Source organism: Dryobates pubescens, chromosome 11, assembly GCF_014839835.1.
Source record: "Dryobates pubescens isolate bDryPub1 chromosome 11, bDryPub1.pri, whole genome shotgun sequence".
NCBI classification, from domain to species: Eukaryota; Metazoa; Chordata; class Aves; order Piciformes; family Picidae; genus Dryobates; species Dryobates pubescens.
In genome coordinates this window covers 30386114-30962829 of record NC_071622.1, presented here as the reverse complement: position 1 = coordinate 30962829, position 576716 = coordinate 30386114, and the positions used below count along the sequence as shown (strand labels likewise).

Below are 576716 nucleotides of genomic sequence, written 5' to 3'. Positions count from 1 at the left end.
TGACACAAAGGTGGAAGCACTGGGCCTGTTGATTTCTAGCATTTTTATACCAGTGTTTGTCACCAATAGTTAAATAAAATGGTCCACACATGACGATACTGCTGCTACCATAGCTCCAGGTGAGACACTGGAACAGGCTGCCCAGGGAGGTGGTGGAGTTGCCATCCCTGGAGGTGTTCAAGAAGCTGTTGGTGTGGTACTTCAGGACATGGTTTACTGGTCATGGTAGTTTGGTTATGGTAGGACTTAATGATCTTATAGGTCTTTTCCAGCCTTAGCGATTCTGTGACTCTATCCTGTGATTCTGCATGTGAGTATGATAGGTGTAGGAAAGGAGCAAGTGCATAGACAGTAATACCAGGAACAAAACCCAGGTTTCTAATACTTAAGGCAGTGCCCTACTAAGATGCTGTGACCTGAAAGGGCCCATTGCAAAGGATTAGAAAGTATGTCGCTTCACCAGGCCACTTCTGTTTTTAGCCCTCTTCTGAGACTGCTGATAAGCACAGCAATTAATGACATCTTTTCTAGAAGATTTGAGGAAAGGGACACCTTTGTGCACTGCCTCTTCCCTGGGGGTGTTTAAGGCCAGGCTGGATGAGGTCCTGAGTAGCTGAGTCTAATTGAGAGGCATCACTGTCCATGGCGGGGAGGTTGGACTAGATGATCTCTGAGGTCCCTTCCATTCTAAGCCATTCTATCATTCTATGATCTGGAGTGAGGCCACCATGCCTGCTGCCATCAGACTCTCAGCAGTCTACAGGCTACTGTTATCCAGAGCCTGAATGTGAACTGGATAAACAGGACCTGATTGTTCCTCTCCCATGTGAATGCCTTCACCTGCATCTTGCTCCTACCTTTTCTTCTTTCCAAAGATCTGATCCAGTGGGCCATGCATTGATCCAGGTAAGAAGTGTGGTTATTTCCACCTGCACCATTTTTGATCAGCAATTACAGACAGCTTGAAGAAGTGAACAGATATCTCACATAAACACTTCAAGTGCCCACCTCAGCTTTTAGCAGGATTTATAGTCAACTCATTTGATACTGTAAAAAAAAAAGTGTACCATAAACAGCTGGTGTTGTTTCAAATCTGGCCCTGAGTAACTATATTAGCTGATAATTCTCAAAGATAAAGGATTTTACTGCCTTGCACACCAGAGGTTTCTCCCTGGAGCATTTTGCCTTTTGGAACTGACCAAACACACCAGCAGGAATACAGCATGGTGGCTTTCATTCAGCTCTGTGGCTGAGTCTGCAGCAAGGTCACCACACAAATTAGCATATTCCAGCAGGAAATAGTAAAACCAGGCATCACAACCTTACCTTACCGACTTCTGAGTTTATTGGGGTCACTCTCTTCAATAAGCTTTATTTCACATAAAGCTGCATTTTAGAGATGAGACTCCTCAGAAGTAAAATAAATAAATGATTCTGCTCTTCCTGAGAGATCCAGGACTGTAAACATCAGGCTGTCATGACTGATTTCCACCATCAAAGTTATCAGGCCAGGTAGCTTATAATATATGTGTTTTCATGACACCTGATTAAAACTGGTGTCATCACAGTTTTATGGACTACTTAAATGTGGCAATTTCCATTAAGTGTTTTTAAAAAAGCAATTAACAGTTTTAACAAGGGTTCACTAGTTCAAATCATTTCAGCATTGACTGGTAGATTGTCCTCCTGGGTACCATGCTTGACATTTGAAATCTCTTAGCCTCTCACAAGTAGCATTTTGGCAAAGCAGGAGGAAAATTAGGAACATTAGTCAGTGCTGCAAATACACCTCTTTTTTAGAGGAAACAACAGACTAACAGCAAATCAAGGCACCAGTAGCGAGCAATTAACAAAACCTGCAAACAATGCTACTAGGGGCAGCATTTCCACTAAAGAATTTGATCTCCCATCTAGCATGAAAGCAAATCCGTCTGCAAAAACACAAGAAGACAAGACAGGGAGGCAGCTATGTGTGAAGAAGAGCTGGAGAAAGACAGATCACACCTAAATTGTTTGGTGTGATTGACAGATTTGCAAGGAAAAACAAAAATCAGTGAAAATTAGAGTCTGTAGTAGTGGTGGAACTGAAAGAAGATCAGGTTTTAGCAGGGTCCTAAACTGAGTGGAGAGCAAAGGGTCAGCAATGCAGGTGTCAGCCTGATAATTTGGAAGACATCCCAGAAATCAATATGATAATAAAGCCTTCTTAGTCCCTAATTTTTTTTTAACTATCCTTTTGCTAACAATATCTACTGGGGTGTCATGTGCAAGAGGTCAGGGGTTTGTGATGTGGACCAAGCCACAACTTAACTCTGAGATGTGAATCTGCCATGCCTTCGTGTGATGAGCCACATGATCTCCCCTGGCACGCAGATAGACCATGTCTGTACTAAGCACAGGGAGTCTGACAATGTGAAAACAATCAATGTAATAAATCAGAGTACATTGTCCAAAGTACAGCATGCCTTCTGCTGGGAAATCAAAATGCTGTGCCTAAAAGAAATAAAAGGGAAAGAGGACCAGGATTAACACCATTGTTGCAGGACTACATCTACACAGGACATTACAGGTTGTTCTTCAGTAGTTTGATCCATAATCCTGCTGTCACTCAGAGAGATCATGACATTCTCCTGATATCTTCCCCAACTGGCTGCTTGGCACAACTACTGGGCACTGCCTGTGACCCTCCAGAAGAAAGTCAGAGCCCAAGGCCAGGCCAGAGACACAGGGTATTTCCCAAAGAGCAATAAGCTCCTTGATGTTGGACTTGATGATCTTAGGGATCTTTTCCAACCTTAATCACTGTACAATTACATGATTCTACACCCAAGACAGAAATCTTCCCTCAATACTCGACCCTTCTTTTTCATAAAGATCCTTTTTGAAGGGTAGTTAGCAGAAGGACAAGGGGGAATGATTTTAAACTGAGGAAGAGTAGGTTTAGACTGGATCTGAGGAAGAAGGGGGTAAGACTCTGGAACAAGCTGTACAAGGGTGGTGAAATTATGGAAAAGGCTGCCCAGGGAGGTTGTGGATGCCTCCTCTGTGGGAGCTTTCAAGGCCAGGTTGGATGAGGCCTTGAGCAGCTGAGTCTAGTTGCGAGGTGTCCCTGCCCGTGGTGGGGAGGTTGGAGTAGACGATTTCTGAGGTCCCTTCCCACCTAAGCCATTCTAGGATTCTATTAATTTATTCACCAATTTTTCCGTCTGTCAGAAGAGAGCCCTACAAAGGATACAGTATGGAAACCATCTGCTTTCCAGAGCCCTCCTCCTCAAGTAATACAGGCAGGGAAGCTCCTGCACAAGGGACTCATATCCTTATGCTTCTCCCAAGGGGAAAGCAATTTCAGACAAACATAAGCAAACAGTTTTTCTCTTACAATGCTCATTTTGGCAATTTTCTCTCAAATCAACATTTCTTTCTTTAATTAGCATCTTTCCCAGCATCTTTCATAGAAACTACAGAGAACAACGTTACACTGTGACAAATGAGAACAAGAATAAAGAGAAGGCACAGGAGTTGCCAGTGGTGTGGAGCAGCAAGAGATATTCTCTTACACATGGATTTTATTTGCATTGGGGCAGCAGTGCCAACCCACCAAAGTAGCCCAGCTACAGGTCCAAAACACCTGCTCCATCCATACCAGCTGGTGGTGATACAGCTTCTTGTTTTCACAAAGTTTCACTGACACAAACCCATGTTGTAGCACATTTCATAGGTGGTGCGTTGTGGGCTAATTGTCCTTTTGCTCGTTACAAAGCCACTTTGACTAGTGCTGTACGTTCCTAGCAAATCTGGGCTCCAACAGTTCACAGGGCACAGTCATCTGTAAATTCATACTACAACAATTTCAGGAACAAATCCTCCCTGAGTCAGTTGCTCTAGTCTCAACTATTTTTTTCCATCACAGTAAGACAGAACTAAAAGCATACAAGAAAGTGGCTGTCATGCTGATCTCTTGGGGAAAGCAGTTAAACTGCTAAGGCACATGTTGTATTTGACTGGAAGATAACAGTAGTTTGGGAATAAGAATAGGTTTTACTGTATAATATTGGAGTAATACATTATCTATTTTGCTCCTTAATTGAGACTGGTTTATATAAATTAAAACAGAGGCTTTCCTAAGTTATCATGCATGCTCATGGAAGTATTAGGAGCACTTTTAATTAAGCCATGAAAAGGAATTTATTTTCAAGGATGAGGTGGTTTCATCATACTCATTATGGCCTATTCTTAACGGGGGATCTTACAAGAAGCTCTCATTAAACAGCTGTTTGAAATGAGAGCAGGTTGATGCATGCCAGCTACTCCCACCATCGCAACATCATACTTACAGCTCAAAACAATTAGAGCTCTACAGTGACCATGGAATTTCTTTATATTCCTCTCTATGATAAAATTTACCCACACAATCTGTGACTGCTACTGAAAGAAACATTCCAATTAACTTCACAGCCCAAAGACAGCTTCCTTTTTTTTTCCCCATCTAAACTCTTAAAGCCAGTGGGGTCTGCAGATAAAGAATAATGAAGCCAGTTGTGGAGAGAGCTTTGCAAGTGTCACTCCAATACCTTACCCCTTCACATTTTCTGTCAGGCAGTCCCTGCCTAAGAGCTGCACACTGCCACAGCCATTAGTGACCGGGTGCAAGCCTGCTCCATGCCCTCCCTTGTAACTAGAAAACAGCAGAGAAGCAGAATCTTGGAGGGCTCCACAACCAGGAGCATCCAGAGTTTGTCCTATGCATAAGTCTTATCATTTAGGTCAGTGTGGCTTGCTCTGACAGCTTGCCAGTCATGTTAAGGTCACATCCACTCTGCCAAAACACAGAGAATATCAAAGTCTGTGGAGATATGAATGACTTCAGCAGAAAACCCTGCTCTTGGGAAAGTCTGAGCTCCATTGGTGTGCATACTTCTCCCCCAGCATACACGGGTGAAGATTTGAAGCAATTCTGTCAATGGGACATAAGCACCACCTGCCCTACAGCTGATAGAAGGATCACAGAGTGCTCCTCCGGATTATCATGCCACAACTTTTCCTGTTCTTTGCACAAAAACTCAGTCGGGATTCCTTTTCCTTAAAATATCTGTCACTGAATGACACACTTCCAGGACAAGCCCAGAGGCTGCAGAGATTGTGCCAGGAAGAAAGGGAGAGGCTCAACTGTTACAGTGAGAGTACCTAGCTCTAGGGTAGCTCACATAGGGCACTAGACACTTTATAGACAGTAACTAAGCTTATCCTGTTACAGATAAGGTGAAGGTAAGACACAGAAAAGGAAAAAAGGGGTTGTTTGAAGTCAGAAACTCAAGGACTCTGCTGAAAAATAAAGGCTAAGCCTGCACAGAAAACAGAGAATGAAATAGTATTCAAAATTCCCTGAAAAAGTCTTTGACCTCATTAAAAAATTCAGTTAGTGAAAACTCTTAAAATCCTGGACTCCATCCTAAAAGGCAGTTAAAAGGAAAAAACACCATGGGCACAAGAAGTTTAATTGCAGAGATGAATGAGGGATGTTCTCACCTCTCAGCAGTAAACCTTTTAGTATTTATGACATTGAAATTACACTGCATAAACAAAGGAAAAGTTAGAAAATACTTGGCTTCATAAATAATGGCTCATTGTTGTGCCAGCCTGATTGCCTCAGTTCTGTTTTCATGCAGGCACCAATGTTTTGCAGAGCAGCCTGCAGTTCCTTCCAGCTCCCCAAACAAGGGAGAAGCTGCCTTTGACAAAAGGAAACAGACCAGACAAAAAGACCAAAACAGTTTCAAATTATACAATATCCTGCTGTGAAATTTTCAGAGATGATGCAACAGCTGAAATAGCACCCATTTGGTTGCCTAAGCCAAATACATCTGCAGTGGCAAAGCACAGGTGGCTGTTGGTGCTGTCTAAAGGTCAAAGTGCAACCTGGCCTCTCCTTGCTCTGAGCCATATAGGACACTTCCCACTAGACTAGGTGCTCAAAGCCCCATCCAACCTGACCTTGAACACTTCCAGGGATGGGGCATCCACAATTTCTCTGGGCAACCTGTTCCAATGCCTCACCACTCTCACAGTCCACACACTACATATGGTTAGGGCTGGCACTTCCCCATCCTTAGTCATTGGTGCTGATTCCTAACTCTAAGCACGAGCATTCGAGTGTCTTGCCAGGAGGCAGGGGTGCTGGTGCACACACTGTGCAGAAAACCCCTGTACATGTGCAATCCCTTCTCTCCATTTACCAAAATCCCAAAGCTCAGAGCCAACCAGCCATGGAAAAGAACAGCGAAGCATCACTTGGACAGGAAGATTCAGTACCAAGTCTGCTTCTCTACAAATTGCTCTCAAGCCAATGATTTTTAGCTACAAGTGTGCATACATTACAGAAATAATTACATAATTTTTAAAGGTAATAAATAAGCAGGCCATAAACAGGGCTGTGAGGAGGTAGGGAAGAGAGAACAGGTCAGTGAGCAGCAGGATATGAAGCAGAAGAAAGTTAAAGTACACAAAATTTCTCTGATTTATCTTACTGAATAGTCTTATTGAATTAAGGCCAATAAATAAATTAAATTATATGGGGCACCAGTTAATTAGCAAAGTATGAGAAATAAAATAAAGTGAATGAATAAAGTATGTGGAAGTATCTCCAGACTCATCTATATTGCTTAACATATTGGGGGTAAAGATACTGAAGCTAGCTGAAGGCATGGACACAAAGTGAGCTGCTCTGCTGAACCTCAGGATGCTCTGGGCATTGCTCCCAGCAGACACCTAGAGCCAGCTGGGGCACAGGTACACAGTGGAGCACAGATCTGTTTGTTTGTCAAGGGTCCTTAGTGGTCACACCGCCAAAAGGAAAACAGCAGAGAAACAGCAACTAAGCCAGAGTGGTTTTGCTGGCAGTGAGGCAACACCTCATCACAGGGCCTGCCAGTGCACCAATGTGTCTGTGCACTGGTTGAAATCAGAAGCTGGGCATTTCCACCACTCCACTGTCACAGAATCAGAACCATGAAATTTCTGTCATGGAAAAGACCTTTAAGATCATTGAGTCCAATAATTAACCTATCACTGACAAGTCCTTGATTAGACCATATCCCTAAGCACTACATCTGCATGTCTCAAGTACCTTGCCCTGGGCAAACCACTGCAATGCCTGATTACCCTCCCAATAACAAAATAAGTCTTAATATTCCATCTGAGTTTCTCTTGGTGCAATCTGAAACCATTTCCTCTTGTCCTATCACTTGTTACTTGGTTGAACAGACAGACACCCACCTCTCTACAACCTCCTTTCAGGCAGTTGTAGAGAGTGATAAGGTTTACCCTGAAATTCCTTTCCTCTAGACCAGACAACCTCTGTTTTCTCAGATACTCCTCATAAGACATCCTTTAGGCCCTTCAGCAGCTTTGCTACCCTTCTTTGCTATTTTTCTTTTTTTACTTCTTTTTTTTGTTGTTGATGCTCTTCTTCCAACCAGCCAGGAGTCAGGCACTTTGTCCCCCCTGCAATCACCTCCTGTCTTCTCCCGGAAGGTCAGGCTCTCAGCAGCCTCTGTGCTCCAGTGACAACAGCAGTGGAGCTCCATAGGACTGCAGAGCTTTTAAAAGGATCAATGTAACATCTTCTGTCCACACAAAGTCTACTGCAATTGTTCCAAAAGAGCCTCTAGGCATCGCTAAGGTAAAGTGCTTATGAAGCTGTTATTCAAAGATAGGGCTGAGAGCGAAGAGAGCACAGCATCCAGCAAGCCATGCAGTAGCTACATGAGGGATTAGAGGTGCTCACAGAAATCACACTATGGTTATTCAACAGAAAAGGAGGAAGTTTTGTTCCAAATAAATTAGTGGAACTAATTAGGCAGCAAGTAGGAATCACACTAAACTACCGTGTTACACAGTAAATAAACTCAGCCTTAAGTGCCCCCAGAGAAATTCAAAGTAGGTGACATGTCTGTTACAAGGGGAGAGGAAGGTACCAGCAGCTTCCACTTACCCAGCTGATTTTTAAGGTCTGATGGTTTTTATAATCTAGAGAAGGAGATTGGAGGCTGGTTCATGGTGTGACCCAGGGCTCAGTTCTACATCCCCATCCTTGGGGAGAAAAATTACAGCTCCAACAGTCTGACCAAGCACACTCATCTCAGACAAAACCATCTGAGACTGTTTTCTCAGAGGGCTGAGGTAGGTGTCCCTGAAAGGGACTAACCAAACTGCTATGGCATTTCAGGATTATGACAGACTGGTCATCCAGAGGCAGGAGGGAAGCTGAATTTTGCAGTCCCAGCTCAACTGTGGATCTGCTGGCAAATGCCCTAAGCCATCTGTTCCTTTCACTGTCTAGAAAATGGGCACAGCCCTAGACCCATCAGAAGCATTTTGACTAAGTTAAAATGTTTCCAGGTTTTTATCTGACCTGTCATTGTATCAGAAGTTTTATTTGACTTTTGAATCTTCTGCATATATTGGGTTACACTGCACAGCTACCAAAGTGAAACCAAGTCAGACACTATTATCATGCCCTTGCTGTAAGGCAAGGAAATTCAGAACTATATTTAATTGCATGGCCCTTTATGTTTGGACTTGCCAACAGCCAAGAAAAGTGTCATATAATGAGCAGCATGAACCACCAAGACAGGAGAGGTGGATTTCTTTAAGCAGAGTGCAGAAATCATGTGAGAAAATATTTCTCTAGTTGTGGAGCTAATGACCATATTGATGCCCATGGGGGAAAAAAAAAAAGGAACAAAACCCTAAACTACATTGTCACTTTTAAATTCTCCCATTTTCCTTCATATTATAAAGTGTTTATTATCAAAATGCTGACATACAAGTAGAAAACATTCTGTCTGATGAGTATGTGTGCATTTGTTGGAGTCCTCAGGAGGTTTGTCTAAATGAGGTGCTCACTTCAATGAGCTTAACATGGCAATTAATAAACCCTCTAAAGAGCTTCAGTGACTGAAGAGAAGATGAAGAGAGTTGAAAGAAAGCCTGCCGTGATGGAAGGGTTCTCAAAACTACTGTGAAGAGTAGACAGAAGAAAAGACAGCTTAAAAAGAAAAACGAGATGAAGAGTGAACACGGGAACGGGTTGTCCAGGGAAGTTGTAGATTAAACCCCCACTGGAGGTGTTCAAGACCAGGTTGGATGAGGCCTTGATGAACCTAGTCTAGTGGAAGGTGTCCTTGCCTACAGCAGGGAGGTTGGAATTAAATGATCTTTAAGGTCCCTTCCAATCCAAACCATTCTATGAATCTATGAAAAAGTGGTCAACAAAAGAGAACTTTTCAGGTGGACAGATTGCAGGGTATGAACCAAGGTAGGAAAGCTTCCACACCATCTTATGCTCCACTCTAGATAGGCTGGGAGGCTTTGTGTTTAATCCTTATATTACAAGGTTCCATTAGCACTTATTGTATTTTGCCTGCTGTGAAGTTATGATTCCTTCCCAGGAATTTCATTAAACTGATTTTTGTGTTTATTTAATATGGTGGTTTCTTTCTGGAGTTGTCAATAAATTGGACTCCTAAATTATCCACAGCATAATGAAGCATCCCAGTCAATTATGAAAAAAAATACATCAATGATAGCTATCAAAAATTTATTTGGTGCTAAAAAGACATGAAGACATTCTTGCTGGAGGAGTAATTTTTATTTGCTGCTTTTCCATTACAATGTACTGACCACTATACTACTCACAGTGTGACTTCAGTCATGGCCACTTTAAGAAGGGGAAACAATACTGCAAAATTACTGCAGATCCTAATGCCACAGGCTCTGCTTTTGTACACAGACCTGTAAAGATGGGAATAAGGGTCTGCTCTGCTGACTTAGCACTACAATATTTTCAGGGTTTTTCACAGAATGTTAGGGGTTGTAAGGGACTTTCAGAGATCATTCAGTCCAACTCCCCTGCCAGAGCAGGAGCACCTAGGGCAGGTCACACAGGAATGCATCCAGGTGGGTTTTGAACATCTCCAGAGAAGGAAATTCCACAATTTCACAGAGCAACCTGGTCCAGTGTTTTGTCACCCTCACAACGAGAAGTTTTCCCTTATGCTCGCCTGCTCCAGCTTGCTCCCACTGCCCTTTGTACTATCACTGAGAAGAGCCTGGCTCCTCCCTCAGAGTTTAACATACCTATAACTGCTGTAGGCCACCATTCCACACCTGCTCCTCTTCATCTTTAATCTGCACATGGTAGTGCTTGCCGCAAGAGTTTGTGGTCAGCGTAGGCTGCAAGAGGCCTTGCTGGTGAGGGTCTTGCAGTCTGAAGTCTCCTGAGAAATGTGGGAATGGCCTCCGGTTATCCCCAAGAGTACCTCTGGGCTAGGGACACTCTCTACCAGCCAGTGAGAGACACGAAGGCTGCTAGAAAGACCCTTCAGGTTTAAGTTCACTGAAAACAAATCTCCTCAGGCAAGGCAACAGGAGTTTGCCTGTGGTACTCACTTAGGATTTGCCAAGCAAAGGTCTGAGCCCTGCCTCCCCACGGCAGGTATTAATACATCTACCATTGAGCCTGCTCTCCATCCTGAAAGGCTGCTCAGACTTCTCCACTCTCAGAAGCTGCAGCCAACCCCGATTCCAAAATCAGGAACTTTTCTGCAGTTGTAGGTTTTACAGGCTTCATAAATATTTCTCGCCCAGCTACAAAGATCAGTTGCTGATGATGCATTTTCACCTTTTTCTCTTTCACTAAGCCATGTGTGAAAGAAAACAGAATGTGCAAGGGGATGGCAGCTCTTCTGTGCGTGTGTGTTGTGTGAGACACACATGGCACGTCTCAGCCGTGAGAAAGCCTAACACCATGTCACACCCTGACTTCTCTAAACCACCACTGTTAGTTTAGAAAAAGCCTTCAATTCACTGAGCTGCTGGCCATGTAGGATGGCTTCAAACTGTTGAAAGTCTCCTAAGTGCTGCATGATACTGCAACATGTACTAGGAAAGGATGTAGTAATTAGAAACCATCTACAATCTTGACTACAGCAGAGGGGAAGGCAGACACCATGACACATGCTGTAAAGTTGTCCATGAGGCTGTTGGTGAGAGGAAGATGCCACGCTGCCCCAACAGTAGTGCTGGGAAGGGATGCCAAAGCTGTCAATTTCAAAACATTGCCCGCCCCAAAATAACAAATACAGCCAAATGTTGCTGCTGTTATCAAATGCAGAGAGATACAGCTGAATTTCAAGACAATAAAGCCCCAAAATGGAGAAAATTAATTCTTATACAAAGCCAACCTTAACAAGGTTGACTTAAGAAACAGGCAGCTTCTTTCCCCTGCCATTTGCACCTCAGAGCCCACATGGCCACAGCCAGCACAAGATAATACTCTGCCTGCTCCTATGTGTTAGCTGCCTAATTGCCAGCTAAGTTTCCATCCTGAATCCTTCCCGTCAGTGCTGGCTGGTAATGATTGATGAAGCAGACAGCACACAGCTTGATTTCTTGGATAGCAGGTTGCTGTTGCAAAGCTGGCAGCTAAGAAATAAATCTCATTCTGAATCTTTAAATGGACCACATTTGATGAGGAAGTCATTGAGAGAGTGAAAATAAATGTGAGGCACTGAGATGAGTCTCACATTTCAGAGCATAATGCTTTGTAAAGAGCCCTCTTCAAGATGTCCTTGGGAATACTCTCAAAGCAATAGGGCACTTGTGCTGTGGTGTCAGCATCAGGCTGCTGCATCCTTGCTGGTTAGGGAATCCATAACCAGTCCAGTCTCAAACCTCAGGAAGGAGCACTACTTCTTTGACTCCATGTAGAAATTGAAGACCAAATACTCCCCGCTAAATACATGCCTTCACTTTGGCAGGGTGAATCACTTCCATCCTCCTCCTTAAAGCCTACTTTTGAACAAGCTGCAGGTCATTTCCGTTCTGTGCAAGTCAGGATAGAGGATAAGGAAAGGCCAGAAATGACACATTTTTAATCCTAAATCTAACACAAGGCAGCAGCACTTAAGAAGTTGCCAAACAGAAGGCAGGCAGCTGAGGAGAGGTGGCCAGGAGGAGCTGCAGAAGCACAATCTAGTCAGAAGCTTGTTTTAATCCTAAGAACTAGCCCAGGGTTTACAGGTCAATCTTGTGCAGCAGGAGGTCTGCCTTTCATGACTGCATCCCCTCCATCCTCTTCAGGAAGGTTGATCAAGGGGATGCTTTAAAGCAATACATGGGCATGTTGGAAGTCATTAGTGAAAAGAAACATGACAGGGGGAAAGGGCAGAATGGACTTCAACAACAATAAAAGGGCAAAACTGAATCACAAAGTCTGCTGAGAACAGTGTACCTGAAAGCAGTTATCTGCAGCACCACTGAGGCACTCAACAGTCTGCATATCCAGTTGGAAACAGCTCCCAAGCTCCCCAAACACGCAAACTGCAGAGGCAGCTGCTGAGCCCAACAATAGAAAATGGCCCACTTGAAATTTTGGAATAAGCATCATTCTTTTCACTGGTGGAGTCTACAGCTTAGAGAGATGCTGAGGAACATCTTTGCTTTTCTGACACACTTCTCAATTACAAAAAACATTTATCTTCACTGCAATATGCTGAAAATCCTTACTGTGCTTGAGCCTCTGTCTTCACAATCAGATCTCACCCCTAAAATTCACAGTTATCTCCTCAAGGAGGGAAGGAGGAGCTGCACGGACATCAAGCTACAGTTTCCTTCTGGTTTTGAAGGAATGTGCTAAGAAACAGCCTCCTGCAAGGCAGATAGTTTTGGATCCACCTCTATGACACACTGAAGCAAAATTCCTGCTGCTGAAGTGACTCTCCTAACTTTCTACAATTACTGAGGGAGTTGGCCAACGTGAATTTGGGGAAATGCAGAAGCATCCCAAGGAGCCTCATTACATGTTACTGGTGCTCACTCCTCTGGCTTCATCCCAGCCCTCTTCATCTCAAATTCTTCTGAAAATCTTGACCCTTAATGTCTATCCTCTATACAAATTTTCCTTAACCACACACACACTCCCCATGACATATATAATAAAAATCCAGCTCATAAAAACAGGGAAATAAAATTGCCTGTTGAACTCTTGACATTTGCTGTCCATTACTGTATTTGTACGCACTTGTCTTTTCCCCGCTGCTCATTATCATTTGTCTCCATATCAGCCCTCCTGGTTTTTTAAATCCAGTTCTCAGAGTGTTTGATACTTTATCTGATCACATACTTGGAAAAGCTGGAGAAGCTGAGCTTTTAATGTTGAGAATCTCAGCTGTAGACAAAGTTGTTTTCTACCTGCTGGGTTTTGAAAGAGGGGTGCACAGAAGGAAGAGAGAATCCTGAATACAGAAACTCTCAGGAGCTCAAATGACACAATGAGAAACCAACCCATTGTGTTTTAATGAAGTCAACTTTCTAAGCAGGCAGTAAGAGTGTGACCCACATGGCCTCGGTAGCTATAATAGGGCCAGTTCTAGATGAACACTAATGTCAGGACTAGCCAATATCCCATTTCAGGAGGGTGAAACACAGCATGAAAACCTTCTGAAAATCTTGGTTCTCTCTAGACAGATGTGGGCAGAACTGTCTTTAAGCAAAACATTTTTCAAAGCTTTCCATGAGGCACTGAGGTGAATCTTTGTTTAACTGTAATTGGATTTCCAATGGCAAGAGGTTTTGCTGTTCAGAAAGGATGAGTTGGGGACACGGGGGAGAAAGTCCCAGATCAATTGCTGCTTACTGGGCAGTCGATTGTTTGTGAACGGGTCAGAGGCCTGAGAGCTGGTGAGACCTCATCTGAAGAGCTTCACAAGCTGAGTTATTTGTAAATAGACATTTTTCTTGTATTTGGAAAGTTTTAAAATTCTCCATCAAACCTCTGTTGGTGCCACAAAATGAGGTTTGCTGTAAAAATCTTGTTACAAGGTTTCCAAGGGTTCACCTTTGCCCCCCTGGAGTTTACACATGCCCTGAGCCATCCTCAAACATCACTTTTAAAGCCTACATGCTAATAAGGTGTGATGTAGGAAATTTCACAGAAGGGTTGGAAGGGACCTCAAAGATCATCCAGTTCCAACCCCCCACCATGGGCAGGGACATCTCACACTAGATCAGGCTGCTCACAGCCATATCCTGCCTGGCCTTAACCTCCAGGGATGAGGCTACCACTTCCCTGGGCGACCTGTTCCAGTGTCTCACTACCCTCATGGGGAAGAGCTTCTTCCTAACATCCAATCTCAATCTACCCATTTCTAGTTTTACTCCATTCCCCCCAGTCCTATCACTACCTGACACCCTAAAAAGTCCCTCCCCAGCTTTCTTGTAGGCTCCCTTAACATACTGGAAGGCCACAATAAGGTCTCCTCAAAGTCTTCTCTTCTCCAGACTGAGTAATCCCAACTCTCTCAGTTGTCTCCATAGGACAGGTGTTCCAACCCTCTGATCATCTTCATGGCCTATCTCTGGACACACTCCAGCACATTATAAATTTGCTTTATAACTTTTACTTTGAGATAATTTCATTTCTCCTTTCTGTTCAAGAAGCCACTAAGGGACTCATTTCAGCTACAAAGCTCTCTCCTTCAATTGTGCTCAGAGAAATATTGGAATGGTTTTGATACGATAAACATTTCCTTTTTTCCTACTTTTGCACAAAAATAGCATTTCCATTCATTTGAAGCAGGATCTGCAAATCTGAAAGCAAATGGACAGCTTCTAATTACCCAGTTTTTTCATGTTGCTCTGTTTCTCACTTCAGGCCTAAATAACAGCCTATGAGGATACCTGCATCACCTTCTGAGACATGCAACTCAGATAGAGTTAATTGGAAAAAAAATAATAAAATATGTATTTTTACATATCTGGCAGTCTAAGTGCATAAAGAGATCAATAAAATATTTATTTGCCCATTGATAACTTGAGAACCTGCCAAGTGAAATGTCTTGAAACCTACCATGCCATGCCTGGTTTATAATAATAAAAAGACTTCTTTTTCTTCTCCCTTAAACCCTAAAAAGTAATTATTGACAGTTCCCCTGATCTTTTCATCTGTGCTTTTCCTAATCACAGCTTAAAATAGAGAGTTGTATCTGGATCCCAAACTATAGCAATGTATATGTTAACACTGCCAAAATATATTCAGAGAAGTGCATCTGCATCCACAGAGCCTCTCACCAAAATCAAATGCTGTAGATACGTATTGCATAAAATCAGCTCGGGGATGCTGTTATCCTAGGACTGTAAAATAAGTTCAACGCATCGTGTTTTGGTGCTTCCCACTGACTATATCATAGCTGACACAGGTCATTTCAGATTGGACTTGAATTTTGAATATATGCATTAAAATGTAACCAGTCCTAGGGGATTAAAAAAAATATACCTGTGCTTAGAATGTGACAGCAAATGGAACAAACTCAATTTGTCATTAATAGAGAATCATTACTCAGTGCGACGTGGAAACTTGGGGCAAACCTATCGAAGGGCTAATTTGTTACAAGGACTTACAATTTGACAAGTAGTGTAGAAAAACCACCCTTAAAAAATATACTAGAGCAATAAATCTACTAACTCAGTAAAGCAGAAAAAGGTCAGAAGCATTTAGCTACCCTGTGATGTCAGCTGCTTCACTGACATGATTCTAGATTTCAGGTTAAATTTAAACATTGATCTCCAGTCAAGCACTGCATTTGTTCACCCAAGACACTGCAGCTAGGCCACAAATGTTCATGGTTAGCCTCTTCCTTTCCTCAATTTAATTATACAATAAACAAAAAGCAGTGGACTTCCCCTCCTGAAAATAGTTTTTTTGGGAAGAGTATGACACAGGGACATTCACGGGTACTTGAAACCCACCTATAGTAATCACGATTAGCTCCTGATTAGCACACACAAGAACTGGTAGGAAAGCCAATACCAACTAGAATAACTATTTAAAGATCCCTATTGTAGAGCTAGATAATCACAGAATGGTTTGGGTCAGGAAAGGAACTCCAAAGGTCATCTAAGCCAACCCTCCTGCAGTGAACAGGGACATCATCCACTAGATCAGGTTGCTCAGAGCCTTGTCGAGCCTGACCTGGTTGGACTTGATGATCTTAAAGGTCTTTTCCAACCAAAACAATTCCATGATTTTCTCTCTTCTTAATGATACCTACAGAGAGAAACTTCACACGATGTGGTGTTGGTGGCAGGCTCACAGAAAAGGTTATGAGTAAAAAAAAACCACCCAAAACCAAAAAAACCTCCCACACCCAGAAAAAAGACATGGGTTTTCCTCCAGTCTAGAATCATCATCAGGCATTAAGTAGTGACCACTAAATGTTTTGTCACCATTTCATCAGTCAAGTCTTCCCCCTCACCACCCCTTGACCCCAGCATCGAGAGACCCCAAATAAGATTTGCCAGTGCAGGATGCACAATGTGCATAAGCATTAAGCAGACAAAGGGAAAATCAAGTAACAAGAGAAACAGCAGAGCCATGATTTTTCTTGAGGCATTCATTAATGTCTATTGAAATCCAAACACTGAACACCAATCTGCATTTCATGCTGTGGGAAAGCACACTTGTGCCAAATCCTTTGGAGAGCTGGTTCAAGAACAGTTCACCCCTATCTGAACATTTGACTGAAATACTGCCAAACACCACGTTAGCTGCAGTAAAAACTACTGCTGCAGAAGAGGGAAATGCAAAGGAGCTTCACAGGACCATGCTCCCACTCCTAGCTGTATATTCATGTGCCTGATCAAATTCTCTTTCCTCTTTGCCTTTCCACTACAACTTCACCCATGCACATGTTGAAAAGCAGCACAATACACCAATGGCAAATTACTTCCAAACTTTCTACATCATAATCATCAGATGAGGTATCTCTGAATCTTCCATTTCTTTTCTAGGCTGTAGGAGTATCATTCATGTTATCCACAGAAGTCAAACTACAAACTGCTCAGGAAATTTTTCTCAGGCTCTTCTCTCCCTTTTCTCTCCTACTTATCAGCTCAGATTTGCACATACACAAGACAAACATCAACACAGACAATTTCAGGTTTGGACTCAATAAGGAATCTGTCACAGAGAATTTGTGGGATTGGGGCAGAGAAGAGGTCTCTAAGCTAAAGTAGTCCAGAGTCCCACAGACCTCCAAAGTCTCTGCTCTTCATCATGGTGCAGCACAGATGATGTGCAACACTGACCCTGTTGTGCCCACATTCCCCCAAGCAGTGCAGTGAAGTGACAGTTTTGACTGCCATGGTATGATGGTACCTGGAGAAAGGGTGGCAGCCCCTGAGTGCGCAGGGAGTAAAGGCCACCCCTCCTCCCTGCATCAAGTACAGCCCCCTAATGCTGGGCTGCCTGATGTCAGTGGCAGCATGCCCTAGATCACTGGCTGCCGATTGACCAGCAAGCTTCTCAAGGAGCTTCCTTCAACTCAGTCAAGTCACTTTACTACTTCTAAACACACATCTACAATCTACTCACTCTGTTCTCACACATGCTACTCTATCAACACAAATACTCAAGCTCTTTAATGCAGGTTGTCAAAAGCACTAGCAGGAAGATGATCATATTGCAGACAACTCTCAACAAGAAGAGAGCTCTCTTCAAGAGAAAGAAGAGTGACAAAACTGTCCTGATTAACCCAGATGTCTGCAAACAGAATACTCACAGACAGAATTGTCAGCAGTCACTTTCCCATAGCTTGTTCTGGTTTCTTGTAAGCAGGAACACCTGGGTAAACAGGACATCTAGATATTAATTTCCTAACACACTGACCTATCAACACCATACTGCACCAATTAACCAAAGGAGATGGACAGACCTGCAGGACTGAAAGGCTGTCACCTGTACTGGTTAAATTAGAGATCTATGCTCTCCAACACACTCTTGGAAAGCATAGTGAGAAAGTTCACTGATATCAATTTATTCAGGGTAATGAGGACAAAGGCTGACTGTGAGGAGCTGCAGAAGGACCTTATGGAATGGTATGACACATGAGATGGCAGATAAAATTCAACAGAGATGTCAAATATGCATGTGAGAAAACCAATCCTAACTTCACACATGAAATGATGGACTATGAGCAAACTGCGGCTACACAGGAGTGAAATCCTGAATTTACAATGGACAGCCCCATGGCAATGTCAGCCCAGTGCTACCAAGAGTCAAAAGGAGAAAGACAGCAGACCAAACACTAAGAATCATTAGGAGAAAAGGGAAGTGATGGCAGAATTCTCCAGGATCTTGTACAGCATGGAAAGGGATTGCTTGTTTTCCAATGCTGATAAAAGGATCCCTTAAACCAAACATGTCTAAAACAAGCAAATGTGGTTTCTGTATCTAACGAGAGGAGCTGCAGTTGTCAAAAGCTTACACTGGCTTAGGGGAAGAGAAGGAAAAAAAACCAAAACTATTAATGCTTACTATCTACACAGAAATCTCCTCTGGCACAACATCCCTGAGCTGAAAACAGCTGGAGCCTGGGAAGTGATAGAGGAGAAGCATCAGTGTGCCTGCCCTATGGCCACTGCTGGAGATGGGATGCTGGGCTGGGCCTGTACATGGAAATTAACAGAATTAGCTAAAGATCAGCTTTGTATCCCTAAGGAGGAATTTGGGGGTGGTTCTGTTTTTAATCCAACACATTGTACTGGTCAGTTTACAGTGCTGTAGAATCTGGCAAAATGAGCAAAAAGAAAGAATGGGAGTGAGATAGCATCAAAGCAAAGATATTGCTCATATGAAGAAACACCCTGGCCTGACTTCTCACTATTCCTGAGGCAAAGCTTGCCAGTGCTTTGGCTACCTACTTAAACTTCTGCCAAAACGTCAGCTAAGGCTATTTTCAGAAACTAAGCATGTGCTACTTACAGAACCACTTCAGTTCTTCCTGTCACAATAACCCATGAGACAGCCACATGGCAAAACACCCTGCATCTGTGGGTGCTCAAGAGTGTCCATCCTAAAGGGATCTTCTGGATGAAGCCAAGGAGGTGGTTTTGGACAAGCAGTAATCCAAAACAACACAGCAGCAAGTGGCAAGGTTGGATTCCTCAGGGAGTTTGTGTTTCTGCTATCAGTGCTCTTTGCAAGAAATTCTGCTCCCCAACTACTCCGCTTCTGATATTAATTTGTAATGCAGGACAGCTTTGTAGTACCTAATCCTATTAGCATGCTCCTGAAATCAGTAAGAGCAGAAATGTAGGACTGGCCCAGAGACTTGGCTCTCAGGCTCTGCTCCCCCATGAAACAAAGTTATGTTCAATTCATCAGCCCTTGGTCCCCTCAAAGGACTCATCAGGTAACATTTACCAACACTAAGCAACACTTACACACAACACTGAAGCAAAGAAATATTTAAATGACAATACTTTGGTCAAAATATGCTTCCTTAATGGGAAAGGCTCTTGGATTTTTTCCTTCTTTACTTGCCCAACCAAACTGGCAAAAAAAAGCAGGTGATTACATTTTTTTTTGTCCTCCCACTTTCAACTTTTACTGAGCTCTCTCCCTGCAGTCCCTCTAGCACCTCTCCTTTTTCTTCCAGCCTTTTTCAGAGGGAGGAATTGAAAAAATATAAAGACAAGACAAAACGGATGGGGAAAAAAAAAAGGACAGAATGAAACAAACAAAACCCAACCTTTATAGTGGCTTAGAAAAGACATAAAGGTGCAAGATTGAAGAATAAAAATGGTTCCCACCCACATTTTCTTTTAAAGAAAGTTTCATGTTGACTATATAATAGCAATGCTGGTAAAGACGAGGAGGTGGAACACATCTGCTTTGGACAGAAGTGTCATCCCAGATCTGGGCTTATTCTCTAGGCAGCCAGGTTGGGTGTCTGACCTAGGTGATCCCAAACAACTCTGGCAACAGCTGATCACAGAGAACACTATAAATTGCCTCCAGCATCTGAGAGGATGTTCAATTAAATGGATTTCTGTCCAAATTCCTGCTGCATGACAGTCAACATGTTTTAACATTTTTGTAGACGTGTTTCTGTGCAGGAGGATGATGCAGCTGGTTTTGAACACAAACTGAGGCTGGTGGCTAGGGCTTAGGTCTGGGAGCTGGCTGAGCATCAGGCAACATGAAGCAGGATGAAGAATTCCAGTGGGAATGAGGCAGTTACACCCATTGCACATGATTCAGCAACAAACATAGCAACAATTCAATTCAAGCTAAAACGATTTTGGTTTGATTGAATTTTGGAATGAAAACAGATTTTATATTTTTGAGAAAGACCATGAAACAGAATAAGCAGCTTGTACTCCATGTCCCCTCAGACACCCTCTATCTCAGCGCGGAGACAACAGGTTGGCAGCAGGGAATCATTCAGGCTCCAGAAGCCTGCAAAACCTCTTCATGGACATTTATGTTTTGAGGACAACTAATTCAAAACAACAACAAAAACCCACCAACTCCACACCAAACACAAGCAAAAAAATAAAACCCTTACCACTAAGTAACAATTCTATGTTGGAGCTTAAATTCCAATGCTTTTAGTTCTCTTTTACTAATAGCAGCATTTAATTTCTCAAGTAGGAAATGCAGCCCAAATGATGAGAACCAGGTGACTTAAACTTCATGACTTCTCAAGAATTTTTTTTTACACAGTAATAAATCTCTATGAGATACAACACTGGCTGTGATATAGTAACTGTTACAAAGTTAAAAATACAGCCTGGAAACGTGACATGCTGATCTCTAGCCAGCTCCCGTCTCAGAAAGGAAGCACTTCTGGCACTTGTCCAGCAAAGCTGCCCCAGTTTTGCTAATTCCCTAACGACAGAATTACCTGGGATTGACTTCTCTGGCAGCGTTGCTGTTCTGTAGGCTCCTACCATGGCCTTTGGTCCATGCCCAATTCTTCACAGCATCCCCATAAATGCTTAGGTAATGCCACATCCCTTCCAACTCAAGCTATTCTATGATTCCTCTATGCAGGAACAACAGACCCTGTGTGGGGCTGATCCATTTAGATCAGGGTTCTAGCTTCATGTCAACAGGCTTCTGGCCAATTAGCAATGCCTAATTATCCCTACTGTTGGCTGTACCAAATGGATAGCTAAGGACACAGCTGTCACCAAAGCTATGCAAAAAGAGGCATGTCATACAGGGCAGGATGTGGCCATTGATGCTGTCTGTGGTCCCCAACAAGGAATTTGGGACTTAAGTCCTGTAATACTGCTCAAGAATAACAGGCAGTAGAGGTCTGTGAAACTTCATGCTGTCCACACAGGGACTACAGACATGTTCCACAGCATGGAACATGCTCATCTTCAGAATACCCTGACACAATGGGAAGCATCCTTCTTAGTGACAGGGTCAGGGCTGGGACAGCTTTCACACAGAAAGAGCAGATTGTGTGTTCTGAGGAGAGCTGAGCTAACACACACACTTTGGGGTGAACCTCCTCTCATCAGCTTCTGTTCACTTTGTACCTGCACAGCCTTTATTCATAGGCCCTGAAGACATTGAGACTCTATGTGGCTACATCTCTAAGCCATACCTGTTTCTGACATGGAAAAAAAAAGGCAGACAGAAACATAAACAAGCCCAGAAGAAATCTCTTTTCTTATTTCCAAGAACAGTTTTTGTCTAGGGAAGCATGAAAAATCCACCTCACATGCCATGTTCTCTTGCTTATTCAAGAAATAGGATGCTGGAAGTAGAAGTATCTGTTGGGATTTCTGTTCAGTTTTGTCTCTTTCTCCACCCCCTCACAAAGCTCCATGAAATGTTGTTCATTTAAAAACATAAATCCAAGATGGGAATTATTTTAATCACCTGTTCCTCACCTGTTGATGGCCTCTTATTTCAGGGCATAAACAATAAGAATCACCACAACCCATAACATCAGCAGTATTTGAGTCTGACTTACCTGACACCTGTATTTCAGGAGAGATACAGAATCCAGAAGTGATTTATTCGAGCTTTGCAAAGCTAAAAGGGGTTAAACCTACCACAGAACCTCATCCTGACATAAAATGTTTTGAAATGATGATTCAGAGAAGCAAGGATGCCTTGTAAATCAGTCAAGAGTTGCTTCGTGTTGAAACTTTAATGCTGCTTTTGTCTCCACAAAGTTGTCTCTGAGGTCACAACTCCACCTCGCTCAGGTTTGGGAAGCCAGGGAGCGCATTCAGAAGAGCTGAGCAGCACACAGGGGAAATGAGGCTTTTGAACAGCATCTGCTCTCCTAAACTAACACCCAGCAGCCTGGCAAATCCAGCCACTTCTGACAGGCAACATTATATCTCTGATAGCATTTCCCTCCCATTACAGCCTTGGGATGCACATTCCCATGGCACTCCATTATGGATCATTTCAAGAATATTTTGCAAGACTTCTTGTTATGTTTACACATCTGTACCCATTTTTGGGAAGAGTAACTATTGAAACAGTTGCAGAAATACACTCAGAATGAAGCTAATTCCCAATGTAATGAGATACCAGGACTGTGGCATGACCACACTCTACCCCAAACAGCAGCTTTGGGTCAGCAGCTCATTATCCGTCAACCTGATGCAGATAATACAAAGAGTGCAGATGTAACCTGCCCTGGGATACTGATACAATGGGCCTTGAACAGGCCAGTTTGAACAACCTGAAAATCACTGGGAAATGGCAGCTATGCTGTTCTGAGCAAATGCACCAAACTCCACACTTGAACAGAATCACAGAATCATAGGGGTTTGGAAGGGACCTCTGGAGATCACCTAGTCCAACCCCCCTGGCCAGAGCAGGTTCACCTACAACCTGCTATGAAAGATCTTTTTAAACTTTAAGACAGAGACAGACATCCTCAGTTAAAGCTCAGTGACAGGACGTGCTGTTTTCTTCGGGATTCAGACCAAGCAATCAGTGAAAAGTAGTGCAGAGTGAGCTGAGCGGTTCAGCTGCTCCTCGGTCTTCAGGTTTCCCAGGAGTGTTTCATTTTATAATCATATTTGTCTAACTTTCAAATTTGTTTTTTCCAACTGACTACCTAAGAAACAGCAAAACAGGTTGTACCAAAACAGCTGTGAAATGAACATAATAAATCAAAAAGCAAAGGTTTATTTACTTTCTTTTTCTCCCCAGTTCTTTAACCCACAGCAGTCCTAGGCTTTGCCTGCAAAAAGTAGATAAAACAACACAGAGAGAAAAACAAACAAACAAAAAAAACCAAAACACACAACCAAACAAAACCCACCAACAAAAACACACCCCACACTCAACAAAGCCAAACTTGAGGCAGTTTTTAATGGATAGCACTCCTTTCACTGCACAAATCCTGCTGTTTTGTTACAGAGATTCCAGAGTGACAAATCTCCAGAAGACATGAACCATTTCTAATAGAAACATTAAAATATTAAGCTCTCATGTTTGTGATTTTTTTTTAAAGGAATTGTATACAGCTTCATTCATTTAATATGTTTTTGAAGCATTCAAATTCTTGCAATGCAAGATAATGGCTTATATCCAGAAGGGAAAACAAACAAACAAAAAACACTCAACCCACAATAAAGAGCAATCCATCACTCAGCTAACATTTCTTTTCCGTTTTGTGATATAATTCACTACAACCAGTTAGCTCCCTTTTGAAGCCAGGAAGGGAACAGTGCAAAGAATCAGGAAAACAATGAAAATGAAATGAAAACAAAGGGGGAAATTCACTTCTGTGAAAATATGAAGACAACAGAAAAGAACTGAAGTTTAACATACTAAATGAATGATATTTGTAAGGAAAGGAAGAAAATGCTCTGTCAGAGATAAGCAGCTTGACATTCCCTGTTGCCACATGAAACAGAATTCAAGGATATAAATGCAGGGAGCATCTGATAAAATGATGTCAACCTTATTTTGCTTTTGCTGCAGTTAAGAGAAGCAGCTGCCTCCATGCTGGACCCCTGGCACCTGTGAAATATCTAGTGCCAGCTGGTCTTATTAACAATCTGAATTCAAAGAATCCTACAATCCTAGACTCATATTGGTTGGACAAGACCTCAGGATCGAGTGCAACCATCCTCTAATTCTACGAAGTCTGGGGTTAAACCATGTCCCTCAGCACCACATCTCTATTTTTTAAACACCTCCAGGGATGGAGATTCAACCACCTCCCTGGGAAGCCCGTTCCAGTCTTAGAGAACCTTTTCAGTGAAGAAGTGTTTTCTAATAGCCAGCCTAAACCTCTGCTAGTGCAATTGAGGCCATTTCACCTAAAAATCCAAAGGTAAAGGATGTGCTCTTTGGCACTCAGACCATCACCATCATCAGACCAAGCTACTGCTGAGAGAATTTCAGCTTTATACAACAGCCACAGTTTCTGACAGTCAAAGCTTCTGTCGTCTCTGTTGCTAAAATGGATTTTGTTGCTATTACAAATTGAATTTCTGGTTGGTGGTATTTATTTGATTATAAGTTGCAGAGGCTATTTGCCTTCACGCTTTGAGTCTATCCCTGCTCAACCTAATACATTTCCATGCTACAGAGCTGACTGGAGCAGCTTTCAACCACCACATGAAGCAGCCCAGTTTGGTGAGTTCACAGGAGATGTGGAAAAGTAAGAAATACAGAAAAGTTTGACATGTGCTGGAGGAGCAGGCAGTGTTGGTCGAAATCACCGTTTAGCACAGATCTGTCCTTTTTTTGGCAGGCTTTTGCTGATAAATATCAGCTTAATCCTAAAACTGGATGCTTCAATTATGGGATTAACGTCAATCGACAGACAGAATAACAGAAAGCAGAACTAAATCAGTGTCTCATCACTGGCCCACAGAGGCAGGCTAGCTACCCTGCAGGGAGATGACAGCTTTCCTGTGCTGCAAGCAAATAGTGTCTTTTTAAACAAGAAAATCGTGGGGTTCATTGCAGAGTCTTTTAGTATGACCTAGGTGGTTTGGGAGTGAAATGCAAACGGGATGAAGAGTCCATCCATACCCAACACACCTTCAAAAAGACAACTGAGAGGAGATAACACAAAAGGGGGTTGGCAGTGCTAGAGCTCAGCACCCTGCTGAGGCCAGGTTTTTGAAATCCCCTTTTTTTATTCTTAAAACAAAGATCCTCCTCACAGCTGAGTATTCTAAAGATAAAGCTTAGTGAAATGTTAAATCAGTCAAGAAATGCAGAGACACTGCAGTAAGGCCACAGAGAAACCCTCTCTAGAAAAAAGGCCACAGACTCACCCACCAACAGCAAACAGAACAATGAGCTAAAAAAGCTGAAAAAACAGCTTAAGTAAAGGGGACCTTTTAACAGTGCTCCCCAAAGCAGCCATGTATGGGTTTTGTTACTTTTTACTTTTTATTAATCCATCCATTGGAAGTGGGACCTATTTCTAACCAATGCATTGGACCGGTTTTTTGGTTGCACCCTCTGATCCTTATTCAAAACAACATGCCAATGCTGCACACTGTCCTAATGTTTTGCTTTAGGAACACAGCACTCCGCTACAGACATTCAATAGATCACAGTAATAAAAGGCAAAGTGCAGTTTAGATTCTATCCTGAGGAAATTTAATAACCCAGAATTAGAGAAGTCTAACTCATTTGACATTGCTTCTTTAAAAAGATATATTAGGAGCTCCAAAAGTTGACAAATGCTGCAAGGTTTTTAAGACTCTTATAAATCCAAATCCAGATACTGAGAATTTTGAATCTGACTGTGAGTACACAAGTCCCACCAAAACCATGGTAAGTGGCAGGCAGGTTCTCCTGGCTACCTGCCCAAGCCAAATACAACTCTACTGCACTGCCCAATTCTAGCAGCTGTGGTTCAGTTTCATACTTCAAAGCACAGTCAAGGGCACCTTTCAGAAAGAAAAAACAACCCACAAACCAAAACAAAAAATCACAAAAATACAGGAGACAAAACACATACTTCAAGTCCTACTGCTTTACTTGCAGGACATTAGCATCACAAAGATGCCCGGTGTTCTTTGCCAGTACCAAGCTGCAGTGGGGAGGGTCATGTTGGCCTCCAAATCTCTGGGTAACTCCCTATGCTAGAGAGTGAATGGACACACAAAGCCAGGCTGGATCCTTCCCTGTGCTGAATATGCATGTGAGGTCTCCTAAAGTGCAGGACAACCACGGGCTTTCACAATCTATGGTGAATTAATTCAATAGCTAAATGAATTTTCTGTCCTACAGAGATACTGGAGTGGTGGAAATGGATAAGCAATGTTGCTTATAATATTTTTACACCCCCTCCCAAAAAAACCCCAACAGTCTGAGAGGAAAGGAACATGTTGGAGAAGACAGATTTTCACAAATATTTGTATTTGAATTGCTGATGAACTCTTCCTGCTGTTATTTTTATTAATGTTTTAATTATATATGCAATGCACTTCATGAATAACTGCAAACATATAGCTAAGATACTTCATGAGCTAGAGAGACAGTTACAGAGCCAACTTCAAATCTACTTCCCCTCTGTTAAGGAAACAAAAATGCATTGGGACCATGACTTTTGATGTAACATATTTCAAAGGAAGTCTGTGATAGAGCAGCTCTCCTGAACTCATGCTAACACTGATGTTGCCATCTGTAGAGCAGTATTTCATTCCATGTCACCAGGTGGTTTTTAAGACGTGCCAGTCAACTAAAACAATGAATATGGAATGGGGCAGCAAGGTTTTATGGAGACATTTCAAGTTTGGGGCTATACTCAGAATCCTTGAATGACTGAGATGGCAAGCGACCTTAGAAATCATCTACTCCCCTGCCATGGGCAGGGGCACCTCTCAACTAGACTCTGATGCTCAAGGCCTCATCCAACCTGGCCTTCAATACCCCCAGGGAAGAAGCAGCTACAACTTCCCTGGGCAGCCTATTCCAGAGAGTCACCACCCTCAGAATGAAGAACTTCTTCCTAAGATCCAGTCTAACCCTACCCTCCCTCAGTTTAAAACCATTCCCTTTTATCCAATCACTAGACACCCTTATGAAAAGTCCCTCTGCAGCCTTCCTGTAGGATCCCTCAGGTATTGGAAGGCAGCTCTAAGGTCCTACCCAGAGTCTTCTCTTCTCCAGGCTGAATGACCCCAGGTCCTTCCACCTATACTTATAGCATAGGTATTCTAGCCTTTGGATCATCATTGTGGTCCAGCTCTGGACTCGCTCCAAGATCTAAGGTCTGAGATCAAGATCTCCAGATCTAAAGATCTCTCAGATCTCAACATCTCAGGTCCTAGGATAACAACTCATCATTTCAAAAACACCTCCAAATTGACCACTATATAGGGACGTGGCAGGGAAAGTTTTTCTACAGTGAGCAAAAAGCAGGAGCTCTAATCACAATGCTACAGAAGCATATTAAAGCAGTATTTTGAAAACTAGTTCAATATGGGGTGAGTTAAGGACACACCTTAATTAGCAAAGCAGTCAGGCATTGAAACAGGCTGCCAAGGGACGTGGTGGAGTCACCATCCCTGGAGGTGTTCAAGAAACGTGTGGACATCAGCTTAACATGACCATGGCCTTTAAACTATGTCCCAGAGTGCCATGTGTGGTGGGACATGGTTTAAAGGCCATGGTCATGTTAGGCTGATGGTTGGACTCCATGATCTTAAGAGGTCATTTCCAACCATGATCCTATGATTCTTGACTCTTTAGTCAGCCCAGAGCAGTCTAAGCAAAGTGACTCCACCCCATCAACTGCATGGTACAATAACCCAAATGAACTTAACGCCCAAGAAGAATTAGACCTGCAGCAATCTCATCCAGCCTTCCCAAACTCATCTTAACACATGAGGCATTGCTATGTTAAGGACATTGACTCCATCTCAGTTGCAGGCCTTGAGCTGACCCTTCTGAACACAGTAATAAAACCTTCATTATCATTTTCTTTCAACCCACACTGCTATAAAAAAAAAAAAAAAAAAAATTGTCAGCTGCTTTAGAATGGTCTCTGTTTGTCTGGCCCTGCTTCTGGCAATCTAAGTAGCTGTCATCACTGTAGGAGCAGCCTGCTTGCTAAGATTGTAATTTTGTTTACATTGTGCTATAGGAAGCCAAGCTGAGCACAGCACAAGGGAAATGGCAATCGACAGCCCGTGATGTGCATTTTCAGCACCACACCGAGTATCTTCCTCTACCCCTTCCTAAGAACTAACAACATTACTTTGGGTGATATTCTTCAAGGTAAAGAAAAAAAATGGGTTTAATGTATTTCTTTGCTGGAATGTGTTTGCAGTAAAACTTGTAATGGCCTTTTTTGGCACCAAACCTAAAATATACAGCATTCAAAACCCTTCTATTTATTGGAGCAGGAAATGCAATATCATGACTACAAATCACTCCTTATATAGAGAGAACTGGGAGTAAATCTGGCAAATGCCTACCTCTCTACCAAAGGTAGAGCTCCCACTCTCAAACTAGGAGCAGCCAATTCTCATTCGCTGCATGGTTGCAAGTTAAAGGCCTTACTGCATCTTATTTCCATCCTCTGTAAAATGCAGATAGAGCCAGATATTTCAAGAGGGGGGTCACAAAACCCTCTTAAGTACACGAGACTGTAAATCTACCAGGGAAGAGTATCAATACTTTTATAGCAGTCAGTTGGGCTAGCTTTAATTTGTGTTTGATTAGCAAAGCGCTCTGGTCCAGGCTCACCAGATTCACAGAATTCCCAGTGCAGCCAGGCAAAATTTAACAATTATAATAGCAGTAATATGCATTCCGTCCTAGCCACCAGCTGTTGGGAAAATGGGTCAACAACAACATAGCTACATAGCTACAGGATCTCTCCAGAACACATTTCAGCGACACAACAAAGGGCAGCAAGGAACATGAACCAGATTCTTTTTACCTTTAGCTCAATTGCTGCTATTTTGCCCTCCTCGGGAAGCAAAGTTTTTTCTAACTCTCTCCAGAAATTTATTTCTTGGCTGTGTTCTGTTCTTCTCTCCTTTCTGCAAAAGGTTGGCCAGAGCTGGAGTAAGCAGTCCCAGGAGTGAAGTTGAATCTAGGGCTTTGCACTGGAGAAGGAGATGCACTGAACAGCTTTGTCAGGTCAACCAAAAGGCAACATGATGAATCCTTAAGCAGCTCGAGTGCACAGAGCAGGTTTTTCACCTAAATAATTGATGGCTTACCAAGAAGGGTTACTGAGTGGTTTTCCAACCCAAGTCACAGCTGTTAAGCCCCACTGGTAGGCAGGAAGAGAGCAAGCCAAGAGGCACAAGGTCCTGCAGCAGGTTGCAGTGTGGGAGGTAAGTACACGGATGCCATTAAGAGAGCCAGAGGTCTCTGCATGCCGCCACCCACACAGGCTGTGAGGAGCACTCTGCTCCTCTGCCCGGCCAGCAGAACGGAGAACTCCATCTCACGGTTTGACAAGACAAAGTGTGAAATTTATCTTTCTCAGACTGGATTGTCCTCCGTGTAATGGGAACAAAAGGCAATACCAACAAAAGAAAAAGCAGCATTAAAGCCCTCTTTTTGTGGATAGAAGGGAAGCAGCCATACATCAATACACTAAGGCGGTGCGCAACACATCGCTTAGGTCTGGAGGCTCAGCGCAAGCCTTATTGACCATGAGACAGTCACTGCACAAGATCTTGAAGCATGGCTCAGGGCTTAAACAGCAAGTCCTGAAACCACCAAAGGGGGGGAGGAGGAGCACAAGCAAGAAATGCTTGTCCTTTCCCAGCATAAAACACCCAGCTTTACATAACTCAAGCAAAATTTTTGAAGAGCACATTATCGCAGATGACAACAGTGGTTTTTCACTCGAGGACAATTGGAAGTGTCAGAATTGATGAAGGTATGAATGCCAAAACATTATTTCTTCATTAATGGTATCAAAGCTTGTGCTTGACTTAATGGTCACAGTTTTAAGGATTCATCAGTGTCATTCATCTGAAGTCTGCCAAATTACACACGTAATTTAGTCTGGCTGTTTAGAAATATATTTCATTTAACTTCTGTTGTTTGAGAATACAGTCAGGTGGGATTGGCTCAGTCTGCTTTTCCTAACAACTGGAAACAATAGTAACAGGAATTATACATCGATGCAAAGGCAGAATCAGAATGGCTGGAGTTGGAAGGAACCTTAGAAATCATCTACTCCAACCCCCCTGCCATGGGCAGGGACACCTCTCAACTAGACTCAACTGCTCAAGGCCTCATCCAACCTGGCCATCAACACCCTCATGGAGGAGGCATACACAACCTCCCTGGGCAGCCTGTTCCTGAGTATCACCACCCTTGTACTGAAGAACTTCCTAAGATCCAGTCTGAACCTGCTCTCCCTCAGCTTCAAACCGGTTCCCCTTGTCCTGTTGCTAGACACCCTTATGAAAAGTCCCTCTCCAGCCTTCCTGTAGGATCCCTTCAGGTATCGGAAGGAAGTTCTAAGGTCCTCCCAAAGTCTTCTCTTCTCTAGGCTGAGCAACCCCAGCTCCTTCAGCCTATCTTCATAGCAGAGGTGTTCCAGAATGATTTAAACTCATTGATGAGTAAGAAACTGCTGAGACAGGAGCACCAAATTTCATATTTGAGAAGTGTGAACTTCCCATTTGGAAGCACCAGTACATTTCTGTGCAGCAGCAAATGCAAAGCACCGAGTTATTTCCATTAACTCCATTTTGTAAAGTGAGGTAAGGAGAAACTAAAATCAGCATTTACCATGTGTCAGCAAATAGCCTTGCAAACATCACAACTAGGAATTCAGTCATTCTTTATACCCTCTTGTTCCAAGAGGAAAATATGCAATAGCCTCTCACATTCCTGTTTTCCAGGCTCCCACTTGGCACACACCAACACCTGCACAGACCAGACACTATTGGTATTTTTGGGCCAGGCCACATGTCATTGGTTTAACGTTTTCAAGCTGATGGCTGCATATTGCAAAATTAGGGTTACATTCTGGCTTGGTTCCAAATGAAGTAACACAGCCTCAGCCAAGAAGCAAGGGAGAGATGTGTAGGAATGTATTTTCAAACACAGCATCGCCCTTCCTCCCCCCACCACTGATAACACCATATGCAGGAAAGGCACCAATAACAGCATGTTCCACCACCAGCCCCGTTTTACAAGGTATGTGAGAAGGTTCACACTGAAGGATCCACAGCTGCATACATGCCAAACACCCTAGTGACATTTACATCTTACCAACTGTATATGATGGTAAACCACAGCAGAAAAACCCATGCTGAGCTGCAAGGTACCACAGCAGCAGAGTGGTGTGAAGCCAGGAGAGGACAAGGAAAGCTCCTGGCTGTGATCTCAAAGGATACTGGAAAAACAAAGGTGAGTGTGTATAAGTGAAAGTGCAAGTGGATGCTCTTCTGGAAGCACACACTCAGAGTATTTTACTGACACTCACAGCCAGAAACTGAATGCAAAGATAAAGCAGACAGAAGTTCCCAACCGTGATGCGGTAGAAGAGGGTCAGGTGCAACTATTCCTCTCCCCACACCGCTGACTGCACACAAAACAGATGGCTTGCCACAGATGCACAGATAATTTTTCTGACCAAAATCAACATGCCAAATCATCCTCCAAACCAATGGCAACTGGAGGACACGCAAAATGATAGCTTCAAAGCCAGCTGGCACGCACTGTCCAGGGCCTGGACGTGATCAGTGGCACAACGGGCACACAACTTTGCTTCCATCTGGTGTGGCTGGCATCGGTGGAGACCAACACACAAACTGAAGGAAAAGAGCAGTGCTGAGATGAAGTTTGTGACCGGTGACAAGAGAAAATTTAATGCAGGGGGGTTAAAATGACTCGCAACAGATCGAGTGTTGCTGTATAAATGTGCGTCTCTTCAGCACACTCAATCAACAGCAAGAGGGTGACAGAGACACTGAAATGGTTAACCAAATAGCTTCACCTCAGCATGCCCAGAGTTAGATGAGATGGATAGACACAACTAAGAACCACTGACCTTAACACCACAAAAAGGAGTGAGTGTTCTGGAAAAAACGTAGATAAGCCAAATCCACAACAGAAAGATAAACAACAGTATGTGCTGTGATTCATATGCTAATCCATAAAGCCCAAGGTAAATGAGCAGACAAATCAGTAATCTAAAGGAGAGAAACATCAGTACTGCAAATCACATCAGCTCTTGGTAAGTGGGGAACAGAGGGACCCACAAAGCCCCACAAGAGTCCTCAGTCTGACTTGTCAATGTGATGTGGCTTCAAGCAGAAAACCTTTCACTATATCTTTTTTCCCACCCTGCCTCTCATTTCTCAGTCATTACCCTGAGAACTTATCCTCTCTCTGGTCAATGAATTCACCTTACACATCACATTTTCAAACAGCAGCCTTCAGTTTTTATCCACACCTGACCTGGGCCCTTAGCAGGAGTTTCCACAAACTTCTACAAAATCACCTCCTTTTATCTTTTGTAAGTCTTTCATTGCAAAGGCTTACAAAAGCCTTTGTAGAAGGGGCACACAGGGATGGTGGGCATGCCAAAATCACCCCTCCTCAGAGCGATTCATTTGGACCATTTGTTTACACATACAAGCGCATCAAACATCTCTTTTTCCTAGACTCTCAGTGAGGGGAGACTTTCTTTTCTTTCAGTATTTATACACAACAAATTCCAGTTCCACAATGAAGGCTCCTACGCAAGACAAATAATAAGCCAGAGGACTTAAGGGTACAACACTCAGCATGCCAACAAGTCCTCCAATGGGGCAGCGACTTGCTTTGCTCACACAGGGAGCTTAGCTGAAAGCCTAAAATGGCGCCATGCCAAATGGAGCTGCCCAGCACGAAGGCATGTTTCCTGCACATCGTGATCAGCAGCAGTAGCTGCGGAAAATCAGAAGGCAAGAGGCATAGACCAGCTGTAAAATGCTTAATGAAGAAAAAGGGGGAGAGCAGGACTCACCAGTCAAGGTTATCATCCAACATTAACAGAAACAGGATCACATCTCATCTCCTGCACTGCCATAATCCTCACAGTTCTCTTTGCTGTTCCAAGCACCATCCACTTCTCAGCTCATCTCAGACAGAAAAACCTGCCTTAATGCAATAATGTTTTTAAAAGCTGTTAATCACGGTAATGTCTAATAACAGATCGTTATTGTCCACAGTCCTAACACCACTTAGTGCTACCTTCTGGGCTGGTTAGACACCAAGATCCACAAACCCAGACAGCTCATCTGAGAGGTGTTGAGGTGATAAAGCAAACAGCAAAAAGGCATTTGTTCTCCCAGGGCACTTCTTTTGCCCACTGACATTTAAAAACGTGCAAAAGTTTTCTTTTCTTTTTAGGCATAAGCTGCTTACTGAAGGCAAACGTGCTTGTTCTCTGCCAACCATTCAACCCTCTCTTTTCTTTGTTTGGAGGAAAGGAAGGAGAGAGGATTATCCAGCTGAGGTTGGATAATCACAAATCTTAGGAAGGGTGAGTTTTTGTGAAAAGAATGTGGGAATGAAAATTGGTCTGATATATATAAACATATTTACCTTTTCAAATTATTTCCCCATGAAGCTTCAGATACAATAGGATTAAAGTGTCAACACATGAAACCCATGCTCAAGTGTCTTTCTCAAGGTCTCACAAATAAACAAATCTTGAGATGCCAACTCAGTGTCTCCCAAGTGTGTTTAGGTCTTGAAACCAGCCAAGAACATGATGTGACAGGAATCATCCTGTTAAGAAACATGCAGAGTGTTTAGAAGGTACACTACACTAGCGTAAAAGAACCTTTAACAGATGTACCCAAAACCTTCCACACAATCTCACTCCAATTTAACTTTTGGGGTTTTTTTCCAAGATGAATTTTAGATTGAGCAGTGTTTAATTTTCAGGTCAGAAGTAGCTGGCTTTTCATTTCTATATCAATTTCTAATTTTTTTTTTTCCCCATTAGATTTTCATCAAAATGTTCCCATGAGCATGGAGCAAACCAAAAGCAAAACATGCAGTACAAAACCAAACCTTCTTATTCCTTCTTAAAGAGTTTTCCTCCTGATTTTTCCACTCATCAAGGGTTAACTGTTCTGAGAAACTCCTCGTTCAGCTGATGAAGAGAGCAAGAAGGAGCTGGTTGTAAAATATTAAGTTTTTCAATTTTTTTTATCTCTAGGAATCAAACACAGATAAGTTGTCATAATTCTCTGCCTTCCCCTCCACCATGTTATTAGCACAATCCAGAGGGAAGAAAACACTGCACAACCCATTACTAGTTATGATCATGTGTGTATTTATCAACAACCCACTCTATTTCCACTTACTAGTCAAATACACAAAAAGCTGACCCTTAGAGAATGGTTATCTGTGGGCACTGTAGCTCCACCTGCATCTCATATGGGGCATCTTCCTTCAAGGGAATGGGACTGTGCAGGCTGTGGCTCTTGAATATCACTTGACAGAATATACCAACCTGAAGGACAGCATGGTAAGGCAGGACTGAATTCCCTTCTGAGCTGGGTTTGTTTGCTATATTTATTGCAGCAATGTCTTTTTCGTCGTACATGTAACTGCCCTTGCCAAGCGTGCTGCTTTCCCTTAGGCTACTTTAAATCTCTCTAAAAACCAAACAGTGATCCTTATCTTAATATGAACTATCTCTGAACAGTTGAGAGCAATACAGAAGAGCTTTAAATTGAGAGAGAAGGGTCAACGATGCAATAAGAGCACTTCAACCCTAAATAGAAAGAAGACAAAAATTCAGTTTTGATCCAATTCATTCCTGGTCAGGGAAGGTTCTCCTAGCCCCCATCCATAGCTCTTAGCCTACAAGTCCTGCATGCACTGGGGCTGCCAAAAGCACAAGTTGAGGGTCAAGCCCTCTGTGCCTAGCACTCATCTGTCGCTTCCTTACCAGCCAATTTGGCACAGCAGGTCATAAATGCCAGCCCTTGCTCAGAAAGCATCCAGCAGTAGCACAGTAGGGCTCTCCTGCAAGCCATGATGCCCAACATGTCTTCTGGCCAGAAGGCAGCCAACCTGACCAGACCATCCCTGCCTCCACCTTATGTCTGCTAAGAGTTTAGCCAGAAACAAACAAACCCCAGAATCCCTCTTGCCGCTGAGCTGTTCACCTTTCCTAATCTTTTTCCCAGTGTCCAGAACAAACACACTGCACTCTGACCCCCCACAAGGCTGGTCTTGCTTGTCAGTGCTGGATTGATTTGTAGCACAGAGCTTGCTCCCTGTCTCGCTCGTCCTATTGTCTTGGTCACAGTTGGTCACACATCCCTACTGGCTCCCTATGGCCATTTTTCTTCTAATAACCCCCAAGAAGCTCTTCAAAAACATCTGAATAAGATCTGTTGGGTCCTTATTGGAAAACAGGGTATTAAGTAAGTAACCACTAAGCAGCAGGTGCATAGGGAAGGTGCTAATGCGTACCCACAACTATTGCCTCATTATCAATGTTCAGAGGCCAGTCTTGTATCCAGAGAGAAGACAAAATGCAACCACTTGCAAATGCCTCAACAGCAAAGACACTCAAGATGTGACAACAAAAGAGACTCCAGTCAGTGGCATTAGCTCACTTACAGCCACCATTTTTATCTCCAGTCTTTTAGACCATGCAACTGTTGATCAGGATGGATTCTAACAAGAGAGCAAGTGCTGCTAGGAAAGGAAGCAAACCACACAGGGATTTAGTGTCTATTGGACACCTCGGGTTAAACTTTTTCCAGCTAAAGTGCATATTTTGGTGTTCAAATTCCATTTGGTGACACTTCTTTAAGAGTAGAAGAAAGAAAAATATTCTACTGACATTTAGGTCGCAGCCTGGAGCCAGCTCATCAGACAGAGCAGGCAAGCAGAGCAGCATTAGGAACATGGGGGAAGGGGAAAAGAGCAACATCACCTGGAAGTACTGCAGCTGGAAACCCATGTGGAAATGGGCTGATGTGGAGGGCAGGGAGGCCCAGGGACAACTGTAATGTGCAGAGAAAGGATACGGTAAGGGGGTGAGCAATGAAGGTATATAAGCAGAGTACAGACCAACACATGGAGAAGAAAACTGAAGTACAAAAGGAAAACAGTTTTGCTTCTTGAGGTAGGAAAAACTGATGCACAAGAGCAGAGGGAAAGCAAATGGCAGAGTAGGAACACGGGGCAGCGCACAAAGAGAATAGAGGGGGAAAGAAAAGAACAAGGAGGGGAAAAGAAAAGGGGAAAATAAAAAAAAAAGCAAGGGGAACAACAGAATAGGATAAAGAGAGGATTAAAAAAATAAGGGGGGCGGGGAGAAGGAGGAAAAGAAAAATAAAAGACAGGAGGAAAAAAACAAACAAAAAAACAACAACTAGAGAAAGCCCTAAGTCAGTGAGGGTCCCAGGGACATGACTTACATGGAGGAGCACTGGACCATCAGGCAAGAAACCTGGAGGAGAATTGCAAAATGCCAGTGAACCTTAATTATGTCAACGACAGAGGTAGCCAACAGCAATATGCATTGGATGGTACCCCCTACACATTTTCAAAGTGGCATGTGTATACAAGCCATGCAAAAGCAACGATGACTGGCCCTAAGTCTAGAAACCATTTCTAATCTTTAATACATGAGGGCTGGACATTCCCAGAGACTGCTCAGAAAGCAACTCAAGGCCTGAAGTTGCCAACTCTCTCCTGATAAATGATGTCTGAACTAGCCACCATCAGCAGTAACACCAGAGATGTCATTGCTCTCACAGGACTAAAAGGCAAGAACATTTGACCAACTGTAGGTGACACAGAGCTAAGAAATGTGAGCAGAATCAGCAGAGAAAGAATAGATCATCAAGGTGGAGGCTAGAAATCAACATCCACTTCTGAAACATGACACAGTGCAGCACTTTCTATTAGTTCATGTTATTCTTCCTTCTGAAATGCACATGGTGGAAGAGTGAGTTAATAAAAGACCAAGTACCTGTACTGCAGCATGTTACAATGAATACAAGTAATAAATACAGTATGATTGGAAAACCAGAAATAGATCACAGAGGCATGAGATGCTGAGACCAAGGAGCTATTGCACTAGAAACACATTGGCTATCTCAACAGATACCCCTCTCAAAAGATACCTAATTCAATAGATATCCTATTTTGAGTGCCACTCCTTAAAATATAAGAAGAAAAAATAAAATCAAATCAAACCCCATAAAAATTCCAGAACCAACTAAGTGGTTTCAGAAGCAGTCAACATGAAAAAGAATCAAGATTTTTTTCCCCCCCCTTCTTTTCCTGCAAAGCTAATTCAAGCCAAGATTAAGTTAAGGAGGTGTTAAGCATCACCCAAAAGTATCCAGCAAGGCAGTAACTGAAGAGAACATTCATCAGTTCTTCTCTTAAACAACTGACAGGAGGACAAGTGGTACAAAGAATTAGGTATTAGAAAAATGAAAGTCTTGTTAACAGTAAGAGTGGTGAAGACCCAGAACAGGCTGTCTAGGGAAGATGAGAAATCAATAGCCAAGGTTTAAAAAGAAGTTAGACAGACTGTCAGCTTCTGGAGGTGAGACAGGTACGCTTGATCTCACCTAAGAGCCCGGCAACACACTAAGTTACCTCCCAAGGCTTTTTTCCTACACCAGCATTTCTGGGATTTTTTTCTTTTATGCTTTCAAGTAATTTATCTCAATTATGAGACAATTTCATAGATAAAAAAGCATATCCAATATTAGTGTTGGCATACATTAAGCAATTCTCCCTCTTTTTTTTTTTTTTTTTAATTAATGGAAGACACTAAATTCAGTGAAAAATGAAATGTTTGTTATTCCTACTCACTTTGTTTTGCTTTCTTGTCTAAGGGCTCAGTGCTCTGGGTGTTTGTATCCTTTGGTTTATGTTTTCTCAAAGAATTTTTCGGAATAACACCATGTTTTGTGATTGTGCTCCAAGGTCACTACAAAACTCATCTTTCTTGTTAATAAGGTGATGTTTTGTTCTTGTCCCTCCTCTATTTAAGTACATCAGGTGCCCTAAGGTATGTGCTAATTGATACTGTGCATGTTTGCTCCAGTGAGCAGCAGAGAAGTACCTACATGCACTATAAGTCCCCTGTTCTCCACTCACTGGCTTTCAGAAATCATTTCACTAAGGCAGCCCCAAACCACACAACTGCTTCTGAAGTATCTCCTACTGCAGGAGACGTATCCAACTACTAAAAAAAAAGAGACACTTGATGAGGGTGTTCTCCCACAAGACTAAATCCTGTCCTTTATAGCCTGGGGAGCAATTTTTAGATTACTGCAGGATTCTGTCTTACAAAACAAGTTAGAACATCAGCATTGCTAAACAAACACTGACTTTGGGACCTGCAAGAAGAAAATCCTTCTGTTGCAAATAATCAGCAGATCTTAGCTTATTAGAGCTGAGCAGAAAATTTCTGATTAAGAGAGGTTTCAGACAGAGATCACCAGTTTGGTGAGCCTGCAACGGTTCACAATGAGCCAAGGCTTCCAGGTATTTGGCCCACAGGGAAACTCTGCAGCGCAGGCTGGCATGAGGTAACGTCCACCCTTGCAGCCTATTAGGCCCACAGCAACCAATTTAGGGTCCCTAGTTTCCAGTAAGGAAGAATATAGAACTGCAAACTGTCATTTTCAAAAGCAAATATATTACTCCCAACTAGGTGCACAGCCATCTCTCCAGACTCATCTCAAACCAGAAAATTTGACTTCAGAGCTGGTGCTGGTTGGGAAAAAGGAAAAAAAAAAAAAAAAAAGGAAAAAAACCAAAGAATGCAAATTCCCATTTATTCCCCCAACCAGCTAAATACACACCTTTTATATTCCCCCAACCAGCTAAATACACATCCTTCAGGCAAGGAAAATTACCAGGACCATTTCTGCTGTTGTGGAGGTATACTGAGAGATAAGTACATCTATTTTTGTCTAGAACTGTTCATGCCACACAGATGAAAAACAGTAGGTAGCATTTTTAATCAATATTTCTGTATGGCATTGCTCAGATGAGAACATTAGTAACTCCATTAACATTTGCAAAATAAACCCATATGAACAGTACTTGAGCACTAGCAAGTGGCAGGGAAGCATAAGGATGCTTGATGCGTGTGAGGAACACAGGGCTCTTGGGGACTGCACTACCCTCTTTGTGCTCACCGTTCTCCACCTTATGTTAGAGAGAACCAAGGCACATTTCTTTCTTTCCTTCACACTCCTATTAAAACTCAGATTAAAATCTCTTTGTGCAGAGCAAATACTCTTGATGCATAATGAAAGAGAAGTTTGCATTTGAGTTGGCAAGTCTCCTGTTGTGGAGGATGCTCCTTTGTGATGCTGCCCACAGGGATGTGGTAGAGCATAGCCTTCTCCCAGACCACCAAGGTGAATCCAGCTATCTTTGGCAAGGAGTGAAGAAAGATCAAGGCAACTGTTGCCATTTCCTGGTTTCCAAAGTTGAGAAAAAGAAACACAATAGGACAAGCTGCAGGAAATCTCCTACACAAGGTTTAATTGCAGCTATTTGTAACCTGCATTTCACCCAGATACAGATCTTCTTTTCAAGCAGGTCTTGCTAATTAAGCAGAGGAAGTGATTATTACCAAATGAAGGACTAGCAGACTGGGGTTATCAACACTATCTCATATAACAAAAGTAACCCAAGATATTGATCCAGAATTAGGTGGCCATCACAAACTGCAAGATCCCAGGACCAATTAGGGGACAAGAAGGAAAGATGAAAGACATGAGGAGCACAGCTCTTGCATTTGAATGAGGGCTCAGCATGACCCTAATTGACTTTTGCCTGGGAAGGTGACAGGGTCTGAAACAGGCTTTCTACATCTTATACATCCTCCCTTATCATAATGTCTAAGACCCACTGTGGTGTGTATGTGTGTTCCTTGAGGTAGGGAATCCCACTGCCTCCATGAGATAAACAATTTACCTGGAGTCACTCAAGGAAGGAGAATTAAGCTACAGTCTCTGGCATTGCAGGTTAGCTTGTTATGCTACCAGGCCATCATTAGATTGGATAGTAGGAAAAAATTCTTGACTGAAAGAGTGGTCAGGCATTAGAACACACTGCACAAGAGACGGTGGAGTCACCATCCCTGAAGGTGTTCAAAAAACATCTAGACATGGCAGTTTGGTACATAGTTTAATGGCCATGCTGGTGTTAGGTCGATGGTTGGACTCCATCTTAGAGGTCTTTTCCAACTGAAACAATTCTTTGATTGCACTCTGGTGATCTCATTCCAGACTATTAAAGTACTGCATGACTGTAGCAGACCTGGCAATGTTTTAAGGAAGCCTAAGAATATCCCGAAGCTCATAGGGACTGGGCAGGCAGTCACCCTCCAGAAAAAGCTTTAAGACAAGATGATCTCAAACCAGCTGTGTGCAGTGGGTTGAAATTTCCTATTCACATTAGCTAAGCTTGACTAACTCAGTTGGAAGTAAATGGAAGATGTATTTACAAGCAAAAACTACACTCTACAGTGGAATGCAATGAATATGTACAAAATATACAGGATTTAGAATATTATACAGATATTTACCATTAGAAAATAGCAGGAAAGCTGTTCCACTGCTCTCCCCACCACCAAGCCTCCTCCTCTTTCTTTTTAGTAAAAGGAAGGAATGTTAGAAAGAGAAGCAGTGTTAGTATTCTTACCTTTTCTCAGATAATTGCCAGAAGCAATTATCATCTTCCCAGCAGAACAGCTAAACTAGAGAAAAAGAAAAGGAATGGGAATGGAAGTGAAATGTGAAAGATTGTTAGGGTACATCTGCATCCATCCAACACATTTTGCCTAATGAATTTGTTCAGAATAATCTTTTGTTTTGCTTTTTATACCCAATAGTGAATTATTTATATTTTTCTACTTTTCTGCTCAAAATCTGCAGCTAATTTTTAAAGGCATAGCCTAAAACTGCCACACTGTGGTTTTGCATTCAGTGGATCAGGTTATGAGGCACAGTGCAGCAAGCTTTTCACAATCTGAGTACCCGTGTGTAATGGGTTGGGGCAGATCCCCTCCCCACCACAGGCAGAAATAACGACTCAGACAAACTGATTGCAAAAGTAGTGGAGAGTTTACATAGAGAACAGTGAGTGTGCACAAAAGGAAACATAGTGACAAGAAAGGAACCAAAGTAAACCCAGAAAGACTCCAAACCCCACCTGAGGGTGCATCCAAAACCCCCAGGGCTCCTTCTTCCCCCTCCCTCTGCTGGGCTAGTCTCAGCTGGCCAGGCCTGAGACTGCCCATCCCCCTGTGGCCTTGGGCCCAATCAGGCCCATGGCCGGGAGATCTCTCCCCCAGTTACCAAGTCTCGGAGAGGGAAGGAAAGAGGAAGTGCCAGACCCCACCGCAAAATTTATAGTGGTGCAAGGGATTATGGTAGAAATACCTAATTTCCTGAGTCCACCCACTGGGATGGACTTCTGGACACAGGAAACACCCCTGTAGCAGAGGGCACCCAGCCCAAACTACGACACCGTGGTAATTTTAAAACAAATAAGTCAATAACAAAATAAACACAAACCCATAGCAAAGATAATAGCTCAAAGTGACATTGATACATCATCGCAGTACTGCTAGGGATAAGGTCCCCAGGCACAGCACCATGGTGCTGTAGAATTGTTCTCTTTCAGAAGATCAGGGATCCTGCACTGTGCCCTGTTTTACAGCACAGCCATACCCATAACTCAACCTGCAGTTTCAGTCCACCCATCAAATAAAATAATATTTTCCTTATCTGAATCCACTTTCTCTCCACAATCTGAGGGTGACATGTGGACATTGAAGAGCACTTGGCAGTAAATCTAAAAGGCAGGTAAATGTTAGTACATTATTTGCAAGTGTTAAGATTGAAGTATGTAGGAGTCTCTGCTCAGGATAAGAATCAAACCCTTCCGTTCTTCAGCCTCTCACTTTTACCTCTCAGAGTTACAATTCAAATAGGGCAAGGCCTGAAGCTCTGCTAAGCCCTCCTTGAAAATTTGAAATGAAAAAGCTCACCAGTCTTAGGTTGTTTCTGTTAAGCAATGCATGCTGAGGAGTTGGCTCCCAGGTGAAACAAATTGCTACTGTAAGTCTGTTAAAAAGAGGAAAAAAAGGCTACCATATGGTGCTGACTGCAGTAGCTCTTAGCAGGTGAAATGCATCCAAATAGGAGCTACCACACTTAATTATTGCGACAAATTCAGTGATTCAAGGTAGGAATTCTTTTGTTTGAGTGGCTTTCTTATTATTTCTCAATAGGCTGATGAGCTATCCTCACCCAAAAAATGTAGCACTGGGGATAATAGACAAGAGGAGGACAGAAGAAATCACCAACTCACATGCAGATGTTTGTGGCACCCAGAAACAGGAAGGAGTTCAATCACTGTGAAACTTAAGACTATGCAGGTCTTAGCATCCTGAAGGAGAACACACTAAGAAGCAGTGTTTCTCACCCAACTCCCTTGACTTCCCACACTGTCTAACCTGAGCATCTGCTGAAGTAAGCCCCAGCACTGAAACCACATCAAATCCATCTACACTGATGAAGGCGATGAAGCCAGACAGTACCTGCCCAGACCACCTGATAGCCTGCATACACATAGTGCAGACATTATAAGAAAGCTTTACTGAATCTCATTTCCTCCCCCTCATGTGCACTGTCATGTCCCAATGCACTGGAATGGCTGAAGAGATCTCAGATGTTAAGATAAAAGTCACAGTGGGGTTGCTGCTCTCCCCACACCAGGGTCTGGCTTTCCATGTGTCAGGCTGCACAGGATTTACAGAGTGCTGCTGGGCACAGAGACCAGCATCTACCTGCAAACATCATCTTGAAAATGTCACTGGAAACAAAAAAGGTTTCCCAGCCCTGGCAGTTCCCAGGACTCACATGTGCTTTTGTCGTCCCCTCAGCTTACCTCGCTGAGTTGTCATAGAGTCACAGAATTGTTTCCGTTGGAAAAGAACTCCAAGATCATTGAGTCTAACTTCTGACCTAACACCACCATGGCCACTAAACTATGTCCTGAAGAGCCATTTCTGCACGCTTCTTGAACAGTTCCAGAGCTGGTGACTCCATCACCCCCGTGGGCAGCCTGTTCCAATGCCTGACCATTCTTCCAGTGAAGGAATTTTTCATAATGTCCAATCAGTCAGTGCAGTTTAATGAAGTTAATCAGCAATTAGGTATTTCAGAAGTCTCTGTTTCATTATATCCCAGATCATGCAAGATTCACATTCACTGGATCCATCTTTTGATGTGAAAGTGTGCTGAAGCCTCAAAAAATTACTGGAATAGTTTTAGTGTGGCTGATGTCTGATCTCAAGGTCTGTGATGTCTGGTATCCTCAAAGGAACCACTTGGACAGCAGCTTTAGCCAGATGTGTTTTCAACCACATGCAAACAAATTTGTTGCTTTCACATTCAGCATCTTGCCTTAAGACCAAACTAACCAAATCTGAGACTTTCTGAACTGAAAAACAGGACTGAGGGTCAAAGCTTTTCTGTGAGCTTCCATAGGGACACTGTTGCTAGGGAAACAGAGTCCCCATAACTAGCAAGCTACCACATCTATCTCTTTCTGTTTTGAAGACTCACCTGCTCTGGACATTCTGAATTAGACAGGAGATAGAGGAAATCCAAAGAGTATCTTAAATACAAACAAGCACATAGACCAAGTGGCATATAAATCAATTAGTCCCATGCACGGATGAGGCACAGTGCCAAGTTATTTGCTATTTAGCGTGACGTTTCATGGGATACTGCTGGGATCCTCCTGCTCCCCTCACTGCAATTCAGCATCATTCTGTTCACGTGTCATACACTCACAAGCATTAGACTACGTTATTCCAGCAATCTGACTTTTTCCCTTCATAACTTACATTATTAAGAGTCAAAGACCAAATTTTGATCAACAGGAGAGGTCCATGAAAGGCTTCCCCAGTTCCTCATGCCCAGAATCATGGCGTTCTTAGAAGCATACCCACAAAATATTAACCTAATTCAAGCAGCAAGAAACATCCCTCTCCAACTCAAATAATTAGAAAGTCCCTATGAAAGACCCAGAGATTTAATTCACTGAGGGTTGGGGTTTTTTTGTCCCTAGGATAAACACTTCAGGTGAGCTTCACTAATTATATTCATCACGAGCTGAGCTCCTGAGGTTCCCACAACCCAACAGATTATTTGCCTTAATTCATTTCACACCTACTAGTTACACTTTCCTTTTTTTTTCCCTAACACCCTAAATCCAAGCTCTTTAACATCTTGCAGTGGGGATACACACAAGCCCCCACATATATGCACACATTTGAAGCAGTCATTAAGTGATTTCCTTTCCCTCCTAAAAGCCTCAATTTAAAAGCAAACTTTCAGTAGCAGAAACAGCTAAGAACCTGCCCAAGTTCAAAACCAGAGCTTGCATAATTTCAGCTCATTATTTAAAATAAAAAAATCTTTAATTACCAAGGGTTCGGGTTTTTTCTTCCCTTCATAAGATCCTACAAATCTTAAGGGAAAAAGCCTTTTTGTGGTCTTTCCACACTCTCACCAATTTGCTCCAAAAGCCTACAGTGATTTCCCTGAATTGCTTCCAAAATGAATCCCATAAAACAGCCTCTCCACTACAACCGCCTTATTTGCAGGCAAGTCAAAGGATCAGCTGGTTACAGGGCTTCTTTAGGAAAAACAAACAAACAAACCCAGGAATCAGGCCCAAACAAAGTGTTTGTAGTTTTAAATCCACAAACGCGCATGTTAAAGAGTGCCTACCCTGAGCCACAGGAGTCTCTTTGTGTGTAAGAAATACACCAAAAGCAACAATTCAGGAATTCACAGCAGCTATTCCTCACTCCAGAAAGGAGAGTCTGACCAGAGGTAGATTTGAAATGCAGTAAAATCCAGGGTTGCCAAAAACACCAGCCACGATCTATCTACAAGCAACACACACCACTGATGTTTGGTGGCAGGGAGGCAACTCCAGGGCAGATCAGGGCTTCCTGAAAAGGTCACTGCATCCTGTACCAGCCTCAGCATGGGGACCAACACCCAGTGTAGCTCAGTGGTGTTTACAGCAGTAAATAGTAGGAGCTTGAAGCACACAAAACAGAAGTCAGGAGTCTCAGTAGCCAGAAGTGCGGTCATAAGCCCTAGTCAAAAGAAGCCTTCCCATGCAACAGCTACTCACTGGCTGCCACCCCTGGTGGCAAATCCCTGATAACAAACTCCCCAAGACAGCAGCCCAAGGACCGCAGCGAAACGGGCCGTGGAAGGAGGTGACACAGGCCAAGCCCTGCAAGCTGTAGCAACGCTGGTCTCAGCTGCAAGGAGAGGTAACACAGGTTTACAAAATGCACCCACCAGCCGTAGCAAGCATCACAGGCAAAGATAGGAAAAAAAGAAACAGACAATCAGATGAAAATGCCTCATCTTCCAGTCTAAACATTGCCCCAAGGTTGGGGCTAGTGAACAGGGGGTATGTTGACCAAAACTGTTTTCTCTAACTAGGAGTGAAAATTGGGGACTGAAGAAAAATCATGGGAAAACAAGCATCAGAAGAAGGTTTCCTACATACCACCTACCTAGAGTTGGAAGTCACTGCCCAGACTTTGTCCAGAGAATTCCTGCATTAGTTTAACACAGCACTGCTACCACATCAGTCTCCCATCACAGGAAGGGAACCTTTTTCTACTTTATGTGGGATCCTTCCCTCATGTTTTATATTTCCTTTTTCACTTATTACCAGAGTTTTAATCCAACATACAGTCTCACTCCCGGAAAACGGAACAAGACCCAGAAAATGGCGGCTGTAGCAAATACACCAGCTGCAAGCTGTGTCAGGAAATGGGCAGGCTCTTCAGCTGAGATCACTCCTCCCCACGGCACCTTGCCCTCAAATATTGTTGTGAGGTGTCCCTGCCCACAGCAGGGGGTTTGGAACTAGATGATCCTTGTGTTCCCTTCCAACCCTGACTGATTCTATGATTATTTGCTTCCACTGGGTTGGCCCAAAGAAGACACCTATTGCCCTGAACAGAACTAAGCAGCGTTATTATTCAACACAATATGACCCTCCTGTAACCAGAGCCTGAAAGCAGGAGACACTGGTAAATTTTCATTAAGGTTCCTCTGCTAGCTACATGATTTCTGTTGCAAAACAACCCAGGTTCTGTGCTTTTTTCTTTTTATTTTTTTTTTCTTTTTGATGCATCTCAACAAACATAGTGCCAGTACTTAGCAGTCATTTCCTGCTATGGTAACCAAAGTGGTCTGATGCCTCTGAATTCCTGGACCACTTTAGCTATTTAAACACCTTTTAAACCATCCATTTCACTTAACACAAACTGAGGTTCAGAAAGAACCTCTCACTCCAGGTGCATAGGCAGATAAATTAATGTCAACTGAAAGGCAACTGAATCTCTGTGAAAAACCAGCCTCATCACTTGGTCACAGGCACCCAGAGGGGAGTGTGTAACAGCATCAAGGTGCCATCTCCACACTTCTGCAATGTGATGATGTGTGACATGCTTTGCTCCTCAGAGCTTTCTCACCATAACCTGTTCTGCAGCCTCCCCCAGAAAGAGAGATTAGCACCCAGTGCTGCCCAAGCTGCACTCTTATTTTACAGAGAACACCAAGGCCAAGCCACAAAATGATGAACTACATCACATGGGCAAACCAAGTTACTAGCTAAAGAAGCTTCAGGGACAGTCTGAATCCCACACAACTCTTTTATAGCTAGGTGGTCTCCCTCCACCTCCAAAGTCACTAAACTATCCCTTTTAAAGGAAAGATCACATGAAAGCAAATCACTTAACCAAGGCAACAAAACAAGGATAATTTCTTCTCATTGCAAGTGGACAAACAATTGCTCAATTTAGAACACATAATTTGTCAGATTTGGATTCAGGATTATGCCACCAACACCCCACACATGCAATTTGAAGTGACTTATAAGACTTTTAAAAGCCTTGCTAGTTATGGTAGATCAAAATAGGCAACCAAAGTCTAGAACAGTCTGGCATAGAATATCATTCCTAAAGGCTAAGTTCCAGTAAAGCCCCAGTTCTGGTTCAGAAGAAGGTGAGATAACCACAGTAGAATTCTCTTGACAGGAAAATCAAGGTTGACCTCATATTGGGCATTATGGCCTGTCTCAGATAGTGGTCTCTCCTCCAAGTACTTACTCACTGGGCCAACCTTAAAGGCTGTTATCCAGAATGATAACACTTGACCAATTATGAAAGTCAAGCCATTCACTGCAGTAAACTCTTGATCCAGTTCCAGCAATTCCACACGAACTCTGATGCATCACTAGTCCTCTGAGATGCTTAGTGGCCATCTCCATTCTGGAAACACGAGATGACATTTCAGTTTTGACACAAGACACATACCAGGATATTGTTGCCACTCCATGCTTCATTGGAACTTGGGTGAATAGATGGTGTATGAATTGACCACAAACTTGCTTGAACAGCAGCCAGCAGATTTCAGTAGAACCCCTGGACAGGTTTCATTCCAGTACCCCAGAACCTCAGGATTCAACAGCATACTCTTCCACAAGCTAATGATCTACAGGACAACTCAGTCTGCTGTGATACAGCCCAACAGACAAAACAGTTTGATGAATTCGTTAGAGAGATTTCCCTACTAATCCGAGTTTCACCCAAGAGTTCAACACCCAGAGTAGACTACCTTTGATAAACTCCCAGTCCATGCAGAGAGGAAAGTGGGATGCTTGACCACTAAGGAAATGAGAAGCTAAAGACTACCACGAGGCATCTGTGGGTTGAACAGAAGGACAAAAAAACAGATGGACACACACATTTGGCTTGCAAATACAAGACCAGGAATTCCATCTTCAATTTAAATATTAGTTGAAAAACTTACTAACCATCAACCTTGTTGCTAATAAAATGGACATAATCTTAGAGTCTTCAACCACAAACTCTACTACAGGAAAATGCATTATTAAATCAAATCTGAGCATGCCTCAGAATCTCAGCTCCCTTTGTTCCCCGAAGTTGCAGGGATGTATCTGGGCAGGGGGTGGAAAGAAAAGGAGGGGGATTATGAGCAAGATGGTTCAACTGGTTTCTTGTAAATACCATAAAAATGAACACTTGACCATAAACTGTGAATTGGATATAAAGAGAGAAAATAATTCTTAAAGAAATGAGCACTTTAAAGTGTCTCCTGAGCATCAGACTGAAGAAAACATTTATGAATTTTCCATCATGTTGTGAAGCACCATGTCAGGCAGGATCAACCACATAAAATTGTTTTGTGACAATACATGTAAATGGTTTTAACATTCTCTGTCCCTCTAAAGCAATAGCAGAGACCAGCCAAGCCATCTGAGAGTTCAGGACAGTAATAGGGCCTTTGAAGAGATTATTTGCAGGCTAATCCCATATTTTCTCATGGAAGCATTCCACCATTTGAAGTTCCACATTCTCATGGCACATTTCGCCTTCCAAAATTACCTCTGAGAGAGCCAATGAAAAATTATACACCGCACAGACAAGCATATAGCTAAATGATATGCATGTCTAACAGAAATAAATTATTTTCAAGGGGTCCTAAACTCAGCTTTTCCATTTGTGAGTACAACTGCACACAATAATACTTTATGTATAGGATAATTTATGTGTAAGAATCCATGCATTTCAATCAGACATACACAACTGCCAGGGCTTTCTGTTTGCTCCTTTTTGCATCTTCAGATGGAAAGTAATGGAAACAAACTCCTCTTTAAAGGTTTTTAAAATCTGAAAAAGGATGTATTTACAATCCTCATAATGCTGAAACACCTTCAAAGAAGAATTATCTATCAGAACATGGAATTTTAATGATAGTTGCTTGAAAGCAATCACTGAGAGATGTCCTCAACATGTCTCCATCCTATGCTGTGCCTTCCCCATAGAACTCTGTTTTCTTTATTCCCCATCTATGATTCTCAGGAGTTCAGGCTTCTAACCTTGGTCTTCTAGATGTCATCCAAGTCTATGAGTCAAACAAGAACTGGTCACAAGCGTGTGTGCCCCAGCGGTAAGTCCAAGCACTTCAATGTACTCCATATTCCCACTGAAGAAGGAAACAGTGAGGTTAGAGTAATCCCCAAAGTATTTGTTTTGATTTAAGGGGAAAAAAACCAAAAGCCGAACAGGCACACACAACCACCTTGCTTAGGATGCCAAGAATTGGTCATTTAAACCTTGCTTTAAAATAAGAAGAAACTGAAACACCAAGAAACTAAGATACAAGGAGACTGATTTGATACGCAGATCAACCCCCCGAAATAAGGCAAACACAGGTCACCACAGGAAATTTTTCCTACTGCCTGTTTAAAAAAAAAAACTGTTTCTTATCCAAGTGTATCAGTAGATAATGAATGAAAGTGGGTAGAAGTTTAGGAAGTCTTCAGGTGAGCTGCATATGGAACTGTTGGGATCTTGCTTATATTCTAAAACTCAGCCATTCCACCAGCCAGCAGTGAGTGAGCTGTGCTGTGCAGCCCTGCATTGCAAGCAGCGTGTTTCTCACTGGTTTTGTTTGTCTCCAATAAACTCTGAAGCAAAAGCATCACACAAAACACATTGGGATAGCAAGAAAAATCTGTACTTGCATTCTTATATCTTTGTCAGGCTTGGAAATATCCAAACAGGACAGCAGTAACTTGCTAGAACTTCAGCTGAAACAAAAGGGTTTCAATTCACTGCAGCTACACCTGGTACAAGGAGTTTGAGGGAGGGATCATCACACAAAAGGGGTGAAGGAGAGTTAAGACTGACTTGGATTTCATGGATTTGTCCAGTCTGAGATGTAATGTTTATATATATATGTGTGTGTGTGACTGTGAAGCAGTTGTTAGCAAGTCAGGTGTATTTATACATAGCACGTCACTGCTAAAACTAAGTCCTGTGGGATGGATATGAGGAGGCCACCTGCATCCCCACCACTGGAGACCCAAGGTTATGAGATCTGAAGAATACAAAGAACATCTGAAACCAACCTGAAAACCATACAGGAATCCTCCTCCAAAGCTGCACCACATGACCTTGCAGCAGAAAGTTAAACATCATTATTTCTGTCTCACCAGAAGACAGGTTATGGAACAGCAGACTGTGAGCATCATCACAGTGGGCTGAGGAGATGAATCACATCCATGTGCTCACACCATCACATTAAACTTCAAAAGCAAGTAAGCAATAACTACAAATTTCTCTACCACCCTTCATTTTTCATCTTGGCACCTCTGTTGTTCACAGTTGCCTCCCTTCCCCACAGAGGTATTGTCAGTCTTATTCTCCTGTTCTGCTGACATCCCTGACCTGGTGCTTGGACACAAAGAGAGCTCGGAGGAGAACGCAGGATGACCTGACTCATGGAATACAGATGCCTCTAATAACTTCTGTAACACAAAGAAATTAGATTAATCTCATAATCAAAGGTAAATGTCATGTTCCCATCCCTGGAGATACTCAAGGTGAGACTCAACAGGGCTCCGGGCAACCTGATCTAGTTGAGGATGCCCCTGATGACTGCAGAGGCGGCTGGACTGGATGACCTGTGGAGGTCCCTTCTGACCCAGACCACTCTATGATTCTATATTCAAGGCTTCTCTTCACTAAGCTTTTATCTATAAAACTCCACGTTTTATCACTGAAGAATTTAATTTCACTGCTTCATTCATGGTGCATCCCTGATCCTTGGGACTTTAATAAAGTAACTGGCTTTTGAATGGGTTCTTCTTGAAGTAACTGAATTTGGGGTTCAACAGCAGGAAGAGTCTCCAAAGTTGCTTTCAATAACTTAACCAAAACCAAACCAAAACAAGCTCCCTCAAAAAAACAAAATACACACACCAAAATAATACCAAACAACCAAAAAACCCAAACAAACCAGGTTGGGTGAGGCTTTGAGCAACCTGTTCTAGTGGAAGATGTCCCTGCCCATGACAGGTGGAACTAGATGACATCTTTAAGATCCCTTTCAACCCAAGCCATTCTCTGATATGGTCCTATGAAAACAAAACAACAAAATCCTACCAAACTTACACTACTTCCTATATTCTCTTTGTCTCTATGAGGAGGAGTGCATTAGATCAGATAAGGGATATTAAATGGCCTCTCAGGCTGACAGCAAAGAACAGCTCTAATGGGAGTCCCAAATTGTGCTGCCAGCAATATACTGTACTTACAAAACAGTAACATCAAGATGCCAGAACAGTGCCATGACCTATATTTCCTGCAAACCAATTTTCTTCTTTGTAGGGTGGATAGAAAGAATCCAACTGCTTAAGTTCCTTTTCTTTCTGCTGACTCTGCCTTACCATACACATTCTCCCTATACCAAACTTTTCTGTACCCCCAAGCACTTAGAGCATGAATTACCTACGGTCTGGTTATGCAGTTATAAACAATAAATACTGCAAAATCATGATTAGGTTGCAATAACTGGGTGGGAACAGAATTGCTTATATCTTGTTTCCCTACTTTTAAGAGACACTAATTCCCTTAGCGGGGAATCTTAAAGAGAAGAGGAATGCTACAGAGGAATAGAGGTCACAATCTGAGGAACTTCTGTGGATTTATTATTAATGGGGTATAGCTTATCTGCTGTTGTCAGAGCATGAATAAAAGTTCAGACCTTAGCATTTGCACTCTCAAAATGACAAGTTTGCCCACCCTCTTACTTTTTACACTGTGGTGTAAGCAGAGGCAATGCTAAGCTTAGGTCACAGTGACAGGCCTACCTGAGCTTCTAGTAAGGCAGCACCCAAAAACCCCCACATAAATCCACTGCTAGCACAAGGCAAAACCATCACTAAGGAGTGAGGTGACTGGGAGACAGACATGTTTTTTTCCCTATTTCTGAGGGAAATGGGTTGCTTGGGTTTTGCACACATGAAGACACCCAAATTTCCAACATTTTAATTTATCTTTTTGGGTACTCCCAACCTACAGCAAATTTGCATTCTTTAAGGAGAACATTAAAATTGAGACAAACATTTTAGAAGACAGTATCTCTGCCTGACCTCTTTGACTCCCACTGCCTTGACCTCCAAAAAGAACATTTTTTGCCTCAGAAGAGCAGCTTCACTCCTGTCTTATACAGACACACAGTGCTCAGTGGTCAACAAACCACCTGAAAACTTGTGTTCACCATCCCATCCCCCTCACAGAGATGCCAAATGCAAACACTCTCCCTCAGGCAGGAAAATGTGGAAAGAGAACACCTGATGCAGCTTTGAGTCCAGAATTGTCACACAGAGCCCTGTTGTGCCACAGCACCACTCGTCTCAGCAAAATTGAAATCGTTCTGTGTCTAACATTTTGAATGATTTCCCAACTTCTCACTTGCCCCATCTGCTCCTCTCAGTTCATTTGGATTTGTTTTAGCCTTTGTGTCTATGGTGGCACCAACAAAACTGCAGCATCACTTCAAGTTCCACAGTGATGGAGCAGTGCCAAGTGAGTCTCAAATTCAGCTTCCTTCAGAAGAAAAATCACTGAAACCCAGGATAACTGTCCCCAGTTTGCTGTCTCTGCCTTCCTCCAAAATGTGCACAAGCAGCTGTCTGCCTTCAATGTGGAGCTCTAAAATAATATGCCATTTATAAGATAACCAACATTAAAATGAGAAACCAAATCATAAACAGAATCATAGAACCTCCTGGTGGAAAACGAACTTAAGATCATCAAGTCCAAACGTAACTCAATCCCTCCCTGCATACTACTGTTAGACCAATACAGCAAAGAGCATAGATGCCACATCTCAGCCCCAATTTTACTTTACTACTGGGGCAAATTAGCTAAGGAATTAAGTGACAATTACTTGTGTTCATGCAGTATTTGGTTTCTTTGCTGTTAGAATCATAAAATCATTTTTCTTGGAAAAGACCTTTAAGATCATCAAGTCCAACTGTTCTTTAACTCTATGAAGTCTGGTGCTAAACCATGTCCCTCAGCACCACATCTCCGTGTTAGGATGGTATTTGTAGGCCATTTCCAGTAAAAATAACAGCTACTTTCCAACATTTAAGAAACCAGGATTCTGAAACCAGACACAGAACTTTTAGTTAGGTGAGAAAATTGGTAAACATAATAGGCGAGATATGCACACAAAAGGGTTGGGGTTTGGAGTTTCTTGTTAAAGCATTACACCAGGTAGGCAATCACAGTCCTCCACCTGAACTTCACCCATCCATGGCTTCAAAAGGGCATTAAATAGGGTGGAAGAAAGGTGTCACAAATAAGCACATGGAAAAACCCACCACAATCTGCCCATACAAGTTTCCTCTGGAAAAAACTCAACTCTGATGGAGTAAACAAAAGAAACTAAAAGCCTTGCACACACACACTTGTTCATCTTCCCACAGGCTTCAAGTCACAGATCATCAGATTAATGAAGGCCCACAAAGATGCAGTTATTTTAAGGAATCAGGTCAAGACATTCACTTCTGAGCAACCAAGGATGGAATACACAATATTGCACAGTGAAAACCGATGGGGAACAGCACCCACAATAATGTGCAATGACGCTTTGAGCATCATGATGCTCAAAGCCTCAGCAAACAGTGGTCTCAAGTTGCTTTAGATTTACTCCAAAGAAGGGCTCAAGCTCAGTGAATTTTAAACCTCTCCAAAACATTGAAGTACCAAGTAGCAAACACCACAAGTGACTCTACATGGGGCTTGGTTTGGATTTGTAATAAATTTCAGGACATGCCAGGTACAGGCTGCCCAGAGAGGTTGTGGATGCCCCCTTCCTGGAGGTGTTTAAGGTGAGTCTGAATGATGCCTTGAGCAACTAAGTCTGTTTGAGAGGTGTTCCTGCCTATGGCAGGGAAGTCAGAGTAGATGATCTCTGAGGTTCCTTCCAACCTGGGCCATTCTATGATTCACGTAACCATGAACTTCTGCTTTAGCATCAGTAAAGCACACAGTGAGGGTATCAATGCCTGCCCATGTTTGGCACTAGCTCCACTAACCTGAATCACTTGGCCAGAACTTCTTACAGCAGCCTCAGTGGTATATTTTTTCCCCAGCGCCCATTTCTCCTTTTCAGTGAAGCTAGTGAAATTTAGCTTTACAGTTCTGAAGATGTGTGTCTACATATCTTTACAAAGAAGTCACTAACCACACTGCTACTGCTGCAGCATCCTGAGAGCCAGTCACAAAGCTGAGCTGGTCCTGAATTCAGGGAACGTCATTCAGTGGTCATTGGAGAGTCAATGAGGCAGAAAGCAAGTTAGCCAGGCAACTGCAGAGCCCAGGGTCCAATCAGATGTGGGAACTGCAGAGGAAGCAAAGGTGAAGAGAACTAGAGAGCCAGCACCTGATATTTTCAAGGTAAAATACAATGTTTGCAACTAAGGTAAAAGCAGGAAGAGATCTCTCACTGGCAAAAAAAAAAAAAAGGCTGGCTGGCTCCTGTGAAATGCTTTGAAAGGCTGAGGTGTAACTCAGTGAGCACATTCATAAGGGTGTCTAGAAACAGGAGAAGAGGGAATGGTTTGAAGCTGAAGGAGAGTAGGGTTAGACTGGATCTTAGGAAGATGTTCTTCAGTACAAGGGTGGTGAGACTCTGGAATAGGTTGCTCAGGGAGGTTGTGGATACCTCCTCTTTGGGGGTGTTGAAGGCCAGGTTGGATGAGTCCTTGAGCAGCCAAGTCTAGTTGAGAGGGGTCCCTGCCCATAGCGAGGAGGTTGGAGTAGATGATTTCTGAGGTCCCTTCCAACCTAAGTCATTCTGTGCTTCTGACTCTGTGATAGTGTTTCTTCAAGAGAGGGAAAACCAAATCAGAATACATATCAAAAGAATGAATTAACTAGCTGTGATGCACATACCACTCTCCCTCAAAAAGCACAACTGCTTCAGTTTCTGTTGCTATCTGTTGATGTCTGCTGACAGGTAAAAAGTGCTATTCCATTCTCTAATTTGCACTTTTGAAACACAGGCTCTATCATCTCCTTGTCACCATGAAAGCTTTAGCAGCCATGATGTACAGCATCATTCCAACGATGAAATCTTTAGTCAGATACTGTTTTGTTCCACGACACACTGAAAGAAAAGTTCCTTCAACTAAATGTCTCCAGTCAATTGCAAAATACATTATTAATGAAATTAGAGTGAGAAGAACCTTTTTGTATGTGTAAGAACCTTTTACTAAATAATTCCAAATGGCTCTACTGCACAATTATAGCAAAGTTCAGATACATTTTAAATGTTGCCATGTGTAAACTCCAGCAGGTATTTGCCCTTGGAGTGATAATCTGAAAGCAACAGAGTTGGTAAGAAGTTAAATTATTAATAAACTCCACTCTAGGTCTTCCCACTAACAAATGTCATTGTACTCCAGAACCCTGCACATGGTAACACACTTGCTACTAGAGCAGTACTTCATTTCTTCAAAATGTGAATGAAGTTACAGAAACAGACAAGCATTTCCTCAGAAAAACAACTTCTTTCAATGTAAGACAGACAGTAAGAAAGAAAAGTCCTTCCTAGGTCTCCACAGGCAAAATGACCTGGGTAAATTAGAGCCTCCAGGACTAGCGGTGATATTCAGCCTAGATCATTCCTCCCCAGGGAAAACCACCTGATCTCCTGTGATTAGGCACTAGATAACTGTAAAGGAAAGATTAAAAATTCAAAGGAAAAGGAAAAAATGCCTGATCACACCATATCACCATCATCAAGGATCTGTTCGAGGACTGAGTTGCTCAAGGACTTGGCAGTGGTTTCTTTTCACATCTAGGTACCCCATGCAAATCTGACTCAAGCTGATAATGATGAAACCTAATTGCAATCTGACAGCTGTTCAGTGGCTTACACAGTGTTGCCCACTCTTAAGATATTATCACAAGTTTCATGATATTTAGCATTCTTCTTAAGCTCCAGTTCCTCAACTCAAGCTATTACCTAGGATTCTCCACTTACAATAAAAATTAATTGGAGTTTGCATCCCATTGGAACAAAGCTTAAAACATGATCTAAATTAAATAGAATGGTTCCTAAACTAATTTTTCAAAAAATAAATAAAGCAGAGATTGTTTAAGTCTGCAAGATTTTTAAACTGAAAAAGTGATGTTTTAAAAACTGAGCCAGGAGCTTTGCAGCACTGAGTGTCTTACCACAGCTCAACATCCTTCCTCCAACACCAATGCCTGTCTCTTAGAAACAACTTCAACCATCTCCATATGTAGTCCAGCTCAAACACCTTTAACTCAAGAGAAACTCATGTGACAGCAGGGTAGAGGAGATGGTGTACTGTCCTATTTTGGCTTTTGGCTAAGTTCTTCACCTATGTGGAAGAAAGCCCTTCTAGCTTGGAGCAATGGGCCAGCTGGCCCTGTATTCTGTAACCTTGACTCTTTGGCAGTCACCAAGAGCAGACACATATTGTGATAATATACTAGAACACATTTCCAGCCTCCAGACACTTGTGAACCTGGCATTTCTAATTCAGAAGCCGCATCACCTCATGCAGTAAGCCCTCAGTTCTACCACAAACTTGCCCAGAAGTTTGTGTGGTTTGTGTAACTGTTTAGCACTCTCACCGTCTTGAGGCAGCAGACAGCTTTCTCTCATACCACCACCTCACATGAAGTATCTTCCTTGTTCTGCATCTGCTGCTTGCTCTTTTTGTTTGACACCCTTTGCTTAATTTACTGGAAAAGACAATTCCTTATTCAGTTCTCTATATGGTTTTCACAGGCCTCTATCTTGAGTGCTCTCCTTTCTGGGATAACCTTCTCCTCTTCCACTGTCTTCCTCTGATACTGGGGGGGACACAAAAGCTTTGTGTAGGGTAGCTCAGCCATGCTCAGAAAATAAACAGGTAAAAATCTCTCCATTCTGTTTCTGTAAAACAGTTCTTAATTGTCCAACTCAAACCTAGCACACACCCTTTCAAAGCAGGATACTTACCTAATTACTCCACTTTTCTTCCATTTATACTTAGATTTCTGTATACAGAATTCAAATTACATAGCTCAGAAGGAAAATTAGACACTGATGACTAACTGAGACCTAAGTTTGAATCAGGAAAACCTTTAGGTCCACCACCACAAACCAGCAGTCTAGAATTTTGGTCATGAAATGAAAAAGCAGTAACATTTTGATCCCAGATGTACTGCAACAGCCAAATATGGCAAATATTCATGCAATCCTTCTGTTCTCTTTCTAGACCTTCTAGGTTCCTAAGAGGAACCTCAAAACACATGCAAGAAGAACTGGAATATTTTAAACATTGAGCAGAGCTGACCTTTACATACAACTATTCTATTATTTCAATTACGTGTAACAAATCTGTTGCAGTTTTAGGCTGTGCCTTTAAAAATTAAGCTGCAGATTTCAAGCAGAAAAGTGGAGAAATATAAATAATTCACTATTGCGTGTAAAAACGAAAACAAAAGATTATTCTAAACAGATTCATTGGGCAGTTGTTTCATAAACATCTTTCACATTTCACTTCCATTCTCATTCCTTGTCTTTTCTCCTGTGGTTTTGGCTGTTCTGCTTTGCTGGGGAGAACATAATCACTTCTGGCTGACCTTGAGAAAAGATAAGAACGCTAACATTGCTTCTTTGAACTAACATTCCTTCAATCTCCTCTTTTTTTCTATTACAGGAAGGGGGGATGAGGTTTGGGGGGCAGTGGAGCAGCTCCCCTGCTTTCTCCAGGGAACCCAGAGAGGGATACAGGGGGGTTTCTGTGCTATTTTCTGATTGTAAATACCTGTATAATATTGTAAATACTGTATATTTTGTACATATTCATTGTATTCCATTGTAGAGTGAAGTTTTTGCTTTGTAAATATAGCTTCCATCTGCTTCCGAGTCAGTCATGCTTAGTTAATGAAATGGGAAATTTCAACCCACTACAAAATCTCAGAATGGTAGGGGTTGGAAAGGACCTCCAGAGACCATTGAGTCCAGTCTCCCTGCCAGAGCAGGATGACCTAGGACAGGTCACACAGGAACACATCCAGGTGGATTTTGAAAGTCTCCAGAGAAGGAGACTCCACAACCCCTCTGGGCAAGTTGGGTTAGTGCCCAGTATGTCTGTAAGGCTTTATGAATAGAGTGGAGGTGCTGAAGTTTTCTCTTTCTTCAGCTTTGTCTTCTCATAGTTCTAAGCCAAGCAAGACCTATGCTGCATCAAAATGGAATTTGAGAAGCTGGTGATCCTGATGTCCTTATGCTAGGACAGATTTCTGCAACCTCTGGCATGCAGTTTTCAATTACATGTCCAGTAACCATGGGGCTGCTGCTGCTGGACAACTTCCATAGAGAACTTGTGATTTCACCATAGTGACACCAGCATCAGCAAAGAGCGCACTCACAACCTGAACCGAGGCTTGACTCCAACTTAGAGTCCTCCTGTGGACCAAATCACAAAGCCTTTTCCACATGAAAAATAACTATTATAATTTGAAGCATGAATTTAAGTTCATTTGAAGGCCTGCAAAACCATGTACAGGTACGGTTATTTCAGTAGTAAAGTTGCAATTTTCAGTTGAGCTTCAGCCAACTGAAGGTGTTTAAACATTAAATCTATATAAGCCAGTCCTAATCTGAAGGATGTTTCTGATAAGGCCCTGTACCAGCTTAACAGCATAGGGAAAAATAAATCAATTTGAAGTGAGACTTGTTCAGTGATCATGTACATCTCAAACCTATGACTGGAGGGACTTTGCTCTATTGACAGTAATCACACACTAAAACACAAGCCTGACATCATCTCTTCACTCACCAGACAAATAAAATTTCACATTGGAAAACAATAATGACAACAAGTTAATGTTTTCAGTAATAAGTTCTCCTCACAAAGAGCACTTGACCTTCATTGTAATTTCCACAAAGCTTGCAGTAAACCACCTGAGTGTGTATAAAATGTAATGAATAAAGAAATACTAAAAATGATAGAATGTTATTAAAGTAGGTCACAATTCAAACAGCACAATTACTGGAAAAATGATGTTTGAAAATGCATCACTCCCAAGCCTTCTCACACTGATGAGCTACTCTATAATTTATTTTGCCTAACAACAGCTTCTGTCCATATTCTCTCTCTCTTCATCCCCAAAGACTCTATTAATGCAGCCTCATGTGCCGCATGACAGCATAATGCCCATATGAGGCATGAAATGTCACAGATCACAGCTTTACACCTGGCCAACATAATGTATTCATCAAACTCTTTCAAGCAGTGGAAGCATTTGTTGTTATTTTGTGGGTCAAGCCATGCAGAGGCAGATGGAATGGGCACTTTATTTACATGTGATGTCCCTAAGCCCATTCACTTTATTCACGATGGACAAAATCTATCCTTACAGAGTCATCCAAGAAGCCTTGGACCAAAGACATTGTTATTTTACAAAGATAAGGAAGAGTGGTTTCCTCTGAGTGACAATGAACATTCATTTTGTTCTTTAACACCACATTCCACATATTCTGAACATCCTGAGAAATAGGAAGGTGGGATTTTGATTCACATCCTACTAGGATATCAGGGTAATTAAGACCCATCTGTATGTTAAGGCAACTCTGACAGACAGTAACAGAATGATGAGACTCTCCCCAACACTCACAACTGCCCCAGTGAACACCCACCAGACATTGCCCCAAGTTGAAGTGGTCAGCTTTTCACTTTCAACTAGAAATTCAAGGCACATGGCTGTCAATACTGGCTTTAACCATCCTTTCATAGACTACAAAACAACCCAAACTGTTCACAAATACATGAAAATGTAGAACAGAAATCCTTGGATTCAAAGTGTAGCATCACTTTACATATTATGTGTATTTTGAGTGATTTGGAAACAGACACTGGGGTTATCATGAGAGTTTTGGGGAAAATTTCTATATAAACAGCAAAAATCTTTGCTTCACTACAAGGAGAGTGTTAACCCTGTTAGCTTTCAATTATCTGTGTTGATGCACATCAGTATTAGTGACACCAGTTGCTTAGAAGTGCAATCATCTTGTTTCAGCTTACCAGAAAACAATCTCAGGACAGGTCTTCTGAGAGAAAAGGAAAAGAGAAAAGGCTCTACTATTACACAGCTCTTCATATTTTGTTAATAAAATTACATATGAAAGGCTGGATGCATATCTAATTTTATCTCTCAGCATCTGCCACTGCTTCATGACCTCCAAGACAGACTGCAAGTACTTGGATAAACAGATTAGCTCAGGAGACAGAGATATCCTCCAGGTTCCCAGAACCATATTTTGGCTAAATCACAACAAAGGCAACATCTCTAAACCTCTAAAATAACATGAAGCTTCTTCTCCCCAAGAAGCACACTGCCACCCTACTAGTTTTCCAGCAGTATACCAGAAAGTACTGATATTAAAATGCATTTGGCTTCAAGTTCAGATAGCTAAAAGGAAAATCTTGACTACAGAAAAAGTAATATTTTAGATATCAGCTCCCTTCTCCAGAAACACCAGTTTCAGTGTCATTTATCATCAGTTCACTATTGACACATAAGTCTTCCATCCATAGGGGAGAAAACCAGCACACTAGAGCTTAAGGGGAAAAGGCAATACACCATGGCCAACTCCATCTCTGAAGGGACTTCTCTATAGGAAGACAAGAGTTATTTAAACTGGAACTGGACTTTGTTATGTTACAGCCAAGAATACAAAGTTCCAGGGAACAGAGGGACAATAGTGTCACTGCACCTCTACATACCACTCACGAAAGCAGAAAGAAAAAAACAAGTCATGCTGGGTGTCTGGAATTCCTTCTGGCTTAGCTCAAGGTGAAGAAAATCCCTGGACCTGTGGAGTCACAAGGCAGGTGTGCCCACAAAGAGCATTGACCGAAACAACAGAGCCTAAAGGAAGGCAAAGCATTCACTTCATCCTCAGGACAAAGTGAAAGCTCAGGCTTTCAAATGAGGTGCAAAATAGAGCCCTGACCATTCATCGCCATTAGAGATCCCATGGCAATCCCTGCAAGAGTGAAAATGTTAACTAACATGTCCTGGCCAATATCCAACTTGGATAATTGCATTCTGCTTCCTAAATTCCCCTTACAGTTTCAATTGGATTAGTTTTTCTTCATCTCTCTTCCCTAAGCCCCTCCTGCATAACACTTCCAGCCCAGAATGGCTGCTGCATTCCACTCCTGAGATGCCTAAGTTAGCAGCGTTGGGCAATCCCAACATACATTTTGTATACATGAGTCAGAGAAAATGCTCTGTGAGCCACTGTAATACCCTCACCGAGGTGCATTTAACTTTTCAAATGAGAAATCCCACTGATGCTAGTAAGATTTTTTTTTTTTTCTCCCCTAATGCTTTGCCCTGCAAGGAAGAATGAATGAACCAAACCCAGCCTCCTGCCAGTTTGAGAAGTCCTTCGCTGAACCACATCCTCAGCAAATGCAGTTGCTCTGACTTCACCAGAACTCTGCTATGTTAAAACAGGAGTAAATATTCATAGAGTGTTTTTCCACTAAGTCACTCATATTTAAAGGTTGCAAGAATCAAAGAAGCTGGCTGCTAAATGCATCAATCTGTGGATACAAAAGAGGAATATTGGAAGGTATTCTCCTTGCTTTTAACTGGCTTGCACAATCTTCCTGCAATTTTAAAAGGGAAGTTGAAGGTCCTTTAACTGGGCAGACTAGTGAAAAATGAAAGTGCTGTGAAATGTGAATCTCCTGTTGTTGGTTATGTCTACGCTACTCCAAGTACTCACAATACTATGGAGGCAAACTGCAAAGTCCAGACACAAAGCATTCTACCAAACAGGAGGAGTAAAGGTGATTTATGTGCATAAAAGCAAAAACTGACAAGCCTTTGATTTTCTTGCAGAACAATCCCAAAATGAGTGTCAAGACTGCTTAGGGTTTTCACCACCTGCATATCCTGTAATACGACCATTTTATCCAATATGCTCTTTTGTAGACACCTTGTAAGGGGTCATTTCCATTTGCTATCCAGGTTACTTAAAAGACTACAACCCCTCTTCCAAGAGCACTTGGCAACAGTTGAGAATGGCTTGTTTTCATTTCCAGCCAGCTTCTGCACCCTGGTAAAGCATAAAACCATAAACATGCCACCTACTTCATTTGTTTAGATCTTCAGTAGTAGAAGAATATCCTTAAAAGTCTGAGAGCACAATTGTAGCAGCCTGTAGCCAGATGAAGAGGGAACAAATACACTCATTGTGGTATTTCTTCATGAGTATCGTAACCCTCCTCTCTTCTTCCATGTCGACACTGACCTCAGTAGGTGTCATTGTGAAAGCACCCCTATTTGCCAGCTCCAGGCTGTGTTAGCAGCAACATCACACCCACTGCCCTACACCAAGTGTGGGAGGGAGTGATATGGGACCTCTCTGTGCATCCTACTTCAGTGGCAAACACACCTAGTACTAAGATATGGAACTACAGTGAAAGTTGAGGTTGGTGCTAGAGGATGAATAGTAGGCATAAACATGACCAGGCTCATCTGATTATCACATACAGATCTGCAAAGGAATTTTATGTCAGAATTAGATGGTTAGAGAAACACAGAGTACGTTCCTGATCTGCGGGGCACATATGAAATCAGTAAGAAGAAAGCTGACTGTTAGAAGTGTCTGACTCAACTTTTCTGTTGCTCATGTACTACCATTCTGGGTACCAGTCCTGACTCTAGCCCAGCTGACATCAACTCAGGAAACAATACCCATCCTCAACCATACATTCATCTGTTTCCATAGTTTCCTCTCAAGTGGAGAGATGGGCTTGAGCTAGAGGATGCTGAAGTTTAAATCCTTAGCGTGTGCAGCGCTCCAGATTGCCTGGCATTTCTGCAGCAAGGCCAGGACTGAAAGCTTAGTCCTTTCACTGCAACTGAGTTTCAAAAGTGTACAACTATTCATCAATGGCCTCAGTCTCACAAACAACCTTAAAAAAAAAAAAAAGGACTGGAGTAAGATGTCTCTTTCAGCCACTCCTCTCTTCCCACTTCCATATTTTTTGCACAGTCCTGTCTGGAGTGGAAACATTAGCATTACTGTGCCCTGAAACATCACAATCAATAAAAAATTAGCATGACTACAGGAACAGAAGCTTTGGATTAGAGAGATCTAAAACTGGAAGGATTTCCATCCCCGCCCCTCCGCATCCTGACCAATCCTTCCAAAACCTGACTGTAAACATTTTAATTCTCTGTCAGCTTGCTGGAGGAAATCATTAGAGAGGCAGAATTAGAGAGCAGCGTGTGCAGCTCTGCAATAAGCATCTGTCAGTCAAGCAGGCATCACCCCGGTCACCCCAAGCACTTCCAGCCTCCAATCCAGGAGAAGAATGCTGGACACAGAGGGCATGCTTGAGCATTGATTGAGTGATGAGGCCAAAGCTGTACTTCAGCCAGATATGTAATTTTGTATTTATTATTTAAAACAAACAGAGCCACTCTCTCTCCCCATCTCTGGTTCAAGCAGTTTATACATTTAATTCAATTTTAAGAGACACGTGTTTGTTTACTAGAGCAAACAAAAAGAGTAATGAAGAGCTGCAGTTAGAGAGAAGCAGCTTGCTTGTCTCCTAGTCAAAATTAAAATTTAGCACCAAACATTGACTTTGGAAGGTAAGCAGCTTAGTTCCACTGCTGCTTTTCACACCTTCCAAGTACACGCCAGAGAATTTGGCGCGAGATCGCTGGATGCACACTGACCTAACCTGAAGCTCCAGCAGTGCATCCCTCAGAAAACAACACCTCAGCTCCTGTAGGGTTCCTCAGGATAAACCTTCATCACTCAATTTGCCAACACCAACCACCACAGGAATCTTTTTCCCTTTTATCTCTAGTTTCCCTTGCCTTCACTCCTTGCAGCATCATAAATAGAGAAAGCCATACAGGGAAGAGAATGATGGTTTGGTGTCCTACTGCAATCCAGTTGGCTAATAGATTCAAGCAGGAGAACTCAGCAGCAATTAAAGCAAGAAAGAAAGGGCAGAGAGTAAAGAAAAATGAGGTGAACCTGTTGATAAATAAATAAATAGAATTAAACCATTGGGTTTGGAACTTTCCATTTTTGAGATGTTTGGTTTAGATCCACCACTCTCATGAATACCTACCAGCAGTTTAACACAATTAAAAAAGAACAGTCAATTCAGCCCAGATTCCTTAAATTCAACATTGTTATCTCCTGTAGAACTATTGAAGTCTACTGGAAACATAGCTGCAGCATTTGAGGGTTATTTGCTCCAAGGACCTTTTTAATATGGCTGTATTGTTAACACTGCAGTGCAAAAACCTCTCCAATCATATTAAAAGAAATTTAGCTCAGAAACAGAACTTGTGGACAATGAAAAATACATTTGCTTCAATTTGCACTCATTTAATAACAGCATTATTTAACAGTATCAGCTAAAATGACTCCTCAGAAGACAGAGCAGTGCACCTCTTCTCATGAAGACTCCCAGGGCACCAAAATGAAATTCCTTTCTGCAAACATTTAAAGCAGCAAGCAGCACCAGAAAGGCCACATTTAACAGAGAGAAAAACAGTTTGTGACCGATCAGAAAGAACAGTCTCACTCTGTATCCCCCCCTGCCTCCATTTTCACTTTAAAGATGCCACATATTTCAGTGGCCAAAAAAAATATTTTCTTCCACTGGAGGTATTTGTCATGCCACTTGGATTCTCATTTAAAAAATTAAAATGAAGCTCCCATTCAATTTGCACACATAGGAAACAGCTACTAAAATCTGGGACCACACTGTCTCCCATCACTAATCAAACCCCATAGATCGTGCATAATTATTTTCTTACAAGGTTATGCCTAATTGGCCACTAACCTGACTGATTAATCACCTACATTAAAAGAAGGCGCTGACAAAAAGGCTGAAGGACAACAAAATATTTATTCGGCTTGCAAATATTAACCCAAGAGGGGCCAAGCTGGTTCCAGTCGCTGCTGACAGGCTGCGCAAGCAGAGACTGGAAGGAGAACCCTGCTCAAGAGCCACACACACAGAGATAAGAAAGAAACCGGTGTCTCACGTTCATCGCCACTACGGCCGATGAGTGGATGCTCACTACAGCTCTAAGTTGGCTTTGCCCGGCTCTGGAAGCGTTAAATTATTCCACAGGCCCCCGAGACGGCGGGTTCTCCGCGCAGAGCCGCGGCTCGCATCTCCGCTCTCGCACGTCCCACCCGCGCAGTTCTCGCCGACTTCTCCGCTGGCTGCCAGACGCTGAGGCACCGGGCTGCCCGGGCATCCCTCCCCCGCCTCCTCGGCGGCTCCTCCGCTGCCGCCCGCCAGCGCCTCCCTCCCGACGTACAAAACTTTGCGCTCAAGTCCCGCCGCTCCTCCGCGCTTTGCCCCTCCGCGAGGGTGCGGGCCAGCCCCTGCAAAGCAGGGGAGCCAGGACACACCGCCCCGGGATGGAGAGGATGCGAGGAGCCCAGGGGCAACTCCTGCCGCGCAGCCCCGCGTCCGCTCCCGCGCAGCCCCGCGGTTCGTTCCACGGCTCTCCGCTGCTGCCACCTCCTACCTGCAGCCGGCGCCGCTCCCAGCAGCACCCCGCTCACCATCCTCCTCCTCCTACTCCTCCAGCGGCGGGGAAGGGCTGCGAGTCCCCGACCCTTCCCTTCCTTCCCCTGCGCCGGCGGAGGTGGCTCCCCGGCGAGCAGATCCGCGGCGCTCCCCGCGCAGCGGCAGCCCCTCGGCGGCGGCAGCAGCACCGGTCCCCCTGCAGCCACCGCGCTACCGCATTCCCCCTAATAGCGGGGCGCGCCGCCACCGCGCCCGGGAGCCCCCCAGCCCCGCCCGGCTCGGCCCTGGGGCAAGAAAGCGGTGCCCGGAGTGGTGTCATCCCCCCCAAACACCAGCACCGGGTACCTCCGGTGGCAGCGGCTCCCGTTCTCCGGCCTTCTCGCATGGGCTCTGCAGGGAGCAGAGGGAGGGAGAGTGAGGGGCCAGCGGCTTCCAGCCCTCTGTTCGCCCGGCTTTAGCCCCCCAACCCCACCGACCTCCGGCAACACCTTTCTCATGCTCCCTCTTACCGTTGACCGCTCCCCAAGCTGCGGGAGGTGATTGGAGAGCAAACTGGAGAGAGTCAACACGGCACTGAGGTGGTGCTGAAGAGGCCAGCTTGGTCAGCTCCCCTGCTTATGGGCAGGGGGAACAGGACATTTGGCCTGTCACCCAGATGCAGAATCCCAGCATGGTGGGGGTTGGAAGGGACATCCAGAGATCATCTAGTCCAATCCCCCTTCTAAAGCACAGTCACACGAAGTAGGTTGCACAGGCTCACATCCAGGTGGCTTTTTAATCCCTCCAGAGGAGACTCCACAACCTCTCTGGGCAGCCTGGTCCAGGGCTCTGGCACCCTCACAGTAAAGGTTTTCCTTATGTTTAAGTGAAAACTTAGACGGGGCAACATCATCCCTTTTCAGCGGTGGCCAGACAGCAGGCAGCTACTGGGCAGACTGAAATGCCTTTGGCCAGCAGACATGGGTCTCACACCAAGTACAGGCACCCAAAGGCATTCTGGTCCCAGCGGGATGTGGTGTTACCTTGCCTCCCATGCTGACTTCCTGGCCAATTCTGCCTGGCTGTCCCACAAGAGGCTTCCTTCCTGGCCGCTGTCTCCCCTGTGCAGGGAGGAAAAGTAGATGTCTGCTCTTGCTGCTTGAGAATGGACTTTGAAGACAGAGATACTTTTGCGTGACAGCTTATAGCCACAGAGAATCAAAGTTGCCTCTTTTTTTTTTCCCAGGGTCTGGGAAGCTCTCACCTAACCCAGCTCAGTCAATAGGTGTCCTGGTACTGCTGGGGCAGTGGTCAGGAAGGAGAATTTCCATCTATGTACAGACTTGCTCCTCTTGTCCACTCTGTCAATGTGATGTCACCAAATCACAAAATTAACCCCTGGCCAGGAAGAGATGCATTTGTGAGCTTGCAAATCACAAACAGCGAGACAGCAATTAAAGTTTTTGTCTAATTCTAGGAGGTCAAGCTTGCAATAGGAGGAGAAAGAGACTTAAGCTGCTTTACATATTCCTCCATATGTAAGATCATTAAAGCATCTGTGGTTACTGTACCTCACAGGAGAGGGAGCCTTGCTGGAAGTGTTAATAGTTGCTGAACTCAGAGGCTACATGACAGGGTGCTAGCCTTTTGTCAGTGTGACCCAACACATTTGACTAAACCATTTTTCCTGGCCCCAATCTCTTACCAGCTCTCCCAAGTCACATATTTATTACAAGAGTAATAGCTCTTCCTGCTTAATAGGCTGCTTGGATGCAAACCTTGAGCTATTTGACAATGGCTGCCTCAGACATTTTGTTATCCTTAACTTGTGGGTGATAAAAGATGAATAAAACTGTCAGATAGCCTATTGATTATGTGATAGAGATGTACCCCCATTGTCCTTCTTACAGTGAGTTTCTCCCATTCTATTTCTTCCCTGGAGTTTGGGTGAGAATGGAAAGAGGAACCATACCTATAAACCAGCACTGAACTTGCAGCCTGCCATCAGTGTCTGCTGAACCACACCACACCTGTGTGGCAATACAACTCTTGGCAACAATATTCATCAAATCTCAAGCCCTGTATCTTCCTAGTATTAAATTAGGATGTCTCTGACTTTGAGGCCCGAAATAGTTTCCTTCCTGTTGTCCTCTTGCCTGGTTTTGGAGAGAGAAATGTGGTAGAAAAATCCCTCAGGTTCACATAGCAAGTGGATTAAGCCACAGTTGTGTGTGTGTTATTCAGGTACAAAGTGGGATCTGAGAGACTGAGGTTTAGCTTCCAGCTTAGATTTCCCCCCTGCTTTTAGCAAAAATACTTGCCAGAGACAGACAGCATGATCAGTCAAGTTCAGAAGCTTGCTGTTGGTGTGATTAACTCCCTGAGCTTTGGGAAGGCTTTCAACTTGCATAGAAAGAGCATAATGATGCATGGCTGTACCAGGAACGGGGATTGTACAAATGCTTATCTGCAATCCCATCCAAACAAAGAGATACAGAATCAGGGAGCGCTTGCAAAAGATCTCTGAAAGAGATCTATATGCCAGTGACATCAATTTCCATTCCGTAAACGCAGATGTCTGAGCAAAAAAGCCACATAAGTGCCTGTGAATAAGGGAGTGCTGGAGTGCTCACACAGAGCTGTCTGAGCTCCAGTGCCTCTGAGTCAGCTGGGAAGCAGAGAGCCACAAACAGCTGGGCAAGCAAAGGAGCAAGCCCCGAGAGAGGGAACAGGAGCAAAGATGCTGCAGTGCACAACTGCAGTGAGGGACTGATTATACTCATCTCAGAGCAGGCAGAGTTTGAAATGGAAATGAGGAGAAGATTTCCTTGCCACACTACCCAGCAGCTACCACAAACATTGCTCTAAGACAACGGGGAAGCAGGCAGCACGCAGTGTGCACTTTGTTTCATTTCACTGTTGTTCAGCTTGTCTTAGACGTTCATGTAATTGACGCTCAAAAAGTCCTATACAGTAGTGAAACACTAAGAAAAAATATTTCTGCCTTTACATGGTGACATTGATATTGAGGTCTCCCTGCATGTAGAGGCTTCAGCTTGTGCACTCAAAGCAGAGCAAATTATCAGGTCTTTATAAAAGTTCCATCCTTATGGGCTTAGAAACTAATAGAATTGTAGAATCATAGAATAGTTTTGGTTAGAAGGGACTTTCAAGATCATACAGTTCCAACCCCTCTGCCATGGGCAGGGACAACTTCCACTGGGGTGTCCAAATTTCTCAAGGTCCCGTTCAACCTAGCCTTGAACACGTCCAGGGAGGGGGCATCCACAACTTCCTGGGCAGTCTCACCACTCTCACTGTAAGGAATTTCCTCCTAATATCCAATCTAAATATCCCTCTTCCAGCTTCAATCCATTCCCTCTCATCCTATCACTACTTGCCCTTGTCAAAACTCCCCTCCCAGCTTTCTTGTAGGCCCCCTTTAGCTACTGGAAGGCTCCTGTAAGCTCTCCACAGGCTGAACAGCCCTACCTCTCTTAGCCTGTCCCCATAGGGGAGGCGCTACAGTCCTCTGATCATCTTTGTGGCCCTCCTCTGGACCAGCTCCAACAGTCCTTGGGGGCCCCAGAATTGGATGCAGTACTGCAGGTGGGGTCTACAATGTGATACAAAGTCCTCCAAAGCCAGGAATTCAAAAGGCTTTCCATCTGAGCTGCAGAGTAAGCACCCTGCTTCCTTTTGCTGTCAGGCATGTCTGAGAATGCCTGCAGAGCCTATTCAACCCTAAATTCACCTTCACTTGACTGATACAGGATTTTCCCTAATCCTTCAAAACTTCCAAACATAAGTTCCAGGCAAGGATGAACACAAATATCTAGCAAACTTTTGCCTCTGCCAGAAAGAAAAGTTTGACTTACCGTGTCATTCTTCATCACAGCTCAGGAATTTTCTCTTCCTTTTCTTATGACTTTAGGAAACTCCTGGCTTTCTCAGGCAGGACATGCATCTTCTGATGGCACCTGAGGAAGAAAAAAACAAAAAGAACCCTCAGATCTCTGATTTAATCAAGACAGAGGTACTTCATCAAACAGATGGCCAGGAATACCACAAGTCTCATAAGCACAGAGACATGTTCTGAATTTTATGCTGCAATGCTTTTATTTTAGCATTTTCCATCCCTGGATCTCATAGAATCAACCAGGTTGGAAATGACCTGAGATCATCAAGTCCAACCTATCACCCAACAACTCATGACTGACTTAAACCATGACTTCAAGTGCTACATCCAATCTCTTTTTGAACACCAACAGGGACAGCAACTTCACCACCTCCCTGGGCAGCACATTGTTGTGGAGCTTAATACAGGTGTCATTCCACCCCCACCCTCACCCCTCTTTGTCAGACTACTGAAGTGAGGTAGCTGCTGCTTGGCTAGTGGCACTGTCTGGAAGGAGACCAGGGGGCATGGCTTGGCTTTAAAGCTTTCAAATAGTTGGATCCTTAGGTGAACTATAAAGAAAATATTTCTTTCTGGAGGATTCCTTTCGACCTCTGTCACAAAAAAACATCCTGTATCCAACAGTAAAAGCAGAAAACTCTTTCATCATAAGTGACATTAAGCAGATCATGGTGTCTTACATCCCTGCTGTTCCCTGTACCCCAGGTTCCCTCTATCCTAAATAGCTCCTTTCTAGGTGTTTCTCCTATACTCCTGGTGTGGAACAGGTAGGGAGACACAAGCTGAGATTATTGGCGCAACATAAGCTTCCACTTCTATCAGAAACAAATGATCAACACTTTCTTTATGATTTCCAGACAAATACAGTAAGTGAAAAGGGATTTCTGAGATACCTCCCAGTAAAATGCATTGCATCACTGTAGTATTCACCCCATACTCTTACACTAAATGGCAATCTTCAGATCAATATTCAGGTGTAAACAGTAGTGTGGAGTCACACCCACAACATACATGCCCACCACCTTCATCCAGAGAAAGAATAAATGGGGGTGGGGGTGGAGGAGGTGGGGTTATGCAGTAGTTTCCCTTCAAAAAATACTGCTTCCCAAAGTAAACGTGAAATAACACCCAATAATAACTGCACTATTTCTTCCTTATGGGGAAAAGACAGAACTCTTTACTGCCTTGTGTTCTCTTTCTAAAGCTTTTAAGAGATCAAACTTTAATAGCTTGAAGTTTAGTTGAGTAAAATAAACTTAAAAATTGAGATTCCCATTGCCTAATAGTGCATTTGGATCTATTTATACCAGCAGCAATACTATAGTCATCCAAGCAGGAAACAAAAGCAATACCTATTTCTCCAGTCACAAGTAAACTCACTTTTTAAATCAGCTATTTCCAGAGTAGAGTTTATATTCTATTCCTAAAACTAGAGGGATGGTGTCCTGAGGGGAATTCATACTTAAAACTAATTTGAAAAAAAACATTAGTGCAGAATATACACAGTGTGTGTAGGGCTGCTTTACAGAAAATATAAATAAAGAAAGATGACAAATCTAAGTTATTTGTTGTGAATTATACTCTTCTTTCTATTGGTTCCTGAACCCTGATAAAGGTTCTGCAGAAAGCAAAAGAAAAAAACCCAAGTATATGCAAAGCAAAACAGCATCAGAAGTCAAACAAGTCTCCAAGGGAGACAGACTTCAATGCCAGAGCAGGGTAAACAAATGGAATTATTTACAATATAGCATTATCATTTGCAATGGTATTTTATTCATTATTGAAGCACACACTGAGTCTCCCTACCAGCCTGCGGTAGACCACAGGGCCATTCTGTTCCATCTCTCACCTGCCATGTATGTATGTGCTATAGGTTATTAACATTTGTATACAACACACAAGCTACTGTCTCCTGTGCTTAAAGCACAATCCTTTCCTCCACCTGCTCATAGAGACACACAGATCTCAAGGCTGCAAGGTGTCAGTAGATGAAGTGACCACGACTCCATGTCTTTGATTCCTTCAACAGCTGGCTGGCACATCTCCAGAGCTCTTCACAGAATCACAGAATGTTAGGGGTTGCAAGGCACCTGAAAAGATCATCCAGTCCAACATGCCTGCCAGAGCAGGATCACCCAGGGCAGGTCACACAGGAACACAGCCAGGTAGGCTTTGAAAGTCTCCAGAGAAGGAGACTCCACAACCCCTCTGGGCAGCCTGTTCCAGGGCTCTGGCAGCCTCACACTGAAAAAGTTTTTCCTTATGTTCCTATGGAACCTCCTCTGCTCCAACTTGCACCCATTGCCCTTTGTCCTATCACTGGACACCACTGAGGAGAGCCTGGCTCTGTCCTCCCAACACTGCCCTTCACATCTTGATAAACATGAATGAGGTCACCCCCCCTTCCAGGCTCCTCTGCTCCAAGCTAAAGAGCCTCAGCTCCCTCAGCCTTTCCTCAGCAGGGAGATGTCCACTCCCTTCAGCACCTTTGTGGCTCTGCACTGGACTCTTTCAAGCAGCTTCCCGAGGTCCTTCTTGAGCTGAGGGGCGCAGAACTGGACACAATATTTCAGGTGCAGCCTCACCAGGGCAGGGTAGTTGGGGCAGAGACCCTCTCTGGACCTACTAACTACAGCCCTTCTAACACACCCCCAAGATGCCATGGGTTGAGCAGGGAAAACACTTCAAAGGGAAGTCAAGTCAAGATCTGGTGAGCTAGGTGGCTCATTGTACTGTGATGCAGTTAATTGCCACATGTCCCCTTCCACAGCAAACTGAACAGTTCACAACAGCAGCGAGTGCAGGAAAATAGATGGAGGTTCTGATTGGAGGAGATACTAGCACAAACAGCAGCAGCACTACTGTGAAAGTCAGTACAAAAAACCCCAACGGTACTTCTCAGCAGTTGCCTTTTGTTTCAGTCAGTGCAGGATTTTCTCCTTGCCAGAAGGAAAAGGACAGTTGGTGCTTCAGAAGTGTCTTGCACAACATCTTAGAAAGGATGAGCTTTTAGTCCCAGCTCAGAGTTGAGCAAAATGGGCTCAAGACCATGATTTTTTTTATTTTTTTTTTGGGGGGTGGGGCTGCAACTGGACTTTAGTTTCACTATCTATTGCTATTCTCTGTATGAAGAAGTCTAATAGTGAAGCTAAATTTCCAGGATCTCATGATTTCCTTCACAATTCACATAACCATGTGCATCAATCGAGCACTAAGCTTAAGCACCTCTTTGCTTAATCCTCTAATTTGCAGGGGCAGCAGAGGGGGGACAAGACGAGGGCGGTTCTGTTCAGCAATGCAAATCAGCCAGAGGAGGATACTGCCAGGATTAACATAATCCAACTGCTACAACTATTCAATTTGGGGACTAAGGATGATAAAAACCTATTTCCCTAGTCAATCAATCATTGTGATCGACTTGCAAAGAAAAGAAAAAAGTGGGGTGCAAATCGGTGTAATTAATGAAATCAGCAGAATTGTGTCAAATCACATGGCTGAGAATAAGGCCTTGTGTTAGCAGCACCTTACTGTTGCTGGGAAGTCAACAGATTATAAGATTTATAATTAAGAGCTTATCAAAGCACTTTATGCCATCAAGCACCACCTTACACATACTAGGTATTGCTTTTATTAACACTTAAGGAAATGAAGAGCAGTGAGGATGCTTGAAACATCACAAGGCACTCAGAGCAAACCAGGAATGGAAGGTGACATAACTCTGTAGATCCTAACTGATTAAGGAGGTTACCCAGGGAAACAGAAGAGTCATCATGGACTGAAGCCGATCCAGGGTCTGCTGTCACTGCCAGTTCCATCTGCAAGCAAATCCTAACTATACGACTTCAGAGCTTCCTCCCTAACTACTACAGCTGTTAGCATGATCCCATCACCTGTCCCTACAAGGACAATTACAGGTGCTCTCTCCATTCTTTCCTGTTGGATTGTCTCAGACAATAAAAGCATGTGTAAATATTGTCTCACAACAAGCTTGAACCTTCAGATGGGGATTTAGTGATCGTGACTTAGCAGTAGTGGTGTGATCACGAGCCCTAGGCGAGCAGTGGACTTGGTCTGAAAGGTCTCTTCCGACCTCAGCAGTTCTATGACTGCTGAAAACGAGGATTTCTTCCTGGAAGAGTGAACAAACGTCACTAACAACTGCACACCTAGAGGCTGAAGATAACCCTCTGCCACATCACAGAGGGTGTCATACCCAGTTTTACTTTACTTTCCAAACTCATGTGATTCTGGTACCACAGCAGTAGGTGATTCACTTTCCTCTAATAAACCATCCCCACCTTCCTCATCTAGGGTGTACATGCAGCCAGGGGAGACCTTAACACAGACTGACACTGACAAATGCCTCCTTTTGATCACTTGAGGTTGTAGGAATCTATCACATACACATCAAAATCAAACACAAAGTAAGAGAAGGATTAATTAAACCACAGCAAACACAGACTTGACAAGAGTATGATTTAAGCATAAAATTGCCTGAAGAATTGTGATTCAATATTTTAGTTTGTAACCCACTTTTTATACCATTGAACAGAAAAAAGAGGGAAAAAAACAAGGAACACTTGCCCCCCCCAACCTTTTATCTTTCAACTCGAGCTGGCAAATCTGTCTCAGCATCACCTATGAAAAAAGGTGACAGAAATTGCTCAGAAAGTTGAAAGGGAAGAAAAACTTGTAAACAAGTTACCTATTCACATAGTCTATCCTCTAATTCCAAAGACAGAAACAGCAGAACATCTTTGGAGGATGCAGTTTCTTCTGCTCTAGCTTAAAGTCTGAGAATTGCCCCATGCAACACATACAGGTTCCCCTGTGTTCTTTAGCTCTATAAAGACCATCGTACATCACCAAAATGTTAAACAAGAGCACAGCCATTCTCACAGGCAAAGATGGTTTGAGCACCAAGGAACAGTGTGAATTGACTTACAAAGGTTTGCTTTGGATGGTTAATCTGGTACGTGCACAAAGGCTTTGGGCTAGTCTTAAGACTAAAAACTTCTGTAAGGTTTCTGCTACTCCCTACTACAAGTTCAGTGAAAACCTGAAAGTCTAGGAGGTCATGAAATCTGCAAAGAATAAAAATTAAATAAACCTTTAGATGTAAATTTAAACCTTTAAATTTGGGTGTTAGGAAGAAGTTCTTTACTATGAGAGTAAAGACACAGGTTATCCAGTGAGGTGGTGGAGGTTCCATCCCTGGAGACATTCAACTTGATGAGTCTCTGGGCAACCTGATCTAGTTGGGGATGCCTCTGCTTACCACAGAAGGCTTGAACTAGATGTTCTGTAAAGGTCCCTTCCAATCCAAGCTATTCTATGACTGTATGCAGTACATCATCCATCTAACATAAATCCTATAACCCTTCCTACTAAATGTCAGGGAGGAGCCAGTTGCAGGCAGGAGCACAAAGATGTAGTACAACAAAGCCAATTGCTGTAAGAGTAACCCGGAAGTGATCCCAAGAGCCAGCACTCTGTGTGAGCATACAGCACCTCCCATATTGCTTGGTTAAGTGCTCTCCAGCCTATCTTCCATCCTTTAATGTCAGAAAAGCACATCAGGATATTGACAAGGCCAGTCAGGCCCAACATCTGACACCAAGCGGAGGTCAGGGACACAACCTCCCAGTCAGAGCCTGTCAGGAAGGTGATGTTAACTTTCCTCTAACATTCTGCAATTTTCTTATCTCTTTGACTCTAGGTATGTTCTCTTTCTTCTTCATGATTTCAGGCTTTTTTTTCCTTTTTATACTTCTGTACATTACCCTCTTCTATTTGCTTCCCTGATTTCACACATAAGAGCAATAATGCCTTTTTTATCAGTAGGAATTCATCACTTCTACTTCTTGATCAAAACAGCTACTCTCACTACCTTATATTTCCACTCCTGTATCACAGGCATACAAACCCACTTATCATCACTGGCACTGTCAAAAGATCATCTTAAACAAGAATAAAATGCAAAACATTCCCCTGGAGTGGTAAAAACCTTTCCATTGTTTGCTGCAAACACAGAGCTGTCCTGTTGCTCACTTTGCAATCTTCTGCAGTAGCCACAGCCTGAAGCCTTCGCATCTCTTCAGCTTTATGATCAGATGACTACAGAGCTATCTTCAGTGTGCTGCCCCTCACTTGGATGTGACAGAGACTGAAATCTCATTCACAGCAGGATTATTATTATTACTATTGAGCTGGATCAGAAGCACTAATGTCATCCCACTACTTCCATACATCACTTCTCCCCTTCTTTGCCTTCTGCTCCTAGAGATGCCAGTGAAAACAGTTTCAGCATTCTCCATTATTTGTCTTCAAGTTTCCCTCTGCTGATCCAGTTTAATTTCATACTTGCACCTTCATGTTACCAGGCAGGCAAGTTAGTGAAGTTTGTGTGTCATTTATCTTACTCCTCCTCCCTGAAAATGTGTACATTTGGAGTTCTGATATTCATTACTCTTTTTGACAGATCCCAGTAAGCCTGAAAAAGCTCTACAAGACTTATCTGCATTGGCCACATTGATTTATCAGATTAATTTAACTTCTTTGAAGAGGCTTTCAGAAATAATCAGCTCCATTGTGTTCACAAAAGTAATTCTGAATGCAAAAATGTTAATTAAGATCCAGGATTCTGATTTGCCTTATTAAGACAAGGATGGCTCTGAAATTCAGTTCTGCTTGGCTTCCAAAACCTCAAAGAGGTTCAGGGGTCCCAGTAGCAGAAGGCTATCTCAAACTCTTCTCTTTCCAAAAGACTTGCAGCTTGTTCAGAGTTTTGTCCTCACTCTTCCTTTGCATTATCAGAAGGACAAAGCAACATGGCAGTGACAGCATTGATAAGACTCCTTATTTTTTTAGCACAGGTAACAAGAAATGAAGGCTTCCAAACAACAGGAAAATATACAGATGTAGAAGATTAAACACAGAGATAAAGAGACTAAACTGGAAGACAGTGGAACACACTTCAGGAACTACACAAACTATTAAAACGTGTGCAACACTTTTTCAAAGCTTCCCCCCACTCTCAGTACCACCATCACTTGACAAATGTTGTCTCCAAGTACAGATTGGTTTCAAATTGAGTGTTCTCCTAAAGACTTGTCCTAATGCAGGTGATGTTAGCAAAACTGTACCTGAATGTCTACAGTGTCTTTTCAGGGGTTTTCTAGCCCCCAGTGGGGAGGAAGGGCTTGGATATCCTACTTGTTGCTATGGTAGCTACTGAAAACTGCTGCTCACAAGAATTTTGAATTGCTCTCTGTGTTCAGACATGCCTCAAAATAAGGCTGAAAAATCAACACTTGCAGCACTGTTGAAGAGCCAGTTCCTGACCTCCTTATGCTTTCCAAAATAACAAAAAACTAAAAGAAGAAATAGCACTTAATGTCCCCTCTGCCTCTCAGCTACGTTAATACTAGATCACAGACAGGCCATAAAAATCTTTCAGGACACAGATTTGATGCAGCCCTTAGGAATCATTTAAATTATTTATATAATTAGAATCCACTACACTTCTTTTTCCGAATCATTTCAGATGAGTGTCTGCTGTAGAGGGGCTCTCTAGTTGGAGACAAGTTGTGTAATCAAACAATACTTGCCAAAAAAAAAATTGTATGAAAACAGGTTTCTAGGCTTTGTGTATATTTGAGGGTTTAAAGAGGTACTTTTCCCAGCTTGTCTCACTCCACACATTGCATGCTGGCTACTGGACTAGAACATTGCACTGGGGCTCCAGATATGCCGCTGCCATCCCACACCAGCAGAGACTTTCCCACACCATCTCTGCTTGTTGTTTCAGAGTCATCATCATAAGTGCATTTCCAGAGACGGCCTCCCTAGCCCCTCTCAAGAGACTGAGTTGGATCACACAAGTTCAGTTGTCCCAGTCAAGGGTGACAATGAGTCTGAACAAGTTGTTGGATAGGCAGCCACAACTCCCTGGGTTTGCTAAAGCATCTCTGAAGCATTTTGTGCCCTTTTTACGGTGCTTATTTCATTATTATAGTTGATATTTAGAAAAGAAACTTTGATATTGTCTGGGCAAGGACATCCAGGATCCTGCCCACATTAGCCAAGACCAACACACACAGTTTTGAGATCCAGATGGAAAGGGAATGGTTGATGCTCAGACAAGACCTAAAGAGATTGATAAGAACATGCATTAGGAAGTCTTTCTCTATAATTAGCCCTGCAGAAGAGATAAAAAGCAGAGGGCACAGAGCAAAGTCTGTGTGGTTCCAGAAGCAGCTTTGTTTTGCATGCCTCTCAGAGGTTCTCATCTGAATTAATAAATGATGCCCTAAGGGGAGAGGTTGGAAAGGACTTTGGCAAGATAGTAGCCCTTCCTTAGCTGGGGAGACAAGCCAGAAGCCATACAGCCGTTATGGAATAATCTGCCCACAGGGAAGCTGCTTCTTAGCTCTCATTAGTTAGAGGTGGGGTTATACCCTCAAGCACAGAACACAAATCTAGGAATTCTAAAAGCATTAGCAACAAGAAATCCACTATTAGCATTGTTTCAGCTCCTTTTAATTGACCATAATGCAAATACATTACAAATGTTTAAAAGAGACTTGAGAGGGATTCCAGGAAGCAGGCCCCTCTGCTGGTATCATATTTACATCTGTTCCAATGCCCAAAGAAAATTAAGTCACATCTTCAATAATTCATGCATTTACTGGGTCAGGAGCCCCGTCAGATCTGATGCTCTGCCAGTGGAAGTGGCAGAGGTACAAATGAGAAATCAGGCAAGAGCATTATCTGTGAAGTTTGAAACTGGATCTAATCCCAGCCTACTTGAAGATGTGTTTCTGAGAAAAAGCTGGGTTTCAGCTGGCTCCTAAAAGCAGTGAAGGTTTTCCCAGCAGGTGTCTTCAGGCCATATTAGTTATAAGGAGAGACACATGGTTTAGAATAGCGGTAACACAGATTCTGTAGAAGTTATCTGGATGCAGACAAGAGTTTAACCCAACCACAGCATTCTGAGTTTTTCTGCAACATCAGGGGACAGCCAGCAGGGACTTCTACAGCTAGAGAGGACAAAATGAGCAGTTTGAAGGTGGGATTACTGCACAGCAACTGTGGTGTGCTCAGTACCATAGGTGTACTAACATCCCCCAAACTTCAGCAGCATACACCAATGGCATTTCTTCTTGTTCCAGCTGCCTTTAGTCACCTGGCAACTGCTTCATATTCATTATAACAGATTGTGACTCTGAACTGAACTGAGAGGTGCCCAGAAATCAGGCTTTTGACATAACTCTGCTACTTCACCTCAGCTGTGGCCTTTAGCACCTGCAGGTAGCCTTTCCCTGGATCTCATATCAGAGGACTGCCAATCATCATGAACCATGCTAGTCCATGTCGTTGGTTTATATTGCAGACAAACATCCATTAGAGATGAGGTCAGGGCCACCAAACTCACTTTACTCATGATGGTAAATCTGTTGAGACCTTTGCTTTTGGAGATGAAAAACGACAGCATTCAGCCACATACTGCACGGGGAGAGACAGCTAAGTCAGCACGACACACCCCAGGATGAGCAAAATACACAAAGACTGAGTTAAAATCCTGGATGTGAAACTTTCAGATCAGTTGTTCACAGTGAATTGTTTCTGCTGGAAGCACTCCAGGGATAGTTGAATTAATTTAGCCAGGGTGTTGCAAAAGGCATGGCTAAGCAATCCAACATCCATTTGGGAGAGGTGGTAACGCGGCATGACGCTGTTCAGAGATAATCAAATGTCAGCCTGGCAGCTCTGCTGATACCATCATTAAAAGATGGGCTCAATTCCATGAACACTCTCAGGTTTTTCATCCCTTGAGGTGGAAACAGCTTTACCCCACTTAGAAGAAAAAGGAATATTTTGCATATATAAAGCTCTTTTATCCCCAAGGGCTTCACTCAGTATGGACCAGATTTATAAATAGACTACCAGCAGGGGTCTTTGGAGTTGGGATGACTTACGGCTAGTCCAGCCCAGCATATGCAGTGGAACCTGCTCAGAGATGACCTCAGTATAATTGTGAACACTCACAGGGCAAAAGGATTAGGGTTGCATTGCTTGTCATGCCCAAGTGTTAGGTAGGCAAAAGAGAATGCTTCTAAAAAAGCTGAACAGAAAGAAGTAAGGAAATTTCACAAAGGCCTCAATTCTGCATATCATTTACTTCCCTGTCACTGAACAGGAGACATCTTCAAGTAATATTAGAGGTCTAAGTATAAGGTCACACAATTCTGATACTCCTAATAAGATTTCTGAAGGTATCTCAGACAGAGTTACTGTGGAATGCACAGCGTTTTCCCAGTATCAGCACAGCCTTGGAGACGAAGGGATTGAGAGCAGCCCTGAGGAGGAGTGCTGGTGAAGGAAAAGCTGGACATGAGCTGGCAAAGTGTGCTTGCAGCACAGAAGACACTTGTGTCCTGGGCTGATCCCTAGCAGCAAGGACAGCAGGTGAAGGGAGTGTATTCTGTCCCTCTGCTCTGCTGAGACCCCACCTACAGTGCTGGAGCCAGCTCTGGAGTCCTCAGCATAGCAGGGGCATGGACCTGGTGGAATGGGGCAGAGGCAGCCACAACAATGATGTGAGGGCTGGAACCCCTCTGTTGTGAGGCCAGGCTGAGAGCCAAGAAGCAGAAGCTGATATCAGTATCACAGTATAACTAAGGTTGGAAGAGACCCCAAGGATCATCAAGTCCAACCTGTCTAATAATCACAGAATTGTTTTGGTTGGAAAAGATCTCTAAGATCACCTAGTCCAACTGTCAACCTAACCCCACCGTGGCCATTAAACCATGTCCCCAAGTACCATGTCTACACATTTATTTGAAGACCTCCAGGGACAGTGACTCCACCACCTCCCTGGGCAGCCTGCTCCAAAGCCAACTCTTGCAATAAAAACACTTTTTTTCCTAATATCCAACCTAAACCTCCTCTGCCACAATTTCTGTCCATTTCCTCTCATTCTATCACCTGATCTAGCAAGAAGAGACCAACCTCTACCTCACTACCACCTCCTTTCAGAAAGCTGTAGAGACCAATAAGGTCTCCCTTCAGGCTCCTCTTCTCCAGACTAAATAACCCTAATTCTCTCAGCTGCTCCTCATAAGACTCGTTCTCTAGACCCTCTCCCCAGCCTCCTCAGCTTTGTTTCCCTTAATACATTTCCTTTAAAAAGGCTCAAAACACTAAACCCTGGGATTAGACTCATTAAAAACTAAAGTAAAAGCTAATTATGTACCTCATATGGTTAATTCTTCTCACAAAATTGTTTCTTCAACCCAACCACTTGAACTAATCCACCTGCATATTAAATCACAGAATGGCAGGGGTTGGAAGGGACCTCCAAAGATTGAGTCCAGCCCCTCTGCCAAAGCAGGATCACCTAGGACAGGCCATACAGGAAAGTATGCAGGTGAGTTTGGAAAGACTCCAGAGGACTCCACAACCTCTCTGGGCAGCTTGTTCCAGCGGTCTGTCACCCTCACCATAAAGAAGTGTCTCCACATGTTGAGGTGAAACCTCCTGTGTTCTAGCTTGTATCCATCATTCCTTGTCCTATCACTGCCACCACCAAAAAAATAGCCTGGCACCATTACCGTACATCCACGCCTCATATCTATAGACACTGATAAGGTCCCCTCTTAGCCTTCTCCTCTCCAGACTACACAGCCCCAGGTCTCTCAGTCTTTCTTCATAGGAGAGATGTTCAAGTCTCACAATTATGCTTGCAGCTCTCCTTTGGACTTTCTCCAGCAGATCCCTGTCTCTCTTGACCTGGGGCTGGTACAACCTGTTTCTCAGTGCTGTACTAGGAGATAACTGGTAAGTTACTTTGCAGTGAGGCAGGACAGGTCTGTCTCTTTGGCCTGCAGGACATAGGCTAATGGAGAGCACATCAGGCAGCAGCTGCATTACCATTAACCAGCATTTACAAGTGAAGGTTCACCAGAAGAGTAATGAATGCCATAGCATTTCTTGTAACATGTTCTCCCATTACACAGCTGTGCCCATAACTGCCAGGAAATGAGGAGGTCAAGGGAGCAGTCAAAGTTGACCATGCTGAATCTCAAAACTACAATTATTAACCATGGTGATTTGGAAAGTGCAGATTGCTGTCTTGATGTGCCAGTTACACCAAAGGTGACAGTAAGGCCACGAACTGCTTGAGCAGGACCATCAGCCAGGCACAAAAGAGCAAGGGTAAAAATTGGTCTGAGGCAATCTACACCAACAGTGCATTTGCAGGAAGGAAAGAATGAGTAATGCAGCAAGTGAAATCGAGTATATAAAATAAAAAGCAAGGGGAAAATGAAATGTTGCATCACACACGTCCTCCAGCTCATAAATACAGATGCTGGAATCACAGAAGGCTGCTGGGCTGAGTCATTTCAGTCTCTTGGGAAAGCAAACTGATGCACAAAACACTGAAGCGTCGTACGGAAACTTAGGCATCCTTATTTATAAGAAAGGGGTGAACACTTCACAAACCCCACAGATGAATGGGGAAGTGGAAAGCGGCGATTCTTACAAGAAATAACTCTGCTGCAAGAATTTTCCAGAAGCATCTGGCTAGAGCATACAAGTGGGTCTCCTGGGAGCTTCTCTCCAGTGCAGCTTCTGATGACTGCACCTCCAGAAGGTGACATTTCTGGTAGGCACAGCTTTGTGATTTCCAGGATGGTTCCTGACAATGTTTTGATCCAACCAAGAGCATACACACATTCACAAAGGTCAGCAAAGCAGAAAGGGGGTTGGCAGCTCCCTGTTCACATTGTATCAACTTGTCAAATAAAAATTTCTTAGCCACCAATTTCTTCCTTGGCTGTCACTCGTGGCAACACACCACAACCATTTCACCTAAGCACAAACAAGTAAAAGATGTCTAATGCTCCTTCCAGAGATCGCAGCCTGCTGCATAACCCATCCAGTTTCCTCTCCTTTTGCAAATCCTCAGAGCAACAGGAGAGAAGTGGATTTATTGAAGCAGGTCCAGAAGCCCCCAGATGGCAGGCGATTGCAACAGTCATAAGAAAGAAATAACACAGCTAAGTAAAAATAAAGCTTACACAGCTATTGCTGAACTTCCCAAATAACCCCCTCTCCCAGGCCAAACTGTTCAGCAGCAAGCCAAGTGAAATGAAAAGTCTTCAGACAAACTCAGTGCAAGGTCCTTCCTTGCACACAATACAGTCCTAATGTATATTCATAAGGGAGCAGGGCAACGCGAACTCAGCATAGTCTGAATTTCAGGATCTTTTCAGAAATCCAAGAGACCCACTAAGATAGAGCAGAGGTACTGTTGTGCTCTACATCTCACCTAGAACAATGATAAAGAAAGAAATGCTGAATACCTCAAGCAAGGTCAGAACTTCAGGTTAACACCAGAAACTTTGCTCCTACAGAGCCAGTAGCTCCTAACCATAGAATGGTTTGGGCTGAAAGGGACTGCCAAAGGTCATCTAGTCCAATCCCCCTGCAGTCAGCAGGGGCATTCTTCACTAAATCAGGTTTCTCAGAACCCTGTCAAGCTTGACCTTGAATATCTCCAGGGATGGTGCCTCAACTACCTCCGCAGGCAACCTGTTCTGGTGTTCCAGCACCCTCATGGTGCAGAACTTGTTCCTAACACCCAGTCTAAATCTCTTCAACCATTGCCCCACATTCTATCACTGGAGGCCTTTGTAAACAGTCCCTCTGCAGCCTTCTGGCAGGCCCCCTTCAGGTACTGGAAGACACACCTGCAGAAGGAAAAACATCACAGAAAAAGAGGCTCCCAGGCAGGGCCACCAAGTGGCACAAAAAACCTATCAGTTGGAACCTACCATCCTAGCCTGCAGCAGGAAGAGAGGCTACTGAAGTAACCCCTAATCAGGGTCCTATAAGGTAGCCTCTAGCTCAAGGACCAAGCCCTGAACAAAAAGCACTGAAGTTTTATAGCATGGTAACAGTTTCAATATTTCAGACTTTCCAGGTATGTCCTAGATAATTCTCTTCTTATCTGCCTTTAAAACAAAGGGCAGGATTCACCACTGGAGACAGAGCCATGTCTGTACTTGTGTAACAGCAGGTAGACACTGGAATGGTAGATCCTAAAATGCAAACCTTTTTATCCCCCCATTCCTGTCAATTGAGAGACACAGGGCTTTTGCAGCATGGCAGGACAGATTGCTTAAGCAAATGCTGACTTCTCTAATCTTCAGAGCAAAAGCAATTTCCCTTCCTCACTATTTGCTAAACCCCTTTGTTCAAGCAAACATAAACCCCAGACTTCTCAAAGGAAATTTCACTCCCATCTCCCTCCAACTTCTGTCTTCCAGCCTATGTTTACAGCACAGGCACATATCATGCAACATATATGAAAGTAGTTACAGCTATGAGGCAGAGATCTGTACTTGGAGGCACAGCTGTGGCAGCACAACCCGTGATTGCTGAGGTAGTTCAAAGCATGAGGCCATGCTGCACACAGTAACTGCTAGGGGAACGATAACACTGAAGCAGACATGGCATTAACACTACAGATCTCTGCTGCCAGATTCCCCAGATCAGTGCTGTTACCCTTTCAAATCAGCCACCAGTGTGATTCATGCAGTAGCAGAATGCTGTGAAGCTGGAATCACAGAATCATGAAATGTTAGGGTGGCTACCAGGAGAACAGAGACTCCCCTTTTGCATGCAGTCATATGGAAAAGACAAGGGCTGATGGGTGCAAAATAATGCTGGGGAGATTCCCATTGGACAGGTAGATATTGGAATCACTCCCATAGGGAATAGAGGATTCCCCTACACTGGACAGACTCAGCTTGCCAGGCTGCTGGGCCAGCTCACAGAACCACAGAATTATGGAGACTGGAAAAGACCTCTGAGATCATCAAGTCCAACCTATGACCTAACACCATGACATCAGCTAAACCATGCCACCTAGTGCCACATCCAAGCTTTTCTTAAAGAACTCCCGTGATGGCAACTCCACCACCTCCCTAGGCAGTCCATCCCAGTGCCCAATCAGTCTTTCTGTGAGGTAGTGCTTCCTAATATCCAACCTAAACCTCTCCTGGCACAGCTTCATACCATGACCTCTTTTCCTGTCACTAGTTGTGCCAGGTTCTACACACTGGCCACAACAACCCCATGCAGTGCTACAGCCTGGGGTCAGAGTGGCTGGAGAGTGGCCAGGCAGAAAGGGACCTGGGGGTACTGGTCAATAGTAAATAGTATGCTGAACATGAGCCAGCAGTGTGCCCAGGAGGCCAAGAAGGCCAATGGCATCCTGGCCTGGATCAGGAACAGTATGGCCAGCAGGAACAGAGAGGTCATGCCGCCCCTGTACTCAGCACTGGTTAGGCCACACCTTGAGCACTGTGTCCAGTTCTGGGCCTCTCAGTTTAGGAAAGATGTTGACTTGCTGGAATGTGTCCAGAGAAGGGCAACAAAGCTGGGGAGGGGTTTGGAACACAAGCCCTATGAGGAGAGGCTGAGGGAGCTGGGGTTGCTTAGCCTGGAGAAGAGGAGGCTCAGGGGAGACCTTATTGCTGTCTGCAACTACCTGAAGGGAGGTTGTAGCCAGGTGGGGGTTGGTCTCTTCTCCCAGGCCACCAGCACCAGAACAAGAGGACAAAGTCTCAAGCTGCACCAGGGGAGGTTTAGGCTGGATGTTAGGGAGAAGTTCTTCATAGAAAAAGTTATTGGCCATTGGAATGTGCTGCCCAGGGAGGTGGTGGAGTCACCATCACTGGAGGTGTTTAGGAAGAGACCTGATCGGGTGCTTGGTGCCATGGTTTAGTTGATTAGATGGTGTTGGATTATAAGTTCGGACTCGATCTCAGAGGTCTCTTCCAACCTGGTTAATTCTATTCTATTCTAGTTGCCTGGGAGAAGAGCCTGACCCCCACCTGACTATGACTTCCTTTTAGGTGGTTGTAGAGAGTGATAAGGTCCCTTCTAAGTCTCCCCTTCTCCAGGCTGAACACGCTCAGCTCCGTCAGCCTTTCCTCAGACAACTTTCCCTCCAGTCCCCTCACCAGTCCCATCACTCTCCTCTGGACCTGCTCCAGCACCTCAATATCCTTTTTGAAGTGAGCTCATTTAAAACTAAACTATCACCTAGAAAGGATGAGGCAGACAATCCTTGAACCTGGTGTTTTGTGATTCTGTGATATCAGAAGATGATAGCAGCTAACCTACATGGGTATTATTCAGGTGATCCTTCAGAGTTTTCACATATACAACTGGTGAGCACTGTAAGTACTAACAGCATATCTGAGCTTACATCTGCTCCTTATTCAGTCTGTTACTGGCTTTAGCTAAGTGAAAGACAGAAATGAGATGTCACTTAAGATGGGTTCACTTACACTTACTCATACTATTATCTATGATTCACACATATTCAAATGCAGAAGATACGTGCTTGCTTTAGTAGGTCTGACATCCTGATAAGAGATTTAACACTTAACATTATCAGGATGTTATACTGTCCAGAGTTAGTGATGATATCCAGGAGAAAATTCCTTCAGCAGATTTTGAAGTCTCAGTTCAGAACAACATATCCTAATACCTCTCAAAATTATCATTTGATAAGGGGAGGTTCAGGTTGGATATTAGTAAAAAATTCTTCACAGAAAGAGTTACCAAGTATTGGAACAGGCTGCCTAGGGAAGTGGTGGAGTCTATCCCTGGAAGTATTTAAAAGAGGTAGTGCTTAGGGACATGGTTTAGTGGTAGTGGCAGGATTGTGAGGTCAAGGTGAGCAGTTGGAGCTGCTCTCAAAAGACTTCTCCAACCTCAACAGTTCTATGATTCTATGACTTCAGAATGGTAAAAACAGTTAACAGTTGCTCAGCACAATGCTCACTTGCAAGCAAAGTATCAAAATAAACTAAACCTTGAAGGAGGTAATTTTGCTCATCTAGTAGCAACTTGTTACCAAAGATGTGCCACAGCACTTCGTTCACACTTCCTGCATTTATTTGGGTGTCCTGGTTTTGCTGGGACAGAACCCCAGCCATGATCTGCAGGACATCAGTAGTTAGGAATCAGCCAGTGCTGCTGACCTGAATCTACTACAGGTGTATCCCAGACCAGAAATGTCATGCTCAGTTTAAAAGGGGAAGATTGCTGAGGATGTGGGCTCTTCCTCACTGCTGGTGGGACTTGCTTACCATTCTGATCCCCAGGACTTCCTTCCTCTTTATTGTGACTGCTGTATGCTCAGTGGGCTTTGTCTACTTCATATTGGTGCTGGTAATAGTTTGGCTGTTTGCCTTTTGCCTGCAGAGGAGAGACAGAACTTACTGGTACAGGGCTTGGTTGTGGACTCCTGTCACTGAACAAGCAGCACTGATTCACAGCAATCTAGCTGAGGGAAATAGCAGAGAGCAGGCATGTGCCTATACAGAGACAATATCTGCACAAGAAATGAGGTTGCATAGTTATATCAAGTCAGATTAGAAGTCAGTTTAATTTCTCCATGCTTATAACCATGTTCTTGCCTATATCTGAATTATCCCTTTCTCTCAAGATGCTTCAGTGTGCTAATGAATGCAGGAAGGGTAACACTCATGTAGTTGATGACTGTTACCACACAAACAATGTGTACAATTCCCTGTGCAGCTGTAGGTGTTTGTATCTAACAGAAGCTGTTAAAACCAAAGCTGATCACTGGATTTGCTAAAATTCCACCAAAGTATCATTTATAGTGGATGCACTGTTCATTATGCAGGGCCTTGACAGAAAAATTTGCAAAAGAGCTTCAAAAGCAAGCATCCTTTTATAGGATCCCTTAAAGCACTCACTTCCAGCCCCCAGGTCTCTTTAGGAAGCAGTGGTGTCAGAATGATTTCTTCATGTCTATCTGTATGTCTATGTCTGCTTCCACCAGTCAGCTCTTAAATCATTTCTCTCAACTCTAAAGTGAAGAAATAAGTACAAGCACATATTCCTCAGTGTGGGACTTCCCTGAGTCCAGTTAGGATGCTTTGGACTTCTCTAGGTCCAACGGAGTGAGGAATACACACAGGTCTATTCCCCTCCTCTAACCACAAGCCTTTGTGTTCCCTTTTCACACGGGGCTGAAATGCCACAAAACCCTCATAGGTTCAGAGCTTGCCCTCAAAAATCTCACAACCTTAACATCCTTTTTATTAGGTGGAGAGCAAAGGCAGAGTCTGCAACAGGGGAACCAAGGCGACCTGAATGGGAGAGGAACAGGTCTGCAGAACACAGCAGCCATGCTGAGAGCCCTGCATTTTGGGGGAGTGATTTCAGCCTAGCATGCGCTTGATTTAAGTGGGCTAAGTGTCCATTAGTAGACAGATTAGGTGCACTCCTGGACCATCTCTTAAGACTTGGTTTCATACTAAAGAACTCCACTTTGTGTACTCTAAGAACCACAGTGCAGTGACTGAGAGATTACCTTAAAAGCTTACCACTGACCTGAATTAAAACACCAGGGTAAATACCCACCTGGCAAGCAGAATCTCTTTCCTGTATCCAAGCCCTGTTTTGACCTGATTTACAGCACTATGTAATACAACCCAAGCAGCTCCAGTTCCCTGGTGTTAGTCACTACTCACTAATTAAAGAAATATTACATCTACTTAGCTAACAAAATGAGGTCAACAGGTAAGCAAGAAGAAAAGGATGGAATCAACTTACAAATTCCAAATCTTAGAGGCCTTAAGTTATTTTTCTTAGTAAAATGTATTTTAATGAAAGTAAAGATTTGAAACTTGTTTTCAAAGTCATCAACCTCTTTTTTTTCCTCTCCTTTAAACTTTATGCTGGCTTTTAACTCACTTTTTAAGGAATTAGTGCTCCAGTGACAGGTGTGATCAAAGATTCTCTTCCTTCAGTTAAGAAATAAGGTTGCTACAGCTACCCTGTTGACAGATGTGTTTCCAGTGCTTCCACACTCTTCCAACCTACTGGGGGCACCTGATTTACAGCCATTCTAGAATACCTTTAATACCTGTCTTTGTCTTTTGTTTAGTTATTTAGCATTCAAAGTTTAGTTTTATTGTATGCATTAATAACCCCTACAGAGGTGCTTCTTTAGCACCTTACAGACGTGGCTTGGAAAGTAATTTACAGATGCTAATTGTAACTAACTCCTGAGGTTCCGCTCTGTCAGAACATGATACCTTCTCTGCTCACTGCTTGTTCAAAGCACTAACTTATTCCAGCTGATGCTGAGTGAACCTGGAGGACCTGACCCCAAAAGACTTGTTCATACAAAGATGCCAACAGATTATTGAAAACAGGGAAGAAAAAGGTCACTCTTGGTTAGAATAATTCTACAAAGGTCTTAAGAATATGCAGGTTAATTATGGTGAAAGTGCAGCTGGGAAAGAAAGAAAGCCTGAGAATGACTGACCAATGGCTCAGGACAGGCTAACAAGGTGGCCATCAGCTGTCCAAGGAATAACAAAGGTCTGCATAAGACACCGTGATGTCATGTGGATTAAGAAATACAGCCTGGGAAGTGCCCAATTGCTTCTCTAAAGATATACAGCATGCCACTGAACACAGTGCATGCAATATAAATGAAGCCTGCATGCACACTTTGCAAATAAATAAAATATTCAGCCACTTAGTGAGATAAGAAATAGGTGGATGCATAAGAGGATTATGCTGTATAAAGAATTCTAGCTGGAACTGTTTGGGGGTTAAACCCTTTTCCATCTGCTTGATCCCAAGTCCCTGGGGTTATGTTAGCTCTCTATCACACAGACTTGAAAAAAGGTTTCTTAAGCCAGTTTCAAGCTGAACTGAGTGTCTGGACAAATCTAAACAAGGCTGTTCCCCAGTGTTAGTTCTTGGGCAAACAGCAGCACCCAGGAGTGCCAACAGTGACCAGCAGGACCAAGCAGCCCATGAGGGAGGCACACTGGAAAAGCTGCTGATGCCAAGTACATGCATCACTGCTAGGGGTGACAGTACCAGCAAGCATCAGAGAGCAGTGTGGTTTTTTGTCCAACCTAAGTTTTAGAAGCAAAATTCAACCTGGAGTTAGAAGCAGCATAGTAAAAAACAACAAAACCAAAAGCAAAAACCTCCACAAAAATACCCCCACCCCCCACACACATTTCCATTAATCTGTGTATAAGTTTCCATTTAATCTATGCATTTCTAATGAAAGAAAATAGAACAACTATGGCACTGACCTAACTGAGTAGGCACATTTGTAGCTGCAGATACTAAAAAGAAGAATCTTCAAATCTTGTTTCCACTAACCACGAAGAGCATGAAAACATCTACAGACGTCTTAACTAGCAAAAGGCAGAGATAGTGAAGTGCCAGTTCTTGCTTGGGTATAGAAATGGGCACTTATAAATCTATTTTATATGTAATTTTAATAAGCAGGAAGTGATCTTGACAATAGCAGTGTTATTGGATTACATCCATTACACTCATTTACAACACAAATATCTGCATTTTATAAACAGCAAGCAATTTGTTTCTGCATGGAGAGCTAAATTTATCTGTTGAAATTTATACTGAGGAGGTCACAGATGAGAAAACCCTGAGATCCAGAGAAGTATTTATATAGCATCTAAGAAATCAGGAATTTTACCAGGTTTTGGTGGACTGCTTCCCCCTCCCCAAATAAAACATTCAAATATTTCAACAAACACATAGAAGACTCTGCCAAAACCACAGCAAAATATATTATGATTGGAGATTACAAATACTGTGCAGACTAATAAACAGGGGTTACTGAGATGCAGGATTTTAATATCAGTGTTTAGATCAAGAAAATGTCACCTGGAAATGGCAAGGTATAGGGGAAAACACTCAGGCTGCATGCATGGCTGTTCAGATAGCTGTAATTCTTCCCAAGGTACAGCCTTGGCTCCATTTATCACTCTCTTCCATTTCAAGGTGTGCTAAAGCAGGGATGCAGGAAGAAGAAAAGGTCTTGGTTTATAGAGCACAGACAGCTAGGCTAGGGATCACTGCAGCAGCAGGGCAACCTAACAGCCAGAGCTAGATACCAGGGGAATGGAGAGAGAACCAAGGTTAGACTGAAGAAACCGAGAGGGAAAGCAGTGAACTGTGTTGGTGGCCATCTGAGGAGCAGTTATAACACTCCCCAAAGGCCAGGTGCAGTGGGAAGCCTCAGGCCTGATGAAACCAGTTGAATTTCCAGTGATTATTAAGGAGCCACAGCTAGAGAGCAGTTCCACCCACACCTGCATATCCTGGACTTTCATTTCCATCCTGCTGCAAAAGGTAGAGTAGGGTTAATGGTTGGATTCTATAACCTTGAGGCTCTTTTCAAACTTAAATGATTATATGAAAAGGTTGTCCTGGAGATGCCGCATACCACAGGGCTCCAGCTTTTTCTTTCCTTTCATTATCAGCAGTTCCCCTTGCTTGTGAGGGTCAAGAGGATGTGGCCAGTCTCTTTTCAGCAGTACCCAGCAATGGGACAACGGGCAACGGGCACAAACTGGAACCCAGGAGACTTCACTTGAGCATAAAGAAAAAAACTCTTTGCTGTGAGAGTGATGGAGCACTGGAACAAGCTGCCCAGAGAGTTGTGGTGTCTCCTTATCTAGAGAGATTCTAAACCCACCTGGATACATTCCTGTGCAACCTCCTGTGGATGAACCTGCTCTAGGAGGGCAATTGGACTAGATGATCTCCAGAGGTCCCTTCCAACTCCTTAATATTCAGTAATTCTGTGGTTCCTGTTCATTATGTCCATACTTCTAGTGGCAGAGCCAATCCATCCTCTCCACCACTCAGATCATGGGGAAGGCATGCACATCAGTATCTGTTAATTAATTTCCACCTCATCCAAAAATCAACTAAATCAGACTCTCAGAATATACCATGAGAGTCAGCATAATGTGCATGCCAAATCACAGGGCTCTCTTCCTTGTCAGGAATTACCACCCAAATGTAAATGCAGAACACAGACAACTTTCTCATATGATTTCTGTTGCTTATCCAATTCCCTAACACTTCATGAAATGAAACCCAAAAATATTCAAATCAAGGCACACTTTAACAGTAGACACTTTGTGCTGATTTTCTTCCATGAAGAGTTTTAACTGGATTTTCCCCTTCACTTTAAAATGGTACCTTGCAATCAGTTTAAGATAAGCAGAGGAATGCTCAGTGCTCATATACTGCCTATAGTCAGTTTAGGCTCTATTATTGATACATGTTAAGTTATAGAATCATTAAAGTCAGAAAGGACCTCAAAGATCAGGTCAAGAGAGGCAATTCTTCCCCTTTATTTTGCTCTTGTGATACCCCCACCTCGAATACTGCATCCAGTTCTGGTGTCCCCATCATAGAGCTGTTGGATTGAGTCCAGAGGAGGGCCCCAAAAATGCTCCAAGGGCTGGAGCATCTCTGCTATGAGAATAGGCTGAGGGAGATGGGGTTGTTCAGTCTGGAAGAGAGAAGGTACTGGGGGCACCTTAGAACTGCCTTCCAACACCTGAAGGAATCGTACAGGAAAGTTAGAGGAGGACTTTTCACAAGGATGTCAAGAAACAGGAGAAGCAAATGGTTTGAAGCTGAGGGAGAGTAGGTTCAGACCAGGTCTTGGGAAGAAGTTCTTCAGTACAAGGGTGGTGAGACTCTGGAATAGGCTGCCCACAAAGGTTGTGGATGTTTCCTCTTGGGGGGGTGTTCAAGGCCAGGTTGGATGAGGCCTTGAGCAGCCAAGTCTAGTTGAGAGGGGTCCCTGCCCATGGGTGAGAAACTGGAGTAGATCTCTGAGGTCCCTTCTGTGATTCTGTGCTCATGAGGTCCAAACATCAATCTAACACTGCCATGACCACTAAACCATGTGACAGATGAAGCCACATTACCCTCTGGCAGAGCTCAACATGGACCAGGATGATCTAAACAGAGCCCTGGGCAGCAGATGCTGCAGGGAGGCCCCTGGTCAGGGCAGTTAAGATGTTCTGGTGCACCTGGGCTCTGACACACTAGTGATGTGTGAGCAAACTCTTCCCTTACTGCCTTTCTGTGAGGAAGAGCTAAACACCATCTCCCTGCAGCACTGTGAAAAGAGAAAGTTTTTAAGATTTCTAAAACTTTTCCAAGAACGAGGGTGACACACAAGTGCCAATTAGCATAAATTCCACTCAACTTAATGCATCTTTCAATTAAAATAATTTTTAAACCCCTTCAAAATAATTTTTTCCTGAGGTCAATCAGCATAACAGCTCTTCATCCTGACCCTACCAAGACTGGCATATTCTTGATGCTCTGTTTGCAGTCCCCTTGACTTTAACTCTACTACTGCTAGCAGGAATCACTATTAAGGCAATGAAGTGCCATGTCTTTGCAGTGCTATACAAGAGATCAGGTGCATCTTCCTCACTGCACACTGAATAATAAAGCAGGCTCTGTGCAGTTAAAGTAATCATCAGCACTACAGCAAAACTGATGGCCATCCCTCTGAGCTCACTCCAGCCTCTAAGGCAACCTCTCTGTTGTACCAGTTTCCCCTCTCATGTAATTTTTTTATCTGGACTGAGCCCCAGTGAGGATCCCTGCACATCTGTGCCACAGTCTACGCTGAAGTACCAAGAGGGACAAGGTCAAGTGGAAAGGTTAAGGGCTGCTTAACCCTCACTGGATGCTGAGGGCAAACTCCCTGTAGTTGTGGCTTTGGTTGTGTATGTGACATTTTGGCCTCACTCTCTCATGCCACTGAAGCCCAAAATGTGCTGGGTTTAGAGAGGATAAACAAAACAAAAGCCCACTTTTAGCCAGAGATGTCCATTACAAACTTGGCTTTGTAATGCTTTATCTGCTAAAGAAGCCAAGTGGGTAAATTGTCTTAATTAACAGATTCTGCAGCTTTTATTACATTACTATATACATTTATGTTATGTTAGAGTGGGGATTCTCTGGAGGTATTCCTCTGGCAGCAAATGCTAGCAGAGTTATTGGTCTTTACTTTCCAAATAAATAAATAAAAAAAAAAAGCCTAACAGAAAAATAATACTCTTTCCCTTCCAGAGTAATGAAATTAAGGCTTCTAACACAAAGCTATAAAGAGTGACAAATCTCTCTTGCAGTTCTTAATTTGTGTTAACCCCTTGACTCTAGCAGGTCTGGAGCTCCTGACATTAAGTGCTAATGCATTTAGCATTAAAGATACACACTAAATGCATTAGAATTATGCCATGCTAATGGAAGCATTCATGGCCTGTCAGATAGGTTGATTATTTGCTTCACTTGGGTGTTTACTACCAGTGAGGCAGTGCTTCAGCATCAAACCCTTGTCAGAAACTTTAATGATCTTTATTTGCAGAAACTGCATGGCACTATCCTGCATTTCATGTTTCCCCTCCTGCTCTTACCAGCTGAAGACTGGTATTTGAAAGGGTACACGATTTAGCATCTACCACTAGCTCATTGATATATAATTTATGAAGAACTAAACTTTTGCTTTGTTACGTCTCTACAGAGGCATCTTCTCAATTCACAATACAAGTAGCTTATTGAATATTGAATACAACCTATCTTAAGCACAGTAAGAGAAGAGAGCCCTGTGGCAAATCTGCTCCTTTTGGTATTGGATTGAGAGGTTTAAAAAGAGGAACAGATGCATAAGGGAAATAGAACTAGAACATAGGACGTTCACTTGGTAAGATATGAATCCTATAATATTATGAGGTGCACTATCAAGCCAAAATACAGCATCCTTTTTAATACTTTAGGATACAAGCATGCTGCAGCATTCAACACACTTCTATAAACCTCTAACTTGTGATGCACCCACCTGGAAAACTCAGAGAAAATTTCATGATGGGAGAAATAAGACAGGAACTGAATCTTTGCAAATGAACAAGCACATGGATTCGTCTGTGTTTGATCCCAACAGCTTCCCCATAAGCCATCCAATGGCAGTACCCTGGATCACCTAACTCCTCACTTTCTTCCCTAAAATGCTCTGTGTAAGGTGAGAATCATGTCCAGATTCAAATCCTCAGTAGTTCAGCATTATAAGACTGGCAAACGTGAAGAGAAAAACAGCAAGCCAGTTATGCATGGTACCACTGAGTGTCTTTATTTCCCCACCATCCCTCACTCTACAATGCTGTGACACCAGAGGGAAGTGCACAGAGTAAACAAAAGTGTAGCCAGTGAGAGCAGATAAAGGCAAGCATTAAGATACCTGGTGGGAGGACTCTACCTCACACCGCACAAACCCAGAACAGTATAGGGACAGCTGCTTTCGAGGGAAAAGAGATGTCAGTCTCCCTCATGTTCTTTGGCAGAAAGTATCTGCTGTGTGAATCATCCTGTGTGCGCGCTTTATCCCTGGCTCCACCCTAAATATATGGTTTTAGACAGGCACTCACTGGGGCAGAGACCATCTTGCACACAGTGCTTGGCACGACAGGGCTCCATTCTTGGTGAGCCCTTAAGAACAACTATAAACATGACCAGTAATAATAACAGCCATTTAAGTTACTGGAAGTATTTTTAGGCTAAGGCCCAGCTTAAAGGCATAATTCACTCACAACAATGAGCAGGGTCAGAAGAGTATCAGTAATAATCCTCTCACATTACAAAAAGCATACTGAGACCTCAGAATAGCACTGTGACAAGAACTCCTCCTCATTGCCAACTGCGAGCTGCAAACTGGGTGAGGAATCTTTTTCAACATTACAAAACACGTGGTTCACTGAAGACAGTGTAAGAGATGGAGATGGATGCCTTACACTACTGAATTTAAAGCTAGGATGTTTATTATAAGCAAAGAAAGCCAACCTTTAGAATAGGTTGGTTTTAGAAAAAGACAGAAGAAAAATAAAAATTCCCCTGCTAGTTTCACACCACGGAAGAGTAACTGTGCAAACTCCATGAGTCAGCATATCATGGAGTCATCTGAATATTAAAGCAGGAGCTCTGCAGAGAAGTGTGAATGCTTTAGTAATAATTCCACTTCACACTCCCTCCTCACTCCTTTTCCTTTCATTAACAGGCAGAGTGTTTCACATTAGCTTATGGTTGCTAGATCTGCTTTAGTTTCCTCCAGGAATTTCCACTGCCTGTCTATGAGGCATCTCCTCCATTACTCCATTTCATGGCCTCAGCTCCATTTCTGCAAGGCAGCTGCATTAGCAGATATTGGATGTGCAGGGAAAGGAGGCCCCCTGTTTAAAGAACACAATAAGACTCACATTCCCATGACATACAGCACTTCTGCTTCCCCTCCTAAGGCACCTCCCCAAGCACCACACAAGACCTCTGCTCTGGTCCTTACCTCAGGATGACTTTGTACTCTAAGTGCAACCAAATGACTTGCATGTGCTGCAGAAACAATGCTAATCCAAACACTGCAGCTGGAGAAGACTTGTTTTCTCTCCCTCACAGGTGCTTTCTACCAGCTCCCTTTTCAAAATTCTCTTTCTAAATAATTAATGTTATTCATGATAGACTCCTCATCCAGCCAGAAACCCCAGAAATTCATAGACTAATGACTAAATTCAGCCTCAAGTGAGTTTCAGTAATGGTGTGGCACTGAGATAAATTGCATTTGATGCTGAAGTCCAAGGACGTGCTAACAGGGCACTAGGTAACCATGGGGAAGCACCCTGCACCCAAAGCTGCCCGTGACTGTGCAGAAAGTAGAACAAGCTAAACCAAATTGCCCTCCCTGTTTGTAGTGCCTAGAAATTCACCCTGCATTATTCCACCACATACATTTAGCAGTTTCTCCTTTTTAAAATGAGCTTCCTCTCTACTAACTTGACTTACTCCTCACTTACCCTGGGACCCAAAAGGAGGATAGAAGTAGGAGGTCATCAGAAAATGCAGAGCTCTGAGGATGCTGTTAGAGAAGGGGCCAGAAAGGATAATGGGATGCAGGTCTGGTCACCAGCCTGGTAAATGAGGTGGCAACTCCAGCAGCACTCAGAGAAAGCTGAAAATGCCCTGCAGCACTGAGAAATGCTGCAGACACTGCAGAGAAAAGTCAGCAGGGATCTGCAGCTATAGCAGTGTGCTCTGCTTCTTTTCCAGGGGTAGGAAGGAGCCTATGCCCCACCTTGACAAACTCTTGTCCCACAAACAAGGCAAACCCCAGCAGTCAAGAATAGATGATTTATAACAATTCTGGGCAAGAAATACTTCTGCCAGGAAGAAATTGGTTAAAATAATACTCAAATGGAAAAGCTATTGTGTATAAGAAGGCTTTGTGGTAGTTCATGACAGGTGACCCATGCTACAGAATAATTGGAAAACTCTTGTTAACTGATTTGTATCAGTAACATAGGTCAGCATCAGTCATTTTCATATTGGCATCAAACTACTCAATCTAGGACTTCTGTTAATGGCATCTTCTCGAATGTGACACATCAATGAGTACCATCCTGCCTGCAAAAGCAGCAACAACAGACACCACAGTCAGTACTGTCACAGAATCAATCCTTTAAGAGTAATGAATAGCTTTTGAAAACTGTCATGTAAGTGAGTAACTGATTAAGCTTCATGACGAGAAGGAACATGGGCTGCTTTGGCTAATCACTGCTGGCTCCCTCTGCCCAAAGCCCAGTTCTTCTTTGGGCCAATGCAGATATATCTGAACACATAGCTGGAATTAAAGTGATCTAATGCATATTAGTAATTGCTTCCCCTCACTTTCAGCAAGAAGCTATGGATTAACTTGCTAATTCAAAGTGTAGCACATTGAACAGGCTTCTCTCTGCAGGGGTGGTTTCAGAAAGCTCAGAAATTAACCAGGACAACATTTGTTATTAAACCTTTAAGATTCTCTAAAGTAAACAAGTCTCTGTGCAGGTGCTCCACAACTCTGTTTTAACTTCCTAAAAGTTGTGGACTGAAACTGATGAGGTCAGTTCAACAATATGTACATTCTCAGCTGTTATTTTCCCTCCAGGAACAAAGAGATAGGCATCAGAAAGGAAAAATTTGCAAACCCATGTGAATTCACAGACACACAAAAAGCAAATGTAAAAAGATAACAGACCCAGATGCTATCAGGACTTAATCCTGGTTTCTGTGTGTCTGCATTCTTGCCTCAATACATTACAGACCATTATTACCACTTTATTTCTTCTAGACTTCAGAAATAAAATGGGAAGAAGGTCATTTAGACAAGGTTCCAGCAGAGGTGCCTCAGTGTAAGGAGCATCCCTATGCTAGAAAGCTATTTGGTAGCTGGAGAAGAAACCTAATTATAGACTATCACAGGGAGGTGATCATGCCCCTGTACTCAGAACTGGTAAAGCCACCCCTTGAGTACTGTGTGACTACTGGGCTTCTCACTACAGGAAGGACATTGAGGGGCTTGAGCGTGTCCAGAGAAGGGCAATGAGGCTGGAGGAGGGCCTGGAACACAGGACCCATGAGGAGTGTCTGAGGGAGCTGGGGTTGTTCAGTTTGGCAAAGAGGAGGCCAAGGGGAGACCTCATTGCTCTCTGCAGCTACCTGAGGGGAGGTTGAAACAAGGAGGGGGCAGCCTCTTCTTGGTGACAAGTGACAGGACAAGAGGAAATGGTTACAGGCTGCATCAGGGCAGGTTCAGGCTGGATGTTAGGAAACATTTCAATGAAAGTGTTCTTAAACATTGGAATGGTCTGCTCAGGCCAGTGCTGGAGTCACCATCCCTGGGGATGTTCAAGCAAAGTGTGGACCTGGTGCTTTGGGACATGGCTTAGTGCTAGGTCAGGGGCTAGACTGGATGATCTTGGAGACCTTTCAACCAGATCTATTCTGTGATTTCCATGGGCAACAACTTCAGTCCACAGCACTTAGAAATTCTCTGTGTTACTGTACTTGTTAAATTGTACATTGCAGCAAATTCTTCCTGCTAATAAAGCAAAGTGATCTGATGACTTCAGACAGATCAGTAACATACGAATTAACAAATCCCAACATCTCAGGCTAGCTAACAAGTGCTCCCCCCTGCACTGCTCAGGGAACTTCACCTATGCTGAGAATTGTCTAGGCAGAGGCAGAAGTTCACCTCATTTCTGTCCTTTGTGGTGGGAAAAGCAAGCAGGAAGAAACAGCCTGGGCTTTTGCTGTGCATAATCAAAAAACAATGAGGAACACTGGCATTGTCTGGGTTTGAGTCTGAACTTGTAACTGCTATACATACCAGATAAGACTGAAATCAGCATTTCAAACAAAGTTAAAAAGGTTAAATGAAGGACTATCACTGGATTATTACCTGTCTGCTGTTTGTGAAGGCAAGAGGGTTATCTGACTGATATACCACTGCAAAATTAATCTAGAAATAACATAGCCAGGCTTTGGTTGTTAAGAGCCTGTTTTCCATTTAAAGAGTACTCACTGTTTGCTCTACAAATTTGCCCTTTCCCATAGTATATAACATTTTAAAAGGCATAAAACAGGGTGCAGAGATTTGATCTTTTCTTATGACTGATTCAAATGAACAAAACCATCTTCTTTGTCTCCTCCCACCTTCATGTTTCAAGTCAAAACACAAAGAACATGACCCCAAGCCTTCTCTTCCTCCTTCTTTGGTCATCTCTTCTTCTGTTCCTGAATACAAGGTCCAGAAGACACTGCTAAAACTTGGTTTCTTGATCATCTTCTTGGTGTCATGCTTATAACTTATGATCATCATAGTGTAGTAGAGTAACAAGGGCAGCTTCATTAAATATCAAAGCTCCATCATGCTTGCATGGTGCAAGCTTGAGGTTTGGCTCTAATCTAAGTAACCAAGTGGACCATAAACAGCAGAAAATGTTTGTGGTAGAAATAAGACTCAGACTTGTGATTTTCCCCAGTGTTGCTGTGCTCTTCAGTGCCTAAGACAGCATCCCTCCTCCTCTCTAGGCTGAATAAGGGAAACAAACTACAATAATATAATCATCCAGCATACAACACCAATCCATCTGGGCTTGCCAGTGGCGTACTCTTTTGAAAGTAGCATCATAGGCTCCTTGGGTCTCCACAGCTTAAGGGTGCATTCAGTGGTCTCCACACCAGGGCACATCTGTGTGTAGGGCAGGTCACACAGGAACACATCCAGATGGGTCTGGAAAGCCTCTAGAGAAAGAGACTCCACAACCACTCTGGGAAGCCTGTTCCAGTGCTCTGTCAGCCTTACAGTAAAGAAGTTCTTCCTCATGTTGAGGTGGTTCTGTTCCAGTTTGTGTCCATTGCCCCTTGTCCTACCACAGGACACCACTGAAAAGTGACTGGTACCTTCTTCTTGACAGCCACACTTCAGGTAATTGTAAACATTAACAAGATGCCCTTTCAGTCTTCTCTTCTACAGGCTCAGGCCTCTCAGCCTTTTGTCATAAGAGAGATGTTCCAATTCCTTAATCACCCTCATAGTCCTATGAGGCAAGGTACCTAGAAGGTAATCAGCAAATTTTAGAATTTTTTTTTTCAGGATTTGGAAAGCAAAACCTGATCTAATCCAGGTCAGATGCTGCCAATGTAATTGTCTCAGTGGAGACATGAAGAATGTTGTCTTTGGTTCCTTCTGGTTAAGGAGAAGATTCAAGCAAAAGTGTCCATTCCATTTTGTGTTCATCGAGACAATGTGTTCATTTAGACAATTTTGGGCTGGTTTTATTTCAGTAACACAAAGATTAAAATGTTTATTCAGAGCAAAATTAAACCAAAGTTAATGGAAAGATGACGTTTAGTTTAAAACAGTGGTAATTACAGAGTGTTTCATTGACTTGCTGAACTGGAACCTGTGGGATGTTGAGAACAGAGCATGGTGCTTAGAAAAGCTCAGTGAGAAGTTTCATACCAGCTTCCTACACAAATGCATGAGCTAGAACAGCATTACAATAGCGACTGATTAGGATTTATATTTTAGGGGCAGAAGACAAACACTGGCTGGAAGCAATCTCATCTCTGTACTTCTAAACTGCTAAATGCACCATCAAGGATTTCTGCCTTTCTCCCCAGCATCAGCCAGTGATGGAGACTAAATGGATCATTGATCTGTACCAATATTGAACATTGGCCCAGTATACGAGGGAAACATGTCAACACCTTATCTGCACAAGAGCATAAGTGAATTTCAAGCCCTGTTTGGTAACCACACACACTGAGACAAAACTTAATTTCCCACCCTTCTTTTTCATATATCTTGATTTTCTCCCTTATTTGTCTCTGGAAATTTCTGAATTCATCTCTTCAACTTTATGAATCAGACCTCAGAGGGCAAGAGGATGAAACCTTGATCATCTAAATTAACCCCTTTGATATTGCAGCTGCTGCTAGAAAGCAGAGCAGACCTTATCTCTAGCATTGCCAGTCATTTTGTGATATTTGCCTACTGCTAACAAGAGTAGAATCCAATTAAAAATTCATTTATACATCCATTGCAAACAGGGAGCTGACAGGGAAACGGTTAAGCAGAACAGGGTTGGCCATACAAACTGGAACATTCTTGTAATTTCTCCATGAATATCTAAAAAGGAGCATTTTCTCTGCACCTTCTCCCTGAAATATGTCCTGAGGGTTTCTAATTGATTGATAAGCCAGTGCCAGCTTTCTTCACAAATAGGCAAGATCACCTACCTCCAAATTCAGGAAGCAGAAAATCATTATCTACACCATTTAAGAGTGTACTTTGCTGTCCTGGCTTGTACACTTTGCTCCTCCTCTCCTCATCTCATGCTCTTTAGCACAGTAATAGCAACCAGATAGCAAAAAAAAAAAAAATCTGTTCTAAACCCTTTCTTTTGTCTTGTGCATCCTTTCCTCCCCATCGTGGTTTAGCATTCTGCACTTGGAGCAGAATTATCCCCTAGCTACAAATTCTAATATGCCTTGATCTTTCCATTTCTGAGTCTGATCCCAACTGGAAACAAAAGCAATTTTACAAATAATAGGAAAGCCTGAGGTTTGGTATGGAAAAGATGAACTAGGCAAAGGGAAGATGTGATCTTTCTGTGATGCAAATAATGTTCTGCACTAAATGCGTAACCAAAAATAAAGCTCCCTGAGGTATATTTGCTAGTTCAGACAAGAAGAAACATCCTTAGCATATAAACACAGAGTAGGGATAGGAATATTCCTCTCTGTGAAAATAACCAAGGATATAATTAGTGTGGTTCTTGGCCTCAATTGTACTTTTCTAAACAGTTCAGCTTTCTGCTGTTTGCATTGAAAATATTGGCATATGAGGCTATTTGCACAAATGTAGGGCTGCATACAGCCAACCATAAAATGCAACTGGGAGAAATGTTACTCCTTTTAGATCCCTTAAACATACAAATGCAAGAAAGTTATGGTAAAACCTGAGAATCAAGGCCAATTCTCCTCTCCTGGAGTTTGCATCTAATGATGCAGATGTCCAGAATTAGCACGAAGAGTTCAGTAACAGGCTGAGATTCACAAAGGGCACAACTCATCTCAAACCAAAGCTCAAGAACTTAAGAGTCTCAGTCTTCAACTGCATTTCTCAGAGCTGGAAAACAATGCAGCCTATTACCTACTGATCACAGAATCATAGAAAGGTTTAGGTTGGAAAGGACTACTAAAAGTCATTCTAGCCCAACCTCCCTGCAGCAAGCAGGGACATCTTCAAACTAGACCAGGTTGCTCAAAACCTGATCTCAACATGACCTTGAATGTTTCCAGAGGCAAGGCATCTACCACCTCTGAGCAACCTGTGCCAGTGTTTCACCACCCTCAGTACACAAAATGTCTTCCTTCCATCTAGTCTAAATCTCTTGAACATCCACCAAAGCAATGAGCCCATACTGCTGCATTTCCCTCAGGGGCAATCTGTTTGTATGAGCTCTGAAATAACCTAATGGCCTGTCAGATTTGGCTGAAATTATGATGTATAAAACATTATTATGTTTAGAATAAACTGGGTTGGAAGAGGCCTTCAAGATCATCACGTCCAACCCATCAACCAATCCAACCCACCTAAACAACTAACCCACGGCACCAAGCACCCCATCAAGTCTCCTCCTGAAAACCACCAATGATGGCAACTCCACCACCTCCTCAGGCAGCCCATTCCAGTGGGCAGTCACTCTCTCTGTATAGAACTTCTTCCTCACATCCAACCTAAACCTCCCCTGGTGCAGCCTGAGACTGTGTCCTCTTGTTCTGGTACTGGCTGCCTGGGAGAAGAGACCATCATCCGTCTGTCTACAACCTTCCTCCTTGTAGAGAGTGATAAGGTCACCCCTGAGTCTCCTTCTCTCCAGGCTAAGCAACCCCAGCTCCCTCAGTCTTTCCTGACAGGGCTTGTGTTCCAAACCCCTCACCAACTTTGTTGCCCTTCTCTGGAGAAGTTTTCAGAGAAAGACATATAGGTAATACACACAGATAGACAAGTCAAACATCCCTCATTGTCCTAGAGTGCCAGACTAAAAATCTTCAGCCTTTGTGACTGCAATCAGCACCACATCTAGGAAGGAAGTAGAACCCAGAAAAACAGTCTCCAAAAAGAGCCAAAACAACAGCTCGGAAGCAAGACTTGTCACAGCCAGCTCATTCAAAGCCTAACCCAGACAGCTGGAGCAAATCATTTAAATTCCAGCACTTCTGAGTGTTTAATTGCTCAAATAATGAAGCAGGGTGTGAATCACAGTTCTGTGCCATCCAGCCTGAGTCAGTCTGGTGCAAGAATAGCCTGTCAGTCCAAAAGGACAAACATCCAGAAGAGTTTCTCATAATCCATCAGCAGGAGGAGATCAGTGAGTTTCCAGAACATTAAGTGACCATATTTGACTCCTTTGAGCAGATGAGCAGTAACTCACAGTAACACAAAGGTTATCTGGGGACATGAAATTTTGCTGATACGCTCAGGGATCTTACAGGGCACCTTACAGGGCACATGCTCACCTTCAGCTTTGCACTAATCTTTTACAATTTATATCCTCTTTTAACACAAGGTTACTGATGGTGGACGGAAGCGAGTGCTATCTTCTGTATTTACATCAGGTAGGTGCAATGTTCAATAACAGAATCATAGAATGGTTTGGATTGGAAGGGACCTCCAAAGGTCATCTAGTCCAATGCCTACTAGGGGACATCCTCCACTAGATCTGGTTGCCCAGAGCCTTGTCAAGCCCAATTTTGAATGTTTCCAGAGATGGGGCCTCGACTACCTCCCAGGGCAACCTGTTCCAGTGTTCCACCACCCTCATGCTACAGAACTTGTTCCTAATATCCAATCTAAGTCTGCTTTTCTCTCATTTCAAACCATTGCCCCTCATCCTATCACTGCAGACCTCTGCAAACAGTCCCACTGCAGCCTTCTTGTAACCCCTGTCAGGTACTGGAAGGCAACTCTTATGTCTCCCTGGAGCCTTCTCTTCTCCAGGCTCAACACTCAGCCTGCCCTCATGGCAGAAGTACTGCAGCCCCTGATCATCTTTGTGGCCCTCCTCTGGACTCAATCCAAGAGCTCCATGTCACTCCTGTGCCAAGTGCAGACTGTGCATTCTGCATTACAGTAGGAAAGAAGCTTTCATCTTAACCATGTAACTTACAAAACATTCAGGAAGGACATAAATATTACCAAAACTAGTTTGTAAAGAAAATTACTGTGGGTAGTGGCATCTAAATGAAAATGCATGTTGCTAGATAAACATATAAAAAAGTAGGGGAGACTTCTATCAGGTTTGCCCTAAGAGACAACTATTACAGAACTGATGAAACTTCTTACACCATCTCAAGCTACCTGGTGCTGGCTGCTGCCAGAGAAAAGATTCTGGGTGAGAATGAACACTGAGCTGAGCAAGTACTGACAGTTTCTGTATTCAGAGACTTCAGATTTGGAAAACAAACAAACAACTGTGGGGAATAAAAAAAATCTCCATAAACCACTTGGTTTTCTTTGATACATATTCCCCACATAAAATACCTGTCTTACCATCTGTCTCCCACCAAAGGATATCCTGCCATTTCCTCATTAAAATAAAGCAGAAATGTGAAGAAGTTAATGCAGCTAATGTATATTCAGCCCATTTGTTCAACAAGGTCCCTGGATTCTGACATGGCATCAAGTTAATTCAGCTGTGGGTCAGATGCCTGGGACTCAGATGTGTATCTTTATTTTTAATTCAGCTGTAGCGAGCATCCTTTGCTGGAAGAAGCTCCTTTTGCAACATGTCAGCAGGAGACAATGTATTCAGCTCCATAATTATGTACTTCGGTACAATCACATCACATTATATACAAAATCACCACACTGTGGAAAAAAAAAAAAAAAGACTGGAATGCTAATTAGTTCACAAATTAACATTGATTTGATTTAATGTTGAATAAGGGTTTGCAGCTTATACTTATCAGAGGACTTCACTTTCAGGCATGCTCACACACTTGTGTTTTAAATAACATTGTGCAGCCTGTACCAGGTGCAGTGGGTTCATTATCTACAATAGAGAGGTATGACTTACTCAAAATAAAAATCAAGCACAGAGACTCCAGCACAATGTCATCCAGCAAAACAATACCCTTTGGGACAGAGCTACCCAGTAAAAGCAGAGCTTAACAATCACCTGTCTTTGTGCTGCATCACATTGGGGAAAAGCGAGCGGATCGCATCGCCAGCGTAGTGCCCTTTCCTGTCACTGATGTCAGCACTGACAGGTGAAAATCAAAATAATAATGCATATTCTAATAACAGCTTGCACTCCTAAGACATCTTCATGGAAATAACTTAGCTTTCAAACAACACCCATGATTTGAGTCTCAGCCTACTTGCCACGTGGGCAGGAAAATGCCGCCTTCTCCACTCTGTCCTAATTCTGCTTGTTCAAGGGGTGTTCTGACATTGACTGCAACACAGTGTTGCTGTCACCCAGGGATAATGAAGCAGAGGGGACATCAAAAGAGATTTTTTTTGAGGTTGCTGTTTGAGCTGGGATGGAAAATATGAACATTAATACTGACTGCTCCAGCATCTAACAGAGGCAGTGTTGATGCCTCCCGCTGCTGGAGTGCTGACTCCAGCCATGCACATGGGTCACCTCGGTTCAGAATTGGGCTGAGAGAGGAGTTAATGGGACTGGCAGCTGCCAGACCTTCAGTCCTGCTAGTACCACATGCCCTTTGGATCCAGTGCATATGAGCACTGAAGAACAAGCCAAGCAGGCTGTGCACAGTTCATTAAGTGGGTGACTACTGTTTGACAGAAGAACATGTTCTGATCCAGGAAGGGGCAAGATATCAGAAGTGCCACTTTCTGTCAAGGGGGAAGCAAGGTCCCTCCATGTGCTAGTTACAGCAATTGCCCTGGCTACTTACAAGGGAAATATTGCAGATGAACAAGAACCAGTTCAGGAGAAACTCCCTTATGCTTTGGACAACGTTTCCAAAGGGAACAAGAAACTGCCTTCTTATTTTTTTCAGAAGGGGTGGCCTGGGGAGGGCAAGACAACAGGATGTGGAAATGAGAGTAAAACCAGACCATTCACCTGAATTGTTCACCCTGGTGAAGGGTGTAGCAGGAGTAAAAGATGCCATAGCTAAAGGGGAATCAGAAGACAGGGACTGATAGAGCTGGGCAAAGCAGCATCAACTTGTTTGAGAAGTTCTATCTTCCAATACAGCTGGAGTTAGAGAAGACACTCCTTTAGGACACCTTGGTAGAAACAAATGTATTTATCTGCTTGATCAAGGAATGGGCATAGTTGTACAGAAGCAAATTACTATATCCTGAATGATCAGTTTCTAAGACCCCAAGAGCTCCTTATCTTTTTCTCTGGAGGCTTGTGTTGGGATTTGTATCCTTTATTTTTTTTGTGTGCAGCTTATAAGCATGAACACTTGTAAGCCTATCCCATAACATTCAGGTCCATGTCCAAAGCCACAAAGCGACCAAAACAGCCTGCAGACAAGTTTTGACAAGCACCTGTGAAAGGGGAGCTAGGACAGGTGTGCATCCCAGAGGAACAAGCCAGAGGGTAAGCAACACAGGGACACTGCCTTCCCTTCTCAGCGCTCCAAAGACCCACAGTAGCAACTTTTTAATAATTGTCTTCACTGAAGCCTTAGGGGCCCTGCTCTCCTGAAGGACTGAAAGGAGGCTTAAGAAAACTCCTTCTGGGCACAGAGGACAAGTATCATCAACTGACCTCCAAGCCACATCCTTCCTCCTATGTTATCCATGTAGGTGGTCCCCCCACAACACAAGCAGCCCCAGGGAAAACACAAGATCATACTAACAATTAAAAGAAAGCAAGAGTCATAATGGTATGTAATGAAATTATTTGCCTTCCACATGAAAAATAAACCTAAACACAAATATTGTGGCTTTAAATCCTCTTTGAAAACATGTCTCCTCATTTCTTTATGCCAGCTTGACACTTATTAAGAAAACATAGCATGGGTATAGAACTATATTGAGTACAAGAGAGCAAACGTTCAAATCGGGACAAAAGAATCCAGGGATGAATTTATCTTTGCTGGGGTGAAAATCTAGATGCAAAAGAAGTCTGACATTTTTGCTATTCACAACTGAGGATTAATTTTATTAAATAATTTCGCAGTTTTCCAGTTCACTGAGTGCATATTTTTGAGTAACTCCCCGAGAAGGAAAGTATTTGGTATCTAGCAGCTTACACCAACACATTGCTTTATTCAAGCAGCACTTGACCTGCAATACACTTATTCTGTTAGAGTTCATTTTTTTTTCCACCCTGTTTGGTTCAATCTCTTCTGCATTTGCTTGACCTAGTAAACTATTCCGTTCACATCTACCACGCTGTACATAGGGTAATTGCTGAGTGTCACAAATTAATACCTACAAGACACCACCCCCCCAAAAAATACATAAAAGAGGGGAAGTCATTATTAAAAAGGTTAATCTTCTCAACTGCTGCTATCAGTTAGAACAGATAAACTCAGGACCTCTTTTTGTTTCTTTTATGCAAAATGTCAGCTTCTGCAGACTGTTGCCCTCTGTGCCCTGCACTAAACATGTTACAATTGCATTATCATAAAGCATTATGTAAAATACAGTGAGATGAACTTTCAATTATTTGGGTCAAAATTTATTCCAAATTGAAACTCATTCCCCTGCAGTGAATCAGGTCAAAGAATAAAAGCTCTCAAAAGCAGGATTTAAGACCTTCCGCTCACCCACTCTTCACAATTTGCGGCCAGCACCCATGGCTTACAGATGGCTCAGCATATGAGGCTGGCTGTCACTGTAATGCACACACCACCTCTTACCCCAAGATAATTTCACATATCCCTCCCATTTTCAACAAAAAGCAGCTCCCTACCAATGGCAGAAATTGGAAGGCACTGGATTTTTTTCATTCACTACACACCAAATATAATTGCTAAGGTAGTAGTCACTGTTGCAGTAATAAACCCAAGCCACTGACCAGAAAAGCCTCTTCACTCTCTTCTCTCCTCACCTCCCTGCAATGAGTCATTCCTCTGTGCGATCTACAGTCATATATTCTGCCAGCAGACTCAGGACTTCAAGAGCTGTTATTTACTGGACGGTCACTGGAGATTTAGAAGTGAAGTAACCTTGGCTCTGCTTCTCTCTGTGCAGCACATGGCTAAATTTACACCCAACAAAACAATCAACTTTCCAACCACTGAGAATGATTTTCAATGTGGAATAACAAATCTGACATCAAAATATACATGCATCTGGCACACAGCAAAAATACACCATCCCAGTCACTTCAGCTGGGGTGGAATAACAGCAGCCCTTGAGTCGCTACCCCAGCACCAAGCTCTCCTCCTTGTGATAAAGCAGAAATAATAAGTTGGCAGTAGCATGTGCCAGAGTTATCTGTTGAAGAGCCATTAGAAAGGGAATGTGCTGTATTCTCTGAACTGCTTTGTCAGTCCAGCCGAACACCAAATTCTGCTCAGCAACTCCCAGTAAAGGCAGCAGGAGATGTACAAAGGCAGCTCACAGAATCATTTTTCCACCTGAAACTACCTCCCTTTGCCTTCACTGGAGAGAAAAGAACTGCAGCTAAGCACGCAGCTAATAGTAAAGGTGGAGTGGGGGAAAGGTTGCAATTTTTTTTTTTCTGGAAGATGCTTAACTGAACCCAGATCTCCTCAGGTAAGTGCTACAACTTTTCTAGAGTGTCACTCAGCACAAACTGGGAAGTGAGAAGAGGAAACAGACATTTTCATGTGCTTGGCCAGTAGAGAGAAACCCTGACATATACTGTCCTCTGGTTTGAATTTAACTTGTGATTCTGGAGTAAGGGCAACACGATAGGAACGCTGTTGAATTACTGGTGGGCAGTAATCTGCATTAGTGCACTCTGGTTATGAGGAAGAGCAGCAGCACATCTCTGTGCTAGCAGCAGGCCAGAACAGCCATTAATTCCTACAGAAGTGGCTCTTCTCAAGGCAGAAAGAGGTCAATCATAGGACTGAGCACAGAAGAGCTCATATCCATGCAGCTGTAACTCTCAGGGACACTTTAGGTGCTTTAACCTTCCCAGGTGCATTTCCCAGTTAATCAGAAGTTACACTGTAAGCACAATTTTTAAGAAGACTTAAAGGAGTCCAGCCTGTGTAAAGAGCTCAGTTCCATCAACATGCCTGTATCACCTGTCTGTCCTCTGCCTGATATTCCACACACAAAGCCCCAAGAAACATTTCTTGAACTGAAGAATTAATAAGATTGCTGGCATTTTTAAATGTCAGTCAGTTTTCACACAAGCTTTTTGCCTGTGGAAAAATGGGAGAGTCACCATCTATAATTGTCCAGCAGGAGCAGCTTTTTTTAATGAAAACGTTGAGGATTCATTTAGAGGACACTCTGGAATGGACATCTCTTGCACTGCTGTCTGGGGGTTGCCCCCAGAGCTCCTCTCCAGCATCAGCAGGGATGTCAGCTGAGACAGATGATAAGATTAAATGCTATCCTCCTGCCAGGGTAGCCAGGAGCACCCCCTCCTCCCTAGGGAGACTCAGCAATGAGAGTGCAAGGATCTCCAGGGCTATGGAAACAAGGAGGTCAGTGACTTTTCCCTAACAAATATCTGCCTTGGAAGCAGCACTACATGTCTGCACTGCTGCCCCTTGTCCCAGTGTTGGGCAGGACAGGTGCTGAGAGCAGAGGGGGTCAAGAAGCAAATGTGCTTTTATTGTTTACCCAAATGTAGTGGAAATGGTAAGGAGTTAAGGAGAGAGTAAATTTTCTCTGGCCTTTAAGTCTTAACTTGAAATTCCCATGCCAAAATTCTAGGTACAATACCCAGGGTCTGATGTACAGCTCCTCTGAACCCCAACCAAATTGATGACTCTGAACCCCAAATATCTCATCAAATTTCAATCATGATTAAAAAAAAAATCATATATTATTTTATTTTTGTTTAAAGAATGCTTCTGATAGTCATCCCATCAGCAAAGCTCTCAAAGCAGCCTGTCAGATTATGCCCCACTCCTGCAGGGGCACACATTATCAAAATCATCTGACCTTTTAATTCCTCCTCTTTTAATGTCTCAAAAAAAGCAGCAAGGACAAAAATCAGACAAACAGAGAAAACAAAACAAAACCCCACCAAAAGCAGCCCCAACCAAACAACAAAAAACACCCAAGCCAACAGCAAGTGTTGTCCAAGTTTATGGCACATACGGTCAGAGATTAATAAACAAAAAGAAAACCTGTACCAAAGTCAGGGCACTTAAAAGTAAATACGTATTCAAAGGCAGCTCAGACTCTGCAGCTAATCCTACAGCCACGGGAGGTCCCTACCTGAGTAGGGGATCTGCTGATCTTGATTGCTCGTGTGACCTTTCCTGCCTGTGCTCCAGTGCCACATGGTGAGCAGAACAAGCTGCTTTTGCTCTGCATGAAAGCTGCAGGGTTAACCCCAGAGGCAATCAACACATTTCATCCTTGGCATGACTGCCATGGAGTACATCACATGCTGCCACTGGTTATCAGGGAGCCCTCTCCAGTTCCTAAATTACACATGCACAAATTAATGATCCTTATAATTTTTATTCTGATAAATGGGCAAGCTCTTGTAATACATGAGAATTTAAAATTTCACACTCATTTTATGCTGAAATCCTACCCAAACAGGCAAAGTCAAGCAGTTTGGCTACAGGCATAAAGGAAACCACAGCTTTCATCCCCAGGCACTCAGATAGGCCAGAATATGGGATGGAAATAGAATCATAGATTCACTAAGGCTGGAAAAGACCTTTAAAATCCTCAAGCCCAACCACAACCCAACTACCATAATCACAAAACCATATCCTGAAGCACCACATCTACACCTTCTTGGCAACTCCACCAAGTCCCTGAGCAGCCTGTTCCAATCCCTCACTATGCTCTCAGTAAAGAAGTTGTTCTCAATGTACAATCTAAATCTCCCCTGGCGCAACTTAAACCTATTTCTTCTCATCCTATTGCTGGTTACTTGTGAGAAGAGACCAACACCAGCCTCACACCAACCTCCTTTCAGGTAGCTGTAGAGAGCAATAAGATCATGGAAACACAGAAACATTCAGGTTGGAAAAGACCCTCAGGATCACCAAGTCCAACCCAGAACCCTACTCTACAAAGTTCACCCCCAAACCATATTCCCAAGCACCATATTCCAAACCACCTTTAAACACATCCAGGCTTGGTGACTCCACCACCTGCCCAGGCAGCACATTCCAATCCCTGAACGTTCTTTCTGTGAAAAAAATTTTCCTAATGTCCAGTCTAAGCCTACCCAGTCACAGCTTGAGGCCATTCCCTCTTGTTCTATCACTAATTACCTGTGAGAAAAGACCAGCACCAGCCTCTCCATAATATCCTCTCAGGTAGTTGTAGGCAGCAATGAGGTCTCCCCTCAGCCTCCTCTTTTCCAAACCGAACAGCCCCAGTTCTCTCAGTCTCTCTTCATCAGATTTATTCTCCAGACCCTTCCCCAGCTTCCTTGCCCTCTTCTGCACTGGCTCCAGCACCTCCACATCTCTCTTGGATTGAGGTGCCCAAAACAAGATGTCCCTTCAGCCTTCTCCTCTCCAGACTAAACAAGCCCAGCTTCCTCAGGTGCTCCTCATATGGTGCCCTCCAAACCCCTCACCTGCCTCGCTGTTCTTCTCTGGACACTCCTTGCAGCCAGAGGCCTGGACACCTGCTTGGGACTGCCGTCTGAGTCGCCACGTATTTTTTTCTGGTGACAGCTTTTGCCCAGGTTGCAGCCGTGGCTGTTCCTGCCCGTGTGCCCGACTCCGCAAGGCAGACCCCTCCTGTCCGACCAGGTGCGCAGAAGGGATCCCTGCCCTCTGGCGGCGTCGAAAGAGCCCGCGCAGCCCGCGCCCCTGCGCGCGCCTCGCCCGCCCTTCTCGCAGGTGCGGCCGGCTCGGGGCCGGCTCGGGGCGGCTGTGCCGCTCGCCGCTTGTATCCCGGCTTCTGGGGAGGAAAAAACACAACCCCTGCCCCGATTTCTGCCGCGGATATGGGTTGGCTCCGGAGGCCCTGCGAAGTGAGAGCAGCAGGACGAGGGAAGGCATTCTGCCTGTCTGATCTGCTCTCATGAGACCCCACCTGCAGCACCGCCTCCAGTTCTGGTGTCCCCAGCTTAAGAGGGACATAGAACTGCTGGAGTGGGTCCAGAGGAGGCCATGAAGATGCTCACAGGGCTGGAGAACCTCCACTACGGAGACAGCCAGAGTTGAGGCTGTTCAGCCTGGAGAAGAGAAAGCTCCTTAGAGCAGCCTTCCAGCACCTGAAGGGGCTACAGGAGAGGTGAGAAGGGACTTTTGACAAGGGCTTGTAGTGACAGGACAAGAAAGAACTGATAGGAGCTTGAGGAGGGCAGATTCAGAGTGGAGAGTTGGAGGTGAGACACTGGAACAGGCTGCCTTGGGAGGTCATGGATGTCTCCTCCCTGAAGGTGTTTGTGGCCAGGCTGGATGACACTCTGAGCAGTCTGGTCTAGTGGAAGGTGTCCCTGCCCATGGCACGGGGCTGGAACTAGACGATCTTTAAGGTCCCTTCCAATCCAAACCATTCTATGAACCTATGATCAGTTTAAAGGACTTCCATTCAAGACCAGAGAAGCTTTTAGCCAAACATGTATTTATCCATTAAGTCAACTGCTCTCAATATAAATACTCCATAGGAACAGAAAACCTGATCAGTGGTTCATGCAGTCACCTGGGAATGCAACATCACACAGCCTTATTCCACAGAATTCCTTCAGGGGATGTGGGAAACCACTTAGTTTGCATGCTTACACTATTATTATAGTTATAAATGAGTTACTTTCTAGTCTTTAACACAAACTAATTCTTTGGCTGTAAACTTTGGGCCAATAACATTTCCATAGAGTTAGATAATGGTTGGACTTGATGACCTTGAAGGTCATTTCCAACCATGGTGATTTTGTGATTCTAAGGATAGCTTTTCTTAGCTTAGGCTAGCCATGAGAAATCTGCAGGACTTTGTTGGGATTTTACACCATAAAAGTTGTGTCTGTCTTTGTATGGTGAAAACAATCAATATCTTCTCCATTTGCAGGCAGCACAAAAAAGAAGTGCCTGTGTCTCATTTAATAAAACTAATATTTGTACTCTGCTCCTGTGCATACAGAGGAAAGGCTTCTACAACAGCAGTGACATTAAAGTTAGCTTTTCCCTATTTGCTATCATTTGAGCTTTTTCAATATCCTTAGCAGCATCTCCCTATCTGGCAGCCAGGTACAACACCTAAGGAAAGACAGAAAACACAAAAAGCCCCACAAGAGGCTGACCAGAGAGAGGCCAAGGCAATAATCTTTTCTAGAAAACACAAACTGTTTCTGGGTCTGAATTTAGGAATACACTTGTCCCCGTTTACCACCCAAGACTTCAGCAATGATTGTTAATAGACCTCTGTGAAGAGTAAAAAATGATGTTGATTAGTTTCCAGCAGTGCCATTTGCCTTTGCAAAAGAGCCTCAAGTAAAATGAGCGTGAGAGCTTGGCCATGCTGTGTGAAGGGAAGAATTCAAATTCCACATCACGCTGGGGAACCAGATACAAAACCAGTACCTGTGACAAGGGCACCCAGCTGAGTACACGTGCACTGGGCAGCCTGTTTCCTCTGTGCAAACTCTTATCAGTATTTATTATCCATTTTAACCTAGGAGGTTTTTTTAATGCTGTTCACTTCTTTTTAAGTGATTGCAGCCAAATCTGCTGGTCAAATGCTTAATGCAAACCCACTTCTTACCAGCAGTGGAATGCTAAATGCAAATAAACCCACTGCTCATGAAAAACTGACTGAAAGAGAAAGATTGATTTTTATTTTTTTTTCCCTAATACACAGGGGAAATTGATAAAAGGGAACTCTTCTGTTTGTCCCAGACATATTCTCCCTTCAGTCACATATTTACTGACCTCTTACTGGTAGAACTGGAATAGAAAGTGCCAGTCACATGTCAGGGAAAAGGATGCTGAATGTTTCCAAAAGAGAAAGCTCTCCTGTAAAGCTTCATCAAGAAAAGAAGGTGACTACATGGTAAGCTGAAGGGTACTTGCCAAATTTCATGTGGTTCTGGATGTACAACTTAGGACTTGCCTTCAGAAGTCTTAAATTATCAGTTTCCCACCTTGGCACTTTTAAAGCAAAGCTCTTTGATCTGTCTGTGACGAACACCTCACCCTAACAGAAGAGCCACACACCAGCTCAGAATAAGAGACAAGGATACTCTTATTAATATCTGAGAAGCACTCAGGCACTGTGGTGATAAACAGCATTGACATGCTTAGAATTCAGAAGTCTCCCTAAATATGACCCTTTTTTTCAGTTCCTGTTTGTTTTCATTGCAACCTGCTGCCATGTGGAGATGGCCACAGTGACTTGTTCAGGGGGAAAAAAAAAGGAAAAAAGACAAAATCAAGATTTACTTCTCAAATGTCAAAAAGTGGAGAATAGAAATGTTTTTCAAATTTTGCAGTGATGCTTTCTTTATTCGCTGTGTGTAACTGATGTCAAAGGCTTTTCGTGCTTTACTCTTCCTCTTTAGAGTAAAAGCTTGTTGAAAAGATGTATTCACCATATTGAACCAAAAGCACAAAAGGTCCAAAGCTGCCATAAGTGTGAAATAGCTGAAGAATGAAAGCTGCTGTGCAAACATTGCCAGCAACTCAAGCAACTGATGTTCATCCTCAGTTGTGTTACAGACACTGGAAAGAACTTTTGCAACACTGAACAGCTGACGTGTGATCATCATTTCATGGCCTGATGTTGTGCCAGGGGAGGTTTAGGTTGGAGATGAAGAAAAATTTCTTTCCTGAAAGAGTGGTCAGGTATTGGAACAGGCTGTCCAGGGAGGTGGTGGAATCACCATCCCTGGAGGTGTTCAAGAAATGTGTGGACATGGCACTTCAGGACATGGTTTAATGGCCATGGTGGTGGTGGCTTGATGGTTGTACTAAATGATCTTAGAGGACTTTTCCAACTCAAATAATTCTGTGATTCATTCCCATCATACAGCTCTCATCCACTGGGATGCATTTATTCGGCTAATCTCTGTCATATAGAATTTACTGATAAAATGTTTTATTTCTCAGCCAGCCCACAGAGCACAGTGAGACTCTGACAACCCTGAATCAGCTAAGGGGCCATCACAGCACTGGTTCCCATCCAAGCATTTGTGTTTATCAGACAGTCTTCCTATGATGTGGGTGCTGTTGTCCTTGCCGCTCTGAGACAAAAGAGAACTGATATTCACAAGCACCAGGGAGAAGCAAGCTGGCACAGCTAGAGGATGCCCCTTTCCTATCCCTCTCTTGTGCTTCAGCAATGTGAAAGTAGATGGAAAACATATACAGCATCCTGCTCTAGTCCTCTTCTCCATTGCTTGTTTATCTTTCTTCTACTTTCAGCTGTCCTGCACCAGAGTTCAGCAAGGCATTGATTATGGAGGACATTCCCCTCCATGCATAAACAAAGCCTTCCCATGTAAATGAGAAGAATGAGAATGGAAAGAGCAAATCTCCCAGGACAAGCAGTCCTTGCCTCTTTCTATTACTGTGTGTCTGGTTCTCTATTTTAACCCTGTACTTTCAATTTCTGACACTACCAAGAACAGCTTTATAATAAACTTTTTCTAAGATTTCTTTCCTTTACAGATAAACACAAAAAGAAGCTAAATATTGGTCTGGTTTCCATCCCACTGGCCCTGCCTAACAAGGTAGTTTGACAGACAGACTGATAATAAAATTAATGCAGGGTTTTTCCTTCATGCCTGCCTACACACCAGTCACTTCCATGTGCTGGAAAAAGCCATTTGCTACCTGCTGTGCTGGTTTGCCTCCTTCCACAGGATAACTGCCTTGCAGACAGCTGATGCATCTGGTTTTGCTCTTATCTTGCCCTTCACATCAATGCTGTATGATTTTAGGTGTATTTCTGAGTTAGCTCTGGGCAGGACACACATACGCATGTGCAAATCTGCACAAACATACATCAGCACACAGATATTCACGTGCTGGTGTTGAGCTGAATTAAGTCTGATTTTCAAAGGCATCTTGTCTTTAAACCCATACTTGCACTCACAGCTAAACACAGCTTCAAAGTGTTTGTATTTATAGCCACATCACCAGACTTAGACACTAATGCTGTGGCAGGAGTTGGGTTCAGTCAGTAGTTCACTGTATGGAAAATCCAGCAAAGCAGCAGCACATGTGAAGGTAACTAAAAGAAAAGAGACTCTGAATAGGCATCACACAATCTAAACTGCACAGGGAGAGAAGGCCTTTTAGAAATCTTTAAGGAAAGATTACAACAGTTATTTTCAGGAGATTTAGGGCTTACAGTTCCCCATTTCTAGAGAGAGCAAAAGAAAACCCATTTATCTTGACTGGTCAGGACTACGTAGGGACACAGAGATCAAAATGACAGGGAAGCAGTGGCGATAGAAAGCTGGGAAGGAGAAAGTGGAGCAGGGGTTCTGTATGCTGCCTGGAGCTGGTATTCCTCTTATCTTTGTAGACATGTTTGTTCAGCAGCAAGCAGCTAACTGAATCTCCATTTAAGAATGAAACCAGTATCTTTCCACATCTGACTGCCTGAACCCAAGCAGCCAGGCTGTAATTCTGAATTTAGAGGTGACTGACCTCCTTTTAGGAAGCCAGAAGTAGGTAAGAAAAACAGCCAGTGTGTCAGGAGGTCAAACCCATAAGGTTCATAGAGTTAAGCAGTTACACAACACTGACACCCTGTGCTGGAGCCATGACACCAAACCATTTTTGGTTAGGTTATGAGTTACTAATTTCTAGAGGGATATGTGTTTATGGAGAAGAATTCTGCCACTATGGGGACTGCCACCAGCTGGATATCTGCAACAGACCTGCGTCTAATAAGCAGCAGCCTAAATAACCTCTTCTACAAGTTGCACACAGAAGTGACACCATGACATGCCTGCACTCTAACTCTTGCTCTACTGTTGACTCTCTTTGTGGCTTCATTCTACTAGTTTAAAATTTGGCTTTGAGATTATTAAGAATAATAAGAGGTGGTCTTTGCTCTTCTCCTACCTGTGACATGGGAATAATGCTTGTTTCACAGAGACATGATGCATCTGATGTGTGAAGGTAAACACTGCTGTTATCTCACCAAGGAGGCCACTCCCAGGGTAGAATATGCCTGAGTGTAAACCCTTCTATCTGAAAACTCATGAGCAATGTTTAGTTGAAGGGAATCTCTGTAACCGTAGGAGGTCCAATAGCCTTATTAATCTGATTCATTAGTGCCAATCAGAAAGTTGCATTTATCCAACCAGAATTCTTCTTTTAAACCAGCAGGGGCTTCCCCCTTCCAGTCTGTGCTTGTGTGTGCAGGTTTCTCTTCCTCACATCCCATGTACCTGCACCTCCAGCCATGCACCTTCCCAACAACACTGCTTGCAGACTCCACCTCATTTCATTCACCTCTCCCTTTCTAATGCATATTGTCAAACATGTTTTTCCCTGCAGCAAAGCTTAGTCATAAAATCATCTGGAACTTTTTACAGGGCTGTTGCATTTGCATGCTAATCAGCAAAGTCTTCATCTTCCAGCCCAGAAGAATGATCAAGCTGCAGGCTTAAAGAGATCCTTTGCTGGCAGAGTTAGGAATCCCTTATTAATCCCTGAGTCCCTCTCTGAGTTACATTTAATCTATCAGGATCCAAATATGGCCTTTAACCTTCTTCACCCCTCTCCCCTAGTCCTGGTCGGTATCACAGTTTGACCTCCCCAGGTCAATGCCATGGATTTTCTGCCTCCAGATGTTCCTTTTTATTCCCCTGTGCTATGTTAGTTACTACAAGGGTAAGATTGGATTTCTCAGCTCATGGCTGAAGCACTGAAAAGAAATGGCCATTTTAACAACTCCTGCTCACTGATGCTGAAGTGATGATATCATTTTGCCATCATTCAGGCCTCTTTTAGATCTTGGCACTTACCAAGCTAAACAAAACTCATTTTGATCAGTTCTAACAAGATGATAAATACATATACACACAGGTGATGCAAAATCTATTCTGTGCATCACATTAATAAGCATTTTGTTGAAATGTCAAATTTAGTCATGTTGCTGATAGAAATAATTCAAAATATTTAAAGGGAAAGGGGAAATTTTCATGTCCCTGATATAGTAAAGCTTACCTGATGTTGGTTCAATAGCCAATATTTGTGTTTGATTTTCTTTAAGCATTTTTGCTTGTTACATTCAACCACCATTTAACAGCACTTTAAAATACATTTGAAGCAGTTGTCTCTGGCCTTGGGTCTCTTAGGTACTGAGTTCAGATGACAAGATCTGAATCACACAGAATCACAGAATGTTAGGGGCTGGAAGGGACCTCAAAGGATCATCCAGTCCCAGCCCCCTGCCACAGAAGCTTCACCTAGAGCAGATCACACAGGAACACACAGGCAGGTTTTGAATATCTCCAGAGAAGGAGACTCCACAAGCCCCCAGGCAGCCTGCTCCAGTGTTCCATCACCCTCACAGGGAAAAAAATTTTCCTCATGTTTACAATGTAGACCTGAATTTTCAAAAGGCCTCCACCTTCAGAGTGATGGACTTAGGCTCACATCTTTTGTAAAGTAAAACAAACCCTGATCCCTACAGCACAGAAAAAAAATGGCAGGTTGCAAGCTTCTGCTGCTTTGGGCTTCTTTTGGTTTGCAGAACAAGGCGCTGAGCACTGCCCTGGTGGCTTTTCTGAATGTAACAGCTAAAGCCACCGTGGGTTATCCATTCTAACACCATCTTCATTCCCAGGTTCCCCAAACTAATAACCTGTATGAAGCTATTTGCACATCTTTGTTTCCCTAATAGATCAGGAACTTAAATAAGGGAAGGCAGTCCAGCAATCAAGCTGTGGGCTTGGGATTCTTCAATTCCTGCCTTCCCCCAATAAAAATTTCTACCAGGCAGGATGGCATTCACATAGTCTAACCTGGTGTCTAAAAGTTGGTTGCTGCAGCCTCTGAAAGAGGATTCATCTGCACCTTCTGAAGAAACCATTTCTTTCTCATTAACTAGAAAAGGTACCTAGAGCTAACTTCTAGATGCTTAAATTCAGAGGGATGAACCCCACCTTTGTAAGCCAGTCTCCTCCTATAAAACAATTAAGATTGTTCTACTGTTAGTATGCTGCATAGAATCTGAAGTTCAATCAAAAAGGTGGGTTTAGAAAGTTCTTCACTGTGGACTTCCACTTGATCCAGTCCCTCATCTACAAATGAAAGCAGGACCAAGCACTGTAAGCATAAATGTAAATTTCCTTATTTTCTGCTAGAGAAAAAATCTTTGCTGACAAAAAAAGCCTCTTGCTCCCCTGGGTGAATGTAGTTCTGGCTCTATCTGTTGAGACTGACATAAAGATTATTGCTTGAGATCCCTGCTCTTTGTGCTGTGGACATCTGGGACAGGGATTAAAGCCACTGAGCTCATCTGACATATAAGAGACCACTGCCACCTTGGAAAAGGGTAACAGACACCATCTGATTGCTTTCAAGCCAGCTGCCTTAACAACAAAAGCAAGTGTAACCAGTTTATGGTTATTTAACAAACAGATTTGTAATTTCAGTAGGACTGAACTGACATAGAGAATCAAATCTTTCAAAAGCTATGATTTTATCCCAGAAATAGTCAAATTAAACCAGATCCAGTTTAACACACTTTCTCCCTTGGTGGCTGTTGAAAATAGCTTTTGCTTTTAATATGTTTTGTAAGACTGTAAAGGTGACTTCCATAGTAGCTGTCCTAGATAGTTTCTTTCCCTTTTCTGATGTCTGGGAATTGAACCAGGAGCTATTTTAAGGACTGTTAAGCAATACTTGTAAACAACAACTGACCACACAAAGAGCCAAAACTGCAATGACTTAGACCAGACCAGACACAGGCTCTAAAACAGTGAATGGCCCAGAAACAGCCCGGGAAAATCAGTGACACCTGACTTTAAAAGCAGCTGCTCCCTTTCCTCTCTTCTGGGGTAAGAATTTGCCTTTTCAACAGGCATATTCATTTGAAAATGGCTGCTTGAGGTTTGACAGCTGGAAACCTGAGGGAAGAGCACTGTCCTTTTAAGTATTTTTTCACCTATTTTCAATCCCAGAAACTGACAACTTTAACTGTTGTGTAAAAGTTAATGGACCTCAGTAGGCATCCAGCTGAAATAATAACCATCCCCTGAATATCAAAGTGCAGGAACTCAAGAGCATCTATAACAAGTGATTTCCCTGGAAAATTGGGATTCATGTAATTAGCCTGCTCTTTTTCCCCACACAGCAGACCTCCATCTCTAAACACGCTGGGCCAAATTCTGCTTTCCCTCACTCACTCCCTCTCTTCAGTTCAGTGGATTTATGCAGGTGGAGGCATGGAGAGAATCACACTTGCTGCATTTAGCTTTAATTTTAAAATAAATGAATTTTCCAGAACAGTGACAGTATTGACCTTACATATTATCCAAATAGAAATTTTAATGAAACAAGTATAACATTGAGTATAGCCATAATAGATATGCAAATATTGGTCTTTTCTTAAAGGTCTCCCCATCTGGTCACATGGAAATTATTTTTTTTGCCTATGTGGGGGTGAACACAGAGAGCATTTATTAGAAACAGAGAAGAGGATGGCTGCACAGCCATGGAGAATCAGGCCATCAATTAGATTTTCATTCTCATTTCATGAGAATTCATTCTCCCTTGAACAATGAGAGAGCTGTAAAATTTGCTCCCTTCTTCGTTTTTCCTTGCTGTGTGGCAGCATCCACCTTTGGATTCCACTAGCACTCAAGAGCAAGCCCTTCTCCAAGCCAGGAAAAAAAGAAAAATTGTGTAATTGTGCTTGACTAAACAAAGTGTAGATGTAAGGAACCACTCACATGGATGGTGACTCATCCGGTCTACACAAGCCCAGTTAAAACCCCCAAAACCCCCAGAATGGTGTCTCCCAGTCCCAGCAGACCAAAACTGCATTTTGCTTACTTTAAAGCAAACAGAAGGCGGGAACTTGGCCTAGATTCATGCATAAGAGCACAAAGGTTATAAAATAGAAGGTTTGAAAAGCAATCAGAGTCACCAGCTGTGAGAGGTTTAAAATAACAGCTCAAAATCAGCAGCTTCACAATAAAAGCCAAACAGAAAAGACCTACTGAAAATAGTTACAAAATACATGAGCTGAAATCACCTTGTCTACTGGCCAAGATGAAATTACCTACCACTGCATCTGCCTGGCATTTTCTTAGAGCTTATTGTCCAAGGCCAGATGGTTGAAGGTATTTAGGCACCTAAAGATGTGGAGAGGTGCCTACTGGGATTTTTGACTCTTCCTAGACATCTAGTTCCCACTTATGTGATGTCTATGCACTGTTCTGACTGCATGCAGAGCAGCTGCATTACTCAGCACCTCTTAAAATCAGGACTTATGAGTGAGATTCCCAAAAAACTCCCTTCCTCAGCTTCCACTTGCCACAAAAAAATCTGAGTGTGCATTTCCTGGTGGAACCCCTGAATGTTAGAATGCTCCTGAAAACTTGCCTCTTAACTCCCTGAAGTGGTACCTGAGTTGTCTTGAAAACCATCTTCTCCCAGACATACAAGTGGGGCACTTCAAATCTTTCTCTTCCAAAGAGGGATGCTACTTTGGGATAGAAGATGGGATATGAAAAAAATCCGGTGGTTATTTATACACATTTGTATGTAGCAGGTGCAAGGAGTGAATCACCTTTGCTATGGAAAGATGAGTGGGTTAGAGAAGAGTTTACACAAGCTGAGCTCTTAAACCTTCTCAGAGCTTGTCTGAAACCCAGGAAAAAAGACAAATCAGGGTAAGATCTTGTCTGGGATCAAGATGAAGTGAGGAAACAACTGTCTCCTCCATTCCTCACCCACTCCACAGGACTGTTGCCAGTCCTGCTCACTTAGGAAGCATGAGCATCAAAAAGGTCATGGCCCCAACACTCCAATTCAAGCACCTGAGCTGAAAGCCCACTGTGAGCAGAGCCACATTCCACAGTGGAGCAGCAAGAAACCCTGGACAGAACTAACAGCAGAACACCCTCTGGCCACTGTGCATCTTTGAACCTCCCTAGGTCTGAAAAGAACACCAATACATACTCCATGTCTCCCACCATGCTGGGATTCTGTGGTTAGTAATAATTACAACACTGATTCATTTTCCAAAATCCACTTACAAAGGCCCATGTTCCCTCCATACACCACACTCTCCAGTCATTTCTTAACCAGGCTCTGAGTCCCTCCTGCTATTTGTCTCCTGGTGAACATCCTGCACTCTGGTGACTTTTCTGGTCTCGTTGCTCCTTCCTCCTCTTTGGAAATCTCCCAGAGCCTGGCCTGGGCTGGTTTCTCTTTCTTTGTCTCATGCTCTGTCTTGCTGTTCCACCATGATCTCTGTGCTGACAACTCACAAATCTGCCTTTCCAACCTTACCCCGTCTACATTAATCTCTTCAGCACATCATCCAGCATTACCCCCCACTGCCAGCTCAAGGGCAACTCAGACAAAATTGAGCACCTGATTTCTTATATCCTCCACCCTCCCCTTTCCTGCCTTTCTCCATTATTTTCTTAATTTCTCCTCCCTCTCTGCTTGCCTCCTCTTCTCCCAGGTTAGCAGTGTCAGCACTACCTTTTATACTGCCACCTCTTTCTCACATGTCAGTTGACAAGATTTAGTGAACTCTCTTCTCCATAATATCTGACCCTTTCTTTGAGTCCTATCAACTCAAACTTTGCCTATGCCCTTTTCATCTTCACAACTTTACTGTTGTACAACTGCAGCTTCCTCCCTCCAGGCTGTTTAGGATCCAGGATATTTCCCTTCCAGCATATCATCAGAACTTGTACAGAACTTGTATATTGTTTCATTGACTTCTCTTCCAACAGCTTTGTAGTTGTGTGTCTACAGCTCTGCCTGCACAGAAAAGCCTCCCTTCTCCTGTATTCCCTTTTGTTCCTTCAGTTTGCCAGCTGGGGCAATCCTGGCATCATTGCCTCATGCTATACAGAGCACATCCTCTGTGCCTCACAGATTCCAGATAACAATGTGCCTTTGTCTGTCCAAAATAGAAAAGCCACAACAAAAGACATTTTGTTTTGTTTTTGCAGTGTGGGTTGGATGGAGCCTTTTACTATCCAGAAATCCTTTCCTGAAGTATGGCAGCAGTATGAAAACTGAAGAGACTTGTTTGGAAGCAAATGTAGTAAGAGCAGGTGAGTTTTATTAAAAGAATTGTTCTTCATTCCTGCAATATGCAGGTAGCAATGCACCGAGACTTTCCTAGCTCTAGAGCTGCTCAGTGTAATTCCATGTATATTTGGAATTATATTTAAGCAGGATTGTTCAGTCACAGAATCATAGAATTGTTAGGGTTGGAAGGGACCTCAAGGATCATCTAGTTCCAACCCCGCTCCCATGGGCAGGGGACACCTCACACTACAGCAGGTTGCTCACAGCTACATCCAGCCTGGCCTCAAAAACCTCCAGGGATGGGGCTTATCCCATCTACCTGGGCAACCTGTTCCAGTGTCTCACCACCCACATGGGGAAGAACTTCTTCCTAACATCCAATCTCAATCTACACATTTCTATTTTTTTTTCAAATTCCCCCCAGTCCTATCACTCCCTGACACCCTAAAATGTCCCTCCCCAGCTTTCTTGTAGACCCCCTTAAGATACTGGAAGGCCACAATTAGGTCTCCTCAGAGCCTTCTCTTCTCCAGACTGAACAGCCCCAACTCTCTCAGTCTGTCTCCATAGGAGAGGTGCTCCAGCCCTCTGATCATCCTCATGGCCCTTCTCTGGACACGTCCCAGCACCTCCAGATCCTTCCTGTATTAGGGGCTACAGAACTCAATGCAGTACTCCAGGTGGGGTCTCACCAGTCATGGCATTATTGTATGGGAAAGGGAACAGGAAACATTTAGGGTGCATCTGAGTCACAAGAAGGACTCCAGCATCATCCCTGGGAATGTTAGCATCAACAAAAGCCACACTGGGCATCCCTTCCAAGAGCAGATTGCTAGCATGAGGTGAGCTATATCCCTTTATTTCTTGGAGCAGGCAGAGAGAGAGAGACTGGCTCTCAAAAACATAGGATTAAAGGGACATGCCACAGTTCCTTCTGTTTGGTCAATCAAACCTTTCATTTCTTTGGCTATTTTTACAAGATCCTGAAAAGAAAACATTTTGTATTGTACTGCTTAGCTCCCTGGGTTTCATTTCAGGATGACAAACATCATATCTACTTTGGTTTGATCCACACCAAATTTATTTCCTCCAGATTTACTCTTTGGTTGCTAAAGGGAAAAGCAAATCCTCATCCTATTAGATGAAAGCTGATGTGTTTTGCTCCCATTCTTCACCAGGAGTACTTTCAGTTGGGCCTTTTCATCTCAATGGCACAAAAAATACTTTTTTCTCAGTTCTGCCTGGATCCCTTCCAAGTGTCTCTCATTTTTCAGTCTTTCTCTGAAAACTGAAAAAAGGATGCTCTGCAGAAAACTGTTCTCTGACCTCTCCCTTGAGACTCTTCCCAACATAGTCAGTTCACTGGATTCTCTGTGCTCTTTGTATTTCCCAGTAGGAAGTGACTTGGTGTCTTATGTTCCCCTCAAGTGCCCTATGAATTCCTTCTCCTTATTCAGGACATTGAGCTGAGACCTGTGCAAGCTGCCCCCTCCTACACCCAAGAAAAGGGCCTGGTTTGCCCTTAACTGTTCCTTAAGACTTTTCCAAAACAAAGCAAAAGAAAAAAATATCTTAGCATTTGGTTAGAAAGGAAAACCAAAGTCACATAGCCCTATAAACCTGAAGCAGTTCAAGACTGATGAGGTTTCCCAGTGTACTTAATGGGTTTCCAAAGACCCATATCTAGGGGAAGTCCTGTGACTGAAGGGCAGACAGACTGAGAGCTGGCTGCAGTAGCAAGACTGCTTTCAGAGTATGGCTCACAGGCATGGCACTGAAATCTCCTTTATTCCTCATCATCACCCCTGACAGTGCATTTTAAAGCCAAGTTACAAGATTGAGCCCTTGAGTGCCACATCTATAGGCCAAATCAAAAATAGATTCAAAAAACATTTTGAGTTAACAAAGCCACAAACAAAATCTCAAATCACTGAATTGTTCAACCACTCATTGATAGTTCTCAAAAAACCCTACAGCATCTTATGCATAGAAATTCTTCTGAAACAGAAGCTCATATTGCAGCTCAGAAGCTCTTCCCAGGCTGTGGGAGCATGGCCAAAGGCTGAAGATGAAATCACCTCTAGATAGAACATGGGGCAAGCAAAAGACTGATGCTGTTCCTTTTTTAAGGGCAGAAGATTCTGTTTTCTGAGGTTTCTGCTCCAAGCTCTGTCTAGGGGAAGTCCTCTGGACCTTCCCACCAGTGTCACCAGGGTTGCTGGGAACCTATGGAAAGCATGGCATATAAAAACTAATTCATAATGCAATCAATTTTTAGCCCTTTCTAATGCTCAAGAATATCTCTCAAGTGTGTGCCAGCCTCTCCAGAAACATCAGCAAAGGAAGAAACCCCTTGTTCCCACAAACCAGAAATCATCCGTCTGGGTCAGAGCAGGAGCACAACTAACAGCGGGGAAGAAAACAAAGCCGGGCGCTTCCACAGGCGCAGTTCTGCGTGTTCCCAGCTCCTGCACGGGTCACAAAGCAAAAATGAAGATGTGTTGCACAGACAGGTGCAGGCACTGCTGTGATTAATCAAGCCATAATTAGGGACCTGTCGGCAGGCACTAAATATATGTTCTGGGGCTTCAACCCTCTTAGAAATCTGTGGATGGAAAAGTTGCCAGGCAGGAAATTTATAAAGCCAGGGAGTCTTTGCATGATAAACGCGTCCAAGAAAGGAAACTTTCACCAGGCTATGATAATGACAATTCTCCCTATTGCTTCACAGCTATAATTTCTTTTTCCTTCTATTTCTCTAAGTTTATCCAAGCAGTTTAGTACCATTTGACTGCACAGTTTAACAAATAAATCTTACTCTTTCTGGTAAAACAGGCACAATGTCTGCATCTACAGAGGATCAGTGTCTTTATTGTTTTGCATTGAGCCGTGTGCCTTCAACAGCCTGTGGAAGATCAGGGGTTAATGGTTTTATACTAAAAGAGAAAATTTAAACTAGATACAAGGAAGCAATTTTTGACTCTGGTGGTGGTGAAACATTGGTCTATGTTGCCCAGAGAGGTGGTAGGTGCCCCATCCCTGGAAACATACAAAGACAGATTGTTTAGGGCTCTGAGCAACCTGATCTAGTTGGAAGATGTCCCTGCTCACTGCCAGGGGGATTGGATTAATTGACTTTTAAAGGTCCCTTCCCACCCAAAACATTCTATGAATCTATGATCAGGGTGTTGAAATACACTCTGAGAACAAAATGGATCTCCTCTTGCACTGCCCTCACCTTACATATCTATTTGCACCTAGACAAGTTAAAACACCTCCAGTTGACAGTAAGCACAGGGTAGGGGTTCAGTGGCATTTCATAACCTACAAATGAATTAGTGAAAAGTCAAGGCTTGAGATATTACACTTATTTCTATGCAAATGTAAGAGAGGGCCCCCCTCACAGAGCACTATATCAGCCTGGGGCTGAGCAGTAGTGCCCTGCTGCAGAACCTTGTGTGCTTGGTGCCCAGAACAGGGGGAAAGGCAAGTAAATCTTGGTCAGACTGGAGAGGCAACAGAGGATAGGTCCAGGGGAGCCCACAAAATGAAACAAGGTTATCTGAGGAGTCTGTGCCAGCTTAATGCTGCTCTGTTCAGGGCAGAGGAGCTGTGGGGCTGCTCTGCAGCCACCCCTCTGACAGATTATAAGGCTGAACATGGAGCTTATCACAGAATCATAGACACAGAGAATCATGGAATCATAGAATGGTCTGAGTTGGAAGGCACCTCCAAAGGCCATCTAGTCCAACGCCCTCTGCAGTAAGAAGGGGTATCCTCAAGTAGATTTTGTCCCCTCTCTGCCCCAAGCAACACACTTCCATCTCTATCTGAACTAGTTCCTTTACGTGAGAAGCCATTTCTTTTGGACTGCTCTGAGATACATCCGCATCTCAGTTACAGCAGCTCACAGATGAACTCAGTAGCATGAAGGTGCACGATGAGGAAAGTAAATGCTTAACAAAATGTCCACCCATCCAGCTTCCCAACAGGGCTCTGCAGCAGTGCTGACTTAACAGCCTTTTATTTCTGCTGGATATTGGTTAAAGTTTTTTGAGGAAAGCGAAGTGTTAGGTGTGTGATTGAGCTCAGTGTTATTAAATGCGTGGGGAAGTCATCTAATGTCTGTTTAATTGTAGCTGCCTTTGGTGAGTAATATTGATGATTAATCTATTGACCAAAGGGGACAAGCTGAGAAGGGGAATAAGGCTGGATCGATGTGCAGGAGAGGACGTGAAGTAAGATGGACTCTGAATCGATGGTGTTGCTACTTGCTCAGTTAGGCTGGAGATTGGGATGTGCCCTCTGCATGAGCTCAGGAGCAATGCAAAGAGGTTGCCTCACAACAAAGACATTTCACTGCTTTTTATTTATATTGATTTCCCAGTGAAGTGTGTCTTGGCATTAGGGATTCCCGCAGAGTTAGGAAGAAAGATCAGTTTCTTTCCTCAGAGGGTCAAGAAATCCTGAGTGATGGATCTTCTTAGACAAAGAGACAGGAGCAGAGGTTTGGCTTTACAGTGCCTACTAGAGAGGAAGAACTGAAAGAGTGTCATTTAAAGGGAGGAAAATATAAAAGTGTCTGAAACTGAAAGACTCAGAGGGAGAAATATGTTTAAAAAAAAAAAAAAAGAAGAAGAAGAAGAGAGAGAGAAACAGATTGGTGAGTTCAGAGCTGTTAAAAGGAGCATTATCTGATAGAGAAAACCCGGGGGTTGTTTTTATTTAGGGCTTCTGTAGTTAAGAGAGGTGCTTTCTGTAGACACCAAAGCATCGCAGGCATACAGGCTTGCTTCAGACCCCACGCCCAGCTGAGTAGTGAACCGAGGAGCAGAGCTGGGAGACGTGCTGTCCTCTGCTGGAAGGAATTCCCAAGGCTCAGCTGTGTCCCAGCCCTGAGTTGACGTCTGAAAAGCAAAGTCCTGTAACTAGGGTCTTCCAACTCAGTGCCAAAGCAGGAGGGAAGGGTGCTCCTCTGGCAGCACTGCAGTTCTGTATGTGCTTACTTCAGAAAGATGTGAAGCAGTACGTGGGTATGAAGCTCTTTCAAGACTTTCCCCTGTTTCTTATTGATGAGGAAATTGGATTAAACACAGAATAAATGGCACACTGAGACTAGCCCAGGCATTCAAGCTCCTGGACAGTACCCAAACAGCCAGACACCACCAACCCCTGCAGCACCAGGTTGGAAAGAGCCTCAGTGCTACTGATAAATCACTTAGATATTATTAGAAACAAAGACACTCTTAACACTGAACTCTGCCTTGCTGCTTTCCTGTACTTACTGTGAGCCTTGGCTGGTTTAAAAGTGTGTTACACTGCAGGTACAACAGGCTTGTGAGGAAATGTGCTGTGAGGAAATATGCTTCCCAGAGAAACTCATAAGAATAAGCAAAAAGGGCTTGGGACTCTTCCCAGATTCTATCCCCAGGTGATATTCAAAGTCTGTCTAATCCTGAGGGCTCACATGTGACTTTAAATCTTGGAGTTTGTGTGTTCATGCCCCATCAGTACTACATGGACTACTTCCCCACATCAGTACATGGTAACAGACAATAAACTTCACCCCTCAAGCTGCTCCCAAATGTCATAATACAGCCACCTATGTTACAAAGTGGAACAAATGAATATGTATATTTTTCTCCTTTTATTTTTTTTGTTATCTCCCATCTGCATGAAACATATGCCATGTGCAGTGATTCCAAAAGATCAGAACAGGGTCTATAGTCCACATGCTAAACCTTGTAATAAAATATGCATGATAAAACCTTGCAGATGAAATCACACTTCAGACCAGGAGGGAAAAAAAAAGAAAAAGCCCTCTGTTTTAATGAGGGTTTAATTAATGTCAGATGGGTTCAGTTGGTAACATTCTTGCCTCTGGTGCAGAAGGTCATGGTTTTGAGCCCTACATTAGGCTCTGGGCTCATAACCAATGCTGACACTGCAGTGTACTTCTGGTACACTGTTAGAGGTTCTGACCTTCAAATGAGGTGTTTAAACTAAGATTCCTCCTGCTAGTCTCTGGTGGTGCTTCCAGCTGGAAGCTAAAGATGTCCTGGCACTCTCTAAGCAGCACAGGGAATACCCCTTGCATCCTAACTTACCCTTACTGAATAAAGTAGGTTCTAATACTGAAAGCCGCAGCTCTCAACCATTACTGACAGTTGACAATACACCTTTAATGAGACTGCTCTGTTTATTTATGTGCTGAGACCACTAACCACACAGGAAATGCTCACTGCTTTGTCATACGAAGGCAAAGGGCTTCTTCTGACTGCTTGAGGAGGAGAAATATCAGGGAGATATTAAAATACTATTAAAAAATGCTGATTTCCAAAATGAGAATGTCCTGTGTACTTTCCATGAAGAATGGTACCATGTAGAGTAGAATAATATTTTAGGGAAGGAGAGACAGAGAAGATAAGAAAAGTGTGATGTGTATGAAGCAGGTAGCAGCTGTTTTGTGACTTCTTGCAAACTGTAAGCTGCATTAAAATCAAGTTTCAAGACTTCTTGCCAACTACAAGCAGCAATAGGGTTAAAAAAAATCTCAGGAAAATTATTCATAGAATAGCTGTCAGAGTGGTATCCATCGATGTGATCCTGCTAATCAGCTGAGTCATCACAAAAGGCATCATATGAACCCATCTGGAAATTAAGGTCTTTATGATCTGTCCATTCAGACCATCACACATGATTTAGAACTAAATACCAGAACTGCTCCATTTCCAGCCTTGCCAACCCTCCTAGCCCCTGTTCCACCCTTCCTGCCACCACACACATTATTTTAGAACCAAAAGAGTTTCTGATTCCAGGTCCAAGGTAACTCTCTTAGTAGAATTAAATGTGTACCTTAAGAGAGAAGGCACAAACATAGTTCTTAAAAAGAAGTCACTATGCAAAGTATTAAACTTACATGAGAGAAAAAGCAACAGCAAAGGCCAGAACTTTATCTTGGTGCTACCCATCTGCCCCCCTGAGAATATCTGCTACACCCACTTAAAAATATTACATAGAGAATCGTAGAATAGTTTGGGTTGGAAGGGACCTCCAAAGGTTATCTAGTACAATCCCTCTGCAGTCAGTGGGGACATCCTCCATTAGAAAACGTTGCCCAGGGCCTTGGCAAGCCTGACATTGAATCAACCACACTCCTGGGCAACCTGTTGCAGTGTTCCACCACCTTCATGGGGCAGAACTTGTTCCTAACATCCAATCTAAATCTCCTCTTCTCTAATTTCAAACCATTGCCCCTCATCCTATCACTCCAGGCCTTTGCAAACAGTGCCTCTGCGGCCTTCTAGTAGGTCCCCTTCAGGTACTGGAAGGATGCTCTTAGGTCTCTCTGGAGCCTTCTCTTCTCCAGGCTGAACAACCCCAGCTCCCTCAACCAGTCCTTGTAGCAGAGGTGCTCCAGCCCCCTGATGATCTTCATGGCCTCCTCTGAACCCACTCCATCAGGTCCATGTCCTTCCTGTGTTGAGGGTTTCAGAGCTGGACACAGTACTCCAGGCGAGGTTTCACCAGAACAAAGGGACAGAATCATCTCTCTCGATCTGCTGGCCACAATTCTTTTGATGCAGCCCAGGCTGCCATTGGCCTTCTGAGCTGCAAGCAACACTGCTGGCTCATGTCCAGCATCCACCAGAACTCCCAAGTCCTTTCCCACAGGGCTGCTTTCTATAACCTCATCCCCCAGCCTGTACTGCTAATGAGGATTGTTCTGACCCAGGTGCAGGACCCTGCACCTTGTCGAACCTCTGAGAGGTCTTGTCGAACCTCTGAGAGTAGATATCTCTGCTACTGAACATTCAAAACTAACAGCAGCTGCCTAACATGAACCTTACTGTTAGTGCCTCTGAAGTACCCCAAAAGGTGGTGTGCTGTAGGACAAATAATCCTGGCAGAATACCTTTCACCAACATCAAACATCTTCAATTTACTTTGGTTGACCTGGGAGGAAAACAAAATGGATCACAAAATAAGCTCTTGTACTCTATGCCTCCCACAAAACACCTTGTTGAGAATACCCCATGTAGTGCAGCAAGCCAAAGCCTTGATTATCTAGAATCATGTTTATGGCTAGGTAAATAAAATACAATCAATTCACTTACAGAAATTTAATTGGATTTAGTTGTAAGACATCCTATCTGCTCTCTTTTGTTCTCTGCTGGGCCTTCTGCCACTTGAGCAGAGAAAAAATGAAACAATGCCATCTACCTTTATCAAATTACATCTAAGATATTTACAGAGATTCACTTCATGAAGATGGACTTTTTTACTCTTCAGTAAATCATTTCTGGTCTTCAGGTAACAATTTTAATGTTAGAAAGGCCTGAAAAGGAATTAATGGCTCTGAAAATCAAAGCAACTTGAAAAGAACATATGTTTTTAAAAGAAGAAGGTAAGCTACAGCCCTACGGAGCCCAACCGAGCTCCCTGCCAGCCTCCCACAGGAGTCACGATGCTGTTGTATAGCTGCAGTATTCAAGACCCTGAACAGTGATAGATTCCAACCCCTTCTCTGGCTGATAGCATCAGTATCATTCTAGGTATAGCTGGGCTTCCCTTGGTGCAGGAAAAAGCATTGCTTCCAATTATGTTTGCCGTGATCATACTTGTAGTGTGCTGCTGAAGCAGCTGCTGAAAAGGTAAAGGATCAAGCATGGAGCTGGACTGCATGAACAAGGAACTGTAATGTCCAATTACAGAAGAAAAATGAATCCTGAACTATTTAAGCTAAACTGGTTGAGTGCAGATGGCATTATTGCTGCCAGGGAGGAAATTAAAAAGCAGGTTGTTAAAGCCACACACTGGCCCTGTGAGCAAGGCAGGCAAGGATGGGCTGGATTTGGCCCCTGCTGATGAAAACGCTGACTGGCCAGGTAGCACAGACACCTGGTGTGGGATTCCCTGATTCTGATTCTGTGATAAGAAGTTCCAGCTAAACAAGGGGAGGAACTTCTTTAATTTAAGGGTGATGGAGCACTGGAATAGGCTGCCCAGAGAGGTGATGGATTCTCCATTTCTGGAGACATTCAAAACACTCCTGGATGTGTTCCTGTGTGACTTTCTGTAGGCAAACATGGCAGGAGGTTGGACTTGATGATGTCCAGTGGTCCCTTCCAATCCTTACCTTTCTGTGATCACAATGAACTGGGGCAATTTGTAGTTAATTTCTCTGACCTTCTATATGCAGTCTAACTTCAGCAGTGCACCAAGTTAAAACATACTGCCTAGGCTCCCACTATATTCAGCAAAGAGCAGATAGGCTCCCTCCAAAACAATTCAGTCTTAAAATGGATGGGATGAATCATTCTGCAGAGCTGTCTATCTCCACCACTGACTCTAGAGGGAATTCAAACAGGTGAATGAAGACCTTAATGAAGTCTGAACACAGCACATGTCCTTGGTCCCATGCTAAAGAGACGCTTTTGAAGATCAGGCAGGAAATCATCAGTAGAAAATGTTGCCCTCTCCTTGCACTCTTTGCTGCATAATGAATTCAATGTAAAAATTAAAATGAAATATGGGAAACTATAGAAGCCTCAGATTTGGACAAGTGCTGCTTTCAACAGTGACTCTTGGACTAAAGCTGATGGGATCACTGGGGGCTCACAGATCTACTTTAATCCTTACAATGAAGTCACTTTTAAGCAATGTCATATCCTGCTAAACTCCAGCCAGGGCTTCCAAAGGATTTTTAGACAATCGTAGCTATAGCAACAGGAACCCAAACAACTCTGTTCCCTACATGACATGACTTTGTTGGGTGTTTTTTCCAGTTGGAATTCAACTGTGATCAAATGTACAGGTGACAGCTCTGCTGAGGAGGTATAACACACACACCACAGGACCTAATCAAGCTGCAAAGTAACCTGAAGAGATTAGAGCAGTGGGAGCTGTAGGCAATACAGATGAATTCAGGAGCAGTGCCAGCCCCACATCACACAGCAAAGAAATCAATTGTACTGTCACAAAATGAAGATTAGAAATAGGAGTTTCTTCCTCCATCAAAGTGAGTAACATTAATCCTTTTGATTGTGTTCTTTTATTGAAATGTGCTCAGGCTTTTAATGCAGGTAGATGCTACACTTGGTACAAAGGACTTATGGAAGTATAAAGTACTAGTTCTTTGGTGAAAACGTATAAATGGTTCAAGAATCTTTGCTTTGGTGACTTTTTCTGAAGGCCACCATTCTTGCCCTGCTGTCATGGCTCACTGGCACTACTTCCAGCAATGAACAAGGCAGCCTCTAGTGTTCATCTCTTGGGAAAAGGTATTTATACCAGTATTGATTGAGCAGACTGAAGGGCAGGCAGACTGATAGCTGGCTGCAGTAGCAAGACTGCTTTCAGAGTATGGCTCACAGGCATGGCACTGAAATCTCTTTTATTCCTCATCATCACCCCTGACAGGACATTTTAAAGCAAAGTCACAAGATTGAGCCCTGGAGTGCCGCATCTATAGGCCAAAAAATAAAAAATAAAATCAAAACCAATTAGAATTAACAAAGCCACAAATAAAATCTCAAATCACTGAATTGTTCAACCATTCACTGGTAGTTCTCTAAAAACCCTACAGCACCTTATGCTTAGAAATTCTTCTGAAACAGAAGCTCATATTGCAGCTCAGAAGCTCTTCCCAGGCTGTGGGAGCATGGCCAAAGGCTGAAGATGAAATCACCTCTAGATAGAACATGGGGCAAGCAAAAGACTGATACTGTTCCTTTTTTAAGGGCAGAAGATTCTGTTTTTTAAGGTTTCTGCTCCAAGCTCTTTGTTTAGAATGGAGTGGCCACACCCCCAAACTTCCAGGCCTGACCAGAAGCCTGTAAAACTGGTTTGATTGTTTGCCCATGGAGATGAAGAAAAGTCAGTGTGGTGGTTTGAAAGGAAAGGCTCTGCTTTCCCTCCCCCACTGAGAAAGAGACCACGGCTAAACCCAGTCGGAGAAATGAGATTATATTTTACAAGGAAATAGATTAGATGCAACACAACAAACACAGGTATTTCACAGTATATACAAGAATATACAGCAAATGAACTCAACCAGAAATCAGACCCCCCACAGAGGGGGCTTCCCCCTGTGCCCCCTTCAACCCCCTACCTCCCTTCTCCCCCAAAAGAGGTAGAAGAAGAGATGAGGACGGTTAACAGGGCAGGAAAGGAAGAAAGGCCTTGCACAGGAGTTAGTATCTTATCTTAGTTGGCCAGAATCCCAGAAGCAGATCCAGCCGAAAGGGACAGCGAAGGAAGGAAGACTGAGAGAAAGTTCCCAACTCCCCTGGGTCCAATCTCTCCTCCCACAATCCTACCAATGAAATTCGTTTAGAATACCAAAATATTTTACAAACATTTAGCCAGTGTGCCCCTTCCTTAAAGGCACAGCGTCAAACGGCCACAGTCAGACCTTGGGAATAGGAGAAAATGAAAAGAAGGTAATGTCTCCAGGGGGTAGGAGAAGCACTGCAGAAAGGTCTTCCTGTAATAGCAACATTTGTGAAGACGGCTTCCCAGCCTCAGGAGAACTATTTTAGCTGCTTCCCAAGAGAAGAGAAGGCATCTTCTCCCCCTGTGTGCAGAACAGAAGCCTTTGGGAGAGTGCCTGTGTTAGAGGTGGGAAGATGACTCATGCTAGCAACAGGAGTGTGCTACCAGAGTGAAAGGCTGCAGTGGAAGAGCTTTGGTAGCATGACAGCATGCCCATGGTCAGCTATCAACATCACCTTTCAAAATACGGAGAGGAGACACTTCTTGGTATTCAGCTACAGTGTGAAGCAACAGGAGACAAAGGCTCGCTTCACAAAGTGCTCACATCCCTTTTGCACTGTTCTCATAATGCAGGGAGATCACATCCACCAAGGTCCACATTAAATCCAAAATTATACTAATCATACCCATCAAAATTTCCTTTTGGGGGTTTAATTTTAGGACTGCACTTTCAAGAACAATCAATTTATTTATATTTCCATGTAAAAAGTATGTAAATAATTTGGATAACCTGACAACTGTTTCTAACTCATTTTTCCTTTCTTCTCTTCTGGGGAAACCTGAGAATTCAATAATACATCTGTTTCTAGCTTTCAGCAGAACAGTTCCCAAGTAGCCAAAAAAAAGCCCATCACTGGGGAGCATTAATCTGGAGCCTGGTATCAGAGCAGGGACATGCAAATTTCAAAAGACTGAGTCAAGTTCTCATTATTATTAAGCCCTTTTTTAGAAATCTCCATCCAAGGGCTGCAGAGCAGGGTGGCTGAAATGCTACAGAACATCCTGGAATCCTCCTAGTCCTTCCCAAGTTACATATAAAGATATGCCACTGAATAAAAACCTACTGGCCGGCTCTCAAGGCATTCAATTAGATAGCTTCAGGATAATGTCTCAATATAGATTCCACAATACAATGGCATGAACCCACTCATTAAGTACCAGCACTACCCAACCTGACTCTAATGCAGCAAATAAGACCAAATTGGTCATAATTGCAACATAAAACTCCTGTTAAGTTGTGGTTAATTTAGTCTTCATTCATATTTGCAGCTAATGAAATTAACTTGCAGTGATGAATAATTCCTCAAAGGTTCACTCCAGTGAAGAAGAGAAGAGGTGTGGCCCATGTCCCTGGTACTTCAGTTGTCCTGGAGATGAGTTTTAATTTGCCATAAATACTTTCTGCTGCATCCTTTACTGCTGCATTATTCATTTCCTAGCAAAAATGGGAGGCAAGTAATCTCACTTGGGGAAAGACAGTGGCTGGATATTAGCCAGGATGTTTTTTTTTTTACCTTTTCCAATCAGCCTTCCGTGGTTTTTTGGGAGAGCAGGAAAGGCTGCTGTTACTGGGAGAAACTGACAAGATCTCCAAGAAGCCTGTAGGAAATATTTTTACTCTGTTGAGAAATACTTTAGGACTTTTTGGGTTTACCAATCCAGATTAAAAGAGAAAGTAAAAATGTGAATGATACAAAAAAATAAATTCCCTTTCAGCCCCCTGAAACATTTCTTTTAGACTTCAAATATTCTTTAAATTACTCCAATAAAACTTTCAAAAGGAGTCAGTGTTTCACACTAAAAAAACCAAAAACCTATTCATTATCCAAAATCTTCTATATTAACAGCTTTGGATTTCTCCTCCAAACTTTGCCATAAAACCAACCTTGCTCTAATAAACTGCCACTGTAAAACCTTCCCTTCTATGTTGGGGGGGAGGGAACAAACCAAAAAAACATCACCACCAAAAATACCCAAAAACCCCACCCAAACCAGAAGCCCTTAGGGTGATTTGTTAATGCCAGTTGTACCTTAAAGTTCCCCCCAAACCCAACAACATTTTGAACCTCTCTCTCTGTTCTTCCACAAACAATTTCACACTTTAATCTTTAGGCAGCTCACAGTGCACCAGTCCCCCTGCGCAAGACACTGATGCACTTTCTCCAGGAGAAAGTTCTTGACAATATTAATTTATCCTGACAAAAAGCACTTTAGACCTAGCTCATAGCATGCTGAAGTTAGAGGGGGGCGGTGTTTTCCTATCTGATTATTGTGATCTAAATGGACTTCTTTAAAAAAACCCAACAACTAATTACATAAAATTAAAATAAAAAATAAAATGAAGAAGAGAAGAGAAAAGAGAAGAAGAGAAGAGAAAAGAGAAGAAGAGAAGAGAAAAGAGAAGAGACGAGATGAGACGAGAAGAGAAGAGAAGAGAGGAGAAGAGAAGAGAAGGAAAAGAGGAGGAAAAGAGAAGAGAAGAGAAGGAAAACAGAAGAGAAAAGAAAAGAGAAGAAAAGAGAAGAAAAGACAAGAAGAAAAGAGAAGAAAAGAGAAGAAAAGAAAAGAAAAGATAAGAAAAAAGAAAAGAAAAGAAAAAAGGAAAAGAAAATAAAAGAAAAGAAAAGAGAAAAGAAAAGAAAAGAGAAAAGAAAAGAAAAGAAAAGAAAAGAAAAGAAAAGAAAAGAAAAGAAAAGAAAAGAAAAGAAAAGAAAAGAAAAGAAAAAAGAAGAGAAAAGAAAAGAAAAGAAAGAAAAAGAAAAGAAAAGAAAAGAAAAGAAAAGAAAAGAAAAGAAAAGAAAAGAAAAGAAAAGAAAAGAAAAGAAAAGAAAAGAAAAGAAAAGAAAAGAAAAGAAAAGAAAAGAAAAGAAAAGAAAAGAAAAGAAAAAAGAAAAGCAACCTACTATTTCCTAACAAACAAGAAACCCTTGGTGATGGGGCTCAGAAAACTTATTAGAGTTTAGACCTTCCAGAGCACTCTCAAACCTCTTGGTCTTTCTCCTGTCCTGCTCAGATCCTTCTCCTTCCTTCACTCTAAAAAAATATCTGTAAGAAGCCCTTGCCTACCCTTCGCAGTGTATCACAGAGTCTGTCCTTGTAGCTGCTCTGCAAATCTGCACATCTCAGCCATGCTGCCTTTGGAGGCAGCTCAGAAATAAATAAATACTAACAATAACAACCAAAAAATGGAGTCCAGGATCCTACTGAAATTTGTTCCTTTTGAGCTAACGGCACAGGTCCCCTGCATGATCTTTTGCAGAACAACTGACAAGAACAAAGCTCACAATTATTAACCTTTCCACTTGTTCCCATAGTTTATTGTGACAAGACAATGCAATAAGCTTGAAGGTAATCAAAAAGCAATTTTGTAGTAGTGAGCTTAAAATGACAAACCTTTCCTTTTCTAAATAAATCACCATTATTCCCACATGGTCCACGCTTGACAAGTTTGTTTCCTTAGTAACAGAGTACTTAAACAGGGTTTGTGTGCCAAGATTATACCTTTAGCCATACAAGTGAAAGAGGAGACAAGAAGTGGTCCTCCCACCAAAGTCTGTGATTTAAATATTTAGCAGCTGGGTAATGACAGAAGCTGTAGATGTGCAGAAGCCCAGCTCTGCCTGTTCCTTCCATGCCTTTTGTGTGCTCAGTGGAGTCCATGGACTCTGAGGGGTTTTCAGACTACAGTGCCTAAGCTGAATTTAACACTCCCTGATGTTTGTTCAATAGCTCACCTAACACTGGGGTCAGCTGTCTTATAAATTATTGAGCAGATTAACAGAGTTAGGACTACAATATAAATAAAGGGTGTGGACCAGACAAAGGAGATGCACAGTGTGTCTGGCTCAAAGACAAAAGAGTGACCAGATAGAAGAAAAGATTAATAAGCTATGGATACATGGAAGAGCTTCCTGCTTTGTTTCATCAGCAATTAAATGACTGATTGCTTTGGAATAGTAACTGTGTTTGACTGGATACACAAAACCTGATGTTGTGTGGAGCTGGGCTCAGCCCACTGGTGGAGAAAATCTTTCAGCCCATTCCATTTGTCGATGCCTAATAAATTCCTAGTTCTTTTCCATCAAAAGTAGACAAGTCAAGTAAACACTGCCTGGGCAGGCCTCTGAGAAATTTAGCTTGCTCTTGCAGCAACAAGTGAAGCCGGTGCAAAGCAGATTGACTTTAAGTCTTTCAGCCACGTTTTTAATATATTTCCCCCCTTGTCAGCTGATGGGTATCAAATTCCCCTTGATGAGCAAATGCTCTGAAAGGCTCTGCATGGCCAGCACATTGATAACTCTAACCCAGATACTATACTGCCCATCATTTTTACAGTCCTAGACTCAGCTACCAGCCACTGATACACACAAACACCACTGAGCCAACGCCTGTAAAAACTCCCCTGTGCACCCAAAATACAAAATATACTTCCCTTCTGGCCTGCAGCAGCTGTCCCAAAGAACCAAATCACAGTAGTTTGTCAAGTGCCAAGCAACTTAATGTGTTGGAAGACAAAGAAAAGGACATTTTTCTGCTTCCTGTGTCAACATCCACACTTGAAAGGCAGTGTTTCTGCAGAGAAACTATAAATGAGTTTAAACCCAGGTTCAAAACTTATTTTTGAATAAAGCTGGTGAGATTGCAGTGGTGGTGAATTAGATCTGTTTCTTACAAGTAACTTTTCTCAGCATAGAGACACTAAACTGAGTGGCAGTGTTGATCTGCTCAAGGGTAGGAAGGCTCCGCAGAGAGATCTGGGCAGGTTCAGCCACTGAGCTGAGGTCAATGGGATGAGGTTTAACAAGGCCAAGTGCTGGGTTCTCCACTTTGATCACAACAACCTCAAGAAACACTCCAGGCTTGGGGCAGAGTGGGTGGAAAGCAGCCTGGTGGAAAAGGATCTGGAGGTGCTGGTGGGTGTCTGAACATGAGCCAGCAGTGTGCCCAGGTAGCATCCTGGCCTGGATCAAAACCACTGCATCCAGCAGGAACAAGGCAGTAATGGTGCCCCTGTGCTTGGCCCTGGTGAGGCCACAGCTTGAGTACTGGGTTCAGTTCTGGGCACCACAAAGACCTTGAGATGCTGGAGCGTGTCTAGAGAAGAACAATGAGACTGGTGAGGGGTTTGCAGGGCACCAAATGAGGAGCACCTGTGGGAGCGGGGTTTGTATAGTCTGGAGAAGAGAAGGCTGAAGGGAGATCTTACAGCTCTCTATAATTACCTGAAAGGAGGTTGGAGTGAGGCTGGTGTTGGTCTCTTCTCCCAAGTAACCAGCGACAGGATAAGAGGAAATGGGTTGAAGTTGTGCCAGGAGAGGTTTAGATTGGACACTGGGAAAAAATTCTTTAGAGCGGTGAGGGGTTGGAACAGGCTGCCCAGGGAGTGGTGGAGTCACCATCCCTGGAGGTGTTCAAGCACTAAACCGTGGTGCTTCAGGACATGATTTAGTGGTCATGGCACTTGGGTTATGGTTGGACTTGATGATCTTAAAGGTCTTTTCCAGCCTTAGTGATTCTGTGATTCTATGATATAAAGAGATGTTTATAAATGAATGTTAAAGGTGTGCTTTATAAAAAGGCTCTATATATTCTAAGCAGACATGGCTTATTTGAAATTTCAATCAAAAGCAGCAGTCTCCAACACTCATTATAACTGGAAGTATTATGCATCAGCACTTCTAAATTACCAGGATGAACAGGATTCACCCTTTTCCTTGACACTTCCCAGCAGCCATACAATTTGCTCACAGGACTGAACAGGCTCCTCAGGATTACCAAACATGCTGCTACCACCAGTACTGCAAAATGCTGCTGGCCAAGGGAGGATGAGTGGCCTGTTGAAGGTCACTTGATAGCTTGTTGTAATGAATGAGGGGCTGAATACTGATAGTTAAGTTACTTTTGAGGAGAGATTTCTTCCCTTCATCAAAGTCATCTGAAGTGTAGAAGCAGGAAGAATTTCTGCAGTTCATTTTTGGTTCATCAGGGGTTTTACCACATGCTGAAAGGCAAGAGCTGCAGATGAAAAGTGAAGAGCTGGTGGTTTCATTAGTTACTTAGAATTACCAAGAACAGTGGAGACATACCATTTTACTTTCTTTTATTTGCCTTCAAATAGTGACCACAACTGCTGTAAGATCTCAGTAGCCTAGTCCCACAATCACAAAGTTCTTTCCATGTATCTCCTACCACCTGAACCCACTCTCCCCCTTGCATCTTCCAGTGTAAACAACATTCAATATTGAAATGTAGGAGGAAAATCAATAGAGAGTTTTGCTGGTAAACCAATTTACCTCTGTGCATGGGAAATAATGAGCCCTGTTCCTTTAACTCTGGGAATTAGGGTGTCTGTTGTTAAATGTACTGAAATCTAAAACTTGCTAAATCTAAATTACTGCCTTAATAATGTATTTGCCCAAACATTCTTGGATGAAATATCAATTTGGAAGAGGTGCCAGATTAGATTCATCAGAAAACATGTTGCAGAGTAATTTAGAAAATATTAAAATGTCAGCTTCTCTTCATTCCTCCCTCTGAAATGCAAGAGAGGATATTGTTCAGCTCAATAATTCTATAGTGCTGGGTTGTTTTTTTCACCTTCCCCCACATTATGTTCCCTTTTTAATTGTTTCCTGCTACAGGAGAGGAGCAAAATGATCCATTATTAAATGTTTTTGCTGAGTGGTTTGGGAAGGTGAAAGTTGTACATGGGAGGAAAGTTTCCCTCCTGAGCAGAAAGGGTAAAGACAAAGCACTCCATTTAATCCATTTAACAATAGATCACTTTGCTCAGTTCTCTTGTGCACACTCAATGAGAACTGAGGAAAATGAAAAACAATTGCACAGCTTTTAAGGAATCACATTTTGATCTTCCATCTTGGCCAACCCAATGTCTCTCAGGTCTTTCAGTAAGAAAGCAGCATTCTGCATTACAGGACTGAAGTGGGTAGATACAAGAGCTTTACCATGAGGGTGGTGGAACACTGCAACAGATTGCCCAGGGAGGTGGTTGAGGCCTCATCCCTAGAGGTATTCAAGATGAGGCTTGACAGGGCTCTGAGCAACCTGATCTAGTTGACAGGTTACTGCAGGAGGGTTGGACTAGACGAACCTGGGGGGTCCCTTCCAACCCAGACCATTCTATGATTTGCAAAAAAAAGCTTTCCTGTTTGCACCAACTTCAAGAACTGCAGTGCAGATTTATGCATTCCCTACTGACATTTTGCATTAGCAATAATCAGATGAAGAAGCTGGAGCCTGCAAGAATGACATTTCCTTCTGCACTTAAGAAATCAAGTATGCAAAGGGTTTTTTTTTATCCCATCTATGATAGTCAAAGGTACCTGCAGACTACATATGTAACCTCTGGTTTAGAATGCTTTGTCATTAACAGCTCATCAGTTGGCTTGATTTACTTATTTACAATATTTTAGGGAACAGGATAAAGTGAACAAGGGCTCCAGGTTGCCATTCCTGACTCTTCTGTGGTTTTCCTGTGGGATCTTTGGTAAATTACTTACCTTATCTTTAAACATGAATATTTGTACCAAGTAACTGTACAGAGTATTCAGTAGAGGAATGACCAGACCACCAAAGTAAATCTTTAAGCATGGAAAGGATAAGATGTCAAGGTCATCAGAAAGCCTCTGAACTATACTGGCAGGATTTAACCTCTGACAGGTAGATCCTGGAACAACTGGGAAAGTGATAAACTGCATTAAAACACTCAGCCTGAATCTCTGATCCTCTGACTGCAAATGATTGATGCCAGTAACTCACAAGTGTCAGGAGAGGTCTCTCATCCATGTATTGATTGAGTCTGTTCTCACCTTGCTGATAAATCCTGGGAAGGTTCTGACTCTGGGAATAAGCTGCCTTTCTACCACAGCCCAATTGTGCCACTCTGCCTTATTGCAACAGCAGTGCCCCTCTTTACTCTGGACTCCAAAATTTAGCCTGCACCAAACTTGTACTATGGGCACCCCTTCCCTCCCTATCCCAGCATCACCCACCCCCACCTCTCTGCAGCTCTTTCTAATTGCTATATTGAGTCCAGCCCTGGAGCAGGAGCACTGGGCTGCTGAGGACTTCATCTGCTCTGGAGCAGGCAGAGCTTTGCCCTGAGCAAGTCCTGCTGCAGAAAAGGTAGGAGCTTAGTTTTCTGATACCCTTCACGGTGCCAAAACAACTGTGCTTCAGCACAGCACAGCTACTTGCACATAAGGAAGAGTTAGCAGCTGTACTCAGGTCCTTGAACACTCAGTTGCCAGGTAGCAACTTCACTGTCCCATGGTGGGTTTTCAGGCTGCTGTGATAGGAGCCTGTCTCTCTTCAGGCAGCAAGGAATGAACTTACTGCAGGTATCACTCAAAGACAGAAAAAACTGCGAAGAAGCAATCCTTTTGCTACAGGGGGTCCTCCTGCTCTCCATCCCTGGAAGCATTTGCTTGCCATTCTGCTCCCCAGGACTGTTTTCCTGTTTATTGTGACTGCTGTACATTTGCTGGGCTGAGTATAACTTTGTCTACTCCATATTGGGTTTAGTCTGTTTCATTAAATCCATTTGCATTTCAACTTGTAAGTTTCTTGCCCTTTCTCTGCCCGGGGGGGTTCATCAGGTGATAAAGCAACTGCTCTAGTTTAACTCCAGATAAAAGAAGCATAGCCAGCAGGTCAAGGGAGGTGATTGTCCCCCTCTACTCTGCTCTGGTGAGACCCCACCTGGAGTACTGCATCCAGTTCTGGAGCCCCTAATACAGGAAGGATCTGAGAAGGGCCACGAGAATGATTAGAGGGCTGGAGCACCCTGTGAGGACAAAGCTGGGACTATTCAATCTGGAGAAGAGAAGGCTTCAAGAAGACCTTCTTGTAGCCTTCCAGTATTTGAAGGGGGCTACAAGAAAGCTGGGGAGGGACTTTTTAGGGTGTCAGGGAGTGATAGGACTAGGGGGAATGGTAGAAAACTAGAAATGGGTAGATTGAGATTGGATGTTAGGAAGAAGTTCTTCCCCATGAGGGTGGTGAGACACTGGAACAGGTTGCCCAGGGAGGTGGTGGAAGCCTCATCTATGGAGGTTTTGAAGGCCAGGCTGGATGTGGCTGTGAGCAACCTGCTGTAGTGTGAGGTGTCCCTGCCTATGGCAGGGGGGCTGGAACTGGCTGATCCTTGAGGTCCCTTCCAACCCTAACAATTCTGATTCTATATGGGCTAAACGTAGACATGCACTCAAAGTCTTGTTTACCCATAGAGATGTCTGAAATCTTCTGCAAAGTTGTGCTTTAGATCTCTGGCATCACAACTGCACTTCACAAGAAATAAGAGCTGTGGCAGGTAATGAAGTTTATAGACACATCAGTGGCATCAGGCTATTAATTACCTACTGTCTGTGAGTCTCTTTGAAATGCAATGTGTAAGCTGAAAGCATTATTAATAAATTCCCAGTTACCAGGCTGATGTGCAGATCAAATGGGTAGAAGAAACTGTTATTCTAGTCATTATTCAAATCACTAGACTAATCTGGAAGATACTAGAATAGCTTTCCTGAGTATCTGGCTCGAATCAACCATCTTTTACAACTGCAAATGGCGTCTTCTGAATGTAGCTGGTATAGTGGTGTCCCCCTGAGTTTGCAGATGCCTTGAGACAATAAGAGACAAAAGATACGTGAATATCCATGGCTTCAGGACTTGTTACTCTGAAGGCTGATCAAGAGGATTGCAAACTGCAGGAGAGCACACTGGTGACAGTGCAGCCAGTCCAACCCAAACAGACAGTTTTCAGCTAGCCCTGGGTCTCCTTGCCGCTTCTGATGTCAGCTCAGTGAATGTAAACCAGTGGAAGATGCCGCAACACTGCCTCTGTTTGGGAGCACTGCAGCAGGGAAGAATCAAACAGACTGAGGAGGGCTGAATCACTGCAGAGACCTACATGCTGTAGAATCCCTGATGCCCTGAACTGCTTTAGTCATCACTTTAGTCTCAACTACTTTTAGTGAGTGCTTCACCCCCCTGTGCCAGCCTTTCTTACGCAGATATACAATTTTAGATTCATTTCTTGATTAGAAGCTCACAGTTATCCAAGTCCTGTGCTCATCAGTAGTGTGACATTCACAATCTGCCAACATACCACTCTGGGAGATTAAGTAGAATAGGTTTTAAATGGTATGTTATTGACATTTCAATTATTTAAGCTTCAGCAGAAAGTGACCAGATGAGGCTTAGATGATATGATCTGTCTCACAAAGAAGTTCTGTCAGAAAGGAGGAGATGAAGAGAAGGGGTAAGGGGTGGCTCAGATGACCATAGATCATAACTGAGGTGGAGAGTTGGAGATTCACTGAGGGGATAGATCCAAAGTGCTTTATAATGTAGTGAGTGGTACAAATGCTACTTCTAAATACCTCAGGATGACAAAAGCCATCAATGAAGAAGCATGAAACAAAAAAGCATTAGCAGCAAGCATGGCATGGAAGGGTGTTATCAGCCCAACAACTATTGGTTTAAATCAGCCAACAGCAAAATTAGGAAGCTAGTTAGGTGGCTTCTAATCATGAGAAGACCACAATTCTGGGAGACTTCCACTGGAGGCAATGCAACCTAGCTACTTGTGGATGGGACCATAGGATCATAGGATCATAGAATTGTTTCAGTGGGAAATGACCCCTAAGATCAGCAAGTCCAACCACTGACCATGCTCACTAAACCACGTCCCAGAGTGCCATGTCTACATGTTTTTTGAACACTCCAGGGATGGTGACTCCACCACCTCCCTGGGCAGCCTGTTCCAATGCCTGACCACTGTTTCAGTAAAGACATTTTTCCTAATATCCCACCTAAACCTCTCCGACACAATTTCAGGTCATTTGCTCTTGTTCTATCACCTGATACTGAGAGAAAGGACAAGCCCCCACCTCACTACAATTTCCTTGTAGAGAGTGAGAAGGTCTCCCCTCAGTCTCCTCTTCTCCAGACTAAAGGACTCCAGCTTCTTCAGATGCTCCTCACAGGACTTGGTCTCTAGACCCTTCAGCAGCACATTCTTGCCCAGATCAGCAAGAGGCAGGACTCACAGGATCAAGGAATCTTTTTAGCCCCATTTTTTTCAAGTTATAGAGCACTCCATTAAACCTACTTGTCATGTTACAATTGTGAAAGTGTAAGACAGAAAACTGTAAGTGATGTAAAAAGCAAAGATCCCTGCTCATAGAAATTAACAGTGGCTATCTCAGGGTAACACAATGTCCTGCGTGACAGTACCTGCACCCTGGATGGATGGCCCTGACCACAAAACATCAGAACCACTGAAAGTCTGTCATTATGGACCCCTGATAAAAAGTCTGCCTCAGTTTGCTTCAATCCTGCAAATATTCTGTGCTGCAGAATGCCAAAACAACTGGCCAGCAAGATTTCTTTCCTTATTCTCACTTGCATTTCCACAAAGAGAATCAGGCAGACCCTTGAAACAACAAAATAGTTTTTTGCTTTTCACCTTCTGGGGGAATATTTCCATTTAAGTACAGACACACTGAACCTCCTGGTAATGACTGCAGAGTGGGGAAGAAGCAGTCAGGCTTTTTTTTCCCTATTCATAGTTATAATAATTAAAGCTGCCAGTGGTAACCACTGAAAACAGCATGGCCAAAACATTCAGCCATGGCTGTCTTAATCCAGATATCTAAATTCAAATCCAGCCAGATAACCAAGTGACTCTTTTTTTTTCAGCTAAGCATCCTGACTTGCTGGAAGGTGTCCAGAGAAGGGCAACAAAGTTGGTAAGGGGTTTGGAGCACAAGCTCTATGAGGAGAGACTGAGGGAGCTGGGGTTGCTTAGCCTGGAGAGGAGGAGACTCAGGGGTGACCTTATTGCTCTCTACAACTACCTGAAGGGAGGTTGTAGACAGGCAGAGGTTGGTCTCTTCTCCCAGGCAACCAGCACCAGAACAAGAGGACACAGTCTCAAGCTGCACCAGGGGAGGTTTAGAGTGGATGTTAGGAAGAAATTCTACACAGAGAGAGTGATTGCCCATTGGAATGGGCTGCCCAGGGAGGTGGTGGAGTCACCATCATTGGAGGTGCTTAGGAGGAGACTTGATAGGGTGCTCAGTAGCATGGTTTAGTTGATTAGGCGGTGTTGGATGGTAGGTTGGACATGATGATCTTGAAAGTCTCTTCCAACCTGGTTTATTCTATTCTGTTCTATTGTGGATGAGGGCATCTCTGGCTGATCTACTGGAACAGGTTGCCCAGGGAAGTGGTTGGGGCCCCAACCCTGGAGATATTCAAAGTGGGGCTTGACTGGGCTCTGGGCAGCCTAATCTAGTTGAGGATGTCCCTGCTTACTGCAGATGGGGCTGGACTAGAAGACCTTCGGAGGTTCCTTCCAACCCAGACCATTCTATGATTCTACTGAAGAACTTTGAGAATCACCTCATTTATGAAGTGGGAAATGAATTGTCTTTTCAAGAAATCATTTCAGCACCTGCTCAAGTGCTGGTCTAAACTGGGACACTATTTGGGAAATGAAGCAGGGTTAGGTGACCAATTTAAGCATACAAGTTAAACCACTTTTGGCATAAATTATGCATTTCTGGAAAGGTACTGTCTCACACGAACAACAAATCAGACGTGTTCCTTACACTGTAAATCCTCTAGCTAAAGAGTGAAGATGAGGATATGCCCTTCAATTGTTAATGATTATCTGAGGCACATTAACTGCCAGACTAGGAAGAATTCCCTGCCAAAAAATAAGAAAAGCAAAAGATTGTCCAAATTTGATTCCTGGGGGGATAGTTTGCCAGGCTACCTGAAGCCAGGAAGAGAAACAGTAAATATAAAGAAGCATTAACACCCATCAGGCAGCACGTTTAGAGGCAATTGTCTGCTTCACACACCTTGAAATGTATAATGAGACCAAGTGAGTTTTACTACCTATGAAGTAGAGTAATCATCTTCAAATCAGCTGCCTGGAAAGTGTTATTGTTGTTGTGAAATGGAATTGATATGTAAAAGCAACAACAGATTTAAGTATTAAGTAGGTTTTTGCTGACATGACTGGAAACAGCGGAAGCCAACCAGAAATTGCCTGTAATTCATGACAAAAGAGAATGGGATCTAGGAAACCACCTTTTCACTCTTCTACAGAAAATACACAGACTTTTTTTCCTTTTTATTTTTAACTTGAACTTTCCTTGATTAATGACCCTTAGGGCACCACGAGATTTCCATTAGTAGCTAATTGCAAACTTGTCCCTACCTCAAAATTAGTAAATTCTTCCTTGGTCTTAGCTCAGACTGAATTCTTAGAAGCTTTAAAACAAGGTTCATAAAGCAGACAGTGAGTTGAATGCCAGCTACATAGACTCAGTCTCAGAGGAGTGCAGAAAGCTCACCAAATATCTCCATCTAGAGAGGCAGAAGCAGGCACCGACAGCAACTCAGCACCAATCCAAAAATGACAGCATTACAGGAAGGATAATGAAAGAAGCAAGCAATGCAGGCATCAGACATGAATACCAGGCAGATCATGGCTGCAGGACCAGACATCACTTTTACAGCTTTCTCCAGAAGCAGACCTGTGATGCAGGGATGAAAATAAAGAAGGGATCTGTGCATGACAAACCAGCAGCCTAGATGTTGAAACCACTCTTCTCCTCCCCCTTTTTCCTAGGTCTTCTTCACCTGAGGCTTAGCCAGTTCCCTGTTCATCCAGTTTGCTTAACAAAATGGCTCCTTTCCATTTCATGGAGAGTCACAGATTGCTACCTCTGAAAAATTTCAAAGGTTGTAAAGAAAACCCAAGATGAATAGTTGAGGCTGTGAGAGGAAGCAATGGCTCTGCAGCTAAGTGCCATACTCTATATGATCCACAAGAAAACAGGCTTTCCACACCTAGGGCCTTCAACTCTAGAACTAATCCCTTTCCCACCAGACTCTGGAAGATCTCTTGACTTGCACTGCTGGAAAAAAAGACACTGCTAGGTTTACTCCACTGTAAAAGAAAGCCCAGACACAGATAGCCATTAAATGATTACTCAGTTGTTAATTATGGTGTAAAGATGCTATTTTCCTGTAAATTCTTCCCTTTGCAAGAACAAAGAAATAAAACTGTGTGTTAGACTGGATAACAGATATCTGATTCCAGCTTCTCTTTGGTGGGTGCACTGCAAAGAGGATTACCTAAGAAGGGCATCTCTGGTACATATAAAAAGTGGGTAAATGACTCCATTTTGCCCCACACGTGACACTCTACACAAGTATGGATTTTCTTTACAGGAACAGCAGAGAAGGGCCTGTCATATGTAAAGATGTCATACACACAGCCCACAGGATTGTTTTTCCTAAACAAACTTGCAATCATCTGTCTTTTTACATAAAACTTCTGTGACACGCAGAGGAAAAGCAGAAAGCGATGCTGAAAGCTTTCCATGCTCTATTAATTTTATTATGTAAATCCCCTCCCCAACTGATATTTTCATTCAAAACTAGCATGAGAACCATCATTATTCCTCAATGTAAAAGGAAGCAAAACAAGTAGCATTCAAGCAAGTTCCCTCTCTTGGATTATTATCTTAATACAGCTCTATTGTCTGTAGGTAATTTTTAAAGCATGTTTGCATAGCAGTTCCAGGCTGCTCCTTCCCAGGGGCTGTTTAGCTTCGTCAATATTTATTACCATTGCTTTTGTAAATACAAGAGAAATCAGAAATGTTTGACTTCAACTTAATAAGCAGATTTTGAGAAATAGACAAGAAAATCACTTTTCAGCTTTTTGAGTTATCTGTCTCCATACCCAATAATGCAGCACGAAAGGGAATGTGAAAACAAGCAAGGCTGAAACCCATGGAAACACCTGCAAAGCATCCTCAGGGGTTTACCCTCAGTTCTACTGTCATAAGTAAGTATTAAGTAGCTGGTTAAAAACTGCTTTTGAAGTAGCTAATGTAACACACACTCACCTAGGCCTTTGGATACAGACAAACATACACATTTCATTTCATGGAATCACAGTATGTTAGGGGTTGGAAGGAACCTCCAGAGATCATCAAGTCCAATGCCCCTGCCAGAGCAGGATTACCTAGGGCAGGTCACATAGGATTGTATCCTGGCGTGTTTGAAAGTCTGCAGAGAAGGAGACTCCACAATCTGTCTGGGCAGCCTGTTCCAGGGCTCTGTCACCCTCACCATAAAGAAGTGTCTCCTTATGTTGAGGTGGAACCTCCTGTGTTCCAGCTTGTACCTGTTGTTCCATGTCCTATCACTGGGCACCACCAAAAAGAGCCTGGCACCTTCATCTTGACATCCATCTTCCAGACATTTATAAAGGTTGATAAGATCCCCTCTCAGCCTTCTCCTCTCTGGACTAAACAGCCCCAGGTCTCTTAGTCTTTCTTCATAGAAGAGATGTCCTATAATCATCCTCATAGCTCTCTGTTGGACTCTCTCCAGCAGATCCCTGTCTTTCTTGAACTAGGGAGTCCCAAAATGGACACAGTATTCTAGGTGTGGTCTCTCCAGGGCAGAGTAGAGGGGCAGGAGTCTCCTGTGGAGACTTTCAAACCCACCTGGTTTGTGACCTGCCCTGGGTGATCCTGCTCTGGCAGGAAGGTTGGACTGGATGATCTCTGCAGACCCCTTCCAACCCCTAACATTCTGTGACTGTGATTCTGTGAAAATAAGACAAGGGGTTTGTTAATAACCTCACAAGGAAGAGGAGCTTGGAAAATGAAATCTTCAGCTGCATTTCCAAGTGAGCCAAATACACCACTTCTAATGCTGGCACTGAAACCTTACAGGACAGGTATTCAGAGATGCTGTGCAAAACAGGAGATGATTGAGGCCAATTCTGAAAAAAAATCCTGTTGTATATGGGACGGGAAAGGCTGGTTCCCTATAGAGCCTGTCAAGACTGAATCAAACTTATCAGGAGAAAAAGTCAACCCCCTACATCCAACTTGACAGTCACACTCTTGACATGGTCAGTCACTTTTCTGACACTGACCAAAATTCCATTTGGCAGGGGGGAGGAAGAGCTTTACAAGAATCTGATGCAAGAGCATGCATCCCTATCTGGCATTGGGGAACTCAAGCCACTCATTTTTTTTCTCAGCTCTGTTCTCATCCAAGTTGTGAGTAGAGCTTAGCTGCTTATGGCTGCATTTTGCTTATCCTTAAATGCTCTGAGCATATTTTGGGTGTCTGGGTTTTATGGCTCAATTATTTTACTATGGAACAACTACAACAGGGTCCATGTTTTACCAAAGGAAAAGGCAAGTAAATTTTCCAATTACCAAGGCAATGAAGCACTTGTATATCATTATGAAGCTGTTAACAAAAATGTTACATTTTCATTAGCTAAAAGGCTATTTATCCCTAATGAGTTGGTAAAGACTAAGGGCAAAATTCTGCCTTCAGTTACACCAATGTGTAAATCTATAATCCATTTGAGTGCCTCTGGATTTATACTGGTGCCAGTGAAAGCAGAATTTGCCCTGAATGCTCTTGGATTTGACTTTGTAATCTGTTTCTGCTTTAAGAAAGTCATTATTCACCAGTAAGGACCAATCAACAACAGCAATACTGGAGGGAAGGAGAAGTCAAAGGGACTTCTTTTTTCCCCCTTCAGAACACAATGCATTTATTGAAGTACAACCCAAAGCCTAATGTGTGTAAAACAAGAAGGTATTTCAAGACTGCTTTGCAGCCTAGGTGCTGATGGACATCTACATCTGAACAACTCAGAAACTAAAGCTAGCCCATTTCTAGGGCTTCCTTTTTCAACTAATAGTAACTGTGAAGTCCTGTTAATGGCTTAATTGTCGGTCAACAGTTGGAATGAGTCCTAGGACCAGTAAGAACCTTCTGAACTGTAGCCTACTCCAGCAGAACACCTTTGGCACAATATTCAGTGTTAATAAACATTTGGAGAGAACTTTTGAGTCATGGCCTTTAAATTGGAAGAAACTTGCACACAGTGAGAGTTTGTCACCGGCTTCAGTGAAGCAGGAACCTTGCCTTGCAGCATTTATACTGAACAGGTTGTACCCTGTACTCAGCACTGGGTAGGCCACATCTTGAGTACTGTGTCCAGTTCTGGGCTCCTCAGTTTAGGAAAGACGTTGAGTTGCTGGAACATGTCCAGAGAAGGGCAACAAAGCTGGGAGGGGTTTGGAGCACAGCCCTGTGACGAGAGGCTGAGGGAGCTGGGGTTGCTTAGCCTGGAGAAGAGGAGGCTCAGGGGAAACCTTATTGCTCTCTACAACTACCTGAAGGGAGGTTGTAGACAGGTGGGGGCTGGTCTCTTCTCCCAGGCAACCAGCACCAGAACAAGAGGACACAGTCTCAAGCTGCACCAGGGGAGGTTTAGACTGGATATTAGGAAGAAATTCTACACAGAGAGAGTGATTGCCCATTGGAATGGGCTGCCCAGGGAGGTGGTGGAGTCACCATCATTGGAGGTGCTTAGGAGGAGACTTGATAGGGTGCTTGGTGCCATGGTTTAGTTGATTAGATGGATGGGTTGGATGATAGGTTGGACACGATGATCTTGAAGGTCTCTTCCAACCAGGTCTATTCTATTCTATTCTATTCTAGTCTAGTCTATTCTATTCTATTCGGTAGATTCATCCAACACAGCACATTACAGGTGTGTCAGGGACTCACAGGCCATAACAGCTCCATTCAAGTTAAATTTGCTGTGACACTGATGTTTAATGACTAATACACTGAAATACTTCAAGGGCTGGGAGTTTGGAAAATTACTGGAATAAAAAAAATTGAAAAGCAAATTCAAAGGATCACAGTGGTGGGAGTTGGAAGGGATCTGTGGAGATCACCTAATCCAACCCCCTTACTAAAGCAGAGGCGCCCACAGCAGGTTGCACAGGATCACAATGTCCAGAGAGGTTTTGAATCTCTCCAGAAAAGGAAACTCCAGAACATCTTTGGGCAGTCTGGCCCAGTGCTCTAGCATCCTCAAAGTGAACAAGTTTTTCCTTACATTTAGCTGGAACTTCTGTGTTATAGTTTGTGCCTGTTGCCCCTTGCTCTATCACTGAGCACCACTGTAGAGAGTCTGGCCTCATTCTCTTTACCCCTGCCTTTCAGATATTGATGAGCATTGGTAAAATATCCCCTTAATCTTCTCTTCTCCAAGCTAAACAGCCCTAGGTCTCTCAGGCTTTCCTCTTAAGAGAGATGCTCCAGTCCCCTCACCACCTATGTGCCTCTGCTGGAGTCTCTCCCATCGTTCCCTGTCTCTCATCAACTGTGAACTGGGCACAACACTCCAGATATGGCCTCACCAGCACAGAATGACCTGCTGGTCACTCTCTTCTTTATGTACCACAGGAGACCATTGGCCTTCTTGGAAACAAAGCCCCACTGCTGGCTCATGGTGAACTTTCCTGTCCACCAGCACTCCCAGGTCTTTCTCTAGACTGCTGCTTTCCAGAAGGTCAGCCCTTCACCTGTACTGGTGCAGGGAATTATTCCTCTCCAGGTGATGGACTCTACACTTGTCCTTGCTGAACTTTATGCAGTTCACCCCCACCCAACTTTCCAGCCTGCCCAGCTCTGGCTGAATGGCAGCACATCATGACAGCATGCCAGTCACTCCTCCTAGCTGTGCATCACCAGCAAACTGGCTGAAGGTCCACTCCCTCCCTTCATCCAGGTCATTGATGAAGATGCCGAACAAGACTGGACCCCATACAGACCCCTGGGCAACACCACAGGTTCTATACTGCAGTAGCAGAGAACCTATACAAATAATTTGAGAGGAGCAATGTGCTACCTCCTGCATAGGAGCACAGCTCTGCTAGGGGCTGACTACAAGAGCCCCAGCAACAAACTCTTTAGTGGTAACTACTGATATTGATAGCTAATGACACATATAGTATCAGTAGCTATTTACAGTAGCAAGTGACACCATATGTGGTATGGACTCATCATCTTCACAGCAAACATTCTGGGTTTATTTTTCACCAGATTTCTTTATGTTGCTTCATAACTGTAGCATGTTGTACCTGATTAGACAACTGCTACAGCTGGTCCCTGAGATGAATTAATACATCTGACTGCTAAATGACCTTCCACAGCTGTTAGTGGTACTTCTGCATCCTGTGCTTTTGTTGCAACTCTAAAATATTTGGAGCAATAGCTAAGATTTTAGGGCAATGACTCCTTACTAATACAATAGATTTATCCCTCTTTTAGCATTGCATAAACCCAAGAAAGTCACTTGTCATTGTATCTGCAAGGTAACGTGAACGTGCAACAGGGGTTAATATTAAGGATTGGACACAATAGAGATGGGCATTAGCTGCAAGACTGATGCTAATGTAAAACTTGGGGGGGACCTTAGAGCTGCCTCCCAATACCTGAAGGAATCCCACAGGAAGGCTGAAGAGAGACTTTTCATAAGGGTGTCCAGCAATAGCACAACAGGGAATGGTTCTAAGCAGAAGGAGAGTAGATTTAGACTGGATTTTAGGAAGAAGTTCCTCAGTACAAGGGAGGTGAGACTCTGGAACAGGTTGCCCAGGGAGGTTGTGGCTGCCTCCTCCCTGGGGGTGTTCAAGGCCAGGCTGGATGAGGCCCTGAGCAGCCAAGTCTAGTTGAGAGATGTCCCATGGCAGGGAGGTTCAAGCAGATCTCTAAGCTCCCCTCCAACCTGAGCCATTCTGTGATTCTGTGATTTTAATGAAGATTTAATAGATTAAAGAGCAGCTGCAAGGGCCAAGGTTTTCAGAACCCATAAAAAAATCAACTTTCTTGTAGTGTGAACACTTTCTTTTCCACACTACCTGTTAGGAAGTCTGATGACTCCACAGATGACTTAAGCAGAGATTTGGCCACCCTAGGATTCCAGGCTGCATGTTTGGTCAGCAGTGACTCTTGCAGAAGGCAACACAGCCTTCCCTCTCCCGCCCACACCTCCTTTCAGCTAACCTAACAGGTCTGCTCTTCCTTTAAAAGCCAAGTTCTGTGTGCTGTACTGGTTTCTTGTACAGTAACAGGTGTAACCACAAAGTATGAAGTTCTTGCTTGCCCCAGTTTTTAAAACCAGCAGATCGCTGCTAATACACATTGGGGGTTTTTTCCTGTCTTCCATGATCAATTAATCTATTCCTTTTATCTACTTTCCTCTAGGAAAGCATTTGCCACCAATACACAAATAATATCAATATAATTAAATACAAAAGAGAAGGGTGATGCCTTGCATTGTGTGACTTATTACCTAGAAAATAAGCATGAATAAAACAATGTTTACTGTAAAAGAAGTAGAAACATGCAGCTGCATAAGCATTTCTCACTGTTAGCAAATGTATGATTTCTCACTCTCTTTTACTTAGTTGAATTTGACTCTATAATCCCCTAAGCCACTAAACCCTGGAGAGTATAAACAAAAGGAGAGTCACTGAGGGCTAGGATAAATCCCCATTACACAACAGAGCTACAGGTAAAATATTAATTTACCATGGAAGAGTCTTTAGGAACCAGTGAGTCAAATCTGAAGATCTGCATGATAATATTTCAAGTTGAAATGTCCCAGCATCTTTCCCTGTAATATTCTAACCTTCTCTTGTTCTGATCCACAGGAGCAAAAAGTTACAAGCAAATAGCAAGGGACTAAGCTAATGATGCCACCAAAGACACTTTGTTCCGGTCCACACCTATCATACCTGCAGATTGCAACAGGAGGATTTTCACATTCTTTGGAGGAAAAGAAGCAATTATATCACTCTGCTGCTGGACTGGAGCACAACTAAAGGAACTTATGTCCCTGGGTTATGCAGCAAGCCTGTGATTAAGCAGTGAATTTAGCTTAGGACTCTTAGATGTAGTCCCTGGCCTCCAAACTATTTATTCTTCCACTCTCTGGGGTCACAGAGTGGAAAGCAGATCTATTTCTCTGATGGTTTCTAAAGGAGAAAAAGGGAACCCAGTACACATGCTGATTAGGTTTGGTTTTGTTGTTTGTGTTAGTGGATGGCCTGCAGCACATGGGTTAATCTGTTATCTGGTTTCAATCTTTGCTGAAATTCTCCATTTCTTCTGTTTCCACTTGCTTGTTTCTCCAGTTTCTAAAAATCTTCACTACCTCTGTCATGTGGGCCATAGCTTCTTTTTTTCCATTTATTCATTTTCCTCCCTTTTAGCATGTTTATCACATCTTTGGATGGTGTCTCAGGGCAGCAGAAGCCAGAGGAGGAACTATGCACCTACTGCTGATGTGTAGCACACACAGAGGATAAGATGAACCTAAATTCTTCTTTGCATCTTAACTGTCTGAGTAAGGGATAAATAAGGACTCCAGCAATCTCTGTCTCTCACAGCTGGCTCCCTGGTGCTTGTGTATCAGGGTTTAAAGTCCTGGGAGAATATCAGCCACTGTAGAATTTCCTTTCCAATTCAAAGTGCAAAAAAAGCAGACTCAGTATTCTGTCTATAAGGAGAATGATGATTTGAAAGCCACAGGGCATAAAGCTCCAGCCTTGACTGTTTCCAGGTTGTGATGAATATGAATGTCACAGCAAATTAGCAGATAGTCTTTGCAAAGCATAAGTGAAAAGTCAGCCTTGAAAGACAGTCCATGAAAGTGTTATTGAGGGCCATGGAAGTGAGCAAAAGTACTTTAAAATCAATGTTAAATGTCAATCATAACAAACAGATTTCAGAACTGCACTTGTGGCTGACATGAGAAGTGAAGCTTGGAATCAAACAACCAAACTAATTTTTACTTAAGACTTTGGAGAAGATTTGGCCCCAAGCCTCCTGAGGCAAAGACTAGTGCAACAAACATTCAGATCCATATATTGCTTGTCTTCCTTCCCCATGCAGTTTAACTTCCAAGTCTCATCTGCCATTTAGAAAGCATTTATTTCTTCATCTCTAACCTTAAATAACTTATGTGGGCTTCCAAATGCCCTCACTGCTTTATCAGTTAGAAACACTTGTTCCAAAGCACCCTCACAACCCCTTTCAGTTGGTGTCTCTTTACAATTCCTTTCCCATTAGTTTCTTGGGCAGATTAAAAAGCAGGCTCCACTGACAATACTTCTTGCAGAAGTCCATGAAATGAAACCTACTATTTCCCACAAGGATCCTAGCACATTTACTTTAAAATTTCAGAGGGAAGCTGAATCCTATTATTGATATGCCACTGATTTATATCAGGAAGGCTCAACACCCAGATATAATTTATCTTGGCCTAGTATTTGGAAAATGAAGCATTCAATATTGTGTCCTTTGACAAATGTATACAGGCACTGGATCCCAGAGGTAGCTCTAACAAATGGTTTTATTCTTGCATCTTTCTAGAAATGCCTAAACCCAGCAGCCTCACAGAAGGGCTTTTGTAGGTTCACAGTAAATAGTCTCCCTGCTTTTGTCAAGAATTAAAACCAAACCACTAACCCTCAAGCTCAAAAGCTGCAGAACTCATTTATTTTCAAGCAAAATAATTAAAAGGAAAACACTAACCACAAAGAAGACTTCATCTTTAGAGTCAAACAGCCTGATTGAATTTGTTGCTGAAAATCTTACAGCAGTAGGAAAAGAAATGCACTTTAGTGTTTCCCTTCCAAGTGAAGGTTCCACCACAAAGCAAGAATCTGTTTGTCTTGGATGCAGTCATGTATCTAATCCTGCCATAAATACTGCATGACTGTGTTAGACTGATTTAATGGCAGCTCTATAAATAACCCACCCCTTGATTAAAGTACCAGCTCTGTACTGCCCTGAAGTCAAGATGCCTACTGGAGCTGAAGGTGTGGGGAAAAGTCTCAGAGCTGCATCCCAGCCTAGAACACATTGCTAGTAGCAGGAGAAACTTGGATCCCTCCTTCCCCAAGTGGCTCACACTGAACTGGGAGAGGGTGGTCTAGGAGAAATTCTCCTGTGGCAAGACACGAGTTGTGAGTTGTTTATGAGATGCAGACTGCAGACAGATGTACAGGGATTGCCATTAGGATGTTGACATTTAGAGTTGGAAGTGCTGTGTGTTACCATGGTATTCAGGGTACTTGGGGCACTGCAGGAGCTGCGCCTGCATGCTTCTCAGAGGACTGTGGGCATCTGCTCATTAAAATCTAGTTGTTGGCTCCACAACAGCCAGGTGGTTAGTTACAGTCACCTATATTCCATGGCACCTGGGAAATGGACTCACCCTTCCTTGCCCCTCAAATTGCATTTTGCAGACCACAGCTTTAGTAGAGTAGAAACCACATCAGTAGAAACCACAGAAAACTCTCTACTGGTAAATGCCATGGAGAAACACTGACATAAGAGACCCAGCCCTGCCTGTGTCCTTCCCCAGCTGCTGCCTACCTGCACTATCAGCTTTCCCAGAGACTGTATTTCCCATACACATGCTTCCTGCCAGTGAGACCGTAACAGGACTCAAAGGACACAAATGTACACTGCATTTGCAGCCCAGAGAACAAGACTGGGCTCAGAAATGGAAGCTGAGCTTACAGTGCAGCACGGCAATGCGTCTGGCCACCAGGCTAGTGTGGGTAGTACTGCTTGGCTCTGGCTTGGCATTCTCACTAAATTCTCCAGACAGCCTCAATATGCCTCTGTGGAGATGACATCATGGTATCAAAATGAAATGAGACTATTTAAATGCAAGACTATGGCGGTGCTGGTAACAATGTGAAAATGAAACTAACTCAAGGTAACCCCACAGGGAGCAAGTTACAGTTTGAGAGAGAAATAAAACAATGTAAATGGATGTTACACTGGACTTAAAGAGCCCGCTGAGGCCAGGGTCTGTTGCTGAATTTGTTTGGGTGCTCAGCTTAATTTGTGCCATTTATCTTGAGCCCAGATGCATTGTTTTACTGAGTAGCTATTAACTAAAATTAACATGCAGGAAAGTATGTTGGTGTTCAAGCAGGGTTTGACCTAAGCTGTGAAAAGCAAAGACACTCTGGAAGTCTGGCATTTCCTTCTTAAGGGGCAGATGTCACTGAAACAACTTGGAGGCATGGAATCACACAATTAGGAGTATTCAAAGAAATATGTTGACAAAGTCACTGAAAACTAAAATGCAAAAATGTGAATGATATGGGGATGTGGGGATCCAGTCTGAATTGAGGATACCAGAGTAGGGAGGGCAAAGTGAAAGTGCAGTGTCATTATCAGGCATCTCAAAGATGTGAAAGAGCAAAGAGCTGTTTTTTAGGGGAGCTGGCAAGGTATAATGGTGCAAAATTGAGAATAAGAACAATCGGTCTGATTACCAGAAATGGTCTGCTGGGCTGTGACAGGGATTCCCTTGGAAACAGGAGGCTTCAGCTGGAGTCCACTACGTGTGCTGAGAATCCTAGTACAGAAATACATCTTCATGTGCTGCTTAGCATAACAGCAGTGATACACTCATGAAGCACATACTGCAGTTCTCCTATGCAACAGTGATACAAAGAAATGAAAAATGGCTTTTCCACCACCATACTGGAGGTGATGTTATGGACAGTTCACCAAACACCTTGAGGTCTCAGGGTCTGCTTGAGCAAAACTTGCAGTCTGGCCCAGAGGAGCAGCCATCTTCCCACTGCAGTGCAGCCCTAGCTCAGCTTTTTCATATATTTACCAACTAAAAAAAATGCAAGTAGATAATTTCCCAGATGATCACAAACCTGAAATTAATGAGCAACTAGTCTGCAAGACTCAAAAAGATTTTATCGTCATTTTCTGAAGAAGAACCTGAAATTTCTCAGGTGTCTCATGGGAACAAGAAAGAACACTAATATTTCCTCTCTGCTTGCTAGTGATAAAAAGAAGGGATGGAGAGACAGACAACTGGAATTACCTAGGTCACCAGAGCTCTTTTATTGACATGCATTACTACAGTGACAGAATACAGATGCTCCCAAAGAAGTATTATAGTTCACAAGGCCCATAATGTCAGCAATACTGAGGGAATCTGTAATCCAAATAACCAGAAGTATTTCAACGTGCCCTTAAAAAGCACTTAATCCATGGCAGTTGGCCTCACTACAAAATCCCTGGGAAATTTGGGCTTAGGGCTCCATGCAGCCACTATACAATTGCTGCTCTGTTGCAGTTAAATGTTTCAGCTACTCATTTAATAATAGTTAAAAAAAATCTTTAAAAGATAGAAAATGAAACAGATTTCAATTAGCCTAGATTGCAGATCTAAAGCAGGATGCATGGTAGAGCAGTGTTTAAGACATAGGAGAGTAAAATAATGTTTGAACTGTTTGCTGCTGTCCAGTATCATCATTGACTCTGCAGAGAACTAAAAAAACTACAAGGAAACACAGCAGGAGCTGAAAGCACTGAACTGTGCAAAGGGGGAAAAAACCCCACCTTTATGATCCAAACCAGCTATGGTTGTAAATGATCATCTTGACCATAATTAAGGAACTTACTAAAGACTAGGAAACAATACAAATGTAGGTTTAAACAGGCTTTGGAAAAGATGTAAATTCTAAGCTTTCCAAGGAGCAGGAATATGGGAGAAAACAGAAGAAACCAAGCCAACCAACAAACCCCAAAAGGAACACAGCCAACCAACAAACCCCAATGAACAATAAGAACCCTGCACCCTATACCTCATGCAGTTCTTTGGCATCTGAAAGAGCCTGACTTGGGGCAGGGGGTCAATTCAGGTAGTGTAGCTCTCAAAGCACTTGTTTGTTGTCCCAGATTTTGCCTAGACATTAGCTCAAATTTGTAACATGACTTCCATGCCCTCCCATTACTTTTCTTCTAAAGTAAGATGATGATTCAAGAGAAACGATTCCAAAACCACTGAGCTGAAGTGACTGTCTGGGTTCTCAGACATGAATGAAAAATTAATACAAAGATTTAAAGCTCCTGTGCTACAGGCTGGTGCCCACCAGCTGACTTCAGGACTCTCAAACTTTCCAATTCCACATGTAGGTTTCAGGTCCACCACCTTCCTCCTAACCAGCAAGGCCTCTTACCAGGCAGCCTATTTCCAAGCCATCAAAGGATCAGACGCTGGGAAGATTCTGATCTCTGGGTGTGTGACAGTTACAAACGATCTGTGCAGGCCCTGTGACAGGCTGCTCACTTGGTAACTGATGAGCTGGTGTCCTGGAGAGCAGAGCCCATGTATTTAGCAAATGACAGAACTGCTATGTTGATCAAATCTATGTGGATAGCAAAGAAAAGCAAACACTGGCTTTACACTAAATGCCCATGATGGATAGATTCATCTTGCTGTGTGCTGCTCTGATTCCAATGTATTCATTCAAACTACATGTGTAATTCAAAATTTGCTTTGAATTTATTCGTGTTTACAGGAACTCTGAAGCACTGTGTTTCCAAGTGTTTGCAAATGACAAAGTACTACACTCTGCTTCAGGGAAGGATTTGAGTCCATATCCTGAATTAAGTCTGCAGCACACTCTTGCTAGCTGCAATAAATAAAGGATAGGCTTTGATTTGTCTGGGTGACAGTGTAAATCAAAGGAAGTGGAGGAAACAAACCCCCAAACACACATCATCTCTGAAGTGAGGAGTGGGGGAGAAGGTGATTCTGCTTCTTCCACAAAGCTCTGGCCAAAATCTACAGGCTTTGAAAGAGCAAAAAGTTCAAACCTCCCTCTTGGAGGGATCTCAGACACTTCACCTTTGTGTTTCACAGTGTGCAAATCAATGTGTTTTCTTGGTGGTGAGACTCTGGAATAGGCTGCCCAGGGAGGGTGTGGATGTCTCCTCCCTGGAGGTGTTCAAGGCCAGGATGGATAAGGCCTTGGGCAGCCAAGTCTAGTTGAGAGGCATCCCTGCAGGGGATGGAGTAGATCATCTCTGAGGTCCCTTCTGACCTAAGCCATTCTACATCAAAACTCATCACAATACTGAGGTTTTAGGAAATTATTTACATTAAAAGAGGGAATTTTGCAAGATCTAAGTCCTAGGTGACTAATTCTGGATTTCTGAAGCCCATTTGTAGAGGATGAGAGATAGATTCCCTTTGTTTAAAAAAAATCCTCTTTCCATTCTATATATCACACACAGCTTTGTGTGTACCATTGCACCAGAACCTCTAAAGCCTCAGGAAGCCTGAGTAAGCTGTAGTTGTGCCAAGGGTTTGGGGGGTGGGTTTTTTTTGTGTAACCTCCATTTAGGTAACTTTTATAGAAGGAAAAAGTCCTGATTAAACGGTCTCAGTACTGCCAGTTTCTGTGTTGCATTTTTGCTATTACCTTTTCACCAAGTCAGCCTGATGGACTGGAGCAGGAGTGAAAATATAACCTCACTGAGTTTAGTGAAATACTGCAAACCAGCGGCATCACCATACTAATCTTGAAAGTGACCTATTCTGTAGTCAATTTGCTTTTGGAAGATGCAGGATTTCCTGTGTTATCCTTTTAAACTAACAGAGATACAGCGCAGCCTTCCCTCACTGAAAACACAAAATCACTCTTTTCTGCTTCCAAGACTGGTTCCAGAATACAGATTTGCACAGGCAAATCTGCCTATCAGTCTCTGTGACCTGGCAAAGGTCATTCTCTTGGTGGATGAGTTTTCTGACCTTCTAAAGATGAGGGAATCAAGTTCAATAAGCAGCTTCAACAGCAAGCCTTTCATCTCTGACCTCCAGGCTGGATTACTGCAACTCATTAGACTGTTACAGTGAAACATGCTAATAGATTGCACATTAAGAACCATTGATGTATCAGTACCTGGAGTGAAAGTCTCTATGGAAGAGTTCAAGATGTCATGCATTACTTGCAGCCACTGGAATACTCCATGGGTCAAGCCACCTCTTCTTGCCTAGGCTCTTAGCTGTCAAAGCTCTTCTTGTCATTTTAAAACAGAGGCAGAAAAAAGAGTAGTAGCTAGAGAAGCTATCTGGATTTATCCTTACATTTTTCACAAGCAACCAAGTTTAAAGTAGAAAAGCAGGGAATATGAAAAAAGGTTAGATGGAAGAAGCCTTAGAGGAAGACAGAGGTGACAAAGCAGCTTGATCTAGTGTTAGAGAGGAATGGTTGTGCTTCATGGCTCCTGCAGAGGCTAGAGTGCATGGGTTTTGTTCCTACAGTTCCAGGAGGCAGAATTGTGTGCAGAGTCCATAAAAATTACACCAAACGACTCTAAAAGCATTTTACCAATATAGGGGAACTTGTAAACCATTATGGTAAAGTTGTACCTGGCAAAGGTGCTTTTAGGTTAGCATACTAAAATGAAACAGAAAAATGGTATAAATATATTTGTGGTGTTTTTTCTTTCCTCTGAAAATAGAAGTGCTTTTATTATGGCACCTTGGTGAGATCCCTCTGATCATCTGCAGCCATATCCCTCCACACTCACACCTGACACCTATGCTGGCAGGTGCTGGCAAGGAGTTACAGCCTGACTCCACATCAGTGGAAATACAAGGCAACGTTTACAGGCAATTGCTGGGGAAACTGGTCAGTGTGTCAGATATCATTGCATGAGAACCTTATGAATACTTATCTTTCCTAATACTGTGCTTATTTTATTAGTTGATCTTGTCATCCCCATTACATTTCAAGGTCCTCCTCCTTGATGTCCTAAATGTATCAGTTCACAATGGCCATTAAGAATAGCCTGCAAGATGAGATGCCTCTTATCATGTATGTCCCCCAGGCAGGATGAAACATTAAAACAATAAAACTAGAAGTCCAAGGTTAAGAGATGGAGATGTCTTCCGGGATAGCCTAACAGACTGGGACTTGGGCACAGAGAATTCCATAGGTTTCAGTGGCTTCCACAGCCAGACAGAAAAACCATTTGAGAAGAACTGCTCTACGCCAACAAAGAGATCAGCATGTCAGAAGTTACTATTAAAAACAGCTTGCCAGAATGGTAAGGTACCAAACAACAAAGAAGAAATGAAGCTGGGGCACATTTAAATACTACACCCTGAGCAGATAGCCATGAAAAGTTCTCTAATACCATACAGGGATACATTGTGTTAGCTACGCCCACAAACTTTAATGACCAGAGAGTCATTAAACCTGCAGCCAAAGGAGGACAGAACTATCACAGAGGTGTGGGAGCATGAGATGATGCAGGATGAACAGCATTCACGACAGCAGTCACTGCAAAAGACAAGGTGGTACTCTTGGCACAGCCCCCAGACATAACTCCCCTGCCTTCAGCTAAAATATAAGAATTGTTCCTTTTCATGCCAGCTGTCACAACCCACACTATTGTCCAAGACTGTGTCCACCAGAGTTATTTACAGTAGATTTAGAGAAGCCTTCCACATACTTCTCCCAACTCTGGCTTAATGGTTAGTGCGTGATCAGGTTGTGCTATCACACCCTTGAATGAGCATAAAGTAAACAAGTCTTGGAGTACCCAACAGCTATGATTTGGACACACAGCAGCAGAAGCGTGCAGTCACTTCACCTTGGTTAAAGAAATAATACACATCATCTGGGGACAAGCTAGCTTCCTTGGCACCAAATCATCATAATTAATTTAACCACTATCATTACAGCTGAACTTTCCAGCCCAGGCAAATAAAGTAAGTCAATTCCTTCTGTGTACTTTTTTTCCCCCCCTTTTTGGATGTTTTCCTTCCTCTGTGGCTAATTATTGAACACTTTTTCTAAGCCCTAATTCATGCCTCCTTCCTGCTTACTGAAGATAAAATGTCATCTGTGCAGGAGCTCATAATCAGCTGATTCTGACAAGCAGAGGATAAAGCACAAAAGAAAGAATATTGTTTTAAGGAGGGAGAAAACCAGATCTGACTACTGGGACCTTTGCCAGGGACTTCAGTGTGAACAGAATAGAGGCCTCATTGTTGACAGTGAAAATTGGACCCTGTTGCTTCTCAAGGATTTTGTTTCTTTCTGGCTTGTTGGCTAAAAAAAATTTTAAAAAAATGGTGAAACAGAAACCAGTGTAGCTTCATCTGTGTTATCCAAGTAATGGGAGAGTGATACAGCTAAGAATATAGGAAAAGAAGCAGGCAAAACCCTACCACACAGAGTGCCAGCTGAGGTTCTGGCTGCTTTGAGATGCATTCACCATTTTAAGTGCTTAAAGAACACAGTGAAGCCTTCTCCAGGCTCAGAATTCAAAGACACTGCATTTATGTGGCAATCTCTGAAATCCAGCTGACATTCAGCCCCTCCAAACACCTAACTCCATCATTTCCTCTCATCTTTTTTTCATTCATGAAATACCTTAACATGGGACAGGGGAGAGGAAGGGAGAATATGAAGTACTGAGACTACAGAACAAACCCAGAATCCTCTCATTCCACCTGCTCTTCCCCTATCCATTATCCTCCATATTCTAAAAGTAAAAATCTAGAGGAAAATAAACCCAGCGTAACCATCCTGACACCTCCTTGCCACCCTTGGATTTATTCTCTCACATTTCTTTTTAACAGGCACTTACACACTGAAAATCTACATGACCCTTGGAGGTGGCATCTCTATTCCTTAGCTAGGGACTTTGCTATTAGCCCATTCTTACAGGACACAGACTCTCCTGTCTCAGGATGGCTATGTCAGAGCCCAAACATGAGAGCAAGCCTGAATTGCCCTGGACCAGATCTGCCACCTAGAATTCACTTGATGATCAGTGGTCATTGGTCAATGGGATCCAATCCCATCACTAACTCCCTGTTGCTCGCTCAGCTTGCAAGATGACTAGCCGGTACTGTGGTCTCCCTCAGTTCTCAGCTCCCCTTCCTCTTCAGGGAGCAGCTTCACTCTTGCTGTTCCCTGACAGGTTGTAAAGGAATTTAAGAAAACCCAAGTCCCAGGACATCAGAAACATAGGTGCAAGCATACTTCCTATCTCCTTAAAGCACAAATCTTGCTTTAATCATTAGACGAGAGACAAGCATGACATCAGCACCAAAAGAAAATAAAACAGGTTCTGTCTTCCTGTGTTACCCTAAAGAGCAGGAAAGCAAGCCAGATTTGCAAAACTGGCTACTGCAAGTGTAAATGGAATGATACTTACTTAATCCTTGTATGTGCAATGTTTTGTTCACTCAGTCACTCCTTTCTGATGATTTCTGCTCAGGAAAGTCAAACTTCCCAGACAGGAGCTTTCTGTAAAGTTATCTGTTATCCAGATAAAGAACTGAAAGCCTTCACCAGAACCACATGAAATTCACTGGCTCACAAGGATGACTTTTTGGAGTTGATTGTAGGGAAGAGTCAGCTAACACTGAAAGGGAAAATCACCTTGATAATTTACTAAAGCTAGGCTAAAGATGAAGGGGTTGCAAAGCTTCAGTTTGTAGATGAGCTCAGGCAGCCCAGCTGCCATCGTGTGGCTCACACATCACACTGCTGCATCTCTGCTTCGTTTTACCTTCCCCATTTACTGCATTGTTTATTCCAGGAATGCATGGAATGAACCTGACAATGGACATCCCAACCAGGAATAAGGAGCTCTGATTCTCTGGAGTCCAAATACACAATATAGATAAATGTTGCTAGAAGAGGAAAAAAAGATAAATTTAATTAACTCAAGTCTCAGGTTGCAGAGAGTGGTAGGAAGGAGAGCATCTGGGTTGGGGCAGGAGTCATCTAAAATTAGGTCACAATCTCTACACACTGACTTGACAAAAGAAAACTCAACTTCAATACCTAGTTGAAAAAAAAAAATCCTTTAAAAGTTTGGGGGAAGATGTCATCTGACAGTTGGGTCAAGTATCCCATCCTCTATGCAATTCCAAAAATCAGGCAGCAAGGGAGTTAGGAACACCACTTCTACAGCAGATTCTTACATCTTTTTGTGGCCCCTTGGATTGATTTCAACCACCATATGAAAAGGTCAAAAGTAGGAACTGAGATTATGAAGAACCTGCAATGAAGCTTGTATGAGAGCTTTAGATCATCCTAGAAGGTTTATCAAGCTTTCAGCACTTTCAGTACCTTCTGTTCTGTCACTTCACACCCTTTATTCACAATGACTTGGTGTTGGTTTGGCTTACCCTGATTCTGTGGCTCTTGATGGACTACAATGATATGAAGCTGTTGGAGTGAGTCCAGAAGAGGACCACAAAGATGATCCGAGGGCTGAACACCTTTGCTATGAGGATAGGCTGAGGGAGATGAGGTTGTTACACCTAGAGAAGGGAAGATTCCATGAGGACCTTAGAGCTGCCTTCCACTATCTGAAGGGATCCTACAGGAAGGCTGCAGAAGCACTTTTCATAAAGGTGTCTAGAGACAGGACAAGGGGTAATGGTTTGAAGCTGAGGGAGAGTAGGTTTAGACTGGATCTTAGGAAGTTCTTCAGCACAAGGGTAGTGGGTCTCTGGAACAGGCTGCCTCCTTCTGGAGGCTATTAACAGCCAGGTTGGATGAGGTCTTGAGCAGATGAGTGTAATTAAGAGGTGTCCCTGCCTGTGGCAGGAGGTTGGAGTAGCTGATTCCTGAGGTCCCTTCCAACCTCAGCCATTCTATGAATGTGTAGAAAAGCCATGATGAGAACCTGAGAGAACTGGAAGGGGGCCTTGAACATGGTGTCACTCAGAAACAGGAAAACAAAACAAAACCAAACCCCAAACAAACCAACTTGGATCCTTTTGATGGAACTGACTTTGGAGATCAGTCTTTGTCCTTGCCATTACAAACAAAAGGCAAAATGACCACAAGGCTGTCCATGATTTGTCCCCAGTACAGTTATAGCAAACATCTTTCTCACGAAAATCTAGGTGCCAGTGAAAGCTGAAGGCAAAAGCAGGCAGGTCAAATCATACAGCATATGCCACAAAGGAAAAGTTAACTTCCACTTATTAAATGAACTGTTTATGAGTTACCAGAGCCTCTTCCTCTATGTACCTCTACTGACTTTTCCCAGGAAGGCAGCAGCAAAATGACCAGGTTCCAAAGATTACCTTTCTCCTTGCCTGTTCCCTGCACTTCCCACTGCAATTCCAGCAGTATGAAAGAATGCATTAAGGCTATTACACAGGTGATTAAGTTCCACATCAGGTTTCTATCAACTGTTGTCCCACCAACTGTTGGCTATGATTTGCTAATTAATCCAGTACTGTCAGAGCCCCATTTGCCATTGAAATAGTTTAGTAAGATGTAACAACAGGTTTAGGAACATTGTTTTTAGAAGGTGATAGGTATCAACAAAAGAAGACTGCTTGCTTGAAAAATGACTATGCTTAAAATATAATGACTCCTGCACATATTCTGTTCAACTTTTATGCTGTAGTCAATGTATTATAATTGAGCTGTAGTGAATTACTTTTCTAGTGGATAAATACTGTACATGCTGTAGTGTGAAGAGACACCATGTAATGTATACTAATTAAGCTATTATATGAGTAGAGAAGATTGTATCTGAAATATCAAATTAGCAGGAATTAAACTTCTCGGAGGATTAATGAAATGTTATGGAGCCATCCACTTCCAGGTCAACAGGTTCAATTTCAGATTAGTTTAATAGTTATAATGAATTTATGTGCTGGAGATAACAATTCTCTGCATCCATCCATTCACAGAGCAGGGTAAGAACCCCCAGTTGGTCCCATGCAGAGCAGGCTGTAACCAGCAGAGCCAGAACAACATAGTGAGGAATACTCTGCTAGGCCTGTACTTGGCATGTTGCCTGAGGCTGCAGGAGATCAAACAGCACATTTACTGGAGGGTTACAATATGTGTAGGCAGCAGTGAGGGACACCAGAGACACTCCGTCAGTTCTCTTTACAGACCTGCCAACAATTGCCAACCCCAGCAATAAAGTTATCACAGGCAGAACATTTGACTCCAGCTTTTATCTGATTCAGCTAAGAGGCCATTCTGCTCACCCTGACTCCTCTCTCACCAGCCTTAGCTGCTTCTAGCAGGGCCACAATAAAAAGATGGGGTGGGGGCACAAGAAAGGAAGAATTGTAGCCAACTTTTATGCAGATAATGTGACAGTAAATAGACAACAACCCCTGATTTTGTGGTGGAATCATGAATGGAGACTAAACTTTTGAGGGTAAATAACCACAATGTCCACCAGCTCCTTAGTGATGACAAACAATAACGAGCTGACAGGTAAGAAAAAGTAGACAAGGACATCAGGAAGAAACAACTACACAGAAAGATGTACATCCAATCCCTGCAAAGAAACACTGAATCACAGAATATTGAGTTGGAAGGGGACTCCGATGGCCATGCAGTGAGCAGCAACATTGTCCACTAGAGCTGGCTGCCCAAGTCTGACCTTGAATATCTCTAAAGATTAGCGCCTCAACTACTTCCCTCAGCAACCCGTTGCAGTGTTCCACTACCCTCATGGTAAAGAGCTTGCTCCTAACATCCAACCTAGCACAAGCTTCTAAATGTAGCAACCACCCAAAGCCTGTCACTTCAACCTGCTATGAGGACTCCGGTTTCAGACACAGATATTTTGCAGTGTGCTGTAGTAATCTGGGGAATGATTCAGAAAATCAGTTCTAGCCCCCAATTTTCTCCCTGTCATAGGCTAAATTAAATCTACTGCTAATATTCAATACCATGCTGCCATCATGCCAGCTTCAAAATGAACTTAACTAGCATTTATCGGGTGCTTCAAGAGACCTAGAAATACAAGTTATTGATATCGGTCCTTACTGCAGGTGACTAAACCACATTGCAATATAGATTGAATACCTCAAGAAGCCACAGTGCACTGCTGACAGGGAAGTCTTCTTTTACCTCTACTACCAGCCACAGTGTGGTCATCCTATTCCTTCAAAGCTCCAAGATCTGGAGAAACAAGGATGATTTTCAGCAGAGAGAATTTTGATTACAGTAAGCCAGCTTATGAGAGATTACTATACCAGGAAAAGCTTTTCAGCCAGGGGTATGGAGATACCAACACCACACTGAATGAGAAAGCTGTGGCAGCCTACATAACAAAATGAAAAAAGCATCAAGATTGCAGGATTGTTCTCTTTCAATGACTACAAACAGAATTGAAGAACAAAGAGCATTCTAACAGCTGTTTGCTTTGTTTTCCTGGCACTAAGGTATTGCAAGTTAAAAAAAACCCACACAAAAAAACCCACAAAGGAGGAGTAAACATGACAACCTGAAAGTTCCAAGGAGCCATTTTTATTAACAGGACTGCCTTGAATGCATTAAGAGATTTAGTGAAATTTGTACAATGTATTTCCTCTTTCAACAAGAAGCTCTCAAGTAGTGTGGAGTATTTGTGATGGAAAGGCAGAAGCACTTCTACTGATCACAGAATGGCTTAGGTTGGAAGGGACCTTAGAGCTCTTCCCCACCATGGCAGGGACCTCTCAACTAGACTTGGCTGTTCAAGGCTTCATTCAACCTGGCCTTGAACACTGAAGAACTTCATCCTAACATCCAGTCTAAACCTACTCTCCCTCAGCTTCAAACCATTCCCCTTTTTCCTAGTCCTAGACACCCTTATGGAAAGTCCCTTCCCAATCTTCCTGTAGGATCTTTTCAGGTATTGGAATGCAGCTAAGGTCCCCCTGGACTCTTGTCCAGGCAGAACAACCCCAGCTCCCTTAGCCTACGCTCATAGCAGAGGTGCTCCAGCCCTTGGATCATTTTTGTGGCCCTCCTCTGGACTCACTCCAACAGCTCTGTGTCATCCTTATGCTGGGGACACCAGAACAGGACACAGTATTCAAGGTGGGGTCTCAGCAGAGCAGACCAAAGGGACAGAATCCCCTCTCTTGTCCTGCTGGCCACACTCCTCTTGATGCAGCCCAACACATGGCTGCCTTCTGAACTGCACAAAGGCACTGCCAGCTCATGGTGAGTTGCTCCTCCATCAATACACCTAAGCCTCTTTCTTCAGAGCTATTCTCAACCCACACTGCACGCAGCCTGAATTTGTGTCTGGGATTGGCCAACCCAGATGCAGGATCTTGCACTTTGACTTGCTGAACCTCATGGAGGTGGCACTGGTGGTATCATTTCTGTGTGTATGCATAATGTAAGGTTTGAAAGGAGAGAGCTGGTTTATTAGACCAGTACACTTTAAAAACTTGGTCTAAAGCCAGCTGTTCTCTCTCCCTCCAAACCTTTTCTCTCCCATCAACATGATCATGGTTACAAAAGCATTTGCATACAAATTAAAAATCTCCTTCAGTGAACTTACAAACTTGTATCTCCAGCTTTCCACTGCCATACTTAAACCCCTTAAGACAGCAGAAACATGAAACTTGTGTAGTTTCAACTTTGTATTGAATGCTCTAAAAACTCTTGATGTTCTCCTCAGTCCTAACAGAGACAAGCATTATGCTGCACGTCAAGCAGGAGCCCCAGATAACTAAACAAGCTTTGACACTGGAGGAGAGGGGGAGGCAGTAGCACTGGGGTCCTGGTGCTGCAGTGTAACCTGTAAGGTCCAGAGGGAAATCTAAATGGTGTATTTTTCTGTCTTCCTTGGGATGACAATGTCCAAATGCTTCAAAACATCACTGAACGTTTGTTACAAAACCTCCTGTCACTAAGAATAAAAATAGATGGATGAATAATGGTCAGGCTGGACCTTCTGCCTCTTGCCAGCAGTACTGAGCAGAAATTTTAAAAACAGCTTGTAAGCAATATGCAGCCAATCTAGACCTATGTATTCAGGTCCAGAATCATCAACATTAGAGATACATCAACTTACCTCTGAGTAGACACAAGGCAGGTTATTGCTGGTGTTCCTCACAGGACCCTGGTCCATTGACTGAAGTCAGGAAAGGAATTACTTGTTTCACATTCTTTTTTTCCCCCAACTATATTCACTGGCAGCACTGAGGAGATTATTTTTTTTCCTTTTTAAAAATTTGCATTCTGATTTTAATTAAGAATTATGACAACTTAATAGCAAGTACATCTTAAGAGATAAAAGAATGGGATTTCCCTGTTTGTTTTAATTAACTCCTTTGTAAATCTTCCTGCAATATCACCATTTTGATATTTTCATCAACTGCAAAGCAAGGATAATTCACATGTGCAAATAAAGATTAATCTGCTGGCTACACTGGCTAGCCCATGATGAAAGCAGAGCTTTACCTATCTTGAGAAAACTGCTCTCCATGCTGTATAATGAGTGGCTTCAGGGAGATTTGAGGGTAGGAATACTCAGCATTAGATACCAATTTCCTGAAGAGGAGTCACCTTTTAGGATAAGGTACAGCTGCAAAAGCTGTGCAGTCAAGAACCCTTGTGGTATTTGTCTGCTATACAATGTATTTGCACATCAGCAGTCACTTCTATCCAAATGGATACATCCAAATCAATGTCACTGATGTGAAACTGCCCTCTGATGAGGCAACCTGATCATTTAAAAAAGGCAGCAGCCATCCTTGCAAAGCATCCTGGTGCTACAAACTCATGGTTCCTGTACAGCCTTTCCTTCAGAAGAAAGAGTTCCTTGAAAATTATTTAACTGCTTTTTTAAATTGAACTTTGTACAACCCTTTCAGGTTGCTTTGAAGAAAAATGTTGAATCAATCCATATTCTAAAATGCCTCAGAAACAAGAAAAATCCCAGCAGTAAATCCACCTAATTAAGAGGGGGATGTATCTAGCCCGTAGGCTATTACCACATACTAGCTTAGTATTTTTAAACATACTATATGTGGAGCAGGAGGTAAGGAAGCTCTCCTCACTATTTCTCAAATGAAGCTGAGTAGATCTAACCCAAGTTACAGCAAGATAAGCCAGACAACTTAAGTGAGGAAAACTGTACTTTTTGCTCTGCTTTAGGGATGCTTCTGGCTCCCCAGTCTTCTGATTAAAGTCAGCCTGATAAAGCTGAAAATTACACTATGTGACTGGATTGTATGAGATTATCCTTCCCCTGAGAAGTGATTTATTTTAGTAACTCTTGATGAATAAGAAATTTGCTGCTCCAACACACTGCTCTTCTTGTGTGGGCATGGTTCCTTATTGCTTTGAGAGATCACATGAAAGAAACAAGAGAATGAGTGGCTTACATGTTCTTTATGGTTCAAAGGCAAATCTGTGTAAGACAGACTTTCAAGACCCACCAGTTTCATAAAAAGTGAAAACTGTTATCACTAGTTTGTAGGTTTAACTGCAAAAGTTACTGGCATATTTTCCATTTTTTGAGGAAAATCCGGTTTTGGTTTTGAGAGCTCTTGCTTTGTAGAATTTGAGGTTTCTTGGTCTTTGGACAATTCCAGAAGATATTGTATGTTACGTTTGAAAACGAGGCGAGGATCTGGTCCAGAAAGAGATGGGCAGTTGCAGCTCTCTCTTATTTTAAGAGCCTGTGAATACATAGGAAAACAAATGAAGCTCATTTAAACAAGAAAAGCAGAAAAAGGTTTCAGTCAGTGATGGGGCTTCCCTGCAAGGTCTGCATCTGCACACAAAGCTTAGTGGGTACAAAACTGAGTTGTTACTGAACAACTTTCCAACGGAAACCAAGAATTCCTGAGCAGAAATGTGGCAGTGTAGCTAAGACAAGAGGGAGGAAAAAAAACCCAAACAAACAAACCAAAACACCCTAAAATCTCAGTCTCTCAAAGAACGGATACTTTAAAAGTATCACAATCAAGTGATAGTTGTCCATATCAGTACCTTCTGCCTTTTAATTTATATTCATATGTAAGAAAAAAAGGGCTGTGAATAATTTACCTGATCAGGTATGTTCCGGTAAAGTAACTATATGAAGAAGCCTGGTTTGAAAGGAGGGAAAAATCTCCAGTAACATAACAGACATTTATTGTTTGGAACAGAGAGTCAGAAGGGTGATCAGTATAGTTAAGGTCCATAATGAAGGACTGGAATATACAACTTTCAAGCATTCTGAGAAAATAATGTCTCTAGAATATAAATGTTTATCTAGATAGAGATTAGCACTGAGACCAAACTTTCAGTTACTCCTGCTCACTGAGTGCTATTGTTTCCATTCTGCAGATTACAAAGTAGAGGCATGGAGGAACCAAAGAACTTCCCAAAGAATCAAAATCCATTAGCAGAGGCACTCTTGCCCTAGATCATCCTGTCCTGTGGGCAATCTGAGAAACACATGACGATGGATTAATCTCACATCTCAAAGGCACTGCAGAGAAATTGATATGAAACTGCATGAAGTCAGGTGTTAGAATGGATGTGAAGTTGGAGTTCATGTGAACAAAACTGAACTACCTTAACTAGTCCACACAAAGAGGCAGCTCATTTCAGAGCTCACAATGCATACCATACAACTAAGTCTGATGCAGTATTTTGCTAGTGGTTGTACACACTAGCTAGTACCCAAGGACTCTCCTCACAAGTAAGATCCCATGTATCATATAGCAAAATAGATTCAGAAATGCAGAGGGTTCTACATCTCTACTGAGAAGTATTTATTTATTTAATTTCTCTTTTCAAGATTTGCCAGATGAAACACCGAGAAAGCACCAAGTCAAAAACCAGCCTGATACTTCACATCAGACCTGTCCTAAACTGCAGCCAGGTGCCCTCTGATCAGTACTAGGAACTCTCAGCTGAAAGCCTTGGGTGATACATCTCTTCTAGATGGATAGAAGAGGAAAAAAGTAACACCATTTCCACAGCTGTGCTAGCACTGCAATTGAAAAACAGAGCAGGAATTTTTAACCTGTTTTATATACACTAACCTCAACTGAAATATCGAATTCAATATTCTAGTACACCTATGCATAAGTATTTGCCCATCACTTTGAAATGCTTTGGTTATCTTCCACAGGAGACACTAGAAACATCTTACTACAGCACTTTTTAACATGGAACAGCAGAGCTTCTTAATTCATTCCTTTGTAAAAGGAGGCAGCAAAACATATTTTGTCCCTAACTTTACTCGAGCAAACTGATGAAGAGTTTGCTGTAAATGATTAGAAACAACCAGAATTTAAATTTAACAACTGGTTTTGGAAAAAGACACATTCCAGTAACACAGCATTGAGTTTACCCAGCTGTTTCTTGATGAAATGTAACATTCCAATTACTGGATACACAAGTCTGGATTAGGCATGCAAATATTCCTCTTGTCTAACTTGAAAAAAACATGAATAAAGCTTTCAGTATTTGTTTTCTACTCTGTGATTGTCCATGTAGTCACCAAATGTAACTGTACTGCTGAACATTCTTCTGCTTCAGTGACCAATTAATTTCTAAACTGACGTTTATGACAACCAAGAGTTTCTCTTGTTCCTTTCCAGAACATAAGCTGCTGCAAGACTGCATTAACGTCAAGCAGCATTATTCAAGGCAAATGAAAATATAAAGATTTAGGCTGTATTCTGGAAAGGGCAATGTAATCCTCTTTTAAACTAATTTAGCAGGTTTATATCTCTGTTTTTTGTGGCTATGTGGTGCCTGGCCTGTTTCCACAGTTTCACTTGTCTAAAATACTGAAGTGACAACAGCAAAGGTAAAACACAATACTTCAGAGTTAACATTTTTACCCTGTTATGTTGCTGAGTTCTCGCGAGCTGTAAAGCTGTCCAAGGGGGTAGAAGGCATCTATTCAGCACCATCAACTCACAGGCAGTTGAGAAGGCTACAGTTACGAGAATGGAAAGCTATGCTGACATCTCATCTCACTGTGCAAGACAGCTATGTCTACACACTCTGGTGAAAGGAGCTTTTGTATATACGTTTGTGACGGCCATGCAAGAGGCAACCCTAGTCAGAAAGTGGTCTTTCCTCTGGCTCACTTGACTGATGCCATTTTGTTCTGTGTCAGTAGCTTTGTAACATCATTAAGATGCCAGGGACAGGCTAAGTAGCATACAATTTTGTTTTTCCTGAAAGTACAGCCCAATGTGGTCAGACTGTGCCTCCAAAATCACGAGCAGCTTCAAATCCACTCATTCTTTTTTGACAATTTGGGTAAGAAGACAAGTAAATGCATTAATGAGGCACATGCCTATTGAACAGTTCATTGGTTGTTTTTACTGAAGAGCATTCTCAATAAAGAAGATTGACAAATCTCAGGCAAGATTAACTAAACTAGAGGGAGCACCTAGATTCACCTGGGAAGTGAAAGTACATAAATGCTGCTCTTTTCAAGCTAACCTTCAGAGAGAAAATACTGCTGCTCAAGAGTAAAAATCATCTGCATGGTTACTGCTTCAGAGGATCTCAAACAGTATCAAAACTACTGTTTGTAAATGAAGCTGGTTTTCTTATCAGTACACCTGTAGTCACCTTCTCCAACATGTTGGGACAGGAGGAATGTGTAAGAGTTGGGACGTCTGCCTCATCCTCTTGTTTTCATATGAAGCCTACCAGCAGAGACAAATATGGTAAGAAGCAATTTGCAGCTCTCAGTATTAATCCTTCACCACTGTCACAAGAACCAGGCTAACTGCTGCATCTCCACCCCTTACAGTCCCCCTTTGAAGTGCACTCTACCTCTTGGCTGTCAGATCTCTCAGTATAAAAGCCACATCATGTGCTGGTCCTCAAACCAGGCCAAGGGTTGTAGTCTCTTGTGTATTAACTGTGATTACCTCAGCAGGCCTGACTTATGCTCTGACCTCGCAGTTCTGATGAAAAGTTAAGAAACAGCACAAGCATGGAGGGAGGAAAAAAAAACCCCAAACATTTAAATAATTACAAAAATAAGCACTGACTTCCAAAATAAATTACAAAGAGCAGGCACAGGGACACCAGCAGGCACTACAAATGAAGCACTGGTCAAAAAGATGATTGAAAGAATGGAGAGATTTTGTTATTTGACGGAGAATTAAACCAACATCAATATAACTGCAATAGAAAAGAAAAATGGTGACAAAATATTGAAAAACTTTATGGGAAGGATAGGTCAGTCATTTTTATTCTTATTTTTATTGAAATTTTCACGTTGATAGGCCTTAATTAATATATTCTACTCCTAGAAATCTCTGAAGTAATCTTCAGACCATAAGCAAAGATCAAATATCCAAACCTGGTTTTGAAAAGGAAGTAATAAATGTATATTAAATACCCCAAAGGCAGCAGACTGAGGAATAAGTAAAAACTATTGTAAAAACAATAAAAGCTCAATGTGGATTTGACAAGGGCAAGTCCTGCCAAAGTAAATTTATTAACTTTTTTTTTGCACAAATTAATTGACCTGGCAAACAAAAGAGAAGCAGTACAAGTGAGACATCCCAGCTTCCTGTTACTCTTGAATCAAAAGATCTCAACAAGGCACTTCCAAAAGGAATGGGAAGCAGGAGTTACACTGAATCAGAAATGGGATCTGAGCCAACACCATGATGACCAAAAAAGCATATGTCACATCAAGATGAATTTGTGCCACAAGGAAAGCTCAGTAGATAACCTTCTGCTTTATTCAGTAGAGCTGAGGCTTCAGCTGATATAGTGCTGTAGTCAAACAGCACACTAGGAAACAGGAAGACAGACTGTAGCCAGCCCATCAGAAATGAAAGGTTCAGAGAGGAACTAGAAGGTCCTGTAGCTTCTCTCTGGCACTACACTTCCACACTTTTTCTCTCCAGCACAGTGGGAAGCATCCTTCCTGCTACTACTACAAAACTCTTCTAAGATTTGTTTTTCCTGAGAAGAAATGCACAGGCTTTCACTGAGCATCTCACTGCCTTCCACATAGGAGTTCTAGCCGATTTCCATTTCGTATTTAGCAGCATATTCTGTTTTCCTAGTTTACAATCCAAATCTATCCCAATCTGAATGGGAAACCCTTTAAAAACAGGGTAAATCTTTTTAATTTTCTTTATTTCCCTTCCAGAGCAGCATCACTTATAGCTCTTTTGTTTACTAATTCCTCAGCTTGGCTGGAGTTTCCAACTTGTTCCGTAAACCAGATGCAAGGTCTTTAAAACGCACTTGACTTGCTCCCTGGCTTTTAATTATGTGAAAAGAGAATCCCTGTGATATTCCTGCTTTAATTCACATTTCCTGAGACTGTTAAGCCATCTCATTGAGACATGCAATTTCATTACCTGAAGACAAACTTCTCCCTTTGTGATCACATCTTACTGCTCAGAATTCTATAAAGCAATATCTGTATAGCCTGAGCAGTCCAAAAACTTCTCTACTTTGCCCAGCCACAGGAGCTGGCCTAATAATAGAAGTTGTATTGTCCTCAGTCATTTCAGCTTCAAAGCCATCAGCATATGGCACGCAACAATGCTCACAATGGATCTGATACCGAGTCTTAAGAAATAGAATTTCTTCACACAGAGATAAAAAGGCCCTTCTCCAAATCTGGTTTGCCCCCTGGGCTCTAAGTATCTAATGGCGACTAATCTATGGTAAACATCCTGTTCTAAAAGGCTTTAAATATCTGAACAATGGAATAAAAAGGTGCTGATATTGAACAACAACAAAGCCCTGGGATTCCCTTTAAATGCCAGAGATCCACCTTCAAGAAGGCAGCTCTCAGATGAAGGGGTAAATGCTTCAGAAAAGAAGCCTCCAACAACCTTTGCCTCCCTTCTTTCATTTTGACTCCACTTTTATAGAATTAACCTCATTTATGTAGTGAACTTCTGTTCAGGGCAGGAAGCCTTCAGCTGCTCTTTCTCATCCAAAGAATGTTTAAAGTAAAAGGCAAATGAAAGTATCTCCTCCTCAATTATCTCTTTGGAAGAATCTAGCTTCCACTGCTCTTGGAAATGAGAGTAGCTGTAAAAAAGATGAAGATTACTCCACCTGCTAAATTACAAGTGCTAAGACAGAAATAACTTGACTGCCAGTTCTACACAGTTGCTCAGTTATTTGTTTGCTCAGTCATGGGGTAGAAAAAAAAATTGATTTTATTACCACCTCATAAGCCAGTCAACTGTATGAAAATCCTGAGTCGTTTATGTTCAATCTAACTGAAAACTAAGGCCCCACAACAAGTATTATTTTCCGTTCAGGTGCTCTAATGCATTAGAAAAATCCATCAAAATAGTCTCACAACCTGTTTCCACAAAGTACAGGATTTGTGTGTATTCATTTAAAATGTTCAGTCTAGCCAGTCTCCAACCTCCTATCCCAAACACTGACTCTGATTTATGCTGTCATCTAGAATGCTTACTGCATTCATTCTCATCAAAGGATTCATGCAACCACCTCAACATTTAGTACTCCCTCTGCCAATATATCTTCAGCTGTCTGTACAATTTGGAATTGAGAAAGACTTCAAGTGACTGAGAGTTTAAAAAAAAAAAAAAGAAAAAAGAAATTGCCAGTTGGTTATGAGAAAGGGAAATTCCAAACAGTCTAGCTTGCTGAAAAAGTGGTCTTGTGAAGTGCTTTAACACTAGATTTTGAAAAGAAAAAAACCAGGCAAGGAACAATCTACACTATTGTTCTGTGCTCAAAACCTCTATATTTAAAGAAACAGTAAACAAACAAAGATAACTAAAGTTGGGACAATTCTCTGTCCTTAAGCTACAGCAAAATCCCTAAGCAGCTATCATCCACTTGGCATTCTTCTAAGAAGACATCTGAACAAAGAGAAGACTGCAAATTGATGGGTAATTGCATGGATTAGCTCAGGTTCCTTGGAATGGGGTAAAATTTGCTCTCTGATGTGATGAAAAAAAGCACAATACAAAGCCTACAGAGACCTATCGTAACCAGGGCTATTAAGGAATCTTTTACTGGAGATCCGACATTCATCTGAGGCAGGATTATGTGAGGTGTACTCCATCCCACATCAGTAAGAGACAGGGTATGACAGAACATTATTTGACAGCCTAGGGCTGGCTACCAAAGCAAGAAAAGTCAAGACAGTTTAGAGATCCGGCTTAAAAAAAACCTGGCTTCCAAAAAGGATGGGATCTGTGACACTCTCACATCTATACCAGGAAGGCCATGCAAAAGCAAGAATACTGTACTTCAATCAGAAAACATCTCTAGACTATAATTACTTTTTACCTGTGGGTTCTTAACTTTTCCTCACTTACTAAAACCTTTAAGGTGGAGAGCTTTGTAACAGGAAAATCCTGTAAGGCTAAAGAGAAAGATAAGCACGATGCTAAAAGACTGGGCTGTGAATCAATACCAAAGTAGCTGGTGAATCAATACCGAACTAGGCAGCCTTCCTAACAGACAATTCCTGAGACACAGACACAATTCCTAAGACACACTTTCTCCAACACTGCTCACCTCTGGGATAAGCCGGTCTAAGTGCTCAGCTCTGTTTTCATGAGAGGGGTGTGTGGAAAGCCACTCTGGTAACTTGGGCTCCCCTTGGATGCTTCTGGCTAACTCCATCTGTTGCCAAAACACGCTGCTTGCTCGTACATCCACACAGGCCTGTCGGCAAAAAGGAAATGCAGACACCACTGTATTTTTGAAGCAATATAAACACACATTCCAACAGATACTGAGTTACAAATGACATCTTCAATTTGCACCTTCCAAAGCATGTTTAGATGGCACATCTAACAGGAAAAGGCTGCTTTAAGAGGAGCCTGAGGCATGCCCTCATTCATTTTTACCAAGATGTGAAGGGCAGTGTTGAGAGGACAGAGCCAGGCTCTGCCCAGGGATGTCCAGTGATAGTACGAGGGGCAGTGGGTGCAAGCTGGAGCAGAGTAGGTTCCATGAGAAAAGAAGGGAAAACCTTTTCACTTTGAGGATGCCAGAGTCCTGGAACAGGCTGCCCAGAGAGGTTGTAGAGTCTCCTTTTCTGAAGACATTCAAAACCCACCTGGATGCATTCCTGCGTGACCTGCCCTAGGTGATCCTGCTTTGGCAGGAGGGTTGGACTGGATGATCTTATGAGATCCCTTCCAACCCCTAACATTCTGTGATTCTGTGTAAACACAGTAAAAAGCTAACCCAGATAAATACTGGATTTAATCCTTTAATATCTCTGTAATTCCACTTATCTTAAAAAGTCTACACTTGAATTAAGCAATTCAGAACACCACCAGACCCACAATTTCTGGCATTTCTTTAAAGGCTCAGCTGCTTATTCTAAGTTCCATTTGCTAGACAGTGCAGAAGCAGAACAGATTAATTGTCTCCACAGATTTAAGCAAATTTACAGGAAGAAATTTAGAGTCAGAAATATAAAGTGATGATAATTCATACCCAAATATCTCTAAAAATGAACTGCAAAGGCTTTTCTGTAAGTGATTACTCTGCCTTTTTCAAGGCTGATGTGTAATCCATAATGGGTTAAAACAGTAATTCTGCAGAACTAGGACTCTCATCTCTCTCCATCCAAGAATACACGTAACCATAGGACGCCTGTATCTCTCTCTACCCAAGTATATATGAGTTCTATGGTTAAATATAAAAGTGCCATTCAAAAATGGCATTTGTATATCACCAACAGACTCCTTTACTTGAATTTAACTGGAGAGGAAAAAATCAGAACAAGATTTCTTACCATAATTTCCATTTGTTTAAGAGAAAGAGAGAAGAGTGATCAGAAGGTAAGAAAATTACTTATTTTTTACTCTCCTAGGAACACAGAAACGATGGCCTAACCTTTGAATTTATTTGTTACAATTATCTTAATTGAAAGATTATATGCAGAAGCTGGGAAATGTTGAGATGTCACTTTGCTTGTTCCTCCCTGATATGATCCTATGTTTGAGGATTACAAAGCAGTGAGCACCCACACAATGGTTATTTTTTTTCACATGGATTGCATTATTCCCTTAAATGACTTCAAACTACAAATTCATTTTCAGTTCCACAAACAGTTACTTTTAAAAACTCTCCCTTGAAGAAATATTAATAACTATTAAGAGAAAGAAATTTTCCTTATGAAATATTAACACTAGATGGTGCTGCTCTCATTTTTATCTAACACTCCAGCTCTATTACACATAGCCAGCAATTAAAATGTTTTAGTTTTTCTAATTTAGATTTAAAATCCACAGGGACTTAAATTATGGGGAAAAAAAAAAAAAGCTAAGTAGTTTCTGACCAAATTTTTGTCTGACTTTAGCAAAGCTGCTTTACTTTTATTCCTGCAATTAGATAAAATCTTTAAATACTAAAAGAATATTGACATACATTGCAATTATCAGCAAAGAAAACTTAAAACTTAACCACAACATCAACAAATCCTTCAGTTTTTCTGAGTTGTTGAGGATGATATAGATCAGAATATTCTAGGTACACTGCAATATAGTAAGGGGATTCCTCAGAACTTCTTACAGTGAAACAAAAATCTCAAGGGTAATTTCTATCTTTACATACAATTCAATATACTCTGCTTATGGATGCTCACTAATGGGCGTTCTCTTTATAAACATATAGCTTTTTCTTCCTCTAATAGTAGTAAACTACATAGAAAGTAGACTGTGCGGTTAGTGATGCACAACTTCACAAACTTCCATTTTACTAATTCAGACAGGATGACTTTGCAATTCCCCACAAAGTGTTTCATTGCCCACTACTTGATCTTAAACAATTTTGGAACCCACACACACACTACAAAACTCCTTGATATAAATGGAAAATAGAAAACTGGTAAATTTCTAATGAAAGAAATGAGTTGTAGTCACCTTTGCTGCAAGCTCAAGTCCCACTTTATCAGCTTCAACTTCCAATATTCTGCTGTATGGTCTGGCAAACACAAACTGCAAGGAAGCACATCAAAACTCATGAGTTTCAATGGATACAAAACTACAACACTGTAGCTACTTTTCTAACCTCATAACAAACTATGTTTATCCATGTCCACATTGCATGAGATCAGTACCAAGTTTTCTTAGTGTAACCTTTAATTCCATTATATGTAATTAATTGACCCTGTATTTGGTGGAAATTAATTCAACTTATACGTATTTCCATGGTCCCTCTCAGCAGCTATTCCCACAGCATTTTGTAGCAACTAAAGAGTCACTGCCAACTTTAAACTAGAATTTGTTTACTTCGTTTTTATTCACATAAAGATTTCTGGTGTAGCAACAAACATAAGCCTAAGACGACTCTGATGTCATTCCACATAGCAATTCTTATGCCAGATAATGCTTATAACCAAGCAGGGTTCCAGATTGTTATGTTCTGATTGTTATCAATATTTAATTAACATAAAAGAGACTTAAAACATCCCCCTGACATGTTTAAGAATTCTATGTATTTTGTCTCTGGATCTAAAATTAAACCCATAAGATAGTCTGAATCTCTTAAAAAAACTTGAGCTCTCCTTCAGTGTGCTTCTAGCCAACAATGCCTCAGAAGTGGACACTTAAAAGAGTCTCGAGGCATCTAACATACAACACCACTTTTCTGCTACTGAAAATGAATTATTTAAAAGAATCTTTTGTGAATGTGCTGGAATGAAAAATTTAAGATTTTTATTTTTTTCAAACTCTGATCTAAAATCCTTGTCAGAAATTGGACATAGGACAGATTTGATTTTTCAAATCAATTCTCACAGCTGCTAGTGTTATGTTGAAGAAAATGAAGTTCCAGAAAAGCTGACTATCCAAAATCATCAGTTTCCACATGACACTAAAAGTTCATGGTGTGAGGTGGACGTGAAAGGGAATATTAAGAACTGTATCTAGTGTGCAGTGATCTAGCACCGTAAGGAGGTACATAGTAGTGTGCAGGACAGGAAACTCATGAGGCATGCTTTGTGCTATTCCAAGAATAAAGCGCTAGTTCCCTTATAAAAAGCAAAGCCAACATGTTTCAGCTCAGAAACACACAGCCAAAGAACCACCACAAATGAGTTCCAGAAGAGAACTTAATTTCTTAAGGCAAGCAGAACTCCTAGCTTTGCAGAAAAAAAGGCAGAACTGGCACTAACGTGCTAAAAGGCCTACAGAGGGTCACTGGAAACTGCTTATAACCAATAATAAAAAATAAACAGTGGTGAGCAGATTAAAAAGTTAAGCCTCTAAGGACGCAAAAGAAAACTGAAACAGGAGCAAGTACTGCAATATGGTTTACATAACCCTTTCAAAGAGTGCAATGCTAAAACTAAAAAAAAAAATTAAGTAAATATATATAGTTAGGGAACAAGAGAAAAAGGAACATCCTGGGACGAGAAATTGTGCAGAAAGATTAATTTTCATGTAAGCACAATAGGCAAGCACTGAATGGAGGAAAGCAACACTGGGGGACTAACAGAAACAAAAATTTGTCTCAGTGCCTTTTGTACATGGGATGAAAGCTTTGCCAGTATTAATCACTTTATTCTGCATAGCATGTGGATATGCCTAATGTTACTGAAGAGTTTGATCAGCGTTTCAAACCAGGACATTACTGTATGCTAACGCTATGATAGATCTTTTCTACAGGACATAGGACTGCATTTTCACTCTACAGCACAACTCCAATCCATGATGCCAAAATACCAGTTGCAATAAGCCTAGAAGAGGAGAAAAGATGCTGACAGGGAGTTAAATCTTGCTGTCTAAATTATGAGCAGTCTCAGGATTGATTCACACTTTGTTTTTTCCAAATTCAGCTCTTCAAAATGCTGGCTAGCATTCATCAATGTATTGGTTTCTTAGCTACTTGTACAAATATCCAAGCTCTTTAGAGATAATTTATGTTCAGAATCCACACATTAGCATAAGAACTACCAAAACAGATTGCTTATGTTTAATTTCATGGTTTGGAGGAACCAGGGGAAATCTCAGAAAAAGCATCAAGGAAAGTCAAAGAAAGCAAAGAGTTCTTTTGCTTAAATTCAGATTCAAGTTTTATGATGTAAGCAAATTTCTTCTTTAAAAAACCCACTTTAAAAAAAAGGATTCTTAACTGTCAGGAGACAGTGAATTAGACTGCTTTAGAAAACTGGCACAACAAAGCCTCTGAATTTTACTTTACTAGAATATATGCTGTCTGAAAGAATTATCTCAGTAAGTTTTATTATAGAAGTGGTTAGATTCTCAATTTTCTGATCTTGGAGACCATTCCTACTACTAACAATGTATTTAAAGAAGTCGTCCATATACTTTATTTGGTTTAGAAATGTTGTAAGAACTACTCAAAATAAAAACACGGCATTTCAACATACACAACAATTATCTAGCTTAATTGACAGGCAGATTATCAGAGCATGCCCAGCTAAATCCAGACATTTAAGGAGATCTAAAGTTCTTCAAGATAACAAATGAAAATCCAGATCAACTAAAGCAGATGGAGAATAACAAAACCATATTTCATTCAAAAACTTAAACGCTGATTTTTGCTGATAGTACTTCTCTTACCTTTTCCCCCAAACATACCATTTAATGGCACTATCTCCCAAAGACAACCCATGTTTTCCCATGGAACTCAAGAAGGATAACATAAAACATCACTCTCACCTCCTTCAGCTTGCTCTGAATCCACTGGCCAACAACTGCCAGACTATCACGAGGACAGATGGCCCAAATCAGAGTGAGGAAGATGAGCGACAGAAAATCCAAGAAGTGAACCAGGCTGGCTTTCTCTGCCTGCAAACAGAAATTGCCCATTTTGAATTTCCTCCTGCTGGACATTTCTTTACAAAGTAACAGAATTTAGAAAGACTTTAAAAAAATCACTTGGATTTTTTTCTTTGTTTTGTTTCCTATGCAGCCACAGGAAGAGGGCAAGCACAAGCTCCTCTGCTGGCACAAAAAAAGTCCGGTTGGATCCAATGTACTTTCAGTCTAGCATCCACACCAACTGCATAAATACAGCTGGAACAAATACGTTTTGGCTATTGAGAGATCCGAAGCTTGAGCTAAGACAACAGCAGAATGCAGAGAGTTCTTTAGTGAAAAGGCCATGAAAAATCTCAGTTGGGATGAAAAAAATCTATAGAAAGACCTACAGTTCAGTTGATTAGATAGTGTTGGATGATAGGTTGGACTCAATCTCAAAGGTCTTTTCCAACCTGGTTAATTCTATTCTGTTCTAAATTGAGAAAAGATAGATATTACTTAGACAGGATCATTAATGGGACGAGGGGACTCTAGGCATAATATATTAATTTTTCTTTTCTGTTGCACCCACTTAATTTCAGAAACTGAGAGATCTTGGAGAAACAAACTGCCATGCTTTCGTTTTTCAGAGCTCTGTCTGACACGAAACCAATTCACCTGAGCACTTCGAAGCCAGATCATACAATGTTTCCCTATGTCTGTTGGGTGACAGGTTCAACACAAACAAGATAAATTCTTTTATACTATTAGAGATGCTTTTTATTTTTGTTTAGAAATTTAACAGATTAGTTGGCTCAACAGAGCCCAAGAAACCATGATATGAACTGCTGCCCATCCAAAATCATGCAACATGCAGTAAAACAACTCTCCTGTATTTCCACTGCCTTTACAATGTATCTCCCATTCCCAGATGGGGTTCACAGTTTGGAGGCAAAGAAGCACTTGCTAGTTAATCATCTCAATCTAGATCATTATAAGCTGTATTTCTACACCACCCTCCTTTTTTTTTTTTTCCCCATGGTTGCAACTACAAAGTGCAACAAAATTAATACACCCATTCTGTTAAAATGCTGAAGAACTACCAATTTCAACACATCCATGTAAAGATATCAAAAAAATCAAGTCTGTGAAAGCAATCCTCTGTAAACACAAATCCAAGTTCCAGGCATTCCTAAATGTGGCATTCCAATGCTGGTGTGCTACTATAATAAAAATATGATCTATTTTAGAGTAATTTATTAAAGTATATCCACTTCTGTAGATACTAACAAGTGTAGTAGTAGCAAACTGAGTTGCTGAGTGTCTCTAGCTCCTTCTGTGTGCACTCCAGGAGGAGAGACACCTGCAGACCACATTCCAAATGACTGCTAATAGCGAGTCATAATCCATCTGTACAGCTATGAAAAAAGCCCTGGCAGATTTAACTAACACTGACTATTACAGGACTTCCAACAGTTATTGAGAACATGAGTAATACTGTAGCAGAGCACTCCCATTTCAAAGTCAGTTCTTCTTAAGGGTTACACTCAAACTTTGGTTGGTAGCAACAGGAAAAATCTTAATTAGAATTAAAGAATTGTAGACAGCTTTCTTCAAATGCTTACTGCATGCTCCAGCACAGCGTGAGCTATTTCATGTCCCAGAATGAAAGACAGCTGGTGAACATCAGAAACTGCATCAAGCAATCCCGTGAAAACAAACACCTGACCATTCTAGGAACAAAGAGAGAGTAAAAATTAAGTATATGACACAAATAAAATGCTGTTTCAACATTACTAATGATTTCTGTACTGGGTTCAACTTACTGGAAGCACAAAAGCATTTATATCTGGTTCATCTACCACATGGATAACCCACTGGAGGGCTGAGATCCGTGGGATGTCCTTATTGCTTTCAGATAAGTGCCCCAAAACTGTCTCCACCACCCGATAGCGTGCATCTGTCTCAGGTAACATTTTACTTTGGAATTCTTCCATCCACTAAAAAAAAAAATAAAATAATAAAATAACCAAATAAATAAATTATTGATTGCCATGAAGCACAAACACAGTAAATTATTATTTGCTAAACTAATTTAGTGGCTACACACAACTTACTTGAATCTAGCTTTTAATACATCTTTCTTTCATATAATCTGAGCTAATATATTGCAATTCAGGTTTTCAGACCCACAACACTTAACAAACTGAAAAAGCAGAAAACTAACAACATGTCAAAACTAAGGTAGCATAAAATTGGTCATACAGCCCCCTGTATCTGGCATTTTCTTAATATACAGTTAAGCCTGGCATCACCAGTTGGCAAATCTTTCTTTACCTTCCGGGATTCCCATCTGAATTTATTGCTTTTCTGCAGAGTTCTGTTGTAATTTGTAAAGTGGACAAATTCATACAAAAGATTTAATTTGAATAGATCCTTGTACTGCTTCTGATCTTATTCCCCATTCTCTGTCAGACAGGAATACAGGGACATTTGGATATAATTATCAAGTGTCACCAGCTTTAGAACCCAAAGTTGAAGAAATTGGTTCGCTGGACAGTTTAAAAGAAAGCAATTAAAGAAAAATGAGCTAATCCAATGATTTTAAAAAGAACAAATAGAATTGAATGCAAGTGGAAGTATTACCTTACAAAGTGACAGTTTAAGAGCAAGGACCTTGAGCGAGTTCCAAAGAATGCTCAAATCAACACAGAAAATGAGACAGATCTCAGCATATACCTATTAGCTGTCCTTTTATTGCCTCTGCCAGATTTCTATATATCTTATTACAGAAACACAGTTAGAAACCTTGCTACACACATGGAATATGCCCTTTAGCTACCCTGAGCAGTTTGCTGATGGAAAAGGAACTCTTGAAAATGGTGAAGATGAGAGGAGGGGGGTAACTGATGGGGGTGCCCTGCAGGGTTCTGTGCATGAAGTTCAAAACTGAGCAAGAGTACCACAAGGTTTGTTTGCCCATCTCATTAACTGGACATTAACAGTTTTAGAGTATTTTGCATTTGTTTTGAAACTCTTACCATATCATACTCCATCTGTGACAGTTGCCTAAAATGCTCTTTTCCAAACACCAACAGTCGAGGACGCCCAGTCATGGGTGTCTCCTCTAAGTGAGTAAAATAAAATATGACAAATAAAACTCCTAAGCTACTGACACCCAGGAGTATCTTCCACTTATTTTTTCTTGCACTTTCTTTTAAAAGTTCCCGTTTATTAGGAGGAAGTGCCTTCCACCAATTTCTTATGCTCCTGTAAGATACAAACAGTGTTAACTTAAGACATCATTTAGTCTCTCCTCATGTAAGACCTTAGGGCAGGTTACAGTGCAATTGGCTTCTACTCCATTTTTCCCCTCCCACAAGAGAATAAAGAATGCCCCCTTAGTGTCTTTGTTCATGTCCCTAGCACATGTAAATGAGAACAAGAAGAGCAGAAGATACATTTAACACATCTGAAAATGGAAGCAACTTCTTGTTGAGCAAATTATCAATCTAGGTAGGCCCCAGTCCTTCAGAATTTTGCAGATATTGAAATGACACCACTACTACAAATACACTACCATTCTCCACAAGCTCACACATACATCTTTGCATAACAAAGTCTTACAGTCAGAGAAGAGGCAATATAGTATTTTACCTGCCAAGAATGATTGCAAGCAATTTTTGAGCTGGCTTAATAATAATCCAGAAAAGAGGAACTGGTGCAGCCTGAAATGACGGTGATGTGTGAAGACACCTGATGATCTGAATGTTCCAAGCACAAAAAGGATGTGGGTGCTGCCCTGTAGAACTGATGTGGAAGGATGGGGCCTTCTCCTGTTGTGTCCAAGCAGACTGAAAGCAAAATCTTCCCCAACTGTGGTATGCATTCCTGTACACTTCTGTATTTGAGGCATTCAAAAGACATCTCTGTCCTTTACTGATGGAGTTCTTATAGTAGTTAGGGCTTCCAGTCAAAGCACAGTATCTAGCACTTCCACTCAAATGCAGCTTTTGACATGTATCTTGTGTAAAAGGGGGCTGAGTTTGGCTATATCCTGCATGAGATCTGTAGAGATTACTGCACTTCCCCTGCTTGGTGAAAGAAGTCAGATGAAAGAAAATACAGTTCCTGCATGGAAACTTTAGACCCCAGATGATATTCATAACTTCTTTGGTTGGTCACCCTGAAACAAAGGCGGGGGGAAATAGCATAGAAGCATTAAGAAAACCACCTCGACCTAGTGCAAAGCTTTGAAACATTGTGTGATCTAAAGAGGTGGCAGGTGTTTGCTTGTCAACAACTGCACTGCATTCTATTGCAGTCTTAAGGCACTAAAGTGCTTTCAAATGTGAAAAAGCCATTGTCCTTTATCACTGAGAACAACCACAAAAAAAAAAAAAAAAGCATGATTCTTTTTTTCTCTTTCACTTTTATTACCACCAGATCAGACCAACTACAGGTGTCCCTCATTGAAGGCATGTGTCTATCATCACCCTTGGGTGATTGTCTCCTTGCCACCAGTGTCATACCTACACACTGAGGAAAACCAGGATCTGTTGAGCGTTTTGCTAATAGTTCGCTGCTGAACGCAGGGTACATAACTGCTGCACCAGGCCTAGAAACAAAACTCCACAGCGAAACGCTGTGTCTCCCTGTCGCTATCCTGACGGGGGGGCACGCAAACCCCTTCCCGCCGGGCCCGGCACGGCTCTCGGCCTCCCCCGCTCAAGGGCCCCGCGGCGGTCATCTTCCCGCGCTGGCCCTACCAGCGGACTCCGCTTCTCCCCCTCTATGGCAGGCATTGCTGCCCTCTAAGAAGAGCCGCGTCCGCCTTTTCTTTGTGTCCCCTTTCGGGCAGCAGCCTGACGCCCCGAGAAGCCCTTGCGGACCTCTGCAGCCGACCCTCACATGAGTCTGGCATCCCTCATGCGAGCAACCCCGTCGCGACCTCCGTGCTGGCATGACTATCGTGAGAGGGGCTGACGTGAGGAGGCGGGGGAAGGAGGAAAGAGAGAGACGAGTCACTAAGGCTGGAGGAGGCAACTGTGGCCGCCTTGTGATGTACTCCGGAAAAGATCTCCTCCACCAGGCACCCCTACTCACCACCTCGAGAGGCGGCGGCGGAGGGGTCAGAGCAGGCCGACGCGGAGACGCCGTGATACCGGTCCACGGCGGACAGCGGGAAGAGTCCAACGCGGCCCCAGCGGGCGCCCGGGCTCTGTGCCCTTCTCCTCAGGCGGCGGCGGCGGCTACCCCTCCCGCCACCGCCGCGGCCCTCGCGCAAGCTCCGCCCCGCGCCTCAAGCCCCGCGCGTGCCGTGAGGGGGCGGCTGCGGTCCCTGTGCCGCCATTTTGTTACTGCGTGGCCAGCAGTCGGGGCCGCTAGGGCTGTTTTGGGGTGCATTAAGAAGTGATTGACAAGCAGATTGATGAAGGTTCTTCCCTTTCATTCTGCCCCGGTGAGGCCGCATCTGGAGTATTGTGCCCAGTTCTGCTCCCCAGTTTAAAGAGACGGGGAACTACTGGAGAGACTCCAGCAGAGGCTACAAAGGTGCTGAGGGGACCGGAGCATCTCTGACAAAGAGAGGCTGAGAGACCTGGGGCTGTTTAGCCTGCAGAAGACTAAGAGGGGACTTTATGCTGATCAGTATCTAAAGGGCAGCCGCCAAAAGCATGGGATCAGTCTCTTCTCAGTGGTGCCCAGTGATAGGACAAGGGGCAATGGGCTCAGACTACGGGAAGTTCGATCTAAACTTAAGGGAAAGCTTTAACTCTGAGGGTGCTAGAGCGCTGGAACCGGCTGCCCACAGAGGTGGTGGAGTCTGTGCTACGTGACCTGCCTTAGATGATCGTGCTCTGGCAGGGGGGCTGAGCTGGATGATCTTTCAAGGTCTCTTCCAACCCCATGTGTGATTCACACAAGCAAACGTCAAAAGTGCAGAAAAATGTTTTAACTGTAAATATAAAAAATACTTTTCTGTATATTCAGGTTGAAACGATTTGGTTCAAAAGTCTTTCTGCTACCAATTTTGATCATGGCAATTAAACAGTTGACAGGTAAAATGTACAGTCTTCAGCTTCAAATGAAAAAGCTTGCTGTAAAATAGTGAAATGTTGGGCTTTTATGTAAAGCTAAGTAAAATTGATGGGTTTGTGAAAGTTTCAGTGCAGTTCACTTCAGCTCGAGTGTGGGCTAAAATCTTGGCAAAGAATTAGCCTTTTGCAAGTCAGAAATTGGATTTAAAGCCACTTAGCCTGTTTGGCCAGATGAAATCCCAGGAGTTAAAGGACTGGGCAGTACCTTTCATAAATAGCAAGATTGTTCTGAATCTTCTTCACTACAACACCCAGACTTGGTCCTCTGAGTGTATTGTGGCAACTTGTCCTTTGCCCCACTGACATACCAGTTAGTAGATAGTATTTTAGAAATTAATAGTTAATAATTATTCCTGCTTATTATCTGTTATTAATATGGGGGGGGGGGGAAGTAGATTCAATGTCCCAAAGATGAAGATACTCAACCAAACAAAAGTTTACTGCAAAACTGTTCCTGTAAAGGAATATTTATTACCAAAACATGTCTGAGGAGGTTGTAAGGAAGGAGTGTTCTTTTCTTCCTTTGCTGTTTTACAGTATTTTAATGAAAGACTCTCAAAAGACTGTTGGATCTCCTCCTATTAAGGAACTGATTTGGATATCTCAGATGACCCATTTGTTAATGCCATTTATTCAGCATGGCCATTTCTAGGAATCACTTCATGCTGCCAGTCTTAACATTGACTTGCCACCAGTGTAGAGCAGCTTGCTGGCCCAGGGTGCTAGCAACCCAGGTTTAAGTGCCTTAGCTATTCTTCTCTGGGGTTAGATAAATGTATACAAGATACAGAGATTAAAGGAACCAAATTTTCAGATTAAATGCATTTCGGGAACTTCTGATATTGAAGGCCTTAATAATGAAAATGAACTCCAGCATTACACATTGCTTTTAGCTTGCCAGAACTCACAACCTCTTGGATGCTTAATAGTTGCAAAACCAGCAGAAATTCTGAGAATCTACCACTTAATTATCTTTATTCTCCTGGCTTCTAATTCTTGCACATATTTGTAAACTGCTCTTAGAGCAGGTGACCTGCATTAAAGCATCTGTGAAAATAGTATCACAGAGTTCTGCTTGCTCTCTAGAACACAGAAATTATTTGGAGTGATTGAAAAAAAGGGAACATTCATTAACTTCTTATGCTCAAGAGATTTTGCTTAAGTCCTTCAGCAGAATTGAGACAATTATAAAGCTATCTTTTTTCAAGAGAGAAGAGCATGTAAAAATAGAGAATAAAAAGGAGAACTCAACAGGCCTGTGCTAAAAAATGAGCACATCTGTGGTGCAGTGTAGTGGCCAGGGCATAGCCGCATCCAGTTACTTTCTACCTCCACTTAGCTTTTCTGGGTGCAACCAGACTAACAAAAGCGCTGAGATGTCTCCTTTCAAGCCTTCCAAGAGCAGGTGTTTGTTTAAAAAAAAACAACCCAAAAGCTGAAAAAGATTGGGTACATCTGCCAGCAGGACTGTGGGGCCCACACGTTAAAATCTCAGTGGAAAATTCAAATTGCATTCTCATTCCATCTTTCATTTCGATAATACAAAGTCTCCCTAATTGTTTCTGTGGCGCTTGATTTGTGCTGGAGTAGTAGTGTGAGAGTGTCATCCCTCAGGGAATAGGGAGCCTCATGAAAATGAGATGTGAATCTTGTCAGGCTGCCTGGTGTGCATGAAATTTTAACTAGATAAATCCTGGTGCGAGGAATTTTGTTAGAACTGCAATAAGAATAATTGCAAAAGTTCTGGAAGTTGATTTTTCTTGCTCTGAGAGTAATTGTAATGACTTGAGATTAATTTTAGCTTTTTTTTTTAAAAAAAAAAAAAAAAGTAATTGCAGTACTTAAAACCCTGAGGCAAATCAGCTGAAATGCTTTGGAAAGGATAATTACACCTGCATGACTGTCTGTTTAATAGCATTAACTGGTCCAATTAAGGAGAAGAGGAAGAAGGGCCAATTTGTTACTTCTGTAACTATTCTCTCAAAAAGTGAGTTTGATTTGCAAGCAATAGAAAGTGATTTGATTTTTGTAAGGTGATTCCCCAAGGTTTAAACACTTTAAGGACTGCTGGGAGGGGACTTGTCTGGTTGTCATTAAATGCTTAACATCACAGAGATGCTGGTGTTTTATCAGCTAAACAGGAAGAGGGTGTGCATAGACACACATCCTTAACCTAATCTGGCCATAATCCTAGTCTAAACTGCTGTAAAGATATTATTCTTCAATGAGGGAAGATAGGACAAGATTCTTTGTTGTTCTGAAACAGCAGCAGGTTTGGCCTATTTTGCCACTGATAAGAGCACCAGCAGGCTGCAGGCTGGTTGAATACAGTGTATGATCTGTTGCCACAAAGATTTCCCTAGGGCTTGCCTGTTCTAACATCTGAATGGTGATGTGTCTTTAAGTATGGGTGGGGGAATGGATGTGTGCACACACCCCAGTCATTTACAACTATTGCAGGGATTCTGGGTCAATGAGTTTGAGAACACATACTTGCACATATAAACAGGCATGGATTTTACCAGGGGGAGAGAAGGAGCAGAGTTTAAGAGGGACATAATGCTTTTGTGAATCCTTATCTTTCATTTCCTTGCTCTAGTGCTGTCTTTGCTTCTGGCATTGTCCTCAGATCTTGAGTGGTTAAAAAAAGAGTTTTAACTAGAAGTGAAAAGCAAAGGCCAAAACTTGGTTGGTACAGTCACACAAAGGCAGTAGCACTGTATGGAAAGAGGTAGCGTTATCCTCTTCAGAGCTGTAACACAGCAACAGGATTTTTTTCTCTGCCAGTGGTCATTTTGACTTTCTAAGGCAGCTCTCCATCAGTTGGAACTGCAGAACAGAACTTGGGCAGCTCTACCTTTCTTAAAGCAAGCATACTCTCAATTACATAATCCAGTTAAGTAACAGCAGCAAGGCACTTCTTCATATCAGCTGTGGATTTATTTCAATATCTACCAAAAAGTAGATGCATAAGTATGTATTAGAGGATAAGAACAGCATTCCAAAACAAACCAATCCCCTGAATACATTTATGCCTGACCAGACCCCCCCCCCCCCCCAAAAATGATACATGATTGATATTAATCACCTTGTTCAGGGCACTGCTTGAGAGCTGTCACCCAGCACCAACTGGAATGTAAATCCACCGTGGCTTTCACCATGCTGCTACTCACAGAAGCCACTGCACAGAGCCTAACTGCTTACATACAGGGAACAGTAAAACAGGATCATAGAATCATGGAAGGGTCTGGGTTGGAAGGGACCTCCAGGGGTCATTTAGTCTAACCCCCTCTGCAGTCAGCAGGGGCATCCTCAACTAGATCAGGTTGCCCAGAGCCCTGTTGAACCTCACTTTGAATATCTCCAGGGATGGGGACCCAACCACCTCCCTGGGCAACCTGTTCCAGTGTTCCTCTACCCTCATGGTGCAGAACTTGTTCCTAACATCCAATCTAAATCTACTCTTCTCTAGTTAGAAGCCATTGCCCCTTGTCCTATCATTGCAAGCTTTTGTAAACAGGATGATGTAAGCAGGAGAAGGGTAACTGGACACTTCAGAGAGAGAAAGTTCTAAATTAGAGTAATAAAAAACATTTTGATTTTGCAAAATTTAAAGCTGATTAATTTTCCTCTTTTCAGTAGGGACATCAGTGGACACAAATAAGCTGAACATCATGGACTGCTACTTGATCTACTGCATGCAAAAAAGATATCAATATATAGCCTTAGCCTGGCAGGTGGTATGACTGGAGCAGCAGGAGAGAAATGAGTATTTAGCAGGAGCAATGGGTATGTTTGGTTCATTAAAGTTCAGATCCCACAGTAGCTTTACATAGCTTTATTCAAGCAGAAAGATCTAGTCCAAAGAGAGATTCTCAAAGCTCTGCGCTGCAATTAATCTTCCTGTTCTTTTGATTAATTGCAGACATGCACCTTATTAAATGACCCCAATGCGTTTCCAGTCCCCTAGCAGCATGCAGTCTACTGGTGCTTGATGACTAGCAAGGAAATAACTGACCAAAACACGTGATTTTCATGGGACAGTCCTTTAATGATTAATAAAAACATGAATGGCACCACGACAGCTTCTCTTCTCAATCTCAGCTTTGAAAAAGAAAAGCAGGAGCCTCAGAAAGATGTTGAAGCTGTTCCCTGTTAAGATGTTTTCAACAATTAGTTACTTTTGCCTCACCCCATCATAATTATGCCTATATGTTTATATTCTATTTTAGTATGAAATCTCACAATTCCCTATACTTTTTTTTCTTATGACAGAAATGAGACAAATGCAGTGATTTTGAAAGAGTATTGAAAGCCCCTTTAGATACCCGGAAATGATCACACATCTCATGACCTCTGATGGAAGGACAGCATCAACCTCTCAGACACATATCTTGTATCAGCTTTGTATAAGTTAAGGGAGAGGTTGAGCAACATACTTGGAAGAAATTTATACACATCCTACATTTCTTCAGCACTGAGGGCTGTTCAGCTCCTGGTTTTAAATTTAATCAATTGCCCAATTGCAAAATTGTGTGGAGTTAGGCTACGTTCTGAATTTTCCTATGACTTGGGAAAATACATCCTACATATTGAAGTCTCACTTCATCTTCTATTAGTGCTAATGTAGATGCTTGACTGAAAAAGAAGCAGCTTGGGACACATGTTGTCACACTAAATTACAGACCCTCCCAAACAGCAGATCTCTTTCTATATAAGCAAAGGCAGAAACAGAATCCAGGCATCTTCCCTTTTTCCTGGTATGGTTTTCTCTCAGCAGAAGCAGAGATGCATGTTTATCAGTTTGCCTTAGAAATAGCAAGTTACTGACAGTTCCTAGAATTACAAACTAGTAACAGTGAGCTTAATCCCAGAGTAAAAAAGCTGACCCTGCTGCAGTGCCTGGGTGCAGCAGCCTGGTTCTGAGCCTAAACAGATTAGACTGATGTGACTTCAGACGTCCACATGTAGTACAGAGAGTGCAACAGAAAATGTTTCAACATTCAGCAACTAGCATTATTGTCTTCAAAATGCCCTTCATGGTGAATACAACCTCCCAAACAAAGAACACAGCAGATGAGTAGGTAGCAAAGAAGTCCAGTTCTAGTGTCTTGGCCCAATTTCAACTAGTACTTACACTCTACTCTTAAATTCCCCCTGCAGCTCTGCTAGAATAAAACTTGTCCTGAAGCATTTTGTGGTATTTCTGTGAAGCTGTACAACACTGAAAAATATATTCTCCCATTAAAATTGCAAGGGGACTTTAGGTAGATAGAAAGCTGTGACCAGAGTTTGAATTTGGACAGAGCACCAAGTTTAACTTACACTTGCACCGAGATCAAGGGATCTTTGCTGACTAGGAGTGTCAGACCCTTGTTAAAGAGCACAGGCAGGAGTAGCTCACTGTGCTGCCTGAATACAACTCAGAAACCTGGGAGCTCCACACCTGGAAGTGACTGCAGGAATATCTCCTGGAAAATCACTCTGTATGAAATCTTTTGGTGCTGTAGAGCATCTTATCATATCTTATCTTAGTCAGTTATTAATTAATATTTCTGAAATTATTTGCAGAAATGTTAAATAAAACAACCCACATTCACGGAAGTCTTCACCAGGAGAAAAGCAGAAATGCCAAGCACTTGGATCTCAAGAACCACTCCAGGAGTACTTAAGCAGGCTGAACCAGGCCTGCAGTGCTACTGTTATGCTAAACAGACTGCTTTAAGTTTTCTTAGCCTGTATTTGGCTAACTGACCCCCAAATTAGTTTACACCCACCCCCAAAAAAGTAATTCTTGCTAAACTAGAATAATTTAGAACAATCACTGTACAATTCCTGTATAAAGGAAGAAACCTTTCTACATCCATCCACATACACTGAGTCTGTTGTTGCCTTTTTTTTTTTTTTCAGGTTAGAGAAGCTGAAATCTTGATGCACTCATTTCACCCACTTCCTCAGTCTCACATTTCGATCCTTTCCTTCTCTGTAGCCACTGTAGAGGCAGCACAGCAATGCCAAAGCCAGCAGCACCACTGATGTCCCCACAGCACTAATGCCAGCACCCTGGAGAACTCCTGTGGCTTTTCATCAATGTGGTAAATCCATAGTTTTTCACTATCCAGAGCATCTCCATTGACAGAGACAGTGAATGTACTGCTCAAATTAGACATAGAATCATCTTTTACAGCCTTCATCAGCAAGTACTCTGCTGTCAGTGTTGAAGAGTCTACCATGCTGTTTGAACCTCCTAGCATGCAGGTGTGGTTCCCAAGTGTGTTCTGGGTATCCACTGTCGGTTGTTGGTCACACTGGTGCAGTTCTGTGCTGGTGAAGCTACCACCAGAAGCAAACCCACAGAGGCTTCATGTTGCAGGTGAAAAACATGGCAGGCAGTATCTCAAGCTTTAATTCATTAGAGTCTATTCTTCTCTGCAGGCTGGTGTTCTGCTGTCTTTATGAAGGGCCAAATCAGATCCACCAAACAGCTGCACTTTCATCCCTTACTTAACAGGGAGTGGAACAGGATGCCTGCCTCTAGCTGCCTGCCCTCCCTTTTAATGAGGAAAGAACCTACCTTGGCTTTCCCTTGAGATTAAAGCACAAGCAGCTTGGGGTTGTTCAGCCTGGAGAAGACAAGGCTGCAGGGAGACCCTAGAGCAGCCTTCAAATGGACCTACAGGACAGCTGGAGAGGGACTTTTGACAATGGCATGTAGTGACAGGATGAGGAATGATGGTTTCTAACTGGAAGAATCTCAGTTTAGACATTAGGAAGAAATTCTTCACCATGAGGACAGTGAGGCACTGGCACAAGTTGCCCAGGGAAGTTGCAGATGCTTCATCCCTGGAAGGATTCAAAGCCAGGTGTGCTGGGGCCTTGAGCAACCTCATCTAGTAGGAGGTGTCCTTGCCCATGGCAGGGGGCTGGAACTACATGATCTGTAAGGTCCCTTTCAACCCATTGTATGATTCTGTGATTCTTATCAGTGATGGACTTCTTCCTTTCTGTTTTCATACACTGGTAACATAAAGCCTTTTGGAGGTTTATTTATGCTGCCTGGAGCAGCTGCCAATGCAGGAGGAATGACTCCATCACTTTGATGGCTGCTCTCCTACTTGGAGAGCACAGAAAGCTTGTCTTCCCCCTCTCCTTTGGCACACACTCTTCCCAAGGCAGCACTAGGAATGATGATTTTCACACTTGCATTACCCTTACCAAGTTGTTAGCTGCTTCTGAAGAGATTTTTCAATCTGAACTTTTGAGTAATGCCCTTTGAGGAGCACTCCAGTAACTCCCCAGTGTCCTAGTGATCTACAAAGCATGAGTTAAACATTTCCATGTGTTTTGGCAGCAGCTGAAAGATATTCTGCAGTTTGCATGAAGCAAATCCCATTCATCTGATTTGTCAAACACTGTCAAACACTTTATAGGTTGTTATTTTGGGATCTGTAAGGACCACAGAACAGTGTGTATGCCATTCTCCCAGCCACACAACCTGCCTGCAGCCTTGCAGTCAGCTCCTACCTGTGCTGTGCTTTCCTGAGGGCCTCCCTGCTTCCGAGCAGCGTGAGCTCAGTGACTAGTAGTGATGGCTCATGCCTGTGTGAGCAGTGGGCAATCACCCCACGTGCCAGTCAGTATTTGTAGTATAGCATAGGTCTGAATGAGAGCTCCAGGTGTAAACACCCACTACCAATAGGGAAGGGCACAGGCTGGAGTTGAACTTAGCAGTCAGATCTATTTCCAAATAAGGCACAGAAACACAAGCTACTTGAGGGAGCAAAGATGAGACCATGGCTGCTCTGCAGCACAGTATCACACCTCTCCATTTCCCCTTCCTTCAGGTAAAGTAACAGTACAGAATCGTAGAATAGTTTGGGTTGGAAGACACCTTTAAAGATCATCTAGTCCATACCTCTGCAGTGATCAGGGATGTCTTCAACTTGATCAGGTTCCTCAGAGCTCTGGCCAACCTGACCTGCAATGTTGCCAGGGATGAGGCTTCTACCACCTCTCTGGGCAATCTGTGCCAGTGTTTCACTACCCTCAGTGTAAAAAATGTCTTCCTTCAATCTAGTCTAAATCTTTCTGAAAGGGGTCTCTAAGAAAGGAGGGGACAATCTTTTTAGCAGGGTCTGTTGTGAGAAGACAAGGGATGATGGCTTTAAACTAGAAAAGATTGGGACTAGAGAGAAGGAAGAAACATTTTACAATGGGGATGATGAAACACCATCAAAGGTTGCCCAGAGAGGTGGTATGGTTCCCTGGAACCATTTCAGGTCAGGTTGTTTGGAACTCTGAGCAGCCTGCTCTTGTTGCAGATCTTCCTGCTAACTACAGGAGGTTGGACTAGGATGACCTTTAAAGGTCCTTTCCAACCCAACCCATTCTATGAGTCTATGACATTTACCACTCTTCTTGCTTGGTCTCAGCCTGTTAGCATTTGAGTTTCCCCTCTGACAGACACAGTAGAGAAAAGGGGAGTTGTCCAAAGTAACATATGAAAGAAAAATGGGAACTGAATAAGATGGTCTGTTCTCCCTTCTGCTGGAAGACTCACTGCTGTTACCTTAATTAAAAATGGCATTCAGTGTCTCTTCTCTCACAGGTGACCAGAAGCATGACAGTTTTATGATACACCCATCACCAAGCAGAAAGTGTAGAATATTGGCAAGATAAGGGGAAAGGATTAATTGTGTGTTTCCCTGACAGAGCTGCATCAAGTGCCCAGATAAAAGTGCACTTTGCTATTGACTTTTTTGTCCTGTTGTTTTTTTTTATCCCCTCTGTAAATAAGGAGCCCACAGACTTCAAGACAAAAGTCCTTCCAAATATCAATACAGATGCACATGTCATGGCTCTATGACACCAACAAAATAAGCAGTGTTATTTCCTTTAATCCACACTAAGCTGCAACAGCACTACAAGAGTTAATTATTTAGAACAGCAGGCTATAAAAGGAATAATCCTGCAGGAAATGTGGAGTTGCATTATTTCTTTAGTGATCTCTGCTTCCATGGAAACAATTTTGTGGCCAATTCTAAATCTCATAAAAATAGGGCAGTAGGTCTATGTAAACCAGCAAGACATTTCCAATTAAACAGGCAGAATGCTTTTATCTAGGCCATTAAATACTTTGTTCTGTATCAAATATGATTATGGTGTTTGCTGGGATTTTAACAACCAGCTCCTTCCCCTGTGCCAGCTCTGTGGGGCTGGATGAAGTCCCCCTGCACACATCCTGCCATCCCTTGCTGCTCAGCAGGTTCCCAGCAGCAGGCTTCCTTCCCCTGCACTGCTCTGCCATGCCAGACCTTCCTTCTGTGGTGTCCTCTGCACCTCCCTACTACTTGCTTTCCACCACGACACCTCTTCCCCCATCACATTGCCATGTCCTCCTAGCTAAGTCATGCCCAGCAGACCAAGTGCTCTGTTAGCACAGCAGGAAAGAGTTCATCTGGATCCCACACTTGAATTGAAGTTGGATGATAAATATAGTTGCTTGAAAGACAATCTGATGATTACCTTAAGAATTCACTGGAGCTGCCCATGAAAGCAAACTCACTACACTACTTAAGTGATCCTACAGTCAGGATTCTCCCTGTGAAAGCAGTGTGGGAAATACCCATCTGCCATCCTTGGCACAAGGTACCACTGGATAATTTTCTGAAGGACACTAAAGCAGTGGACTTGTAAAAACAAATGAAGGAATCAAATCTATACCAAGGATAGGTGGCTAGCTGCCCATAACATTTAATCACTAGCTTGAAGTTTACAAGTAGTGACAAGCACAGTTTTGCTCTTCCTTCAAATCCTTCTTTGCATCAGCTGTGGCAACGCTCCCTCTAGTGGTATCAAACCTCCTGGAATCCCTTGGTATTGGCACTGACCTTAAGAAAATGCCCGATCTGCCCTCAGGGGACATGGAGCTCTTACAAACATGAACACAACTTTGAAGATACTGCATATACAACCTTTATTAGTAGACTCTTGTACACCATCAGTCAGGAGTATCAAAGCAGCAAGCAAAAGGAAGAAAGTACTTAACAGCAATGGCAGCAGCCTTCATTTGTTTTGTTTGGCTGGGTTGTTTTGGTTATTTGTCTTACTCAACTGAACTGCTGTTGGAAAGTTACTTATTTAAAAAAACACCTGGGTATTCCCCTCCCCTGGGACTCAAGGTATGCATCACTGTGAAGAAGCATGGCTGGAAGCTGGGATGGCAAAACTTGACTCAGCCAGCAAATACCCAGAAAGCATATTTGCCAAAAGATGCATCTTGTGGGATTACTTTTGTTTGTTTGCTTTTCAAACTGTTAACTCTTCCAGTTCAAGCATTCTACTTGCTACTCAACCATATCCCATCTCCTGAGCAGCAACCTGGCAAGGCATAACAGCTGGTCTTAGGTACAGAAACAGTATAACAGTCTACAACAGGTACACTAACACAAAGCTGGGATAGAAAGAATTGCTGGATGGGAGAAAACCCCAAACAAACAAGCTTCCCAATAAAATTATTTAGTGCCTTGTATATGTTTGGCAGCAGAACTGGTAGTATCAGTAACATAGATTTTTATCTCCTTAAAAACATGCAACTGCCAAACATCTATTATTGGCCACACAGTCAAAATAACTGTTGAAAGGCAGGTTAGTTACTGTCTTACCATGGCTCCTGCCAACTAAATAATTACTGAGCAGCACCAAGTCGTGTGGTAACACTGAGTGAGGATGGTACTAGCAGTCTTATGTCTTCCCACACCACGCTGCTAATGGACTCTGAGAACACCTAGAGTCTGCGTGCAGATCAAAGGCTCAATACTACACCATCTCCTCAAGAAGCAAACTTGCTTCAAACATAAATGTACTCAGAACTTTTCGTATGTAACATCACTGTTAAACCCAATGACCACAACCACATTACTTTAACTCAATTGTTACACAGAGCAGCAGCCAGCACATTGTTACCACTGCCTGGGTAAAACCAACATTCATCCTTAAGTGGCTGGAAACAGACAGCATGTGGGCAAGGACCACTGCCTGTTTCATACTGCTGTTACACCCAGAGGTTCAAAACTCTCTTCCTACAAATCAGAACTCATTACAGCTGTTAGTACATACAATTCTAGTTGGGATTGTTCTACAGAGTAACCTATGCAAAACTGTAAAAGAACACCTTACACCGCAGAGCGCTGCACAGCTGAGTAGGGAAGGAACGTGCTCTCACCAGGAGTGTGGAATTTGAACTAGAAATACCAAAAGCCATGCAGTAGTTTTAATTAGGAGGTCCCAGAGATGATGTGTTAGAATATATGCACACTGAGTCAGCATGCCTTAGAGAGACAGATACACCAAGTTTGTAAACTACACATAGCGGTGGGATCGAAAGCTGTGCACCAGCAGATCTGAGCAGAGAGAAGAGCATAGAACCTTCACCACTATTTTTTCACTCCATAGCTCTTGAGTCTGCACTGGGAGAACCACTGAGTATCAAGGGCTTGCATGTTTGCGAGATCATGTTCTGCACCTTCCAATAGCAACAGACAAGAGACAAAAGTTTCACAAGGCATGACAAAAGCAATGTTAACTCCTGTACAGGAATTCCCTTCTTGGGATGCAATTCTGCAATTTTAAAGCTTTCCAAAAATCTTTGTACAAATGAAAAGCTGAGTTAAAACCGTAAATATATAAAATCTTAAAGTTCCATTTCTGCTGTGAAGAACTAGAGCTATACACAAATATATATCTTTTTAAAATAAGAGCTGAGTCTGCGGTCACCCCTCTAGATATAAATTCAAGGTCTCACCTGCTTCATGTTTTCAAATATATTGTAGATCTCTGAGAAACTTTCCCCAGGATAAATCTAGGCAAATAGCAATAACTGTATACAAGTCAAGTTTCCTTGTGATTCAGAAAGCAAAATGTAAAGCCCATTTTGTCTGTAAAGATTCACAGTGATGCAGTTCATGAAATACTTCCAAGTGGCAATCAAGAAACTTCTCCATCGAGATCAATCTGTTTATGACTAATTTATATGAATACAATTGTATGAAATTTTAACTGAAGAACTGATACAGACCACAATGTTTTCTTACTGAACTAGAGATTACAGAGAAGACTGACTATAAAAGTTGGTGGGTTTTTTACTTTAAAAAGAGATTATTTTCTACTTAGTTGGCCATCAATCAAGAGCTCGTTTCCACAGGAAACAGTGGCAGTTAGAAGTGGACAAATCACAATGATCTGGCAGAACAACATAAAATCTCCCAGTAGAATGGAAGATCAGAAAGACTGCAACCTGTAAGAAGACAGGAGTTATCATTTCCACTGGAAACAAGCACAACCATTACTGAGAAGTCATGAAATCTTGCCAGCTTTTTCTCCCAAATATAGAAGCAAGATGGCAAAGAACATGCCAAAGAGCTACTTGACCATAAGTATCAATGGGGAAAAAAAAACCAATCACAACCATAAACCCCCTCTGATGATGCAGTACACTACAGCTGAATACAGCTCCAGAATGGAAACCAGGAATGTTTGAAATCAGTGAGCTATAAAACTTTCATTTCAGTCAAGTTTGTCTTCTGTGAATTCATTCAAATTTATCATCTCTAAAGCATTAAAGGAACAAAGTCAAACTGAGTCAGCTGTGTACCTGCAGAGAGAAAGTAAAGAGAACATTCTTAAACTGAAAGACTGGAGAGAGGACAAACTCTCCTTGGAAACTGAAGTGCAGTACTCTTGCCAGGCTGTCCTCCTTCCCCAACAGCAGGCTGATGGTCAATCAATTCATTCTGTGGCATCTCACAAAGTGTTAGTATGAAGCATCCCTCAGGTAGTCAGGTCACACACATGAGGTTTTCAAAGGATGTTTAAACCATACCAGTAAGATGACAAAGAATTCTTTAACGCTTATTATTAACATGGATAATAATTCTGAAAGAATTGGTATAATGGGGAGGAGGGGAAGAAAAATGAAACAACCACCCCCAAAATCCATCACTTTGTTTTGTTAGAGCCATCACATTGGCAGTTCCTTTGAACAGTCATTCTCATTTTCTCCAACATCACTCTTTTTCTCACTCTTGTATGTGGACAGGAATAAGTTTTCTATCTGAGTCAAGAACTCTTCAGCAATGAAGCAGTTTGTTACCTTGCCCAAGGTCTTCCTCATGCACTCCAAGAGCTAGTCAAAAGAAAAGGGAGATTTTTAAAAACTAGATGACCTTTGGAGGTACCTTCCAACCCAGACCATTCTGTGATTCTGTGTAAAAACTGCCATTTTACCCTAGTTTATTTTCCCCCCCCTTCTAGCTAGCAAGTATTCCAAAGAGCTGTTTATTTAGGGTTATCTCTACAGAAAGCGTTCAGTTGTACAATATACATCTCAAGTCACACAAGAACACAAGTGATTTAAACCCAGTTCATTAAAACCCATTCTGTAACAGCTAAATTCAAGCGAACCCTGCCAACTCGATTTTAGATGCAAGCTGTTTATAAGCAAAGTCATGTTGAGAGAGGAAAAAAAGAAATAAATGAGCTGTGTGTAATTGTTGTGACTGCATTTGGGCAGACTTTGTGTATTGTCTGTGCCATTCATGTTCCAGCTGCAGCAGTTGAGAACCTCACAGCAAGGACTACACCGACAAGGAAATTAAAGTCCCTACTTATGTGTGACAGACGTGGCACAGCGCTGCCTGGTTGAACAAAGGACTAGGAAGTCCAAACTGCTCTGGAAACGTGCAGCTTTCACCACTTTTGAAAGCACAACACACGCTGAGCAGAGACGGGATTAATTTGACATTCTTCCCCAAAGTGAAGTCAGAACTTCGTATCTGCACCTCACCCTCATCCCCAGTGCTCAGAGGAGCACCCTTTCGTTGTGCTTCTAAGGAAATAGGCTGCACTACACGAGTCATGTCTTGAGTTTGCATCTCTTGATTTGCACAAAAGTGATATAAATAATTGCAATTTAAAAAGCTGGAAGAAGAGAACTTACTTTCTGCAAACAAGTCAGGTCAGAATCTCTATGGAAAATTTTATCCATGGGGACACTGCTGTTAAAGAAGAACAAACAGTGCTGTAGAAAGCAGAGACACATCCTTCTGAAACACTAGTAAGTACCATGCACAAATGCTGACCTGGCTATTCGTGATACCCAGCAGACACATACCTGTGGCAGAATCTGTATTTTTCAATGATCCATCTTGTTTTTTCAAATATTAGTTCCCACTGAGGTTCCTCCAACATCTGCTGCACTTCAAATTTGTAGGGCAGGCCTGCCATCAATTGAAAAGCATTATTCCATGTGTCCACTGCACTCAACTCTTTCTTCTCTTTCCCTTTTTCAGTCATAGGTGCAATCCCTTCCTTCCCCAGAGCTGTTTGTAATTCATTAGAATCATAAAATGGCTTAGTTTGGAAGGCACCTCAGAGATCATCTACTTCAACCTCCCCAGCATGGGCAGGGATGCCTCTCAACTGCACTCAGCTGCTTCCAGGGAGGGGGCATCCACAAACTCCCTGGGCAACCTATTCCAGAGTCTCACCACCCTCCTACTGAAGAACTTCTTCCTAAGATTCAGTCTAAAAACTACTCTGCCTCAGCTTAAAACCATTCCCCCTTGTACTGTCTCTAGACACCCTTATGTAATTCCCTCTGCAGCCTTCCTGTAGGTTTGTTTTTGAGGTATGAACTGGCTGATGATGTGGCTGGCTATTGTTCTAGATTTCAGAGGAGTTTTGTTGCTAAAAGAAGAAAACCTTCCAGTTTATTGCAGGTGGGTGGGGAGAGACATCTAGAAAATATTCTCAAGGAATACCAGAAGATTACTTTCAGAACACAATTCAGGCAGGCAGAGAGAGATTTCAGCAAATCATTAAAAAAGCCTTGCCAAGATCCTAAAGATATAACAAGATGAAGGCGTTTTCCAGCTAGACCTCAGCAAGAGAAATGAAAGCAATAAATATGATCTGCTATTTGAGCACATCTCCAGTGGAAAGTGTTCAGTGCAGAACACATTTCCAAGAGCAAGAATTAATCCACACAAACAGTTAAGGCTTACAGGAGTTACTGATTTGAGTTCATTTACACAGTACTTAGTGCTACAGCCAACTTTTCCAAAGAGGTAGAGGATATCCCATTTTGCAAACAGCTGATTTCAGGAGATAAACATAAATATGAAGCCCTCTCGGACAGAAAATGTATGTGACTAAAAAAAGTCTACTGTTGAGGGCAGAGAAAGTTGGTAACTATGTTAACTCCACTCCAGAAGTTTGGGATGCATGGGAAATGAGGATAAAATTCCTGTACTATCAGCATGGTAAACAGGAACTGCTGCACAGATGTGGCCATCATTTCCCTTGTCCTAGGGCTATGAAGCAAATCTCCAGGCAGCTGGTGTCCCTTGCTTTCTTCCACAGGAAAAAACAGAGGGGGAACTGCCAGCTCACATCGGCCTCTGCCAAGAAAACTGGAAACCTTGGAGTTTGGATGCAAAAATCAGGACTTGCACAAAGGGAGGGAGGTGGAGAGAGAAGAGTCAGCTACCACAGCCATATACTGGTATCATGGCAATCATCCTCAAATTAATGTCAGGGAATGAGCAGAAAATGTGATCACCACTTGAAATACATTAATTTTATATGGTATGTTCTTAACTCTTCAGGAAAGGAAAAGATCCCCTTTGCATGAAATGCCAGCAGCATTAAAACTTTGTTCTCTCAGGCTGGGATTTGTGCCAGCACACCAGTTCGGCTTTCCTATTTTGTGCTTTCCTGGACAGCTGGCAAGTTTGATTCTTTGACCTTCTGAATGCTAAGTTACTCAAACAAGGAGTTCTGGCTGCTATAGCAGCCTACTCTTTGCTGTTGTAATTCTGTCTCCTCCACCAGAGGATCTGTTTGGAGTTTCGTTAACAGAAAAAAGTCTAAGGAACATAGAGAGAGGAGTTTCTCAGCTATTCATATGGATACTGAGGTATATTCATATGGTGGAGAGACCTCAGGCTGTTCAGCCTGGAGAAGAGCAGATGGAGGGGATCTGATCAATGATCTCAATAGCTAAAGGGTGAGGGGCAAGAGGATAGGGCCAAACATTTTTCAGTGGTGCCCAGTGAGAGGACAAGGGGCAAGGGGCAGAGACTAGAATACAGGAAATTCTACCTGAACATGAGAAACTCCTTTACTTTGAGGGTGCCAGAACACTGGAGAAAACTGTCTAGAGAGATTGTGGAGGGATTCAAAACCTGCCTGGACATGTTCCTGTGCAACCTGGAGTGGGTGACCCTGCTTTAGCAGGGGGGTTGGAATAGATGATCATCAGAGGCCAACTCCCACCATTCCCTGATTCTGTGATACTCTGTAAATAACAGTGACCCTTGTTCCCAACCCTTTTAATTTCTTTCATGGCTTGTGAGAAATACTAATACGAACAACGTTCTGTCCATTATTCTTGTCATGACATCATGGACCAGTGGAATTCCTGGTTTTGTAGAGCACAAATCACTACAGTATATCAATGTGTATTTCTCAAGTTCAAGAAGAGACAACATATTGCCCCTTAGTAACCAAAAGGAGAGAAAAATTAAGAAGAGATACAATATTGGTACTTACGGTAGGAACCATCTGAGCTGATCTCATCGCTAATTACAAGACAGGTCATCTCAGAATATGGAAGGGGATTGTTTCGGTTGTAAGGACTTATAATCATTCCAATGAACATGGCACCACCTCTGGAGAAATAACTCTGAAAAACACATAAGGAAATACACCCTTCTTCAGAGCATTCTACAATAAAGTCAATACAGTTTATGGCAATTCATGAACAAACCGATTTTAAAATGCGTTAGAGCAATCATGTGAATTAACACTAAATACCAGGGAGGCCTTAGGGTGGTTTGGTTTTTTTTGCTGTTTATTTGTGATGTACAGAGGAGCAAGTACCTGGTATTTAGCCTGGGTGTCGATATCTCGTATGGAGGGGTTGGGGTCGAAGGCCGGGTGGGAGTGGTACCAGCCGATAACGCCGAAGCCTCTGGCAGCCAGCGTTTCTGAGGCCTGCGTCTGGGACACTGGGTCCATCTCACACTGCAGGCCTGTACTGAGGCTGTTGCATGGCTCAGCTGCACACACCTGTTAAAAAAGTCTCCAGATGGATAAATGCAAGAAATCTCCATCAGTTAAAGAAAACAAAGTCTCACATACCAGCTCAGATAGAGCTACAGGCCAACACTTGAACATCAACGTAACTCCAACATTTCAAGGCTACAGTAATTAACTTCAATCTATTTATGTAGTTGCCCCTCAGAAAAAGCATATACATCTATTCAAATTACAGAAATTACCAGAACAATTCTAATATTTTAGAGAAAACATAGAAAGACAAACACTTACTTCTACAATTTTATCAGCTTCAGAATATCTTCCACCTAGCAGCCCTATTACTTCTGCCATAGACACATGAGAGTGCTAAAACGATATTAAACAATTATTAAAGTCCAAGCTGTATCACCTCTCTGCACATTGGTAGATCATACATTGGCTTCACAGCCACAACACAGCAATTTCTCAATGACATACAGAAGGAAAATTTGGGACAGCTAAAGATTCTTAAATACTCAGCATTTCCATTACTCCATACACACCTACAGAGTGCACTTCTATCTCGCTTCCACACATGAAGCGATGCCAGCTTCCAAAACTGAAGCTTGTGCAACGCTGTGCAGTGCTGAACCACTGCACCAATATTCATGTTGTAACTAACAAAACCAAACCAAACCACCCCACACCTTGCTTTATAAACACAAAATCAATGCCTAGACTAGCAGAAAATGAGCCCACAAAGATCTCCAAATGGCAATGTATTGTAGGAATTAGCTTTACTGAAATTAAAATATGACAGAAAAGTAGTAACATTCTTATTGTTTTCTAGAAGGTAAATGGTTGTACACTAAGCACAATATAAAAAAAAAATACATAAATCATCTTTAGTGGCCTTATCCAACACCAGATTCTCACTTGTATGTCCAAATGGAAAGAACCACTGCATTTCTCAGTCTTCTTATGGTGCCCATTAAAAAATACTGCACAGCTTTTTGAAAATTCAAAATTAATGCTCACCAAATCCATTATTAAAAGTGCTTCAGAAGACACTTTCACTTGGAAAGGTTCCTGAAATGATAAATGCAATAATGAGTCCAAGAAAAGCAACCCAAGTGGAAAAGCATTCTGGGGTGTTCACTCACAGGTACATACCTGCTTCTCTTCAGTGAATACACAGCAGGGTATCAGCTGAAAGGGATCAAAGGAACTATAAAATGAAAGAAAATTTCTCTAAAGTTGTCAGACAGTCAGGAAACTTTTCCAAGTTTCCCTCTGTCTCCTTGGCAGAGGAGGAACAACCACGTTTTCTTTACTGGATTTTGACATCCCCACATTAAGATGACTACCACCAAATACAGACAGCTTCACTACATTTGAACTGCACACAACTTATTTCTGACCATGATTTGCAGCACTCCAGCCTGAAGCTACACAAGACTTCTAGATGACCTACATCTGGACATGCTGTACATCAAATAATACCTTTTTATTGGTCTTGAACCTTTAGAAGATTTTGCAGGTTTCAGTTTTTCTTCCTCTCTTCTTCTTGCCAATTCTTCAGCAGACAGGTGCTAAAAAAATAATTTAACAAGTGAAATGTGCCTTAATGCTTTAAGTGCTCTCTCAACAGTGATTCCAAAACCAGCTCAGAGTAAGTTTTTGAGATCAGTATCCTGTTGACATGCTGTCAATTTGTGTGTCTTACAGGACTACTCAAGGCAGAGGGCAATAGCTATGGCAGAATCAAGCAGTGAGAGTGATGGCAATCAGAGATCTAGGCCACAAAGGACCAAATGAGAGAATTCTGACCTCCTCTAAATCCATCAAATTCAGTAAAATCACAGCCCATATCACAAAGCATGGCATCAATCTAAGTGTGATAGCTAAGAGGAACATCTGCCATTACAATCTCTGACCAGAATTTACCAAGACACCTTTTTCAACCTTTATTTCCATCCAAGTATCTATTTTGCAAAGAATGCTGGAATTACTGATCCTGGTTACTCAAAATAGGTACAGCCTTTGCAAACAGTTTGCAAACGGACAACTGGGTATTTTCTTTCCAAATCTTCTATAAAATATTTAAACTTGTATAGAAGTCTCTAAGCACTTCCTAAAGCATAGTATTTCTGGGAATGCTGCTAGTAGCAGAATTCTTATTAGGAACTCACATCACCTGCATTGTAAGCACAGAAACCATATGGGACTGAAAAAAATCACATTTAAATCTTATTCTCCTATCCCCTACTGTTAGCTTTAGGAAGGTAGTTAACAGAAAACAAAGGGTCATGAAATCTGCAAGACAAAAGAAAGAACATTCCAGGCATAGATCAGCGTAGGATACACATGCTCACAACAGGAACACCTCTGTAAGCACCAAAGCACAGTTGTATTTATCAGCTGCATAAAGATCTAACAGCTGCTACATTACTGTGGAATTATTGCTTCCACCAAGAGAGGTTAAGTACCTGCTACACAACTGCTTCCCTTGTCTAGTCGATGCAACACCACCTGCTAGCAATTAGCAAGGATTCATTTTGTAAGGGAAGTTTAAACACAGAGGGGTTACCTCAAAAGTCTGTCCTTCCAAATCCTTTGCATCACACCAGTTTCCCCAAGGGTCTCGCACTCGCCGTCGTCTCGTACGCTGCAGCAAGCAAATCGACATAAGTCAAGGATCTTACTCCTAGAAAAGCTGCATTCGCTTTGGCTCATCAGCCACAAGAATACTGTCCAAAAGGTCACTGCCACATGAATGTTACTTATGCTCTGCTCCCAGAAAAGAAAGAAAACCCTGGAGTTGTGTAGAATTCAGTAGTTCACAGACTGTCACAACTCAGCAGTGAAATTTTCAGGTTTTCAGGCAAACAGAAGACCTGGCTGATGTTCCATGGATCATCAACATCTTCAATAGCAACACTCCAGCATCACACCAGATTAGGGCTCAGACAATAGAAAAAGCTGTAAACCAGAGCGTTTACACCTTGTGGAGGCTACACTACTTTACATCTCAATCTGTTATTTTTTTAGTGGGATTGATTTAGTTTTCCTCTCTTCAATTGATTTATTTTGATATGAAGTACTTAAAAGCTACTATATTAAATGTGAAAACCAAAGTTAAATCTAGCAGGCCTCAGTAATTCATATTATAATCTTATAAATGAGTTACTAGTGTCTTGAATTGTGTAGATAAGGCTGTGAGTAAGCCAAATCATAGAGCTACTATGAGCAACAGTTAAAATGCAAGAACTTAATCACACACTCCCAACACACTCCACCATTTTCTGGCTAATACATTATGAAGAGGTAGGTAGGCAGGGGTTAGGGCCTCAGGAAAAAGACTAAAACACACCTGTAGTTCAGTCCCTGAACAGAAATCAAATGTGTAAGACAGAAGTTAGGGCAGACACTTATCAGAGAGCAGAACTTGCACCTAAATGGACACTGGAATTACAAGGCATCCTCATGAAACTACAAACTGAACAGAGGAGAAGTTCCCCGAGATGCCCCAGCCTGAAAATGAAGATTGAAAAGACCTTCTCCATGCTGAATGGTTTTTGCTGCCCCCAGCCCCCTCACCAGCACGTACCATGGACTGCAGGCGCTGAGCAAGCTGGTAGGCTTCCACCGTGTCTTTGCCTTCCTTGGAGCGTGCCTTGTCAGCTGGCTGGGGGCGGTTATAGACAGCCTGTTCTACAGGGTGCAAGAGAGAGACACTGGACTTCAGTAAGCTACAAAGCCACTCACTGCTGCTAAAGAGCCAAGAATGCCATAGATAAGTGTTAATGACAAATGCCATAAAGAAAAAAGCAGTAACAACAGAACTTGCAGTGGAAAGGGATCTCTTGATGGCCAAACTACTGATTGATGATATAGCCCTCTCCCACTACTGCAGCATTTTTAAGACAGGAATACTTCTTTCTTTATTGCTAACTTTTAATAACCTTTACCTCAGACTAGATGTATTTGCAGTACACTACTCCTCTCCTCAGTAACTGCCATTCAACTCTGGGCCAAAATCAATCCCACACTCTAAACCAATGTTAAGCTATAGGTGTCCTTTTAACATGTCACCTAATATTAACATTTGAATCTTGTGAAAACTAGCTCTGAGGATGAAGACTTTGGGTTTTATTTATGAAACACTTGCCATTCACTATAGGAAAAGAAACATCAGCTTTAATTCTGTCTTATGAAGAGGGAGGGCAAAATTTCAGATGGAGTAGGTATCAGGAAAAAAATAAATCCAATGCTTGACACTCAGAAAAGCACAAAAGGAAACACCCCACCAGCTGGTGTGGGTAAGCATGAGGGAGAAAGGTAAAAATAAAAGCAGAAAAAAAGCAAAGGTCTTATGTAAACCCAAAAATCCATAATCCTGTAAGGTCAGAAACTCCTCTTGATTTTCAAAGGTTGTGAGAGACAATCTGCTCCGAAGGTCCTTCCTAGTGAGGATTAAGGTGAATCCTTACATGGGAACAGTATAACCTGACATTACGCAGTCCTTCAACATGAATTCAAAAGGAGGTTCCGGCCACACAGGCTGCAACACAGCTATACTGAACACAGTCCAAAGATTCCTCTTCTACAGAACTTGAATGTAACAACAGTTACTGTTTAAGACATTAAGACCATGGAGAGTTTGGAAGATTATCCACGTGGATGCCTGATTCTGATTAAGTTCAGTCATCCACGCTTCAATGAAATCAACTTGTAACTTTTCTTTAAAAGACACATCTACTAAGCTTCATGCTTAGCCTTCAGGGGAAAACATTCATTTTAATACAAAAAGCAGACAGACAACAATAGATGTGTTCAGCAAAAGCCAGTTACAATTCTGAACTGATGCTAACAAAAATATCTTTACCACAGCCAAAGTTAATTGCTCCTATCAATTCCAAGTACGTGTGGATGCGCCCGATGCAGTTAACGTCACCGCAGTTCTTAAGGCCTGGACGTACTGAAGTCTTATTCAGGTACTTGGGTTTACATCTCTCCCTAAAATAAAGGGCAGCACATTGTCAAAAGTAAACCGAGTCCTGTGGGGAGGAAGGAATTGTTTAACTTGAGCTGAGGTTAAGATGAGGCACTGGAGTGGTGTTTTCCCTCCAAGTTGCACACACGGCACATTACCATGCAGAAGTAGGAACTTCATAAACCACATACTATTCATCTTAGGGTTATTCATACCTAGGCAGAATGAAATTTAGGTTCCATGTGTTTAACAAACTCTTCAACATGACTGTTGCCAGGAAGCTATGAAATTACTCAGCAGTATTGTGATATTGTTAAATTGATGTAATAAAGTCTGAGGTAGATTAGTCTACTCCTATAACCAAAGGGCTTCCTTGGAGTAACAAATAAAAGCCTCTTCTAACTTTCTGTACACTTACTACTTCCTTTTGAACTGTCAGTGAATTATTTCATTTCCAAACTGATACTGAATCATTTCAGCTCAGCACTCAGGAGTTGCTAAGCTGTCAATGCATAAGACAACTGAAAGGTAACAGAGTTCAACTCAGCAATTCCTTCTACTAACCAACACACCAAGCAACAAAACAAAGCTGTTAACAGAACAAACTGTGTATGGAGCCTGCTACCAAAAATTCCTGAGTATCCCTGAAGTGGATGAAGAAATATAAAATATTCACTTATACAAGCATTCTGAATTTGCAGTAATTTTCTCAGGCAACATTATTTGCTCTAGCACAGTGTATGTCTTCTAGCTGTCCTTCTGCAAACGCCTATGATGCAACAGACCTCTGAATGTAATCAAGTTATTTTGAGGAACCATTTATTAAAATCATTCTTAAATATAGGATGACAAAAATGGGAAGAAAACATAACCAAAATGGATGCAGCTTGTTCTGATATAGGACACTCATTTTCATAATGCTTCTCAGCTTCCAGAATGCCAGGGGGGAAAAAAAATGGCAAGATGTGAAAGAAGCATTAATAATCACTGCTGTTCACTGACAATCTTTATAATGCTACCATAAAATAATTTTACTCTCTTCAGGAGTAAGCTATTGTTACTAAGTAATGTCTTAACTAAAACAAAGCAGAACATAAGTCATCTCAGTCTTTCATTTCAGTAAATGAAATGAATGCACCTTACCACTGATCCAAAATATAGTTCCTGATTTTCAGATAGCGCTCTGGAGTTTTGGCCTGGCGGCCCTCAAAAAATTCAGGAATAGCTTGTTTTTCTTCTTCCAGAATGACATTTCTGTCAACCTCCACTTCCTGATCAGGAGGCTTAAGCTCCTCTGCTTCTTCTGGATGATCTTCATCTGCTTGGCAGGCAGAACGAAAAAGCAATCCATTATCAGCTGGGTATCTCTGTTCCACATTATGCTCCTGATCAGTTACTTGTGCAGTACCAGGAGATGTTAACAGTCTGCCTTGTTCAGCCTTCTCAGTACAATTATTGTATTGCTGGTAATCTAAGTTCACAGATTTATCACCGTTGAGGTGCTGAGAACATGTTGCTGGAACTGCTGGAAATACTAATGCATCCACTGGATCTCTCTTGGTGTGCAGAGGATCTTCTGTAGGCAAAGAAACTGCAGAACTGTGTCCAGCAGATGACAAGCTCTGTTCCATTCCTCTCGATTCTTCAACTGGACTTTCTGAGGGAACAGATAATTCAGATTTCCCAGTTTCCTGGTGGAAGGCAGGAGAAAGTAGTTCATCCATGTCATCAGTTATGTCTACTTCTTCATCATCTGACAGCTTTTCTATTTTCACTGCATTCAGATTGGGGTCTGCACGGCCTCTCAAGTTCCCAGATGACCACTCTTCTACCTTAATCCCATCTTCAAAAGGAAGAGTGCTCCCACACTGACTTTGCTCTTCTTTCTCAGAAGCACCATTTTTTGCCTTGGGAAAACATAAAATACTTTTAGGAGGGACAAACAAAACAATCCCCTCTGCCTCCCTGTGACTGTTTGAGGCTGTGCCTTTTAAGGAAGGGGCACACTGGCTAAATGTTTATAAAATATTTTGGTATTCTAAACGAGTTTCATTGGTAGGATTGTGGGAGGTGAGACTGTTGGGCCCGGCACAGCTGGGACTTTCCTTCAGTATTCCTTTCTTCGCTGTCCCTTTCGGCTGGACTGCTTCTGGGCTTCTTGCCAAGAGATAAGAACTAACTAACTCCCTGTGCTTAGGCCTCTGTCTGCTGTACTAACTCCCTTTTTTTCTCTTTTTCTACCTTTTTGGGGGAGAAGGGAGGTAGGGGGGTGAAGGGGGCACAGGGGGAAGCCCCCTCTGTTGGGGGGCTGGTTTCTGACTGTGTTTATTTGCTGTATATTTCTGTATATATTGTAAAATACCTGTATTTGTTGTGTTACATAGAATCTGTTTCCTTGTAAAATATAGTCTCATTTCTCCGACTGGGTTTTAGCCACGGTTTCTTCTCAGTGGGGGAGGGAAAGCAGAGCCTTTCCTTTCAACCTACCACACTCCCAAACGGTCAGAACTGTTTTACTTGACCAGCAGATACTCTGAATTGTTTCTTCCTCATCCTACCTTTTAAAATAAAACATTTTAATCCATTCTAGTTCACTGCAGTTGACTTTTGCATGGCATTACAGGTACTAGCCCTAGTGTCAATGAACATGTATTTCCATTCAAAACCCCTTAGTTTAAGCAATTTTTAAAAGTAAAAATGAATTTCTAGTCTTTAATTACTACTCCGAGCAGTAATTTCTGCTTAAATGCCCCTCAAGTCTCAAAGGAGGGTAAAATTAAACTGCAACACAAGGCTGAAACAGCTGCATAGTGGGAAACAATTATTTTCAAACTAACAACCAACAGAGTAAGAGATCACCATTATACCACATTTATTGTTTAGTTACAACAATACTGAACTCATTCTAAGATGATCCAAGGGCTGGGACACCTCTGCTATAAGGATAGGCTGAGGGAGCTGGGGTTGTTCAGCCTAAAGAAGACTCCAGGGGTGCCTTAGAGCTGCCTTCCAATACCTGAAGGGATCCTACAGGCTGCAGGGTGACTTTTCATAAGGGTGTCTAGCAATAGGACAAGGGGGAACTGTTTAAAACTGAGGGAAAGTAGGTTTAGACTGGATCTTAGGAAGAAATTCTTCAGTACAAGGGTTGTGGGATTCTGGAATAGGCTGCCCAGGGAGACTGTGGCCGCCTCCTCCCTGGGGGTACTCAGGGCCATGTTGGATGAGGCCTTGAGCAGCCAAGTCTAGTTGAGAGTCATCCCTGGACATAACAGGGAGGTTGGAGTAGATGATCTGTAAGGTCCCTTCCAACCTAAGCCATTCTAAGATTCTATGATTCTAAGAATTCAAAATCAGGTCTGACTTCATATTTACATCTGTGTATATTCCACTTTCCTGAACATGAGAATAAATAGAGTATGTACTTTAATAGCAATACCCTGAAAAGACAGATTAAAATCAGGCTGTGTGCACAACAGCATGCTTATCAAACAGCCTTTTTGCTACCTACAGAGGCACTCTGTTTACCTTGTTCTTAAAATACTGCCGAGCATAGCTCTTCACTTGTAGAACTGTACGGCTTCCAATCAGCTTGGCAATTTTTGTCCACCGGCGGCCAAACTTCACCTAGGACAATGAAGCACATTTACATTACCCAAACTCGAACACTCCAGGCACTGCACTTTGTGTCTCAGAACAGTTTAAAAATCTCAGGTAGTCATTACAAATGCACAAACAGTGCAGCAAACTCATGGTGAAGAACCTTGGTGTTCATTCTACCAAGGAGAAAACTGCATCAAAGAGTAAGAACTACTGCTCTTCTTAACTAGAGGATCTTCTTCCACCTAAGCCAGGCAATTCTGCTGCCTACTAACCCCAGGAATTTTATGAGGTAAACCCTATAACACCCAGCACTCTACAACCATATAATCCCTGAAGACCCTACAACAGTAGCTAAAGGATTGCACTTTATTAGCTGATTTGCCTTTAAGGATATGCTACATTTCCTGTAGTTAACCACAGCATTTTGATTGTACAAGTTCTCAAGCTGTATATTTGAAATATCATTGGATTTCAAATTGCCATCAGCCTCACATGAACAAAATCTGGTAAATGAATTTTGAGGGATTCATCAGTATAGAATCATAGAATGGTTTGGGTTGGAAGACCACTTAGTTCCAACCCCTCTGACATGGGGATACCTTCAACTAGACCAAATTGCTTAAGGACCCATCCCATCTGGCCTTCACTTTCAGAGAGGGGGCATCCACCTCCCTGGGCAACCTGTTCCAGTGTCTCACGACCCTCACTATAAAGAATTTCTACCTAATCTCCAGTCTAAATCTCCCCTCTTCCAGCTTCAATCTATTCCCCCTCTCCCTATCACTACAAAGTTCCACCCCAGCATTCTTGTAGGTCCCTTTGGGTAATAAATACTAAATAAATCTACAGTGTCATTATGCCCTTAGCAGAAGGCAATCATTTTTAACACACTGGAAGTACAGAAGCTGAAGCAGATAAATATAACATGCTTATTAACTACTACTACTTTGTTATTTAAGATAAACTAATGACTTCTATTCCAAATATTACATAAACTTACCAGTCCTTGTTCAAACATCTCCTTTTCTTCTGAAGTCCACTTCAGTGAGTAGCTGGCTGGTTTTGTAGGTGATCGCATCCTAGAAAAAAAGGGAAACAGAAGTCAGCGCTTTCTTTTTATATTGTCAAGTCCCAGTAATGAAGGCAACTTCTGAGGGGAGGACTATTCCCTGCCTTCAGTAAAATTCAAGGTGTTGATTTAAACATGAATGCAACTGATAATAAAACTGTTGAGAATTGTGTTATCAAACACTCAACAGGCTCCCCAGGGAGGTGGTTGAATCCCCATCCCTGGAGGTCTTTAAAAGATGCAGAGACGTGGTCCCGAGTGCCATGATTTAGCACCACATTTGGTAGAGCTAGAGAATGGTTGGACTTCACGATCCTAAAGGTCTTTTCCAACCAAAATGATTCTATGTCAGCTTCTCCATCATAAAGGAATATTCGAGGCACACAATACTCATCAGTAACCAGCTGCAGAGAAATACAGAGAAGCAAACAGAAAAGTTCAGGCAAGAAAGCCAACTGGAATCAACAGGGGCTTTCTTTCGTAAGGAGTATTGTGCGTCAAAAACCCCAAGTTCACTACAGCCCTATCATTACACAAAACAACATTTCTTTGCGTTGAAAGATGTATTAAATAATTTTGTGCAGCCAAACAAAAGGAACTAAGGAACTTTACAACTTTGTTTTTCTTATTTGTAGTGTCTGCTAGCAGAACAATATCAGACACCAGACTTCAAATTGCAACTCAATCATTAAGATGTACGTACATGACCTTCCCAGCTTTCTTATGCGGGCTGCAAATGAAAAACAAAGTGAAAGTAAAAATTAATAATTATGATGGTGCTGTAGATCTCAGCAAATCACCTTCTTTTTGGAGGATTTCTCATTTCTTCTCATCTAACTGAGAATTTCTTCCAGAACACAGCTTACCTTTTCATAGATCTTTTCTCTGCTTCCTTCTGATTGAGCCATATTTTTTCAGAGAGTGATTTATTAGATAAATAGTATCTGAAAGGGTTATTAAGGAAGTTTTCAAAGCATCAGAGATATTTGTATGTGTGCTAATTCTAATAGTCATCTAAATTACACATACAATTACATTCAGCTGTAGCAGCAAGTACTGCACTGCTTTCAAAACTAAAATAAACAATTACATACTAGTTAAAAGCACAAGGAAGTGACATTTGAGTTCTGAAGCTCCATGCTCACTTTACCTACAGCACACTAAGTATCCTAGCTCTACAACAGCATTTTTTCTATTTTTTACTTAGAAACCATAGAAAAATAATTTTCATTACTGATACTTTATTTTCAAATTAAGCCTCAATAACTCATTCTGCTAGGAAAACTTTAATTTCTTTACTTTCTTATTCTTCTGATACTGCAAATTACTACTCTCAATCACAGAAAGGACATTAAAAAAAATATCTGCCTGTGACTATTATTTGTATAACCTAGTCTGTGATAGGGCCACTTATGCCAGAACCACTACTACCAGTAAGACTATTTAAGCCAATACTGCTTAAAAATAGAAGCATTTTTTAAAAGGAGGGGGAAAAAAAGCAGCAGCTGTTCCTTCCCATTTTCATCTTTCATGCTGGTAGAAGTAAGAATGTAAACAGACAAAAAAAATCAAACAGTAAGCCTGTCCAAATAAAGAATTCATCAAAAAGAACTAGCGATTCTTAGCCAGATCAGCTGTATAATCAGGTTCACTATAAAGCCACACAAACAGCTAACCAGCACAATGCTGGAGGTGGCACCGAACAAGCAGCTGAAGCAGGGACAAATGTTGCTATTTTTGGTGTCAATGCCAGGTTAAATCCCACAAGCTTCAGAGGCATTTTCTGAAGAATCGGAAGCACCAGAGGAAGCTGCAGGCAGCTGGATGGGGTCTTCCTTGATTTCTGCAAACAACCTACAGTGTTACAGTGCTTCAGTCACCTTAACAAGAAAAGATTTGTCCAGTTCCTCTAGAAACAGGAAATTTTCTACTGTTCTACAGGAAAACACAGAAGCAAATCAGCAAAAGGATACTCTTCTTCCAGCAACATTTTCTCAATCACAGCCCTATTTTCTTCACTAATGCTGCTGTCCAGTGTCCATGGCTGCAAACAACATAAATATATTTCAATATATAAATTCTGTCATGCTGTTACTTGACTGTCAGTAATATAGGATAGTTTATAAAAGTAAACAATAAAGCACTTGTTACAACCCTAAAAGAGCACATGCACAGAGGGAAAAGAATGGATAAAAGTTCTGATAACCTTGCTAGAAGCACCACTAATTAAAAAAACACTTACAAGACTGTTATCAGTTCTCCAAGAAGAATCAAGATAGTGATCCTGCAGCAAGCTTGAAGCTGTGTTTTCATGATCTCTGAAAAAAGATTCCAGTGTTCAAAACAATGCAAACACAAATCAATATACCTCTTGCTGCTTTTGGAGCTTATCAGGTGTGGGATAACTGCCTAGCTTACTGTGGGACAGGAAGGCAAGCTGATTCAGTAGCCTTGGAATCAAGGTCATTTACAATCATGAAGCATAGATTGTAAATGAAGACCCATGAATCTGGCTTGCCAAAGAGCTGAGGGAGGGAGTCTTATGAAGACAAGACAGCCCAGTTTTGGTTAACACTGATGGAGCAAGGCTAAGATAATATAAGCACCCAACTTATATTTTTGAGACCTCTGCATAATTAACTATGATTTTAATGTTCAAGTTAATATGCCTTGCTATGCTAATGAGCAAAACTGAGTACATGCTAAACATATACGACTACATTAACTCAACTCTCCTCCCAAATTATGGTAAATGTCACCTAGAAGGCAGGGACAGCAACCCACAAGAGCAACATCTCTCAGTGTGCAGGGGCATGGCATTGGCACCAGCACCAGTACCAATGCCAGCTGCAGCAGCTGGGAGGGATTGACAGAGACAAGGATGGTCAATGTGCTGTGCTCCTTTTCCTCCACCCAAGACAGGGACATCTTTCTTGGTGGGAACTGCATCTTCACCTTAACATTTGCTAGCATTTCTGTTGTATGTTAGAACTACTGCAAAGGTTTGCGTCATTGACTGTCAGACGTCTCCCAGGATTTATCAACCTGAGACTATCTTGAAGTCAGTGCACTCATTGCCATCAATCCGGAATCTGTTGTATCTTTTGCTTTAGTAAATTAAACCACTTGATTGTTTTAACTTTCTGACCTTATCTCAGAACAACTCCTTCTTGGGGCACTTGAAAGAGACACAATTGTCAATTCTACCAAATAATTCTAGTAAGAGTCCCGGGCCCTGAGTCTGGCAGGCATTGGGATCTTACCCTTAACAAGACATCAAGAGATGGGTCAGATCAGTAGTCCCCATTGTCCAGTATTCTGTGTCCAGCAGTGACAGGTGCTAGTCTAATACAGCATGTGAGTCTGGCCACTGCTTCTGACATGACCCTCTCATGCTCTTCCTGCACATAGTAGATCTGTTGTGCTAGAATTGCTGCCCACTCACTCCAGCATGTTTACAGATCCCTTACGCGTGAGTTTGTTGAATCAGCTTTTTGATCCTCCCTGTGTTGTTTGCCAAACCTATCTGCCTCTGCAAGTCCACTACTAGTTATGCAACAGGGCACCTTCTCCCTAAACATTCTAAAGAAGGGACTCAGCAGTCTCACCACCCAGTGTCCCTAGTTCCCGTCACGCTGCATCCGATGACAGCAGTTCCGCGGTCACCTCGTTTTAATGATTTTACAGGCCCCGCTCTCAGTGCCCGGCCCGCTGATGCTTAGCACTGGCGCTTCCCTCCCACTTCACAGGCCCTCAACGAGACTCCCAAGGTCTCTCCCCTGAGGCACGGTGAAGCACTCACAAACCCTGCCCGTCGCGAGGCGAAGGGGCACACTCCCTGGCGCGAACAGAACCACCAGCCTGCAGCGCGGCCCTCACTCACCCTGACGCCGCCTCTCCGGGCTCAGCCGCCGGGTCCCCTTCGATGTCCACCTCCAGCTCCAGCTCCTCCACCGCCGCCATGACAGTGGCCCCACGGCTCTCGCGGGAAGAAGCGGGAGCGCCGCGTGCGACTGAGCCTGCGCAGAGCTGGCGCGGCGGCGCCAGCGAAGCTGCGCCCTGAGAAGAAGCCGGGGTGGAGGCGGAGAGATGGCGCTGGGGTAGGCGGGGCGCGTAGGGGCAGCTGAGGGCGAGCCGGGCTCTGAGGGGAGAGTTCCAGGGTGTGAGTGGAGGGGAAGGCGGGGAGTGACAGGCAAGGATGGGAGAGAGTGGGGGGTGAGAGGAAAGCAGAGCGGGCCGCGGCGAAGAGAGGCTGGAGCCTGCCCAGGCCGCCCTCCCCGGTGCCTGCAGCTCCGCGCTGCCCCGCTCGCTGCGGGGTGGGAGCGCTCTGAGGGGAAGCCGGGTCTCAAGATGGTGGCTCGTCTTCCCTCGTTTGCGCCTGCTGGGGTAGCGCTGGACTGCGAGCTGGCCGGGGTGAGCCCGGGCCCCGCTGAAGAGTGACGGGCTGGCCAAAGAGGGACGCGGTTTCGGTGCATCGTGCTGCGGGTGTCCGGTTTGCTGGCCTCAGCGTGCTTCAAAACAGGCAGTCGTCTCTTTTTGTTCTTTAGAGGATGACAAGCCGCCTGGTGGTTTAGCGGGTCAAGTTAAAGTGCTTCAGTGTGATTAAAAAAGTCACAGGTATAGGTCCATATATTCTTAAATCTGTGTTTTGTTTCACAAGAAGTGTTTGGCCCTTTGTGGTGGCTGAGTATCTAATTCCATGTTGAAGGGAAATGTGTGGAGCCACGAGGTTTTGTTGTCATTGTATGGAAAATTACTTCGGGGAACTATCTATAGACTCAAAAGTGTTTCCTGTTTTAACAGGTAACAATATAAATATTTGGAACCAATAAACTCTGTTGCATCCTGGTTTATTCTGAACATTTCATCTTTGTGCTGGAATTCATTTGAAAGTGAAGTTAATAAACAGCAAGTATGATTGGTTTTAAGTATCACTATAAAATGCAAAACCTAAACAAATGGTATGATGAAAGATGGAAGAAAAATCATCGTTATAGTCTCAGCATCTGCCAGTGCCATGTCCTAGGGTATAGTATTGAAAGTCTAAAGAGGATCCAGCCCAATGATGAATGTCGGTGTAGTATATAATAGTGTCCTGAAAACTCCATCATTATGTTAGCAAAGTTTTGGGCACACACTACTCTGGTTGTTTTAGACCAAATTGGATTTATTAGCATGGAGAATGAGCTGAGTAAAGCTAGGGTAGAGCAACCCCACACTAGTAAATTTTCTTATTAATCTCTAGTTAGCGCAAAGAGCAATACTGTAATCAGCATAAACCAAGCTAATACTACATTACCCTCAGGAGAGCCAGTGCTGTTTAGCCCTTTGCTACACAGCTTCTCCCCTTTGTTCAGTTGTAGCTGTGGAACAAGTTGGATGAGCTCACACATACAACCTAGAGTAGGCATGCATGACTGGACTGAAAGGGAGGGCCAAATCCATTTCTTTTGACAGCCCTCTGTAGTTAGATCTGGCTAAGCTAAACAAAACAAGTCTTATCTGCTCCAAAATCTCTATGCACTATATCCTCAGGGATACAAATGTCTTCTTATTCATATTAAATGGCTTTTTGTTAAATGTGTTTTTACCAAACAGTGCTTAACTAAGCTGTCCATGCAGGCTAATACCTAGAGATGAGAGATTTTTTTTTTTTTTTTAAAGCCTTATCCTAGAGGAGGTCACACACAACATAGTAAAGACTGGTGTTCTTTAAGTACATTCCAATTATGAGATTTGTGAGAGAAGCAAAAGGCTTATCAATACTTAGATACATTTTTTTTGATTGCTTACTTGATTCTGCCTGCCCTGCCATAATTCTCAATCATACTGGCACTATCAAAACGACATTGAAAGAGGATTCTGCAGTTAAATTCAGAAGTTTTTGCTTCACATCTTCATTTTGTTAGTAACATTTTCTTTTTCAAAAGTGCTACAATTTGAGCCTGGTTTTCTGTTTTATTAAATTCTGCTACTTGTAATGGGGTCTTTTTGAGGCTATTAGCAGCTAGTAAATTTGCTTTTTCTCCTTGTGTCCAGTTTATGAGGGAATTCACGGCGTTGAAGTGGCCAGCCTTGCATGCACAGTGCAGTGGAGTGTCCTTGCTGCTGTCCAAGGCATTAATGGCTGCCCCCTGGCTCAGTAACAGATTTATCAAGTCACTGTGTCCATTTTCTGCTGCAATATGCAGTGCAGTCTTTCTCCAGGTATTTCTGTCATCAATGTTTGTGTGTTTCCCTGATGTCAGAAGAGTTTGGATGATCTCTGTGTTTCCTGGGGTCGCTGCATAGTGCATTGGAGTGCACCCATCCATGTCCTTAGCTCCACATCTTCCTTTTTTAGCTAACAGAACTTTCACAACACTGAGATATCCCCTTGCAGCTGCAATGTGCAGGGGAGTCTTTTTCTCCTTGTCTTGTGCACCGGGGTCAGCGTTAGCATTCAAAAGTATTTCCACCATTGTTTTGTCTCCCCTTTCAGCAGCAAGATGTAAAGGTGATTTTGATTGCTTGTCCTTAGCATTAACGTTGGCTTTGTGATGCAACAGCTGCTGGGCAACATCAGTGTTACCCCTTTGACTTGCAATATGCAGGGGAGTAACAAACCCCTTAGTGACAGCATTAATTTTGGCCCCAGCATTAACTAGAAGGCCAACTAATGCTCCTTTGTTATGAAGAGCAGCAACATGGAGTGGAGTTTCCTCAGCTTGGTTCACAACATTAATTTCCATCCCTTTGCACAGAAGCAGACTGGCAATGGAAGCTGCCCCAGCTTGAACTGCCAGGTGCAAAGCTGTGTCTGAAGCAGGAGTGGTTATTCCAAAGTCTGCTCCCTTTTCAATGAGGACTTCTGCTGATTCAGCTTGGCCCATTTCACATGCCAGCAGTAAAGGAGTGTACTGCACATCATTGTAGGCATTTATGTTTGTACCTCTGTCAATTAAAGCTGCCACAATACCATGCAGATTTTTCTGTACAGCTCTAAAAAGAGCTGACTCCATTATGTCAGGAGACAAATCTTTAGAATATTCTAGTAGTATTTTGAAGGTGGACAGGTGGTTGCTGTTGAAGGCTCTTTCAGCCATGCTGGAATCAACACTGGCTCCAGCTTCTAGTAGGACTTTTGCAGTATTTTCAGACCCCTGAGAAACAGCATAATCAAGAGCAGTCTGTCCACTTTCATCTCTTCCATCAACACAGGCACCAGCCCTTAAAATCATTTTTGCTAGTCTGTTTTCATCTTTACGAGCTGCCAGGTGCAAAAAGTTGCACTGGTTTCTGTAGCTTCTTGCCTCTTCTTCCAGCAGCATCTTCAGGATGTGGCTGTGGTCATTCTGGGCAGCCAAATGAAGTGGTGTCTTGCCTTTTGTATCCAAACTGTATATGTAAGCATCACACTGGAGAAGCACTTTCACTGCATCTCCATGGCCTTTCTCAGCAGCCCTGTGCAGTGCAGTTCTTCCTTTCTTGTCCTTCATGTCTAATTTTGCACCTTTGCTGATCAGATATTCCAGTATCTTTAGATGTCCATTAGCAGCTGCAACATGCAGAAGTGTTTCTCCTGAAGAGCTGAGTGTGTTGATATCAACATCTTCCAATGTCTTCAATAACTCAGAAAGATGGCCTTTAGCAACTGCATCAAAGATGCCAACACCAGCATGATCTTTGCTAGGCTTTGCTGCCCTTGAAAGTCGAGTTTGTTTTCCTTTCCTCTTAATAGCCCCTTCTTGCTTTTTCCTTCTAGGCCTGCCTTTTTTTTCCTGGTGCCCTTCACTGCTATTTTCAAACCAAACCTTGTCTTTTTCGAGTAAATATCCTACCAGCTGTCTTCTGGCATCTCGAATGCTTTCATTTACTTCACTGACATATTTTCGCATCTTGCCATAAAGTTTTGGCTCCACTTGTTTCAGGCATGGATAAAAGAAGAGCCTGCAGGCTCGTTCACCTTGAGATATCAGTATGTCTAAAACTCGGGAGTTCTTTTCTGTTTGTGTCCTGTAGAAACTCAAGACCATCTTTTTTTCTGGGGTAAAAATACCATGGTCTATCAGGCAGTTCAGGAGATGGTCTGGGTCGTTTATGCCTTCTACCAGCTCTTCTTTTTTGGTCCTTAGGACTTCAATTGCGTAGGGGTTTGTGAACAGGCTGGTTGAGTTCATGTTGCTTATCAAAAAGTGAATTGAGCTATTGTTTGATGTTTGAAATTAAATCTGAAATAGCAAAGCAGGCTCAGATCATTTCACACATTCTTTTCATAGAACTATGAACCAACAACCATTACAGTTCAGCGATAAAACTTTAAAGAATGAGAAAGAAATCAAACCTCCCTCACCTTTGGTTTTCTGGTTGTTAGAAGTCCTTTCATCTTCTCCATTCTTCCTTAGCAACAAGTGAAGTTTAATAACAAAACAAAAGTCTGTGATATGGAAAGATATTCCACTTGCAAGTCTTCTTCCGGACTTTTTACACATAATTAGGAAGAAAAAATAGCTTTTGCAAACCTGATGCTTGAATAGAAGATAGTTGTTTATGGACTTTCTCTGTTCCTCTGGCCATGCTGGTTTTTGTAGGTGCCTAAATGACCAGTCTATTAAATATGACAAAAGAAAATGCACAGCATAGTTACTGTTGCCATGATTACATACCTTCTGTGATCTTAAATGAAAGAGTACACATTGCCAGCTACATAGGTGAAAGCTCTGTAATGTAATGAAATGAAAACAAAGACCTAGATAAAAATAAACTCCATGTGTGGCTAGTTAGGAAAAGTGACCCAGCCTTTCTAATATGAGTTACAACTGCAGTCTGTCAGCTATAGTTAACCATAGCTTGTCATTCCTGTTGTTACCTGGAGTCTGTCTGGAACTTATGAGGTGGATCAAGATGTGTGATTCAGGATCAACCTTTAAGGTATAATTAAATAGAGCTTCAAGTCTGTGAATCTGTATAGTCTTCAGTATGAGTGTGGGACCTTTGAATCTAGCTGTAATTAATTTATCTTCTTGGTGTTAGAATTCCTCATGGAGAGAAGGAAACTGAATTATAATCATCCCCACATTTTGAAATCAGTTGAGAGATAAGTGAAGATTATGGAGTTCTGCAGGAGCTAGAAGTAAAATGAGCTGCAAAGCTGAAAGCTTGACTTTACTTGAGCAAATGGGAAATGTTTCTTAGTCCAGTGTCCTTTCTGTTGGGTCCTGGTGCCTTGGGTGTATTTTCTTTACTAGACTGTACAATGTGACTGCTATTTTTTTTTCTGTTGCATTTATAAGTTACACTGTAAAGCTTATTCTATTAAAAAAAAAAAAAAAAAAGAAAAAGATTTATTGGAGAAATAGCTGGGAAAGGCAAGACTTTTAATAGGTATTTTGAAAGCCAGCCAGCTACCAAGTCAGCAAATTTGACAGCCAGTTTAAGAGCCCAATAATTCCTCTGAAATGCAGAGAAGGGCACTACACCAAGAATAGCAAAACCTTTGTCATTTAGTTAATGATTCTTAACACATAAGGTGGAAAACTGGTCTGTTGGAGTGAGCTAGGTCTGAATTCAGTGTTCCCAACTCTGCTAATGACTCAGTCTGTGATCTGCTAATTATTTAGTCTTCAGATTTGACTTAACAGAGCACTGAAGATTCATCTGTGTTTTGTGTAAATTAATAGTCCTTAGTTAAAGCTTGATGAAATGGGATCTTTATCTCTTCATTATTATTGTTCCCATGCAAAACAGAGTTAGCAATACTTGATTACCCTCACAGAAAAGTTTTGAGCTCTGGCAGTGGAAAATACTAGGTGAGTGCTGGGCAGTATCATTAATACAGACAGCACAAGGATTTTTGGGACTGCTGAAAAATTTAAAAGCAGAAGTGGTGATATTGTATCAGTCTATAGTATAGCAGGAGTCTCTTGAAGTTCAGAATACAGAGATTTTACTAGTAAACAGCACAACTGGAAGGTGCAGTACTCCTAACTGGCCTTGAGGAGGAACATTTGAACAGTATATGCAAGCAGCAGCTCTTTCAGAGCCACTCTGAGACTTTATTTTGGGAAAGGAATATGCAGCAGATTACTTGTTACTAAGTGCAATTCATAGGCTTCAAAATAGAATTAGGCACTGATAAAAAAATCCTCATTATAGATATGTGACTTCTGAGGAAATTCTGTCTTCAAACAAGAATCACATTTGATAAGAAAAATTTGGAAGTTTGTTGTATGAATTCATTTTCAGAAATTCTATTTTAAAAGCCCTTATGGTTCAATTAGTATTTTAGCTACTTTTTAGGGTTGTCCCAACAATGACTTCGTAAAAAAATCAAATCCCAAAACAGTTGAGATTCAGAATTGGCTACTTGAAGCATACTTTTTGTTTATATCTTTTTAACTTAATATCTCTGTTTATGTGACATATGAATGTTTTAGGGAAGGGAACAGTTCAAGGTTCCACACCTCTTCTCCTTTAATTAAGTGCATGAGACCACAAACTCATGGGATCATGAGGAAGCTCTTCATTAAAAATAAGAATAGCAAAACCTAATATCTAAGAAAAGAAATGTTAGAGAGAGGAAGAGGCAAACCTTTGGCCTTTACTATCCTTTACATTTATTTGTTGTGTAAGGACATAAAAGTGATTATTTTCTCTTCTTGCTAAGTACTTCACAGGCCACTTTTAATTCTGCTGGCTTCTTTAGCTCCAGGTATCCAAGGACTGTTCTTTATTAGGTTATTTGGAAAAGAAAATGATGGGGTTTGCTCCTGTCTCGTCTGTCAGACAGCACGTAAGGATCTCTGTGTTCGTCAGAATGGGTATATGGCAGGGCTACGTAGCAGATCAGCTATATATATATATGTTATGTATTACTCTAGAAGAACATAGTGAAAAGCTCTGGTTGGTACTAGTGTGCTGTCAGTGTGTTGTCAAGAAGCCTGCAGTGAGCAGATTATCATGACACAGCAAAAATGTGAGCCTTTACACAGACTGCATAAGCTGTAATGTCATTATTAAATGCAGAAGTAAGTTTTGTTGTATATGTAAAGTTGCCTTAATTCAGGTATATCTGGGTGTACCCTGTGGGAGGATATTCAGCTGAAAACAACTCAGTGAAGTTTAGAGCAGACTTTAAAAAAGGCAGGTGATGCTATTGATAGGAAAGATCTCTGGTTTGGTTTCTGCTGAATAAGTGTCCATATAGGGAACTGTTTTAACCTAGCTGTACTAGGAGTCTTGAGCCAGTTATTTCTGACATGCAGCCTCAACTTTGCTGCTAATTTGTGTCCTTGGGCAAATCGCTTAATCTCTGTGCCCTGTTTACACAAGCATTGAAAAAGGAAATTTCTTTCTACCTCACAGACATATCCTAAGTCTTTATTAATGTTGATGCAGGGCTTTGAAGTTATAGAGTGCTTTGAAGTTTTGGTCCTTTGAAGTATTGTTTTCTGACTTCTCAAAGATGAACATTTATTTCTTAAATTAACACGTGCCCATGTTCTCTAGCTTATTTTATGTTGCTATGTCATCATCAAATCTACATTTAATTTTCCCTTTTTTAATTTCTCAAAGATGAAAGCAAGCCAAACTACACCTTGCATGCTGCTAAATGAAGATGTGAGGAGCTGTGGCCCTTGGAGTGAGGAACCTGAAGAGGTCACCATTTCTCCACCGAGGCATTCCCATTCCCGCCTGGAGCTCTGGTGACTGCCTTCTGCTTCCCAAACTGCATGTAATGCAAGTGAATGCCTTCCTGTAACTCCTGTTCTCCAGGGCATTTTCTTGCTAAAACTGATGGAAAGCCAAACATTAATAACACAGTTTCACTCACCGTGATATTTTTATGTTTCCCAACGTGCACTTTCATTTCACTGAAGACAGTTGTTTGCAATAATGCCAACTGTTTCTTGGGAACATATCTGTCTGTAGAATAACTAGTCTGCAAGAGATAATAAAGCCAACATCATTATCTAAACATCATGAAGGATGGAGATTTATGTCTGCAAAGCATTTCATTAATAAACATGGCTCTTGAATAAAGCTTTGGTTTGGATAACCAGAAATCCCATCTGGTTGAACTATATTTAGGTGTAGCTAGATTGAGAAACAGCAATGTTAGAAATGTTCATGATGATGATTAGTGTGTACTTGACTTATAACACTGGAAGAGAAGCTGACTAGTCAGAATGTCTGCAAGAGAGACAAAATGTAGTGCTGCATTTTGCCTAAAGACTAACTGCGGTAAATTAGGGAAATCGAAAGTGGAGCTTTGGCACCAAGTGATCTTGTTTGTGTTAGTTGTGTTTCTGTAGAGAGTAGGCTTGGGGCATTCTGGTGCTGAGCTGTCTCTACCATGGCTGATACTTAAATGTGAGGAGTTCCTTAAGACTAGTGCTATCCTTTGAACATGTATCATCAGAGGCCTGAGGAGGATCCTGCTGGAGCAAGTGGAAGGCTGATCCATCCAGCTTCATGTTTTGCAGCTCAGACTTACACACTGGGCTCCCATTGTACCCTCTCTGCACCTTGGCCATTGGCAGGGCATAGCCACCCCTGCAGAGTCCTGTGCCAGGTCCTGTACTTGAAAGAGGCACTGTGCAGAAGGCACAGCTTCCCAGCTTTGCCCACTATTCATGGATGCTTTCAAAATATGAGGCCATAAGACAACAGCTTGACTAAAATCTGGACACTGATACTGATTTTACTAAGGAGGAAACACCATTCTGCAATTCATTGGCTTGAAGTTGAATCAGTGTCATGATTTTTGTCTTAGAATTTCAGAAATTTAAATGCATCCTTTCAGACCAACACCAACAGAATCAGTTACAGTAAAATGCTAACCCTTGTATCATTAGCATAAAATATAAGTGTTGGAAAAGTATTAAGTTACTAAATGCTGAAGCAGCTTCAAGGATTAGCAAAACTAACCAGATAGAGTTCAAGATTTTTCTCCAAAATGGGCAGATTTTTTTTTTCCATTTTAAACCAAACAAGCCCTTGTGGTTTTGAGTCAGGAACATACACTTTGTCAGTGAAATCCTACAGAAGGACATAATTTCTAGAAGTTCTTTAACTGTTAAAGACCAAGATCCTCCTCACACCCCCTGGACTCATTGGGCTAGCCTTACTGGCAGCATGACTCCTAGAAGGAGGGTATGGCAGTGCCATGACATCTCCCACAGAAGCCTTTTGGCCAAATTTGCTTTGTAGATGCAGTGGGTGAAGAACTATTCTGAGCTTTAAGCACTACACAAGCAGAATTTTGTTCTTAGTGATTATAAAATGCTATAGATATGACTAGAGACTACCATGACTTTGGAAGGAAATAATGTTTTGCCACATCATAAACCAGTTTTAATTGCTATTAAGTTATTACAGTTCATGTCAAGCGTCAGACGTAGTACAGACATTTACCTAAACAATGGCTTGCTAATGAAGTCTACACACACACACAATTTGAAATTTTGCCCTCTCTGAGGACTCCATTTACAGTAAAATGTATATAAGTTGTATTTATTATGTCAGGAGAATTTTCAAATCCATTTATCCCACAGCTGTTTTTTTTTTCCCCCTGAACTTGAAGGAATCTAAAACTCACTTCGATTTAGTATGGAAAACAGTTTTCAATTTTTTAAAAATTCTGGTAAGAAAAATTATAACTGCTGTGTAAAAAATGGAGTATGCCTTCTGAGTTAGTGGTGGTAGGCTTCAGTTTCTAGTAACACCACCAGCAGCAAAAAAAGTGCTGCAGTCTTGCAAGGCAAAGAGCAGATAACAGTAAAGGAGGGCTCAGTTAATTCCATTTTTAGAGGGTAACTGAAACAGTTGGGTCTGGCTGAGTCTCTTTGGTCTTCCTGATAGACTTCTTGTGATACATCAGGAAAGATTCCCTGCATCTGTTGCCTTCTCCACAGCTGCCATTTCAGGCCATAAAGTTGGGGGTTTTTTTCTTAATATTCTAGCCTTGGTTTCTTGTTTCTCTGTTCACCTTAAAAATGGTTCCTGTACTCCCTGCCCTCTGAACTTGGCAAAGTGGCTATTACATTGTCAGTCCCTTAAGGTTTTCTTGCCATAGTTTTACAAAAGACTAATAATAATTAGCACCATTTAAAAAAAAAATAAAAATGCAAGCTTATTTGTGACCCTAGAGTGCCTGCAATTCCTCCATGCTTTGCTTCTCAGTTTTTCAGTGGCATTGTTTGCTGCTGTATGGAAAACAAGGCAACTCAACATGAAGAATGATTCCCTGGCAGTGCTGGTTCAGCTTGTCTTAATTACTTGGTCTAGAATTCTATATTTAGAGAAGAAGTAAGTTGATTTTGAAAGATGCAGAAGCATTTCATTATTTTTTAATGATTTTTTGTTTCTGATTACCTTTCTTACCATTCAGTTGCAGTCCACCCTCACCAACTCATTAAAATCTTGGATTTTTAAATGCATTCAGTTTATGTTTGTTGTACGGCAAAATGAAGTTTAAACTTTTCCTGGTGTAACAAAGCTAAAAGATCACAGGCATGTAATTGTTTTCTTCTTATTAGTGTTCGGTTTTGTACAAAATTCTGTAATTTGGTGAGTACCTTTTGTTTCATAGTGTTTCTAATTGCTGGATGGTTTCTGAGGCGTATAGAGTTGATTTCTCCCATGTTATCTTCTCTTTCCAGTTCTGACAGGCTCCCATGCCTTCTGTGTGAGTCCCCTGGATTTGACTGACTATTTTGGTTCCCCCAGCATGTTTATTTCTTCTTGTATGTCAAGATCTGGATTCCTGCACCTCAGATTAATTCCCATCCAGCAAAGTGTATAATTACATATTGAACTAAAGAGATGTGCCTCAGCAGAGTGTAAGTTTGACTCCCAGAAACTTAGGATGGCATCAGTACCTCCCTTTTTCTGAATTCTGCTTTAGCATGAAGGAATTGATTAACTGGAGCACTGAGTGAGGACCTCAGCTATTCTCCTCTCTGTTTGGCTCTGAGAAATGCCCTTGTTGATTTGGATAGCTCCCTAAATCACAAAATCCTGACAACTCCTTTAGATTCATGGTGTTTGCTTTCCTTGGCATATCCCAAAACATCCTTCTCTGTTCAGCTGCACCTGTGATATTCCAGCAGCTCTCTTTGTTCCCAAGCCATTATGTCTTCCTACTCAAATTTCCATTCAAAGAGTGATTCATGCAGCAGGGGAAAGGCATGACCTAGCTGCCCCCTCAATTTCCATCGCTTTGCAAATCATGTGCAGTCTCATCTGAACTGGAGCTTTCATTTTGGACTTCTCTATTCCCATTCCTGGAACTAATTATTGTATTCCTTTCTCCTGCATTCTGCACTGTGAGCAGAGGCATGTTTGCTGCATGAAGAGGCTTTTTTTTAGTAACTATCTTTGCTCACAAGGAGCCATGAAAAGCATGGATTTTCTTTCCCCTGGGAATGCCTTTTGTCACCACAGATGAATACACATGGTTGTTACCTATGCCATAGCTACTCTGTGGACAAAGCACAAGCTTGACTCATTATACCAGCATCTTTTTTTTTTTTTTTTAATAATAGCTTTCATACTCTGAATGTTTGTTTCTGATGTCCAGCTGGAGAGAATTGCACACCTCCACCAGCAATCTTTAAATGAGCTGCATGCTCTAATGCTTTTGATGTCTTCCATTGTCCCCTGTACTGTCCTTCAATTATTATTACTAGCTTATGCCTTTTTGACTCTCCTCTTTCACCATTATTTCTGTATCATCATACCCACTTATTAAGTTCTGCCTCCTATGGTAAAAAAATCCCCTATTTGAGAAAGTTTTTAAGGTTTGGGTGGTTTATTTGGTTTGGTTTTTTCCCATACCAAAACAGCACTTCCAGGTTTAGAATACTTTCAGAGCTAAGTTGTGTTCTCTGAGACTTCTGGAACTCCTGTCAGGTGATATGGTAGGTGTTGAAGAGGCATCTAGACCCACTGTAGTCTACCTGTAGGTGTATTTTCTACTCCTACGGTTCCCAGTGAAGCAAACCCTTTGGCTCAGTGTGGATAGTGTGGTAGTGCACAGAATAGTAATAAGCTTGCTAGGTATTTTAGAAGAGCCAAATTAAGGAAAGAATAGTGATTTCTTAACAAGTACTAGCGTGGTGAATTAGCTACAATAAGTAAAGAGATGAGCTAGAGAATCAACTGTCTTTTTCCCTTGTGTCACAAGACATATGGAAAGCTTAGTTTCAGCTAAAAATTAATACAGCATCATGAAAATGGGATCGACGTGACAGTAAGAAATGAGAGGGATATTGTAGTGACAGCTCAACCTATATTAGTAACTTCATGCTTAATTCAATGTAACATCACTATTTTAAATTGATCTGAAGCAGGCAGAGCTTGCAACAGAATTCAGAGCAAATCTACTAGAGAATGTGCACAGCCTTGGCTTGCTCAGTAGGAATGATGGCAAATTCAGCATAATTGTAGCAGATTACATCTTCCATTTGCACTTTCCATACTCTTGGTTTGCTACCTCTATTACTTTGGTTTTGAATCTTTAAAATAAAAAATATAACACACACCCCCCCAACTTTTAATCTTTTTTTGTGTGTGTGTGTTGTTTTTGCACTCTGTAAGCTTGCTTTTCATTAGTTCATTTTACAACAGGTTGCATTAAGGTTTTATAGATGTGACTTTCAGTTTTGCAGGGATTGGCACCAAAACCACCAGGATGGTCATTTGTTCCCCCTTCTCCTCTTTTAATCACTGGCATAATTTCCATCCAACAAAGCTTTTCAAAAATAAGGAAGGAAATGGCCTTCCTGTACAAGCTTCCTGTGAATCCCATCCAGATATAAAGGACTTGTGTAAAAGCTTGGCAGGCAATCCCAGCATATGCCATTCAGTGACTTCCTTATTTCATGGTATCATTCCACATAGAGCAAATGAATCTGGAAATCAGAGTAATTTCCATTCATTTTTGAGTAAGAAATTTGAAATGGTAAATTTCCTAGCTGTTAATAACGCCCACATTTCAAATTAAAAGTTCTGAATGCTGACAGCATTAGTCATAGGAAATCCTGTATGAACATCCAGCACTTAAGTTGGACCTTCCCCTAGATCATGCCATAGAAGGAGTTTACAGGAAAACATTCTGTTACTCTTAAGTGCTGCACTGGTTTTTAACCCTTTATATGCCGTTGCATCTGGTATGCCAGCGTTTTGTTTCCAGAGCCCATTTCCTATCTTCTTGTGATCAAAATGGCATTGAAAAACTGTATTTCAATGTTACTCTTTTTCTGCACTTAAATAATATGCCAAAAGCATTCTGTAGGTACTTCTGTGCACATATACATCCTTGCCCATGAACACCAATAGTCTTAAGTGTGTGCTACTCACAAGAGAATTGATTGGAATAGAAATTACTGTTTGGGAATATTATCTTGGGTATAAGGGAACCAAGTGCTTCTAATAGCAGGATGTAAAATTTCTTTATAGTTGTATATTTATGGTTAATTCCCATGCCAGTATTTTTCATAAAATATTTTTAAAAATAAAAAGGAAAAAATAGAAAAAGAAAAGGGAAAAGGAAAAAGAAAAACTCCCAACAAAAAAGTGCAGACATGGCACTTGGGGACATGGTTTAATGGCTGTGGTAGTGCTAGGCTGATGGTTGGACTCCATCTTAAAGGTCTTTTCCAACTAAAACAATTTCATGATTCTATGAATCTCTATACAGTATGAATATTTTAAAATACTTGGTGAAAAAAACCCCACAAGACATGAATGTTGACAGAAGCACACTAACAGTTTTGATACACGAGCTTTGCTGCCTGCAGTTAGGCTGAGTAGCTCTTTTCTTTCCCACCCATCTGCCCCTACTGCTCCCGGAGGTGGAACACAGGCTAGAATAGGGCACAGGGCACTGCTACCAGTGTGTGGCCTTGTGGAGGGGATAGTAGAGATCTGTCACCTCTGTCACCCACCTTCTTCTGTAGCTGTCCTTAGAAAGGTGGCCGTCGCTGTCAAGCAACCTAACAAGCAGTTGTCAGAGGTGAAATTGTAAGCTAGGTGTAGCAACTTCATCCTCTGTCCTCACACATACTGTCTGGGGTTGAAGTGAGGCAAAAGATGAGGTTACCACAGGCAGCAATTTGTGTGCACCTTAGATGTTGTGGTTCTAGTCTGTGAATGGCAGTGGGACTACACCTGCTCAGAGGAGGATTAACTAGACATGAGGTTCAGTGTCGGGATTGTGTTACTGCCTTGAAGAACAGACTCATACCATGATGCTGAGAGGGCAAATATGTTAATAGCCACATGGTAATCACCAGCTTCCAACAAAACTGTGTAGCTCAGGACAAACAAAGCTAAAAAAGCCAACCTGACTGGGTAAATTAAACCCTAATGTAGACAAGGCGTGACAGTAACATGTGCATCTCTGTTGCTCAGGATCATTTTCACATCAGATGGCTGAACCAGCGTTGATAGTTTCTTTGTATTTAAAAGGAGCCATGTTGCAGAGCCATCCCACAAGGGACATTTTATCTCTTAAGGAAAAAAAGTTACAATTTTCATTTAGTGGGAAAATCCCACACATGTAGAGTTACTGTGGAACAGCTGGCTTAAATTAAGGCTTCAGACTTAAGGAAGGCGTTCCAGAGCATAAAGTATCAAATAATAGCTAAATTCAAGATTAAGATGAGGCTTGTGATGTTAGGCATGGCAAGCATATATTAAGCAAATAAATGTAAGGAATCATAGGGGTTTATAATACTATGAATCATAGTACTCCAATTTTAGATTAATAGACAGCAGCATTTAAATATAGGTTAATATAGTTCAATAACTGAACCAAAACCTGTTTTAATATAGATTGTTCATAGATGAGAGGCTTTACATAATGCAAATATTGATGATGACAACAGAAGAAATATAAAGCCATTAAAAATTCTCATTATTTGAGAGCTCTCAGCTTATTCTGCCTCTTCTTATGGCTTGCAAGTGCCTTTCATATATTTTTGGAACTTCATTATAAATAATCATTTTTAGTTGCAGGGGCAAGAGTGATAATTTTTACTGGCTAGATGGAGAGTTTCTGTTTGTTTTAAACCTATACTTTTAAAACTTCTCGTTTGTAACTCATAGACTCATGGAGTCATAGAGTCATTTAAATCAGGGTGTAGATCTCTGTGAAGTGAACTTTATTCTGAGGATCCAAACCAAAGGGAGGATTTAGGCCAAGAATTTCTTCTTTGGTTTGCTTTTTTGGTTTTGTTTTTTAAGCCAAGACCTGGACTTCCTGGAATAAAGATAATTAAGTTCAGTACTTCTCTCCTGTAGATCTCCATTATGCTTCTTATACCCAGTAGTTATGGAAAGTCATGTGTAAGACTATGAAGTAGCTCCTCCTGTAAAGTTGTTTGTGGAATTTGAACTCAGTGTTATTACTTACTGTGTTGTTGTCTGGTATCAGCTGAATCCCAGGAACTCTGGGCTTATTTTTGTATGTTAATTACAAGGTCTTGCTTGTTCCTGTCTCTATACAGTTGAACAAGACAAGGGGTTTTCTTTCTCCTTAATGTGCTTAGGTGACTACTGCCACCACGGAATCTAGACACTCCTAAAGATACAGGGAAAGCCTGAGATCCTTAGCAGTGTGCTTTCAGAGACTGATGGGCCTGTACTTCTATGCTGTAATGGGCAGTGTATTCCCAAAGGGAACAACATTGGCTTCCTCTTCTTAGATGTGACTCTAGACATGCAAAACCGCTTAGAACTGAATTTCAGGAGAGAGTATCCTAGGAAAGGTTACAGAAAATCAGGCAGCACTGTTCACCTGGGGAATTGCTAGTGTTCCTAAGTTGCAGCAGATTTGGGAATTGAGCTGTTTCTAACAGGGGAAGGGAAAAAAAAAGTAACTTTGTAAGCTCTTCCCTTCCCTGAGCCCTTTATTTTGTTGCTCTTGTCAGCATACTTTGTTATTGTTACCCTCAGAGTTTGATTTGAGGTGTAACTGTTTTTCCTAGTGGCAAATAGATGTTTATGGTACTGTGAGAGCATTTTGTTAACCAAGTTGCCACATTCAATCCCAAGGAACATATCCATGGAAGCAACCACAGCTAAGATGAAGTTAAACCCAAAGCCTTTTTTGTATTGCCAGTGTGGCACCTCCTGTCCAGTGAAAAATACAGAAGCAATTTCTGCAGATAAGAATGATAACATAGTCAACAGAGGGGGCCAAGGAAATAGGTCGAAACTAATTTTGGGTGTGCTGGTATGTTCTGTAAGTGAATTCAAACCAGACTTGGAAGCCAATATCAGGACCATGTGCAAGAAATTCCATTTATAAGACTTTGAATACTAACCTCACTGCCCTCTTAAATAATTTGAAATACATATGCATAAAGCTATTCATCTAACACAAACAGTTTCATAGGCGGGTAGAGCAAGAACTCAGCTTCTCCTTTGAGTTAAGGGGTGCAGGAAAAATGTTCAAACAATTTTTTATATGTTTGTCCATATGGGGAGTTGAGCTTGTTTAACGAAAAGTGTGAATTCAAATGAAGTTAGTAAAACTGGTGAAAAATCTGCCTGGGCATTTTTGTAATGTAATTGAAAGTGGGAAGGATGAATTCAAGAGTTGTGACTCAGTTTCTGGCAGTTTGAAGATTGCCGGTGAGCATTTCTTTCAGGAGATGCTACATCTTTACTGCTTGTGCCTGTGTTGATGTTCTGCCTCCCTTATTGCCACCCATTATTTTGGGTGTCTGTAGAGCTGTGTGATTAACTGAATAAGGGAAGCAATGCAGATTAAAATAAATATTCTTCAGTATTTCCAAAAGCACTACCAGCACAGATGAGGGAGTGCAAAAGAAGAGGCAAAGGAAGAGGAGAAAGGTAGCTGCTCAGGGTGGCACTGATGTGGGGAAAAGAAAAAAAATAGCTTACACACATCAAAGCTGAGCTCTCTAAGGCCAAGAGGTGGATCTGTCAGTGCTTGCCTGGCAGCAGCAGCCCTTGTCACAGCAGTGGCCAACTGTTCAATTACTGCAATTCATACACCAGCGTATAAACCTAAACTGCTTTATTGACTGCTTCTTAAAACACCACACTAACAGGTACCAGAGGTCATAGGATCCTACAATAATTTTGGTTGAAAAGGACCTTTAATATCATTGAGTCCAACCATTATCAAACTCTGACAAGCCTGGTACTAAACCACGTCCCTTAGCACCACATCTTGGTGTCTTTTAAACCCTTCCAGGGTTGGGGATTCAAGTACCTCATGCAGCCAGGCTCCAGGATATATGTCAGTCAAGAAAGACTGTGACATACTTGTGAACCAGCTTGAAACAATCCATTTTAAAAAGCTAGAGCCATGTAACTTTCTTAAGAAGAGTCTGGTCTGAGGTTAAGCAAATTCATGGTAAGAAGAAAAGAAGTCTCTTGGGACAAAATATTTTGCCTTTGCTCATTATCTTTCTTTCTTTCTGCTCTGGAAATTCTGACATCCTTGTTTCCCAACATAAGATACTCTGATTTTAAAACATGTTTTCTTTCCAATATTTATCAGCAGCCTGGTTTCCAGATGTGGTATTTTCACCATCTTTAGGACTTGTGCTGCTTTTTTGTAACTGGCAATCAGCATTTTGATAATTAATCGCCTTGGTCAATTTTATTGTTAACTTTCACAAAAATTACATGGAAGCAAAAGCTGTCAGTAGCTGTGAAGCTTAATCAGGGGCACTTCCCTAAATATGCTGCACTTAGGAGGTTTGGAGAGTGCAGAAGTTGGAAATAAAATTCAGAAGTCTCTAACCAAGCTCATGTATTAAAAGCATAGATTAATGAGCAAAGGGAAAAGCAGCTCTGAAAACTGACAGAGGTGCTGCTGTCTGCAGTGCTGCACTGGAAAGATAATGGCTAGAAATCTCAGCTTCAAGGAGAAAGAACCTGTGCAAAACCCACTGAATTCTCATGTTCCATCATTTGAAGAAGGAGACATTGCTGTTAACTTTTCAAGGGCTAGCTCTGGGCAGTAACCTTGCTGTAGACCAACTGTAAATGTTTGTTCTGTCAGACCTGATGTCAGCTATACCTACTGCATGGCTTTGCATAGTTTTTATGTGATTTTGTATGTAAAAGCACCTTTTTAGAAAAACTTTATCTGGTTCAGTTAGGAAACAGGGAGAATGGACAGTCTGTATGGTAGCAATGCCAAACAAGAAAACTAGAGATGGATTTTGCCTTGAGAATTTGGGTTCTTTTTCTCCCCTTCAGGTATTTGGGTAAGACGCTTTGGTGATTATTTGGCCTGAGAAGGACTGTATCTTGAGTGGAGCCCAGAGACATCACTGGAGGGTTGATACTAAGTCTTATTTTTAGTGATTTAAAGAGTTTTGACAGTGTATGTTTGGAAATGCTTTAGTGTTTCGATAGGGGAAAATAGCCTACATTGTGTATATGATATGGGAGAGTAAAACTTTGCATATGGAAATCTGTTCTTCACTTACATGTAGTGGATGTTTGCAGAACATCTCTGCTCAATAAAAGGAAGTGTCTCCTGAGTCTAATCAGATAATCATTATGCTCTGGTTTTGTCCTAGAGGATGCTGGGTTAAAAGGCAGAGATTGCTGAGACATGGACACTTCCAATTAGCAAATACCTGTGCTTCTCTGTTAACTGTGAGGAGAGGCTGTGGTGCCTCCTAACCTAGATAACCCAGATATAGGTGTCAGAAGTTAAACTGAATAAATCCTGAGCTGTATCTCTAAAGTGTTATGGCCTCATTTAAAAAGGAACCCTTTGTCTTCCACTTCTCAAGGCAAAAATAAAACAACCAGAGCTTGCAAGGTGGGTGCAACACCTCACAGGTTTTACTGCTGTTGAAAATGCTATAACTACCTCTGGACACAAATTAAAATGAACATTTTCTAGTTGCTGTGGTAGGTTGAGAGAGGGTTTAGCTCTCCCTCCTCCACAGAGTAAGAAACCACAACTAGCCCAGTCGAAAGAGCAAGCTATATATTTACAAGCATATATGGAAAGCAGGTTATATATAACACAATATATACAGGTATTTACAATATATACACAGAAATACACAGCAAAGAGAAATAACACAACAAAAATCCCTCCCCAAGGGAGGGATCCCCTCCTTGGAACCCCCTCTCTCCCCCCCTACCTCCCTTTTTCCCCAAAAAGGGGTTAGAGAGAAAGAAAGGCAAGTTACTAAGGAAAAGAGTTGTTAGTAAGCTTCAAAAGCCCATGCAGGATTAGTTTTTGCTTATCTGAAGGCCAACTCCAGCAGTTCGCAGAAAAGCAGGCAGGGAGAACAGGCTGATACCACACTCCCCCAACTCCCAAACGAAACTGAACTGAGGAAAAAAAAAATTCCAACTGCTTCACAAGCCAAAGCTGAACTTCTGTCTATCCACCAATGAAATTCGTTTAGAATATCAGAATGTTTTGGTTCTAGTACCGAAAACATTTAGCCAGCATCTCAGCACTGTTTGTTCTTAAAGGCACAGTGTCAAACGGTCACACTTGCCAAGGTGCTTTGATTTGTGGTCACATATAGCACAGCAGGTTTGAGAATAATATCACTTGAAATAGGTAGGCTCCAGGTTTGGTAGTGCCACACCATTTTAAACTGACCAATAATTCATTCAGTGGAGATCTAAAAATTCTTAAGATACCTCTTTTCAACATGTGTGCTGTGAGAATGGCTGTGCGAGTTTCGATATCAACATTCACTGGATTATGCCTATGTCCTGCATGTTTTCATGACTTGTTATCTGGGACATAAAAGGCATGATGACAGCAGGCATCCCAAAGTCATGCCCACTTATCATCATGGATGAAAATTCAGAAGAATAGCCAAGGATGCTCAGTTTTGATCTCATAGCATCCTCTGAAGTGGAGTTATTCCATTATTAAAATGATGCAGGATCTCCCTACTTGGTGCAGTGATTACTTTAAAAATTCAGGGAAGCTGATGATGATAGCAGATTTCATCTGCAGCCTTGCCTGGCCACTACACCATCTGAGCAGAGGCTCCTGTTGCAGGCATCTGTGCAGCTCATTCCAGGACTGTTTGCTTTTGAGCTCCATCTGCTGGAACTGTGTCCTGTTTCCCACATCTTTGGTGTTACTATGCTGCCAGGTTTCACAGGAATTTGCTTTAATTTAAAAGAGAATAAAGAACAAAGTTCATAGTTCAGAGGAATTTTTAGCATGTCGCTGGTCCTTTTGTTTAAGCGATCAGCCTAAAGATTGCTTGGAGAATACAAGGCTCAAAACACAACATAATTGTGAGACTGAGAAAAACAAATAATAGTTCTTTCTCCACTTTTGTTTACAGAGTCAGTTTCTAAATATTTTATAGAGATTTGGGTCAATCAGGACAAGTTCTGTATGAGATTTGAAAAATAGGTTACTCACTGTACTCATTTTCCTGAATTGGGTTTTTGTTTTGTTTCCCCCGATGTCTGTTGTTACTCTATAACTAAGACAATTAGCAGTGTTTTCAGTATTTAATTAACTTTTAAAAAAGCCACTCTTCCCCACTGTAGCTGTGTTTCTAATATTTCAAAATATTTAAGGACAGAAGGGAATATGATGAACATCTAATTTGATTTTTGTAGTTCTATTGTTCCCTAACAAAAATGTACTGCGAAGAATAATGTGCAAAATTGGAGAAGAGGCTCCCGCTGTGCCAAGCCACTCTAAAACTGTTTAAGTAGTCAGAAGATTTCACGGTACATTATATGATGACTTTCTGCAAGTTTTCTTTGTAAAAAGCACCATTCTCTGCTCAGAGGATGTATTGAAATGTTCATGTCAACAATAAGGTATATGTGTAGAATTAGGATTGCCACCAGCCCTTGGGTGCAGACGCTGGCACTGGCAGTGTGTCTAAGTCTGGAGAACAAGCTCTCCTCTGGAAGAACTGCCTTCTCAGAAAGCAAAACACCTACATTTTGAGTTTGCTTTAGTTGCAAGGCTAGTGCTGTCTCCCTTCTCCCTGTCCCTGAAGCTAGGTGTTACCAAAGTATATTCTGTTTCATAATGGGTTTGTGTATATGGTAATTTCAGTGTTCTTTCCTTGCTGTCCATCTGCCTGTTAGCAATACTTTGTGTTTGCTTATGATGTTTGCAACTTTTTTTTTCTACACACCAAACTTTGCCTGAACTGGTTTTAGTTTCTTGATGTGGGTAACTATACCTAAGTCCTGGGAATGAGGGTAGAGAGGAGGAGATGGAGAACAGAGAAAGCACTGGGCTTGATATTAAAGATAAGTGTTCTCTTTTTTATTATTTTTTTCCACTTCTACCTTGTACTTCTCATGGACGTGGTACACACACTCCGTGGTGTGCTCTACAGGTGCCCAAGCTTGTTGCAGCCTGAACTGGTCCACCTGCCTCCACAGTCTGTTCAGTAATGCTGCCTGAGCTCAGAACCCCAGAGCCTTGGTCAGGGCTTCTCAGGCAGGACATTGTGCTGCTCCAGCTGGACAACTCTCAGTTTTGCCAGTGGATCAGGCTTCACACTCTGTGCAGGGCCCCTATATGCTGCATGATACTAGATATTGTGGACAGCATCAACGAATCATTTGGGCTGGAAAAGACCTTTAAGATGTAAGCTTGCTCTGCAGTAACCTGAGTGCCTGCAAGTTAGATTCTTTGCTTCCTGCAGAGTTGTGGAGATAAGGTCATTAATGTGCATGCAACAATATACTTCACTTAAAAGCCTATTTACTTGGTCTGAAAATAATAATTGTAATGGAATTTTTAGGCTTCTGCATGGGACAAAACCGATAGTTATTTTATTTGAAGGGGTGTTGTCTGTATTTCTTGACAGCTTCCTATAAAATAGAAAGGTAGCTGTGGTGTCTCTTGGTCAGTAGACTTAAGTGTTAGGTGGGTATGCTCTGCCTTATGTGATACAGTGTCATGTCTTCAAGGTCAGTGTTTTTTACACCTACAGAAATGGAAGGATTTGGACTCTTAGTAACTGCTACTGTGTGCTGAGATTGAAACTGGCTATTTAACTCCCACTGCAGAGTAAGTTAGATTGTTAGTGTTATTTCTGTAATGACAAGCACTTGGGATTTGAAATTAATCAGCGAGTAATCATGGTCAAACCCCCCCTTGTAGTGCTCTTCTGTTCACGGGATAAAAGTGTGAGGGTTTGTTGGGTTTAGTATAGAGCTAAATTCTAATTAATATTCCTGTGTCCCAGACATGTTGTTCTGATTAGAGGATCTTTGCCTAGGCATTTCTGTGTAGCCTGCCCTGTTTGAAACCCTGCCTTTTTCTGACTTCACTTCCTGAATCCGTTGACAACACTCACAGCCAAACAAAATACATGTTCACAATGCTGTTATTTGCAAAATATTCCCTTGTGAGTACAGCTGGGGCAACAAAAAGAGAGTTTCTCTCTGGATCTCAGAGAGAACTGACTATTCCTTATAGAAGTGAGGCACATAGTATATTAGGCAATTTCAATCTCAGCACTTAAGTACGTGTTAAAACTTGGCATTTCACCACATACAAATGCAGGCACAGCTTTCATTACAGATGTGCTTATTGATCACCCAGTGATCCAGTAATATACCAAGAGTGCTGAATTTTAATCTGTGCTGAGGTGAACTAGATAGCAACAGGCTTGTAGCCCACCATACTGTTTACAAAACAGATGGAGGTGGAGGGAATAGAACTCCACTTTGCCCTCTTAGGCCTGACCCTCAAACAAGGTGTAGGACCAAAGAAGGGGTTCATCTAAATAATTCCTCTGCTTGTGAAACTACATAACTGACACTAAAATCTACCTTTCCTGGCAAGAGATTCTCTGGCTGGACATCAGCACCTCCCAAGCTGGGCTAATGTCACAGACATTAGCTGGACTCATGTCACAGAAACCAACCCATCAAATGATGCCCACTTTAATGAAAAGTACTCAGTAACTTTTCTACCTGTTCTACAGAACATGGTACTTGAGAAAGCAAACACACAACTGCCATGCTGTCTGTGTGTGTGTATGAGGATAGGGTGGAGCAGACTGTCACTCAGCTGTATTTAATTAACATAGTATTTTATATAATGTATTTATTTTTTACGTAATTAGGTGATTAAGCAAAATGCTCGCTTGTAACATCTATTCCATAACCCAGCGCTGCTGAGAGTTAAACATGCACCTTTGCAGGTAATTAATCTCCTTGCCCTGCTTATTTTGCTAGTTGGCACTTGCTAAATCCCTGTAAAACCACACCCAGCAGTGCTGTGTATTATCCCTCTGCTGTCTATTCCTACATATGGTCAAAATCAACTTACCTTCCGGGTTGCTGACATCAGCAAAATGTACTCTTGGCAAACTCCAGTATCCTCCTAGTAACCCTTTGTTTGGTTGGTGTTGTTACAGTTGTATTCCTCTGACGGCAGCAAACACCATCTGAACAGTGCCCACCTTGACACTTGGATTGCGATGTGGAAGGAGATTACCATATTATCATATTTTAAACATTACTACAACCCCTCGTGATAAAATCCATATAATAAGGAAGGGGGCAGGGGGGGAAGTTGAAGGAAAGATACTATGATTCCTGTAAGGAACTTATAGTAGTTGCAAGTTCCAGAGTCTTATTTTGGTAACAGTAAAGGTGTATATCTATCTAATTACCTAGTCAGCTTATGAAGTGACCTTAGACAAGATTGTCATACTAATTAAAATTACAGTTATTCCTATTTTAAGGAAAAAAAGACAGTTTTAAGATTACCTGCTCTAAAAAGTTAGCATTCACTAATAATGAACTTCTGATATTTTCTGTCTTTTGATAGCATCTCTTGCCTTTTAGCTGCTTGGCTCAGAATGGAAAGAAAGAGGGCATCTGGTCTCCCTTCAGACAGATGTTTATTAAACTAACTGAATTTAGTACAGTGTTGAAAATCCTGGTATAATAGTTGTTCCCCACTCTAAGGTATATATTTATATCAATACTAGAGTAAACCCCAGGATTGTTTTATGAAAAATAAATGGGAAACACAAGAGTTGGGGTTTTTTTTCAGCAAGTTGCTGAAAAGAAGCAACATACAAGTTGCTGTTTTTCAGCAGGTTGCTTTTTTCATTTCACATTAGGTTCAGTTTTCCTAGCTTTGCTATTCCTGAGAAGTTCAGAACCCCTGGCAACACCCACAAGGGAAAGGATGTCAAGACAGAGAAAAAGGTTATAAAACTGTTTTACTGTTGATAGCAGCACTGTCATAAATACAAACAAACAAGGGCCACCTCCTGCCTAGGAAGGAACACAGGAATAAGAGTGAACTTTTTGATTTTGAAGTCTGGAGTATGTTTTGTTTTTTTAAAATACAACCAATTGCCTTGATCTTCTTGAGGGCATCAATTTAATAAAAAGCATGTCAGAGCAAGCAGCCAGTTACTCTAATAATGGAGCAGTTTCACACACTGGCTTTCTACCCCTGTACATGCTGTTTAAACTGGGCCACCCAAATAAGCAGACAAGCTAATGAGGTTACAACTGGGGGCTGCAACTTCACAACAACTCCAGAAGTTGTATTAATTTAGCTTCTTCATCTCCACCTCACATGCTCTCCAGGACATGCCTGTAGCTACAGAGGAAGTTCAGCATAAAGGGCATTTTCCCAACTCAGGTACTATCCAAAAAAAAAAAAAAAAAGTGTGAGGGGGAAATGCATTTTAATTATTTTATTTTTCTTAAATATAATAGAACCTTCTAGAACTTTTCCAGAAACAGAGACATTAAAAAAATTATACTTTATTACAAATGGTAAACTCAGAGTGCTAAAAAAAACCCAAACAAAACAAAAAACCCAACCTCTTATTTACAAACAATGCTGGGCTGTGCCCAAATAAACAACATAAAAATAACTTAAAAAGTCATGAAGTAGTTTATTGACATTAATCAACTTTCATAAAATAAAATAAAAAAAAAGGTATGTACATACACAATTTACTTGAAGGCAGGCAGAATAGTTCTGGTTTGTTTATCAGCCTCCCACAAACTTCCCTCCCACCTTTTTTTTTTCCTTTTTTTTTTTTTTTTAAGTAATACTACATAAAGCAATCTACAATTTCTATTGCAGTTTAACCTTTAATACTGAATGATCATCGAATGTTAGGTCCATGCAGGTCTTGGTCAATGTTAAACGAAGATCTGACATCTCATCTGAGCAGGAACAGCACTTCTCAGAGCAGTGCTGGTCGCTCCACTAACTCAAGCTGAAGGCTTGCCAGTCTTTCCACACATGCGCTTTGCAGAGCACAGGCAGGACTCAGCCTTTCAGCTTTTACCATTAGCTTTATGCATCTGCCACTTCTGGGGTTTTGCTTTAGTTATACCACATCATCACAGTTCTTTTAAGACAGTCTCTTCAAAACGTTTGCAACTGTTGTGTTAGCATTAGCTGGCACCCGCTGTTGACATGGTTCATGACCTTCTGCTTAAGCTGTGCAACCTGTTCTCTGAGCATGTTGGCAGTGGATGCCAGCTCTGAGTTCTGAGCTTTCAAAGTTTTCACTTTTTCTTCCAACCTGGCAATCCTTTCCAACTTCCTTTTCCGGCATTTGGATGCTGCGATTCTGTTTCTCATGCGTTTTCTTTCAGCTTTGATTCTCTCCTGTGACTCCATGTCAATAGGGGACAGGGGAGGAGTTTCTCCTGGCATTTCAGGTACAGTCTGAGGCTCTTCTTTCAGAGCCTGAAGCCTGGGATGCTGCACTGGCATCTGGGGATTTATGTGATGCTGGGCTGCGTAGCCCATGTTGTTCGCGTTGTAGTTGGGTGCAGAGTTGAGCGCGTTGGGGTTGAAGTTGCTGAGATTGGCATACACCGGGGGCTCGCTGTGCAAATTTGCGTTGAAACTGCTGTTGCCGGCCATAGAGGACACAGGTGCCATGCCGCTGTTAACAGGTTGTGCGGCGGAGGTCACGCTGGGCATGGTGTTCTGGTTGTGCAGTTCCGCCAAGGCTCTCACAAAGCCTTCCGCGAACCCCTCTTGCTCGTCGGTGACATTTTTAGGGCAAAGGAACTGCGTCGGGGTCGGCGTGGTGGTGATTAACCCGTTGCTGGACTGGATAATAAGCCGCTCCAGTTCAGGCGAAGCCAGTTTGAGGAGTCCCACGTCGGGGGAGGTGAGGATGTCGGCGTTCTTGTTCCTCAGGTGCGGCTTCAGGTTGCTGGATGGGTCGGAAAGGTTCAGCGTCATGTTCTGCTTTAGCACTTTGGCGTTATTATATCCATACCCGCCGCTTTCCGGCGGCACGAAGCTGGCGTTCAGGGCATCCTCGTAGAAAGTAGGCTCCATCTTTGCACTCATAGAACAGAGTCCGCGGAGTGGCGCCGGGAGCTGCGGCAGCGCGGAGAAGCTGCCCGGCTGCCGCTTGCGCCCCACTCCGCACGGCCACCCCAACCCTCCCGACCGCGCAGGGACGGGGGAAGGCAAAAGCCGAGCCTTACTTCTCGACGGGGCGCGGAGGGTGCTCCCGGCGCGGGCCGGGCCCGCGGTCCCTGCTGCCGCCGCACTGAGAGTCCGCCTGGCCTGGCGGAGCTGCGCGGGGCTTCAGCGGGACGACTCGCAGCCTGCCTCTCCTTTTTTCTAGTGCCGCTGCGGGGCCGGGACGCTGCTCCGCCGCCACAAGTTGCCGCAAGTACTTTTCCCCGCCTTCGTGCGCGCCCTCCCCAGCTCCGCGCTGCTGTGCCGGCCGCACTCTGCCCGCTCCGCTCGCCTCCACCCGGCGGCCGGAGATCGCGCTGCCGCCTGCCCCGCGCTCTGAGCCCGCTCCCGGCGTGGAGCTCTTCACTTATCAGCGACCGGGAGCCCGCTAAAAATAGCCCATGATGTCACCCCGCGGGCTCCCCATTGGCTGCCACCGCCTCTCCCGGGGGAGGCGGGCCGCTGGCCCGGCCCGGTGCATATCAGCCGGTCGCCATGGTCACCCCGCCCCTAGAAGCTTCTCAGCGCCGGCGCAGGGCCTTGTGGGATGAGGTAATGCTGGCGGCGGCTCGGAGCATTGTGGGCTGACGTCTTGTTTTTGAATATCTGGTTACCGCGTCCAGAGAGCCACCGGGGTTGGCCACCGCTGGCGCCTCCTTAACGGCCACGTACCAACCGCCCGCTGGGGGGCGGGGGCGCCGCTGCCGCTGTCGCCCGCAAGCCGTCGCCTCTCCCTGTTTAGTTTTCGCGGCCGGTTGGTTGGTTGACGGCCGGCCCCGTGGCGGGCAGCAGACGGGCCGCGCTGTCTCCGTGTGCCCGTTTCGGCCTGTCGTGTTCTCTCTGCACCCCCGCGCAGTGGTACGGCCCTTCAGGTGGCGCTTCGGGGGAGGCCTCACGTGATTTCCCCTCCGCGCCGCCCGCCCCGCGGCTTCCAGGCAGCGACGGGGGCGGGGCCCGGGCCGCGCGCGGGGCCAGGGCGGGCACCAACCGCCGCGGGGCGGCCCCCGCCCACGCGCCCGCGGCGCTCCCCGGCGGGGACGCGCCCGCCCCGCCGAGAGGCCCCAGCGCGTCTCCGCCCCTCCCCGCCGGCCTCCCCCGCCCTTCCAGCTGGGGACGGCGGCTGTCTTGGGAGAGCCCCGTCGGGCGGGAAGCTTGTCCCGGTTCCCCGAGCGCCGCCAACGCTGCCGGCCGTGCGGAGGGCGCTCAGCCGTCCTGCGGCGGGGCTGAGGGCCCCATGGGCGCCCCCGCGTTAGCTCCGCGGGTGATATGGGTTTCGGCCGATACCGTCCGATCGCTGTGGGAGTGTATGCGAGGGCACGGCTTTGCTGTTGCGGTGATCGGGACTGTCGATTCCCGGTCTCTAAGACATGCCGGGATAATAACGCGGGGAAATAAAACTGGACCAGAAAAAGCCTGGTTCCAGATGGGCTTCTCTAAATTCATTCTCTAAGGGGAGGGGACAGCGACGGCCTAATTTTACAGAGAGTGCCCTAGTATTACTGTGGAAGTACAGGTTAGTCGGGAGGGAGGGAGAATAAAACAGCGCTGGAGTTGAGGGTTCCTGGCCGAGGAGAAAAGTCTGTGCTGGCATGTGCACTTCAGAGCAACAGATGGGTGATCTCTGCTTCCTCTAACTGCTGAGCGCATCGGTGCGGTGCCTGTCTCTAATAAAAGATGTCCCTGCTGCTTGCAAGTATTTATCTTTCTTTCCCCCTCCTCACCTTGCCCCGCACACACCCTTTGCTCTGGGAGGTGAGAATTTGTGAATGCTGACAGGCAGCTACCTCTCGAATAAAGTGCAACAGCTATTTCAGGACAGGCGGTGACAATACAGGGGCTGAAGGGATGTACTCTTGTATCCTGTTGCCAACAGTGCGACAAGTGCTCCTTAGGCTTGCGACACAGAGCTGTCACCTGCTGCTGAAGGGTGGTCCTGCTTTTTATGTCGGAAAAGAACTCGGTCTGTCAGGTTCAATCACTTCTTACAATAGGTGAAGCTGACCAACTTATGTCCAGGTTTGAAAATGCACTTTCAAATTCTCCAGTGCTATTTTTTCCTAGACATAATGACATAATTACCAGTTACAGTGTAGGAAAAAACAATGAAGCAAACAGAAATACAAGCAGCTGTGGGAAAAAAAGGTGAAGACCTAGCTCCCCTCTGTCAAGTTGATTATTTTCCTTCTTTGTTTCTCCTGGTGTTCCCACCTGACTTTGACCACATGGTGGGCGCTGGTGTTACTTTGTATGCTGACTGGAATTAAACACATAGTACATGGACTTCTTTGTAGGTTTGTGTGAACAGTCTGTAAGTCGAAGTACGAAGTTTTGGCTGGGAAGTGAGGGCTCATAGTGTGCTGCTGGTATATACACATCCTTAAGCTAGGCAGCATCTCTCTGTGTTGCAGGTAACTCAGACTACTCCACTGCTTCCTTCAGCTGCAAATATTCAGCCAAACAACAAGTTTTTGCATATGCATAGGAAAATCTCTGAAACCTATTAAAGCAGTGTATGCTGGAAGCAGTTGTTTAACTCCCTTTTTGCGTACAGGATAAATGGAGGCCAGAGACCGACTCTTCTGGCACAAGAGCCAAGGGACATCAAAGAAAACTGCCAGGTTCAGAATAAACCAGAGAAATGTCTTCTCAGAATTGTAGTTAAACCATAGAACTCCTTGGCAAGAGTATTGTGTGGACTGAGGGATTTTAAAGTGATTAGATGAATTCACAGCAGAGAAATCACTTAAGAGCTCATGAATGCAGTGCTTCTCTGGCTCTGGAGATCCCAAAGCTGCAAATGTCTTGTGCCTAGGAGAGCATCCTGAGGCAAAACTGCTGCGTGAATGCCCTGGTTTTGTGTGCCTCTCCAGGTATCTGCTCTCCACTCCTGTCAGATGTGGGGTGTCTGGTCTGACCTGATGTGACCATCCTTGCTCCCTGAGATGGTCCATAGATGATCTGTCTCTGTTGTGTCAGCCTGCAGTTTTGATGTTTGTAAATGGCTTGACTATGCAAAGAAGATATCCCAGAGAAATGTAAGACATGAATTTTAAGTAGTTTTCTGTGTAGAGATTTTTTATTGTGAAATGAAAATTATTTTTAAATTAAGCTAAATTTTTTTTTTGGATGTGTGTTGTTGGGTTTTTTTCCCCCCCTTTTCTGTTACATAGGAAACCATGCAAACAATTTGCTTTAGTCAGTTTTCTGTGTAGACAAATAACACAAATCAAGTTTGCTCTGATTAATTGTTGACGTGTTTAGAGTTTTGTTGTTTTGTTTTATCTTTGGGGCGTGGGGGTTCTGCATGTTTCTTTTGTCCTAGAGAGCCAAGTTCTGGCTGCAAGGAACATGGTCAGTGTAGCTTTAACCACTCAGTTTGATACATATTTGGAAAACTGTCTTTATAATACATCCAGTTTAGCCCCACTGATACCAGTACAAGTTTTTCATGAGCTTGAGTGAGTGCTGGGTCAAGCTGGAGGGATTCATTTAATGTGGTTTTTTGGGGTTGTTGGTGTGTGTTTGGTTGGGTTGGTGTTGTGTTTTTTTTTTTTTTTTTTAAATCCTCCACCCATTTTAGTTTTCTACTTCCTTCCTTTTACAGAGGTGGAGTTTCAGGACTAGACATTCCAGTTTGCTGGAGACGTGTTGCTGCTGAGGCCTGTAGCTATGGGGGACACCCATCAGTCCACTCATTACATTAATTGCTACTCACTTAGAGGTTATTTGGTCCAGACTGGCAATAGACAGTCAAGCTGGTCATAAGGGTTGTGTGTAGCAGGAGAGCTCTGAAATCAAAGGCAAATGCTCCTTGGTGCTCTGAGGGGATTTTCTATCTAATTTGTGCCCAACTGATGTGTGTGCATTTATGGAGGTCTGAGCCCCAAGCTCACCACCCAAGACATGGTGTGCTGCAGGTCACAAATGGGCCCTGGGAGGAGAGAGACAGCGATTCATCATAGGCATTAGCCAAAGAGCTGGGCATTTTGGTAGCTATACCCTGATTTATTAAGCAGCTGTTACTTTAGGGCTTTTTGCCCCCTTTCCTGATGCCCTTAGGTAATACTTCCTTTAGCAGATGAAGGAACACTTACCGACCTGTTTATGAACCATAGCCATTTGCATGTCTCCATAAACTAACTTGTGGGCAGGGACTGGGAACAAACTACCTACCTCTGCTGCTGTGAGAGCAGCAGTAATGCAGATCTTGATTTATCAAGTTCTCTAATCAATCAATACAAGACTGACAGAAGCAGTCAGATAATCTGAATAATTAAATGGCTTTTCAGGGACAAATTATAATTTCTTATATATACCACATCTGTCTAAATTACATTTGGTGTCCAGGAATAAGTGGGTTTGTTGCTTTGTTTCACTTCTGTATCACAAATGCTTTTGGCTTATTTCTAGAGCATCTATAGAAAAGAAAAATAAATACAAATAATTAAAGAAAAAAAAGGCTAAATGGCAGCTTCTGTGCTTTTCTGTTTGAAACAGTGCTGACAGAAAGAAAATTCTGGTTTCCATACAGTTTTTCTTTAAACTTAGCAATATGACACTGTCTCTAGAGACTTCCAAGACCCATCTGGATGCATTACTGTGTGACCTGCCCTAGGTGATCCTGCTTTGGCATGGGGGTTAGCCTCAATGATCTCTAGAGATCTCTTTCAACCCCTACCATTGTATGATTCTGTGATCTTACTTTCCCTTTCATCAGAGATGTTTCCACAATATTTTTATTATACAGGCAGGGTTTTTTTATTTTGTAGATATTTTCTTTGTTCTCACTCCATGCTTTCAGATGTGATATCCTGCTTCACTTCTGTGTGAAACGTGGGAATTACTGGATCTTGCTTTTCACTTGCTTAAGGAATTTCTATATAGCAGGTTTCTTCAGCTGAGGGAGACATGAGTCTGAGGAGTCAGAAGGAGCAAGTATATTTCTTTTATTTACTATATCTCAGCATAGTAAAAGAGGCTAGGAGTGGGAGGCATAAGGAACAGAGCTTCCTTAGACTAAGTGGAAGTAAAATAATTCACAGATGTTCCTGCTCCCATTTCCTCTTCAGTTCCTCATGGTGTGTTTTCATAGCTGGTTGAAGTACACCCAAGTCTGCAGCGCAGCAGAGGTGTGGCAAAGAGATGCTACCTCATCCACCCCCGACTTCCATGGCCTCTCCTTTTGCTCTTTGTTCCCAGTAATGTTCATGTGGCCAGGTATAGATCCAAGAACTAAATCTGTCTGAAAGCTGAGCTGGAAAAAAAAAAAAATTAAAAAAATTGAAGACACCCGGGATGGGTGAGAGTCCAGTGGCTGGGGGAAGAGTGGGACTCACAGCTGGAAGTGAAGGACCCTGGAAGCAGATCTGTACAACAAGACTGAAAGAAAGCTTGTCTTGAGCTTGCCTTCAGTTTGCACATGAAAATGCTCCTCAGAACTACAGGCACTTGTAAATGAATATCGTGTCCATCTCCTCCACCCTCAATTAGTCATCGCATAACCAAGCCATACGCATTTAGTCCTTTTCATCTTTCTTCTTGTCAAGCCCTTTAGCCTGTCCCCCTCACCTACTCATCCCACCAATCATTTTAATTAATCTCTGAATTTCTTTGAAACTAATGGTTTGTGGAATGGAGGAAAATGAGTAGGTTAGAGAGACAAGATTGTGAATGATGGAGGTGGGGCAAAGTTAGAAGACTTTGCAAGACCTGTTGGGTTACCTCTGGGGCAGGACAGCAGCACTGTAAACACCAAGAAAGACTGCAGAAGTAAGGGAGGAACCACTAAAAACATTTTCCATTTTCTTAAGAATGCTGCCTGAGCAATTCAAACCCTGGACGTTTATGTGCAGCAGCACATGAATGAAAGACTTGATATGATTGTCTCTGAAGTGCAAAGGGTCATCTACTCTTCACCCAGTAGCTGGGCTTCTCACTATTATTTTCACTAAATTTCTCACTATTACAGCTGGCTGTATAGAGGTTTTCAGTGGTCACTGCGAGTATTCAGAAATGTATTTTCAAATAAAGAATAATCTCTCTGTATTTTGTAATTAAAGAAACCCATGTATTTTACAGTTTTCTGATAAAAAACCTCCTTTGTCTGGAGATGAGTCTGAAAGGAACCCTGGGGCCTTGCCTTGCTCCTCTTGCTTTTTAGAACATTACAAATCTGAATTTCACACCACTAATGTCTCTGTTCATCATTTCTATACCATAGCATGGCCGGTGCTCAGAGAAACAGGCAACTGGGCAAAGTTCCCATCCTGTGGAGCTTACAGTTGGAAAAATCCTCTCCACGCAAAAAAAGGCTGGCAGAATGGCAGCTGATCCACAGTGGGAGCCCAGGGAGTGAAGGTAAGCCGTAGAGGAGGCACTGGAGGACATGTGGCATATGGGAAGCAGACGGCTGCACTCAGTGTTGTGAGCTGGCAGCGTGGAAGAATTTACCTTACAAATAGAAACAAAGTAATGGTGAGTGGTGAGGAGGCAGATGAGCACCTCTGAAAAGATATTTACTGTGTTTGGGGTCACAGATCCTGCTGGAAGCTTGCATTTATTAATATGTTATTGAGGTGTGCTCTGACTGTGGAGAGCTAAAGTTACCTTTCTGGCATTTTGTGTTTCAATAAGCACTTTTTAAAATAAGTAGTGACCACAGACTGTATTGATTGATGACAATCAATCGTGAGTGAAAGCCTCAGAACAAGTGGATTTAACCATTCAGAGGTCTTGCTAAAATAGCTCAGTTTTGATTAGGGACTCAGAATGGATACAAAATGCTTGGATTTGTAATTAATAAACAACCTGGCATCCTGTCAAAGCTGACACCTCACTCTATCTTAGCAGCTGTTGGAACAGTAGGCTCCTGGCAACCTGGGATAAAGCAGTGTGTGCAACAGGAGATGGAAAGGAAGCAAGACCAAAAATGCCTTGTGTAAAGCACTATAGAGCTCAGGGATTTCCAGTGAGCAATCCAGCTTTTCTTCTCTGTGCTGTGGGTTCAGGCTTGGAGAAGGACAGGGGGGTTCAGTTACTGACTGTGACCGGAAGCTGGTGGCTAACAGATGTAAGGACACCTGTCTGAATTCAAGTAGTATCTCTGACTGTAGTAGCAATAAACAGAGAAAGCATTCAACAGTGAAAGTAGGTCCTGCAGGTTGTTCCTTCCCATGGATTATAGTGGTGGAGCCTGTGGGGAAGTTTACAGAGCGCCTGCTCATGTAATTCAACTGGGAACATTCACTCTGGATGACAGTCACTTGTGTTGGAGTCATGCTGTGGGAGCAGTTAAAGTTGCCAAATAGCCAAGGGAGGCATTGAAGGGAGGAAAGGGCATGGCCTGGGTAGGACAATACCTGAAAGCACAAGCAGAGCTAAAGACTTCAGTTGTGGAGAAGATGATAGTAAACTGCTACTCTTCCTCAGTCCCATCTGATTAATAATAAACAACCTGATTTGTGATCACAGCCAACACACCACACAATGACTGCATAGCTGCTCCCCACTGTGTGGGGGACAGGGCAGCCCTGTCCCCTCATGTGATGGGAATGTCTGTGAGTTATTCACAACTGCCCCTTAGGACTTCTGTTGGAGCATAACCACAATACTCAAAACCTCCAAAATTGCTGTTCTTCCCCATTTCTTTGGTAAAAATTGGATGCAGTTGCCAACGTAGCCAATATCTGTGTGTTCCCTAGTTTTGCAAGGAAGCAGAGATGGAAAATTTAGTCCAGAATCAGTATTGATCCCTATTGGAGATCTTGTTGTTCAGGAGCACTGTTCACATATGCTGGAGGAAGTAGTGCATGAACAGCCAGCAGTGCGCCTGGTACACGCGTTGGTCAGCTCCTGGGACTGTCCACACAGGCTGTGAGAACACAGGAAACATAAAAAGCCAGAACAGTTGAATATACCAGGAACAAGTTTGTAAGGAAAACTTTGAGGATAAAAGGACAATACTAAAGCAAAGACCTGAGGGCTGTGATGGCAGCTATCTGAAAGTCAGGTTTCTTTCAATTTTACTTTTATTTTTGATTGTTTGTTTTGTTGTTTTTAGGGAGCACAGCTAGAAAGCCATTCCAAAACTGGCTGTATGGTGTTTAGAGCTCTGGGTATCAGCAGCAGTGTGCACATGCATGCAGAGCCTTCTATTCAGCTAAGAATGGGGCTGTGGACTCGGGTAAGTCATGTGAGAGAGGGCAAGCAGGCGTTTTGTAAGAACTAATGGGACAATGTAGCCGCCTTCTATATTATAAGCATGTTTTGTGCTGATGTTTTCCAGTTCTTGCGTTCCTTACAGTCAGGGTAGGAAAAGGTGTGTGGCTGGCAAAACTGCAAGCCCAGGCAAAGCAGTTCTGGGTGTGGGTGCTGACAGCCTATTGCCAGGTGCTTCAAATAGGCATTTATGTCAGAGATCTGAGGTCAATTCAACGATAGCCAATTTTGGGCCTGGATTAGGACATAAATATTAATAAGAACTGTGGTATATTTCACAGTTATGTTATTTGTCTGCTAAGGATTTACCTTACCCTGTAGCAGTAGTGGTGGGGAATATACATCTCCTCAAGACAACCAAGAGAATTTGCAAAGTGAAGCCAAAATTTGCTCACCTCTTCAGTAACTTTGTGAGTTTAGTGAGAAGTAATCCCATCTCCTGTGTACCAGTAGAGAAAAATCAGAAGAACGGAGTAAACTCTACTGGGATACCCCTGCAATCTTTTCTGATTTTGCCTTCCTGTTGAATGACCCTGAATCAGTTTGTGCATCTTCATGGCTTGGTTTCCCTGACTGTAAAATGGGCATAATGAGAATGAAGGTGTGCAGATCTGTGGGGAATAAAGGTCTGAACTATTTTTGATTTTTAAAAGTGCATTAAGGAAAAAGGTACAGAAAAGGAATGGAGTTATGGAATTTCATCTGGAAGAAGATCTAAGATTAACTTAGTGGTATAAAATATTTGTTGCTGGTCCTATTTGCTTTTAGGATGCCAACCATTTACATTTTTATTGGGTCATCAGCCTCATAACACATTTTGAATCTGACTGAGGACTGGGGTCTGGCACTTAGATTTATGCCATTTTCACTCTTGGGTCACTCTCTGACATTTTGACCAAATATCTTCCATGTACTCTGGTCCTGCTTTTTTGGAGGAGTTGCCTTGTTGGTTTGCTCGTTTGGTTTTATTTCTTTACATTTGAAGTCCCTGCTGTGAGAGGCTCTGACAATGATCTGGAGTTGTTAATGTCAAAACTGTTGTGTAGGAGGAAGTATTACATGTCAGCTTCCCAGAAGTGGGGGACATAGTGACCTCACACAGATAGTTTCTTTAAAGAAAAGGTCTTGACACACAGTCCAGAGCTTTGACAAGATGACCACGTGAAACACAGAAACCCTTCTGCGTTATACACCCCCTGGGGAAGAAGGTGAGTGCAACTACCACTCCCTCCTTGTGGGAGTTGGTATTGCTACTCCTGGGGAGGTGAAGCTTACCAGCCTCCTTGGAGACACTTCCAGCCAATAAATCTGCCCATTTGTCACACAGATGTTCAGTTTTAAAATGCAGTGCATATATAGCAGTCATTTTAAAGGAAATCTAAGGAGTGCTTTTTAGCAGCTGTAAATCAGCCCAATTTACAATGTCATTGGTTCCCCAAGTGCTCTCACCCAGCACTGCTGACAAAAGAGGCAGTTCTGCCCTCTTCCTGCTCCCACGCTGTCCCCTCCCTTGCACTGCTGACACAGACATGAGGTGAAGTGTGTTGGGAAATACATCCCGTTCAGATCTATCCCAGCAAAAACCCTGAATGGCTGGGGAAGAGAGGTCTTTGCTGCTTTGCATGATGTCACCAGCATATCCCAGATTAAAATCCTTGTGGAAGCACTGTGTTAGTGCCATTCACTCGTCTCTATGCAAGCCAGGAGCTTCCCTAGTTTGTCCCAACAGCTTCTGGCCGAAAGAGAATTGTGCTGCAGCTGGAAACTCAATCAAACCTGTTTCAAAACATTTCATTCATCCGTGGTCCTCAGTTGCTGTTTAATACACCTTTGCTATAGTCGGGAGCGCTTCATGAGCCTTCTCAACATTGCAGTGGAACAAAGGCTGGTCTCAAGACTTTGTGTTGTGTAAATAAACCTTGTGCCTAGCAGGGTGTCACTGAGTTAATGTAAAGCCTGAAAAGGGGAGGGTGTGGGAGCAGCATGCCAGCGTTAACATTCTGTTTTCTGCTCAGGATTGCAACAGGATTGCAACAGCCCAGCCTATCTGAGCTGCTGCACGTACCCTAAACATGTCTCTGCACTTGACTTTGATATGGGTGGTGATAGAGCAATATACCTTTCTGGGAAATGGTAATGGACAGCAAGGTTCTGTTTTAAGGAAATTCCAAATAAACAATAGCAGCTCTCTTCTTAGAGCGCTGATGCTTTCCAGGTGGCCCACCAGGCAGCCAAACAGAGGAAATATATGGCAATGTTCACTCGAGGGTTAAAGCTTCAGGGTGAGGAAAGGGAATGCTGAAAATCCCCATGAACTTTAGTAGTTCTCTTTGTACCTTTGTGGTAGTTCTGACTCCTTTTTTTATTATTTTTATTTTTTTTCCTCACAGATCAGTAATCAGGGGACAATTAACAGGAATAACCCCCCTGGTAAAAATATACAGCCGTTCTGGAAACAAACAGCATTTCATATGCAAAGCTGTCTGGTGAAGTAAGTGCCCAGGGTGCTTTTTCAGGCCTCATGGGAAGTCCTACAAAGAGCAATCTACCTTTTAGCAAGTGTTATTTTCCTGTTAGTTTCAAAATCCTCTGCTGCCTTTTTTAGTTTGTTTTAGAATGATTTTCCCACAAAAGGTGATAGAATCATTTAAAAAGTCTTAGTAGAGCTTACTGCTCCTCTTACCCCTTTGACAGAATCACAGAATGTTAGGGGTTTGGAAGGGACCTCCAAAGATAGGTTGTGATAGGTTGGACTCAATGATCTCAAAGGTCTTTTCCAACCTGGTTAATTCTGTATTCTGTAAGATCATCAGGTCCTACTCTCCTTCTCTCATTCTCTCCTTTCCCAACCACTGGGAGCTCTCAAAAATATTATAGTATCCTAGACATTAAACCCAGTGTCTGTAATTTGTATTTGTCTTGCAATAGCTCTGACTTTCACCGCCCTGTCCTCCCCTTTATTGGGAGTGCATGTGCAAGCACTCCCCCTAATGCTGTTTATACACTCAGCTGTCAGGTTCAATAAGCAGTTCCTTAGCAGAGCACCTTCCCACATGAAGGAAATGTTTCCAGTTCTTGTCTTAGCTCCATGTCCGGTGTCTCGACAGAGCATAATGGAGAACAACAGAATGGAATCAGTAAATCTTAGCTGATAAATTAACTGTAGAACCCCACGAATCTACTGGCATCTTAGTGGTAAGGCAGCTGTTTACAGGGCATTTTCTAGGTGTTCCAGTTATGTCAGTTTTACATGGTGCCTATTTTAAGTGTAGGCATTTTATTAATAGCAGATCTGGAAAATTTTAGAACTGTAGTACACATCAGTGCACCTCTTAGGTAACACTGAAAAGAATGTGCTAATCTGTTTAAGGACTCTTTGTGTAAATAGGGATATAGCTGGAGATTCAAGATAACATGCAAATGTGAATAATTGCTGCTAAGATGAAGAAAAACTGACAAGCAGCCTTGCAGGCATTAGAAGTTTAACTAGTTTCATACCACGGGTACTAAATCTTACTGATGGAGTCTCAGGTCTAGTCAGGTGACTAGCAAACCCACAGCTAACTTGTAGGACCAAGGATTTCCCCTTCATGAATGGGTGCAGATCTGTAGCACGTTCCTCTGCCCTGGGAAATTTTACATAAGTGGCCAGATTTTCAGCTTTGAAGTTGAAGAGATACTTTCATTTTCAGTATCTCTCTTAGAGCTTCTTTTTGCACGACCAGGAGTGTTAACTCTTGTGCCTGAGCCAAAATTCCAACCTAAGCAGAATGTACTCATCTAAATTTCCCTTTTGGTTTCAGTTGGACAGAGTATTCTTTGGTGTAGTGTTGCTGTGTACTGTTACAGCAGTTGCTGTGTTGGGAGCTTGAGAAGGCGCCTGCCTGAAGAGGTTACATAAAAACTAGACCATTATAAGCTCAGAGAAACCCCTGAGTGTGAACATTAAAGAGAGAAAACTATTAGGAAAAACACATCAAAGAGTCTCAGTGAGAGTCCTAAAAGGAAAAATACTGATTATATTTGTTTTGGTTTTTGTCTTACATGAGGTAAAAGATGTGTGGTGTGTCCTGGGTCACCACCCTAAGGGGTGTGTACCTAAAGACAACAGAATCAGACTCCAAGGCTTCAGTGTGGTTTATTTTGGTTGCAGGGCTGGGAAGATAAGATATAATTGTACCATATACATAGTGGTGCTATCAATCTGATAGATTGTACTTCCCAAACACCCCGACCACCTTGCTCATCCTCTGCCTGCTAATCTGTTTTTAGCAGGATAACTCTTAGCTTTCTGATCTTTCAAGAAACTATCAAGTTTGATTTTTACAACAGTCACAAAGATGTTTTTCTTTCTCCAAATGTTCTTCTCTCTGATGAAAGCAGTCAGAGGCTTGGGATGGTTAATATTGATTGCTGAAGCTAGTGTGCCAGTTCAGGTTCAATAAATTGTGTATCTCAGGGGCTAAAAAATGTTTAGAACTCCTTCCTGGGTCTAGGAATAAGAATAGATGTTTGTTGATAGTCTTGTTGTTCACACTCCACCAGATTCTTATACTCTTGGAACAATGCTAGGTTCAGTTTTACAAGTCTGGTGGACTTGGTCTGCCCTGGGAATCATCTTAGAAAAGGTTTGAAATAATAAAATATGCAAAGTGTGGGTTTAGGGCTCTTCTTTCATGTGGAAAGGGGAAGAGACATTGTAGTTAACCAACCAATAGCAGCTCGAGTAAGGGGACTGTTTATTTAGTGCTCTCACAGTTTTTCTATTTTAATGTGCCTGTCAGATTTTCAGAGCTTTTCAGCTGGGTTTTGTTCCTGGGAACTTGCATATTAAATAACATTTTATTCTGATCTGTATTCATCAGTTACTCTGACTTCAGCAGCTACAGCATGGTGGTATAGTAGATCCCAAAAAGCTCAAGGCAACTGGAGAGGACTTTGGAAATGAGGGAACGTAAAATATAATCCGTATAGACTTAGAATTTAGGTAGGGAGATTGCATCTGAGTTTATTTTCCCAGGATTATATTTAGCATATATAAATCGATCTGCCATTGAGGATGCGACAGATTCTTGTTTGATCTGGCTTGTACACGTTGTGGGACTTGTTTACTTGAGTGATGCAGCTGTCCTAAGAAACCAAGTGTTTACACTGTCCTCTCTTCTCAGGTCCATGTGGTGTTTGTGTAGATAAAAACACATCCAATAAGTGCCTATATCTGAAAATGGCAGAAAGCGTGTTACTTTCTTTCCATCTCAGAAGTTCCAGTGCTCCCCTAGCTGTCTCATGTTGAGGATCTTTAAAGTCCCTTTGAACCCAAACCATTCTATGATTGTTTTTTTTTCATGCAGGGAAACCCTCTGGCAAAATTCAACATTATTTTCCTACATAAAAAAAATTAAAAAGTATATGAGCAGGGTGTATGAGCAGACTCTGTGTGCCAGTTAGCTGATACACTGACTTTGCTGGTTATGCCTTTGGCCTTTTTAGAGCCCTCCTGAGTTTGGGTCCAAGCTGCTGAAGGAACTGTACTTTATGCTTTTGCATATACATGAGAGGCTGCTCGGAACAAAACGTTCTAGGTGAAAGATCCTTGCATTTTCCTTATAGCCTTCTGCTATCTTGATTTGGTAGCATGCTGTAAAATCCACCTGTTCTCCTGGCTCATTTGGGACGCTGGAGAGCAGATGAATGAGCCAGATGTGAAAAACAGGGCAGAGAATGGATGTAGACAACAAAACTTTCCTTCAGCCCTTAAAAGTTAGGAGATATTTTTGTGTCTGGGACATCCTGCTCTTGTGCGTTAGGTAGATTGACTTCTTCTTCAGATCGGGAGTCTAATCTTTCTTACTTCTTAAAAAAATATAAAGAAGTCACTCTGCTTATATCAACAGAGGACCTGGATTTGTTTAGTTTTGATCTGATCCTCACAAAACACTGGATGTGTTTGCAGAGGGTTGCCTTTTCCCTTGCCTTTTCCCTTCTTTGCTCCTCTTTGATACCAAAGCTAAACATGTGCTCTTGCTTTACCGCAGGCTCCATGCGCTGTTAATGCAATACAACAACAATACATCCAAAGCCTGGCACAGTTAATAAATACACAGAACCTGTAACTTAATAGTTACTTGTGCTGAATCTTTTCTTTCCCAGTCCTACCTTTTTTACTTAGGGCACTAATGTTGCATTAATGCAAGCAACAAACTGCTGCATTTATCTTCATTTTACCCTTCCAAGTCACAACAACATGCTGGAACAAAAGCCATTGTCTAGAGAAAACCTTCTTAATTCTTCTAAGGGCATCTATCTGGATGGACTTTGTGGTTAGAGAAGGGCTGATGCTCTAAGCATTCATTCCACTAATGGGCTCATTGATTTTATTGACACCCTTTGCAGGTTGCACAGAGTCTCAATTTGAGTAAGAACTGCAGAACAAGTGCTGGATTCAAGAACTCCAGGCGTATGTTACACAAAAGAACGTTTCTATATCTGTCTTTAGGATGCTTAATCAAAGTGGTGGCTCAAGGGCTCAGGAGTGTTGAGTCTGCAGCCAAGCACGAGGAGTGCAGTTGGTAAGCACTGTTAAAAACCAGGTGCATAAGTTTGAAAATGTTGATCTAAATCACATTATTATAAGTAGTAGGGAAATGTCATGACTTACTGAGATTAAACAAAGACCTGCTTAGAATCTTGTGACTTCAGCTCATAAATGGATTTCATCACTCATTACAGCTGCATAAACAAATGCATGTGGTATATATGCCTGTTTTGTTTTTGGAAGCTGTTTTTAAAATCCCCTCAGAGTTTTTACTTTTGTTGTTGGTTTTTGTTTGTTTTTTTAATTGCTCCTAATGAGCCAAAGTTCCCTAATTCTGGAGTTATGCCTCATGTACCTGAGCAGCATAGCCTAGCCATTGCTTTTAAGGGAATAGTTTCCTTGCCTTTCTCCCTTTCTGGCAGCTGAACTGCTTTGGCAGCAAGTTACTTTAAAAGAGAAATTTATAATACGAAACCCAGTGTCAAAACTTTTATTCCTTTTATGAAAGTAGTCTTACCCTAGTGCTCCTTTGGAGCTGTAGCGATGTAATCCCAGCCCAATCAACAACTGGAGAGAACCCTAACCCTGAGCTCATACTGAATAAGTTTGTCACCTATCTAGATATTTTTCTCTTGTTTAATGTAACTTTTCATGTTTTCTGTGACCTCATTTCTCCTGATGGGCCTGTCAGGGAATCTTAGAAACGTGCCCTGTGATTATCCCTAGGTAATTAGTACTTCCCCCATGTTTTCTTGCCAATATGTTGCAAGTGGGATGTGGCAAGATTAACCAAAGTTTTGGTCTTCCTGTTGCAATGGTTACCTGAAGGCACTAATGATGGCACTAGGTTGTGATGTAAAGCAGGCACTTGTCTGTGCATTTAAAAAATAGTAGGGATCAAAACTATCAAAGCATTCTCCTATCTCTAGGTTAAAAGTTGCTGCTTTCAGCTAAACCTATACTGTTCAGCATCAAAAGGCAGGCAGTTACCAAAGTTTAACCTCAAGATTACCAAAGTTTAACCTCAAGAAACAAAGATGGCAAAACATATGGGTAATTCTTAGAATTACAGTATGTCATTTCAGAACTGGGATGCTGTGTTATTCCTGGATGGGTAGTGTCTCATTTGAATGTTAAAACACTTTTTTTCTAACCATATCTAAAGGAAAACTCCCTTTTCCACACCCCCCCACCCTCCTCCCCCCAAAGGAAAATATTCAAGTACACTCCATTTTGGTGACCATTTTCTGAGAAAGCTTTAAAAATCAAATTTAAAAAATGGATGTTGTTAGGGGGAAAATGTACTTCCCCCTCCCTCCCTCCCCCCCTTGTTTACTCACAGCCTTCTCTTTTGACTTCTGGAAACTAGAGTCAGGAAAGTAAGAAGAGCAATAACATGGGACAGGTCATGGTCAGAGTCCTTACACATATATTCTACACAGATGGATTTGGTCTGAAGTGGTTTAGTTTGGTTTTCTCCCTAGAAAAATAAAACAGGTAGTAAAAAGAAATGTAACTGAAACAAATGCAACTGGAATCTTTTTGCTTTTCTGTCAAGCAGCTTTAACTTTTAGGCAACTGGGGAGGAGTCTTAATGATGCATGTTCCTAAAGCATGCTTCACCATATTGCTGAGTGTTTGAGGCTTCAAGTGTCCTGCCCCTTCTGTTAAAGTCTTAAGAAAATCCAGTTCCTTATCATCTCTGAAAACTTGCCCTCTTAGCTGAAAAGATGCCTGACTCGAGAGACTGGCACTCCACGATGTTGCCTCCAATGCCTTAAAATGTCATGTTAAAATCAAGTACAGTTCACCCACAAACCATCTGGCTTTACAGATCTGAAACCCATCTTTCAATTAATTAAGTATCTTTGCTTCCTAATAAGACCCATTTGAAATCTTTGAGAGGCTGGAGACAGCGGGGCTGTAGGTCTGCGCTGAGCCAGGAGTATGGCTACGGCCATTGGTGGGCCAGGGCTTGCTGCGGAGCCCAGCCTCGCCTTACCTTGCCGGGCTGGCTGCGCAGCTGGCAGCGGGGCCCTGGGAAATACCTGCCGTTCTCCTTATAAGGCCAGCCAGCTGCTGCGGGAGCCCTGCTCCTGCCCCAGGCTTCCCGGCTCTGCTCAGCCACAGCCCTAAAAAGGCAGTTCCTTGCTCCCGCTTCCCACAGCTGAGCTCCCCGGGGAGCGCAGCCCTCCCAAGGCAGGCGTTTCGCTTACAAGGAGAGCCGGGCTCAGGGGTTTGGCCGTTGCTTCTCAAGGAAGCCGTTGTGTTTACAAACACTGCTGGGGTTATCTTCTCGTGCATAATGAGAAGTATAATGCAGTGCAGTGTCTGAGTCTGCAAACCTCTCCACACGGGCCCATTTCTGCAGCCCTGCAGGGCCCTGTGTAGGGAAGGAAGTGCACCCTGCGAAGCAGCTCAGAGCCCTAGTCTTGGAAGCATATTAGGTTATGGTTTTAGAATAGAAAATCCTCAGCAGCAATATGAGCTCAAAGCAATCCACGTCCTTTATCCTCCCTCCCCTGGCTGCCATGTCTCTGCTGCCTCTTTGCTTGTGCTCAGTCCTTTTGTGGGGGCCATGCTGTGTTCTTGGTTGGATTTGTTCTGAAAGCCAGAAAAGAGGTTTCTGCTCAGATTTACAGTGTGGCTTCACAAAACATTGTGCTACTGTAACTGAGTGAGTGGTGGACAGGAAAGGGGGGGGGGGGGGAACTTTGTTATTAATGCCCCATGCTCTTCCTAACATGAGACCAAAGCTGCTGTTCTCCTCATTCTTCAAATGCTGAATGTTTTATTAGGTATTTTTAGGTATTTAATGGAACATTTCTGAAGGATCTGATTACTGACTTATTTATTTCACATGCCAAATTACAAACTTAGTTACAGTCTGATAAATTTTTAAGGACAAGTTCTTCACTGGAGCCAGGTTTTGGAAAGGCTTCAGTATGCTAATTCAGAAGGGGTTTTACACTGGGTTTTGTTGCTTGGCTTTTTTTTTCTGTCTTCCCCCCACCCCTTTCTTATTAAATCAACAGATCATCCCAGCCTAATCTGAAAAAATCAAGAGGGCTGTTTTTCAGATTTAAGATGTGTGAAATTCTGGCATGTGCAGTGCACAGAGTAGTCACATACTTGTTTCAGAAAGTGGCTTAAAATAATTCTTCTTCCAGGGGGCTGCTTGGGAAGTGTCCCTGGCTGGTGGTGTTCTCTGGAGCGTGCGAGACATTGGGGTGCAGCTTGCACTGTCTGAACATCTTGTTCTCAGGCACAGCAGTTTGTCTCTTCAGAGCCACATGCTTCCTTAGTTTATCAGGCTGCTCCTGACAATTTTATTCAACCTTTGGACTTTATGGCCTCTCTCAGGATGTAGCATTGGTTCCCTAATATCTCCTCTCTTGTCTTTTGCCAAGTTTCCAGCAGGCAATGAGCCTGTGACAAGCAGGGTCACAGGTGTTGAAGGAAGTCAGCAGAACAAACTATTATTATTACAAAACCATATTCCACAGTTACAAGGGTGAAATGCTTCTTTGTTTCTTTTTTAAATGAAAATGGCATTATGAGGTGTTTTGTAGCTCATTTTCCTTTTGTACCAATGCTAGGTGTGTGCCTGTGGATTTAGTAGTTTGGGTTAACAGCACTGATGGTATAGATTAAAAAAGAGACTATACCATAAACTCATTTAATGCACATTGTTAGCTGTTGTGTGTTTTCTAATGTTGTTTATATACTGCTTGGTCCTTAAATATATCTATCATAAACCATTTTAAAACAAGTTACTCCCATGTTTGAATTCTAGGAAAGGAGATACAGAAGAAGAAACAGAGATCAGACAGTAAGGAAAAAGGTGATTAGAGAGAAAAGTTGATCAGGCAATAAGGAAGAGGCTGATGGTAGCTCTGGTCTGATAAGGCAGGAGATGGTGTGTCTGACAAACAGCTATGGAATTTGATAATTCAGGGGAAGAACCACTTACAGCTCTAGCCTTTGGACACTAAATAAAGCAGAGGAGCGTTTAACAAAGTCCTGGTTGGCAAGGATGCTCCTGCCTCTGACAGACAGGTTAGGGGCCAGTCAGAAAAGGTAGTGTTGGAATATGGGAAATGCCACTCACTGGAGAAATTCTTGTCCTTAGCATTTTTGGCCAGCTGCTGGTAGTGGTCCCAACAGGCACCGTGTGTCACGTTTTGTGACTCAGAGCTTTGGAGGATGTATGTTGTTGGGAAGACACACACATGAAGTGGTAGTGGGAGGACTGCCAGAAGAGTGTTATTTACTCTGAATTCAGAAAGTGCCCACATGTAGTTTTAAAGTGAAAAACAACTTGCCTGCAAGGCATCCTCTCTTCCATACTGTACTGTGAAAGCAGACTAAACTGTGGAAACTGAGGATGTCTTCTGCTTCCATTAGCTGAACTAAGCTGAATTGTAAAATCATGTTTCAGAACACAGAAACCTACCTATCTCAGAAGGTTCTACTGCTTTAGCTATACTGATAACAGTGAAAACTTGTGAATCATTTGAAGGTGAAATTTAGAAAACCTGGGGTCCCTTTTATCCCAGGGGTGCTCTGAAGTCCTGCTGTCTAGTGGTTATCCTCCTGTTAGCCCTGCATGCAGTCTGAGCTCTTTGTTCATTCTCTAATCATCAATCTCCAGTTAATTCAGTGAGACTTGTTGTGGAAAAAGGTGACTAAAGGTATCTGAATTTGCCCTTTAACCATGTGAGGAACTGAACTGCAATTCTGATAAGGCAGGTTAAAGCACACTCTAGAACAGAGTACTGTTGTTAAACCATGCATATGAAATGTAATCTGTGTTTGGAAATGGGACCATTATCAGGAAACGTCACTAAGAATCTAAGGAATCTTTAACAAATAGATCATTACTTCCAGGGATGGGCTCTGGAGGTAGTTTATGTAAAGCTAACATTTTAGTGGCAGTGTATTTGCTCAGTAAGCAAGCACACTTTCATAGTAAGTGGTTTTCAGCATGACCAGTAGGAGGTCATGTGTTCTGAGCTGTCAATATCATTGCCATTTGTGAAAATCAAACTTAGAGAATCAACCATTACAACTCAGCTCACTTCTTGTTGCCTTAACATAGTATGTGGAAGTCAGAACAGAGGAGTTAGTGCTGGGCAAACATTCATTGTTAATTGACTCCTGGTGTCCTGTGGATCATATTCATTGACATTTCTAAGGCTGTTATTGTTTCTCTTTCACTCATTGCAAATCCTTCTGTTTTAATACAATGTTGGACTCTTCAGTGCTTGCAATAGACATCCTAAAGGCAAATGGACTGGATGAAGCCCTGAGTAACCTGGTCTGACCTCAGAGTTGACCGTATTTTTGAGTAGGATGTTGAACTAGATGTCCTTTTGAGGCCCCTTTCAACAAGAATTACTCTATGGTCTTGTGATTTGTGAAAATTATTAATGTTGAGTTTGTATCTTCTTTTGGGGTATCATACTTTGATCCTTTGTGAGATGGTTGCCTTTCAGAAAAGGCTGTAGCCCTGGGCACTGTCACCTGCTTAGCTCTAATCACGAAGTCAGTCCCACTGAAGTGAAATTTTAAGTAGGTGTCATGCTGTCCTTTAAATATGGTTACTCAATCAAGTGTGCCACTTTGCATACATGGTAGTGCTAGTCACAGGTCCAGGTGTTCAGTGTGTGGCAGGAGCTAGACCACGTGTATGTTACCGACTTTTAACTAAGATCTAATGAAGAACATCTGATCTGGCCTGCCAAAAACTTGACAGTGTATGATTAGGCTTTTTAAAATATGGCTTAAGGATTTATTTGGCCTGGGAAGGAAAATACAGTATGTTGTCTCCAGGCCTGTGAGATACCTTCTCTGTATTCTCCAGCTTGCACAATGTATATAGTGGTAGTAGTAGAATAGTGTCAGAGTGCTTAGTGCAACTCATGGGTCCTGAGTTTTTTGGTGGGCCTTAAGAGCAACTAAAGGTGATACTACAGGAGTTTACCAAAAGGAAGGGGGCATTTTCTAGGGCTTTCATCACAAACAGGTACAGCCCAGCTTTTAAAGGTACTAACCAGAAACACCTTGAAGTGCTGGGCTGTAAACTACAGCAAAGCAGCAGCTGTTGTGCAAGCAGTTTGATTCTTGTGGTGAGGCTGGGAACCTTAAAAACTGGGTAGGGTAGAGAGCAGGAAATGGGAGCCATTACAGCTGTCCCAAGGGAAGTGGTTCCACTCGTGAATCACAGTCCTGGTTTTGCTGTGCTGCGTGGGAGTGACATCCTGTCCCAGGCGGATGTTGCCAGCTTCAGGGACCTGGCAGCTCTAACTGCTGCAGGGAAAAAAAGAGCAGGAGGCTCTCAGCCCCACCACCATCACTCCTCTGCAGCCTGCTGACCATTGCTTGGGCAGCTGGAGCAGGGAAGAATCAGGACACATCAAAGCCCCTCTGTGCAGCATGAACTGAGTGATGTGGGGCATTGCTACGCAGATGAGCATAAGGTGACAGGGACTGCAGGCCTTTACTGAAGAGTTTGACCACGTAGGCCTTGGGTTATCCAGTGAAGAACAAAACCTGGTACTGTGTGAGACAGCCCAGGTTGCCAAGTCTTGCCTTTTTTTCCCCCCCTCCATGAGTCACACAGCTCTGGCAGAGGCTAGAGCCTGTCTCACAGTGCACAGGAACCTTCTGCCTTGGCTCATACTTCAGCCTATCCTAGAGGAAATCCTCTGTGCAGGCCTCTGGGCCCTCTCTTGCTGTGCCAAAGAGCTGCCACACCTCAGTTTCTTCAGGCCATCTTGTCAGGGCACCGCTGGCTTACTCATAACGGATACAGACATCGAAACCAAGCAGCCCCTCCTCTGCTCCACGTGCTCTGTGGCTCCCAGAGGCTTTTTCAGTGCTGGAAGGAATGTGCCCCTTCCCTTTGTTCTGTCTGCTCAAAAGCCTCCTGCAGGAGCTGTTTCCATCTGTTTTGGGGAAGAGAAGGCAGAAATGAGACAGATCCTGGCAGCTGAGTGTTGCTGTTATTTGTCCTTCCTAAGCCAAATATTGAGATAGCCACTCTTCATCTAAGGCTGGTGTGTTTTCTGTAGGAGTACTGCAGTGACTCTGTTGTTTGTGGGTTGAGAGACCCTGAGTGTGCACACTGGGTGATACAGAAAAAGGACAGAACTGGGTCTTCCACTTGTTTGTCTTTCTGCACTGATTCAGATCATCTTCTTCCATCCCTGAGGCACAGGTGCACAGAGCTGTACCACAGCTCACTCACCGATGAGCAGATGGTTTAGAGGTTTCTGTTGTTCATAAATCATGGTGGGGAAAAGCTAACATCTGAGTCCTCAAGGATGCTTCTGATAATGCTGTGGCTCACCAAAGCTCTTTCATCTCAGCCCTTACTTCTTGCCTAATCATGAAGCTAGAGGTGCAGCAGCACCAATAGTTTTGGGGAACTTGGGTCTTTGATATAAATTTGAGTTAATTTTATGATATTAGGAAGCTGATACAATAGAATTTTTGTGTCATGAGATGTCTTTGCAGCAATAAAGTCTGTCACTAGATCTTACTGGCAACCCATGAAGGTGCTGGCAGTTTTGGATGAAAGGTGGCACTTATCTAGAACTGTTAACAAGGGAGTGGGAATCTCTAGACCTAATAGGAGTGACGTAGGGCAGGTCTGTTGGTCTTTTGTGGCTGAACTTCAGCTTTGTCTGCTCATGTGTCAAGTTAGCCAGTTGTGAACTGTTTCTGTTAGAGAAAAAAAAATGCTCAGGTTCAAGTAGCTTGTGGCCTGAAACAATTACACCTGCTAAGGGCCTGAGTTTGTTAGGTCAGTAATTAGCTTCTGAGGCATAGAGCTCTGTCTGTAGGTTTTGGGATTTCGTGTTCTGTCTGAGCTGCATCCAGTGAGCTCAGTTTAGTTTGTAGAAGATAAGTGATGTATGCCATGAAGCGGTTGTAAAAAAAGATTTGTTTAAGAAACAAAGGGGGAGACCTCACATAGGAAATCTCAGGCTATGTGGGAGGGGAGAAGAGATGGATGTACCTTTCCCACAGAGGGAGGTTTAGGTGAAGGGCCAGTCTAGTTCATAGAGAGCTGTCTGTCCCTCAGCTGGTCTGAGGGAGCTGTGCGGTTTAGAAGGGAGGCATCTGCCTAGATCCTATATTTTTCCAGAAGACCTAATGTGACCCAGAGCATCTGCTAGAGCTGTAAGGAAGCTGAAACAAGGTAATCTGAACACAGCTGATACAATTCTAGGTTTTCAAGAGAAGCTTTGCACATCTGCACTCACATTTGGTCTGATCTGCTGTGTTCTCACACACGGGACTCTACATCCCGTGGAATGAGTGCTGGGAAGAGGATCCACACTGTACTTAGAAAAGCCAAACTAGATTGATGCTTGGACTTTGTTCATTCCACAGAGGCTCACCACATGTTGTACCATGTGGGTTCAGAAGTCAATTACAAGTTCAAATAGATAAGGCTGATCAGATCTGTTGGCTAGAGACAGTGGTCATCTCTGCTCTCACTGACATCTGAAGAACAATGCTTTCAGGGTGAATTCCTCACTCACCTGTAAGCTTAGGAAAGAAAAAACAGGCATATGGTAGGGTCTTAATGAAAGGAATATTCAAATAATCTTACAGAGAGCTGGAAAGCTTGGAAGAGATTTCAGGAGTGGATGTGTGATATCTTCTTAAAGATAGAAGAATACTTGCTGAAATTGTATCTGTTCTGCTGGAAACAATTTATTTTAGGGACATCTGATAATACCTGCATTTTTTCACTCTAAAAAGTGAGAAGAGATTCTTCTGCTTTAGGGTAGACTGAAAGCAGCTCAAACCCCTGAGTATCCATCAGAAACTGCCATCTCCTGAAGCCTCTTGGAAGTTTGTCCTTGGTGATAAAAGAACCTTTGAATTTCTGTATAAAACAGTCATCCCAAACTCATGGGAGGACTGTGAAATGTGGTGAATCAAACTCTGCACCTGAACACAAACCTCACCAATCTTACAACTTGTTTTGTGTTTGTTACTTCATGATTTTAAAAAGACAAGACGGTGAATTCGGGAGGGGAAGTGCAGTTGCTTGCTACCACATTGTTTCTTTTTAACATAACAGTACCCCAGTCCCGGATGGGGAATATGCACAAGGTGACAGGTGGATGCAGATGGAGCACAAGGAAATCAGGAGGTCAGGCCAGGCCACTGACACCAGGAATTGAACAAGGTCTCAGGCAAAGATTCCTTGTAAACCTTCAATTAGATATTCAAGCTAATGAAAGAGAGGCTTAACCTTAAAGACATCCTCTTCCTGGCAGTTTCTTGTACTCCTGGATGCCAAAGCTTGTGGTGTTAAGCACACAGATCTGCACCAGCAGCTTTAATGAAAGCACTGTGTACAGCTCAGCTATCTTCCTTATCAGCTTTGGATGCAAGTGGGCTGGATTAGCATTGCTGATTAACCTCTGCTTTTTCACAGAATCATAGGATGGTAGGGGTTGGAAGTGACCTCTGGATGTCATCGAGTCCAACCCCCCTGCCAGAGCAGGGTCACCTAGGGCACACACAATGCATCCAGGTGGGTTTTGAAAATCTTCAGAGAAGGTGACTCCAAACATCTCTGGGCAGCCTGTTCTAGGGCTCTGTCACCCTTACGGTAAAGAAGTTTTTCCTGATATTGAGGTGGAGCTTCCTGTGTTCCAGTTTGTACCTATTACCTCTTGTCCTATCACAGGGCATCACTGAAAACAGACTGGCCCCTTCTTGACACCCACCCTTCAGATATTTATCAAGATTAATAAGATCCTTTCTTAGTCTTTTCCAGGCTAAACAGCCTCAGGTGTCTCAGCCTTTTCTCATAAGAGAGATGTTTCAGTCCCTTAATCATCCTCACAGCCCTTCACTGGACTCTCTCCGGTAGTTCCCTGTCTCTCTTGAACTGGGAAGCCTAGAACTGGACACAGTCCTCCAGATGTGGTCTCTGCAGGAACAGTAGAAGGAGAGGGGAACCTCCCCTGACCTTCTGGACATACTGTTCTTAGTGCACCCCAGGATACCATTGGTCTTTTTGGCCACAAGGGCACATTGCTGTCCCATGGATAACTTCTTGTCCACCAGGACTACAAGGTCCTTCTCCATGGAGCTGCTTTCTAGCTGGTCAATCCCTTACTTGTACTGGTACGTGGTGGTGTTCCTCCCCAGGTGTAGGACTCTACACTTACCCTTGTTGAGGTTCATTAGGTTGCTCTTTGTCCAGTTCTGCAGTCTGTCATGTTCTGAGGTGTTATCCTTCTGTCAGTGTAATGACCTGGAAAACCTTTAGCTTGAAATCCAAGCAGCATCTGAAAAAGCAACTCGTGTTTTTGTCACTGCCTTGACTGATAGGCTCAACACAACTTGGTCTGATTACCTTGCAAGTAAGAGATGTGCTCACTTGGACAGCTTGAACCTTGTGCTTTGTCTTCCAAAAGAGTTTTTACAGTCCCTAGTTCTATGCTTCAAAAACTCCTTCTCTGGAGTCATTGAAAACCCACCTGGATGTGTTCCTGATGATCTGCCCTGGGTAATCCTGCTCTGGCAGGGGAGTTGGACTGGATGACCTGTGGAGTTCCCTTCCAATCCCTACCATTCTCTGATTCTGTGCTGTGGATGAAGCAAGGTTTAAGTGCAGCTGTTGGTGTCACACACTGGTGTCACCTAAAGCAGAGCTGGAGGCTGGTGCATTATAGCTGGCTTTTAGGGATACCAGCACCTTAAACTCTGTCTCTCCTGCCTATTCTTTGTAACTCTTTGTAATGCTTCCAGTGACTACAATGATATAGTTAGATAGAAGAGCTGATCTCTGAAGCCTTACCCTAGAAATGAACTCCACTAATCAACTGCTCATGACTCCCACAGATGTTTCTGGTTTCCAGACAATTGGAACCGCATGTTAAACTAGATTATTTTTTCCTCCTTCTTCTTTCATACTAGCAGCCAATGCACCATTACACATGTGAGCTTCAAAAACTTGTCACATGATAGGAGGAACAAATTGTTAAGCCAGTCAGCAAAGTTGAGGTTTGAAGTGGTGGTCCAGTGAAGGCAGCTGAGTCTTAGAAGCCCAAGGAATGGTTTAGGGAGCCACCACGCTGCTGTTTTGTTGTAAAGGCCAATACTCTCTTTCAGCCTCTGCAATGAAATTTGGAAATGTCAGATGAACTCTGGTCACAGCTTTAGACTGAATCACTTTAGGATGTGGAGATAAAGTTAAGTGATACTTTTGAGGATATGAGTATTGAAACCACAGAAAGGGGCTGAGGATTGTTTATATGATGTTGCTCTAGAAGGACTTATCTCCTGTGGCAGGTCACAATCACTACATTTTCAGACACAGTAGGAATACAGATGTGAAGGATTTACTTTTTGCTTTGATTTGTTTAGTCTGTTGCATTTACCTTAACCATTCCAGGTTTTTCTAATTGATAAGTGACAGCTGGATCTTTGATCAATCAGTATCTTTGTATGATTTGGGCAGAAGGAAAAATAATGTGGGTAGAAAGGATGATATATTGTCACTCCACAAAGATGCAGCCTCCTCTGCTGTCAGCAGAAGCAGAACTACACTGTGGAAGCAAAACACCTGTTCAAAGGGTACAGTGGAACCACTGCAAATTGTAGACACCCTTCTTTGGGATTAACACAGCTCATTCACAAACCATTTTTCTGTTAACAGTGAGTAATTAACCATGAACCCACAGTTCACTCATGCTGGATTAATTCAGGTGCCATGGCAGAGCAGGGCTAAATAGGCATGACCAGGAAGTTTATCAGTAGTTACACTTTGTTAGCCAAGCAGGCTCCTGACCCAATGTGGGATACCATAACCAACTTGATGCAGTTGCTGGACTTGATTGTCATCTTAAACCCAAGTACAAAGAGCAGTGTGATCTGCAAGCTGTTTCCTTAAGTGAATGGAAAAAGGTGGTGGGATGGTTTGAATCAGAGCAAAACAGGTCAAACTGAACCAGTGGGTTAACCAGGCTATTTTCCCAACATAGAAGTGAGGGAGAAGTAACACACAAAAAATCATGGGATTGAGGAAAAAAACCAACAAACACACAACAAAAACAAAACAAAACAAAATTCCCCAAACCACACCAAAACGTGAAATAAGAACAGAGTTTACCGATCAAAAATCAGATCAGCATGGTACAACAGCATGGTACAAACTTCATAATTACCTTAGCCTATTTGCAGAAGCAGCACAGTGCAAAGCAGCAACAAACAGAACAAGCAAGCCAAAAGCCCAAGCCAGAAAGCTACTCCCTCATTCCTCCTTGTCCCCCTGCCATCCCAGTCGAAAAGACCAAGACCCCAAAAAAAACAGAACCCAAAAGCAGCAACCAGAACAGGAAGCCTCCTGTGTTGCAATCTGAACTTCAAGCCCCATAATACTTTGCTCCAGTCAGCACTTTCATTTTTGAAGCTGTCATGCCTGCAGCATGGTGTGAGTAACAGCAGCATGTTCAATTCAGCCCATGACTTGTGGGAAGCAAGGTTAGAGTGGGACATTGACTGCCTCTGCAGCCACTTTTAGGATACCAGCTACTTCAGAAACATTTCTCTGCTCACAAAGATTTAATAAATTTAATCAGAATATGGCAAAAAATGTGTGCTGGGCATCTTCATTGTTGTTTTCAAGCTGGTGATACACTCTCTTCAAACATCACATTCCTTCCTCTTGTTTAACTCTCTCCTCCCAGTGCACTTTGCATGTATTTGATGGAACTTGAACTTGGGTTGAAAGTCTGGAGTGCAGAAGGATTTCTGTCTGCATAGAGATGCTCTGGTTTTTAATGGATGAGATGGCTGAGGGTGAGATTTCTTTGCTTCTGCTCTGTGTAGAGAAGGAAACTGAGAAGCCCATAAAAGATGGGTAACAGGAAGCCAGTGGATGATCCTCATTAAGAACACGTACACAGAGGGATGGGAGTGGGAGAAGAATAATAATTAAAGAATCATATAAATTGACAGGGCTTCTAGGGGAGCTTGATTAGAAGTGCTGTAGTTGACTGAGAAGCCATGGAGAGAAAAGACAGAGTCTTGATTTGAAACTTGGGCAAGTGCCTTTTGAAACTGAGAGAAGAATTATTTTGATGGAACAAAGAGCAGAGGGTGAACTGAGTAGAGCCTGGCATGAACACGGAAGAAGAGAAATCGCAATGTTGTTGCAAATAGCGAGCTCAGTGATCTTAGAACTAGAAGGAAGAGGTGGGAGATGGGGGACTCTTGAGTGGACAGTACTGAAAAAGGCAAAGCTGGGCAAAGAATGGATTTGGGTTCTTTTAAATTAGCAGAAATGTAAACAAGCACAGGCATGTGCAGTAGAGAAAGAAAAGAAGCACTAGGCCAGAAGAAAAGGGTGAACAAAAGAAAACAAGACTGATTTGTGGATCAGTGGAGAGGCTAGATGGAAAGCAGAAAAGGGGGTTCTTCATAGGATGTGAGAGGGCCTTACTGGCAGACAAGAAGAACACATTGTGTGCTATCACTTGATCTCTTGGAAGCAGTAAGCCAGGTCTAACGCAGAGAGACAAGTGGGGATAGAGGCAAGGGAGTATTTGGGCAGAAAGTTTTGAGAGCAGGTCAAAGTTGCTGAAAAGACTGCTAAGATCATGAGCAGTATGGGTTACAGCTAAATCAGAGCTGATTTTCTAGATGTAGAAAGATGGCAGCACAGAAATGGGTGGAAATTAGTTTCTAGAGGTAGACTTCCATCAGGAAATGTCCCCTGCATTTGAAGGGGAGTCAAGTATGGGAAAACACTACAAAGAATTAATGGAGAAAAATAAAACAGGGAGAGAATCAAGCTTGTTGATGGGAGAGAGGGAAGCTAAGAGGGAGAAAGATTGAGGCTGGGCAAGATGATGCTAATGGGAAAGAGCAGACACAGGATCACCATCAAGCAATGCTGGAGGGGCTTAGACAATGACTGAATGAGGAAGCTCAGCAGCAGAGCAGTGGAAGGTAGAAAAAGCTTTCATAAAGTCAGGTCAGGCTGTCAGAATGGTGCTGCATCTTCTTCCTTCTGATCTATTTAAAGGAACGTGTCAAAAAGTAATACCAGTGAATGGAGTTGGTGCTGAGTAAGTCTTTTGGACTTAACAACTTCCATAGTGGTCATCTCATATCTGGAGATTGTGATCGGTGTTCCACATTTCATTGAATTGTTTTGATTGAATGAGAACTTTAAGAGTTCAACCAGTATCTAACTCTACCATGTGTGGGGCTAAACCATGTCCCTTAGCACCAGATCTATGAGTCTTTTAAACACCTTTAGGGATGGTGATTCAACCACCTCCCTGGGCAACCTGCTCCAGTGTTTGATAACCCTTTCAGTGAAGAAGTACCTAGAGAAGATAGCTTGTTATCATGTTCACCTTACCTTTGAAAATAGACCTGACTGTATAGAGAGACAAAAACTCTGAATGGTTGGTCAGAATAATTTCAAGTTGTTTCCTAGACTCAAGGCATCCTGGTTCCAATAGTTCCCAGGCATACAGAGATGAGAATGAGGTTACGTAGTCACCCTAATAGAAGCCTTTGCACTCCCCATTCTGGGGCGAGAGGAGTCAGTAAACCAAAGCCAGCTTTGCCTAAGAGCTCCTCTAGATTTTTGGAGGAGTGTAAGAAAATGTTACCTTCTGTCCTGCTTCCAGCCTTGAGACCAGGGAGCTGGAGTCACTCCTCCTTGTGGGAGGGAGTAGGGTGGGCTCACAGTAATCTCATCTGCGTCTAAAGCACATGACCTGGATGAACGGATCCCCTTGTGAGGGAGATTTCTGACAGGCAGTCAAAGGGGTGTCTGTGTGGGCTCCCCAGGGGATTTCTGTCCCTGGCACCTCACGCTGCCGCGTTCATGCTCTCGCTCACATACACACTGTGCCACCCATGAGGAGTCATCTGCCAGCTGCATGCCCACAGAGCACATCAGGAAGGAAACCGATGGTCTCTCAAATATTCTCAGGAGTATTTAATCAAGTAATAATAATAAAAAAAAACCCCAACAACAACGAAAAATAATAATAAAAAAAAAGGGAGTTCCTGCATTGTGCCGATCACTCCGGACTGGAGGAATCCTTGGCCCCATGATTCATGCTGAGCTGGCCGCTCCATCCGGCAGCAGCCCTCTCAGGCAGCCACCCACTTGAACTGGGTGCCGTCTCTGCCGCTGCTGGCATCGGAGCCTGCAGCGTTTCAGGATTCTTTTGTTAGTCAGGACACTGGCACTTCCTTCGGCATTTGTCAGTCTCCAGGAAGGCTGGTGTGTGAGCAGGAGGCTGGTGTGTGAGCAGGGGCGCTGCTTTTTTTGTGCGTGTGTGTGTGGTGTTATTATTTTGTTGGTTTACACATTTGGAACCTGAAGGTTTGATTCAGACTCTTCCTTGCTCTCCACTTCCTGTAGGCTGAAATCTCTGTTTTCTGATGATTAGCCAATACCAGCTGTTCTGGCACTGAAGAAGTCTCAAATCAATCCTATCCTGTCTGGCTTTCCAGGAAGAGAGCCGCCCCTCCCATCGCTCTCCACAGCCCCTGTCATCCAAGACTGAAATTTATCAGAGCTGCTGTGAGCAGGAAATTAGCTCCTTTACAACTTGTTCTCCACTGCTTCTCATTCATTTTATTGTTTTAACATTTTCCAGAAAATAAGGCAGAAAACAATCCTGCTTCCTCTTTAGTACAGCTGTGCTGTTAACCTGTGAAATGCTTATTTCCTTGGCAGGCTGCTTCTTATCTGTATTGCAGAACCACAAGATTAAAATCAGGTAAAAGTTGAACAGAGATAACAAATAAAACAATGGAAAACATTTACTCATCCTTTAGTATCCTGAAGATAAGGATTTCTACATATAGGCATCAAAGCTGTAATGAACACCAAGGAATGGATAGGCTCGGGAAAAATGGACTGAAGGCTGCTGCCTACAGACTTAGGAATGTGCCAATGAGGAACTTATTTGGGATCCTGGGTCTTCAACATCTATTTTAAGTTGAATGGACTGTCCTGAAGACCTGAGCACCTGCTACTTTCATACATGTGGAACTCACCTTAGAACTGCACTCAGATGACAGAAAAGTGGTATTCATTTATTCTATGTCTGACTTTAAGTATGGATATATTCATGTTCTCTGTGTGTCTTTTCAAACAGCAGCATTGGAAGACTTTTTTTTTTAGGTATGCAGAAGGAAGACACTCTCTTAATTAGGATCAGACATTTTTTGGTGTTATTCAGCACTAAAAATAAACCTCTGCCCTTGCCAGAAGTAAATTTGCCAATTATGTGCTCCCTGCTGCAGGAAAACAATGTCTGTCTTTAGAGCTGAGAACCAAGCTTTGGCACTGAAGTGAGGCCCAGTGTCCATTGATCTCAATGGAAAACCTATTATTAGAAAGATCACTGTGACCACATCCTGCCATCATTTTGTACTGAGAGCCACCACTGAGGTCAGCAGGATTTTTGTGCAAATATTTATGGGAGGATATGGCCCACTTCGGGGCATCCTGAGGGTTGACAAGCCCTCAGCTGAATTGTTCCTTCTTCATGTTGATCCTATCAAGCACACTAAAATCTGATCCATCAACAATTCACAACCTCACCATCTAAGCTGGTGTTGACTGAAACCAAGTAACTGAGTCCATGCAATTTGAACACAGACGTGAGGCAAGGTTCTGGCATTGCACAATGTTCTGACTGATGACGCTGTGCTTTGGACAGTGAATAGGTTGTAGCCTTCTCGAGAACTTCTCAAGAAAGCAGCAAGGAGTAAATTGGTGCTGTGATAGATAGGCCTGTGGCTTTGGCAAGTGAAAACTGTTGCTAATTGGGAAACCCAAGATTTTTGTTTTCAGCAAATGCTTTGCACATGTGACTAGTGCAGCTAATTTCCTGCTTGCCAAATTCAGTTCTATCAACACTTATTGGAACCACGAGCTTGGAGAGCAGAGGGAATGCTCTCTCCTTTATCCTTTTGATATGAGGAATAAATGAATTCTTTTCAGCTTACTGTACATCCGTGTTTTCACTGGACAGCAGAAAACTGTGTCACTGACTCATTGTTTGATCTTGGGTAAATCATCTAATCCTGTCTATTCCAGTACCCTTGTGTGCATAAATAATGTAATGACTCTCGTCTGTCTTCACAAGCTCTTAGAACAGCTTTGGTTTCTATAGTTTTAGCTTTACTTTAGTCTTTTCCACAATGTTTTGTTGGAGAAAGGAGGCTCTTACCTGAGTCAGAGCCAAAAGGTTTCTTTTTCCCATCTGGGTACTGAAATAATCACTGCTTATAGGGCTTCATGATTTGCATAAGGGACAACATCTTAACTGAAGAGTGTTTCATACCTGTAAGGATGAACATTTTATAGGAATTTCAGACTGCAGAGATGTCTCTGATAGAATGGCAAACTGGCATTTTCAGTGGTAGCTGTTGGAGCCTGAGTGGGCTTTTGGAAGTTGGGACCCTGAGTTCTCTTCTTCTAAACCCTGTGCATGGATTCCCCGAGAAAGATGCAAAGGGCACAACAACAAATTGATGCCCACCTAAAAGAGCAGTTAATTTATAGCCTGGTTCATGTGAAGAATGCATTATAGAGTGAAGGCTAAAAATGTATAAAATTAATTAAAAGCTTAATAATTTCTCTGTGCATCAACAACCAAACCAAACAAAACAAAACCAAACCAAACCAACCAAACAAAATCCTACCTCAAAACATGACCCAAAAAGACAAATGGGCCATTTCCACAATAGCAAGCCTGCAAGTAATTTTCAACTTTAGACTGCACAAAATGATGCTGTGCATCATGATTTTATAGAATCATGGAACAACTTAGGTTGGAAGGCACCTCAGAGATCACCTACTCCAACCACCCCACCATGGGCAGAGATGCCTCTCAACTAGACTGAGCTGTTCAAGGCCTCATCCAACCTGGCCTTCAACACCCCCAGGAAGGAGGCATCCACAGCCTCCCTGGGCAGCCTGTTCCAGAGTCTCACCACCCTCCTACTGAAGAACTTCTTCCTAATATCCAGTCTAAACCTAATCTCCCTCAGCTTCAAACCACCCCCCCCTTGTACTGTCTCTAGACACCCTTATGAAAAGTCCCTCTGCAGCCTTCCTGTAGGTTCCCTTCAGATATTGGAAGGTACTAAGGTACTCCCAGAGTCTTCTCTTCTCTAGGCTTAACAACCCCAGCTCCCTCAGACTATCCTTATAGCAGAGGTTCTTCTGGATGTATTCCAACAGCTCTGTCTCCTTCTTATGCTGGGGACACCAGAACTGGACACAGTACTTGATCTGTATCTTGTGGGCCAGTACTAACATGGTTTATGGCCTCCTCCTCCTGTAGTGATATGCCTGAAGAAAATATCACTCTACTACTGGGACAAGAACAGAACTTTAGGTAGAAATGTATTAATTTCAAAGAAACTGGTCTCTTGGAAACCCTCTTCTCTCAGAGATAAAGCTTCTGGAGGGAAGACACTGTAGGATATGGAGATCTGAGACTAGAAAGGATGGATGGTGTGCTCAGTAAAAGCACTTCTAAGGGATGTGGGAGAGAAAGGTTTGTGTCTGCTATTATTTTAATTTTCCCTGACTTTTCTCTTTGGCTTTGGTGAAAGGAGCCTTATTTGGTCTGCTTTTCCACATCAGTATTATCCCAATGCAAGAATAAAACTAAAGGCTAAAACTTCAACAGTGGTTGCAAAAAGGAGTTCTTGTTTCCAGCCAGTTCTGGGCTGGAACAATTGTGTTTGTGGAGGGCTGTAGAGAGATTCCCTCTTGCACCGGAAAAGGGTTATCCTGCTTCTCACCTTAGTCAGATGTCTGGTTCCCCATGGAGCTTCTCGTGGAGCAGTTTGCAGCTATGGCACAGGCAGTGGAGACAGCTTTGTGGTTAATGTGCTGAATCGGGACTCAGACAAGGTTCAGTTCTGGCTTGCCCAGAGATTTCTTATTTACTCTTGAGCAATGCTCTTAATCTGTGCTTCAGCTTCCTATCCTTGAGAGACTGCTTGCATGAGGCAGCAGTGAACTGCTTTAAGTACAGATGGGATACTTGTTTAGTGCAACCTGTTAAGCAAGCTAAATCTATTTAAGGTCAGTTTAAGCTTTTTTGAAATAGGTTTAAGCTGAACTGAAACAGCTCTTTTTCAACTCAATGTACATATTTTACACAAGTGCATCTAAAGATCTGATGGAATCAAGATAATGGAGCTGAAAGGTCCATTCCCACAGCTAACCCTCCTTTTTTTGTCTTCTAAACCTTGTTTGGAGGAGCAGAAACTACTTTTTTTTTTGCCAGTTCCCTGTGCAAATGATCACATAACATCAAGGCAAACCTTGCAGGTATTCATGACCTCCCTGCCAACCTGTGCCAGTGTCTCACCACCCTTACTGTAAAGAGTTTGTTCCTAATCTCCAGTCTAAATCTGCCCTCCTCAAGCTCAACCCCATTGCCCCTCATCCCATTGCTACAAACCCTTCTAAAAAGTCCCTTCCCATCTTTCTTGTAGGTGCCTTTCAGCTACTGGAAGGCCACTTTTCTCCTCTGTGGGCTCAGGAACACCAGCTCTCTCAGCCTGTCCCTGTGTAGGGAAGGTTCTCCAGCCTCTGATCATCTTCGTGCTGGAGGCACCAGAACTGGATGCAATGCTCCAGGTATGGTCTCACAAGAGTAGAAAAGAGGGGCAGAATCACCTCACTCATCCTGCTGGTCACACTTTGGGCCCTTATCCTGTGGGTTTCCCCACTACATGTTTTGTAGGGAGAAAGGGATACTCAGACTTCAAGGGGGGCACAAAGCCTCATAGTAAAAGTTTCTTAGAAGCCTCTAATAGAAAGTGAAGGAAGTGCACAGTGAGAGGAGTTTTCACATTAGTCTCCATCATTGCAAAGGCTCCAAATTCAGTGACTTTATTGCTCCCTTTGAATGAAAATGTGCAGGTTCAGTCTGCACAAAGAAGTCACATCATTGAAATGAAAGGGAATCTCTTAACTGCTTCCTTCTATTGTCTTGTTACTTACTATCTGCTCTGCCACCAACGTTCTTTTTTTTCTTTGGAATTAACACCCTGGGTTGGTTTTTTTTTCTGTTCCTAGGAATAATAATGGCAATAATAGAAAATTACTACTTTGCAAATCATTTTGGAGCACATACGGAAATCTTTAGGAGTGAAAATAGCTGCAATGGATGATAGTTGCTACTGGCAATGGAAATGTTTGGCTTGAAGTGTTAGGAAGGGGAAAAAAAAGTCATGTCAGAGATGCTGGAATTTCGTCTGGATAGATACAGGCGTAGACTGAGTGCATGAGCTTCTCAGGCACTGGAAGGATAGAGGGGAGATTGTGAATATCCTGAAGCCCTGACCTGCCTTTGTAAAGTTCTCCTTACCACAGGCACTTAAGTGTTCTTTAATGCAAGTCAAGCACTCCAAATGAGGAAGGAGAGAGAAATTAGTCTGAACAGGAAGCTTCAAATATTCTAAGACTAATTGAGTTTAGATAATTAAGGGGGTTTAGAGCAGTAATTCAGAGGAGAATGGAAGGGGAGGACAGTTTAATTGAGATTGCCTGTACATCTGTGAATTCTCCATGCAGCCTTCTGTGGCATGTCCCAGTTGTCATTTGTTCTGACCTAAAGGACTTGATGTCATTTGTATTGACCTTATTAGTTAGCAACATTGCAGGCTTCCCTTCGCCTTTTGTGGCTGTTCTTGTGCTGCCTCTTGTGCAGTGCATGTGTGACAGATGTCTGTGTTCTCCTTTTCTGCAGGAAGTGCCCTGCCCTGGCACATCTGCCCTTTTGAGGCCTAATAGGATGCTCTGGAGTCACACTTGGAGTTGAAGGGATGAGGAGCAGTGTTTGAATGTTGTTTTGTAGTTCAGTAGAGGCTGTTCTGTGCATATTGGAGCTGTCTTCATCTCTGCTACAGCAAGGCAGCCAAAACCAGACTCAAACCCCAAACCTCTGCTGCTAGGAGCAGGTTGATGGTGGTGATAAGCCTGGGTGGTTCAGTAAGTGAGAGGGGATGGCAGCCAAGACTCAGCTTGCCAAGGGAAAAGATTCCCAATAGATTCACACTGACCACTACTGAGAAGACAACTTACTCAAGGGATTTCATGGTATGTTCCGCAGCTTGGGAGCAAATGTTCCTATGCTAGCTACAGTGCAGCACCATGGATCCCCTTCTGCTCTGCAACTGACTGTGCAGATGCGGCTGGTTGATGTCTCACAGCTCAAGCTTGCCTGCTGTCTTTAATGTGCGTGAGTGTGACAGAGTGAGACATCAATGTGGCACTGCAGGCAGGTGAGGTTTGGACACAAGAGGCAGGAGGCAAATGAGTGAGACGGTCCTGTGGTGCAGGAGACGTGCTGGTTGTTGAGGATGGTTCTGAAGAACTCAGAGACATTGACACAGCTACTGTCTGACAGCGTGGGCAAACTCAGAACACCACAAGAGTGTTGTTGATCTCTGAGTTGGTATTGAATAAATGAGAAACATGATGGTGGAGCTGTGTCCTGTTCAACCATCCCTCTCTTAGGCTCCATCCACCCTCAGGCAAGTGGCGTGAATTCCGATTTCATGCTGACTGCTACCCACAGACGCTCCAGAGATTTAAACAGGGCTGGCCCAGCACCATGCCAAATGTAATTGAGATCAAAATTCTTCTAAAACTGCAGCAGATCACGTTTCTTAATTTATAAAGAAGCCAGCAGAAACTGAGAGGAGAGGCCGTGAAGCCTCTACAAGCACTGACACATCATAATGTGCTTCTTGTGCTGTGTTTGTAAATGCAAGCAACTTGATTTGGGCTCTGTAGGCTGTTCTTTCAACATAAAGCCCTCTGAGAAATTAAAATTGGCATCTGGAAGTTGGATTGTCTGGGGTTTTCTTGTCTCCTCCTGCTCTTTCACAGGCATTGCAGTGAGGGAGTTGCAGTGAAGCATGAGGGGCCCATTTCTGACAGAGTGTCCTGCTTGCCCCAGGAGTCTGCTCATCAAAAATGAGGAAACACTCTAATATGCTTTTGTGGGGAGAGGCAGGCAAATGCTCTGTGCTAACCTGCTACCATCAGGTGTTTTCCTAGTGATTGTCACTGTTACTAGCCCTCTGGGGCTATTTGGATATGGGAAAGTGGAATAAATAATCAAAGAGGATGTTCCTAGCTGCTAATTTGCAGTCAGATTTGATCCTGGTCCAAGATTTAACACTTCCTTTCTCTGCCAACCACATACTAAAAATAACATATTTTCAGGATGTTGGAGACCACTAGAAACCTGTGGTATTTGGCACTTGAACATTACCTTTCGTCTGGAGAGCTCAAAGCAAAATGTTGGAGCCTCACCACATCTTCCTGGAACTGGGAGGACTTGAGACATTTTTGGAGCTTTTGAGGAGGTAGGTAAACAGGAGGCAAAATCTCAAATGGCTTAAAAGGTCTGAATTCAGTTGTTGAGTGACATCTGCTTAAAAAGGACCTTTACCATGGCAGTCTCATGGATCTTCTGTCTGTGCCTTCATGGGGCCAGGAGAGAGGCATGTGCACAGTTAATGGGGGTACATTAACTGAGAGGACAGTTCCCTCTGTAGAAAGGCTACAGCTCCCAATAAAGGCTGGGGACAAGTGAATTCACTTATTGCTAGCTTTTGATATTTATTTTTTTCCCTAGCTAAGCAGGGAATTACTTCCAGTAATCAGAAGTCTGATTACTGCTGGCATAGGGAATGTATTTTTGAGAGAAGGCTTTCTTACTGTTTGGTTTTTGTTTTCTTTCTCTATATTTTTCTCTTTGGTCTTAGTCATTAGTAGCATGGAGATGCTGGAAACAACTAAAAAAATATGAGCCCTGGAAAAAGATCAGAAGCTTAGGTCTGTTCGTGTAGCTCAGCTGTAGTGTCACCTCGAGTCAGGAGGGTTCCCTGCCTGTTCTGGAAGCTGCCTGCTCTGCCCTGAGTCTAATGTGTCAGATGGGTCTTCTTAGGCCTTGGGAAAACAGCTGCTTTCTCTCTGATGGGAAAACAACACATAGGTGGTGGGCTTCAGCCAAAACTCCAGTGAAAGAGCTTCAATACTGATCTTAAAGGCAGGCTGAGAACAAGACAGAAGTTCCCCAAGGAAATGGGAATTATTTGGATTCTCTCTCTGAGCAGTCAAGTGTTTTTCTTCCAAGACTCAAAGAAGCAGCAGAGCCTCTTCCCTCTGAGCTGAAGCACAACTAAAGATTTCTTGTGTTTGATAGTTTTGATTGCTCTGCTCATTTTGATAATTTGCTTGAGTCTCTCAAAGCATCTGTAATTCAGTCAAACTGGCAGAGATAGCTGCTTGCCTGGCAAACAGCATCACCATTCATTCCACAGGATGGTGAATCATGGAATGGTCTAGGCTGGAAGGGATCTCCAAAGGTCATCTAGTCCAACCTCTCTGCAGTCATTAGGGACATCCCCAACTAGATCAGGTTGCCCAGGGCCTCATTGTACCTCACCAAGAATATCTCCAGGGAAGAGGCCTCCACCACCTCCCTGGGCACCCTGTTCCAGTGTTCTACCACCCTCATAGTAAAGAACTTCTTCCTGATATCCAATCTAAATCTGCTCTTCTCTAGTTTGAAGCCATTGCCTCTTGTCCTGTCACTTCAGGCCTTTGTAAACAGCCTCCCCCCCGTGCTTCCTGTAGGCCCCCTTCAGGTACTGGAAGGCTGCTATTAGGTCTCCCTGGATCCTCCTCTTCTCCAGGCTGAATAACCCCAACTCCCCCAGCCTGTCCTTGTAACATGGGGGTTTATCAAGGCTGTGCGCTGTCACTGCGAGCAAAGCAGGTTCTGCTGGGTGTCACTGTCTCTAGCAGCTCACACACCAGTCAGCGTTCATGCTGTACCACCTCTCACAAAATGGGAGGTGGATCAGGCCTTGAATTGCCACAGGTCCTGGGGTGTTTTCATTACTGGGAAGGGGGTGTCCTTACTCTTTGATGCTGGTGATGTGATGGCTTGGAGATAACTATGAGAGCCTCCTTACTGTGAGCAAGCATGGAATTGTTTATTTGGCACAAAGAATGAAGTCACCTGCCTGATGAGAGATTGAAATGTTAGGGAAATGTCAAAACTGCCCACAACTCTTTGATCTGCCAAATCTCAGGGAAGTTTTCATTTTCACCCTGCTTGGGGAAGCTGGATTTGTTTTCTTTGAGCAGAGTGGCTGTACTGTATTGTCTACCTGACTCTGCAGTGAACCAATTTGTGAGCTTCTGCTTGCCTCATCCTACACCATCTTGACAAGAGTGAAGGAGTGCAGGTGGATCATAGGTACTTTTCCCCCATTATTGATGCTAAAGTACAAGTGCCAGGCCTGGACAGGGATATTTCATGCTTGACTGTTGCATCATGCTTAGTGACTTTCAAACTCTTGCTTGTGTGGAGACTATGGAGACCTTTTGATTTACAGCACTGCTCTTTAAGTGGTTGTACACCTTGGCAAGGGCCAAATTACTACTTCAGTTCAAGTCTGTGGGTGATGAGTGAAGAGACACATTTTGCACTCATGTCACACTGCTGAGAGATTTATTTATTTTTGAATGTTACAGATTTCATTTGAAGTAAAAAAAAACTGACTTTTTTTTTTTTTTTCCCTGAAGATGAAAAAGCCTTGATGAAACATTTCTGTGTTTCTTACTTTACTTCTCACTCCTCAGAGGTTGCTTACTCAAGGAATCTCTATCCCAGTTTTTCCTCCAACATCTGATTGTTCTGGGCCTTTTTCTCCATATTAGTCATTTCTGGCTCTTGCTTGGGTTGCTTCCAGTACCCTTCTCTTCATCTCCACTTGAAAAAAAAAAAATCTTTCCTTTGCATCTTGACTCTCTTTTCCCTTGGCAGAAGACAAAAGGGAGGCACTGCTTGTGGAACAGTAACCACTTTCAGACCTGTGAACACAAAGTGAGGCTAAGAGAATCAGATGCTCTCCAGCTCTGGGGATGCTGTGCTTGGTGTAGAGATGGAGAGATAGTAGGTGTTTGAAGGATTCCTGCATTGCTTCTGGGCTGGAAGAGTAGAAATGAAAGACAAGACAGCTGTGGAGGGAGCAGATACTCATTCCCCGTCTCTCTGTCTACACTCTGTGGCCTTCTCGGACGACGAGCAAGCAGGTGCCTGTCGGCTGCATTGCAGTGGGTATTGCACAAGAAGCTGTAGGCTGGTGGAAAGACTCCAGGGAGCCAGCCTCAGCCTACGGACAGTAGGTTTGACTCCCTTAGTCTAGACACTCTCACAGAGATTACGTCAACAATAATTTGTCAGTCTCTATTTATTTTCCAGTGGCATGGTTAGTATTTACTAGTGCTGAGGTTCTCCTCTTCCATAGTGTATGATACAAGATCCACTTCCAGCAGAGCAGCTAGACCACAGTTCCCATGGCTTTTACAATAGTATCAGTGATCCTAATGCTTAGGAGAAGGAAAGGCATAGAATGTGCCTAAGCATGCACATCCCAAGGAGAGGCAGGAACATCCTTTATGCGTTTTCAGAATCTCCACTTCCAGCTGATGGTCAAAGAGCATCAGATATTTTAATAAGATTTGTACATATTGAACTATGCCCCTCAGGTTTTGGAATAAGTTCTGAGCATACATCACTGTCACATTAGGAAAAGACTCCTTCAGCCTCAAAGCCACTGATGAAAAAAGCTTCATGAGTCCAGTTTTTACACCATAACCCTGCCACTTCCAGGTGCAGTCACTTGAGCAAAGTAACAATCCCCAGGGAATGGAAATGCGGCCCAACTTTAAACATCACTTTAGGTGCCTCACATAACAGGGCACTGTCTCTGCGTTCTTTGTGGAGTTAATGAACAGAAGACTCTAAGCTGCTTTTTGTAGAAGCTTTTCAAGTAAACTTCTGATCTGATTCACAATCTGGAAGAGTTTTCCTCTTGCTGTGGACTGGAGAAGAGGTCTGAATTAGGTGGAATAAAACTGTAAAACAAAGCTGTGTGAATAACCTCATTTTGTACTTCCTGCCTTCTTTTCATGACTAGGATTAGAAGTTAAACAACATTCTACTCTGAAACTTCTGGACTTTGTTCCCTCCAATGATACGTCAAGTCTCCATAACACAGAGGGCATTGAGTGTGTATTGAAGTTCTGATATGAATTTCATATCAGAAATACGAACTTCTTAGAATGTGTTTACTGAAGTGCTTGGCTTATAATATTCATCAGGATAATACAAGCTTTGCAAGACATGTCTTGTAATGTTTTGGATTCCCCCCGCCCCCCCCGCCCCCAAAGTGCTTTAAGAGCATTAAACTCTTCAACTTGGTTGTTGAGCAGAGGAGAAACCCATGGAAAAAGAAATCTTTAACTCAAAACAAAAATCAAGGAACTCTCTCAAACTTAGAGGATCGATGTTGTTTTATTATTAAACCACTGTGCTGTTGTTTCCATGGAAACAAAGAAACAAATATTTGGAGCTGTGTCACACCTTCCACCAAAATTCCAGTTAAGAATGTTTTGGAAAGGGTTTCTGTCAATGACAGCCCTCCTGTTCTCTGAATGACTGCTTTGTTCAGCCTTCCTGGACTCCTGCACAGGGGACAAGGTGAAATTCTGCACTCGCCCTCACCAACATTACTTGTCTTTACAGCTCTTTAAAAGGAATTAATTGCATCAGGAGGTCTTTGCCTGGCACAAATGATAAGTTTGCGGCTGCAGCAGTGACCCGAATGAATCGTGCGACAGCAGCGGCATTTGGTCATTTGCTGTTGGTTTGAGTGGAGTTTTTCAGTCCATCGTTTTCTGCAGATCAGTCCTAGCAACATGCTGAATTATTTCACCTTGAACCCAAAATCATCTGTTCAGAAATGGAAGAGGAAAACCCCATGAAATACAACTGATGTCTTGGCTAAACATAATGTTTTCTTTACTAAGATAATATGATCCATCTCCTCATTAGCAGTAGGAAGAGATCTTGCCATACTGCCAGATATCTTTTACCTGAGGCACCCCATCTGTTTATATTTGCAAGTTGGGGTGAGAGGAGGAAATCTGATCAAACTTAGCAGGTGTTCCTTTTTCTTCTCTTTGTCTGCACACTTGCTTTCACCTGCAGATCATCCATCACATTTTAACTACTTTAACCAGAAAGTTTCCTTGTTACCGTGTTTTCCAAACTAAGAGTTCAGTCCGAACGAGGAGTAGTAAAATACATTGCCTCTGGTTTTCTGTGTTGGATCTTTTTAATGAATATAAGGTCAAAACTGTCATTAAATATCTCACCACTGGGAAGAGCATCATACTTCTCATTTCCAACATAGAAAATAGTTGGTAATGTCTCCTTAAGTGCATGTCCATTTTGCAACCTTTCTCTTGCTGGAAGCACTAATCGCCTTTCTGGTGTCTACCCACATACCTATTTCACACCGTTCATAGAAGTTTATTATCTTAGAAATCTCTTCTGCTCTGTTAAATGTCTGTGTGAACTGCTAGCTGGTTCAAAAGTCATTAAGGATGGGAGGGGAAAAGAATATTTACGTAATGTTTTTGCACATTAAGCTACAATGTAATGCTCTGATGTGTGAGGAGGTGTCACAATGAATATGGATCTATCAAACTGTGCTCCTCTTCTGAACTAGAGTTCAGTGTCCTGTATTTACTCCATGTAATACCACTTGTACAAGGATGCTGAAGCCCTCCAAATGTGAAGTGAAACAAATATTTGTGTTTAAAATTTTCTAAATGTTAGTGGATTTTTCCTCATATTTCCATCCCCAATGAATGTTGACATTCTAGTCTGAAAACTGCTCAACATTACAGCCAGATCTAAAAATCATCCTTTTCGCATTACTGGCAGGCTAGAGCATACCAGCATGGGAAAACCTTCCTTGGTTGCAAGGTGAGTGAAGTGTTCAGATGCCTTTGATGGAACACACACTGTAATACCTTTCAGTATTATCAAATAATAACTCAGGAAGCCTGGGCAGATGCTGTTTAAACTAAGGTCAGAGGGCATATTTGGCCTGTAGTGCGTGGTCCCTGGGACATGTTGTGATGAGAGGAAAGTACTGAAGTGAGGAGCTGGGAAGTAATGCTTTTTGTTTGTAAAACCCTGCTTAAGAGAATTAGTGTAGAGCAGAAGTCTTTTGCCTAGGCTAGTGGTTATCTATGTATGATGGCTGAGCATGTCTCCTGCCTCACAGGAGTATGTAATTCAAGTGGTGTCCCTATGAAAGGGAGAAGCAGCTTTTGTTCTCCAAACCCAGTCTTGTCATGATTAAGGCCACATGTTCCCTTACAGCCCCTAATCAGTTTGAAGCTGATTCCTATTTAGTTCCTTTCAACCACTGTTATTCCAGCTTTATGCTATTGTAAATTCACTCCTTCTCATCAAGTGACGCTGGAGTGACTCTCTGGTGTGTCAGGCTCTAGGTTTATAGACACTGATAGTCTTCTAATGTACTTTTGCTGCTTTATGCTGGGGAATATTTTTCTACATAATGATTCACAGCAGCTGTGCCTCAGGCAGGGGTTTGAGCTAGAAGGTTACACAGCAAAGCTGCAACACTTGAAAAGATCAATTCGGGGTTTAAAAAGATGTGTGAGAAGGGAAGGGTGTTCTGGGGCTCATCATAATCTATGAAATTTGAACATGTTGTAGGGTGGTGAAAGATAACTCATCACCTTGGAGAGGGATGTTGTGAAAACTCTTATTTCTGCGTGAAGATCCTGCTACAGTTGTGAAGTTATTGATTATGGATGTTTGAGGAGTCACAACCCAATTGGTCAGGGTGGCTGTGCATTAATTTTATAATTACAGCTTATTTTTCAGAACTGTAATTTCACTACAAAATGCAGTTGTTACAGCTCCCATTTAGTGCCACATTTAATTTGATAATTGATAATATTTTCTTTGTTGTGAATACATTGCTGATTTACCCAACATTAATAATTAGATATATAAAATTTAAAAAACCCCAACAACAACCAGAAAACCAGTGAATAGGATAAAGGCAGTTCTTACCCAGACTGTAGGAAAGCTGACTTCTAGTAGTTTTTCTCTAGAGGGACTTGAACATCTTTCTCCAGCTTCCAGGAATGGTCTTAATCACTACATGTTAGGATTGGGGTTTTGTTTTGCAGAGAGAACATTATGTTTTCTGCATCACTCACTGAAACTGGTCTCCTGCCCTCAAGTTGTGTGTCATGTCCACAGGGCTGCTGATTTATAGGTCATTCTCACTGTCTGGCTTGATGCTTTTTGAGGTTCTTCAAGGAAAGGAGGAGTACAAGTAGAAGGGGCTTACTGGGGCTGTAGCCCAGAATACTGCCCAGTGGGGAAATTGGACCAGATGTATTTCTGACTCTACTTTGATTAAGGGACAAAGAGCCAACATGTCAGTTGTTTGCTCCACAGAATTTAAAAGATGGGTTAGTCTGCCAAGCAGTTTTTCCTCAAGTCTTCATAGTACTGACACGAACCGAAATAACGCACTCAGCAATTGCTGTTGCTAAACCCAGCAGGACTGTATCCCAGCCAATGCATTTGTGTTTAAACCAGTGAACTAATGATCAAATCCACAGCTCCTAATTGCAGCCAGTTCATGGTGTTGTAACCATGATGCAGATAGTCCTGTTAGCTGCCCTGTTAGCTTCCAATTACAATAAAGTAAAATAAAATAAGATTTACTGGTCACTGAACCCTGGATGTGTAAGTCACAGCCTGACCTCGTTAATGTGTATTTGTTGACTGGAGGAAGGCACTAGAATTTTCCTCCTTGCACTTTCACTCTTCTTTCTGTTAGCGTGATCCTTGTTGAATTTGATTTTGGCTGCAGAATTTGCAGAACTTAAACATGTCATTTGTAGGAAAACACAGAGTTGCTATGGAGTAGTAAAAAAACGATTATTCCTCCTCTAGCCTAAGTTACTCCCTTAGCAACAGTCCTCAGCTACATCTGCTGAGCCTCAACTGATGCTTCTGTGGAGTTGTTTGTCTGTTAAAAATGTCAGAATATCTTGATTCTCTTATGACTGCTCATAGTATCTTCATTACTTGATTTTGTTGGAGACAGAATTTGTCCCGGCTGATAACTTTTCTTTGACTGATCCAAATGAGTAATTAAGTACATGCCTGAGTACCGTAACCTGAGTAGTATGACTAACTGGAGTATGATTCCTCTGCTGCTGAAGAGATTGTGAATATTTAGGTGGGTTGGGACTTTATGAGCCACTTCATGCTTGAATGTGATTTTTGCAGCATGGCTAACTATATACTTTTTGTTTTTCCAATGTATTTTTGACACACAGAAGATACTTTTGAAAAGTTCTGAAAATACAAGAACACTTTTCAGTAGCAGGAGAGCCTCTTTCTGTCCAGTCCTAAGGCGTTCAGATATGCTTTCAGTTTTTGTCTGGTTTTCAATGATGAAATTGTTTTGCTCAGTGCGTATTACTTTGACATGAACCCTAAACAGAGTGGAGATGTACTCCAGTTAAGAATCCAGCTTTTTCTCCTGAAATAAGTAGTGATTTAAATCTATGATCAGCCTGCAGTGACCTTTGGGAGACAACATATTTTCTTGGCTGGACAAGTCCCCACTTATGGTCCATCTTTTCCCAGATATGTTCCAGTGGTATAGTTTGTTTGTTGGTTGGTTTTTCTTTTCCCTCAGAGCAGATTTGGAAAAAGAGTAAGTAAGCAGTAGGAGGAGAAGTGATGTTCAGAGGGAGCACTGGGATCTCTGCAGCTCTGAACAGCAGGCCACCTACAGAGGGGTCAAGACAGCTGTAGGAGTGTGAGGAAGATGATAGAAAATAACCTGTAATGATTGTAGTGAAATATCTCCTCAGAAAATGCAAAGTGCTTTGAGACCTTGAAAGTCTTGTTTTGGTTTTTTGTTTATGCAGCACCTGGAATGCCAGAGCCCTGATCTGTATGTGAGGTTACTAGGTGATAGAAAAAGTGAAAAATAGTGAGAAAAATGCTACTGGGACAAAACCTGAGCTTCTCTGTATTAGTGACCTTGCAGAGAGACAAGGAATCTAAGAATGTGTTTGACAGTCTATCATTGGAACCACTGAAACCTTCAAGGCCCAATTAAAACCTCATAAAGAGTAATTCAGTGATGTTTGCATACGTCAAATGAAATGCTTTCATAGCTCAGCTTTATGGGCATGTATGGACTCTAAGAACTCTGAAAACATTTGTGTCTTTTTATGAATGTCATGAACTCCAAATTATTTAGCAAATTTTGCACCCCCCTCTTTTTTTCCCCTCTGCAGACTTTCACCATTGCTTACAGCCCAAACCACAAATAAAGCATTAAAATTATTGATGTGAGCTAAGCAGGAGGGCTATTGCCAAAAATAGCAGTATTCACTCAGGCTCATTCTGTGTAGCTCTGGAAAAATTATTCCCATGCTGCAGCAAAGATCACATTTTTTCCTTTCTTCACTAATAGCAAAAATATTACCTTTCAAGTGGGCTGTTATGCCTGCAGCTGGGGGATAAGCAGGTTGGATGAAGTTTAAGGTAGCTAAATGAGCAGGGCTTGCCGATCCAGCCTCCTGCTAATCCAGTGAATGATTTATGATGCTCTTCTCTCCTGGTGCCTCCCCACCCCCTATTTTTGCCTTCAAGATGATGGCAGCATGAGGCAAATGGAACTTCGTTTTTGACCTGCTCTGTTTTCTTTCCACTTTAATGGGAGCAGTTTGAGTCCATTATTTGGTTCTCAGAGACTATGTTCAGATGGATGTTCACAAACCTGCCTTGGTGTGACCAAACACAGTTTAACCCCACAAGATACATGTGCAGTCTGGAAAGAGGACAGGTGTGCACGTGTGGGACTTGTGTGTCAGCATCCTCTCAGAGAGATTGAGTCCACTGGCAATGATGGGAGGATAGTTTGTTTTTGGGTAGGAATTCCATGTGTGGTGCTCTCTTAAAGGCAGAATTCCTGATGTGGGGGGCATCCTCTCCCTGGCCTCCCAGGAGGCATGCTGTGTGTTGGTCCCTAAATCTTCAGAGAACTCTGCATCACATGCTGAATAGAGTAAGCCCAAACTTCAAGCCATGTATGCAACCTTGATGTGCCTAGGACTTGCCAGATGTTTCAAGGTGGCCTTATGCAGGAGCTGGTATGTCTTAACTTCCCTGAGGTTCTCCTAGATACACATGACATATCACATACATGAATACAGTGGCCTTGACAGCAGAGCTCTGGGAGAGAGATGCATGAGCAGCCTTTGGGTGTGAGGCCCATTTCCCACATTGCTTCTCTGACTGTCTCCTTCAAGAGAGCACAGCACCCTTGCTGACATGTCCCTTAGTTTGTGACACTCAGCAGGTGTCTGCATGGAAGGTCCTGAGCTAGCACTTGGCATACACAGTGTTTCAAGCCTCCAGAAGTGAAGTAGCAGATTTATGGGGCTCAAACTACAGCCCTGGGAGCTGTAGCAAACTGTACATGGTCCCACGCTGAGTCAGTCCCAGTGGTAGAAAGAGCCCACCAATGCTCATGCAGGGGGGACAGGAGACTTTGGAAGGCAAGTGAAATTTACAGAGAAATAGAACTGATCCAACAAAGTGCTGAGAAAGAAGGTGAGACCTGTAAAGGAGAATTTTCTATAAATTAACCAATAACTCCAAGTTGTGTTACATTGCTGAAGGGAATGAGAGGCACAAAAATGATATTGTCCCTTACACTAAGTTCCCTTTGGTAGGTTCAACTCTAATTACTAAGGAAATGTGCTGTTGTGCTTCCTTTTGTGCTAAGCAGTACTGCTTCCTCTGAGATCACTGAGATCAAGCACAGCACAAGGACAGAGATGATTAGCTGGTGCTCCAAGTGGTTTAGAAAACTCTTTGGGGAGCAAGTTTTGGAGCTGGGTTCTCCTGCCACAAATGCCCAAGTTTGTCTTCTGGCATGTCTGTAATGATCTCACTGCCTGTAGTAAGATCACAAAGTCATAGAATGCTTTGGGGTGGAGTAAGCAGGGACATCACCAAATAAAGCAGGTTGTGCAGAGCCACAACAAGCCTGACCTTGAATGTCTCCAGGGATGTGGCCTCCACCACCTCCCTGGGCAACCTGTGCCAGTGTTCCACCACCCTCAGTGTAAAGAACTTCATCCTATTATCCAGTCTAAAGATGAGTATAACTATCTCTTATCTTCTCCAGACGATTTGAAAGGCTACACCTAATTATATGAGAACATAGGGTTTTGACATCTTAGAGCAGTGTCAGTGCAAGGAATGATCATTGCCAGTTTTAAACCCCACCTCTGAGTCTAAATGAAATAAAATGATCATGAGCAAAAATAAGAAAGAAACCTGATAAGCCTGTAAAGTTCAACCACACAGAGTTCATCCTGTTGATGAGCTGGTTGATGGGATAGGAGACAATATGGACAAGTGCTATATGGTGTTTGAGCCTGCTCTACCACAACTGAAGCCAGCTGGATTCCAGAAAACCCTGTGTTGTACTCAAGCTGGGGACAAATACACAAGGATTAAGAACTCAGTAAGCACCACACATCAGGTTATGTGACTTGCTGTCATTCCTGCACTTGCTGTGTGTAAAAGGTTTTACCTTGCGGTACCAGCTGTCCACAGGGAGGGCAGGTAGAATGTCGGGACTTTGATGACTGTGAGAAGATCAAGAAGAAATGATGCAGATTTAGGGCTGAGGGAAAGAAAAGCTTATAAATCTGAGAGAGCAGTGGCAGTAAAAGTGGGACATACAGAAAAAGAGAGATGTGTGCCTCCAAGGCCCCTTGGAAGTAACGTGGAAAGAAACACATGCACATGATTGTTGTAGGAGTTTTTCTCATTAGATCAAAAGGACAACATCCCAGCAATCTGTTGCTTCTGTAGAAAACACAGCATCCAAGAGGAGGAGGAGACACATGTGGGCAGCAAGAAAGCTCTTGAAAAACAACTAGGGAGACAGCATGGAAGAAACAGCTTATGGGGTGGGGTCAGAGCAGTCCCAGTGCAGTCAGAGAGGAATGAGAAGGCAGCTGAGTGGGTGAGGACAGACACCCTACCGAATGTTGATTGTGGCACAGCCTCCATCTGTCCTTCCTTGGTGCACCCACTCCTAGTGCTAGGAATAAGCTGTGATACCATGGAATCAGATTGCTGTTTGTAATGGTAAAACTGCCACTGAGAAACACAACCTTTGTTTCCTAGTGAATGAGAAAGAAACAATAATAAATGGTGTTTACAGGCCTGGGTTGTTTATCCTTCTTTGCAGCAGTGCTCTTTTTCTCTGCATACTGTTTTGCCTGTGTCCTCCCAGCCTGGAGACCCCAGGCACCACATCCATGGGTGACTTACCTTTCTTAAGCTCCAGTAATTCATGGCTGTGAGACCAAGGCACTTAGATGCCAAACAACCTCCCCATTAAACAATCACCACAGGGATTGAAGCTAATACAAAGTTACATCCAGGAATTCAATAACTTTCACTGTTGACAACCCAGCAGAGTTTCAGCAATTAACATCTTCCTGTTGTGAAGATTCTTCTTGAGAGCTGTGGAGTAAAATAAGTCTGGAGTTGGTTGAATTGTGTATTACAGCTTAGGCACTAATCTAAAAATGTAAATTACCTTCAGAGAGTAGAATACCTTCAGTCTTACTGAATTCTTGGTACATCCATCAAAAAGACTTTGTCTTTGTAACCTCACATATCTTCCCATCAGGAAACTGGACAGGAATATCATATTAAAAAGAGGATTTTCCCCCCTTTCAGACAGTTAGTAAGGAGAGGACAGAACTGTGCAGAATCAGCCATGCTGTGCTGCCTTAGCTACAGGGCAAGTACTCAAATATCTGCAATACTGGCACAGTATGAAAAGCAGACAGAAAAGTCAGACCAACTTCCAGATCCCAGGTTTGCTGTCAGATTAGCTCTCTCCTGTGTACTCAACACTTTCCTTAGCATGGCCTTGATACTGAGATGGCTCCACAGCTCCAGATGTCTGAATTTTGTGCTGCTGGTAGAGTCTTGTTTCAGGGAACAATTCTGCTTAAAAACCTCAGGGCACAATGAGATGTCAGAAGGAAATAAAGAAATGTATTTTAATTTCAGCACTGAATTTCTGTTGCAAGTATTAGCCCTCACTTTTGGTAGGAACTGACTGACTGCTCTGCATGAGAGTCTTACCATGTTCTGAGCCTGACTTCAATGTGGGCCACATTAGAGCCAGGAGAGGTCACAGCAAAGGTGGGTCGCATGTTCTCCCTGGGGTAACAGTGTGTGAGCCTGTAGGTTTATTTTAGGCGTATTTCAGGTGAAAAAACAAAAACAAAAACAAAAACAAATCCAGAGAGAGAAAAAAAAGGTATCTAAAACTTTATGCATGTTTTCTTTCCAGAGGGAGCACCTGTCTGGGGGAATACTTCACTGCATGCATTCATGAGGAGCAGGAAGGCAGCTCTATTTACTTCTGCTTCATTAGTGGCAGACCAGCTTCTCAAATGAGCACAAAGTTTCTTTTTTTCTTTTTTTTTTCTTTTCCTTTTTTTCCCCCTTTTTTCCCCAGCTCCAAACAGATAAAATTACTACTTGGTAAATTCCACATAACCTTTAAGGCTTTCAATCACAGCAGTAAATGCTACCGTGCCCCAGCTCCTGCTTTTACTAAATTGTATTATAAGCACCTTAATTATAGTCCATGCTGTCTGATGGGCCATGGAAAAGGTCATCTTCCAAAGAGCTTATGATAACAAGGGTGGAGTGATACTGGTCGTTTTTCGTCTATTGGGAAAGAGAGGGCTTTGCAGAGAAGATTAATAGTAAACAATGTTAATCTAAATATATCTCAGACACAAAATACCACATTCCTTCAGGCTTGCCTTCTCGGGGGGTACTGCCATTAGCCATCTGACTGTGGGGATAGCTACAGGAAGACATGCTGCTCCTCTTTGGAGCAGAGCTAAAAATGGGGCATGTTTTTGTTGTCCTTTTACTGTGGAAGCTGCAGCAGCACAAAGAGGTCTCTCCAGCGCTGCTTTTAGCAGTTGAGTTCAGAGCTTCCAGGTTGAGATCTAGTTCAAGGGCAGAGAAGTGAGCAGAAACATTCTCAGTGACTTCACGGTGCTTTGAACAAATTCTCCACGCCGCTGCAGAAAAGAAGAATCAGACCTGAGCTTTCCAGATGGATTAGTCCCCCCTCTTACAGCCCTTGTCTGCATCTTAACTTATTTAATTATTTTTATAGGTCAGTTCAAATATAAGTTGGAGGCAGCCCGCTTTTAAAGTCTCTGCTGTACTCAGTATAGCAAAGCATCTGGCAGGACGATTTCATTTCTGACTCCCACTGCTAATGGCATGGCTTTAGGCCTTTGGGTAGGCAGCCTATCCTTATCACCTTGGCAGGCTTCCAGCTCCAAATAATAATCCATTAACGTCTGCCCCGCTGGCATTCTTGCCAAATACAAGGGATATCTTTTAAATAAACATTGGCAGTTCCCAGTTGGAGGAAAGAGAAAGGGAGTAGAGGAAAAACAATCCTTGACATTTCAGTGACTTTGCAGGGCTAGCTGACACCTGGTACCACCCTTATCTGCAAGTGTTTATGCAGAGCTGCAAAACACAGCTTCTTCTGTTGGCTCTTTTGCTTTCTTTAAACAGAACTGGGAAGGCTTATAATGATAGGAGTAACTTCCTTGGAAAGGCACTCTTTGCCTAGTTTTTTATATCCAGGCTAGGGAGACCCCTGTGTTAACATCTGTGCTCCTGTTTTCCTCTGAAGTCCAGCAAGAATAGTTTAGCAGGCTTGCATGCCTTGTACTTTGCCAACAATACTTTTTTCCCACAGTCTTCCTCCCTAGTGGATTAGATACAATGCAGATTTACTTTCTTGGGGGCACTTTCCCACCTGACTTCCTATCTCCTCATCCATCAAACTGAACAGGCACATTGATCTGGCAGCAATCAGAGCAACTGGAGCTCACCCCATTCTCAGCATTCCTTGGGAAGTGCTTTTTCTGTTTCAACCATTTCACTTTCTTTCTCTGTAGCTGAACTCTCTATGACAGCTTGAGGTTTATTTTTCCAGCTGTTGTATTTTGCTTAATAGCAATAAAATTACTTGTTTGGATATTTCACAGTATCAATAAATGAGCTGTCTAGGTTTTATTTGTGCAGTCCAGTTAAGATCAGGAGTAGAAGTCACTCTTCCAGAATGCAGTTGGGAGACAGTAAAATATTTATTGTTCAAAGAATAACATAGGGTCAAATCTGGAATTTGCTTCCCAGGTATGGACCCACATTTAATTTCTCCTTGTTTTACCTTGACTCACTGATTGTAGTGATGCTCCCTTAGTGTATATTAGCCGAAGGCACAGACAAACTCTCTTTTATTCCATCTTTAGAACAAGTTAATTAACATATTGGATAGTAGTTTGAATGATGTGAAGTCTTAATTGTAAGGGTATTTTGGTACTTAATTCTCTCCTGCTCGCTTGGTTTGCAGCTACTCCCTTGCCAAAATTTCTTCAAAGATTATATTGTGTTTGCAGCATTCTGTTTCTCTTGCCCCTTTTCATCTGAGTAGTTGAAGCTATTCCTATTTTTCCTTCAGTTTCAAAATAATCACCATCCCCACCCATGATTAACCTTTTCATCAGGTTAGCATTATTACTGAATTTTCTGATGTGCAGTTAAAAGTTTTCTCTAACCCTATTACTTGTGCGGGGGATGGAGCAGAGGGAGGCACCCCAGCTGCTAAAGGGCACAGAGACAAACTGACAAAGTGCAGGATGCATTTTTTGACCAGATCCTCATTTTGGGACATTAAGCTTTTATGTCTCAACACTTCCCTCTTTGAGGCATGGTGACATTTGAATGTGTGAATGTGTTTTCAATGAAGATAACTTAATCAGCTGCACTGGGAACTTGTATATCTCCTAATTAAAATGGAACCAATCTGGGTCTCCCAATGCCAATCTTTGCTGTATTTTTAGTTCAATATATTGCTCCACCCCTGGCCAGCCTGTATATGGTAAACCCTCTGCTATTTCCTTCTTAGTTATTTAATGCTGGAGCCGAGCTAGTTTCAGTTCCTGAAGCAGAACCAAGCAAAGCAAATGTGGTTAGAATGGAGTTAACTGGAAACATTCCCAAAAGATAGCACATTTACTCCCAAGCTGATACTGATCCACCTACAGTGGAAAAGAACCATCATCTGCAAATCATAACCTCTTCAGTCTGTGTAAATTCTGTCTGGACACTTCCAGCCCTTTGTTAATAGTCTGTACTTAAAATGAATTATGAAGAAGATGCTGTAGGCTCTTCAGAAACAGACTGTATTGAAAATACTGTTAAGCATCCTTGCAGTGGTAGTTATCCCCTTAGTTGTTGAAATATTACAGCTGAATATAAAAAGGAAGCAAAAGAAGAAGTCTGTAATATTGCGAGGCTGCTTAAAATAGGCAAATGCACGTTAAGTAAATGTAGGTCCCTAAACTGGATTAAGGTCACAGGATCACAGGATGTTAGGGGTTGGAAGGGACTTCAGGAGATCGAGCCCAGCCCCCCTGCAAGAGCAGGACCATAGTGGCACATGTCACACAGGAACACATCCAGATGGGTCTTGAAGGTCTCCAGAGAAGAAGAGTCCACAACCTCTCTAGGGAGCATGTTCCAGTGCTCTGACCCTCACAGTGAAGAAGTTCCTCCTCACACTGAAGTGGAACCTTCTGTGCTGTAGTTTATATCCATTGCCCCTTGTCTTATCACAGGGTGCAACTGAACAGAGCTTGTCCCCTCCCTCTTGACACCCAGCCCTCAGATATTTATAAATATTTATTGAATCCCCTCAGTCTTCTCTCCAGAGTAAACAGCCCAGGTCTCTCAGCCTCTCCTCCTCAGGCAGTGCTCCAGTCCCTGATTCATCCTCATGGCCCTCCATTGGACTCTTTCAAGTAGATCCCTGTCCCTGGTAATATATATATTGTTCTACTTTCATTTTTTTATTAGACTCCACCAAACCATAGGTGCAGGACCTTACAATGTCTCTAGTTTTGCAAGCCAGGAAGATCCTTAAATGCAAGTATGCCCAGGCAAGGAGAAAGGAGAAAGCTGCTGTTGCTGTGTGGGCTAATAAAACACTTTGGTAGGCATAGTTATCAGGGAGGAGCACTCTTTGGTAGTGTCCATCTGAGTCCAAAGCTATTAATTGACTTTAGTCTAGGAGGGTCTTCTCTCCAGAGGAAACAGCATAGTTAGCCCGCCTGAAGTAGGAGAGTGCATAAATACCAAATTGCTGCAGTCAGCGGAGGCTGTCGGTCTGTGCCAGGTAGGGTCTGCATTCTACTTTCCTGAAAGGAATACTAAAAAGCTCTTAGTATAGTTCTCTATTTCTACAGAGCTGTGATGAGCACCTGCTTCCTTTAAATGATGAAGCTTGCAGGGCAGGGAGAATATTTACCATGGCTTGCTAAGGAAACGTCTGGATTTCTCTTCTGGGAACTTTTCAACCCATTCTTCAAATCAGAAGCATGGAGCTCTTGAAAACAAAATCCTGCATGTTTAGTGACAACACAAAGTCTGATACAGTGCGGAGGCTCAAGTTGTCTCTCCCACTCTGTGGTGGGTTGAAATTACCCCCCAACTAATTTGAGAGAATTACCCCCCCCAAATAAATTGCCAGACTTAGCTCTGTTTGGGATGGAAGCAAGTGAAGCTATATTTACAAGCAAACTGCAATCTAGAAATATGAAATGCAATGAATGTGTACATAATGTACAATATATGTACTCTCTCTATGTATTTACAGTTTATAAACAACGCAGAAACTCTTCAGACTCCCCCATGGGTGGATCCAGGGGGACCATTCACCTCCTACCCCACTCCCTCCCTCCTTCCCATTACCTCACACAGCAGTCAAAACAGAGACCCCAGCAAGGCCACGAGAAGAGAGAGAAGTTGCAAGCAGAAGTGACAGAAGAGGAAAATAGAAATAAAAAACTGTTTATGGCTCTGCTCTATCTCCCATTAGCAATCCAATGAATTATATAGACCTTATCAATATTTTTCTTTTGCATTCAATGGTAATTTATTTTACTTTCAGTCTTTGCAGTCAGGGACTAGGCTAAAGTTCCCCCTTCGAACTCTTGACCCTTCCCCTCTTCCCAGGGGATAACTGAAGTAGAGGCAAACATTTAGCAGACATGGGGGAATCCATGTATTTAGTCTCAAGGAACAAAACCAATAGCAAATCTGGCTTCAGCAGCTCTTCTCTTCACAGAGTTACTTGTTTAAATAAAGTCATGCAGTATTAGAGATGCTTTGCTTCAGGCCTCTGTCTTTTGGAGACTGTAAGTATTTTCTAACACCGATTTCAAGAACAACAATGTGTAGCTGTGCTGGAACAAGTGCTATTTTTAAGCTTCCTGTGGTTTGAGAAATTGTCAGATTTTTCTGTCTGAAGGATCAAGGGATTCAGAAAACCAGTTCTGAGTTTCTGGTATGAATGCCGGATGAACGCAGAAACGCACAGACACTGATGTTCTGCACTGTAGCAGATGAAGGAAGGTGAAAGATCTTAGCTACGCTAATGTCAGTCCAGAGCAGTTCCAGCAGCTGCAGGCTTTAGTTAAATAAAGATTATTTAACCCACTTCAGGAAAATCCCTCCACTACTACAAAACAAGTTTTTCCACTCTTACGGGTCATGACCGTATACGGAAGCAACCCACGCTGATAACCTGTTGCACAACTGATACTGAGTAAGAGTCTTCAAAGAGCAAAGTCTCTGCACTTGCTGACCTCCAGTCTGTCTAGCAGGCCTGGCCAGGTTTGGATGATGTCAGCTGCCGTCTCCTGTGCATATCTAGTTCCAACCATTAGTCAGCTGTGCACAAAAAAAATCACAGGATCACAGAATGCCAGGTTGGAAGCGACACCAAGGATCATCTGGTCCAACCTTTCAAAAGATGCCTTTTCTGGTGCCAGCAGAGACAGTCCACATGCAGAGATCTGTGTGTCCTAGTAAATGTCCTGCTGCATGTGGGAAGATGCTCTCTGTCTTCTAGCTGCATCTGTGATGCTCTGAACTACCTGCTGCTTTGTGGTTTTTGTTATGGACTTGTTCCTGGAGCTCTGTTGGCGCTCACTGTTGCGGCCATGCCTGTGTTATGCCAAGCCCAGCATAACATCTGTTAAGACCACACAGTAAAAGCCCTTTTCTTTTTCATTGCTGTAACACCACAGGTGCTGTTGAGTGTTTGACATAGTCCCTGTGACACAGCCTCTCTTGTTCCACAGCCAGCAGCACATGTGAACACCTTTCTTCTGTCTCTCCTGCCTATATATTCACATGTCCCATAAATACCAATAGTTAGGATTAAATAGAAAAGAGACACAGTGCCAGTACTTGTGTATTGGTGTAAGGGAAGATGAGGACAAAGAGGTAAGAGTCTTGTTTTCATGCAGACTGAAACATCAGAGTGGCAGGATCAATGGCACGTACAGTAATGTCACAATCTCCTGAATAATACAATCCCATCATTGCCTGGAAACTTTGTGCTTTCGCAGGGATGTGTTTCACTCTTGAGTAACTGTGCAGCATCTCAGCAAATGAGGGTGACTTTATACAGCCAGATCAGGCGGGCTCAGGCTTAGTTGTTGGCCACAAGACTTCTTTCCAGCACTGCTACTTGTATCAGCCTTCCTGTGGAAGGCACCTTGGCACCAACTCACTTTCTAGACCATGTGTTGCCTTGTGCCCTCTGCCTCTGCAAGTGGAGCAATCCCTATGAGGTTGTGATGGAACCTGTTGCTCTTTGCAATTCTGCAAGTTCCTGGAGGCATACAGCAGACTTTGAGGCATTTTTTGTCTTTGTTTCATTTATGTTTCTCTGTTTCCTCATCTGAATCAACTTCAAGGCACTGACACCTTCCCCCCATCTTTTGAATCCAGATGCTGTTCTTTTTAAGACCTTCAGTAATGGAGCAGAGCATCAGTCTCTCAACACAGATTTTTCAGAGTCCAGAATCCCTTCCTTGATGGCTTTAGACCACAGGACCCAGTGATATGGTTCTGGCCATGTAGAGCCATAAGGAAGCATATACACAATGTTTCTAGCAGGGATTTTTAAATGAGAAACATTACAGCAGGTCCTGGGAGGTTCTCCTGCCCCTCTAACTCTGCCCTGATGAGACCACATCTGGAATATTTCATCCAGTTTTGGGCTCTCCAGTTCAAGAGAGACAGTGATCTGCTGGAGAGAGTCCAGTGGAAACCTACAAGGATGATTAGGGGACTTGAATATCTCTTCTGTGAAGAAAGACTGAGAGACCTGGGGCTGTTTAGTCTGGAGAAGAGACGGCTGAGAGGGGACCTGATTAATGTCTGTAAATATCTGAGGGGTGGGTGTCAAGATGAAGGTGCCAGGTTCTTTTTAGTGGTGCCCAGTGATAGGACAAGGAACAACAGGTACAAGCTGGAACACAGGAGGTTCCAGCTCAGCATGAGGAAAGACTTCTTTACTGCAAGGGTGATGGAGCCCTGGAACAGGCTGCCCAGACAGCTTGTGGAGTCTCCTTCTCTGGAGACATTCAAAACCCACCTGAATGCATTCCTGTGTGACCTGCCCTAGGTGATCCTGTTCTGGCAGGGGAGTTGGACTGGATGATCTCTGGAGGTCCCTTCCAACCTCTAACATTCTGTGATTCTGTGATTTTGTGCCATACAATGCACCAATCCTTGAAGCTTTAAAGACATTATGCAGGAATGGTACATAAATGAGCAGTTGCTTATGGCTTAAGTTGTTACGCAGGTTGCCCTTAAATAGCTGGCGTTTAACTGCAGAGCACCTATTAGTTGATTGGGAGACAGTAAAATTCAGGGCAAAGGCTTCCCAAACACAAAGGATTGCTTGTGGAAAAAGACCTTGTTGATCTTGGATGAAGTTACAACCAGGGCTTGATGACTTTAGTGAGGTATTGTAGGGTGTACTAAGTCTCTACATGTGTTTCTGTGTGTGAGAAAACAGCACCTGAGCTAAACAGAAGGAAGCAGAGCTACTCCGAGTCTCCTCCTAACGGTCTTTCTTCAGGTGTATTTTATGGAGCACTTTTGAAAGGACTTTTTGTGAAAGCCCCTTGGAAACTTTTTTCAAAGCTGCTATGTAGAAGTGCTGGAGCCTGTGGGCTGCCTTCCTGCTCAGAGCTTGCATCTTGTAGCTCGTGTCTTTCCAAGTCAGATTTAGGTCCGTTAGATCAGATGTTCCAGACCTTGCAAGAGATTTTGCCTTGGTGGGAGGTGGAAGAGCTTGAACCAAATGAGGTTTCACATACAAGTGTTGTGTCTTTACCCCAGTCCCTGCTGCCACACACTGCTGCACCCTTCACTTTGCTTCATGCCTCCTGTTTGCTGTGCTCTCCAGAGGCATTTATCCCTTCCCTTGGAGTCAGCTTTGTGTTCTGACTCATTCACTATTGTGTTTGTGGTTAATTTTATGGGGCAAAGCAACTGGGATAACCTTGTGAAGATCAAAACAGAGTACTTTTAAGTGGCACACGGCTACAGTATTAATTTTCAAATACATTTAGGACCAATATTGATGTTCATTTGTTCTTTACAGGAGTGTGCTTGTTTTGAAAGATAGTCAAGCAAAAACTTTTCATGAGAACATCCTGCATCTATGAAACAACTTGTTCATTCTCAGAAATGTCCCTTTAAAAGAGCTGTTTCGAACTGGTAGGATTCATGAAACTGTTCCCCAGAACAGATCAGTTTAATCCAGAGCCCACTAGAGCCTGCTGACTTGGGTTTCCAGTAAAGGATGGAGTTATGAAACATGGTGACATCTCTTGGTCACTGCTCAGCACCTTTGGCCTTGTGGTTCAGCTGTAGTCTGCCAGCATAACTTTGACTTAGGAAGAGCTGTTACTCACTTCAAAACTTGTCAAAGCTTCTGCTCGCTTTCAGAGCTAGATAAGTTAGTGAACTGACCCAAGATGAACAGTGTTGCCCAAAATGTGTATGGTGTGCAAAGCCACACAGATATTCTTTTGGCAAACAGCTGCACTCTGAATAGTTGCAGGAGCCTTTCAAGAACTGCTGTGTCCTTTCCCAGCAGCTCCCTCCTTTAGGAGCTGCTGTGCAGGCTGGTGGGGAGGCTGCTTTGTGCAGAAGTGAGGTTTGCCACTGGACAGGGCAGCCTGCGCCATCCATAATGCCTGCAGGAACTATTATTTCTGGTTGCTATTTCTTAACCTTTCAAATTGCTTCATACCTTTCTTCTAACATTTCAACCAGAAATGAATTATTTCTTAACCACAGTGGAAGGCAGCACCTCTGCAATCTTGCTAAGTTTGGGATTTATCACCCCAGACCCCACCACACAATACATTTTACCCCACTCCAAATCCCAGAGCCAGCACAATGCATGTATTTGTGCATAAGGCATCCAGGCTCAGGTAGAGGGAAACCTATGCAGTACTCATCACATGCAGGGAGCTGATCTTCTGCTGTAGGCTTGGCTTAAAACCTGATTATTTGTGCAGGCTGAAACATTTGGTTTGGAGCTGGACAGGCGAAAGTGACAAACTGGATGACTGCCTAGTGTGCTACAACAAAGGCAGAGAAAGAAGGAGCCTCTGGTATCATTCAAGGGCTTGGCTGGTTTTTTCAGGAGGTATTTTTCCAGTTCACAGCAGGCCACTGACACCAGGAAGTGCAGCAACAGCAAGCTCAGTGGTGAAATTGCCGATGTTTGAGTCTGAGGGAGATAAAGTGAAGTATTTGTTGGAGTGGCAGTACCAGGAAATGGCTGAGACATCACATGATAGAGGATGAGCACTCCGTGGCTGAGGGACATGTTTACTGACAGGCCAGACTTCCACCAGACTCGAGCAAAGGCAGTTTTGGCTCCTTATTTGAATTACCTGACCCACTTGCAGTAGGAAGTCATTATATAGACAGTAAAACCTACCCCACCCTCGGTAGGCAGACAGACTCTTTGCCAAAATGGTCTAGCTCAGCTTTGCAGAGTACAAACTCTTGTATATTTCTAGTTAAAGCTGTCATTGCAGAGACTTTAGACGCTGCTGCCGTTCCAGTAAACTGCTCCAGTTGTTGGCATTTGATCATTGTGCAGAAAGCCTCGGGGATTTACCTCTTAGCACCACCTAGAACACACATCACAGGCAAATAATTTTCTGAGGTACAAATCACTTGCTTCTCCCCCCGATGAGAAGAGCTCCAAGGCCCTCTGGCAGGCAGGGAAGTTGTGATGGAGGATTCTGATAGCAGCTTCACAAACCCATTCATTTGAAGTGTTACTTAGAGACTCCAAGATAGTTCTTCCTCGAGTTTTTGGGCTCATTTTCTTGTTCTGAAATCTGCAGCTAACTTAGTGCACATAACATCCTTGGTGATTAATTAGTGTTAATTAATGGATGGGTTTAAAATAATGAGCCAAGCGCTTTAACGTTATCTAGGACTTCTCATGAAAAAAAACCCAATCATGTGGCTTTTGTAATAAGTTCTAAGTGTAAATTCTTCTCCCCATAAATAGATTTCACCAAAACCTGTGGCCTGCACCATTGCTGACCTTTAGCATAACCCTGCAATTTATCACCAAAATAAGATTCAGATCTTGCTTGCACCAGAATAGAGTTGGAGAACGTCCATGGGGAGACAGCGGATTTATACTAATGCAGCCAGTCCAAAATAGATTTTAAAGTAAGAAGGTTTATTTCAAGTTAAAATGATGATGGCATTTGCTTGGACTGCTGGAATAGGTGATGACAGAAAAGGAAGAAAAGAACTATCATGTCTTCTCCTGCACATATATCTCAGTTTAATTTTGCTTATACTTTGCGAGACTTACATTAGTCTTAGATTACGTGAGGCTTCAGATACTGATGCTTAAGATACTGGAATGAGTTGGAGCAGTTCATTTAACAGAAACTGAAATGAAAATTTTATTTCCTTCTAAGGTGACTTCTCAGACTTCAGGGGGTAATTTTTACCTTGGTAAAACCATGGAATGATCTTGCTTGTCCTCTGCAAAACCACTGACTATTGGCTTAAGTTGGCTTGGTCTGCCTGTGTGCTGGGGCTAAGGTATCGCTGTCGACTTCTCTGAGCACCACACTCTTGCTGCCTGGCTGGGATAGGTTTAGGAGAGACCACAGAGAAGTTATCAAGGATTTGTGCTCCTGTTCACCTGGATCATTGGGCACATATGTATGGTGTTAAGGACAACACATCTTGTTGGGCTCAACAGGGGATTTTAATGCTCTAAAGGCAAAGATCCATGCAGGACATTGGCACCCAGCTCTGAAGATGGAATTGAGAAGCCTTAATTAGGCTTCTGCTTTGCCTACACAGTGAACTGGGAGAATTCCTTGCCTAGCAATGGGATCCACAGGTAGCAGTAGTCTGGGACTGAGTTAGAGAGGCAAAAAAACGCTGAAGAAAAGCGTACACTTCTGTGCTTCGCTTGGTCCCTAAACCCTTTCCTTGGATCTGACCCTGAGTGATGAAGTTTGAGTATTATGCACCAGGCAGCCTGTGTTTCCAAGGGCACTGGGTTTCCTTAGGGAAATAAATCAAATTAAAGTGTTTTGGTTTGTTTTATTCACTGGACCTTGTTATTAAAGTAAAGTAGAAAGCTGAACACCAAACTGCACTGGCAGCCCAGTGCTATACTGGAGCCACACTTCCCTTGTTTCTATTCTGTTTATGAACGCCCTTCATCAACTAATCACTGTTTGGCACAGTATTAAATTTAATCACTGAACTCCAAAAGGTTGTAATGTGTCTACCTACTCCATGGTTCCTTTTGGATGGAAATTTTCTATCTCGTTTAAAGACCTTTCAAGCCCTGCCTTTCTTGTTCAGAACAAAAGGCTATTGTTTACTTTGCTTTTGTGTTATTTTCATACTCAACAAAAGATGATTATTCTGTCTCCTCGGTGCTGAGGTCCTTGTGAACATGGAGACCTCCTCTCTCCTTGCTTTTCTTCCCCCTGGGTGACTACAAAACAGGAAAATTGCCTTCACACAGGTGCTTATGGTTAAAATGCACAAAAGCAAATGTTATTTAGCTAAACCTTCAAGGTTTCTCTTAAAATTAAAAAGTTGATATGAGGCACATATGAAAAAAACACCCCAACAAACCAGCATTACAGGCACAGCAGAAACAGCAATGAGATTAACACACATTTATGATTAAGAATTAAATGGTTTCATTGAAAGAAGAGTTGCTTCCATCAAAACCTTTTGACCTTTTACAAGAGATGCGGCAAACCCACAAGTATGTCGTTGTTTGCTTGGATCCTATTATTGCCATCACATTGTAACCTAGAGAGAAGAGCTTTTTGATCCTGCAGCTCATCAGCCTGTGGGCAGGAGAGCTGGGTTCTTGTGTTTTTGAGAGCTAGCAGCCCATTCACAGTGGGTTGACTTTCAAAAGACCTATTTATTGAATGACGCAAGGTGCAAATTATGACTCACTCCACATAGGTTTGTAAAAATCAACCTATATTCATCTTCCCAGCACCTACACAGCTGCATAATGTTTTTATTATCTCTAGGGTCCCATTAACCCTTTCAGAGACCAAGTGATGAACTGGAGACTTTCAAAGCCCACCTGGATATGTTCCTGTGTGGCCTGCCCTAGGTGATCCTGCTTTGCCAGGGGGGTTGGACTCAATGATCTCTGGAGGTGCCTTCTAACCCCTAACATTCTGTGATTCTGTGATAAGAGTTCTAGACCTAGAGAAGAACTATGTTTTAATCAGTGATGATCTAGTGAAAGGCAGATTTTCTTCTTTTTGGCCAGGATTTAGGTCACAGAGTAGCCCAGCCCAGCAGCCTGGGTTTGAACATTTCTTCCTGTTCTTTCAGCACTCATAAAATGCATTGATTGCTGGTGTTAGTTGCTGATATGTGGCACTGTGTTTTCCAGGCGTCAACCAGATGAACCAAGTACTCTTTGGTCTCTGAGTCCTCTAATGATCTTGCAGTGATCCTGTAAGTAGTCATTGTTTGTTATGAACAGCTTTCTAAGCAGAAGCTTGGTGCTAGCCCAGTGCATTTCAATAGCTGAAATGTTTCCTTGTATTTCCCACTGGTATTGCAACCTGCAGATTGAAGGTGGATTTAAGGGTATGGGAGCATTTTTTGCTGTGTTCCAACCCCTCACTACGCTCTCAGTAAAGAAGTTTCTCCTAGTGTCCAATCTAAACATCCCCTGGCACAATGTAACCCATTTCCTGTTGTCCTGTACTGGTTATTTGGGAGAAGAGACCAACACCAGCCTCACTCCAACCTCCTTTCAGGTAGTTGCAGAGAGCAATAAAATCTCCCCTCAGCCTTCTGTTCTCCAGACTAAACAACCCCACCTCCCTCAGCCTCTCCTCATATAACATCCTCCAAACCTCTCACCAGCCTCGCTGCTCTTCTCTGGGCATGCTCCAGCACCTCAATGTCTTTCCTATCCTGTGGTGCCCAGAACTGAACCCAGTATTCAAACTGTGGCCTCACCAGGGCCAAGCACAGGGGCACCATCGCTGCCGTGCTCCTGCTGGCCACGCTGATTTTGATCCAGGCTACGATGCTGTTGGCCTTCTTGGCCACCTGGGCACACTGCTTCTACCAATCTACCAATGAAATTCGTTCAGAATATCTGAGTGTTTTCAAAATATTCTCCCCCGCAGCGGCAGCGGCAGCGGGCCGACTCTGCTCTGCGCGCCGACTGCGCTCTGCGTGCCGCCGCCCCTCCTCCGCTCCGCTCCCTGCCTTCTCCTCCTTGTTCTCTGTGGAGCGACGAGCGGCAGGGAACCACCACACTGCTGAACACACTGAACATGAGTTCAGCTGCCCATCAACCAGCCCTCCGGGATCCTTTTCCACCAGGCTGCTTTTCAGCCACTGTTCCCAAAGCCTGGAGTGTTGCTTGGGGTTGTTGTGAGCAAAGTGCAGGACCCAGGACTTGGCCGTGTTAAACCCCATCCCACTGACCTCATCCCATCAACTGAACCTGTCCAGATCTCTCTGCAGAGCCTTCCTGTCCTGCATCAGGAAGTTTGAAGGTTCAGATGTGGTTTCTAGACCCATGTCCATGAGGAATGTCTTCTAAACTGGTGGAAATGTTGTACAGCCACTCGTTCCTGTATTTCATCTGTCCTTCCTCTCAGGAAGCCTGGGTTTCAAGGGAAGGAAAACCCTGAGTGACCCCTGTACATGGCATTGTGAAAAATGGTGATTGCTCAAAACAAGGGTGTTCCCTTACCTGAACGGATTCATTTCTCCACCTATTTCTCTGCCATACACATTACAAATAATGACAGCTATTGCAGAGCTGGCTGGCTGGGATGCACACTGAGAACTCAAGTGTCTCTTCATTGACCCCTTGTCTGTAGTCCCAACTCAGCAGAATTTTCCTTGTTTGGTAGTATGGCCAGACTAGAGGAGGGACCATGCCTTCTCTTCTTAGTGTGCATGAAATAAATCCTGCAATGCTGAATCAAACACTGAAATTAATTTACTTCCTTTCTGTTCATAAATATTACTTGTTGGCTTTCTGCAAGCCACACTATGCTGACCTTCTTGCAGAGATTCCTACAGAAAGGAAGTGGCAGAATTGCTTGTAAGATTATTTACTGCAAACTTAATGTGAAAAATGAACATTGGCCAGGTATTTGTCCATGTCTTTACTCAAGGAACACATATTACCCTGGGACGTTCATGGTCAATCACATCTAAGCATAAAATGTGAGTTTCAGAACACCTGTAGGGAGCAGACTGGAATTGAGTATAAAGATATATATGCTGTTGGTTTGAAGGCCATAATAAAACTTAGTGAATAGTAGATGCATTTAAAGGGAATTATGATCCGCTCCTGTTTAATCCTTGAAAGGAAAAAAGCAAATTCGCCTGTGAGTGCTCTGTAATGCTTTGTACTTTGAGACAAAACAGTGAAGGCTTGCTACTAAACTCACCGGACTCAATAAAAACACCCCCAGTTTGTAACCTACACAGAAGTCTGTTATGGCAGCTGCCACCTTTACTAACACACCAGGGTTCGGAGCAGGTTCCTCTAGGGCTACAGCAGTGACAGCTCCTAAGTCTGGCTGGCAGAGGCTGCTATTCCCTGTGGAGCAGGCACAGAGGTGGACCTGTAGCATGCACTCACCTGGGCCTTACGTCAGTAAGTCTAGTATGTGCTGTTCCACTTGCAGCTCTTGTAAATTCAGCTGAGAAATAAGCTGCTTTGTCACTTCATGCCACTGCTGAAATATGATCCAAGGCTCAGGTAGATTCCAGCTGTGATCTTGCTCCGTGGTTATGAACATACATTTATGTTCTCAGGACATTAGAGCTCCTTCTACACAGGCAAAAATTGTAAAACCAAAGTGAACAACGTCCTCTGTGTACAGTGGAGTTATTTCAAGCGCCTGGGGGTTTGAATATAAGCAGACACAGTGTTCACATACAATATCAGCAAGGCTTCCAGGTTTTGGCATTTAAAATCACAATTAAAAACACAACAGATGTATTTCAAGCAACTTTATGGAATGCCATAAGCATCCCGAAAAGGATCCTAGACAAAATCAAGATTCACACTAAGGATTGTTTTCTTTTGTGCGTGTGCATGTGTACCTCAGTTTTTAGTAATGAAAAAGCTAATGAGCCAACAGTAAAGGGCAGAAGGGGTCTTGCTCATTGCAAGCTATTGTACAACAAAAAAGGCTTCTTTGGGGCAGAGTTTACAGTCTGCATGGCTCTGTTCAGGTAATTGTTTTAGCTTCCTGAGCAAGATTTTCTTTTTAAAAAAGAGGTGAAAAAGCCCCAAACAAGTCTGGAAGGTGAAAAATACTTTCCTTCCTCAACACAGGAACAGACACAATAGATTCAAAATCTCTCCCTGGCACAATTTTGCCTGCCATGGCACTACCTGAACTTTGTTATATTTAGCAGAAGAATGGCTCTGCTGCATGGCTGTCAGCTGTTCCCACCATAGCCTCCTGACAGCATGCCCTGGATTAGGAATCGTACATTGTATGGTGTACCTTTAAGCAACACAGTGTTTACAAATACATCAGGCACCTCTTATGAATGTGTTTCAGGCATTAAGCTGAGGTGAGAGGCAGAACCTGAATCTCAAGTTAAGGATTTAATTACAAAGCTTTTCTTCCTCTTTATTTTTTTTTCTGTGCTGCTTGTAAAGCTTTGACAAAAAGAGTTCCTCAGCTTCTTTGGGGTTTGATTTGGGTTTTTTTGGTACCTGAATTTCTCTTTAATCAACTGCTTCGTCTCCAAAATGCTTTGGCATGTTGTTCTGCCATTGAGTGGAATTTCCTCAAGGATGCTCAGCCCTTTCTTAGCCTTAAGATGGGAGATAAATTGCAGTCTGATTTTACTCAGTTCTTAAATCCATCTGTTTAGGACACGTTAGTTACGTGTTTTGTTCTGTGCATGTTCAAGCCCTGTAGCCAGCAGCTGACCCACATCATGATACTCAGCCAAAACAAATCCCTTCCCTCCTCCCCAGCTTTCTTAGGTTTCTCTCAGCCCCTTCCTCGCCATAGGAGTCATACATGGTTCCTCTTCCTTTCCCCCCCCCCATCTCTCACTTTTGCATTCTGAAGCAATTATAAATTCATGTACAGTTTTGGGTGTATTTGTAGGGAATTCACCTTCTTTCTTCATGCAGGGGCCAAGCAATGGCTAGTCTCTTCTGGAAACCAGCACTGGGATTGTTTCTCAGGAGTCAGGGCTAAGTGAGAATTAGGTTCCTGCCCTGAGTTAAGCAACACCCCACATTAGTGATCCTGTGTCTCAATCAAGGCAGGAAAAAGTAAGGAAACAGTTTGCTTTGTCCTCCTTAGTGTACAAACCAATCCACTGGGACTGGGAAGGAGACATCTGCCAGGAAAGAGGGATAGAAGGTATCTTAGGGTTGCATGTTTCCTGTGGCTGTGCATTTGGTTAGGTTTAGTTTTCCTTTCCCCTCCCCCTTACCACAATCCCAGACTGTAGGAGCCCTCTTCTCCCCTTCACCTGCAATTTCCTTTAATTAACAGGAATTTTGCAATTCTGCATTGCTAGTTGTAGCCTGACCCTGCCACAGCTGCAATGCCATGCTGTCAAACAAAATTTGAAAGTCCTTGTTGTTGGGTTTTGGGTTTTTTTTGGTTGATCAGGTTTTTTGTTTGTTTGTGGTGTGTTGGTTGGTTGGTTGCGGGGTTTGTTGTTGTTTTTACCTTGCATTTCTTCCCTTTCCCTTGCATTCCTGCTAAGTGTAGCCCCAGCAGCTCTCTTCCCCATATGGAGCATCAGACACATCCCCCCAGGCTTCCTACTGAAATATTTATCTCCCTGAAACATGACCTTGAGCTGGATCTGACCCCTCCTGCAGGTGCTCAGCTCAGGTCCAATTAAGAGCTATTCCAGAGGCTGAAGGGAGCAGAAGATATGGTGCAGTTTCAACACTTACCCTGAGTTTAGGCTAAATTGGATGTTAATTGTAGTGAAACTGCTGCGGTCTTTCTAGTTGTAAGTGATCTTGTGTGTTTATTGCTTTGCAATAGCAACTCAGTGATTTCTTCATTTACACACCCAATCTGAAACTGTCCTGAGTGTCTAAGGTTTGTAATTGCTGCTAGTACAGAAATCTAATGGGAAAAGCACTTGGGGTTTGTGTCCAGAATGCTGTCCCCTAAATGCTCTCTCCAGCTCCTGTGCCTTGCTGAACATTGCAGATAGCTTCCCCAGTGGTGGAAACGTGGAGCTTCTCTGAACATGGTACAGACCTGAATAATCTCTTCACCTCTCCAGCAGCACAGAATTGTTCCTTGTCTTTCATTTGCCCATGGTTTGCCCAGGCTGGTCAAAGCCAACCAAATGCAGCTCTTTGGGCAAGTCTCTCAGAAGCCACTGCACCTCAGTGTTAGGAGGTTGAACTTGCTATTCAAAACAGTTCCCCACGCTCCCTGGCATTTCTTCCTATGGGTCTTTGTAGATTGCTACATCTTCCCTTCTTGTTGTTTAACCTAGCAATAAGCATTTAGCTCTGTCTTCATAAATCATTTCCCCTCAGCTCTTTAGCTGCCGGTGCCCCTAGGAATGAATCACAGACTAAGGCTCAGTGACTGCTCCCCACAGGATTTCATTGGTGATGTGCTGGGTTGAGGCAGCCCCCTCTCCCCACCACGGGCAGAAATAAACACTCAAACAAACGGATTGCAAAAGTGATGAAAGTTTAAATAGGAAGCAGTGAATTGTTTACAGACAGCCCAAAGCGCAGTGACAAAGGAAGATCCCAAAGCAAACCCAGAGGCATCCCATTCCCACCTGAGGGTACATTCAAGACCCCCAGGGCTCCTTCTTCCCCCTCCCTCTGCTAGGCTAGTCTCATCTGGCCAGGTCTGAGACTGCCCATCCCCCCATGGCCTTGGGCCTACCAGGCCCAAAGCCAGCAGACATCTCCCCCAGTTACCGGCTGAAAGAGGAGGAAGAAAAAGAGCAAGTGCTAGACCCCACACTGGTTCTTATAGCGGTGCAAAGAATCATGGTAGGAAATACACACTATTTCCTGTGTCCACCCCTCTGGGCTGGACTTCTGGACACAGGAAGTGAACACACCAGGGGGCACCCAACTCAAACTGCAACAGGTGACAAAAATCATTGCTGAAGCCCTGGTTTCATTCCTGGTGTATTGCATGATCCTTTGCTAATTACACTGGCATAACAATCTAGATCAGGAGTTTTCTGAGTTTCTTTCTTATGTCCTCCCATATTCTCTTTAGACTTGTTCTATCTCTTCCCCCAACTAAAACTCTTCTCCCCAAGAGCACATCTTCTGGGAGTAATGTTCCTGCTGTCTCTGCTCCCCCTTCCTTCATTCGTCACTCTTCCCAGAAGCACTTCTCTTTGGACAGAAGCTGGTTCCCAGAGGCCAGCTGCAAGGTGGGCTTCCACAGGATCAGTGTCTGGTGGGTGCAGTTCCCTGGAGCATAGTAAGGAAGAGTAACTGGCTGGATTCAAACCTCTGCAGCCCAGATCTGTGGCAGGAGCTGATGGGCAGGGAGCTTAGCAGCCACCTGGGAAAGCACGAGGAATTCTTGCCTTTATAGCCCCTCCTGTAGACAACTCTCTCCATTTTCAGAGTGGCTTATCTGGGCTTTCAGGATCTTTAGGATCTTTGTGGTGAGGCCACAAAGGTGAGGTGCTGTTGATTAAGACATCTGTGAAGGAATCTGGATCTTAAATTAACTGCCACAAAATATCACCAGGAAGAATTCAGGAGAACCCTGAGAAAGGTGCATTTATCCAGTTTATTAGGATACTTACAGTGACTATAGCAAGGATTGAAAACAATCAAATGTGTGAGGCACAGGACAACTTCAGGGTGCAAATCAGGCTTTGACTTTTAGGAAGAAAGAAACTTCTGGAGGGCAGATTTGCCCATAGCTGCCTGCTGTAAACTTCCTTTTACCTTTTTTTTCCCCCTTCCCCTTTTTTTTTTGGTCAAGTTTTTGTTCATATTTACAACCACAGATGGAAGAAGGACCACAGAGCTCTCTAATCTGTCAGAGGATATCATGTCATCAGCATAGAGTATGCTGCCATCACGTGCAAAGTAGAGCGGTGTTCTCTTTTTATCTGGTTGAGATTTGGAAGCGGCAAAATGATCATGAAAGCAAGACAGGATGTGATGGAAGACATTTCTTTTCCTAAAAAAAAAATCAAAGCATTTAGACAAACCTCCAGACCATGTTGCATTTCTTTCCTACTTCCACATTCATTGTAGCCCCTCCACTCTCATCTCATTTCGTTACTGTGTTAAATGTGGCTGATCACTGCAAGGACTTTCAGGATTTGTCGGTGGTATGGGCATTGAGGCACCCTCAGCAAGTTTGCAGATGACACCAAGCTGTGTGGTCCTGTTGACATGCTGTAGGGAAGGGGTAGCTTCCAGAGGGAGGTGGACAGGCTTGTGAGATTGAACATTCAAAATGAAGCAAAGGAGATCTCCTTGGAAATGTCTTTATCACCACTATCCTCTCTTCTTTAAAAAGCATGAAGACTGAAGCTGTCTGTCTGATAGAAACAGGTTCTGCACTGCTATTGTGTAAACAAACCTGGCTAGACTGCAGTTTGAGAGTAGACTGAAAGGTTGCACTAGGTGACCTTTGAGGTCCCTTCCAACCTGTAATCCCTCTAACCTCCCATAATGTAGGGAGAAATGTGGGACCAAGCTAATAAGCTGTGTGTTGGCTGAGGGAAACAGTTGCAGCTTTCCTTAGAGTACCTGAAGGGGCCTACAAGAAGGCAGGGGAGGGACCATTTCCAAAGGCCTGCAGTGATAGGATGAATGGCAATGGTTTCAACTAGAGAAGAGCAGGTTTAGATTGGATGTTAGGAACAAGTTCTTTACCATGAGGGTGGTGGCACACTGCAGCAAGTTGCACAGGGAGCTAGTTGAGGCCCCATCCCTGGAGATATTCGAGGCCAGGCTCAACAAGGGTCTGAGCAACCTGATCTAGTGGAGGATGTCCCTGCTGACTGCAGGGAGGTTGGACTGGATGACCTTTGGAGGTCCCTTCCAACCTATGATTCTATGATCTTATGATTCTCTGCTGTGAGAACATGAGAATCCTTAGTTTGAGGTTGATCGTATGAATTGCTAAGTAACCTCATGCCCACTGACTCAGGGCAGCATACTTAAACCAGGCAAGAAAATGCTAATTACCTCCTATAAAACGTCTCTCCTCTTGAATCTGGATGGACTATTTTGTCCCATGAGTAATTGCATGTCTCCTTGTTTTCATTTGACCCAACCTCCACAGAAAATAGTAGGAGCTAATGTTCTGATCTTCCTGGGAAAGGAATGGGACCCTGACTTTAACAAGGAGCTTCTGTGAGCAGACTGGTGTGAGAGGTGTTGCTCAACAGTGCAGCCAGAACAGGAATTCTGCATAAGCCACAGGCTGATGGCAGTTCTCTCAGTCCTGATCAGGACAAGACATGTAGCAGACAGATCCATACTCTCTAACAAGCAGAAGCAGATATTTCTGTGGCTTGCTTTGCAAGCACCTTCCCTCAGAGCTGGTGCATTTAGAGCACCAAGAATTGAGAGAAATATAAGACTTCCTATCTACTTCCCAGACCATTTCTCAGTAAAAAACAAACCAAAACAAAACCCAAAACCAAACGAAAGATGTAGAATTCAGCTGACTTGAACACCAAATATAATACTTCTAAATAGCCATTTATTGAGTGGTGAGGATGCATTTAGAAAACTTCTGGGAGTTTTTAAACCAATGAATTGTGGACACAAAATCTTTAGTACTTCGTTACCTGTAGCTGAAAAGGGAACCATGTAGCTCTGAATGTCAAACGTGGCTTAACTCTACTTCACAGCTTGTTTTGTTTTGGTTTGCTCTGTTTCATTTCCCTTTGTGGCATCAAGCTCTGACCCTGAAAGGTGAGGAAGTGAAGGAAATGGAAGAGTGAAATTTGGGGAGTCAGATGCTAAAAAGCCACGAGGCAGGCTGTTTGGTTGTGACATTGAAATATAAGTGGACTCCTCAGATGAATTACTTTGGAACCCACTTACTTATGCATGTGGACTCCCTTAAGCATCAGCCTTACATGATGTCACCAAGATGGCATTTAGGCTTGATTTACGTTGGCACAAAACTAGCCATAAACTGCACGTGTGCCCAGAGTAAGCCCCTTGTCCAACAGAGCATGTTTATAGAAACAGGAAACATGGCTGTAGCAGGAGCACCCCCAGCCTCTGCTGTGTCAACAGCATCACAAACATAGGTATCCAGGATCTGCACACTGCCTTCATTTTCCATGTATTTCAACTCAGTCGGTAACTTGGAACACCATTAGCAGAGATTAGTGGTTGGGTGATGGGGGGGAAATGACTTACGAGGTGAGATTTACTCCACTAAAGATGTGTATCTGAACGAGAGCCACAATCCACATTTTAATCTTTTCCTTTCATACTCTATCTAATCTGTGGCTGGTATTTCATGCTGATAATCTCTCTCTTTCCCTCGCCTGCCCGCCTCCCCCACACCCCCTTTGGAAAATGAGGGCACACTAGATTAATTACATCTTATTCTGTAGTCACATAATTTATCCTTCAATAAGTTTGTGCTTTCCTGTCTGAACACATATGAGGCCTTCAGGTCACATTTAGGGAACTGTAAACTCTTCATTATTCTTTATAGTACATTAGAAACAGTTAAATATACATAAGCACCATTCAAGATTTCTTGTAGGAAGTAGAAAGACAGACATAAATGAAGATCAAAAAGAGCAGAGCATTTTTAGTGACTGAGAAAACCTTACTCTTTGCTTCCTCAGATGTATTTATTTGCATATTCACTCATCGACCTGTTTGAGTTCTGAGGTGCTATAAATAGGCACAAGTAACCTTCTCTGTGATCCACTTGGATCTGCTGTCCCCATAATGAAATCGGATAGGTTTATGCTTCGAGTATACAGCATCCCTCAAACAGCTTCTCTGTGACACTGAAACCCTTCCCAGAAAGGGAGAGATGAAGGTGAAGGGAGCCCTCAGGCCCCTGTCTCCTCCATCTGGATTGACCTAAAGGCAATCTAAATGAGCTGCACACTGTAGGAGTTCCCTTTTGTAACATCCCTTTCTTCAGGCTTCTAAAGAAGTCTGTAGCAGAGGCAGTGTTGTTGTGTACACAGAACAATCTTATCTAAGTTTCTAAGGAGAGTCAATGATGCAGGAGGAATCCTTTTATTTTCCTGTGCTGTACACCTCCCTCTTCCTCTCTCTCAGTTGGAAGAATCCTTATGTTGGTATTTAAATGCTCCAAGAGATGTTTTTTTAGGGCACATCTCACATTGGCAGTTGGAAGAAACAAAATCTTCATGTTGTCTTGGAGAGGCCGAGATTAAATGCATGTGAATCCTAAAGCCCAACTGCAAAATTATAAGTGCTGTTTGTCAATGAAGATCAGCTTTAAATAGGAACTAGTACCCAGTCCTTTAAGTGGAAATGCTCTACCTTTTGTACCTTTTGAGCTGACAGAAGGTGTAAGCATTGCTCATAGGAGCATGGTCTGATCACACTAACCTATAGCATTCATGAAGTAACTTGTAGTTTGGTCTATTCTCACATCTACTGAAAACCAGCAGAAACTGGGTGTTGCAGTTCTTGCTTGCTGGATGTTGGTAATCTCTGGGACACTTTGAGCAGGCTGGAGGAGTAGGGCTGTTGTTTGCTGAAGACTTACTCTTCCTTTGGAGATGGTATGGCAACATATTTCCATCTGGGAAATACAGCTCCCACATCAAGTGTCTTAGGACTTGTTTATTCAATGATTGCAAGTCTGATAAATCTGTCCAAACGTTTGTAACTTAGAGCATGAAGAGCAGAGCCAAACCACCTCGCTTGGTGTTCTACTGCATGAAGTATTTCAAGTCTGATTGCTGAATGTAGCTTTCAGTGTCCTGGCACAGTCACTGTTCTTCGGGGATCACAGGCATTAAAGACAGCTGGTGTGTGCTGTTTGGGCTGGGACATCTTCTTAACCATTCTGTTGGAAAACTGCTTGCAGGTAAAGGCTTGGTTTGAATTATCCTCCTTTGCTGTTTGTCTTAGAGGCATTCTGTTGTGTTTGGGACAATATTAGAACAGAATAACAGGCACACTTATCAGCAGGATTGGGAAACAGATACTGTAGTGCTGAGTGGGTGTCATGGGGGAGGGTTTTTAACTTCCCTGGATCAGTGCCCAGCTCAGGAGTAGCTGGTAGGAAAAATCATGTCGGCAGAGAATTGCATGTTGGGTCTCTGTGGGTGTGAGCTGAGGACACCCCACAGAAGCCTGTAAACCCATCTCTGCAAGAATAGCAGGCACAGGCACCACAGTCCTCAGGAGCTCTCTGATGGCAAAAAGGGCTTCCTAGTCTGCCTTGTCAGAGCAGTGGCCTTCAGATACACAAAGATTTGTTTATTAGAAACTAAAAGATTTCTTTCTAGCAGGCAAGAAACAGGATGTTTCCAAAACTCTACAACATGTTCTGACTGTTTGAGAGAAATCTTTCCCTTTCAAATGTGTTGAAGTGCTTGCATCTGTTCCTGCTCACTGCCCTGTCTCACATGAATCCATCACCTCTGAAGGACTTACATCAATCAGTTAATTTGGATGAATAAGAGTTGCTGACTCTTGACAGTTGGGAGGTCTCTGAAGATGCATGTTAGGCAGTTGCTAGAAACCAAATTACTTCTTTTATTTCTGCACCTTAACTTTCACCTGAAGTACAGTTCGTGAGGTTGTATTGTCCATGTATTTGTGTGGTGAGTGTGTGGTTTTAACACTGAGCTTTATTATAGCCTTTAACAAATTCTCATATGTCATAATCTTTAGGTATACTAACTTAATTTTTTCTCCCCTGTGTGTACTTGAAATTAGTTTACATGATAAATGTGGAGCAATCAGAACAGGATATGAAACAGGAATCTCTGGAGTGAGCACGAGTAGGACACAGATGTAATAGCCTTCAAAAGCACTCACTACTTGCTGACGTTTGTCAGTAAGGGAATGGGCTGGAATCCCTGCCCAAGCAGATGTGTTGCAACAGGCAGAGGAAGAGATCAGTCTTAATGTCCCTTGATGGCTTCTCCTGAAGATTTGAGGTTATGCCAGCTGCTGCTCTGACCGCCAGCCTTCGTCTCTTGTTCCAGACTGGGTCTGAATGAAGAGTTTCTTCCTAGCCCTGATCTATGCAGCAGAGATTTGATGGGAAGCTGGGTGAGGAAGCAGCAGATTCTTATACCTGGACCTTGCCTCTGTTTGCATAAAAATTCACCAGTGGGAAAAAAAATATTTATGCTCCTCTTGTACATAAAGTGTGGAAACTCAAGAGCTCCACACAGATCTGCCAATTGAGTTGGTCACACGGGTTTGCAGGCCACACTGCAGCTTTGCCCCAGAGCATCTTACACTATGATTCAGCTCCAGCCCCTGGTCCTGCATAACCTTTACCCTTTCTCCCTGCACTCCCGCAGATCCCTCCATCTTCCTTATCTCCCATACCCCACGTCTGACCCCTCTGTTCTTGGTTTCAGAGTGTCTCCTCCAGAAGCTGGACTAATGGACAGATCTGTCAAGAGCTGCAGGAAGGGAACAGGGGTTATCTGAGTGCGCAGGTTATCTAAGGGATTGCTCTCCAGAAACAGTATCTGTAAGCAGCACAAGTTATCCCAAGCCACAGACAAGTAGAGGCTGGGCTGGTGAGTTCATCAGAGCCGTCTGTCTTGTGGATGTGGGTGAAAGATGAGAAGTCTGAAAATAGTGGTAGAGTTGCCCTGAAGCCAGAAAGAGGTGCCTGTGATTGAGAAACATGGAAAGAAAGTTATTTTTTTGGGGCCTTTGAATTAACTTCCTTGGTATGGAAGGGCTTCCTAGATTTTTTTCAGCCAGTTTCATACCCAGAAGGGAATTATTTGGCAGCAGATCCAATATACACGTGGGATTTGACTTTGCAGAGAGTCTGCCCTGTGACAAACCCCCTCCAAAAAGCAATCAGCAAAGTTTTCCTCAGATTGCAAACTGTGTCTGCACCCAAGTTGGACTCCTGCTTGCTCATTCCTCGGCTGGGTTTGTCAAAACTTCACAACATTTAGTCTTGCTTTTCCTTGCAGTGCTGAGTCACTCTCTGATTTGAGTGAAAATCAAAATGTTTGTTACTGTAAATTTTGCTAGCCTCTGTATGAAATCCAAGGTGGGGGAAAAAACCCTGCAATATCAGTTTGCTAAAAAAATTGAGGTTTTGGAAGAATTTTTCTCCTCAACACTTTTCTATGTAACACTTGCACATATTTTGCTTTCTCTGTCACTTGTGGTCTCTTTAATTATACCATGGCAATCTGAACTGTGGCAGGATCAGACACAGCAAAAGCATGACCAAAGGAAAACAGAAGTTTTGGTGGTTTGAAATAGATTTTTTTCGACATAAGAGTTGACTCCTCCAAAAAGACAACAAAACATCCTTCTGTCTGCTAATATTTCTCTCAGTCCTGCAGCAGGCTGCAAGATTTTTATCTCAGCCTGAGCTCTTTTTGGCTGTTTATAAAACATTATTTGGGTGTGTAGAGAACACTGGTCTCTAATAGTTCTGAGGCTTGAGGTTTTAGCACTGTAGTTTCTTATTTCTGTCCTTGTTCATCCTGGTCAGCTAGGAAGCACGCAGTAGGTGGTTGGAACAGATCTGTACCCATGGAAGCTGGATGGCAGTGCAGATTCATGATGTGTTTTGATCAGAAGATGCTCACCTCAGGCAGGCAATGAAGCTGGGAGGGGTCTGGAGAGCAGGTCATATGAGGAGCAGTTGAGGGACCTGGGGATGTCTAGTCTGGAGAAGAGGAGGCTGAGGGAAGACCTCTGTGCTCTCTACAGCTCTCTGAAAGGAGGTTGGAGTGAGGTGGGTGTTAAGTCTCTTCTCCTTAGTATCAGGTGATAGGATGAGAGGGAATAGCCTGAAACTCTTCCAGGGGAAGTTCAGCTTGGATATTAATAAAAATATCTTTCCTACAGGAGTGGTCAGGCAGTGAAACAGGCTGCCCAGGGAGGTGGTGGAGTCACCATCCCTGGTGGTGTTCAAGAAACGTGTAGACATGGCACTTGGGGATGTGATTTAGTGGTCATGCTGGTCTTAGGTTGGTAGTTGGACTCAGTAATCTCAGAGGTCTTTTCCAGCCAAACCCATTCTATGATTCTACATCTGCTGAAATCCCAGAGTCCAGGGGATGTGCTGGGGAACCCTGAATATCAACCATCAATCAGAGTTGAGCTAACAAGCTGGGCAACCTCAGTGGTGGCAGAGCTGTAGCTTTGTGGCTGGAGCAGAAAGCAGGACACTGCAGTGCCTATGGTGACTGGTGGGGTACATACACACCGCAGAGCTTTCACCGGGCTCAGGGTATTGCACAAATACAGCCAAGGCCATAATTTGATGGATTGCACTCCAAGGAAAATGTAGTTTTTGGAATTCTTTACTGGTGATGAAACAGAAGCCAGAAAGAACAGTGTTGGGTTTTGTGATGTCAGTGTGAGCTGGCAGAGCTGGCAATATGAAAAGTTATCCTTCAATTACAGGCTAAACAAATTTAAAGAAGTCACCAAGACACAGCTGCTATGGAGCCCCATATTTGCCTCAGAAAGCAGACAGGCTGCTGAAAAAGTCTATAAGCTGTTGCCTCCTCCCTCCCTTGAAAAATGAGTCTCTGTCACATGTTAGAGCTGTACAAGTAACAGGAACAAAACATGTAGGTGTTCTGAATAAAGTCATTAAACAACAGGCTGTTTGCTAAGCACATCAAGTTCTGGACAAATTCACACTCTAGCTCTTGTGTTTCATGTGCTCAGGTGATGAAGAACACTGCAGAACTTCCGTCAGGAAAAATTGAGTTCCTTGCCTTGAATCAAAGTGTGATTCAGATTGAAAATGTCATTGAGACATGGGCTGTAGTGAGACTCCATGACCACTGCTTCCAACCACCCTGCAATTAGAAAGGGCTTTTGTTGGTGATGGATGAGCTCAGATAATCTGTGCAGGGCTGAGATAAGAATGAAACACTGCTTTCATCAGAAAAGAGGGTAGTTGATAAGCCATGAGTGGAAAAATGTGACATTCAGTGATTCCTCATTAAAAAAGGGCACTAGCAATGATGTAGAAACATTTCATGGGTAGAAGTCTGTCCCCTCAAGTGCTGAAATGGATGGAAAGACACTTCTGAAATGTTTACCTTTTTTTTTGTCTTCTAGATGATTTTGCTAACTAGCCTCTTTCTGAATGTTCTGTGATCTGTGATATATTGATGGCATCATCTCATTATCCCAGAGGATAATAATGATAGATGATAAAGAAAGATTAAATCTTAAATGTTATCTATTTGCATACACAAAATGGCACCAGTTTTGTCCATGCTATTGGCCACCAACTCCTATGTCCAGGAGGAAGCATCCAGCCCTTAGCCACTGGTTAAACACCAGGGAAGTATGGGGACTTCTGGTCTTGGGGTTGAAGGCCTCCACCAGTGTTGCACTTTCTGTGCAGTCCCACGCAGGTTTGAACCTCCCTACCTTCTCTGCAGAGATTTTAAAATGCCATTACTGGGGATGATTCATCGCCCACGTCAAGAGGGAGGAATTCAAATCAGCTGGGAAGCAATGCGCTCTCTGATGGGAACAGGAGGAGATTGGGCTCCTGGCAGTGGGAGAAGTGGGGGAGGAAATGAAACCACTGGTGGGGAGAATGGGGTTCTGCAGCATGGAAGGATAGGAGTGTAGTTAAGTGGGGCAAGAATGTGAGAGCAAGGCGTTAGCAGTGGGAAAATGGAAAATGGATGGGCAACGCAGTGTTGGGAACAAAAAAAGCCTGGCTTTTTCCATGAGGACACCCAGCTTGCCTGTTTGAGGTGCCACTTGTCTTTCTGGTTCATTTCAATACTGATAGCCCTGTCTGGAAGACATTATGCACTTCTGGCCATACCCATGCAGGCCACAGCAATGGCATTAGCATTGCCATAAATACATAGAATCGTAGCATGGTTTGGGTTGGAAGGGACCTTAAAGATTGTCCCATTCCAACACCCCTGCCATGGGCAAGGGCACCTTCCACTAGATCAGGTTGCTCGAGCCCCCATCCAGCCTGGCCTTGAACACCTCCAGGAAGGTGCATCCACAACCTTCCTGGGCAACCTGTTCCAGTGTCTCACCACCCACACTGTAAAGGGTTTCTTCCTATCTCCAGTCTAAATGTCCCCTCCTCAACCTTCAATCCATTCCCTCTCATCACTACAAGCTCTTGTAAAAAGTCCCTTCCTGGCTTTCTTGTAGCCCCCTTCGGGTACTGGAAGGCTGCTCTAAGGTCTCCCTGGAGCCTTCTCTTCTCCAGACTGAAGAGCCCCAACTCTCTCATCCTGTCCCCCCAGGGGAGGTTCTTCAGCCCTCTGATCATCTTCATGGACTCCTTTGGACCTGCTCCAGCAGTTTGATGTTCCTTTTATCAGCATAAAAGCACCAGAACTGGATGAAGAACACCAGATGGTAGTGGTTGAAGTGGTAGCGAATGCAAGGGACTTCTGATGGTCGTCAAGACCAACCCCATACCAAAGCAAGATCACCTATGGCAGGTCACACAGGAACACATCTGGATGGGTCTTGAAATTTCATCTCCAGAGAAGGAGACAGTGTCTAGAGAAGGAGACATCATGGAGCCATCACCTCCATGAGTTTCTGGACAGCCTTTTAGTTCCTTGTAGGAAGCAGTATCCACAGGTGGCACCTGGCACACACCACCCCTCAGTGTTCTCTGAATGCACTGACTGTAGAGCTGAGCAGCCCAAAGCAGGAGGTGGAAGAGATCTGCAACAGGAAAGAGAGGATCAGGGGGAAGCAGCTTTGCTTGCGTAGATGGTTGAGGGTGTTTTGTTAGGAAGCTGCCTATTTTTAATGGATACTTTGCCTTCTCTCTTTGTCTGTGAGATGAGCTCTTGCCTCCTGTTGGTCACCTTCACTACAGCTTGATTACAAGGTGCAATTTTAAGCCCACCATGTTTTGGGTATGCTCCTGACCTGCTTATCATTTCCAGTGAGGGTTACCAGAGAGGGAGCACTGGGTGCTGGCCACTAGTGGAAATGCTTTTGTGACATGGCCCAAGGTTCTAGGGATTAAATGACTTCTATTTTCTTTTAGGATGTGAGAAGGGGATTGGATGTGGCACTTGGTGCCATGGTCTAGTCATGAGGTCTGTGGTGACAGGTTGGACCCGATCTTTGAGGTCTCTTCCAACCTTAGTGATACTGTAACTGTACTGTAAAGTTCTGAGCAGACCTTATTGTAGCCTTCCAGTATCTGAAGGGGGCCTACAAGAAAGTTGGGGAGGGACTTTTTAAGGTGTCAGCTAATGATAGGACTAGGGGGAATGGAACAAAACTAGAAACAGGTAGATTCAGATTGGATGTTAGGAAGAAATTCTTCACCATGAGGGTGGTGAGACACTGGAACAGGTTGCCCAGGGAGGTAATAGAAACCTCATTCATGGAGATTTTTAAGGCCAGGCTGGATGTGGCTGTGAGCAACCTGCTGTAGTGTGAGGTGTTCCAGCCCATGGCAGGGGGGTTGGAACTAGATGATCTTTGAAGTCCCTTGGAACCCTGACAATTCTATGATTCTATGATGTGAACATTACCACAATTGTCTACATCAAGTAACCACAAATCTGTGATAGGCTTTTCCAGGATGTTCCTAGGATACTTTTTTAGAGTGCTCCCCATTGTTCACAATAGTGAGAATGCAGACAGGTTCCACTTGATTGATTCTTCAAGCAATTGAGTTTGAGAAAATGGTTTTAGCGATCATCATATCTGGGAACTGGATCCCATTCAGCTTGCAGAAGAAATCTCAACAGTTAGGAGGACCACAGTGGACTGAAAAAGCCCAGAGATGAAATATCACCCAGGTGTAAAATGCCTGGCTTGCACTAGTTGCTGTTTATTTCTATATTTACCTGTGTGTTTACTGCAAAGGTGGTGCAGAAGTACCAGCTGTTTGGATAAAATCAAAACATGGCTATCCCTAAAAGTGAGAGGGTGAAATCAGATAGATTCCAGCAGCTAAATTTAGATGGGTTTACCATCTTCTAAATAGCATTGGTTTAGGAATGAGAAGGTTAAAATGGAAAATACCTGCTCTCCATTATACGTGAGGCTGGAAGCCAGCCAAAACGTTGGGCAATCTGCTCTTCTGCTCTGAAGTGTGTCTCCTTCTGCCTCTGGAGCAGAGGGAGCACTGACACAGCTGTCTGCACCGTGTGGCTACCGAGGAACTTCCCGTGTCCCTGACAGCTCCTATTTTCTGATCTCTCTCCTTTCTGAGACGGTTCAGAATGCTTCTGGAGTGCATTCTCTGTGTTTTGAGATAAGTGGTGAAGAGGAAACTTCTTGATTGTTTTTTTTTCCTGTTAGCTGTTGCGGAAGTCTTTTCTTACTTCCCTTCTTAAATCCACATGACTCTCAGGAGTCGAGGAGCAGATAGGTAAGCACTAAAAACAAACATCCCAGAGCTGAGCCATCTGCTGTGTGGAGGAGGGCTGACTCCTACGGCTCTGATCTCAGCACCACGTACAGCATCTGTGAGGGACTGGGGACGGTGGCAGCAGGGGTGTGCAGACTGGTTAGCCACAGGAAGAGCTGTCAGCTAAACACCTTGGGGGATGAAGTGCCTGATGCCCAGGCAGCTTTCCATAGCAGCCTAAGATGCAGAGACAGCCCCAGGGCAGTGGGAAGGGGTCTGGGGACACATCTCTGTTCATTACTAGAAAGCATCGTTCATGGGCAAGTGTGGCTTGAAGTGTTGTCTTTGTTCCCTGTAAAAAGTGTCTGTGTTTACCCTGTATCTGGGGTGAGCTACAGCAGTCACCTAATGACCCCTCCCCAGCCAAGAAGGAGGATCAGGAAAAGCAGAGCCATAGGTCAAATTTAAAATGGATTTAATGAAATAGCCAAACTAAGACTAATGGCAGTATAAAGTAGACTGAAGTTATACACAGCCCAGTGAAGTAAAGCAGTCACAATAAACAGGAAGGCAGTCCTGGGGAGCACAATGGTAAGCAAGTGTCTCCAGGGGTGGGAAGAAGCAGGAGGAGAAGGAGGAAGAAGAAGAAAAGGAGGAGGAGGAGCAGGAGGAGAAGGAAGAGGAAGAGGAGGAGGGCAAGGAAGAGGAGGTGGAAAAGGAAGAGAAGAATCAGGAGGATCCCAAGCAGGAAGCCCTCCTTCCTCAACAAACTTCCTCCTTCATACTGACCAGGATGTCTCTGGTGTGGGATACACCTGTAGCCAGCTCTGATCAGCTGCTGTGGCTGACTCCAAACTGTTAGCAGCCTGCAGACCATGGCTGGCCTAGGGTTCTGAAACCAAGACAAAAATTATTGCAACAAAATAATTGGCCCAACTGAGTTTCAGCTTCCTTCCTTAACAATCTGATGGGCACAGTGTTCCATAAGAAGTTGAGGACAGAAACTCCTCATGGCCACTCTCCTGGGAGCTGTTTCAGGCTGTGTCAATGCCAGAAAAAAAAAAAAAAAGGATTCCCAATGTTAGTTTCCTTGAAAGCTACAAGTTCTGCAGACAAACCAGCCCCAGAGCCATGCTGTTCCAAGCTCAGCCTTGCTGTGCAGTGGCACTGCCAGCCCTGGGATGAACCTGCAAACTCCTCACACATCTCTTGGGCAAAACCAGCTGGGCTTCCAAAAAAACACTACTCCATTTTCTGTCTGTTTTGGGGTTATGTTTATCCCTCACTCTAGAGCTGCTACTGGGAGAGACCTTTTCTTGCTAGGAGTGAAACAGATATTTCTGTAGATGGAAAGAGATGAACTGTCACAGAACCAGCAATAAAATTGTGAGTGCACATCAAGCTGTTAGGCAGTGACCCCCTACTCTGTATAATGCCTTTTACCTGCTGCCTCCACTTCTTAGTGAGACCAGTGATACTACCTAAGGATACTCCTGAAGGCTTAAGTAGTTCATATTTACAGCAAGCTTCAAAATCATAAGTGGCTACAGAATTGCAGACTATTATTATCTGCCACTTGGGAAGGATGCTCCAGGTTTCTGTGAGATTGAAAGCAAAGTAGAAAATTAGGCTGTTTATTCTACAATTCACTGGAAAAATAAGTTTCTATAGAAACTACCACTTCAGAGGTATTTACATTTCTCTACTGTGAAGCAGCTCAAGAAAGTGCATTTCCCTAAATAGCAAATTGAAGTTGTTACACTCAGTATAATAAGATAATGTTTACAAAAGACTCTGTGTGTTCAAAGTATTATCAGGGGGCTGCTGTAGAAACTGTGGATCCATTGAACAGATCCTAAGAGACTGAACTCTTTTCACAGGAGAAGTCATGGAATCCTAGAATGGCTTAGGTTGGAAGGGACCTTAGATACCATCTACTCCAACCTCCCCTACCATGGACAGGGATGCCTCTCAGCTAGACTCAGCTGCTCAAGGCTTCATCCAAGCTGGCCTTGAACACCCCCAGGGAGAAGGCAACCACAACCTCCCTGGGCAGCCTATTCCAGAGTCTCACCACCCTCCTACTGAAGAACTTCTTCCTAAGATCCAGTCTAAACATACTCTCCCTCAACTTCAAACCATTCTTTGTGGCCCTCCTCTGGACACACTCCTTACGCTGGGGACACCAGAACTGGACACAGTATTCAAGGTAGGGTCTCAGCAGAGCAGAGCAAAGGGGCAGAATCCCCACTCTTGCTCTGCTGGCCACACTCCTATTGATGCAGCCCAGCACTTGGCTGCCTTCTGGGCTGCATGAGGACACTTCTGGCTCCTGGGGAGCTTCTCATCAACCAGCACCCCTAAGTCTCTTTCTTCAGAGCTGCTCTCAACCCACTCTTCACCCAGCCTGGATTTGTGCCTGTCATTGGTCTTACCCACATGCAGGACCTTGCACTTTGACTTGGTGAACCTCATGCAGTTGGCACTGGCCCACTTCTCAAGCCTGTCAAGACCCCTCTGGATAGATGGCGTGTAAAAGTAACCCGTAAAAATTCCTTTGTGCCCTCCATGGTGATGAATTTACACTGAAAGAAGATTGAATCTGATGTCTCAGGCAAAGCTGATTCTTTAAAAGCTCATTTCTGAGTAAGGTGACAAGAAAAACAACATTTTTATCTGTAGGTGGGATGCTGCACTTATATGCATGTGCTTGCAGGTAGAATTTGGGTATTTCTTACTGGGACTTAGCTGTGCAGCTTCCTTCAGCTCTCCAGTTGTGGTGCTCCAAGTGAGTGTATTGCACTGTTGTTATCAATTAGTGAAAACAATTATAAGGAGCATAAAGAGAAAAAACATGTAGCATTTGCTGTGTTGGCAGTGGTGTTGAGAGAAGCAGATTTGGAAAGGCTGCTGAGCAGTGGATTGTGTGCTGTATCCCTACTTCCATTCCATGTCTGTATTTTTGGGGTTGGTCTCTTCTCCCTAATATCAGGTGATAGAATAAGAGGAAATGGCCTCAGGTTGCATTAGGGGAGGCTTAGATTGGATATTAGGAAAAATTTTCTTCCTGCAAGTGTGGTCATACATTGGAACTGGCTGCCCAGGGAGGTGATGGAGTTGCCATCCCTGGAGGTGTTAAAAAACCCATGTGAACATGGCACTTAGGGACATGTCCTAATGGCCATGGCACTGTTAGGTTGATGGTTGGATTCAATGATCTTGGAGATTTTTCCCAACCAAAACAATTCTATGATAAGCATTGCAAGAGCTTTAGTGCTTCATTTCTTGTATATAAAGTGATATTACAACCCACAGACAAAAACACCACCTGCCAGTGTCTGCATGCTCAAGCTGAAGCTGATGATAAAGAACTTGGGTTGTCACTCTTGCATACAGTGGAGACTCTCCCCAGAGGCAAAGGTCTGGATCCAGTATCACATCCTTATTCATCACAGTCTTGCTCATGCAGGTCACAGTGAGTAGAATAGGAAAAAGGAAACTTTGGTGCTGGGTTAGGAGAAGGGCCCACCCTACCCATGTCCTGTCTCAGGGGCATCAGTCATCATAGTTACTTAGAGAAAGAAGGTAAGAAATGTATAGCTTGCTTTCCTTCTTCCCAGCATCTAGCAGCCATTTTCAGGACTTGCTGGGCTGGAGACTGCATCTAAGCTCTTGCATTCCATAACTAACCTCTGGTAGACCTAGGTCTCAGTGAGTGTGATCTTACCCTAAGGATTTGTCAAAGGAATTACAGTCAAGCTGGAAATGGGAGCACTGAGCACATCCCAACTTCCTCTGGAAAGCAGATTCTCTGAAGGGTGCTTCTTTGAAAACACATCTGGAAGATGTAGCGGCTGAAGTTCTTCTTGGTCCCAAAACATCTTATGATGGCTGCTGCAGGTACAGAAGTAAAAAGCACCTTGGGATAAGTATCATCTTGTCAAGATAGTCTGATAAATGCAACCCCCAAGTAACAGCCAATAAAAAAGGAGGGGCCAAGGCTGCTGCCTCCTACCACAGGTTTGTTCTCTGACAAAGGACTGAATTACAGCTCTTAATAACAACGAGTGCAGCCTATCGCTGCTGTCTTGACCCATTTACTAGATCCTGGTGTCTCTCCCATGCTTTTGTTGTGTTGTTTTTCTTGCCCAAGACTTCTCAGAAGCCTTAAAAGCAAGACATAATAACCCAGATCCTGCCCTGGTAGCCAATTGCACAGTCTTTTGTTTCAAGCACACAGCATGCACCCAGACTTGCTCATAAAATATCCATAGCAAAATCATGCCATGCCTGTCTCTCTTATACATTTTTAAGAGCTGTGCCCTAAATCCATTAAAAGACTGAGGCACGAATGGAAGAGTAATCCTGCCAAGCAAATGGGTGAGAAAGGGGTTGGGATCAAGTAACACCAGCCATACAAAGCCAACCCTGTGAGTTTGCTGCCTGCTTTGAGAACACAGTACCTCTTGAAGTCCAGTTCTTTTGTCTAACTTGATGGAAAGTATTTTGCATTATAGATCAGAGAAACTTGGTAGAGTAAAAGTGGAGCTGGCAGAAATAGAACTGTACAGGGGTCTGAAGATGGTGAGGACCCTGTGTACCTATAGAAGGTGCTTTCTGATTTCAGGATAATGAAGCTGAGGGATGGGGTTTCTTTATGATAAATGTAACTACTTGTGTATTGTGAGGTAGTTGCTCTTATTCCAGGAGTGAACCTTGAAAATCCAATCCTATGCATTGGGAAAAATGGCCTTTGTTATTTTACCCTTAGGAGAGAAGCAGGGAACCTAATGACATCCCACATAACTGAGGTCGATGTTCAAAGGAGGAGAAGGGAATTAACCACTCAGAATGAAAGGGAATTGGGTGTCAACATCCCTAAGGCTCTTTATAAAATTACACACTACACCTCTTGCCAGGAGTCCTCTCATCTGATCATTTCTGTAGAACTGTACTGTCTTTAATTTGGAAAGTATACACTCCACCTAAGTCTAGGTTCCAGGGACTTCCTCTTCCTATTCAATGTCTTGCATCTTAGAATCCCTTAAAGGTGCTCTCAGAGGTACAGTTTGCCCTTTGCCCATGTCCAGGATCATCTGCAGGATTTCAGACATATACCTGGGGGCTTGTAGGCAGCTGGTTTTGCTCCCATGGAAGCTGGGAAGGGGACTAGGAAGGAATTGCCCTTACTGGGAGCAGAGTGCTGCATACCTGCTCTGTCACTGAGGGGCCCTTGCACTTTGCAAGGCCCATTTTTATCAGGCAATGTGTCCCTCTGTCCTGAGGCAAGTTACAGAAATGAATTGGTATTTATTGTAAAAGCTTACAGTTGTGAGGCTAAATGCAGCATTCCATAATTTCGTGGTTGTGTGCTGACTGAATACAGCCCCACTCAACTGTTGCCACAGGTGGGTTCCACCGTGGGTCAAAAGCTCCCAAGAAGTCAGCATAGCTTTACCTGAGCAGAGAGCAGGAGGGGAAGTGTGCCTCCAAACTGAGTGCCTCCAAACTGTAGAGTCTGCTCCCAAGTGCTTATGTCTTTTGAATATGAGATGATGCACAAAAGTCCTCTGGTGCTTTTGTACACCTGAACCCAAAAGCCACATGCATGTTAAAGAAGAAAATAGAAAGGCTTTGTAATGCATTCTTCAGAGCTTTGTAGGACTGCATGGCATGAATTCATCTTAGTTCAGAAATGGATCATCTGTTGACCTCCCCTGTGGCTGGCGTCCCTCTCCGAGCTCCGTGGAATTCTTGAAGGAGCAGAATCAGTATTTTCTCTTTAGAAACCGGCCAAAGGACAACCCAGCCTCCATATATTCTAGGACTTCACTCTGAATAAAATCCCTTTGACAGAATCTTCAGTAACTTACTTATCACCTAACTTGAAAAGCAAGGTTTACTGTAAATATTGAATTGGGATTTTTCTATCTTGGTCATCTGCTTTTTAAAATGACTCCTTACTAGAACTGCCCTTGCAGCTTGCGATTCTCTTTCCTCCTTTCACTTTCTCTTCTGTGCTGCTTTGGTTATAAGTAGGCTGTGGTTTTCTGCAAAGGTAGCTGGGATGTTTGTTGTGTTTTCTGATACAAGACCTGGGTTTAAAACAAAGCAAAAGCAAAACCAAAACGACCAACCCCAGACACCCACCCTAGCCAAACTCTAATTCTTTCCCCCCCACATTGATGTTCCTACTGTTAAGACAGGTTTAACATACACAGTGTGATTGTTTCCCCAGGATCTTGTGTTCACACTGCACTTGTGCATATTCTGAGAGCTGTAGGAAACTTTTTACTGCTAAGAGGTGCCATTGTGTGGGGTGTGTGCTTGAACAAGTGCTGTGGGATATATGACTGTGACTTAAGGTGATGAAGTTTTCACAACTGTAGACTGACTCCTTGCTGCAAATAGCAGCTATGATCTTGTATTTGTGTCCTTGGGTCCCAAGTAATGTCCAGAGGTTTCTGTTTGGGATGGAAGCCCACCCTCCTGGTTTGACTGCTGGTGAGGAAGGACAATTAACAAAATACCAAGACTTTTCACACTCTCCTCAGAACAAAGACATAATTGTTCTAGTACCTCATTCTCTGTATTGCTATTTTGATGTCTCCCCTGATTTTATTTTCACATGGTGAGTCTGATTCTGTTCTCTTTCCATTTTAAAATGCCTCAGGTTCCTTCAGGCACATTTTCTTGGTCAGTAGGTGACCTCAGCTATTGTTATCACCATCTTGTTCTCAAATCAGCGGTACCTCTTTTGCTTGCATTTTGGCTGGGCTCCCAAATGTGCTGAGAGAAGTTAGATTCCCACATCAAGAGAATGGGATGCTCCAATGGTTTTCTTCTTCTCTGAGCTAACTTCTGTTTCTGTCTGAGTGTGCCACAATGCCTCAGAGCTTACTGGAGTTGTGTACTCATCTCTGGAGGCTTGAAAACCAACCTGTCTTTGGTGCTGCTGGCATCATTCCCGGAAGTGTGCTTTTGCTGATGTTCCCTGGACTTAGTTGTGGGAAGGCTGCAAAGTTTGACATTTTCATGGGGTTCATTTGTTTGACCACATTTAGCCATCTAAAACTGTCTAGTCCAAGGTACTTGTCTGCTCCCCTTCTGTGGAGATAGGTACCTTCAGAGGATGCTTCTCCCATCACTATTAGAAACCTTTCCTTGGGGTTGTCTAAACCTGTCTGTTTCTCTGATTGTAGGGAAGTCTCAGCTTGTCTCTGGCAGCTAGCTGACAGACAGGTAAAGGTAGATGAGATAAAACCTCCCTTTAATTTAGAGGGGGAAAAAATTATCTTTTATGCTGGATTTCTACACCCAGTGGTGGAACTAGCAAGTTCTAGAGCTGTTTCCTTCTTCTTTTGGTGGTGAACGTAGCATTCTGGGAGTTTCAGTGGAGGTATGGATGAAAGGGCAGGTTATGCCACTCTTCCTCAAATGGAATAAGCTCCTGTTCCATAGGAAGTGCCCCCACTGACAGGTTCCTGTTTTCCATGAGGAAGTAAGTGTGGACTGAGCAGAAGCAAGCATGGAGAGCCTTGTGCCCTGTGTGCTGTACTGTGCCGTTTGTGCTGAAAGCACTCCAGTCTTGGTTGTCCTGCAAAGATGTGCTTCCCGTGTCAGGCCTGGCAGCTGCCTGAAAGAACCCATTTCCTTCAGCTCTCCTTTGGCTGTAACAATCTTGAACTTTTTGACCTCAGTGTCTATTAATTATTGATATAGCATTGCATTATTTAGGCTTGTTTCAGCAGATAGCTACGTTATTACCAGACAGACATTTGCCAGACAGGCTGATAGATAACACCCCCCCCAAAAAAAAAGTCTCCAGTTGCAGTGGTACAACAAAGGACTGGAACTTCATTCCTTAGCCCCCACCCCCTCCTCTGGATGGTCAGTCAGTACTGTGCTACCTCAAAGCCTTAATAGAAATCTACATCTAATACCTTAGTGTTACTAAGTAGAATAATCTCTGTGGACAACAGGCTCGATCTTGACTTTGTTGGAGCTGGGGCCCTGATGTTGGTCTGTCCTCAGAACTATGGAGGAAGTCTTAACCAACCCACTGAGGCTGTTTTTCTTAAGATACAAGAAATGGTTTTGTTTTTCAAGCCCTTTCCATGGAAAGGAGAACTGATTTCTCCATGGTTGCTACGAGATGTATTGCAACACTCCCAAGACACAGGCAGAGCTTGATGTCTATCTGCCTTGGATTTGTCTTTCCAAACCCTGCTTTGTACAGATCCAAGGAAGAGGCGAATCAACCGGAATGAGCTGTAATTGAAGATGTTCATGCTAAGCCTTCCTCAGCCTTTGTAACTGCAGCACGGGTTCAGCTGCAGCAGGAGCGGAGGAGCACAGCCCTGCACGTCACTGCTAGCAGCGCTGCGAGTGCTGGGCAGGGGCGCAGCTGGTGAGTGGCTCCACGGAGGTGCTGAGTGCGTGCCCAGCATGCCAGCCCCTGCCTGCTGCCTTCGCTCCTCCTGCCCTGCTCGTCATGCTGTACTCTGTCGCAACCGGCGTCTCCTCTGATGTCAAAATCCCACTGCTTGATATGTCGTTTGCAGAACAGGCTGAAAAATAAGGAAGAAAAGAGGAAGGAGAATGAAGACCAGAAGTGCAGTCCTGAGCCTCCCAAACCTCTCAGCTTGATTGTTTTGCAGGGGCTTCCTCAGAAGAAACACTTGGGGGTAAACAACTTAAGATAAACTCAGCTGCTCTTTTCACCAACTTCTTAATACCATGTGGGTACCCACCACTGCAGTTAGGCATGCTATAGGGTTTTCACAGCTGTGTGGCCTCCTGCTGCCTTGGGTGCCCCTGGTCAGTGTTTTGATCCTTTGTGAGTCGCTTCTGTCTCATTTCTGATTCACTGCTGCAGCAGAGCCGTGCCCAAGCGCCCGGGGGAAACTCCCTTAGTTCAACCCCGACTTGGCTGCTGTGCCTGGCCGCATCACTCAGAGCTATCTCTCTCTTATGCTCTCCTTACTCTGAGGCCACACTAGCATTTTTTCTAGCTTTCAGGAACACCAGCCACATGTGCTACCCTTCCACCAAAACAGGACCTCACCCTCAAAGCCTCTGTAATCCCTTCATTTCCCCTCATTCAAGCACACTCTGTCCCAGAGGTCCAGCCTCATTCAACAGGAAGGAATCTGTTCCAGAGAGATCCTCTAGGTTTATCAAAAATTATTAACCACAAACCTGGAAAAAAAGAGTAAATGAGGAAACTTGCATTGGCTTCCTCAGTGTTCTACAGTGTATTGTGGGTATTGGTCAGTGTCTTTGGGATGTCCAGGCTTCCCTCAGCTCATGGCTGCTCCCCCAGGTTATATAGTCTGTCCTGCTCCTGCAAACAGTTTGTTCTTCCTCCAGACTGATAGGTGAGGTGATCTCCTTCGTCATGTATCTCCTTCATCCAGTCTGTCCATCATTGCCATTGGGCAATCCCAGACCTTCCACTAGACAATTAATTCCTACCTCTTTGAAGTCTGCACTTGAAAATGTTTTTCATGAATGGGAACCATCTTCTTTTTTCCCCCAGTAGCCTTCCATTTGAACAGATGAATGTCATGGTTTAGCAGCCCTCCCTTCCAATCCTGGCTAAAATGGAAGAATTTATCCTGTTGCACACTGTGGGTTTTATCTCCATGTAGGGATAGGGAAGCAACTGACTCCCACACTCAGATTGAATTTACAGTCTGACATGAGTAAATGTAAGAAATGCAAGTCCCTAGCACCAAATTCACAAAACCTCTGCAGGCTTTCTAAATTATTTCAGGCTGAAATTAAATGACATGAAAGTCACCCAAACTAGCAGGTTATTATGTAAAACTCCACAAAGCAAGAGCTGTGATTTTAACTGAGTTGAACAAATCAAACAGTAAGTGTCATTTTCATTCAGGGCCATGTGTTAGCTTTGGAAAATAAAAAGGAAATAAATGAACCAAATCACACAAAACATATGTCTGCAGAATCATGATAAAACATACACTCTATCTTTACATCTTGGAAGTGTGGTTTTAATTCTTGCTGCTGTTGTGGCTGGAGGCTTTTGCTTTGCAGAAGGGCTACGCTGTGTTCGTGTTACAATGCAAAGTGGATTTTACTCCTACTGCATCAGGAACAATGCAGACGTCTTGCAGTAATCTGATGGGTTCTGAGTTCTTTGGCTGAGAGACCTTGCTGGGGATTGCTGGAACCTAGCAGAAAGACACCATTCAGTCCTACTGGCTGTGACACAGGTCCTGCCCAGGGTTTGAAGGAGACTGACTTCCCCTTTGGTGTGCAAACCTGTAAGCTCTGAGACTAAGAAGTCTGAAGGAAGAGCCAGTGTGTGACCAGCTGAATTTAAGCAGTCTCATACCAGAATTTTTGTCACTGTGTTCTTGTAGTTGCTTTGTTAAGAAAGCCGTGTGAGAAGTGGTGTGTTTCTGTTCTCCCTGCCACGTGCAGGCTGTGTTTTGGAAAGAGAGGCAATGGTGGTGGCTCTGAACATGCCAAGAAGCCTCTTGTGCAATATATAGGATAGAAGGGCACTCGCCTTTCTTGGCATGTTACGAGTCATACCAGGCTTAACCAAAAGCATGCTCAGAGGTATTAACAAAGTCCATTTGGTAGCTAAAGATCTGTCCATTCTCCAGATTCATCATTGCTTTACCATCCATCATCCTATCATCTTCAACTTGTCTTCTCCAACTGCTGCTGCAGCCTGAGCCCTGTCTCCTATGGGAGGAGCATGAGTACCCATACCTTGCAATGTTGCCATTGCTTCTTTGTTGTTCTCAGGGCACTGCAGTTGTGGGGCATTTCTGTCAGTGTTCAGGCCATGGGCCAAAGCTGTAACATCTTAATTAATTTTCTCTTGTTGAGCACGATTTCATATTGTAGGCACACATGTTTAGCTGTCAGCTGGCATCTTGCAACAAAAGGAAAAGCAACCCAGTAATAAATGAAGTTGCACAAGGCAGTCTTTAAATTATGGCATAGGGTGGAACATGTGAAACAGGAGCTGTGGCTACAAAGCAGATTACTGCTTCCTATTCCTCCTATGAGAGTGATGGAAATCACATCTCTTTAAACTGGTGCAGCCACCAAGGAGAATATTGGACGCCTGAAGACGCCTCGGCAGCTCTCCTGCTACTCCTGCTTCAGGTTTGTAGACAAAGAAAGGAAAAACTGAGCCCCAAGCCTTGTCCTCTTCCACTGAAGAGTGGTTTAGTTCTGGTGTACTGAGTAACAGCATTGCAAAGTCACACTCCTGTTTTCTGATGTGACAGTCATTGATGCTACACAAATCTTGGAGGTCCCAAGCCAGAAAGACCTTACTTTTCAATCCTCTTTTCAATGGCAGTGGGAAGGGATTTATAAACACTTAGAAGCCTTAAAAATGGAGGCATAGTATTCCAAAAATATGGAAACTTGGCTTTAAAAAAAATCTGTCACCATTTCAGGTTTTTTTTGAAGGTCTTAGTTTAGATTTGGAAGATAATGTTGGGGTTTTTTCAGCATTTCATTGTGTCACATTAAGTGTTGGAATTTTTTTGGTGAAGGCAGGTTAATGTGACCAGTAGATGCATATTCATCTGTCAGTACATTTGTGTTTAAAACAATGAGTAGTTTAAGTGATTAATACCACTCCAGATTTCTTCTATTATCATCATTAATCATTAAACCATAAATATCTTCTTTTGGAAGGCAGTGTTTCTTCAGGTGTCTGGTTTTGAAACTGTGGTGGGATCCTATACCTGAAAAATAAACACATTTAGAGTGGCAGAAGCTCCTCACCTTGTTTTCTATTATAAATGCTTTATATATTATAAAATCTGGGGTTTGAAGCCCTGAATTCCCCAGGATTCCTACAGTTTGGTCCAAATGATATTAAAAAGTGAAAAGGAAGACCAAATTTTAGTGTTTCCTTTAGTATTCATTGACACAACCTCTTCTGATGGCATTATTTACGTGCCAGTGTCATAAAATTCTGGAAAGAATGAGAAAAATGGGTTCTTTGAGACAGAGGTTAGAGATAACTGAAATATTGTGTGCCAGAGCAATTCTCCTAGTCCCCAGCTCATGCTTTGCCATGCTTTTTTGATGGAATCATAGAGTGGTAGGGGTTGGAAGGGACCTCCAGAGGGCAGGTCACACAGGAACACATGCAGGTGGGTTTTAAAGACCTCCAGAGAAGGAGATTCCACAACCCCTCTGGGCAGCCTGCTCCAGGGCTCTGTCACCCTCACAGTGAAAAACTTTTTTCTCATGCTGAGGTGGAATTTCCTGTGATTGAATTTACATCCATTGCCCCTCGTCCTATCACTGGGTATCACTGGAAAGAGACTGGCTCCATTCTCCTGACCCTTCAGATATTTGTAGACATTGATAAGGTCCCCTCTCAGCCTTCTCTTCTCCAGACTAAACAGCCCCAAGTCTCCCAGTCTTTCCTCCTAAGAGAGGTGCTCCTGTCCCATAATTTTGTGGGGACATCTCTGACTTGGGCAGTGAGTTATCGTGATGAATTATTCTGATGGCCCACAGCTGACCTTTTCTTTTGGGACAGCTTCACGTGTCCTTCCTTGTCATGAGATCATGTGTCCACCACAGGCAACAGTCTGTAAGAACAGGAAGGGGAACAAAAATATTAAGCTCTAAGGGTGCATGATAAAAAAAACCAAAACAACAGTTTCAGAACCAAAAGAACTTGGTCCCTCCATTTTAGGGTATTTCAGTCTCCTAGACATATTTGAAACTGTTGTTCCTCATGTGTTTTTGCAGAAGCATCCTACACTTAATGATAGCAGTCACAATCCCTAGGACTTTCTTGCTTTAGAGATTAAAGTTATAATCTCATTTTGGTTGTGAGTTAACTTTTATTATTATCTGGGTTGAGAGCACCTCTGAAGAAAGAGACTTGATGAGAAGCTCACCATGAGCCAGCAGTGTCCTCATGCAGCCCAGAAGGCATCTGTGTGCTGGGCTGCATCAAGAGGAACTGTGGCCAGCAGGGCAAGAGAGGGGATTCTGGCCCTTTGCTCTGCTCTGCTGAGACCCCACCTCTAATACTGCATCCTGCTCTGGTGTCCCCAGCAAAAGGACACAGAGCAGTTGGAGTGAGTGCAGAGAAGGGCCACAAAGATGAGCCAAGGGCTGGAGCATCTCTGCTATGAGGATAGATTGAGGGAACTGAGGTTGTTCAGCCTGGAGAAGACAAGACTCCAGGAGGACCTTAGAGCTGCTTTCCAATACCTGAAGGGATCCTACAGGAAGGCTGCAGAGGGACTTTTCATGAGGGTGTCTACAGATAGGATAAGGGGGAATGGTTTGAAGATGAGGGAGAGTATGTTTAGACTGGATCTTAGGAAGAAATTCTTCAGTGAGACTCTGGTGAGACTCTGGAACAGGCTGCCCAGGGAGGTTGTGGATGCCTCCTCCCTGGAGGTGTTCAAGGCCAGGCTGGATGAGGCCTTGAGCAGCTGAGTCTAGTTGAGAGGTGCCCCTGCCCATGGTGGGGAAGTTGGAGTAGATGATCTCTGAGGACCCTTCCAACCTAAGCCACTTTAGGGTTCTATGACAATGCTCTCAATCAAAATGTTAGCAACAAATTTGTTGTTTATCTGTGTCTAGACATAAACATGACGACCTTTAAACTTTTTTTGAGGCGGAAACTCCATTTTCACAGGCATTTTTCACCAGAAAACCAAAAACTTGGAGATTATTTTATCCACAATTGTTTGCTTAATCATCACCATCTTTATTTTAATGAAATGGTAATGTTTTAGGGAGGGAGGGAGGAATAATTTTCTGGGCAGTTCTATTCTGAGCTAAACCCATCCAGCATGGATATAATCAAGAGTTTAAAACTGCTTAAATGGATCAGTGCAAGAGGGAGTCATTTATACTCCCCTGCAGTTGGGGAGTGGTGCATATGCTCCATCATCAGAGATACTTGATTGAACCTCAAAAAGAATGCTATTAAGCATTAATTATGCTTAAACCCATCCCTCTAGTGATACTGGGGCTAATTTTTAATTGATACACTTAAATCAATTCCTTCATGGACAGACATTTGTTCATTATGAGCTCCTTTTTACGCAGGGGCACTCTCAGGCGAAGCAAGCTAATACTGTTCTGTCAGCAGGCAGGTGCATTAGAGAAGCAATCGCTATACATCTCCTCCTGATGTGTTTTGATGGTGCTCATTTCTTCTGGCATGCTTTTAGCTTCCAGGGATAAAGATGTGTCAGCTACTATAGCTGTAAGAAAACATTGGTGGTGGATTTATAACACCCAGACTTCAACTTACTGACCTGAAAAATGGGTGCATGTGTGCTTTTGAAGCAGAACTTGGTTTATTCATATAAAACCCATGCTCCCCTTATCTGTATTCTAATAAAACATTTTATCCTGCTTATAATTCATGACTCTGACAAGAGGAAGTTTTCTGAATGAGGAGTAGTTGGGGTAGCTACTGAATTTATGGGAAGGAATCAACTTAATCTCTTCATAAGTGAAGTTGTCTTGTAAAGTGTCAGTCAGCATCATCATTGTATAATGGTTCTGAAATGTCTTGCTGTCTATATTAAGAAGGAGTTTCTCTAGGCTGAAAGATGCTGGAGCTCTGTCAGGACAATGGTTGTCCAAGGACAGATGCTCTTTGGATTTGCCTCTGGGACTGAATGAAATTTGCTGTTGTTCTTGTGGTTGTTATACTGGTTTTAGAGCAGCTCCCAGGTGGACTCAGGTCTCAGCATGCTAGGTGTTGAAGAGGTATGGAGGAGAGCACAGCCTCTGCAGCAAAGGTTAGCACTGCAGACAGAGTAGAAGAATCAAAGGATTAGTTAAATATTGCAATATATGCAGAGAGAGCTCTCCTCTTGCCAGATGAATTCCAGCAGCCAGATCAGATACCAAGGCTCCAGTCCTGCCATCCTCATTCCAACAGAAGTCTGACTGCACTCATTCCAGCATAAAACCTGATAGATTATTAAATGATGAAGTGAATATATCTAATATTTATTTTCCATCTACATTCTTCCAGTGGAAGGAGGGCTCCTTGCAACAGTGTCAGCTCTGAGCCATTCATGGTAAATTCATTGAAAGCTTTACTCAGTCTCCTGAGCGAAAAAAATAATCTGCCTCAAACCCAGTCACATTGGATGAAGTCAGGAGGTCTTGCTTCATTTTTCTGCCTGACTACAGATTTTGCTGTGTCCTTGGAGGAGCTCTTCCACCCCCTTCTTTCTCAGTTTACCATCTGCAAAATGGAATGACAGTATTTCCCTCACTGACAAGGAACAGTCCTCTGCTCAGGTACTACCGTAAACTGTCAGCTACATCTGGGACATACTCCTGGTCTGTTTTCTCTCAAGTAAATAGGGTCTCCCGTGTGCAAGGTAAATGGGCTATCTCTCATACAGTCATGTTTTGAGGGCTAGCTGGATTAGGGAGGACAAGTAAAAGGGCCTGCATTAAAAAAATTATTTCTATGTTGCAAATCAATTTAAGTGTTTTGAAGCTGCATAAGATGATCCCCTGATGATGTGGGACAGAAGGAGTCAGATTATTTGGCTTTGAAGTACATCAGCAAGTGGCTTCTTCCCTTCCCCAGCAACTGCTCTAATATTTCCTCCATCCCACAGGGAGGATTTAGCTTCTCAAGCACACTGTCCCTGGAGTACCTCGAAGTGCCTCTCTAATAGGGCTGTGGGGATTTTGCAGTATATAATTCCTAACCAGAAGCACTTCCCTTATGGACAGTTTCCTTGATACACCCTAGACTGAGGGCAGACTGCTGTGGTTATCCTTCAGCTTCAGGAGACTGGGTTCACCTTCCTTCTGCAAGTCACTAACAGAGATATTTAGCCCCTGTCACCCCTGCTGCTGCCATCGTGAATGGAGAGTAGAGGTTCTGGAGGACTGAACAGGCAGAAATCAGGCAGAAGTAGAGCAAGATGCCCCTGCATGCTGCTCACCTTGAACCTTAGCTTTAGCATTTAATCTTAAAATATATCCTGCCCTTTGGCCTCTGGATTGAAGGTACAAGTCACCAGAGTGGTTTCTGTGGTATCGACCTCTCTGGAAATACAACAGAGGCAAAGGCCACCTGGCCACGGTCAGACAGTCGATGACTTTTGGTCATTACCACAGCATTGCTGGTGCAGCAGGAGAGTGAATAAAGGAGCTAGTCCCTCCTGAAGGAGACTGGAAGTATTTGGGGTCCTCATACCAGATGAATGGGCTAGCAGGGAACACAGAGCTGCACCAAGGTGCTTGGCTTTGTATGATACTGCCTTTACTTGTCCATGGAGGGGCTGGGAGCTGGAAAGGGGAGTGATGAGGGATCTGCAGCTGCAGAGGTGCTTGGCTTGAGGAAATAGCAGAGGACAGAAAGGCTGCTGCCATTTTGGGAGAGCATGGAAACACAGAATCATTTCAGCTGGGAAAGACGTTTAAGAGCATTGAGTCCAACCGTTCTCTAACTTTACCAAGTCTGGTGCTAAACCAAGTCTCTCAGCATCACATCTGTGTGTCTATTAACTCCTCCAGGGATGGAGATTCAGCCACCCCCCTGGGTAGCCTGGTCCAGTGTTTGAGAACCCCTTCAAATATCCAACCTAAACCTCCTCCGGTGCAACTCAAGACTATTTCCTCTCATCCTATCACTTGTTACTAGGGAGAAGAGACCAATCCCCACCTCACTGCAACCTCCTTTCAGGGCGTTGTAGAGAGCAATGAGGTCTCCCCTCAGTCACCTCTTCTTCTCAAGGCTGAAAAACTGCAGTTCCCTCAGCCTCTCCTCAGAAGACTTGTTCTCCAAACCTTTCACCAGCTTCATTGCCCTTCTCTGGACCCACTCTAGCACTTCAATGTCCTTCTTGGCATGAGGGCCCCACAGAAGGAAGCCAAACCCATAGGCCTGTTCATCTCCCACCTCCCTCCCCATCGAGTGAGCCCTGCCTGCCTCCTCAAAGGGGGCCCCAAACTGCTGCAAGAGCCTGCGCTGGGAGTTCCCTACCTGCTCTCTTGTTTACAATTCCACAGCTCAGACCTGATGTCTGCTCTCTCCTTTCAGCTAATTGGCAGACAGGTGCCTCGAGGGGTTTGGTTTGGTGCCATCAGACTCCTGTGAGCTCCAGCAGTGGTGTTCTTCCCCAGACAATGACTTCAGTAGCCTCCGGGCATCCCAGAACCTCCTAACAAACATCTCACATAACTGCCTTATTAACTGATTGCTGTAGAAAGATAATAATTAACACCATTATTTGTGTCTTGGCTCAGCCAAAAACATTCTTCAGTGGTCTTAGAAATGCATAAAATGAATAAATGATTTATGTTGACTCTTTGTGATGGAGCTCTAAGACAGAGCACCGCAAAACACTCCTGGTTTCCTTGCAGATGTAGAAGGTAGTAATGAAAAGCTGAGGGGGATAAAGTGGGGAAACACTCTCTGAGCCAAACGCTGCTCTCAGTTGTATCTAAAGTCTGTGCCAAGTTGTACCCTAGAGAGGACTTCAGCCAGGAAAGCATTGAAATGGAGAGAAATCTCTGTCATCTACTCATTCCAGCTCCATTCAGAACCTGTACCAGCCCAGAGAAAGGTGCCCACCCTGGAAGCTCAGACACAAACCCACAAGTGCAGCAGACCAGAAGGGCCATGTTCACACAAGCATTGCTGACTGCAGGAGACAGTAAGGAATTTCACCATGGCAGCCTGAAGTGATTGTGCTGGCCTCAGGATGCAGGCCATGCACTCAATGGGAAGTGGGAGGGTTCATGTGGCAAATCTTCACTAATTTGTGTTGTTTCTAACGCTGATAAGAATCACAGAATTGTTTTGGTTGGAAAAGATCTCTATGATCATTGAGTCTAACCTCCATCCTAAGACCACCATGGCCATTAAACCATGTCTTGAAGAACATGGTGGCTTTTAGAGAGATCTCTGATGGAAGACTCTAGGTGACCTGAAACGCTGTGCATTCCATTATTGCTGGGTATTTCTTTTAGCATACACTCCATCCTGCAAATGTTGATAGGCCTCTTTTGCAAACACCATTAAATACCTGCAGAGTCTGAAAAGAGTCTGAAAAGAGTCTGAAATGCCTAACTAGCACCAGCATTGAAAGCATCTGGCTTTTCTTCTAGATGGATGGGATTCCAACAGCATCTGAAAAAACAGGGCACTTTAAGGTGCTAGAAGTGTCAGATCAGTAGTCTCTGTAGACTATAGAATCACAGAATTGCTTTCTGTTGGAAAAGCCCTCCAAGATCATCAAGTCTAATCATCTACCTAACACCACCATGGCCACTAAAACTTGTTCCAGAGTGCTATGTCTACATGCAGCACTATAGGCTGGGGTTGGAGTGGCTGGAGAGCAGCCAGACAGAAAGAGACCTAGGGGTACTGATTGACAGCTGGCTGAACACAGCCAGCAGTGTGCCCAGGTGGCCAAAAAGGCCAATGACATCCTGGCCTGCATCAGGAAAAGTGTGGCCAGCAGGAGCAGGATAGTCATTGTGCCCCTGTACTCAGCACTGGTTAGGCCACACCTTGAGTCCTGTGTCCAGTTCTGGGCCCCTCAATTTAAGAAGGACATTGAGACACTTGAACGTGTCCAGGGAAGGGCAGCGAGGCTGGGGAGAGGCCTTGAGCACAGCCCTGTGAGGAGAGGCTGAGGGAGCTGGGGTTGTTTAGCCTGGAGAAGAGAAGGCTCAGGGGAGACCTTATTGCTCTCTACAACAGGCTGGGGTCAGAGTGGCTGGAGAGCAGTCAGGCTGAGAGGGACCTGGGGGTGCTGGTCGACGGTAGACTGAACATGAGCCTGCAGTGTGCCCAGGCAGCTAAGAGGGCCAATGGCATCCTGGCCTGCATCAGGAACAGTGTGGCCAGCAGGAGCAGGGAGGTCATTCTGCCCCTGTACACTGCACTGGTTAGGCCGCACCTTGAGTACTGTGTCCAGTTCTGGGCCCCTCAGTTTAGGAAGGATGTTGACTTGCTGGAACGAGTCCAGAGAAGAGCAACAAAGTTGGTGAGGGGTTTGGAACATAAGCCCTACGAGGAGAGGCTGAGGGAGCTGGGGTTGCTTAGCCTGGAGAAGAGGAGACTCAGGGGTGACCTTATTACTCTCTACAACTATCTGAAGGGAGGTTGTAGACAGACAGATGTTGGTCTCTTCTCCCAGGCAAGCAGTACCAGAACAAGAGGACACAGTCTCAGGCTGCGCCAGGGGAGGTTCAGGCTGGATGTTAGAAAAAAGTTCTATACAGAAAGAGTGATTGCACATTGGAATGGGCTGCCTGGGGAGGTGGTGGAGTCGCCATCACTGGAGGTTTTTAGGAGAAGACTTGACAGGGTGCTTGGTGCTGTGGGTTAGTTGCTTGGGCGGTGTTGGATTGGTGATGGGTTGGACGCGATGATCTTGAAGGTCTCTTCCAACCTGGTTTATTCTATGTATTCTATGTATTCTATTCTAACTACCTTATGGGAGGTTGTAGCCAGGAGGGGGTTGGTCTCTTCTCCCAGGCAACCAGCACCAGAACAAGAGGACACAGTCTCAAGCTGTGCCAGGGGAAGTCTAGGCTCGAGGTGAGGAGAAAGTTCTTCACAGAGAGTTGTTAGCCACTGGAATGTGCTGCCCAGGGAGGTGGTGGAGTTGCCGTCCCTGGAGGTGTTAAAAAAGGGATTGGATGTGGCACTTGAAGCCATGGTTTAGTAGTCATGAGGTCTTGGGTGACAGGTTGGATTTGATGATCTTTGAGGTCTTTTCCAACCTTATTGATTCTAGGATTTTTGAACACCTCCAGGGATGGTGATTTTACCAGCTCCTTGGGCAGCCTGTTCCAATGCCTGACCACTCTTGAAGGAAAGATGTTTTTCCTAATGCTGAATCTGAGCCTCACCTGATGCACCTGGAGGCCATTTCCTCTCATCCTATCACCTGATAGTAGGGGGAAGAGACCAACCCCCACCTCACTTCGACCTCCTTTCAGCAAGTTGTAGTGAGCAATGAGGTCTCCCCTCAGCTTCCCCTTCTCCAGACTAAACAACCCCACTTCTCTCAGCTGCTCTTCATCAGACTTGTTCTCCAGACCCTTCACCAGCTTTGTTGCTAGAGGATTTTCCAGACTACCACATCTTTCACTCCTGTGCAAATGACACATCCTGTGGATATTATCACATGGTCTTAGCCAGTCCTATCAGTCAGCCGCACAGAAGCTAAAGGCTACAGGACTTCCCTTGCCATGAACAAAATGCAGCATTTTCAGATAACTTCCACAGCAGCCTCTCTGTCAGTTCTTAAAATTTTGTATTGCTCCATTTTTTATTTTTTTAATTTTAATTTCCAGAAATAAAAAGTGAGTTTGCTGCAGGGCAGAGACAGTCAAAAAGCTTGTGCTAATAAATCTATGCAAGTTTAGTAGTGCTTAATATACATTCTGCTTCCAGTGCTGTTTAAATGCATTATCACCTTTAAGTAAATACAGTGGAAGTCTGCCAAATGCCTGGATGCTGCTCCCTGTAAATTTATGCAGCTATATCATTAATGCCATGAAATGTTTAAACTTTCATTGGATTTTGCTAACTGATTTGCTGTTTGACTTGCAGTAATTTTATGCATTTATCAATTAGCATTGAAGGAGCTGCTATAATATTTCTGTTTAGGCAGGCAAAGCACACTCATCAAAATGCTTTTCATCTAAATTAGATTTGGGATGAAGTATTTGGGCAATCTCAAAACAGAGAATCAGAGAATCATAGAATGGCTTAGCTTGGAAGGGACCTCAGAGATCATCTGCTCCAACCTTCCTGCCATGGGCAGGGAAACCTCTTAATCTGACTCAGCTGCTCAAGGTCTCATTCAACCTGGCTTTGAATGCCCCCAGGAAGAAGGCATCTACAGCCTTCCTGGGCAACCTATTCCAGAGTCTCACCACCCTTGTACTGAAGAACTTCTTCCTAAGATCCAAGCAGCTCTAAGGTCCCCCTGAAGTCTTCTCTAGTCCAAGCAACCTCAGCTCTGTCAGCCTATCCATATAGCAGAGGTGTTCCAGCCCTTGGCCCCTCATCTGTGGCCCTCCTCATCTGTGGCCCTCCTCATCTGTGGCCCTCCTCATCTGTGGCCCTCCTCATCTGTGGCCCTCTTCTGGACTCTCTCCAACAGTCTTTCTGCTGTATTCAAGGTGAGGGTCTCATGAGTGGATATATCCAAGGTATGAAGACTTCAGAGCTGCTTATTCCTGATACAAAACAGTACTGAGCCTTGCAGAAATACATTTGGGAGTCTCAGGTTCTTAACCCACAGGGCAAACCTGGACTAGATGATCTTCAAATGTTGCTTCCAACCCCTACCATTCTGTGAGTCTGTGAAATCCTTCTCTGTTGTGTGCTTATGATGCAAATGGGTGTAAATGGTGCTTTATCAAAATTATTATCAATCTCTCCTGTGTTGCTGTTATGTCAAGAAACCATTGCATGTGCTGGAACAAATTCAGAAGACAACCTTTGCCCCTGTGAGCTGGTATCCCAAAGATGCATGGATGATTTGTGCAGCTGTTCCTGGCTGTACAGGGTTTGGGCAGCAGTGAATTAAGGCAGTGGTGCTTTGTGTTGTGATGCCATATGTTGGCTTTTGTGGGCTATAGATACCTCCTCCTCCTTTTGTTCTTGGCTGCTTGGGGGCGTCCCCACCCAGCTCCTCATTGCTGGTGCAGGCTAAGGGAGCTGGATCTCTTTAGCTTGGAGAAGAGAAGCCTGAGGGGTGAACCTCATTCATGTTCATAAAGATGTGAAAGGCAGTGTTGGGAGGACAGAGCCAGACTCTACTCGGTGATGTCCAATGAGAGGACAAGGGGCAGTGGGTGCAAGCTGGAGCAGAGGAGGTTCCATGGGAACAGAAGGGAAAACTTTTTCCCTGTGAGGGTGCCAGAGCCCTGGAACAGGCTGCCCAGAGAGGTTGTGAAGTCTCCTTGTCTGGAGACATTCAAAACCCACCTGGATGCATTCCTGTGTGACCTGCCCTGGGTGATCCTGTTTTGGGAGGGGGGTTGGACTTGATGGTTTCTGAATGTCCCTTCCAACCCCTAATATTCTGTGATTCTGTGATTGTGTCCTCCCTGCTGTCAATGCCTGTCCAGCCTGAACTACCAGGCATGACACTAACCATGGCAGCAACAGCTTGAGGAGGGGAAGAAAGGATTTTTGCAGGGCCCCCATCTCTGTGCCCCAGCTGCTGCTGGCATTAGGAGTGGCAGGACAAGGAGTGCTGGTCTGTAGCTGTATGACACAGGTGGACAGGACTCTGCCCCATCACCATCCACTGCCTGGGTGGAGCGGAGGAGGCCGCAGACCACATCTGTGTGCACCCACCACTTCTCATGGCATTGGCATGTTGGGCTTCACTTGTCACTAGGAGATGAAGCAGACAGAGCTGACGTGGTATTAAGATGAGAATCCTTTGATTAAATGTTTCATCACCCATTTTCTGCAGTAAATAATGCAACCCTTGTTTTGAACTATTCTTCCTGCAGCAGGGCAGATCTGTAGATTCCATGTGGGTTATGTATATATAGCTGAGATTTACCTACAGAATGGCAGCAGGTATGAGGAGCAGTAGCTCCCATACAGCTCCCATAGCTGTTAATACACAGCAGCAGACCATGGTTACCCCGCCTATTTAGGAGTCTACTTGGAGGTGGACTTTAAAGCAAATTCACTTTAAAAGAGCCATGTACTGACTTTTAGAGTTTATGCTAATTTACTAGAAGTTTGGGGCAAAAGATTAATACATACGTTAAAAATAGTCTAATTTAGAAGTGAGCTGAGTCATCTTTGTAGATTATCATTGCTCTTTATTTTTCACTACAAGAAAAAGAAATAAACCAATTCTGTATTTTTATCTTCCTGTTTTGCTCAAGTTTCAAGTTTAGAAACAAGAGAAGAATGGATCAAGTGCTTTGTTTGAAGATACAGAAAACCATTTTTCAGCTCCCACTTGGGTTTAGTTTTCAAGAGTGACTAATAAGAAGGTGGTGATTGCTTCATTAGTATGCACTGAACTGAGTGCACAATATAATTATATATTTCAGTTGTAATTAGGACATTTAATTGATTTGTTTTAACTAAATTAACAGACATCAGGGGGAAAAAGAGAGAAAAGAAAAAAACAAAGATTTTTGGCAGATTAAGAAATGTTTTCCACAGAGCCAGCTGGGTTCAGCTGAGCAGAAATATCTGTCTCGTTTCTGGATACTGTTATGAAGATCAAAAACCTGGTTGTTGAGAAACTGTTAGGAAATAATCTCACATTTCTTCAGCTCTCTCCTTTATGTGACAAAATATTAGCAGCTGAATTTCACAGTGGTCTTGGGAGATGGGTATGGATCCCTTTGGGAAGAGAAAAAGTGAGGGGTACAAATGACTGGAACAGGAGATGTTTCCATGCACTACCATAAGAAATAGGGTTAAAGTGCAGAATTCCTTTTATTAGGTTGGTTAATTGGTGACTCTGCTACCCAGTTAGGCAAACACAAGCATTATTTAGAAACCATCTTCTTCCTCCTTTTTGGTCACCTACTTCCCTCTAATTTTTTTCCTGGTTTTGCAACCTGGCTCCAAACTGCTTCTTGATTCTGGGTTATTCTAACAAGATGGCTTTTCACTTCCAGTTTTTAGCATGGAAGCAGAAATGCTAAGAGAGCACAAGAGAGGCTGAAGGTGCAGTAGAGCTGCTGGAGTCCTATAGGAAGTATTACAAAGCCTCTTCATATCTTTTTGCCAGCATTTAGTCTTGGAAGAGAAGGGGAATATTTAAAGGAGAGCTTAAGAAGTCTAGAAGTTGAAATCCATCTACAGTATTTAAATCCAGCCAGATGCTTTATGTGCCTGGGGTGCTTCACAGAATCACAGAATGGTGGGGGGTTGGAAAAGACCTCTGACATCTACACCAACTCCTCTGCTGGGGCAGTATCACACAGAATAAATCACACAGGCTTGATCCATGTGACCCATGAAGGCTGCCAAAACTAGCCACTGATAAGGCTGGACATCTCAACCCAAAAAAAGCAGTTACACTCTTGAGTTTCTGTGTGAAATTAACCTGGCTTTTCATTTCTGTGCCTATTGATCCTACCCTAGTTTGAATTTTCCTGATTTCAGTACTCCCACATTGCACAAAGAACAGCCTCATAATCTGCCCTGAGAATCTGCTCTGTCCTGTGAGAAGTGCAGCAAAGCAGTGTGGGCACACGACATGATTTGGAGGCAGCAGCGGTTTGCTGCTCAGGCATATCCGGAGTAGCTGACTGCAAGGAGTAGTTTAGAAACCTCTGGTGTGAGAATGAGGTGGAGCAGCTGAAAGTGCTGTGGTTCCTAAAGTTATTCTGCTCTTACATTTACAGGAATATGCAGAATTGAGCATGTAGCTAAATGCACAGAGAACAGGCAAAAGAAGAACTAAGGGAAAGGCAGTAGCTGGGTACCCTTCTGGTAAAACCTGTTCTAGTGTTTAGGAACAGCTCATAATCCACTGTTTACAAACAGCAGCAACATCAATGTACAGCACAAATGATTCATACTGAGACAAAGCAAACCAAAACAAAAGAAAGCAAAATCCCCAAATTGCCCCTGAGTTGTGACACAGGGCACTAAAAATAGGCAAAATCAGAATGAAAGCTACAGCGCAGCAAACAGCTCCCCTCTGTTCATGACTTGTGTAGAGAGCCAGCACTAAATGGGCAAAAGACAGATTTTTCTCTGAAATGTTTTTCTTTGAAAATATGGTTCCATTTGAACTAAAAACTTCTCCAAGAACTCGTCAGAAACAATTTAATTTCATCTTGATACCTCGAGGCAAAGAGATCCTTTGATAATGTCACTCACTGCACATCAATGTTTTTGGAACGCACCCCGCATATTTTTATTTCAAGTGATTGTTCATATTTACATATTTTTCAGTTCCTTCAAGAAATGTTTAGCATTCAGGTTGCAAATGAGGATGAGATAGGTTAGTTTGATCCAACAGAAATAATTCATTTGACACATAATGCCTTTCTATTTTTAATGTGGGGGATAACAAAACTTACTGCAACCCTGATAACAGGGACTCAGAGGGTGTGCAACAATATTTAACAGCAACATATATTACAAGGAAGTCTTGAGATGTTCTGAAAAACATTTTGTGTTCAGTGCCTTTGCGTTGAGAGTGTTGGCTGGATCGTTAGGGTGCTGTTTAGGAATGAAAACAAGTTTTGAAATCACATCTTATAATGGAACAGTAATTTAAGGTTTTTCCAAGCAGTAGGAGAAAGCAGAGTTTCCAAACACCCTTTAAGGCATGGAGTGTTCTGAAATCTGCAGTCAAACAGAAGGAAAGTCGTGGGGGTCATGCAGAGAAAACTTGGACATGTGCTGTTGATTTGCACACATGGGCTGCAAGGCTTTATGTTGCTTTGCTGGGAACAGGCAGCTCGGCATTTCAAACTTGGCAAACGGCGGCGGGAGCGAGGGTGTGCCCCTGCTTGGGCAGGGCCGGCAGCTGCATCTGGGCCCTGGGCGCAGTGGGGAGATGCTGTGTGGTTATGGTTGCATTTGTGAGATCCGGAAAGCTCTTCATCCCCGAGATGTGGGTTCTGGTTCTGCTACCCCTTCCCTGTCTTGAAATAAAATCCCATTTTTCAGACATTTGGAATATTTGTGACTGTAGTGTACACCACCAGAATGTACAGCAGCTTAGCATCTCTACAGACTTCCATACTATGTCATATTTCCATTTCCAGCAGAAAAGTGAGGAGATGGAAACTGTCGTTGCTTCTTGCCCTCTCCCATCCCATCAGGTTAAGTTACTGGCTATCTCATGTGAGCTGTTATGAATCCAATCTCCATTTACGTCTGTAGCTCAATTAGATTACTTTGATTATTTATATATATTATGCTCCTGCAGAAGAAGAGCAAAACAGGGGAGGAATGACATATTGGATCATCGGCACTTCAGGATGATTCATAGCAAGGAAAGAGTTGGTCCATTTTACTGCCCTTTCTATCATTTAGTAGCCAAAATTTGTAGTTTATAGAACTGTAAAAGTATTTTATGTCTCTAATGTAACACTCTTGCAAAGAATACCTCTGAAAGAAAATGCACCTTGTCAGCACCCTAGGGAAGCCAAACTTTGCGTTTTGGTGCCATGTCGCAACAGGAACCCAAAAGGTCTAAAACCAGAATGTGAAAGCACATCTCAGCCCATTTTGCCTTTTCTTTGGGAGGTAGAAATGCAAATTTCCAAAGCACCAATAGGAATCAGATCTCAGCTTTTCACGTTTAATGAGTATAGACTGCACAGCCAAAGAGGAAAATTAAACAGTCCCATGTGCCCTTTGAAAAGCCTGAAGTTTACAGTCTTTTTTTTATTGTAGGAACCAAGAATCTGTTTATTATCTGTTTATTGTAAGGCAAAAGCACTTTCAAATGAAACATCTTTGAATTAGAAAAGAGTAAACCTCAAATTAACTAGGAGAGTTTGAATGCAGAATTGAACTCCTGCTTTCTCACAGGAGTGTCTGCGACCTGAAGAGAAATTGATACAGGACTAGCTGTAGTGGTGCTAGTAAATGAGTTTTGGAGCAGTAAATGTTGTGCAATGAGCTTAGAGAAGCCAGAGAAGCTGGCTGAAGTGAGTGTCATCTTCTGCAAGATGCTGCAATCTGGACAGAAACCATCAAACATTAAAAGGGATCCATTTCCTTGCCCACATGAGCAGAGCTGGGGAAGCAACCCTCAGCACCAATGAGCTGCAACTTCACTGGTGACTGACCAGTTTGCCTGTAGCAATAGATCAGTCTCAGTGCTTCCCTGGGAACAGTGATTCATTCAAAACATGGCAGTAACAACACGAAGGGCAGGAGCCAAGGATTTGGATGGAGAAGCAGGGAGCCACTCTGCTCCCCAGACCACAGCATGGTAACACTTTGTAGGTAGCTCTCAAAGCCAGCTGTATGAGCCACCAAGTCTTCCATTGTTGGCAAGATATGGGCTGTGGCTGCACTTAAATAAGGCGTGTGCAGGGGTACCTGCAGCCCCCCGGCCCTCAAAAATCTGCTCAGCTCATTGCTGACATGAATTAAGCCACTTTCTGTGGCTTGCCCTGTCTCACGGCCATTGAGGTGAGGTGGGAATGTGTTTTCTTTCATTTGTGACTTCTGCTTTGTCATACTTTGTAGGGTGAGAAAAGTATGCTGAGAAGTCTGAGCTTCTTGTAGCTTATTAATTGTGCTCAGAGTAGTCTGAGAGGGGGAGGGCTGTAACAAGAACATCACACAGCTACTCTACCACAGAGTACCACCTGGGTGTGGTGTAACAGCTGTCAAGAGGAGGTCCTCCTTGTGTTGGCTTTGCTTTTGAAATGTAAGCAGGTGTTTGAAGGAAGAGAAACAGCCTGGATGCTGTGTTGGATGTAGCCTGTCTCTGCCATGACTGGTTTTCTCTCAGTTCTCCTGCATTTCATCAAGGTTTGGTGGGGCTATTTGGTCCGTTTTGTCATGAATTCCACTGAGGTATTTTGGGTGGAAATGCATAAAGCACTCAGCTATGAAATACCTGGGTGGATGGAAGCCCTATGGCTTATGGGCCCAGTGGGGTTTGTTACTCACCGAGATGTTTTTTGGTGGGCAGAGAGGCATATCCCAGAGCTGCTTCAGAATTCCCAGAATTATCTATGTAGCTTTCCACCAGCTGGACCTGGCCTAGGAGATACATCCACTCTAAGTGATACCTTCCCCCATCACATGTAGCACAGTTTTCTAGTTCAAATGTTAAAGATTTAATTGGGGGAGGGGGGGAGTGGGATGGTGCAAGCAGACTTTTCTTTATGAAATGATAAAAATTTATGTAATTAGTTTGCATGAGAAGTCAGTCTCAGCAAAACCATAGTCAGAGCTCTTGGGAGAGCATTCTGTGGTGCATGGTGGTTGCTATACCACTGATTTGTGGCTGAAGAATGATGTGGCCAGCAGAAAGATCTGGGAAAAGGCAGCAAGCTTGGGCTGAAGACACACAGAGCACCAGCTGTGAGACTATACGGAATCTTTACCCTGTCTAAACCTAAAGATGAGACCATTTAACCTGTATTAGCTGGCACAAGAGCAGCATGTTCTTTAGAAGAAAATACAGATACCTGAACATTGATCTCTTCTGCTCTAGAAAGCAAACTGGGAGTTAAGTTTTGCAGATTCTTCATGACCAATATGAGTCCTGCTAGAGAGATGCTAAGATCGCTGCTGAGAAACTGGGGATTAGAAATCTGTCCAACAGGTAGCCCACTAATTACTGGCTCCTGCAATGTTAACCTTTGCTTCTTTCTGTTGTCCAGGAAAATTTTGTTTGCTTCAAGCCTTTGGGGTTGGTGTTTCAGAGAGGAAAGGTCCTTGTCCTTGAGTGAACCTAGCTGAGGTAGCTCAGTTTTTGAGGGAGCTCAGTTTTTGAGGTAACTCAATTTTGTGGAGGTAACTCAGTTTTTTAAGTCTTGGGATAAAGGTTTGATTCCTTATTCAGATAATCTCTTTAGTGATCGTTTCAGAAAGCTTCCAATAGCACCTGGCACAAGGGTTTCTGCAAAAACCTTTAACATCTTGTTAGCTCTGCTCTTTTCCAGGGAAATGTTGAGTCTCCCTGTTACAGCAGTAAAATAATAATAATGTCTGCCTTTGAGCCCTTCCTGAAAGCCTTATGTGTTGCTTCAGTAGTTAATCGGATCAAATAATCATATCAATTACTTCAGACTGAGGGGGAAAAATGCCTTTGTGGAGAATAGCAAGGCACTGCAGAAAGGCACCAATCTTTGCATTGGAAAGCAGATTATTAATACCTTCTGTTCTTCCAAAAAATGTTGCATCCTGCTGGGTTTGGTTGTTTTAATGTAGTAACCTGTATGGGGGTTAAGCTAACAAAAATTATTAAGTGTAATTAAACTAAGAAATGCTGAGCCAAAGAGCCCAGTTTGCGTTGAGAGATAAATGGGACCTGTAGCAGAGGAAAAATGCACTTTCTGTGAGCTTGGCTCATCAAGTATTTTGCATGTAGCATAAACAGTTTCCTGGCTACTCTGTTGTGTAGATCCCTTAATCTCATTTAATTCCATGTACTTTTCTCTTGTGGGAAGCTCTAGCACCTTTTGCACCAGCTTCAAGGGCTGTAAATCCTACATCCATATAGTGAGCTGCTACTTTCCCTGGAGGCTTGAGGGAAAACTTGGATCCTAGAGCAGGTGAAAAGGATGCTTTGACCTGAGCTAAAGAGTTAATCTGATGAAAACTTGAGCGTGGCCTCGGCTGAGCTTTGTGCTCAGTTGTGGTATTGAGCCAGGGGAGAACCAAGCCAATGAGCATATTCTGGCATCAGCTCTTGGAGGTTACAAGAACCTTATGTATCATTTTATGTATTTTCTTTTCATGTGTCTATAATCAATTCCAGTGGCGAGGCTTGTGTTTTGGTTCATACAGCCAAGCCAGGCAATTGACTTGGCTCCATTTTCAAACCTCTTGGCTTGCTAAATGTCAGAGCCTAAGTAGAGCTTCTCTTTGTACTCCAATCTCATATACTTGGCCTGAGTTATGTGTCTTCCCTCCGAGTACATGCTCGGCCCTGAATACAAATCAAACCTAGTTAGGAGCCAAACACAGAGGTCAGTGAAGCAAATATCTTTGTCTCCCCAAACTACCTTTTCTGCCTCCTGGCACAGCTGTGTGAGGCCCTGGCTTGACAAGTCTTCTAAGTCCCTTATGCCAAAAGCTGAAAATGAAATAAAGGGATAGTACTAATAGCGTAAATGCATCAGCAGTCCCTGCTAACCATCCCCAGTGACTTACTGGATTCTTTCAGTTCTGCACCTAAGGGGAACTGTAAATTCTCTGGAAAAGGGAGGCACTGGAGGGATTTTTTGAGATGGCTTCTTCAGAGTGTTGATTATCTTAGATCTCCTTAAAGAAGGTGGTGGAGAATGTGGATTCCTGCAAGCAGAAGTGATCAGCTCACCGTGAGGTGTTTAGATTTCTAGTGACAACTAGGAAACAATGAGATAATGAAGAAAAAAATGTTTAAGGAATCAATAGTGAATATATTCTCTTTAGATGAGTCTTAACAGGCTCTGTGTGCAGAGACTGACAAATGCAATTTTGCAAGAGGTCTGTTGGAGCGTGGTTGGAGATGCTATTCCAGTTGCAGCCGAACCAAGTCAAGAAACTGTCAGTCTCAAGATGAACTTGCTCAAAAGAAAAAAATCCCAAACAATGAACCTATGAAAACGTCTTTAAGCTAGGCTGGATCATTCTGACAGAGCCAGAGCTGGGAGTGTCCACACATGTGGTTATATGGCTCATGGAAAAGGGTGGTAACCCCTAATGGGGGGCAGTGGATAAACAGCTGTGGGCAGGCTGGAGGTGGTAACCTCTTAACCTGGCTCAGCTGCTGCTGCAACAGCACGTGTGGCCGTGCCCTTCCTTACACAACAGTGGATTTCTTAAGAGAGCAATTCTTAGATGGAAGAGCGAGCTGCGGTCCAAGCTCACAGTGGGATGTGCCACATCCCCAAACGTGTGCAGAAGCATCCCTTCCCCAAACGTGTGTGCTGGGTGAACATTCAGTCCTCCAGAGCACCAGCACATAATGCTGGCTCTGGTTCCTCCCATGGCCATCGTGGTTGGAGCACAATATGTTCCAAACGGCACATTTTGCTGCATGAGCCTCAGCTGTAGATCTTGAGCAGAGAGAGGCTTCTATTAAATGCATCTGTACTTCTGTGTCTTTGGTCTGTATCAGATTCTCCTTAAGTTACTCAGACTGCTCCCAGACTAAGTTCTCTTGTGCCCCCACTGTGCCATGACACTCTTAACCCTCCCTTCACCTACCCTCCATCAGTCAGGACAAGCCACTCGCCTGAACCCTCTGCAGCAGCCAGCACTGTTTGTATCCTGTTAATATCTTGTGGGTAAAGATATGAACTGGTTAAGTGTGAAGCACACAAGCTGCTCCATGAGCTTCTCTAAACAAGAGGAGGAATGAAGGGCTGTGCTTTGCTGAAAGGTCATGGTGAGCTCACACCAGCAGGAGGACAGCATTTTGGGCAGGACTCTTGCTGGGTGGAGGGAGCTGCCTGAATCGTTCCAAGGCTGAACTGGCAAGATGCTGTGTGGAGGGGAAAGCCTGACCACACCAAAAGAAAAAGGGGTGGGAAAGAGAACTGGATATGGGGGCTCCTCATGCTGGGTTTGATTCAATTTGATGTAGAGAGATGGAAAGATGTGGTTTACCGCTGCTAATACCTTTACTTAGTTCTTTTGCCCCCAGAGCATCCAAAAAACTCTGATGGGGTAATGATGAGACCAGCTGTATGCTTTGGCATGGAGGCTTTTCCTCAGGCTTCTTGTCCCACATGCTGTCAGTCTGCTGCACCACAGGACCACAACCCCTGAGGATCACAGAGACCCTGCAGCAATTAGTCAGCACCCAGCTCCCGGGAGTCCTGTACAGGAGGAGGACTCACTGCTGGGCCCTGGGCTTGCTGCAATCTGTCCTCGGAGGAGCTCCATGCTCTGCTGACTTCTCTTAAGTTTGGGAGAAGCTGGGGTAAGGAAGATCCCATGTTCCACAGCCCAGCTGTCCTTCAGCATCTCCCTTTGTCTGCTGAGCTGTTTCCAATGCCCTGTCAGGAAGGAAGCTGAGCAGCACTGCGACTTTAGCTTGAGGTGCAGCCATTGGCACCATGACTGGAACTCATCAGGTCTCTGAAATTTTCAAGATTTGGAGTTTGTGCCATCTTACAAACCTATAGCCATGGTGGAGTGGTCTTCTGGTATCATCCTCCTATAGTCTTCTGTTTAGGAAATGGCAGTCTGTCCATGAGGCAAAAATCTGTGGGTCTCCAAATATCATTTTTGATGGTAGGAGCCTTTGTGGCATGGGGTACTTTCTCAGAGTGAATGTTTAACACTGGGATAACCCTCAGGAGAAGGGTGACAACTAAAATGTTGTATTCACTTAAGGATTGTAAGGTGAAGCTTGTGGGTTTAGACTTAGTCTGGTGTTGGAGAAGAAGGTGGAGGTCCTCTGGAAGACCCTATCCTTCCCGCCTGTGAGTTCTGCCCTGGTAGTTCCAGCTCATCTAGCACCAAGCACAGGTGCCAGACCCTGCTTTCCTGGCTGGTGTTTTTATTGTAAATGAAGGTTTTGGTGATGCTCATCAAGACTTGTGTCATTTAAATCTGCTGTGCTTCAGGATTTCCCTGGCACTGGTGCTAGGGGCAGGACCATGTGCCAGAACCTGCAGTGCCAAGAGTGAATTGCCCTGGAGCTGTGAAACCTGCTGGACTCTGTATCCTGCTGAGAAAGGAAGATTCCCTGTGGTATTTTAGCATGAGAAGTGGGGGAAGAGGACCGTGAAGGAGCTCTTGAGAAAGCACAAGTGGCAGCTAGCAACCAAGTGAGAAGGGTTACCAATGGGGATGTGTTTGAAGACCCAGAGAGGGACCAGGGCTTGATAAGCATAGTTTCGGGATGCTGGCTCCTTGTTTAGACCTGGATAGAGACAAGAAATAATGTTGTACAAAGCTTGTATGGTTTCCCAACTTGAAAGGCCAAGGTCCAGCTTAGCTTAATTTGATTGGAATTATTTGATTAGAACAGATTTTATCCCTTCAAAAAATTAAATAAGACATAGTCTTTAGTGGTAGAGGATCAGATAGTCACCAGAGTGGCTTAAAAAGGGCATGGAGACAAAACCTTGGGTGGTGGTGTGACCAAACCACCAGGAGAAAGCAGAGGCAGTCTCTTTTCTCTGCAGGGTGTGAATTGTATATAGTGCTTGGCATGGGTTTTCTGAGTGACCTTAACCTAGTGATATATGTTTTAATAGCGACTTTAAATGACGCTGGGACCACATTTGTAAAGGCTAAAGAAACACTGTTAGCTCTGCCCACCTCCTGTCAGAGCTTTGCTTGCAGGGTGTGGAGAACAGCTCTGGGAGAGGTAAGGCTCGTTTGGGTTAGGGAATCTCAGCAGAACAGGAATATGTGTTGTCCTCATGCTTGTTTGTACAGTGTTGTGGAAAAGCTCATAATGAGCCACTTGGACCATGACAATGGGCCTGCCCTACCTGGAGCTGGAGGCACGGGTACCTTATCGTGGGCAGCTGCAGTGCTGGCACTGAAGGACATGTTTGCAGCTGTCCCAGAGTACAAGCTGGGTTATTCTGCCATGGAGCAGCCCCATTTTTCAATGACACAAGAGAACCCCTCTCCATGCTAGCTAGCTGCTGTTCTGTGAGTAGTTGCTTCCAAGGAAAATGAAAGACTAGAAGCTTTGGGAGTTGTCAGGCATCTGCTGGGGTGATGATCAATTAATTCACCGCATGGCTTGCTCCTTAGTAGCATTTGTGAGGCATGAGGGTTTCCTCTCCAGTGCAGCATGTGGAAGCAAGGGGTAGTTTTATTTCATACCTAAAATTTAATGGTGGTTGCAGCTAATTTCACGCAGCAAATCAGACAAAATACTTGAGCTGCTTCCACCCTCTGAACTCGACAACAAATGGAAAGAGCTTTTTGGAGGGTAACTTGAGAGTTATTTGAGAAGGTTAAATGTGTCTCACCGGTGCACTCAGTCTGACAGGATGATGCACTTTGTCTAGATGATAGATATGAAAAACTAATATCTCAGTTTTCAGAGGGGGTTCTGAAACCTAAAATCAAAACCAGATGTACAAGAGAAAAGAGCAGTGTATATTACAAAGTGTTGTGAAATAGCCCAAGGGAGGCAAGTAAGCAAAAACAGCCCCGTGTCTTAGCAACCTGCAAAACAAAACAAGTAACAGCTTGGTTGGCATCTGACAGGGCAGGTTTTGGTCTTTGCAGTGGAAAAGGAGACGGGAGAAAACTGGGAATAAATCTGGAATTTTTGGTGACCCGGAAACCCCTTTCCTTCCAACAGAGTGGTTACCTGATTTCTCTCCTCCCTAGACCTCCTTCTTGCAGCTGAGAAACATGGTACTGTCACACACACACACACAGAGTCATCTTGTCTTTTCTATCTTGCTACAGCCTCCCGTGGTGTGGACATAAATGTCCTGGGTTTTCCTTGCTTTCCCTCTTAGTAAAGCAAATCACACCCATGAAAAGTGGGTGCAAAGTGAAGATTTCACACAAAATGATGAGGTGAAGTTCAGGTCCTCACATGTGGAGGAATATCCAAGCGTGGCTTTTGTGTAGAATGGAAAGAAATGTTCAATAAATGAAAAGTTAAACTTAAATCCATAATGAATGATTTTCAAAGGAGTATTTAAGTCAGTTTCTGGAAATGGTGCTCCTTTATCATGTGGTTTCCTTCAGATTCTTAATTAAACCAGTCCATTCTCTCAACCCCTCAAATGAAAAACTTGCAGGTCAGATCCCAAAATGTTACTCTCTAGGTTTAAAATTCAGCCCTGAAAGCAAGAGAAGCACTTGCTGACTTCAGGGATTGCTATGACGTATGCTGGAATCCTCTACTGGCACTGCCACATCCATCAAGAGGGTGACCAAGTCCTGCCACTCAGTAACAGCTGTTGGTATGGGACAGCAATGTGTCCTTGTGTCCAAGAGGGCCCCTTTACTTTGTCCTGGTGAGACCACACCTGGAATATTGTGTCCAGTTTTGGGCTCCCCAGTTCAAGAGAGACAGAGACCTGCTGGAGAGAGTGCACTGGAGACCTAGGAGGATGATTGTGGGACTTGAACATGTCTTCTTTAAAGAAAGGCTGAGAGACCTGGGACTGTTTAGTCTGGAGAAGAGAAGGCTGAGAGGGGATCTTACCAACGTCTGTACATAGCTGAGGGGTAGATGTCAAGATGAAGGTGCCAGACTCTTTCTGGTGGTGCTCAGGGATAGGACAAGGAACAATGGGTACAAGCTGGAACACAGAAGATTCCACTTCAACATCAGGAGGTACTTCTTTATGGTGAGGGTGACAGAGCCCTGGAATGGGCTGCCCACAGAGATTGTGGAGTCTCCTTCTCTGGAGACTTTCAAAACCCACCTGGATTCATTTCTGTGTGACCTGCCCTGGGTGCTCCTGCTCTGGCAAGGGGGTTGGACTGGGAGATCTCTGGAGGCACCTTCCAACCTCTAACATTCTGTAATTCTGTGAATGGGCTTCAACCTTCCAACCAATGTGTTTGGGAGAAGAGCTCATTATGCTGTGTGCCATCCCCTGGAGCTGTTTGTCAGGACAGTTCTCATGGCATTTCCGTCTGAGCAAATGCTTTCTGAGAAAATCCTTTCGAGTGTAGGCCAGCCATGGGGTGTTCCTGTAACCAGCCTGACTCCAGGACCCACAGCTCAAAGCAAAACTGCAGCCTGCCCTGAGGTTTGTAATAAATGGTGTTGGAGAGGGAAGGTGGGTGGACTTGACTTGGCTGGGTTATTTTTAGAGAGGTCAGGGCTGCCAGGCAGCAAGGCTTTGTGATCTGTGTTGTGGGTTGGCTTTTGTTGTTTCCCCCCCCCCCCCCATTTTTACAGAATAAATTCATGCTGGAAAATGCTGCTTTAGCAGAATTAGAATTTGGGGGGAAGTTCATCTTGATGAAGGTTTCAACAGAGGCATTAATGCTACTTGAGACCGAAACAGTGACTTTCATTTTGACTGCTTCTCTCAGAGTTTAGCTCTTTTAACTTCTAAATATTAGTGTTATATTAAAGATTAATTATAGATATGAATGGTTTGACATTATCAGATAGAAATTCTTAATGAACTAATTTTGGTCCTTGCAGCTAAAACAAAATACAACTCAGAATTTCCATTCTGCAAAATGGTTGAGATTTTGTTTTTCTGGCTGATTAGCAGAAAAGCAAATGTCAGTGTCAGAATCTATCATGGGATGGAAGTCCTTGTTTTGGGCTACCTTCAATAAAGGCAGTACCAAGGTGACTGGATCTGAACCAGTACCTTCAAAAGCAGGCATGGTTTTGTTAATCTTGAGTGCAAAACTGGAAGAGAATGAGTGTGTTACTGACCTTTCTCACCTACTGAACTTGATTCTCTTGAGGCTTCTAGCAGTTCTGTAGGACTTGAGGCCTCCTCCACTTCAAAATCCTGTTAGAAAGATGCAACTAAAACTGACAAAAGCAACAGGAAGTGGTCCCAATGTGGTATCTGAAACAGGAGTCAACTGTCTAATCTGGTTTTGCTTCTTGGGACCCAGAAGATGTGTAGATGTGGTGCTCACTGAGATGGTTTAGTAGTGGAGTTGGCTGTGCTGGGTTAATGGTTGGACTCCATTATCCTGAAGGTCTTTTCCAATGTAAACAATTCTGTGATTCTATGGACACCATCAGGGCTCAGTTAATTTTCCACCATCATTTTAATTCTTTCTCTGGTGTCTCAATGGCAGGATTTGTCTCTAGTGCTGCCAGGTGTCCACTAGAATCAGTCTGACCATAAATTCAGACAATGCACCAGAAAGAAAACAGCAGGCTGGAACAATAAAACAAAGCAGGGGATGGAGCTGTCTAAACCAAAAATAATCACAAATGATCAAGCTGTTGTCCTCTGTACCATCTCCTGATGTTCCCAATGAGTGTGGAACTCCTCTTTCCTTCAGCAGGATTTCTGGCAGGAGAGTCAGTCACTGGCTCAAGGCCCTCAATAGCAGGGACTGAAGTAAGTGTGTTTTGGGTAGAAGTGGTCCATTCTTACTTCTGAAGCAGAAATCCATTTTCCTGATGTGGAGGAGTTGGACTGTTTTCAGTAGCCCTGTATTTGATCAGTTGGAATTGTTGCTGCGTAGATCTGGCAGTGAGCACAGGCTGACCCTGTTGGAAGGGTGCAGCAAGGAGGGATGCAGGTGGGCAGGTTTTGTACATCAGTACTAGAGCCTTCAAAGAACTATCTCTGTCATCACAGAACACCAGCAGAGTGTCATGGAGATGTACCTCTCATTAACAAGGTGTCCTGATTGCTCATCCTGCATTTCATAGAATGATAGAATGGCTCAGGGTGGAAGGGACCTCAGAGATCATCTACTCTGACCTCCCCACCATGGGCAGGGACACCTCTCAACTAGATTCAGCTGTTCAAGGCATCATCCAGCCTGGCCTTGAACACCTCCAGGGAGAAGGCAGCCACAGCCTCCCTGGGCAGCCTATTCCAGAGTCTCACCACCCTCCTACTGAAGAACTTCTTCCTAAGATCCAGTCTAATCCCAATCTCCTTCAGCTTCAAACCATTCCCCCTTGTCCTGTCACTAGGCACTGCTATGGAAAGTCCCTCTGCAGCCTTCCTGCAGGATCCCTTCAGCTATTGGCAGGTAGCTCTAAGGTACCCCCAGAGTCTTCTCTAGGCTGAACAACCCCAGCTCCCTCAGCCTATCCTCACAGCGGAGGTGCTCCAGCCTTTGGATCATCTTTGTGGTCCTCCTCTGGGCTCACTCCAACATCTCTGTGCCCTTCATATGCTGGGGACACCAGAACCAGATGCAGTATTCAAGGTGGGGTCTCACAAGTGCAGTCAAAGAATCATTAAGGTTGGCAAAGACCTCTAAAATCATCAAGTCCAGCTGTCAATCCAACACTATTTTTTTTTCATGTTGCCTCACATAACTATTGCAGATTGTTTTCCAGCATAAATGGGATAGCAGCTCTGAGATTAAAACCCGGCATGACTGGGAACTGCGTCCAGATGTTTGCCAGCCTTCTATTTTTGTTGTTTGTATTCAAACTCCAATTAAGTAGCCCACTAAAACCTGAAAGTGCAGGGCCAGGTCAAACAAGGCCATTTGGGCAGGTGCAGCTGGTGTTGCTGGTGCACTCCTTCTTTTAACTGTGGGCGTGTTTACCATTGTCAGTGCCTGGGATCCACAATGTTTGATAAATGGAAATGGTGCTTTTCAAGTTGCAAAGGCTTTTACATTTGACTTGCATTGGCCAATTAAGTCCATTAGTGCCTGAATAAGTGGTAGTTAGTGGTAGGAGTGGTGGCCATTAGTGTATCTCAGCTCCTTCTGAGTTGGCAGCTGTGAGATTTTTCTACAGCCTTTGACCTGTACCAGGGGCAGGAAGGAGAAGGCTCCATGGAACATTTGGGAAGTGCCTGTTTGTAGTGGTCTTTTTGCAGAGTTGGAATGGGGTAACCCACCTGTGTTGTGCAGAGCCTTGTAGAGGATGTGCTTCTATAACCAGGAATCTTCAAGAAAGAGAATATTTGGGGGAGATGGCAAGTCTAGCAACTGTAGGATATTCATCTCTTCCTTTGGTGTCCAAGATGCACTGAATTCATTGCAACCCTACTGTGTGAACTCAGCCTTCTCCTGTGCGATGTCTGCTGTGTTCCTGTCATGCTTACAAATGACACTGGGGCTCTTCTCCTCCTCCACTGGTGAGGGGTGGCACTCCTGAAATGGCAGGCTGTAGGGGATGGTCAGGGGGTCATGAGGATGCATTGACATAAAGAGAGTTTTCTCTTTATGCAGCTTTGTCTCAAGGAAGCATGAGGATGCACATCCTGTAGGCTGGAACTCGGGAATACTGAAATGAAGATGATGTCTCTGTAAATCAGGTGGGGAGAACCTTGAAGATGCTGTGTATCAGTTGTGCTTTTGCCACTCCTGTTTGAGTGTCACGATTTTTCAGAGTGGAAGGTTTAGATCACATAGTGATCAGTTTTCTATTCTGCATTTGAAAACAATGAGTTTCTGTCCTAACCCCCCATTTTCAAGGGGTGCCAATCCTAGTTGCTCTGTTACGCCAGTAAGCACCTTCACTTGGTGCTGGTGACTTTCAGTATCTCTCATGATGCAGTGCTGTCATTCATCCTTCCAGGAAAGATGAGCAGGAGATAGACTGTCACCTTGTGACTCAGTGTAAAATTATTTATCACATTTAATACCCATCACTGGGTTTTGGTGCTTGTTGTAGGTTAAGGTAAATCAAGAGTTAATTGGTATAAGCATAAAGAAAAGTCCTCCAGAGGCCAGAGAGTCCTAGAGGGGACAGGCAGTTTGTCCCAGGATATTGTAATCCGTTATTCTATTCTGTTTTCTCGTAACTCTCTATTTAAGGGAGTGTACAACCAATTCTCTCTCTCTTTTCTCCATCTTGGGATGTGTGTGCTGTTATCTTACGGTTTGTGGAGGAGAGGTTTGTGGAGGAGAGGCTGGCGGCAAATTTCCAGCTACACCACAGGGCCTGTTGAAGCCTGCAGTAGGCCTGGGTCTAGTGGGGAGGGCACAGTTTGGCTGCTCTTGAGTCTGCTGAGGCTGAGTGGAGTGGAGGTTTTTGGAAGGCTCTGGAAGGTTTTGGCCTGATAGGCCCAGATGAAGAAGTGATCCTAATTTATGAATGTATTCCTTTTACCTGGATACCTTTTGTATATACTTGTAAACAGAATTTCCGTTTAAAATTCCAATCCAGTGTGGAACTTTTGTTTGTTTGTTAGTGGGTAAAATATCTTTTCTGTCCTTTTGCCCTGGGCAGCTTGTGGCTCAAAACTAGGACAGTGCTTTTTACAGGTACCTGTCCCATCTGTGAGAAGGTGCAGAGATGGACAGATGAGGAACTTCAAGTCACTTTGCAGCTGTGTTTTGTCACAGGATGAAAGTGTGCAAGATACAGATCAGATACAGCTGGTGAAAAACAAACTGAAACAAAGAGTCTCACAAAGAGAATGGCTGAAGCCAGAGTTCATAAAAGGGCTCTATATGCTTTCTAATGTAATAAGCCTTTCTTCTGCCTGGCTGGCCCTTTGAGTAATGGTCAGAGAGAAACTGGCATCTCTTTTCAATAGCAAAGAAGAACATTTATTTTATTCCTAACGGTTCTAACAAACCTTTCCATGATGAATTATGTATTTATTGTAACTGCACACTCCATGGCCACAAATTCTTGCAGTGTCTTGCCAGCTGAAAACTCCAATAAAATACTTCCCCAGATAAAGGTCAGAGGATTTGAGCCGTGATTTTTAGACTTAGATTGATTTGGTTACTCTGATTTCTCCAGGCTGGAGATTTTAGAGACCAGATCAATCAAGAGTACAGTAAAGGAAGTTATAAAATATTCACAAATAGTGCGTGTGGAGCCATGTACCTCACCTTCTAGTGGCTTCCTTCCTTGATTTTTATTTTCCTGCTCTCCCTCTTTTCCCAGCTATGCCTTTCATCTCTTTCAGTCTTCTTTCCTTCAACACTGAATCCAGAGGTGTTGACAACTTTTCTTCGTTCGGGATAGATGTAAAAAGCTGCCAAGGGAAAAAGGTGAAAAAGGAGCCATTACCCCTAGAGGAACAATCACTTGCCAGCAAGGATGAAATTGACTTGCAAGTGCAGAATGATCCCCTCGGCCCATACAAGTCACAGTATACTGTGATACTCTGATACTGTGATACTGTGACTTGTATGGGCCAAGGGGATCACTCCGCAAAACTTTGTGCCTCTGGGAGCAGAAGCACTGGGGAGCAGCCAGAGAGGAGGCAGATTGACAAATAAGAACTGGAAATAAGAGCTGAAAATGTAGCCATGAAAGGTACAGAGGATAAAGATTTGTGTCCATGGAGGAGAGGAGGAAAGCAGGCTTTAGCTGTGAGCAAAGAGCCTGACTCCAGTTGATTTAGCCCTGTTTTGTTGTAGGAAACAGGACTTCATAAATAAGATTACACTGGAGAAATACCTGACACTGTTCTGTGGCTAATGGAAACATCTTAAAAGACTCTGAATATAGGCCAAGTATGTGGGTCAGTAGAGAAACTACTATTTATATTTGGAGTTGCCTGTGAATACAGTATAATATCCAGCTGTTGAAAATGCTGAGAGAAATTGCAGAAAATTTTGGTTGGTTTTGTTTGTTTGGGTTTTTTTAGGTATAAAATGCCAAAGACTTTGTCAGGTGATGTTGCTGTTAGAACTGCAACTTTACTTTCATCTCCCGTGAATTCTGTGGGCAGCTTCTTAAAAGTTCTTGTTTGGCAAGGTTGTCTTCAATCTGGTGAGTAAAAAAGGATCTGCTCCCCGAGTAAAAACCTTGCTGAATCACAGCATAAAAGTGAAATATGAAAGAACATAGTCTGCAAGTGAACTTTGCTGTGGGTATGCAAGTATTTCTACTGACTCTCGGATTCTAAGGGTTCTCTCTCTTTCTTTGCTGGCTTGTCAAATCCACTTCTGTCTTGGGAAAGTTCCCAGTCACAGGTTAGAGGATCTCAGGAATGTTCACTGAGTTTGCTGCAGGCGAGCTGCATACACGTGCAGAACCAGGGGTTTAACAAGTCTGAGTTCCCTATCCACAAAACCCTCATTGTAAATGATTCTTGCCTTGTAACAAACATCTGGTACAGAATTTGGGATGTGATGCATCCCTCATAAAAAGACAGAGGAGGGGAAAAAAGGTTGCAGGAGGCACTGATGCCGTGAAAAGGGTGTTCATTGTAATTCCTCCACAAGGGTGGGTGCTTTGGGAGATGTAGAGCTGAAACAGGCCCACAGCATCACTGAGAGATTTCTGCTGGTGGGGCCTCTGATTTCCATCAGAGCTGTAGGGTCTTGTTCCTTACTATGAAAATATATCCTGCTCCCTTCTCTCCTACATTTACTGACACAGGACAAAGCCTGTTACTGACAGCCAGGCTGGACCGTAAGGTTGTATTTTTTTTTCTATGTTCTTTTATGATCCAAATCTATATGAAAACAGCCAGCATGTAATTCTGCACTCAAAGAAAATGACTTTTTTTTTTCCCCTCCCATAAATGCAATTTAGGCAGTAATTGGAGTTAGCAAAGCTTTGAAGGTGCAGCTGGAGTTAAAAGTACAGTGCATGTAGAATGGTGTAGTTGAGTAAAAGAAAGCTTTTCCAGAGGACACAGGGGGCCTGGAAGGGGAGAAATTGGACATGAAACCTTCCAAACAAGGCCAGAGGGCAAGTTTATTGCACCCTTTGACAGCTTGCATTGCACTGGTGGCTGGAGCTCATGCTAATGGGCCAGATTTTGCTCTCTACCATCTCTGTGGCTGAGCCTAACATGCAGCTTAATCTGTAGCTGTGTGGGTGCAACTCTATTTACTCTTGGTGGTGTGTGTGAGAAGGTGACTGAAAGCAGAGTTAAATTCCTTGTCTTTAGATATTAGCTCTATCTGAATGTCTTGAAATTCTGCAAATAAACCCTTTTTGGGAAGTTAGAACAATTGGAGAAAATAATGTGCAGGAAAGGTCAAGTCACCAGAGCAAGATGACAGGGTGAGAGAAGGACCCGTCAGGAACCTCCAGTGTGCTCCTGACTGCAGTGCATGCCATATTTCATCCTCCCTGAAGGAAGTAGAAACAATGACTGTCATGGGGTTGGGTATGCTGCAGGTCATGTGGACAAAGACATTTGTTCAAGTAGCTTGAACTGAGGACTCCTTAAAAACTGTTGAAATCTCACAGCCTCTCCTTCCTCAAAGGAGTGAGGTCCTGCATCCAAAGTAAACACGGATGGCTGCTTCCCCACTTCATCTTGAGCTCTGACCAAGACCTGCTTCCTTGTTCTCAGTGTTGGTTTTTGTGTCTGAGAGATTTTGCAGCTCTTTCTGCAGCATCCTTTAAGCACAGCAGGCCAAGATGAAATAAAAAAAAAGTCACTCTGAAAATGTTGAATTATTGGAGTTTGTCAAACTTCTTAAAAGCAGCAGCGTTAATAACATTGGGCGTTTTGGTGGTTTGGCTGAGTCCCTCACTGCTGGTGTTGTTGTTGATGTGTTACTGTCAGTATTTTGTACTGAACTATCTAACAGCTGTCTTGGCTTCCTTCCCCACTAAAACAACTGCTGCTTCACAAAGAACACAGATAATTTTGTCTTCCTTGATATTAACAGATCAAGAGAGGCCTTTGCCAATACAAACTCATCTCTTATTTTTACAGTCTGAGAAAGATCCTTGGTAGAATTTGTTATTCTCTTTTATTCTGTACTTGGAAACTCGTTGACATCTAATCTTTTCAAGTGATGCTGAGTGGGTGGGAAATCTAGAAGGGGGTTAAAATCTCTTACAAAAGAATCAAAGTTAAAAGGAACCCAAAGGCAAAACAAAAAAAGCCCTGCAGAAGGCACCAAAATGAAAGGGCTTGTTTAAAGGCAGAACAGTGACAGCACAGTCTGCATCTTGGTTTTAAAAAGCAGTCAAATGAAATGCGCTGTGCTGGGATTTGCCTCCATCTCCCACTCCATCCACACATTCCATGCTTCTGTGTGGGAAGGAGAGTGGCACCATACATCAAATGGGAAATGCTGCTCTTCCTGCTTGAAAAGCCAGACCTGGGCAAAGGTCTGCAGTATCCACAACAGGCCATTTTCCTCCTGCTGCACAATGCCTCTCTGTGTGGTGACAGAGATGTTCACCACAGAGGTGTTCATGGAAGAGAGTCTGCAGTGGGATATTGTGACATTAATGGTGATTTCTGCAAGACTAAACTGCAGAGTTGTGTGTAGATGGGCTTGTTCATGAGCCTCTGGTCCAGCTGCAGCCAGTGGCATGCATCCTGGCCTGGTCAGTGGTTTAATAATTAGTGGGATGCCCAGTCATTGCAGAGGGGGTTGGACTAAATGACCTTTCCAACCCAGACCATTCTATGATTCTATGACTTGCCACCTGCAATGGAAATGTCAAAAACAGAAGGTTAGATGCATCCACTATCAAACAGGAGAGAGTCCTTCCTGCTGTTAACCTGCTTACTGCTGAGATCATACTAGGTCCAGTTTTTAGTAGATTGTTTAGTAGATGGTTAGTTTTAGATGAAAGTAAGACAATTTCAATTTGAGACTAGTGAGGGTAGGTTAGAGGATTTAAACTATGAGTTAATTTTTTAGATGTAAAATAGAGACATTATTTGGGGTTTGAATGCCATTAAAACCAACCTTCCAAATGCATAATACTGAAGGGCTCATCCTGCAGTACGCCCATAGGGATTTTAGATGCTGAATCTCTCAGTGAGAGAAGACTTAGCTTGTGATAGCTGCATGCTATTAATTCCCAGCAACTGGTCTTTAAAATCCCAAGTTGTGCATTGCTGGTCTGTCAGGCAGAACTAAGGTCCTTTCCTGAGCACTCTTACATCTGCATCTTGTATCTCAGTCACCTCAACAGTCACGGAGCAGGCTGCCATTGCTTCCTGTTACCTGTTTCTTCTAAAGTCATTCAGCCAAAAATGTGTTGCTCTTTACAGATGTTTCCTTAATGTGACATCTGTCCAATAAAAGATAAGGATCTCTGGGTCTTTCTTATTTGGATTGGTTGAAGGTAACCATAGTTACAGCACCCCTTTGGATGTATAACAGAGTTTGTAATGGGTTTTATTGCAAACTGGACATTTCAAGAGAGGTGAGAGTAGCACAATAAAAGTTTTTTTCAGTACCCAAGAAGAAATCCTAAGTTTGGGGTCAGTAAAGTGAGGATTTCAATTTAAATTTAGGGCTTAGCCTTGACAATGTATATAGCCTATCCATATATAGCCTCTGGTCTGTCCAACTCTGAAGGCTACCTCTTAGAAGAGTTGGTCATAGACTATTATTTGCAAGTCATCTTCTTGGAGTCATGATGGAAGAAAAGTAGTAGAGAAGCACAGGGGGAAATCTGCTCATTTCAGAGGAGTTAGGTAGGTAAACAGTAATACTTCTCATTGCTTTCCTCCCACATGGATAATGAGCTGAACGTGTACTATGAGTAATCTGTTTTTTTAAGAATTGAAATTGACCCCAGATCAGAGCATCTGTACCATAGCTCATGTGGTGCTGAAGAAACCAAAACTCATCATCTGAATTTGAGGAGGTGGCTGCATTTCTGTAAAATGGAATAAATTTCAAATGATATGGGGAAAGGATCTGATCTGAGGGATGGAAGAGATTGTTTTTAAGGCATTAGCAGAGGACACCTGGACAGTATGGCATGCTAGAAAACATCTCTGTTCTATAGCAGTAGAAAGCATGCTCCTCCTCCTCCCTTACCACAGCATCTGCCAAGCAATTTCTAGAATTCTAGAATCATTTGGGTTGGAACAGACCTTCAAGATCAAGTCCAACCATTATTTATTAATCAACCTCCAGTCCACAAACTATAAAGGTTTACCTGCAAACAAAACAGCCACCTGTTAAACTGGTGGAGATGTTTGCTTTTGTGTTGGAGATGTACCTTTACTTACTCCAATGACAGAAGACTGGTCTACCTGAAAGTCCCTTTCCATTTCTCTGTCACTTGCATGTGTCTGTGTAATACCTAAGCTGCTTCTTTACAGCTGGTGTTATTTTTGTTTGCCTGGTTAAAATGCTCACCTATCAGATGAATATGACTAGTGTTAGGTAGCATATAAGCAACATGTATGTTGTGTGATGGAATCTGTGTAGTAGATGTTAGTAGATGTAGTAGATGGGTTGGTCACCACACAAAGCTGTGGCAAAGCTGTTTGTTCTTCCCACTTAGAAAAGAAAGCTCTTGTGATAGCTGGTGTACCAGAGTGGTACTGTTGGCACACAGTGACTCTTTAATGGCTTTACTATAAATAAAAGCAAGCCATCTCCATGCTGTAATACCTCCTGGAAACACCTTGGTGGTGGTTTGTAACATAGATGTTTCACAGCGAGGTGAGGGTTCTCTAAAAGATGGATGGTATCAAGTGCCTGAGGCTTCTCCAAAGGCTGTGCCAAATGGAAGAATTCATGAGGACTCTGCTCTTCTGCCTGCTCTCTGTGGGCTGTGTCTAAGTCATGACGCAGCTGGCCAGCTAGCCTCCAGGCAGAGAAACTTGATAGAAGTGGAGACCTGGCTCCCACAGCAGCTCTGTCCTGAAGTCCACGTGCAATGAGTTGCAGCCACTTGGCTGTGTGAAGCTCAAGCTTGTGTTCAAGCAAGGGAGTATAGACATGGCTGAGATGTTTCTCTTTCAGCACTTCATCTCTCAGGAATAAAATAATACATAAGGGGCATGACTGTCCCATGTTCCTGCACCACATGTCTCAGGCAGATCAGGGTGAGCTAAAGGGAGCTATAGACAGAACCTGGGAAGCTGGAAGAAAGAGACCCGGTGTCCATGATCTTCTTGCCCCCTTCCTTATCACAACAGACCTTGACCACAGTGGGTTCACTCCTATGCCAGCTTAAGCCTCCTAAGGGCTGGCTTTGGAAGCACAGGACTCCAGTAGCTGGTGTCAAGGACCTTCCCACCATTTGCCATTGCTCCTGGGCTGCTTGGTGCAAGTGTGAAAGATCCAGTTGAAATCACTAACCCTATTTCCACTTACATGTGCTGAAACCTAGTGTTAGAGCTCTGCACTGAATCGGATGCAAAATGTCAAAGCTTGGCTTTCAGGTTCATTTCTAAACTCTGTTTCAAGTTCACAGTGGAAGCACTGACATGATCTCTGCCATGGTGGTCTGACTGAGGCACAGAAGGCATAGCTTTGGATTAGCATCACTTAAATAGCTTGCCCAAGCACATTTTAGTGCCTTGTCTTCCAGTGGTGTCTAATAACTTGGTTTTGTTCCTTATGGCAGATGCTTAGCCCTGACCTTTCCAAACTGCTTACATGAAATACAAATACTGAGGTTTTTTTTAGAACTTAGAAAATTATTTCCAAGTTGTAGGGAAGCAAAAAATGCTAACACTTCATCTGGAAATAGCAATCAGTAATGTAGTTGTTTCTCTTACCTTGGTAAGAAGTGAAACAGTAAGTTATGGTGAGCTATACCTGCTGACAAGCCCTCTGGTTCTGGAGAGTACATTTTTGTGGGTGGTTTTTATGGTGGTTTTTTTACATCTTTCAGGTGTATAAGTTCATCCCCAAAGTAGCAAGATCTTGGACTTCTTAGGTGCATTGAAAAATTCTCCTGCATGTCTTGGGTTAGAAACATTGACTCATGAGAGACCTTAAGGCTTGAGTGGTTTGAAACCAGATCAAGAAGTCTAAGTCAAGTTAATTAAATATACTGAAAGCTCTTTCTTCCCAAAGCTGCTAATCCCAATGACTTGGCCAGCTGAGCGATAATGTGTTATCCCCTCTGCCACTCCTGCTGCCATGGCTACATTTTGTCTTAAGTCAAAACTTTGGCTTTAAGGAGAAATAGGAAAAAAGAAGGGGGAAAAAAAGGGAAAAAGCAGCGCTCTGGTATGCCTGACTACATACCAATATTAGCAAACATAACCTTGAAATAGCAGCAGTGTTCATCAATCTGAACACTGTTTGAGTCCAGAAATGTTCAGCTTACTGACGTTCACTGCAATTTGCTTCCCCATGCCACTGTCAATAGCAGTCCTAATACCAACCTTTGAATGCACTAATTGCCTCAAACTGCCTTTAGGCAAATAAATAATTCTGTGATGCAGGATGAGGAAAAGGGTTCCTGAGTAGGCTGACTTGGATGTTTTCCAGTAAGCAGATCCGTATATGCCCTCATTTAGCTGTTTAGAGATGTGCTGCCACAGGAGTTTGGAAATGCATTTCATGCCTATAGGTGGAAACTTCAGGCAAACTTGGGCACTCTGGGCTGATCTTCAGCTGGTGAAGTCATCTTAGCTCAGCAGTAATCAAGAGCTGTTCCAGCTGATGCCAGCTACTGCTTTGAGAATCTGTAAGCTGTCTTGGACCTCAGAGCTCAGCTCCATCTGTAAAGCAGGTTTCATGCTTCCAAATATACATTGAACATATGAGGAAGGATTCCTTGTGAAGTTAAAGGTTTCAAAGGAACATTTCTTCAGTGTCTGACAAAGGGAGAGCACGTCCTTGTAAGGTGTGTCTGTACAGAATGTCCCATTTCAAGTAAATGCTAATTGCTGAGTGGTGTGTTGCTTTGTCTGCAGAATGTCTTCATTCAGAAGACTCAGCCTAAGAAAACCATCAAAACCAAAATTGGTAACTTCACATATACAACCAAGTTTGTTCCGATCGGTAGTGGTGAAATATTTCTAGACACCCACATATAGAAAGTTAATTTAGGCTTTTAAGAATTATTGGTATTCCTAGTGCTGTCTCAGCACCAGCTACAGAAATAGATCTGAGACACAGCTAGTACATTTAGTAGGGGCAAATGGAGGGGACTCGAATGTGTCTGGATCAGCTGTAGTTGATGTCCTGGCTTCACCATGGTGGATTCCTAAGGATGACAGGGACAGAGTTCCCTACCCAGGTGCTTCACTGTTCCTTTAGAGGCAGAATGTGTCAACTGCTGTCACCTCCCCTGAGAAGCCCCAGACATGGTCAGAAGAGGCACGTATCGTCATTCATCACTCAGGTTTCTCTTAGGAGCTGTAAGTCAGTCAAGGATGACAAAGATAAGGAAGGCAGGTGGTATCCTTACAGTTTTATCCATGCATGCTAAATCAACTTTGTGGTCCCATATTTTTCTAAAACTCTGGCAACTGGCAACTTTGTTAAGCTAAATGGTCCTAGTGACATCATTGATGGTAGACTGTTTTAAAGTATACTGGGTGAAAGTGCACTTAGTAAAGTGTACTTTAAATATAAATTGCCAGCTTCTTTCTAAAAGGATGTAGGAACTGGAGCAAGTCTTCATCTATTGTTTCCTTCCTGCAGTATATGGAAATGATGAGGTGCCAGCAAATGCTTTGTTCTGATTTCTGTAGCATGCTCATGTTTTCCTGCATTGGCTTTTGAGTCCTGCATCCCTAAACGAAGCATCACAGGCTGCCATGAGTCACTGTACAGGAACTAAATGTCAAAGTTGAATTAAAGTTTACTGCCACAGTTGGTGTGAACAGTGAGACTGGTGGTGTGGCATTCCCATAGCGTGGCTGTCTGGACAGGGGAGAGCTGGGTTGCCCCCCTCTTAGAGGAGAGCATAATTGGGCAGGGATGGCACTAAAAGCTCAGTAGCTTCTGACTTGATGATCTTTCCAAATGTACATCTGAGGGATTCAGCAGACCTTGAAAACAAAGGTGGTGACCAAAAGGATATGTAGGGCAAAGTGCCCTCCAAGTTGAGCAAGCTGCCTGTGTGCCATGGTGTGACTGTGCAGACAGGCTCCCCAGCAGCTATGGGCTCTCACAACAGCTGTGTGTGGATAACTGAGGAGACTTCAAGCTTGAGGTGCCATGCAGAAGGCAAGGCTCTGCTGGGCTCTCTCCTGTGGCCTTAGGCTGGAACAGTATGTGAAAATTGTCCATCTCGGGTCCTCATCTGACCTCTTAACAGAAACCACTGTAGCACATGATGGGGAGAGCTAAAGGATGGTGATAGAAAACTCTATCCTGCTCCTATGTAGGGTAGGCACTTGTTTTGACTCATTTCCTGTCCTCGTGTCACCCCTGCCATATAGGCTCCCTTTCTTACAGCTCCTAGTGCTGAAAATGGGAGAAGATGGAGGAGTCACTATAGTCTTGCTGGTGACAGAAGAGACTGAGCTCTTTCTGCTACAGACCTGCCCAGGTAGCTCCAGTAAATTGGTTCAGCATGCCAAGACTCTGGTTTGTCTTCTGAAAACTGTCTGGAGTCTGTTGAGCTACATTGTGAGTAGTAGCTGAAGCCTGTTGGTTCACTATTGAGTGCTACAAGCCAGAAGTAGTTTAAAACATGAGAACTAAATCCAAGAAGTAGAAACAAAGAGAAGTTGCAAGAGATCCTCGCTACTTAAACTGAGACTTCTTGGGATCAAGGATAACCACTTCTGAACACTAAGCAGGTGTCAGATGACAACTGGAAATAGTCAGTGATGGTTTAGGACCATGATTTTAGGCCTGATTGTGCTGCTGTGATGGGAACTCAGCACCTTTGAGTTCTAGGGGCATGAAAGGCACATAGCATCTTGCTGTTTGAATATTAGGTTTCTCTCTTCTCTTCCCTGGCTCTAACACTTAATTCCTATTTAGCAGAACTCCATAAAAAACGTAACTTCTAAACCCCCAACAACTGACAAACTGTTCTCTTTGTATTTTTAAGTCTTTTATGGAACCTTGTTTATAGATATTTTTTAGAAGCCTCTCAGTACTATAGCACACAGCAGCACCCCTGTAAGTGTCAGAATTCCTCTGCAAAGCTGGCACTTCAGCAAGGACGTGCTAGGTATGTGACCCAGCTCAGGAGGTACATATTGTCCTACATAAAGTGACAGTGCTGAGCCTGTTCCTGTTTTATTAATTCCTGTTGCCTACATATAGCTTGAACATTTTCATAGACAAAGATTCATTCTTCTCCTGGTCTGTAATAGTTTCTAAGGGCAGGAGAGAAAAAGTGAGAGTGAGGCTTCATGGATGAAATTCAGAGCAAGAAGGAGAGTCATCAGTTGCTAGAGTTCCCCAAATCAAAGAGAATTAATCAAATACTTTTAAATAGGAATGAGACAGGGTAGGACCCATGGTTGGGAAGCATCTTGGTAGTAGAAACTTGGAGGATTCAAATGGTAGAGATCTGTGATTCTGAACTGTGTTCCAAATCTGGTCCTTCCTCAGATCAGTCACAGTTGTGCTTTGTGTACTGGTTGTTTGCCGCTTGCTGGGACCAGGCTTGGGCTGAATGCCCCTGGTTTCAGAAAGCATGTTAGGTGCCAGGTCAGAGTCTGAGCATTGCTGACTTGTAGCAGCTGCAGCATGGCTTGGATACTGTCAGGATATTCTGCTTTGCTGTCAGACTCTGAATGTCACATTTACTCTGTGGGCTCTTCTGGTCTAAAACAGCAAGGGACCCCTTCTGAGACTGAGTCCTTTCCATAGACTCAACAGGAGTCAGCTGTCATGATACCTAAAAGTCTAGAAGAGCCATGGCTCATGGTAAAAGGGATTAGGTTCAGCTGAAGGAGGCACCTGTAAGAAGCAGCTTTTCCTAAAACCTGAGAAAAGGTCAAAGCATGTGGAGTTGGCACTCTGGGACAGTCCTACTGCTTGTAATTCACGTAACTCTATCTGTGTGAAGCTCTTCCCAGCTTTCGGCTTCTCTCTGGGAGAAAGTGAAACAGTTTCAGCTTTGCAAAGATACCTGGACATCACACTTAGCTTGTTGTAGACCTTTTACACCTTTACCTCTGCCTCATCAGACCCTAAAAAGAAGTATTTTTTTGCCTCCAAAGTCTTGATATCTTCCAAGATATAGTCTTACTGGTTTTGGACCTCCAGTTCTTGTGAGTCGTATCTGCAAATTACATGAGTCAGATTTCAGTGGTGACCATTTCAAATTGGCTGGCCATTTAAGGTGGAAAAATTCACCATTAGTTCATGCATTTTTATTTGGTCTATGGTCTTTATGTTGAGAGTCTTTGCCTTCTCGCTTTTCTCTTGTCTTTTCGAAGTATAAGGATGTTCAATTTGCATTCAGGGCCGTTGTAAGCAATCACAGAATGGTGGGGGCTGGAAGGGACCTCTGGAGATCATGAATCCAACCCCTCTGCTAGTGCAGGTCTGCCTGGATCAGGTTGCAAAACTTTGCTCTGCTGACCTTTGAGGCATTATTAACTTAAGGTGTTCTTGGAATACAAAAATGAGTTTTCAGTTCTCTGATGTACCTAAAACCAGTGGAGTTTTCAGGTAACAAATAATACGAGGAGCCTGAGTAGGCCTTGGCAAGCTGAAGTGCACTTGGCTGTGCTGAGAGAGGATGAGTATTGACAGGCGCAAGCTGTGGGAAGCGTGTAGGTGCCTCCAGCTGCTGCCAGGAGGTTGTAGGGGCACTGAGACAAGATGCACTTGCCATGGGGAAGGTAACACAGGAAAGATTATGCTTCTGAGAGCAGTGGTGGGGAATGGCAAAGAGCGTCCTCTACAAGCCCAAATTTACAACCAGGGAAGCGTTCTGTCAGCTGCAGCTCCTGATAGAATGAGGATTATGACTTTCTGCATTCAACCCCAAATTTCATTCAGTTGGCAAACAGCTACTAGTGCTAATGTGAAGAGTTCTTCCAAACCGAGAGAGAGAATTTACACCACGCTGAAAACAGTGGTGAACTCACCCTGCTTCCTGCCTTTGTGCCGCACGTAGAGCGTCTGCTGTGCCAGGGGAGATGGGGACTGCTAATGCTGCTTGTCTGGAAGATATGAACGTAACATAAGACAGCTATTCAAGGGCTGCTGCTGGCCTGCCAGGGATTTATGGTACGCAGGAAAGATTCTGATGTGTCATGCTGCAGGGGAAAGGAAAGCGGGAGCGGGGTCATGAACAAAAAGGAATTTGCTTATCCAATTTCCGTCTCTTTCTGAATTTGATTGGAACTCACAGTTGTCAGGCTCTGTTTAAGGCTCGTCTTTGCCAACGCCTCCTTAACTGCAGAAGGTCAGAACCAATTATTGTTTTGCCTCCAGGGACTTTCCTTCTTCAGAGAGACCTTACAGTGGATATTCTTTAAACCTTTTTCCTTCCAATTAAGGCAGTAAATTCGTCATTTAGAGGCTTTTTCAAGGGGTTGGGGGGGAAAAGGGGGACAGTAATCAGAAGACTGATAGATTTATCAATAGCCTTGAAAAACAAAGCCTGTATGGCTCAGGAAGCTTGAAGTCTAATTCCTTTCAGTGACTTTTCTCACTCTGAACTTTAAATCTGTCATTTCATTACACCGGGAATGGAAAGCCCCTAATTTTCCCAGGCTACAGTTTTCCTCTGTTTTTTAACCCTCAAATACCATGTGGACTACAGCCTCTGAGTACCTGGTGCTTAAGTTTATTTAATGTAGATAAAAATGTTTAAGTTCTCTTTTGGGTAGGAATTCACAGCTTTATGCACAGCAGGCAGTTGAAAGTGGCTGTACCTACATTAACAGCTGTAGTCTGACAATTAGTTAAGAAGTCTTCCAGATCTTTGGCATGGAAAGAGAAAACATCCTGAGATAGGTTTAGATTTCTTTGGATGTTAGGAACAAATTCTTTACAATGAGGGTAGTGGAACGCTGGAACAGGTTGCCTGGGGAGGTGGTTGGGTTCCCATCCCTGGAGATATTCATGGTAAGGCTTGACAGGGCTCTGAGCGACCTGATCTAATGGAGGATGCCCCTGCTGAATTCAGAGGGGGTTGGACTAGATGACCTTTGGAGGTCCCTTCCAACCCAGACCATTCTGTGATTCTGTGATTCTTTTGGTTTCTGTTATGGGCAGATACCCACTAAAGTCTGTGTCAGTAGGTAGAAGAAGCGATACTTCTGATATTTCAATTGGTAGAACACATTGCAAAACTACTTTGCAATTGGTGTTTGCATCAGGATGAACTGTGAAACCATAGGGCTAGGTGTGAGGTGTAGCCCCTACACTTCACTTCAGCATGCTCTAAGGTGAGTATGCTGAAGTGCAGTGAACCACTGAGGTGTTTCAGGTGGCTGAGATTGCATGGACAACACTGGCTGCTCCTACAGCAATACTGGATTGTGCATTGTGTTAAAGGAGTCTTTTTCTGGAGCTGGCAGTTTTAAGACCTCTGTTTAAATGTGTTCACAGCTTCACTGAAGAACTGCACAACTATGATTATGTGATTATAAGGCAGCTGCGGTCTTGTGGACTGAGGCTAAGGACAGGAATTAGGAGCTGTGAGTCTTGTTCTTCATCTCCCAGAGTCTGTTTTGTAGGATTCTGGGCAGGTCATTTACCATTTGATAGACCCATTTTAGATGTTTACTTTTGGAGGACTCAACTCACTCCCTTGACTGTGTTACCTACAGAGAGTGTGGAGTGACTGGCTCAGATGCTTGCATGTGATCAGATCATTCCAAGCTGCTCTTCATGATGGAGTTGATGAGTGCCATGTCTGACAAGATTCTGTTTGCAATTGGTTTATGAAGAGTAAATCTGCTAGGAATGGCTCAGTCATTGCATACCAAGTCAAGGAAGTCTAGAAGTGCTGAGAAATTACTTAAAATTTACTGCTCCTGTCTGCAACATGCATAGAGCAAGGTTTAGCCAGGTATGAATCCTTTCTAAAACATTCATAAATAAAACCTGGATACCAGCCAGGCTGAAATAGTCTCAGGCAGGGCTCTGAAAGCAGGGGTGGCAGAGCACCCCTGACACCCTGCTCGCCTTTAGCCCTGAGCTCACCTCTGGACAGGCATCACAGCAGCAGTGCTAAGAAATCTTTTATTAGTTGAAAGGAACGATTCCCTCCTTACCCAGAGCACAGAAAATCATCCAGATCTAATAATAACTTGCTAATCTCGCCTGGCCGGACCAGCGCAGCTAGTGCAACGGAAATTTCCTTCTCAACTCCTGGGAGAGCCTGTCCCCAAAGAGGGCTTTTCTTTTGATAAGGTGTCCCCTATCCCGTGCTGCTGAACCAGCCTGAATCAGCACGTCACCCTCGGAGTGCAGGAAGATCCCGGGCTCAGCCGCTGAGTCACATGAATAACTGGAATAGTTCTGCAAAGCAGAATGAATTCCCAGAACCTCTTCAGGCATATACCAGCAGGCACATGCTTTTGCTCCTTACTTTACAGCTCTGGAAAGGACGCTACTGATATTTTTAACCAAGATAAAGCAGTTTACCTGGTGTTAGAGTGTTAAACCTTACGAGTTTATTATTGACACTCTCCTGCTTCCAAGAAGGTTTAAGAGTAAGCCACGACATAACAGAGCTATTAGGGTTAAGCTCAAATCAACTCTGCAATGACTCAGAGCTTGTAGCCCTTTCAAAGCAAGTGTTGGGGGGAGAAGCTTGTTGTTATTAACTATTGAGTAGCTTGTGGCTGATGCTGACTCTTCAGCCAGCAAAGATCTCTAAGGACACTCTCTGGGTTTTTAAATCTATTATCATTTGGCAAAAAAAAAAAAAGAAAACAAAAAAGAAAACAAAAGGTCTGAGTTACAAGAACAGTAAATCAGCAGCCCTGAGATCCTGGTTTAGCAAAGGCAGCATGCTTGGAATTTGGGCAGAAAGGTGAAATTCACTACAGAAAGATGAAATTCACTATAGATCTTCTTTATATTCAGCCCTAAAACTTGTAAAGGCTGCATTTGTATTACAGAAATGAACTTGTCTAGGACAGAAGAATGAGGGAAGAAGGCTCGGTGGCAAATGCACGATCCCACGTATTGCTCCAAGCAGTGGATCAGTGGAGGGTGGGGGGGGCTGTAGTAGGGAAGTAGGAGGAAAGAGAATAACAAGAAAGCAAGTAGAGGGTTAGTGGTTACTGAAGTTTTTGAGAGTTTTTCCTTTCAAGCTGCATTTTATGTTTTTTCTATAATAGTGATAAGCTGACCAGGCACAGAGGGGAATGAAGAAGAAACACCACTTGTGTTTCTACCTGTTGCCCTTCAATATATCGTAAGTGAATTCAGGATCATCTGCTCTAGGGTCCAACATTACTGATCAGAGGAACTGTTTCCATGGCTTTTAGTTCTGTCCTCTCTCCCTTCTTCTAGAATACCAAAGTCAAAGTTGATGCCATTTCTCCACTAAATGCTGGAGGTTTTAATCCTTCAGAAAACCTTGTGTGTTGCTGCTTCTGACCTGTTATGTCCAACAACCACTACAAAGAAAAGGAAATTTAGATGTTCAATGTAACAAGGCATTATTACTGATTAGGAGCTCTGGGGCCAGCATTTAGAAGTCTGGATGTCTGTGCCTTGTCTTTTGCCCACAGAGGAAAATGTGCCACTTTAGTTGGGCTCAAAGACAGGACCTTTCTCCATGGTGTATCTGAAATGAATGCTCCCCAAACCCAAACATTACTTCTGACATCTGTTGCTTGTTTAGATGGCAAAATCTGTGATAATGGTCAGGGGAAAGTATACAGTCCAGTAGCCATGGAAACCTGATGTAGTTTTTTCCTGTTTCTTTTTCTGCTTTTTCTAGTGAATGAATGGCTGCTGAATCCAGCTGGATGGCAGCCCGAGAGCCTGCAGTCCTCAGCTTAGCCTCAGCAACAGGCAAACCTTGTCAAAAGCAATGAGCTTTCTCTTTGCTTGTTCTCACCAATGTGCTGTTTTTAGCAGGCTACTTCTTTTCAGTGCCCCAGGAAGAGTGACCATTCATTCCCCAGTCTCCGTGGCTATGGCTAGAAAACAAAGTAACCCATACACAAAGTAGCTTATCGTGACTCATATCCACATGACTCAGCTCTTTCCCCCCATTCCTGTGTCCCAAGCAGGTGGCCTCATCCAGATAGCCTCTTGGGAACAGTCCTTGGCCTTCACTGCCTCCCAAGTGGTCTCAGACATCGTCTGGGAGACTTACAGTGGGGACAGGCCTGTACCATAGCAGGGAGCGTTCTGAGTTTGACGAGAGGTGATGGATCAAAGCTGTGCTCTTGTCCTCTGTGTTTACAGTATAGATGTAACCTCTGTGAAAGCTGTTGGCAGGGAAAGCAGCTAGTGCCAGTGCTGGTTCTGGTTGGGTGATAAGGACATGAAAGCAGGGCCAGTGCTGCAGTCTTCAGCTCCAAATGCTAGTTCACAAAGAAGCATCTCTCAAGCCTGGGAACCCATATGTAGAACATAGGATGGCTGCATTCAGATCTGTGGCCTCCAACATAAGGACATGGACCTGTTGGAGCAAGTCCAGAGGAGGTCCATAAAGATGATCAGAGTGCTGGAGCACTTCTGCTATGGGGACAAGCTGAGAGAGTTGGTATTCTTCAGCATGGTGAAGTGAAGGCTCTGGAGAGACTTTATAGAAGCTTCCCAGTACCTAAAGGTGGTCTACAAGAGGGACTTTTTACAAGGGCTTGTAGTGACAGGATGAGGGTTGATGGCTTTAAACTAAAAGAGGACAGATTTAGACTGGATATAAGGATAAAATTCTTTACTGTGAGGGTGGTGAGACACTGGAACAGGTTTTCCAGAGAGGAATTTGGATACCACATCCCTGGAAGTTATCAAGACCAGTCTGGATGGAGCTTTGAGCAATCTGGTCTAGTGGAAGGTGTCTCTGCCCATTGCAGGGGGGTTGGAAATGGATGATCTTTAAGGTTGCTTCCAATCCAAACCATTCTCTGAATCTTTGAGTCCATGATTCTGTTATTTTCAGGGACTGTCCGAGGTCATCTGGATGGCTGTCTTTGGTACCTAGAGCTGAAGGATCTTGATTCATTCTTGCTGCACTGAGATGCTTCTGCAGCTCAGCTGCTAACATCTTGGTGTACCACTGTGCAAGGAAGGTGGTTTAAGCATATCTCATACTTGTAGATACTGTGCAAGTGACGACTTGTACCCTTTATCATCCCAACACACAGCACAGACATGCTGTCTGCTGCCAATCTCTCCAGTTTGATTTGCACTGTCGTATTTTGCAACAAAGAGCACTTGCACGAGGGCCCAGCTCAGCCCAAGGGCTGCTGGTGCTTACAGCAGCTTTCCTCTTCATTTCAGTGGGTTCAGGGTTAGGCCCTAAATTCACTGTGCTGCTTAGTGTGCTCAGCTGCTCCTGCAATCACTGCATTCAAAAAAAATATTTGTTGTTTTGTTGGGCTGGCTCAATATTACTCTCTGAGAATCCAGTCAGCACCTTCACCCGAATGAAACTAGTTTGTGGTTTCATCATCCTTAGAAGGAACTCAAGGAGTCCTAAAATTGTACAGCTGCTTTCTGTGGTATTGGTGGGTTATTTTGTACCTCCATCAAGTAAGGGCTAAGCAAGAATTAGAGGGAAGACCGGTAGGGCAGACATCCTGGTTGGAGTCTGTTATAGACCACCCAACCAGGAGGATGATGTCGACGAAGCATTCTATAGACAGCTTAAGGCTGTCTCAAGATCTCCTGACCTTGTCCTTATGGGCGACTTCAACCTGCCTGACATCTGCTGGGATCTCAACACAGCAGAGAGGAGGCAGTCTAGGAGGTTCTTAGACTGCATAGAGGACAGCTTCTTATCCCAGGTGCTGCGTGAGCCTACCAGGGGCAAGGCTTTGCTTGACCTCCTCTTCACCAACAGGGAAGGGCTGGTGGGTGATGTGGTGGTCGGAGGCTGTTTAGGGGCCAGTGACCATGAAATAATAGAATTTTCAGTATTCAGTCAAGCTAAGAGGGCCAGCAAGAAGACCTCCACTCTGGACTTCCGGAGGGCGGACTTCAGGTTGCTCAAGGAAATAATTCAGAGGGTTCCTTGGGAGAAAGCCCTTAAAAATAAAGGGGTCCAGGAGGGCTGGACCTGCTTCAAGAAAGAGCTGATGAAGGCTCAGGAGCAGGCTGTGCCAATGTGCCGGAAGAGGAGCCGCCGGGGCAGATGGCCAGCCTGGCTGTGTAATGAACTTTTAATTGAACTAAGGGAAAAAAAGAGGGTGTATAATCTTTGGAAGAAAGGTGAGGCAACCCATGGAATGTTTAAAGAGGTTGCTAGGGCATGTAGGAGGAAAATTAGGGAGGCAAAAGCATATTTGGAACTTAAACTGGCCTCTGATGTGAAGGACAACAAAAAGTCCTTCTATAAATATATTAATAGCAAGAGGAAGGGCAGGGACAACCTCCACTCCTTGGTTGACATGGAAGGAAATGTTGTAACACAGGATGAGGAAAAGGCAGAGGTACTTAACACCTTCTTTACCTCAGTTTTTACTAGCTGGAAAGAACGTCTACCAGACAGCTGGCCTGCAGAACTGGCAGAGGGAGCCAGGGAGCTGCATGGTTTCCCTGTGTTCCATGAGCAAGTGATAGGAGCTCTCCTCAGCAGCTTGGACCCCCACAAGTCCATGGGACCAGATGGGATCCATCCTAAGGTGCTGAGAGAGCTGGCAGATGAGCTGGCCAAGCCACTCTCCATGATTTTTCATCAGTCCTGGCTCACTGGAGAGATCCCAGCTGACTGGAAGCTGGCCAACGTGGTACCCATCCACAAGAAGGGCCGGTTGGATGAGCCAGGGAATTACAGGCCTGTCAGCCTGACCTCAGTGCCAGGAAAGATTATGGAGCAGGTCATCCTGAGTGCAATCACGCAACACTTAGAGGATGGCCAAGGGATCAGGCCCAGCCAGCATGGGTTTAGGAAGGGCAGGTCCTGCCTGACCAACCTGATCTCCTTCTATGATCAGGTGACCCGCCTGGTGGATGTGGGGAGGCCTGTGGATGTAGTCTACCTGGACCTCAGCAAGGCCTTTGACACCGTTCCCCATAGCAAACTCCTGGCCAAGCTGTCAGCCCATGGCTTGGATGGGAGCACACTGAGATGGGTTAGGAACTGGCTGGAGGGCCGAGCCCAGAGAGTGGTAGTGAATGGTGCCACATCCAGCTGGCAGCCAGTCACCAGTGGTGTGCCCCAGGGATCAGTACTGGGCCCCTTGCTCTTTAACATCTTTATTGATGATCTGGACGAGGGCATCGAGTCCATCATCAGTAAATTTGCTGACGACACCAAGCTGGGGGCAGGAGTTGATCTGCTGGAGGGTAGAGAGGCTCTGCAGAGGGACCTCGACAGGCTGGGCAGATGGGCAGAGTCCAATGGCATGAGATTTAACACATCCAAGTGCCGGGTTCTGCACATTGGCCACAGCAACCCCATGCAGAGCTACAGGCTGGGGTCAGAGTGGCTGGAAAGCAGTCAGGCTGAGAGGGACCTGGGGGTGCTGGTCGACGGTAGACTGACCATGAGCCTGCAGTGTGCCCAGGCAGCTAAGAGGGCCAATGGCATCCTGGCCTGCATCAGGAACAGTGTGGCCAGCAGGAGCAGGGAGGTCATTCTGCCCCTGTACACTGCACTGGTTAGGCCGCACCTCGAGTACTGTGTCCAGTTCTGGGCCCCTCAGTTTAGGAAGGATGTTGACTTGCTGGAACGAGTCCAGAGAAGAGCAACAAAGTTGGTGAGGGGTTTGGAACATAAGCCCTACGAGGAGAGGCTGAGGGAGCTGGGGTTGCTTAGCCTGGAGAAGAGGAGACTGAGGGGTGACCTTATTACTCTCTACAACTACCTGAAGGGAGGTTGTAGACAGACGGATGTTGGTCTCTTCTCCCAGGCAAGCAGTACCAGAACAAGAGGACACAGTCTCAGGCTGCGCCAGGGGAGATACAGGCTGGATGTTAGAAAAAAGTTCTATACAGAAAGAGTGATTGCCCATTGGAATGGGCTGCCTGGGGAGGTGGTGGAGTCACCATCACTGGAGGTTTTTAGGAGAAGACTTGACGGGGTACTTGGTGCTGTGGGTTAGTTGCTTGGGCGGAGTTGGATTGGTTGATGGGTTGGACGCGATGATCTTGAAGGTCTCTTCCAACCTGGTTTATTCTATGTATGTTCTATGTATGTTCTATGTAAATATGTTAACATGGTTCTGGTCAGCTTTGCCTCATTTATTTTCTCCTCAGAAATACAGGAGGTTGATAGCAAAATCATGATTTAGGGCTAGGTGGTTCAGACAATAGATGTGTCTGAGCAGTAAAGCTCAGTTTACATTCCAAACTGCAGCAGGACAGGTATTTGTTATCAGAAATCCCCCAGAGTGCAGTAGTTACTAGAATGCTCTTTCTATAAAATTTTACAACCAGCTTATAGAATTCCACAGAACAGACTGTCAAGATGCAATCTTTATTATCACAGAATATATTTCAGTCCAGATTTCTCTATGGTTTCTAAATAAGTGTCCCTCTAAATGTCCCTGGTCACATGGGAAGTGCGTCATGCCAGAATTTATATCATCATTGGATTATCCTGCTTGAATCTTCATAATGCACTTTGAAGTCTTCAGAGGAAGAGCTTCATGGGAATATTTTGAGAGCCTGATTCAGTTCTTAATTGGACTGACTCATGTTGAGTCACAAGGATATCTATTAGCAGCATCTTTAAAAATCCAACACTCAAGATTTTGGGTGAACTGTGAGGGAATGGGATCCCCCCTCCCCCCCATCTGCTTCTGAGGTGCCATAGGGTTGGGATATCTACTGCCATTGTATTCTCTGGAAAGTTCTGATTTCTACTCCACCAACCACCATAGGTCTGGCTGCCAAGCCAGATGATTTCTGTGTTCTTTGGACACTCAGTTGACCAACTGCTTGCCAGGCAGCTTTTCAAAATTATCTCCTACTCCCTGTCTTCAGCATCACTGGCATCTATTACGCACAAAGAGTTCACCACACCCACACCTTGCCATACTGCAGGAAGTACTTGGCTAAGAGAAGCAACCTTAAAACTGGATGAAGCATTTTCCTTTTCATTTCTAGGAAAGGATTTTTACTCCTTGAACAAAACAGCAAGAGGCAGTGAGTAAGGCACCTGATGACTAAAATAATTCAGGTTGTGGGAAGCAGCAGAATTTGATGTTGAATAAAAATCTGAGTGGGATTCATTTCGCCTAACTTAAGCCATCTGAAGTTAAGCATTCAGTCTAAACAAGCCATCCAACACTTGATCTGTTGTCAATGGGGACAAGTAGGTACTCTGAGATGGTGACTCATCCTGTCTGCCTTTGTTCTGCTGGTCTGAAATGACTCGCCCTTTGAAGTAGCTTCCTAATACCACTTCCTAATACTCTACAAAATATGTAGAGAATCTGGGGCGAGTAGTTTGGTCTATTGCTGACTGATGTTAGACAGCTCGAGTTGGGTAAGATAAAGACAGGCATGAACATGTGCAAAGGACCAGATTTAATAAAAGAGAACACTTTATAAGGGCAGGGTCTGACTTTCATTTCCTTTATAGGTGGCATTTATAGAAGATTTTTGGCTCATTACCACTTCTATTAGGGTGGAAAATAGAGAGACATCTAATCTGTGGACCTTGTGAATCTCTGCTCTATAAATCCCTTTCCTAGAGGAAGACATTTGGTTCATTCTGTAGCAACAACACCCCAGAATGGATGACAGATGAGTGAACGAGTAATTCTAATTATTAGGTTAATGAAGGGAAAAGAATTGGGACACTCAGTCATAAAATTAAACTTTGGCAAACTCAGCCCAACCCATATTTGTGTTCTGGACCCACTTTATTTTATTTCTTTCTGAGGATCTGGAGAAAGATTTCCAAGTCCTGGCAGCATTATGAAGCTCTCAAAATGTCCATCGTGTAGGTGCAGCACAGGCCAAGAGTTGCAAAATTCTGTTTGATAGAGTGAAAAAACCCTAGGAAGTGTTTGAAGAATTGAGGGTAAAGCACTGAAGATACAGCCTCACCTGAGACAGGATTTTGCTTTTTCATTTTGATAGAGTAAAACTCTTAAAAGTAAGGAAAAGTGAGTAATGACTGAGACTCACTAAAAAGACCCCACAAAGCAATGTGAATGATCGTGACAACTCTCTGAAGGTTTGACTTCAGAGTTAACTGTGGGCAATTAAATATTGAATGTAACAAGAAGAATGTTTCCTTTGTGTTCCTCATGGCATTTCTTTGGTTCATTATATCATGCATCTATTGAATACGTAAAGTGAGCTGCTAAAAATGTTCCACTTCTAAAATTAATAAAAATATACCAGAAAAGTGGATGTGTTATGAATAATAGTAGAAATGTTACAAATAATGATGACTTTGGAACCAATGGGCCAATTCCCACAAGTAAAGATGATCAGGCATGAATAAGAATTGCAGGATGACAACTGTAGTACTTTAAATCTTTGAAACACTTCACACACTTTTACCCAAGAGACACCTTGCAACAGAAGAAGAGGAGAGATGCAGGCCTTGGTCCTGTACTGTTACGTCACACAGACCTTGGCCGATGACTTCAGCAGGTCTAGGATCAAGCTGTATAATTTGCCTAAGGTTGAAGTGGGTGTCAGTGGCAAGATGAGCTCAGACTTCTGGACTCCAGCCTTGTGTATTGTCCATGGGAGCCTACAACCACTTACACAGTGTTATCTTCTAGCATGGTGGTGACCATATAAATCAACCCTGCCTGTCAGTTTCATGTCATTCTGATGGTAACATGGCTAGAAGTTTAGGAAACCATGTTTTCAGGGGTGTGTGTATGTATATATATATGTATGTATGTATATATGTGTGTGTGTGTGTGTGTATATATATACACACACACACACATATGCTTAAGAGCTGGACATAGAATGACCTGCTTTACCTAAACCAGCTTGAAGATCATGAACACTCAGGCTGTTTAGAATCTGTCTTTCTGATGGCCACACCTATCCCTCTTTGGATCCTAGGAGAAAGAGATAGAAGTGAAATAAAATAGCTGGGGTATTAAGGGCTGAAGCAGACCAAAATGGAAGGGCTTAGAGGACAGTGTAGAAGTCACTGGTTTGTTTGTTTGGGGTTTTTTGTGTTGATAAATGTGTAATTCTGATATAAACCCCGGGGTCTGAAAAGAGAAGGTATGGGCAGAGCGAGACAGCATGAAGAAGGGGTTGATTTGACCCTGGTCAGCACCAGAACAAGAGGCCACAGTCTCAAGCTGCACCAGGGGAGGTTTAGGCTGGATGTTAGGAAGAAGTTCTTCATAGAAGGAGTGATTGGCCATTGGAATGGGCTGCCCGGGGAGGTGGTGGAGTCATCATCACTGGAGGTGTTTAGGAAGAGACTGGATGGGGCGCTTGGTGCCATGGTTTAGTTGATTAGATGGTGTTGGATGATAGGTTGGACTTGATGATCTCAAAGGTCTTTTCCAACCTGTTTTATCCTATTCCTATTCCTATTCCTTTCCTATTCCTATTCCTATTCCTATCCTATCCTATCCTATCCTATTCTATTCTATTCTGGTTTCTGCTTGCATTTGGGGCCTGTTCCTGAGGTTGTATCACTCAGTGATGGCAGATTGTTATTCAAGACAAGAATCAGTTGGGCTGGCTGACAGCACACTGGATATGTTGTGCTAGGGGTAACATTTGCTCTGTAAGCTGAGGCCTTGCATTCCTGCACACATGGAATTCCCAGTGACGTTGCTGACACTTCTTTGTGAGAAGGTTAAGTGAAGCCCCAAATTATTTCACTTTGCACTGTCAATGTTTCAGTCTGAACTAGGAGCTGTGTTTGTGAAGTCTGGGCAAGTCTGACTGAAGTCTTTCCATAGTTACAACAGAGCCCTAACAAAGGTTTTAAAATTTATGACCATATTCCAAAATGTTTTACATATTTGCTTATTGTTGAGTACTACCTGGTTTGGGCAACTTCCTTTTCTTCCTAAAGTAGAAGGAGAAATCTGGAAAACCATGAAATAAACAGCACTGGTTAAAAAAAACCTTAGATATACTCTAACTTCTTCAAGGAGAAATTCATCTATCAAAACCCCACCACATTGGACAGTCAAAGAGAAAGATGTGTCAGGGAGGAGAACCAAGCTTTTTGTGGGTTCTATACCTATTTTAGGCAACAGTGCCTTGGTTCTCTTTTGTTCTTTGCCAAATTGTCTTTCTGCCTTTAGTTTCTGTGCCTAGCTTCCACAGAGAATGTGTAGCATAGAATGATACCTGAGTGGTTGAAAGCTATTTTAACATCATGAAAAATGTCCTTGGAAAAAAAGAAAAGTGCTGCTAGGATTATTTCAGCCAGGTTTTCTAAGGAAGGAAGGCAGGCTCATGACCAGTATGTATGTGGCAATCTGTTATTCTCTTTCTAGTAGTCCTTGATAGGTTTGGCTGATATTAACCAAATTTTCTTGGGAAGCTGAGGACAAATGCATGATGTTGCTATAGATGTAGTGCAAATTGCTGGCCAGCTAAATGATAAAGAGTCTTCTAAATTCAAACACAATCCCTGTATCAGAGTCCACATGGCAAAGGCAAAGCGGGAAGTAGGTTTGTTTTATCCCAGGGCTCATGGAACTACTTAGGTTCATCCCTCTCTAAAAAGAAATGCAGCACAGTGACTAATTGAGGGAGTTCTGCTTCATGACGGAAGTGCACTTGTCAGAGGGCTTTAGAGAAGAAGGTGTGTCCCCACACCTTGCACATGGGAAAAAGTAGAGGTTTAAAAATTAAAAGTCTAAATTAAAAAGTACACAAATACAGAGGTGGCAGGAAAGGGGATGAGTGAAGGATGTTGAGAGATTCATAGAATCTCATATTCTCATATAGAATCACAGCCCCGTTCCTGGAGGTGTCCTGGAGGCCAGGATGGATGAGGACTTGAGTGATCTGATCTAGTGGAAGGTGTCCCTGCATATGGCAGGGGGTTGGAACTAAATTATCTTTAAGGTTGCTTCCAGCTTAAACCATTCTATGAATTCTATGAATCTAGATGTTGACTGGACCGGAGGGGCGGGCAGTACCTCCTTGTGTCTCACTGAGCATTAGGGTGCAGAGCTTCAGTTTCCTCAGAGCAAAAGGATGTAGTAGAAGAGATGTCATGTGCGGAAGAGGGAGTGAGGAAGCTCATCCTAACAGCTGCATTTTCCTATGTATTCTGGTTCCTTTTAGATGCACTGCACAATAGAGAACTAATTTAAGAACTCTTATTATGCTGGCAAAAGCAGAAGTTGGTACTGAGCGGGATGGGGGCACCTCCAGTGAAGAATGGCTGGGTCTGCCCCTCAGGCAAGAGCACTGGAGATTTTTCCCCTGAAATAAAACAGTCCCTTTCCTTCCTTGTTATGCTTTATCTGGGCCCCTCCTTACTGAAAGCAAAGGGAGTTTCCATTGTATTTCTTCAGCTTTTGCTGATCTTACTCTGTTTCAGATACCAGAGAAGTGCTTTTTAGGGCTTAATTCTTAGTAAATGTGGAGGTTTATCAGAACTGTGACAACTGCCTAGATGCTTGCTTTTACCCTTGGAAAAGAGAAGTTATTTTACTTCTCTTTTCCTGAAGGTGGCTTATTTATCTTTACTGAAAACAAAAGTAAAGCAATAAAGCCACTTTAAGAAGTTCCTTCTAATCTTGGAAGTTCATTTCTGTCCTCATGCTGCAGGTTACTGACAACTTTTGGTGCCAGTCCAGCTGTGTGTGGAGGTGTGGTTTAAATTAGATATGGAAATTGTCTGGGCTGAAGAAAACAAGACACCCTCCCCCAATTTTTATTTGGATTTTTTTCCCTACTTGGGTTGTTTTGGTGATTCAGTTCTCAATGTGCTTCCACAACAATGGTCTTGCCACATGAGTGTAGCACAGGGGCAGAAGCAAAGGAAAGCCTTGCTGCTGTCCTAAGGCATCATTGTACTCTGCTAGCATGTGCTTCCTACTGACCTGCTGAAACACTTCAGTTCCACCCTGGATCTCACCTGGCTCTAACTTGTTTCTGTGCTCATGGCTAAGACCCACTTGTAGCTACCAGCTGTATCTTTACTAAGCAAAACACAGAAGTGTGTTTCATGAAATAGCTTCCAACCTCATTAAAGTTGGTTGTTGTTTTTTTAAACTTACTGACTTTTTAGGCCTGATCCTGATTCCACTGTCATAAATGACAGAAGCCTACTGATAGTGAGGCTGGCCACAGAATGGAGAAGTGGATTTAGGGATTTCCTCAAGCACTTTATAGTTATGTTCCCAGCTTTGTCTCTGCTTCACTGTCAATTGTCTACTGTTCTCCCTAATCCTTCTCTGCTTTCTGAAGCTCTATCTTCCCTTCCTGCTGACAGATAACAATTTATTGTTGCTAGCTTTAATGTTCTCGGTGTACTGAGATCTCTTTCATGTAAATGTAGGAATGTTTTGGTGTTTTCTTTTAGACTTGAATTGTTTAAAGAGAATTCATTCAGTCTATTATTCTGTTCCCATTAGCAACCTAGCATCTGGGCTTTTAAATAATCTTGCCATTTAATTAGTTAAATCTTGCTCATCACTTGGAAAACTGAAACTATTAAATACTTTTGCAACATGATTATTTTCTGTTTGCCAAATGATTAGCATCAGGACGTTTTAAACCTTCTCTTTATATCCAATGATGGAGATATATCCCAGAGGCATAGACCAAAACCCAGCTGCAATTTCTTTAGCACCATTTGACTTCTGACAGGGAAAGATTTAGATCTGTGCTACTGATCATCATCTTTGCCTCAGCTTTCCCCTTTTATGGTCCTTTTTCTGCTATGGATCCTTTTCAAGTGGTTGCTTATATGGATCCCAGAAAGATTTGGACTTCATGCTGCTGATGCATTTGTCTGTAGCGGAAGCCACTTTCCCATGCCAGGAATGTATTCGTTGTGCACTTGTTTTGATTTATGCATTGGGAGATTAAAATTCAGTGCACCTTGGCTGGTCATCGTTACAGAGCTAGATCTCTTACCCAGTAACAGTAAATGTGGAAACAGCAGTCCTGTGCTGGTCGTCTTCAGGGAAAGGAGAGCAGGAAGGTATCTAGATATCACTGAAGTTGTGTGGAACAGTGAAAAGCACACAACTTCCCTCAGGATTTAGTAGTTTGTTATTTCTTTAAAGGCTATTTACCTGCAAAAGAGACTTAGATTTAGTATGTGGTAGTAGTCAATAAGTGACTCTGATATTTAGTCTTGTGAATTCCTTGTATTCTCCAGGACCATTACTTTTAAAGGTTGGCTGTTATCATTAGTGCTTGTTTGCCCCTCAGGTCCCCAGGTATTGTTTCTGTATCACTAACTGGGTAATGCCCCAACCAAGCCTCAGCAAGGCTTTCTGCTAAGGCTGGTTTATACAAGAAGAGTTGTATGAATGCTGACAGCAATGCTCTCTCTGCACATACTCCCCTTTCTAGCTCTCAGTTGTCAACAAGAGAGCCAGGCTATGGTTGAAGCAACTTTAGTTTATGCATGTGTACCTTTTGGTCACACTTGACCAAATGATACCCTTGTTGCAAGAGGTGTCAGGGAGAGAAATATTTGAGTTTCTAGTCCAAGCTAATTGTGAGAGATGGACAAATTATGGTTATAGAAATGGCGAGTTCTTCAGATTCAATTTTCGAGAAGACCATTAGAGACTTTTTTTCTGCTATAATTTCCAATCTTTTCCTACTCAGCTTTGATAATAAATATCCCTTGAGGACAGCAAACATGAATCTAGTGAGAATCTTGGATGAGGGGGTTTAATGATTTAATTTAAAGTGCTGTTCATTCAATTCTTGCAATCTGTCTGTCTCTTCCTTCCATTTCTTATGTTTTTACTCACAGAATTCTCCCTTCCAATTAAGTGAATGAACCTTAGAATTAAGTAAGGCTGTCATAGGCTGTAAAAGGAATATGACTGATTTTTATAATATAAATCTGAAGCAATTACCAGTTTTCTATCTTCATGCTTGCTTGGAAAAGTTACACTTAGCCTAGCAATACACCTTAATTAAAGGTCTATCTATCTATCTACATAACCTTCTCTTTCCAGCAAAAGTCCTTCTGTGAGTTATATTAAATTTACTGCGGCTTCATCTCTTTATTAATAACGTTTTTGTATATTTTCAATTAAGTTTCTAGTCACATTATCACACTGAGGTAAGAGCCTTCTCTGACCTTTAATAGGATGTGGATAATAGAACATCTTTGGCTTATGTTCTCCTTTGGTAGCACAACCTCCAGACTGCAGTAAAACTGAATGCACACCCATTTGCTGGCTCTGAGACTAGACAGTGCTTAAACAATCTCATTTTTTCTTGGGTTTATGGCAAACACCGGTAGGAGACCATGAATGACTCTTAACATAAGCTAAGTACATTTTATTTTGACTGATATTTTCCATATGGCAAGCGGAGCTTCTCCCCACATGAACCCTAAGGAGTATTGGATGGGGCAGAGGCTGTAGGTACTTTCAGAGGATAAAGACCACATCGTATTTGAATTCAGATGCTGATGTTCTGGCATTTGGACACCAAGTAGAATTGGCAAAAAATGATACAGAGTGATAAGGGATGTTTATGCTCCCTTCAAGCCCAAATTATTTCTGGGTGGGAAGGGTATATTTGGTAGGCAGCCAGAGTTGTGTCAATATGAATATATGAACCAGCTGCTTTTCTTGCTGTTCTCCCATGGCTGGATGAATCTGTTCTTCCTTATGTCTTTGTCTTTTTTTCTTGTAACCTGTAGCTCATGTTGCTCTCATGAATTTCACTGCCAGAGGCATCTGTCATATATTTTTCTCTTGATAGGTGATTGTCATTTTACTTCATGGAGTATGAAAACCTCAGCTCCTCTTCAGCTCCTTTTTTTTTGGTTCTTGAATCAGCTTTTCCCTATTTTAGTTCATCAACCCATACAACCAACCTCAGCTGAAAGTTGCCAAAGCGCAAAGGGGACACAGAGAGTTAAATCTGCCAAGGTGACATTCCTCTGCATTAATTCCTGTTGATATTTCTGTCTCCATGGATGTCTGGGTGTTTAGGAAACCTCATCTGGCATGTCCACATAAAGTGAGGTCTAAAGATCAAAGCAGTAAATTTGTCCCCAGTGAGGCAGGGCTTGATATTTCAGATGGAGAATTTGATCCAGACTCTCAGTGGATGCTGAGGGAACAGCTCTGGGCTGGGCTGGGCTGGGCTCAGGGCAGGGGTGCCACCACTCCTGCAACAGTGTGACTCACAGTGATTCCCACATGGGTTTGTCCTATTGACTGGAGTGCACATTTCAATGACTTGACTGGTTGAACCTGCTGCTCAATGTGCCATCTCAAAGACCTGTGGAGCAATAGCTTCCTCAGGCGAGTGCTTGGCTCTGAGCAGGGCTTTGGAAGTGGCCAAGATCCGCAGATAACGCTCCCAGAGGTTGCGTTATTCCCCAGGCAGCCCTGCCTTGGTTTAGGTGCAGTCCCATGCATCTTGCCCTGGAGCAGCACAATCTAACAGTCACTGTCTGGGCTGTTTCACCCTTAGTCAGCAGGACTCATACTTCATCACTGTCCAAACTGAAAACCTATTCATCATCATCCTCATTTGTACACCTGTCATCATACAGCCTCCAGCTCTACCAGTATTTCCAGCCCAGTCCAGCCATTTAACACTTCTTTCCATACTTCCTTCTGTGTCACCACCTGTGTGAACTCCCTGACTTCCTCCATCAGGCTCTGAGTCTTCAGCCTCTATTAAATACACATCTCAGCTTGTTTTCCTGAAGTTACTTCTACACCTATTAGGCTTTGTTCTTCATTGTCCTACCCGCTTTCTGCTTCCCTATCTGCGCTGAGATTGTGGGCTGAGGAACAATCCCTTGTTTGAGATGTAAAGCATGCAAACACATGTGAAATAATTATGCAAATATTTTTTCAATTGCTTTCATTGTGATTTTAATTAGCATTGTTTTGGGCTTGTGATGGAAAATGGAAGCCAAGTGAGCGAAAGTACCTGTCTGGGTGTGGACCTGAGGCTAGACCCTGAATTTCCCCACTCCTCTTCAGGCTACAGCACATGACTGTCTCCTCTGTATATTCTGCCCTGGAAAATTTTCATTTACAGAAACAGAAGTTCTGCAATTTGCATAGCTTTGTAGCAGCAGTTTCTGCTCTACGCTCAAAAGACTGCTTGTTAGTCTTCAGGCCATGGCACCTACATTTCTGCTAAATCATAGGAAAGGAGACTATGTGAACTGGAATACTCCTCTACTGTGACATTTCCCAGCATGAGCTTGCTGTAGTTGCTACCTTACTCTTATTTGGAGCAGAAGCAGGTTGTCATAAGATAAAGCATGCCATTTTAAACGTCGTGCACCTTGGAAAGAGTCTCCTGAATCTGGGAATTGCACTCAGGCTTGTGTTTTGGGGGCTGTAATGAAGTGTAGCTGTTAATGAAGTGCAGAGGAGAGAAGGGACTGTGAAGCAGCAGGTATCTTTCTGTGGGAGAGGCACAGAAGACACAGGAGAGCAAAGCCAAGGAAGGAGCTTTTGTAAGTGGCACTGGTGCTCTGGGACTGGTGTCCCATCAACACCAAAGCAGAAGACTTGTCCCTGGGGGTGCTGCCAGCTTTGCCCTTGCAGCCTGCAGGCTGGTTTCTACTGTTTGGAGGCAGAGCACAGCAGAGAGTAGCAGGTCTGGGTGCTCCACAAGTATGGAGAGAGGGGTCACCAAGTGGTGCACCAACTCCTCATGTCATATGGTAACAGACAACTTGGCAGCCTGCTTTATTTGTCATCACTTTCTTTCCCTCTTCAGGTAAATCCACCTCCAACCCAGTGGCCACTTTCAAACCAGGGTTGGACATACAAGGAAAGACAGCCATGCAGGATTTCCTCCCTCCTGCCAACTGCACAACAACCAGCTTGTTTTCCTGGATATAGTTTCAAAAAGAGCTGGGAGGAGAGAAACCTTTCCTGGAACTTCCATTTCTGGAATCAAGTAATTTCTGGATCTCATTTCTGGAACAGTTCTGCTTGCTAAGAGGTGAACACAAAGGATTTAATGGAAGGAAATGAGCTCTGACCGTCTGTGCAGACACTCCTGTAGCTCCTGCTGTTCATCATCCTTACCCTGCACATGAGGCATTGGGAGGGGCCAAAGACAAGGTAGGAAGAGCCAGAACAGATTGTGTAAAGTAGCACAACCTCCAGTTGCTCAAAGGGACACTGCATGCATAGTGCTGGAATACCACAGACTGTGGAAAGACCTTCTAGAAAGAAGTTGAGGAGCAGCAGAGACATCAGACAACCTGCAAGATGGAATACTAAGGAATCTTTCAAGAGGAGGGCCCAGCCTGAGTGAGAAGCCTGGCAAGAGGATGAATACACTGGAAATTCAGGAGAAGATGTATGGACAATATTCAGTTCTTCTGTGATTTAAGCCCAAATCATTCCATTCTCAGGTCATCTGATTATGTGAGGCTTTCAGCCTTCAATTGAAAAGAATTCTGCTGGCTCTTCAGGTCATAGAGAAAAGCTTTGCACAGATATTCCAGTTTGAAAGGCTGAAAGCCTGGAGTACAAACTGCATCCCTCTGGGGTAATGTGGGGGTTTCCTAGTGGTACTCACTGCATTAGTGTTTTAGGAGTCACCAAGAGCCAGTCAGAACTGCAACACGTATCTGGGTTTTTAGGCCATGCATTCTACCTAAAATGCTGTAGATCTGTGGGAGGAAGATGGAACAACCCAGAAATGGCATCGTTTTGACACATGGAAAGCAGTGATTCAGTTATTTCTCAGGTACATGGACTACTGCAAATGTGCAGCTCATGAAAATCTTGACAGTGTTTAAAGAGGCAGTTTGACAGTGTCAGTCCCCCTGTCCTCATGCCAACTGCCCATTTTGTTTTGCCACGTAAGCAGAGGGCTCAAGGAACAGGTGAGCACTTGGTTGGCCTGAAGAAATATAACTGTCTTCTAAGAAAGGAGCTTGAATTGACATTTCTTGCTCTGTACTTGTTCTGTGAATGAGGAGAGGGCCTCAGTCTCTGAGGATGCTAATCTGGCACTTCTTGCTGACCTTAAATTGACCTACGTGATTTAAACCAAACCAATGTACAAGTGACACAATTTCTGCTGAGAAAGTGGAATATGTTCCAGGACTCTTTTTTTTTATTTAATCTCTCTCTGTTTAATCTAGTATCTGCTGTGAATGGAGGGGAAAAAATGATGTACAACACAGTCCGTGCACCAAAGCCTTAGAAAATAAAATGCAAATGCAGGATTATGACACCAACTCCTCTTCTGTTAACACACACTCACACAGAGGTGTTGCCAAAAGCAGAGTTAGCCAACCTACAGCATGTCTATGTGCAATTTACTGAAGGGAGGGGACAAAGCTAATTTATGCACTTGGCCCTCAGACTATGGTTTACCTCAATGCTTTTCCACGCACAGATCCTGTGAATCTTATGGGAGAAGCAATGTCAGCTTGCGCCAGGCTTGGGTCACGCTGAAAATGTCACTCTCACAGATGATGACTTGTGTTTAATTTGCTGTTGTGGATGGGCCTGAACCAAACTCTGTTGTTCCAAACATCTCTAAATTTAGGAGGTTTTGGCATCCCAGACCAGATATGAGTCAATAGCTCTCTGTGTTCCAAGGAATAAGTATTAGGTTGTAAAGGTGGGAGTCGTTATGTAAATGGGATAATATAAGGGGATATCTGTATTAATTCTTTTGTTATGCCTTGGCGCTTGAGCTTTGCCAAGGCTTAAGTGGACTTAGGATGAGCTGGACACATCCAGTTAATATCAGTAAGGTGACTTTTCTTGAACAAATGTGGCTCCTCAGCGCACACTGCAGCTGTTGAGTGTTCCAGCTCTGCTGCAGCTGCTGCTTGGAGGTTTAGAAATGTGCATTCTAGTGTTCAAGCCTGCTCTTATTTCTGATTTTCTTTGGTCCTAAATAAATGGGTTCTGATTTTCAGTGCTTCTGTCAGGGAAGTAACAAAATATTGGTGTGTTATTGATGGATATAGAAGTCCTAGGGAAAAAAACAAAACCACAACAACCACCAAACAAACAAAAAACCCACAACAAAACCAGAATGTGAAACAGAAAATTATGTGTCTATATGCAAAGCATTGGACCTCCCATCTCTTTCCCTGATGTCACTTCGACACTCATAATTTCTATATCATATAAAAGTCTCCTAAGGCTTCTCTGAGTGCAGCATCTGCATATCTTCCATTGATGCCATAATTAACATTTAACCTGTTCTGCTGCTTCTTTGTCTTGTGCAGGTTATCATAGGCTTGGGTGCTGGCTTGGACAGGGCAGGTGGATGATGAACACATTGAGCTGTGCAGTTGCACTTTGAACTTTGGAGATGTAGTGTGGGTTCTGGTCAAGTGTGCAGTTCTGCTTGGGTTTAAGGAAAGGAAATGGGACTTCCTTCCCCAGGCTCCTACAGAAGACTTAGTATTATTGAAATGTTTTATGATTCATCTATCATCATATTCCAGTCTCACTCCAGGATGTCTTCTGAGTGACTGGGATTCACCACTGGCAGGTAAATAGGGAGAAAAACACTGGCACAGAGGAAGATTATTCCAACCCCTATTATGGCTTCCCGGACTAGGAAAGACAGAGCCTTCCCCTGCTCCTCCACAGATTGCTCTGTGGCTCACCATGTTCACCTCACTGCACAGGGCCCCTGACTAGGATTGTTCTTTCAAATCCAGTGGTCCCTCACTGCTGTGAACCATACTGGCTGCACTGTGGTGGCAGAAGCCAGGTTTGTCCATCTCTGTGGTGTCAGAAATGCTGTGTGTTGGCAATGACCCACACATGGAAGCAGTAAGCAGTATAACGGGGCAAGCACAGTGTGCTACATGATCAGCTTAGCATGTTGGATCAGCAGAATACAAACTGCTTATTCTTCTTCCCAGCTGTTCTCCCAAGCATTTTGAGCATACATTCACCCTCAGCATGCAGGACATTTACGTATTTCACTGCCTTTGACATGGTAGGAGAGACCCTCCTCACTTGAAGATTTGTTCTTTTAATAGGCATCCAGCACAAATGGGAATTGAGTGCATGTGTGTGTCCAACAGAGAGTAGACCAGATCCAGCTGTGGGCACGAATAACTGCTTAGGAGGCCCATTTTTTTGTGCTGATTTGGTAACTCACAGGACAGCCAAATCTTCCTTTTTAGGAATGGGAAGCACAGTTAAAATAGAGGACCTCAGCTTCAGATTGTATCGCCTGTGGAAGAGGGGAGTGAGCAGGGAGAGAGCTCTCCGTATGAAGTTCTTCTCTGCCTGCTGGAGCAGCTGGAGAAAATAAGGTTCATTGTGGGCAAACGTGAGCTCATCTTGCCTCTCCTCTAAGCTGGCAGAGAGGTCAGGGTGTTTTGGGCTCTGAGTCAATGCTGTCATGACTTGCTCATGTGACTTGCTAATTGAAGTTAGAGATACTTGCAGATACAGAATGTCTGTGGCATATACATGCTGCTCTCGGTTGTCATCTGCTCCAAACCTTTTCAAATCGTAAATCTAAGGACAGTGTGGATTTTGGGAGAGACAGGTAAGGCTCTGTACTCATTCTCACTTCTGGGAGATGCAGAGGTGAGTCAGCTGTGTTGTATGATGACAGCACATGCACAAAAACCAGTCCTCAGCCAAGTCCTTTTAAAATCAGCCACGCAAAAAGGTGAATCTCAAAAGACAAAAGAAAATGCTATTAGGAGGAAAGAAGGGGCAATGTCTGGAGCCCTGAATTTGATGCCAACGATATCTCAGAGTAAGCCATTTCCCAGAGGATTGTCAGAGATGTGAAATGAATTGTAAGAGCTGCTTTACAGGCATTTGTGGGCACATGCACCTGCTTACAGCAAGGGGAAAGACAGTGCGTAAATGTCTGGAGCATCACATAAAAGCTGTCTGCTGGGCTAGGCAGAGCAATTAAAACCCATCTCGCTTAAACGAACCCTGAGTGCAGGTCAAACAAATCTAATTTTTATTGTTCCTTAAGGAGATGTCTGGGCAGGAGACAAAAGGGGGGGATGCAAGCGTCAGGTTAAAAAATCAAGATGCCTTTAAAAAATTAAATGTTCACAATAGTGCTACAGCAAGCTAGATAAATGATATATTGCAGCCATGGTTTAAAACTAATTGATGACTAATGTTGTAATGCATTTGTAGCTACACTGATCTATTATATATCTTGGCCGAGCTGAAGGGACACTTCAAGGAGAAAAATTGCTAACTGTTTTAACCTGATGGAACTTGGGGAAAAAATAGTTACTTTAAGAGATAAATGGAAAGGTTGTGACCTCCTAATGTACATCTGGGTCTTGCGACGCAAAATCAAATTATCATTAAACAGAATGTGATCTGTGATGGAATTAAACCAACTGCAAACCAGCACAGAAGTTTCCCCAGAGAAGCACAATGGTGCTGTTTGAGCTAGGACCATCAGCTAAAAAGCTGCCTGGCAAAAGAAGTGGTGTAACGAGTTGGTATGGGATTGTTTTGCTCTAAAATGAAAAGTTCCTTTAATTGGAGACTGCAGGAAAAATGTAAGCATATTTACAGCAATTTGCATATGTAAGGCATTCTGCAAACATTACTTAATTAGTGTATAAATAATTAACAATTTACCCTGAGTTCTGAGGAACATGTGTCTCTATGGCTCTTGGAGGGGAGACAGGAAGCCTTGTTTTCCCCTCTTCATTTTTGTCATGCCTGAGGCTCATGCCCGCTGGGTTTTACCCTTGCAGTTGGAATTCAAAGATGTCAGTCAGGCTCTGCTTATTTTCACATCTAATTCATGCAAAAACCAGGTTTCCTCCTGAGGCAGTAAACTGGCCCAGATTTGCTTCAAAGTTTGGCCTGGGTTCAGTGAATGACTCACTTGAAGGTACATCCATCTTCCTGGCTGAAACACAATATGGGAAGTGTTGTCAAAGAGCAGATACCCCCCTAGAAGAGATTCAGGACCATAGAAACCAAAAGTAATGGCTTGTTTCACCCGTTGGTTTCCTGTTACCTAATATAAAGGACACAGAGTGGGTGTAATAAGAATATGGTTACTCAACCCAGGGTACCAGTCTGGGGTTTGCATGCTGAACAAGCTGCAGATAGCTGGGATGTATTGCTGGAAGCTGAGGTGGGAGGAGCTGCACTTGTTAAGTCTCCATGGTCATAGGCTCTGTGCAAAATTCTATGGAGTAAATATAGCAAGAGGCTATCAATAAAGGCACTGCTAAAATATGGATTACCTTGAAAAGGCCAAAAATGCCTCTGAGATCCTTAGCCTTACTCTTAACCTCTGAACTGGTTCCCCTTAATAGGAGCATATATAGTATAGAAGAACAGTCTAACAAAGACAACCCTCACCACAGTGACACTGATTTTCTTTTGGTTGAGAATAACTCCATGTAGCAAGAACAGGGCCAGCCTGTGATATTGTCTGAGATCAATGTGTTCCTCTATGATGAATTAACCTCCCAGTGGGAAGGGCAAGGCTTGCAATACCAAATTGCAAATATTTTGTACCCTGAAAGGTTTTGATGTTCCAAAACCCCCCAATGCTTCCATATATTTTTTCTACTGCACATTAGGCTTCCCCTTTTGCATTGGGTTTGAAGCCCAAGACAAGCAGCAGCCTTGGAAAAATAGCTGTCTAGCTCAAGATGGAGCAGCTTTAGTCTTTGTTCTGGAGGTCTTCCTTTTAAAGGGGAACATTACTCTGGGGTCATAACTTTTAAGTTATTCAGGTCATGGTGCTCATGGAACTCAATGACACAAGCACCACTGAGCTGACTTAGAACATGAATTTTCTCAAAAGATGAGCTCTGTCTGGGATGTCTGTGTGACCTACTCTACTTGATCCTGCTCTGACAGGTGAGTTGGACTTGAAGATCTTTCAAGGTCCCTTCCAACCCCTAACATTCTGTGATTATTTCCCTTCACTAAAATATTAAAATGAAGATATTTTTCCTCTCCTGTCAAGGTGGCTTCCTAAAGCCTGGTGCTGAGTTTGAGTTCTTGGATCAGTTCTTGGATGGGAATGTTTTTAAGACATAAAAACCCACACAAAATAACTTTAGATGAAACTCGGAGCTGCCAGTTAATTTAAAAGCAATAAAGCAAGGGGGAAAAAACAGTAAACTTGAGGCATGGCACTAGCCAGTCAGACTGACTATAGTAGGTGGATGAAAAGGATGAGGTTTTATTCTGGAAAACTTGATTTGTTCAGTGAAAGCTTCTTCTCCCTCCTCCCCATTCTTCAGAGCTTACCTTGAGATTTTAGGGGGGAAATTTTACTTCCAGCAGTAGCATATACAAATCAATGAATGGACAGAGTTAAAGCATCATTCCCTTGGAAGACAGCAAAAGAGGGCATATATAGAGGTGGTAGAACCCCCTGGCCTCCCTCTCCAGACCCTGTCACCTGCTTAGGGGGGGTCTGTATAGGCTCCTGTGCTCTCAGAAACCACACAAAGCTCTTGCTGTTTTCATGCCCATCATGGCAAGGTTGTACCCTACGTATGGGCTGCTGACCCTTGGATTCCATCAAGGGACATATTTGCAGCCTAGGGGATATTTATCTGCCTTCCTATTTTTCCTCTCCTGTATCTCCCATGATGATGTCTTTTCGTTGCAAGTTGTGTTGGTGAAGATGAGGTGACAATTAAAACATCTCACAGTCTTCCCATGATGATAACATACTGTAGGTAAGGAAACTCTTTTCCTGTTTGGCTCACACTCACAAACAACAATCCTGGCAGGTGTAGGAGATGGTAGAGTTACCTACCTGGTCTGAAACTTCTGCTTTTGAAACAATCAGACATAAAATAGCCTAAAATAAGGGTGCAGGTACCATTTGTTCCTTTCTGCCTTTTTTTGGGGGGTGGGAAGGGGTGTGTGTCTTGTTTTCTAACAACTTGGCTTAGCTGTAGCTGACAGAAATGGCAGAAATGTGGAGGATTTCTGGGGTTTGTTGTGTCTTGCTTTTTATTTCACTTTCAGTTTTTCAGACTGGTCAAAGTTGATTAAAACTGTGATGGCTTTACCATTGCTTCAGAAAGACAAACTGTAAAATCTAAACCAGATTTTAAAGACTGTTTAAAGCAGTTGCATGGTTGTGCTTAACACTGGAAGAAGCTCTGAAAGGCAGCTTCTGTGCCAACAGGGTGTTTTCTAATACACGTATGTCTATATCTGTTTTAATTTAGTGATAGCACTTGCTCAATTTGATTGATTGTCAGATTAGTGCAAGAATGCAAGCAGGAAATGTAAAATATATCTTTCCCCGTGTTCTTTCTAACATTATGTCAACAGACTAAAGGAATTGTTGCTGTGAGGCACTGAATACTCTGGCATTGGGTACATCATTTACAAGTTCACTGCTGCCCAAGCTATTGCATCCTTCTTCCCTCTTGACCCCAACCTGCTTAATCTTTCCATAGTTTTGGTTCTGATATGGTTTTGAAGTTGTGTTGATTTTCCCAGGCAGCCTTAAGAACCCAGGCATCTACTCTGTGCTGCTTGGGCAGCTCAAACAACTGCAGAGGGAATGGAATAATCTCCCCCAGCCCTCTGACAGCATCATATTTCCCTGCTTGCAACCCACCCCCTCTTGTCATGGTGCCCGGTACATGTAGCCCTGGCAGGAGAAGCCGAGGAAACTCCTGTTTTCTGGGCCATGACCTATGAAGTTGCATGATTTTAGGAAAGACCAGGTTAGCTCCAGGAGGAGGGAAGTATTATGGCTCTTTTTTTCTGATGCTGCACAGAAGTCAGAAGTTTTCAACATCAATGAGAGCATCAGTGTGTATGTTCTGATTCCCATCTGTCAGGCAAAGCATAAATCCAAAGCACTATGTGTGATCAATCACTCCCCAAATATTTAAAGTTACCTAGAATGATGAAGAATTAATAGCTTACATTTTTCTCCAGAGTCCTGAGCAGTGCAGACATTCTGTTAATAATATATTACAAGCTGAAGCAATACATTACGTTTGAGAAATAGATTTATGTAACAAAGATGAAGCAGAACTATTTGGATCCACAAATGTCTTTCTACTCACAGCTGTCTGTAATTGTTTCAGTCCATTTCATCAGGTTTTGTCCTGTTTTGCTGTGACCTCCTGCTGGCAATGTATCTGTTAAAAAAAGGCAAGAATTTCTAATGTGTAAGACCTACAAAATAAATCCTGTGACCTTTTCTAATATGTGAATATTCCTAAATGCTAGACTAAAACATCCCTCCCACCATTTCTGTTACAGACTTTCCTTGTTCCAGGAACTTGGCCTGACTTAGGAGGAAACCCTGTAACTGTCCCTTAAAAGTTGAATTGCATCAGTGTGGGTAAGATTTTGGGCAAAATTCTTTAATGGTGTAATTCCATGAAAATCAGAAATACTACACCAGGGCTGAAGCTGCCCCGTGGTATAAAATGATCTCCCTAGAGGCAAAACTTTTCGAAACAGCATCATATTTTAATTATAAGCAGACAATTTGTTTTGGGTTGTATTCAGAGCATGAAAATCTAACTGCTATAAGAACTAGCTACATATATGGTGATTTTTATTCCCGGTTCTAGTGCTGTTTGGTTTATTTGTGTATGATTTGCAGGTGGCTAAATGATCCTGCAGACTTATTTTTATGTACTTGAATAAGTCCCTGATGAATTGAAGATGCTGAAAGATTACAGTGCTGGGCTTAGAACATCATTTGTACATTTTGCAATCAGTTTAGGAGAAGGGCTACATCTTGTTACAGTCTGCTAAGTTCAGATTCCAGTGAACAATCTTATCCTTGGAGAACACGCCATTAGATTTTTTACAAATTAACAGATGCTGATGGAGCTTTGCCTTCCATGACTCCATTCACTGGTTTCTGAATTCAGAGGGCAAAACAGGATCTGCCTCTTACAGAATGTCCCAGACACGGCAATAGGACACTGCTTCAAATATGGTTGAGCCTTCCTCAACCCTTCTCTGTGCTGCCTGCATTTTGGCATCGCTGTGGGATGTATCACCACTGTGACCAACTACTTCACGTAAGCTCGTTGTATTCTATGGCAAAATTCTTGAATGTATGGTGCAGGAAAATATTTACCCTTTGCTAGTGATTTTTCACGAGATGTGAAGGATTGTGAAATGTAATGAGCTTGACAGATTTTTACAGCTCAGCTTGTGAAATTCATTTCCAGCTCAAGAGACTGTGGTTTCACCATTTTGCACGTCTGGATTGTGGCACAGAGCTGTGGTGGAAGATGTCCCTGGCAACTCTGCCTCCCAGAGAGCAAAGCAGGGCAGTATGGCTGCTTCTGGTCAGTGAGGAGTCCAACCCTGCCTGGGAGTTGTAACCTGCCTGCCCTCACCTATGTAGCTTCTGTTCCACCCCTCAAAGGTTGCACAGCTGTAGCTGGTCTCAACATCACTGATCTCAGGAATTACTTGACTAGAAATGTTAATACTAAAATCAAATTTCTAATATTTAAGGAACATGTGCAAATTTTGCAGGGCTATCTGGACTGTAGTTGTAGCTGGCCTTGACATCACTGGTCTCATGAATTACTTGATTGGAAATGTTAATGCTGAAGTCAAATTTCCAATATTTAAGGGGTGTAAAAGGATATGCAAATTTTGCAGGGGTATCTGGACTGTAGCTGTAGTTGGCCTTAACATCACTGATCCCAGGAATTACTTAACTAGAAATGTTAATGCTAAAGTCACATTTCCAATATTTAAGAGGTGTAAAGGGATATGCAGAGGGTATCTGGACTGTGTATTCACAGACTGAAGCTCTTCTGGGGAGCAAACAGAACATTTTTCACACGCTGGCAACATGGGTGGGTACTGCACCAACGTGTACAAAGACTGCTGAGCACTCCCTCTGCTACACTGCAGCAGTGGGCTTCTTTTCTGGCCAAGCATTTGAGGAGGAGAGGGTCTTCTCCTTAACCTAATCTGTGGAGAGCTGGCAGCCTTCCCAGAGGGGAGCCAGTCAATGAAAACATGACTTTAAGTCAGAATTTTTTTCAGAGTTCACACCACAGAAGGAGAGTTTATAAAGGTGGCAAGAGTCATGTGGATTTTCCCTTTGTGTATCATCCCATTTTCCCAGCAGGATCACACAGTGTCACACAACTTCACTTATTCTTATGGCACTGGCACTGTGGTTTTGAAAGAAACCTCCCTGTGCTGCTTGGAATGCTCAACTGTTGGGTACCAGAGGCAGAAAACATCCTGCCTGCCATCAACAGCAGGAAAACAGAGCAGTCCTGACTCAAGTGCCAAGTGGTTTTTTGGAAGGCTGACACCCCTGAGAATAAAGGATATTGGTATCCAGCCAAGAGGGCAGGCAGGAGCAGGCACTGGGCAAGACACTGGAATCTTGGTGGAGCCTGGAATATTGTATGCTTGTGTCAGCTTCTGACTTCTGTACTAAAAGGTGAGCTTTTAGTACAGAATATATGGAATGGGTCACAAATTGATAAAACCAAAATTATTTTTCTAGTATATTTAGAGCTGTGTGAAACAGGGATTTCCCTTCTTGGCTGCTCTAGTATCTAAGGGTAATTTAATATCTCTGTTAAAACCAGAAAAAGTTCCCCAAAGGAAATTTCCTTTTTTTTCCTACTGTACACTCAGAAATCCCTTCTTCTTGTTGCATAGCATTCAGTTGTTCTTTACTTCCCTATTTCCCGGTTTGAATGGTCTTAATGACTCATTAAGCCCTTCATCTAGAGTATTCCCCAGCTTCTGCTTCCTACACCAGTGTCAGACTGCTTAAAAACGAGATTGAAACCCCCCTCAGGTGCCTCTATGAAGCACGCACGTGTTACATGAGCCTTTATAAAGTGCTTCTTCCCTTGCTGTGCTAATCACTACCTAAGCAAGCTGAATTTTTGAATGCTCAAATATACATTTCTACTTCTGTAACTTCAGTTTACTCATGTGCCTGTTTTGTTTTGGTACATGGATCAGTTTTAGGTCAGGTTTTCTGCACAGAAATTCTTGAAAACACCACAAGTGGGAAAATTGCAAAAGAGGAAGAGTTTGTATGGATAGATTTTATATAATTGATTTCCTCTTTAGATTTGAGAGATAATAGATTAAATTCCTTGGTTGCTTTACTTCCAGTGTTACAAAGCAGCTCAGTGTTTAACTTCTGAGCTTCCACCTCCTCTGACAAAACTGAGATAACATGAACTTGTCTTAGTGATGCTAGTTATGCCATCCTGACAATCTCTCTGTTGTCTGTGCTGAAGTTAGACTCTGAACCTGCATAAGAATTTGTTTCCTCTGCGGTGGTAGTTTCAGTTATCAATATGTACCCACACTTCCTGATTGGGGCCCAAAAGAAAGCCCCAAGGCTGTTTCTGTTGAGCCTCTGGGGCTGACGTGCAATCTGCTGGAGTGAATGATCTTGTCTGGTACATTTGAGAATCCTGAATCACTGGATTCAGAAATGCCAACAATTTTCCACTTGCTTATTTTTGTAAAATGCCCTGTTGCCTGCAGAACGAGTGCTTGAACTTCCAGCACAGCTATGGTGAGCAATGCAGCCAGACATTCTGCATATAGCTGTCTGCTGGACTGTCTCACTTGTGTCCATGTGTGCTCCTGAGATGGCAGCTCACACTAACATTCACCAGCAGGCTGGGATGTGGGGCCAGAGCTTGCATCCAGGGAAGCTGAGAGACCTTTTTGTGTTGGTAACAATGGAGCAGGGCTGGATCTTTGTTTCCTTGACAAGGCTGGAAAATGTTCATTCTATTGCTCCTTCACAGAGATATTTTCTTTTCTTTATAGAATAAGTCATTTGTCTTTATCTCACCATTCACCTCTCCCTGATTGCAGTTAATGGAATTGTCACCTTTATGTACTCATGTTCCATTTCTCAACCTGCCTGGACTTTGGCCTTCAAAGGTTACCACTGCTAGTGAAGTAATATGATTAAGTGAGTCTTTTTAGACAGATTTATGCAAGATTTCTTCTCCAACAAGTGTCACATCTAGTCTAGTTGTGCAGTTGAGAATATTTCAAAGATGCCAACTGTCAGCTAAACCCACTAAATTATTCTGCAGTGCTGGTTGAGAGGGCTGCAGGCCGTCTCGGAGCAATGCTGATTTACACTGCCCAAAGCCATATCCCCACAGCTTGAAATACGGGCTTTTATTAATCAGGGGGGGAAAGAAAAAAGACTGTTCCTGTCTCACAGAAAGCACATTTAAAATGGAATTCTCATTAGTTACTCTGCAATGAAAAGGCAAAAGGAGATATTTTAAGTGAATCTGTCCAAAATCTTGGGAAAGTAGGGAGGTGGTTTGAAGCAGTTAAATCCGAGGCAGAGCTACAACACAAAAAAAGTGGGTTCCATTTAAGGTGCACAAATCTACAAGGTATTTTCAAGTTTAGAGAAAGAATTTGGGATTATAGAGGATTCGCTGCACACACACCTCTAACTCTTCCCCATTTGATACAAAGCACAAATTAATCATCATTATTCTGCACTGATATAACACCTCTTAACCCTCAGCTTTCAGAGTATTTCAAAGGAGTAATGAATTAAGCCTCATGTGGTCTTGGGGAATAGGTGATAATCTAAACTTTGAGTCTTTCACTTGATGAGAAGCCTATTTTCAGGACTTTGATTTGGGAGGCTGGAGATCTTGTAATTGTTCTTGAAACTGATTTCATTTGTCACCCCCTTGGAAAGAAACCATGTGAGTGCTAGAGAAGCGTAATGAGATAGAAAAATGTATTAAGGGAAAGTGAATACATTTGTCTGCACTTGCAGACAGACAGCTTTAAGAAACAATAATTTAATTTGCTATGTATTGGAGCAAAAAGACCTGGATAAATCAAGGTGCTAAGGTGACGGAGGTGTAAAAAAGGCAAAATGGATCCCTGCCTGTGACTACAAGGGTGCGTAAGGAATTACTACTGCCACTGTACAAGTCACTAGCAAGATTTAGTTTTGAACATTATGCATTATATTGGGCTGTGATCATTCTTGTTCAGAAAAGATGAATTCTGACTGAAATCGGTGCAGAAAAAGCTTATTAGATGAGCCAAAACTTGCTGTTATGAAAGAAAATGTAAATGGTTAACGTTCAACTTGGCAAAACAACAGAAGAGATTTAAATGTTGTCTGCAAATACACTGTGGGAGAAGTACAAATACTATTTATATTAGAAGAAAGTGTCAGCAGCCTGTGAATATACAGAAATAATGGCACTTGTTTTTAATGGACAGAGGAATAGGATTCTAGAACAAAAGAGCCAAGAAGGGAGATAGTTGTGAGGGTGAAAAGCAAGAACTATAAACCAGAGCACAGCATGTCTATGCAAGGGTTTGTAGGATTTGACTCTCAGAGATGGCAGAAGCACACTCAGGTCCATTTCTCTGGGCTTCACTTTACTGCTTTGCAGTTGAATAAACCATTTTGGTATAGCCACTGCCACAGTGCTTTGTTTTGGGTCACTGAACTAATGTGAAACAGCTTGTTTGTGCCTCTGAACTCTCTGCTTTTGCTGGGTCAGTGTCAGCCTTACGCTACAATTCGTTCCCATGGGCCAGGTGCCCGGCTGCCTGGCCCGGTCTGACTCAGCTCGGGTGGACGTGTCTCAGAAGGCAGAAATGTGCATCCTACTGCAGGCGCTGCAGACCTCCCGGGGAGCACAGCAGAGCAGGAGAGCACATGCTCCCACCCTGCACTCAGCTGGTGTGGTGGAATTACAGTCAAGAGCAGGGTAGGTTTGAAAAAAAGAATCTAATTGCTCAAAGTAAAACAAATGCAAGAAAACTCCAAATACTTCAGTTTGGGTCTGATGCCCTTTCCTACCCTGCCTAGACACGAGGTATTCCCAACAGAAAGTCAGTTTTCACCCAGCAGATTTCAGTTTTGTGGAAGTAGTGTTTTCCATCAGAAAATCATTCCAACGGAAAATTACTAAATGGTTCTAATACAAAGTGACTAGCAAAGCTCTCAAAATGATTCAGTGGCAAGGCTGGAATGAGAACCCACAGCTCCTGACCACGAACCCTGTGCTCTAACCACGAGACAACACTCATCTTTCCCTGAGCAAGGTTGTTCCTGCAGTATTTCTGCCTGGGCCAAAGTAGGAAAACTCTGGAAATGTTGCAAGAGAGTTTTTTTGGTTGGGTGTTTTGGTTTGTTTTTTTTTGCTACAAAAATCCTGCTGTAGAATATTTAGGGAATAATAACAGGGAAAAAAACCCCTGGTGGCTCCCTGGGGCCTCCTCAGGAGGACGTGATGGGAATGTGAGGGTTTCCATCTGCTCTTCCCTGCATGAGCTGTGGAGAAACACGTGGAGTTTGGTCCTAGCCACTGCTGTCCTGCTCTGTTTTCAAGGAATGCATTTGAGGGCATCCTATTGTCCTGTCCTCCTTCCAGTTTAAGCAAACTTTCACTAAACTTAGGGTTAATTTCTTACAGAACCAGAGAATGGTAGGTGTTGGAAGTAAGACCTCTATTATGTAGTCCAGCCTACCTGCTAGAGAAGGGTCACCTAGAGTCAATCACACAGGAACATGTCCAGGAAGGTTTTGAATGCCTCCAGAGTCTCTGTAACTTCTCTGGGCAGCCTGTTCCAGAGCTCTGCCACCCTCAAAGGAAAGAATTTTTTTCCAAACTGGAACCTCTTGTGTTCCAGTTTGTGTCCACTGCCCCTTGTCCTGTTGCTGGACACCACTGAGAAGAGGCTGGCTCCATTCTCACGACACTTGCCCTTTAGATATTTATAAGCATTAGTGAGATCTCCTCTCAGCTTCTTCACATCAGGAATTTTCCAACTTTTCAGGTAAAACTCTCAGAGTAACCCAATGCAGAAAATCTATCTCATGGCTCTTTTATTTAAGAAACAATTTAATGTTAATGGGTCAAAGTGTGGGATGTCCTCAGTCCAGACATACCCTTCTCTTCTGCTTGTTTTCCTGTATTTACTCTTTCCTTGGATCTCATTGTGGCTTCTTGCACTGCTTATATGCTAAATGCATTACCTAAAAGGAGGTTGTAGTGAGGTGGGGGTTGGTTTCTTCTCCCAAATAACTAACAATAGGATGAGAGGAAATGGCTTAAAGCTGTGCCAGGGGAGGTTTAGGTTGGATATTAGAAACCATTTCTTTACTGAAAGAGTAGTCAAGGCCTGCAACAGGCTGCCAAGAAGGTGGTGGAGTCATCATCCCTGGAGATGTTAAAAACCCATGTAGACATGGCACTTGGGGACATGGTTTAGTGGGCATAGTGGTGTTGGATTGATGGCTGGACCTGATGATTACTTAAGAGATCTTTTAACTGAAATTATTCTGATTCTATAGAGGCTTCTGCAGTGCCCAGTATTTCTGCAGTCTTGTAGGGCAGCAGGCTGAGAAATACGATTTAGCAACATCCCCTTTGACAAAAAGAACCACCCCCGCCCCCCTTGTTTCTGTTTTATTTGCTTTTAAATAAAGGAGAAATACGAGTCCCTTTCCGAGGTAAAAATACCGGTATCAGTTGAAATCCTGACAGGGCCCGGCGCACGCTCGGCTCCGAGGGCAGCGCAGGCTGACAGTTACGGCTAACACACAGCAGATCCCTTCCTTTAACAGCGCTCGGGGCGAGCTCCACACGCGGGCCCCCAAATGCAAACCAGATGCCGGCACCGGCCGGCGCAGCCTTCAAAGGCGAGAGGGGGGAGGCTCGCTCGCTTTCGCCTTCCCTCCCCCGCCCCAACGCGGGGACGACGGCGCAAGCGCGGCCGGGCCCAGCTCCGGGCCCGGGGGGAGCGCGGCGGGCTTCCCGGCAGCGGCCGGCGGTCAGGAAATTGCCCTGTCAGGAAAAGCGTGGTTTCTGTAGCCCGCTCGCTGCGCAGCTAATATAGTGTTTCAGTTTGGACAAGTAAGTGACTGACGCTCGCCAAGGCCCACGGCGATTAGCCGCGGCCGAATGGGCTCCCCCGCAGGCAGGCGAGGCTGGCGCGGTGCCCCTGCAGGGAGCGCTCCTGCAGTCGCGCCGATGCGGCCCTTCAGCGCTGGCGGCCCAGTGCGGCTCGCCTGCGCGGGCAGCCCGCCTTGCCGTGCCTTGGCGGGCTCCCAGCCCAGCGCCCTCCTCGGAGCCCCGCGCTGCAGCTCAGGGATCGACGTCCCTGCGCCTGAGGGGCTATTGCTAGCAGGGGGGTTGGACTAAAAGATGTTCAGAGGTCCTTTCCAACCCCTACCATTCTGCGATTCGGTGCTGGTTGAGAATTCCTGGCGCATTTACAGTGTTTTTACATTTGAAAGCCGTGTGTAACAACCTCTCTGGCTTTTTCCCCAGGGAACTGCTCTCGCTTGCACCCCCAGGCCGCATACTGCGTGTCCAGGGTGTGTGCTGGCTGTGCAATTAAATTGTTCCAAACCAGTTTCAGAGCCTGCTTTTCACGTAGCTGGTGGGGCATTTTTAGGATTGACATTCTAGTCTGCCTGCCTGGCTTCCCAAAGTTTGCTTTTACTGCGTTTCTCGACGGCACAGCCTATATATAACGCCTTCATTTAATGAGAATGGGTCTGCCCTTTTTCACGGTCCCTCCGCGGTGACAGGCTCCAGGCAGCACGGGCTCCTGGGGAGCCACTTGAGGTTTCACAGGGCTGGGATAGCCACATTGCTTCCAGTGCCTCCTTACTCGGATGCCGGGGTAGTAGGGCTACCATTTTCCCTGTCTCCTTTCTCAGTATTATAGTGCCTTAGAGGTTGGAAGGGACCTCAAAAGATCATTGAGACCAGCCCCACTGCCAAAGCAGGATCACTTAGGGTAGTCCACACAGGAATGCATCCAGGTGGGTTTTGAAAGTCTCCAGAGAAGGAGTCTCCACAACCTTTCTAGGCAGTCTGTTCTGGTGCTTTCTGAGAGCTCTAAATGACAGTGCTCAGGTGACCTGATATAGGCAGATGGGACATGCATACTTGCTTAATCTTCCAGATCCCTGGGAGATTTCTTTAAACGTATTTCTTGCTATTACTCAAGCTGGTAGTTTCCAGTCTTATGTCTCTGGCACAGGTATCGCTGGCACTGGTGTCCTCTTGCTGCTTGCTTCCACCACTGCCTTCTTTCCTCCTTGTGCAGCTCTGCTTTCTCACACCTTTGCATGGCAGTTGCTCCTGTGTTCTCATAAAGCTTGTGGGCTGGCATGGAGCCACCCCAATAACCTGGTGGAGTTTACTTGTGCTTGGCTCCAGACTTGCCTGTAATGGCTGTGTTCTTCACTAGTGACGTGCTCTGCATGGGTTAGGAACTGGTGACCTTGCAGATTCTGTTTCTGCTTAGGTGCCTGGGACTTGTTAGCGAGTTTAATAAATTTAGCATCAGTGCCTCTTCTCTGGAGAACACTTAAGAAATAAATGTCAGGGAAGGAGGGGAGGAGAGGGCTTTCTCATATCTGAGGTTCTTAGAAACTAATAAACAGATGCATTACTGTGAAGGTGGTTTCCTTGTTTTTCATCCTCCTGTACTCCCTCATCCAGGAAGGCCATTCGCTTAATTTGTTGAAACTAACTTTGAAATTTTTTTAAAATGTACTTAAATATAGTGCACAAACATATTGGAATTTTTAAGTGTCTTTAAATGTTAATGGCCCCCTTTCCTTCAGAAATATACACTGGCATATGGTAAAAAAAAAAGTAATCCCAAACCAAGCAGCTTTTTTTCCTTTCTTTCTTTTTCCTTGGGAAAAGTGCCTGCAATAGGAGGATGGAAGAGGAACACAAAGGGAATTGGGTTCTTGTAGGTACAGCTGTTCCCAGCTGTAAGAATCAGGGCTGAAATAAATTTCTAGTACCAGGAGAGACTAAATAAACCAGTGCTATTTTCTGTGGGTCCTTAGCCACTTCCATTATTCTGTCCTGTGTTGGTAGCAGTCATACAGCTAAGTTATCATTTGAAACTCTTGATTCTTCTGGAGAAATTTTGTTTTCTTCCCAAATACAGGCTCTTTTCTGTTTCATTTCTTGCACTTCCTCAATAACTTTGCCTTCTCTATTTACATTAACTCTCCTTCCGTTTAAGATCCTGTTAAAGGTTCATCTGTTTCCTGAGACCTAGTAGATTTACAGGAGAGGATCACAATAGCTCTCCTGCATGTTCCTGTTTCATATCTTGGGCTTTTCTAATGATTTGTGTTGAAATTTCTCCCTGGTACCTGCCATGGGAATATCAAAGTGCCCGGTGTACAAAATCAACAGGCGTTGTATGGCTTTGGTAGAAAGATGTTTATGAGTATCATTCTCAAAGGGAAATCACAGAATAGATCTGGTTGGAAGAGACCTCAAAGGTCATCCAGTCCAACCCTCTACTCAGCTTATCTCTGATAAGCTCTGTTTTTGTCTTTTATTGATGTCTTTGGGTTGGTGTCTGAGCTGCCTTCAGTTTCCCCTCTTCATTTCCATGTGTGAAAGGGAAAGTACTCAGACTGCTCATAAAATAAAGTTGGAAAATCTGTGACCTTCAGCTGTTTGAGGCAAGCAAGCTCTTGACTTCTGAGATGTTTTGAGAAAGTCAGTGAAAGGTACTTACAGAGAGGTGTTGGCCTCATACCCTTTCAGGCTTGTTTTTGTGGGAGTTTGAAGTTAGGAGGCTGATGGGATCATTAAAAGGGCAGATTTTGAATAGATAAAACCAAACCAAACAAACAATCCTCCCTAGCTGTGTATGTAGAGAGATGGAAGAGAGCTTACTGAGTTCAGATGAGCAGATGTGCTGTTTCTTGCAGTGTAAGAAAGAAGGGGATGTAGACATCTTACATGTGTATGGTCTATCTAGATACCTGATTTTTGTGCAGTATTTGTGTTTCTTTTAGCCTAAGCTAATGTGCATCCTTGCTTTCTCCTAAGTATTTGTGACAGGAACTTCAGGGCCAGTGTTTTTGGAATTGCAGCCCAAATAAATGTTTAATTTTAAAATGACAGCTTACTTAGGGCTGTCATTCTTCTCGTGCTCTTACTAAGCAAGAGTGAACAAAGACTCTGTGGTGAATTCTGGCCTCAGCTCATGGACACGTGTTTGCTTCTGGGCTGAGCACTGAAAGAAGTGGTTTTACAGCATGTCTTTAAAAATTGATTTGACTGTTGCATCTACTACTGGCCTAAGTGTTCCAGTATCTGCCAGGAGTAATTATAGACAGTTGGTTCAGATGTTGCTTGAATGTGTAAGCCTTGATGGGAAATGCAGTGGATTTCAGCCAGTATGCTAATTTTGATGTTTTGTCATTTCTTAAAACTCTGAACTTAGACCAAATAATTTTTATACTGATCTGCGGGGATGTAATCCCTCAGCTAGGGCCAAATTCACCCTTGGTGTAGCACTGGCATCTAAAGACCTGATCAGAGTATCAGCAGTAACCTAGGTTGGCTACTTTTGACACACGCAGTAGCAAAATGGCTTTCTTTAGCAGGATTCCAGGTGAGCAGATGTACCCTGTGCTGAAGCTCCTGGTGCTGGGGCTACTTCCAGGGATGCAGTTTATAGCTACAGTGTCTGTGTGCTCATATGAAGTCCAGTTGTGTCTTTCCAATTGCATTCTATTCGAAGTTATATTTTATAATGTAAACAGATATTCTCTAAATTAAGGTGATTGTGCTAGGGATGTGTTTACTTTATGCTTCTTTCTCTTTGTGTTTTGTTTGGGTGTTTTTTTGTTTGTTGCTGCATTTCTATTATACCATTAAAAGAGAATGAAAAACTACAAATGCCACAGTGCAGGACTCTGCCTCTCTTTTACAGGCAATGAACAGAGATTGTTCTTTCTGTCCAGTGTGGGAGAAGTTAAAGTGATAGAGACATAAGAGTAAGAAAGATCTTTCTTAGCATTAGACTAGTAAGCTGATGGATAGAACCACTTGGAGCCATCTATTATTTTGGAGCCTGCTACCTCCTTTCAGCTAGTCATGAAGCTGTTACAGATAGAATTTATGTAATAATCTGATGGCCTTTTTTTTTTTTTTTACCCCTCGTAGTCAATGTAAACAAGATAGTGTCTCCTTTCAGAGCTTCAAACATTCTGCAGTGTCATTTGGGACATGTCTGTCTGCCAGGTCATTAGCACAGCCTTTAGGGACACATGCAGCTGCAGTGTCAGAGGAGGGAGTAGATCTAAATAGGCTGGTGTGCAGGAATTGCATTGATTGCTGTCCTCAGGGTGTGGAGAATAAAGGCTGCTGCTAGATACCCTTTTAATTCCTTAGGTTTTTTCTTGAGTAACAGTTGTGTCTTGGCATGAACTGATCAACATTTCCTCTGTGTGACACATTGGAGGTTATGGCAAGTGTTCAAAATCCAGCAGACGTGTGAGTGCACCTGCGAGGTTCATAAGTGTCAAGAGTTTAATCCTGAACTATTAATGTGGCTGGGAGGTTTGCCACTGACTTCAAGGGATGCAATATCAGACCCTGTTTTTGAAGTGATAGTGTAGTGCAAGCAGGGCCAAGAGAGCCCCAGAGGGATTTGTAGCTGTCGGGTTTCCCCAGAAGTGTGTTGTCTTCTCTCCTCATCTCATTTTGTGTGTTATTGTGGCGCTTTGCTCAGCTTTCCTTTTTCCTGAGAGCTCCTCTCTGCAGCTGTTTCCTGCTGTTCCTGCTGTTAGGCGAGCAGTGGAGCAGAGAGAGCTGAACTTGTTTCTTTTGTACAGTGATTACAGGCTGGGGAACAAATGGGGCAGCCCAGTTTGCAACTTGCACACTGATAAGCATAGAGTGAGAGAGCTGATCTGTCCTTGGTCTCACAGATTGACTCACGGCCAGGCTGCTTCTGGAAGCATGCAGTGGCATTAATCTCTTGTCTCTTGCAGTGCAAAGGTCATAAGGGGGTGCAACAAGCACCTAGGTGCCTTGCTTTTCCTTACAAAGAAAACTAAGGTGAGCACTAGCCTTTAGTGTTCTCCAAGCAGAGTTGGGAGGAGCTCCTGGATTCCTCTGTTTAGCTATATTTTGAGGGGCTGTGTTTTGGGAACTGTCTGAAGTTTGAAATTCCTCCCTTGCCTTCCATAGCCACCTCTGTGCTCTAAAGCATCACCTCTCAGTTGACACCAACATGTTATTTTTCTACTGTGAGCATCTCTGAGCAATGTCTTTGCTTGTCCAAAGCCATCTGGGGTCATGACTTGCTGCTTATTCCTACTACACTGTGTTGTAGTGCTTGTTATTGCCACATCCATGAACAGTCAGAGAGCAGAAAAGTGCTTTTTGACTTACCTGACCGTGTTGTGATTGTGAGTTCAGCTCAGTGCCCATGGTCTGTAGGGATGGTTCAGGATGCGATGCAACTAGTCATGGCTGCGTGGAGAATGTAAATATTGAGCAATTGCTTAATGTCTTCTCTAGCTCAGGAACTCAGGCACATCAAACAAAGCTAGCAGGTGGCATGCTCAGAACAAACAAAAGGGCTTTTTCTTGCATTGTTTACCCAAAACTTTATAACTCATTACCGCAGTAGTTTGCAGTTACAGAAGTTTCCCTGAATTCAAAAAGAGCACGATCTTATTTGGAGAGGAAAAAGCCTTCAAGGTCTGCTAATCCTAAAGATAAAATTTCTGCCTCAGGAAGTGCCTCTACTATAGATAGCAGGAGGAAGAAGGTGTCTTGGGAAAGTATCACTGGATGAAAAGGGCAGGCATCTGCTTTTCTTACGGCTGCTGCTGCTGCTTGTGGCAGGATACTGCACTAATTGCACCTTTCATCTGACCCAGTCCAGCCAGGGGCCAGAATGCTATTGCTCTTGTTTGATCGAGGGTGCTGTGGGCTTTGTCTGCCAGTGTGAGTTTAAGAGGAACTGGAAGCTGAACATCATTTTTCACTTCTAGTACAGGTATTTTCTAGAGCAGGTGATAGATAAACCCCAGTCTTGTACATTTAGGAGCTTGATATTTATTGACACTGGTCATGCTGACATCTTTCTGCTGCTGCTGAGTGAGATATCGATGTAGGCAGCAAGCTGAAAATGAATAAATTTTGGATCTAATTTCTTGGAATAATTTGCTTTGTCATTTTCATTTCTCCACTAATTATTTACCCCAGGATAAACCGTGATGTGTGTGGCTTTATATACCAGATCAAGTGGAAATAGTTTGGCCTGAAAGTATTTAAAATACAAAAGAGGGAATTAAAGGGCAGAAGGCAATGATGAAGTAATGGCTTTGTCCTGGACACTGAGAGAGGGGAAGGGAAAAAAAAAAGGAAGATACAGAGAGACATTACAGAAGATTAGTACATAGTGAATTATTTATATAGAGAAAAGGAGATACTTGAACGTAATAGAATATTTTCAGTCCTGTGGTGGGATTTATTGAACCCCTGTTACAGTGTTGAAGAGGGCAATTAGGAAGGTTTTGGTGGAACCACGTAGGTATTGAAGGACTGGGAGTTAGGGTCTGATTCTATTACTAAAATGAGGTCCCTTCCACTATTTGAAGCTGTTTGCCCTTGTTCTGAGGAAAGAGTATTTCAATGTGAGAAAACTCCACAGAATTTACCAGAAAACAGATGAAATCATCCAAAGTGTAGGGGTTTCAGTGAAGAAGACTTTCTCCAGTTTGTTTTTCATTCCAGTTTTGTTACTGCTCACATACTCCTCCCATTGCCAAGACTGATCTGCACATAGGTGTTTCTGTTTTGGGAAGGGAATAGGGGAGGTAAAGGTGTGCTTTTGTTTCTTGTTTTTGTTTTGCTTGTTGTTGGGTAGCTGAAACAGAAATGCTTGTTGACAGTTCTAGCATGGTTCCTTGGGCATTTAGGAGCATTATTCTATGTTAGTACTGCCCTTCAACACAACGTTTGAATTCCCCTGCTCCCACTCTCCCACACAGACATGTGCCTTCTTTGTCTCTTCACATCCAAACAGGAATTAAAGATCCTGGAAGAGGAAAGGGAGTTCATGGTCTTTAAGAAGAGTTTGCCATTCTAGCACCATCACTGTTGTGAATTTAGTGACTATAACCTCAGAAAGCCAAAAAGTGCTGAATTTCCAGTATAATGTTTTATCTCCTTTTGACAATTGAAAAGCAGGTTTTATTTAACACACTTAGATCTCCTCACACTGCAATTATGAAGCCTGATTTGAGCCTGTTAATCTTTTTCTCAGTAATCCATAGAAAAGCACAGCTGCACCACTAAACCCACACTGTTTATCCATGATGGCTGGGCCCAGGCAGCCTGCAGCGTTCCAAAGATCAAAGTTTAAAACAGACGTGCCAGTCCTTCATAATTCCTCGTGTGTAAGCACATGATACCACACAATCTCTACTTGCTGCTGGTAAAGGCCCCTGCTGGAAATGCTTGGGAGTCTGCAGCTTTCCTGTGCTGCAGCTTAGCAGAAAGGTAGGTCCTGGCAATCTGATAACCCAGAAGTAAGGTGGGAAAGCCTGAGTTGAGTAGTTAGTTGTAATGAAACAGTCATCTGGTTACTTACTCCTTTCAACCTAAAGTAAACAATGTTAAGGATTTTAGTTCCTTTTTTTTTTTTTTAATTAAAAAAGAAATATTTTTGCAAATGACAGTTTTACCTCCCCCCCTTGTTTTTTTTCGTGATTGCCTATGTGGGAAAGCTAGCACATTTGTTTAAGGATAAACTGGGAAGTCTGTGGTTTCCAGCACACACATTTTGAATAATATTTATACAGACTATTATTTAATGTGCCATATAAATATTTATCATATGCTGTAGCACTTTGATCATAAATGCTTATTTGAAAAGCCATTCTGTCCCTGCTGTGATTTGCAGGGAAAGAGGCCATTGCTGGTTTAGTGCTTGGAGAGAATTTTGGCTGCTTCTCCTGTCTTAGCAGTTGTAGTCCCAGACTAACACAGTCAAGCTGGACATGCCTTCTAAAAATTGCCCTTTTTTTTGCTCTCTCCCTCTCTCTTTCAGTTTGCAGATTCAAATACTAAGTTGTAAATAGGAGGCCCTAACACCACAACAATTTTCACAGTATCACAGTGTAACTAAGGTTGGAAGGGACCCCAAGGATCATCGAGTCCAACCTGTAAAGCAAATAAAGCAAAGCAAAGCTTTATTAAAGTTCTGGAGGACTTTTCTTGGCTGCAAGAAGTCAGGCTTCCTGAGGTAGATACTTCAAGGGTATAAGAGGCACTGGTATTATCGCCACTGCTTTCCAGCTCTTGGGAAATCCATAACCATGCATCATCCAGGCATCAAATATTTTTGTTAGGAATATTGGGATTAAGGGGTTGACCTGTCTGACTAGACCTTGAGGACTTGTTATTTCAGTCATTTTTCTGGTTTGCTATTTTCCTCCTGGTTTTATTGACTGCAGAAGCTGTGTGCTAAGAATCCAGTAGATAAAAAATCCAAACCAAAGTTTTCTTTGCACGTAGCAATGCATGTTGGTGTCCAGATTCCAAAGCAAGAAGTTTCTGCTAGGACCTTCTTTTACCTCTGAACTCCTCTAAAGCCTTTCTTAATTTCTGATTTGGAGTTTTTTTTTCTTATGCCAAAGGAGTCTTCTGTAAACAAAACTGAATGACAACATGCCTCTTTAGATTCTTATTAAAGTCCTTTGGCTAAATATTCTCTGCCAACCTCGATGCTGAGTTCTCTGGTTCTCAAGAAATACCTTCAGGCAGAGTCCCAAATTTTTGACACTAATGACCTGGAGATGACAGTGCTTTTTTGGATCCATTTAACAAGGAGGTGGCATACTAAATGATTGGTATTCCAGAAAGACCTTTGGCATCACAATATGTTTTTGCAAGCAGATCAGATCCTATTGCAGAGATGCTATACTTTGAACAGCTTCAATAAATCATTACTTGCTGTGCTTGGAAACAGACTTAATATTTACTTTTAACCTTTTTGGGTAAGATATTACAGTATCACAGTATAGCTAAGGTTGGAAGAGACCCCAAGGATCATCAAGTCTAACCTGTCTGTTGTTTGTAAATCTAGGTAAGTTTTATCAGTTAAAACAGATTTGTGGTTCTTAGTTTGGACTCTGTCACTTAACTTTCTTATGTCCACTGTTCTACTTCTGTTAATGAGTGGATATGCCTAGACTGATATGTACTGCTTGAGCACATAAACAAACTGTGCTTCCTGCTCAGTCACTTGTGCATGCACATCCTGGTTGCTTAGTAAGGAAAAAAGGAAAGTAAACATTACATGGGCTGATTGGGTTCCAGGTTTCAAATGTTTGTGGGAAGAATCCAATGCAAAGCCATAATTTTAAGTGCTGAGTAGGAGGTACTATGAGCTTAGTTCTCTAACATCTGTTAAGCTTGTTCTCTGAGTAGCAAAAACATATTAATGAGCTAAAATCAATGCTGCCATACAAGGAAGAGAAGTGAAAATTTAGAGTAAGATTGCATGTGTGAGACAAAGAGGCAGGATATAAAATACTCCTTTTGCTATTTGTATTTAGTGAAAAAAAAAAAAAAAGTAAGAAAGGTTTGATTTTGTTTTTTAAAAAAATCTGCTTTGTAGCTTGTGGTTTATTCTTGTCTTATTGTGAGTCAGCAGCTGAAGACAGAGCCAAAATAGGGAAAACTGGGGAAATTCGTGAGGTAGTATCAGGAGCAGGCTTATGCAATTTCTTGATAGTAGAATTTCTCATAGGTAGATAGCAGCATCTGCAGCCAGCCTTTTAAGCTGTGAGGAGATGGGAGTGCAAAATCAAAACTGAACATTGTCTTTTGAAAAGAATGTCTTAAAAAGTCTTTTACAGCTGAGGGCTAAGAGGAGATGCAGAGTGCTGTAAGTATCCCCAGCTGACAGATGCAGCATTAATCACAGATATCAGGAGAATTGTCCTCTCAGTGACAGAGGCATTAGCTTTTGTTAGCCTGACCAGGTCATAGAGCTAGGGCCAAGAAAATAAAGCGAGCTTTCTTGCCAATATTCTTAGGTGTTAGACTCATGGCACACCATTATTTTTAGCTGATTGCTCATTGCTTGAACAAATGACCTTGCTTAACGAGATTAGTGTGTGTTGCACCTAATCGACTGGGCAGATCCAGTGTGCTGAAGGAGAGCAGCTAGAATTTCTTTCAGGACCACAGTATGGTCTACAACTTTGATTTTCGCTAGTTTCTGATGTTGTTAGAAGCTAATAATCTGAATGGCTTCCTCTAGTCACCCTGCTGTGGGGTCTGCTAACTGCTTTGGTTTGTACCAGGCTGTTCAGGAGCTTCAGTAATGGACAGAAGTCCCTCATGCTAATGCCAAACAAGCAAGAACAAAATAGTGCACCCTGGCCTCCAGCACTAGTTAGTCTAAGGGTGAAGTTACAGATCCAGGCAATTCAACATGCTTGTGATAAGAGATCTCCATAGTCTAACCACATGTCCTTGAACCATTTAAGGTGTTGGATGACAAGAAACTGGGTAGGTTGCTTGGGCAGTGGCTACAAACTGGAATGCAGGAAGTTGCACCTAAACATAAGGGTTGGACCAAATGGTCTTCAGAGATTCCTTCCAAACCCTGCTGCTCTGTGCTTCTTCAGCCAAGGTGTTGGCTTATGATGTTTTAACTCCAAAACCCACTTTGTCCTAATTAGCTGTTACACTGTGTAGTTATTATCCAGATAATGGAGTTTTCTGAGATAAGGGACTGACTTTTGTTCCCTCCTCTTTTTTTTCCTTCTTTATTTCACCTGCTACCTCTAACCCTCAATGATTGTGGATTGTCTGTGGATACCACAACGCAACAGTGGTTACAAGCCAGCCATAGATGTAAACAGCTCCGTACATTGTGTCAACAGTACCTTCAAACTTGCCACCCAATGATAGATCTTGACCTGTGCTCAAGATATTTTGAGCTGGAGGGGTAGGGGGGAAGCTTGGTTTTATGTCTTGTAGAAATAAGTAATAAACATTGCTTCTAAAGCAGAGTACAGTTTATGTAGCTATATGATCAGCTATTCATTCTGCAACATCTGTTAAGCTTGTTCTGAGTAGCAAAAACACATAGAAAGAGGACTTGAGCCATTTTCTCTTCCACTGCTTTTTCCATCAGGCTATTGGTGTACTTTGCCACTGAACTCTAGTTATTTAACACAACACATGCATACACACACAAAGTATTCATTTGAAATAGGAGTAATTGTGTTTCTAATAAGCAGTACTCTCCAAGTCTTTTCCCTTTTGCTTATGCCCTTCCCTGCAACTCATCTTTCATGTACAGAAGTGATCCAGGTCACTTCTTTGGGAGGGATGAGCTGTTTTTAAGTAGAGCCTTTTTGATGCCATGTAAGTACTGTGTACTCATCAAATTAGAATTGATCCTTTGGTTGTCTGGAAATCAGAAGTTCTGTGTCAGCTGCACTTGGTGTGTTTCAGAGGCTTAACAGATTGATACCAGCACTGAACTTTTTACTTCTCTGAAGTTTCAAATACTTTTATCAGCTCTAACTTAGCATTCTCCCAGCTTGATCAAAATGTAAATGTTAATTTCTCACAGTTTGTCCTTTAATGTTAAGTGCAGTGCATTTGTCACTGCATTAAATGTCAAATAGTTAAATGTAATGCAGTGAAATAAGCAATTTATCCTGAATAATTAAATCCATTAATTTAACCTCATTTTGTTTTTGTAGGTTGTGAGAGAACAGGCAGAGATTTCCTGGGATGCTCTCATAACTTAACACATTTTCAACAAATTATTTTCTGAACCTATAAAATTGTGTGGGTTGATGGTGGATAGCTCTTAAAAATCTGCCCAGTGTGGTTTTCAGGTAGGTTTTTTTTTATTTTCCATTCTTTGGAGGGAACAAAATGGGGTGGTATGTACCAGATTGTCACTTACTCGTTTTAATTTAAAGTGTCACTCCCCTTTTTTGGGGGGAGGGGAAACTGTTTTCAGATTCTACAGAAATTCCCTGACTCACTCAGCTGTAATTTGCCTCTCATGACCCAGTTGGCTCTGTGGGAGGCCGAAGCCCTTGGCTCCTTGTTCCTCTTCAGGTCAGGGTTCAGTGGACCCAGGCACACCACCTCTTTCTCTTTTTTAGGAAAACAATTTGTTTGCATTAAGGCAGTGACATAAATGTGGTGGTTCTCTAGCAGGCATCAGCAGCTTCCTCATCTGCCAGAATTCAGGAAAACCCAGGAGTCTCTGTGTGGAAATTCCCTTCTGTTTAAAGCACCAGCTCCTGAGTGCTGAAGAGTTTGAAACTACACCATTCTCTTCCTGTCTCCTTCTCTCTTTTCCTTTATGTAGCGATAACGCTGTATGATAACAGCTCATTTGCTTGATTGTATGAGTGCAGGAACTTTATCATAGCATGCACATTCTTACAGGCACATTTACAGTTTGCTTTTCAGGAGCTTGGGTGCCCTGCAACTTAGATACAAATGTTTGAAGGAGAGCAGTACGAGTAGTGCAAGACTTGAAAACTCAAGTTAATTAATAAATGCCGAATGAGCCTTACTAAGCAAAGTGTCTGTTCAGCACAGTTTTCCATCAGCAGTCATTTGCCCTGTTTTTAACCTCTTGTTTGTTTTTGTTTTAATTTTGTTTTTTCCCAGCAGGTTTTAATAAAGATGTACAGTGAGAAGCAGAGTCCAGCAAAATACTATGTTGGAATTGATGTGGGGACAGCAAGTGTTCGAGCAGCTTTGGTAGATGAACATGGGACAGTGGTGGCACATGCAGATCAGCCAATCCAGATTTGGGAGCCCCAACCAGGCCACTACGAGCAATCCTCTGCAGACATATGGGCTGCTTGTTGCTCAGTCACAAAGGTATGGGAAAAAAAGACAATGAAGGTTATATGTTGCAGGAAGCTCTTCAGGTTTTGAATGCTTAAAGTCTTCCAGTCACCAGCCTTTCCCATTCAGTTCTGTGCATGTTGCGTTATTTTGTAACTTGCAACCATCCTTCGTGCATTAAAGGGAGCCTGAGGCTGAGATAGCTTCACTATGGCTGTTACTTAGGGGAAGAGCTGAAAGCCAGGCCTATGCTGTGACTGAAATGGAATGGAAGGCCTGCCTTTCTGCTCTTAGCTCAGGGGGATGACTTAACCCCTGCCTTCAGGATTCACATCTGTGGGTTTTGTGTCACTAGTGTGTATCTGAGCCACCACACAGTTCTTTGAGGAGTAAAAGAAGGTCAATCACATCCTGGGCTGCATCAAAAGATGTGTGGTCAGCAGATCGAGTGAGGTGATTCTGCCACTTTGCTCTGGTGAGACCTCACCTGAAGTAGTGCATCCAGCTCTGGAGCCCTCAAGACAGGAAGGACATGGACCTGATGGAGCAGGTCCAGAGGAGGGACACTGAAATTATCAGGGAGTTGGAGCACCTCTGCTCTGAGGACAGGCTGGGGGAGCTGGGGGTGTTCAGCCTAGAGAAGAGAGGGCTTTGGGGACACCTGGTAGCAGCCTTCCCGTACCTGATAGGGGCCTACAAGAAGGATGGAGAAGAGACTGTTTACAAAGGCCTGTAGTGATGGGATGAGAGGCAATGGCTTCAAGAGAAGAGCAGATTTAGACTGGATGTTAGGAACAAGCTCTCCACCATGAGGGCAGTGAAACACTGGAACAGGCTGCTCAGAGAGGTGGTTGGGGCCCTATCCCTCGAGGTATTCAAGGTGAGGCTCAACAGGACTCTGGGCAACCTGATCTAGTTGAGGACACCCCTTCTGACAGCAGGGGAGTTGGACTAGACATTTGGAGGTCACTTCCAACCCAGACTGTTCTATGATTCTGTAAAGTTCCTCAGAACCTGGTAATGCATGTATTTAAAGATATATGTGGTGCTGCACTGGAGTCATAAAGGAGCCTTTACTGTAGAGAAGTTATTACCTGGTTTGTGGGTGGTGCCTAACATAATGTCTGTCACCTGTGAGCCTCATTATAGAGGATCCAGTATTATAAGATTAAAATATATTGTATACATTTGTGGATAGTACCAAGCACAGAACCAGACTGAAATAAACCTCCCTGTAAGAGAAAACAGCATACCCTCTTCTCCAAGGATCTGCCTGTACACCCTGGTGGTAAAAGTAAATGAGGAACCTTGCTTGGTGGTGCATATATAGGCCATTTCATCTTGCTTTATAAAGCTCCAGCCTGCTCCATGTGCTAAGGCTTGCTTTTTAAATATTCATGATATGCTTGGTAATTTGCAGATGGACAGTTCACCCATTCCCTTGTTATTGATCAGCCTTTTCAAACATTAATGAGCTTGGCTCTGCAGAAATGCCCTGAGATGAGGGAGATGAGGTGAGGGGGGAAGGAAGCTAAAGAAGGGAGTGACAGGAGTGATGGGGAAGAACAGCATGATCTTAAGCAAAGCAAGGCTTTTATTTTGCTTGTTTGATTTCTCTCTTTGTGAGTTGCTTTGTTTTTGCTCTGAACCTCTCTAGATACAATCTCTTACTTGCAAGCAGTCTGCAACTATAGCTTTACAGAGGCAGTGAGAGACCAACACTGGAGCAAGTCTAGTGGAAGTCTTTCCTTCTAGTACTAATTAAAATAATGATCTTTTTATTGTTGCTGAGAAGTGGCAATTTATTACCACGTTACACTTTAGGTGTCTTGCAGCCTCACTTGGCACTCAATCCGTGTGGGTGTTGTGTGGTTTTTGTTGGTGGTTTTGTTTTTTTTTCCAGTGCTGCTGGAAGCTGTGAAGTTGAGGCCTTTTAGGGTGGTTATTTTTGGGGGGTAAATCTTCCAAAAAGTATGCTCTCCAAACTGCTGGTAGCAGAGCTTGTCAAAAAGTCTGCATTGCAGAAGGGATAGCACTGCTGCATGTTTTGACCAGCTTTATTTGGGGGAGCCTTCACTGTTGCAAGTCAAAAAGCTGTGGCACAGTATTACCAAAGCAGTTCAAGAAGATTGTTGCTTCCACAGGTGGGGACAACTGAGTGCAGTAACTGATGGAAGCACCTGGCCCTAATCCTGTGTCCATGTTTCATATGCAGCTCAACTCCAAGCTTTTAGAAGAGAGGAAAATTAGCATTGCTAGTTTTTTGCCGCTTCTTTTTCTGATATTTTTGTGCTTCCTGCTCTTACTCAGAAGTGTGGCTGGTAAAATTAACATTAATGAAGAACTTTCTGTGGACCTTTGAATTCAGTTTTGATAACTAGAGATTATTTTTTAGTAATGAGATGCATTTTTGATCACAGAATGGTTTGGGTTGGAAGGGACCTCCAAAGGTCATGCAGTCCAACTCCCTCTGCAGTCTGCAGGGGCATCCTCAACTAGATCAGGTTGCTCAGAGCCCTGTTGAACCTCACCTTGAATATCTCCAGGGATGGGGCCCCAACCACCTCCTTGGGTAACCTGTTCCAGTGTTTCACTACCCTTATGGTAAAGAACTTGTTCCTGATACACAATCTAAATCTACTCTTTGCTACTCTGCCCCTCGTTCTATCACTGCAGACCTTTGCAAACTGTCTCTCTCCATCTTCTTATAGCCCCCTTCAGGTACTGGAAGGCTGATACTAGGTCTCCCCGGTGCCTTCTCTTCTCCAGGCTGAACAACCCCAGCTCCCTTAGCCTATCTTTGTAGAGGTGTTAAAGGCTATTGAATCTCAATTTTGGAGTTTGTTCTCACATTTCTAACACATAGCTCATCTTCTGTACTCATTTGGATGGACATGTTTGTGTTCAGGAGTGTTCTGTGTATTTGCAGAAAGTTGTCCGTGGAGTAGATGCTGGCCAGATCCGAGGGCTTGGTTTTGATGCAACGTGTTCCCTTGTTGTTGTGGATAAACAGTTCCAGCCTTTGGCAGTCAACTGTGAAGGTAGGACTCCAGCACTTCTAGAAACTGGTCTTACTGTACATATTTTGTCCCTCATGGGAGTGAACTTAACCATTTTGTCCAAGAGCCAAGTTAAGGGAAATACAGATGAGAGAAAATATTTTTTTACAGTAGGATTTTTTTTTCATTCTACTGCAAAATTCAATTTGGGATGAGAATTACTGTTTGGCTAAACATTTGGCATCCTAAGATCAAAATCATTCTTCTTGGCTCAGAGAGACACTTTTTAGAGAAATCCATGCTTATTTTTCTTTTCTGCAAATTTTCTTCTCCTTCAAACTTTGCTACTCATTGCTGCTGTAGTGTGTGTGGATGCCCATGGCTGCTGTAGTGTGTGTGGATGCCCATCCACACTGGCTAGAGGCATGCTAAAAATGTCAGCATTAGCACAATCTGTCTATTCTACCATGGAGCTGCAGGCAAGAGGTTTAGCCTCTGTGTTTCATTATACTGATCTTCTCTCTTTGCCTTGGACAGTAATAAACTTTAGAAACAGTCTCTGACCTTTTTCTAGAAATTCCTTTTTTATTTTCACAATTGGTTTTAAAGTAATGATTCAGACTCCAGAAAAGTCTGAGGCACTTCTTTTCAGTGGATCCCATTAGAGATTAGGTGTGTGCTAAATCAGTGGTTACAGAGCCATAATCACAATTCTGTGTATGTTCCCTTTCTATTCTCAGATGTATTTGTCATCTCCTCCTCCTCTTCTCAAGAAACCAGCTTTGCCCCCAAAATGTCCTTCACTAAATTTAGATGTAATTATTTATTTTTCAGTTCAAGAGTCTCTTACAATCTGTTCGAGGCCTAATGATGTCTGGGACTATTTTGGTCTATTGAGTCAAATTCAGTTCTCATTTCTTATTCTCTGATATCCCCAAGAACTGAGTTTTCCCAGTGTTGTTGTTAAATAAGAAGAAAAGAATGCTTGTGTGTGAATGCTCTGAATGCTGTCCCACTGGTGTGGGCATGCAATGGTGTGGTTTCAGGCAGTCTCACAGTTCTATAGTGGTATTGCAACCCATGGTAGAAATATTGATGTGCCTCATACTTCTGCCTTGTCTTGGAGTATGCTTTCATGAATATGCATGAGTGGCTGTGTCATGAAGTTGAGTGTGCAGTGTACTTAGCAACAGAGGAATTCAAAGTGTTGTCTGGATTACTGTTCTACCTGTCTTATTCTCATGTGCCATGCATACTTGCCAAATGCTTTTTCTTTCCACATAATGATCCAAGGGCTGGAGCACCTCTGCTATGAGGATAGGCTGAGGGAGCTGGAGTTGTTCAGCCTAGAGAAGAGAAAACTCCAGGGAGATCTTAGAGTTGCCTTCCAATACCTGAAGGGATTCTACAGGAAGGCTGCAGGGGGACTTTTCATAAATGTATCTAGAGACAGGACAAGGGCAATGGTTTGAAGCTGAGGGAGAGCAGGGTTAGACTGGATCTTAGGAAGAAGTTCTTCAGTATGAGGGTAGTGGGACTGTGGAATAGGTTGCCCAGGGAGGTTGTGGCTGCCTTCTCCCTGGGAATGTTCAAGGCAATGCTGGATGCAACCTGGAGTGGCTGAGTCTAGCTGAGAAGTATCCCTGCCCATGGCAGGGAGGTTGGAGTAGATGATCTCTGAGGTCCCTTGCAACCTGAGCCATTCTATGATAAAAGCAAGTTGTTCACCCTGAAACTGTATTTTTGGCAAGAATTAGGGTAGTTCTCCTAACAATAGAAGAGGAAAGAAAATCTCTCTGTCTAGTTGACTAGCTGTGTTAATTTCAGTTCATAATGTAATTGCTCAGATTTTGTCAGAACTTTTAGTTCTTAGTCACCAAAATACTTCTTTATATATATATTTTTAATCTTATATATGTTCTTTGTCAAGAAGTTTAGGTTCTTTGAACCAAGTGTAGTCTACAAGTGTGGCATTTCAACCTTCTTGGATGCTCTCAAGCCTTACTGGTTTCAGTCAGTATTCTTAGTGCTCAGCATGTCTTAGAGTTGGTTCAGAGACCTAGAATTGGATCTGTGGATAACTACTGTGGATTACTAATGCAAATAGAATTAGAGTTTCATATGTAGAAGTGAAGAGTGTGAATCAGCTTAGAGTCTAGTAACTTACTGAGGTGGGGTTAAACCAGACCTAAAATATTCTTTTGGGTTTGTGTGTTTTTTCCCCAAGGACAGAACTATAGGAATATTATTATGTGGATGGACCATCGTGCAGCCAGTCAAGTGGAGCGCATCAATGCCACACAACACCGGGTTTTGAGCTATGTAGGGGGAGTGATGTCTGTGGAAATGCAGCCACCTAAGTTGCTGTGGCTCAGGGAGGTGAGTACACCCGAGACTGATGTATTTTTAATGATTAATGCCCTTTGTTAATTTCTGAGAAGGAAATTTCTGAAACAAAATTTTTAGCCTTAGTGTTGAACCCAAAGGTGTGTAAAGTAAGGGCAGCCTTAAGTTGGGTTGAAAACATTTTGAGATGCTTTTATTTCCTCTCAATTATTCAGAAATATCTTTGCTGTTGTTGCAATGCAGTGTTTCTTGATTAAAACCTTTCATATGCCTTTTTAAACCTAATTTTAAGGTTACATATACATACAAATGTAGTTGCAAGTAACATGTCTTCAAAATATCCTAGGATTTATGTATGGAGACATGTTTCCTGCTCCTATTTTACTGTAGCTGGACATGTTTACAGGGATGTAGGTGCTACTTCTGGAATGGATTTATAGCAATTTGAGAGCAGCACATCCTCCACATTAGGCATCCCAGCTGGAGGTACTGCCTCTGAGGTTGTGCAGCCAGCAGTGAGGGCACATGTGATGTCTTTGGCTGCAGTTTTGTTAGAGCTTTGCTTGAGTTCTGTCCCACCTGTAGGAAGGACACCATCTGTAAATGGAAGGTGCTCTGTTCACAATGCAGACCTCTACTTCTGTCTCTTGTGTTTAAATGTAGTGTGTTGCAGAATGCCATTTCTCATCTAATCTGACAGTTATTAAATGCTTGCCACTTGAATTTTTTATAAGCTCCTCCAGTCTGGCTCTTATATTTGGTCTCAGTGATGCCTGCTGTCATTTTAACAAAGCCCAGATGTAAATTACTTGCTGCCAGTTTCAAACAAACAGTCTTGTACTTACAGACAAAACATTATAGAGCAGCAAGGTGCTGATTCGGGTAAACTAAAGGAATTAACTGCTGGGAGCAGGTACTGACAGGCAGGGGATAATTTATGTTGGTTGTAGGTGCTATCCATCTAATAGTTCTTTCCTTTTTGATCTATGAGTGTTATACATCAGTCATTTGAAAAATAATAAAATGTTAGAAGCTGTAAGAAAAAATAAATTAATCCAGTGTGTTTTAAACATTTTTATATTGCAAGGTCTGGAATGTCAGTAGCTGACTGATCAGGAAAGGCCAGATTGTGTGCTCTCCAAATGTGGACACCTGGAGATATAAGTCTATGCTATGACCTCAAAGCCCTCTGATGTAATTGCTGTATTATAAAGAGGAGAGGAAGTATTGCAGGGCTTGTTCCCTCTGTGAGCAAATGGGTAGGAAATAGAATTGCCCTTACCCTGCATTGCCTGGCAGGAGGGCATTATGAAAGAGAGCTTGTTAATAGGTCCTCTTTCAGCTCCTGACATACCAGCTTAAAGAGATGATTACCCTCAGGAGAGGGTCTTTTTACCTCAGTGTCTGCTTGTGAGCTGCTCATGCCACAGTTGCTGCATCCTGAGTGGACCAGCAAAGTCATACTGCTAAACTGCTTAGGCTTACCCTGCTTAGCTTGGGGACCTTAGGTGACATCTACAGTAGCACCTCAGCTAGCTCATGAGGAGGAAGAAGAATGTTTATGAGGGATTCGGTTGTACTCTGTTGAGTACTTGTAGTGTTAAAGTCTCTAGCTTCGGAGGAGTATGTGACCAAGTCTTGCTTACTGCTTCTATACTTGTTGCAAAGTATGAGGGTGCAAGGAGTTTCAGGAAGAGTGGCAGTGCCAGTGCTGATCACAATGATGTGGCTATGACTAGCAGCAAAACTTCATCAAGTTCTGCTGCTCTCTGACAGATGAAATTCAGCCTCCTGTAATGCAAGTGTTCTCACTTTTTGCCAAGGAAGCCAAATTACACAATAACTTGTCAGGCTCTCAAAACAAGAGGTAAACAACCAGTTTGCACCTATGCTGTTATTCAGTGGAATGTCTTCAAGCAGTCTACAAATAATAAATTACTGAAGTCTCTTCAGATTCTTCATTGTTAATATTTTATAGGTGAATAAACTGGCACAGGAATTAAAGGCATGGTCAGAAAAAACTATTTGTAAAATGCTACTTAATATTTCCTTCATGGCTTTTGAGTTGTACAATCTCTCTTTTCTGTGTTTAGTAGATTTCTCTCCTGATAATACTGCCCAGTGGTGTGGCAGAGGGAGATTTTGAGCTAGCTCACACACCACAGGGGAAAAGTATTCTATGCTGATTGCAGATTTATTTCTTATGCAACTGATAATGCAGAAGCTGGCAAAAAGGAGGGGTGGTTTTCACATCCCTTGGGAGAAACAGAAGATTAGCAGGTAGAAAGAAACATTTTATTTTTTCCTTTTTAACTGAGAATATTTGGACTCTGTGTGAAGAGGTATCATTTCTTCTGTAGCAAGCTCCTAAAACTTCATTTGCCTTTTGTTTTTTTGAATGTATGAGACAGTGCACTATATAATTTCCCATCAAGATCCCTGTGCCATTGACCATTGGGATGACTGGTTTTTTAACTTTTCTCCCTTATGCCTTTCTTAATATTCCTCCCTAATGTTGTCATATACCTGACAGCATCCCAGGAACTTAAGGCAAACACTGGATTGGGCATTTTCTTCTGTGATTGGCCATACTCAAAAGTGGCTCAGATGAGGTGTCCCCAGAAGCTACTTTTTACCTTTATCTTCGTCAGGCATCACGTTTCTGGAAAGTTTTTGTTCAGAAAGCTTGACAACACATACAGCACATGGATGTTTATAAACAAGGGAAAACAAAACAAACCCCACAGCCATACACTTTGTACAGTCATGCTCCAGCTCACTGGGTACACCTCAATATGTGGAGATTCACTGCTGACTTTTGCTTTGAATTCCCTGGAACGTTTGCTGAACTCCCTGTGAATTTAATGTTTCCGCTATTAAATAGACTCATAGAATGGTTTGGTTTGGTTTGGAAGAGATCTTTAAAGGTCATCTAGTTAGCAGGGACATCTTCAACTAGAGCAGGTTGTTCACAGCCCTGTCCAACCTGACCTGGAATCTTTCCAGGGGCTGAGCATCCACTGCTTCTCTGCTGTTTGCTCCCTGTACATCTTCTCCTGGAACTGGTGCTGTGCACATTCTGTATGGTTGCATTGATCTCCATTTTGCAGAGACAGTGCAGTGGGGAAAACAACTGCTTTATAACTGAAGTTATGGTATAATAACCTGGTACTAGTAATAAAGAACAAGTTACAAATCCATTGAAGTAGCCGGAGTTAGCTTTTGTGTCATCAGGAAAATGTATGATACTTTTTAATTAAACCTCACATTTATTTCTTTTTTTAACAATAATAAACAGCATATAATTGAAAGAACTTTAAAACTAGTCCTAGTGATATATGTTCCTTTCATGGATCCTCACTTCTTTGGAACTCTTAATATTGTTTTCTTGCGCTTCAAAGTTTATGTTGGTTGGCATAAATGGAAATGTTTCTTTTTGAGTTTATTGCCTAACCAATAAATATTCAAGATTTCCCTTGACTTTTCCATGTTCCATATTCAGTGGATTCAGTCATGTAAAACTGCAGTCTTTCTGAGACAAGATATGGTGCATAAGGAGCCATTTAGGCGAACAGTGATTTAAGGGTTTAACTGGATGCACTTCTGGAAGGAAGTTACTGTCCTGTGTTTGCTGCGACACAGCCCTGGGCCAGCCATGGTCTTCAGGCCATTGGCAGTTTGGAGTCAACCAGGGTAGATGACTGGAGTTGGCCACAGGTTTTCCCAGACCATAAATGTCATGCTCAGCATAAAGGGGGAGGTTTGCTGTGGAGGGAACTGGCTCCTTCTGACCCTGCTCCTCTGTTCCTGAGAGGAAGGAGGAGAGGGAGAGGACTAAGGTGATCCAACTGTGATTTTCCATCTCCATCATCTTATTACTAGAATTGAAGTTAAAGATGACCTCACACACCATGAGGCATGAGCTGACATCACTGTAGGAGAAGAGATACTGCTCCTTATCTCTTGTGGCTTTCTTGTAACACTTGTATGTATTTGCAGAAGGATGTTGCAGATTTTCTTTGAAGTCACAAGCTATTTCTTTTCTTACTCTCTCTTCCATATAATGCTTTCTTTTCCTTATGTTCTCACTGTACACAGACTACAGATTAGACTAGAAGCTTTGGGGTGTATTCTGTTTTCCCAGCTCTTCATCTCCAATCCATTTTTATTTTGAATTAAGAAACTAAATAATAAAGGCTGTAACAGGCCTTTTGAGATCTTTCGTTTGGATTATGTTGGCTTTACCTTGATTGCTGCTGAATCATTTTACCCTCTGACATCCAGTGGTTAGTCTGCATGAAATTAATTGGATGGCCTTGATGTTTGTGATCGCAGATAGGTGTTCATGTGACAAACTCCACTGCAAGTGGGCACAGCTGTTTGTGGTATACGAACAAGTGAGTGCAGCTTCTGGATAGCCTGTGGTCCGTTCATGAAAGGCTGTGTATTGCTCTGCCTGTGTGGACCATGTGTGGTGACAGAATCCAGTGTTCAATCTCTGATGAACAATTATGAATATGGTAATGAATACAATGAAAGAATATGTGATTTTATTTTTTTTTAAGCTAATTTCTGTGAATACACTCATGTTTGACTTCTGAATTAAGAACATGAAGTTGAAATAAAGAACCATCATCTTTAAAAAGTATTTAGAAACTAGCTGGAAGGGAGTTTTGACAAAGTCTTTCTGAAGTCAGTAAGAGAAATTTGAATGTAAACGTCACCAAAAATGAAAATATTCCCTGGTTCAAAATAGCTTATTACATTCACTCCTTGTGCTGTTAGTTCCTTAGATTGTTTATTTATTCTTAAGAATTGTCTTGCAAAACATTACTGCAGTAGTTCATTACTCCTGCTGCTGCAGGTGCATATTTTTGCAGCTTTGTGCTGTTTTGTTGATTTTGGCTGAAGAAACTGATTGTTCTGAAATAGTTTTGATAGGTAGAAGTGTGATGAACTGAAAATGTAGGCAACACACCTTTGCCTGGAAGTGATTTTGCAGCAAATGTTTGTCAGGACAACATGCCTGTATGGGTGTCTTATGCTATGGCAAACCAGCATGAGAGCACAGCTTAAACACAGCAGTGTAAAAGCTGCAGTCAAGGCTTGTCCAGCTCTGGGATTAGCCTCTTAGTGTTTTATTTCCCAGAGGTAGCACAAAAAAAAATAATAATAATCTTGTTTACTAATTTCTGTCTGGAAATTTTATTGTAGCTTGTGCCAAAATGAAAGGATGCTTGTTATGTTTTCCTCATACAAATGACATTGCAAATCAGCTATTTCTAAAAAATACTGGTCCCATTAAATCAGAGACACTGTAGCTTATTTGAAATGGGTGGGGAATGCTGGGCTCCAAGGAGCTTTGCTTTTAACTGTCTCCAGATGAAATGCAGTATTCCTATGCTATGCTTTCAAAACTCTTCTTTTAATAGGGTGTGTAAGAGCAGAGAAGAGCCTCCCTTCAGCAAAGGGAAAAATAGAGTGACTGGCTGGCATATTTTTCCTCTTCAATTAACTAAAATCAATAGGTTTGTAGTAATTTTATGGCACAGTGGACCTCCAAGTGCTATCTAGTCCAGGCCTCCACTAGATCAGGTTGCTCAGAGCCTTGTCAGCTTGCTCAAGCCTGACCTTGAATATTTCCAGGGACGAGGCCTCAGCCGCCTCCCCTGGGCAAACTGTTCCAGAGTTCCACCACTGTCATGGTAAAGAACCTTTTCCTAATACCCAATCTAAATCTCTCTAATTTCAAACCATTGCCCTGCATCCTATCACTACAGGCCTTTGTAAAAAGTTCCTGTCCAGCCTTCTTGTAGCCCACTTCAGGTACTGGAAGCCTGCTATTAGGTCTTCCTGGAGCCTTCTATTCTCCAGGCTGAACAACCCTAGCTCTCTCAGCCTGTCCCTGTGGCAGAGATGCTCCAGCCCCCCAGTCATCTTCATTGCCCTCCTCTGGACCTGCTCCATGGTGTCCATGTCCTTCCTGTGTTGGGGGCTTTCTCTGTGTTGCAGTTCCCAGCTGTTCTGCTCTCTGCACACCTGTGGCCTGCAGCTACCAGTGGGAAAATTTTCCAAAACAATGAAAACATCCCTTCCCTTGGCTCTAGGGGGGAAGAGGAGTGGTGGGTCTACCAGTGCTGGCTTGGCAGCAGCTTCTTTGATGCATGTTGTCTCTGTTGCTTTCTGCCTTTGCAGCTGGCTTTTTTTTTGTTGAATGTGACTGAATATTTTTCCATTAAAAGAAATAATAAATTCCATGCTAAGTGAGAGTGAGTCCAATGTACTGAGTCAGAAACTCTTGATTAGAATTGTTTATAAATGCTTCAACAGCTCTGCGTTATCAAAGCCCTTACATAGTGCAGACATAGATGCTTAAGTTGTACTTTGGACTGCTGAGTTTGGCTTTCCCTTGCAGTGGCTAATCAAGGAGAAGTACCAGTTAAAAAAGGACTAACAGCTGGGAGGTTTGAAGCACCTACACCTTTAAGTATGTCCTGTTCAGGCTGCCTCCCAGCTGTTTCTCTCCACGCCATCACAGCATGATGAGGCTTACAACATGCATACATCTTGTCCTTCCTGCCTTGTTAGAATTTCTGCCTGCTCCACCATTAATGTGCCTGGTCTGTCCCTCTGTAGCCATTTCTGACTTTCTCTCTGATGCTTGTCTGACTTGTGGTGCTATGGTCTGGGTCCCTCTAGGCTTTGAATATACCTGCATGTGTCTAAACTAGTGTCTTGATGATAGAGACAGTATTTTTCCACCTTCAGCAGTAGCCTGGGTAGGGACTTTACAGGTCCCTCTCTCATCCTGAGGCTGTAGCTGGAGCAGGGGTGCAAGCAGGGGTGCAGCAGTGTGCCCAGGTGGCCAAGAAGGCCAATGGCATCCTGGCATGTGGCCAGCAGGAGCAGGGAGATCATTGTGCCTCTGTACTCGCATTGGTTAGGCCACACCTTGAGTACTGTGTCCAGTTCTGGGCCCCTCAGTATAAGGAGGACATTGAGACACTTGAACGTGACAGGGGTGACCTCATTGCCCTCTACAACTACCTGAAAGGTGGTTGTAGCCAGGAGGGGGTTGGCCTCTTCTCCCAGACAACCAGCACCAGAACAAGGGGACACAGTCTCCAGCTGTGCCAGGGGAGGTTTAGACTCGAGGTGAGGAGAAAGTTCTTCACAGAGCGAGTCGTTTGTCATTGGAATGTGCTGCCCAGGGAGGTGGTGGAGTCACCATTCCTGGAGGTGTTCAAGAGGGGATTGGATGTGGCACTTGGTGCCATGGTCTAGTCATGAGGTCTGTGGAGACAGATTGGACTTGATCCTCGAGGTCTCTTCCAACCCTGGTGATACTGTGATACTGATAGTTCCATTAGTGATTTGACTTTTTTTTTTTTTTTTTACCAGTAAGAGTGCAACTGATAGGTGAAGAATCAATCAGTTTGCAGCCTTGGCTCTGTCAAGGTTAGAATTTCTGCTCAGAGCCTGTCTTTGGTATCTCAGAGTAGCTCTATCCCATGGCCTGACATCCAGTCTGAAGTGTGGGAGAACCAAGTTTGAAGTCCTTGCTTTGAATTGGAGCAGGGCATCTGTTTCTTACCGTCTCTATGAGTGTGTGCAGTAAGTCTTTTGGTTCTTTCTACCTTTCACAAAATGTATGCTTGTTTTCTGTAATTCAGTGGAAAAGAGGGACTTGTACGGTATGCAGCCTACTATTACAGATTGCCTGGGTGTGTGAGAGCAAGACTTGGTGTTGAATTGGGAATAGCAGACAATTCTCCAGTGCATGAGTCTCTCTTCAGATTTTCAGATGACTTAGATTCTGCCCTGATGTGGTTACACTGAATTTCTTTTTTTAACACTAAATGGTAAAACATTTTTCTGCTTCCATCTGTCCCTCCTGGTTTTAATCAAGTTTTCTAACGCACTGTTTTGGGATGATTTTTGAATTTGTGGGGTTTGGCTCATAATTTAGACTAATACCTTGTGCTAAAGCAGATGTCTTGCTTCTAGCTCATCTTTAGTCAATCCCATGGTCTGAAGGGGTCTGATACAAAGGCTATCTATGATGGCTTTTAAGATAACTCGATTAATATATAATCTGTATTGGCAGTAACAAAACTCAGAACGTCTTTGGTGTTCATAAACATTATACTTATGGTGAAAAAAACCCCACACCACATTTTCCCAAGCATCAGATGTTCTGATCACTTCATCTTACAAGCAAATTACAGAATTAGTAAAAGTAGGAATCAGAGGTTTTCTGTACAGAAATAAACTACCTCAGCAACCCAGTGAAATGGGAATTTAAAAGCACTTTTATCTTTTCTAATGTGAATGTGCTTCAAGATGCCTCAAAAATTGTATCAGAGCTCCTGTGCAGTTCTGCCTGCGTGTGTATTTCTGTTCAGTTAAGAAGTGAATGAATACAACTGACAAAACACAACACTATCTGCTGTGGCTTCATGATATTCCTTTGGCTTGTCAAGGAATGCATGGACACTGGAGGCTTTTCATGTGTTCTGTATCAGTTCACTGAGTCATAGATTTACAGAATAGTTTGGATTGGAAAGGACCTCAGTGATTGTCCAGTTCCAACCCCCCTGCCATGGGCAAGACACCTTCCACTAGACTAGGATGCTCAAGGCCTCATGCAACCTGGCCTGGGCATCCATGACCTCCCTGGGCAATCTGTTCAGTGTCTCACCACCCTCACTGTAAAAAATTTCTTCCTCATCTCCAGTCTAAATCTCCCCACCTCAAGATTAAGCCATTGCCCTTTGTCTTCACAAGCCCTTGTGAAAAGTCCCTTCCCAGCTTTCTTGTAGGCTCCCTTGGGGTACTGGAAGGCTGCTCTAAGGTCTCCCTGGAGCCTTCTTTTCTCCAGGCTGAACAGCCCCAACTTTCTCAGCATGTCCCTATAGGGGAGGTTCTTTGGCCCTGTGATAATCTTCATGGCCCTGCTCTGGACCTCCTCCAGCAGCAACATGTCCCTCTCATGCTGGGGCAACCAGAACTGGACAGAGTATTCCAGCTGTGGTCTTAGGAGAGCAGAGTAGAGGGGTAGAATCTTGGTCTCTCCTAGACCCTTCTTGTCTAGGAAGGTTAAAAGATGTTGTACATCATAATTCTTAAACTTTGCACCTAAATGTTTGGGATGATCATTGACTGGAGGTGTAATGGTTTAAAAAAACCAACCCCAAAAGAGTCAGAGATGAAGAATGAGGACTCCATAAGTATCTCTGGATCATAGAAAGGCTGAATTAATTTCTTTCCAAGTGAGTTTGGAGGGTGAGCTGCAGGATGTGTATACAGCATTGGGAACATTCCCGGATCTCTTCCACAATCCTTTTAATGTGGTCACAGATTCTTGACTGCAAGTGAAAATAAATTAGAATTAACTTGAGTGAGTGTCAAAAAACTGGAGACTTTTCAGTTTGTTTGGAAAAAGCATCAGGGCACACTGTGATTTTTATTTTTCTTGTGTCTGTGCTAATTACTGATGACAAAGCATCAAGATGGCAAAGAATGAATCAGTTGGATGTTCATGAAACAACATATTTCAGTGTCACTAATATGTGGCTTTGGGAGTTCTTGAATTACAGTAATAGAATAAGGATCCAAGGAGTATCTTTGATGAAACACATTTGTTTGAAGGGGCCAGTTACTCTTAATGCAGTTTCTTTACTGATAACACTAATGGCCAAGCTCCTCCTATTGCTTCTTGAAGACTGTCAGGTATGTTAACAAAACATAATTATTACCAAAATAATCATAGAGTGGCTCAGTTTGGAAAGGACCTTAGAGATCATCTGCTCCATCCTCCCTGCCAATGGCAGGAACTCAGCTGCTCAAGGCCTCATCCAACCTGGCCTTCAACACCCCTAGGGAAGAGGCATCCACAGCCTCCCTGGGCAGCCTGCTGAGAGTCTCACAACCTTTGTACTGAAGAACTTCTTCCTAAGATCCGGACTAAACCTCTTCTCTCTTGGTTTCAAATCATTCCCCCCTGTCTTCTCTCTAGACAGTCTTATGAAAAATCTCTCTGCAGCCTTCCTGTAGGATCCCTTCAGGTACTGGAAGGCAGCTCTAAGGACCCCCCAAGGTCTTCCCTTCTCCAGGCTCAATAACCCCAGCTCTCTCAGCCTATCCTCATAGCAGAGGTGCTTCAGCCCTTGGATCATCTTTGTGGTCCTCCTCTGGACTCACTCCAACAGCTCTGTGCCCTTCTTATGATGGGGACACCGGGACTGGATGCAGCATTCGAGGTGGGGTCTCACAAGAGCAGAGCTAAGCGACAGAATCACTTCTCTTGCCCTGCTGGCACCACTCCTCTTGATGCAGCCTAGGATATAATTTGCTTTCTGGGCTCCATGAGCTTGGTGGGTATCATTCCTAATATTGGAGGGGTTGCCTGTATGTCTTCAGTTACTCCCTCAGCTGCAGAAAGAAGGTTGATGCTCTTTTCAAATGGAAATGCAGGCATTCCTGTGGCTGAAATTTAGCAGAGAGGCAGAGTTTGCAGACAGAAACTTCCACTAATGGTGAATTTGTGTGCCTTCTGTGGTGGCAACTGTAGGATTGTAGTGTGGATTTAAAGCTGATCGCTAGTGGTCAGTCCAGGTAGGTGAGAGCTCCCAAGTGTCCCAGCTGAATAAAAAAAGCTTTGCTGAAAGCTTACAGGTCCATACATGCTTCAATCATATTTCAGTTGTTCTCAAATCAATTTGAAAGCTTTGCTCCTGTGCTCATTGAGCTGTTTGTTTTCTTCCTGAACTTACAATTCAAAATTACTAAGTTTAAAATGGTAAAGTTTAGAAAGTACATCAGACTTGAAGCAAATATTGTGTTGTTATCTATGGACTCTGGGACTTCTCTGACAATGAGCAGTTGATGGGGAACTGAGAGCACCCACAGTATTGATCTGAAACATATGCCTTCATGGGAAACTCCTTTCTTATGATCATTCTGTGGTGGGGGAAGAAACTCAGTTCTTCAGGCAGTTGATCACTGTAAAGTGAGGAGAGAAGACTTGAATGATCAGAACATTGGCTTTGGGAGAGTTGGCATTTTAACATAAAATTAGGTGGTTTAATTGCATTAATATAAGGCCACGATCATGCCTGGCCTCTAATACTTGTTTTTCTACACTCTTTGTTGTTGTTGTTGTTAGAACTTGCAAGAATCATGCTGGGAGAAGGCAGCCTACTTCTTTGATCTTCCAGATTTCTTATCTTGGAAAGCCACGGGTGTCACTGCAAGGTAGGTTCATTTGTTCTTCTTGGTCTGTTTTCTTCTCCTCTATGTTTCTGCTTTAACTCATGTTGCCCTGGCCATGCCGTTGTGTACATGTGTCTGTAATTCAGCCTGCTCCCAAACATCTTGAACCTATCTCCTGCTTCAGAGTGCATTCCTGTGAATGGTTGTTCCTTGTGAGCAGTGTAGTTCGCAGAAACAGTGATGTTGCTACAACTGTCAGTTAATTGGACTTGTATTCCATTTTGGAACATGATTGCTCCAGTTACTGTGAAATATGTTTCTAATCAGTTTTTGAAATCTGTTTTTGTTGACAAATTTATAAACTTTATTGAGAATTGGAAGACAATGTTTTTGTCATGTGGGAAGGATATGGTAAAATCATCTTCAAAATGATCATTGCAGTGTAAAACGCAGTGACTGTGCTGCTCCCCAAAACCTTCCTAGAACACTTGCTGAGCAGCTTAACAAACCCTGTGAAGGGACCCCTTTAAAATCTTCCCTGAAGTGACTAGGACATGTGAAGTACCTTTGCAGATGGAATCATAAAATTGTTTTGTTTGGAAGAGACCTTTAAGATGATTGAGTCCAACCATTCTCTAATTCTGTCAAGTCTGGTGCTAAACCATGACCCTCAGCACCAAATCTCTGCCTCTTTGAAACACCTCCAGGGGTGGGGATTCAACCACATACTATGAAGAGCCTATTCCAGTGTTTGAGAACCCTTTTAGTGAAGAAGTTTCTTCAAATATCCAACCTAAACCTCCTGTGGTGCAACTCGAGGCCATTTCCTCTTGATCAAAGAATTTTGAGGGCTGGAAGGGGCCTTGAAAGATCATCCAGTCCAATCCCTCTACCAGAGCAGGATCACCCAAGGCAGGTCACACAGGTTTGGAATATCTCCAGAGAGACTCCACAGCCTCCCTGGGCAGCCTGCTCCAGACCTCTGGCACTCTCACAGGGAAAAAAATTTTCCTTCTGTTCCCGTGGAACCTCCTTTTCTCCAGCTTGTACCCATTGCCCCTTGAATACATAGAATATATAGAATAGAATAAACCAGGTTGGAAGAGACCTTCAAGATCATCCAACCCATCAACCAATCCAACACCACCCAAACAACTAACCCACGGCACCAAGCACCCCATCAAGTCTTCTCCTGAACACCTCCAATGACGGTGACTCCACCACCTCCCCGGGCAGCCCATTCCAATGGGCAATCACTCTCTCTGCATAGAACTTCTTCCTAACATCCAACCTAAACCTCCCCTGGCGCAGCCTGAGACTGTGTCCTCTTGTTCTGGTACTGGCTGCCTGGGGGAAGAGACCAACATCTGTCTGTCTAAAACCTCCCTTCAGGTAGTTGTAGAGAGTAATAAGGTCACCCCTGAGTCTCCTCTTCTCCAGGCTAAGCAACCCCAGCTCCCTCAGCCTCTCCTCATAGGGCTTGTGTTCCAAACCCCTCACCAACTTCGTTGCTCTTCTCTGGACTCGTTCCAGCAAGTCAACATCCTTCCTAAACTGAGGGGCCCAGAACTGGAGACAGTACTCGAGGTGTGGCCTAACCAGTGCAGTGTACAGGGGCAGAATGACCTCCCTGCTCCTGCTGGCCACACTGTTCCTGATGCAGGCCAGGATGCCATTCGCCCTCTTGGCTGCCTGGGCACACTGCAGGCCTCTCTCATTGGATATCACTGAGTAGAACCTGGCTCCATCCTCCCCACACTGCCCTTCACATCTTTATGAATCATGAATGAGGTCACCCCTCGGGCTTCTCTTCTCCAAGCTAAAGAGACCCAACTCTTTCAGCCTTTCCTCACAAGGGAGATGTTCCACTGCCTTCAGCATTTTTGTGGCTCTGTGCTGGACTCTTTCAAGCAGTGCCCTGAGGTCCTTCTTGAACTGTGGGGCCCAGAACTGAACACAATATACCAGATGTTGCCTCACCAGTGCAGAGTAGAGGGGGAGGAGAACCTCTCTTGACCTACTAACCACAGCCCTTCTAGTCTACCCCAGGATGCCATTGGCTTTCTTAGCCGCAAGGGCACATTGCTGGTTCATGGTCACCCTTCTGTCCACCAGCACCCCCAGGTCCCTTTCCCATTCCCCCACAATCAGTATAAGAGTGTAACAGATGAAGTACTCCACAAATGTAGGCACAGTCATATCTGAGACAAAAATCCACCCAACCTGAAGAGAATGCTGCCTTCATGTGCTGCCCAACATGAAGCCCATTGTTCTGGCTGTAGTTCAATGTCTTATGGGATAACAGAGTAGGAAGAAAAAGACAGGAAAATAAGGACAATCAGTGCTTTGTTGGAATCAAAGCTATTTTTTTCCTTTACTCTGCTCTCCCCCATGCACACCTGCTTCTTGGGAGCTTCCTTTTAGTTTGTCCTGCATATTCTCATAATAGCAGGGACGTGTGAATTTACCAAGTGTAACATTCTTACCACCTTTTCTCCCATTGAGCACAAAGGAGCCTATTCACAGGGCAAGACACAAGAGTTAGTCATTGTGAATCATCCATAACTTGGCCCTGATTAAAGAAAGAGGTAGGTTTTTCTTTTTTTTTTCAGATTTGTTTTGGTGAGGATTATTTTACCAAAAGAAATGCAATTTCAAGGGCAGTTTTTTAGGAAAGACTTCTGCATGCATTCAGACTATTATTGTTTTTCTTCTTTCAATCTTTAAGAGACTCCTGAAAACATTTTGTGTGTGCTTAAGATCGTAAAACTGTGTAGTCTTTTTTTGCTTCAGTGAGATTATTCAGTGCACAAAAGTAACTGGTGTGAGTGGTCAGGATTCTAAGTGTTTGAAAGGGGTTCTTGATGCATCTTTCTGAGTATAAAATTTGTTTTTCACCTTTAATTCCAGTGGTTTGAACTGCTTCATTGCCAGTTTTTTTCTCCTGGATGTATAATAAAGATTAAATGCTTCGTACCTGAAAGGTGCAATCTCGGGGATATTCTGAGATTTTTACCTAATTTCTCTGAAATGCACAGAATCACAGAATGTTAGGGGTTGGAAGAGACCTCAAAAGATCATTCAGTCCAACCCCTCTGCCAGAGCAAGATCACCCAGGGCAGGTCACACAGGAATACATTCAGGTGGGTTTGGAATGTCCCCAGAGAGGAGACTCCACAGGTTCTCTGGGCAGCCTGTTCCAGGGCTCTGGCACCCTCGCAGTGAAAAAGTTTTCTCTTATGTTTCTGTGGAATCTCCTTTGCTCCAACTTGCACCCATTGCTCCTTATCCTACCATTGGATATCACTGAGCAGAACCTGGCTCCATCCTCCTCACACTGCCCTTCACATCTAGATGAACATGAATGAGGTCACCCCTCAGGCTCCTCTCCTCTGAGCCAAAGAGCCCCAGCTCCCTCAGTCTTTCCTCAGCAGGGAGATGTTCCACTCCCTTCAGCATTTTTGTGGCTCTGTGCTGGACTCTTTCAAGCAGTTCCCTGAGGTCCTTCTTGAACTGTGGGGCCCAGAACTGGACACAGTATACCAGGTGGTGCCTCACCAGTGCAGAGTAGAGGGGGAGGAGAACCTCTCTTGACCTACTAACCACAGCACTTTTAGTCCACCCCAGGATGCCATTGGCCTTCTAGTCACAAGGGCACATTGCTGGTTCATGGTCATCCTGTTGTCTACCAGGACCTCCAGGTCCTTTTCCCCAGAGCTGCTCTGTAACAGGTCAGTTCCCAACCGGTACTGGCCACAGGGGGTTGTTCTTTCCCAGCTACAAGAGTGCACTTGTCCTTGTTGTGTTTCCATTGCTATATGCCTCACCGAAGAGCACCCACCCATCAATTGCAAAAAGTTAAGTTCTAAATCATTGATTCCCATTGTTCTTGGAAAATTGTTTCCTGTAATATTAAAAATGGTTGGGTTTTATTTCTTCTTCTTTGGGTTGATGAAAGACCATTGAATTTTTCTGGATGATCCAGACAGCTGAGGGTTCTGCATTAAAAAATGTTACTGACAGCTCTTGAGTTAGAAGAATTTAAAGCTTTGGAACTTCCCTGATCCTGGTCCCCAGAGTTACAACAATGGGTATTAGTTTTTGCCACTTGGTTTTGTCTTCTTTCAGAAATGCTGTTGCGGAGAGGAAGAGAGCTGTTTCTTCACAGACATGTTAGCAATGCTTTTCAGAGCCTCAGCACTTTTACTCCTGGGGAGCATGACTCACTGCTTTCTTCCACCCACCATCTATAACCTCTGATAACTTCTCCTTTATATGGTATTTTGGATAAAGCTATCGTAATAACATCTAGATACCCATCTGGTTTAGTTACAGGCTACTGTGTTGTGGATGGAGAATTCTACCAGAGATATGCATCTGCAATTTAATTGTCTTGCTGAAGTCTTGTGAAGGATTATGTTGAGAGATGAGTATGGCTGAGCTGGTAAATTGGGCAGAATTCACACACACGTTTCTTAAAGGTTGTGTGTGCTTAGATCCGAGAGTTCTGTTTCAGGGGCCCTTTTAATCATAAAGAACTCACTCAGTGCAGAAATTAGTCTCTACCAGAGACAGATTAAACCTGTGGAGGAGGATTTGGAAACACAGGGAAGAATGTCAGGCTGACATTGCTGATTCTGAGAGTGTTTAATGTCATGATATAAAACACCTACCAAAATAACCAAAACCAGTTGGAAGAAACAGAATATTTGTGCAGAATAATGCTTTCAGTAATTTTTAAAAATTATTACACTCTAGAAATGTGAATAGTTGGGGAAAGTAATGGGCTATTTAATGTAGAGATTTCATCTCTCATAAACATTGACCCAAATAATTCTCTTCTGGAAATAATTGCCCAGTCAGTCTTCAACTGCTAACCATCACAACGGGGAAAATGGTCTAATGGGGACATATCATACTCTTTCAGGGGATCTTTTGTGAATGATCTCTTTCTAGGAGATCCTTCAGCATCATGAGTTTCTTCAGATAAAATCAGTTTTCTTGGAAAAATTACTGTCTGTAATTACTGTAACAGTATTGAAGCGAAAGACAAATGTTTGAATGTTTGCAGTTCATGGAAATGTTTCTGGGAAGCACATAACTAATGTTAGGCTTTACCTATGTGAGAGAGATTTTCCTGTTGAAAATAGTGTATATTAAAAAGGTACATTGATAATTCTTCTTTCATTTATGAGGGAAAAAAGCCTACTTCCCTGTACACAGTTAAATAGCTGACTCTTTGCTAAGCAATGTTTAATTCTTTAAAGTCTGTTTGTAACCTGTTCCCAGCTGTTTATCATTAGGGCAACTGAAAAGCTGGTACAGATACCATCTGTAGCAGTTATCTAAATGCAGAGAATTGCTCCAATGGTAGCAGGGTTGGAGTGAACTAGGAGAAAAAGAAGCAGTCTGGTCCATTGCTGTGATGGAAGGTTGTAATACAACATTAAAGCTAAGAAGGTGCTTTTGAATCCAAGAATCTGGATTCAGGTCTCTGCTCTGTTATGACCCCTCTGAAATTTGGAGGAGTGAATTAAATCTGCATCTTTACTCAGCTTGAGTAGCTTTGGGGACTTGCTTCTGGTTCATCCCTCTTGTGTGTTCTTCATCTGTGAAACTGATCCTTGCACATGCTCTCATGAGGTTGCTTTTTCTGCTGTGAGGTCTTTCATCAGTGTGGTTAGTGGAGTCCTCACCAAGTATTTTATCCAGATAGGCTGGAAACTTTGAAAAGAGAAAGTTTGAAAGAGGAGCTTATGTTTAGAGGCACTGTTGTAAAAACAAACTGGTGTGAGTTAAATGATTATCTGAAGGATGCCTATGTCTTTTGAAAGGATTGAGCAATCCTGCTAGTGAGATGTGGTAACAGGAGCAGCACAGACACCAGTTTTTTGGGGCCAGCTGCCCTTCCCTTCCTTCCTAGCCTTGCCATGACTAATGTATACCCTTTGGCTGGGATCTGGTGTTTGGCTGCTTCTTGTTTATATTTTGTGCCTACTTCAAAAGATGCCTGGTCTAAAGATCAGCCCTCTCTCTGAAAAGGAGGGGGCTAGGGAATATTTCAGAAGGCTTTTGTGATTAGCACTGCAACCCATGTGGCAGTGACAATATCCTGAATTGCACTTGGGGTTTGTGTCCTGTTTGTGAAATGAAACCCAAGACTTCAGACGTGCAGACTTGTTTGGAGAAGTCTCTGGAGAAGGGAGAATTATCTTGAAGGGCTGGTTGGGAGGGGAGGGATGGTGTTTTTGTGGATTGGACAGAGTACCATGAGTTTATTGTCATAGAGCCAAAAGCAAGTGTCCCTGTGACGGTATCTTTGCCAAATGAGAGAACTGCACTTCTGTCAGGCTTCTAATAAATTCAAAACATGTTCTTTGGAGACACACAGACTGATCCACTGTAAGAAAATAGGAAATGTATAGCTGGAAAAGTATTCAGAACTGTGAAGGGCAGGTGCAGTGTGGGCTGTTACTGTAAGATTTGATTTGATTTTAAATTAAAAATGGTATGTCCTTGAGTCTAGATCTAGATCTGAAAGAGTTCTGTGTGCTGAAGAAGAAAATCGTTAGCAGGTCTCGTTAACGTTAGCCAGGAAGCACACAGGCAAACAGGAAGCTTTAGCTATTGTTATTGTACAAATGCCCTTTACAAAATATTAGCAAAAGAAGCTTAATGTGTTTTCCACAAGAACAGGAACCCTTCATAGTGTCTAACCGTATCTGCAGGGTGAAGAAAAACTGCATTGTCCCTTTGCAACGGCTTTGACATACATTGAGACCTTGCGTTTCACAGACTTGCATTCAGATCTTCAAATATTTACTGCTTTGACAATTCTTTCTTTTTTCTTTCTCTTTTTTTTTTGTTTTAAGATGATAGTATTGTTAATTAGCTGTGACAGTATCTAGCCCTTAGTTTTCTATTGTGTTCATTTGCTGCTAAAAAAAAAATAATAAAGTCAGCTAGGTCAGTATAGAAAAGGATTGGGGGCAGGCGCGGTAGTAGATGTATTACTGGCAACTTGCCACAGAGACAGTGAACTCTGAGCCAACCATGAAGTCATTTTGAACTCAGGGAGTCTCACTAATCCAAGGCAATGTGTCTTAATTTGACAAAGCAAAGGCTGCTTGATAAGCAGCCCCCGCTAGAAATGCTGTTACAGGGGGGTGTTTGTGAGTTTAGATTGGGGACGAGAAATGTGGCAATAGGAAAAGAATCATCTTGTTTTCAGGTCCTTACTCCCCCGAGCCCAAAGGCAGGCTTGGCTCTGTTCTCCCCTGCAGTTTGGGCTGTGCAGTGGCTTGATGTGAAATTTGAGAAACGTATGTAGTTTTCTATTTCAGGAAAATGATCTCAGGGATTGAATGTGTGTTTTGTTGGCTGTTAAGCTCTGATCTTGCCTAGTGTAGTAGTTTGAGAGTGTGTGTGTGCGCGTGTCTGTGTGACGGTTAAGACGTTCTCCAGCACTAATAAGAAGAATAATAAAAAAAATTACTCACTGCTGTTAAAGCTCTTGTTTTTGTCAGTCTCAAAAGACAACATTCGGCATTGTAAGAAGCCTCTTGAATATATTCTGTACATCAGAAAATGTTTCTGTCTTTTAGTTTTCCATAATAGTCATTAACATTTACTGGAGCCGCTGAGTGGTACACACACAAAGTTTTCCATCGCAGCAAAGGAGCTGTGTTTAAACAACCCTTTCATTGTTGATCCTGTGCAGCAGCTATATATATGTATTTGAACACTCTAATTATTGGCTTCTCTGAGGATCAGATGATCATTTTCCCTTAATAAAGTTTACAAAGATGGTGAGAGGTGCTTGAGACCCAGTTTGGTGGTGTGCTAACTAATGGTGGGGCTGGATGGTTGTGCTTCACTGAAGATGGGCTTGGGGAGGAGCACTATCAAAGGAGATGGTGGGGTCATGGCCTTAAATTCTGAGGGAAGACAAGGCAGAAACCATGGAGAAGCTTACTGTCTTTCAGCTCTCTTCATCTCATCTCTTTTACAGTCATCTTAGTTCTCTTCAGCTAAAGATTGGGTGTTTGGGAGGTGTATGTTTCTTCTTTAGCTTCTGTGAACAGCATTGGGGATCAGACCCTCACGGTACAGGCGTGTTATAAATGATCTGTCATCTTCTTTGAACTCTTCCTCCTGTGAGACGCCATGGAAAGCCTTATGCAAAACTTTTGGGTCTCTGTTCAGCGAGAGTTGTGTAACAATTGATTAACTGCATAAATTTGAACCAGATAAGAAAATAGCCACATTTCTGAACTCCTGGGTCATTTAGAAGCCCAGTGCTTTTAAAAGCAGTGCTTCAGTGTGCACATATGTAATGCATGTATCCACATTCAGCACACCAGCCCCTGAAAACAATGACATTCCAGGAATGTCCTGATCCAGTGGAGGAAGAGAAGGCTGTGTAGCATGAGGTCTGTGCATTGTATCCGTACATACAGTGCTTGAAAGCGTTCAAACTCAGGTTACATGTTTGCTCTTTCTCTTTAAAACTTCACTCTTCTGTAATATCATGTTTATAAAAGAATCTTAATAAATTCAGCCTTAAAATGCTCTTCTTCATTATGATTTTATAGTTGAGGAAATAGCTTTGTAATATGAAGGGTAACATTTTTCTAAGTGTTTAGCTGGGCATCCAGCTTTCTGTCTAACTTGCAGTGAGAATGGTGTGTCCTATTCCATAGGCATTTTCACACATCCCTGTAAATTATTTATTCTGGACCAATTCTTCCTCCAGACTTCCCAAACAAATGCTTTTCACCACTGGAGTGTTCCTCCCATCCCTTTCACTGCAATACATGGCTGTAACAACAGTTCTGGCCTGGAAGGCAGTTTACTTACACGTTTGCTTTATTTTTCTTGGCTGGCTGTCTCCATCTGCTCAATGTTAGTAACTTTCCCTGGAAATTCTCATCGTGCTTTAGGATGACACTGATGGTGTCAGGCTTGATTTACATTATCTCTTTAAAGTAACATTAGCTTACATAAGATTTTTTTTTCCCCCTCTTATTTGTTTTTCCATTCATATTATCCAGAGGGCAGCCTTTTAACTGTGAAATGTAAATACCTGACAACACAGACTTCAAAAAGAAATGATTCTTTGTCTGTGGCAGTGATACCAATTCTGTCAACTCTACCCTTTAAAGCAGTGTACCTTTATGTTTAACCTGTCATCTGCCTATAAAAATACTCTTAGGTCAGTGATGCAGTGCTTTCAAAAATGTGTCTGAAAAAAGCAGACCCTTCTACATACATGTTCTGTTCTTTCTTCATTGTGATGATCATCTACTGCTTTAGGTATAAGTTAGATCTTGTTACTGATTTGGTGTAAGCACCTGGCTGTGCCTTCTACTTACATTGAGTTAGTGACCACTTTTTTACTATAGCTTGCAAATTGATATTGCCAGATAGTCAGCCTGATCCTATATAAATATATAATGTGTTATATGAAATCACCAAGGATTTGTTTTTGTCTTCCCTTACTCTTTATTCCACTGCCATTATATTAAGATGCTCATTAGATGAAAGGTTATAATTCAGTCTTCCGTGGATGCAACATATATGTACTTATGGAATCAAAGACATTCCAAGAAAGGTTGTTTATTTTCTTACTACCTTCTTTAATTAAATTTTTATGGTTAGATTCTGACTGTCTGACTTTAAAGAAACAGATGAAGCAATAATGATTGCAGTATGATATAGCAAAGATGACTGAAGTTGTGCTTGTTGGTTGTCAGACTCTACATGCATAGGAAAATTAATTATCCTGTGGCTGGGATAGTTGAAATTTTAGATTCCACCATGCCTGTCAGTATTACTTTAAAGTGAAGAGGTGGAAGTTTTTTATTCAGTCTTTCAGTATCAGCTGGCTTCAGTTAATATTTGGATTTTGTATACAGATTGCTCACACTCCACTTTAAATTGCCTCTGGAGCTGCTAACCTGAGTTAAAACCTGTGTTTGTCCAGTTTATTTTAGTTCATGTGTTCTGTTTCAGGTTTGTCAGCCTGAGTTATGGGCTTGCTAGCTGGTGTTCTGCGTTGTAGATGTATCCTTACACTCTCCTGAGTGAGGATTTGGAAGCAAGAAGCATTCCTCTGAGATTGTCCCTGTGTTGCCCAACAGGCTGCAGTCAGCTCTGAGCTCCAGGGCTGTGCCTCTCTGGCCACTGCACCTGGGCTCCATCTGGCAGTGGCTGTTAGAGTAGAAGGGAGGCTATGGAATAGAGCAGAACGGGGGGGTGGCCTCAGAATTGCCTCCAGAAACCACTCAAGGAATTTTTGTTGAAGTGGGAAAGTAGTAGTACTAAGGCCCTTCATGCAGCAGATTTTCATCAGGGAAGAGCTTACCCGAGGACGTGCAACAGAAACTAGGCTTGTTACATTGCAAACCCTCTCTTGCCCCCCCAACACACTTGTATTTATGCATTTGTGGAGCAGATCATCTTGGGGGCAATCACTGCTCACGTGAAGGATGGCCAAGCAATCAGGTCCAGCCAACATGGATTTAAGAAGGGCAGGTCCTGCCTCTGCAACTTGATCTCCTTCTATGATCAGGTGACTGCCTGGTGGATGTGGGGAGGGCTGTGGATGTAGTCTACCTGGACTTCAGCAAGGCCTTTGACACCGTTCCCCACAGCAAACTCCTGGCCAAGCTGTCAGCCCATGGCTTGGACAGCAGCACTCTGTGCTGGGTTAGGAACTGGCTGGAGGGCTGTGCCCAGAGAGTGGTGGTGAATGGTGCCACATCCAGCTGGCAGCCAGTCACCTGTGGCGTCCCCCAGGGATCAGTGTTGGGCCCTATCCTGTTCAATATCTTTATTGATGATCTGAATGAGGGGATTAAGTCCACTCTTAGGTAAGTTTGCAGATGACACCAAGTTGGGAGCAGATGTTGATCAGTTAGAGGGTAGAAGGGCTCTCCAGAGGGACCTTGACAAGCTGGACAGATGGGCAGGGTCCAACAACAAGTACAAGTGCCAGGTGCTGCACTTTGGCCACAACAACCATATGCAGAGCTACAGGTTGAGGGGAGAATGGCTGGAGAGCAGCCAAACAGAAAGGGACCTGGGGGTACTGATTGACAGCTGGCTGAACACAGCCAGCAGTGTGCCCAGGTGGCCAAGAAGGATGATGGCATCCTGGCCTGCATCAAGAATAGTGTGGCCAGTAGGAGCAGGGAAGTTATTGTGCCTCTGTATTCAGCACTGGTTAGGCCACACCTTGAGTACTGTGTCCAATTCTGGGCCCCTCAACTTAAGAAGGACATGGAGACTCTTGAACGTGTCCAGGGAAGGGCAATGAGGCTGGGGAGAGGCCTTGAGCACAGCCCTATGAGGAGAGTCTGAGGGAGCTGGGGTTGTTTAGCCTGGAGAAGAGGAAGCTCAGAGGAGACCTTATTGCTGTCTACAACTACTTGAAGGGAGGTTGTAGCCAGGAGGGGGTTGGTCTCATCTCCCAGGCAACCAGCACCAGAACAAGAGGACACAGTCTCAAGCTGCGCCAGGGGAAGTTTAGGCTGGAGGTGAGGAGAAAGTTCTTCACAGAGAGAGTTGTTAGCCATTGGAATGTGCTGCCCAGGGAGGTGGTGGAGTCACTGTCCCTGGAGGTGTTCAAGAGGGGATTGGATGTGGCACTTGGTGCCATGGTTTAGTAGTCATGAGGTCTGTGGTGGCAGGTTGGACTCGATTTTTGAGGTCTTTTCCAACCTTACTGATTTTAGGATTCTACGTATAGGACCTGTTGCTAAGAGGAAGGAAATAGCTCCAATATGGATTCACTGTACTTAAACGTGTTAAGAAATTTTCCTTCCACCATAATTTCCCATTGTTTATTCTTTCTTAGGGATGAGACTGGATTGGCACAATAAGACGTTTCAGTGTTTAATTAAAAGTGATGAGAGGAGAACATGTCACCAAATACACAGAAAAATATTTTCCTGCAGGTTATGTCTTCTAAGATTCTCTTCATGAAGCTGTATTTGGGAGTTTTTGATGTTGATTTGTTGTTGTATGTAATGTATCTCTTTAGAAAAAGCAACAGTATGATACAATTTTACTTTCAAGAAAAAAAATGGGAGTGTGCTTCCTGTCTTAATGGAGAAAGGAGGTGTGATGTTGTCTTTAGTTCCTTCAACACAGCAGTGTTGTGGATGCCCCCTTCCTTGGGGTGTTTAAGGCCAGGTTGGATGAGGCCTTGAGCAAACAAGTCTAGTTGAGAGGTATCCCTGCCCATGGTGGAGAGGTTGGAGTAGATCTCTGAGGTTCCTTCCAACCTAAGTCATTCTATCATCCGTATGCAGAGTTGATGCTGCATGGTGCTTTCAGAAGAGAGAATGGGAGTATGTAAGAGCATAATATGCTAATGACACCTCTTCATTTTTGCTTCATCCCCAGTTATTCTTGTCCTCCTGCTTCCATCTGCCATCTTCCATCTGGGCATACCTGTGTAGCCTGGACTTGGAAAGAGCAGTTGATGTAGCCTCCTTTGTGAACAGTATCTTTTCTATGTCCTATTGGTTGATGCTTGCCCATGATATGTATGATTTGGCCTTGTATCTCAAAGGCAAGTTGAGAGTTCTTTAGTGTTCACCATTCTTCATGCAGGTATAACAGGGGAACTCTGGAAGAATTCTGGTTTGTTTCAGACTTCTGGTCTTGTATATTTTGTCCTGTATCAACTCTTCATTTTGTCTATAGGGACAGTTCATAAAGAGATGTTGACTCTCCACATGGTGCCTGAAATTTCCTGCTGTTTCTAACCTGCTTGTAACAACACAGACAATCCTTATTTACACACTGATTGGCTCCACTGGTAATCTAGCTAAGTAAATTTCCTCTTGACTCTTTCAGGTTATGTATCTTTAAGAGTGGATCAAGGCAAAGTTACAGTTACTGAAAATGTTAGAGTCAAGACATTTCTAATCACCTAACTCATCCAGAAACATTAATTAATTAAAGTGGATGTTCTTTTGCTTTGACTCAAACAGAATAATAGGCAGAGAGTAGAGGAACGAGAGGAGAATGAATGTCCAAAATGACATAGTGCAAATTGCCTTGTGACTAATACCTACTGTGCTGATGGAAATCACTTCAGGCTGATCTCCAAGGCTTCATCCGTTATGTCATTTACTTGTTGGCTTATCTGAAAGCACCTCTATTTGTGTGTGTGTACATGCACATGTGCATAAACTAGGAATACAACCTTCCCTTATTAAATCTGAAACTCTGCTTGCAGGAATATTGCAAAAGAAAACCACATCAGGCCACATTTTTGAAAATGCAGACTGGTTTAGAGAAAGCAGTTTAATATATTGAAGCCTCAAGCCATCTACCTCTTTGCTCCTGAGAGCTCTACCTGAAAACTTCCAGGGCTGAATAATTTAAAGTTGGGGTTTTGTTGGGTTTTGGTGTGTTTTTTTTCCCCACTCTTTCTGCAAGAAATACTAGTCTGATGTTTTATTTTCTTAAAGTCTGTACTCCACATAACTTTTTTTTCAAGAACTGTTTATCCTCACTCCAGACGTGAACCTTGGAAAGGTGGCAGAAAAAACAAACAGCTGCTGTGTTTTTGGGCAGTCTGCATTCCTTTAAACTCTCTGAGATCAGACTTGTGCTGAGATTTTCAAATTATTTGTCCTAGGGCTTAACCACTTTCACTCCTGCTTAAGAGTTCAGTGACTTTGCCATACTGGTGCTTGTGGGAGCTGTCATGCAAGAGCCTTAATGATTCAAGAGCTATGAATATATGATGTGTTCCTAGTGCTTTTTATTATTGTTTCATTCCAGCTTCACCTACCTCCCTAATCATCTTTCCATTTTTGGTTTCCAACTGGTTTTTTTTTTTTTTTAATTTTTTTTTTCTTTTTCCTTTTTTTTTTTTTTTCTTTCCCTTTTTTTTTTTTAGCTTAAGCATTTTGCTTAATGTGTTCTAGGGAATTTTTGTTTTATTCTGGTTTCAGGGTAAATTTGATGCATATAAAAATGTTATTAATGGACCAGAGTGGAGGTAATAAAAAAAGCTGCCACATTCCCAGAACACAGAGTCAGAAATCATCTTCTCCAGCTTGGCTTTCTTTCACCGATTCATAGATTGCATTGGGTTGGAAGGGACCCTCAAAGGTCATTTTGTCCAACACCCTGCAGTGATCAGAGACAGCGCCAACTGGATCAGGCGGCACAGGGCCACCCACATCAAGTCTTGTCTTGAATCTCTCCAGGGACAGGGCCTCAACCACATCCCTGGGCAGCCTATTCTAGTATTTCACCACTCTCATTGTAAAGAACTTCCTCCTTATATTCTTCCTCTCTCCCACTTGTGAAAGAAAGAAGAGCATCAGTCCTGTGACAGTGTTTTGTGCCCTCTTGGTGTGGTCTCCAAAATATGTTCTGTGGAGCTTGATGTAAGAGGTGTAAGAGTCAGGACAAGGTGTGTTGTGTGGTGATGTACTAAAAGAATTTTTAATGGTTAGGGCTTGCATGTGGGTTTGCCTATCAGAGAGATGTGAAGGTGCTGCTGCTACTTGAGCCTTTCTAAGGAGCCTAAATCCCCAAGCTTGTCTTGCAGTTCCCTGGCTTTCCAGTTCATCGATCCTCCCTGAGTGCAGAGGCTGGCTGTGCTGGAGCACTGGTTTTGTGCTATGGGTTAAATATATTGGGCAGGATTCTGAACCCAAATGTGTGTTTACTAGCAACTAGAGTTAATGGGAAAACAAAGCAGTCAATGCAATTCTGAAGGGCTTTTCAGTTAACCATGCTCATTCTTTTCTGTGGGCCTTTTTCCAGCAAAGCACTTAGGCACGTGCTTAAAGTTAAAGCATGTTCTTAAGTGCTTTGCTGGTCTGGCTCCTATATTTGCTCTCCAGGCATGCTGGTATGAACAAACGGTTGTATGGATGTTTGGGGAACTGTTCTTCTTATGCTCTATGCTTTCATCTCTGAACTCTTTGTCCATGTACAGCCCAGAACAGATAAATTGTGATTTCAGTAAGACTCAGGTAATGATTTGCACACGCTCTGTAAGTTATTGTTTGAGATTAATTGGCACTGATTATGAAGAAATTGGGTATTTGGAAAAATGAAGGTCAGTCTCCCCAGAGACCTTTTCATCTGTTGTTTTGCGCCATCCAAGTAATCTGACTGCAGCACTTGTCATATGACAAGAGACTCTTGAGACAGTTAAGGTGCTGTGGATTCAGCCCATGCTTAGACTTGGTATTCCTTCTTCCAGAAAATTCTTTTCAGGTAACTGCTACCTTTTAGGTGGCCGCCTATTTTTCATTTTTTTTATGTTTTGATCTGGATGTAGATCTGTTTGTTTGTTCTGGTTTTCATTACTGCAGTCCAGAGCTGCATAGCTGCTTACCGCAGGACAGCAGGTCTTGTGCTGTCCCTCCTCCTTATTCTCATGCCGTCCACGGCAAGTCAGGGCAGGAGACCTCAGTTAAATTGAGACATTAGGGTTTTCTGTCAGCATCTTGCAGCAGTGGAAGTTGGCCTTTCACCTCAAGAGCCATGGTAGAACATCAGTGAGTTAATTTTCTTTGTGCTTTTCTTTTGTCAGGGTGCTAACTGCTTCTCAGAAAGGAAAATGGCTTAATTATCCAGAATGTACAGCCTGGTATTCCTGCCTTAATTGCTGGAGTTACTAAGTACTATCTATATGGAATAAGTCACACATAACCCTGCAGTTGCTTATGCAAACCAGTGACTTACATAAATGCTCCTGCTGACGTCAAAGGCACTGTTGGTTCAGGTCAGGTTACTCACACCTAACTCTTCGTAGGACCAGGCTCATAGATAGATAGTGGCTTGCAAAATTCCATCTGAAAAAAATTTGCTTTTAATTTCTCTTACCTGAGAAATTTCCATGAAGAGTGAACTTTTAAATTCCATCACTTAGTTTGGTAAAACACAAATGTGGAAATTCTTGGGATTTATTTTTTCTTTCCAATAAAGGAATACAAAGCATTAAAGAAGGAAGAAAACATTCTTTGTATTTCAGGCATAGGGAGTTTGTAAGTGACTTTTAGTCCGTTCTTCGTGCTTGTTGCATTTGCAAGTGTTTATGCTGCAAGTGTTGCAATATAATTCAGGCATCAAGAAAGGGAAAGACAAATACTTCAGCGTTGTTAGAACTGCATGAAAGGGTTCATTAGAGTTTATAGTCGTGGTAAACTCCACCCTTCTGGTTCAACCGTCACCTTTCACAGCATTTAGCGTAAGGCAAGCTCAGGCATTACCCAGCTTACCTGGGAGGGTTAGCTCTGTCTCTGAGAGAGCTGTGGATGTTCATTCCCAGATGAAATTGTTTTGAAGATTTAAATGCATGTAAAAAATGTTGATGTCCACCTCACTTGTGTAACAGGCTAAAGCATCTGAAATGAGAAGAGTAACCTCTTTCTTCTAGCCACTATTCCAAGAAGCCATGGGATGATTTATTTGACTGTTATAACAAATCAAAGTGGAGGTTCATTTTGTCTGGTCCTTTCTCTTTTACAAGGACAGAGGGGGGAAAAAGGAGGAATCCTAGAACTGACAACTTCCTTCTTGGAGAGTTCTTTTAAGCCATGGGCTTATGTTCCTTTATATTATTTCTCTCTCTTAGGAGTGGAAGCTGTCTAGCTATCCATGTAATGTGGGGCTTTTTTTCTTCTGTTATAGTCCCAGCAATACCCATACCCTTCTTCAATTGCATACTGATTTCTTGTTTTGTTTAGGTGTCTTTTATTGCTTTGTTCTCAGGGATACCAACACCTGATTTATCTGCTCTGTAGCCTTTCATTTTTTCTGTATTGATCTCCCAGTCCTCTCCCAGCTGATGCAAATCAGCTATTCTTTTCATTCTATCTTTATGGAAATTTATGTATGCTTTTACTGTCTTAGAGAATCTCAGAATCACAGAATGGCTTAAGTTGGAAGGGACCTGAGAGATCATCTACTGCAACGTCTCTGTCATGGACAGGGACACCTCTCAATTAGACCTGGCTGCTCAAGGCCTCATCCAACCTGACCTTAAACACCCTCAGGCAGGAGGTGTCCACAACCTGCCTTGGCAGCCTATTCCAGAGTATCACCACCCTTGTACTGAAGAACTTCATCCTAAGATGCAGTCTAACCCTATTCTCCTTCAGCTTCAAATCATTTTCCCTTGTCCTGTCTCTAGACACCCTTATGAAAAGTCCCCCTGCAGCCTTCCTGTAGGATCCCTTCAGGTACTGGAAACAAGCTCTAAGGTCCTCCCAGAGTCTTCTCCTCTAGGATGAATGACCCCAGCTCTGTCAGCCTATCCTTATAGCAGAGGTGCTTCAGCCCTTGGATCATCTTTGTGGCCCTTCTCTGCACTCACTCCAACAGCTGTTTCCTTCTTATGCTGGGTACACCAGAACTGGACGCAGTATTTGAGATGGGGTCTCACAGCCTACCTGTTTCCCAACTTCTCATGGTTCTATTTAGTGGAGTCTTCCTTGGTTTGGAAAATCACACAGCTATCCAAATACTGCTGTTGATCTCTGCTTTTTGAGATTGCTTAAATATTTACTCTCCTTTTTACATGAATGCAATTCCAAAGGACTGTGAACTCAAACCATTATTAAATATACTCTAGAAACAGGTGTGCTGATCAGTGAAAAGATCAAGATATAAACAGGCAATACAGTGTATGATGTATGTGAAGTGAACGGTCTTGCTTTGCCTTTCCTTGAAATATCTTGCCAGTGGCATCCTACTTTGCATCAAAAGCAGCATGGCCAGCAGGTCAAGAGAGGTGATTCAGCCCTTCTACTCTGCTCTGGTAAGACCTCACCTGGAGTACTGTGTCCAGCTCTGGGGCCCCCAACACAACAGGGACATGGACCTTCTGGACTGGATCCGGAGGAGGGCCACAAAGATGATCAGAGGGCTGGAGCACCTTTCCTGTGAAGACAGGCTGAAAGAATTAGGGCTGTTTAACCTAGGGAGGAGAAGGCTCTGAGGAGACCTTACAGTTACATTTCAATATCTGAAGAAGACCTCCAGGAAGGCTGGAGAAGTACTGTTTAGAAGTGTAGCAATAGGACAATGCACAATGGTTTGAAACTAAAGGAGGGTAGATTTAGGTTGGAAATAAGGAAGAAGTTCATCACAATGGGGGTGGTGAAATACCACTCTGCTGCCCATGAATGTAGTTGAGGCTTCATCCCTGGAGACATTCAAGATCAGACTTGATGTGGCCCTGGGCAGCCTGATCTAGTTGGAAGTGTCCCTGCTGACTGCAGAGAGGTTGGGCAAAATGACTTCTGAGGGTCGCTTCCAACCCAATGCAGTCTGTGAATCACTGAATCTCTAGTGTGCATCTTTGATTGAGGTGCACATGATGGCAGAATCCTGACATACCACCTTGAGTAAGCCTTGAAGATGGTTTGTCTGAGTAAAGGAGGGCTCAGTATTGGTGTTTAGCATGTGAAATTGGATTGGTCTGTATCAAAATGTAGTTATTAAAACTTTCTTTTATTGCAATACTCTTGGCAATTTCCTTGCTTCTGTTCTGGTTTCACTTAGGCTTTGTCTGACCACAAGTGCATGACAGCCTAGGTTCCAGTTCAGTGCAGTCTGACTAAGCTGGTAAAAACTCCCTTTACTGACATTTCTTTAGGACTTTATACTCACACAGATGGTTAAGTACTGGATTAAATTAGCCTCTCAACAGTTTTGATGGTAGGAATAGATAGATTATTTACTCATGGATTAGTAAAATGTTTACTCATGGATTAGTAAAATGTACTTTATAGTGAACTTGTAAAGAAATTCTCTCTTGTGAAATACCAATGTTAGGGTTATAAGGGTGGGTTTTTCTCTCACCACTCTTAATTCTACTCAATTATGTGAGAACAGCATAAACCACATCATGAAGTGTAGCATTGCTCATGTGGAGGTTTGCTTTACTAGTCAGTGTACAGAGTGTCAGTGTCCACATGGCTGCTGGGCAGATGTTGCCCTTTTCCTCTTGCCATGCTTTCTAAAGCACAGGAAAAGTCCACAGTGCTTCCTAAGTGTTAGTGCTCCCTAAATATGGAGGTTGGTGGTATACGTCCCATGATTTTTTCTCATACAAGAGAAGGTAAGTGTTACGGAGCTACTAGCTGTGATCTTCCTGCAGTCCCCTGATGCCAGTCTTGCCCAATAATAAAGTCTAATACAGCAAAGTGTTGTGAGGATGCTTGTGGTTGTGTGATGGCCAGTGGCTGAAGCAGCAACTGGTGCTGACAGATGCATTGTGCCATGCACATCTAGATATGAATACTGGTGTGGTACTGTCATTGCACTGAGAGAAATTAATGTTGCTGAAAGGATTAATCCCACTTTACCAAAAGCCATATAGAGGTGAAGGAGCTTGCCTGAATCCTGACTTCCTTTCTCTCAGGTACCTGTAGTCTTCACTTAATCTTTTGAATAACTTCTTGGAGTGTTTGCTGAAGCCTTAAACCACGGTAAATTTGCTCAAGCTTAGGCTTCCAGAGGAAAGCTGTTTGCAGAGCCACTATCTCCATACTTTCAGTTCCATTGTGTAATAATTTTAACAGCCTGAAGAAGGTAACAGATATTTCTTTAAATACAAGCTCTTAACTGAAACAGATATTTGTTGTCCTGATGCAGAGTGGTTTGCTTGAAATACTGAGCTTGCAAGAGTGTATTTTTCTAGATCAGTTGAACTGACTGATGTTGCATAATGTCCAGAGGGCAGGCTCTGGACTGGAGTGGCTGCCTGCATGGTCTTTATTTGTAGCTTTGCTTTTCATTTCCTTTGCATTTTTGAATGATTTTTAGGACCTCTCCTCTGCTTATTATGCTTTTAAAAATTAGTGATTCACTTTTATATATATTTACGTGCTGCTTATACTCATATTTGAAGATTCACTCTGAGGGTGATGAAGCACTGGAACAGGCTGTCCAGAGAGGTTGTGGAGTGTCCTCTGGAGACATTCAAAACCCACCTGAATGTGTTTCCCGGGTGACATGCTCTAGGTGGCCCTGCTCTAGCAGAGGGGTTGGACTGGATGATCTTTCGAGGTCCCTTCCAACCCCTAACATTCTGTCATTCTGTGATTTAGACTCTAGCTGCACATAGGAATATTTTTAGTATGTTCAGCATCATAGTATGTGAATGGTGTCTTTCTCTTAGGTCTCTGAAGTTCAAGATTGAGTTCAGGGGTCTGAGTAAGCTTTACTCTTTGACCCGTGGCCAGATAACTCAATTTCTTTTGCCTCTGTTTGCCGTCTTTTAAAGGAATGGATTAATATTTCTAATCCCACATGCTATGTCTGATTTGTCTAGACAATACATTTTTGTGTCTAGGACTGTGTCTCATTATGTGTTTTTCAACAATGCTGAAGACAATGGGCTTGAATTTTGGTTGTCTGTAATACAATACAGAATGAAATTAATACAAAATCAAGCAGTCTGCTGACTGTTTGCTTCCCCTTACCTCATGACACGGTGAGGTGTATGTGGGTGGATGGAATACTCTTATTTTGTGCTTTCTGGTCCAACTCAGCATGTTTAACTAAATGCACTGCTGGTATGAATCCACTGAAATTATTGGATGGACACAAGGGATTAATCAGACTCAATGTGTTCTACTTGGGATGGGTGGTTCCCTTCAGGTCTGATGACATAACTTCTAGGAAAACTGAATTTAAGAGTCTAAGTCTTTAAATCTTTTGACAGCCTGTTCCTAAAGAGAAACGTGTTTGGGGTTTTGGTTGGTTGGTTGTTTTTTTTGGTGGTTTGGTTTTGTTCTTGTTTGGATTTTGGGGTGGGGTTGGTTTTTTTTGGTGTTGGTGTTTTTTTGTTTTTGTTGTTGTTGGGTTTTTTCTTTCTCTTTTTCAATTGGTCTCTGTAAAAGAAACATCATCTCATTATAGTTTGTGAATTACCTTCTCTTGTGTAACATCTTTGACATCTGCACTGTTTGATGCATTGGTATTTTTAAAAGGCAGGTTTAAATAGATTACAGCAAACAGAGACAGGTCCATTCTCCCAATCCAAACTAAATATCTGATTGTGTATAAATGTCTGTCTGTGTATTTATGCAAAAGGAAACCATGCTGATTTTCTTACAATATTTCTATGTCAAATGCATGCTTTCACATCTGGACAGGCTCAGGGCTGGGGAGAAGTTGAGTGAAACACAACAAGGGCAAGTGTAGAGTCCTGAAGCTGGGACAGAACAAATCCAGGGACCAGGATGGGTTGGGGGCTGACCTGTTGAAGAGCAGCTCTGGGGAAAAGGACCTAGGAATCCCTGCTGTAGTGAGAATATGGAGGACAAATTGTTACAAACTAAAAGGAAGCTCCCAAGAAGCAGGTGTGCATGGGGGAGAGCAAAGTAAAGGAAAAAAAATAGCTTTGATTCCAACAAAGCATTGACTGTCCTTATTTTCCTGTCTTTTTCTTCCTACTCTGTTATCCCATAAGACATTGAACTACAGCCAGAACAATGGGCAGCACATGAAGGCAGCATTCTCTTCAGGGTGGGTGGATTTTCTTCTCAGATATGACTGTGCCTACATTTGTGGAGTACTTCATCTGTTACACTCTTATACTGATTGTGGGGGAATGGGAAAGGGACCTGGGGGTGCTGGTGGACAGAAGGGTGACCATGAACCAGCAATGTGCCCTTGTGGCCAAGAAAGCCAATGGCATCCTGGGGTAGACTAGAAGGGCTGTGGTTAGTAGGTCAAGAGAGGTTCTCCTCCCCCTCTACTCTGCACTGGTGAGGCAACATCTGGAATATTGTGTTCAGTTCTGGGCCCCACAGTTCAAGAAGGACCTCAGGGAACTGCTTGAAAGAGTCCAGCACAGAGCCACAAAAATGCTGAAGGCAGTGGAACATCTCCCTTGTGAGGAAAGACTGAGGGAACTGGGGCTCTTTATCTTGGAGGGCTCTTTATCTTGGAGGCCTCTTTAGCCTGACCAGTGACCTCATTCATGATTCATAAAGATGTGAAGGGCAGTGTGGGGAGGATGGAGCCAGGTTCTACTCAGTGATGTCCAATGAGAGGACAAGGGGCAATGGGTGGAAGCTGGAACAGAGTAGGTTCCACAGGAACAGAAGGAAAATTTTTTTCCCTGTGAGAGTTCCAGAGGTCTGGAACAGGCTGCCCAGGGAGGCTGTGGAGACATTCTGAACCTGCCTGGATGTGTTCCTGTGTGGGTTGCCCTGGGTGATCCTGTTCTGGTAGGGGAGGTTGGACTCAATCTTTCCAGGTCCCTTCCAGCCCCTAACATTCTGTGATCTCTAGCAACATGGAAAAGAGGTACATTTTTAAAGTACCTTATTCAACACAGCGTTTTCCTTGTGTTGGTTGATCTTTAGTCTGATTCTCACAGAAGTGGTTTTGCCATCAGTCTGTCACTGAGTTTGAGGTTTATCTGTGTAATACCTCAGTCTCATATCTCTTCTGGAGCACAGGAAACATCTACACTTTATATTGCTCAAGAGACTTCTGTGCTTATTGTGGTGGTAATTGGAGGTCACTCTTAGCACTGTCTGGGGTGGTCAGTAGGTTGATACCAGAGCTGAAAGCACTTTGATTTAAAACCTTGTGGTGCAATGTAGTCTTTGAAAATTACCCTACTGGATTTTTTTGTTTTGTTTGGGTTTTTTCTTTTTATTTCAAAGTGGCACCCAGGGTTTAAATATAACATGGAATCTTTTCAGGGAGTGGCTGTAATCAGAGATTAATTATAGAGGTGGGTGTAGAAAATTGCAAATGTTGAATTGTGTTTTTCATACAATAAATTCTCTCCCTTTATGTAAGCAACATATTTGCTTAGAAAATGCTGTGATTTCAAAAGGCAGCCAAAAACCTCCCAAGTTTTACAGCGTGAACACCAAATAGAGCAGGATTTGTGTTAATTGCTCCTTTTTCCCCTTAACAGAAATAATATTCACTTTTTGGTTTGCAAATTGAAAGCCTTTCTTTCCTGCTCACTCAGTGCCTCTAGGAGATGTGAGTGGGACTTCAACATGCATGTGTATTGGGACATGTTCAGAAGAGTCAAGTCATTCTACATCCTGTATCTTGACACAAGACTTAAAAGCCCAGGGTAACACATCTGCCTTGAAATGCTTCCTGCTGTTGAGGTGCTGGAAGACCTCTGCAAGGAAACTGTTAGGATTGTAGAAGAAATTGTTTTCTGCTGTATTCTTCACGGGTTTTGTTGAGCTCATAGAATACTGAAGTGGCGCTTGCTGGAGAGTGGGCATGGAGAGAATATTTGTGAGACATGTTTAGCCAGTGCTTTTCTTCACATGGTGCCACCTTGTCAGAGTTGGAGCTCCTGCTTACTGCACAGGAAGACCAGTCATGGACTTACCTGGCTCAGGGTTTCTATGCTTGGATTCCTGGTGTAGATTTCCCTGAGCAGTGATGAAGTCTGAGCTAATTCCTCACAAGTCTGAAAGACAAACTCCATTTTGCCTCAGTGGAAACTAGGCAAACCCTGTTATCCTTTACAGCCCTTGGCATTTCCTCGGCTAATAAATAAGTTTTGAAGTGCTACTGCAATGCTTACATCTTCTGGTCAGAGACTGGATGGATACCAATCCCTTAAGAGGTGTTATGTAGTTGCTTCTCCCCAAGAACCTTCCTCTTACATAAAAGAGTCCATTATTCTTTCATGGACTGCTTTGACAGGGAGATTTACAGTTGAAGAAGGGAGACCTGGTTTACATTTTAAAATAAAAGCTGTGCCACCAGTCCAGTGAGACTTCTGACTTCCCAGATGTGTGGCCAACAGAGATGTTGAATACGAGTTGGGAAATTTTCAAACCAAGATTTAATTGTGTTGATGCTGAAGGAGTGTGCTAGGACTACACATATTCACTGGCTTAGCAGGGTTCAGAAAGAAGGAATGGTGAATCTTGTCAGATGAGGCTGGAACACCTCTGCTATGAGAACCGTTTGAGGGAGCTGGGATTGTTCAGCCTAGAGAACAGAAGACTCTGGGGGGACCTTAGAGATGACTTCCAACACCTGAAGGAAGGCCGCAGAGGGACTTTTCATAAGTCTGTCTAGCAGTAGGACAAGGGGGGGATGGTTTTAGGCTGAAGGAGAGTAGAGTTAGACTGGATCTTAGGAAGAAGTTCTTCAGTATGAGGGTGGTGGAACTCTGGAATAGGCTGCCCAGGAAGGTTGTGAATGCCTCCTCCCTGAGGGTATGCGAGGCCAGGCTGGAAGAGGCCTTGAGCAGTTGAGTCTAGTTGAGAGGTGTCCCTGCCTATGGCAGGAAGGTTGGAGTAGATGATCTCTGAGGTCCCTTCCAGCCTGAGCTATTCTATGATTCTATGAAATACTTTAAACACAGGTTTTAAAGAAAACCCTGTGAAATCTTTAGCCCAAATGCAGTACTTCAACATATTTTTCTTCTACAGAAAAGATCGGACTTGAAATGTTTTGGGAAGGTATAAATAATAGTCATGTATCAGTATTGTCAATAGCTGATAGGTCGTGAGCTGTTCAATGTCCTTTGCCTCGGTGACTTTGTGGGTTGTTACCTTGTACCAGACTTAATACGCTTATAGTTAAAGGAAATCTTTTCCCACCCTAAACTTCATTGTTTGAAATTGAAGAGCTGTCTTCTGAGATTCTGTTTTCCTCAAGGTGAGTTCAATACTGATGATCACAGTATCACTAAGGTTGGACGAGACCTCAAAGATCATAGAGTCCAACCTGTCACCACAGACCTCATGACTAGACCGTGGCACCAAGTGCCACGTCCAGTCCCCTCTTGAATACCTCCAGGGATGGTGACTCCACCACCTCCCTGGGCAGCACATTCCAATGACAAATGACTCTCGGTGAAGAACTTTCTCCTCACCTCGAGCCTAAACACATGTTTTAAACGAGATAATGAAGACTTCTCAAAAGAGGACAGTCCAAATAATTTTTGGAACATTAACTCTTGAGGGTTGAGATCTGCATCTTAAGCCTATTTTATCTGTGAAATATGATAAAATTGTCTTTAACCTTGGTGTTAAAAAATACTGGCATTTCCTTGCCTCCCACAGCAGGAAGGAAATTCATCCTAGAGTTTATAGATACGCTTATTTATAATTTACATATATTTTTGCCTCTGCAGTTTTAGTGAAGATTTCCAAGTGGTGAGAAAGCTTTGCTGTTGAACTTCTTTTCAAAAAGCTAAGTGGCAGTCAGACTACTTTTCATTATTTCTGATAAACATGTGTTATTCAGAGTACAGAAAGGATGAAGCCAGTAGACTTGCTAACACTGTTTAAGTTCCTTGATACCTTTGTTGGCCAGGTTTAAGTCCTCAGACATGCAAAGGCTGAAAGTCAAGGCCTCTGAGTGCAACTGCAATGTGTCTGCTAGTTGTCCCAAACAGGCTTCCCCACCTTTTTTTGGTTGGCATGTTTAATGTTTTGTTAGAAGAAGAAAATCCTTTTCGGGCTAGAGTCATGTTGCACTGCTGTTCCAAGACAATGGGTTTGGGCAGGCAGGAATTTCATAGGCTTTGGGTCAAAGGCAATAATAATAATAAATTGTGGTGTGTTGTAAATATTAGGAACTTGGGATTTGCACAGTTGGGTGGATGGAACAGCCCCTGGCATGTTTTGGTTTGTGTACATGCAATTAAAGAGCTGTTGAATAGGTGAAATGAGTAAAATGCAGACAGTGTATGTGAAATAGAGCACACCCAGACTGACTTGGCCTTGTGGTTTAAAACTAATCTGCCTGAGAGATCTACTGTGGGCACTGAGTGATATCAGGTGCAGCTCTTCTTACACCTCTTGTCAGCTCACCACACTGCCCTCTGATTCTTTTTAGCAAATACTTAAACATGGGCAGCATCTCATACATTTTATACACTGCAAGTCTAAATGACTAGATGTCACTTTTTTTTTTTTCCCCTCCTGCTACCTGAGAAGGGTTCCTTAGGACAAATTCCCCTCTTTTCCCATTTCCCCCAAAGCAGCCAAATACTCCAAGCAAGCAGAAACATTGATGTGGCAGGTATAAATACCAGTGGTATATGTGGATCTAATAATCTGGTTCTATTTCAGAGCTCCTGTATTAATGTAAATGGCATCATCCATAATGGAGCAGAGAATAATTGCATGTTTCCTATTACTCTGTGATAACTGCTGCTGTATTTCAGGTTCTTGCGGCACCAGTAAGCAGTTCTGTTTATATCAAAGCTTGGATGCTGGCAGTATGTGTAATCTGTCTTAATTTTTTTTTGGCAGAACTCACAGTCAGATCTGGAACTGTGTTAGACTGGAGAATTGCTCCTTTCTGTCAAAAGCCTCAAGACTGTGCATAATTTGAGAGGACATTGACAGTTTGATCCAGGTGTCAGTATGTGGAGAAGTTCACTTGAGCAGAACCTAGGCCCTGGTTATTAATTTGAATTCAAAGTCTGTTTTCAATTTGAAGTTTAGGGAACAAAAGACAAACAATATTTGTTGTTGTGATGGTCACACTCCATTGTTTCAGGTCTCCTTCTGGCCTTCAAAATGTCATACAGCCGTCCTAATTTTTGATTCTTTGGAACTTGAAATAAATCTGGAAACAGACCACAGAAAGTCACTTTATCCTACACACTTTTGGGACCTGATTATATATACCCTATCCTGGCTTCTGTAGGTCTTAGGTCTGGTACAGTCCTCAGCAGGTGGCCTTGGTTTTAGTTCACCACCAGCACATTACTCTCTGTATGACAGCCAGGTTGCAAGGACATTTTTCATGGAAGTGATCCATTGAACATATTTTGTGATTAAACTGTTAGAGATGCCTGCAAAATTAATTATGTTAATGAATTGAAATTCATTTCTGAGCAGTTAGGATAAATGAAGTGGATGCTTTTGCTTTGGAATCAAGGCCAAAGCTTCTGTTCAATTCAGGCTGGTCAATAAAAGGTTCTCTGTCTTGAAAGCTGGTAGCTGACTCATTTTCCAGACTAACTAGCATTGTACCAACCCTCCTGAATAAAAGGTCATGTAGAAATGCCTTACGGGGTCGCTTTTCAGGGAAAAAACATTCTCGTAGTAATTATCCTTGTTAGCAGGACTTTTGTGTTAACCTATACTCAAGGTCAGGTTGACCTCCACAAGACTGCTGCAGTTATGGAATATTCCCCCTACTCTATTTTGCTATCAAGGATAGCAAGTGCTCTCCCAGGCAGGGCAGAATCTCTGCAGAGTTGAGTGTCATGTCAATGCTTGCTTTCTCCCTTTTGGAGTATGGGGGATGGTATCAGCAAAGAACAATACAAAGAACAATACAAAGCTTTGGCAACTCTTAAGTAGATATGGAGAAGGCTTTGGTAATCTTTACTTTTAGTTACATTTTTATGTGGGTAACTAAGACCATACAGTATTTGCCATTTTTAAATGAGTGTATCTGAATTTGTTCTCTCCAAGGAGTACAAAAGACTGAGGGAGAACACTCAGAATGGGTAGATGATGTGGCAATAGCCACACTTCAACTAACTTGGAGCACCCCAGTTTTTTTGGCCGTGAGTCTGATTGTTCTGGATCCCTTTGGAGCTTAGTGTGGGCAAACAGTTGCTTCCAGACAGCGTTTTGGGAATGTGCTGCCCAGGGAGGTGGTAGAGTCACCATCCCTGGAGGTGTTCAAGAGGAGATTGGACGTGGCACTTGGTGCCATGGTCTAGTCATGAGGTCTGTGGTGACAGGTTGGACTCTGTGATCCTTGAGGTCTCTTCCAACCTTGGTGATACTGTGATACTCTGTGTGTGTGTGTGTTCAATCATTTCAGACTCCCTGAACCTCATGGTTTTCATATGAGGACATACTGCTGGTGGGTTTTCCTGAATTCTGAGATTCTGGTCATGCAGGACCTCAGCACATCTACAGTCAGTCCTCAGCAAGAGATGTGTAAAACCTCAGAGCTAGACAATAATAGAAAGGGTTGTATAAGACATCTGCCCAGCCAAACATTGTAGGAAATGTGGCAGGGATTTTTTTTTTCCTTCTTGAGGCTGTTGGATGCAAGTAGGATCCTATAGTTCTTTAGAGACAACAAATTGAAAGAAACTCTAAACATAAGCGTGTTCCTGTGGAAAATCTGGTTTCAATCAAATGGAAATTTTCCATGCAAAATGGTTGTTTTAGTTGGTTTTTTTCAGTAGGAGTACCCTAAGCAAAACATTTTGTTCCGAACAGAGAAAGGAAATCTTTCATTTCATTGTATTGGGAATATGCTTGAGGAGAACAGTCCTCAAATTCATGGTATTTGAGCCTAGCTAAATATGGCCTGTGCTACTGAGGGGCTCCACGCTGTATCTTCTCAAGTCCTGCATTAGATCGAGCAGTCAGGAGAGGAATGTTGCCTAGATGAGTGCCTGTAAACTCATCACCTTTGAACCTAGCTGATCCTGGTAGTGAAGGGAATGTTTGTGTCTATCCATCTAGTTCATCCAGCTTCAGCTAGTCCAAGTCTGGTGTGTAGGGCTGAATAATTGAGGTCATGCTGCCAAATAGTTAGGAGAAAGAAATATGCCACAGTGAATATCAGCACTGTTTCTGTTGAACATCTGTCCTTCATTTCATAACATTTAGGAGTTACAGTGAAATACAAAATTTTCAGGTGGTTGAGACTTTCTTTGGAGGTGTAATGTTTTGCTTCCTCAGCCTGCTCTTTGACATAATGTCTCTCTGGGTGCAATTTTTCCAGGTTACAAGGGACAGTGGTTTTAAATGAGAGAAGAATAGCTTTAGATTGGATCTTAGGAAGAAGTTCTTTACCATGAGGGTGGTGGAACACTGGAGCAGGTTGCCCAGGGACGTAGTTGAATACATCCCTGGATATGTACAAGGTCAGGCTTGACAAGGCTCTGAGCAACCTGATCTAGTGGAGGATGTCCCTGCTCACTGCTGTTGAATCGGCCTGGGACTTGAGTTCAACACATCCAGGTTCTTTTTGAAGCATGTGAAGTTAATTGATCATTGCAAGCATCTCAAAGAAATACTTTTCCCTTGCATTATTATCTAGGAGACCAGAATGTCTTTCTCTAGTATAATATTTTGCCTTAGACATTAAGGGTTTGTTTAAAGCTTCATTGTTCAATTAAACAACTTTTTATGTGGCAATTGAGTCATGGCAATGGTGGAATAAGGAGCTTAAATCCCAGGGAAGTGTAAATGCTTAGGCTTTGTTCACAACAAATGTTTTGGGGTTCCTGTTGTGGCCATGGAAATAAAAACCATCCAGGGTGTTGGGTTAGAATTTTAGCTCCAATCTGAGGTGGTTCTTCATATCAGAACCTTCCATTTCTAGATCTGCCTGTTAATTCATTTGGGAAGAGGATGTCCTGCACAGTTCATGTTTTCTGTAGTGTATTAAAAATTCGACCAGAAATCATTAATTTATCCTTCTTCTGTCAGCACTTGGCATTTAGAAATCTACATAAGCAGGATGAAAATGCTCACAGCTTCATTGCCATTTTTTTCTAAACTATGTTCAGCCCAGCTGTACCCAGTAAGAGAGCTCCAACTTGCTGGAATTCAGTGTATTGCCAAGGGCTCGCTTGTCCCTATTGACACTGTTTCACTGGGCTCGTAGACGTAACGTGGTGTTGCTCAGAGCGAGCTGCTTGGGAGCATTGGCCCTTGTTTGGAACATGCCCTTTGGAGTCCAGCAATGCTGCTCTGGTTTCTCTTTGGACAAGCATGGAGACTCAGAAGGAGTTCTGGGTGAGTGAGGAGCCATGACATTTAGCTGTCATCCTTAGAGCATTTGTCAGGGTGTGGCAATAGTTCATGGCATTCATCTAATTAGAAAAATACATGCACAGTTCTGATGCTAATTTGTTATGATTTGGTATTTACCATATTTGGGAAAGCTCGGTGCATTATTGTTTCACTCTTTATGTCTCAATTTTTCCTGAAGTGATGAAATGGTCTTTATTTTGAATACTCTGTCTTTATTTATCCTTTTAATGAGAGGTTTGGGGCAAATGTTTAGTCCCCCCCCCCCTGCAGTATTTCCTTCAGCTTAGAATATATTTATTCACCCAATTTTTGTCAGAGGTCCTAATTAGATTTCTGTGTCTGGCTTTTAAATACTTGGAAATTGGAATTTCTTATATCAACATTGCCCTTGCTGTAGTTACAGATCATGTGCTTTTTAGTTTTCAAACCAGGCACTAAACTGTAATTGTCTGAGCTATCCTTAAACTGGGTTTTTTGGTTGCTTTTTCTTTCTTTTGTAAAAAAGGGGGGGGGGGATGTTCAAGAAAGGGTGACTGAGTTCAAAATTATTTGAAGAGGAGCCCTGAAGTAATCTCCACAGTATGTACAAGGATATGAGTACTGAGCTCTATTTTTATTTTTTGGCCCCAAATGATGTATTTTTTCCCCCAAATGATAATTCTCATTGTGAAGAGCAAATGATGCCCCTTTATGAAGAGTGGGGTTGTGAGTGAACATCTGCTAGTAAAACCATGGTCATTCCTAAAGAACAGACTGAAAGGAAAAATGATGCATTTAAAATAGACATTTCTGTCCTGGATGAAAAAGTGGGAGTAGGGGGAGGTTATGTAAGTCACAGATTGCATTGGGTTGGAAGGGACCCTCGTCCAACTTCTCTGCAGTCAGCAGGGACACTTCTAACTGTATCAGGCAGCCCAGGGTCACACTGATTCTTACTTTGAATGTCTCCAGACATGGGTCTTCAACCACAGGTAGCCTATTCCCAGTATTTCACCACTCTCATTGTGAAAAACTTCCTCCTGATGTCCAACCTAAATCTCCCCTGCTCCAGTTTCAAACCATTGCCCCTCATCACCATAGGCCCTTCTTCAGCCTCTTCAGCCTTCCTAGAGGTCACCTTCAGATATTGAAATGTAGCTATAAAGTCATATTGGAGCCTTCTCTCCAGGCCGGACACCCCTAGTTCTCTCAGCCTGTCTTCATAGGAGAGGTGCTTCAGTCTTCTTACCATTTTTGTGTCTCTCCTCTGGACCTGCTCCAGCTGGTCCATGTCCCCGTTGTGTAGGGAGCTCCAGAGCTGAACACAGTACTCCAGGTAATCATCTGTTCTTACTGGGATGTAAGTGCACAGTATCTTAGCTGTGATCTCTAGCTAGTAAATAAAAATAACTTACTCTATTCTGTTTTCTGGTTTCTTTTCCAGTTTCTATTACTGTGTTTTAATTCACTGATTCACAGAATGGTTTGGTTTGGAGGGAACCTTAAAGATCATGAGGGTGGTGAGACACTGGCACAGGTTGCCCAGGGAGGTGGTAGAAGCCCCATCCCTGGAGATTTTTAAGGCCAGGCTGGATGACGTTCTGACCAAGCTGATCAAGTGTGAGGTGTCTCTGCCCATGGCAGAGGGGGTGGAACTAGATGACCCTTGAGGTCCCTTCCAACCCTAAAAGTGCTATGATTCTATGTAGTTCCAACCTCCCTGCCATGGACAGGAACATCTTCCACTACAGCAGGTTGCTCAAGGCTTCATCCGACCAGGCTGGCAAAGATGCACGTGCTTTGCTTGTGGGGTATTTCCATATTGTACTGTGCTGAAAGTAGTGGGGTCATTGTCCAGAGCTGGTTTTCCTAGGCATTATGGTAATGCAGATAACAGCATGTTTAATTTTAGTTTAATGCTCCTTATTTAGGTCCATAGGTAGCTCAGCTGGATGAAAAGAAGGCTTTACTTTAAAAACATTTTTCGTAAATGGGAATTTTGTTTGCCTTTTATTTGCACAAAACTGTAAGAAAAAGTCAAATGCTTCAGGAAAATTGAGTTTGCTTGATGCAGGCACTTGAACACATGCTTTGCAGAAGCTCTAGTAGTTGGAATGTTATTTCACTTGTAAACATTCTCCTGATAAAGGCAATTTGTACGTGCAGGTATTGAAGCAGTGCCATTGAAGCTAATTCTCAGTGCATACATAATTTGCTGTGAGTTGTAATTCAGCTCAAAGGGAAGTAATAGAAAGTTTCTCTGAGGATGTACTGTGTGTAAAACATTACTGGTTAGGTGAAACCTGGAGAAGGAGGAATCTTTCCTTGAGCTGCTTGATAAAGAGCTGTTATGTTCTGCTCTGCTGTCTTCTGGGCATTGCACAGCGGGTTATTTGACTGATTATGCCATGAAGTGGTTGGACCAGGAGTTATTTCAGCAGAAAAGAATCTTAAACAGAAAGTCTTTTCAAGGTATCTTGAGATGTGCACTCTAAACAGTACCCAATCTTGTTTGGGTATTTTTGTTTGTTTTATGCTAGCATAGCATTATAGAATGGCTTAGGTTGGAAGACACCTCAGAGATCATTGTCGTAGTTTGGGCTGGGTGCCCTCTGCTACAGGGGTGTTTCCTGTGTCCAGAAGTCCATCCCAGTGGGTGGACTCAGGAAATCAGGTATTTCTACCATAATCCCTTGCACCACTATAAATTTTGCGGTGGGGTCTGGCACTTCCTCTTTCCTTCCCTCTCCGAGACTTGGTAACGGGGGGAGAGATCTCCCGGCCATGGGCTTGATTGGGCCCAAGGCCACAGAGGGATGGGCAGTCTCAGGCCTGGCCAGCTGAGACTAGCCCAGCAGAGGGAGGGGGAAGAAGGAGCCCTGGGGGTTTTGGATGCACCCTCAGGTGGGGTTTGGAGTCTTTCTGGGTTTACTTTGGTTCCTTTCTTGTCACCATGTTTCCTTTTGTGCACACTCACTGTTCTCTATTTAAACTCTCCACTACTTTTGCAATCAGTTTGTCTGAGTCGTTATTTCTGCCTGTGGTGGGGAGGGGGTCTGCCCCAACCCATTACAATCATCTACTCCAACCTCCCTGCCATAGGCAGGGACATCTCTCAACTAGATTCAGCTGCTCAAGGTCTCTTCCAGCCTGCCCTTGCATAACCCCAGGGAGGAGGTATCCACAGCCTCCCTGGGCAGCCTATTCCAGAATCTCACCACCCTTGTACTGAAGAACTTCCTAACATCCAGTCTAACTCTGCTCTCCCTCAGCCTAAAACCATCCCCCTTTGTCGTGTTGTTAGACACCCTTACGAAAAGTGCCTCTTCAGCCTTTCTGTAGGATCCCTTCAGATACTGGAATTTTTCACCAGTGAGTGAAGAGATAATTTTGCACAAGCTTCTTTCTGGCCACACATTTGGCAGTAAAAGTGATAATTTTCCTTATTTTGTGCCTATATTTTTTTGTGTTCCAGGTCACTCTGTACAGTAGTGTGCAAGTGGACATACACTTCAGATGGAGGCTGGGATGACAGTTTCTGGAAAGTGATTGGTTTGGAAGATTTGGTGAAGGATAAGTATGAAAAAATAGGTATATTGGGGTTGTTTTGTTTTATACATCTATTAAAAATATATTAGAAAGCTATATACACATAAAAAGATATTTTGCTATATTACTGTGAACATCAGCAGAAATGTAGCAGCACTTGATGAGTCTTCAGATGGGTTGATAACAAGGCTGGATGCCTATAGGTCACAGCTTTCCTAAGCATACTTTTAACTTGGCATTGTCATGAAAATTTGTTTGCATTTTATACCTTCTGGCCTTCTGAAAGGCCTTTCAGTGCTGCTCAGCCTCAACAGGACAGAAGCAAGCGGGAGCCTCAGCAAGTGGTTGCATGGGGGAAGCACCAGATGTGGGGCTCTTGGATGGAAGGCTACAAAAGAATCGCCAGTGTAGTAATTTATGGCTGTCACTGATAGCATGTTTTGCAACTTGTACCAATCTCCCTTAGAGTCATTTTCCAAAAAGTGCTACTTCAGCTTGTTATTCTTTTCATACTGGTGGTTTTTCCCCCCCCCACTGTCTTACAGCCCAGTTTTAATTAGAATGGTGGCCTTGCTAATAGCAATTCCTACAGCAGATATTCATTAAAAGTCCATAATGTTAATACACCAGAAAATTTCCAGGATAACTTTATTAGACTTTCCCTGTTAACTTAATGGACTTTTAATGGATGTCCTAAGCAGACATGTCATTAACAAGAATATTACCAGACATGAATTAAAATATGCTCATTCATCAAAGTTAATTATCTGAAATTTCCTTTGATTTTTTTTTCTTTTCCTTTTTTTTTTTTAAATGTCTAGCACTTTGAACAAGTTCGTGCAGTGGTTTAAATGCAGCAGCATGAAATGGAAATGGTGTAGGGAGGACTGTAGTGAAATGAAGTGTAATGAAATCTATAAGCTTTAATGATCATCACAAAATATAAGTCATTTTCAGGTTATCAGAAAATTAATGCTTCAGAGCTTCCTTGAATAGATTTCAGCTTCTCCTCTGCAACTGAAACTGCTTATGCAAAGGTATAAACCCTTCTAGGAGTATTAAGCTTTTAGCTTCCTGAGGTTTTGGGTTGAATATGCTTCTTAGAACATCTATCACATGTGGCTTTTAGGAAATCTTCAACGAATTAAAATATGACTCTCAATAAACGCATGTTTTTACCAGAAAAGTGACCATCCCAGCAGCTGCTGCTCTCACAGAAGAGTATTTTTTAAACTAAATTATTTATGAAGTGTAAGCTAAGGCTTTAATACAATATTTATGCAATGTACTTCAAGGACAGTGCCAAGCTATTTGCCATTTCAAGTAACTAACATATAAGTTTTAAATTATAAAGCAGCCATTAATAAAAAGGGCCACTTGTTGTGATGGAAGCCTCTTCAAACTTATTTATAGATGGCTTAACACTTAGGAAAACCAAAATTCATTAACTTCCAGTATCAGGCTTAAATTTTTGTTAAAACATAGTGTTTACAAAATAAATCGGTGAATTAACTTCTGGTGATAGGTGTCTCTTGCAAGGCAAAAAGGTTTTCTTGAGTTGATGAGGAAGATGTCTCATTCCCTGGGCAATTGTGTTGATTCTCAAGAACTGAACCATAGAATACTTGAGTGCCTCTTGGCTGGGGTTGGAAAAGCAGAACCTGACCTCCAGAATTACACCAAAATGTAGGCTAGAACTTGAAGCTTCTGAGGAGCTCACCTTGAGAAATCCTTTGATTTTTCAGATTCTTGAGCTGATTACCTTAGGTGTATCCAAGGTATAAGACACTTCTTGTTCTTCATAATAATGCTGAAACCTGGCCCCAGATAGAATCTATTCTTGTTTCCATGAGCATTTGTCTAACTTTGCCTTTGGTAAAAAGGAAAGTGTTACATTCATTATAATTAGCTGTGTGATAAAATCACGGAAAAGCAGGACAGTCCTCTTCCTTCATCTGTCTATGAAGAGGGAGCAAGGAGTTTGCTGTACAAATATGGAAGTTAAGTAGCAACGATTCCTTTATTGCTTTGGGTTTGTCTTCTAAACTGTGCCTGTTGGAGTCTCCTGGGAGGGTTTAGCTTCAGAAGGAGAAGGCTTCAGGGAGAATCTAATAGCAGCCTTCCAGTATTGGAAAGGGGCCACCAAGAAGGCTGGAGCAGGACTGTTTGCAAAGCTCTGCAGTGATAATATGAGGGGCAATGGTTTGAGATTAGAGAAGAGGAGATTTAGATTTGATGTGAGGAACAAGTTGTTTGCCATGAGAGTGGTGGAAGACTGGATCAGGTTGCCCACGGGAGGTAGTGGAGGCCCCATCCCTGGAGGTATTCAAGGTCAGGCTCGACAAGGCTCTGAGCAACCTGATCTAATGGAGGATGTCCCTGCTCACCACGGGGGTGGGGGGAGTTGCCTACATGACCCAAACCATTCTATGATTCTAAGACACCAAAATAAACAAAATGTGCTTTGCTTTCTGTCACCCTTAATCTTATCAGTGTTCCCATAACATGGGAAGATGGGACTAGTGACATTGTTCTAGCAGAAGTTTGGGGGTTTGCTTGTGTTAAGGAGTGTTCTGGACTTGGGAAAAGCACTCTGAATAAGCTTAGCTTTCCTTCTTTTAAATTAATCAGCTCAGTGTAAGGAAGGTGTCTTTCAGTCACTTGTGCAGCACTGGTCAAACTGCAGTTAGAGTGGTCTCGTATAGTGGAAGACTTCTTCATACCGAATCCTGTGGCATTAGCGTTGGTGGTGAGGCACCACCACTGCCTAGATTTCCTTCCAGGAGTTTACAAATGCTACAGTGAGCACAACAAACACTGGATCACACCTTGCACAAACTCAACTCAAGCTGTATTTACAATTCTGCTTCAGGGTGCTGTCCTGTAAGTGAAGAGGCTCAGCTGCCATTATCTTCAGCATATTATTCAAAAAGCAATTTATGTAACACATCTAGGCAAACAGTCAGAGTTTGCTTCCAGGATGCACATCACAGTGTGCTACAGCTGACAGAAAGGAATTTGAAGCAGTAGACTTTGCTGGCTTGCAGATTAGGGAACTTGGAATTGCCAGATAACCCAGGTAGGAGTAGGTCAAAGGGAGATTGCACATAGTCAGAAACTCCTCCTAAAATGAAAACAAAACCAAAAACCTAACAAGTGTGAAGTAATTCTAGTGGAATTTCCTTTTCTGTTCTCCAGCTTGTCCAAGTCCGTGTATGTCTGCTCAAGGTTTGTTTAGCTCAAATACAAGGATTTATTTTAATGCCTGCACATTCCCCTTGCAAAGAGAGATAATAGTATTTTTCTCTCATATCTCTCCTAAAGATTAGCAGGCTCTGAATCATCACTTCTTTCTAAAGAAAGCAAAATGTCTCAAGATAAAATTAGCAAGATTTTCTCACTGTAACATGTAAATACATAGTTTACCAGTTTAAAATAGACAGAAAAGCTCTGTGGGTTATTTTTTAATCTCTAGTGAAATCATTATTGTGTCCAGTCAGAAGGAGCTATAGATGAATAGTTGCAACTGGACTTATATTTGAAGTACCTCTAACTTTCATGCCAAATATTTATGGGAATCACCTGAGAACAACTTCTTTAATATACGTATTTCTTTATTCTTATAAATACCCCTTTAAACATCACTTCTAAAATGCCTTGCCCTTTAAAACTGTATTTACTGTAATCACTCTGATTCCAGGTAATTCTCTTCTCTTAGTTTCAGTTTAACTTAAGATGTGACTTTGTTGATAAAGGAGACCCTCACATCTGACCTTCAAGATTTTCCACAAACCTTTCCCACATCAAGGCGTGGGTTCACATACAAAAATTCCCAGGCCTTTGACATTTCACATTTCTCACATCAGACAAACCTTTCAGGGAAGCCACACAGCAAGCTGTTTGTGAGCCTTGCTGTACGTTGTGAGTTTGTCGATCGTGGGGTTTTTTTGAAGGTAAAGAGTCTTATCTGGAGATAGGACAAAATTTATTGATGCCATTAATTTGCCCACCAAGAGAGTAGAAGATGGCTTGTATACATAACCACTCTGAAAGTGGTGTGTGCTACAGGCATTAGCATTTATCTGCTGTGGTGAAAGCACATGATGAGTATCTTTTTGTGGTATTATAGAACCTAGAAAGACATTAACAATTCCGTTAAAATTTCATGTCCTAGAGACCTCCTGGGGTACTGAAGCATATATTCCATTTGGAGGAAAATGCCGCAGTCCTCTACTTCAGGGGCTACTTAAGGGACCAAATAATGATTATTATTTTTTTTTTCATTTAATTGAATGGTAATATTTTATACCAGATCGTTTTTGGTTGAGGATGCTGTCTTTGTTTGAAAGCATTGCAGGTCTTGCAGAACAGGTATGAGCTGAGCTTGTAGATCATGTGTTGAAGGCTAAAATGCAATCTTTTGTGAAGGGTAGTTTCTCACCTTGTTTTGTCTCTGGTTTTGGTGAAGGTTTGTTTTTTAAAAGCAAGCTTCAAACTGGGAAATGCAATCCTTCAACATGATAAGGGTTTCATAAACCCATTGGACAGCTTTTCCCGAATAGGAATGAACGCCACGATACACAACTCGTACATATGGAGTCTCTTTGAACATCTGAGGCAAAACTGGGAAAGGTGTTTGGATTGTTTAGATCTCAAAAGAAACTCAGGGCTTGCCTTGAGCTTTAGAGTGCTTGAAATTAATATGCTGATGAAAAGAACTCTGGGGTGGACAGGTTGTGGTATTGGCAAATAAGGGTTTGTAGACAGCTGCCATCGAAGTTCCTGTTCACAAAACGATGCACTATTTTAAAATTATGGGAATTTTTTTCACTTACACTTTCATATGACTGGCTAGTACAGAGGTCAGAGGTTTATGCTTGCCTTCAAGCAGCACTTCGGTTTCCTGTCTCTAAAACTGTAGCTTTGCTTCATGTGCTTTAGCCTTAGACAGGTAGAATTCTTTCAGATTTGATTTTGGCTTTGCAGCTGGTGGTGGGCGTAAGGAAGGACCTCTGGTCCTTAGACATCTCTTTGCTTATTAAATCCCCCGCCGGGTCTTTTACCCACTCCTTCTCCTTAGCCACCTTCAGGAAGAATGCTTTCTCATTTGCATAGATTGCCTCAAGCCACATCCTGTAGGATTTCTTCTGATCTGGAGTTCAACTTGACTCTAAAGTGCATTTCCATACTTCAATATGGTTGTGTCACCATCCCCATCTGCTTCAATCTCTTATTCCTAACTCTTCCCTTAATTCTAGGACTTTGGAGACTAGAAGCTTCATAATCTCATGTACCTGGGCACTTCTGTGTGCCATTTTTGAGTACCCTGTAAAGAAGACTCTGTATAATTTTAAATCTGGATTTTTTTTTCCTGATATTTCTTTGTTTGCAATACTTATACATTGGCAATAAAGAAAAGCAGAGATGATTTGTGAGTTTGAAAGGATAGCTGTGGCTCTTTTCATTGGTACCTGCTGCCATTCTTATTGTAAAGCTTGTGAACAGCGTGCTGAGTTTTCAAGTGTAGGAGCAACTCTGTATTCCTTCAGGCATTCACACAAGGGACAAACCAGCAAGCTCTTTCTTCATGAGCACGTAATTATAGGAATGGTTCTATTTCTGCATCTACCGATGTCTACTTCCACATACAAAACTAACAAAGACAGTGGGATTGCACACCTTCCTTGCTACACTTCAGTAGAGGCTGCTTAGATTTGGGCTTTTGTCAGAAGCAGCCAGTTTTAATACTTGGAAGTTCTATTCCATTTACACTAAGGCTGAAAAGGGAAGATTCAGTCCAAGGTGGTGGAATCCTGTCAGTATTAACTTATGCTACAGCAGCTGTGAAGGGAGTGGGAAATCCATTGCTTCTGTCAGTTTTCTATCTCTTCCAAGGCCTTTGATGCCAGATACTCTGGAATGTATGAGGGATTTCCTTGAAGGCTGAGAGAAAGGGATGATTTTACTCTTTTTTTTTTCCCCAGGTCTGTTTGTAGCTGCCAGTTCTTCATGAAACTTGATGTTAACAACTAGCTTTAAACACCATACTTGCAAATGATGGGGAATAAGCAGTAAAAGGATTTTACTGAGTATTGGATCCCCTTATCTGTCTTCCTTTGGTCTTTTGTTATCCCCAATAAATTACAACACGTTACAATTTCACATAAAGTGGAAGGATGAATCAGAGAATATTTACACTTACATACTGTCAAAATCCATGGAATTTACAACTGACTAGTGTTCCAAACATGCTAACATTTCTCTGGCTTCCTGTCATTTCAGTCTGTCCAAAAGCTGTAGCAACTGTAAAGGAGCTGAAACTGGCACAGCTCAAAGAGGTTTTCGGGTGTCTCCTTCCTCAAAGCCTGAGGCATTATTTCATAATATATGATTCAGCAGTAAGAAGCTAGAAATAGGTGTTGGGGTTTTTTTCTCAGAAAAGAAGCATGTTCCTGTGATTTCTATTTTTTTCATGTTTTTTTGGATCTTGTATCACATGAGTGGTTGAGGTTTGAAGGGACCTCTGAAAATGATCATGTCCAGCTCTCCCTGCTCAAAGCAGGGTTATCTACAACAGGTTGTGTCCAGTTGAGTTTTGAGTATTTGAAGAGTGCAGACTCCAAAATCTGGGTAATTTATTACAGTGTCTTGACCACCTTTCCCCAACAAAACCAGTTTTTCTTTTGTTTAAATTTCATTTCCTATATTTCAGTTTGTGCATTTTGCTATTTGTACTGTCACTGGGTGCTGCTGAGGAGTCTTGCTCCATTATCTTTACTCTCTCCCACCAGGTATTTGTATGCACATTGATAAGATCCAACCCCACACACACCTCCAAGCCTTCTCTTTTCTGGGCTTGAATTCTCTGGTCTCTTGAGACTCTCCTTGTATGACATATCTCTGTCATCTTTGTGATCCTTCTCGGAACTTGCTCCAGTGTGTCCATGTTTCTCTGGTACTGAGGAGCCCAGTACACTCCAGATGTGGCTTTCTGAACAGGGACCAAGGATCCCTCACTTCTCTGGCCTGCTGTGGCACTTTTTCTAATGCAGTCCAGGAGGCTTTTGGCCACCTGTATTGCAAAGGCGCATCACTGACTCATGTTCAATGTGGTGTCCATAAGACATCAGAGTCCTTTTCTACCAAGCTGCTTTCCAGTCTGCCCACAGCCTGTCCTGGTGCATGGGATTGTTCCACCTCATGTGCAAAACTTTGCTGTTCCCTTTGTTGAATTTTGTAGGTCCTGCCAGCCAATTTCTCCAGCCTGAGACGTTCTTGCTATTTCCAATAGCTCTTCTTTAATAGGCTGGGCAAACTTGGGTAGCTCAGGTTTCTTAACAGTGCTTCGTAGGTGACATTTTTCCATTCCTCTTCCACTGTAAGGAAAGGAACCATGATTCACTCCGCTTATCATCACCTTGAGTCCTGATGGCAGATGTGCCTTTCCACTTATTCCTTCTCTCTGCTGCAAGAAGTGAGGAGTAGTGTTTAATGTTGTTTCAACCGTAGGCACCATCGTAGCTTAGAGCATTCAAAAAATAGTAATAAAACAATTTTTCTCTGTCCACTTCTAGAGTTCTTGTCTCAGGCTCTGTCTGCTCTGCCTGGGAAATTGTATTTTCTTCTGCTCTGGAAGCATTATGGACTTGTGAACTTTTTTTTTCTAGAATGAAAACTAGAAGCTTTTTCTCTGAATATCTGTTTTTAAAAAGATAGGAGAAGCTCTGACCAGACTTCTGAGCCTGTTTTGATAGGTTTTGAGCCTATTTTGATAGTTCAGTGTTTAATTTTCTCTTCCTTATTTTTCATGCAGTTCTGAAAAAAGAAAGGAAAAGAGGGAAAAAAAGGCATTTCTTAAAAAAGTTCTGGGTCATTTCTTCTTTTAACCTGACTCCTCTCTAGTTCTAATGTATTCTTCAGCTTCTGGTTGTTTTTTTTTTCCTTAAACCTCATGCTGAGATAGCTTTTAAAACAGCGACGTCTGCTTTATGAGTCAGGATTCACAAAACCAAAAGGATTATTTCAAGCAACTTGCCGACTTCCTCCGAGTCAGAGGCTCTTAGACTTCCTGAAATTAATGTTGAGGTAGTTCAAAGAGTATCTTAGAACCAATCTTGATTTTATAATTTCCTGTGATGGAGACCCCACTCTAAACTTATAGGTTGTCCTCTGCTAGTATGCTGTCATTTCTCCAAAATTAATGAATTAATTAAAGAATGCACTTTATTTTTCATCTGAACTTTAACCTCTACTCCTGTCTGGCAGACTGTGGTGATATGCCTGACCTGCACAGACTGAAATTTTCTGTATTGAAGGAAAACACTAAGCTGCTTGAGGTTTTTCACCCAAACTCTTATGTGAACTGTCATACTTTTCAATCCTTGTAATTGCTTTCCTGACTCATTTCTGAACCCTTTATAATGCTTTAGTATCTTCTCAATATGGGTATTAGAACTAGATACTGTGGTGGGGAATAAGGTTGGCCAGGTGGCAGAAGCTTAGCTGAAAGATTTGAAAGTGTCTCTTCAGTAACTGATCAGGTTATTTTTGGTCTGTCATGCCTTTCAGTTTTGAAAAAGGAATAATGATTCATTCAAAGAGGGGTTTATATTGTGTGAATTACTGAAAAAACATCCAGCGTTGCCGTTAAGTAGCAATCTGTAATTAATACAAGTAAAATTGTCTGCACAGATTTAGTGATGTACTAATCAAAGTCTGATTACTCTGAAAGTATAGCAACAGTCGCATCACCTGCATTGATGATTCTTGTCTTTAAAGAGAATCTAAATGATCAACCTATTGAAATTATTGTTTCCAAACTGAGTTTGGGTGCTAATACTTTTGCACCTAGTTACTTGATTAGACGTCCAAACAGACATGCGGTGCACCCACATGCGTGCCAGCATAGTGAGTAGTGAACCATAAGTTACAAGAGATGTTCATTCTGCACTGTTTCACCAAAATCTAGTAATGAAAACTCAGTCACATCCATCAATGGCCATGCCTAATGATCCAATGATGCAGAATGCTTCAGTTTTTTTCCTTTTCTCTTGACTTTTAACCAGGAAAGCTTATCATTTATACATGAAGTAGCTTGGACAAGAAAGCAGTGGTAGCTTCTGTTGAAGCAGGCACCTATGGTCTGCAGACCAATTTAGTTTTCAGCTTAATGAATCGGGATGTGTTTGCACATAGGTTACTTGCTTCTGCCAGTATTTAGCAAGCTAATATGTCTGCCTTAAGTAATTACATGTTAGGTAGTTGAGATGTAGTTCAGCCAAAGGCATCAGCTCTATGGGAGAGTGTGATGGAAAGGACCCAAATTAGATTTGCCTCAAGCTACTGTGGCAGCTCACATAGACAGAGATGAATTTTGAACTGAAGGAAGCCAAAGTGATTTTGTTTAACCAACTGTTTTTCTCACTTTTAAATAAGCTGGACTATAATATTACAATTTGTTTTGGTTTTCCTCAATGAAAAATCTGAAGCTTTTAACTGCCAACCAGGAACTTTTATGGAGGGCATTTCCAGGTTAAAAAAGCCCCAAATCTGACTGTTTCTAACAACCTTTAACCACCATGCATTCAGTCCCAAGAAAAAAAATCATATAATTTTATAGTCTGCATCATTATCTTTCTTTCTTCTGATCTTAGCAGTATTTTTGCTAAGCAATATGGTTTTTAAATGGTGGAACAATCAGCCACACACATCTAACGTAAATGTGAGTATTGGATGTAATTGAGAGGGATATTTGGTAATGTGTTTTGTGTGAGATTGGGTTGGGACGATGAATTAGAAGTGTTATAATATTATTTATTGCTTGCATTTTCCAGACTTTTGGCATTGTCGGGATTATCATAAAGCACAAAAATTGGAGGTTGCCTACAAGCTTTGTAATGAGCATAGCATCCATTTGGATGGACAGTTCTTGTTTCCTGTGATCCATATTTAGCATTGCTTTCCTTACTCAAGAACTTAACAGTAGCATCAAGGGCACCTTCAGCAGGCCTCTTGATGTCACCAAGCTATATGGTGTAGTGGATTCACTTGAGGGCATTGATGGCATTCAGAAGGATCTTGACAGGCTTGAGGAGTAGGCCAGAGCCAACTGCATGAGGTTCAACAAGGCAAAGCGCAGGGTCCTGCAGTGGGGTCGAGCCAACCCCAGGCACAAATCCAGGCTGGGTTTACAGTGGCTGTTGTAGGTTATGGGAAATCAAGAGCTAATTGGTATAACCATAAAGAAAAGTCCTCCAGAGGCTAGAGAGTTCCAGGGGGATAGGCACTTTGTCCCAGAATATTGTAATGTGTTATTCTATTCCGTTTTCCTGTATCTCTATTTAAGGGAGTGTACATCCAAAGCACCCTCTCTCTCCTCTCCCATCGGGATGGGCATGCTCTTATCTTACGGTTTGTGGGGGAGAGGTTTTCTCGTGGACTTGGCTGGCAGCGAATTTCCAGCTATGCCACTGGGCCTGTTGGAGCCTGTGGTAGGCTTGGGTCTACTGGGAGGGCGTAGTTTGGCTGCTCTGGGGTCTGCTGAGGCCTGAGTGGGGCGAGTTTCTGGAAGGTTTTGGCCTGGTAGGCCCGAATGTATTCCTTTTACCTGAATGCCTTTTATAGATATATTTATAAACAGACTTTCCATTTAAACTTCCAATCCAGTGTGGAGCATTTTAATTTTACTCCTTGGAAAAGGGGTAAAATATCTTTTCTGTCCTTTCACCCTGGGCAGCTCATGGCTCAGAACTAGGGCAGTGGGCTGAGAGTGGCTCTGAAGAAAAGGCTTGGGTGTGTTGATTGATGAGAAGCTCACCATGAGCCAGCAGTGCTCTTACGCAGCCCAGAAGGCAAATTGTGTCTTAGGCACAGGGCAAGAGATAATTCTGCCCCTTTACTCTGCTCTTGTGAGAACTGACTTCAATACTGCATCCAGTTTTGGTGTCCTCATTATAAGAAGCACACAGAGCTATTGGAGTGAGTCCAGAGGAGGGCCACAAAGATGATCCAAGGGCTGGAACACCTCTGTTACAAGGATAGGCTGAGGGAGCTGGGGTTGTTCAGCCTGGAGGCAAGAAGAATCTGTGGGAACCTTAGAGCTGCCTTCCAGTATCTGAAGGGATCCTACAGGAAGGCTGCAGAGGGGCTTTTTGTAAGGGTGTCTAACAGTAGGACAAAGGGGAATGGTTTGAAGATGAGGGGGAGTCAGTTTAGAGGGAGAGTAGATCTTAGACAGGAGTTCTTCAGTACAGTAGTGATTGAAGTGTGGAAGAGGTTGCCCAGGGAGATTGTGGATGCCTGCTCTGTGGGGGGTGTTCAAGGCCAGGTTGGATGAGGCCTTGGGCAACCATGTTTAGTTGAGAGGTGTCCCTGCCGATGGTGGGGAGGTTGGAGTAGATGATCTCTAAGGTCCCTTCCAACCTAAGCCATTCTATGACAACTTCTCCTGTGCATGTTATATATCCCTTCTTTAACAGGATATCTGTTTTGTGTATTGTCTTTTAAAATCAAATGCCTTTAGTTTATCCAGTCTGGGAAGGCCATACAATAAAGGCAGGATATACCCCTTGATTGAGTTTCTTTCTGAGGTTGCTGGGATTTCAGCAAGAGATTGATATATCTGAGTTTGAGTTTTCTTGTGTCAAGTTAGTGCAGAAAGGAGACATCTCCTTTTGATTTTCTTCCTTTTGTATTTTTTTTAATGCATTTATCCAGCCAAATAGAAGGGCCTATGAAGTACAACCACGTTCTGCATGATAGATGAAAAGCTGTTTTCAGTGAGTATATCATAGTTGAGTCAGCTGGGCCCCTGCTGCGCTCTGCTTTTGTTATTTTTATAAAGGTCTAAGTCCTCAACTACCTCGTTCTGTTAAATATTAGTAAGCCAGTAGAGTGAATTTTGAATCCTGAAGTTGACTGAAGATGTATTGTCTGCCTTGTGTGTTGCGTCTGGTAAATAGCTGGTTGCTGTGGTAACTGCCGAAACTGGTAGAGGGTCCTTGGTACCACATAAATTATCTGAAGAAAACCTGATCATAGCAAACTCTAACATTAGTCTTCGAAGAAGGATAAAAGAGGAGGAAGAGATTCAGACAGCTTTTTCCTTTTGTAAACTCACTGCTTTATAGGGGGAAAAAATAGCTAGGAATAGTCTGTCTCGTACGGAATGAAAAGGTCGTGAATCAAGGCGCTGCCTTGGTGCGACAGCTGTATGAATGTGAAACAGAAAGTTCTCCAGATTCAGCCATTATGGGTTTGTTTGGTTAGCTCTAATTTTGGAAGTCATTATAGCAAAGGTAAATGACTTGCACAGGAGACTACTGTAAACAAAAGACTCGATACATTTACTTTGGCAGGAGCTTTGAGAAGACTCGGTCCTTTCACTGCCTCTTTTATGCAGCCTCTGTAATAGCCTCACTGCCTGCCTCTGTGTTCAGGCAGCTCTCATTTCCCTTTCTCCCTCCCTGGCAGCTTCTTTCCCCTGACAGGTAGGATTTAAGGGGGGCAGCACCTGCTGTTGAATTGCTGCTGTGTAGCCAGAGAATACCTTCATTTTTATAGTAGCTCTCTCTTGAGTTCTAAAGCCACTGTGTTTTGCTCATGGGAGAACCTGTTCAGTCTGTCCCTATCTGATACTGGATTACAATCCCTTTCAAATACTTTTCAGTTGTGCCACTTCTTTGGTTGCTTTTTGTGGTTTTATTTTTATCATTTAATGTATTTATACCTACAGATTCTAAGCATACCGATGCTTAGCTGAGTTTTCTAGCTTTGCAGTGAAGAATAAATAAACCATGAGAATTACAGATTCCTTTCCAGGTTCAGTCAAGGCTCTGTCCATTCCACACCTACTTACTCACACTTGTGTGGGTGGGAAGGCAACTTCTATGATGACAGAAAGAGTGCCCAGGCAGAGGCTGCTGCTTCCTTTTAAAGAGCTCCTCATCAACATATCCCATGGGTGTAGCAGACCTTTCACTGATTTCTAAAGCTGAGAGGATGAACTAGAGAGCCAGAGTGGGTATCCTCGCCTTGCTATGCTCACTTGCTAGCACCTCTTTTCTGCACTCCCTATTGGTTGACCTAGGAGGCTCTCCTTCACAACCCCCATCACGGGTGACTGCTTCCCAGCTTGTCAGGAAGTGCTTTCTGCCAAGGAGTAGCTCCTCAGGCTTACCTTGACTCCTAAAACCAGATGGGGCATATTCTACTATTTGTTCATTTTCTTTTAAATACAGGATTATTATGGTGTATCTTCAAATCACAAGGAACCCATTCCTGCATGTTCTTAGAGGCTTTATGCACATGAGTGAATAGCAATACTGCTGGTTGTCCTGATGTATAACATGTACCAAAGGAATCTATAGGGTCATTTTCTACTCCTGCCATAGAGAAGAGGATTATCTTTGTCTCTGAAGTCACTCCCTTAGTGCTCATTAGCTAGAAATACAGTAATTGAGAAGATGTATCACCTTTGGAAAGGGGGGGGGCAACTTGTGATATGTTTAAGGATGTTGTTAGATCACGTAGGAGAAAAATTAAAGAGGCAAAAGCCCAGCTGGAACTCAAGCTGGCCACTGCTGTGAAAGACAATAAAAAGCATTTTTATAAATATATTAATGCTACAAAGAGGGGCAAAAAGAACCTCCATTCTTTATTGGACACGGAGAGGAACATTGTAGCTAAAGATGAGGAAAAGGCTGAGGTACTAAATACCTTTTTTGTGTCCATTTTCAACAGTAAGGCAGGAGGACTTCAGGATAACTGACCTCCTGAACTGGGTGATGGGGTCAGGGAGCAGTGTAGTGCCACTGAAATCCATGAGGAATTAGTTAGGGACTTGCTGAGCCACTTGCATACTCAAAAGTCTATGGGACTAGATGGGATCCATCCTGCTGAGAGAGCTGTCAGATGAGCTGGCCAAGCTGCTCTCCATCATTTACTACCAGTCCTGGCTTACTGGAGAGGTCCCAGATGACTGGAAACTGGCCAGTGTGATGCCCATCCACAAGGAGAGTTGGATGGAGGAACCTGGAAACTACAGGCGTGTCAGCCTGACCTCAGTGCCAGGCAAGATTATGAAGCAGATCGTCTTGGGGGCAATCACAGTGCACATGCAGGATGACCAAGGGATCAGGCCATTGGAATGTCCTGCCCAGCAAGGTGGTGGAGTCACCATCCCTGGAGGTGTTCAAGAAGAGATTGGATGTGGCATTTGAAGCCATGGCTTAGTTAGTCATGAGGTGCTGGGTGACAGGTTGGACTTGATGATCTCTGAGGTCTTTTCCAACCTTATTGATTCTATGAAATAAAGAAAAAGATGCACCTCTTGAAAAAGCTGGCACAGTGTTTTGACTTGACACTACAAATTGATAAAACAAAGACATTTCCTGTGAGGAAATAGTTTAATGTCATCACTTTATTCTGTATAAACTGAGGTTTGCTTACTGCCCCTAGTATTTGAATATAAACCCAGAAGTCAAGTGCAGAATTTTGGCCTGTCCATACTCATTTTAACTTTCTAGCATTTCAGAGGTGGTTCTGTGGCTGTCAGTAGAGCAGAAACTGTTGGAGAGACAAGCAGTGAGGAGCTGTCTGCTGTCTGATCACAGAGTGCTCCATACGCTGCACCTGTCAGGAAGTGAGCATCTTCCATAGAGGGGAGAACCAACATCGTTTACAGCCAAGAAGATAATCTGGGTGATGTGTAAAACTGAAGGCCTGTCTTCCACTCATGAGTTTAATGTCGTAACATTCTTTTTATCTAGCAGTAGTGTAGAACTGTATTGCTCAAAGATTATGCTCGTGGGCACCAGTGTATTTCTGACATTTTATCATACGCTGTTCCTCTTAATTAATCCATAGTGGAGGATGTTTTACTTCCTTCCCATACATCAGAACATGCTTTAGGTGTAGCATTCTCAATGGAATTCACTGTGAAAACAAGTCTGGTTTATTTTTAAAAGGAGTTTTGTTAACTCTGCCCTTATTTGTCACATTCAGTAAATGCTGCAGATAGCTCCTCACCAACACCATGGATTTCTTATGTGTATGGGAGCTCCCAATGTGCCTTTCACTGCCCCTCACCCACCACATCTTTAGATAAATAGGGAAGTATGTGCAGTCCGTGCTGTCAGTCTCATTGCTTCAGCTGTGGTTATACTGAGCAGCCAGAGAGGAGGTCCTCAAATCTGAAAGTTTAATTAGTCTGTATTTGTTCTTCTAAGCTCTGCACGGTCTCTTACTACCATGATTTAATTATTGAAGATGGCTCTTTTTATAAGTCAAAACTTCATGTGTGATGGTTACAAACTGCACCAGGGGAGGTTCAGGCTGGATATTAGGAAATATTTCTTCACTGAAAGGGTTCTCAGACACTGGAATGGTCTGCCCAGGGCAGTGATGAGTCACCGTCCCTTGGGGTGTTCAAGCAACATGTGGACCTGGAGCTTGGGAACATGGTTTGTTGTCAGCCCTTCAGTGCTGGGTCGAAGGTTGGACTGGAATTCTCTTTCAACTGGATGTATTCTGTATTGTGTGTTACGGTAGCAGAGAGTAATGCAGCTGGGACCTGCCACCAGACTTCCTGGTGACAGGTGTGAGAGGACAGAATTGTGTTGCTTGTGTTCAGGATGATCATCATGCTCTTCATGCTTCATAAAGCCAAAGAAGGCTCAAAAAGGGATTATTTAAGTCTGTCAGGAAATACAACTGCAATAGGAGGAATATGGTGCTTAAAACAGTTTCTCTTTTAGAGTTTCTGTTGCTATAGCCACCTTATTCCTAGTAGAAACTGCTGGAAGTGAGTTTAAAAATTGGCTCCCACACTATGCATCAGGTGCAGCTTTCAGTGGTGAACATGGGCTGAGCTGAATCTTGTTCACATGAGCACAGGCTGGCTGCAGGTAGCCTCATCATTGACTGCCACAAGAACTTGGGGTTTCTGCACAAGTATTTCATGTCTCTTGGAATGATGCCAAACAGAATTTAATTGCTTGTGGTGAAATCTTTCTCTGTGGCTAGATAGGACATTGAATACTTTTGAACTTCTAAATTGCTATGAGACAGCCTGATCTAGCATGGTTGTATTGAATATACAGACAGATAATGAAAGATTCTTCTTAATCAAATAGAGTTCTTTGATGCACTATTTTTTGCTTTATATACACAACACACTAACTTGAGGGCGAGGAATGGTGTGCTTATAATAACATACACATTTGTTTTTCTGTTTAGAAAATTGACAGGTGTTTGGTTTTTCTTGTCTGCCCAGGAAACCACGTCTTGTCTCCTGGAGAGCCTGTTGGAAAAGGTCTCATGCCAGAAGCTGCAAAAGATCTTGGTCTCCCCGAAGGGATTGCAGTGGCAGCATCTCTCATTGATGCACATGCTGGAGGACTAGGTACTTAGTAATATTTCTACTGTTCTTTGAAACAGGATTGTGCTGAATTGAGTTTCTAAAGCCGTTTTCTCACAGCCTGCTTTGTATCCAGCCTTTTGCTCTGATGCTTCTGTCACAAAATAACATAACTAAAGTAAAACCCTCTCATGATACCTGCTAATACTGAATATGTCTTCTTAGAAGGGGGCTATCACTGCTTAATTCTTTTCAGCTGTGTTTCAATTTGTTTGTTAACTTCTGCCCGTTCCACTCTGAATTCCTTAGCCGAAACACCATTGTCTTGGTATGCCAACGTGCTGAGAGTCTGCATCTTCTGTTGCTCAAAACTTGGGGATAGATAAGAAAAAAACCCTAACTTTCTAAGGGAGTAGTCTCATGTCTGAGGCATGTTCATAGTTAGTCTTCCTGCTTAGTTTTAGGAGTGATTCATGTTTTGTTTAAATAATGCAGCAGAGACTTTTTCACAGGGGTTTGTGATGGCACACTGTGGGATATATACCAAAAATGCTGCTTCTGCTCTTGGGCATTAGAATATGCAAATACTGTGTAGCTTAACTAGCAAAAAGAGCAGGAAGGGAACTGGCCACTGCATGGCATTCCCCTTCTGCAGCTTTGAACTTTTTATCCAGAGCTGGTACTTGGATAATGCCTGATGCATAGATTTTTTTTTTTTTCTTTTCTGTTCCAACACAGTATTCTGATGTGCCCAGTTTCAGTGTGTTGAAATACATTTGGTGAGGCTCAACTGCTTCATTTTCTTACTATCTTGTTTGGCCTTCGCTAAATACAGTCAATATCAAAGTGACTCACTGTAGCATTTTCAGCAGGAAATTGAAGGGTTTCTTTGGCTTTGATAGTTTAGAAAAAAATTGTTACCTCAGGAAGTGTCAGTGCTATTGAAAGAGTGCTGTTCAATGGAAATCCGTTGCTCATCAGAGTATTCTTCTCGAGATCTAAATGAAATGTGATTAGCTGCTGAAGTACCAGTTCTGTTCCAGATATTTTGTGGTGTCTAAAATCCCGTTTGTTCTTCTAGAAGTTGTGGCCTGGAACTTTTAAAATGTTTGAATTGGTTTACTTTCCTTCTGATAACTGCTTCTGATGAGGTTTAGCAATTGTGTAGATTGCTTTTCTTACTATCTCAGAAAGATTAGATACAGATTCAGCTGCAAAATGAAGACTGATTTTCAGTGTCATGGTTGGAGATTTGTTTTGTCACGGCTGTTGTGACTTACTTAAAGATCTGCTTGTGTTAATTAGTAACTTAATTGCATAAAAATTTGTTTAAAATTCTGTGCCCTGGCAGTTTGTGTTCTTGAAAAGGATGTAATAATAAACTGACATGAAATAATTAACTTGCTGGGAAACTGGATTGTCACAGAGCACATAAAAATGGCAGTGGAGGGTCCTTTTTTAATTGACATCATTGTGTGAGTAGTGGGATTCAGAGCACAGAAAGCTTGCTCAATAAATTTCATGTGCTTAGATCCACAAATTGAATGTTAAAAAGTAGAGAGCTGTTCATTTGCTATGGTCTTCTGCAAAGAAACTCTGCCATGAGAGTTATATAGCTACAGGCATCCAACAGAGTAAGACTGCAGTGGATAGAGACAGTCTGCTTATGCTAGTCCTGTTTATCAGAATATGTTTTCCCAGATGGCACCACAAACAGGAGCAGACTGCTGAAATCATTGCCAGGAGAGCATAAATGTATAGGTTGTTGTTAGAGAGGGACAGAGGCGTTGAAGAGGGAAGTGTCAGTTATACAATGGGAAAACCTGCATGCTAATCACACAGTAACTGAATAGTGTCTGGGAAAAGGGGAGATAAAAAATGGAATTCATCTTTCTGGAATCTGGGAAGAGTAATGAATAGGTTGGGAAACTAGTAGAAAAGACAGTAAAAAGGAAAAGAGGTGCATAGCAGAAGAGGCAGCAGGAGCAAAAGGAGAGCTAGAGAGTGCAAGACAATTAATAGAGTGGCTGAGTCTCAAATACCGAATAGCTTGCCTTCATCCCTAGCTGGTAATGATAAGAGCCTTAATCTTTTTCCAGTGTAGTTTATCCTTCAGTGTGTAGAACGCAGAGTTGAAAGAAAAAGCAAAAGGAGAATGCAATTAAAAGAATTAAGTAGTGAAACTGTGTTCTGATTAAAAGATATTCAGGATGGCCATCCACTAAAGCATATTGATCTTTTAATAATGATAAAAGGGGCAGAGAAGAAGATAGAGAGGAAGTATTTTAAACTGAATTAAAATGTGAAATGATTGGAAATTAATAACTCTTGCAGTTGATGTAAAACTTCTGTTCTAAAAAGGTACTGCTGAGTGTGATTGTGATTTGTATTGAAACATGAGGCTGTATTGTTTATGAAAATACATTTGTGACATGCTGACAATTCAGTTTAATAGTTGTGTTCTCTCTGAAGTGTGAATCATATTTTTAACTCCTTTAAGAAATTATATTAGTGTTGCCTAGTACGGGGAATTGCCTTTTAGACAACCCCATCCAAACTTCTTAATATGAACTCATGCATAGCTGTGTTTGAGCAGTGAAAAAGAAAGCAGTAAGAGGTAGAGGCCATACTTCAGCTTTCTTTTGTTCCTTACAATAAATACTGTGTGTGACAGCCATGCCACAAACCAGCTAGGATAAAGGGACATAAGGACAGATTCGTGAAGTTTGTGTAGTTTTTGACCTTAATTTTCTGAATATTTAGGTAACTTCCATTGATGATAATATCTTGAGAACCGTGGCAATCAGGATAAATCAACCCCCAACAGACCAGTGTATTAACAGAGTCTGGCAGTGGTAACCTGAACAAGAAGGCAGTAACAACATGTAGCATACCAACCAGCAGTAACACTTGGCATCTTTCACGGTGCCCAGCAAATGCTTTCATGATTTTTTCTTGTTTTTGTTTTTTTTGGTAGCAGGATTGGCAGACTGGGCACCAGACTGCACACTGTAGATGCAGATGCAGTGCACAGTCTGGTGTCCAGTTTGGCAGTTCAAAAGTAATGCTGCAGGAAAGAAAACAAACAAACAAAAGAATATTACTTGTCGGGCTGCCGAATTTTGCTTGGTACAGCACAATATGGTTCAAGAATGTAGCTTAGGAGAGGGCAGGGTTTCCCTTTCATCCACCTTCCCCATACCCCCCAAAAAAGAGTGAATTAAGCAGGATTTGATGCATGCCAAAGCTTGGCTGTAGGTCTGTCCCATTCTGTAAGCAAGCTCCTGGCTCCTCTCTAACATCTCTGGAGATATTCAAGGTCAGGCTCGACAAGGCCCTGAGCAACCTGATCTAGTAGAGAATGTCCCTGCTTACTGTAGGGAGAGTTGGACTAGATGACCTTTGGAAGGCCCTTCCAACCCAAACCATTCTATGATTCTGTCTCCTGATATGTTTCTGCTGCAGGCTGTGCTTGCTGAGTTTGTACTCCATCCTGTCCTGTTGTGCAAGCAGAAGTTCCTTAGAGCAAGCATAGTTCCTCTAAGGGAAGGAGTTACCTTCCTTTGGATGATTCTATCTGCCATGGACAGAACAGCAGCAGCAAAGACAACACAACTGGCAGCCTTCCAGTCTCCTGCCAAGTTACCCCTTTCTCCAATTCATCCCCTGACAGAACACATCTAACAGTGTGTTCATGATAAACTGTGAACAAATAAACAGATCTGCAGCCTACCATAGTGCCTTTCACAGCAGAGCAGGCTTTTGTGCTGCATGCTAGTGTGCTGCCTAAGTGAATAAGGGTCAGGTTGTAGTCACAATAACATGGGAAAATTGTCATGATAAATGCGAACATACAAGAAATCCACTTGTGTCCTCATGTAGCTGGAATAAAAACCTGTTTTAATCTGCTTTGATAAAAGAACTTTGTTTATTGACTAAACTTTTCTGATTTGTGGCAGTGATGTGAGATGCTCAACAGTTACTAGTGCACAGAAAAGCTCTGGATTTTTAGGGTTAGCTTGCTGTTCTTTAGTACAGAATTTGAATTTTATTTTAATAGGAGTAATTGGAGCAGACGTGAAAGGACATAACCTGCCATGTGAGAACCAGCCAATTACGTCTCGAGTTGCTATGATCTGTGGAACATCTTCATGCCACATGGGGGTAGGTTGTATGCATGCTGCTAATTTGTACAGAATATGCTAACTGATGTTTTTGAAGGGAAAAATCACCTTTGTCTTTCTCACCCTTTTCCCTGACTTTCTTTTTCTTTTTTTCTGGTAACTCTATCTTTAACTTTGGATATTAATTATATATTACTGTGCATTTGCTATTAAGCAAGAACTTTAATAGTAGTAGAAATCAATACTGAAAAATGACATGGAAAGTAAAAACCACGATGCTAGAGTGGCTGAAAGAGCATCTTGAAATCTGAGCCAAAGACTCTGAGGCTGAGTTATCCGTGACAAGCCTGTCACTAATGTGGTACAGAATAGTGTCTTTGGAGAAAGAGTGCGTGTCTTCAGTCACAGCCCTTCTCCCCCACCTCTCCACTTAATCAATATAAATCCTTCTACCTCAGAAAGCTGCCCTGCTGTATAGAATTACGATACATATCATGACTGAAAAAAGAAAGAAAACCCCTGATAAGCAATTTTCACTTTGCTAATTTTTCTCAGTGAATTAATACAAAAGCTTTCTCTGAGATTGCAATTAAAATTTAGTGTCTGCTTTTGAAATTTATAACTTTTTAAAATGTATGAGTCTGAAAGCATTCCATTTAGATAAGTACCCTTTTCTGCCACATTTTTTATTTAGAACTCATTTTGGTCTTAAAGTTAGACTGATTATAACTTGGATTTTTCCAAAACTAGCAAATGGCAATGGCAGTGGTAGAGGTGTTAGAGAGGACTGACATGCTTCGTGCACAGAGCTCCAGTAGAGAAAAAGAAAGGAAGCTGATAATAAAATGCCAGGCTTAACAGTAACTTGTTTTCTTAGTAACAGCACGAATATGTGGTGATCTTGAGCACGAATAAACGGTGATCTTGTCACATGGATTGCAGTTCAGTAAAACATTTTAGCACATGATTGAATTTAAAAGATGTGAATAATCCCAGTATTGTGAAGCAGAGCATTTAAGCAATTGGAATGTATTTAGATTCCTTCCTAAACAAGAGTGTAAAGCCTCAAACTCCAGCACTCGTAGCTTGATCTGCTTCTGAAAAACTACACTGGTATCTCTTCCCTTTGTAACAGGGCAAGTAGAGCAGCCTGCAAATGCCAGCTCTGGGGCAAGAAGAGACCCTTCGAGCCTGACACTGCTTTTATTATTTCCTTTTTATTTTTTTTGGTGCTGGTTTCTGCACTTTCAGAAGAAGCTGTTTGTGTGAACTCTTTGTAACCTGTTTCATTTAGCTGAGTTAGTTTAAATTGTTAAAATGAGTTGGGTTAATAGAGACATAATACTGGACTGAAAAGAGCTGAGAAGCTCACAGACAGTTTCCCCAGAAGGTCTAAGGGCAATGTTGAGCAGCTGGAAATGGGCCAGCTGGCTTTAACATACTCCTTTAGTGGAGCTAGTTCTGGAGGAGGACATGCACATGGTTATTTATTAATTTTTGCTCTATTTATATTGGTAAGATCCGACATAGACCCAGTTCACAACTCTAGTGAATTTTGCTTCCCAGACTAGAGCATGACATGTCAGTATAAACAGTGGTGTGGCACTTCTGTGCCATGAGAGACTTGGCTCTGTTAAATGTACTAATGTCATAAAAGTGACATGGTGAAGTCCATATGGATGTTAATCAGTGTTCAATCAATGATGTCAGTCGGTGCTTAATCAAGGCCACAAAGATGATCCGAGGGCTGGAACATCTCTGCTATGAGGGTAGGCTGAGGGAGCTGGGGTTGTTCAGCCTAGAGAATTAAAAATTCTAGGGGGACCTTAGAGCTGCCTTCCAATACCTGAATGGATCCTACAGGAAGACTGCAGAGGGGCTTTTTGTAAGGGTGTCTAACAATAGGACAAGGGGGAATGGTTTGAAGCTGAGGGAGGGTAGGTTTAGACTGGATCTTAGGAAGAAGTTCTTCAGTACAAGGGTGGCAAGACTCTGGAACAGGTTGCCCAAGGAGGTTGTGGATGCCTCTTCCCTAGGGGTGTTCAAGACCAGGGTGGATGAGGCCTTGAGCAGCCAAGTCTGGTTGAGAGGTGTCCCTGCCCATGGTGGAGAGGTTGGAGTAGATGATCTCTGAGATCACTTCCAACCGGAGCCATTCTATGATGTCATTAAAGCAACCCAAAAATCTGCACATCGTAGACAAGGTAGAACCTTTCAAGGCCCTCAGTTACTTGACTGCAAACTCAGGAATAGATGCTTGTGCAGTTTTGGCTAGATTTAAGTAGATTTTTATTTGAATATATCTACTCAGCATTTTATAATTATGTCCTTAACTGCTTTCCTTCACTCATCTGCTCAGAGGTATAGCAATCATTACCAGCAGACAATAAGCAAATTCTAAAGTTCTCTGGATTTAATCTGTGGAAGGACTTTGGTTGCTGTTCTTTTATCTATTACCTGCATAGACTGCATGAATTGAATGTAGAGCACACCGAGCAGTTGTATTTGTGTTTTAATGAGACCTATATGCAGCTGCATTTGGCTGAAATTAGCTGTTCCTTTTCTTAATTAGGGCTATAAAATGAAAGTATATTATACTTGTGTTTTGATAGAAATATATATTTTCTTTCTCTCCTGCACCAAGGGACCCTCAGGGCTACAGAGATTAATCATCGAGTTTAATTTAATGCAGTGGGAGAGAGACCTGTGTGGTCAGGCGGGCATTAAAAAGTGTCTTTGATCTGCTTCAGGTGCACTGAGCCCCAGTGAGCCAGCAACAATAATACCTTTGTGAGATGATCAGAGACGAGAGAGGGAGAAAATGGCCTGTGTGGAAACTCAAGGCCGTCCTTTGTTGTGGTTCTGGCAAACGAAAGAGCCAACTGTCAGGAGAAATTCAGAAAACAGAAAGCAGGGTGAAAGTATGGTTGGATTTCTTTCAAGGGATTGTAACAGGAAACTGGTCAGAAATCATCTGCTATGCCTCTCCTTTCCCCTGCCGTCCTCCTCAATTTGGTGAGGGCAGGGGTACTACTGTTAGTGTATGTGCATTGGTGGAGCATTTCTATTCTCTGGACCAAATACTCCGTGAGTCACAAAGCAGGTACTGCCCGAACTCAGCTTTAAGCTTGAAGAGAAACTGCTCCATGACCCAGTTTTTATTACCTCAAGGACTCAGGGATCTTGAACAAAAGACTTTGCTAATCATGCCTTTGATATTTGGGAAAGTACAAATGTGGAACCTAATTTTACTCCTGGCTGTAATCGTTTTAATTTGTGGTAGAACTGCCATTTTTAAGTGAGAGTATGCTTTGGGATTAACCACTGACAGTTTGGGGTAATCAGACACACACAAAGCATTTTGTGTTGATGTTGAGATGCTTGAGTAACTCAGGAAAGAAGCAAAAAGCATTTTTTAGTTAAGTTACTGATCCGAGTCCAGGTCTGAGTTGGTAGTTGCTGGAAGTCACTGCCACCTCAGGGCTCATCCATTATCCATGAGGAAAAAGAGAAGAGAAGATGGTTTTCTGAATATTTTTGGACAGTTATTCATTTTACATGATTCTCTGCTGCCTCCTTGCCCTAGCAAATGTCACTGGCAGGATTTGCATCTGGAATGGCAAATAAGCTGTCCTTTCTCTTGTGAGGGATGGGCCCTTAGTTTAGGGCTGGGCCCCATTTGCTGGAGCTTTGATCCCTCTGTGCAGCGTAGGTATACCTTTCAAAAGACAGATAATCAGCGGCTGACTTTCCTGAGTGGGGTGCTGCCTGCCATCGTGCTTTGTAGACAAGGTCTCTAAGCTCCAGCACCCACATTTCAGTTTGCAACTTTTTAGGAGACTTCCCTTGTGTCACTATGGCAACTACACAAAACGTGTGAGTAGTTTTTCACAGTAAAATAGCAGCAGGTTTGAAGGATTGAAATGTGAGCTTGTATATTATTCTTAACTAGCAGTTTGCATGGATCTAACAGACATGTCCTAACTTCTGGGAATAAGGTGATTGGTTTCCCTACAAACCTGTCTTCCTGCCTGGTTTTATGGCATATTTTGAAGATTTAAAAAAAATAAATCCTTTGTTTTCTTCTGAAACCTTTATGTGATCAGAGGGATTTAGGGTACAGATCTCTGTGTTCTCTTGTCCCTGTCCCAAACACAAGCATACCGCCAGTTTTGCAGATGTGCACAACCACCAAGAATTGAACTGACTTTCAGATGCCACTTAGCAAACAGCACAATTAATCTGAGCAAGCAGTGTGGCAGGGGACTTGTACACAGAAAATTCCTAGGACTCCTTGGAGCAAGTGATCTAACAGTGCTGGTGCTTCTTCCTGGTAAATAAACCTTGCACTTTCCCATACCTGCTATCAGCATAGCACTCTTCTTGTAGTCACTAAATTCACATCACAAAACTTTTTTTTTTCCTTTCAAGTAAAATGTTTCATTAGATTGTAAAGTCAAGGAGACTATGGGTTGGAGTAACCCAATGGGCTGGGACCAGACTGGGACTGGTTTTTTTGGTAGCCAGAGGTTGTGAAAGGAATCTGAAGTAATTTAAAATGGCAAGCAGAAATAAGTAAGAGTTCTGGAGTGAGAAAATGGAGCATGCTGAGGGTTATAGAGTCACTAAGGAATAGTGCCTCTTCTCCCAGCCTACAACTTCCTTGGGGAACAAGGACAGTGTGCATTCAGAGCTGCAAGATTCAGAAATAACAAAGCCCATTGTGAGAGAGAGCAGAGATTTCTTTTGCTATACCCCATCTTCTCTGGTTGTCTGCAGTATGGGGTTCTTGCTAATCTTTTCTCTACAGGGCATGTGCTATTGATGCATAAAATACATTCATAAAGTGCGTACCAACTCCTGTCTGCTCTGTGGTGAATTTGGCCCACTTGGAGGTCTGCTTTGCACTTGTGTACACTGTGCACTTGCACAGGTGTTCCATTATGAAAATATTTGTCCTTCTTACTCTAAAATCTTTTTGGGTTCACAGTTGAAGGAAGTAGCCAGGGCAGCTTCTGGTGAGATTTCAGCGTACTGGGGCTTGGGGTTCCGAATTTACAGTCCCAAATGTGCCAGGTTTGTGTTCTTTCCTGTCCGGAGTCTCTGATATTTTTTGTCTTTGTTTGGTGATGTGGTCTGTGTGCTTCTACAGTCATTCCTTCTTTATCAGTTCTATGTACACACAACTTCTTTTTTGGGATTGTCAGGGAATTTTTCTAGGTTTAGATGGAGTCTCTTCCTTTGCATCTGTTTTTGTTCCTACTCTGACTCCTGTTGTTTGGAGTTGATTCACCTGGCTTGGTGCACAGTTCTTTCTTTTTTTTTCCCCTGATACATGGTTGGAAGCTTACAATGTAGTCATATTTTAAACTGGAAAGGCAGGAGTCTTTTATCATCTATCTTTTCAGATTTACTACATGATTCAAAAGACAGAGCTTGAGCAACTACACAAGCAGCAAACTAGGCAGAGCATTTTGCTGTCCCAGTGTTTACTATTCGGGAAGAATATCCCATGCTCTCTTTTACCAAGCCTGACTAGTCTTTGCCTGTTTTCTGCTAAAGGAACTTCAGCCCAATTTGCTTATTCTAAATTTGTTCCTTCACTTCTCATGATGACTGGCAAACACAATAGAGCTTCTTTGCTCCACAATATCCGCCCAAGCTGCCAGCTTTGTTCACACAAATAGAGTGTAAAGCACGTTTCCACCCCCAAAGCATGCACAGTACGTGTCCTTTGCAGTACATCCTGGAGTGGAGACTGCAGAGACATGCTGGCTCAAAGTGTTCTCATGGCCTGATCTCTGTAATCTCGGTGGGAGCCAGACCAGCAAGTGGATTCAGTGTATTTTGGCTCTGATACGATAGTCTCCTCTTCAGAACATGCCACGTTGTTAAAGCAGCAGACTTTTGAGTAATTACTACACAGGGACTCCTCAGCTGCTTGAAGTCATCTGTGATGAAGGGAAAACTTGCAGGGACTAAACAGGCTGTTCCTTGCTTTGCCAGCTATCTAGTGGGATGGCACTGAGCAGCGTCTTTCTGGAGAGTGCGTCGGAGGACTGCGTGCAGCACTTCAGCCTCGCATGCTTCAGTCACTGCTGCACATGCATCCCTGACGTGAAACGTGCAGTCTCTGAGGGGACAGAGCCAGAAGCCACGTGTCTGAGTGCCAGCTGGCTGTGACCCGGGCTTTAGCAAAGGCAGCAATTTGTCCTTCTCCTGACCAGGGGAAGGGGGATGGGTTTGGGAGGGTCAGGCGAGTGTGGAAATGGAGGGGAGGAATGCAGTAGGGAAGAAAATAAAAGCAAACCTATTGAAGCTTGGGCAGCCTCAACAAGTTTTTGAAATGTTCTGAGAGCTTTATGAAATTGATAACTGCCTGCCCTCCTGGTTTTTTTAATATCCTTTTCTATAAGGCCTGTTCTGCACATGAGTCACATAGCTGGTGTCTTTCAAATGGGAGAAATAAATTTGGATTGCAGGAGCCTCTCTCTTGCTTTGTCCTCACTCAGTTCAGTTCTGCTGGCTTATATATTGCATTTGGCAGCAGTTGTAGTGCTGACTTCCCAGCTAATGAAGACGTTTTACATTGAGGGAGGGCTGCATGAAATGAAAACCACATTTACCTCATGGCTGTTGTTACAGGTTGCCTGTCCTTAATGTACACAGATTTAGCCTTCTGAGGAAAAGGTCACAGACTCTGTTTAGGTGTCTTTTCAGACTGTGGCCTTAGAAGGGTTATATATCTATAAAATTGCCAGCTACTTGTCCCTTAAATAAGTCCTCCACACCCATTTTAATGAGACTGTCTCTTTCCATGGTCTAGCATCCTTGGTTTGAAAAAGCAACAAACAAAACTAATATCCCCTTTGCTGGTATTAATTTGACATTGTATGTGTTGCTTGCTTTGTTTTGTTTTTAAAAGGCAAGAAGTAAAATATTTCTGCTAGCAGGGCATGTAAAAGATTGTTGCTTTTCTGACCTCCTTATTATATTAATAAAAGCTAGGAAGACTTCTGTAGTGGTGGGAGATCATGTGCAGGCTGCCTCCAAAACCCAAAGCACTTACTTGCAGAACTAGTAAACCACAAAGCTTAAGATCTTAAAATGTAAATAGGAAGTTGGAGAGTTTACTTTAGAGCCAGCAGTGGTGAGCCCGTATAATGTTTACTTCTGCTTGCCTCCCAGCCTTTCCTAAAGTTTGGCAGAGATGAAAGGGAAGCTTTCTCAGTAAATGAGTTACTAAAACTTTCTGTTCTGAGCAGGGTTTCTTTGTTCCTGGCCTGACACAATTCAAAGCTCCAGGTGACTGGGAGAATGGGACGCTGCTATTGAGTGTATGCTTGTCAGAGACAACCCATGGCTTTGCATGATCAACCTGTTCAGGGGACTGTAGCTGAAAGCAATACGGTGTCTATTGTACAGAAACTACAGAATGCTTAGTGACAGAAAACTCTGCAGTCAACCTTTCTTCCCTTTTGTGAACAGATAGTTTGAGTTCAAAGAGTAGATGTGGACAGAACAAATGCTTTGAAAAATTTTCTGCTTGGAGACTTATGTGAAGGCTAATATTCCAGAGGCATCTCACTGGCATCAGTGATAACACTTGCTTTGAAAATTCAGACACAGACACGGTGGTTTCCATGCTGGAGCTATCTACAAACCGCCCTGTGTAACACAGAGCCGTGTGTCGAGGTGTTGGATTTATAACACTGAACATTTCTGCAGTGTCTTTGGTGGTCTTGGGATTCTTTGCAACAGTGAATGAATGGGGCAAGAGAGTAGGAACTGCTGTTCTAGTTTTACTAGAAGTACAGAGGTACTTGCTAGTTTAGTAGGTTTAAAATGGCTATGTTTTTACTTTTACCACCTTCAGCTATCCAGTACTTTGGGAGTCTATGACATCCGAGTTAGAAATTTTACCTTGCATGCTGCAACGATCTTCAGTGTCTGAACTGACAGCATTTACACTCAATAGACAATAGTATATTGCACTATAATGTTAGCCAGACACCTGTTTTCTTCTTTCCTTGGATTTTCTATTCTTTTTGATGTCAACACAAAGGATATAAAGGCTTCAGTTGAGCTTCTTCCAGGTCTGTCTCCTCTTCTGTCCCTCACTCTTTTTCCCACATTTTGCCTTAGAAAGGGTGAGCAGCAGAGACTGAGCTTCTTAAGTACTTATGTTGACAGTAGTAAGATTTATCTGGTCTGCCTGCCAGAAATATTGAGCTGCTTAATTTGGACCTCCTTACTTAAAGCACTGTGGGACTGAAGGTTTCTTGTTAAGATGTAGCTCTGGAAGGTAGCACCTTACACCTTGATTTCCTCACTCTTAACAGTTTTATGTTTTAATAGGTTTTGGGGATTTTATTTCTTTTGTTGTAGGAAGGTGATTGCATTCTGGATTCTGTAGCTAGGAAAGTTATAAAATTGTCTTCCTTCACTGATGTTCAGATAGTATAGCACCACTCCAGTGCAGGGGACAAGATAAAGCAGCTTCATTTTTATATGTTCTTTATATATTGTTCTTGGGTTTTGTTCGCAAATGTCAAGCAACAGCTGCAGCCCTTCATTTTAACAGATTTTTTTTGTCTTTCCTTTTCTGTAGTCTTCAAAGTGATGATATCAGATTTGACAGGTACAGCACTCTCATCAACACTTCAAACTAACCACTTCTGCTTGCTCGTCTCTAGACCCGGAAGAATCTATTGAACTGAAGCCCGCAGTCTTGAGCAAACCCAAGTGCCTTCCTGGAGATTTCTGTACTGAGGAGCACTTGATAGGAGATTTCTCTCAGGTCACAGGCATATTTAAGTATAATAAATGGCCTTTCAGATCCTTTGTTTATCTTGGTTTTGTAAACATGAATTTATTAAACAGCCTGCTTGTTCTGTGTGTCCAGATCTCATGGTGAGCAAAAAGGACTCTCTTTTGTGCTCCTTTTCTTAGCAGATGTTAACTGAACTGTACGGAACAATTGTAATACAAATGAGATATGATAGGGGATGTCCTTGGTCATCTGTTAGGTTGTCTCTGGGCCCTGAAACAGGGAAGTACAATTTTCAGGGAAGTAGAATAATTGTATCAAAAACAACTTAATAGTTTTCTGTTGGAAAATTTTTAAATGGGTGGTGGACCTGGTATAGTAGGGTTAATGGTTGGGCTTGATGATCTTGAAGGTATTTTCCAAGGTAAATGATTCTATGATTCTACATTTGCAATGAACAGAGTGGAATTCGGGCTCAGAATCCCAGATTTTGTTTAGTCTTGGTGTTTTGCTGGATGATTCTGTCAGGTTGTCGCTTTTGCTTAGTTTACTCACTGGCTATAGGAGCATGAAACTCAAGCTGTACAGAAATCTTTCTAATGAAAGCTGTGGTATGTGACTGATAGGTATTCAGAACTCTGTGGTCCAAGGTGGTATAGATGCAATGCCATTTCTAAGCATCTTTTTACTTTTCTTAACACCATGTCCCTCAGTCAGGCAACCTTAGTCACTATTTAAGAGGCAGTAGGCCTCTTTCTAGGGCTTTTTTTTAACCTTCCATTTCTGATTTTATTCAGCCATTATGAATCAGTAATTCTTCATCTGGTTTTCCTTTTGCTGCTCTGGCCTTGGGTAGGGGAAGATCTTACATAGGGACAGTTTGTGGTTTTATTTTTTTAGGGAGAAAGTAAGTCTCTTCTCATGTAATCATCCTGGAAGCAAAATTAGGAGAAGCATTAGTTGCTGCTTTTCTCCTAGTGTAAGGCAGGAATCACAGTTTGTGCTGAGTTCATTGTTTATAACTGTGGGTGAAGGCCTGAGGTCCGCTCTCAGTGTTTACTCTGTCCTTGGGAGTTTGTCTTAGTAAGTGAAGCCTGAATAAACACCAAGTAAGGTTCTCAGGACTTACCCATTTAGTTATTCAAATGTTTAAAAATTATGTTTTAAATAGTGTGTGCTAGCATCTCCCATATAATGCAGTTCTGTTTCCAAGAACTCAGGGATATTGCAGGAGAAGATTTATTTTACCCAGAAGTATAAAACTATTGTTGGTAGTGGCCTTCACTAATAGAAAAGAAATACATACCTAATGGTGAAAAAGGAAAATAAATCTCTTAACTGCATTATGCAATAAATAAAGGAGAAGGACCTTAAAGTACATGGGAAGGGCATTCAGAGTATATAAATATACCAGCCCTCATGTGAAAATGTTTCAGTTTTTTTTGGTATTTCCCATTGAGGTTTTGAAGAATAATTGTCCTATGTAAATGTTAACATTAGGAATAATATCTACATGTCAAAAATCCTTGAGTTTTCTATTTAAATGCCACATTTGAATTTTCTTTCCTACCCTTGACTTGAATATCAACTACTAAGCTCCAAGTTCTTCAGGACTGTCAATATCTGATACAACAAATTGGACTGAGGTCATCAAAACTTGGACTATTTCACATGCATCTCAGAGGTAACTATGAAAACATTGTGCCAGTGAAGACAAGGGTCTTGAGACACAATCTCCAGGAAAGTTTGAGAGAGGACAGCTCATTATCTTCCTACAATTCACACTTCTGCTATTTGCTGTCTGGAAAAGGGAAAGGGTCGGCGCTAGAAACGTCTTATACAAACAGTTTTGTTTTGTGCTGGCCCAGCATGTCACAATAGCCACTGTGACAAGGTGATAAGAACTGGCCTTCCTTGGCCTTGTGGATTATTCTTCTAAAACCCAGCTGGATGCATTCCTGTGTGTCCTGCCCTAGGTGATCTTGGTTTGGCAGGCAGGTTGGACTCAATGAACTCTGGAGGTCCCTTCTAATCTCTAACATTCTGTGATTCTGCAATTACAGATATTGGCTGGGAGGCTTGGTAGGCTTTTCTTAAGTACCATTTGGAGGTGGAGTTCTTTTTGTATCTGGTGAGGGAGGTACAGCATCCACCAGTATTTGTGACCCATCTATTCCATGTACACAGTTCCAATACCTGAAGGATTGCTACTTACAGGAGGGCTGGAGAGGGACTTTTTATAAGGCTGTCTAGCAGTAGGACAAGGGAGAATGATTTGAAGCTAAGTAAGAGTAGGTTTAGACTGGATCTTAGGAAAAATTTCTTCAATACAAGGGTGGTGAAACTCTGGAATAGGTTGTCCATAGAGATTGTGGATGCCTTCTCCCTGAGGATGTTCAAGGCCAGGTTGGATGAGGCCTTGAGCAGCTGAGTCTGGTTTGAGAGATGTCCCTGTCCTCAGCAGGGAGGTTGGAGTAGATGATCTCTGAGGTCCCTTCCAACCTAAGCCATTCTGTGATTCTGAGAAAGAATTACCCTGTATTCCTTTGTTCTTCCCTAAGTCACTACTGGCCATTGTTAACAACAGGTTAGCAGGCTGTGTGGATCTTCGGTTTGACTTTTTATTGTTTTTAACCTTTGAGAAGAGTTTAGTTCATCTTGTGATAAGCTTTCGGGAATTTAATTTACCATAGCTGCAGACTGTAGCGTTACAAAGCATGTATATACAATGGCCCGCAGTTAGTTGTCTGTGCCAGAAGATTTATAATCTTCACATAAACTGGCATTTTGTGACAGTGAGTATCTATATCTATCATTGGAAGAGAAGTAAAAATAAATGGGTGGTATAAATTGTTCTGGCTCATTTGAGGGCCTGCATCCCCAGTGAGCTATTGTTGTGAGAGACACAGAAGTAACTGCCGTGAGTCATGGAGCAGCATTGCTTTAGCAGGGGACATAATAGCACTTCAGCAGAGAACACGAGTAGAAGCCATAGTGTAGCCAGACAACCTTTCAGTCCATTTATCAAAACACTTGTAGTTGCCATTTCAAGGAAGGCGACACAGTAAATATGAGCCAAAAAAAAAAAGTTAATCTGTATATCTGTACCCAGACATTTCACTAAATAAAAGAATAAAATAAATCAATGCAGAACTGCTAGTGCTTAAGTGCTTAGCAAAAAGCTTCTGAATCCATCACAAATGTGGGCTGTTTTGTTTTTTTTTTCTTTTTTTGGATCTTGGAAACAATTTAACAAATCAAAGGTCTTTTGCCAATTTATGTAAGAAACCTTGACCTTTGGGAATGCAAAGAAAAGATGATATGCTGCTGTGCGTGTATACTTTCCCAAGCTGAAACACAAAATGTGCTCAGTGTCAATGGACGCTGATAAAAGGCACAAGTAAATGTATGTGAACATTCAAGCTTGGAACAGTCAAAATTCATCTAGTTTAAAGGTTTTGTTTCAGAGCTGAGCATTCATTCAGGGTCTTTGATAAGACTTTTGAACTTCTTGCATCTCTGCAAGATGGAAAAGCAGATGGAAATGGTGGACATTGAATGAGTCTGGAATGATTACTCATTAATTCATTCTTATTTAACTTCTTCCAGAGCTGAAACTCTTAAGTTGTACCAGACTTAGTTCCAAGTTTACTTCCTTGGATAAACGCAGGAGGTTAACTTCATACCCAAGGAATAAAAAGTTAGAGAGGTGCAGATTTTCTGTTGAGGACACCAGTATTTCTGCTACTGGGGAGAGCGACCGCAGGGACACTTTTAGAAATGGATGCTGTGCTTAGACTTGGGTCTGCTCCCTGATGTGGTCTTCTGGAGACCTATCTCATATGTGACTCTGAATGACCTAGCAGCTAATCTGAAACTGCTCTCAAGAGCCATCTGCCTTCTCCTTGTGCTGTTAAAGAAATTGTTCGATCCACTTGCTTCAGACTGTCTCTGGGACAGATCTCAGTTCTTGGGTCCAGTATCTCAGACGTCTGACAGTTCCTCATAAACCTCTGCTTTCTCCAAAGAAACAAGGAAACAAGTACATCTACCCCCTAACATCTTTCAGTTTATAATAATTTTAGAAAGTCATCTGTTTAATCACAAGCAGTCTCCCCAGCCCATTTGTCTCAGAAGACCTTTTTTATCAACTTGGGTTTTGTTGCCTGTTGCTAAATTCAAAGGCTAGATTTTATTGCTCATTGTTCATTGTTTCCAGTTTTACCTGAACAGTGTTCAAGACTCGTCCCTTTATAACAGGAGCCTCAGGGTCCAGTTTCCAAGTAGGTAGAGCTACCTAAGCTGCCATTGTTTTCCATCATATGTGAGGTTAGTGATCCTGATTTATACGACTCCCTTTATTTATTTATTTTTAGTGCTTCACAGATGGATTACTCACATGAATGCAAATATGAGACTCTGCTGCTCACAGTGAAGTGTACTCTCACTGGTCAGAAGACCACTGGCAGAAATCTTCCAGCTCCCTATGGATCTCATAGAAGGTTGAGAAGTTTGTGTCTATTCCAGAACACTAATCTTTTTATTTCCCCCCTCTAATTTTAGTTTATCTCACCAAGTGGCTGCAGGTAGCATGATGGGGTGATTACGTAATGCTTCTGATACAGACGTCATTATGCCATGCTCCCTTTCTAGCTTATGCATTTTAGTGCCCAACTTCCAAGCACTGATACCCTATTACAGCTGACATACTTTGCAAACAGCAAACAATCAAAACATCTCTTGAGTATTTTGTTCAGTTGTGGCCCTCTCATCTTCTGTGGCCAAAGTATTCCTGCATAAAGATAAGATGAGGTGGCTGAGAGATGCATTATATCTCCTAACACTTCCTTGCACCTTTTTACCATGGAGCATCATCTGCTTTTAAACAGTGGGTCGTGGATCATGTGTTTGTGATATCTCTAACCCTTTTCACAACTCCTTGGTTATGGCATAGAGAGAGATAATTTAGGCTGTAGGCTGTCTCTTAGGCCCTTATCAAAATTACATACAAGAACAGACTTCATATGGACAGATAGGAGAAGATGGGAAGGAGCTACAAGGACAATACTGGTAGCCTTGTGAGACTTTGGTGGCTAAGTGTCATACATTGCTTGGATTTCGGTACCATTTCTGTACTGGAGCTCTGGTTTTGTTCTGTCCTTGTGAGCAGAAAATTAATTGTGAAGGTTTAATTCAGCCCTAAATGCAGTGAGCCAGACTTGACAGTTGAGTTTCCTTGCCTTGATGAGGTAGACAATATATAATGAAAATAAGATACATATTATCTTATTTGATTTAATCAGGCCTGAAATTTTCTCTCTCTCCCTCTCATTTTACTGACATCTTTTCCTGGCTGAAAATGACATTTGTAAGTTGTATTATTTCTTTTTGCCAGAGAAGCAATATTTTATTAACATGTAATTATTCAAAAATAGCTAGCAGTAAGGCAAACAGAATTAAGAGTATTTTACTACCAATATAATTCTTTTCCTCTGGTTTTATATTCTGCTTTAGAATCGGAGCTTTGAGTGCAAAGAGAGGAAGTCAGAAGTTTACAGTAGGAGAGGTAGCTACCAGCCTTACACTGGATTTCTCTCTCAGGAAAATGACAGGATATAATAAGGGGGGGGGGGAAGAATATTCTATTTAGAACATATCACAGTTGTCTGGCTTTGCTGGTTAATATTTGAAGGCTGATATCATTGCAAGCTGCTTTGATAATATTACTATTGAAATAAAGCAGAAAAATATCATAACAAAGGATTTAAAAATTGTCTTTTTTTCCCCCCAAGTAATAAGAGTACAGGCAGATGAAGAATTTAAGAGTCATCTGTAGTGTCTATTTGCACAGTGTCAGCAGCTCTGCAGCAGCACTCCTGGCCCTGGTTTCCTGTGGAATGTGCAAGGTCCCTGGGATCTGTCACATGATGCACCACAGGAAGATGATGAGTAGAGGTGGTTTTGCTGGGCAACTGACCTCCTGGTTTTGCCCATAATAATTTATTCATGTGGCTGCACCCTAAGACATACTAATACCACACATAGCTTTGGCTGAAAACTGATGCAGCATATTGAAAAATGGCATAAAATACCCACAGCCAGCTCAGATGAAGAGGCTGGACCTGGGCCTGGACTGCTGTATAGAGGGGTCTGTAGCTCTTTTAAGGAGTACAGTGAGTTAGTTAAGCCCCTCAGCATCCATGATCAGAAGGTTTTCTCTGAAATGCAAGTTCAAGCTGGCTTCTGGTGGCAGACCTCCAGAAAGGCTGCTTAGACAAGTGCCACCTGTGACCTCTTACATTCTCTGCTCTTGGCAACGGCCTGATGTGTTGCATTTTGAAAAGTAAAATAAAATACAGATCAGTAAAACTGATGGGGTTTTATTCTCATTTTTATTTTATTGAGTTTTGTTTTCAGCAATATTTTAATAGATGTGTTTAACTCTTTTAAGAACCAAGATCCTCTGGGTAAGGGAGTAAATTGTCTCAGTTTCTGATGGTGGTTACTGAATATGGCAAAGAAACTCTCTAGGAGCAATGCCGGTGTTAGAAAGTAGGCATTTCTTTACTGGTGATTGGACACATAGGGGAATCATTCCACCCAGGTGTGTGCTGAACAAGCATTGTACAGAGAATATATGTTGACATTCTGTGAATATTCACTAATTTTCAGAGAACTAATGAACATATTCATACGTTTCCCTGGAACTCATTCATATATGCAACTGACACCTTGCATGTGTTCCTTAGGTTGCTTGGCATGATTCTCAGACCTCAGCAGCCCCAAGGCTAGCCTTGACCAATTTGCTTCCCCTTATCTTCCTGTCCTTATGTCCTTGGTAGCACAGGCTCCCTTATCTTCCTTGTCTACAGACTTGATTGCATGAGTTCCCTTTACCTTGTCAAGCTCAGCATTCCTTATCTATTCAGCCTAGCAAGCATTCCTGGAAGCATCTTAGGTATATATCTCTTGAGGAATTGTTTGTGCTTTTCTACATGGTATCATGGTCAATTAGTTTTAAAGCAGGAAACATTTGAGTGCGAGGAGCATGTCTAGTAAAGCCATGTCCAGTTCTCAGGTTTTGAGGTGTTCCTTACTTTTTGGAGATGAAGATGATCATGCAGAAGCATGCAAAGGCAGGCAGATTTCCTTCTTCTGTATCCAAGTGTCGTCTGTCCTCATTTGAAGAGCTGTCTCTCACCTGTGCACACATTTGCTAGCATTCTTTATAACAGATACCAAAAACCCAGGGCAAATGTACTTCCAAAGGGTAGGTGCCCAAATCCACATTGGGTGTCTGAACAGCTGGCTTCATCTTCTAAGTTCTTGGGCCAAAAATCACTTGGAAATGTGAATCTTTGGCTCTCTTGAAAATCAGAGCACTTCTTTGTCTGAATGCAAGTGTTAGTTTAGCTCTTCAGACAGTAAAAATCAACATTTCTCTATGAAAGCTGATGGTTAATGTGCTGGTTGTACAAGTTGAGGCTTTGGCTCCCAAGGCACTGGTCCAGATTAATTTCTCTTTATACTCATAAATATAAGTATAAATTAAGCACAAGCTCAATGTCTAATATTATTGTGATTCAACAATTTCTTTCATTAAAAATCTTAAGATGTAAAAATTTTTCAAATACCTTTCCTTCTTTAGCCTCAAATAAAAATCTCACAGTGGAAATGTTTAATAATCTCAGTGAAGTTTTCCTCTAATTAATTCTTAGATATATAGCCAAGTTGTGCAGTATATAGTCCCACTGCATAACTCACCTGAAATATTTTCAGAGATGAGGCAATCGAGCTGCCCTGAGAGTGTGGTTTCTTTAACTGGGCATTAATCACATACCTTGTTTGGTCTATGGTTTGTAGACCAGTTAATGTTTTATGGCAAATTTAGAAAATTAGAAATAGTTCTGCATGCATGTCATTCACATTTTGCTGCCCTTCTTATAAGGCTTTGTATTAGGAACAAGACGTAACAGTAGTCCCTAAGAATTAATCTGTGTCTCCTAATTTTGGGTTGTACTGAATGTTTTGTCCAGAAAATAACTGAAGCAGGTATTGAATTGGACTATGAGCTCCAAATCCTCATCCAGATCCCAGTCTGCATTTTGATTTGGGTGGTTTTGTGGTTATGATCGGGTTGATTTTTTGTTATGTAAGTTTGTGATGTTATCAAGCGTAGAATAAGCAACAAAATCAAAAAGGTCTTTGTTTTAATATTATCCTACATCTCCTTTGTGGATCTGTTGTGCTTGGAACCTTGCTGATCTGCTGGACTGAAATGTGCTGGACCTGTGTTCTTGATGTTACTGTGGTGTGTAAATAAGTAGTATCTTTGTCTTCTCTCTCAGCCTCTCCGTTACCCTTTCTGGGTGTAAACTCTCCTCTGAGACTCCTCAAGCCACATGTCTCAGGCCCTGAGAACTAAGTAGACACACATGCTTCTGCTAGAGCTCCACTCCTGCCAGCAGTCACCAGTGACGCTGGCCTCCCTTGAGAGCAGAGGCAGTGTGGGGACATGGGTGACATAAAAACATGTCTTTATTACAGCCAACACAAAGGAAAATAACTTGGGCAAACCCCAGTATTGAATACATGTTTCTGTTTCAGCTTTCCTGCTGCAGGCTGCTCTGTCTGTAAGTTTACACTCTGAGCAGCACCCAGAAGCCTTTGATTATCTTGCATGATTTCTTCTGTTTTGGATGATATCTGCCTTCTGTCTGTCTCATTCAAATTTGCTTGGCTCCACAGTCAGAAATCTTATTTTGCAGTATTTTACACTTAAAAAGTATTGCCTGATGCCTTTGAATAATTTTTGTTTTGTTGCACAACCTCCATAGACATAATTGAACAATTTTGGTTTTGCTTTGATTCATTCTGTTGTTATTCCCATAACTAAATGGGAGTCTCTAAGGTTTAGTAACTATCAAGGTCGTTGGATTTGGTAAACTCATGACATAGCCTTGGCCACAAATGATGGAGCACATATTCAGCAAGGCATTTATGAAAGTGATTTCATCACATAAGCCAAAATTCTTCAACTGCATGTAAACAGATTACCAAAATCATCTGTGGATGGATGTGCTCAGGCAGAATCCTGAAGTCCACATTCTAGATCTGTGTTGTTGTTGCTCAAATAACTTCCATGCTTTCAGTGGGATAAAGTTAGCTCTGTACACAGGTGCTTGTGGCATAGTCTTAATATCATTGCAGAGCAACTCTGTCATTGTGGATGCCCAAGGGATGCCAACCTGTCACGTGGAACAGAAGCTGTGTGACTTCTTGCCACCACAAACTATGCAGCTACATAGCAAGCTGATGATGACAAGGGCACATAAGCTTAAAATATAATCAAATAAATTGCTGGTGGTATATGACCTATAGGAATTGGAATATTAATGTATTTTAATTTCCTTTGTGTTCTGAAGAATATTTCTTGTGTCCCAAGACCTTGTTTTATGAGATATGTTTTACATCAGGCAAAAGCTTGAATGCTGTTATGTGTTCAGTATGTAATTACTGCTAATAATAAATACATTTTAAGACGTTGACTGTACTCACCAGAGGCTCAACCTAGAGAGTTGCCTCCAGAGTTATGGAGAAGCTTAGTTTTAAACCCATTTGGTGCTTGAGAAATAATGCCAGGATGGCAGTTTTAGGGTAGGCATCAGTACACTGAAAATCCAACTGCATGCTCCAACTCCACTCAATTAATACATAAGCCACCAAAATGTGCCGTTATTAAATCACAGATTCAGTAGCTGCTGCTGTGACCTAAGTTTGAACCAGAAGCCTAGAAATGAAACATTCTTGCATTTCCCTTTGAATTCTCTACTTTTTTTTTATTAACCTGTTTCATTCTTTGTCAGAGAGTTGTGGTTGAACAGCTATATAAGACCCATCTGTCAGCAGAAGCAAAATGATACAGTTTTCTTAATTTTATGCATCAGTGTAAGACCCCTGACCTGAATGAATGTCAGTATTCTCAAGCCACAGTCAGTCAGAAACTTTGAAAGTTGAAAGTCATCAGAGAAGTTAATGAAAGTATTTGACTTGTCAATGATCAAAGTCCAGAACTGTAAAGAGCGTTTATTAGTTGATGAATGATACAGTGCTTTCCCTTGTTTCTTTTCCTACTTTCCATCAGTATCTTAGATCTTGTTTCATACCTGCCTTAGTCTAACAAAAGCAGCTGTTATTCTGAATTTCTGGCTGTAGAGGCTGATAAGTGAGGTGATTTTAAAACACATTTTCTGACCCTAGCTTCTCATTAGCAAATAATTCCTCTAAAACAGTTGTAACAGTAGAATGAAGGTTTAATTTTCCTTGCATATAAGTGAGTGTAAGTCAAGAACAGTTCAACAGAAAATTTATTTTCTCTCTCTGTGTCATACTACAAGTAAACAGAGAATCTGGTAATGATCCCAGAATGCTGCCAGATATCAGAGGCCCAGTATTAGGAGCAGAAATGAAAATGGAAGAAGATGGATATATGGCTGTGTGGTGGACTCACTTGAAGGAAGGGATGCCATCCCAGAAGGATCTTAACAGGCTTGAGAATTGGGCCCAGTGAAAAACTATGAGGTTCAGCAAATCAAAGTGCTTGTGCAGTCCTGCATCTGGGTTGGGCCACTCCCAGGCACAAACCAGGCTGCATGTGGAGTGGGTTGAGAGTAGCTCTGAAGAAGGAGACTTGGGTGCATTGATGGAGAGCAGTGTGTTCCTGCAGCCCAGAAAGCAAATCATGTCCTAGGCCGCATCAGAGTATGGCCAGTAGGTCAGGAAAGGTGATTCTGCCCCTTTGCTCTGGTGAGACCCCACCTTGAATACCAGGTCCAGTTCTGGTGTTCATATCATGAGAAGGACACAGAGCTGTTGGAGCGAGTCCAGAGGAGGACTACAAAAATGATCCAAGGCTTGGAGCACCTCTGCTGTGAGGATTGGCTGAGGGACCTGGGGTTGTTCAGCCTGGAGAAGAGAAGACTCCAGGAGGACTTTAGAGCTGCCTTTCAGTACCTGAAGGGATTCTACAGGAAGGCTGCAGAGGGACTTTTCATAAGGGTATCTAGCAACAGGCCAAGGGGGAATGGTTTGAAACTGAGGGAGAGCAGGTTTAGACTTTAGACTGTATCTTAGGAAGAAGTTCTTCAGAGCAAGAGTGGTGAGACTCTGAAAAAGGTTGCCCAGGGAGATTGTAGATACCTCCTGCCTGGGGGTGTTCAATGCCGTGTTGGATGAGGCCTTGAGCAGCTGAATCTAGTTGAGAGGTTCCCTGCACATGGCAGGGAAGTTGGAGTAGATGCTCTCTGAGGTCCCTTCCAAGCATTCTTTGATTCTATGATAGAAGTATATCTTATTAATGTAAAGATTTCCTTTTCAGGTAATTCTCCAATAGCATTGCTGTAAGAAACTTATGTAAGCCTGCACCAGCAACAGATGGTGTCAGCTAAGGAGGAAAATTCTGCTGAAATTCTTGCTTCCATAGAACTGCTCTCAGCAGCGTGCTGTGTTTTATTTTATCTTGTCTCTGATTGCTGTAACATTTACATAAAAGTGAGGAGGAAACACAAGCATGTGCCTGATCATCATGGCTAGTCTAGCAAAAACAAAGCTAAGTAAAATAAATCTCATGTTACAACTTGCTCATTTTATGGGATGGCTGGATGCCTAGGTGAGTCTTGTCTGTGAAGGTCTGTGTTCTGTTCTGCTTCTTGTACCAAAGAGCAGTCCTGAGAGCTGAGTTCAGTTTGCATTAAAGGCACTGACTCCTTTTCCTCACTTAGGTGAGCTGTAAGTTAGTGGTAAACTAGTGGTCAGCAGTGCTTTTTTTTCCATGTTGACTTTTACAGTAAAGGTGGAACTTTTTTTTCTGGCCTGTTTTTGTTTTAGCGGGAGAGGCAAGTGGGAAGGGCTAAACTAAATTCAGTACATTACAGATCTCATATTAATGCCATTTAAGCAGGTCCTTTCAGACTTCAGCATTGTTTCATATAGTTTTATATGTTTTAAAGACATTTTTCATTTCTGTGGACTGCCAGATGTACTGCTGATACCTTCTGATCTTAGGTAGTTTGACACTGATTTTCCTAGCACACGCCAGGGTTGAAATCTGGTCTGTAACTCATCCAAATGATCTATTCATAACAAAAAGTGCCTTCTGGCAGTTGCTCCACAGCTGAATATTGTTAGGCTGAATTCATCATTTCATTTGTTTCTGATTGCACTATAATGTTTACATATCTTACATGTTAGCATGATCTCTTATAAAGCACACACTGAGGTTAGATCTTCCTAGGCAGAACTTTTTTTTTTTTACCTCCTTCTTCTCCCTTTCATAAGGTGTTGAACTCTTCTTCCCTTCAAATGAACAGGGATTTTGGTTAATGCTTATCTCATCCAAAACAATGGGCTGAGCAAGTAGGAATGTGTGTGTTGGGGAGACATGGAAAGGTGACATTTTCCTGTACAAAAGGATTCATCCCTATCCACAGCATGTGATAGGATTGCTTGTCTAATACTTCTGTAAGTATCATCGCACACCAGGGCAATAGTCTCCATGTGAATATGTTCAGCTGAAATCTTTAGAGGTGCTGCTTATGACTCAAAGTATGAATAGATTCAGATGCTTCTCATCTCCCATCTTCCAATTCCTGCTGCAATAATTGTCATGCAGAGATTATTCTAAGGTGTAGCACAGGGGATCCTCTCTTGTGTTTCAGCTTCACTATATGTAAAAAATAATAAATGTTAATATGCCTCACAAATAGGAGTGTGTCACAGGATGAATTTCAGTCACATAGAAGGCAGAAAATCTGAGGCTGCCTTTTGAATTAGTATTTTAACTTTCAAAGAGGGATGACATCTTAATTGCTTTAAAAATAAAAATCAGTTGCCCATAAATCTAAAGCAGATGTTGTTTTTTACTAAAAAGATTAAGGATTTTCTTAAGCTCATTAAAGGGAAAAAAAAAAAATGACACCACATTGCTCGTCCTATAGCATCTTAAGAATGTCTGAAGGCAATAGAAGGCTGTGAAAAGGATATGGTATTAGTGCAACAAAAATAGCTCTGGGTCTGGCAAATTGTGCTTATCTTCTGGGGTCTGTGGCAAGCTCTGCACTGTTTCTCCAACCTTACACTTATGTCTGCTCATGTGTTTTAGTGGGATGGGGTGGTTTGTATGCTCTGACTGAGCTGGGACTTTTTATTATGAAAATACAAGTGCCAGCTGCTGCATGGCTTGAAAAACTTAAGCATCATCCAAATATTTCAAGAAGGGGAAACGGAAACCATTTGCTGTTTCTTATGCATATATCCATGGGAGAATGTTCACTGTTCTGCTTCTCCAAGATTGTGTGTCTCTTTTGGGGAAAATGTTATTGCCCAATTTTCTCATCTTCTGTGTGCACTGAGACCCAGAGTCTGCAAAATATGTGTTAAACTCTTGAAGTGGAAGGAACCTGACAAGTTCCTGGGGGTGTCCAAAATGCTAGGCCAGAAGGATTGGCTTAGGGAGAGTTTGGTCTTTTAATCAACCTGAACCTCTTAGTGTTATCAGACACATAGGGAAGTTTAGTAAATTGTGGACTTAAAATAGAAGCTGAAATATCTCTGCTGTGAGGATAGGCTGAGGGAGCTGGGGTTGTTCAACTTGGAAACAGAAGACTCTGGGGGCTACCTCAGAGCTGCCTTCCAAAATCTAACAAAACTGACATCCTGATTGAAGTCTGTTACACACCACCCAAATCATGGCCAGTAGGTCAGGAAAGGTGATTCTGCCCCTTTGCTCTGGGACCCCACCTTGAATACCAGGTCCAGTTCTGGTGTTCACATCATAAGAAGGACACAGAGCTGTTGGAGCGAGTCCAGGGGAGGACTACAAAAATGATCCAAGGCTTGGAGCACCTCTGCTATGAGGATTGGCTGAGGGACCTGGGGTTGTTCAGCCTGGAGAAGACTCTAGGAGGACTTTAGAGCTGCCTTCCAATACCTGAAGGGATCCTACAGGAAGGCTGCAGAGGGACTTTTCATAAGGGTGTCTAGCAACAGGGCAAGGGGGAATGGTTTGAAACTGAGAGAGAGTAAAGTTAGACTGGAACTTAGGAAGAAGTTCTTCAGTACAGGGTTGGTGGGACTGTGAAATAGGTTGCCCATGGAGGTTGTGGATGCCTCCTCCCCTGCAGGTGTTCAAGGCCATGTTGGATGAGGCCTTGAGCAGCTGAATCTAGTTGAGAGGTGTCCCTAACCATGGCAGGGAGGTTGGAAGAGGTGATCTCTGAGGTGCCTTCCAATTTAAGCTGGTTTAGGATTCTATGATTCTATGTGTTAAGTTATATTATCTTGACATTTAGAATTTCCACTGATTTCACAAAGCATCTTTCTTCCTTTAATATCTTTAGATTGACCCATTCCTTCAGACCACACAGCAGGTGGAATTTAATCTTGATTCATTTGGTGTAGCAAAAGCCTTCCTTCATGAATTGCTGTAGAGTGCAGTGTACTGCAAACTTGACTTCATCAAAAATAGCTTGAGTTGAGACTTCAAAAACCCGGGCCCCTTCTGCCCCAAATGTTCCTTTCTACCTATAGAGACATGTTGTGTCCACAGCTATGGGATGGCATGTTTGGGTTCTCCACATGCGTTCTACTTGCCCTTCTACTGTCTTCTCAGTAAGGTCAGTGATGTTTAATTGGTCTAAAAATCAGGTTATTTTAAGAATTGCTTTCTGTTGCTCTTCGTTTTGTTGAAATTGTGAAAGAAGGCTTGCCCCATGGAGGTGTTGAAAACTCAAAGCTCTATTAATTTGTAGTTTTAAGAGAAAACAAAACAAAACCAAATGTCCCTGCAATGTTCTTGACGTAGCTTCGTCTGCTTGGAGTCGTAAATGCCTTTTCAAATTCAGTGCAACTATTCTTGCTCTGTAATGATTGCTTTAGTCAGCCAAAACCTTATGCAGACACACAGGCACATGTGCACACGCATCTCTAACACAAGCCAGTCAATGTGTTAGAGCTGACAGGTGAGACCTGAGCAAGGTTCTCGGCTTTGTTAGATGCATTCTGAAGAGAAATTGAGATCACTTGATGCTGTGGCAATGTGTTTTGAGAAACCAGTTTGGGTTGCTTTGTTTTCCCTACTTAACTTCGTGACAAGAATCAGCTGTACTGCAAGTTTATGGCTGGAGCAGACTATTGTTTGTGCAGAAACCTCCCTGCTGGTGTATTTACTAAACATGTGTGATGCACAAATGCCAGTAAACTGCATCTTGGAATATATTCCCTAGTTGCCAGCAAAAACTCTTTTTAGAAAGTTTGGCCTGTTTGACTATAGGGAGAATGTGCATCAAGTGTAACAGGAACAGTCCTGAATTTTTAATTATTCCTCCTCAAAACTATTTTGACGTCAAGTTGGGGCCTTCTTGAAATTGGTAGCAAACCTTAAGCATGCTTCAGTGGGTCTAGAATTTTGCTAATGAAGAGCAAGTTTTGCATATAAAAAACTCCCCATTGTTCCATTGGCTATGCCCTGTATTTTTTTGATGTTCCAGCTTTGCAAACATACAGACTTGTTTTGTTAGGGAAGTCTCTTATTTCCTCCACTTGGAGCACTTCCCATCTTCCAGAGAACAACAGTTGCAGATTTAACCGTCCCATTAACGTGGACTACTGGGAAGTGTACTCATGTGATGGTGCAGGACTGCACTGCTCTTCTCCTTTCCCAGACAAATCATTGGTCCTGGAAGAGAAAACATGAGTCATGCTTCCAAGAGAAGCAGATAGCCTGCCAGGGGATGGATGACCTGTCTTCAGCCTCTCCTACAAGAATTATATACATTCAACCAGTGCAGAATAATCAGCCTGTCCTTACAAGTACTAGGACCCAAGCTCCATGCTGTGTGCTGTGCCTTAGTACCATGACTCCTTCGGCTTGCTTTCTGAACCAGAAGGAAAGTCTAGAAGGTCTGTCTAGTCTACTGAAAGTGGAAGAGTTTTGTAAGAGGAAGGAAAATGCCCTCCACCCTTATAAACTGATCATTTGCATCTTCTGAAGCAGAGAAAGGAAATGAACCAGTGTCTCCCACATCCTGAGTGGTCTAACCACTGAAATATTGCATGGGAGCAGGATCTCACTGTAAATGTGGGCGGTGTATTTGTATGTAAGCAGTGAAATACAGTTCTCTTTGGTTTCTGGATGATAGTGCTTAGATATCTGCCCTGATGAAAGGGTTCACAGGTGTGAAGGAAGGAGTGGTATGTGTGAAGCTAAGCCTAAGTAAGAGGCAAAATCTAATGTTTACCCAGGCACATAGTTCCTGTTGGTCAACACAAGCAAATCCCCTTTTGCCCAGGCCACGTTTGCAGCTTCTACTCAAGGCACCTAACTGTCCTGACAGCAGTGAGAGCACTGGAGCTTGGGGTCCTACTGTAAGCTTCAGGAGGTGATGGCAGGTCTTGGGAGACCGCATTGTCCTCTGTCAAGAGGATTCCCTTTTGCTTCTTAACTCTGAAACCAAACAGAATGAGTGCCATGTGAGCACCAGTTGCCCATCACATTGGCTATACATTCTGATACCAGCCAAACACAGTGTTGTATCCATCTGCGCAGCTGAAGGAAGGTGCTTTCTTGGAGAAATGAGGCAGTCTCTCTCTCTCTCCATGTAAAACACAGCCCAAGTTCCTGAAGTGTGTCTCACTTTTTGCATGGCCAGAGCCAGCTGCTCTGTAAATGGGAATGAGTGGGGACAGTTGTGCAGTCAGTACCTGCAGCTGTGTCATGTCATTCAACAATAATTCAAATAGGGAAGATATTTCTCCATCTAGTCCTCAGAAACCAGTGTATCTCTAGTCATGTTGGTAACGCCAGTGGAGGAGCAGGGATAGTTTTCAGTATTGGGCTCTGATAGCTGTCAAACATCAGTTGTGAAGCACCTGCTGTAGCAAGTAGTTTGATTCACCGGAGTTTCCTCTTGCCGTTCCAGGTCAGTGAAACACCCATTTTTGTGCCTGGTGTTTGGGGACCTTATTTCTCTGCAATGGTACCTGGATTGTGGTTGAATGAGGGAGGTCAAAGTGCTACAGGAAAACTGGTAAGTGTTTGGAGACAGACTCCAAGATGGGAGATCTGCCATAACTGCAGTTATTTGGGAGAGCTTCAATGTCAGTTTGGCAGAGCTGTGCCTGAAACACCTCCAGAAAATCATAGGAGATACCACGCTGCTGAAAACAATGATAGTCGATTATGTCTCTTACAAACTGTTAATTTGCATACTGATAGGGGATTATATATGGGGCATAGCACTAAGGGCATGTCTTCCTTTTATGATGGTGATTATTGTTATTGCTTTACAGGCAAAGAAGCATTCATTCTTTACTTGAGCAGGAGGCTGAGATACACTCTGAGATAAAGAAAATTAGACATATTATGTGGAACAATTGTGCTCACTGATGGGCATACATTAAAGATGTATTGTGTGGCCAAAATAGTAATATCTTAACATGTCATCCTATCTAAATAGATACTGCATATACTGTTACTTCAGTTCTTTTCTTGACTACAGAAAGTGTAATTGAATTTATCAAAAAAACTAATATTGGATTTTCTCACCATGAATTTCCTTATTGAAAAGGAGGCAGTCAGAAGTAGAACACTGATGTTAAACTTAAAGAAAGGCTACAGGTATGGAACATATTTAGGCTTGAGTCCAAAAGTGTCAGCAAGACTAGGCTGCTCTACCCTGGAAGCTTCTGATGCTCCCTGTGTGTCTCCTTGCACAGTCTGTAGAAATACTGACTGCCTTTAGGGAGGAGGTGCTGAGCTCCTCTTGAGAAATTACAGGAGATGGGCCTAATCCTGTGGGTATCCTCTGTAAGCTCCCCAGAGAGCTGGGCTTGGTCTTTCACAGATTGCAGGTGTAATTGCTTTCTTACTCAAACCCAGCACCACCCACCTTTTCAAAAGCCTAGTGGCTGGGGTATATGTCCAGGAAGTACCAGATGGGGCCATCACTGCATTTATACATTCCAGATGGAACAGTCACTGTATGAGAAACAGAAATAATCCTGGATCAGGAAGCCCAGTCACACCCTCAGTGCTGAGCTATGAACTGATGTTCCCTCCTGTGTTCTCTCTTTGGCTACAGGAATCTGACATTCCTCTCTGTACAGTCATCCTTCTTCTTCTCCTGCAGCCTCTGTTTCCCGTCTCCAACCAGCCTCAGCCTCACAGCTGAAGTACTCTTTCAGCAGGTGGAATGTGTGTGCTTTACACTTGTAGGTCAATATGTGGCTAGAGCCAAAATGTCCCATTTTCACAGAATCATATCATAGAACCATACAATGGTTTGGGGTGGAAGGAACCTTAAAGGTCATCTGGTTCCAACCCCCCTGCCACAGGCAGGGACACCTTCTGCAAGATCAGGTTGCTCAAGGCCTCATCCAACCTGGCCTTGAACACCTTCAGGAAGGGGACATCCATAGCCCTGTCCAGCCTGTCCCAGTGTCTCACCACCCCAATATCCAGTCTAAATCTGCCCTTTTGTAGGTAACTGCAGTAACCAGAGGTAAAATTGCATTACTCTTATAACATGACTGCTTGAAAATGAATATGGGAAATGTGCATTTTTTGGTAAGAACACTTTGGAAAGGATAAATGCTTAATCCAAAGGGGATAAAGACACTTAACAAAGCTCTAGAGAGGATTCAGCAAGTCAGTGCTTTTTCTTGGCTGGCTGAGGGTGGTTTCACACTTAAAGTGGACTATGAGATGTAGGGCATTTCAGAAAGGTGATTTCAAAAAACCTTTCTATTCTAGTAGCAGAGAACAAAACACCCCTGAGTCACTAAGGAAATTGCTGGGGGAAAATGTATGGTCATGTTAGGACCCATAGCAGAAGTCAGCTCTGTTAGGTATGTTAAGAAAACTGTCTTATTAAAATATGCTTAGAATATCTCATGTGGTTTTCTTGAGGTTGTGTGTACAGAAAACACACAGGGAGCCATAGGGGCAGCCAGTGTCTGTGCATTGTGTGGAGGGTAGGTTGCAATCCTTGTCTTTGTAATTTTAAAGCTGTGGACTTTTTAACATCATGTTTTCTCATACTTAAGTTCCCTAAAACAAACAAACATGTTTTGGGATTCTTTTCATCTATGCCCACAGGTGAATTCTTTTCATGCACTTTCACCCATCTGTTAAACAACTTAAAACTGGTAGAATTCCTTTAACAATTTCTAATTTTTTTTCCCATTGGTACAGATGCAAGAAAGATTTGTTGGGTTTTGTGAACTTGTTCAGCCAGAGTCCAAATGAAGAAGTGAGAACTCCCCTTGTTTTCAGAAAGCTTGCTTGTTTGTTTGTTTGTTCTGTGGGCTTTTGCACTGCATTTTCAAAATTAGTAGGAAGAAAGGTGTTGCACAACAGGGACAAATGGCACAACATTACCAGCTCTAAATTAAAGAATAGCAGCAAAGGGTTTCTAGATGTGGCCATGTCTTGAATTCAAGAGATTTAAATATCTAACTTCATAACTTCTGTAACAATTTCGTGTTGTTTTCATAGCATATACATGTACAATATTTATTTATAGATTTATTGCTGAGTTCATGACCTGCTCCTCTAATCTGCAGAGCTGATGCAAGACTGCAAACTTGGGCTTTGTTTTGAATGCCCACATGTGTTTGAGGTTTGTCTCTGCAGATCTCAGAAAGAACAGGCACTATTTTTATTGCTGGGTTCAGATGTATATGCTTCATTGCATGCTTTCCTACACTGGTTAAGGACTAGACTCATGCTATTAAAAATTAAATACCTAATGCGGTTTGCTGCCAGTGGGTCCTGCCAAATCTCCTCAGTGCTCTTGAGTAGCTCCAGTTTTGCCTCCTTAGCTTTTACTGTCACCTCTGATGGGGTATTACCAAGAGGCCACAAAACCTGATGAATTATTGCCCTAAAAGCCCATGTCATTCCACCTGGTACTTTGTGTTTGTGAGTAATGGTAGCCACTCTGGAGTGAAAGGACAAGCTGATTTATAAAGTATAAGACAGAGCCTATAATATTGATTTTATTTTTTTTTATACCAATAATTGCTTCTCAAGGTATACGTTTTGTTTCCTGCAATGAACACATGGAGCATCTATCAGGATGACAACACAGCTTGGGTTTTATTATAATAGTGTGAGAGAGGAAGACGGAGGGAGTTGGGCCAAGAAGATGCCCCGGTAGAATTCCAACAAGGGTATGCACACAAGAGAATGGAAGAGACTAGAGGACATGCTCTGAAGTAGTGTTGGACAGGAAATAAAGTCATGTTCTCAGCCTACCCTTCTGACTGAGGAGCTGCATGCTTAGCATTTTGCCTGGTTTTGGTGCAGTGTTGGTTGTTTTTTCAGTGATGTGAAGCCAAATCCCAAATCCATTCGTGTCAGCGGGAGTTCTGCCACTGGCTTCACTAGGACTAGGACTTAATACCTCATGAGTAATTCAGAAACTGCCTTGTCTTTTTAAGGTTATGATACTGCATTACCCTTTTCCAGAACCAAGTTTTTAAGATGTAATCATTCAACAAATGTTGCTTTCCTCTCTTTCAGATAGATCACGTGGTCCGAGGCCATGTTGCCTTCCCAGAGCTACAGGCAAAAGCTGCAGCCAGGTCACTCTTCTTGTTCCTTTATCATGTACCTGCCTTACAAATTGATGATAAACTCTATTCCCAGGACTGCAGAATTGCACTTCTGTATTCTTACACTGAAACAGGGGAATTAACAGTCTAATAGGGGGTTGGAAGTATGTGCAAAGGCTTGCCAGATGATTGCTCAAAGATGAAAGCTTCAAACTCCCCTCAGATGCCTTTGGCATATCTAAATGGTGATATTAACTTTCTGCTTTTCAACTTCTTTTATACCTAGCCCAGGGTATTTCTTGGAACAATGGCATCAGACCTTTTTGCTTGGGCTAATGAGGTGTCTTAATTTGTAGGTGACACTGTTAAGCTCCAAGGATGAGATATAGCTTAATTAGGAATATATTATTCAATATCTCTGGAACAGTCATCTAAAGGAGGATACAGCAACCATATGAACAACTCCTGCCTGGCAGCACAAATAGAACACAGAAACTCAGGGTGAATTTTTAGACAAAAGTTAAGGCGTAGGAGTGAATTGGAGGTAACTCCATGATTCCTTGAGCAGGAGGATGTGTGCAGTGTGGAATTTTAGTTTGGTGTGCTTTAGAAGTGGATGAAGACAGTCCAGACACTTCTGTCAGATCTGGACTTTCTCAAACTATTTTGGCTTGGATTCCTTTTAAGATGGTTCATGTCACTCCCAGAGAGATCTTAGCTGAACAGTTAGGCATACTAGATGAAAATTTGATTGTCTTTTAATTTCTTGCTCCTCAGATTAAAGAAAAAAAAAGGAGCAAACGTGGCATTTTATCTCCAGTTTATGACTGTGGTTTAAAAGGCAAGGCTCAGCCCTGACAGATATATTAAGCACATGCAGTTACAGTTATTTTCAGTCCTCTCTGGGGATATGAAGCTACCTGGTTTCTCTGGATGACCCCTCCATGCTTTATAGTACCCAGTGCCTAACTTGTTTGGTAAGAACTTGATTAGGATTCCCAGAAATGTAGTGGACTTAATTTAATATGAAACAGATTCCTGCTTCCTAGAATTCTCTTTGTTGTTCTTCTTCAAAAAGGAAATCAGGAAATAAATACATTTCTCTGTGTTTGGAATAACGATTGATAGGATTTTTTTACCCCAAAATTTAGGCTTCCAGGTAATTTTCTGATGTTGCCATATCAAGCACAGTTAGTTTAGTTTGTAACATCAGGATAAACCTTTTTTTCCTTCTGTTGGAAAAATAGGTGTTTGTCTATACTAGGTTTGATACTGAACTGACCAACCACAACTAGTTCCATAGTGCAAAAAATTAGGATTGTAATGTGGTTAGGACACTGATACAGAATATCTGGAATAGAACTCCATGTTACTTGAGTGTGTGGTGACAGAACTTTGGATGTGATTCTCCTGCAGTTAGTAAAAGTGTGAATAAAAAGAGTTAGAATTTATTGTAAAAAGGATGATAATATTTTCAGAAGTTATTTTGCTTAGTGGTATTTTTATAATGTTTCCCAGGTATTACTCTACCAATTAAATGTTTGGATAGCTATAAATTTAATAAACAGCTCTCTTATTAGTTCCTCTCACCCCCTTTCTCTCTAATATTCTCAAATACTTGCTAAATTAAAAATAATAACAATAAATAAAATGCACTCACCAAAACCTCCCAAACTGTAACTCTACAGTTGGAACTGAATTTGTCTTCTTATTTCTTCATTTCTTTCTACACATGGAGCAGAAGCTTCAGCCTTATCACAGGGACTAGATAGCAGTAGCTATACAAGTATGAGGCATTTTTCTAGTGGACAGTGTTGTCCTAAACTTTGGATTATGTGTCTACTTACATTAAGTTATATACTTAATAATAGTGTGTCAGTTTTGGGAGGTGCTTGGTGATGATAATAAATTCTTTGCCTGAAAAATCTCAGGGGAATATTTCAGAGAATCTGATTTCTTATGTTTAATATGTTCCTGGTCATTGAAAGAAAACAAACCAAGAACTCCATTCAGTTGCACATTGCCAGGTGCAACACTGTGAAGAGTTAAAATTATTTTGTTGTGACAAACAGCATGTCTGGATCATAAAAAAACTAATGCTCATGGTCACAAATCTGTGCCTTTGACTTGCTGTTACTTTCCTAACCCTGTCTTTCCTTTCTCCCAGGCTCTTTATGCTGCTAAGAAGTAGGCTGTGCAATGTGACCTGCCTGCTGAGCACCTGATCTCAAAAGCTTCCCTATGCAGGTTTCTTTTGCTTTACCTATACCAGGAACCAGAGTTTGCAAGCTGCATTTATCACTCTTTCAGTAATTTGTGGTAACTTGTTAGGGCATGAGACGCTTAGACAGACTTGCCAGAAACCAGCTCCTCTTGACCACTTGTGCTGAAGACCAGCCTGGTGTAACCCTCCCAGTACTATTCCTATGTTCTCTTCTCCCTTCTTTTACTGGAATTGGAGAGGGTTGAATTACATGAGCTGTAAATTTAGCATTTGGTCTAACTAATGAGTACACTCTGTGAGCAACAGACCTTGGAGGTTTTGGTGCAGTTCAGTGAGTTGCAGAAATTGATGTGTGTGCAGCACTTTTCATCTTCAACCTATGGATTGTCTAGGGCTGGCATCTGCATCACTGATACATTAAATTCTGTATAGATAGAGTAAAATAGGAAATTTTTAAAAAAGAAATAATAGCATAATTTATGCTTTAAAGTTCACAGAATCACAAAATGTACTCAGTTGGAAGAGACCTTCAAGATCATCCAGTCCAACCTTTGAATACTTCATATACTTCTGTCTCCTAGAACCAGTTTCTAATCTTCTGGAGCAAAAAAACCCATGTTTAACTCTTTGACAGAAGAGTTTATGTGCCCTTTGGCACTTAGTGAAGCACCATGTTTTAGAAGAAAGTTTCTCTTCTTGTTCAGTGCTATTTCCCCATTAAAATAGATGGCTCCTGGAAAAAAAAAGGGTCAGGTGACCCAGACATTATCTATCAGCAATTTTGGGATCTTCCAACTTAGAACATAATAATCGTATCTGACAGCTCTCTGCCCCTCTAGTTGTTTTAAAATCTCAACTGTTTAGATTTTTTTCCTGAAAGATACCTGTTGGCATCTTCCAGGATTCCTGAACAGATTAAATACCAACTTCTTAATTTCTGAAGCTGGCTCTCTAACGTGAACCATAATCCTAGACAAACTTGCATTGATTTCTTACGCTCTATTTTCAGCATAGTTTCTTTTTTGAACAGCAATAGCTTGCCCTCAACTCCGCAAGTCAGATGCAGCTGCTACTAGTATCTTCTCTTAGAACTGAGTAGAAAAAGCTTATGGTGTCATACTACATACAGCACAACGTTGGTAGAAAATGGAAGTGGCAAGTGTTTGAAGGAATTTGCCTGTCACTCAGACCAAATGAAGTGCCTTGGATCCATATCTACATGTAGGAAAAAAACTAAAAGGTGTGGGGGGAAAAAAAGTCATTCCAAGGATATGTAGATCTTAAGCATATTTGGCTCAACTGTTCTGTCAGAGCTGCACCAATGCCTAATCATTGCGAGAGTAACCAGGCAGGATGAACAGATAGAAGCTGGGATGATGTCTGGTAGGTCTGTGCTCGAGTGAAGCTTTCCGTTCTTTAACATCCTAACAGAAAAGCCATGATTTAGACTGGAGATAAAATGACTTTGTCCTTAGCATGTCCTGCTTACAGTGCAGTCTTTAGGGATGTAGAAAACAGGGCCACTTCTACAACAAGAGGGAAAAAATGATTATAACCTCAAAATTATCATAATTCAGGACCAGGAAGACACATAAAGTCCATTTTAAAGTACGTGAATAATGATGTGAATTAGTTATTTTAATGTCTTCCAAGTGTAGTTCATTTTGAATGATATCCTCTGATAGCATACACATGGTAAGGTATAATTGAAAAAACATGCAGCTGAATGGTTGGATGCAAAGTATAAATATACAGCTGCTAGCAGGTCAGAAGTCAAACTAGTAAAGCATATGCCAAATTCCCTCAGGGAGCTCATTAGTGCATGATTGAATATACATGTAGAGGCTAAATGAATATCACTGTTTGGGTCTACACTGGATGAGACAATGACTAATCAATTGTAATTAGGGTTAGATGCTATTATTGACCCACATGCCTGGAAATAAGTACCCCACTTGGAGGTTTCCAAGGAGTTGAAAAATATATAGGAATGTGTTTATGGTAGTGTGAGCATTTGACAAAAATATTCTGAGCGTTATTGCAACATTTCTCAAATGGAATGTCACTAGAGTCATTGCAAGGCAAAGCACTGAAAAATTCACTGTTAGTCCAAAGATTGCTTTGGGTCCAGGGAAAAATCTGTGGGTTACTGTGGAATTGGGTGTAGTATCTGGACTTAGCTACAATCATGTTTAGGCCCGTGTTCGACTCCTCCCTAAAATAGCAGCCACTCGCATTCTGTCCTCCACCCGTAGTGCTGCATCTTAACCATAACACACACTGAAATAATTATGGCTTAAAAAAGGAAAGCTGTAAGTCCAGTGCTATTGATTAATCACAGAAATTTCTAAACATTTGTAAAGGAATTTGAGTTTCATTTCTGCCTGGAATCCTCCTTATTCTCCTCTCAGCTTTCTTGTCTCACTTTCTCTTGCACAGTGTCAGCACCCTTCTGTTAGAGACAAGCATCACCAGCCCCCCATATATCAAACAGCCCTGGCTCATCTAGGGACCTGTAGGAGTCAATGTACAAACTCAAGGTCGCAAATTGCTGTTATCTCCCCTCATCCTGTGGAGCTGAATGGAGGTGCAGATAGGCATCCCCACTGCCTGCACCCTGCAGTGCCATGGGCTTGGCAAGCCTTGGATTTGCCTTTCACCCCTTTTGTTTTAGCTTTGGGGTTTGCTGTTCTTTGATGGCTTTTCTGCATCTGCTGGTAGTACAAATGTTTTATGTTTGATGAATAATCTCCTCCACTCTTTTTCCAACTTGTTTTTTCTTCTAGTGCTTGCAGTATATATACATACTTGAACAGTCACCTGGATCTTATTAAGAAATCTTTGCCTGTGGGTTTCCTCACTGTTGATTTACATGTTTGGCCAGATTTCCATGGTAACAGATCTCCCTTAACAGATCTGACACTAAAGGGCATGGTAAGAAACAGCCTGTCTTTGCAAAAAGGTCAATACAGGGTAAAAAAAAAAAAAAAAAAGCCCTGGAAGGAGCTTCTCTCTTGTTCCCCCCCCCCAGTTTTGAGCCTACTCCTCCTTAGCTCTTTAAACCAGCCCACAGGATTTGAGTTTCTTGCTTCATTTCAAAGTGTGCTGATGTTTCAGCAGTAAACCAGAGATCATTGTAGTTGAGGTAGCAGTGCAGCCATGTTTATTTTCTAAACATATGGGAAGTGCTGTGTGTGTCCCGGCATCTTTCCTAGGAGCCACATTTCAGAGCAGTGACACAGCACTGGCGGCTGTTAACTCACCCCCCGACCAAATTCTGCAACAAATTTCAACACAATTTTAGGTATGGCTATCTGGGAATGAATGAAAATATTCTGAAGAGAGATTGCTTGATTTAAACACATAAATGTTGAGTAAATGTGCTGTATTGGAGTTGGTGGGTGGTAAATTTCAGCAGAAACTGAGAATCCCCTATGTTAAGAATGGGTATTAGATGCTTTCATAAGTGGAAACGGGCAACCATGGTGCTTCATACACCTTTGTTCAAAGATAAACCTGGTCTGATTGTGGTTTCTTGTTTAAAAATTGCAATTATTTTAATTCCAAAAGGCTTGAAATACTGTATTCTGCACAAAGACATTTTCAGAGCATTGCAGTCCAGAACTAGAAACCAGAACTAGAAAGAGCAGCATTTGGAAGCTCACCAGAGAGCTGTGCTGGAGAGTTGTTCATTCTGTGTGGATTTTTTTCTTCACTGAAGTTGAGGGTGTTGGATCAGCTAGATCACAAGCTGGGATGTTACTGTGCAGAACCATAACAGAAGAATATCATGAGGGGGTCATTTGATGATACCAAAATATGTGGTCATTAATACAGAAATGTACTTCAAAATGGCACATTGTCATTGAAGTGAGCACCTCGAGCTATTCACCAGCACCAAACTCTGCTCTGTTTGAGGCTGAGGTAGAAAAGGGCGTAGGTGTAAGCACTGCAACATGTTTTAAACCACAAACCAGGAAAACATCCAAAAGTTTTATGTATTTTTGGGTCCTAATAGTACCTGTATTAATTTACCAAAGAATGCTACAGGAGAATCAGAATTTCCTTGGTATGATGGCTGCATGCAAATGCTGGTAATAGCAACATATTTTTCTGCCACAGTTACAGCTGCCTTCAAGTCTTGCCTATGCTGATATCAATTCAGGGTAACTACAGCACAGTATTGATTTATGTCAGAGTAAAGGAGGTTAAGATATAGGCTTTAATTATTAATTGTGTTTTAGAGTTAGGGTGCATGGAAGGGAGGGGGAGAAATGCTTTTAAAAAGTTATTTTTATGTAATAGCATTTTCATATTATTACATTAAATACATTCACAAGCAGAATCTGAGTCATAACATAAAACTGTCAGAACTAATCTATCTCTCTAATCCCATACAATCTGCTTCTTGTTCTTCACTTCTTTGCAAGGGCAAGAACAATTTATGTGGTTCTTCCTCAGACCAGGAATAACATGTTTAACATAACATTATGTATACAGCTTACAAAAGCAGGACATAGAATTAGCCCTTAATACTTGTTACAACAAGAAACCATAGAAAAATGCTCAGAGTTTTGCTTTGGCTGGGTTTGTAATTGAGTCCTTTTGATCTCTGCACAGGTTGTTGGACTAACATTGTCTCGGGGTCTGGATGAACTCGCCCTTATCTACTTGGCCACAATTCAAGCCATTGCTGTAAGCCATTTGTAGTGCATAAAAGAATAAATGAATTGTCTTATGTTCTGTGGCAGGCTGATCAGCCTTTTCTGCTAAACAGATTCTAATAATAGATGAATTCACTTAATGGACTTCTTAAAGGAGCAAGATATTGTTTACCTGCATTGGTGACTACTCCCTGCTGTAGGATAATTGACAAACTATGGAGAAAATGTTCCCTTAGAAAGTTTTCTCCTTATTACAATTCTGTAAATGGAGCTTTTTCCTCTAGTGCAGATGTGAGGAAAGAGGCTGATGGGGCAGTATTAACATCCCAGGCTGTCTAGAGAGAACTTGAGAGAGGGGAAAAAAAAAGCTTTGACAATGGTATGAAGGAACTTGTGCTCCCCTAAAATGCCTCCACTTCACATTGTTCCTAAATCCTTGGGTTTCCCCTGCTTGCCTGTAAGATGAGTCAGCACGCTCTCTGCCACAGGAGGTTACAAGGGGTCTGTGATTCAGTTCATGACACTACAGACCTGACAGACCCCATCCTAAACCTTTCTCTGTTTTCCTGCTGCAGGACAAGCAGTTGCCTCACATGTAGTATTTCAAACTCACGGCTGTTTGCTGTAAGAGCAGACAAAAGGACTGTCTTTATGAAATGTCCTCTGCTAACATGCAGAGGTAGGTAATTTTACTGCAATACTTCATTTCAGCCCTATTTTTCTCTTGAAGCTAAGGTTTGCAGTTCACAAGCACTTCTGTTTTGAAGTGAAAACCTGGGTCAAAGAAGTTGTTTTCAAACCCTGGTGCAGAGTATTTTCGATGGGGCGTGCTGTCCCCAGGCATTTGGTGACTGAAATCCACATTCCTCTGACATATTTTGTGTGATTTTTCTTTCTTCTTTTTAAAAAAAAAAAAAAAAAAGTTGGTTGAACTTGAGGTGTTTTTGCAAAACATTAACAGATTGATGAATTGGGGAGTTTTCCTGACAAAACTCTGTTCAGTTGGAAAACTTCCAAACTTCTCTACTGGTTAAACAACAACTTTGCTAGGCTGGGTCAGCCATCTGGGATATAGAGGGTGGGAGGCTGCTGTAAATCTATTGTGAATTGTACATCTTCTGTGTTAACCCTCCCTCTTGTAAAGAGAACTTAACCCCAGCCTGGAATTCACTGCTCTGAGTCAGAGTCATAGAATGGATTAGGTTGGAAGGGACCTCAGAGATCATCTACTTCAACCTCCCCACCATGGGCAGGGGCACCTCTCAACTAGACTTGGTTGCCCAAAGCCTCATTCAACCTGGCCTTGAAGACCCCCACAGAGCAGGCATCCATAATCTCCCTGGGCAAGCTCTTCCAGACTTCCACTGCCCCTGTACTGAAGAATTTCTGTCAAAGATCTAGTCTAACCCTGCTCTCCCTCAGCTTCAAATCATTCCCCCTTGTCCTGTTGCTAGACACCTTTATGAAAAGCCCCTCTGCAGCCTTCCTGTAGGATCCCTTCAGCTACTGGAAGGCAGCTCTAAGGTTCTCACTGAGTCTTTCTTCTCGTGGTTGAAGCTCCCTCAGCCTATCCTCATAGCAGAGATGCTCCAACTCTTGAATCACCTTTGTGGCCTCCTCTGGACCCACTCCAACAGCTCTGTGTTCTTCTTATGCTGGGGACACCAGAACTGGACCTGGTATTTTTATGTGGGGTCTCACAAGAGCAGAGCAAAGGGGCAGAATCTCCTTTCTTGCCCTTGTCCACAATCCTCTTGCTGCAGCCCAGCACAGAGCTGCCTTCTGGGCTGCATGAGGGCGCTGGCATCTTATGGTGAGCTTCTCATCAGCCAACAGCCCCAAGTCTCTTCCATCAGGGTTACCCTCAACCCACTCTGCACCCAGCCTAGATTGGTGCCCAGGAGCGGCCTGACCCAGATGTTTTAATCCTTTTTGAGATGAATGTAGCTTGGCTATACCTGATGCTTCAGTATAATCCCACCATTTAAATCAGAATGTCAGGAGAGTTTCAACAATGCCAGCGACTGATACTGGCCCCTGAAAGGAACTTCCCAGTATGGAACAGGTGCCCTGTTATTATATCATGCTAATGAAGTGGAAATGTTCTCTGCTGGAAATCCTGGGAAAGTCACCTATTATCTCGTTATATGACACAGCTCAAACGTTATTGTAAAATGCAAATACTGTGTTGAAGACTAAATTCAGCATCTGCATATCGGTCTGCTAGCTAATTGTGCTGATGGTGCAATTTAAGGAAAAGGCCAGACTGTAGTTCTCAATGTGAGGAAACACAAATTCTTATAACACTATTGAAACAGTAAGTGAAAAGTTAGACAGCAGACTTGGTTTTGACTTGATATATTAACTAACTGCAAATGTGATACCTAGGAAACTTAATTTCCCCTCCCATCCTCCATCACTCCCCATTTTAGCATCACTTTTTTTTAAGGAGACGTTTCTCTTCCAGGACAGCCCCAATCCTGTACCATTAGCTGTCTTCAATGGGCGCAAAAGAGACTTTAAACCTAAGTAAAAGTCTTGTTAAAAGTGTCAGCCTGCCCACAGAATGTTAATCTCTGGTTTTCTTTTCAGCCGGAGAAAGCAGGAGAAGCTTTTTTTTCCCCCCCTTCTTATATAAAATTTGCATTTGAAGCCCCTCAATTTGCATTTTCTCCAATCCAGGATTAAATTAGTTTCCCCCCCTGCTCCCTACAGTGAAATAAGTCTGGCTGTAATTTGAATTGCTGCCTGAATACAATTTTCCAGGCAGGTAAACACAAAATAATTTTCACAGCGTGCTCTTTCTCAGGGTCTTTGACGTGTGTATGTCGGGAGAGAAGTTGTTAATAACTCTGAATGTGAGCAGCAGTGAAAGAGAATATCCCCTTAACCGTTCACTGCAAAATGCAGTGCAGCAGCTAGATGGATGAGAACATGGGCAGAGATATAATTGTGGCCATCAAGCCCGTTCTGAGGAGACAGACTCTTTGTAGAGCAGTTTATTTTTCCATAATTAAAATGGTGGCTGTGTGCTTTGGAAATTAGCCCTCTGTGTCAATAGGGAAGCGATGGATTTAGTCAGCTGCTCCTGGGGCTGCTGAAGTTCCTCACAAGTGCTTGCCTGAAAAACCAAAATACCTTTGAAGGCCTATCCAGAGTGGTGCCAGTCATTCATACTGACCACCTCCAGTCTGGTGAAACTCTGCTAGCTTCCATTTGCAGTAGCTTTTAGTTGAAAAGGAGAGTGTTGCATGCTGCAGACCTCTTCATAAGCTTGCAGCAGAACAGAAAGAAAACTGAAAGGAGGGTGTTTGAAATCTGACCAGATTGTGTTTTGTGGGGAATCTACCTTCAAAGAGTCAGCTTGGGCAGCGTTTTGCCTTGTTTTTGGCATTTTGTCAAATTCTGAGCTTCAAAATTAACTTCCAAGGTATTATAAAGGGAATTGGTTTCAGACAAATAGTTTGTCAAAGAAATGGAAAATGTTCTTGCAAGAGGAAAGAAGGAGAAAGTTGATTTCAGTGAGGAACTGGAGGCAAGCAAAGCAAACAGAAGGAGAAAATATTCTTTTTAAATGGCAGGCATTTGCTTTCATCATTTGGAGAGTGGAACACTGAGCTGTTCAATTTTGAGTGTCTCAGAATGGAGACTGTACATGAAAAGTTTTAAAATATGCCTATATTTTAGATGTTTCAGTTAATCCAGGCATGAAATGGAACATTTTATTTTGCATAGGGCAAAGGCCAAAAGAAATAGTTAAACCAATACAAAATTATTCAGGTTTTCCTTTTTGCTGAAAGGACAGAAAATAGAGGTTTTTATTTGCTCCTTTTTAAATTCTGTTTTGCTATTTGGCTTCAGAATGGAAATCTCTGTACCGAGAGTGATTTTCAGATGCTGTTATACAAAGTAAATAGAAGGTTTGGGTTGGATCGTCTTTGCCATGTAGGTTTTAGTTCTGGATTTGGCAATGTTTTCCGTACTCTGCTGCACTTGGTCACAAATAGCTGCTTATCACCACTGTCAGTTTTTCCTGGGGCCCATTTCTGTGCCTTCTCTGAGTCCCTGTGCCTCACCCTTGTCAGTGCTTCCCTGTTAGCTCCATTTCCCTGTGTTACTGTGGACTGCTATGTCTTCATTTCTTCAGCCAGCCCCAGGATGTTTACTGCAATGTGCTGTGCCCATGTACTTCCCAATTCTTTGTGCCATTTGTTTGATTTTCTTAGTTCTTAATTACAATGCCTGTTACTGGCTGGAAGCTGAGCAGAGGCCGTACCCTTGCAGATCTGCTCCCAGTCCTCAGGTTACTGGTAGGGGCAGTTAGTATCATTCTTTTTTTGAGCAGTATCATCTTTTTTTGCGCAGTATCATTCTTTTTTGCAAGTTGTGTTGTAAGATAGAATAGAATAGAATAGACCAGACCAGGTTGGAAGAGACCTTCAAGATCATCACGTCCAACCTATTATCCAACACCACCTAATCAACTAAACCATGCAACCAAGCACCCTATCAAGTGTCTCCTGAACACCTCCAATGATGGCGACTCCACCACCTCCCTGGGCAGCACATTCCAATGGGCAATCACTCTCACTGTGTAGAATTTCTTCCTGACCTCCAGCCTAAACCTCCCCTGGCACAGCTTGAGACTGTGTTCTCTTGTTCTGGTGCTGGTTGCCTGGGAGAGGAGACCAACCTCTGCCTGTCTACAGCCTCCCTTCAGATAGTTGTAGAGAGCAATAAGGTCTCCCCTGAGCCTCCTCTTCTGTGTTCATCATCTCTTTTTTTTTTTTTTTTTTTTTTTTTAAATTTGTTTCCTTTCTTGCTCTTTTTTTTATTTCCTTCCCTTTTAAAGTTAGGAACAAGACATATTTTGGAAACTATGGAGACTTCAGGGCATCGTATCAACACGTTGTTCCTGTGTGGTGGGCTGAGCAAGAACCCTCTCTTTGTGCAGATGCATGCTGACATTACTGGTAAGTTAGAGGAAGTGTGGGTAAAAGAGTGTAAACTCCTCTGTTTCAGGTGGCTAAATACTTTTTCTTTGGAAAAATAAATACTTTCTTTATATAGAACTGTACTTTGCTGGTTGGCCAAGAAGTGTGCAATGAAATGTTACTTCCCGCAAGATCAAAATTCCTGAAATTTAAAGCTACTTCAGTAACACTGAGATGTGATGCAAACACAGCTCCATACTTTGTATTGTTAGAGAACAGATTTCAGGAGAAACTTCCAGCGTGGTTTCCAGTCTGTGGTGCTTAGGCTTGCAGGGCTTTTGAGAACGTGCAATCGGATGAAGACTTTTAATGGCATTTTTGTAAACCATTACGTGTAAATTTGATGTCAGAAAGGTTTCTCACTATCATATTTTTAAAACTTGTTCTAAATGTTCTGTAGAAATTGTTCCATTCAGTCAGATTGTAAGACATTAGTTAGATGAAGATAATGGCCACGAGATTTTGTGAGCATTGCTTGCATAAGACGTGTTTTACTAAACCTTCTCTTAGTTCATTCTGTTTGAATTGTTTGGCTTCTGACACATCCTGCTCATGCTGGGCATTGTATCCATTACATAAAAGAATTCTTTTCTGAATTGCTTCCATGTCTGTATCATTAATGTGATTTAAGGGACAATTTCTCCTCCTGTGTGGTGTTGCATTTGGTTCTGTAGAATTCCTGATGGGTGGAAGGTGCTGGTTATGTGGTCCTTTACAAGTGGAGGTCTCAGGTTTGCATAGTATTTTTGGTCTCCCTTAAGCCTGTCTGTGCTAGACATCTCAACACAGAGAAGTGCTGTGATTGGAAAAGGCCTTCAGTTGAATATACCTGAAAAAAAAAAAGTGGAATCCCCACCCCCCCCACGCCCCCTCAAAAAAAAAAAAAAATAGTGTAAAGGACTTCAGAGAAACTTTTGAATGATGTGAGTTTGGGGTGTATTTCAAATTAAGACCAATTGAGCTGTCATGAATAAAGCTTAAGGCTCAGATTTGGAACATTTGGTCTGGAGATCTAACTTGCCCTAACATCAAACCACACTTGATGGAGGAAGTGAGGTGAAAATACACTTTATATACTTACCTAAGATGACAACAGAAATGGAGAAGCAGAAAGGATAATGCCTGTTGCTCTTGAAATTCTCTAAATAGATTGTAGTCTAGGTGATACTTTGTGGAAATGATGTTGTCAAGTCTGTGCCTTTCCTTATAGAACTCAAATACTTCAGATGAATTTCATCTGTGTGTAGAGTTGGGATGCTGGTTCATGACGTGCAAAAGAAAAGGTCTGTGAAAAGGTATTCTGATTAAAATGTAGTCAGGAGTTCTTTGACTGTAACTAATGGCCAAGTGCAATTCAGTACAAAAAGGCCTTTTTGCAGTCTGGAGTTCTCCCCCATTTGTAAAATCAGTGACTGACAAGGGATGTCAGAGTTCATCTCACTGAAATGCTCTTGGTTATGTTGAACTCATTAGAGCCTATCAGATAAAATAACTAACATTCCAGGATCAATCCCCCATTCTTTCCTGAAAAGAAAAAAATCTGAATATATTATTGTTAGCTGCAAATGCCCCTGACTCAGCCATGCAGACAGCCAACAGATAATTTCGCAAGCCACTTAAAAAAGTATCTTGATCTTTTTGTTTGCCTGGTAAGAATTCTGCATTCATTCTGATGATGCCAAAATGTGCAGTAAATTTTAGAGCATGCTGAAAACTGCGTGCTACCAAACAGCCATGGAGATGGGAGCCTGAGTTTCAGATGGCTTTTTGTTTTGAGTTGACCCCAGCCCTGAGCTGTGGTCCATCTGAACTGAAGGGATGCTCAGATGACTGATCCTCCACTCAGTATTTTAAGGTGGCTTTGTTTGGTCAGAGGAATTTAATTACACTAGTTTGCTGTTAATAGTCATTCCAGCAATCAAACTGTATCCAATTTCTTTCCCTATTGCTCTGCCTGGGGCACCTGTATGCCACTTGTTTATAGGGAGCTATACACTGGTGGAACAGTGCACCATAGAATGGGAAGGGACCTCCAAAGGTCACCTAGTCCTACCCTCTCTACCTGGCTGCCTGGAATGAAGGTGGATTTTCTTTGTATCAATAATTGTTTCTTACATTAATGATTGTCTTTCTCATTTTGAAAAGTGTGCTTTTGCCTTTTCCTCTCTAGGAGTTGTTCATAGCTCACTTTAAGTCTTCTTCCAAGTTTCAGCTCCTTCTAATCTTACAGCTGGATCTCAGGAGCAGCATTTTGGGGGGGGGGGCATAATACCATGGAGGCTATTCACAGAAGGAACCCTCCCATCACTGTGTGTTTGCATCATCAGTCACTGAATGAAATTAACTCAGTAATGAAAACTTAGCCACATGCCAAATACTGTAGGAATATTAATTTTTTTGGCTTAGTGAGGATAAACTTCTAAATTGCAGCTAGAAAAGCATTTAGGCCTGTGCTGTTGTTTTAGATTTCTAAGGAGAATTAAGAAGGCAGGCTGATTTTTCATTTATTACTCTTTTTCCTGCTGTTTTTACATTAATTATGCAGGTTTCAGAAAATATTTGTGTGAGCTGAGGGTAAGTATGTTCATGTGGGACCCGCAAGTGACGAAGCAACAACATTTAATTCTGCTTCACAATATATAGTTTGTTTGTTTGCTTTTCCAGTGTCTTAATCATTTTTTAAAATTTTTTTTTTTCAGTTTCTTGCACAATTTAGGAGTCAAGATTTCTCTTCTGATGTGTGGTGTGACTGGTGTATAGCATGCTCTCTATGATTCGTATTTCATACGTAGCTAGTGAATGTTTACTAGTCACATTTTCATGGCTTCCAGCGAAACCAGACAGGCTTTGTTGATGTATATTTAAAAACAAACACTTTTGTGCCTTGCAAAAGAAAGAAGGATACCACCCTGTTTTCCCCTCCAGGTCAACTTTTAATAGGCACGTGGGTTTGGAGGGTGTGGGTAACAGGTTTCTACCAAACCCTTTCAGATAAATAGCCAGTGTCAGGGATCTGGGGGGCTGTTCTTTTTGTGTGCTTTATGTTCTCTGTTATTATTTTGCTGAAATAGTTTCACTTAATTTCTGTGTTTTTCATGGAGCCTGGAACCACAGAGACTAACCCAGTAGCTCTGAATGAAGTTGTGAACATGGTTTTTCAAGTCCTTTTGATTCCTTTTTTCTTTGTCTGTTTTTGCTTTAATTATTTATTGTGTGGCTAGTGCAGTACTGCTCTATTCTTCCTAACAGAGGCATGGCTTTTTCTTGTGTAGGCAAGCCTGTTGTCCTGTCCAAAGAAGTGGAGTCAGTTTTGGTGGGTGCTGCTATTCTTGGAGCTTGTGCTTCTGGGGATTTTGCATCTATACAGGTATGCAGTACCTGGTGGCTTGGGTTTTTTTCAGTCCTAATGTGTTTCACACTTTGACGTTTGGCACCATACGCTTGAATTCAAGTGGAAAAGTTTGTACCTTCTGCACCGCCAGACAAGAGCAAGCATTACTTTCTCTCCACCCTCTTTTTAACTCCATACACTTAATTTCACAGACAGCAGCTTCAACCTGCATGTCCCTACAGACAGAAGACAAACTCTGTATGCTATTTACTTGTATCGAAGGTTCATTTGTCTTCTGACCGTAGGGACGTGCAGGTTGAAGCTGCTGTCTGTGAAAGCTGGCCCTGTAATTTTACAGACAAAAAAGGGAATTTGGCAAGACTCAAGAAGGTCACACTTTCATCTCAGTTATATTTGTCCTACTTTCCTTCCTTCATATTGAGGAATGTTAAACATAAAAACCAACATAGCACTATTTGTGCAGTAAAAAAAGACACACCTATACCTCTTGTCCCACCCACATTCAATGCAGACTTAATAATGAGGATGGAATTTCATGTTTATTCATGTTATTTCAATCCAATAACAGTTGTAAAAGTAGCAGTAAAGCTTTTATGTTTGCTGGATCAGCCAAAGCCTAACTTAGCTGCATTTATAAAAAAGAACCAGTAGTATTCAGAAACCCAACAGAGAGTCTGAATGCCCCAAATCATGCCTGTATTCCCACCTGTCAATTCCGCTAGTATAAGACGTCCTTTCCTCCTGCTACACAGCGACACTGCATTAGATTAGACAAAATTAGTTATCAGGATGGTCCCTAGATAGACTTTTCTTTATGAAATCAGGCAGAGATATTTGTAAATGAAATTTTGCACAAAAAACGTAATGTGTTTTCTGAATAGGGTAGGTGAGCTTCTTACCTAGTTAAACTGATTCAGCTCCACAGCAATCAATAAACAGCCCAGCATAAGCTGAGGAACTGGGCTGTGTTTGGCATTTTTCCAAATGGGAAATTTCCAAATGTGAATATGCTGCAATGCTGTGTAGGTTAGCAGGAAGAGCAGTTTCCTTGCATAAGAATTTTTCCATTCAGATGAATCCCATTGCAACAAATACTTTTTTTTTATATATATATATATGTATGTATGTATCTGACTTCTATAATTCTAGTGCTCATGAGGAGAAATTGTTCTGATGAATGCCTTTTCAGTAGCCATTTTGGTACTAGTTCTCACTTACAGAATCACAGAATCACCAAGGTTGGAAGAGACCTCAAGGATCATCAAGACCAACCTGTCACCACAGACCCCATGACTAAACTGTGGCACCAAGTCCCATGTGCAGTCCCCTCTTGAACACCTCCAGGGATGGTGACTCCAGCACCTCGCTGGGCAGCCCATTCCAATGGCGAACGACTCGCTAGGTGAAGAACTTTCTCCTCACCTTGAGCCTAAACTTCCCCTGGCACAGCTTGAGACTGTGTCCTCTTGTTCTGGTGCTGGTTGCTTGAGAGAAGAGACCAACTCCCTCCTGGCTACAACCACCCTGCAAGTAGTTGTAGAAAGCAGTAAGGTCTCCCCTGAGCCTCCTCTTCTCCAGGCTAAACAACCCCAGCTCCTTCAGCCTCTCCTTGCAGGGCTTGTGCTCGAGGCCTCTCCCCAGCCTTGTTGCCCTTCTCTGGACATGTTCAAGAGTCTCGATGTACTTCTTAAACTGAGGGGCCCAGAACTGGACATAGGACTCAAGGTGTGGCCTAACCAGTGCAGAGTTGTGGCCGTTTGACGCCCCAACCCATTACAAGAGTACAGGGGCACAATGACTTCCCTGCTCCTGCTAGTCACACTATTCTTGATGCAGGCCAGGATGCCATTGCCCTTCTTGGCCACCTGGACACACTGCTGGCTCATGTTTAGGCAGCTGTCAATTTCTTAATCTGCTTTCAAATACATAGATACTTCGTTCCAAATTTAAGATGTTTTCCACTAACATGCAAAACCTGAACATCTCAAAATTGATTTTACCAAGCATGTCTCTTTATAACAATTAGAAAAAAATCTAATGTGGTATGTATTTAGGTAATTTTGGTGCATTCAGGTTTTTAACCCTGCCCTGATATATAAAAATATTTCAGGAGCATATCCAGTAATGTCACAGAATGGCTTGGGTTGGAAGTGACCTCAGAGATCATCAACTTCCCAGCCATGGGCAGGGATACCTCCCAGCTAGACTCGGCTGCTCAAGGCCTCATCCAACCTGGTCTTGAACACCCTCAGGAAGGAGTCATACACAACCACCCTGGGCAACCTATTCCAGAGACTCACCGCCCTCATACTGAAGAACTTCATCCTAAGATCCAGTCTAACCCTACTCTCCCTCAGCCTCAACCCGTTTTCCTTTGTCCTGTCTCTAGACACCCTTATGAAAAGTCCCTCTGCAGCCTTCCTGTAGGATCCCTTCAGGTACTGCAAGAGAGCTCTAAAGTATGCTCTGAGTCTTCTCCAGGCTAAACAACCCCAGGTCCCTCAGCCTATCCTCATAGCAGAGGTGCTCCAGCCCTTGGATCATCTTTGTGGCCCTTCTCTGTACTCACTCCAGCATCTCTGTGTCCTTCTTATGCTGGGGACCCTGGACTGGATGCAATATTCAAGATGGGGTCTCACCAAAGCAGAGTAAAGGGACAGAATATCCCTCTTGACTTGCTGGCTGCACTTCTGTTGCAGCCCATGTGTTTATAGGTTAGTCTGGACAGCATACCATGGCAGAAATCTTTTTCATTGAAGTCACAGACTTTTTAACTTTAAAACAATTTGCTCTTTTGCTGTTACATGTCAGAAAATACCTCTGGTTATGGGAATGGGGTTTTAGCTTGTTGTAAGTACGGTGCAGGTTCTTCCCGGAGTAACCAGCTCCTAAGGGCTTATCTGTGACTATCAGGAGTTGGACTTCATGACTTCTCATGCTCCCTTCTCATTTCTGCCAAAATCAAGTGACTTAATGCCAGGTTGGATAAGGCCTTGAGCAGCCAAGTCTAGTTGAGAGGCAGCCTTGCCCATGGCTGAGAAGTTGGAGTAGATGATATCTGAGGTCTCTTCCAACCTATGCTGTTCTATGGCCAAAAAAAAAAAGAGTAAAGAGAAATTGCAGCCCAGTGCCTCGGCACTGCATAAGTATTCTGTTTTCCCAGATACATCCTCTGCCTTTGTCAGTGCTTCAGCAGCTGTTTGTGTAAGGTCTGGTTCCAGTCAGCAGGAGAGTTTCCTTTTGTTTCATTCAGTTACAGGTCAAGCCCATGTGCTTCCCTGGGATCTCTCTGAAACTGAAAAGGGGAAACTACTGCTATTATACATCCCACTGGGCATTTGAAGTATGTTTCTTTCCATCATACTGCCTGTGGTGATGACTGGGAGCCAGGTGAGGCCCTGAATCCTATCCAGGATGCCACAACATCTCTGCAGTGTGAGGAAACCACCCGCTAAGTGTTTTGGCTTAGCGTGTGTTCAGAAGCTTGTTGTTAAAGAGGTGCCACCTATGGCAATACCAGTTTTGTCATGAAGCAAAGATGTTGTATTATGTAAAAATATTTTTTAAAGAGTTCAGCTACATGGGATCAAGAAACCAGAACCTGAATAAATGTCTTTTTAGGGACAGGGAGGCATAAATGCATATCTAGCATTACAGTTCAGTTACCTTCTCTTATGTCTTTTTTCCTAACACATCTTTCAAAACAAACCTTTCTTAGAGGTGTTGCTGCAAACATGCAGCATCATTGTAGTCTTTGCAAATAATAGAGGTTATTACTTGTCCTCTAATAGATGGTTCATGCTTAATTATTGTGCTTTCCAAAGCTCTTTGTTTGTTCAGTCTAACAATGAAGGAGAAAATTGTGGGGTTTTTTTTAACCAATAACCTCTTTCCTTATGCCTATGGTTGTTTGGGAATTTTTTCTGTGTTTGTTGCAATGGCTGGTCACATTTCTCAGAATGATTTTTTGGACATTTCCACTCAATGTCAAAATCAAAACACTTAAAAGCTATCTGGTTTTCAGGGGTTGGCTGTGCTCCATTTCCTAAAACTCAAACATCTTTAGGACAGATCAGAAATAGCTGTCAAAGCCAGGATCCCTCAAAATCACTTCTGATAATCTTAGTCTGGCTTTAACAGGCTCTGCTGACAAAAAGGGCTGGCTGCTGAACAGACACACAAAACCTGCTAGTGATAAGCAATAGTGGTAGTGCTGCCAGGGAGTCTTGTGTGGAAGTATGTGCAAGTGTGCTGAGTACTGTGTGCACAGCGAGGGATGGTTCAGGAGCTGGGGAGCCTGCAGAGCCAGGGCTGTTGTAGTGTCTGCATGCTGCAGGGGTGTAACCTGTATTATGTGTTGGAACTGACCTGTGTCAGTTGTAGGCATTGGGGCATGGGGCAGCCACCTCAGTATCACTGCCCTGGCAGTCTGCTCTTCACTTAAAAATCTGGACACAAAGACAATGTCCTCAAAATCTACCAGGGCATCACTTTTCAACAGAGGAGGAAAAGATGGGTCATCTGGGGAAGATCCAGCTGCATGGTAACCTTATATAGTAATTAGTTAGGCTTTATTTAGCTTAACAGTGAAGAAACACATTGGAAATGGATGGTATTTCCTTAGGGGTTAAGCATGTGGCTGTGGTAGCTGCTGTTACCCTCATACTCCTGTGCTATCCTGATGCTTAGTCCTGTGGCATTCCATCACCAGGATTTAGAAGTGGGGAGGTATGTGCTTCAGAGAAACATGGGAGGATGGATTTTTCAAGGACAGGCAGCTTAGTTACCTACACAGCACTGAATAATGGACCCGGTCAGTAACGTTCATGAGAGGATTCTCACCCTTCACTTCCTTGGGCAGTTGGCCCTAGTGGCTGGAATAGTACAGAGCTTTTCCTCTATCCTTTGGTGTCCCTTCTCACAAAGAAACAAGCACCAGCATATCTCCTGTCTCTTTTCTCTTTCTGTACTACAGCAGTGATTGTTTGCAGCATGCAGCATTTTGTTCTAATTCATAATTTTCACATCTTTTTATTCATTTTTGAGTGATCTGTGGGGTAAAGATTTTCATGCTTTCTGCTGACCACACCTGTATCAGTTACCAAAACTCTCAGGATGCTGAACCTTTACAAAGAAGCTTTGGAAATGAAGCTTACTGCAAAATTTCTAAGTGTGTGGGTTAATTAGCTTGATTCTAGTGTGGTTTTAAAAGCTCAAGCCCCTTGAAGCTGCCATTTCATCTTTAGGTAATTCTATCAAGGAAAGATTTATAACCTCCATCTCTCATGCCTGGTCACCATATGTTGTTGCTTCAAAGAACGTTGGCTTCCCTATTTTCTTCTTCATTTATTCTCCCTGCATTTTTCTCCTCTGTGGTAAAACTGAATCAAAACAATTGGTCTATCCAAAAACAAAACTCAGGGTGGTGAGTTCTTCCCCATTTCAGCTTTTGGTTATGTAGGGGAGAAAAGTCTTCTGAATTTCTTCTTGCATTATCTTTTCATTTGCCCCTCCAAATGCTTTTAGTAGTTTTGCTGTGTCTTGATTGTTGTGCCTGTGAGCTGTCACACAGTGCTGTGTGACATAAAGAATTTTGAAGCAGACAACTGTATGTTCGGGTTTGAGACTTTGGAAATATCTGCTGCACTGAATGAAATAAACCTTACTGGTTTAGATGGGTCAATGTATTGGTTCTAGCCATTCCTTTCATGCTGAGCAGCAGGATCCTGGTTTTCTGTGCAATTGTTTCTGTAGTAAAAATATAGTTTCCGGTTTAGCAAGCCAGCAGTTCCCTCTCAGTAAAAATGTTCAATAAATAAATGTCAAACTTTCCAGTATATCCTCGTTACTCTGCCTCACTTGCAAGTAATTGAAAATGGGAAGAAGGTGCTGTTTGATTTGGCAGCCATCCAGCTCATTTTTTTGGATAACTTACTCTTTGGGACAAAGCTGTACACCAGGGAGCAGGATTATTGCCTTATAAAATCCTGCAGCCCACTGACTGTTCCTTAATTGCATATTAAAGCAATTAATAAAATTACCTGTATGAAACTAGATTACCAGATTTATTTTGGATTTGCTATCTTCTTGTGGGTCATTATTACTGGCCAATATGGAAGAGAAGAAGCTTTGTATGATTTATCCTAATACATTGGGCTGGTAGCATTCTGTAATCTTTTTTCTCGAGTCATTTTTGGTGTAAAACATTGAGCTGTACATTAAAGGCTACATGGGGTTTTTTGGGTACAAAACTGACTTTTAAGGAAGGCATAGTCTTGTCTTTTTTAGTTTTGGTTGCACACAGGTAGGTGGTATGTCCTGCAAAAATCTATGGAAAAGCTATTTCATTGTTTTTATAAAGTGGATTGGAGGTAAAATAAATGAGGATGAGCTGGATCCTCTAGGAAGAGGTGTTAGGTAATTACCTAATGTGGATCATCTGAATTATTTAGCAGCTGAGCAAGTGAAGTACCCCTTAGCTACAGTTTGCATCCCTGGAAGCAGCCCTGGAAGCTCTGTGGATCATGGTCAGCTGGCTCACCTTCAAGATAACAGGCAGAGATTCCATAGCTGCAAGGCAGATATATTACAGAGAGGGGTTTGAAGTTGTGAGGGTGCAGAGGAAATGATTTACTTATAATTCTGTATAAAAGGAACTTGCAGAGTTTTGTTTGTGCACTGCTTAGTTATGCTTGATTTAATTGACATCCCCTCTCAGTCATGTAAGGAAGTAGTTGGGTGGTGTAACAGAGGATAAAACCAAATAACAAACCCCACATAGAAGAAGTTTAATAAACATCAACCAGGAGGAAGATGTGAGATGCAATGTATTCATCTCTTCACAAGGACAATTACAGGTTGTCATGAATGTAAAGAAGCTCTTTAGTGCAACAGTCCACAGCCTTGGTACTGGACCAACTGGCAGCTGTAAATAGGCAGCATTTCATAAGAACACACATAAGTAGTACCAGGCCATACTCGATGTTTCTGCTGACAGAACTGGAGGGGATTTAGGCTATTTCCATTTCTGGATCAGTCTCTTGTGTAATTTTCTTCCACTTATTTCAATGGATGTGCTTCAGTTGATGATCTGATCCTCTATTCCTCTTCCAAAGCATTACCTGTTGGGTCATGGACTGAAATTAATACCAGTGGCTTGTTGATTTCCATATTTTCAAAAGCAAGAACCAAGTGAAAGATCAGGGAGGGGACCAGCTTTTTCCTTAGAAATGGTAATAACTTGGGAAAGCAAAAGAGGAAATAAAATGAGTTCTCCCTGTTGAGTTAGGGAATGTTGCCTTCCCTCATCTGATTAAAAATTTAAAGCACTCTTGGTTTTGAGCAGGTTGAATTAGTAATTAAGTGCTATAATCAACTTGTGTAAACATAATATTGAAAGAGAGCAGCAAATTATTCATTTCATTGGCTTGCCTCACTCTATTAATGCACCTTTTAGTAAAGGCCTTCCTCCTGTGCTGGGATATGAGGGGTTTTTTTCCTGTTTCCTTAATCAGAGGATTTTGGAACAGCAAAGGAAGGAGATGGTTGTTCTCGGACACCATGCCGCACGCAAGCAGTGTGTTAAGTCATTGTGAGCGTGCCTGCCTTTTCTTCAAAAGCTCCAGATGTGGACATGTAGAGGTGGAGCACAAAATTCAATGGAGACCATGCTTGGGCAGAGCTTGGTGACAGCTCTTGGTTTTCTGAGCAGTGTGCTGGCTGGGTATGGCCTCTTCACTTAAGTGATGTTTTACAAATTCCTCCTGGACTATATATATCAGTCTCAATTCACAGGAGGTGCTCCATGAAAAAATGACTTTATGTTTCAGCACATCTGTAGCTATATATGTACTGTTAGAGACAGTAGTCTGATGGTGAAAAGAGGAATTTTCACAGGCCATCCCTTTGTTGTTCTCTCGTTTAGAATAGAATAGAATAGATGGGGTTGGAAGAGACCTTCAAGATCATCACGTCCAACCCATCAACCAATCCAACCCACCTAAACAACTAACCCATGGCACCAAGCACCCCATCAAGTCTCCTCTTGAAAACCTCCAATGACGGCAACTCCACCACCTCCCCAGGCAGCCCATTCCAATGGGCAATCACTCTCTCTGTATAGAACTTCTTCCTCACATCCAACCTAAACCTCCCTTGGCGCAGCCTGAGACTGGCAGCAAAGTTTCCAAGGGATGTCATGGACAGTTCATGGTGTGGACTCTTCTGCTTGCTGAGACGCAAACTGTTTTCCACATAAGCAGCTAGGTGGTTCAGTGGCTGTGGAGTAGGTTTGCAGCTAACCAGGTGTGGACTCAAAGCAGTGACTAGGCAGTACAAGTCTCCCTTCACCTTTTTCCTTGGTGATTTGACCCTGAAATGCGTCTTTGCCTAATTGAGAGGGTTTTTTTTTTCTTGTGTAACAAAGTTAGATTCAATATGGCATGCATGAAACCACCAAGATACTGGCAATGCCTTTGGCTTTTGTATAGAGTCAGCTGCCTTCTTACCAGAAATCTGCAGAGAAATATAGATGAGAGAGAAAAATTAAAAGGCAGTGATTTGATGGCCACTGTCCAGTTCCTTGTGGCCTAGAGTTTATGGTACAAAGAGTGCCTTTTTAGTTAGCATATTTTGGCCTCACTGTCAGAAGTCTTTGCAGTAAGGGTAAAAAGCAGATGAATCACAACTACTCTTTTGCCCTAAGGATGATCCTTCTGTATTAAAGCTGGGAAATACAAATGCTTGTCTGTCTCAGCCGAGCACAGAATGAGCTTTCAATCAGTTTGAGAGTGTGATTTTTTTCTTAATTTATTTTTTTTTTCACTTTTCAAGACATAATAAATACACAGAAGCATTTCTTCTTTCTTTCAGCCATCTTCAGTATTTCTATATGATTGGAAATCTTTTCTTGGTGGGAGTTTAATCACACATACAAGCCCCACCACTTAGAGGGTCAAGCATCTGAGATGTGGCTGTAGCTGATAGCATGATGCTTTCACAAAAGTGCTAAGAAAAGTACCCTCTGCCTTGTTGCTGTTTACTGACATGTGATACTAGTTGACATCTGTTGCCCTTCTCATTTGAGGACTGTTTGCTTTACTAACTTTAACATTTCCACATTGCTATGCTGCTGAAGTGCAGATACACAAATCTCCTTGGAGTCCCCAAGGTCCTTTTATGAGAAGCAGAGCTGCCTTCATTTGATATCATCCTGCTGGCTGCCTTTTATATTAGAGTAGAGAGAGATAACTCCATTGCTGTTAAATGTTCATGGTGGAGTGCAGTGTCTAGTGCTATGTATTGTCATGCATTTGATGTATTACCAGATCAGTACATGCTGTAGAGTAGTGTTTGGTTCATTGTCACATCAGATGATTTGTGGTTGGTTTATATCACTTGAAATTATTACAGGTAAAAACTTGTCTAAGAAAATGTCAAAGTTTGTTGTAGCAGGTCATATAGCTACTGAAATGACAGATGGTCTTAGCCCATAATCCTAATGCAGGATTCTCAGTTAATGTAAATCAGCATTGCTCCCGGATTTCAGAGGAGTGACACCAGTTTACTCCAGTGCCCTGATCCAATCAAGCACTTAGGTACATCATCTAACTTTCAAGCAGGCAAGAAGCTCAGTTGAAGATAAGCAGGGCTGCCCATGTGCTGAAGTACTTTACTGGATCAGAGCCCAAACAGGAATCTGACACACAGCTCAGTGGTAGATGACACATCTTGAAATGATAAAGGCTGTTAGAGCTCTCCCTATTGCTCCAGATTATTAGCCTTTCAGAAACAAGTTGTGGACGCTTTAGGTAATAGGATACAAAGGCAGCATCTTTCCTTAAGTGCTGTCCTTTTGTGGAAACTTAGCATGCTCCATTTTAAATGTCATCCAGTCCACCAACCTTCAGTTTTGGAATCTCTCAGTAACCCTTTAATGGCAAGGAACAGCAGCCACAGTAAATCAGCATGAAGTGTTGGCTATAACAGAACTAGCCATTGCCTTTAGTTCAGTGTTTGGCACAGAAATGCTAATGCTGGAGGCAACAATCTCAGAAATCCAGTACTTGAAGATGAGGCTATATTATTTTTTCCTCTAAACTAGGTGGTTTAATGACATCCCACACTAATGTAATGAAAGGAAACAAACAAATGGTGGAAGGGGATGGGGCAGCATACATTGGGATTTTGGTGTGACTTACCTGTTTATTAGTTCTGTCTGAGGGTATAGAAAAAGACTTTATTACTTTTGGCATTTATGAGGATAGAATGAAATGGTAAAACTGCTTGAATGACTAAAGAAATCTGCTTAATCCTATGTCTTTGTGCTGAAGGTGTAGCAAGCTTTGCATGTTGGCAGAGCTCCACTGACTTCACCCAAGTTCTGTCTCTCGCATGCATGCATGCACGCACCTGATCACTTCATCAAAAGCAACCCTATGGATGTAAATATCCTCTTTTCTCTCAGCTCAACACACACATTGTCCTGTCTTCCAGCTTCTCATGGACTCACAACAGCTGATGTTGGCAAAGAATAAGATTCAGTGCTTTGTTAGTCTGCAGAAATTGAGACTCTTACTAAACCAATGGTAACCTTCTCATCTGACAGTAAGCCCAAGACCTGGCAAGCTGGAGCAAATATGCTGGCTAGAATAGGTCAGGTTCTGCTGATGAATATTTGTGTAACAAGCCATGAAATGACCATGGTGGAATTTGTCTAAGGAGATGTACAATTAGTTGATTTTTTTTTTCCCCAAACAGACCAAGACTAAGAGCAGCTTGTAGAAGAAGTTTAATAATATCACAACCTTAGAGTTTTTACAGCTGTCTGGCCCTGCCTTTTCTTGAGCAAAACTATAAATATGAAGAAACCATAAATGTGTCTTAATAGTAGATAGATACTTTTTTTTTTTTCAAATGCATTGTGATCCATCTCCTTTCTATTTTAAGGACAGATTTTTATCCACATACTCAGAGACATGGCTGAAGTCATTTGGACCTTGGACTCCCCTTCTGTCCAGGCCATTTAAGCAGGGAAAAATGTGATGGCAATATTTTATAGGAAAGATGAGTACAAAGGAGGGTACCATGAATCCTTTGTAACTGTCCGTAGCCAGTAAGGTCCTTTTCAGAGCGTGTCTTGTTTAAATGATGTTCAGGATGTCAAACTAGTTAAGGTCTCTCTGCCCTCACCTCTTCAGTAGCTGAGCAGAACAACCTTCAAGTTATGCACTAGAGAATTGGAAACTCAATCTGGCTGCATTGTGAGATTAATTTTCCATCTGGGATTTGCACTCTTGCTATGTCAGCACAGGGGATCAGACTGTTCTGTGGCAAAGCACAAGCCTGTAGAGTCACAGCACTAGCTGTCTGAAATGCTTGAAGGTTTTTCACAATACACTTTTTGAAGGACATTAGGATCACTTAGTTGTGGGATTCACTGCCAGCAGTTTGTATCACTAGAGCATATCTTTGCCACCCTGTGTTGGACGAAGTTTTATAACTTTCAGTACTGCATCATCCTTTCTTCTAAAGATGTCTAGGGAAGCTTGTTCCTCAAAATTGGCCCTGTCTGTCTAGTTTAACAAGACTGTTTGCCAGCTAGGCATTTCCAATACATTTCATATTATTATGGTTGACAGCAAAGACATTTTTCTTTATTCCCTTTCATTTAATCATGGATCTCAAATGGCAGAGGAGAGATTCTGTAACATTTATTGGGTTTATTAGCAATAGAAGCAATTGCTTCATTTGCACACTGATTTGAGAGGCATCCCTGCCCAGGGCAGGGAGGTTGGAGTAGGTGATCTCTAAGACCTAATCCATTCTATGATTTTCCTCACCCTAATCCTAACCCTAATAGAAATCCAATTCCTCCTCCTCTTTTGGTCAGCTAAGTCACAGATTGTCACTTCCATGACTTGTTACATATATACATATAACAACCATTCCCAACCTTCTTCTTTCTTGTTTTGAAGCAACTTTTCACACCTGCTGGGCTTAAATATTTCTGAGGCACAGCTTGATACTAGAAATTGGACAGGGACTTGTAGAGAGCATGCATATGAAACTGCTTCATGGCTCTGTTTTATTCTTATTGGGCAAGTGTCCATGTAATGATTAGCAACACCACAATTGTCACTCCTGAGGGAAATACTGGAAGAAAGGCTAATGACTGAGTGGGCACAGAAGAGCAGAAGTAGCAAAATTTTGCACAAAGATACTTCTCCAGATGAAGGTTTAAAAAACACTGGAGCACCACAAATAAGAACTGCTGTGCCTCTATCATGCTGTGCCTTTAAGTGTGTGTAAGCAGTAGAAGTGAGTGGCATTGTTGTCTTTCACAAGTGCGGTTTGCAGCTGAGAATAATTTACAGGGGATGTACTCAATGTGTAGTGTGCCAAGGGGGCTGCATTCCCCTGAGCATCACTAACTTTCAGTACATAAATTGTGCTACATTTTGCCCCACGTTTGTGTGAGCACCTGCTGTAAGTTGCTGTTTTCTGCATAGCTTCTAGAACTCTTAGCGGGGAGTGTGATGGGAGCACGTTATTTTGTTGAGGTACAAAGTGATAGGACAATGCACTCCTTGCTGACAGACTTGAGGAGTGGTTAGATCTCTAACCATGTCACTTCTTTTGGAGCGTTGGAAGCACAAAGGGACCCTCCAAGGGAAAACGCTCTGTAAAGTGAACCAACTTCTAAGCAATATTTCTGTCCTCTTAAGATCTTTGCACAACAAGAGTATCTGGGGAGTTCTGTATCATCACCTAGCTCCAACCTCTCCCTGCCGAAACTGCAGGGTGGAGGATGATAGAGTCACGTTTGGAAGGTCCCTTCATTGCTCAGCCCTGTAGTTCCGAACTGAGTTAAACACCTTGGGTATATGCAGCAAAACGTTGCTGAGTCTAGTAGCCCTGAGCCAGACTCCTTTTGCTTTCAGAATCACTTCTAAGACTTTTCCCAGATTAGTGTTCCCCTGTTCTCATTAAATGAGTGATTCCTGTTAATTTTAAGTAGGATAGCTATTGAATCCTGTATCTTTAGACTGGGCTGAGGGAAGCAGTGCTCTAGAGCCTTACAGCAGATAAATTGGCTGTGTGTTAGCTTCTAGGTTGGAAGCTGGCACTTAGCTTAGGTGAAGGAGATGACTAATGGCCCTAAAGATGCTAAGCTGTTTGAAGCCCTTCTGATAAATGGGGTCTTTTTGTGATGAGCTATCCTCACTTTCTTTTGACTGCTTGGTATAAAAGCTTCATATACACAAGGACATTACTCATTATTTACTGGTTGTAGCTGTATGGTTGTTTAATTTTGCAACAGTCCCATCTAAGGGATGATTCTTGCATTGCATGGAAGGGAGACTAAGCAAGAATTCCTTTTCATTTGCTTTGTATACTTTGCCCCTGTGGAAACACTGAATAGCCAGCACATTTGCCAGAGAACACAAAATGCCAAATGGGTGGCTTTCTGGATGTGGAAGTTCCACTCACACCAGAGGAGAACCAGGTGTGGAAAGAGAAAAAAAGAAAGACAAGAAGGAAGATAGGTGTGGTGGAGAATGGGGCTGTTCTGGTTTTGGCACTAGATACCCAACATCCTCACCATCTCCCTCTTGCATGCTGATATTGTTTATTCTTTCCTCTTGTATTCTTGCCGCCTTCCTATTTGTGCTTCTCTTATGTTTGATTTCCTCCTCCACTTTTTCTTTTTTTTTCCTTATGTGTTGATCTCTCCCCTCCCCTTTCCCCTCTCCCCTTTCCCCTCTCCCCTCTCCCCTCTCCCCTCTCCCCTCTCCCCTTTCCCCTCTCCCCTCTCCCCTCTCCCCTTTCCCCTCTCCCTTCTCCCCTTTCCCCTCTCCCTTCTCCCCTTTCCCCTCTCCCTTCTCCCCTTTCCCCTCTCCCTTCTCCCCTTTCCCCTCTCCCTTCTCCCCTTTCCCCTCTCCCTTCTCCCCTTTCCCCTCTCCCTTCTCCCCTTTCCCCTCTCCCTTCTCCCCTTTCCCCTCTCCCTTCTCCCCTTTCCCCTCTCCCTTCTCCCCTTTCCCCTCTCCCTTCTCCCCTTTCCCCTCTCCCCTCCTCTCCCCTCCCCTTTCCTCCCCTCCCATTTCCTCCTCTCTCCTCCCCCCTCCCCCCTCCCCCCTCCCCCCTTCCCCCTCCCCTTTCCCCTCTCCCCTCCCCCTGAGTCCTCACATAATAAAACCAAAAGAGGAAGGAATGGTTTGTGCTCATTCAGTATTGAGTGTTCAGCTCCACTCAAGGCTTGTAGAGCTTCAATAGTGTTGTGGTATATCCTGTGTTTTATGGGTACAGCATGGTCACACAGCCCTGATTGGGCTATGCCAGTCTTCTTGGACTGGAAGAGGAAAGATTTTTGATGGTACTGATCACAGTGCTAAAATAAACTGCCCTCCCCTAGCCAAAGGAATACGCGTTGGTGAATGCCAGTATTTCAGACACGAAATGAAGGACACCGGCTAGGAAGCCAGCTGCCTAGGTTAGTTGTTCAAGATCTGAAAATGGCAAGTCTTTTAAAGCTTCTTTAAAAGAAGTCATTTATTTTAAAACAAACTCTGTCATGAGTCATTTGACTTCTTTTTTTCTTGCACACATAGTTTATGTCTCGGCCCTTCTAAGGCCCAAGTAACATCTGATACTCCTTAGGCTGAGCGGGCTCTGGTAGGATCCTGCTTCCAGTTACAGTGCACCACTTAGAACTCCATTTAATTTGAGTCTTGTGTTTACATGCTGTAACTATGACTTATTTGTCATTTTAATGGCAACAGAAAAGATTGTGATTCTGTCTCAGCCATGCTGTTGAATAGGTCTGTGTCCTCAGCAGCACCAGAGAAGTGGCCTGAGAGGGGCTTTTACTTTTTGCCTTGTTCATTTTGCTCGTGTGCAGGTCAGGAGGCATGAGTGGGGAGGCAGTTTTCTTAGTATCCCTCCCAAATACTACCTCAGTCTAACAATACCAGCAGAACATTGCTCCACGTTTCTCATACAGTTTGCATAGAGGCCTCATGCCATTTTATTTCCCTTCTATTTTAAAAGAGCCAACACCAAAGTGTGCACTGTCTGCACGATACACTTTGCCTTTTTAGCCACTTTTCTTCTGTTGATCCAATCTCTTCCTTTGTCTCCTCCCTTCTGCTCACAGGATTTGTGTTTAAATATTTTTACCTATGATTCAGGTGCAAAAATAGTTAAGGTGTATCAGTTCTTCAGGTGGTCTTCACTGCTCCTCCCAAGGCCTGAAAGGAGAAGGTGAAACACAAAAGTCAGAAAAAGCTTTGTCCTACCCCACAGCTCACAGGGAGAGTGCTCAAAGACCCCGGGCAGCATCACTAGGCAAGGCTGACCGGCAAACACCCACTGCTGAGGTGGCTGCACCTTAATTAAGCAGCATGACTCTTGTTCCCTCTAGTGGCTAATTACACAGGAGCTGTTTCACACCAGCATTTGGACTTCCCCTGCTTAATTGTCCTCCCAGCCACAGTTTTTTGCTGTGTTTTGTAACTTTCCCAATTTCTCCCAAGGATGACATTTGCTGTTATTTTCATTGTGACTTCAGAAAGCAGGAAGATGTCCTGTGGGTAGATCCTACCTTCTCTTGGCAGCACAGCAAGTGGGCTTGGAGTTGGAGAGATTTTGGTACATACTCTCCCCATGCATGCTGTGTGTTTTCTCCAGCATTAGCAGGAAGGGTTAAGTGTGCACGATTTTGCTTTGTTTATCAGCATCCCTGTTCCTAGTGTAGCTCCTCAAGTATGAACAGACAGGAATGTCAAGAAATGTTAAACACCTCAAATCAGCAGGCTTGTTTAATGTCCTTGAGATAAGAGCTGAATTGCCTGGCTTTACAGATCAAACAAATGCCACATAAAATGTGGTGTAGTATTTCTCAGTGACAGAGTAAAAAGAAGCTGTATTTGCCAATGTAGTTCTTATTTAGCAGGCTGGTAATGGGAGGCAATGAGTGGATTGGGTGACACAGTACTAATTCAAGTCCAACATAAACTCCTTAACTCCCAAGTTCTTCTGAGTTTACCTCAGTATAAATAAAAGCAGAATTTTGCAATGAGAAAATAATCTGTGTTGCCTAACTGGAGAGTCAGAGCACATGGGGTTTAGTCCCAACTTTGCCACTATGACTTTGGGCAAGTTGTTCACCTTTGTTCTTCTTCCAGCTGGTTTCTGAAGCACATCTAGTGATGTTTATCTAACTCAGAGTTACATTAAAGGTGACAGAATGAAAACTGCGAAACCAAAAAAAGGTGCCATGATGCTAATGGTGGATTAAAATAAGAATGGAAAGGCCATTAGAGTGATAACTCAGTTGTACATAATTGGAACATCTTTTGACTTCTGAGTGGGGAAACAAAATCATCTGTTAGAATTGCAACCAGTTTGTTATGTGTGGTCATTTTCATTGCTGTGTATGTCAGACGAGAGATGGCTGATGTAGGATGCTGCGACTGCAGCTCAGAAACCTCTATCTGTTTTCAATGTCTACAGCATTCATGACTTTTACAGGTTGTGTTACACAATTACAATGAAATGCACTTCATAGGCAGAATTCTTGCTTTCAGAAAATATTTGGGCAGGAATGGGAGACCACATCCTTGAAAGCACAACTTCACCCAGGGTTTGTATTGGCAATTCCTTAGGAACAACAAAGGCTCGATCAGGACCAACATTTCCCTTCACAAGCTTCCAGCTTTAGGCACCTAGTAGTGTATCTAATACATAATGGAGACTGGATGCTCTTCTTGCTCAAGTATGGAGCCTTCTGAACTTCAGTTTAAGATATTTCAGTTGTCCTCAGACAAGTGAAGGAGCTGGAAAGTAATGCAAATCAGCTGCTGTCCTTCTTGGCTGTAGTGGGATCAGAGTTAGCAGAACCAGCAGATGCATCTTGCACTGCTGAGTGTTTTTTTGATTCTGAAACTGGTTTGTGACAGGTCAGTAACTCAATGAATGTAATGTGAACCAGTCAGCAGGATAAGACCTCCTTGTTAGAACTGTATCCCTTTCCTTGCGTGTCTGGGTTGTATTTGGTTAAATTAGGTTACTGAGTTGTAGAATGGTCTGCATTCCTTCCAGTCCTGTGCAAATGAAATGACTGACAGCTTTTCAGTTGCATGTGGTCCTACTGTTTGTTGGGAGAGGAGAGGGCAGGACGAGATCCTACCAAATTTTTGGTACATTATATAGGGAGAAAAGCTTGAGCAGGAGAAAACAGCTTCTTATCAAGTAGTTCAGCTAGATACGGTACAGTCTGCTTTGCACTCCAGTCACTTTGGTTCTGGAGCATGTCCAAAGAAGGGCAACAAAGCTGGTGAAGGGTCTGAAGCATAAGTCTTGTGAAGAGCAGCTGAGGGAGACCTTCTCATTCTCTACAACTCCCTGAAAGGAGGTAGGAGTCAGGTGGGGGCCAAGCCCTTATCCCTGGTAACAACTGATAGGTCAAGAGGAAATGGCCTTGAAGTCGCACCAGGGGAGGGTTAGGTTTGACATTAGGAAATAGTTCTTCTCCAGAAGTGTTGTCAAGCCCTGGAACAGGCTGCCCATGGAAGCTGTGGAGTCCACATCCCTGGAGGGGTTTCAAAACTGTGTTGATGTGGTGCAAAGCAACATGGTTTAGTGGTGGACTTGGCAGTGCTGGGTTAACAGTTGGGCTTGATGATCTTAAAGGTCTCTTCTGCCCAAAACTGCTCTATGCTTTTGTAGAGATCTTCTCAATTTATTCTAACACCAATGACCAATCTAGAGCAGAACAATGGGGAGGTGCACTTAGAAAAGCTGTGTAGTAAAATAAAGACTATTCAGATAAAAGCAATTAAATTTCCCCCTCTACATTCCAGACCTCTTGCAGCCAAAGACTACCTTTGAGCAAAAACTGAGTTTTTGCCTCCCCCCACCCCCCCCAATCAATTTGCTGTATTAAGCTATTTCCAAAGTAAAAAAAAGAATGTTGCTAATGGAAAATCGAAACAAATCTGGGATTTTGAGCTAGTGGAGGATTCGTGCAAGTAAAGAGGCTGTACAAAAGGAGCATTCATCTTGAAATGACAGATAAGTGCTAAGGACAGGACTGCAATCCGTAAATATGTTAGCACTTTAGGCGAGAGCACAGCTTCAGCACTTGTTAGACTCATCAGCTACTGTAAACAATATGGATCTTTGAAATGATCTCTGCTGAGATCTCAGCACATTAGATAATGATATAGTTGTTCATTTTTGCTTCTTCTGTTTTGTTGTGTGTGTGTTTTTTTCAGAAAGTCCTTTCTGCAAAGAATAGGCCCTTGGTGCTGCCAGCACACACACACATCGTTCTCCATGAGCAGCCCCAGCGAGGGCTGCAGAGTCCCTGTGGGGAGCAAAGAACAAGCCTGCAGAGCTGGGCTCTGCCTTTCCCGATTTATGCAGGAGTGAGGAACAGTATGTGCAGCTGTGGAATGACTTTCCTCTCATGCCTGTGCCTCTACCCAAGGCTGGGAAAGGCTCTTTGAGGTCATCCAGGCTCAGTTCACAGTGAGGACGCTGCTTCAAGTCTGATTTTAAAAGGCAATCCGTTCGTGTGGTAGTCGCAGTTTCTCTTGCGTAGCTTTGCAAAGGGTTAACAGTGACCGAGCTGTAACAATGGAGGGTTTCATGTTGTGAAAACTGCATGCAATAGACATTAATTTGAAACCAATAAATCCACTTTGCAAAGGGCGCTATAAAAAGCTTGCATACCACCATAACTCGCAAACGCTCGCTGACCTCGCCGAGGTTCTGATTGGTGACCTACAAGTGAAAAGCTCCATGAGCCATTTGAGTCTCTGCTATTCATCTCTTCTCTCAGCTTGCTGTCTTTAAATAAAAGGACAGATCCTCAGCAGCAGGAACTGGCTCATGTCTTAGGATCAGCTGAGTCGTGAAGCACAAAGCGTTTTTTCTTCAGTTGTGTTCCACATTGGCCAAATTTCCCTCCAAAGTGTTTGATATTAATCTAGTGGTGTTACTGAGTGAGAAACTGAGGTGCAAGAAGACTTCTGTGACTTGTCTAAGATGAAAATTTAGGAGCCAATGTAAGGAGCCCTCTTTAGAGTCCCAGCAGTTGTGCAGGGAAGTGCTTTTCCCTGTAAGAGCTTCAAGAGCAGTGGGTTAGAAATGTCTCATTAATGTGCACGAATGAGCAAGTTTGCTTGGAAACTGAAGCCACAAGGTGCAGTTCACTGGAGGCTTCTTAAAACATGGGAAATGGGATGGGACAGCAGACTGAAAGTAGAAATGGTGACTGGCTGGGTGTTACAAGAGCATCCTTGTGGAGAGATTTGGTGCTCCTTGTCTTTCCAAGCTTATAAAAGGCTCACCAGTCCTCCCACCTAGCCAACAAATTGGAGATGGGAATTTGGAGACTGCCTATTCTCTGTCCTATTCTCTGAAAGATCTCAGCCTTAAAGATAAGCCCAGGGGCAGGATGGTGCTGTATTAGATCTCAGGCTGTGAGCCAGCCAAGCTCTGCTACCACTGGTGATGACTCACTCACATGCTAACTGCACTTTTGCATCTAGCTGGTGTGTTTTCAGACAGACCCAGCCATTGTTTTGGGCACAGTCAATTATAAAATGTGCTCTTTTTCTATTTGCCAAATGAATGCAAATGCTTTCTTAGAAGATCTACTTAGGAAAAAAAATGCCTCAGATACCTTTAAAAATTCTTGCTGGCAGTGCTGGGTGGCAGGTTGAGATTTGCTCATTAAGCAGGTTGTGCAATATTGCTGTAATCAAAGACTCTTCTATGGCTCTGGGCCAGGTGGGGATTAGTAGCCCTTGGGTTGGGGTTTGTGTAGGAAAATGTCAGGCCTGACAGGTAGCTGCAGTAGTGATGAGTGTGGCTTTCAACATTTACCAACATGAACATTTTCTTCCCATTGAATTTCTTTAAGTTGGTGTTGAGAGCTGCTTCTAGGTAATAAATGTAATTGCAATGCACAGAGAGCTTATGTGTGTGGAGGTTCCTGCTTACAGAGACTCTTTAATGCTAAGGAAAACTGTATCTACCATTCCCAGTGATCTCCAAGAGATACAAGCCAGGCCTTTTAGGAGCAAGGGGAGCAAAATGACTGCTCTGATGTGACAACTGCTTTTTTCTTTCTGAATTCTGTGTCTGCAGGAATCCCACAGTTCAGGTTGAGCTTCTCCCTTGCTGCTGTTAGAACATATTTGGCTATGGCTACAGTTTGGCCATCCCATCAGCCAGACTAAGCTTCCCAGGTTTTTAAGGAATCAGGAGCTTTCTGAAAATTCATAGCAATGTGTGTCCAGCACTTAAAGTGTTTATTAGGAACAGCAGTGTTCTTAAAGGGTGGTTTTAATGGAGGAAGAGCAAGAGAGCAGCAGCTTCTAGTGGCAGAAGATCAAGATGCCACTGATTTTCAGACCTAGAGAAGAGAAGGTGCCCCATTTTTAACAAAACAGGACAGTATCAGCAGCTCATCAGTGTGCCTTGCTTCAGCTCTCACTCAGTTTAGTCCCTTCTAACCTCTAATTGGGGAAAGAAGAATATTTTTTGGAGCAGAAAAATCTAGAAAAGTTTACTAACTCCTTGTCTGTAGCAGTCACGGCAAGGAAACCAACTGCCTTCTGCCATAGACAAATGTCCTCTCTGTGCTGTGCTTCACAAGGAGAAAGGGCCTACAGTCCCATCCTAAACTCAACTGATTTTTCATTTCTTCTGTTCTGCTCTTTGCCAGCCATACACTGGATAGCTATAAAATTACTGTTTTCAGTGAGATTTAAATTTTTTTGTTGGAGATGGGACGTCTATAAGGTCACTGGAAAGGCTTTCTTCATATTTTAATGCAATTTTACTCTCCCTTTTAACATCTCAACCTTCTGCTGGTTTACAGTAGTGTAAGACTGGGGTTTTTTTTAAAAGATCTCTTGGTTGTTTGTTTTTTTATGAGCCCCTGTCCAGGGTAATTTCCCAAATGCAGTCCAGATTGGGTAAAATGTAAGCATATTTCTGAGGTATAGAATTATTATTTGTTTTTAAATAAACCACACATCAGATTAGCTAGATAAAAAATAATCCCAAATCAAAACTCACAGCAGGGATTTCCCTCATTAACCTCAGGTAGACACTAGAGCATTGCAAAAACTGTATATGAAAGATGAAGGGGAAAGGAAAATCTTCTCAGTCAGTGTTGGAAATGGGGAAAGAATAATTAGATGGAGAAGAGTGAAATGTTGCTAATAGTTTGGATTTCTTGATGGAGTAACCCTAAAGCATAGTGTGGGCAGAAGGTGGTTTTATGACTAAATCCCAGCTAGATCCCCCCCAAAATGCTAAGACCCTCTGAGTGGGGAAATGAAGGGAGAGACCTGTGCAGATTAATTAGATTGGAAAAATGTTTTGACAGCATGAGTGAACATATGGAAAGAATTGAGAGAACCTGATCCAGTTCCCCATGTGTAAATGATGCCTTAGCCATAGCTCATAAAGTAAATACAGATGAAAAAAAAAAAAGGAAAAAAAGTCTCTTTTCCTCTTTTTCTATCCCCTCCCCCCAGTAAACCCCAGTCCATTGCCAGATGGCAAATAAAAGTTTGAACTTGGTGACTAAATGTGAGGAGGGCCAAATGTTCAGTGTGAATATGAAAAGAGATCAGCTGAATAAATCTGAGTTTTGCACCTTGGAGGAAGCGGTGCAGTTCAACAAAATATTGTGTCAAGTCCACAGCCCAGTGTCAGGATATCCTGTGCAGATGCTTGCTCTTCAGCTTTTCTGCTTTACCCTCTCCTGGCCAAGTGGCTCCTTCTGCTTTCTGCTCAGCTCACTTCTTTTGTTGTGCACGTTAGTGTGGGAGCATGCACCTGCCCTGCCTGCCCCAAAGGTTTTACCACTAAAACTGAGAGTAAAAGCATTAGGACAGATGCTGCAAGCCAAGGGTGAGAAGGTAGCTGGAGAAGCCAAAGAACTTGTTCCAGGTTATGCACGGGAGCAGAGCTCCCAGGCTTAGTTTACTCTAACACCAGCAACAATGAGCTGTAGTGCAGTGCCTGTGTTGGGATCTAAAGTCGGACTCTGCTCTCGTGACTCCCAGGTGAGCTTGCATTCTGTTAACAGCTGCCTGCAGGACATTTCCAAGCTTTAGAAGTGGCTTAAATGGATATATTTTCATGTGGTTTATATGAACAAATTTTGGAGCCTATTGTGACAGTGATGCTGTATGTCAACAAATTTATTCCACATGTGCAGTCAAGGAGACTTCTCTTTGGCATTGCCATGGCATTGCCATTCATGATATGGGACCAGTAAGGAGGCAGAGTGGGCTGCAGGCTGTGGTGGGCAGGCTGGGCAGAGGTCTCTGCTACAGTAGTTGCATCTTTGCAGTGTCTGTATTGCAGCTATCTTGGATCTGCATACACAAATGTGGTGAAGGGGCACATGCTTCATGGATAAGTCATGGCAGCTCATGTCAGGGTAAGCATGGCCAAGGGTAAGCATGGTTAAACCAGGCCCCAGCTCTGGCACACACTGCTTAGATGTTGCCCACAGACTGTTGATTCATGGCACCCAGTGCCAGCAATCTGTGAAACTGAAACAGGAGATAAACACTTGGGCACTTTCCATTGCCTGGGTAAGCTGAAACCCCTGCTAAGCTGTCAAGTTTGCATCCAAGCTGCTTTGGGTGCTAAGAGCTGCCAGCAGCGGAGCCCTCACAAAGCAAACTGCTTAATTATTTGATGGTCAAAGGCAACTCGAGGGAGCGCAGAGTCAAATCAACAACAAACCAACCTATATTTAGTAGCAGTGTGGCTGGAGCTTAGACCCAAACATAGTTTCCAGCTGATAGATGATGTGGCAATCATAGCTGACCCTCATCCCATTCTAAATTTGGTTTGTGGAATAAGTAATTAATATCATCACTAGCACAACGAGCCACCCTTCACAGCAGCTGCATTGCCACTGCTGCTCCTCTTATGGCTTTGTCTGTCGGCTGGCTATCCTGGCTGAAGCACAAGTGCTGTGTGGCACTGAGCTACAGTGGCCACAGCCTGTCTGCCACTCAGGCAGAGTAAAAGTAGGTGCTCTGGAGGCAGAAGTGGTGTCATGCCCTTATCTGCCCCTGTCTCCACTGTTAGGAGATTTTCTTCCCATTGTTTGCAGTCTCTGATGCTAAGGAGTGAAAACCACATGGTAGAGGACAGGTTGAGTGATCTGTACTTCAGTGAGTTGTCAAGGGCTCTGGGGACAACCTGACAGTTTACAAACTGCCTACAAGCCAAACCAAACCTGGGAGACAGCAATGGGTGCAGCCTATTTCAAAGGGAGGTAACTCAATATTAAAAGAGCAAATTGCATGTCCCAAGTAATTTGGAGAATATGCTGTGAACTTTATAGATCCTAATTTAGCACTTGAACCAGACAACTACTTTGTCTCAGTACTGGGGATCCATCCAGTTGACCTTTGTTAACTGAAGTTGAGTGTTTTAAAGTAGAATTGGCTTCTTCTAAGCTACCTTCATCATTTCTTCCACAAACAATTACATGAAATACTGCTGTGAGATGGGCTGGTGCTCTTACTGAGTGTAGGGATAGTGAGACTCAAAAGGCCAGTGGCTGCTCCTGGAAGACAGACCTGAGTGCAAGTCCTGAGCTGATGTTCTGCTGGCTAGACCCCCCATCCTTCCATCCTGTTCTCCCTCTGTCTATGTAGTCTCACTTACAGACACAGACAGACAGAAACACTCCTTCTGTCTCTCTGAGGTTTGATACGAGCACAGAAGTATATGTTGGAACAGAGCAAAAGAAAAATACAAGCTTGTGTGAATTTTTCCACCTTTTCACTAAATGAATGAAAGCCAAATTTTCACACTTTGGTCTTAGGTGTGAAATTTTTGCTCAGCTCTAATATTTATCCATAATGTGTTTTAAAAACTTGGCTCATTCAATTCAGAATACCACAGAGAATTGAGTTACAGAATCTGGGCTTTGTGCATGCTGCCAAGATCTGCCCCTATAACTCAAACAAATTTAAAGGGGGGGAAAAAAAAAACCACTAGAAAAATATTGTATATGGTCCATCACATGCTTTCTTCATGCAGTCATATACCACTAAAAGGTAATGTTCTGCTAGGGCTGCGTTACATAAATACATCCAAGGAACTCCCTTAAGCATAGATAAGATGAATTTTGCATCTCCAGGCTCTTGAGTAAGCAGACTCTAAATAAAGGCCTGTAAGGGAATGGCAGCCTTGCTTACAGTCCTTAGAAAAGTTTACAAGTGTTTCTTAAACATCAGCATTTCAAGAAATCTATTTATTCCCCTCAAATCCAAATATAGCTCTGCCCAGACTTCTTAAAATGATGCTGGTTATCATCTGTTAGTCTCAGCTATCGTGTGTGGAATAGAGATGAGAGAAAAGCTCTGCACTGTTGAGAAGGGTAAAACTTACTATGTATGACATTTACTGTAGCTGTTATGAGGACATTGAAGTGTGAGGTCAGTCCCTTTGAAGGTACTTAAACACCTGCTGAGTTCTGCAGATCAGAACAGTTCTGGTGGGGAAGAATGTTCTCACATTTCTGCTCCTACATTTCTGTCTACTGTGAATGGGGCAACTTTTCAATTATGTTTCTTTGGTGCTAGATCTGGGAGACCAGCACTGTACAAAACCTCCAGAGCTGAGAGTGGCCTGAGTGGGAGTCTAAGTAATGAGTTCAGGGTAATAAAGGTGAAATTCTGTTTGGAGCTCTTTGTGGTTCAGAAATTGAGACTGACCTTGATGGAGGCACTCGTGTCACTCTCGGGAACGTGTGAAGCATGCTTGCTGGTACAGGTTGGTCACTATGCTTGGCTGTAAAAATGGTGACAGTTGATCACTTGGCTTGTACTGGCACAATAAAAATGAATGTAATTTTCTCCCTTTGCCCAACTACTGATATGAGGTGAATTTGGGAAGAGGAAGAGCAAGCCATGCGTCTTATTCCAGCTTGTTCTGAGATTCCTGAATTAGTTACAAGTTATAATCCAAAACTGGTTTGCAGAAAAGTTATTTTTCACCCTTCCTATTTCATTCTTGGTGTAACAGAATCACAGCTGTCAAGGGCAAGCCATAAACCAGCAGCATTCCCAAGCAAAACTTGCTTCATTTGCATTTGGGTGGCCCTTTAGTTTTCATGCTGTCCAAGGATCCTTCCTCCAGCAGCTGGTGCACTGTTACTAGAGCAAGGAACATGGCCCAGTTTGGTGAGCTTTGCTGTGTGCTTTTGTATGTGCAGGCCAAATGGGTTCAGCCACTGAAATAGCACAGCGGAGCTTCAGATGATGTGGGCTGGTTTTTACTGTTAGTAAGTACAGTAGGTAAAAGTCTGAACTTTTCTTGGGGTTGTCAAAATGAGTAAGTGGGGAGAACGTAGATGAGAAACTGCATTTGTGCTCAGAAGCCTCATCCATTTAACTTCAGAAACAGTTTCTAAAGCATCTAAATAAAGCAAAAGCCCAAATTCTAAGGTGACTGACGTTGCCAGCTCATTAATTTCAATGGGATTTTGTTACTTGATATCTTTACTTAAGGCTGATGTCCCTAAACCTGAGTTCTCATTTCACATGCTATTAAGGCTCTACATCCTACTGACGTTTAGTAATACTCAGCCATGTCCTTTGGTATCTACTGAATCACAGAGCTGGGAACTATTCACAAGTGGACTCATCTTCCTTGGCTCCCTCTGTAGGTCCAAGGAGGATGGGCTGCTCTTGTGAGATGTGCAGGCACATGCTGGCTGCTTTGAGGCAGCTCTTGCAGGAGCCCACTGGGTAGGGAATTGGAGAAGCCTGGTCTCTCAATCTAAAGCTAGCCTCTGTAAGCACCTCTGGTGGATTCTTGATGCCAGGTCTACATGCTTTTCCTGGTGCCTCCTGGCATGACAGAGTAGCTTTTCCTTTCCATTACTGAAGGACCAACAATTGAAATGTCCAGCTTCTATATGCAGTGTCAAACCAGGCTTTCTCTAGGAGATAAGAGTTTCCCTGGGTTCCAAAAAGAGCTCCTCTGGGAGATTTACTGCTTGTTAAGAATACCCTGGTGTGGCACTTGGGCACTTGAAACCCAACACGCTGGTGTCTTCAACTTAGCCCCTGACCCAGATCACACTGAAGAATAGGTTTCAGCCACCAGTACCAAATGAATCTGAATGACTACTGACCTTTCAGCAGCAAAATGGCACCTTGCCCTAAAATCTTGGTGGATCTTGAAGAACTTGATTCCCTGGGCCTGCGTTCCTTCTCTCCCAGGCAGGGTAACTCTGTCTGTGGTAAGCAGAGTGTTTACTGGCTTGTATCTGTCTCAGCTTTGACACTCTAACAAAAGGTTAGGAATCATGAATGCATCCCTTTATTTCTGCTCCACAGTGCCTCTCTTTTTTTTCTGTGTAAACCCTTCACTTGCCTCTTGCCCAGCCTTTAGAAATAATGATCAAATGCGAACTTTTAGGGTTTATTTATAGCATAGCCTTTATGGAAAGAGAGAAAAGAAATGATTAAAAAGCAATTTTACAAAATATTTTGTTTTAAGAGAGAATTCATTGTGTTTAACTCACTGTATTCATTGTGCTGTCTAGACTGGCAAACAGAGAAGAGAAAGCGTCATTCAAATTAAGATTGTGAAATTCTTGGTGACTGGAATTATGGATTTGGATGTCAACCCTCTAACTATTTCTGAACAGCAGTATTATCACTTTGCTATATTTAAGGCTTTGTTGGAGACAGAGCAGTGCACAAGGTTGATCTGATTCAGTAAGGCCAGTCTAATGTTCCTTTGTTTCCCATTTCATTATAAATTCATATTTTCAATGTTCTGTTCCTCTTTGTCCCCAGAAAATTGTTGAAAAGCCTCTCCTCTGGGAGTAAAGTTTTTGTTCAAACTAACAATGACCAAACTGGCTTTTAAAAAAATGGGGGGAAAAAAAACCACAACCCAACCAGAAAACAACCCTGCTCAACCGAAATGCAAATGGAGAGGGAACTCATGTAGGATATTTTTGAGCACTGTAGAATGAGTGAGCTGGTAAAAATTGCTGGTTGTGTATTTTTTTTAGCATGTTATTCCACATTGCTGTGGTAGTTGCTGAGAGACTGTAGTGCTGTGGATTCTCCAAAACCTGTGTATTTTCAGCAGATTTAAAAACACAAAAGTATTTCAGTTGATAAGCCAGAAAAACTGCTTTGGCATCTTCCTCCTTACCTAAAAGGGGAGAGATGAGTGAACCAGCAGAATAATCACAGAATGGTAGGGGTTGGAAGGTACCTCTATAGTTCAGCTAGTCCGACCCCAAGAAGATAACAAGGCTTGTTCCCTAGTTTAGATGAAGCCTTGAGGGACATGTTTTCCTATGGGGACCCTTCTAGCCTGTCCTGCTCCCAGCCCCAGGGGTACAATTTCAGCTTCTCCAACTAAACAACCAAGGATGGGGGCCTCTGTGCCAGGGATTTCAGGTTCAGAGAGATCTCAGAGGGAGGGTATGAGCCTTTCACCAGCCTTATGCAGACGTGGTTTCACTCTTTGATGACCATGGTCTGTTCTGTCTTGAGCCAGCCTGGGGAGACCTGGAGTTAGATGAGTAACAGCATGAAAATAAAACCTGTCTGGAGATATGTTTATCTCAAAAGCCTGGCTTATTTCCCAAAGAAGCAGGAATGCATTTTTCAGCCCTGGAAGTTGTAAGTGGCCCCAGAGTAAAGCAGAACATGAGCATGTGGATTACTTACAGCAGAGCAGAACATGTGCTGGGAGCAGCACTGTTTGTGTCCTGTTCTCCTAACACTGCCCAGGACAGGGCAGCAGCAGAAGGCGGCAGGGACTCTTGTGTGCACAGACAGGGTGAACAGCAAAGTTTGGCCATTTTCTAGGATGTTCTGACCCTTTAGATATTGTGGGTTTATTTTTGTGCAGTATCTCCAGGGCAGATGAAAAGGAGGTGTAAAGCAGGGAGCAGAAAGCAAGGTGACTCTTTCCATTAGTGAGTGCTTCAAGGAGCTGTGCCTTTGCCATAAAGACACAACACTGTCTGGGGAGCCAGACTTGGTTGTAACAGAGGGAACTCTTTTTTTCCCTCAGGGTTCCTTTTATCTGTGTTCTTTCAGGGGTTTTTTTTGGGTAGCTTCTAAATCCATCTGTCTGTGTAAATGGCTATAAAAGATGAGACTATTGTAAACAGGAACAATGCTTGAGCTGGTGTTACCTGTGAAGGAACAGGGAATAAAATGCCAGTTTCTCTTATGGGAAAAGATACCAACCTTTCCATGCCACTGTTTTAATCTCTCTGGTGTGTGGAGGGTCTGTGCCAGCAGGCTCACATGTCCCAAGGATAAGAACACACTATCTCAATGGAAGTGTTATTTCAAGGGTGTTTCTTGGGGAATCAAAGTACAATCAACTTCTGCACACGTGAAAGAGTATGAGCAGAAGCGTGCACAGAAATGCTCCCTTCTCCTTTTATCAGAAGCATCACTGGCAGTGCTTGTCACTTTGGTAGAGCCACAATTTCAGCCAGTAATAACCCCCTGAAGCTGACAAAAGTAGAAAGTACATGTGCCACACTCCAGTGGCATGGTTGGCCTGTCAGTATACAAGGACATGTTGATGTTGAAGGATGAAGTAGACAGGCACAGAACATGCCAGATAATAGTGCAGGTTCAGCCAAGAGGCAGAGCTGGGGCTACCTGCTGCTCTGGCACATGGGTGGCATGGGAGCTGGCTGCATTTAGGCCATGATCATATTTCTTTAACATGGAGGAAATGGGAAACCAGAAAATGCTGCTCATCTGGCTGATCCTCAGGCTGCCTGCCTCCTCTGGGTGGCTGAAACTCTGCTTTCATTGCTCATCGAGTTCTAGGAGATCCTCAGCTGTGAAATGCTGGATTAGTGGAAAGCAAAGACTTTCCTACAGCAGATACTGCAGCCCATAAAATCATCCAGCCCTTTTAAGTATCTAGCCATGGTGGTTCACCAGATGCTTTCCAGCAGCAGCACAGGCTGACTGTTCTCCAGGGGTCATGCTGATACTCTCCCAGCACTGTGCCTTAGGCAGTAACATTAGAACAGATTTAGGGTCCTATTTAGGAACTATGAACACTGATACTGATTTAGTCAGACACCACTTCTTCAGTCCTGATCTTTGATGTTTAGCATTGTTCCATCTGAAAGCTATTGCTTTAATGCTCCTGGAGAAACAACTTCCACTGAAAACAGCCTGTGCCTGCTGCCTCCACTCTTGCCAGAGACACTAATCATTTCTGTTAACATCAGTGATTAGTGTCTCATTCCAGTGGGATTGTTCAGGAGAATCCTCAAAAAAATCAGAATCTCACAGAGTTCAGGGAAGGAACCAAATTGTTTGGTCCTCTCCTTTCCATATGTGGCTCTCTCCCAGAGACAACCTCTGCAGGGGATTATGTGAGATCCTTTCATCTGTTTTATTTTGGCTGAAAGCAGAGTGGAATCAAAAGTCTGTCTCTTACACCTTGATACTGGAGTTGGAGGGCAGCTGTGGGCTCCGTAACAGAACTTTAGCTTCTGGAGCACACTTGAGTCCTCCCTTGATGGAGGGAATTGATACTTGAAGAATATGATTAAGAGATCTGCTGTGCAGTGTCATTTTCTTTGCGAAATCTCCCCTCTGGGGATGCAGTGTTTAACATTTCCTTTGCTCAGTGTAAATAACAAAAGATAAGTCTGTTCTGCATCGGACTCCCAGTAAGAAAGAGGAACAGATTTTGGTTTACTGAGGGGTCTGCAGGACTTTGTTCTCATGACTACTTTATAATGGGATTGAACGTATTTTATGCCATCTGGCCTGTTCAGCCGAAACAAAATACATCAGTAATGTTCCGATTGGTTTTGAAACATCTTGTTCTTGTCAAAAAGTATTTTAAACCGAAACAGGCTTTTCCAGTTTGTGTTTGTCTTTTCCTAGGAGGCCATGGCAAAAATGGGGAAAATCGGGAGAGTTGTGCAGCCTGCCCAGGAGCATAAAAGGTAATCCTGCCTTTGGTGTGTTTCTCTGACAATTGACTCACAATGAAGCTGAGGTCTGCCTCTACAGCCCTGGATTCAAGCCCTGCTTGAATGCAGCAGTATTTCTCACCCAGATTTTTTTTAAGGATTGTGTGGGCCTCCAGCTCTGTAACCTGGCTGGATGTTGGCATTTCCCCTCTACTCAGCATTGCTGAAGCTGCACCTCAGTTTTGGGCCCCAAGAATGACATTGAGGTGCTGGAGGGCTCCAGAGAAGGGCAGCAAAGCTGGTGAAGGGTCTAGAGCACAAGTCTGGTGAGGAGCAGCTGAGGGACCTAGGGCTGTTTAGTCTGGAGAAGAGGAGGCTGAGGAGAGATTTCATTGCTCTCTACAAGTACCTGAAAGGAGGTTAGAGCCAGGTAGAGGTCAGGCTCTTCTCCCAAGTAGCAAGTGACAGGACAAAAGGAAATGTCCTCAAGTTGCACCAGGGGAAGTTTAGGTTGGGTATTAAGAAATATTTCTTCCCTGGAAGACTTGTTGAGCCCTGGAGGGGTTTGAAAGCTGTGCAGTTGTGGTGCTGAAGGATACGGTGTAGTGGTGACCTGGAAGTGCTGGGTTAGAGGTGGGACTTGATGACCTTAGAGGTTTCTTCCAACCGAGAGGATTCGGTGACTGTATTTGCTGTCAGCGGGATGTCAGCCGTGGCCGTGGGCAGAGACTTTTCTTGGCAGCGTGAGGGATGCACCGAACGGGCCAGAAACTGGCGTGAGGCTCATAGAGCCCTCGACTCCTGGAATGTTTCGGGCGGGAAGGGACCTGTAGCAGTTAGGCAACCTGCCCTGCATTTCCGGATCCCCCCTAAACGCCTCGGTGCGGGGGAAGCCGAGGCGATGTCCGGGGCTGAGGCTGAAGCCCCCGGACGGCTCCAGCCCGCGGCGGCTCTCGGCGGGGCGCGCGCGCCCCCTGGCGGCGGAGGGGCGCGGGGTCCGCTATGGCGCGGCGCTTCAGGAGCCGGGTGGGATGAGGGGAATGGGAATGCCGGCGGGAATGGGAATGCCGGGGAGCCGGGTGCTCTCCTGCACTGAGACCGCGGGTAGAGGCGCAGCGAAGCCCCGGTGCCTGCCCGCTGCCGCGGTCTGAAAATGCACGATAAATGAAAGGTACCTTTATAACTTGAAGTCACTTGTTTGGGTGGAAACTGTGCTCCAGCAGCAGACAGCGCTCTGAGCATGGTGACAGTTGTGATTAGGAAAGAGTCAAAGCTTCTTTGATGCTAAAAGTGAAGGAGGTAAATGTATGTATTACAGGGAGTTTAAATCTCAGTATCCTAGGCTTTGCTCAAATTAGCTTTTCTTACACAGATTTTATGACAAGAAATACGAAGTGTTTCTGAAACTCGTGGAACACCAGAGAGAGTATCGTGCCATCATGAACGGCTTCTAACCCAGACTCGCGCCATCTGGGAACAGCAGGGATTACAAATTTACAGATACTCGTGATCAGGGTATTCTTACTATACTGTCCATGTTAAGAACATGCTTTTATCATTCAAGGTGTACATTTTAATTTTTAATGATAAATAAAATGCACTCATTTCACTGTGAAGCACTGGGTGTTTTCTCTCAGTAACCCCTGCAGCCCAGGGACAAGGAATAACCATCTGCTCCAGCCAGAGAAGACCAGACAACCAGCTGCAGGTACCCCCGTGCCAGCGTGCAGACTGGCCCCAAGCAGGAACAGCCCAAGGCGTAACTCACTTGGAGTTGAAGCCCTTTGCCATGCTTGTCACAGGCAAGTACACCTGCCAGCAACACATGGGCCTTGATATTTTACTGTCTGCTACAGCTAAAACCTAAACATTACTTCCTTTGGGAAGTTCTGTTTGGGTATTTTTAACTCTGTACTTCTTTGGTGGCTGATGTTGGAGAATCACTTTGATAGCTATGTGGCTTTTTTCTTTCCGTTTCCTTCAGTTTTCTTCTTTTTTTCCTGTCTCCATTCTGCAGCACAGTCCTTTTACTATAAATAGTTTGTGCCTTTTTGTCTTTTGCAAGTAACTCAGCAGCAGCAGGTACAGGGAACCCAGGGGAAAAAGAAAGGGTTTCCCTTCTTAGGCTTGCATCTCTCAAAGCTTGGAAGCCTTCCTGACTGCCCAGTGGCCACATCCCATCAACCAAAGGCTTTTGTCTGTTCCCAGGTGGTTTTGAAGGCTGCTCTGGGTAGATGGTCCTACAGGCTATTGCCAGGCTCACAATGACAGATTGTGGCATAATTGGGTTGTGGAAGGAGAGAGTTTGGACACTCTGGTTGCATGCAACAAAAATATTTCACCTCTGATAGTTACAAACTGTTTTGATCTTGCAAGATGCAAACACTGCTGGTGCCTTCAGTGAAGTTCTCTCAGAAATTCATTGTTTCTCTGCTGTTTGTCTGTTACTTCTTAATGAAAGATACTATTCTATTTAAAAAGCAAGACCAGGGTCCCCACATGAGAACAGAAGAGCATATTCAGGTGAGTACAACTCTGTTGTAGGTTGCTGATGAGAACTCCTCTTTTCTTCTTACTATGAACTGCCACCCTGCTCACCTCACCCTGGTGAGCCTGTAGTATGCCAGAGAAACCACCTACAGCCTCTTTCCACAGAGGGAGTGTTCACAGAGATGGAGCCCATCTTTATGCACTTAGCTTGAGAGAAATTCCAGGCTTTAGTATTGGCATTGGTTGTTGTAGTCGGTTGAGAGAAGGCCCAGCTCTCCCTCCCCCCCAGAGAAAGAAACCACAGCTGGGCCTTCTCTCAACCGACTACAGTTGTAATTCCCAGCTAAATGCAAACAGAAGTTACACAATAACAAAATTACACTTAAGAGAACTTGGAAAATAATAGTTGGGGGTGGGAGGGGGTGGGGGGGTTGTTTGTTTGTTTGTTTGTTTTATGTTAGTAGTCAGAACTCAAAAACATCTGGTAATTTTTTTAAAGAAACAATGCACTTCCTGCCTTGTAGTTCATGGAAAAGCAATTGTTGCCATTTCCAAAGTACCCATTGTTAAGAGAAACAGCTTGACAAGTTCAGGGACATAATTAAAGACAATGAAAGTTGATGGGAATAAAATGAAGAAACTTCTTAACAAAAAGGATATAGCAAGCAAGAAAACAACTACAACATATTGGTATATCATAGCTTACAGTAAAACATGGCAGCTGAAAACATGCAGAAGAAAAAAAAACAGTTGGAGAGCAGTGTATTGTGAACAATAAATATTCATCAATTTTAATGTGTCTATTTTAATGTACAATTCATATGTAAAAAGAATTTCACTGCCTCCACATACACAAATTTGAAGGGACAGATGTGCAGGCCTGCCTGGCACTGTACCATTACATTTAACTCTTTGCAGCTCAACACAGACATGCATGCGCACACACACAAACAAACTTTCCATAAACTTTCTGCTCTTTGTTACCATCATAAAACTGGCCTTGGTCCCTCTGGCTGGGCTGGTACCAAGACTGGCATGGGAATCACAAGGAGTGTATGAAGTCTGGTAAGGAAACAGTCAGTCATGCTGGCTTCATTAAAGCTTAGGTGGACAGGGGTTTAAGGAAGCTCTGTACCTTGCATGGGCTTATACAACAGAGTTGCGTAGAGATT

General features: G+C 42.8%; 5 protein-coding genes across 9 annotated transcripts; 1 reads left to right on the top strand and 4 right to left on the bottom strand.

Annotated features, from left to right (window-relative positions):
* Positions 1 to 170937: 170937 nt before the first annotated feature.
* Positions 170938 to 189528, bottom strand: OMA1 (OMA1 zinc metallopeptidase). Its single transcript, XM_009902178.2, has 9 exons — positions 189478 to 189528; positions 188029 to 188557; positions 187413 to 187641; positions 186198 to 186371; positions 185997 to 186104; positions 184291 to 184419; positions 181528 to 181602; positions 179165 to 179314; positions 170938 to 172338 (listed from the first exon to the last, which is right to left on the bottom strand). Exons 2-9 carry the CDS (start codon positions 188535 to 188537, stop codon positions 172126 to 172128), a joined length of 1587 nt encoding a protein of 528 aa, XP_009900480.2. The 5' UTR covers positions 188538 to 188557; positions 189478 to 189528; the 3' UTR covers positions 170938 to 172125.
* An 11710-nt stretch (positions 189529 to 201238) lies between these two features.
* On the bottom strand, positions 201239 to 221182 carry MYSM1 (Myb like, SWIRM and MPN domains 1). Its single transcript, XM_054165138.1, has 20 exons — positions 221100 to 221182; positions 219459 to 219534; positions 219190 to 219260; positions 218083 to 218160; positions 217920 to 217946; positions 217148 to 217226; positions 216073 to 216171; positions 213688 to 214451; positions 212437 to 212567; positions 211159 to 211262; positions 210139 to 210216; positions 209052 to 209140; positions 208722 to 208776; positions 208587 to 208637; positions 207861 to 207935; positions 207411 to 207599; positions 207081 to 207213; positions 204640 to 204745; positions 204466 to 204523; positions 201239 to 203652 (listed from the first exon to the last, which is right to left on the bottom strand). Exons 1-20 carry the CDS (start codon positions 221177 to 221179, stop codon positions 203488 to 203490), a joined length of 2508 nt encoding a protein of 835 aa, XP_054021113.1. The 5' UTR covers positions 221180 to 221182; the 3' UTR covers positions 201239 to 203487.
* Positions 221183 to 221292: 110 nt separating this feature from the next.
* Positions 221293 to 574539, top strand: FGGY (FGGY carbohydrate kinase domain containing). Of its 5 annotated transcripts, none has more exons than XM_054165659.1 (16): positions 221293 to 221316; positions 427942 to 428154; positions 431051 to 431162; positions 433348 to 433499; positions 444634 to 444722; positions 477888 to 478003; positions 494235 to 494363; positions 498379 to 498482; positions 524189 to 524296; positions 527794 to 527855; positions 532836 to 532983; positions 534670 to 534744; positions 539566 to 539686; positions 542980 to 543074; positions 573026 to 573087; positions 574427 to 574536. In XM_054165659.1, the coding sequence occupies exons 2-16, from the start codon at positions 427954 to 427956 to the stop codon at positions 574506 to 574508; spliced, it is 1656 nt and encodes a 551-aa protein (XP_054021634.1). In that variant the 5' UTR covers positions 221293 to 221316; positions 427942 to 427953; the 3' UTR covers positions 574509 to 574536. The 5 variants fall into 5 exon arrangements, with proteins under 5 accessions (XP_054021634.1, XP_054021633.1, XP_054021636.1 ...); XM_054165658.1 differs by lacking the exon at positions 221293 to 221316 and adding an exon at positions 415202 to 415335; XM_054165661.1 differs by lacking the exons at positions 221293 to 221316; positions 542980 to 543074 and adding an exon at positions 415202 to 415335 and having other exon boundaries at positions 574427 to 574539.
* On the bottom strand, positions 223114 to 225375 carry LOC104301762 (CARD- and ANK-domain containing inflammasome adapter protein). Its single transcript, XM_009902188.2, has one exon. The coding sequence runs from the start codon at positions 225373 to 225375 to the stop codon at positions 223114 to 223116; it is 2262 nt and encodes a 753-aa protein (XP_009900490.2).
* On the bottom strand, positions 246008 to 248148 carry JUN (Jun proto-oncogene, AP-1 transcription factor subunit). The gene has a single exon (XM_009902176.2). It carries the CDS (start codon positions 247518 to 247520, stop codon positions 246576 to 246578), a length of 945 nt encoding a protein of 314 aa, XP_009900478.1. The 5' UTR covers positions 247521 to 248148; the 3' UTR covers positions 246008 to 246575.
* Positions 574540 to 576716: the final 2177 nt, after the last annotated feature.

Coding starts and splice junctions, on each gene's coding strand:
- LOC104301762 (XM_009902188.2), bottom strand. CDS start 225,375: ATGAACTCAACCAGCCTGTTCACAAACCCCTACGCAATTGAAGTCCTA.
- JUN (XM_009902176.2), bottom strand. CDS start 247,520: ATGAGTGCAAAGATGGAGCCTACTTTCTACGAGGATGCCCTGAACGCC.
- OMA1 (XM_009902178.2), bottom strand. CDS start 188,537: ATGAATATCATCTGGGGTCTAAAGTTTCCATGCAGGAACTGTATTTTC. Junction 184,420..185,996: donor ACGCTGTGCTGGAGCATGCA/GTAAGCATTTGA, acceptor TTCTGTTTGCAG/GCAGAGAAAGCCAGCCTGGT. Junction 179,315..181,527: donor GACTTGAGCTTGCAGCAAAG/GTGACTACAACT, acceptor TTTTGCCGACAG/GCCTGTGTGGATGTACGAGC.
- FGGY (XM_054165659.1), top strand. CDS start 427,954: ATGTACAGTGAGAAGCAGAGTCCAGCAAAATACTATGTTGGAATTGAT. Junction 433,500..444,633: donor AGTTGCTGTGGCTCAGGGAG/GTGAGTACACCC, acceptor TGTTGTTGTTAG/AACTTGCAAGAATCATGCTG. Junction 532,984..534,669: donor ATCTGACACTAAAGGGCATG/GTAAGAAACAGC, acceptor ATCTCTGCACAG/GTTGTTGGACTAACATTGTC.
- MYSM1 (XM_054165138.1), bottom strand. CDS start 221,179: ATGGCGGCGGTGGAGGAGCTGGAGCTGGAGGTGGACATCGAAGGGGAC. Junction 219,261..219,458: donor GGAGAACTGATAACAGTCTT/GTAAGTGTTTTT, acceptor TGTTGTTTGCAG/CCATGGACACTGGACAGCAG. Junction 207,214..207,410: donor ACACCCAGGCTAAATACCAG/GTACTTGCTCCT, acceptor TGTGTTTTTCAG/AGTTATTTCTCCAGAGGTGG.